A 576,716-nucleotide genomic window follows, 5' to 3' on the forward strand; every position below is an offset into this window, starting at 1 on the left:
CACCGAATCCCCCACCATTAACATCCTGGGAGTCCCCATTGACCAGAAACTTAACTGGACCAGCCACATAAATACTGTGGCTACAAGAGCAGGTCAAAGATTGGGTATTCTGCGGCGAGTGACTCACCTCCTGACTCCCCAAAGCCTTTCCACCATCTCCAAGGCACAAGTCAGGAGTGTGATGGAATACTCTCCATTTGCCTGGACGAGTGCAGCTCCAACAACACTCAAGAAGCTCGACACCATCCAGGACAAAACAGCCCGCTTGATTGGCACCCCATCCACAACCCTAAACATTCACTCCCTTCACCACCGGCGTACCGTGGCTGCAGTGTGTACCATCTACAGGATGCACTGCAGCAACTCGCCAAACCATCTTCGACAGCAGCTCCGAAACCTGCGACCTCTACCACCTAGAAGGACAAGCGCAGCAGGCATATGGGAACAACACCACCAGCACGTTCCCCTCCAAGTCACACACCATCCCGACTTGGAAATACATTGCCGTTCTTTCATCGTCGCTGGGTCAAAATCCTGGAACTCCCTACCTAACAGCGCTGTGGGAGAACCTTCACCACACGGACTGCAGCAGTTCAATGCGGCGGCTCACCACCACCTTCTCGAGGGCAATTAGGGATGGGCAATAAATGCCGGCCTTGCCAGCGACGCCCACATCTCATGAACGAAGTAAAAAAAAACTTCACGATTTTGAATATCTCTATCAAATCTCCTCGCAACCGTCTCTGTTCCAAGGAAAAGAACCCCAGCTTCTCCAGTCTATCCACGTAACTAAAGTCCCTCGTCCCTGAAATCATTCTAGTAAATCTCTTCTGTACCCTTTCTAAGGCCTTCACATCTTTGCTGAAATGCGGTGCCCAGAACTGGACACAATACTCCAGTTGTGGTCGAACTAGTGTTTAATAAAGGTTCATCACGACTTCCATACTTTTGTACTCTATGCCTCTATTTATAAAGCCCAGGATCCCGTATGCATTTTTAACCACTTTCTCAACCTGCCCTGCCATCTTTAATGATTTGTGCACATATACTCCCAGATCTCTCTGTTCCTGTACCCCTTTTAGAGTTGTGCCCTCTAGTTTATATTGCCTCTCCTCATTCTTCCTACCGAAATATATCACTTCACACTTTTCTGCGTTAAATTTTCATCTGCCACGTGTCCGCCCATGCCACCAGCCTGTCTATATTCTCTTGAAGTCTATCACTATCCTCCTCACTGTTTACTACCCTTCCAAGTTTTGTGTCATCTGCAAATTTTGAAATTGTGCCCTGTACACTCAAGTCCAAGTCATTAATATATATCAAGAAAAGCAGTGGTCCCAGCACTGACCCCTGGGGAACACTACTGTACTCCTCCCTTCGGTCTGAAAAACAATCGTTCACCACTATGCTCTGTTTCCTGTCCCTTAGCCAAATCTATATCCACGTTGCTACTACCCCCTTTATTCCATGGGCTGCAATCTTGACCATGCGGCACTTTATCAAATGCCTTTTGAAAGTCCATATAGATCACATCAATTGCATTGCCCTCATCTACCCTCTCTGTTACCTCATCAAAAACTCTATCAGGTTAGTTAAACACGATTTGCCTTTAAGAAATCTGTGCTGGCTTTCCCTAATCAATCCACCCTCGTCCAAGTGACTGTTAATTCTATCCCAGATAATCGTTTCTAAAAGTTTCCCCACCACCGAGGTTAAACTGACTGGCCTATATTTGCTGGCTTCATCCTTACATCCTTTTTTGAACAAGGGTGTAACATTTGCAATTCTCCAGTCCTCTGGCACCACCCCCGTATCCACGGATGTTTGGAAGATTATGGCCAGTACCTCCGCAATTTCCACCCTTACTTCCCTCAGCAACCTAGGATGCATCCCATCCGGACTGGGTGACTTATCTTCTTTAATTACAGCTAGCCTTTCAAGTACTTCTTCTTTATCAATTTTTAGCCCATCCAGTATCTCAACTATATCTTCCTTTACTGAGACCATGGCATCCTCTTCTTCCTTGGTAAAGACAGTTGCAAAGTACTCATTTAGTACCTCAGCCGTCCCCTCTGCCTGTATGAGTGGATCTCCTTTATGGTCCCTAATCTGCCCACCTCTCCTCTTACTACCTGTTTACTGTTTACATGCCTGTAGAAGACTTCTGGATTCCCTTTTATGTTGGCCGCCAGTCTATTCTCATACTCTCTCTTTGCCCCTCTTATTTCTTTTTTCACTTCCACTCTGAACTTTCTATATTCTGCCTGGTTCTCACTTGTGTTATCAACCTGACATCTGTCATACGGCCCTTTTTTCCGTTTCATCTTGCTCACTATCTTTTTTGTTATCCAGGGAGCTGTGGCTTTAGTTGCCCTACCTTTCTGCCTTGTGGGAATGTGCCTAGACTGTACCCGAATCATCTCCTCCTTACATCTCCTCCTGTTCAATTACAGTTTTGCCTGCCAATCTTTGATTCCAATTTACCAGGCCAGATCTGTTCTCATCCCACTGAAATTGGCCCTCCTCCAATTGAGTATTTTTACTTTAGAGTGATCCATAGCTATTCTAAACCTTATGATACTACGACTGCTGCTTCCTAAATGCTCCCTCACTGACACTTGCTCCACTTGGCCCACCTCATTCCCTCGAACCAAGTCCAGCAATGCCTCCTTCCTCATTGGGCCGGAAACGTACTGGTTAAGAAAGTTATCCTGAACACACTTCAAAAATTCCTCCTCCTCTGTGCCCCTTATATTATTATTGTTATCCCAGTCTATCTTAGGGTAGTTGAAGTCCCCAGTTATCACTACTCTATAGCTTTTGCACCTCTCTGTAATTTCCCTTCAAATTTACTTCTCTATATCCTTCCCACTAGTTGGTGGCCTATAGAATACACCCAGTAGTGTAATGGCACATCTTTTATTTCTTAATTCTAACCAAATAGATTCTGTTCTTGACCCCTCCAGGACATCCTCTCTCTCCAGTACTGCAATATTCTCCTTAATCAATACTGCCACCTCCCCTCCTTTCTTTCCTTCCCTATTTTTCCTGAACACCTTGTATCCAGGAATATTTAGTACCCAATCCTACCCTTTTTTGAGTCAGGTCACCATTATCGCCATGACATCGTATTCCCATGTGGCTATTTGTGCCTGCAGCTCACCAACCTTGTTTACCGTGCTTCGTGCATTTACACACATGCACTGCAAACCAGTCTTAGCCTAGAGAGTCTCCAATTGTTTGTATTTAGCATACATTGAACATTTTTACGTGACAATGAGCTGATTCTGTGGTATTTACAGCCTCATTCACATTATATAAAAATGACCAAAATCCTTGAGTAATTTATTTGTTTTACTCTAGGTCATTAATACACCCATTAATTTGTGATCATGTAAATCTTCCCGGGTACTTGGCAATATCTGAGTAAGAATGACCAAAATGACTCATTTTATTTTACCTAGAAGTGCCGAACTGCTGAGTGAATGTTCAAACATTGTACTAAGCCATGATACTGGCAGTCACTCTTTCATTTTGTCTTGAAGTTTCCTCTTGTATGCAACTTTTATTTTTAAAAAGTTTTTGACGGACACTTTAATATGAGGACATATAAGACATATCTTTTGTTTCTCGAAATTCTTTCATTATTGCCTCCCTTTATCTTGCACTATTATCACTTCTGTTATTTAATCATTCCTGTCCTCCACGATTTTAGGGTTCTGACGAAATTTCATCGCCACAGATACTGTGGACCTGCTGACCGTTTCCAGCATGTTCTGTTTTTTATTATATGATGTGGGGGAGTTTAGATGAGATATTACCAATATAGTGTTTGTGGCTTTTTATTGGATAATTTCATGTGTATAAAGTTTAGAACAGGTTTTACAGCACCTGCAGTCAATCTGTAGCCTCCTCACATCTGCTGGTAATATATTTGCAGTTGGAGTTTCACACAGACTTGCATTATTGTCTTCAGGTGCTTGCACGAGTAAGGAATATTAAAGGTCATAAATAGAGGAGCTGAAAAGTCTCTGACAATACATTTCACCAATAAAAGGTTGTCCTGTTTGGCATTGAGCAGGTTAAAGGGAGAGTGCCGCTAGTAAACTGTTGCACAGGACAATTTATGAGATTATTAAACATATCACATATGATTACATTTTTCATGGAAAAAAATAAAGCTTAACATAATAGATGAAAGGGGAACTAACACATTGCAAAAGTTTACTCTGTGCGATAGAGCATCTGTTGTAGTGCAAACTTTCCCCCGGGCTGATATGATGGCGTTCTAGCTGAGCTCTGAGAGCAGGCTGTTCGTGGTTTTACAGCCTGAAATCATCGCACTGAATCGATAACGTTCATTTTATACATTTTCCATGGTTTATGTCAGAAATAAATAGTTATTGATTTCTGACATTGGCTAATGGCCCTGTTTTTTTACTGGACTTTTATCAAGAGATGGTTTGGAATGTAATACGAAATTCACGACGAAATGTGGGTGCAGTGACCAGGTGCTCTTTTCTAGTTGCTGTTAATAATGGCAGTAATAGCAATCGGTCTCACTATTGCTTGGACTTGAATTTAAAGAGAGTTTAACACATATGTAGAATGAAGGGAGAGACGAGTGAACAGAGATCCACGTCAGTTGGCTGGTTGTACTGTGTTAATTGCACACGCTGGTGGTGAGGTGGCGCCACATCGTGTGTTAATACACAGTGATCGATGTCTCATGTGCCCGACTCATTCCCAAACCCATCTGCACCATCACAAAGCAGGCAGTCAAATAGTCAGTCTCTTCTCTCTCAGTCATGCAGAGCTGAGCTATCAACACAGGCAACAAGGTGAGCTGAAATGTTTAAAGATTATTTCCGAATCAATGAAGGGAGAGTTAATTTCACCGAGATTTGTTGTTGCTACTGCCTTTTGAGACTGAATCATATATTTTGCAGATGCTGGCTTCACTGATGGGTGTTTTTATCGCGGTTTGCTTCCAAGTTGAAAGCAGGCGTCCAGAAGCGACCAATGCTGGCAATTTCTTGGATAATGAGAAATGGTTAACCACTGTCTCACAATATGACAAGGAGCTCCGATACTGGAACAAATTCCGAGATGTAGGTACCTTAAAATATGTTCCGATGTGGAGTTCTGTATTTTCTCGGGACACGGCTGCGGTAATGTGGTTAACACACGCTACGTCGCTTTACACAATAGAGATGCTGATACTGCAATTATAGCGAAGAGGAGTGAGAAAGCACACAAAAACAATATGAGATAGTTCACACCACCACTAATGTAAATAATACGCTAACTGATTCTTCCGTGAACCAAAAATGTTGCGGAAATAAATCTATTGCATTTTTGTAATTTTGTTTGGTAGTGCATTAGAATTTACTAGTACTGTATTTTATAGGTTTCTGATAGGATTTAATAGTTCTGGTGGTAAACATGAAACAGTTTTTAGCTTAATTTAAAAAGTATTGCATCCAAATTCAAGTCAGATTTACAAATACTAAATGTGCAATATTATTCAGTATCTATGCTAAAAAATATTGTGGGACATTCGGGGATATTAAATTCTGCACGCAGTCTAATGTGTGTATCTTACACCTTATAGCAAATTTTGATTATTCTTGACACACAGGAAAAAAACTAGAAAACTTTTACTCAAATTACCATGAAAAGATTGTATTTGTGCATATTTATAGAGAATATATGCTGAAGAACTGTGGAACATGATATGTGTCCCATGAGTGGTTTGACGGATTGATTTATGAGTGCCCTGTTATGGTCACTTCCATGGATAGCACACAGGTCAGATCTCATGGCTCCTTGTTGCATATCGTCTTCATAGCATGTTTAGTAAATGATTTGAATATCTAAATGGAAACTAAATTGATATGTTGATTATGAAGTGGTTCTGGTAAGATCATTTCAAACTCTACAACTCCACCCCTCCCCCACCAACACTGTGTAGTTTTAAATTCTGACATTACATAGAGATAACATCATGACATGTTGTATAATATTTGTTATCCGAAAGAGAAAAAGGCAATAATGAGTGAAAGTTTGTACAGATCTGTCTGGCAGTACATTTACACATAAGGCTGGTGTTGAATCAAAGTGGTTTCTGCTTTGCATTAATGCTAAATTTATCTAGTCTAAATCTAGAGTCAAGGCCCAAACCTGACTCCAGAGCAATATTGAGTGAGAATGCCTCCTTCAGGCACTCACGCTCCATTTTGAATTTAATTCAAATTGGGCTCAGTCTGGATTTGGGCTATGTTTGCACTACGACTGTTATGTCAGTGCACACTAGAACATGTCATCTCCAGGTTTCAGATTTTATTTGGTTTTGTTTTCTATGCTGGTTTGGTTCCACTGCTTTATACATTTTTGGGACTGAGTTAAAACAAAATAAACCTCAACAAATGCTTTAAAAATAAATAAACGTATTTGGTAGCTGCATCTGATTACAAGATAGCAATCTAATCAAGGACTTCAGATGATGTCATAAAGCACAATGGCAAAGCTCAAGCAGTTTGTACCTCATCTGAAATACAAGATTACTTTACTGTCTTAATGTCACACCAAATATCTTTTTTTAATAACACCCACATTTTCTAGAATGATTTTATTCCGTCTTGGATTTGGTTTAGTTTTGACAGTGGGTCTTCGTGCGTTCCATGTTATCAGTATGCACTGATGTCCACACAGTTGTATTATTGCTGCAAGTTTATCAGACAAAATCCATGGTTGATTCTGTGGCCTGAAGAAGCCTGAGGCACTGAGTTGAAATGCCTTGGAAGAAATTTCATGTCGTATGGAAGAAAGGATTAGGATGAATACCTGTCACACCATAGACTAGCTCCGTGAATGAAGAGGCTCTCTTTGAAACCTGTACTCTGAAAGAGAAATTTTTGGTGAACTTTTTAAGAATACTATTCAGACTTCCAGTTAGCTTTTTTTTGTTGGACCATTTTTATATAGAAGTAAATTGTGTATCAACTGAGCATCCCCCTTGGCAGAAGGTTGGACAGCATATTCAATATAAACATCCACACAGAAGGATCACTAATCTAGTTTATATTTTTAAAACAAAATAGTTGATTTTACCTAAAGATTGTTTTTAATATAGCCCTAATACATCAAGCATTGAATTGTGCGATTTGATCAGAATAAAAGACAATTGAGATTTTAAAAAAAGTTTCCTTTACCATAGTAACATTGAGATTTAAAATAGGGGGAGAATGCTTTCCTGTTGAGGATAATGCTTCTCCCACTATGAATCCCAGACAACAGGTCCATTAAATGAGATTGATTTACCCACCATTCTGAAGTGTCTTTGTTCTGCCATCTCCAATTCTTGGCTCTGTTTATGGATTTTAGGGCAGGTGAGGAGCCCACATTATGCCAGAAAACTGAGTGCTTCTCAGTCCCATCGAAAAATAGAAATGTTACAAAAGTAACATTGATTGAATTGATAACCAAGGAATTTACCTTTGGAATTACAGAAGTCTAATCACAGCGAAACAAGCTGGTGAACAGTCATTTGTGGTCACTAGATATTCTGATATTTGAACTTTTTACAAGGCAAACATTGAAACCGCTAATGGTGGGTGTTAGTATCAATATTAGGCATTACATGGGTTGTTTTGTGTGTATTGAAAATAGTAATATTATGTAGACTCTGTTGTAGAGTTTATTTGCTTTACTTCACCTTCATAGTTTTCAATTCCTGCTTTTTATTTTTTATGCGTTCACAAAAATCCATCAGTAAAGGGATGCCTTGAGACTTCTGGTTTCTCTAATAAAACATTTCAAAATTCATAATTGTAAGTCATGGTGAGCAATCATAGAGTCTCATTAATATGAATGTGACTAAGTGCCATGTTTCATTAGAAAAGTATAATTTTATTTTTCAAAAGGAAATTAGTTACCCAAGAAAATCATTCATAATGCCTCCTAAAAAAAATAGCTTGAGTGGATAGTTTATTAATCATTACCAGAACAATGTCTGTTCCCAGCTGGGAGGGAAGACCAATGACATGATGGTAGCATAAACAGTGCTCTTTAAGCTGATCTGTTTGTCTGTTTTCCTTCACATTTTTACCCTTTCCTTGTTTGTTTTTACATTTCATTTGAATCATTTATGTGACCTTTTTCTTGGTCAATTTCCCTGTCACTGCACATGATTCTTCTTTGGTAATTAGTCATTTGGTAAGCCCATGCCTTTTCTAAATTGTTTTACCACTCAATTGTCTCTTAAGTTCTTCGTAAATGTTCCTCATAATGTTATTTTACAGTAGCTGCTTTCCTGTAATTGCTTTCTGAAGCTCTCATCTTGGTTTTATTATAATCTTTAAAGCACCTTTCCAAAGCATTCTAATCCAACTTTCATTATCCTAATAAGAGTCCTACAGAGCAGTTTTGATAATATGGTAGTCATCTCATTTCTTTTTAAAATAAATATAGTTGCTGTACAGAAATTGATTTAGCAACTTCTCATCTTTACATCAAATTCTTTGTGCCATTTTACAAGGTTGCTGCTAAATAAGAAATATTATGTATCAAATATTAGGAAACAATTAACCAGAATTTTGCAAAGGGCTTGATGACCGAACAAAAATGAATGGGTACAATAGTGTAGTGGTTATAGTACTGGATTAGCAACCTAGAGGTTGAGAGTTCATAATTTCATCATGGGAAGCAAGTTGTGAAGTTGAATTTAATAAATCTAGTAATTTGTGGCTTAGCAGCATGGAAAAATAACCATGAAAGCTGGCCTTCAGTGAAGGGAACCCCTACACAGCCTACATGTAAATCTAGTCCACGCTATGTGGTTAACTCTTAATGACATCTGAAGTGACCGAGCAAGCTACTCAGATGTACAAACAATCAAAGAAGACCCACCATCACCTCAGGACAACTAAGATTTGGCAATAAACATGATCCAAAACAAATTAAAAGATTGAACATGAAACAAGTAACTAAAACTGCAAGACTACATAATATAAATTGCATCATAACAAGTCCTTCTCATTCTGACATGGCTGCCTCTGAAGATAAGTGGCTATCCAATCTTCCTAAATCGGGGATCCCCTGTAATTATTGACACACTGTTGAGGACCCTTCATTTCCAAAAGACCATGTGGTTCCCTAAAAGAACAGTGCGAGAATTGATCTTTTTTTATTAGTATACATTAAAGAAGTAACATGCCGGTAAGTCAATACATGCAGAAAGAAATATAGATTACAGAATTTCCTAGACATTGCTCATGGTGCGTATTATGCTTAGCTTCAGATAGGTAGAAATCTGATGTCCGTGCAGACCCCTTTGGGTTTGTGGACTTCAATTTGAAAACTTATGCTCTAGATTATAAATGTATACAGTAGAAATTAATTCTTGTTTTCAATAACTTTATTTTGAAACATGACTTGGAAGAGGGTTTGAGGTATCATTGAAAACATCTGCTTCATACCTCTCTGGTGACTACTCAATTCCCAGGAGACGCTAGGTTTAAGCTGCCTTTCGTCAGCTTATTAAGAGTTGTTCACATCCTGCTTAATAAAGTGGGCCGCTAGTGCTAATTAGGCACCTAATGCTAATTGGGCAGGATTGGCCAAGGTACACTCTTATTCATTCCTGCCAAGTATAAAACAAGCACTATGGTTGAGCAATGTTGAAAGAAGCCTTCAGTAAGGACTTGCAGTTTCCTTAGTTGCAGATAACGGGGAAAATAAATCACAATACTGTATACCTGTACGTAGGATGTAATGCCAAACACTGCAAGCTAAAGCTGCCTGTAGTAACAGGGGATTACTACAATGGAAAGTGCAAGCATGCATTGTTAGTTAGTTTTAATCTCTTCGTTCAAAACACATCAGTCTTGTGTTTAATTGTATCTTGATTTACCTATTTGGCTTCATTCACATCTTCTGTTGGTTTTTCTGTTTTTGTATTTTTTGTAGCTAATTTTATTGTGTACACAAAATCGGCTGTATTAAAATATGGTTACAATCTGCGACAATTCTGTTGTTTTTGTTTTGAAAATTATGACATGTTTAAGACCAAGTTGTAGAAATACTGTGAAGCGCCTCAACATCTAGTGTTTTGTAATTATTGTGAGTTATAATTACTCAGTCTAAAGAACAATTTAGAACTATTTTTATAAGCAATGCAATTGCATGATGACAGTTATGTACCTTATCATCAACTCAGATGTGCTGTAATTTGTATTTCAGCTCCCTTTCCATTTATTGTAATGATTTTCACTTCCTTTAGTGTGGCATAATACATGCCAGCATATATATTTTTTATATTTCAGTGATAGTTAAAAATGACTTTATCATTGGAATATTTTTTCTAATGAGGGGAAGGGTTTCGTGATTTATTTTATAAATACCTTGCTAGAAAATGCATTTATAATCCCTTGGTAAATTTTGTTGTTGATAATAGAATTTTAAAAATTCTGTTGCGCATCCCTGATTTTAATCTCTCCACCATTGGCGGCCATGCCTTCAGCTGCCTAGGCCCTAAGCTGTGGAATTCCCTCTCTAAACCTCTCTGCCTCTCCACCTCACTTTTCTCCTTTTAAGACGCTCCTTAAAACCTACCTCTTTGACCTGTCCTGATATCTTCTTATGTGGCTCGGCATCATATTTTGTTTGATAACACTCCTGAGAAGCGCCTTGGGACGTTTTACTACGTTAGAGGTGATCTCATTGAAACATGATTCTGAGAGGGCTTGACAGGGTAAATGCTGAGAGGCTGTTCTCCTGGCTGGAGAATCTAGAACTAGGGGGCATCATCTCAGGATAAGGGGTCAGCCATTTAGGACTGAGATGAGAAGGAATTTCTTCATGCAGAGGGTTATGAATCTTTGGAATTCTCTACCCCAGAGGGCTGTGGATGCAGAGTCATTGAATATATTCAAGACTGAGATAGATAGATAGATGATGGCTGATCTTCGACCTCAACTCCACTTTCCCACCCGATCCCCATGTCCCTTGATTCCCCTAGAGTCCAAAAATCTATAGATAGATAGATTTCTGGACTCTAGGGGAATCAAGGGATATGGGGATCGGGTGGGAAAGTGGAGTTGAGGTCGAAGATCAGCCATGATCTTATTGAATGGCAGAGCAGGCTCGAGAGGTCATATGGCCTACTCCTCCTATTTCTTATGTTCTTATATAAATGCAATTTGTTGTTTCCTGTGAAGCTAGATTTAAAATACTTTAAATATATCAGATGAGAGAAGTTGCAGACCAGATGCACTAAAAGAAATAACGATGAGTCTAATTGAACAGTATTAGATCTATATTTATATGCATCTATCCCGATTGAAAATAAAATGGTTGATTTGAAGGATGTAACTGCAGATCAAGTGTAACTCTCTATTCCAGTCATATTCTCTGCTTAAGAGTACAGCAGTCATGAAGTATACAGTTATCTTATGTTCCATTTCTATGTTTGTTTTGCTTCATTGAAAACTTGTTTGTACACTTTTTCCTTTTTGTTTCTCCCCCCTCCAAAAATAAAGGTCTGGTCTGTGATAGAATCCATTATGACATTGCTAATGCACCATAATATTCCAATCAACATCTCAGCAATTCAGGATATCTTTGAAATTCAGTGTTCCAGTAGCCTCCTTACTATATACAAGGACTCAATTTGTACACTGTCAAACTATCAGAGAAGTGCAACTGAGACAGTATCAAGACTGAAATTCTATGTGAACAAGACATTGTGAAACTTTCCTGCGGATAAATCCAGTTTTGACTGACATGATATTGTAATGGTAAAGTGACTTTAAAGCAAATGCAACTGATTTCCTTTTCTCTGCAAAAGCTTTAGAAATACGCATTAAAATTCTGTTTGGTTCAAAACTACATGGGTGGGTGTACTAGATTTCCTCGGTGTAGTGAAAATCAGGAGGGTCAGACTGCATGTCTGTAAAGAACCCACCCAGTTTTCCTCCATTAATTTAAATGGAGGAAAATCGGACAAGTTCCTTTTACAGGCTTGTGCTTCACCCTGCCCGATTTTTCGATATTCACTGTGTCCAATCAATCTTGGGCACAAATCCAGACAAATCTCCCCCTATAAATACTTTAAGCATTATCGTACTGTTAATCCTAACACACGTCTGCTAATTCTGAAGCTGACCGTAACCTACTTGTGACTTTGTTATTAGTGAGTTATCTGTTTAGCCTCACCTGTGCAGAATGTTTAGGACATATATAGTCACTGTGGCAATGTGGGTAATCCCATTTGATTTTTGTTTGTACGCCATCTTAATGCAACTCAATACTTTATTTGTCTTTTTATTTCAGCCAAACACTGCGGCGGTGCTATTTTTTCCACCTTTGGTCTTGCACGACAAAATATGTGAAATGAGTTTGGCCAGTTTCATATCTATGTAGTCTGCAAAAATCTGAATCTCTTAAATTAATCTTGTCTATAGTTTGGGTGTACTGAGTGATCTTGCACTACATGAGATATAACAATTGCACTACTTCCACATTCAAATGTAAGAATTAATTCCAACAGCACTTTATCTGCAAGTCCACAGCTGAATGTATGCTGCAGAGAGTGTTCATCATTTATCATTTCCTATTGATTCCTATATTAAGAGTACCTACAGTCATTTTTTGAAAAAAAACATGGCCCAGATTTTCCTGCAATGGCAAGATTGACTGCGCACACTGTCTCGCACACTGATCTCACTGTTGCTAAAACTTACTCCATATTTTCCTGCATTTCTAAGTAGAATAGGCCGCAGCGGCAAATTGGAAGCAGCACAGCCAATCACCAATGTTGATCAGCTTTTAGTAACCTGAAACATTCGTTCATTCCCATCTGAGCTCCTTCTCCAATGATGACGATGGCATGGGGCGATTCTGACAGATGCTGCAGGTCTTTTAATTGTAGTTAAAGAATCTCCAGGCTCCTAGAATTAATCCGTGAAGTACGCCATTACTTTTTATTGAGTTTGGAATGTTCGGGATTTTTTTTATTATTTAGAGATTTTTGAAGGAACATTCGGGGATGATAATGGAATTGTAATGCATATGTACCGCTGATTGCTTTGGTTGAAAACGAGATATTTGTGTGAAGCATCAAATGACGTAGTAGTTGCAAAGCACTTCAGTGCTTAATAAACTGACTGGTTATTTAAATTTTTGATTGATCAGGGTTTCATTATAGAACTATAAAATGCTTATGTTGAACGGATGCTTTGAAATTAATCAGACTCTTTGCAAACGAGCTCAGGCCAACTGGAAAACATGTTAAAAGGTCTTAAAAACTCAATCTTGCAATAATAAATCGTGCAACTGCCAGGCCACCAGCGGCATTATTTTTCAGTCCAAGTGAAAACTGCAGTTAGTCAAGGAAAATCGCGATCGCCATTGATTTTAATGGAGGGGCAGAGCTATGATTATCTTAAATACTCTTTCGGCGAGGGTAATGGCGGAGCGGTGCAAAAGTTCCAGGAAATTATGGTGGGTCATAAGTTATGGCAAAAGTCATTTAAGCCATAATTTCCTGGGACTTTTGCACTGTAAAACGGGCTCTGCAATGTAACTGCTCCTTTTAGAATGGCACAACTGTCCAGGAAATTTGGGCCAACATTTCTCCAATACTCTGTTATAAAGTTTTTAATTAAATTTTCTTTAAAAAATTTCTTTTGTTCCAACATCTCTAGTTCTCCGTAATATAATAGGAAAGAAAGGAAAGGATTTGCATTTGTAATGTGTAAAGCCTTGGGCCACTGTCTGTATGCACATTTTATAGTGATGATTGTCATGTGCCAATGATATCATTCTGGTCAGGGATATTTTGTTGCATTTGTTCCACCTGGTCTCAGCAGGAGAAACAATATATCACTCTCTTAGTTTCTTTCCCTCTCTCGAAAATATTGAAACAAAACCACCTCTGCAAATGTTTTAAAATCGGCGATGTGTGCATTGATTGCTTCTTCATTTCTCGTGAACCTACATGCAAAGAATCAAGATCGCTCCATATTGTGCAGGAGTGAATAATTTGGAAATTGGAATTCAGGTCCTTAAGCTGCTCCTACATAAAATGAGTCCCACGAAAAGATTATATACAGCAGTTCTTAAAAGTACACTAACTAATGAGAATTATCATTTAATGCTTAGTTCACCTTTGGAATAATTAATGATTTGGCACAACACACCTTATACTATGTAAACAAATCATGCGCACAGAAGGTTATATCGACAGTTAAGAATGTGATCATCATAAGCATTATAAACCTTACTCCCAGAATTAGTTGCACATCTCCAGTTGTGATCAACACTAACGCTCATTATCGACCCTCCTACCAGTGGCAGCAGTTTTTCCCTATCTACTCTATCAAACCCTTCATAATTTTGAACATCCCCATTAAATCTCCCCTTATGCTTCTCTGCTCTAAAGAGAACAACCCCACCTTCTCCACATAACTGAAGTCGCAAATCCCTGGTACCATTCTAGTAAATTTCCCTCTCTAAGGACTTGACATCCTTCCTATAGTGTGGTCCACAGAATTGGACACAATACTCCAGCTGAGGCCTAACCAGTGATTTATAAAGGTTTAGCATAACTTCTTTGCTTTTGTACTCCTATACCTCTAATTATAAAGCCAAGGATCCCATGAGCTTTTTTAACAGCCGTAGCAACTTGTCCTGCCACGTTCAAAGATTTGTGTATGCACCCCCTTTAAAATTGAACCATTTAGATTAATCAAGCAAAATTACAAACTGACTGGGCCCGATATCAGGAGGGAGGCGGGTTGCCAGCGGGGGGTCGACTGGGCGCGTGGGTAACCCGCCCAGTAAAATAGGTGGGTTCCCTACGCGATTGTAAGTAAATTGAAGCCACTTATCTTGGCTTCTGGGTTTCGCGCTGGAAAGCTGCGCAGCGGGCGGACTGCACACCCACATCATAGGCTGTCAGCTGGAGGAGCCCTATTTAAAGGGGAAGTCCTCCACTGACTGATGCTGCAGAAAGGAGCCAAAATTACAGCATGAAGCAGCCCAGGGGGAAGGCTGCTCCCAGATTTAATAATGCCTCACTCCAGGTCCTACTGGATGGGGTGAGGAGTAGGGGGAGGACAGAGATCTTCTCCCCGGCGGACGGGAGGAAGTGGCCTGCCTCTGCCACCACGAAGGCTTGGCTTGAGGTAGCAGAGGAGGTCACCAGCACCACCAACATATCACACACCTGCATACAGTGCAGGAGGCGCTTCAATGACCTAAGTAGGTCAGCCGAAGTGAGTACACTTACTCATGCCCCTACACTCCGTCTGCCACATCACCGCACCCACCCCACATCTCCTTCTGCGCTGCCAGCACTATATCACATCACTTCTCACACCCACTCAAAGCTCATCTTCATCTTACCTGCACTTACTCACCTCGACAGTACTCATCCCACCACAACCACTCAACCCAATCCTCATACAATCTCATGGCTCTGTCTCGTACCCTCTCGTGCATCTCTTTCACGGTCAGCCTCACCTCACTTGCCACTACCTGTGCTGCAGCCACAGGGCATGCATCACGTATGTGTAGTAGGAAGCATAATGCAAACGTGTCGTGAGCATGAAGGGGATGCACAAGGGTGTTTGAGGGTTTGTCATGGTTTTTACTTCTATTTGACTTCTGATCAACTCACATTACATATTATATTATCACCACTACTGCCACGTCTTGGCCATTCTTGACTGGCTTATGCAATAAAGCCCTTTCATGAAGTTCTCCATGAACACCCTTGATGCCACCCATTGGGTCACCCTACAGTGGGTGTATGTGTGTAGTTGCACAACTACTTTGTGCAGGTGCCTGTTGCGCAGCACTGTGTTGTGGAGCTCCACGTGGCGGAGGTGGACGGCATGCCTGGCGAGGCTGGTGATATTGCTCGTCCTCCAATGGAATGATGAATGCAGCAATGGACCCCGCCCCCCCCCCCCCCCACCATCCTGACAGTGTGAGGGGGTCCACAAAGTAGGTAAATGTGTTTGGACAGCAGAATTTAGGGTATGATTTAATAATTTGGAGTGTGGAGACAACGGTGTGGCAGGCAAAACTTTGTCTGAGGTGACAGAGTGCCCTGCTGCAATGAATGAGGGTTTACCCCACACCTGTTAAATGGACCTTTGCAGCTGCCACTGGCTGCTGGCTGCAACACGTCTGTTTAAACAGGGAGTGTTTCCCCCAGCATGGGAAACACGCTCTGGGTAGTCCAAAATCTGAATCCTCCTAAAATCTCCAACTGATGAGGTCTGTAAACGACCTCAAGTACCCAGATAATGATCTTAAGTGGGATCCCGCCGGCTTTGATTGCTGGTGGGAGTCCCGCATGCGAGGGCTGCGCGCACACCGATTTGCGTCATTGGGGAACCCGGAAGTGGGTGGGTTGGAGCCGGGCTCCAGACCCGCTCTGGGAACCCCCAATTTTAGGAGCCCCCCCGCCACGAACGTACCCGCTCGGCCATCCTAAAATTGACCCCCCTGTCTCAAGTTCCAACTATTCAATGCTGGCTGGTGCCACCCCCAGCAACAACTCGGTCCCAGCAGGACAGGAACCTTCTTGCCCTGTGGAGTATTTGGTTATTTTTGTCTGTGTTGTCACTATAATCTTCAGCCTAGTTCCTAACCAGATACTTCTATCCACTTTTTTTTGTCATTCCCTCTGTGTTCTCAAAGGTAGATTTTTCGGTAGTGGCTTCAAGAAATTATGAAGTGTCCTTAAGATGTAACTTCCAGATTTAACTAGTCTTGTGCTCTTGTGACAATCCTCTCCAAAAGAAAGTCTCTTTATCTACATTTGAGATGCATTGTTCGGTCTATTGTGGGAATGAATCAGTGGACCTGGCAGAGAGTCTGAATTTAAAGTTTCACTCTAATTTTGGTTCTTGGATACTGTCAATCTTGTATCTGAAGTTACAATAACGTAACTTAGATAATAGTCACTGATTATGTATGGTACTTGCATTTTGTTAACTGAACAGTAGTATAACTGATGGCTCCCTGATGGGAGTACAATAAGCACATTGTAGCAATTACACTTCTCTTGTATTATTTTTATTATTCTTTGACAAGAGTCTGGAAATAAAAGAAATTAGTTATTACCACACCAATTAGAGTGTTTCTTTGGACATAACAACCACCTGGTTGTTCTTAATTGGAAACTTGATTGTTAATTAAATAAATCTCCTCCCTTTGACTATCTTGTTACCTCAAGTTAATTTTTGAAAACTGATGGAGAACTTGGCCTTGTGTCAAAGATTTAATTTTAACTCTGATGCTGTTGGTATACTAGGATTTCTAAATGTCAAGTTAATCAATGTAAATAATAAAATAATACTATCATTTGAGCATTTCTCCTACAGTTATAAATCATTAGTTGTGAAATCGAATGATTTACACATTTTCTTCATTTGTATAATTTCAGACGGGTGCACTCAAGTGGGATTAGTATTGGGGGCAGAATATAATGTCATCTATGGAAAGAATGACTTGCATTTATGTACTGCCTTATCACATGGCTCAAACATTTCAAGGCATTTTATATCTAATGAATTACATTGTGCAGTTGCTGTTATGTGGGTAAACACACCAGCTGTTTTGCACATAGTATGGATCCACAAACACCAATTAAACAAATGACCAGTTAATCTGGTGGGGTTTTTGGGTTGTCTTTGGCTCGGTGTCCATTTTTCTTTCTCATGCCTTGGTGATGGCACCTAGAGATTTTTTTTAACGTTAAAGGTGCTATTTAAATGCAAGTTGTTGATGGCACCGCGATAGCTTCCTGCTATCAGGATCTTTAATACACATCTGAACCACTGGAACAGTCAGATGAAGCCTCAGTTTAAAGTCTCATCTGAAAGATGATGCCTCTAACAAATTTCTCTCAGTACTGCACTGAAGTCCCAGCCTAGATTATGTTTTAAGGTTTGATGTATGCTGTTCTTTGTGTTTAGCATTCTGGTAATGTCAGGTGGCTTTTTCCCTTTTGCCTACGCTCTCAGTTAGGAATTGTGAATACTTAAGGCTGACTTAAATGGAAGAGGCAATGGAAAAATAACTAAATATGAGATTGGAAAGAATCTGTGTTATCTTACACAATCTCAAACACCAATCAAAGTTTTAAAACATTGGTGGAGACAGTGAAGACTGTTTGTGTGAGGCTACTCCATTTATCCTGTTGTATTTGTGCACAATAAATTATAAATCGATTGCAAAATTGTTTGGATAAGTTTGAATGGCAAAAGAGAATCTATTTGTCACAAAGCCAGCAAATCCCAAGAAGCCAACATGTCAGAGTTTTAGTTAACTATGCCTTCTTGGAACATAACACAAGAAATAGGAGCAGGAGTAGGCTACTCAGTCCCTCGAGCCTGCTCCACCATTCAGTTAGAACATGGCTGATCTTGTATCTCAACTCCACTTTCCCATGCTATCTCTATATCCCTTGATTTCCTTAGTGTCCAAATATCCATCGATCTTAGTCTTGAATATACTCAACGACTGAGCGTCCACGACTGTCTGAGGTAGGGAATTCCAAAGATTCATAACCCTCTGAGTGAAGAAATTTTCCCTCATCTCGGTGCTAAATAGCCGACTCCTTATCTTGAGACTGTGACCCCTAGTTCTTGACTCTTCAGGTAGGGGAAACAGCTTCTCAGCAACTACCTTGTCAAGCCCTCTAAGAATTTTATACGTTTCAATGAGATCATCTCTCAATCTTCTAAACTCCAGAGAATATAGGCGTATTCTACTCAATCTCTCCTCATAGAACAACCCTCTCATTCCAGAAATCAGTCCAGTGAACCTTCGTTGCACCCTCTCTATGGCAAGTATATCCTTCCTTAGGTAAGGAGACCAAAACTATACACAGTACTCCAGGTGTGGTCTCTTAACCTGTCTATATCCCTTTGCAGCCTCTTTACATCCTCCTCATGGCTTACTTTCCCACCTAGCTTTGTATCGTCAGCAAACTTGGATACATTACATTCGGTCCCTTCATCTAAGTCATTGATATAGATTGTAAACAGCTGACGCCCAAACACTGATCCTTGTGGCACCCCACGCATCACAACCTGCCAACCTGAAAATGACCCGTTCATTCCTACTCTCTGTTTTCTGTCCGTTAACCAATCCTCAATCCATTACCCCAAGTCCCATGAGCCCTAATCTTGTGTAACAACCTCTTGTGTGGCACCTTATCGAATGCCTTTTGAAAATCCAAATAAACTACATCCACTGGTTCCCTCTTATCTACCCTGCAAAGTTACACCCTCAAAAAACTCTAATAGACTTGTCAAACACTATTTCCCTTTCATAAAACCGTGTTGATTCTGCCTAATCATATTTTGATTTTCTAAGTGCCCTGTTACTACGTCCTTAAAAATAGATTCTAGCATTTTCCCGACTACTGATGTCAGGCTAACTGGCCTATAATTCCCTGTTTTCCCTCTCCCTCCTTTCTTGAATAGCGGGGTTACATTTGCTACCTTCCAATCCATGGGGACCGTTCTAGAATCTAGGAACTCTGGAAGATCAAAACCAAAGCATCCACAAAGCAACCTCTTTTAAAACGTTAGGATGTAGGCCATCCAGGGGATTTGTTGGCTTTTAGTCCCATTAATTTCTCCGGTACTTTTTCTTTACTAATCTCAATTACTTTAAGTTCCTCACTCTTATTAGACCCTTGGTTCCCCAATATTTCTGGTATTTTTTTGTGCCTTCTACTGTGAAGACTGATAAAAAATATTTGATTAATGTCTCTGCCATTTCATTATTCCCCATTATAATTTCCTCTAAGGGACCCACGTTTACTTTCGCTAATCTCTTCCTTTTTACATACTTGTGGAAGCTCTTCATAATCTGTTTTTATATTTTTTGCTAGTTTACTCTCATTCCATTTTCTCCCTCTTTATCAATTTCTTGGTCATCCTTTGCTGATTTCGAAAACCCTCCCAAACCTCGGGCTTACTGCTCTTTTTTTTGGCAACATTGTAAGCCTCTTTTAATCTAATTCTATCCTTAACTTCTCTGGTTAGCCACGGTTGGATCATTTTTCCCATGGAATTTATATTCCTCAAGATTCGTTGAGAATTATGAATTATTTATTTTAAATGTTTGCCAATGCTTATCTACCATCATATTTTTTAATCTAATTTCCCAATCTACCTTAGCCAACTTGCCCCTCATACCTATGTGATTGGCTTTGTTTAAATTTAGGACCCTAGTTTCGGACTTACCTAGGGAAGGGAAGGTCGTGTCTGACTAACTTGATTGAATTTTTTGAGGAGGTAACAAGGAGGGTCAATGCATTTGATGTAGTCTGCAAGACTTTTGACAAGGTCCCACATGGCAGACTGATCAAAAAAGTACAGGCCCATGGGATCCAAGGGAGAGTGGCAAGTTGGATCCAAAATTGGCTCAGTGGCAGGAAGCAAGGGGTAATGGTTGATGGGTGTTTTTGTGACTGGAAAGCTGTTTCCAGTGGGGTTCCGCAGGGCTCAGTATTTGGTCCCTTGCTTTTTGTGGTACATATCAATGATTTGGACTTAAATGTAGGGGGCACGATTAAGAAATTTGCAGATAATACAAAAATTGGCTGTGTGATTGATAGTGAGGAGGAAAGCTGTAGACTGCAGGAAGATATCAATGGACAAGTGGGCAAAGAAGTGACAAATGGAATTCAATCCAGAGAGGTGTGTGGTAATGCATTTGGGGAGGGCAAACAAGGCAAGGGAGTACACAATAAATGGGAGGATACTGAAAGGTGTAGAGGAAGTGAGGGACCTTGGAGTGCATGTCCACAGATCCTTGAAGGTAGCAGGACAGGTAGATAAGGTGGTTAAGAAGTCATATGGAATACTTTCCTTTATTAGCTGAGGCATAGAATAAAAGAGCAGGGAGGTTATGCTGGAACTGTATAAAACACTGGTTAGGCCACAGCTTGAGTACTGTGTACAGTTCTGGTCACCACATTACAGGAAGGATGTAATTGCATTGGAGAGGATACAGAGGAGATTTACAAGGATGTTGCCAGGACTGGAGAATTTTAGCTATGAGGAAAGATCGGATAGGTTGGGGTTATTCTCTTTGAAACAGAGGAGGCTGAGGATTGATTTAATTGAGATGTACAAAATTATGAGGAGCCTAGATAGAGTGGATAGGAAGGACCTATTTCCCTTAGCAGAGAGGTCAATAAGCAGGGGGCATAGATTTAAAGTGATTTGTAGAAGGATTAGAGGGGTGCTGAGGAAAAATCTTTTCACCCAGAGGGTAGTAGGGGTCTGGAATTCACTGCCTGAAAGGATGGCAGAGACAGAAACCCTCAACTCATTTAAAAAGTACCTGGATGTGCACCTGAAGTGCCGTGACCTACAAGGCTACGGACCAAGTGCAGGAAAGTGGGATTAGGCTGGGTGGCTCATTTTCAGCCGGCGCGGACATGATGGGCCAAATGGCCTCCTTCTGTGCCATACATTTTCTATGATTCTGTATCTCTCTCAAACTCAATATGAAATTCTATCATATTATGATCACTCTACCCCAGAGGATCCTTAACTATAAGATTACTAGTTAACCCTATCTCATTACACAATACTAGATCTAAAATAGCCTGTTCCCTAGTTGGTTCCTCAACATATTGTTCTAGAAAACTATCTCAAATGCATTCCCTGAACTCTAATTTCCTGATTTATACTCTGAATAACATTATGATTACTGTTAGGGGGGCCTACAAAAAACTCCCACCAGTGTTTTCTGCCCCTGGTTATTTCTTGGCTCCACTCATACTGATTCTACATCCTGATTTTCTGAGCTGTGATCCCTTCTCACTACTGCCTTTATCTCATCCTTTATTATCAGGGCTACCCCCCACCCCCCACCACTAACCTTTTCCAATTTGCCTATCTTTTCTAAAGATCCAGTACCCTGGAATATTAGTTCCTGACCTTGGTCATCCTGCAACCACGTCTCAGAAATGGATACTAGATCAAACCCATTGATCTCTCTTTGTGCCATTTGAATTGACACAACTCCTTTTAAAAATGAATAAGCTAATTATTCACCTGGTATTTATAATGTAAGGAGATAGTTATTGGCAACAATAGAAGTGAGATAACCAATTAAAGACTCCAGACTGTAGTGAGTGATAATCAAAATAATTGAAAGTTTAGGTCTCATTGGGTTTGGGGTGAGGGCAGAAAAGTGGTGAGAGCTTCAGAATGTTATTATACTGCAACTATCTCTTATCATTGTCACCAACTAAAGCAATCATTTAGCACTTTATATTTGCCAAAAGTAATTACAGATCTGACAAAAATGTGTGAGAGGTAATGTCTGCAAAATAAATTAGTTTTTTGCATTGTCCCACAGACCTTATAGTCTGTTGCAAAATTTTGCAGCACCTAACTTTGAAATGTTCTAATTAATAACTGGGGGCAGGGAGAATATTTGTTCTTACTGGGTGGAATCTTAAAGCCCTGATATTAACTCTGCCCACCTGATGTGAACGGGGCGGGCGGGTAGTTAAAATAGCAGGTGAGTACTTACTGCTGCGTTCCCACAGGCCAAAGACTTACCTGATTGCTGATGAACGTTTCTTCAGGTCCCAGGTGGTGGCCTCCTGCCGCCTGAAATCCCATTCCCACCAGCCAGCTAGCGCTTCCCGCCAAGTTCGGGCAGGAGACTGACAGGGCACATGTACATGAGGCCTGGGAGTTAAATTCTTGGTTTCGGCCCCGGCCATATGACTTAGCTGTCTCAGCTGTTTACAATCTATATCAATGACTTAGATGAGGGGACCGAGTGTGATGTATCCAAGTTTGCTGACGGTACAAAGCTAGCTGAGAAAATAAGCTGTGAGGAGGACGCAAAGAGACTGTAAAGGGATATAGACAGGTTAAGTGAGTGGACAAGAAGGTGGCAGACGGAGTATAATGTTGGGAAATGTGAAATTATCCACTTTGGTAGGAAGAATAGAAAAGCAGAATATTTTTTATAATGGACTAAGAAATGTTGGTATTCAAAGGGATTTGGGTGTCCTTGTACACAAATCACAAAAAGTTAATCTGCTGGTACAGACAGCAATTAGAGAGGCAAATAGTATGTTAGCCTTTATTGCAAGGGGGTTGGAGTATAAGATAAGGAGGACTTGCTGCAATTATATAAGACTCTGGTGAGACCACATTTGGAGTACTGTGTACAGTTTTGGTCTCCCTACCTAAGGAAGGATAAACTTGCCTTTAGAGGGGGTGCAACAAAGGGTCACTAGATTGATTCCTGGGATGAGAAGGTTGTCCTATGAGGAGAGATTGAGTAGAATGGGCCTATATTCTCTGGAGTTTAGAAGAATGAGAGGTGATCTCATTGAAATGTATAAAATTCTGAGAGGGCTTGACAGGGTAGATGCTGTGAGAGGCTGTTACGCCTGGCTGGAGAGTCTAGAACTAGAGGTCTAAGTCTCAAGATAAGGGGTCGGGCATTTAGGACCGAGATGAGGAAAAATTTCTTCACTCAGATCATTATGAATCTTTGAAATTCTCTACCCCAGTGGGAAATGGATGCTCAGTCGTTGAGTGTATTCAAGACTGAACTCAATGGATATTTGGACAGTAAGGGAATCAAGGGATATGGGGATAGGGTGGGGGAGTGGAGTTGAGGTAGAAGTTTAGCCATGATCTTATTGAATGGCGGAGCAAGCTCTAGAAGCCGTATGGCCTACTCCTGTTCCTATTTCTTATCTTCTTATACTCTTATGACTGTTGCCGGGAGTTAAAATCCAGGCTTAAATCTCAAATTTGTTTTAAGTCTTTGGTGAGATTATTTTTTAACTTTGTTCATCACAGCAGAAGTTCAGTATGATGTACCTGTGTGCATTCATAACGAGAGCAGAAATCATCTGTCAGTAAATTAATCCCAACTCTTAATTTGCTGCCTCTACACTGGAACTAAAATGTGACATTGTAGGATTATATTTGAACCTATATTATCCATGACCTCTGCAGGCTGATATTAACTACTGGTGGGGAACGGGCAGGCATTGGGTGGAACGAGCCCACTGTCTGCCTGTTCTTGCCAGCGGGAGGCCCGAGCCTCGTTTATGTTCTGCCGGCGAGATGCAGGTACCAAATTGTGCATGGTTTGCCCATTTGTACCTCAAAATTGCAATTGGGATCCTATATGTGTCATCGGCTCTGAGTCACCCTCACAAAGGCCCCAGGCACAATGGCAGTGGGCAGGATTGGAGCGGGAGTGGAGGGTTAGGTATAGCGCTCCAATTTTAGAGCCACAACTGCCCCATTCCCTCCAGGCAGACCAAGTTAAAATTGGCCCTCTTGTGTCTTATGAAGGATGTAACTCATTCACTATGCGCAGCTGTTCTGTATCACTTGCTACAGGCCATGTTTTCTGGATAACTAAAATAAAGATACCATTTGGCACGTTTCCAGTACCAGAGATTGAAGTGGGAACAAAGTAGCTGCAGTAGAGAATGAATTAAACTGTCACAGTCAGATCTCCAGAGGGTGCTGATCCTTTCTCATCCAATGCCGTTTACTTCTTTTAAGAGTACAATTAACTTTCCTTTTCTCCCCTTTTATTGAGTGTATATGTAAAAGCTGAATTCTGTTTTTTTGCCACAGTGCAAGTTTTGGCTCATATTCATCCCCTTTTTATTTGTGCTAAGGAGGAGGAGACGATTTTCCTGAGCAGCACCTGCTACAATCGCTGAACAGCTGAATATGAAATATAAGAAGTACATAAGCACTAAATTTATATATGTTTATATAAAAATACAATACACCTAATTCATATTCGACATTATCTCTGCCTCTTTTTCCTTTAAAATTAAATTAAATTTCTGCTTTTCACTTCATGTTACAAATGGCTTCCATATTGTTTGTTTGGAGGGGGTGTACAGGGTCTCCTGTGGCTAATCCCAACCTGATGTCTAAAAGATATTCTGAAACAGAGTGTGCTAGGAAAGAATTGCAATGAGTTAATTAATGTATGTTCAGCATGAAAGGGTACTGTGGAGAACTGAATAAAATCAGTGATTCAGTGCTTGAAAATGCATAATGTGTTGGCATAAAAACCAGCATATTGAAAATATTTGTATAAAATAAGTGGTGCTTTATTTAAATAGCAAAACAGTGTAGGAAAGCTTAAAGTCATTTACATTGGCTAAACTCTAATAGTGAATAATGAGGCGGTAAACTGAAATGTTTAGCTCACTAATGAATGCATTAGTATTTTAAAAGATGAAACTTGGGGCAGTTAATCCACTCCAGAATTGTGCAGTGCTAATGTACAAATGCAAAACTCTGCATGTAATTGAAAAGTCTTGTATGTTTAATAGAATAAGTCTTCATGTACATAACTTGGGGGCAAATTATACACTTTCTGTGAAATCCAATGTATAAGTCACTCCCTGAACTTTGCACAGGCGAAGATATATGCAACATTGTGACTTGTACACATTACTTTACAGGGCCACTTACATAATACACTGGGGCTCCTGGTTCATTTTCATTAAAGGGCAGTGTCCAGAGCCCCAACACAAGTGACAACTGGGCATTTGTTAGGATGTCTCATTTCGTCATCTAATCTCTTTCTCCCAGATCCTCCTGAAGGTTGTGCCATGGAGTAATGTGACATGAACTCATACTCCCAAAGCATCCAGATTCAAACCCTTGCCCTTTTGAAGTAGCACATTAGCAAGGCTGGCAGAGGGAGGTAGGATCATACTTGGTGCTCTCACATGCACCTCCTTGCAGATAATTCAAATAGATGGAGATTAGGGAGGACACTTACTTGCCTGACCTCTTAGCCAAAGATGATTGATGACCCAAGGATATTGCAATAGTGGAGGAAAATATCAAAAAGTCAGATTTATATGCTTTTAAGAATGCACATTATTGTCTTTCTAATTTATCCTAACGAATTATCTTCCTGCCAATTTAGTTGGCAAGGTAACTACTTGCAGCATTTCAATACTAGGAATGAATTGGGAAATATTACCCCTCTGATCCCTCCTTCATTTTATATCCTAGCACATTTCTATGCCTTTTGATCCTTCTTCCAAACACCTTCCTGACATATCTCTGTAAAGTAACATTTTTACCTCTTCCCTTTATAATGTGTGTGAATGCAAGTGATTGAGGGAAATTTATTAAGAGTTGAGAGTGTTCCAGTCCTTTTAATGGTAATAGATTGGTTTTGAAGCATGGGAGACTGGGATAGCCCTGCCTTATGATAGTATCCTCTAAATGTGTCTTTTTCTACATGAGCAAGAGGAAAAGCCTTGCATTATGAACATGTGGGAGGGGAATCTGACACCCATCAAGTAAACCAGAGGGTGAAAATAAACAGTTTGCTCATTGGGCAAGTGCTTTAAGCACTTCAGATGCCTGCCAACACCATGTGGATCCCCAGAATATGCAACCACCCTGCCTTAAAGGAGCATTGTTGGAACTGCTTTATTTCCACATTAAGGGTAATTGTAGAATGCCAGCTCACCAGTCTTTACCATGATATATTTGAAGTTTGAAAGACAGATCTCCATATTGAATTCAGTGTGAAGATTAAACCTTTTGAAATACACTTTTCCAATCCTCCATCATTTTGTAGAAGCAATGTGGCTTTGTATCATTTAATGACTCTGAATCATTCAAAGCCATTAGTCTAGTCTCACCTCAATACCCTGCCTCACAAGAAGCCTGTTACCCATTAATTAAGCACAATTATTTGTAATTATTACATGAATATATCCGTTTCTACAATAAAAAATAAAAGTTTAAAAATTGTAAATGCTGGAAATCTGACACAAAAACAGAAAATGCTGGAAATACACAGCAGGTCTATCAGTATCTGCAAATAGAAAAGGCAGATTAATGTTCTGTGTTCGGATCCAATCTCCCAGATGTGTGTTTCCAGCATTTTCTGGTTTTATTTTTGTTTTTATGGTATAGCTTATCTTTTCATTCTTGATGAGTTCATTTGTTCTGTTTGCTCTTCAATTATTGCTCACCTATTGGATGTAATTTCAAGTGTTAGGCTGAATCTGATTGCTATTCATCAAAAGCGGTTTTCTACAGTTTGAAAATGTAACAGTTATTGCACATATAGGTGTTTTAGGTTAATAGCTTTATAAGTAATTAAAATCATTTTAAATTACTGCTACATGTGCCATAAAATGCTGTATATATTAATGCTTGGTCATTTATGTGTATTAAGAATAACAAGGAAATTGGACATGGTAATGCTGATATTCTAAAGATGATTTTTTTTACAAAGCATCTTGTCTTTCATCCTGTTATTCCGGGGTCTCGGGTTTTTTGTGCCTGCAAACTTTCTGGAATGTGGATATCAGCTTCTCTCAAACATGTAAAATTAAATAGGCACCGTTAAAAGCCTAGTAAAACCCGAGTAAAATTGAAGTCAATGGGAATCAGGGGGAAAACTCTCCAGTGGCTGGAGTCATACCAAGCACAAAGGAAGATGGTAGTGGTTGTTGGAGGCCAATCATCTCAGCCCCAGAACATTGCTGCAGGAGTTCTTCAGGGCAGTGTCCTAGGCCCAACCATCTTTAGCTGCTTCATCAATGACCTTCCCTCCATCATAAGGTCAGAAATGGGGATGTTCGCTGATGATTGCACAGTGTTCAGTTCCATTCGCAACCCCTCAGATAATGAAGCAGTGCATGCCCGCATGCAGCACGACCTGGACAACATCCAGGCTTGGGCTGATATGTGGCAAGTAACATTCATGCCAGACAAGTCCCAGGCAATGACCATCTCCACCAAGAGGGAGTCTAACCACCTCCCCTTGACATTCAATGGCATTACCATCGCCAAATCCTCCACCATCAACATCCTGGGGGTCACCATTGACCAGAAACTTAACTGGACCAGCCATATAAATACTGTGGCTACAAGAGCAGGTCCGAGGCTGGGTATTCTGTGGCAAGTGACTCACCTCCTGACTCCCCAAAGCCTTTCCACCATCTACAAGGCACAAGTCAGGAGTGTGATGGAATACTCTCCACTTGCCTGGATGAGTGCAGCTCCAACAACACTCAAGAAGCTCGACACCATCCCGGACAAAGCAGCCCACTTGATTGGCACCCCATCCACCACCCTAAACATTCACTCCCTTCACCACCGGCGTACTGTGGCTGCAGTGTGTACCATCCACAGGATGCACTGCAGCAACTCGCCAAGGCTTCTTCAACAGCACCTCCCAAACCCGCGACCTCTACCACCTAGAAGGACAAGGGCAGCAGGCACATGGGAACAACACCACCTGCATGTTCCCCTCCAAGTCACACACCATCCCGACTTGGAAATATATTGCCGTTCCTTCATCGTCGCTGGGTCAAAATCCTGGAACTCCCTTCCTAACAGCACTGTGGGAGAACCTTCACCACACGGACTGCAATAGTTCAAGAGGGCGGTTCACCACCACCTTCTCAAGGGCAATTAGGGATGGGCAATAAATGCTAGCCTCGCCAGCGATGCCCACATCCCATGAACAAATTTTTAAAAATACAGTGGTGTTCCCCAGAGGTCGGTATTAGGACCATTGCTCTTTTTGATATATATTAGTGACCTGTACTTTGGGTCTAGAAGGTATAATTTCAAAGCTTGCAGATGACACAAAATGCAGACACGTGGTAAACAATGTGGAGGATAGTAACAGACTTCAGGAGGACGTAGACAGACTGGTGAAATGGGCAGACACATAGCAGATGAAATTTAATGCAGAGAAGTATGAAGTGGTAGGAAGAATGAGAATCTAACCTAAATGGCACAATGGGGTGCAGGAACAGAGAGACCTGGGGTGCACGTACACAAATCTTTGAAGGTAGCAGGACAAGTTGACAAGTTTTTAAAAAAAGTATATGGGGTCCTGGGCTTTATTAATAAAAGTATAGAGTACAAAAGCAAGGAAGTTATGCTAAACCTTTATAAAACACTGGTTAGGCCTCAGCTGGAGTATTGTTCTCAATTCTGGGCACCACACTTTAGTGAGGATACAGAAGAGATTTACTAGAATGGTACCAGGGATGAGGGACTTCAATTGTGTGGAGAGACTGGAGAAGCTGCTCGGGTTGTTCTTCTTAGAACATAGAAGGTTAAAGGGAGATTTGATAGAGGTGTTCAAAATCATAAACGGTTGTGATAGAGTAAATAAGGAGAAACTGTTTTCAGTGGCAGAAGGGTCTGTAACCAGAGGACACAGATTTACGGTATTCGGCAAAAGAGCCAGAGGCGGCAAGAGGAAACATTATTTTACGCAGCGAGTTGTAATGATCTGGATTGGACTGCCTGAAAGGGGGGTGGAAACAGATTCAATAGTAACTTTCGAAAAGGAATTGGATAAATACTTGAAGGGGGGGAAAAATTTACAGGGCTACAGGGAAAGAGGGGAATGGGACTAATTGGATAGCTGTTTCAAAGAGCTGGCACAAGCACAATGGTTTGAATGGCCTCCTCCTGTACAGTACCTACTATGATACTATGATGCTTAAGCCAGTGTAGAGCTCTGTGAAATGGCCTTATGTAATAAAGATTTTTCTCTGGCTTATAACTGCATCTACAGAACCTCAATTAATACAATCAATGACACTTAATATAGGACCTATTTTTAGAGTTGTTGCAAATCACATGTGGCATTTGGGATTCAGAGGGGGAAGAAGTATGGTGTTGAAGTAAATGATCGGTTATTTTCTAAATGGAATCAATAAATCACTTTAAAATCACATGCTCCTAGAGTAAGTGTATTGGTATTTATTGTATTAAGTATATGTTGGCTAATCATTGATTTTAGACAGAAAATCTTAATAATTCCACTGAAAGTCAGAATCATGGGATTGTATTTACAAGTAGTTATGGAGGTTGCCGGGCTTTCGTTTAATGAGATACTTAACTCCTAACTTAACAGATACAGGTTTAGTACCTGCCATAGACTGATACCCTCGTCTGAAATCCATTAAGCCTGATGAACGTATTGGCTTTTCACTAGACCACGGCAGTGTTACCTAGGAGCTTAATAGTCTCTTGCTGGTGAGAAGTCCTGGGTGAAGCTTATGCAACAAGATTAACAGAAGAGGAAACATTTTGGGGGTTACAATGAGCCGTTTAGTGCCCATTTATTAGGCACTACGTGTCCACCTAAGGTTCCAAAATGGTGTCCAAGATGCACGTGTACACTTCCGAGAGGAAGTGCGCAGGACGCCATCTTGGTAAAGGGGGTTTGCGCGTGCATGTAATGACCGCCGGAAGCATACAGAACAGCGAGATCATGACGCAAATTAGCGTGCAACACTGATTTGAAGTCACCACTGCCATTTTACACTCCTGCCAACACCCTGTCTTATCCTCGCACAGCTGGACATGACGTTAAATGGCATGAAAGAACCCCTCACTCGCACTACTGAAAAGGATCATGAAGTACTTACAGGTTAGTTGCTGGATTATTTCTTCTGGCTGCTGGTGCAATTGTATGCACTTTTGAAGATTTTCTATACTTGGCTAAAGTTTTTAGTATTCTACAGGGAGTGGTTTGGCTGGTCTTGCAGTACTTTGTGCCATTTAAAATATTGTGCTGAAAGAAGTTGCTTCCACACATGGGTGGCCTGGTAAGGCTTCCTCTGGTAATTGTACATGACTGGGAGAAGGAGGAGAGGCCACGCAAAGCAGGACAAGCTGCTAGGAGGAGGAGAAGGAGGAGGAGCAGGGCACTCAACAGGAGGTCATATCTGCAGAGGGTCTTCAGGGAGCAATTCTCTTACCTCAACTTCAGCGACGACCAGTGCATGCGATGTCTTCGGTTCACAAGAGGTTGTGACTGAAATCGGTCAACTGCTGCAGCTACAACTGCAGCCTCAAAGCAGGGCAAGGACAGCATTGCCTGTGGCTGTCAAGGTGACCATGGCTCTTAATTTTATGGCCCTGGCTCCTTTCAGGCTGCTGCTGGAGATATAAGCAACATCTTGCAGTTTGCAGTGCACTGCTGTACGAGGGAGGTCACTGAGGCTCTCTATACAATGAGAAACACATTCACCTCATTCTCTCTTGCCAGAGACAAGCAGAAGGAGCGAGCACGAGATTTTGCATGGATAGCAGGGTGCCATTAACTGCAAACATATGTGCTCCTCGTCTGAACTCGGGCATATTCATCAACAGAAAGGGATTCCACTCGCTCAATGTGCAGCTGGTGTGTGACCACAGGCAGCGCATCATGCAGGTCAATGCCCGCTACCCTGGCAGCAGTCATAATTCATTCATTCTGCGGCAGTCCTCTGTCCCACCTGTATTTGAACCAGCACAGCAAATCAAAGGCTGGCTGCTGGGCGACAAGGGTTATCACTTCATGATATGACTCATGACTCTGGTCAGGAACCCACGCACATGTCCACGGCAGGCTTACAATGAGAGCCATGCTGTCACAAGTAGCATTGTAGAGCACACCATAGGCGTCTTCAATCAACACTTCCTCTGCCTGGACCACTCTGGAGGAGCCCTGCAGTAGTTAACTGAGCGGGTATTGAGATTTGTGGTCGTATGCTGCACAACCTGGCCATTATGAGGATTGGCCCTTGCCCGCCTATCAGGCATGGAGCACGAGGAAGTAGAGGAAGGGAGGCTACAGCATATAGAGCCCTGGCAGCAAGGGACTGTCTTTGATCAGATTATTCATGAGCGATACCAATATCCTCAACGGCACTTCCCCATTCACCAACAGTCCCACACTCCTTACCTTTCCTCTCTCACTGACCATCACATTGTCCACTTTCTGACAACACATATTGATTCCTCCCTCAGTTCACTGCAGAAATAAAAACCACCACCAAATGCAAGTTCAAATCCAAATTTATCAATTCATTCATTAAATAATCCATACAAAATGAAACTATTTACCCTTGTACATTCCCTTAGTGCCTGTCTTCCTTGTGCCTTTACCTTTCCTACTGCTCCTATGAGGTGCTTCCCCAGTGACTGCAGCATGGGAGGTGGAAGGCTGCTGACCTTCAATTGAGCAAACTGCATGTTGATGGATTTTTCCATTACTGTCGCAACAGAAGGGTTGTTAATTCTTCAACAATAACTTCCACTTGATTCAGGCACGAGTGGTTATTAAACAACAAGCTTTAATATATTGACTCACAACAGTAATACAACTGCGTCAGATTACATTAAATGACACGCAAGTAATACAACCTGGTTCCCGCAGACCCAAGGATGATCAGACTTGGCCTCCATAGGCTGCCTGTGGCTATGGACTTCCAACTATCCTCTCGAGCTCTAACCTTTGGGAGGGAGCATGCCCTATCTTTATACTATTCAGCTGTTTTGTTTTGCACGAAAGCATCTCTGGCCTTATCTTCTAGTCATGAGTCGTCCCACCATGCTGATGCCACGTCAGCAACTCGAGATAAGCTGGTTCACATAACGTAACCAATGACCTCAACCTTCATCTCTGTTTACAAGCTGTTTGTTCCACTGAGGAATGGGTAGGTCCTTGGTCACCACAGCCCTTGTTTTGGTGTAAACCACCTTCTGACATCAATGTTATCCATTCAATGGAATGTTGGCCTCATCCTCCCTGGTGTTTAGCTTTGTAAGCTGTCTTTGCTTTCACAGAGATGCTGAACCACACCCCTCCTCAACATTCCCGTCTTGCTAAATGTCTGGGGTGCTATGGGAGATGGGATACTTGACTATTCCGAGTTTTAAACCATATTCTTACACTGCAGACGACCTCGAGCAGCTTTGCGCCTAGAGGGCCTGGTTTCAGACTGCACCATCTCGGCCTGTGCTGCAGCAGTCTGGGCTGACTGGCTGACTGGCAGCAGCAAGGGCACTGGCGGAGTGGCAGGGGCGGAGCATAGTGGTTATATTACTGGACTAGTAATCCAGAGGCCTGGACTAAGGCCTGGACTAATAATCTGGAGTCATGAGTTCAAATCCCACCACGGTAGCTGGGGAATTTAAATTCAATTAATTAAATAAAATCTGGAATTAAAATACTAGTATCAGTAATGATGGCCATGAAACTACCGGATTGTCGTAAAAACCCACCTGGTTCACTAATGCCCTTTAGGGAAGGAAGCCTGCCGCCCTTACCCGGTCTGGCCGATGTGTGACTCCAGACCCACAGCAATGTGGTTGATTCTTAATTGCCTTCTGAAATGGCCTAGCAAGCCACTCGGTTGTAAAATCTCGCTAAAAAAGTCATAATAAGAATATAACCCGACAGACCACCCGGTGTCGTACCACTAGGCACCGGACACGACAAAGGCAAAACACCAAGCCCAGTCGACCCTGCAAACTCGTCCTCACTAACATCTGGGGACTTGTGCCAAAATTGGGAGAGCTGTCCCACAGACTAGTCAAGCAACAGTCTGACATAGCCATACTCACAGAATCATACCTTTCAGCCAACGTCCCAGACTCTTCCATCACCATCCCTGGGTATGTCCTGTCCCACCGGCAGGTCAGACCCACCGGAGGTGGCGGTACAGTGATATACAGTCAGGAGGGAGTGGCCCTGGGAGTCCTCAACATTGACTCCGGACCCCATGAAATCTCATGGCATCAGGTCAAACATGGGCAAGGAAACCTCCTGCTGATTACCACCTACTGCCCTCCCTCAGCTGATGAATCTGTCCTCCTCCATGTTGAGCACCACTTGGAGGAAGCACTGAGGGTAGCAAGGTCACAGAATGTACTCTGGGTGGGGGACTTCAATGTCCATCACCAAGAGTGGCTTGGTAGCACCACTACTGACCGAGCTGGCCGAGTCCTGAAGGACATAGCTGGCAGACTGGGCCTGCTGCAGGTGGTGAGTGAACCAACACGAGGGAAAAACTTACTTGACATTGTCCTCACCAATCTATCTGTTGCCAATGCACCTGTCCATGACAGTATTGGTAGGAGTGACCACCACACAGTCCTTGTGGAGACGAAGTCCCATCTTCGCACTGAGGATACCATCCAACGTGTTGTGTGGCACTACCACCATGCTAAATGGGATAGATTCAGAACAGATCTAGCAGCTCAAAACTGGGCATCCATGAGGTGCTGTGGGCCATCAGCAGCAGCAGAATTGTATTCCAGCACAATCTGTAACCTCATGGCCCAGCATATTCCTCACTCTACCATTACCAACTAGGCAGGGGATCAACCCTGGCTCAATGAGGAGTGTAGAAGAGCATGCCAGGAGCAGCATCAGGCGTACCTAAAAATGAGGTGCCAACCTGGTGAAGCTACAACTCAGGACTACATGCATGCTAAACAGTGGAAGCAACATGCTATAGACAGAGCTAAGCGATTCCACAACCAACGGATCAGATCAAAGCTCTGCAGTCCTGCCTCATCCAGTGGTGAATGGTGGTGGACAATTAAACAACTAACAGGAGGAGGAGGCTCTGCAAACTCCCCATCCTCAATGTCGGTGGAATCCAGCACGTGAGTGCAAAAGACAAGGTTGAAGCGTTTGCAACCATCTTCAGCCAGAAGTGCGGAGTGGATGATCCATCTCGACCTCCTCCTTATATCCCCACCATCACAGAAGCCAGTCTTCAGCCAATTCGATTCAATCCACGTGATATCAAGAAACGGCTGAGTGCACTGGATACAGCAAAGGCTATGGGCCCCGACAACATCCCAGCTGTAGTGCTGAAGACTTGTGCTCCAGAACTAGCTGTGTCTCCAGCCAAGCTGTTCCAGTACAGCTACAACACTGGCATCTACCCAACAATGTGGAAAATTGCCCAGGTATGTCCTGTCCACAAAAAGCAGGACAAATCCAATCCGGCCAATTACCGCCCCATCAGTCTACTCTCAATCATCAGCAAAGTGATGGAAGGTGTTGTCGACAGTGCTATCAAGCGGCACTTACTCACCAATAACCTGCTTACCAATGCTCAGTTTGGGTTCCGCCAGGACCACTCGGCTCCAGACCTCATTACAGCCTTGGTCCAAACATGGACAAAAGAGCTGAATTCCAGAGGTGAGGTGAGAGTGACTGCCCTCGACAGCAAGGCAGCATTTGACCGGGTGTGGCACCAAGGAGCCCCGGTAAACTTGAAGTTAATGGGAATCAGGGGGAAAACTCTCCAGTACCTGGAGTCATACCTGGCGCAAAGGAAGATGGTAATGGTTGTTGGAGGCCAATCATCTCAGCCCCAGGACATTGCTGCAGGAGTTCCTCAAGGGCAGTGTCCTAGGCCCAACCAACTGCCACTGATTCATCAATGACCTTCCCTCCATCATAAGGTCAGAAATGGGGATGTTGGCTGACGATTGCACAGTGTTCAGTTCCGTTCGCAACCCCTCAGATAATGAAGCAGTCCGAGCCCGCATGCAGCAAGACCTGGACAACATCCAGGCTTGGGCTCATAAGTGGCAAGTAACATTTGTGCCAGGCAATGACCATCTCCAACAAGAGAGTGTCTAACCACCTCCCCTTGACATTCAATGGCATTACCATCGCCGAATCCCCCACCATCAATATCCTGGGGATCACCATTGACCAGAAACTTAACTGGACCAGCCATATAAATACTGTGGCTACAAGAGCAGGTCAGAGGCTGGGTATTCTGCGGCGAGTGACTCACCACCTGACTCCCCAAAGCCTTTCCACCATCTACAAGGCACAAGTCAGGAGTGTGATAGAATACTCTCCACTTGCCTGGATGAGTGCAGCTCCAACAACACTCAAGAAGCTCGACACCATCCCTGACAAAGCTGCCCGCTTGATTGGCACCCCATCCACCACCCTAAATATTTACTCCCTTCACCACTGGCGCACAGTGGCTGCAGTGTGTACCATCCACAGGATGCACTGCAGCAACTCGCCAAGGCTTCATCGACAGCACCTCCCAAACCCGTGACCTTTACCACTTAGAAGGACAAGGGCAGCAGGCACATGGGAACAACATCACCTGCACGTTCCCCTCCAAGTCACACACCATCCCGACTTGGAAATATATCGCCGTTCCTTCATCGTCGCTGGGTCAAAATCCTGGAACTCCCTTCCTAAATGCATTGTGGGAGAACCTTCACCACACGGACTGCAGCGGTTCAAGAAGGCAGCTCACCACCACCTTCTCAAGGGGAACTAGTGATGGGCAATAAATGCTGGCCTTGCCAGCAACGGCCACATCCCATGAACGAATAAAAAAAAAGGAATGCTGTCATCCAGAGAGAGGACAGCTGGTTCCTGTTCCATGGAGCTACTGCCGCTCTCCCGGGGCGGCGCCTCAGCAATCCTGGTGATCTGTTGGAGAACAGATTGCTGGACTGCTGTGATGCCCTGAAATCTCCTTTCAATAGTGGTATCCAGAGCCACAATAGCAGCAGTCTGAGCTTCCAATTCAGCAGTCAGAACTTTGATGGAAGCTGTTTGTGCTGCAATGGAAGCTCTGACATCGGTCATCAGACGCTGTATCATGATGAGTTCCACAGGTGTGCTAATGGAATTAACCTCCCGTCTCATGTTGGAAAGGATGGGCTCCAAGCCCTGAGCAAAGCCCTGCGCCAAGTTGGAGCTGGACTCCTCCATATTCTTTGACATTGTGCGCAGGCTTTCTGACACGCTTTCCAGTGCACCAAGCATTTGGTAGTGTACACCCATCAACCTTCTGCTGTGGCCTGGCGCGTTGTCGTCCTCATCTGAATCCTCTGCAGCAGAACTGGTGCGCGACCTCGCCCTCCGGCCAGCTAGCACCTGTGATTCCTTTCCCCCTGCACTGGCTCCTGCACACTTGTGCCCGGTGTCTCACCATGTGCAGATCCCTCCTTTATTCTATCCTCTTTAACTATGCGCAGTGTCGGTCCTTGAGCTGGTGGCTTCATCATCACTGTCTTCTTCCTCTTCTCCTCTAACTGGGAAGGTTACAGTTTTTGGGTATCTGAAATGACAAAGGGACAAGGGTTGGGTTGAGGTGAGCAGAGAGAAGAAAGTAAGAAGTGCGTGCTCACACCATCTGCAGCACGTGAGTCAGAAGATGAGGGAGAAGTGGGAAGAGAGAAGGAGGATTAGGAATGCAGAGACCCTCATCATCAATCCCTCTAGTGCCACCAGTGGCCACAACCTCAATGATTCCCCTTCCCATGATGGCCATGGGGATTAGAACATGCAGGTGTGCTTATCCTCCTTCAGCTCTTTGTTACTGCCACCTGTTATGTGTCACCTTCTCCTGCAAGAAAGAGGGAAGTGTGTCCTGCAATATGTTTGGGTGATGTGTCTGTCATGATTGAATAGCTGCCAGTGTGTGTGAGCTGTGAGTTGTGCATGTGAGGCTTGCAACAGTGCTAAGTGGGTGAGATAAAGCATATGAATTGAAGGGTTGAGTACTGATTGATAGAGGTTGTTGGTGGGTGGGTGATGGGGGTGTAGTGGATTGAGCAGTGGATGAGGCTGATGATGCAGTTGGTAGGATATGCCATCTGAAGATTGAAAACTCACTCACCTTGACAAATGGTGTTCAATCATTGAACTTCTTCCTGCGCGGCATTCATGTTCTTGGAGCTGTACTCCTGGCATCATCCTCCGCCACTACTTCCTCCCACTGCCTCCTGACCATATGTCTCGAGGGCCTCCTGCCCCCCCTGCCAATACAGGATGCCCCTCTTTCTCTCCACATCTTGCCACCAAGGCCTCCAGTGCATTATCAGAAAACTTTGGTGCACGCTCTCTTGCATGTTCGGCTATTTCTCAAGGTATCAAAACGACTCCCACCACTTCTTTCTCCACAGATGCTGCCTGATTTGCTGAGCTTCTCCAGCATTTTCTGTTTTTATCCCACCACTTCTTGCAGCCACAGTGCACCTCCCCTTTAAGAGGTGCAGGTTGCCATTAAGTAGCACTAGCCACTTGTGGTATCAGGTCCTCTGCGTGCAGTGAATGAACAGTGCAGGTAGTGCTAGCTGCGTGCAGCAATCATGCAAAACAGCAGGCAGCACGAATTTAAAGTGCTGCCTACAACACAGTGAATGGGTGCAGGGTAATTGTGTACCGCGATCCCCGTGTCTGTTTTCAGGGGTTATCCAATTTAACCCCCATATTGTCTTCCTTTATGCCTCTAATTTAGTACAGTTAGTCGTGAAGAAAAATGAAATGTCATTTGTTCTAAAAGACTGAGTGGATTTTAGACACAGTTTAAAACAATTGACTATATATTAAATCTTCTCCAAATCCAAACTCTTAACATTCTGAAATGTGGAGACCTCCAAGTTTCCATTTCACCACTTGATCGGAGAGGTCCATAAAATCGCCCAAGTTTACAGAAACTCTGATTTTCGTCTTAGATTTGTGAATATTGGAGGGTAGCTTGTTGGGTCACTCTAGCCCACTCCAAGCAGTTGGGTTAAGACCCGCATCTATTGAAGCCACACAACCAATCTCCAGCCTGCCACAATTGTCATGTGAGACCAGAGCAAGGGGAGGAAGAAACTAGTTTTAATTTATAAAGAGTACTTCATTGCAACACAAAAAAAACATGCTTTTGTTATCGCTCTTGTACTTGTTGAATTTTCTGTAAACAAAAATGATCCGGTTTAGTCTCTGGACTAAAAGTATGAACTTGTAAATTTAGGTAAGTTATGTTAATTTATTGGCATTCAATTTTCCCTTGGTTCGTGGGAAACATGATTGTCAGTATGAATGGCTATCTGTCGAAAGCAAGGGTACATGACTGACACTTTCTATTACAGAATTCCATCTGGTCACTTGAAAGTAAAGATTTCTTGTACTTGAAGACAAATGCAATTCCTGAAACAAGCTGATCAATCATACATGCCAAAACATATACTTTTTTGTCAATTGACATGTATAATTGTTTTTCTCTGTGATGTAAAAAATATTCTAAAATAATCTATACTAGTTAATGAGGGAAATTTTGCAGATGATTTGAGTTTATTTTATTAATTACAGCTGAGCTAGTTCTGTTTTTATTGGTCTGTATACAAGAGAAAGTACAAAATGCAACATGTAATAAAGCGTCTTCATCCTATTTTATTATTTCTTAATATGAACTGCCAATGTAAGAAAACGAATGGATAAAATGAAGAATAGTGAAACAAAAACTCAGTATTCACATGAAGAGCTACAAGGTCATTTTGTGATTCTATTAAACCTATTTCATTAGACTTTAGTGCAGAATCTGAAATGTGAAACCAGTAACTCTGAATGCGCAGCCTGATAGAATTCTAATGTTTAAGACAATTGCCAAATTGCTGTTGCAGAAAATGTAATTAGTTTAATAAAATTGAATTTTTGTTATGGAAATAATTGAAATTGGGACTCCTTCCTGAGTAATGCAACCACCGCATTCCTACGAGTAACCTTATCCATTGTACATAAATTTCTGCAGATTCAAATAACTTATATTCAAGGTTTTCTTATTTTAAAAAAAAATCTTGGCTTAGCTTTTACATGTAATCAAAGAAACATGGCAATATATCCCTACAGATGTTTTGTATGGAAGCAGCAGTATCTTGTATAATGAATATATGTTATCTGTGGTAGGAAACATTTTAAGCACTCTTCACTGGGGATGAGTGGTAATCAGACTCCCAAATTTGGGTATACCCAAAACTGAACACTTATTAAATGGAGTTGAAGCTTTCCTTTCTGCTTGATTCAGCTTCAGTTTTTCCCGAGCAAAATAGAAACTTGAAATTCAGCCAGGTTTTTACATTGTTATGAGCTTAAAGAGGAGCTAACAATTTTACAGCTCTGGACTTGGCCCGAATATGAGGTGAATTTAATGAGAGGCATTTTGCTCATCTCTACCATTTGCAAGAAAATTAAACATTGTGCAGGTTAAAAGATTGCTATGCTACCATTTTACACTCAATTTTGGGGTTCTGCTCCATGTCACAAATACTGGAAATAGGATTGATTGGGAGTAAAATTTGTCTTTCCAACGTGGAGAAGAGAATCGGGTGGAGTGTAAAACTGGCTGCTGATCCATTCTGTCCCGTTTTGTGCCACGGCCCAAGATAGATTTCATCCCCACTGTTTTTGAAATAGGAAATTGGTGTCTTGCCTTCAAGTGGAAGTGTAACCAAAGATAGGAATTGAACTTTTTGTAGAATAAGAAATCTTGTTGCAATACCTCTTTTATTTTAAAGAAATTATATTCACTCTCATTAGATCCCTCCAGTCGCCATAATTACTCCTTCAACAAGAAGGGTGGCCTGAATCCTCGACCTCAATGGTCATCATCAGTGCTGCTACACAATTGACTGACAGGAGTTGTAATTCTACAGACCAGGACTTGAAGCAAAGCAATTTATCTAAACTTACCCACTGAATGCAGTCAACTTTTAATAGTTTCAGTTTGAATTTAAACATAAACTCTCAATGGGATGTTCAAACATTGTATTAAAGCTATGCTTTTTAAAGGAGTATATTTTAATATTAAAGTACAGGATGGATTTCATGGTCCAGATAGTCTTCTTGTCTCTTCCACACTTTCTCAGGGTTAGTGGAAGTAAGAACAGTAAGTGGGGGTGCGACTTATGGTTCCACATTTAAATGGTGACCATGGCATGGTACAATGAGTAAAAATGTGATCTTTTCTTAATTAAAAAAAATACATTATTAATCATACTAGTGGTAGTGTCACATGTTAGCAATTGTATACCAAAACTATACACAGTCTATTTAATTATGTTAGCCTCTGTATTTTTACCCAATATTTCCTTCTATTGGTAAGTAGCCGACATCCTACTCTTGTTGTATAGTTGTGATGGTTTGGATCAAGGACTAGTTTGAGACTGCTGTCCATTACACCCCATGACCAGAAGGGTAGAAAGTACCTTTCCAATGAGGCCAGATAAGCAATGCCAATTTTTCTTCTCCCTTAAGATAGGGACCCTGTCTTCTGGTACTTTGTTTAATGGCCAAAGCTGACAAATCCCATCAAAATGAAGCAGCAAGTGTAGAGTGACATGGTGCCCTGGAATGCAAACTCGTGGTTTTGTGATTGAGATTCAATTTGAAGTGTTGGACTGACTGTAAAGGGAGATTTTCTTCAGTTCTCCCAGCACATGTATTTCCCAAAAATCTCACCTATAATGTCCTGTACTTCCATATTCAAAAAGCACATTTATAAAATGGCATGTACAACAATAAAAATCTCTCTGTAATGCTTAACTCTTTATGATTGCGTCAAAAACCGGAAGCACTTATAACAAATACCTCCTGTCATTTGTTGCTGCCCTTCTGCAGAGTTTAGTTAAAAATAACCTGTCCTGTAATATCCAGTGCCATCAGTGTGACTCAACTGAGAAGAACAAAGCTTGGCCTGGATGGTATGTGACCTTTCAGTTCACCACTATTCTTCATAGAAAACGTAGAAAATTGTTGCAGGAGTAGGCCATTCGGCCCTTCGAGCCTGCTCTGCCATTCAATATGATCATGGGTGATCCTCTATCTCAATACCATATTCCCGCTCCCTCCCCATACCCCTTGATGCCTTTTGTGTCCAGAAATCTATCTAGCTCCTTCTTAAATATATTCAGTGACTTGGCTTCCACAACCTTCTGTGATGGAGAATTCCACAGGTTCACGCCCTCTGAGTGAAGAAATTTCTCCTCATCTCAGTCCTAAATATCCTACCTTGTATCCTGAGACTGTGACCCCTCATTCTAGATCCCCCAGCCAGGGGAAACATCCTCCCTGCATCCAGTCTGTTTAGCCCTGTCACAACTTTATATGTTTCAATGAGATCCCCTCTCATTCTTCTAAACTCTAGTGAATACAGGCCTAGTCAACCCAATCTCTCCTCATATGACAATCCTGCCATCCCAGGAATCAGTCTGGTGAACCTTCGCTGCACTCCCTCTACAGCAAGTATATCCTTTCTTAGGTAAGGAGATCAAAACTGCACACAATACTCCGTTGTGGTCTCACCAAGGCCTTGTATAACTGCAGTAAGACATCCTTGCTCCTGTTTTTATTTATTAGTTCATGGGATGTGGGCGTCGCTGGCGAAGCCAGCATTTATTGCCCATCCCTAATTGCCCTTGAGAAGGTGGTGGTGAGTTGCCGCCTTGAACCACTGCAGTCCGTGTGGTGAAGGTTCTCCCACAGTGCTGTTAGGTGGGGAGTTGCAGGATTTTGACCCAGCGACAATGAAGGAACGGCGATATATTTCCAAGTTGGGTTGGTGTGTGACTTGGAGGGGACCGTGCAGGTGGTGTTGTTTCCATGTGCCTGCTGCCCTTGCCCTGTACTCAAATCCTCTTGCAATGAAGGCCAACATACCATTTGCCTTCCTAACTGCTTGCTGCACCTGCATGTTTGCTTTCATTGACTGGTGTACAAGGACACCCAGGTCCCTTTGTACATCAACGTTTCCCAATCTATCACCATTTAAATAATACTGTCTTTTTGTTTTTCCTTCCGAAGTGGATGACTTCATATTTATCCACGTTATACTGCATCTGCTATGTATTTGCCCACTCACTCAACTTGTATAAATCACCTTGAAGCCTCTTTGCATCCTCCTCACAACTCATGATCCCATCTAGTTTTGTGTCGTCGGCAAAACTGGAAATATGACATTTGGTTCCCTCATCCAAATCATTGATATATATTGTAAATAGCTGGGGCCCAAGCATTGATCCCTGCGGTACCCCACTAGTCACCGCCTGCCATCCCGAAAAAGACCCATTTATTCCTACTCTCTGTTTCCTGTCTGTTAATCAATTTTCAATCCATGCCAGTATATTACCCCCAATCCCATGTGCTTTAATTTTGCACACTAATCACTTATGTGGGACTTTATCAAAGGCCTTCTGAACACCCAAATACACCACATCCACTAGTTCTCCCTTATCTATTCTACCAGTTACATCCTCAAAAAACTCCAGTAGGTTTGTCAAACACTATTTCCTTTTCATAAATCCATGTTGACTTTATCTAATCCCATTGATATTTTCTAAGTGTCCTGTTATCACAGCCTTTATAATAGACTCTAGCATTTTCCCTACTACTGATGTTAGGCTAACTGGTCTGTAGTTCCCTGTTTTCTTTCTCCCTCCTTTTTTAAATAGTGGGGTTATATTTGCCACCTTCCAATCTGCAGGAACTGTTCCATAATCTATAGAATTTTGGAAGATGACAACTAATGTATCCACTATTTCTATGGCTACCTCTTTTAGTACTCTGGGATGCAGATTATCAGGCCCTGGGGATTTATCGGCTTTCAGTCCCATTAATTTCTCCAGCACGTTTTTTTACAAATACTAATTTCCTTCAATTCCTCCTTCTCACTAGACCCTTGGTTCCCCAGCATTTCTGGGAATTTATTTGTGTCCTTTTCCAAGACAGAACCAAAGTATTTGTTTAATTGCTCTGCCATTTCCTTGTTCCTCATTATAAATTCTCCCATTTCTGACCGTAAGGGACTTACATTTGTCTTAAGTAATCTTTTTTCTTTTTACATACTTGTAGAAGCTATTACAGTCTGCTTTTATGTTCCTTTCAAGTTTACTCTCAGACTCTGTTTTTCCCCTCTTAACCAATCTCTTGGTCCTTTTTTGCTGAATTCTAAACTGCTCCCAATCCTTAGGCTTGCTAATTTTTCTGGCAACTTTATATGACTCCTCTTTGGATCTAATACTATCCTTGATTTCTTTTGTTAGCCATGGTTGGGCTGCTTTTCCTTTTGTGTTTTTGCTCCAGAAAGGAGTGTATAACTGTTGCAATTCATGCATTCATTCCTTAAACATTAGCTATTGCCTCTCCACTGTCATGCTTTTTAATGAAGTGACCCAATCTATCAAAGCCAACTCACTCCTCATACCTTCGTATTTTCCTTTGTTTAGATTTAGGACCCCAGTTTTGGATTGGACTACTTCACTATCCATCTTAATGAAGAATTCTATCATGTTATGGTCACTCGTCCCTAAAAGACCCCGCACAACAAGATTATTAATTGACTCCTTCTCATTGTACAATACCCAATCTAGGATAGCCTGTTCCCTAGTTGGCTCCTCAACGTACTGGTCTAAAAAACCATCTCGTACACACTCCAGGAATTTATCTTCCACAGTATTATTGCTAATTTGGTTTGGCCAGTCTATATGTAGATTAAAGTCATCCATGATTACTTTAGTACCCTTGTTACATGCATCTCTAATTTTCTGTTTGATGCCGTCCCCTACATTACCACTACTGTTTGGAGGCCTATATACAATTCCCACCAATGTCTTCTGCCCCTTGGTGCTTCATAACTCCACCCAGACTGATTCTACATCTTGATTTTCTGAGCCAATATCATTTCTCACTATTGTTCTGATTTCATCCTTTACTAACAACACCACCCCTCCTCCTTTTCCTTTTTGCCTATCCTTCCTAAATATCGAGTACCCTTGGATATTCAACTCCCAGCCTTGGTCACCCTGCAGCCATGTCTCTGTAATCGCAATGATATTGCATCCGTTTACATCTATTTGCGCTGTTAATTTGTCTACCTTATTACGAATGCTTTGTGCATTCAGATACAATGGGCCCGATTTTAGCACCCGCTATCGGGTGCGTTCTCGGCGGGGGGGCCTCGAAAATCGTGAAATGCAGGAGCCAGACCGGATCCCGCCTCGATCCCGCCCACTTCCGGGTTCCCCGCTGACGCGCCAGCGTGTGCGTGCAGCCCCCGCTGGTGGGAATCCCGCAGGCAATTAAAGCCAGCGGGATGCCACTTGAGAGTATTTATTTAGCTATTTCAGGTCATTAACTGACCTGATTAAGGGACTGTGTGTGATTTTGGATCAACATGGGACTGTTTCCCACACTGGGGGAAACACTCCCAGATCGAATGGACGTGTTGCAGCTGTCAGCCGGTGGCAGCTGCAAAGGTCCATTTGACAGGTGAGGGGGGGGGGAAGACCCTCACCCATTGCAGGACGCCACTCTGTCACTTGGGACAAAGTTTGGCCTCCACCACCCTCCTCCTGACGGTCAAAGTCACCAACCTGCACACTTACCCCGGGGTCCGGAGACATGTATCTACCTTGCGGACCCCCTCAGATGTACATCTTGCAGATGGGGGCCGCCGTAGCTGCAGTCATGACCTCCTCGGAGGGCGAACAGCCTCACCAGCCTCGCCATCCACGCCATCCACCTCTGACACGTGGAGCTCCACAACAGAGTGCTGTGACACATCCACCTGTACAGCAGGAGGGAGGGCTACCGCAGAGAGAGATGCGTCGCAGAGGGCACTACCCTCGCCACAGGGTCCACAGACCGAGGCTCAGCCTCCTGGACCTCTCTGAGCAGCGGTGCCCACGGAGGCTCAGAGTCACTCGACATGTAGCTGTGGATATCTGCAGCCTCTTTCATGCCGAGCTGCTCCTGGCTGGCCCGTGCACCATCTTCCTACCTGTCGCTGTCAAAGTCACCACTGCCCTCCCAAACTTCTCCTCCACAGCCTTCCAGGGTGCAACCGGGGACATCGCCGATGTCTCTCAGTCATCTGCGCAGAAGAGCCCTGCAAATACACCTACACCCACTCTGCAGTGACATGATGGGTGGCATCAGTGGTGGGTCCTCATAGTGATACCCAGGAGCGGGCATTATTGCACAAACCGGACAGGATTCGCGAAGACAAGGCAGTAGTGGTGCCAATATAATGTGTGATGTGAGTTGTTCTGAAATTCAATATAAGTAACAACCATGACAAACCCTCAAACACCCTTGTGCATCCCCTTCATGCTCACGACACGTTTGCCTTACGCTGCCTACTGCACATATGTGATGCATGCCCTGTGGCTGCAGCACAGATGGTGGCAGGTTGAGTGAGGCTGGCCGTGAGAGAGACGCACGAGAGGGTGAGTATGGGATAGAGCCATGAGATTGTATGAGGATTGGGTTGCGTGGTAGTGGCAGGGTGAGTACTAGCGAGGTGAGTAGGTGCAGGTAAGATGAGGATGGGGTTTGAGTGGTTATGAGGGGTGATGTGACAGAGTAGTGTTGGCAGTGCCGAAGGAGATGTGGGGTGGGGGCAGTGATGTGTCAGACGGAGTGTAGGGGAACGACTACGTGTACTCACTTTGGCTGACCTACTGAGGACATTGGACCGCCTCCTGCACTGTGTGCAGGTGGGCGATATGTTGGTGGCGCAGGTGACCCCCTCTGCCACCTCGAGCCAGGCCTTCCTGGTGGCGGAGGCGGGCCACTTCCTCCCGCCCGCCGGGTGGAAGATCTCTGTCCTCCCCCTCCTCCTCACCCCATGTATTGATACCTGGGGTGAGGCATCATTAAACTGGGAGCAGCCTTCCCCCTGGGCTGCTCCATGCAGTCATCTTTGCTATTGGTTGCAGCATCGGTCAGTGGAGGACTGCCCCTTTAAATAGAGCGCCTCCAGCTGACAGATCTTACTGCGCATGCGCAGCCCGCCCGACGCGCAGATCAGCAGCGGGGAACCCGGAGGAGCAGGTAAGTGAATCCAATTAGTGGGTTGCCTGCTACGATCGCGCGGGAAACCCACTAATTTCACCGTAACGCGCCCGCTTGCCCATCCGCCGAGAACCCGCACCCCTGGTAAAATCGGGCCCAATGCCTTTAGATTTGTCATCTTAACATTTTCAGACATCGTAACATTTTTTTATACTATGGTCCTGTTTGTCGTCTTGCCATTTTTTCTTACCCGGACCCTATTTGTTAGTGCGCTCTTTTGTTTGTACGCTCTGTCCATTCCTGACACAATCTGGTTATCCTTACCCCAATCACTTTCCTGCATTGCTTCCTTGTCTTTTCTCTTTAGCATTCTAGATTTCTTTCCACCGGGACCCTCCCCCCCGCCCCCCCCCCCCCACATTTAGTTTCAATCCCTATCTACCTCCCTAGTTATTCGATTTGCTAGAACTCTGGTCCCAGCATGGTTCATAGTCCGTCCCAACGGAACAGCTCTCTCTCTCCCCAGTACTAGTGCCAGTGCCCCACGAATCGAAACCCACTTCTCCCACACCAGTCTTGGTATTGTGGTGTGTATGAGTGTGTATTTGTTTAAATAGCCAGTCAATCTGCTCTGAACAGTATCTGGTCATCATAGTTCACATATTAATCCAGGTGCTTTAAAGCAGGAAAAGAGCAAATTTTTGTATACCTCTACATTTCTGGGCATCCACATTTGTGTAGTGGATGGAGATTGACAACAATTGTGTCCAGTAGTGATCTTTCCAGCTTGCAGGGCTCCCTTCTTACCCAATGTATAAGCCATATTCATGGGCTACAATGGTAAATGGGTTTATTCAAACAAAGGAACAAAACAAAGTGAAATAATGCTGAAAGTAGCTTAATTTAACAAAAAAGAGTTCAAGTAAAGTGAAAAGGAAAAAGAATTAGGGAATAGAATTCACCTGATGTTTTTGTTGAATTGTTAAAGCTTTACGTGTAATTATATAATTCATAGCTAGCATAGCTCTGAGAACATCCATTATGCTTGCTTATTAAATTCAGGTTAATTGTAAGCAACTAACATACTATAGCCTCAAAAATGTTATGAGATTAATTGGATTTTGTTGTGCTGCAGAATAATGCATGGATTATAGTATAAAATAGCTCCATTGTGTTGCTGAGCCAAAGCTTTATTTCAAATGTGGCTTTTTGTAGATAAAAGCACATGGAATTAAGCTACCATTTGAATTCAAATTGATTATCTGTCAGTTTGATAACTGATTTATACATTCATAGTTATTTCACTTTAATGAGCTTTCTGTTGCATGCCTGGTGTAAATAAAGTTTTTCATGCTTGGTTGACTTCTCTCTGATGAATATCCAGATATTAAAACTACTTGATCAGTTTTCACTAGATTTATTTTTCACTCAAAAATTGACAGATTTGCTGGTTTATGGAAGCTCATGAAATCTTGCTGTATTAGTATGTTGTACTTTACACATCTTTTAGCTGTACATGCAGATGTATCTGGTGTTGTCTGTCACATTTTCTCTCTTCTATTCCAGCAATCAAAAGATAAGGCACACAACTTGTAACTAGTTTTTATCAATTTTTTTTTATTTGTAGCTTCCTGCTAGCCTTACCATGACAAATGGCCAGTCTCCCGTTTGTCCCAGTGGAATTCTTAGTCTGCCCACTTATTTTTTCTTTAGTCTTTTTTAACGCTCTATCTCCCATCTCCTCTGCCTCCTGACCTCTTTGTGTCTCAGCTGCAGCCAGCTCTTGAGCAATCTCCAGCACCAGCTTGTTCTAATTCATAATAATGTGATCCAAAATTCCCTTGGGTTTCAATTTTATGTCTCCATCGTTACATTTTATTTAAAAAAAAATTTGTTCAGCTTAAATAAAAGGAAATGTTTTGATGAGGTTATCGTTATTTTAAACAGGTCAAAATTGTTACAACCTACATAAATAGTAAAAGAAACAAAATGAGTATGTGTGCAAAAGTTTTTGAGCTGAGTTTGTGTAACATTAAATAATTCCACATTCTCCACGCTGCAGGAGCCTGTCCCAATGGTCTTGCAGAAAACATCAGCAACTAAATGTGATGTCATAAAGCTGCCGTTGACCTGTCATTAGCTGTTCATATAAATGGGTCCTTCATTTTCCCCAGTTCCTTTACTGAGACCTTTATATTATCTGATATCATATTACTGGACTGGCTACAAGTTAAGTGCACAATTCTTTCCTTTCCTGGTTTTCTTATTAGGACAGAAAAGACAAGAAGATTATTATTTACTAGGTTTTATCAAGAACAGCAATTAGTAAATTAATTACTATGGCTTCGCCAACCCCTTCCAAAGGCGTAACGGATGCCAGATCCCATTCTCTGTGAAAGGCATGATATATGCATCAAATTGATACCTGCCTCCTGATCACAACATTAACAACTGCCTGAGATTTGCACTATGCGCCCATAAGGATAGGGCAGTCGGGCTTTCTAACTGACAAAGAAATAATGTCAAACAAAAGAAATATCAGAAAAAAGCACACATTCAGATTCCAATGAAGTGTCTAGAATATCTACTTTTACCTCTGCAAATTCAGTGAAAGTTGTGTCCTCATCAAAATTGTCAGGAATGGCAAAAAGGCTGCCCAGGGCAGCAGGGGCCTGAACTTTCCTTGTAGGGCCCAAAGAAGCACTCCTGCTCCTCCCTGGCTGAACAAAGGAATATTTTTTTTAACTTACCTTAATGAGCCTCGCTATATTCAATATATTCAACTGGTGATTGAATAGATTCAACTGGTGGGGCAGCCATGGCAAGCACCCCGCTCAGGAGCGGCTTAAAATTCCATTGTGGTCACATGTATGTCATGGGACCCTGATTTGCATTTATCAATGTGGAAATGGAGACATTCAATTTTAACTGGTCCCCTATTCCTTTCGCGCTGATTGGAGAGAGTTAAAATAACCCTGTTAGATTTTATGAAGTTTTTAATTTAAGGGTTGCCCAAACCCTTGGGGGATAATTTTGTTCCTGTCCACATTGCCTTGTGTCTGCCTGTTTATGGAGCGTTAAGCTGAGGAAAAATGGCTGGACAATCATTGGACTGGATCTCCGCCCCTATAAGTATTTGGCATGCATTTAAAGAAAGAAACAAAGAACTTGTGTTTATATGGCTCTTTTCACAACTTCCAGATGTCCCAAAGTGCTTCACAGCCAATTAAGTACTTTTGAAGTGTAGTCACAGTTGTAATCTAGGAGACATGGCGGCCAATTAGTGCACAGCAAAGTCCCACAAACAGCAATAAGCTAATGACCAGATAATTTGTTTAACTGATGTTGGTTGAGGGATAAATATTACCCAGGACACCAGGCGAATTCTCCTGTTGCTCTTCAAAATAGTGCTATGGAATCTTTTACGTCCACCTGAGAGGACAGATGGGGCCTCAGTTTAATGTCTCATTCGAAGGACAGCACCTCCAACAGTACAACAGTCCCTTAGTACTGCACTGAAGTGTCAACTTAGATTATATTTTCAATTGTCTGGAGTGGACCTTCTGACTCAAGGCAAGAATGCTACCACTGAGCCAAGACTGATGCTGACAATGACTTTATAGGCAGCAATGTGGCGTCCAGGTGTGGGGGTCAAATGCTAATTCCATATGAAGTGACCATTAAAGCAGCTTCTGCATAATTTTCCTCATCGTATACTTGGGTGGGGGTATTTGTGGAACTAAGCTACAAGTCTTGGGTAAAAACAGAAAATGCTGGAAATGCTCAGCAGGCCAGGCAGTATCTGTGGAGAGAGAAATGATTCAAGTCAATGACCTTTCATCAAATCTTGGGAGCAGGCATTTGAGGTTTTTTGGTAGCACCTGACAATCGAAGTTTCAAGGGGCAAATAGTGACTGTGTTTGCTGAACTGAATTAAAATGACTATCAAAGGAGCGAGGAAGTCTTTTAAAGACTCAGTTAGCGGCAGGCATTTGCTGTTGGTATCGGGAGATTCAGAAGAAGAAGAACTTGTATTGCTAAATTTTCACCTATCACCATTGTCCTTACACATTGGGTGTTAATCTTTAGTACTTTTACAACTTGGAGGAAGAAGAGGATGACGAGCACAAATTGTTGGAACGGCAAGGAAGTCAGGCAACATCACAAGATGGGGGTTCCTGCCCGCAAGCACCTTGCCAACTGAATTTATGTGCCCCAGCACAATTATTTGGACCCTACACGGGAGCAATGCCTTCAGAAACTCAGATTCACTAAGGAGACAGTGATTGAGTTGTGTAATATACTCCAGGAGGAACCTGCAGCTGAAGAGCCAGCAAACGCAGTGCTGCCAGCGATGGGGAAGCTAACACCTGCCTTGAACATTTTACCTCTGGCTCTTTCCAGTGGTCATTGGGGACATTAGTAGCATCAATCAGTCGGCATTGCATAAAGCAGGTGGCTGACGCATTGTTTATCAGAACAAACAACTCTAATATTTTCCCCATGGATAATCAAGAGCAACAGGAGAGAGCACTTTTTTTTCAAATGGAAAGTTTCCCCAGAGTCCAGGGTATCATTGAAGGCATGCATAGTTCTATCTGCTCCAATTAATATTTGTACCCCATACATGAGGTACAAGGGATTCCATTCAATCAATTGGATTGTATAATGGACAATCAATCCATTACCACCAGTTTTCCACCTGGCAGTGAAAATTAATATCTACCCTCATGTTTTCAGATCACCTATGTCATTTCCCAGGACCACTGAGTGTAGTAACATCCTCCAACATCCTCCTGCAGTGTGTGGCGAATGCTTCACTCAAATATTGGAGAAGGCGTCACCAAAGTAGGGAATTTAGCTTTCTTTCTTACTCTCTCCAAATTCTCATGTAGAAAATGCAACGTTTCTTTACCCCCTTGTGTAAAATAAAACGGGATGGGAGGCAGCGATCGGGAGGGGTATGAGCAGGGACTGGCTCCGGTCCTCAGGACTGCTACGGAGCTGGGAAGAACACTCCTGCTTCTCCTAGTTTTACATTCAGGTAAGTATTTTTTAAAAAACATACCTTTTTTTGTGACTGCCTCCAGAGGTGCCTTTAAGAACCGTTGGTTAGGCTACATGTAGACATGGTTATCCTGAACATAGCAGGCCCGGTAATGGCTGCATTAAAGGCAGCTCAATTTCGAGAACGGAGCTTCAAACAGGCATTAGGCTCTTTGCATGTGAACACCTTTTTCAAACACGGGCCCTGGACGCCAATACTGGAGCCTTTACCAATATGGTGGGCGGCACACTTCTGTAGCAGAATGCGCAGGCTTGTCGCCCGTCATCCACTAAATTGGATGCTTAGGCACCTGTTCTGCCGCTGGAAAACGGGCACAGCATCGACAAATTTCTAGGCCATTAAGTCTGAAGGCAGCACGGGGCCAAACTTAACAGCCGGACCTGTAGACAGTCAGTAAAGTGGCCAGAAGAGGCTATGGTGAGTATTTTTATTTAACTTTTCTGAGGATTCCTTGTGGCCCAGGAGGAGCAGGAGTGCTCCCTTGGGCCCCGATTAGTCCTTGGGCCTAACCAGCCTCAGCCATGCCTCTCCCTTCCATCTCCTTTCAAACCAGCATTAACTTTGTGCCAAGGACTCTTCCCTTGGGTCTCTGGTGGCATCTGGCTCCTGCCCAAATTATTGTGCCTGCCCGCTTTCCCTGGCATCACACCTGCCATTTTCGGGAGGGGGGAGACAGCTCTGCTAAATGCTAATCAGGACCGGGAGTTAAAATTGTTCAGGCTGGGGCAACCCCGGCCGCCCTGCATCCTCCCCCCACTCTGAACTGAGTTAAAATTAGCCGTCAAAACCATACTGAATGCTCATTTTCAGCGCATCTTAAAATAAGGAATAAAGGTAAAACTGCAAGATACTAGAAACATGAGGATATGTGATGCAGCTGGCTAAGGCTAGAGCCCGGTGAAGAGAAACCACCCCAGCAAAAGAGATAATGCAGATCGTTTGTCACCAATGGCTGTCAAGGGTCACGAGTGAACTACAAGTGAACTGAGTTCTGCCAATCTTAATGCAATGCAGTTCTCTACACTTTTTTTGTGATGAGATTTTGTTAGTTTAAAGGAATTGGGGGAAAAAAACAGGAAAGAAAATTAAAAAAAACAAGTGTAGTGTTCTGCAGTATCTGAGCGTTTGAAGATCATACTGATTGTTCAGCAAGTTCTATTGAGGAAAATGGATACTGACACTGAAGGTGGGATATTCATCTAGTTTCACCAATAAAGTAATTGAATTTTGCCCTTTTCTTCTGCTTTTAGGTTTCTTCTATTATTACCTTTCTTTACTTACAAAAAGGCCTGTCAGACATCTATTGTTGTAATCATAGCCTATGTGTGAGACTACAACTCACATTTGATTAGTTGTAGCATACCAAACAGCCTTTTAAGTCCATTTTCTCGTAAGGAGTTTAAGAGTATGTGTATACCTTCTCCTTTCTAGGTGTTTTCTGTTTTCTTGTGCTTTCTGAGCTGCACATTACTCCCAAAGGCAGAATAGTTTGGTATGGACTTTCCCAAGGCTGCTATTGATGCATGTTTATGATTGTCTGATTGGGACCTATGCTTCCATCTGCTTTCAACCTGTTTCCCTCTCCTGAAGTGTGTGGATCTTGCATGATATAATTATGAATCTGTAATAATTTCATTGCACTTCTGGAGCTCCTAGATCATTTCAATTTAAGGAACTTCTATTTTAATTGTTTAGTTGATTTGCATTGATTCTTTTTTATTTTTTTTAATCAAAGGGTAGCAATGGAACATGTGATTTAAGGTTTAAAGTTTAGATTAAGCTGCCAAGTATGGTGAATCTGTAGGTCAGGTAGTTTAATTGCTGCTCATCAATATTTGGTGTTTAAAGGATCCTCTGCACCCTGTTTGAAACCTTATATATTGTACAATATTGTGAAAAATTCTGCATATAACATTATGCTGTGGTGGCAGTGATGATATTCTAAAGCAATGTTATGATTCTGTATAGTCTGGTGAGTATTCCATAAAATCTATCTAATGAGGAAAATGTGTATTTTTCTTTAAAATAAAGCAAAAATCATAATATAATTCAATCTACACAATAAATTCTGTATGTAGTACATGTCACATTTTAAATATGCCTATAGCACAAAAATGTTTAAGCTTTTCTGCTTGGCTCAAATAACCAATATCTGGTAAGTTAGCAATGCTGAATCACTCAATTAAGGGCTGATTTACAAGGATGATACCAGAACTGAGAGATTATAACTATCAGGAAAGACTGAACAGGCTGTGGCTCTTTTCTTTAGAAAAGAGAAGGCTGAGGGGTGACCAAATAGAGGTTGTTAAAAATTATGAAGGGGTTTGATAGGGTAGACGTAAGGAAGATGTATCTAACTGTGGGGGGAGTCCAAAACTAGAGGACACAAATATGATAGTCACTAAGAAATCCAATAAGGAAACTGGGTAAAGAAATTTGTCCTGAGGGTAGTTGAGGTGAAAAGCAGAGATGCATCTAAGGAGCAGCTAGATAAGTACATGAGGGAGACAGGAATAGAAGGAGATGCAGACAGGGTTAGATGATGTATGGTGGGAGCAGGTTTATATGGAGCATAAACACCCAGCATAGACCAGCCGGGCCATATGGCCTCTTTCTGTGCTGTAAATTCTATATAATTCTATCTATGTAAGAAAAGGTACCTATTACAAGGCAGGATCTAATAATAAAGTCATCCAAAATAAATTCCAAATTCTATCAGCATTGATACTCTTTCCTCAGCCAACCAACTATATATACTTGAAAATAAAATTTATAACATAACTTGAAAAAATACCTACGAAATTGTCCATCTCATGTTGGAAATCTGTCTAAGCTTTTTACTCCAGAGAAATGCCCCCTCTCAGGAGTTTGAGATGCTAGTTTTCTTCCTTCCTTGAGTCAGCCTGACCCAGGGTGCGCTGAGCGTTTTCCAGCCTGACCCAGGGTGCGCTGAGCGTTTTCCAGCCTGACCCAGGGTGCGCTGAGCGTTTTCCAGCCTGAACCAGGGCCCGCTGAGCGTTTCCCAGCCTGACCCAGGGCGCGCTGAGCGTTTTCCAGCCTGACCCAGGGCCTTTGCTGTGCGCACACCGCACTGCAGAACAACATCTTCCAACTCACTCTAAGGGCATGATTTTGACCCCGAGCCGGGAAGGGGGCGAGGGGTCAAATTGCGGATGGGAAACCTGGAAGTACGGGTTGATGGACAGGCTGCTCTCAGTCAGATGGGAGACCAGCCAGGGAGAGGACGTGTTCAGGTAAGTCTTCGGGTAAGTCTTTGTTTGTATGGATGGGGGGGGAGGCATAGTGGGCATGGGGGCATAGGTTGGCACAGGGGTCGTCAGTCATGGGGGGAGGGATCGGGGGTCAGTCATCAGGGGGGAGTGTCGGGATCGGGAGTCATCATGGGGATCTGCGATCATGGGGGGGGGGTCGTGGGGCTCGCGATTGGGGTCTGCAATCGTTGTGTGCGGAGGATCGGGGTTGGGATCCGCGATCGTTGGGGGGGAGGAGGATCTTGGTCGGGGGGGGGTCCGCGATCGGCGATCAGGGTCGGGAGTCTGCGATCGGGGATCGGGAGGGTTTCCATGATCGGGGATCGGTGGGGGGTCTGCAATCGTTGGGGGATCACTGCAGGTAGGCTTGTTGGGCCTGGGGGAAGCACTCCTGCGCCTCCCGGCCCACAAGCTGTGCCAGAAAGGCATCCACCTGTTAGTCTCTGGCCTTTTTGCCTCCTTGCCTCCTTTCACGAGGCGTAAAAGAGAATGCCCAGGAATCCCAGCCCCCCCGGGGTTGAAATCGGAAACTGTGGTGAAAATGGAGGCCCGAAGCCTCCTTGAAAGATTTTATAGCCCGACCCGCCTCCTGGGAGCAGGTTGGTCACCCGTTCCTCATCCCGCCCTGGTGAAAACCTGAAATGGGTGGGTTGGAGGCGGGTCTGAAATGGTTGCACTTTTGAATGCCCCTCTGCCCCCAATCCACCCGTTATTCACTGATAAAATTGTGTGCTAAGTGTTACCATGGGTGATCTACTGTATCATACATTAATACATTGTATAATCGGCCTGCTGTTATTAAACACTGTACTATCTGACTGTGAAAAATGTCACAGAGAACTGCTCGTTTTTATAAAAGTTACATATATAATTAGATGTCAAATTATTGAGAGAAGGAAAAGCAACTAGCTCTCCCACAGTTATTAGCTGGATTACAATGGCTTGGAAAGCTCTCGGAGGATTATGCTTGTGTCTAAACTATCTAAGTATGTTAAGTTAATGGAGGGATCAACCAACTTTTAATTATTAAATTTTAACACTCACATCTGGAATTGAAATGGTCACCATCTAAAGGATCGGGGGAATATTTTGTGATTGGACTGAGGTACATAGTCAGGACATAATAAAAGGAACCTGATTCTTGCTGCTGGTCAATGTTTTATAGCTGATTATTGCTACTAGATGGAAGTTGGAAGCTGGAAGCTATTCCATTCTCCTGCACTGTCATTCTTCATTGTAATGAGTACGAGACAAATACAGGGCAAGAGGGCTTTTTCTCATTTCATCTATATTATTCTCATTCTGGGAGAAGTGATCTTGATCCTTGGTGAGGTTTGAACTCCAGTTCTCAAGGTTAACAGTAGAGACATAAACCACTCTCCTGTTTCGTTGTCTTATTAACATCCAACTAAATGTTTTACCAAGTGATAATTTGAATTAATGATGTCCGTCATGTCCTTCAAGTGCTTGTAGCTTTCACACACAGCAGTGCACATATATTTTCAAAATTTCAAGTAATCAAAAGAGATCATTGAACAGAAATTTAAACTTCATGTCTTACATTTTATTTTCCAACATGACCTTGTATAAATTTGCAGTGGTTTTACATTGGCAATTGGTATTAATCATATTTGTTCAGGCTGAGTGTATTGAAAGTTAATCCACTAAATTAAATCATTTAATAATGTATAATTTTGGCTGATTTTATTGTGTGCACATTTTTTAATCAAAAGAACAGAAACCTAAATCCCTCAGTTCTTAACTTTAAAATAGTTTTGCCTCACACTGTAACAGCACGTCGAAGCCTAACCAAGAGGTGAGGTGAGAGTGACTGCCCTTGACATCAAGGCAGCATTTGACCGAGTGTGGCACCAAGGAGCCCCAGTAAAATTGAAGTCAATGGGAATCAGGGGGAAAACTCTCCAGTGGCTGGAGTCATACCTAGCACAAAGGAAGATGGTAGTGGTTGTTGGAGGCCAATCATCTCAGCCCCAGGACATTGCTGGAGGAGTTCCTCAGGGCAGTGTCCTAGGCCCAACCATCTTCAGCTGCTTCATCAATGACCTTCCCTCCATCATAAGGTCAGAAATGGGGATGTTCGCTGATGACTGCACAGTGTTCAGTTCCATTCGCAACCCCTCAAATAATGAAGCAGTCCGAGCCCGCATGCAGCAAGACCTGGACAACATCCAGGCTTGGGCTCATAAGTGACAAGTAACATTCGCGCCAGATAAGTGCCAGGCAATGACCATCTCCAACAAGAGAGAGTCTAACCACCTCCCCTTGACATTCAACGGCATTACCATCGCCGAATCCCCCACAATCAACATCCTGGGGGACACCATTGACCAGAAACTTAACTGGACCAGCCATATAAATACTGTGGCTACGAGAGCAGGTCAGAGGCTGGGTATTCTGCGGCGAGTGACTCACCTCCTGACTCCCCAAAGCCTTTCCACCATCTACAAGGCACAAGTCAGGAGTGTGATAGAATACTCTCCACTTGCCTGGATGAGTGCAGCTCCAACAACACTCAAGAAGCTCGACACCATCCAAGATAAAGCAGCCCGCTTGATTGGCACCCCATCCACCACCCTGAACATTCAGTCCCTTCACCACCGGCGCACTGTGGCTGCAGTGTGCACCATCCACAGGATGCACTGCAGCAACTCGCCAAGGCTTCTTCGACAGCACCTCCCAAACCCGCGACCTCTACCACCTAGAAGGACAAGAGCAGCAGGTACATGGGAACAACACCACCTGCACGTTCCCCTCCAAGTCACACACCATCCCGACTTGGAAATATATCGCCGTTCCTTCATTGTCGCTGGGTCAAAATCCTGGAACTCCCTTCCTAACAGCACTGTGGGAGAACCGTCACCACACGGACTGCAGCGGTTCAAGAAGGCGGCTCACCACCACCTTCTCGAGGGCAATTAGGGATGGGCAATAAATGCTGGCCTCGCCAGCGACGCCCACATCCCGTGAACGAATTTTAAAAAAAGATGGTCGGCAGGTCAGACTACCTGTTCCTGTGTCTTCTACCTATAATGTCCTTAAAGGAGAATTATATTCCACTGGATTGCTGCACAATACTGAATATAATAAGCGGCCTCTCTGTATTGGAACTTGTATCTCTGAGTTGTCCCTTATTACAGTCTCTTATACTTCAGAACTACTACTTAGAGGTGGTAAGGGACCATTTTTCCCCCTTATATGATGTTATGCTATCCACTCCAGTAATATGATTAGGAATAATGGGCTCAATTTTAGGGGGTAATTGCAGGTGCGTTGGGGACTCCCGAAATCCCGTTCGGGTTCAGAAGCCGGCTCCAACCCGTTGACTTCCGAGTTTCCCAGGGATCCACTTGTGTGCGCGCGAGCGACCCGAAAATGGAAGTCCCGCCGGCAATTAAAGCCGACAGGATGACAGTTAAAGAGTCAAATGTATCTCATTGAGGTACTTAAGGCACTTTACCTGTGACAGAGTAAGTGATTAGGACGATTTTTAACTTGCCTGGGTGGCGTGAAGGGCCGGATCAGGGAAAAAGAAACTAAATAAATTACATAAAACACCATAGAAGGAAGTTAAAACACAAAATGAACCTACCTTTGCACCCTGCTCCGATGTCTGATGTCTCCCTCTCCGATCTCCCCCTCTTCACCCCCACCCCCGATGTCCTCCACTTCACCCCTCCCGATGTCTCCCTGATCTCCCCCTCTTCACTATGTAGGTGACAGGATTCTCTGTTGGAACCTGGGACGTTTCAGTGACTTTAAGGACTTTCCTATCACCTTGTGCATGGTCTGCATTTTATTGTTTGTTTGCGTACAGAACCTGTGTGTTCCTGCATCATACCCAAAGTAATCCATACCCTTTGCATCCATTTTATATTTCAAGTATTTTTAAGTAAGCCAACCAGTTTTTTTTTAAAAGTCCTTTCGTAATAGAAATTCCATGTTTATTGTGGGTGTATTGCTGTGATGGGATAGCATGTTGATTAAAATCTTGAGCGGCTTTTAAATTAATTCTGGAACATGACTCCCAATTTTAAATTACATTTCACAAGTATGTTTTTTCCCACTGATGTGAATTATTACTTCACTGGGCAGTGAAATTGACTTTCACTACCGTACAATAAACTATCATCTGATGCTTGCACATATACAAGGAAGCTTTGGTTTCAGGAGAAGTGACACAGAAATATCAGAGAGAGGTTATAAATCTCAGTCAGTAATTCAGAAAAAGTCTGTTATGTAGTTCTGTGTGTCAAAAATCCTAAGTAATAGCAAACAAATTTTTCGGTTTTGTTTCACAGCTTTCGATTATTTTAAATAATACAGGCTGGCTCAGTGGGTAATGGAACCCCATAGTGTGATACTGAGCTATGCAGATAAGGAAGGTTCCAGCTTTGATCCTCGTATGAGAAGATGCAGCATGTAGGCGTGCACTGGAGGGCTGATACTGCCTGTACAAGTAGATTCTAACATGAGGCACAGGTGCAGATTTTCCTCTTTTGAGCTTAGGCATTACATAATTTCCTGGGCAGAGCACTGGAGGAAAATTAGTTGAGGAGAATCGCAGGCAATTATTTGATGAAGCCCACCTGGTTTTCTATCCATTTAGAGATGATTATGCAACAACAAAGTGAAAATTTTTCCAAATAATTTTAGGAGCAGAAGGGGGAAAATATAAAGATTTTTAAAAAGTGTTGTACTTATCAAAGCGAGGGATGTTAGTGTTGGTGGGGGGACGGGGGTGGGGATTTAACTTTTCCCATTCCTACCTCCCAGTGTAAGAATTGTGCACTCCCACAACCAAATGCAGGATAAAGCTGCTTCTACTTTGCCCAAACAACATGCATCAGACTCAACCTCAGAAGAGCCTACCTTACTAGGCCAGTGTTTTTTTTTCCTTTTCCCACACCAACAGTCATGTTCCTTGATGCCAACTTAGACACAGCCTTGTAAGGTAGGCCCATGCCCAAATTCATTTTTCTTAGAATCCAGCCAGAAGTCAGAGGAGCAGAAAAATTTGTTTTTTGAATGTAAAAAAAACTTAGCCAGATAACAACAGCAGAAATTAGGGCATGTGGAGGAAAATGCTAAAATATAATCCCAAGTAGAATGTTTTTTACAGTTGTAGCTGATGAGATTCTGCTGAGTTGGCCAGTATGCTTTTGTTCTTCCGTGTATTTTTCTTATGATAGAGAATTATTGACATTTGTACCAGTATGACCTTCTGTAGTTTTAGAGTCAGAATATCAAATTGTAAGTTGAGTAATGGCAGTATGTGTATCTTATAAGAACCTAACATCCTGCTCACGTTTGTTACAATTGTATGGAAGAAGGATGTAGCAACAGATGTTCTTTATATGGAAAAGTGGAACAAATATTGGCTATCTCTAAGTCTATTTGTCTGAAGTAGCCTTGGGGCCGTAATCAGAGCAAGGCACAAATATCCTTTGGTTGGTATTAAACAGAGGACAGTCCACCATTATGATAATCATGTATTAAAAAATATAGCCAGAGCTTGTTAGGTTTGACCTAAGAAGCACCTCTGTCCCTGGACTGAGGTAATTATATACCCTTTCTTATTTTGCAGTATTCTTATTTTTAAAAAATCATTAAAGGCAATTTGTTGTTATGAGCTTGATTATCTGATGTGCAAAACCATAAGACTCAATCTTTGAGAGTCAACACAGTGCTCTAGGTAGACATTTTGCTGCCCAAAAGATTTACCTCATCCCCATGATGGATATTCAGTAGACAGCAGCAAGGTGTTATGTTGCTCATGTTTCATGAACACTGCTTCATCCGTTCTGATGAAAGGTCATCGACCTGAAACGTTAACTATGTTTCTCTCTCCGCAGATGCTGCCTGACCTGCTGAGTGTTTTCCAGCATTTTCTGTTTTTATTTCAGATTTCCAGCATCTGCATTATTTTGCTTTTGTTATGTTGCTCATATTATTTAACACTGTGCTGAAAATTCTACCAGGAGCTGCCTCCATAGATTACCTGAAATCAGTGGACTCCACTTATTGCAGGCATTGTTTGTCCAGACAGTAGGGTAGACTTGACATCTACCCAAGCTAAACACATTAACAAGTGTACCAGATTTGTCTGTTGGGCTGGACAGAATTAGCAGTTCATTTGAATGAACCATGTCTGTTCAATTTTTTTGGGTTGCCCATTCTCCAGTGAAATTCCCTGATGTCGATTCAGAACAAGGAGGGTTTCCTCAGAAAAGGAACAGAGAAATTTCCAGACTGAGTTGCATTAGCTTTAAGCAAATAAGCCCAGTGAGGACCAGGTGTGGATTATTTCTTTGTTTTGAATCCCCGGCAAAATATTACTTAATGTGCCAATAAAGTCTATTGGACCCAATGGGCAGCATTTTAGCACCCGATATCGGGTGCGTTCCTGGCGGGGGGGCCCCGAAAATCGGGGAATCCCGGAGCGGGACCGGAGCCCGCCTCGAACCTGCGCACTTCCGGGTTCCCCACTGACGCGCCAGCGTGCGCGCGCAGCCCCCGCATGTGGGAATCCCGCAGGCAATTAAAGCCAGCGGGATGCCACTTGACGCTATTTACTTTGCTTGTTCAGGTCATTAACTGACCTGATTATGGGATTATGTGAGGAGGGGTGGGATTTTAAAGCAAACTGGGACTGTTTCCCACACTGGGGGAAACACTCCCAGTTCAAATGGACCTGTTGCAGGTGGCAGCTGCAAAGGTCCATTTGACAGGTGGGAGGGGGGAGACCCTCACTCACTGTAGGAGGCCACTCTGTCACTTGGGACAAAGTTCGGCCTCCACCACCCTCCTCCTGACAATCAAAGTCACCAACTTGCACACTTACCCCGGGGTCCAGAGACATGTACTTACCTTGCGGACCCCCTCATCTTCCGGATGGGGGCCGTCGTAGCTGCAGTCATGACCTCCTCGGAGGGCGAACAGCATCACCAGCTTCACCAGCCTTGCCATCCACGCCGTCCACCTCTGACACGTGGAGCTCCACAACAGAGTGCTGTGACACATCCACCTGTACAGCGGGAGGGAGGGCTACCGCAGAGAGAGATGCGTCGCAGAGGGCACTATCCTCACCACAGGGTCCACAGACCGAGGCTGAGCTTCCTGGACCTCTCTGAGCAGCAGTGCACATGGAGGCTCAGAGTCACTCGACATGTAGTCGTGGACATCTGCAGCCTCCTTCATGCCGAGCTGCTCCCGGCTGGCCCGAGCACCATCTTCTTACCTGTCGCTGTCAAAGTCACCACTGCCCTGAACAACTTCTCCTCCGCATCCTTCCAGGGTGCCACCGGGGACATCGCTGACATCTCTCAGTCGTCTGCACAAAAGAGCCCTGCAAATACACCTACACCCACTCTGCAGTGACACAATGGGTGGCATCAGTTGTGGGTCTTCATAGTGATCCTCAGGAAAGGGCATTATTGCACAAACCAGACAAGATTCACGATGACATGGCAGTAGTGATGCCAATATAATATGTGATGTGAGTTGGTCAGAAATTAAATATAAGTAACAACCATGACAAGCCCTCAAACACCCTCGTGCATCCCCTTCATGCTCACGACACTTTTGCCTTACGCTTCCTACTGCACATATTTGATGCATGCCTTGTGGCTGCAGCACAGGTAGTGGCAGGTTGAGTGAGGCTGACCGTGAAAGAGATGCATCAGAGGGTGAGTATGAGATAGAGCCATGAGATTGTATGTGGATTGGGTTGAGTGGTAGTGGCGGGATGAGTACTGGCGAGGTGAGTAAGTGCAGGTAAGATGAGGATGAGGTTTGAGTGGATATGAGGGGTGATGTGACAGAGTAGTGTTGGCAGTGCAGAAGGAGATGTGGGGTGGGTGCAGTGATGTGGCAGATGGAGTGTAGGGGAATGAGTAAGTGTACTCACTTTGGCTGACCTACTGAGGTCATTGGAGCGCCTCCTGCATTGTATGCAGGTGGGCGATATGTTGGTGGTGCAGGTGACCTCCTCTGCCACCTCGAGCCAGGCCTTCCTGGTGGCAGAGGCAGGCCGCTTCCTCCCGCCCGCCGGGGGGAAGATCTTTGTCCTCCCCCTCCTCCTCCTCATTTCAACGATTCACAAACCTCAGTGAAGAAATCAGTCAGCTCCCCGTGCAATCGTAGCATAATTGGATCCACTTACCTGGTCTTCCGGGTTCCCCACTGCTGACCTGTGCGTCGGGCGGGCTGCGCATGCGCAGTAAGATCTGTCAGCTGGAGTGAGGCATCATTAAACTGGGAGCAGCCTTCCCCCTGGGCTGCTCCATGCTGTAATTTTTGCTATTTGTTGCAGCATCAGTCAGTGGAGGACTGCCCCTTTAAATAGAGCTCCTCCAGCTGACAGATCTTACTGCGCATGCGCAGCCCGCCCGACGCACAGATCAGCAGTGGGGAACCCGGAAGACCAGGTAAGTGGATCCAATTATGCTACGATCGCGCGGGGAGCTGACTGATTTCGCCGGGCGCGTTACCCATGCACCCGATAGCCCCCCCCGCCAAGAACCCGCAGCCCTGCTAACATCGGGCCCAATATGTCAGGCTACAGTGGACATTGGACTGACTGGACAAATCGTGCCTGCAGAGAAATGCCTGCTGTCCACACCTGGAGTACTGTGTACAGTTTTGGTCGCCTTACCTAAGGAAGGATATAATTGCCTTAGAGGGGGTGCAACAAAGGTTCACTCGATTGATTCCTGGGATAAGAGGGTTGTCCTATGAGGAGAGGTTGAGTAGAATGAGCCTATATTCTCTGGAGTTTAGAAGAATGAGAGGTGATCTCATTGAAACATACAAAATTCTTAGAGGGCTTGACAGGGTAGATTCTGAGAGGCCGTTTCCCCTGGCTGGAGAGTCTAGAACTAGGAGTCATAGTCTCAAGATAAGGGGTCGGCCGTTTAGGACCGAGATGAGGAAAAATTTCTTCACTGAGGTTTGTGAATCTTTGAAATTCTCTACCCCAGAGGGCTGTGGATGCTCGGTTGTTGAGTATATTCAAGACTGAGATCGATAGATTTTTGGACACTAAGGGAATCAAGGGATATGGGGCTAGGGCGAGAAAGTGGAGTTGAGGTCGAAGATCAGCCATGATCTTATTGAATGGCGGAGCAGGCTCGAGGGGCTGTATGGCCTACTCCTGCTCCTATTTCTTATGTTCTTAAATAGCTCACACTATATTGCACTTGTAGGAATGAGTTTCTAAGTATTTGTTTGTTCAGGTGAAAAAACATTTTGACTGGGACCTGCAGTGCATGAGAATTATTGGTCCGTCACATTTAAGGAAGAGCTGTGTAAATCAGTGTCATTGGTCGGAAATTCTCATTTCATCAAAATATCCTCAGTTATTATGACTCTATCAAGAATTATACATTCTTACTGTATTTGCCACAACAGTGTTCAAATGACTGTGGAGTATTGTCACTGAACCATTTAATTTACAATTATCCTATTGAAGTTCAGTCCAGTGACACAAATTTTTATGATTTTCAACAAACCGTGGTCTTGTGCAGTTCATTGGCTGTGTTATAGATTCGGTTCATGTGCTTAATGGAACATCTTACTGTTGTTTCACATTTTGGTTTTATAATGTTTACAAAATCTAGAACTGCTAGGTATAATCATACACTAATGGTAAGATTTTCCTCTATGGCAAGCTCCCAAGCACAGGTGGGAATGCTCCCAAGAGTTGACCTGAAAAATGTAATTAAGGCTGACCCAAGAAAATGGGCTGGGTCAGTGAGGTGGGTTAAGAAACAAGTCCTGAATTCTAATGCCACAGATTATGCCAGGAAAAAAAAATCCCTGGTCGACTCTGCAAATCTTTATATAAAAACTTCAGCTTTACCATGAAAATGTAAAAATTCACTTCGTAAGAAAATATCTCTCTACAACACATAGCTTGACTAACAATTATTTGGAGTAGTCGGACGCCCAGGGACTACTAACAGTTTTCAAATAACTTCATATTTCTTTGCTTTTCTAGTGATAACTGAAGGGGTCGGCAACTGCTATTTTCCCATTGGGCAAAATGCAAAAATCATTATGATTTGTTTTATATGCTGGTTTTTATAAAATACTAATGTGGCCGGTGCTTTTCCGTGTACTGCATCCTCTTTGCCTGTTAGCAATCCCTTGTAGATTTTGGCTGCATCGTTCATCTAAGTTGGTATGTCTGCTGAATAAAATTTCATTTTGATTTCTTCACTGCAGCAGTGTTTTCTGCTGAAGGCTAATGCTATTTTTACTCAGTCACAAAATGAGTATCTTAAATCACTTCTAAAGCTTCAAATATTGACATGGTCACAACATTTAAAGTATTATTTTGTTGATTTTCAGCCTTTTTCCATGACACTGGTTGTATATAATGTTTCCTTTTATGTCAACAGCATAAAAAATTGTGATTCCAAATTCTTAAATATATTTACCAGATGATTTTTACAGTCTGCATTTTAAATGCTGTTGGTAATATTTAATTACTTTTGGCCCAAGAGGGAATGTAATGCAAATATTAACACATCGAGAAAAAGTACTGTCCTCCCTAGTAACCTGATGACAAACAGATTTTTGTTTCAAATACAATAGGAGATAGGACATGTTGTGGTTAGTCAAATTAAGCATTGTCATTTCAAGAGCTCAATTGGATGATCGCAATCTTAGTGATAAAGAAGTCCACGAGCTCGCATATTGTCAGAGGTGAGGGTGCAGGGGAGAGGGGTTTTAGGAGATGGTTGTTAGAGAAAATAATCCATTGCCCTCCAGGATGATCCTGGAATGGTGGGCATTTTTGACAGAGGAGAGTAAGGCCCGACAGTGTTTGAAGTAGTCCAGTCAAAAATGGTGATGGATGGCTAAGCCAGTTGTTCACTGGCCAGATCAACTTCCAGATAGAGTGATGGAGAACAAAAACTCTGGACACATTTTAAGAAACAATTGGATACTACAATGAGGGAAAGGTTTGGATCTCTCTGAATGGATGAATCAAATGGGCTGAATGGCCTTCCTCATGTGTAATTATCTTGTGATTAACAAAATATTGTTCATTTTAGAACAGTGCGATAAAATAGCATGTTAGAGCTCCAATGCACTGCTAGTTGTCACACAGTGAGATGTGATCTGTTTTACCTTTGTGGGGAGGTGCGAGTGGAGGCCAGTTACTTCTTCATATCATGGGAGGGAAGCACAGTGAAGGCAGGCTGCTTTATCCTATTCTGCAGACCAGTGTTAGAAAAATACTGGGAGCAGTTATATTGGCCTGGATTCTTACTCTGAGCCGTGGAGAGAGAGGTGGGGTGGTAGCATTTCCGGACAGGAAACCTGGATGTATGGGTTTCCCGGACATCCTTAAAAAATTTGATGTCAGGACGTCTTTTAAAAATTTTCTGCTGGTGTCCCATGTGACAGACAGCTAGATTGACAGGCTGGTTGCCTGTCGGGCGATAAGCAGCCACGGAACAGATGCTAGCAGGTAAGTCTGCCGTCGGAGGCTTGGCTCCGGTGGTGGTCAGCTGATCGTGTTTGTCGAATCATGGCAGGTAAGCTTGTTGGGCCTGGAGAAAACACTCCTGCTCCTCCTGGCCCAGAAGCAGTGCAATAAAGGCACTTGCATGTTGATCCGGACCTTCTCGCCTCCTCTTACCTGACGTGAATCAGAAGGCCCGGCAATCTCGGTCCCCAGGAGTTAAAAATAAAAAAGCTATTAAAATGGAGGCAGGCAGCTTCCTTAAAAGATTTTACTGACCGACCCGCCTCCTGAGAATGGGTTGGTCGCCTGCTCCCCTGACTCTGTTAAAGATAGAAGTAGGCGAGTTGGGGTCGGGTTTTACATTTTTACAATTTTTACCTTCCCACCCACCCATCCTTGGGGGTTAAAATTCCCCCCATTGTCTCATTGGAGTAGTATGTGGTAACAAGAAGATGTTTTTATTTTCTTCCTTAGAGACGAGGATGCAGCCATTGTAGCAGTAAAGCAGGAGGTAGTAGCAATATTGGATAGGATAAAAATAGATAGAGGTACTTAAAAGATTAGCAGTACTCAAAAGTAGAAAAGTCACCCAGTCCAGAAGGGATGCATCCCAGGTTACTGAGGGAAGTAAGGGTGGAAATTACAGAGGCTCTGGCCACAATTTTCCAATGCTCCTGAGATATGGGGCCGGAGGATTGGAGGATTACAAATGTTACACCCCTGTTTAAAAAAGTGGAGAGAGATAAACCCGGCAACTGTAGGCCAGTCAGCCTAGCGATGGTGGTGGGGAAACTTTGAGAGACAATAATCCAGCACAAAATTAACTGGCACTTGGAAAAGTATAGGCTAATAAATCAGTTAGCATGGATTTGTTAAAGGAAAATCGTGTTTGACTAACTGGATTGAGTTCTTTGAAGTAACGGAGAGGGTCGATGAGGGTGGTGTGGTTGATGTGTATATGAACTTTCAAAAGGCATTTGATAAAGTACCACATATTAGACCTGTTAGCAAAATTAAAGCCCATGGGATTAAAGGGGCAGTGGTAGTGTGGATACAAAATTGGCTAAGGGACAGAAAGCAGAGAGTAGTGGTGAACGGTTGTTTTTCAGACTGGGGGGAAGTATACAGTGGTGTTCCCCGGGGTCGGTAGGAGGAGCACTGCTTTTTTCGATATATGTTAATGACCTGGACCTGAGTATACAGGGTATAATTTCAAAGTTTGCAGATGACACGAAACTTGGAAATGTAATAAACAATGTGGACGATAGTAACAGATTTCAGGAGGACATAGACAGACTGGTGAAATGGGCAGACACATGGCAGATGAAATTTAATGCAGAGAAGTATGAAGTGATACATTTTGGTAGGAAGAATGAGCAGAGGCAATATAAACTAAAAGGGGGTGCAAGAACAGACTGGGTATGCACACACACAAATCTTTGAAGGTGGCAGGACAAGTTGAAAAGGTTGTTTAAAAAAGCATATGGGATCCTGGGCTTTATTAATAGAGGCATAGAGTACAAAAGCAAGGAAGTTATGCTAAACCTTTATAAAACACTGGTTAGGCCTCAGCTGGAGTATTGTGTTCTATTCTGAGCACCACACTTTAGGAAGGATGTCAGGACCTTAGAGAAGGTGCAGAAGAGATTTACTAGAATGGTACCAGGGATGAGGGACTTCAGTTATGTGGAGAGACTGGAGAAGCTGGGGTTGTCCTCCTTAGAACAGAGGAGGTTAAGGGGAGATTTGATAGAGGTGTTCAAAATCATGAACAGTTTTGATAGAGTAAATAAGGAGAAACTGTTTCCAGTGGCAGAAGGGTCGGTAACCAGAGGACACAGATTTAAGGTGAGTGGCAAAAGAGCCAGAGGCGACATGAGGAAACATTTTTTTATACAGCAAGTTGTAATGATCTGGAATGCACTGTCTGAAAGGGTGGTGGAAGCAGATTCAGTAGCAACTTTCAAAAGGGAATTGGATAAATACTTGAAGGGAAAAAATTTACAGGGCTATGGGGAAAGAGCAACATAATGGGACTAATTGAATAGCTCTTTCAAAGAGCCAGCACAGGCACAATGGTCCACATGGCCTCCTCATGTGCTGCTATCATCATCTAACAAGAAAATATTCCAAAGTTCATAAAATAAATCAATTTTGTGTACTTGTGCTGCTAAAAAAAGAACTTCTTTGCTTTGATGTTCTCGAAATGAAGGCACTGATGCTTTAATGGATGATTGTGTCTCTAGCCTCCATTATGTGATATAACATTCCGTTGTAGCCTTCTGTTACTGCACTAGTTTTGCATTAATTATTTTGCTTTGAATGAAATAGCATTTAAGTGAATGCGCAGTACTTTTTGCTCCAACAAAAGCGAAATATTGCAGATGCTGGAAATCTGAAATAAAAACAGAAAATGCTGGAAATACTCAGCATCTGTGGAGAGGGAAACAAAGTTCACATTTCAGGTCGATGACCTTTCGTCAGAACTGGAAGAAGTTTGAGATTTAACAGTTATTAAGCAAGTACAGAGCCAGGGAAAATGGGTGAGGGGAGGACAGGAAAGGACAAATGTGAAGGTCTGTGATGGGGTGGAGGGCAAGAGTGATTAAATGACAAAAGGGATGATGGTGCAAAGCAAGGAGGGTGGTAATGCGATAAGTCAAGAAACAAAAGATGGGACTAAAGGAGCTGTAAATGGCAACAGCAGAACCATTACCAGCACCTGTTGTCCGAAAAAAAGGATCAGCGGTTATGATCTGGAGTTATTGAAATCAATGTTGAGTCCAAAAGGTTGTAAAGTGCCTAATTGAAAGATGAAGTGCTGTTCCTCGAGCTTCCGTTGAGCTTCATTGGAACAGTGTAAGAGGCCGAGTATAGAGAGATCAGAGTGGGAGTGGGACAGGGATTTAAAATGGCAAGTGATCGGCAGGTCAGGGTCACGCTTGCGGACTGAACGGAGGTGTTCAGCAAAGCGATCACCCAATCTACGTTTGGTCTCCCCAGTGTAAAGAGACTGCATCTTGAGCAGCAAATACCCTATGTTAAATTGAAAGAAGTACAACTGAACCGTTGTTTCACCTGGAAGCAGTGTTTGGGGCCCTGGATGGTGGGAAGGGAGGTGGTGAAAAGGCAGGTGTAGCACCTCCTGTGCTTTCACGGGAAAGTACCGTGGAAAGGGAAGTGGGTGATGGAAGAGTCACGGAGGGAACAGTCCCTTTGGAATGCTGAAAGGGAGGGGAAGATGTGTTTGGTGGTGGCATCGCGCTGGAGGTGGCGGAAATAGTGGCGGGTGATCCGTTGAATGTGGAGCGTGGTGGGGTGGAAGGTGAGGACAAGGGGACCCTATCGTTGGGAGGGTGGGAAGGGGTAAGGGCAGAAGTGTGGGAAATGGGGTGGATACAGTCGAGGGACCTGTCAACTACAGTGGAGGGAAATCATTGGTTGAGGATAAAGGAAGCACTGGTGTGGAAGGTGGCATTGTCAGAACAGATGCGACGGAGACTGAAAAACTGGGAGAAGGGAATAGAGTCCTTACAGGAAGCGGGGTGGGAGGAAGTGTAATCAAGGTAGCTGTGGGAGTTGGTGGGCTTATAGTAGATATTGGTTGACTGCCTACCCCTAGAAATGGAGATATAGAAGTTGAGGAAGGGACGAGTCAGAGATGGACCATGTGAAGGCGAGGGAGGAGTGGAAATTGGAAGCAATGTTGATGAAATTTTCCATTTTGGGGCGAGAACAGAAAGCGGCACCAATACAGTCATCTAAGTACTGGAAAAAGAGGTGAGGAGGGTAGAACTGGAACAAAGATTGTTCCATGTATCCCACAAAAAGGCAGGCATAGCTAGGACCCATATAGGTTCCCATAGCGACACCTTTTATTCAGAAAAAGTGAGTGGAATCAAAGGAGAAGTTATTCAGTGTAAGAAGTTGTTCAGCCAGGCAGAGGAGGAGGAGGAGGAGGAGGAGGAGGGTGGTGGTGGTAGGGGGCTGGTTGGGCCTCCGTTCAATGAAGAAGTGTCCTGGTGGGGGATGGAGATGTAGAGGGACTGGACGTCCATGGTGAAAAAGAGACGGTTAGGGCCAGGAAACTGGAAACTTTTAGTGGCGGAGGAAGTCGGAAGAGTCGCGGATGTAGGTTGGAAGAGACAGGATAAGGGGAGAAAATAGAGTGGAGATAGGAAGAAATAGGTTCTGTGGGGCAAGAACAGGGTCTACCAGGACAGTCTTGTTTGTGGTTGGGACGGAGGTAGAATTGGCCATGCGGGGTTGGGGACAATGAGGTTGGAGGCCGTGCGGTGGGTGGAGTGGGGGGGGGGGGGGGGATTCTCCAGAGGAGATGAGGTCAGTGACGGTCTAGGAAATTATGGCTGATGTTCGGTGGTGGAGTCATGGTTCAAGAAAAGTTAGAAGGAGGTATCGGAGAATTGCTGTTTAACCTCCGCAAGGTAGAGGTCTGTTCGCCAAACAACAACAGCGGTGCCCTTGTCCACATGACAATGTCCGGGTTGGACCTGAGGGAATGGAGTGCTGCAAGATAGGTTAGGGTGAATGAGGGGAATAGAGAAATTGTGACGGCCGATGTCACGCTGGCAGTTCCCAATGAAAAGATCAAGAGAGGGTAAGAGACCAGAGGGAGGGGTCCAGGTGGAATGAGAATTCTGAAGATGGGCCAAAGGGTCCACTGTGCGGGAGGAAGACCCCTGGCCAAAGAAGTAGGCACGAAGGCGAAGACGACAGAAGGCGCTTCAACATTGGGCATATATTTACTAGTGATCTCTATACATATGTTTTCCTCTCTGTTTATGTCAGGCTGTTTGGGTGTAATTTAAGCTGTAAAATGTAATTTATTTTGGTGGCCTAGGCAAAGTAGCAGGAGTTTATGCCTGCAGTTTCCCACACGGTAAGTCTTAGCTGCAGTGCCATACAGAAGCCAAGCAATTCTCCACAGGGAAGGAGGGAAATCAGAGGGACAGCCTCTGCATGAAATCAGATTATATTTTTTAATTGGTGGACTATACAGACTAGCTTTAATTGACCGATTATTTTAGCAATATTGCCTCCAATAAAACTATTCCTTAATGGTGAATTGTTCTGCTGAATTGTCATAAAATCCTAAATATTCTGGAGGGATATATCTAGAGCATTATCAGCTCCTCTGTTATCTCACTTGCTATTTGTTGTAGTGTTTAATGTTTTAAAAGTTCTGGTTACATGGCCCAGGATAAGTCAGTTTGTTTGGAATTCTCCCTGATGTGCCGATATGGATAACCTGAAGTCGTGGTATGTGGTTAGCTGGCCTCTGATATCACATTAGGGGAGTTTTACTCAGCACTTTTAAAGCATAAAACATGGCAACAAGCAACTAAAACTTCAGTCATTGTACAGATGTCTGTCTTTAACATGTAGCTGTATGCGATGGTTCAGAAGAATATAGATCTCCTTTAAAATGCTGCTTGTGGTGAGAGCACTGAGTTCTGCTTGCAGTTTTGTTTCTAGAGTTAGACCATAAGTCATATTTTCTACCTTTATCTCATTTGTATGACTGTGTAAACAGACATTTTAACGAGAATGAATGTCATGAACCGTTTTGACTAGACAAGCGTGGTTTAGTTGCTATTTTGCCAAACCCAGGTGCCATTTTGAAAGTTATGGGATTTTACAAATAACAGTTCTTGTAGCTTCCAATTTAAATTTAGCTTTTGTGGAGTTAATGGAAATATATTCACAAATTAGCAAATTCCATGTAATCTGAACAGTCTTCATATGGAACCTGTACAGGGATCCTTTTCATCGATGGAAGGCATCACAGTCAAGCCTAATCCTATCTTCAGCTGACATCGACACATGCAAACTTCCAGCCAGGAGTTCTGGGTGGTGATCAGGACTGGGAACCCTCACCAATTTTCCCCTCTCCAATGCACTTCTATGATACGATTTGCATGGTGTCGGATGGATGGACACTGACCGTAAAATTCTGTGATTCTCCTGGCCTCCCACTATAATTCTGTTAGGAAAATATTCCAAGTTTCATAGACCTTAGCGAGGCAATGTCTATCGCAAGAATGTACTTTACCAAAGAGGCAACAGCACAGCTGTGCCACCTATTGCATGAGGACATGGAGACACAGTCATCCGTCCACATTACTCTGTCTGTGGCTATGAAGGCGATGGATTTACTCCACTTTTATGGCACCAGAACATTTCCGAGAGCCAAGGGGGGACTTCTATAATATCAGCCAGAGTGCAGTGTAAGCATACATTCGTTAGATGACAGACACACTTTACAGAGGAGCTGGGAAATTCATCAACTTTGACATCACAGTAGAGCAGCAGCAAAATATAGCCATCCAATTTTATGGGGTTGCTGGCTTCCCCAAGGTTCAGGGAGGGGTTCTGCGGTATGCTTCAGCTTGTGTCTCACTCATACTAAAAGGGCTGGACTTGGACGTTCCTGGGGTTGTGGCCCTAGTTCCTTTGGAAGCAGAAGTACATGGAGAAGAGCATCAGGAGGACCATCACTCAGAGGACTCCTCAGTTACAGCTGCAACAGGCATCAGAGCACAGCTGATTACTAAAGTCTTCTCTTCTGTTTAACACAGTCTACCTTTGACACCGTGCCTTAACTCATTCTCCCCACCTTCAAATAACAGACTAATCCTTCAATCCAGTACCCATCCTAGAACATTATGTCAGATCTATGTCCCTACATGGTCATGCCAATAATATTGATTAAATAAGTCAGCTCCAAATAAGTGCATTGTTTCTTCTGTGATTCTAATCTCCACCAATAGAGCATGATGTAAGTGCACATTCTCTTTTGATAAAACAAACTCCAAAGTCAACATAAGAGATAACATCTGGTCCTCGGCCATTTGACATGGGGGTCTGCAGCAGATGAGGGCTTTGGAATCGAGAGTCGCACCTGTCAGTTGCCTCACATCATCAGGGACTGACCTCAGAGCCTGCATGTATAATCATAGTATCATAGTAGGTACAGCACAGGAGGAGGCCATTTGGCCCATCGTGCCTGTGCCGGATCTTTGAAAGAGCTATCCAATTAGTCCCATTCCCCGGCTCTTTCCCCATGGCCCTGTAAATTTTTTCCCTTCAGGTTTTTATCTAATTACCTTTTGAAAGTTGCTACTGAATCTGCTTTCACCACCCTTTCAGGCAGTACATTCCAGATCATTACAACTCAGTGTGTTTAAAAAAATGTTTCCTCATGTCGCCTCTGGCTCTTTTGCTGATCACCTTAAATCTGTGTCCTCTGGTTACCGACCCTTCTGCCACTGGAAACAGTTTCTCCTTATTTCTCTCTCAAAACGGTTCATGATTTTGAACACATCTATCAAATCTCCCCTTAACCTTCTCTGTTCTAAGGAGGTCAACCCCAGCTTCTCCAATCTCTCCACATAACTGAAGTCCCTCATCCCTGGTACCATTCTAGTAAATCTCTTCTGCACCTTCTCTAAGGTCCTGACATCCTTCCTAAAGTGTGGTGCTCAGAATAGAACACAATACTCCAGCTGAGGCCTAACCAGTGTTTTATAAAGGTTTAGCATAACTTCCTTGCTTTTGTATTCTATGCCTCTATTAATAAAGCCCAGGATCCCATATGCTTTTTTAACAGCCTTCTCAACTTGTCTTGCCACCTTCAAAGATTTGTGTATGTGCACCTTCAGGTCTCCCTGTTCCTGCACCCCTTTAAAATTGTACCATTTAATTTTTTTGCCTCTCCTCATTCTTCCTACCAACATGCATCACTTCACACTTCTCTGCATTAAATTTCATCTGCCATGTGTCTGCCCATTTCACCAGTCTGTCTATGTCCTCCTGAAGTCTGTTACTATCCTCCACTTGTTTACGACATTTCTGAGTTTTGTGTCATCTGCAACTTTGAAATTATACCCTCTATACCCAAGTCCAGGTCATTAATATATATCAAAAAGAACAGTGGTCCTAATACTGACCCCTGGAGAACACCACTGAATACTTCCCTCCAGTCTGAAAAATAACCGTTCACCACTACTCTCTGCTTTCTGCCCCTAGCCAATTTTGTATCCACACTGCCACTGTCCCTTCAATCCCATGGGCTTTAATTTTGCTAATAAGTCTATTATGTGGTACTTTATCAAATGCCTTTTGAAAGTCCATACACACATCAACTGCATAACCCTCTCCATTACTACATCAAAGAACTCAAGTTAGTCAAACATGATTTTGCTTCAACAAATCAACACTGACTTTCATTTATTAGCCTATACTTTACCAAGTGCCAATTTATTTTGTCCTGTATTATTGTCTTGAAGAAGTTTCCCCACCACCAACGTTGGCTGACTGGTCATTAATTGCCGGGTTTATCCTTTTCCCCTTTTTCAAATAGGCTTGTGATATTTGCAATCCTCCAGTCCTCTGGCACCATCCACATATCTAAGGAGGATTGGAAGGTTGTGGCCAGAACCTCTGCAATTTCCATCCTTACTTCCCTCAGTAACCTTGGATGCATCCCATCTGGGCCAAGTGACTTTTCTATTTTCAGTACTGCCAATCTTTTAAGTACCTCCTCTTTATCTATTTTTATCCTACTAACATCACTACGACTACCTCCTTTACTGCTACAATGGCAGCCTCATCTTCTCAAATGAAGACAGATTCGAAGTATTCATTTGGTGCCTCTGCCTCCACAAGAAGATCTCCGTTTTTGTCCCTAATCAGTTCCATGCTTCCTTTGACTACCCTTTTACTATTTATATGTTTATAAAAGCCTGTTGGGTTCCCTTTTGTTAGCCGCTAATCTATTCTCATACTCTCTCTTTAGCCCTCTTATACCCTTTTTTAAATCTTCTTTGTACTTTTTGTATTCAGCCTGGTTCTCTCCTGTATTATAAACCTTACATTCGTCATAAGCCTTTTTCTGTTTAGTTTTAATCTCTATGGAGGTTAAATTGGTGAGCCACCGAATCCAGGCATGTGCATCGCGATGCACGATTAGCCTACGTCTGGTGGTACATACGCAGCCAGGACGTTAGAATGGTGCTGCAACTTAATTTACCTGATACATGCGCAGCGTGAAGCCCTGGCTGCATAAGTCTCTCCATTTTCTCCGTTCTCTCCACTTCCTCCGTTCTCTTCACTTCTCACCAGCGCGGCGGGGGGGGGGGGGGGGGTGCCCAAATCTCGGATGAGTTGCTCACACCTTTTAAAGGCAGCCTGCACCACTTCTTTGCAAAAAATAAGATACAGGTCCGCATTGAATCGGAATGGAGATCAGACATTGCACACGTAAAACACAGATGCAGGTCCCGTCCCTATGTTTGCGAAGTGCTGAGTTATGTTAAAACATTGAATAAAGGTTGCGCACTACTAAATCCCACATCCTCCAATCTGCACGCCCGACCTCACCAATCTGCCCATCTGAGTTTGTACCAGGCCCTTGAGAGAGCATGCAACAAGGTTCTCTGTTGATGCACGAGTGGCCTTGGTGCAAGAGGTGGACAGCAGGAGGGGCATCCTTTATCCACAGGAGGGCAAGAGGCCCTCCAGATATATGCTCCCGAGGCAGTGGGAGGTAGTAGGGGACAAAGTCAATGCCAGGCGCATAGCACCACAAACATGGATGCAGTGCAGGAAGAAGTTCAATGCTTTGACACAAGTGGTCAAGGTGAGTGAGGTCAACTGTCAAGTGGCGTCTCCTACCAACTGCACCACTAGCCGCATCCACTGCTCCACACACTACACCCCACATACCAACAAACTCTTTCAATCAGTACTCAACTCTTCCAATCAGATGCCTCCTCTCACCCTCACACATTATCACTGTTGCAATCTACACATCCACAAGTCACAGGTCACACACATTGGCAGCTATTCAACCATGGCAGGTACATCACCCAAACATCCTGCAGGACACTCACCGACACACGTCCAGCTTTCTTGCAGGAGAAGGTGGCGCATAACAGGTGGCAGCGACATTTAGCCCCTCGAGCCTGTTCTGCCATTCAGTAAGATCACAGCTGATCTGTGACCTAACTCCATATGCCTGCCTTAACCCCATATCCCTTTAATACCTTTGGTTAACAAACATCTATCAATCTCAGACTTAAAATTAACAATTGAGCTAGTATCACCTACCATTTGCGGAAGAGCGTTCCAAAATTCTCCCACCCTTTGCATGTAGAAGTGTTTCTTAACTTCACTCCTGCAAGTCCTGGCTCTAAATGTTAGGCTATGTCCCCTAGTCCTAGTATTCAAGTATAGGAGACCTCCAAAAACAGGTACAAATGCATCAGCAGCCAAAAGCAATAATCCAGCAACTAACCTGTAAATCCTGCATGGTCCCTTTAAATAGTGCTGGTGGGCGGACCTCCAGGCTGTCTAGGACATGTAAGGTATCATAGAATCATAGAAGTTTACAACATGGAAACAGTCCCTTCGGCCCAACATGTCCATGTCGCCCAGTTTATACCACTAAGCTAGTCCCAATTGCCTGCACTTGGCCCATATCCCTCTATACCCATCTTACCCATGTAACTGTCCAAATGCTTTTTAAAAGACAAAATTGTACCCGCCTCTACTACTGCCTCTGGCAGCTCGTTCCAGACACTCACCACCCTTTGAGTGAAAAAATTGCCCCTCTGGACCCTTTTGTATCTCTCCCCTCTCACCTTAAATCTATGCCCCCTCGTTATAGACTCCCCTACCTTTGGGAAAAGATTTTGACTATCTACCTTAGCTACGCTCCTCATTATTTTATAGACTTCTATAAGATCACCCCTAAACCTCCTACTCTCCAGGGAAAAAAGTCTCAGTCTATCCAACCTCTCCCTATAAGTCAAACCATCAAGTCCCGGTAGCATCCTAGTAAATCTTTTCTGCACTCTTTCTAGTTTAATTATATCCTTTCTATAATAGGGTGACCAGAACTGTATACAGTATTCCAAGTGTGGCCTTACTAATGTCTTGTACAACTTCAACAAGACATCCCAACTCCTGTATTCAGTGTTCTGACCAATGAAACCAAGCATGCTGAATGCCTTCTTCACCACCCTATCCACCTGTGACTCCACTTTCAAGGAGCTATGAACCTGTACTCCTAGATCTCTTTGTTCTATAACTCTCCCCAACGCCCTACCATTAACGGAGTAGGTCCTGGCCCGATTCGATCTACCAAAATGCATCACCTCACATTTATCTAAATTAAACTCCATCTGCCATTCATCGGCCCACTGGCCCAATTTATCAAGACCCCGTTGCAATCCTAGATAACCTTCTTCACTGTCCACAATGCCACCAATCTTGGTGTCATCTGCAAACTTACTAACCATGCCTCCTAAATTCTCATCCAAATCATTAATATAAATAACAAATAACATATAAGGTAGTTGTGGTTAAGACAACGTTGCACTAAGTGCCAAAATGATGTCTATGCCTTTAAATCGGCACTACACACTGATCTAACACATATTCTCCTTACTTTACATGCTGCTGGCGTTCGTTATCTGTGCCTGCGCAAACCCCTTTACCAAGATGACGTTCGGCGCATATCAAGCTAGAATTGTGTGCGCGCGCATCCCAGACACCATTTTGGAACATCAGGAGGCCCTGTAGCGCCAAAACAACGGGCACTACACAGTCAAATTACTAGCCCTACATCTTTGGTCATCCAGGGAGCTCGAGCTTTGGATGCCCTTCCTTTCCCCCTTGTAGGGATGTGTCGACTCTGTACCCGAACCAACTCCTCATTGAAGGCCTCCCATTGTTCAATTACTATTTTGCCCACCAATTTTTGATTCCAATCCACCTGGACAAGATCCCTTTTTAACACACTAAAATTTGCCCTCCTCCAATTGAGCATTTTCACATTTGATTGCTCCTTGTCCTTTTCCATTACTATTCTAAACCTACCTAATGATATTATGATCACTGTTCCCCAAATGCTCCCCCACTGAAACATGCTCCTCCTGCCTCACTTCATTCCCCAGAACTAAATCCAGCACTGTTTCCTTCCTGGTTTGGACTGGAAACATACTGTTCCAGAAAGTTCTCTTGAACACATTTCAGGAATTCCTCCCCCTCTTTGCCCTTTACACTATCACTGTCCCAGTCTATATTGGGGTAATTGAAGTCCCTGATTAAACTACTTTATAGTTCTTGCATCTTTCTGTAATTTGCCTGCAACTGCTCTCCTCCTTCTCCTCACTATTTGGTTCCCTATAGTATACACTCAGTAGCGATATAGCTCTTCCATTGTTCCTTACAACACCACCTGCACGTTCCCCTCCAAGTCACACACCATCCCCACTTGGAAATATATCGCTGTTCCTTCATCGGCGCTGGGTCAAAATCCTGGAACTCCCTTCCTAACAGCACTGTGGGAGAACCTTCACCACACGGACTGCAGCGGTCCAAGAAGGCGGCTCACCACCACCTTCCCAAGAGCAATTAGGGATGGGCAATAAATGCTGGCCTTGCCAGCGGCACCCACGTCCCATGAACGAATAAAAAAAAGTTCTAACCAAATAGATTCTGTCTTTGACCCCTCAACGACATCATCCCTTTCTAGTGCTATAACAGTTTCTTTGATCGATACTGGTACCCCACACCCCTCCCCTTCTTTCCTTCCCTATCTTTCCTGAATACTTTGTAGCCAGGAATATTAAGTACCCAATCTTCCCCTTCTTTGAGCCAGGTCTCTGTTATTGCCACCATATCATAGTCTCACGTGGCAACTTGAGCCTGCAGCTCAGCAACCTTATTTACCACACTACGTGCATTTACGCACATGCACTCCAAACTCATCTTAGACTGCCTCACGTTTGCCCCCGTATCCTACTATTCCTATACTCACCAGCACGTGGCACTGGGAGTAATCCAGAGATTACTACCATTGAGTTTCTGCTTTTTAACTTCCTCCCTAGCTCCTGAAACACTGACTGCAGGACCTCAACCCTTTTCCTTCCTATGTCATTGGTTCCCACGTGGACCACGACTTCTGGCTGTTCCCCTCCCGCCCCCCCTCAAATGTTATGCACCCTCTCAGTGATGTCCTTTACCCTGGCACCAGGGAGGCAACACACCATGCTGGACTCATGTTGGTGGTTGTAGAAACGCCTGTCTATCCCCTTGACTATCGAATACCCTATAACAACTGTATATCTTTTGCCCCGAAGCCGAGTCTCCCAAGGTGCCGCAGATTTGCTCTTGACTGCACTCCCCCGAGGTGTCAGTACACTCACTGGTATTCAACGCTAAAGTGCTACCCTCCCATGGGACTCCTGCACTGCCTGCCTGTTCCTCCTGGTCTGTCTGGTCACCCACTCCCTCTCTGCCCGAACTCTGTAGCTGTGGGGTGACCACCTCTGGAAACGTGCTATCCATGAAACTCTCAGCTTCCCTTATGTACTGTGGTGGCGGCAGCTGCCCCTCAAGCTTAGAAACTGTGAGCTTGAGCTTAAGCTTGAGCAGTTGGTGGCACTTCCAATACATGTGGTTTTCAGGACACACAATGTTCTGGAGTTCCCACATAGCACAGGATGTGCATGCGATGGGCCCCAGCTGTCCTGCCATGTTGGCTACAGTTATTTAAACTTTTTGTTTAGCTTTAAGGGACTTTATTGTTTATCTGACACTATAACACTAACCAACAACAAAAAAACACTAACCAACTAAGTAAATACTTACTGACTGACCCTTGGTGCTCCTCCTTGCCTTGTTTTGATTCCTCTTGTGGCTCCCTTTATGCTCTGCTCAGCCTTCGTCTATGGTGCTTTGGTTTAAATCACTGAGCTCCTCCTACCCCCTCTGCACCTAATTCCCACACTCACCAAATTCCCAGTTGAATATCCTCAATCTGTTAGCACTTCACTGCATTAAAGGTTCACTCTCTCTCCTTCCAAACCCCTGTGCTCATGTAGGTGTGATGTTCCTGGAACATCCTTCTTTTCAGGGAACCACAAATTGAATCCATGGGCAGCCTTCTCCTCGGCCTCCACTGGAAAGGGAGCACATCCTTACCCACTATCCACTCGTGCTGTGAATCACCCGATGTTACATTCTCACTACTTAATCCCCCCCCCCGCCCCCCCCCCCCCCCCCCGAGTGAAGAAACAAGTGATGCAGAGGGTGAGAACAAAGGGGTTGTGGTAGAGGAACATGGGGCAGGATGTTTGTGCAGGAACTCACGAGTGGGCTACCCCTTGACTTCCTTTCCCTTTTCTTCATCATCCTCCTCGCCATCACTCTCATAATGGACAAACAAGTTCTGTCCCTTCTCCTCCTCCTCAATCAATCCATTATCATCAGTCAATCATCATAATCATCAATCTCCCTCATCCTCTGTCCCCTGTTGCGAAAGTGGATCTGCAGCAAAGGAGAGTAGAAGCTAAGAATGGGTTAATTCATTTCCCAGAAAGGGAGATTCAGGAGATAGAGAATGGGAGTGGAAGGTTGTGACTGTGTGCTGCTTCACAGGGATTCCTTGGTGACTGTAGGTGTGCAGCTACTAACCTGGCACTGTGCCCCTGACTTCACCATCACAATGACGGGAACAGATCAGCTCCATGGTCTGCTCCTCATACGGGGTGATCTCCTTCATGTCCAGTGCCCTGCCTGATGCAGACATTGTGCACAAGTTTCCCCTGTAAAAGGTTTGAATAAATTAGATAAAGGCTAGTATTTGAGGGCTGTATGCCAGTTGGCTTCAGACCACAGATGTAAGGGATGTGGTGTCGTTAGCCTATTAATATGGAGGAAGAGGTTTTAAGGTTGTGCATACAAATAAGTACTCTGGGGAAATGGCTACGTAGTCCATAAGATCCCTACTTTATGATCCCTTTAACTAGTGTACAGTAAAAAGGGTAAGTGATAGAGCTGTTAATTTTAGAGGGTGAAGAGAATATTTTTGCCCAAGGAAATAAAGAGAGTGGCCGATGTGTTACCTTACCTACCCTCGTCTGGTCATTGAATTTCTTGCGGCACAGGTCTGCAGTTCTGGGAAGTGAGAGAGATGGCACTCAGTGCCATGTCTCTCCACGTGCGAGGAGAGACATATTTTGGAGCTTTCCTCCCATGCAGACCCAACTACAGTCAGTTTCTCCACTGTTCTTTCTCCTTTAAGAAGGATTTGAAATTGGTCTCTTTTTGAAATTGTGAATTTCCTGTCCCGACTTGTCTTGGCCTTGTCCCTTTTTCAGCTGTCTGTGCCAAGCTGTTCCAGTACAGCTACAACACTGGCATCTACCCGACAATGTGGAAAATTGCCCAGGTATGTCCTGTCCACAAAAAGCAGGACAAATCCAATCCAGCCAATTACCACCCCATCAGTCTACTCTCAATCATCAGCAAAGTGATGGAAGGTGTCATCGACAGTGCTATCAAGCGGCACTTACTCACCAATAATCTGCTCACCGATGCTCAGTTTAGGTTCCGCCAGGACCACTCAGCTCCAGACCTCATTACAGCCTTGGTCCAAACATGGACAAAAGAGCTGAATTCCAGAGGTGAGGTGAGAGTGACTGCCCTTGACATCAAGGCAGCATTTGACTGAGTGTGGCAACAAGAAGCCCTAGTAAAATTGAAGTCAATGGGAATCGGGGAAAACTCTCCAGTGGCTGGAGTCATACCTAGCACAAAGGAAGATGGTAGTGGTTGTTGGAGGCCAATCATCTCAGCCCCAGGACATTGCTGCAGGAGTTCCTTAGGGCAGTGTCCTAGGCCCAACCATCTTGAGCTGCTTCATCAATGACCATCCCTCCATCATAAGGGGGATGTTCGCTGATGATTGCACAGTGTTCAGTTCCATTCGCAACCCCTCAAATAATGAAGCTGTCTGAGCCCACATGCAAGCACGACCTGGACAACATCCAGGCTTGGGCTCATAAGTGGCAAGTAACATTCGCGCCAGGCAACGACAATCTCCAACAAGAGACAGTCTAACCACCTCCCCTTGACATTCAACAGCATTACCATCACTGAATCCCCCACCATCAACATCCTGGGGTTCACCATTGACCAGAAACTTAACTGGACCAGCCATATAAATACTGTGGCTACGAGAGCAGGTCAGAGGCTGGGTATTCTGCGGCGAGTGACTCACCTCCTGACTCCCCAAAGCCTTTCCACCATTTAGAAGGCACAAGTCAGGAGTGTGATGGAATACTCCCCACTTGCCTGGATGAGTGCAGCTCCAACAACACTCAAGAAGCTCGACACCATCCAGGACAAAGCAGCCCGCTTGATTGGCACCCCATCTACCACCCTAAACATTCACTTCCTTCACCACCGGCGAACCGTGGCTGCAATGTGTACCATCCGCAAGATGCACTGCAGCAACTCGCCAAGGCTTCTTCGACAGCACTTCCCAAACCCGCGACCTCTACCACCTAGAAGGACAAGAGCAGCAGGTACATGGGAACAACACCACCTGCACATTCCCCTCCAAGTCACACACCATCCTGACTTGGAAATATATCGCCGTTCCTTCATCATCGCTGGATCAAAATCCTGGAACTCCCTTCCTAACAGCACTGTGGGAGAACCGTCACCACACGGACTGCAGCGGTTCAAGTAGGCGGCTCACCACCACCTTCTCAAGGGCAATTAGGGATGGGCAATAAATGCTGGCCTCGCCAGCGACGCCCACATCCCATGAACGAATAAAAAAAAATCCTGTTCAGCTAGCTAACAGTGAACTCAGTGATCCAAACACTTTGCTAGTTACCTGCTACTCCCCCAGCTTGCTGCTGCAATCGTCAGGGAGAATTGGCTTTTTAAAGGCTGCACTCTAACTTCCAAGTGCTCCCAGCACATTAATCTCATTTTACATGAAATTTGTGCTGAAGATCTTCCAAACTATGTGGAGCATCAGTGGGTGCAACTTCTGATACTGGTGCAATTCACTGTGTGTGATTTTGGGACCATGATTTCCAATCATCCAGTCTACACGTTAGTTTATTAACCCTCTTGTTTCTTAAAAAAAAATATGAAAAACCAATGTAGATTTCCCAGTGGCAGATATGGCATCACCTATATCGTGAACTATCCCCAGCGACCAAATTTGTCATTTTTGATGCTAATTATTTCAGCGACAAGGGCTCCCTGGAACCTGATCAGCACAGTAGTACCACTGCACTAATTTCTATTTATTTGTTGTAAATTTCTGCCATTTTGATGTACAGTATTGTGCTGATGTCGATGACCCAAAGGCTTTTATTAATGGCCAATATTCAAATCATTCGCATGTAAGGAACATTTGAGGGGTAAAGAATTCTAACGAGCAGATGACACTATGAAAGTCCACTCTCTCTGTGGGATGCGATTTGCTGGCCCTCAGTCCTGTAGTTTGTGTGCCACTCACATTCATTTGTAAACTGTGGATGGGGGAGTGGAAGAAGTGCTTCCTGCGCAGGATTCTAAACTTTGACCTGAAGCAGATTTCTGAAAAAGACTGAATGTACATCTGCTAACACTATGCCTTTTATGATTGCATCAAGCCTTTTGTTACTGGTTCCGGAAATGAAGAATGCTTTGCCGAATGTGTATTCATTTATAAGTGTACATGTGTCACAGTCGGGGGGAAATCTATCCAGCTAATTTATTGTCTCTTTTCACAGTTGAGTCCCAAAAGTGCAGCATTACAAGCAGTCAGCAGTCAGCAGCATGTGGGGCCATTTTACATCACTGATTCATGACATCCGGCAGCTACTTTGTGCTGATTCACTCAGCCGAAACCATGAATTTTTGGTGGTGGGGAAATAATGCACCTGTTTTTATTGCTGAAATCTACAGATAATAGATCAATACAGTGTGTATGTGTTGTAAGGCAAAAAGTCATTTAGGACATAGGAACAGGAGTAAGCATTCAGCCTTCGAGCCTGTTCCGCCATTCAATGAGATTATGGCTGATCTGTAACTAACTCCATCCACCCGCCTTCACTCCATATCCCTTAATACCCTTGCCTAGCAAATATCTATTGATCTCAGATTTAAAATGATTAATTGAGCTAGCATCTACTGCTTTTTGTGGGTGAGAGTTCCTCACTCATACCATCCTTTGCATAAAGAAGTGTTTCCTAACTTCTCCTCTGAATGGCCTGCCTCTGATCTTAAAGTTCTGTCCCCTTGTTCTAGATTTCCCCCACTAGTGGAATAAGTTTCTCTCTACCCTATCAATTCCTTTCAAAATCCTAAAAAACACAATCAAATTACCCCTTAACTTTCTATATTCCAGGGAACACAAGGTTAGATCATGTAATCTCTCCTCATAATCTAACCCTTGGAACCCTGGTAACATTCTTATTCAATATAACCTATCCACATTGTTTATTAAATACAATGTTGGAATGTTAGGCACTGAGAGTTACCTGCTGTTCTTCGAATAGTGACATAGGACATGGGATCTTTTATGTACATCTGAACATGCAAATTGGCCTCAGTTAATGACCCTTCTAAAAGACAGCACCTCTAACAATGAAGCACTCCCTCAGCCAACCTCCCATCTTCCACCCTCCATAAACTTGAGCTCATCCAAAACTCTGCTGTCCATATCCTAACTCGCACCAAGTCCTGTTCATCCATCACTCCTGTGTTTGTTAACCTACAATGGCTCCCGGTCCGGGAATGCCTTGAATTTAAAATTCTCATCCTTGTTTTCAAATCCCTCCATAGCCTCGCCTCTCCCTATTTCTATAACCTCCTTCAGATCCTACAACCTTGTGAGATCTCTGCGCTCCACCAATTCTTGCCTCTTGCGCATCCCCGATTTTAATCGCTCCACCATTGGTGGCCATGCCTTCAGCTGCCTAAACCCTAAGCTCTGGAATTCCCTCCCTAAACCTCTCCGCCTCTCTACCTCTCTGTCCTTTAAGACGCTCCTTAAAACCTACCTCTTTGACCAAGCTTTTGGTCACCTGTCCTAATGGGTAGAAATTGCTCGCCGCTGCATAGATTTATTCTAAGCCACTAACTTACCGCAATCTTTTCTTTGGGAACTTCCTCAAATAGGAAGCGGAGAAGAGCTCAGCGTTAGTTCAAGCGAAGCTAGGACCCTGGGAGAAGCGAGAGGATCAATCTCTCCCCTTGACCAATCAGATCGCAACATTTTTACAAGCTGTGTTAACTGTCTCTGCAGGCTGGAATTGTTAAACCAGGAAGTGAAAGGTAAACATTAAAATCAATGTAATAACAGTTATAGACAGCAAAAAAAGAGAGGGTAAGGAATAATTGAATTAAATAGAAGAGAGAGAAGGGAAAAGTTTTTTTAAAGTTTTAATTTTTAAAGATTATTTTTTAATGACCAAAAACTATTAAAATAAGGAGTAATGAGACGCCACATTGTTAAAAGTAAAATTTTAGTTGTTTGACAGTAATTAAGACTTACCGCGCTGTTAAAACTTAGTTTAGATCTGGTATTTTTAAGACTATCTGTTTTGTAATTAGTTACTTTCCAACTGGGCAGATGAGCAAGTTGGCGCTGGTTCAATGATTTCACTGATTGCAACGTGCGATATTCCTTTTAATTCAAAGCTCTCATATTGCCGGCAAACCAGCAGAAGCAAGTTCCAGGTTTCAGCGTTTCACTGCAGATGTGCAAATGCCGGAACTTGCTCCTCCATTTCGCCACTAACAACGGAGAACGCTGTTGTGCTCACTGTTATTTCGCAAGTGATTTCTGCCCCTCATATCTCCTTATGTGGCTCGGTGTCAAATTTTGTTTGAATATCACTCCTGAGAAGTGCCTTGGGACGCTTTACTGCGTTAAAGGCGCTAAATAAATGCAAGTTGTTGTTGTTGTTGTTGTTGTAAATGATGTGCTGCAGTCTAGAACCAAAAACTTTTTGCCTACCTTTTGTGCTATGCTTATAAGTTTGCATAGTACTAGGTAACGAATGGTGGGACATAAAAAGTAGTGTAGTGCCTATGCGGGTGGTGTAGTGCCTGTGCAGAGCGGTGCGGTGCGGTGACCGTGCAGAGTGGAGTGGAACTTTCTCCCTTTATACATGCCACTTTTCCTAGTCATTTTGGATTTCGTGCTCGACCTCAGTGATTAAGTTTATAACACTCATAAAAATTGTCTTCAAAACAAAAAAAAGAGAAAGTTTTTTTTTTAAACAGAACATTCCATCTTTGTGCCTCCTTTCCACATTTTCTGTTATTCATTTGGCCATAATTGGATCTGTTTAAAATTTCTCCTAGTTATCAATCCATTCTCATGAATATAAAACCTGTGTATTGTCAAACGGCATTCTCACCGAGATATTGAATCAATAGGCGACTGCTGCCATTAGACACGGTAATCATCTTGTCTGAGAAAATGTTGGAAATACACTAGAGAGTACATTAGAGGGTCAGCAGACACGACTGATTTATCTTGTTCTTTGTTTTGGCACTGTGTTTTAAAGTTCCGAGATTATACAGAGTGATGTACAAGCTGATGTGGGACCAGACCTGCTGCTGTTTGAGGAGGATAAGGTCACTGTTTGAACAAGATTTGCTTTTTGTGTTTTTCTTTCCTTTTTTCCTGTTTAAACATTAATCAATAGAGATAATTATGCAGTGAAAGTGAACCTGCAACTAGTCTGGCACCACAACGCATCGGTACAATGCGTTGCCGTGGAAAAAGAATCAAAGCAACATTACATAGTGATGATGCATGACAAAATTGTGAAGTACCTCATCATTTCTGTGGAAGTGATATTGAGGATTCAGTTCTAAATAAAATTGAGGAAAGGCCTCAGTTTTTAAGAAAAATGAATATGCTGACTCTCTTTAGCATTTTCATGTTTTCACGATTATATGAATAGCCTACACTTTGGTTATAGGTGTGAGACTGTATTCATACAACAGATGAATAGGCCCTAACCCATGGCTAATTATTGTTACTTTGACTCTTGGTGTAAATATAAGCCTGGAGTTTCCTCTGCATTTACGCCCAGAGAGATGTGTAATCTGGGTGCAAACCAATTACGTGGCTTAAAAGATTGCGGAACTTCGCGTGTAAGTGAGTTATGCCCAGGTTTCCTCGATCTTTTACGTCCGTCCATCCAAACCCTTCATCTGAAAGAATCTCTGCCCAGATTTTCAGGCACAGCAGGAAAGAAAGTCATCTGTTTAATTGCAATTTTTTTCAGCGTTTTTTAAAATTTAAGAACACTGAGTCCTGCTCTATATTTTCTGTTTCTTTCAACAGATTCTTATGACATTAAAAATTGAAAAGCTTCCCCGATTGTAGGTCCTTAAAACATGCTGTGCCTGATGTGAATGAATGATGGTTAAATGCGTTGACACTTAAATTTTCACACTTAAAGATGAAATATGTGGTGTGGGTTTGGCGCTTTCCTTGGACTCCGATTGTTTATGCTGATTTACGTCCGTTTTAAGTTCAGGTTTATTCTAACGAGATTGGGAGGATACGTGTGTGTAACTTGACTTCGGCAAAATGGGCGCATTTTTGAGTCTAACTTCTGGGTTACGCCCACAGAGTAAACTCCAGGATAGTGTTTTATCAGTAGTATAGAGTATTCTTTTTGTCTGGTGTACTTTGGATGTTTCATATGGAACTTTGAATTTTTAATGAATCTCAATTAGTGAAAGATTGTATCTCTAGAGGAAGTAAACCAAACAGAAAACTCAATCTTTTATTAGAAGAAACCCATTACAAATTTATTGCATTTCTTTGGAGGGATAGTCCTGTTGATGTACCATGGCAAACACACGGTGCCTGACCAGGTCACATTAACTAAGATGCTTAAGGCTAATGGAGGATCAGAGAGTAAAACATGGCTGCATTAAAGTCGAGGAGTAGTCTTTATGGAGAGTGCTTTAAGGCTGGAAGCTTCTTGAGGCACTGCAAGGTTTATGGACCACCAAATGTCTGGTTACAAAATCTGCGACTTCAGTCGCAAATATTGACAGTTAACGATCAGCCCCCAATAAACCCCTCTTGAAGTATCAAGGGCCATAACTAGAGGCAATGACTAATGTACCAGCTTCCTCCATTGACTCCCACAGAAGTATTTCCACCTTCCTACAATAAATAAAAGGCTGACATTGTCGTGTTTTGGCAATTCAAGCACACCATCAGCCATGTTACATAACATTTAAGGAACTGACATTGAATAAAACCTTTTGGTACTTTGTTTGCTGTGGCTGTTAGGCAGTCAGTAGGAAACAGATGTAGAGGAAATGCCTGTTCGTTTAATGGAGGCAGCTGTTTATTGTGAAGGCTGCCTCTTTTTGGCAGGGCCACCAATGGGGGTGTGAACTATACCAGTGGTTATGCAAAGAATGGTGCTGTTAACTGCACTGCCACTGGCATGGCTTGGTTTTGTAGACCTTCATGCTCCAGATATTTGAACTGCTGACATAAATCTTTAAATTATGTGCATATCTAAATAATAATTCTGCAAGGTATGGATCTCAGAAAATTTAGTCTGGGCTGAAAATTAAACCAAAGAGCATTTCTTTTCTTTTTCCATGGAAGATGTCTCAAACCAACACATTCTCCATATGTCAGGAAGTGTGCTAACAGTACCCTCAGATTTGCCTGCTTTTATGTTTTAACTTTGTCCAGCCCAAGCAAATGCAGAGTATATTGTAATCAAATGATCCGTTAGTGAATCAAGATGTGTTCTTTATTTTGAGGGATTTTTTGCATATAAAATTACTGAGGGAGATAGTGAATGGGTGACCAACAGACAGAGGAAGAGTAGGAAGGCAGTGCAGGGGTCCCCTGCGGTCATCTCCCTCCAAAACAGGTATACCGTTTTGGATACTGTTGGGGGAGATGGCTCACCAGGGGAAGGTGACAGCGGCCAGGTTCATGGCACCATGGCTGGCTCTGCTGCACAGGAGGGCAGGAAAAAGAGTGGCAGAGCAAAAGTGATAGGGGACTCGATTGTAAGGGGAATAGACAGGCGTTTCTGCGGACGCAACCGAGACTCCAGGATGGCATGTTGCCTCCCTGGTGCAAGGGTCAGGGATGTCTCGGAGCGGCTGCAGGACATTCTGGAGGGGGAGGGTGAACAGCTAGTTGTCGTGGTGCATATAGGTACCAACGATATAGGTAAAAAACGGGATGAGGTCCTACAAGCTGAATTTAGGGAGTTAGGAGTTAAACTAAAAAGTAGGACCTCAAAGGTAGTAATCTCAGGATTGCTACCAGTGCCACGGGCTAGTCAGAGTAGGAATGACAGGATAGCTAGGATGAATACGTGGCTTGAGAGATGGTGCAAGAGGGAGGGATTCAAATTCCTGGGCCATTGGAACCGGTTCTAGGGGAGGTGGGACCAGTACAAATTGGATGGTCTGCATCTGGGCAGGACTGGAACCAATGTCCTAGGGGGAGTGTTTGCTAGTGCTGTTGGGGAGGGTTTAAACTAATGTGGCAGGGGGATGGGAACCGATGCAGGAAGTCAGTGGGAAGTAAAGTGGTGACAGTAACAAAAGGCAGTAAGGGAGAGTGTACAAAACATGACTGGACAGATGGTCTGAGAAAGCAGGGCAAAGACCAAGGGAAGTCTAGATTAAACTGCATTTATTTCAATATAAGAAGTCTGATGGGCAAGGCAGATGAACTCAGGGCATGGATGGATACATGGGACTGGGATGTTATAGCTATTACTGAAACATGGCTAAGGGAGGGGCAGGACTGGCAGCTCAATGTTCCAGGGTACATATGCTATAGGAACGATAGAGCAGGAGGTAAGAGAGGAGGGGGAGTTGCATTCTTGATTAGGGAGAACATCACGGCAGTAGTGAGAGGGGATATATCCGAGGGTTCGCCCACTGAGTCTATATGGGTAGAACTGAAAAATAAGAAGGGAGAGATCACTTTGATAGGATTGTACGACAGACCCCCAAATAGTCAACGGGAAATTGAGGAGTAAATATGTAAGGAGATTACAGACAGCTGCAAGAAAAATAGGGTGGTAATAGTAGGGGACTTTAACTTTCCCAACATTGACTGGGACAGCCATAGCATTAGGGGCTTGGATGGAGAGAAATTTGTTGAGTGTATTCAGGAGGAATTTCTTATTCAGTATATGGATGGCCCAACTAGAGAGGGGGCAAAACTTGACCTCCTCTTGGGAAATAAGGAAGGGCAGGTGACAGAAGTGTTAGTGAGGGATCACTTTGGGACCAGTGATCATAATTCCATTAGTTTAAAGATAGCTATGGAGAATGATAGGTCTGGCCCAAAAGTTACAATTCTAAATTGGGGAAAGGCCAATTTTGATGGGACAGGAACTTTCAGAAGTTGATTGGGAGAGTCTGTTGGCAGGCAAAGGGACGTCTGGTAAGTGGGAGGCTTTCAAAAGTGTGTTAACCAGGGTTCAGGGAAAGCACATTCCTTATAAAGTGAAGGGCAAGGCTGGTAGAAGTAGGGAACCTTGGATGACTCAGGAGATTGAGGCCCTAGTCAAAAAGAAGAAAGAGACATATGACATGCATAGGCAGCTGGGATCAAGTGGATCCCTTGAAGAGTATGAAGAGTATAGAGATTGCCGGAGTAGAGTTAAGAGAGAAATCAGGAGGGCAAAAAGGGGACATGAGATTGCTTTGGCAGATAAGGCAAAGGAGAATCCAAAGAACTTCTACAAATACATAAAGGGCAAAAGAGTAACTGGGGAGAGAGTAGGGCCTCTTAAGGATCAACAAGGTCATCTATGTGCGGAACCACAAGAGATGGGTGAGATCCTGAATGAATATTTCACATCGGTATTTACGGTTGAGAAAGGCATGGATGTTAGGGAACTTGGGGAAATAAATAGTGATGTCTTGAGGAGTGTACATATTACAGAGAGGGAGGTGCTGGAAGTCTTAACGCGCATCAAGGTAGATAAATCTCCGGGACCTGATGAAATGTATCCCAGGACGTTATGGGAGGTTAGGGAGGAAATTGCGGGTCCCCTAGCAGAGATATTTGAATCATCCACCGCTACAGGTGAGGTGCCTTGAAGATTGGAGGGTAGCAAATGTTGTGCCTTTGTTTAAGAAGGGCGGCAGGGAAAAGCCTGGGAACTACAGACCGGTGAGCCTGACATCTGTAGTGGGTAAGTTGTTAGAGGGTATTCTGAGAGACAGGATCTACAGGCATTTGGAGAGGCAAGGACTGATTAGGAACAGTCAGCATGGTTTTGTGAGAGGAAAATCATGTCTCACGAATTTGATTGAGTTTTTTGAAGGGGTAACCAAGAAGATAGATGAGGGCTGTGCAGTAGACGTGGTCTACATGGACTTTAGCAAAGCCTTTGACAAGGTACCGCATGGTAGGTTGTTACATTAGGTTAAATCTCACGGGATCCAAGGTGAGGTAGCCAATTGGATACAAAATTGGATTGACGACAGAAGACAGAGGGTGGTTGTAGAGGGTTGTGTTTCAAACTGGAGGCCTGTGACCAGCGGTGTGCCTCAGGGATCGGTGCTGTGTCCGCTGTTATTTGTTATTTATATTAATGATTTGGATGAGAATTTAGGAGGCATGATTAGTAAGTTTGCAGATGACACCAAGATTGGTGGCATTGTGGACAGTGAAGAAGGTTATCTAGGATTGCAACGGGATCTTGATAAATTGGGCCAGTGGGCCGATGAATGGCAGATGGAGTTTAATTTAGATAAATGTGAGGTGATGCATTTTGGTAGATCGAATCGGGCCAGGACCTACTCCGTTAATGGTAGGGCGTTGGGGAGAGTTATAGAACAAAGAGATCGAGGAGTACAGGTTCATAGCTCCTTGAAAGTGGAGTCACAGGTGGATAGGGTGGTGAAGAAGGCATTCGGCATGCTTGGTTTCATTGGTCAGAACATTGAATACAGGAGTTGGGATGTCTTGTTGAAGTTGTACAAGACATTAGTAAGGCCACACTTGGAATACTGTGTACAGTTCTGGTCACCCTATTATAGAAAGGATATTATTAAACTAGAAAGAGTGCAGAAAAGATTTACTAGGATGCTACCGGGACTTGATGGTTTGACTTATAGGGAGAGGTTGGATAGACTGAGACTTTTTTCCCTGGAGAGTAGGAGGTTTAGGGGTGATCTTATAGAAGTCTATAAAATAATGAGGGGCGTAGATAAGGTAGATAGTCAAAATCTTTTCCTAAAGGTAGGGGAGTCTATAACGAGGGGGTATAGATTTAAGGTGAGAGGGGAGAGATACAAAAGGGCCCAGAGGGGCAATTTTTTCACTCAAAGGGTGGTGAGTGTCTGGAACGAGCTGCCAGAGGCAGTATAGAGGCGGGTACAATTTTGTCTTTTCAAAAGCATTTGGACAGTTACATGGGTAAGATGGGTATAGAGGGATATGGGCCAAGTGCAGGCAATTGGGACTAGCTTAGTGGTATAAACTGGGCGACATGGACATGTTGGGCCGAAGGGCCTGTTTCCATGTTGTAAACTTCTATGATTCTATGATTCTATAAATTATATACCGATCAGGGCGAGGAATGTTAGTGCTTTGGGCACCCAATGTCAACATTAGGCACTCCTAGATCAGGTATCACACACTCAAGTGCATTGATTAATGATCCAGCATGAGTATTCAAACTGAATTGAAGTGGAGAACCATGTGGCAAGTTTATTGCTAATGCTCAAGCACTATGTCAAATATATTTAATGTCTACAAATGAAGGAATATTCAATCTTTTTAAAATTTGTAGTACCACATTTACTAAAACTTAAGAGTTATTATTCCTTGAACAATAGCAATTTGAATTAATATAAAACTCCTCAGATTCAGGAAGATGTCTGAGTGCTTTACAATACAAAGGAAAGGGAAGGGGAATGAAGGAGTGGAGGATCACGGCCATGGCAAAGAGGTTCTGAGGAGGTTTTTGAAAGCAGGAAGCAAAGTGGCCAGTTGGAAGGAACTAACTAGAGAGTCCAAGAGGACAGGAGCATAATAACTGAATATGCAGCTAAAAATGGTAAGGCTGAGGGTGCGAGGGTCCAGTAATAGAGAAGTGGTGGGCCTGTGCAGGGATGTAGCAGGAGGAGATCACTAAGGTGGAGTAGATTGAGGCCATAGTGACTTGAAAACAAGGACAAAAATTTTGAACTTAACACCGGAGCCAGGGGAACTTGAAAAGGATGGAGGTGATGGGGATGCAGGCTCAGTGCAGGTGAAAATGTGAGTTGAGGTATTTTAGATGAGCTGCAGCTTGTGGATGGCTGATGCGGCAAGGCTAGATGGATGAGGCTTTGGAGAAGTTAAGCCTTCATGTGATGAACTGGGATTTCTGCAGCAGAAGGGGAGAAGTGGGCAGAGACTGGCTATTGTAGAGATGAAAGAAAGTGCTTTTGCTAACAATGCATCTGGGGGAACAAACTGAGCTCAGGGTTAAGCAAGATACCAAGGATGCCTACTTCCTGACTTAGCTTGAGATGGCAACTGGGCATTTACGTCATTCCTACATTCCTACTGCCACATATCTTCTTTTGTCCAGGTGATGGTAATTGTGGTCTGTTTTTCAAAGTTGGCCATTTTCTACATATGGGTCGAGGACACCTATTATTTACAATGCTGTGAAGAATATTTGTGAAACGCCCACTGTTTCACTAATACTCTTCATGAAATGCTGAGATCACCAAGATTGTCATTATAGCATTGTAAAATTATTATAAGAATGTTGGTAGTCAGGCCACTGATAAAATAAGCACACAATGGTCCTACACACAAGAAGTGCCACTCTAGATTGTTGTGTTTTTCAATATTGGAGATATTGAACGTGCAGGATGGGCTGATAGTTGAGGGAGATGGAATTGTTCTATTGTTGCATATGAGAGAAGATGCAACAGAATTCAGTCAAACCAAAGTTACCTTCAGAGAACCAGAGAGTGAATATTGGCTTCTGATCAACAAGAACATTGAGACATGCATATATAGGTGCGATACATGCAAAGTGTTTCAAGCCAAACTGCAAAACAAAGTGCTTATTAGCCATCAAATGCCAGAAAATAGGGTGGGATCTGTTTGAAGTGGAGATTATCTCTTTTGTTCTATTACTCGCATGTCTTTAAAATTGACAGACTGACTGAAAAGGAAATAAGTCACAGCCAAGATGAAAGCTCATTTTGCATTGCAGGGTATGTATATCAGATAACAGGCCATCATTTAACTCGAGGGAATTCCAAGAGTTTGTGCAACAATGAGTTTAGTCAAGGTATCCATAGTCAAATGGCAAGGCAGGGATTGTTGTTAAAATTGCAAAAGTATCCCTAGAAACAGCTCATGAGGCCAGCACTGACCCTTTCACCTTCTTGACCAAGTGAGATACTGGAGAAATTATCAGCTCAAAAATATTCGGCAGATGAACCAAGATACTCTTCCCTATAGAAGTCAACTTCTAAAACCAAGAATAGTAAGTGGTGTAACAGAGAAGCTATATCTGAGTAAAGCCAGACAAGCCTGTCTCTACAATAATGACACCTAAGAACTTGGTGAACTTAGAAAAGGAGAAGTTATCAGAATTCGGCCATCAAGAACAGCAAAATGAATGCAAGCAAAAGGGCAACAGAAAGTGGATGTCAAGACTTACCACATAAGAACCAAGGATGGAAAAATCTTTAGAAGGAAGGAAGATACTTATGGAAAACCGAGAGCTTTGATTTGTGGAGAGACCTGGAAGTCAGGTTACAGACCCCATAATAAAAGTGGAGCTACCTGGGCAGTCAACAATCAAGAAGCCACAACAATACAGTACAGCATAAGAAAAGATTGTGGCCAGAAATATATTGGACCAGCATAGCAAAAGAAACCCCAGATGGGAAAGGCTCCCATCAACACCACAAGGAATGGCAGACTAGTGCTAGAGCTTTTTACATAGCAGTGACTTGGTGATTATTTGAACTGTTCATACTGAAATTGTTGAGACTTTACAGCTTGTTGTTGATAGTGTTCTTGTGTAAAGAGTTTTGAAGAGGGAGATGTATTGTTATTAATTTGAAACATTGGAGGTTCCCTGACTGATCCCTCTCAGCTGAAAGTTGGTTGTATGATTGACAGCTACAGTGTATAATTAAGACAGCTGTGCAGTAAAAGCCACATTTGTTTAGCTTTGAAGTCTTTGCCTTTGATTACTGTAGCGTGTATTAGCAAACGCTACATGTTGATTGAACTGAACTTTACAATTTTCATAAGGAGAAAGGATTTTACTAAATCTCCAGGGAAATCAGCACTGAACATGTTGAAGTGAGTTTGATTTTTCTTTAAACTTTGTTATATCCTGCATTAACCAGAAAATCCAGGATTGAGAACAGCATTTGAAAGAGAGTTGGCGTCTTAATAAATGTGGAAGATGTGGGATAATAACCAATGTACTGTAGTTGATTTCACGAAACCCAGTTTGTATCTTTTGTTGCATGTAATAACTAGCCGGCACTGTGTTATTAACACAACATGACTCACAATTTGTATCATCGAAACATTAGCATTTACTAAGAGATGACTTCAGAAATAAATCGCATGACAAATTATGCTGCTTTCAAAGACACAGCTGTGTCTGAAATGTTCTTTTGCATGAAACTTGGTTGCATTTTATAAATGGGTTCGGAAAGAAAAGTATAAGATTGCCAGTTTGGATGAATGTTTGCGTGAATTCACGCTTTTAGGATTTGTTCAGCTTTTTGTTCATCTGAAGCTTGGGTACAAATTTTAGATATGTACACTGTGTAAATATCATTCAAAATGTCAGTGGTTCTTACTCATGTTTGTAAATTTGGGAAACTGTTCTATAATCTTATTCAGCTGTTTTGCCTAAGCCAAGGATTTGATTACCATAAATCAAGTGAATGCATTGTGAAGATATCTACCTATCTCCCACAAGATTACAGAATTGAGTAGATCTGCCAGTGCCAAAAGTTGTCTATCCTTTGCACCAGACTACCAAGGTTTGGATAGCTGCAAGCTCATCACTGGTCACATTTCCCTCATCTCCGTGTTCTCCAATAAAAATTACTGATTAGCAGCAGGCATGGCTACAGTTTTAGCCATAAGCACTAATTTTAGTAGAAAAAGCCTTGCACACAATACAAGTAAATGTACTTCACATTTTTATATTAACAAACATCTACCATCATTTAGCACAAAACTTTGCAGTCTTTCTTTTTCATCAAAATTTGGAATTCACGAATTTATCAGACACAGCACATTTTAGTGCAGCTTCTGGGTTTTTGTCCAATAGTTGCAAGCAGTACATTGACTTCATCAGAGTGAATGCTGAGAATGTTGACTCGCTCAACGAGGTGCACCAGACCCATCCCTGCTCCCCATCCAGATGCTGCTTGCCCTTTTGCCGTGACTTGCCCTCTTGGAGCTGCTCGTTATTGGTTGGGCTTGCTTTCTTCTGCTGGCTGGAGCTGTCATTTTGATTGGTCGAGCTGCCCTCTCCATATAATGTTGGTTGTGTTTCCATGGTGCTGAAGACCAGCGTTTTCACCCTTGTTACACACCATTTTAGCAGATAACTAATAATTAGTAACCAAGGAAGTAAAGCACACGCAATAATCAAAAAACATTTGCACATTCTGATTTTCATCTTACCATTTTACCAATAAATGCACATAGGTTAAAATGCACATGTATATGCCCTGCAAATATGAGTATCGAGATCACATGACCAAAGATGGTGCCTATTACTCATCTTTTAATTTACTAATCAAGAATGCAATTAGCCATATCTGGATTTTCAATTAGCCACATGTGGCTAGTGACTAACATATTGGACAACACTGCACTAGACTAACAAATATAATTCTCTGCAATCCAGTGATCTGATGTCATTATTACTCCTTGCAGAAATAAATGGGGAATATTTGAGTTCGGAAGGAAAATATTTTATTAAATAGCAATTATTGATGTGAGTGTAGTACTTGATAATAAAGCTTCATGTCAACAGTAATATGATTCAGATATCCAGTGATTTCTGCAAAATGTCTCTCTCCATGACTACATTTCAGTCTATTTACTTGTTCAATCCTGCTGTTTCCTGAATTTGTCTCTTTAATTCCATATCAATGTACTTTCTGTATTTTTAAAAAGCTCTGAGAGTGGTTCCTTCTACTCTGCCTTTCATCAACTTTCACAGTTCTGTGATAGAGCTATTTTTAAAAACCCCTTAACCTTTCCCACATGGTTTTTGTTACTGTTCCTTAACTTCCGGTGTGAGATTTTCATACCGTATAGATATTAAAGTTTTTTTTCTTTCACCCCATTGAGGCTTTTCCATCTTTCTATTGTGAGTGGGTCAGCAAATCTAAATTTGTTACTGAAATCTAAATTTGTTTGGTAAGAACAATAAATTGCAGACCACCACTTTAAAGCATTTTTAAGATAACATACCGGTAGAAGAGAGAATGGGTGGTAGCTTCTTTGGGTTTGAGAGTGGGCCTTCTTCATTATGAGACATGGGGCTCAATTTTGAAATAGTGATTGACAGGCTGGCTGCCGTTAGGAGCTGCAACACGGTGGAGGGAGAAAGAGAGAGAGCAAGATATCATCTGGCGCTGGAACGGGAGATCGCGGGGGATGGAGGGGGAGATCGCGGGGGGTGGAGGGGGAGATGGTGGAGGGGGAGTTCGGAGAGGGGGACATCGAAGCAGGGTGGAAAGGTAGGTTGATATTGTGTTTTAACTTCATGCAATGGTTTGTTACTTAATTGGTTTGTTAGTTAGGCGTGAATCAGAAGCCGTGGGAAAGCTGCCCAGGTAAGTTTTAAAAAATCATTCTAACTATGTAATATGTCACAAGTAAAGTGCCTTAAGTACCTCAATGAGGTACATTTGGCTCTTTAAATATCATCCTGCCGGCTTTAATTGCCGGCGGGACTTCCAGATTCGGGACGCCCGCACGCACACAGGTGCGTTCATGGGGAACTCGGATGTTGGCGGGTTGGAGCCGGGCTCCGAACCAGAGTGGGATTTCCCCGATTTTCAGAGCCCCCAACGCACCCGTAATTTCCTGGGAAAATCGACCCCATGATATTTATTATCCTCCCATCCAATAGGCCTCTTCTTCCATTGCAGCCTTATAGTCTATTTAGAATTACACTTTGCCACTAATGATGTATCCAAAATTGGTGGCAAACTGCGTAGATGAAGGGTGGTGCACCTGTTGTTGGAAGCAGTGTACACGACCAAAACAAATCATTTTAATATGCACCTGCGACAGCAGCCGGCAGAGGCGGGCAAGATAACATAGCCGCCAGCAGGCTGAGCAGCTGACGAGTTCCCAGCTACTACTGTTCAGGCAAGCAAAGCAGTTTTACTATTGTTTGACTGTATAAACCCTCCCTGGTCAGTGGGATTGATTATAATCATTGTTTGCAATTTTAAGGAACTGAGTGTGTATAAGCCTCAGTTGTTTTAAAGCCAAAGCTACTCTGAAAATAAATGGAGTAGTTTTTACAGCAATTGGGCTGGGAGCTCGATTGGAAAATGAATTCAGCCTTGTTTCTCTAAAATTGTGCCTGTTTCCTGTATGCTACAAGTCTTTTGTATTTGAAACTCAAATGGCATGTTTGTATCCAATCCCAGTGAATCTGTGGCACAGCAGTGTCAGACTGTTTTAACTAATGCATATCAATTTCAGTTTGGCCATTTCCTTCAAAAGCCTTTCTGACTTTAATCGATGCCATTAGACCATGATCAAGGCATTTTAAATGGTGTTAACAGCACACAGGCACTGGGGTCTTACAAAACCACAAAGGGATGAGCCTGCATGTGTTTTATAATGTATTTGTAGCACAGAACTGGTTGACAGTTAACAGTTTCACCTCCTGCTGGCAAACTCGCCTGTTTACCAGCAGCAGAAGAAAGTAGCTGGAAAGGTGGTCAGCCATTGTATCTGGCCTCTCTAACTTTTAAAAACCCACCAAGAAGAGGGTATTTAGTTTTTGACCTCCAGCATTTACAACTAAATTCATTCCATCATTCTGAAGTATCTGCTGTAAATCATTATAGACACACCAGGCTAGAAATTCGGCCACATAGCACCCGTTGTTTTGACGCTACGCAGCCTCCCGAAGTGCCAAGATGGCGTCTTGGCAGCGCACGTGTGTTTCTGGCATGACGTGTGCCTGAAGCCATCTTGGTGTAGATAGTTGCGCAAATACCGAGCGCCGGAAGCATGACAAGGAAGGAGAAAATGGATAGAATCACTGATTTAAAGTGATAAGTCCCAAAATGGTATCGAACACTCAACTCAATGCGCAGTCTTAACCACGACCATCTGAATGTGTCTTAGTGTGCCTGGAGAACCCCACACCAGTGCTACTTAAAGGGACCATGCAGGATTTACAGGTTAGTTGCTGGATTATTGCTTTTGGCTGCCGAGACATTTGTAACTGCTTTTGGAGGTCTCCTATACTTGAATACTAGGACTAGGTGACATAATCTAACATTTGGAGCCAGGACGTGCAGAAGTGAAGTTAGGAAACGTTGCTATGTGCAAACGGTGGTAGAAGTTTGGAATGCTGTTCTGCAAACAGCAGTTGATGCTAGCTCAGTTGTGAATTCTAAATCTGAGATTAATGATTTCTGTGAACCAAGGGTATTAAGGGATATGGAGCTAAGGCGGGTATATGGAGTTAAGTCACAGATCCACCATGATCTCACTGAAGCTCGAGGGGCTAAATGCCACTGCCGCTTATTGCCTCCTGATATGCACCACCTTCTCCTGCAGGCAAGCGGGACGTGTGTTTGGGTGATGTGCCTGTCATGGTTGAATAGCTGCCAGTATGTGTGTGGCCTGTGAGTTGTGACTGGGTGGCATGCAACAGTGGTAATGTGTAAGGGTGAGAGGAAGCATCTAATTGGAAGAATTGAGTACTGATGGAAATAGTTTGCTGGTATGTGGGTGATGGGGGGTGTAGTGCATGGAGCAGTGGATGCGGCTAGTGGTGCAGTTGGTAGGAGACGTCACAAGACAGTTGTCCTCACTCACCTTGACCACTCGTGTCAAAGCATTGAACTTCTTCCTGCACTGCATCCATGTTCATGGTGCTGTGCGCCTGGCATTGACTTCATCCCCCGCTGCCTCCCACTACCTTTTGGGCATAATGTCTGGAGGGCCTCTTGCCCCCCCGCCCCCTGCGGATATAGGATGTCTCTCCTTCTGACCACCTCTTGCACCAAGGCCTCTAGTGCATCAGCAGAGAACCTTACTGCACGTACTCTCGCAGGCCTGGTACAAACTCAGATCAGCAGATTGGTGAGATCTTCCGTGCAGATTGGAGGATGTGGGATTTAGTTGTGTGCAACCTTGAGTTATGTTAAAACATTGAATAATCAGTTTGTAAACACAGGGACGGGACCTGCATCTGTCTTTTATGTGTGCAGTGTCTGATCTCCGTGAAAATAGTAGACTGTTATTTTCAGCAAATAACAGTTACCGGTTACCTTTTTAAGAGATTTTAAGAGACAGCCTGCCTTTAAGAGATTGGGGCGCCCCCTGCTGGTGAAAAGTGTGAATTGCATTGAATTCCCATGTCAACGCTGATTTCCAATGCTGCTTGAAGGTAAGTCCACAGGCCGGACGAAAGTCTCGTCCTGCCTGCGCAGGAAGCACCAGGCACGGGTTAATAGCGGATCGTGCTACCCCACCTAGTTTTTGGGGTTATCCAATTTAACCCCCACCATGTCAGAAATGGAAATATTGGAAAAAAGAGAACTAAATGTACTGTAATTACTCAGAACTAAGGTTTAGAAAGACAAGTAAAAACTTCTGTTAGAGAAAAATGTAAAAATTGGGTTCTAAAAACTTTTCGTATTGGTTTGTTGATCAATTCGAGGATGCCCTATTGAACTAATGATTTTTTTTTCCCAGTGACTTCCTGGTATTCCAGCCCCTGATAAATTTGCCATTGGCCCAGAAATTGCTTAAAAAAGAACGGTGTGCTTAACAGCTCTCATCATTATTAGTGGCGAAATCGAGGAGCAAGTTCCGATGCTCGCACATTCTCAAACGCCAAAATCCGGAACTTGCTCCTCCTGGTTCACCGGCGATATGACAGCTTCACATTAAGGAGATATCACCGGCTGCAATCAACAGACCAGCGCCAACCTGCTCTTCTGCCCATCTGGAAAGTAACTAATATCGCCACAAAACAGATACGCTTAAAAATACCAGGTCTAAACTAAGTTTTGATAGTGCGGTAAGTCTTAATGACTGCCAAACAGCGAAAACTTTTAGAAATGTGGAGTCTCAGTATCCTTATTTTAACAGCTTTTGGTCATTAAAAATGTTTTTTTAAATTTAAAAAATGTTTTTTTTAAACTTTCCTTCCGTCTTTTATTTAATTTGTTTATTTCTTACCCTCTTTTCGTTGTCTTTAACTGTTTTTACAAATGATTTTAATGTTATACCTTTCAAAGGGGTGATTCAAGGGGTTCGGGGTAAATATGTTCCCACAAAGAAAGAGGGAGGGGCTGCCAAATCTAAAGCCCGCTGGATGTCAAGAAGCATTCAGGGTAAGATAAGGCAGAAAAAGAAAGCCTATGATAGACACCAGGAACTCAATACTACGGAAAGCTTAGAGGAGTACACAAAGTGCAGGGGTGAAGTTAAAAAGGAAATTAGGAAAGCAAAGAGAGGGGATGATAAAATATTAGCAGGTAAAATCAAAGAAAATCCAAAGATGTTTTATAAATACATAAAGAGCAAGAGGATAATGAAGGAAAGAGTAGGGCCTATTAGAGACCAAAAAGGTAAACTATGTGTGGAGGCGGAAGATGTGGGTATGGTTCTTAATGAATACTTTGCATCTGTCTTCACAAAGGAGAGGGATGATGCAGGGATTGAAGTTAAGGAGGAGGAGTGTGAAATGTTGGATGGGATAAGCATAGTGAGAGAGGAAGTATTAAGGGGATTAGCATCTTTGAAAGTGGATAAATCACCAAGGCCGTATGAAATGTATCCCAGGCTGTTAAAAGAAGCCCGGAGGAAATAGCGGAGGCTTTAACAATAATTTTCCAAACTTCACTGGATACAGGCGTAGTGCCGGAGGATTGGAGGACTGCTAAAGTTGTACCGTTGTTTAAAAAGGGAGCGAAGGATAGATCGAATAATTACAGGCCGGTCAGCCTAACCATGGTGGTGGACAAATTATTGGAATCAATTCTGAGGGACAGGATAAACCGTCACTTAGAAAGGCACGGACTAATCAAGGACAGTCAGCATGGATTTGTTATGGGGAGGTAGTGTCTGACTAACTTGATCAAATTTTTCGAGGCGGTGACCAGGAGAATTGATGAGGGTAGCGCAATTAATGTAGTCTACATGGATTTTAGCAAGGCTTTTAACAAGGTCCCACATGGCAGATTGGTCAAAAAAGTAAAGGCCCATGGGATCCAAGGGAATGTGGCAAATTGGATCCAAAATTGGCTCTGGCAGGAAGCATAGGGTAATGGTCGACGAATGTTTTTACGACTGGAAGGCTGTTTCCAGTGAGGTGCCGCAGGGCTCGGTACTAGGTCCTTTGCTTTTTGTGGTATACATTAACGATTTGGACTTAAATGTAGGGGGCATGATTAAGAAATTTATGGGTGACACAAAGATAGGCCGTGTGGTTGATAGTGAGGAGGAAAGCTGTAGACTGCAGGAAGATATCAACGGACTGGTCAGATGGTCAGAAAAGTGGCAAATGGAGTTCCATCCGGAGAAGTGTGAGGTAATACATTTGGGGACAGCAAACAAGGCAAGGGAATACACAATAAATGGGAGGATACTGAAAGGTGTAAAGGAAGTAGGGGAGCTTGGTGTGCATGTCCACAGATCCCTGAAGGTAGCAGGACAGGTAGATAAGGTGGTTAAGAGGCATATGGAATACTTTCCTTTATTAGCCGAGGCATAGAATATAAAAGCAGGGAGGTTATGCTAGAACTGTATAAAACAATCGTTAGGCTACAGCTTGAGAACTGCGCACAGTTCTGATCACCACATTACAGGAAGGATGTAATTGCACTAAAGAAGGTGCAAAGGAGATTTACGAGGATGTTGCCAGGGCTGGAGAATTTTAGCTATGATGACAGATTGGATAGGCTGGGGTTGTTTTCCTTGGAACAGAGGAGGCTGAGGGGTGATTTGATTGAGGTGTACAAAATTATGAGAGGCCTAGATAGAGTGGATAGGAAGGACCTAAGGATACTAAGGAGCTTTTTCCCTTCGTTGAGGGTTCTATAACAAGGGGACATAGATTCAAGGTAAAAGGCGGGAGGTTTAGAGGGGATTTGAGAAAGAACTTTTTCACCCAGAGGGTGGTTGGAGTCTGGAACTCACTGTCTGAAAGGGTTGTGGAGGCAGGAACCCTCACAACATTCAAGAAGCATTTGGATGAGCACTTGAAATGCCATAGCATACAAGGCTACGGACCAAATGCTGGAATATGGGATTAGAGTAGACAGGGCTGATGGCCGTCGCGGACACGATGGGCCGAAGGGCCTCTATCCGTGCTGTATAACTCTATGACTCTATGACTCTACTCTATGACCTATTTCCCTTAGCAGAGGGGTCAATAACCAGGGGGCATAGATTTAAAGTGATTGGTGGAAGGATCAGAGCAGAAATGAGGACAAATTTTTTCACCCAAAGTGTATTGGGGGTTTGGAACTCACTTCCTGAGAGGGTGGTAGAGGCAGAAACCCTCAATTCATTTAAAAAATACCTGGACATGCACCTGAAGAGCCGCAACCTGCAGGGCTATGGACCAAATGCAGGAAAGTGGGATTAGGCTGGGTGGCTCGTTTCTCAGCCGGCACGGACATGATGGACTGAATGGCCTCCTTCTGTGCCGTTAATTTTCTATGATTCTATGATTTTACATTCCAGCTTGCAAAAACTGTTCTCAGCTTGTCAAAAATGCTGCAATCTGATTGGTTGAGGGGAGAGTGTGATCCTCTCATTTCTCCCAGGGTCCTAGCTTCCCTGGAACTAACGCTGGGCTCTTCTCTGCTTCCTGTTAGAGGAATTGCACCCAGTAAGTTAGCGGGTTAGTATAAATCGATGGCGCGGCGAGCACTGTTGGTTCACCGCTCCGAGCAATTTCTGGGTCAATGTTTCTCTTCTCTGTTTTTCTATTCCCCTCAGTTGAAGTGTTTCATCAGACAAAGCCAACGATGATTGACAATCATACTGGAGCAAAATAAAAGGTCTGAAGTGAGAAAGATTAGGCAGCAATCTTCAATAGCTAGAAATGTTTTATTTCTTATCAATCAAAAAGACAATAAACTAACAATTAAGAGTCAGGAAGGAATGTGAAATAACAGTTCCAATACAATACAATGGTATTGTGTCTTCTGGAACTTGATTATGGCCACAAGATAGTTCACTATTAATTTTATTCAATAAAACATATTCAGTTTTTCAACTGCTGGAAGGAAAGCCTATGAAGTGTGTAATAACTGCTGTTACTGTATCACCTCTTGCTTTTGTTCATTGTTTTTAATGATTCTTTTAACAGCATCTGTGTGTCACTGTGATGCTGAAATAATTTTCTTTCAACAACAATAAATTGAATTTATATGGGCCTTTTAACGTAGTAAAATGTCCCAAGGCGCTTTGCAGAGGCATGAGGAAAATGGATGCCGAGCCAAAGAAGGAAAGATTAGGAAAGTGTTCGAAATCTTGGTTAAAGAGGTGGATTTTAAAGAGGATCTTAAAGGAGGAGAGGCAGGTAGAAAGGTTTGAGGAGGGAATTCAAGAGAGTGGGATTTGGGGGAATTAAGGCTATATATTGCGTGTGATGCATCGTAGAACCCTGCCTTGGTTGAGAACCAATTAGGCCATAAAAGATGCTTGACACTGGCACTTGTTTAGTTCAGATTCCAAAGGACTGACCCCCATATGCTGATTGTCTTGGTTTACACTAATAAATACATCGGTTTCCTTTATTGCAGCAAAATCGTAGACCTATGGAATAGTGGGTTTGCTATTCTACAACTGTTATGAGAAGGCTGTATTTAGCATAGGCTTGCCAACCCTCTAGGATTACCCTGGAGTTTCCAGGAATTAAAGACTAATCTCCAGAACACTGCTGCGAACAACCCTGGGGAAAAATCAAAGGGGCATTAAAAAAGTTTTTTTTTAAATTTTCTTTGAACACTTTTGTTTGCTAGTTACAAAAATATTGGCCATGGGAAAAAAGGCTCTGACAGACAGTCCAGAATCATTCAATCGGCTGAAGAAAAGTCTATTTGCATTCCAATTGGCGTTGGAAGGTGGTGCACCATGAGGATGGACATGTCAGGCGACCAATGGCGGGAGTGTGGGGACAGGGTGGCTGGAGGCAGGATGTCATGTGATACCTCCAGGACTATGTCCAACTAAAATTGTCAACCCTAATTTAGCATCGTAAACATGAGGAGTTAAGGTACAAACACCAATTTCCTATGATCCAAGCTAAATAAGTACAAGTGTAAAGCATCTATAATGGTCCAAAAATCAATTGGTTTGGGCTTTATGTTCTGCTGCAGCCACTGTCCAATGCAAAGCAATGTTTCTCCGAGTTCTAATTTTAGTTGAAAGCTTCTGAGTAATGCTAATGTCAAAAAATGCATGGAGCATCATGAGAACTTCTGTAGCAAATGCTGAACTGTAACTTGGAGTTTTGTGTGATTTTATGTTTGATTGTAATATTTGTGTCATTTCTGAATTTTTATTCTGGCATGGTAGAATTATATTGGTATCATCATTTGCACTTCAACATTGACACTAATTGCAATCAATGTATTAGTTTGCTAAAACCATTTTCCACTATTTGTTTGCATTTGTGAATGGCTGTTACTGGCAGGTGGAAGAATCAGATTGCCTGTGTAGCAGGGAGCAATAACAGGAAATAGTAGTCGTAAGTCAAGGACCAACTGTTTTCTGTAGAGTAGAAAATAATATGGTGGGATGGTGCCTTCTGTACACCACCATGAATGTGGTTTTATCATATTCAGAGTCAAGAATTCCCTCCATTACCATATAGATATTACTTTTTTGTGCAGCTACACATGACTAAACTATTTAGCAATAACACAGTGGAATAGAATTCCATGAATGCAGATAGTTCTGCTTTCTATTTAATATTGAGGCAGCAGGAAATGGTTTTAATTGATTTTCTATATAAAAAATGATGTGATCAGTATCAATTAATTGCCTTCCAAAACCACATACTCAAAAATATGGCCAGTGTTTATAAGAGCAGAGGAATGGTGGTTCCATAAAGCTATATATGAAGTGAGTAGCATTCTCTTTTGTTTCAGTGTCAAATTGGCTGAATGGACTAACCTTTTTCAAATGTCTGTCTAATCATGCAGTATGCTCATTGCTTTAAATGGCTTCACAAGTCCAGCAGGGAGAGTAAGGCAGAAAGCTGGCATAATCATTCAATGGATTTATTAAGTGCTTGTTAGATCAACCAGTCACAGCTTAAATAAAGACCAGTCAATCTGAGATAATTGGGAAGAAGTTTAAAGCTGCAATGCCCTGTAACCTGCTGTGAATAATTTTAAAGTTCAGCATTATATGTAGTATAAAAACCACTTATGGAAAATTGTATCTTTAGTACCTTTCAGTCTGGAAGATATTTATCTGTGATTCTCTGATTTGTACCTCGGAAAATGTGCAAGTTTCTCTGTCTCAAGTTCACACCAACCGCAGAGCTAGTGATTAGTGGAGCCAGATTTACATTACACAGGGACTTTTGTATTGAATTAGTGCTGTCAGGTTCCCCAAGAACAAGCCTTGTATAGGTCCCTGTAAGCCAAATATAAAACTCTTCAATTGGTATCTTGGAAGACCCCCTAAAAACTGACTAAGAAAGTCTCGGTGGTTTTTTATTTGTTCTGCAGCCAGCTGCGTGAATCCTGAGCTTGGGAAATCTGGCAGCATGAGTGGTGGTCTTACGCAATATAAGAGTGTCTTGTATATTTTGAAGTCATGTTCCTGAGAGAAATGTTGAAGTATCATCAATACTAAGCAAGTTAAAGGTTCAACATCCAATAAATGACTTTGATTATTGTTGAGGCACATAAAAGTGACTTGCAGCTTAAAGATGGATCTTGGAACAATCATTTAACTTACTTTTTTCCTCTTGTTTTTTTTCCTGTGTTTCTTTTATGTGGACTTTATTGCATCAACGATGTGTGTACCCACACTACAGCTAACTGGGATGTTATTTGCAAATTCTTTGCTGGTTTTCATCTGACTGACTTGCTTCCTAATCTTCCTATCTGTGCCAGTGAACTAACTGATAATTATTCGAGCTGGCTCAGAAGGTTTTTCCAAATCTCCTTTTTCCCTTTCCATCAGATCCAGTAATGCATCTTGGTTGAGATGCTAATAATGCATCATGGTTCTCTCATACCTATTATTCTGCTGTCTCTCATAACAAAATTGTCTACCATACCTGGCATCTTGATCAGTTTGAATCAATTGTAAACAATTTTACAACACCAAGTTATAGTCCAACGATTTTATTTTTAATCCCACAAGCTTTCGGGGGCTTTCCCCTTCCTCAGGTGGTGTGGAAAAGACAATTTTGAATCCTTTGCATTTTAAGATCACAGAACAAAGCCTGGTGATTACTGCCCGTTGCCAAGGCAATCACAGTGAGCAGACAGAAAGGTGTCATCTAAAAGGCCACTGAATATACAACCCCCCCAAAAAAAAAGAGAGAGAGAGATAAGGAAGACAGTCAATGACCCGTTATATTAAAAACAGATAACATTTGTTGGCTGGTGGGGTTACGTGTAGTGTGACATGAACCCAAGATCCCGGTTGAGGCCGTCCTCATGGGTGCGGAACTTGGCTATTAATTTCTGCTCGACGATTTTGCGTTGTCGTGTGTCTCGAAGGCCGCCTTGGAGTACGCTTACCCGAAGGTCGGTGGCTGAATGTCCATGAATGCTGAAGTGTTCCCCAACGGAGAGAACCCTCCTGTTTGGCGATTGTTGCGCGGTGTCCGTTCATCCGTTGTCGCAGCGTCTGCATGGTCTCGCCAATGTACCATGCTCTGGGGCATCCTTTCCTGCAACGTATGAGGTAGACAACGTTGGCCGAGTCACAGGAGTATGAACCGTGCACCTGGTGGGTGGTGTCCTCTCGTGTGATGGTGGTATCTGTGTCGATGATCTGGCATGTCTTGCAGAGGTTACCGTGGCAGGGTTGTGTGGTGTTGTGGACGCTGTTCTCCTGAAGGCTGGGTAATTTGCTGCGAACGATGGTTTGTTTGAGGTTGGGTGGCTGTTTAAAGGCGAGTAGTGGAGGTGTGGGGATGGCCATAGCGAGGTGTTCGTCATCATTGATGACATGTTGAAGGCTGCGGAGAACATGGCGTAGTTTCTCCGTTCCGGGAAAGTACTGGACGACGAAGGGTACTCTGTTGGTTGCCTCCCGTGTTAGTCTTCTGAGGAGGTCTACACGATTTTTCGCTGTGGCCCGTCGGAACTGTCGATCGATGAGTCGAGCATCATATCCCGTTCTTACTAGGGCGTCTTTCAGCGTCTGTAGGTGTCCATCGCGTTCCTCCTCGTCTGAGCAGACCCTGTGTATTCGCAGGGCCTGTCCATAGGGGATGGCCTCTTTGACGTGGTTAGGGTGGAAGCTGGAAAAGTGGAGCATTGTGAGATTGTCCGTGGGCTTGCGGTAGAGTGAGGTGCTGAGGTGCCCGTCTTTGATGGAGATTCGTGTGTCCAAGAAAGAAACTGATTCTGAGGAGTAGTCCATGGTGAGCTTGATGGTGGGATGAAACTTGTTGATGTTATCGTGTAGTCTCTTTAGTGATTCCTCACCGTGGGTCCATAGAAAGAAAATGTCGTCGATGTATCTGGTGTATAGTGTTGGTTGGAGGTCCTGTGCAGTGAAGAAGTCCTGCTCGAACTTGTGCATGAAAATGTTGGCGTATTGGGGTGCGAATTTGGTCCCCATGGCTGTTCCGTGTGTTTGGGTAAAGAACTGGTTATTGAAGGTGAAGACATTGTGATCCAGGATGAAGCGGATGAGTTGTAGGATGGCGTCTGGAGATTGGCTGTTGTTGGTGTTGAGTATTGATGCTGTCGCAGCGATGCCATCATCGTGGAGGATACTGGTGTATAGTGCCGAGACGTCCATCGTGGTGAGAAGTGTTCCTGGTTCAACAGGTCCGTGGGTACTGAGTTTTTGTAGAAAGTCTGTAGTGTCGCGACAGAAGCTGGGGGTTCCCTGCACGATGGGTTTCAGGATGCCCTCGATGTATCCAGAGAGGTTCTCACACAGGGTTCCATTGCCTGATACGATAGGACGTCCGGGTGTGTTGGCTTTGTGTATCTTTGGGAGGCAGTATGTTTGTGTATCTTTGTGTATCTTTGGGAGGCAGTTTGAATCAACTTTATTTCTACTATTACAGTTGTATGTGATGGCTTGTCCTCTGGTTCTTTTTTCTTTAATTTAGTGTCCTTGCTGGACTCCATTTTCTCTCCCACTCTGTTCCTTATATAAGTGATCTACTCCTTTCATCATGCAATCTTGTCCACTCTTTTGCTGATGGTTCTCCTCTACATTCATTATTGCCCATCATTTTGTATGCCATCAGTTTACATAACCATTTGTTCCTTTGCATTGCAACAGCTGAATTACTACAGCTTGATCATCTCCATATCAAAGGGTAATAGAAATCTTATGTCTCACAAGCTCATAGCTGTAGTAAAGATAGTAAGATTAATAGGTGAAAAGAGATTAAGATTGGAGTCATCTATTGACCTCACTATCTTTTCTGGCCTCAGATGGAATTCCGACAACTCCTTTGCTAAAACTGGTACCCTCTTTTTTTTTAAATGCAAAAAGCTTTGTATCCTCAAACATTCTTAACTCCAAAAAGTTAGTAACGTGAACACTACTCTTCTCTCTGGAGAGGCTATTGCAACCTCTCTCGTTTACCTGAAAGGATACTCACTTTCTCCAAAGAAAAGGTGTCGCTAGGGGAGCCCATATGGGTCCTAGCTATGCCTACCTTTTTGTGGGATACGTGAAAAATTTTTTGTTCTGGTCCTACTCAGGTCCCCTCCCTCATCTCTTTTTTTGGTACATTGATGACTATATCAGTGCCATTTCCTGCTCTTACCCCGACCTGGAAAAGTTTATCAACTTTGCTTCCAATTTCCACCCTTCCCTCACCTTCACATGGTCCATCTCCGACTCTTCCCTTCCCTTCCCTTCCTTGACTTCTCTTATCTCCATTTCTGGGGATAGGCTGTCAACCAATATCTATCATAAGCCCACCGACTCCCACGGCTATCTTGATTACACTTCCTCCCACTCCGCTTCCTGTAAGGACTCTATTCCATTCTCCCAGTTTCTCCGTTTCCGTCGCATCCGTTCTGATGATGCTACCTTCCACACCAGTGCATCCGATATGCCTTCCTTTTTCCTCAACCGAGGATTCCCCTCCACTATAGTTGACAGGGCCCTCGGTCATGTCTGTCCCATTTCCTCCCTCCCAGAACCATGTCCTCACCTTCCACCCCACCAGCCTCCACATTCAACAGATCATGTTCCACCACCAAACACATCTTCCCCTCCCCTCCCCTTTCAGCATTCCGAAGGGACCGTTCCCTCCGTGACACCCTGGTCCGCTCTTCCAACACCAGGTCTCCTTCCCACGGCACCTTCTCGTGTGAGCGCAGAAGATGCAACACCTGCCCTTTCACCTCCTCCCTTCCTACCGCCCAGGGCCCCAAACACTCCTTCCAGGTGAAACAGCGATTTACTTGTGCTTCTTTCAATTTAGTATACAGTATTCGCTGCACACGATGCAGTCACCTCTACATTGGGGAGACCAAATGGAGATTGGGTGATCACTTTGCTAAACACCTCTGCTCAGTCCACAAGCGTGACCCTGACCTTCCAGTCGCTTGCCATTTTAATTCTCCGCCCCACTCCCACTCTGACTTCTTTGTCCTCGGCCTCTTACATTGTACCTGTGAAGCTCAATGGAAGCTCGAGAAACAACACCTCATCTTTCAATTAGGCACTTTACAACCTTCTGGACTCGACAATGATTTCAATAACTTCAGATCATAACCACTGCTCCCATTTACAGCCCCTCTAGACCCATCTTATGTTTCTTTACTGGTCCGATTACCACCCTCCTTGCCTTGCACCATCATCCCTATTGTCATTTAATCACTCCTGCCCTCCATCCTATCAGAAACCTTCCCTTTTGTTCTTTCCTTTCCCCCCCCCTCCACTTTCCCTGGCTCTGTACTTGCTTAAAAACTGTTAAATCTTTCACTTCTTCCAGTTCTGATGAAAGGTCATTGACCTGAAATGCGTTAACTCTGATTCTTTCTCCACAGATGCTGCCTGACTTGCTGAGTATTTCCAGCATTTTCTGTTTTTAGTCAAGAAAATGCTGATTGTGTTCTAGAAGATCTTTGTCTTTGTCTCAACCTGTCATTGTTTTTGTGTTTTTACATTAGCTAGTTCCTTTAGTTCAATGTCACTGGTCACTCCTATAGGCAGATCTTGTCATCCCTATGATTTGAGTGCACATTTTTTCTATCCAATATCTCGTTAAATGATAGCATGCTCCAGGGATCATAAGAGGCCCCTTACTCCGTAGACTAGCTACTAAAGTATAACACGTGCCGGCACATAAAATCTCCTCGCTTTATGGAAGGCGGACTGAATAACCACTCTACTGAGATGAGGTAAAGGCTTCAGACTAATAGCTGGATTATTTACATAACATACATGCATGAACAGTGAAAACATCAACTTCCGTACATTCCTCGGTTTAGGATAACAATAAAGATACAACTTACTTTCCCTCTAAATACAGGACTCGAGCTTAACCCATTGCAGCTAAACTGGCACAGGCTTTAAAATACAAACAAATTTTTCCTACTGGCTGCAAAACCACAGAGGACCCCTGATTAGGATCTGCCCGTAAAACTTTGGGTAGACAATATAAACTGAATTTTCCACATCCTGCCACGGGATTGGAGCAGGATTTCTATGTGTTGTCCTTATCAATGGTATTGCTACTCTGATTTTTTTTCTCTCTCCTTCAAAGCTATGAATATGCTTTTCTATATTGTCTTCCTCCTCCTCACATCTTCACTGTCTTGAAATTAAGATTCATTACATCGCCTCCTGCTCCAAGACCTCTCAATTGTGGATATGACTACTTCTTTCAGTCTTTTTTTCCTGCTGCTATAATGGTTGGTCACATCCAATAACTTATTTTCTCATTCACTCATTTCCTTTCTTCAATTTTGATGGTGTTTTACACTGTGGGCCTTTACCTTTCTCTTTGGATTCTCAATTAAAAAAAAAAGAGAAGCTCAACTGCTTTAAGTGCTCTGAGCTTAATGCTATTATTGAAAAGGTAAAGCTGTAACGTAGTGCTGAGTTGGAAAGTATGCGACTCACACTGAGGAGTTAGAGTACTGGTAAATGTGTGTTGACTGTCATTTCTTACCTGTTGCTTCTTTGGAAGATCTGATACGGATTTGTGGGAAATGGGTTTGGAGTCGAGATGTCCCACATTGTTGAGTTGTTGATCTTAGTTGGATTGTTTTGCTGAGTACACCACAGGGTTGAAGTAAAATTACAACAAAAGCCATTCACATTGTTCTGGTGCACATTCTAGGAGCCAGGTCAGAAGAGCATTGCCAGAGGCTGGTTGCCTAGCTATCCTTTTAACTCCCATTGGTACATAACCACCAAGGCAAGGCAAGGACTGGGGGAAATGTGGTTGTATTCTCACAAATAGGTTGCGAGCATGGGCCATATATAGTTTTTATTAATAATTGTTCAACAATTGACATTTGCACCTGGCTTATGGCACTTTACTATTGCCGTTTGATTCAGTGTGCTTGTGAGTGAAATACTCTGTTAATAAAGCTTCATCACTCTGTATATCTTTTCATCATTTTGTAAGTTGTATCCAGGAGAGCATTTGTGGGGAACAGTTGGTAATGGCAAGGCCCAATCTCTTCTTTCTGCATCAGTTTAAACTCCCATTAGGTTGTACTGTTGGAGAGGATTTGAGCATATATCAGTGGCGGGCGGGATGGGGGAAATCGCCAATAACAAACTTCTCAATGCTATTTTTGCTTGGTACCTGAAGCACTGACCCATTGCGAATTTCACATGCACAATTCCCCCTGCCATGCCACATTGCTAACTGCCAACTCCATCTCGATGCATGAACTGTAAATGATTTAATTTGTATTTGGTACTGGCACAAGTTGTAGTAAAATGAGATCAGTGTGTTCTACTGATAGTAAACATGCTGGGCGCTAAATTGGGCTGTGTAGTGCCCGTTGTTTCGGTGCTATACAGCCCCTCCGACATCCAAGATGGCGTCTTAGATGCGCATGCATGTTTCCTGCGTGATGTGCGCCAGATGCCATCTTGGTATAGGAGTTAGCGCATGCGCTAATCCCGAATGCTAGAAGCATGTAAAGTAGGGAGAAAATGGCTGCAATTAGTGTGCAACGCTGATTTAAAGTGATCCACACAATTTTGGACCTTAACGCTCAACTTAACGTACAGTCTTACCCTCGACCCATCTAAACATTTCTTACAGTGCCTGTAGGACCCCCCACCAACGCTATTTAAAAGGCCATGCAGGAGTTGCAGGTTAGTTGCTGGATTATTGCTTCTGGCTGCTGGAGGAGTAGGAAGTGTTTTTAAAAGCTCCCTATTCTTATTGAGAGTTCCTACATTACTTTGGAGAGTGCTTTAGCAGGTATTGCCTTACGGGTCGGAAAGTTACAACCCTGGTGGAACAACGTTCCTGCCAACCATGGGCGGTCTGCTGGGGCTCCCATTGGGCATTGACTCTACATGACTGGGAGCATGCAGAGAGGCCACATCCAGCGGGTCAAACTGCGAGGAAACTGAGGATGAGGAGGCGCAGGGCACTGAACAGGAGGCCCTACCCAATGAGGGCCTTCAGGGATCAATTCTCTTACCTCAACGTGACCGAGGAGGATTGCGTCCGACGCCTGAGATTCACCAAGGAAGCCGTCACTGAGATCTGTCAACTGGTGCGGCCACAACTGCAACCTCACAGCAGGGCGAGGACAGCATTGCCTGTGGCTGTGAAGGTCACCGTGGCGCTGAATTTCTACGGCTCAGGAGCATTTCAGGCCTCTGCTGGCGACATGTGCAACATCTCGCAGTATGCAGTGCACTGCTGCATAAGGAAGGTCACAGATGCACTGGTACCACATGAGGAACAGGTTCATCACCTTCCCTCTTGACAGAGACAATCAGACCGAGCGAGCACGGGGGTTCACTCGCATTGCTGGCTTCCCCGTGGTGCAGGGTGCCATGGACTGCACACATATTGCCCTGCATACCCCGCACATCAACTCGGCCGTCTTTGTCAACCGAAAGGGCTTCCACTCCCTCAACGTGCAGCTGGCGTGCGACCACACGCATTGCATCTTGGAGGTCGATGCCCGCTACCCTGGGAGTAGTCACGACACCTTCATCATGCGGCAGTCCAACATGCCAGCTATCTTTCATCCGACTCGGCAAGTCAAAGGCTGGCTAGTGGGTGACGAGGGCTATCCCCTCAGGACATGGCTCATGACACCGGTCAAGAATCCGCGCACACGTGCACAGCAGGCCTATAATGAGAGCCATGCTGCCACACGCAACATCGTGGAGCACACCATCGGCCTCCTCAAACAACACTTCCGCTGCCTAGACCGGTCTGGAGGAGCCCTGCAGTACTCCCCTGGGTGGGTGGGCAGATTCGTGGTGGTCTGCTGCATGCTGCACAACCTCGCCATCATGAGGGACCAGCCTTTGCCACCAATGATTGCAGAAGATCCTGAGCCAGAGGAGGAGGAAGAAGAGGCGGAGGAGCAGAAGGAGGAAGAGGCTGAGGAGGAGCAGGAGGAGTGGGTGGAGCCAGAAGAGGATGTGCAGGAAGACGCAAGCTTGCAGCAGGAACCATACGCCTTGTCCGCAAGGGCTGTGCGTGCTCGCCTGATCCGTGCCTGGTATCAATAATTGGAACTACATCCCCCAACTCACCAACAGTCCTACATTTCCCACCTTTTCCCCTCCCACAAGACAATCAAATCGCCCTCCATCTGATTACACATTGGTGTCCCTCTCAGCTCATTGCATGAATAAAAACCACCACCAAATGCAAAATCAAACTCTCATTTATGGATTAATAATTGAAAATATGCAAACATAACAGAACCATTCCCTTAGTGCCTGTTGTCCGTGTGCCTTTACCTATCCTAGTGCTCCTAAGAGATGCTTCCCCAGTGGTTGGAGCATGGGTGGTGGAAGGCTGCTGGCTTTCAATGGAGGAATGTCTAAATGGCCTTGGGGGATGACCTCGAGCAGCTCTGGGCCTGGAGGGCCCGGCTTCAGACTGCACCATCTCAGCATGGGCTGCAGCAGTCTGGCCTGGCTGGCTGACAGGCAACAGGGGCACTGGCAGAATGGCAGGGGTGGGAGCAGGAATGCTATCGTCCTGAGAGAGGACAGCAGGTCCGACTGCCATGGTGCCACTACCACTCTCCCAGGGCGGCACCTCAGCACTCCTGGTGATTGGCTGGAGAACGGATTGCTGGAGTGAAGTGAAGCTCTGGAAGCCCCATTCCACAGTGGTCCCCAGAGCCACGATAGCAGCAGTCTGAGCTTGCAGTGCAGCAGTCAGAACTTGGACGGCAGATGTTTGTGCTGCAACATCAGTCTTCAGACGCTGCATCATGGTGGGTTCCACAGGTGCGCTGATGGAGGTGACCACCCGTTCCATGTTGGAAAGGATGGGCTCCAAGCTCTGGGCAAAGCCTTGCGCCAAGTTGCAGCTGGACTCCTCCATGCCCCTTCTCATTATGCGCAGGCTTTCTGGCAGGCTTTCCAGTGCCCCAGGCATTTGTTGGTGTACGCCCATCAGCTGTCTTCTGTAGCCTGGCTCATTGAAGTCCTTATCTGACTCCTCTGCAGCAGAACTAGTGAGCGACCTCGCCCTCCGGTGAGTTGGCTCCTGTGGTATCCGTTCCCTCCACCCTGGCTCCTGCACACTTGTGCTCGGTGTCTCATCACGTGCAGATCCCTCCTCTAACCTAACCTCTAGAGGACGCGCAGTGTCAGTCTCTGAGCTGGTGACCGAGATTGACCGGGACCTCCAGTGTGGCATGTTGTAACGGCTGCAGCGACGGCCTGCCCAATAATCTGCAGCACCGTCTCCTCTAGGGGGGGTGAGGACGTGCAGACGTACCCATCCAGCCTCAGGTCCCTCCTGTTGGCAGGTGTTATACGCCACTTTCTCCTGCAAGACAGAGGACACTGTGTCAGTGAGTGTCCTGCAAGGTGTGTGGGTGATGTGCCTGTCATGGTCGAATAGCTGCCAGTTTGTGTGACTTGAGTGGTTGTGTGGCCTGCAAATGTGGTATTATGTGCGGATGAGATGCAGCATTGTGTATGGATGGCAGTGTTTGTTGGTGGGTGGGTGGGTGACGGGAGGTGTCGTGCAATGAGTATTGGTGCAGTTGGTAGGATGTGCCACTTGACACTTGCATTCACTCATCTTGACCACTTGTGTCAAATCATTAAATTTTTTGCGGCACTGCGCCCACATGCGTGGTGCAATGCTCCTCGCATTCACCTCCTGTGCCACGGCCTGCCAATGCCTACACAGCTGTAGTCTAGATGGTCTCCGGCCACCCTGCGGGTACCCGACTGCCTTCCTTTGTTCCACCAGGGCCTCCAGAGCATAGTCAGAGAATCTTGGTTCCCACTTTCTTGCTGGTGCAGCTACTCGTGATGCCATTCTCCCTTCTCCTCCTTGGCTGTGTATCTGCCATTGGAAATGTGCCTGCACCTTTAAGTAGAGCTGGCAGCTGATGATATGCCCTGGCCACGCCCCACTTCCAACTTCTCTGTTCAGCCTTTTAGCAGCGAGGGCTGCGCTTGCTGCACAGAGATTTCAGGGTAAGTAGCAGGCAGCACGAAGTTCACCTGTTGCCTGCATAGGGTCCGTTGGGCGCTGGGTGGTAGCACATCAAGAACGGACCCTTATCCAATTTTTCCCCCCGCTCTACCTTAACAGTAATGTGTGTCTGCATTGCAGACTTGGTTCTTTACTTGATATATTTCATGCCTCCATTTTCAAGGAAGGAACAGTTGGCTGGACATAGAGTAATAAGAGTACTCCAGAGAAATCTAACATTTTCATGATAGTGACCACACAATGACAAAAATCACTCCAAATATTGGTAAAAATTGAGAAATCTGAAACTTGAGTAGAAAATGCAATATTATTCTTTCAGCATCGCAGGAAAAAGATTAATGACAACAAAGTGATGTTGAGCAGGTTTTTTTTAAAAAGACTTATCATTGAAGTGAACAGATACATTAGATTAATATTGATTGCAATTTCCCTGAGGAGATTGTGTTTAACAGCTGGAGGGTTGTCGTGTATTATAACCAAAATGTTGCTAATTGCCTTGTTGACTCTTTGGCTGATTGTAAAAGCCCTTAACACCTCTGATTTAACTGTGACATACTTTCAAAATAACATTAGAATGTCACCATAGCTGTAAAAATAAACTCCTTGTTCTTTCCTAAAATCGATGGTAGTCATGATGTGGAGATGCCGGTGATGGACTGGGGTTGACAATTGTAAACAATTTTACAACACCAAGTTATAGTCCAGCAATTTTATTTTAAATTCACAAGCTTTCGGAGGCTTCCTCCTTCGTCAGGTGAACGATGTGAAAATGAAATCCTCGAAATGAAATCGCATTTATAATTCACAGAACAATGCTTCGTGAGTACAGACAGTTTTTTCAACTGCCCGTTGCCAAGGCAATCAGTGTGCAGACAGACAGGTGTTACCTGCCAGGTCTCACAGAATATACAAATCACCAAAAAAAAACAACAAACAAAAAAAAAAGAGAGATAGAGAGGTAGAAACATAGAAAAGACAGCAACTGACCCGTTATATTATATTATATGCAAAGAAGCATACCGACAACTGGACAACCAGGAACACTACAGACGGTTACCCGCAGATCCGACCAAAGAACACACCCACCAGCTCAACAAACTGATCAAGACCTTCGATCCAGACCTTCAAAGCATCCTACGCACTCTCATCCCACGTACTCCCCGCGTGGGAGACTTCTACTGCCTCCCAAAGATACACAAAGCCAACACACCCGGACGTCCTATCGTATCAGGCAACGGAACCCTGTGTGAGAACCTCTCTGGATACATCGAGGGCATCCTGAAGCCCATCGTACAGGGAACCCCCAGCTTCTGTCGCGACACTACAGACTTCCTACAAAACTCAGTACCCACGGACCAGTTGAACCAGGAACACTTCTCGGCACTCTACACCAGTATCCCCCACGATGACGGCATCGCTGCGACAGCATCAATACTCAACACCAACAACAGCCAATCTCCGGACGCCATCCTACAACTCATCCGCTTCATCCTGGATCACAATGTCTTCACCTTCGATAACCAGTTCTTTACCCAAACACACGGAACAGCCATGGGGACCAAATTCGCACGCCAATACGCCAACATTTTCATGCACAAGTTCGAGCAGGACTTCTTCACTGCACAAGACCTCCAACCAACACTATACACCAGATACATCGACGACATTTTCTTTCTATGGACCCACGGCAAGGAATCACTAAAGAGACTACACGATAACATCAACAAGTTCCATCCCATCATCAAGCTCACCATGGACTACTCCTCAGAATCAGTTTCTTTCTTGGACACACGAATCTCCATCAAAGACGGGCACCTCAGCACCTCACTCTACTGCAAGCCCACGGACAACCTCACGATGCTCCACTTTTCCAGCTTCCACCCTAACCACGTCAAAGAGGCCATCCCCTATGGACAGGCCCTGCGAATACACAGGGTCTGCTCAGACGAGGAGGAACGCGATGGACACCTACAGACGCTGAAAGACGCCCTAGTAAGAACGGGATATGACGCTCGACTCATCGATCGACAGTTCCGACGGGCCACAGCAAAAAATCGCATAGACCTCCTCAGGAGACTAACACGGGACGCAACCAACAGAGTACCCTTTGTCGTCCAGTACTTCCCCGGAGCGGAGAAACTACGCCATGTTCTCCGCAGCCTTCAACATGTCATCAATGAGGACAAACACCTCGCTATGGCCATCCCCACACCTCCACTACTCGCCTTTAAACAGCCACCCAACCTCAAACAGACCATCGTTCGCAGCAAATTACCTAGCCTTCAAGAGAACAGCGTCAACGACACCACACAACCCTGCCACGGTAACCTCTGCAAGACATGCCAGATCATCGACACAGATACCACCATCACACGAGAGGACACCACCCACCAAGTGCATGGTTCATACTCCTGTGACTCGGCCAACGTTGTCTACCTCATACGTTGCAGGAAAGGATGCCCCAGAGCATGGTACATTGGCGAGACCATGCAGACGCTGCGACAACGGATGAACGGACACCGCGCAACAATCGCCAAACAGGAGGGTTCCCTCCCAGTCGGGGAACACTTCAGCAGTCATGGACATTCATCCACCGACCTTCGGGTAAGCGTACTCCAAGGCGGCCTTCGAGACACACGACAACGCAAAATCGTCGAGCAGAAATTGATAGCCAAGTTCCGCACCCATGAGGACGGCCTCAACTGGGATCTTGGGTTCATGTCACGCTACACGTTACCCCACCAGCGAACAAATGTTATCTGTTTTTAATATAACTGGTCAGTTGCTGTCTTTTCTATGTTTCTACCTCTCTATCTCTCTTTTTTTTGTTTGTTGTTTTTTTTTGGTGATTTGTATATTCTGTGAGACCTGGTAGGTAACACCTGTCTGTCTGCACACTGATTGCCTTGGCAACGGGCAGTTGAAAAAACTGTCTGTACTCACCAAGCATTGTTCTGTGAATTATAAATGCGATTTCATTTCGAGGATTTCATTTTCACATCGTTCACCTGACCAAGGAGGAAGCCTCCGAAAGCTTGTGAATTTAAAATAAAATTGCTGGACTATAACTTGGTGTTGTAAAATTGTTTACAATTTCCTAAAATCAGTTAATGACTGAGCATTTTTGGTTTGAAACAGTAGTTAGTGGAAAGTTCAGGTATTTTGTACTCCAGTTGTCCTTTCATTCCTCAACAATGTCTGCGGTTTCACTTATCTGATATAAGATTAAACAGATATAATTCCTGTAATTATCTTTAAATGTTATTTTCAGAAGAACCTAAAGTGCTCAATTCATCATTAAGTAAATGCTTATGTATGAATTTCTGGAGAAAGTAAATAAAAAAATTTAGGTACAAAGATCCAGGCTTTACATTTTAAATGACTTTATTAATTGACAGTATTGGTACTTGACTCGATGCAACTCTGTCATTGCAACTCTGTGTAATTGCATTTCTACTGGAAATGAATCATTGGAAGCTGCTGCGTGATCCGTTTCAAAGTCATTTCAGATTTAATTTACACCAGGCCCTGGTAAGATTTCATGTGATACAGACCTTGTGCCAACAATCTGCCCAGATGTTATAGGTTGATTTTTGTCATTGATCAAAAAAGTCAGAAGAAATAAAAAGGGTTGAAAAGCCCTTTACTTTAAATGAATAAGTCTTGGTAGTTTGTTTTAGACTAATATAATGATACTACCAAAGATTTGAAGTCCCCATCAATCATCATTACTTGTCTATTGCAAGTTCAGTTTCACTATGTTGTTGCATAGCATTCATTAGCATTCCCCTTCAGATAATGTCTGCTGCTGTGCCTGTTTACCTTACAGTAGGGACTCAGTTTACATGGAGTAGTCACCCACACACTGTACAATTATAGTGAACCAATGATATGAATATCATTATATCCATATTCTTAGATGTTCTGTATGAAGCATACAAGTTGAGGACAGTTTTTAGTTGACCATTGGCCGTGCTTTCATGCCAAGTTTTCAGGTGTAATTATTTTATGCATCTTCCACATCAGTTTTTCTTTTCATATACTATTTTCATGGACAAATTTTACACTGGTGTGGATTCATTACCCTCTTCATATTTACTTTGACAAGGGATTGTGGGGGAACTGGCTGGCATAGTGGGTTGTAATACTTTTCTTTCTGGGACTGAGGTTCATTTTAACCCAGACTGATGGAATGAATGCCTACTCTCTCTGCTAGCTGTAAGGGTCCTACATGAAATGCGTTTGGGCACTCAGTCAAGTTTCCAATCAGTATGAGTTTACACTGCAGATCTACCCACAATTTGGCATTAATTGTCAATCTCACTTAAAGGCCATAGTGAAGTTAGCAGAAAAAAAATTGAAGAATTCATACTGGTGCATTGGGGGTAGGATGCCCTTCTGAGGTTTAGGTGGAACGGTATTGAGTCTTTGCTGATAAGAAGTGTTCTATTTCTCAGTGCTGAATTTTCTTATAGCATAGTGTTACTTTATTTTTCTAAAACAAGACAATTGTTGACAGTATAATACCAATATCTTATGATGTGCTGGAAATTTTTCAGTAACTCTACATAAGATACAGCTTTACCTCATCATTATAAATGCAGGGACCAGAAATTGGTTCCTTTTATCCAGGTTTGAGCTCCTCCACTGATACCAGCACCAAGGGAAAGAAGAGGTTAGTCGTTATAAAGAGATTCTACTCTACAATGATGAACAGTGAGTCATGATATTTTTGCCACAGTGATGTGCATCTACCAAGACTTCTTACCATGTCTGGTGTTCTGAATGGTTTTTCTTCCTCAAAGTAACCATTTAAAAGTGCAATCTTCTAAAATGCATTGGCAGCTGAAATGTCTGACTCACAAACAAATTACATTAAATTTGGGAATATTAAAGATGAAATTAAGACATAGGCAACCCCTGAACTCAATATTTACAGAAGCACTTGACTGGATGTATCTACAGCAGTAACGGGAGTTGTACAGGAAAGGAAATGTAAATTGTAATGCTGCTGCAAATTTCCTGTTCTAAGAATTGCAAAAATCTACAAATCTTTTCCTGGCTATAATAATATCTATCCAGTTTTTAAAATCTCTTCCTCTTGCTAATTCCCCCGCACCCGCCTCCCCACATAGTTTCTGCCTTTTGCCTCTTTAGCGTCAGTGTGATTGACTGATGTTGGCAGGATAGAATTATATTATCCCTCATTAATTTTTTGTGTCCCAATGAAATCAGTGGGAGAGCAAAGACCAAGTAGAAACGGGTCTGATTCCTGCCATTATAGATACTTTTCTCTATTGATATGGCCACAGAATCTTGTGCTTGGTTGCTTCTTGATATTTTTTTACCCCTTGTCATTTTGGCTTTGGAAACAAGAAAAAGTGGCCCATATCCTATTTATTCAAGCTCCCATAAACTATATGGGGTAGAGGCTGGGTAAAGTGACCATATACAATGGCTAAACTCAACTGAGTATTTGCTTGTATAGTATTTCTATAACAGCAGTAAATGGCAGATTTTTATGTGCTTTCACTAAACGCCTCCTCTGGGAAAATGTTGCCTGGAGTTTTTGGCTTTCATAAAGACTGATATAATTTTCAAGTCTATATATTTTTCAAAAAATTGATCACTGATGTGCAATATTCAATTGTGAAAGGTTTCGGACTGTGAAGAAATGTTTCATGTAATCATGGAATGTTTCAGTATCATTTAAATCCTCCATATGGTGTCCACCCCCAAATTGCATTACTAATTCGTGAGGTTTTGTAATAGTGAAACTGCCATTTCCTCAATTTTCTGTTTATATTCGTATTTATGTTGCAGGAGTTAGCCTGTTGTAAGCATCACCAATACATCCATGTAAAGAGTTTCCCCTGTGTGGGCTTTCATCTTAATGTCCATTGTTTCCATTTTATGAGCCTATTGTGTTTCCTTTTTGAACTTGTGCAATGATAATAAATCCTAAAGAACTGATTGTCATCAGTGGGACAAGCCCTTGTAGTAGGGGCATACGGACAGGACTTCTATTGTTTTTTCCCCTTTCCTTTCCTATGATGTAATGGTTGAGTATCGAGCAGTATTTTATCTCTTGTGGCCCGCTATCATTGCCAAATCACGCTCACAGGTGTTGGGGAGTGGCTCTGAGTGATGGGCAGCCTCAGGACTTCAACCCATAACCGTCTGTTTGTCAAGCCAGCACTGCACATGTAACCACTGGGCTGGCAGCCTACTGTTGTCCGTTGGTTTCTGTGATTACATGCTGTAAAAATTCTTAAGAATTGTAACATCTGCAAACACTATAAACAATCTGTTTTTTGCTGTGTTCTGTCGTAGCCCCTGGGTTTCTGTGACAGGAAGACCTAAATTCACTGACAGTTCCAATGTCTTTTCTGAACTATTGTATTTGAATATTTGAAACTATCTCGGGAATTGTACCATGATGATTATTAGTTGGTCTGGTGTTTCTTGAGGGGGAAAAATCATGAGTCCCCTTCCCTCACCTGCCTAAGAAATTGTGCATGAATGGAGAGGGCTTTCTTATTCCATAATGTAAGTTGAATATTCCCCCTCCTCCGCCCCCGAAGTTTATATATAATCCCTCGTGCATATGCAGAAATTACCTTAAGGAGAAATATTCTCACTATACATGTAAGCCAGCTATTAGTTTCTTAAAGTACAAACATTTTTGAATTGGACACTCATTTATGTTTTTCACTGTAAACGTATCTAAATTAGAATTCTATCTCCTATCTATGCAGATTTTCCATCTCAATATTGATAAGAGAAGAGGCACTCTAACCACCAGCTTTTGTTTGTATTTCTGCACTCAGAGTGCTATAGAAATGTAACTTGTATCCTCAATACCTCATGGTAGACCTGGAAGGCAGTAATACATGTTAGCCCTTTTGACTGCTGCTGTGCACCAAGTGGGCATTATTGAAGCTTGAAATTCAACCACACACATGCCCATGCAGCAGTTTTAGAAAATGAGAGAAATTCTTTGATCTGCTGTAGCAGACGCAATTCTGTGCTGTGGAATTCAGTGCCCTGATTATTTCTTCTTATCCACACATCTCTGAATGAAATTGCCGAGAGCAAAAAAAGACAAGAATTTTAAATGATGATTTTAAGTTTAAATAATTTAAAATAATTTTAAATCTACTCCTAATTTAAATTATCTGTTTTTAAAAAAAAATGCCTCATGTGCTGTTATATTAAAATTACTTAATTAAAACTACTGGATAATTCATTTTTTTGAGCAAACAACGACTTGGAATTAACGGACCAAGTGATACTAATTAATTCAAAGCAAGGGAAGAAAGGAGGACAAAACGAAATGAATAAACTTGTAGTTTTGCAATTTTTCTTGTGACTTGATTATTTTGCTATTTTGTTGCCTGTGCTTTTCCCTTCCTCCTTGTCTATTTGAAAATAATTAACTGTGGACAAAATGTTTCGTAACCAATTGCAATAAAAAAGAAATATTTTTAGATTTGTATTTTAAATAATTATATCATTATCTAAATTAAGGTTCAACATGCACCTGTAGAGTTTATCAATTAGTTAATACTGGCAACTACTTTTATCATTTCCATAATTTAAATATTTATGCAAATAGCAATTAGAAGTACTGATTTAACCATGTGGAGCAGGTTTGTATCTGGACATGAGAACTGTGGTAGAATATATAAGCCTTCAATACTGAGCAATTTAACAGGCTTCCAAGTTGTTGCTTCACTTATTGCAGCAATGTAGAGTAACAATCCCTGTGATTTACTCAGTCCCTTGGAGAAAAAGTTAGTTCCATAGCTGATGTTTTGAGGAATTAATACTGAAGTTTTATTCAGTTTGTTTTACAAATTCTAATCCCAAATCAACATTACCAGTGCAGAAAGAACAGATCAACTCCAGGGAAGAGCGCCATTGCGTGAATCTACAATATCTAGGGCTATAAATTGGGCCGCATGGCGCTCCTTTGTTTAGGCGCTACATGGCTTCCTAAGGAACCAAAATGGTGTCCAGAATGCGCGCGCACACTTCTAGCATGACATGCACTGGACACCATCTTGGTTAAAGGCGTTCGCCCACCCGCAGATAACGAACGCTGGCAGCATGTAAAGTAGGGAGAAAATGTGTGGTAGATCAGTGTGGAACACTGATTTAAAGGGACAGGTGCAATTTTGGAACTCAATGCTCCAGCCAACGCATTGTCTTAACCTTGCGCAGCTAAACAGGTCATAAATAGACTGGAGGACCCTCCACCCGCACTATTTAAAGGGATCTTGCCGGAGTTACAGATTAGTTGATGGATTATTGCTTCTGGCTGCTGATGCATTTGTAGCTATTTTTGGAGGTCTCCTATACTTGAATACTAGGACTAGGGGACATGGCCTAAAATTTAGAGCCAGGACTTGCGGGAGTGAAGTTAGGAAACACTTCTACACAGAGTGGTAGAAGTTTGGAACGCTCTTCAGCAAATGGCAGTTGATACTATCTCAGTTGTTAATTTGACTTCTGAGATTGATAGTTTTTTGTTAACCAAAAGGTATTAAGAGACATGGGGCTAAGGCGGGTATGGGGAGTTTGGTCACAGATCAACCATGATCTCATTGAATGGTGGAACAGGCTCGAGGGGCTAAATGGCCTACTCCTGTTCCTATCTTCCTATAATAAAGTTTCAGTACTCTACAGAGTGGGCTGGCTAGCTGACAGGCAACAGCAAGGGCACTGGCGGAATGTCAGGGGTGGGACAGGAACGCTGTTGACCTGAGAGAGGACTGCAGGTTCATATTCCATGGAGCCACTGCCACTTGCTGCCTCCTGTGATGCGCCACCTTCTCCTGCAAGAAAGCGGGACATGTGTCGGTGAGTGTCTTGCAAGATGTTTGGGTGATGTGCCTGTCATGGTTGAATAGCTGCAGTATGTGTGACCTGTGAGTTGTGGTTGTGCGGCTTGCAACAGTGGTAATGTGTGAGGGTGAGAGGGCGCGTTTGATTGGATGAGTGGAGTACTGATTGAAAGTGTTTGTTGGTATGTGGGTGATGGGGGGTGTGTGTAGTGCGTAGAGCAGTGGATGCAGCTAGTGGTGCAGTTGGTAGGAGATGCCACTTGACAGTTGACTTCACTCACCTTGACCACTCGCGTCAAAGCATTGAACTTCTTCCTGCACTACATACATGTTCGTGGTGCTATGCTCCTGCCATTGACTTTGTCCCCTACTGCCTTGGGGACCTCTTGCACCCACTGTGGATATAGGATGCCCCACCTTCTGTCCACCTCTTGCACCAAGGTCTCTAGTGCATTGTCAGAGAACTTTGGTGCACGCTATCTCGCAGGCCTGGTAGAAACTCAGATTGGTGAGGTCTGGCCTGCAGACTGGAGGATGTGGGATTTAGTAGTGTGCAACCTTTATTCCATGTTTTAACATAACTCACCAGTTTGTAAACTTAGGGACCTGCATCTGTGTTTTACGTGTGCGATGTCTGATCTCGGATCAGTCTCTGTGCGGACCAGTATTTTATATTTTGCAAATAAGAGATGCAGGCTTCCTTTAAGTGATGCTAGCCATTCGTGATATTTGGGCCTCCTGCTGGTGAGCAGCCACTCAACAGCGCTGGTAGGGCTGGTTGCTCGCAGCAGTTAGGTAGATCACCAAGCAGCAAGAATGTTACATGCTGCCTGCATCTCAACGCCTGGGCACAGGTTAATCGTGCTCCGTGACCTCCGGCCCGGTTTCAGGGGTTATCCAATATAATCCCCCTAATGTCCTGATACAAGAGCTTTAACAGAACTTAATTCTGTTGTTTATTCATGAGTAAAATATCACATTATATCTGTGATGTTAGGGACATTTACAAGATCAAATCCCCATCAAAGGCACAAATGGAGTAGCAAATCCATTTATCACGAGAGCAAATTAAAATGTACTGATTGTGGCATTATGTGCCATGATATGAATTTTTGACTTCTCATTTGTTTTTATGCCAAATATCACAAAGATATTCTGAAGCACTGTATGCAATTACTAACAGACTAAGAAACCAGTTCCCTCCATTTTCCCCCCAACCTCAAATTGTGAGAAATGAAAATAATGAATATTCATGAACCTCTAATCAAAAAATGGTGTGATTTTATGAAAAAAAGAGCAAGTTGCTTGAATAAAGTGGTTCAGCACCTTCAAAGACGGGAATAAAAAATCCACTGTTTTCAAAGATTAGTGCTTCCAGACCAAGGTCCTCGCAACATTAAAACATTTCATCACCCCAGCTATCATTTAAAAAGGATGCACCTAAGACTGATTCATAACCAGTGAATTTCCACCAATTTGTATGAACCAAGTGGGACATGTTGGAACTGCAAACAGTCCTTGTGAGTACTTGCTACTTTATAGAACTCATATTGATAAGAAATAAGACAAATGAAATTCAATATGGGAAAATGCAAAGTACTGTATATTGGAAGTAAAAATAGGAGGCACAGTTACTCCATTGGTGGGACAGAACTTACTTAGGGGAAGTTGAAGAGACTTTGTTAGTTGACTAATTGCTCACCAAGTTTAAAGTGTGTGAGATGGCAATAAGCAAAGCTGGGTGCTGAGTCATATTACTAAAGCAGTTGAGTTCAAATCCCCAGAAGTCATGCTGAAGCTGTACAATATACTAATCAGGTCTTATCTGGAGGACTGTGTGCAGTTTTGGTCACTGCATCATTAGGGGACCATCCAGGCCCTTGCAGCAATGCAGAGGAGAGGAACAAGGCTGACCATCAGAGGGTAGAGCTATGAAGAAGAACCTAATAAGCTGGGGCTCTTCAACTTTGAGAAGAAATACCTCCGAGCAGACTTTATACAGGTATATAGAATACTTAACGGGGCAAAGAAAGTGAACCTCAAAAATTGTTTCTGATTTGTCAGGAAAGCAGGACAAGGCGGCGCAAGTTCAGGGTCGTGAAGGCAAATTTGTAACCGTTGTTACAAAGTGTTTATATAAAGGATAATCAACAACTGGAATGGATTGCCAGGAAGGGTCTTGAGGCCAGGGCACTGGACTAATTTAAATAGCTAGATGTTGTAATCAGAAGAAAGGATGAGATCAAATGGCCTGTCTTGTAATTATGTATATCTTCTGTATATTGTTCAATTAAACGGTACAATTGAATCCTATCAAGGCACAATATCTTAGATTACCATACATTACAGTCAGATCTCGTCAATGTTTTATAATGCACTTCAGTAGTTTAGCATTTTATCAGGATTTACAGTATCATGACTCATGAGGTACATGCCAAGTCGGTCAATAAAGATACCAAGTTTTGGGAAGGTTATTGACGACACCCGTTATTGAGGACAGTTAGTTTTGTCTTAAAGGAACTGCTGGAGGCTGACCGCCCAAAAGGTACGTTTCAAGTTTTTTTGCTTACCTTTAAAGTGGAGCCAGAAGACGCAGGAGTGTTCCTCCTGCTCCAGATTAAAACCGCGGGCTACTGCTGACCATCGCTCAGCCCCCCTCCTGATTGCCTCCCCCCTTCCCGGACTTACCTGAGGCCCTCCAGCAGCTTCCGAGCCAGCCGAATTTGTTCCCCCTCCGGGACAGCTGAGGTGCCTCTGGGGTGTGAGTGCTACAGTGTTGCATGCAGCATTTTGATCACCTGTCGTTCTATTTATAGCACTTAATCCCATCCTTAATATTCCTGCAGCTCTCTTTCAGATGTGTTGATCAATTTAGTTTTAACTGGTTTTGAGTGCTTATTCTATATACCTTCTGTTCTGTAGGGAAATTATTTCTCTAAGCTTGGGGATTGCTAATATTGTACTTGTGCCTTCTCATTCTGACAACTGTTTAAATTAAATATATGGGGAAAAGAATAGTTTCCGAATTGCACTTTTATAATAGCAAGTGATTTGAATGGCCTAAAGCATTTAAAACCACGTTTGATTTCCAATCTCATATATGTTATTTACTGTATGACGTCTGTGCCTGCAGCCAGTTCTGTGGGTGGTCAGTTTCATCAGGCAACAATATAACCTATTATGAAAGTCATTTAATAAAGTAGATGAGTCAGATTTCTTGAAATGTTAGCGTTTATAAAAAAAAATTGAAGCAAAATGAGTATTGTGTGTGTGTGTGGGGTGGGTGGGGGGAGTTCTCCTTTAAGCTCTTATGGAATTTAAATACATAAAAACTGGTTGTTTAATCTCCTGAGTTAGCACACAGTGTTATAATATCCCCAATAAAATGGTTTCAAGTTATCAATTTTATTCCTAAATTGCATTGCATTTTGATCCACTAAATGAATCAAAACAACTAATGAAGTACACGGAAATGATCATTTATGGTGAAATATCTGTAACAGCAATGTTGTAGGCACCTTGGGATCAATGAGCAACTCTGCAGGAGAGAAATTATTTTCTTTAGCAGCACTTGAAATCCATTTCCTACAAGCCAGCTTTCTCTGCATTTTCCCCAACGTGTTATCAATTTATCTATTTTCTCTCTGTTGAAATGGCATTTCTTTGTAATCGGCATAAGGTAATTGCACAGTTAATTAGATCATTTTGGTGTGTCATCCCTCCTCTTTGCAGCTCCTCATAGGAGCAGATGTGATTTGTTTTAATCCATTGCCCATGGAGCAGTGGTCACATGGGGTTAATTGGCTGCAGACTCCTTGCCAGATTTAGGCACTATTACTTTGTAACCTGCACGGCATGAAGAGGGTACCCCATGGGCAAAGGATTTAGTGAAGGTGAAATTCTTGACTTCGCTAATTTCAGCAAAAGTACATGTGAATGAAAAGTGGTAAAATGCTGCCTTATACTTGTATCCACTATTACTAAATTTAGCAAAGACCGAAATTGCAGCCCCGAGAACCATTTCATAATGTGACTGAAACTACACTTTTTACATACATTTTCAGGATTTTTTTAAACCTCAAGTGTAAAGCTGCAATTGAAAATACATATATTATATCATAGATACATACATACATTCAGAAGATCCTTAACAGAACATGTAGGACTATAGTCACAGCTGCTAAACAAAGAGTTTAATAACCAAGAACCATGGGGGCACAGTACTATGATGAAGAACTCAATTCTGGCTGTGTTGTCATACCTCACTGATTGCGACCTCTATTTTGTAATTTCTTGGCTTTATTTACATGACTGAAATATAACCTCACTTAAATAAGCACTAAATATTAACAATTTTCTAGTTGTATGATATTTGAAGTAAACCTTCAGGCCTGGTCTAAAATCCAGAGTCATGAGTTCAAATCCCGCCACGGCAGCTGGCGAATTTAAATTCAATTAATTAATTAAATTCAATTAATTAAATAAAAATCTGGAATTAAAATACTAGTATCAGTAATGATGGCCTTGAAAGTACCGGATTGTTGTAAAAACCCACCTGGTTCACTAATGTCCTTTAGGGAAGGAAACCTGCCGTCCTTACCCGGTCTGGCCTATATGTGACTCCAGACCCACAGCAATGTGGTTGATTCTTAATTGCCCTCTGAAATGGCCTAGCAAGCCACTCAGTTGTAAAATTTCGCAACAAAAAGTCATAATAAGAATAAAACCAGACGGACCACCCGGCATCAGACCACTAGGCACCGGACACGACAACGGCAAACCAAGCCCAGTCGACCCTGCAAGGTCCTCCTTACTAACATCTGGGGACTTGTGCCAAATTTGGGAGAGCTGTCCCACAGACTAGTCAAGCAACAGCCTGACATAGCCATACTCACAGAATCATACCTTTCAGCCAACGTCCCAGACTCTTCCATCACCATCCCTGGGTATGTCCTGTCCCACCGGCAGGACAGACCCACCAGAGGTGGCGGTACAGTGACATACAGTCAGGAGGGAGTGGCCCTGGGAGTCCTCAACATTGACTCTGGACCCCATGAAATCTCATGGCATCAGGTCAAACATGGGCAAGGAAACCTCCTGCTGATTACCACTTACCGTCCTCCCTCAGCTGATGAATCAGTCCTCCTCCATGTTGAGCACCACTTGGAGGAAGCACTGAGGGTAGCAAGGGCACAAAATGTACTCTGGGTGGGGGACTTCAATGTCCATCACCAAGAGTGGCTCGGTAGCACCACTACTGACCGAGCTGGCCAAGTCCTGAAGGACATAGCTGCCAGACTGGGCCTGCGGCAGGTGGTGAGCGAACCAACACGAGGGAAAAACTTACTTGACCTCGTCCTCACCAATCTACCTGTCGCAAATACATCTGTCCATGACAGTATTGGTAGGAGTGACCACCGCACAGTCCTCGTGGAGATGAAGTCCCATCTTCGCACTGAGGACACCATCCAACGTGTTGTGTGGCACGACCACCGTGCTAAATGGGATAGATTCAGAACAGATCTAGCAGCTCAAAACTGGGCATCCATGAGGCGCTTTGGGGCAGCAGCAGAATTGTATTCCAGCACAATCTGTAACCTCATGGCCCGGCATATTCCTCACTCTACCATTACCAACAAGCCAGGGGATCAACGATGGTTCAATGAGGAGTGTAGAAGAGCATGCTGGGAGCAGCACCAGGCGTACCTAAAAATGAGGTGCCAACCTGGTGAAGCTACAATTCAGGACTACATGCATGCTAAACAGCAGAAGCAACATGCTATAGACAGAGCTAAGCGATTCCACAACCAACGGATCAGATCAAAGCTCTGCAGTCCTGCCACATCCAGTCGTGAATGGTGGTGGACAATTAAACAACTAACGGGAGGAGGAGGCTCTGCAAACATCCCCATCCTCAATGATGGCGGAGTCCAGCACGTGAGTGCAAAAGACAAGGCCGAAGCGTTTGCAACCATCTTCAGCCAGAAGTGCCGAGTGGATGATCCATCTCGGCCTCCTCCCGATATCCCCACCATCACGGAAGCCAGTCTTTGGCCAATTCGATTCACTCCATGTGATATCAAGAAACGGCTGAGTGCACTGGATACAGCAAAGGCTATGGGCCCCGACAACATCCCAACTGTAGTGCTGAAGTCTCATGCTCCAGAACTAGCTGCGCCTCGAGCCAAGCTGTTCCAGTACAGCTGCAACACTGGCATCTACCCGACAATGTGGAAAATTGCCCAGGTATGTCTTGTCCACAAGAAGCAGGACAAATCCAATCCGGCCAATTACCGCCCCATCAGTCTACTCTCAATCATCAGCAAAGTGATGGAAGGTGTCGTCGACAGTGCTATCAAGCGGCACTTACTCACCAATAACCTGCTTACCGATGCTCAGTTTGGGTTCCGCCAGGACCACTCGGCTCCAGACGTCATTACGGCCTTGGTCCAAACATGGACAAAAGAGCTGAATTCCAGAGGTGAGGTGAGAGTGACTGCCCTTGACATTAAGGCAGCATTTGACCGAGTGTGACACCAGGGAGCCCGAGTAAAATTGAAGTCAATGGGAATCAGGGGGAAAACTCTCCAGTGGCTGGAGTCATACCTAGCAAAAAGGAAGATGGTAGTGGTTGTTGGAGGCCAATCATCTCAGCCCCAGGACATTGCTGCAGGAGTTCCTCAGGGCAGTGTCCTAGGCCCAACCATCTTCAGCTGCTTCATCAATGACCTTCCCTCCATCATAAGGACAGAAATGGGGATGTTCGCTGATGACTGCACAGTGTTCAGTTCCATTCGCAACCCCTCAAATAATGAAGCAGTCCGAGCCCGCATGCAGCAAGACCTGGACAACATCCAGGCTTGGGCTCATAAGTGGCAAGTAACATTCGCGCCAGATAAGTGCCAGGCAATGACCATCTCCAACAAGGGATAGTCTAACCACCTCCCCTTGACATTTAGCAGCATTACCATCGCCGAATCCCCCACCATCAACATCCTGGGGTCACCATTGACCAGAAACTTAACTGGACCAGCCATATAAATACTGTGGCTACAAGAGCAGGTCAGAGGCTGGGTATTCTGTGGCGAGTGACTCACCTCCGGACTCCACAAAGCCTTTCCATCATCTACAAGGCACAAGTCAGGAGTGTGATGGAATATTCTCCACTTGCTTGGATGAGTGCAGCTCCAACAACACTCAAGAAGCTCGACACCATCCAAGATAAAGCAGCCCGCTTGATTGGCACCCCATCCACCACCCTAAACATTCACTCCCTTCACCACCGGCGCACTGTGGCTGCAGTGTGTACCATCCACAGGATGCACTGCAGCAACTCGCCAAGGCTTCTTCGACAGCACCTCCCAAACCAGCGACCCCTACCACCTAGAAGGACAAGGGCAGCAGGCACATGGGAACAACACCACCGGCACGTTCCCCTCCAAGTCACACACCATCCCGATTTGGAAATATATCGCCGTTCCTTCATTGTCGCTGGGTCAAAATCCTGGAACTCCCTTCCTAACAGCACTGTGGGAGAACCGTCACCACACGGACTGCAGCGGTTCAAGAAGGCGGCTCACCACCACCTTCTCGAGGGCAATTAGGGATGGGCAATAAATGCTGGCCTTGCCAGCGACACCCACATCCCGTGAACGAATATGAAAAAAAAATTTGAAGTGAACCATAAGTTGTATTCAGGACTTTCCTCTTCCTCTTTTTCTTTCTAATGTACGATATAGGCCTGAGTGAGTGAGTGAATACTTTCCAGACTACTGTAGCCTGCAACTATAGGTATGATCATGAATGGTTCAACTGGTTAATATTACGAACTGTATGTAGTTTATTATTTGAATAAATATTTTGGAAACCATATGGGGAGGGGTGGAATTTGCACCTTTGTAAAAGCAGAGTTTAAATTAAGTTCTGTTCCATCATTTGCTGTTACAAATACTAAGTAGAATGACTCAATCCCATCTCTATTCTATGAATGGTGTCGATTTTGGTCTTCGAGTGGGGCAAACAGTGTGGAGATAGACAATTACCACAATATGGAAGCATCATTGTAGCTGCCAGGAAAGTAGGCATGATGCGCTGCTGGTCACTAAATACCAGTTGCACATTAGTAGAGTGGAATCCTTTGCAATTCATGTTGCCAATTGCATTGTGTAAAGGGGTGCAGGCAATGGCAAGCTGGACTTGGGGAAATCCTGCAATCTGTGTGAACTCCAAAGTCCTGTCCTGCTTTTGATGTCCTTGGGGAAAGTGATGAATGTGTTTGCTCTGTCAAATATAGCAGCCGTCACCTGTTTAATCCAAGCATGGACTGTAGACTGATTGATGTTACTGATATCCCCTGTGCAACTTGAAGGAGCCAGAGGCAAATAAGTTCATAGCTGCAGTGACCTGGACTGCAACAAGCAATGCTGTGCAAACTGTAGCAGTTGGCTGCAGTTCTGGCTGCTGGATATAATACAACTTTGTCACTGCATCCCTGGAGAATTGAAGCCTCCTTAAGCAATTTTCCTCTCAGAACTGCAAGGATGTTGTTCTGGGCCTACAAAGTGTTGAGAGGTTAGGGATTTCTCTGAACACACCTATTTACTCTTTCTTCAGCTGCAGCTCCTATTCTTCTTTCCTTTCCATCAAGAAGCAACTGCAATGCCTGACACCCTTCAACAATCCAGAATCTATAATAATGACTATAAATACTTTCAAGTCCTTTAAGATCAAAAGACCCACAAGTGACTACAAGAAAAATGCTGAGTTCTATGCAGCTTTGCTTGAGAACTGCTGAGGATCCCCTTAAGTAGCATATGAAATGGTTGTCTCAGTACCTTCACTGCCCATGGTTGATGGGAGGGAGGAAGAAGTGGCAGTAAGGTGGGAAAATGGCATCACTTGACCCCGATTTGAAAATATTCAGGAGACTCTCACCTTTTTCAGATGGGGGTTGTGACCATCAAGAATTATGTCCCTCAGAAGATCAAGAGCTGCAAAATCAGCAATAACCGGGTGGGATAAACAGACACTTTATTACTTTATTTTCTATCCGCTACTGCCCTATTTTTGAGTGTGAACGGGGCGGCAAGGAGACCAAAATCACAATCAATCTGTCGCAGCAGAAATCTGTTGGATGGTTGTAGGGGGAGAACCTTTATAGTACTGACGATATTGAGGTTGAAATACTCACATAGAGTAATGCAGGGAATGACGGTTGTAAGACCAAAATCTGTTCATTAGCCATTATCTTATTGGATGGTGGTGCAGGCATGAGGGGCCATATGGCCTACTCCTGATCCTATTTCTTATGTTCTTAACTATTTTAAAATGTCAGACCTGCAACTGAAGTACCTGCAAAAAGCATTTGATTGTATTTCTGAACAGTCGTTACAGAAATCCATCATTTTACTCTGCCCAAACCATCTGGATAGTATCTTATGAGTCCTCATTAACATTCCTCAATTATATGTTAAGGAGTCGTCATTTTTTGTAGTATCTGTTACCGTGCCCGGAAATCCCAAGAAAACTAATATTGAATCGGGGACAGGGACTCAATAAAATTAACATAAGTAAAACAGCAGTAATGAAAAAAATAATAGCACTAAAGAGTGACAAATCCCCAGGACCAGATGGTTTCCATCCCAGGGTTTTAAAGAAAGTAGGTGAGAACATTGCAGATGCCCTAACTATAATCTTTCAAAGTTCTCTAGATTCAGGAACTGTCCCTATAGATTGAAAAATTGCACATGTCACTCCGCTTTTTAAGAAAGGAGAGAGAAGGAAACCGGGGAATTATAGACCAGTTAGCCTAACATCTGTTGTGGGGAAAATTCTGGAGTCTATAATTAAGGATAGGGTGATGGAACACCTCGAGAATTTTCAGTTAATCAGAGAGAGCCAGCATGGATTTGTGAAAGGTAGGTCGTGTCTGACAAACCTGATTGAATTTTTTGAAGAGGTGACTAAAGTAGTGGATAGGGGAATGTCAATGGATGTTATTTATATGGACTTCCAGAAGGCATTTGATAAGGTCCCACATAAGAGACTGTTAGCTAAGATAGAAGTCCATGGAATCGAGGGAAAAGTACGGACTTGGTTAGGAAGTTGGCTGAGCGAAAGGCGACAGAGAGTAGGGATAATGGGTAGGTACTCACATTGGAAGGATGTGACTAGTGGAGTCCCGCAGAGATCTATCTTGGGGCCTCAATTATTCACAATATTTATTAACGACTTAGATGAAGGCATAGAAAGTCTCATATCTAAGTTTGCCGATGACACAAAGATTGGTGGCATTGTAAGCAGTGTAGATGAAAACATAAAATTGTAATTTGTAATTTGACCATTGGGTGAATGAGCAAAACTGTGACAAATGGCATTCAATGTAGGCAAATGTGAGGTCATCCACTTTGGATCAAAAAAGGAAGAACAGGGTACTTTCTAAATGGTAAAAAGTTAAAAACGGTGGATGTCCAAAGGGACTTAGGGGTTCAGGTACATCGATCATTGAAGTGTCATGAACAGGTGCAGAAAATAATCAATAAGGCTAATGGAATGCTGGCCTTTATATCTAGAGGACTGGAGTACAAGGGGGCAGAAGTTATGCTGCAGCTATACAAAACCCTGGTTAGACCGCACCTGGAGTACTGTGAGCAGTTCTGGGCACCACACCTTCGGAAGGACAGATTGACCTTGGAGGGAGTGCAGCGTAGGTTGACTAGAATGATACCCGGACTTCAAGGGTTAAGTTACGAGGAGAGATTACACAAATTGGGGTTGTATTCTCTAGAGTTTAGAAGGTTAAGGGGTGATCTGATCAAAGTTTATAAGATATTAAGGGGAACAGATAGGGTGGTTAGAGAGAAACTATTTCCGCTGGTTGGGGATTCTAGGAGTAGGGGGCACAGTCTAAAAATTAGAGCCAGACCTTTCAGGAGTGAGATTAGAAAACATTTCTACACACAGGGTGGTAGAAGTTTGGAACTCTCTTCCGCAAACGGCAATTGATACTAGCTCAATTGCTAAATTTAAATCTGAGATAGATAGCTTTTTAGCAACCAAAGGTATTAAGGGATATGGGCCAAAGGCAGGTATATGGAGTTAGATCACAGATCAGCCATGATCTTATCAAATGGCGGAGCAGGCTCGAGGGGCTGAATGGCCTACTCATGTTCCTATGCTTGCACCAACAATCTGCCTGCGCGTTTAACCTACAGTATTGGAGAGTACTTCTGAACATGTCGGGAGTATGTAAATGTTTGGACCTATTTATCTTGCATTTGACTTTATTTACATTTGGGTTTAGTCTTAAGTGAATATTCAAATACTGTTCGTGTGTAAATGGGACTTAAGTAGAATTTGGTACAGATCTTGAGATGCTGTCCATGAAGTAAAGCAATGTGATTAAGGAAGTTTTTATGTTATCTAAAATATTCTCAGTCATCCTTTTGTCTTCCCCAATTTTTTTGCCTCTTGGGATCCTAATAGTATTTGAATTGGATGTACGTGAAAAACAAATAAGTTTTTATTTCTAGTTTTAAAAGCAAGCTACTTGTCAAGCATTTATGTGTGTTTACTCTACATGAAGGCTGTGATATAATTGGTTTAAAGCAGGCCAGACTTTCTGACAAAAATGCAAATAGAGTGAGGCAATCCCCCTGTACCGTCCTTCAGGAATGATGTGGAGATGCCGGTGATGGACTGGGGTTGACAATTGTAAACAATTTTACAACACCAAGTTATAGTCCAACAATTTTATTTGAAATTCACAAGCTTTCGGAGGCTTCCTCCTTCCTCAGGTGACACATTCACCTGAGGAAGGAGGAAGCCTCCGAAAGCTTGTGAATTTCAAATAAAATTGTTGGACTATAACTTGATGTTGTAAAATTGTTTACAATAGTCCTTCAGGAAAGCAGAGACACAGCAGGGCGAGTGAATCTGCATCATTGTCACATACCTAATGCTCAGCTACAAATTAGCATTGCCCTGGGAGCAGATTATAACGTGTGATGTGGGGGCTAGATTAAAGAAAGGAAACATAGTTAAAATATTCAAAGCATGATTTTTTTTAAGCTGCTGTTGTTCATGCAGCACCATGTTGATGTTGACAGTGAAAATATTTTACTGATGTTTCATCATAATTTAATTTTTTTATTCCTTGTGTTGGTCCACACCTTAGCAGCAGCATTTTATTCAAATCAAGCCCGTTTAGGTCAAGTTTGAAGGTGTTTATTTGTGCCACAGAGGTGTGTGGAAGGTTTATGAACTAACTCCGATACAGACATAATAAATTACACTCTGCTATACCCTCACAGTGGGACGTAGCCAGAGAAAGATTAATGGGATATAAATTGCTGCAGCTGGCCAGAAGGTACAGCTGAAGTGATGAGCTCCAGCTCACCAGGGCAACCCAAGATTCAATATGTTCATCCACTGTCATTCTGTCTGGAACTCAGCATGAATGCATTGATCTTTTGTATGAGGCTAAAATTGGAATTACAGAGGTAGACTATAAAGTGAAAATGGCAATAGTTCGCTCCTGTCTTCTACAAAACACGGTGAATAAATCTGATATGCAATGAATTTTTTGTATCACTATATTATTGGTTTATGAAAATAGTCTCAAACACTGTCAGTAGTGTCAAGATGGAACATTGTTTGTATCTGTAAAATTGACCTAGACGCTGGTCCTTGTCCTCTGGCAGGGTTTGTTAACCTGAAGAAAATGTACAGCTGAATTAATCAATCAGATAAATTATGCTGTAAAAGTGATATAACTGAGGACTTTATAACTGAAGGAATTGCTTAACCTTAAAATTTTCCATCAAGAGAATCCATTTGTTGTATAGTAACTTAATAAATCACGTGGTGTATGTTTTTAATTAAAAATGCAGATTAATGTGATATACCAATTATATAAAGGCCATAAAAGCAGAAAATGCTGGAAACGCTCAGCAGGTCAGGCAGCATCTGCGGGGAGAGACAGTTAATGTTTCAGGTCGATGAACTTCCATCAGAACTGAAACGTTAACTCTGTCTGTCTCCACAGATGCTGCCTGACCTGCTGAGTGTTTCCAACATTTTCTGTTTTTATTTCGGATTTCCAGCATCTGCAGTGTTTTGCTTTTGATAAAAAGGCTGTAGCTTGGCTGCTAAGAGATAAGATTCTGAATAGCAGAACAGCTTCACCGTCTTGGAGATCCTGCTGCTATTCTCAGCAAGTGTTATTTGCACTCAGGCTGACAGCAATTTTGCTTCAGTCTGGATGTTGGTTGTCCAGCACTGTAGCTGCTTGGGAATAATGAGATACTGTTCCTCATCCTTTGATTCATCCTTTGATTTGTTGTCAAGATTGGTTTGAAAACCTGCATCTGCAGTTTTTCACAAGTGAGAACATTCTGTGCCCCGTCTATATATAGAACCAGCATCACTTATCCAAACAATCCAGGAAGTATTGTTTGGATATGTAAAAAGGAGTCTTGTAGATTAATATCAACGATTTCTCTTCCAGTTTTCTCTCCTCCTTTCCCAAAGGTGATGACTCATGTTACACACTGTAGCATACGTACAATACCTTGCCCATTGTTACTGTGTGAGCTTGGACAGTGAGTGCAGCAGCAGACTACTGAATTGTACAACATATCATAGGGATCCAACCTGGGACCTAGTCCATATGGCTGAATACCATACGAGGCAATGCATTAGTGCAATGAATCATTAGAGAGACCCCCTAATGCCTCAAATTGACTGGAAGAACAATGCCCTGCCCTGTTCTGAGAGCACTGCACTTCTAAGGAAACACCTATTCATGGGCAAAAAAAGTAGCCAAAAATGTACCTCATGAACTATCAGTGTGTATAGAGAATCAAATATGTTGGATAGTGACTGGTCAAAGTTATAGTGGACTGTTTGGTCAAATTCATTTATGTGCCATTCACAAAAAGTGAAAATCCACATGCCTGAACTAGTTAAGACCAAGAGGGTGCTCGGTTTGATCTGTGATCTGTGCTAAGGATAGCTGATCTCACCTGGGGTGGCAGAGGGTTCTACAGTTGGCCTCAATGCCTAAGCCCTGGGTTAGGAAGAGGAAAGTTGCCCAGGGACAGGAGCCGGTCCGATGTCCCCAGCTGGAAGCGTGTATTTGTGACATTGGCTGATTGTGGATTCAGCTCCTTTAAGGTGGAATAGCTTGCTGACATTCACTGTCTAGATTTAGAAATGAAGAACAAATACTGGGGCGAGATACCAGAGGTTTGCTGGTTGGACCAGAACTGCAATCCAGCAAGGAGCCAATGCATTTAATAGAGAAGACAGGAGAGGAGAAAAAGGAAGGGAAAATATTCTCCCTCCATTTAATTTCAATGCAATTCCACCAGGAGAGGGGGCAGGTGTCTTCAACTTCTCCCATACTAATATCAGAAGAGGAGACGGGATGGCATTACCCATCAGAAGTCCCAACAGTTCTACTTCCAGTGCAGACATATAGGGCTCGATATTACCAGAGATGCGGGTTCGCGGCGGGGGGGGGGGGCGACTGGGCAACGCGCCCGGTGAAATCAGTCTGCCCCGCGTGCGATCGCAGCCTAATTGGATCCATTTACCTGGTCTTCCGGGTTCTCCACTGTGCATGCGCAGTAAGGTCTGTCAGCTGGAGGAGCTCTATTTAAAGGGGCAGTCCTCCACTGACTGATGCTGCAACAAATAGGAAAAAATACAGCATGGAGCAGCCCAGGGGGAAGGCTGCTCCCAGGTTAATGATGCCTCACTCCAGGTATCATTAGATGGGGTGAGGAGGAGGAGGGAGAGGACAGAGATCTTCCCCCCGGCGGACGGGAGGAAGCGGCAGCCTCTGCCACCAAGAAGGCCTGGCTTGAGGTGGCAGAGGAGGTCACCTGCACCACCAACATATCACGCACCTGCATACAGTATAGGAGGCGCTGCAATGACCTAAGTAGGTCAGCCGAAGTGAGTACACTTACTCATTCCCCTACACTCCGTCTGCCACATCACCGCCCCACCCCACATCTCCTTCTGCACTGCCAACACTACTCTGTCACATCACCCCTCACACCCACTCAAACCCCATCCTCATCTTACCTGCACTTACTCACCTCGCCAGTAATCATCCCACCACTACCACTCAACCCAATCCTCATACAATCTCATGGCTCTATCTCATACTCACCCTCTCGTGCATCTCTTTCACGGTCAGCCTCACTCAACCTGCTACTACCTGTGCTGCAGCCACAGGGCGTGCATCACATATGTGCAGTAGGCAGCGTAAGGCAAACGTGTCGTGAGCATGAAGGGGATGCACAAGGGTGTTTGAGGGTTTGTCATGGTTTTTACTTATATTTCATTTCTGAGCAACTCGCATCACATATTATATTGTCACCACTACTGCCACGTCTTTGCGAATCTTGTCTGGTTTGTGCAATAGTGCCTTTTCCTGAGGATCACAATGAAGACCCACACCTGATGCCACCCATTGTGTCACTGCGGGGTGGGTGTAGGTGTATTTGCAGGGCTCTTTTGTGCAGACGACTGAGAGACGTCGGCGATGTCCCCGGTGGCACCCTGGAAGGATGCGGAGGAGAAGTTGTTGAGGGCAGTGGTTACTTTTGACAGCGACAGGTAAGAAGATTGTGCTCGGGCCAGCCGGGAGCAGCTCGGCATGAAGGAGGCTGCAGATGTCCACGACTACATGTCGAGTGACTCTGAGCCTCCGTGTGCACTGCTGCTCAGAGAGGTCTAGGAAGCTGAACCTCGGTCTGTGGACCCTGTGGCGAGGGTAGTGCCCTCTGCGACTCATCTCTCTCTGCGGTTGCCCTCCCTCCTGCTGTGCAGGTGGATGTGTCACAGCACTGTGTTGTGGAGCTCCACGTGTCAGAGGTGGACGGCGTGGCCGGCGAGGCTGGTGATGCTGTTCGCTCTCCGAGGAAGTCATGACTGCAGCTACGGAGGCCCCCATCCGGAAGATGTACATCTGAGGGGGTCCGCAAGGTAGGTACATGTGTCTGGACACCGGGGTAAGTGTGCAGGTTTGTGAACTTACTTGTTAGGAGGAGGGTGGTGGAGACCAAACTTTGTCCAAAGTGACAGAGTGGCCTCCTGCAATGAGATGAGGGTCTCCCCCCCCCCCCCCCCCCCGCCACCTGTCAAATGGACCTTTGCAGCTGCCACAGGCTGATAGCTGCAACACGTCCATTTCAACTGGGAGTGTTTCCCCCAGTATGGGAAACAGTCCCAGTTGTTTCTAAAATCCCACCCCTCCAGACATATTCCCTTAATCAGGTCTGTTAATGACCTGAAATAGCAACATAAATACTGTTAAGTGGTACCCCGCCGGCTTTAATTGCCTGCGGGAGTCCCACATGCGGGGGCTGCGCGCGCACGTCGGCGCGTCTGTGGGGAACCCGGAAGTGGGCGGGTTGGAGCCGGGCTCCCGACCCGCTCCGGGATTCCCCGATTTTCGGAGCCCCCCCACCAGGAATGCACCCGATAGCGGGTTCTAAAATAGAGCCCATAGCGTGTCAGGAAGTGGACCCAGAAAAGATTCTACCTTACATTACCAAATTACAACAGTGACTACACTTCAAAATATTTCATTGGCTGTAAAGTGCTTTGGGACGTCCTGAGGTCGTGAAAGGTGCTATATAAATGCAAGTCTTTTTACCAACCTACAGCTGAAATGACTTAGCCACCCCTCCCCCCACCGGCCCGACAGACTGGCAAGTTGTGAGAAAGCCTTGGCCCCTCACGTGATATCAAGGGAACGCCGGATATGTCGTGGGTGCCCATCCCTTTATACAATGGACCTTGAACCTGGGATTTGGGATGGTATCCGGGTTGAGTCAGACTGATGGGCAGGAGTCCTATTCTGCTGCAATTCTAGCAGTAGAGAGGAGCACCAGGAATTTTGGACGTACTTTTTATGCTTTTAGTATGCTACTCATGGATTAACTGTGGATTACCAAATGTTTTGGAGCATAATGGAACCTGCAGGTGTACATTTGCTATGTTCAGTTGGTAGACTAAAACGTTAGCTATATTTCTCACGTGCCAAGCTAGACAATGAAAAGAGAGAAGTATTAATCCCTGAATCAGCTATGAACTCCAATTAGGAGGCAGTTCAGCATCTACAATAGTATTGGGAAGGCAAAGGCAGATGTTCACTCAGAGAGGAAAGCCAGTTTTATGATCAGATATTACAAATCCTACTGGAAGAAGTCAGGGAATACAGGAACAACATCTTTGGGACTGATGGCCCTTACCGCACCCCCCCCCCCCAAACTAAAAAGCACCTGGTGCATGAGGCGCTCTCTTTTTTTTCCCCGTTCCACACTCTCATGCCTAAAACAACAACGAACATTTATATAGCGTCTTTAATGTAGTAAAACGTCCCAAACCTCTTCACAGGAGGGATTATCAAACAAAATTTGACAGCAAGCCACTTAAGGAGATATTAGGACAGGTGACCAAAAACTTGGTCAAAGTGGAAGGTTTTAAGGAACGTCGTAAAGGAAGAGAGAGAGGTAGAGAGGTTTAGGGAGAGAATTCCAGAGCTTAGGGCCTAAAAGGTATGGCTGCCAATGGTGGACCGATTAAAACCTGGAATGCGCAAGAGGTCAGAATTGGAGGAGCGCAGTGATCCCGGAGGGTTGTAGGGCTGGAGGTGGTTACAGAGATGGGGAGAAGCGAGGCCGTGGAGGGATTTGAAAACAAGGGTGAGAATGCAGGCTCACTCAAGAGGATAATTCATTAAGTGATATCAGAAAGCAGTAAACAGACTTTTACTTGCTGAGCACTGATGTTCACTGGACTGCCATTGTTGTATTCGTAAATAATTGTAAGCAAATAAATAATTGAAACATGCCAGCTGATGTTGCAAGTGCTAAAATATTGCCCTCCTGGTTATAAACCTGCTCCTTTGGGTGTACAATTCCATGGCTCTTGGCTATTCTGTTGCCATCTGTTCACTAATAAAAGCAGTGCAAAGCTTTTAAGTATTTGCATAAAATTATCTCTCCTACCCTCTACCCAAATAAAACAAATATAGGAATGTAAAGACCATTTCAATTTGTCGAGCTGAGTCCAGAGTTCCCAAAAACAGAATACACCTTTCACTGCCTACATTGCTCAGTTAATTTTCTCATCAAATGCCTGTCCAGCTCCCTGGGCGGTCCATTCAAAACATTAACCACTCTCTGTGTGAAATAGTTATATCTGGTTTGTCCATTCACCTTCCCTCTTCAGAGCTTCATTCTATATCCCATCAGTGTCATTCTTTGGGCAATAGTAAACAATTTCTTGGGGTTCAAACTGTTTAAAACCTAAAAGATCTTGACCACCTCAATAAGAAACCGACTTCATCTTCTCTTTTAGTATAAATAAACTCTGTTTCTGTAGTCCTTCCTTGTAGCTCAGGTGTCTGATGCCAGGTATCAGACAGATGGCCTTGCTGCATGCATTGGGGCCAGAATTGTACGAAGTACTCCAGGTGGGGATGAACCAATGCCCTTAATAGGCTCAGTAGCACATCCTGTGATTTGTGCCTCCTCTGATTTACACTGCCCCTTGTGGTTTTTACCCAATTGCATTAGGTTTCTGAGTCCATACTAATCCGATTTCTAGAGTACTACACTCATTACTACCTCCCGCCCAATGTAACTCTTTGTCTCCTGTGGTGTTACTCGTGGACAAAATCTTTTTTAAAAAGTTGTGTCTCACTCTTTTTGGATTGTCTGCTTGACTGGCATACTAATTATTTCAGCTTCCTTCTCTGCATGTTTCTATTTGTCTCCTTCTTCCTTTGTTCAACACAAACATTAGGCTAAATGTTTTTCTTTTCTGTTGGAATTTCCCGTATCTCTGAGATCCGACCTCCCTTCTCCTTTTTAATATCATCATGATAAGAAATGAGACTTCAGTTAAAGTATCTTCATTTAATAGATCTCATAAATCTTAGTTAATCACCAAAGAGACCAACTAACCAATGTAATAACAGTGCCATAAACTCTATAACAGATTACAAGACAAACATGTTCTAATTCTCTAATTGCCACATTTCACAATAGAACCTTCTCTAGATATTTAATTTCTTTTTTATTATTCGTTCACGGGATGTGGGCATCACTGGCGAGGCCAGCAATTATTGCCCATCCCTAATTGCCCTCGAGAAGGTGGTTGTGAGCCACCTTCTTGAACCGCTGCAGTCCGTGTGGTGACGGTTCTCCCACAGTGCTGTTAGGAAGGGAGTTCCAGGATTTTGACCCAGCGACAATGAAGGAACGGCGATATATTTCCAAGTCGGGATGGTGTGTGACTTGGAGGGGAACGTGCAGGTGGTGTTGTTCCCATGCGCCTGCTGCTCTTGTCCTTCTAGGTGGTAGAGGTCGCGGGTTTGGGAGGTGCTGTCGAAGAAGCCTTGGCGAGTTGCTGCAGTGCATCCTGTGGATGGTACACACTGCAGCCACAGTGCGCCGGTGGTGAAGGGAGTGAATGTTTAGGGTGGTGGATGGGGTGCCAATCAAGCGGGCTGCTTTATCTTGGATGGTGTCGAGCTTCTTGAGTGTTGTTGGAGCTGCACTCATCCAGGCAAGTGGAGAGTATTCCATCACACTCCTGACTTGTGCCTTGTAGATGGTGGAAAGGCTTTGGGGAGTCAGGAGGTGAGTCACTCACCGCAGAATACCCAGCCTCTGACCTGCTCTCGTAGCCACAGTATTTATATGGCTGGTCCACTTAAGTTTCTGGTCAATGGTGACCCCCAGGATGTTGATGGTGGGGGATTCGGCGATGGTAATACCGTTGAATGTCAAGGGGAGGTGGTTAGACTCTCTCTTGTTGGAGATGGTCATTGCCTGGCACTTATCTGGCACGAATGTTACTTGCCACTTATGAGCCCAAGCCTGGATGTTGTCCAGGTCTTGCTGCATGCGGGCTCGGACTGCTTCATTATTTGAGGGGTTGCGAATGGAACTGAACACTGTGCAGTCATCAGCGAACATCCCCATTTCTGACCTTATGATGGAGGGAAGGTCATTGATGAAGCAGCTGAAGATGGTTGGGCCTAGGACACTGCCCTGAGGAACTCCTGCAGCAATGTCCTGGGGCTGAGATGATTGGCCTCCAACAACCACTACCATCTTCCTTTGTGCTAGGTATGACTCCAGCCACTGGAGAGTTTTCCCCCTGATTCCCATTGACTTCAATTTTACTAGGGCTCCTTGGTGTCACACTCGGTCAAATGCTGCCTTGATGTCAAGGGCAGTCACTCTCACCTCACCTCTGGAATTCAGCTCTTTTGTCCATGTTTGGACCAAGGCTGTAATGAGGTCTGGAGCCGAGTGGTCCTGGCGGAACCCAAACTGAGCATCGGTGAGCAGGTTATTGGTGAGTCAGTGCCGCTTGATAGCACTGTCGACGACACCTTCCATCACTTTGCTGATGATTGAGAGTAGACTGATGGGGCGGTAATTAGCCGGATTGGATTTGTCCTTCTTTTTGTGGACAGGACATACCTGGGCAATTTTCCACATTGTCGGGTAGATGCCAGTGTTGTAGCTGTACTGGAACAGCTTGGCTAGAGGCGCAGCTAGTTCTGGAGCACAAGTCTTCAGCACTACAGCTGGGATGTTGTCGGGGCCCATAGCCTTTGCTGTACCAGTGCACTCAGCCATTTCTTGATATCACGTGGAGTGAATCGAATTGGCCGAAGACTGGCTTCCGTAATAGTGGGGATATCGGGAGGAGGCTGAGATGGATCATTCACTCGGCACTTCTGGCTGAAGATGGTTGCAAACGCTTCAGCCTTGTCTTTTGCACTCACGTGCTGGACTCCGCCATCATTGAGGATGGGGATGTTTGCAGAGCCTCCTCCTCCCGTTAGTTGTTTAATTGTCCACCACCATTCACGACTGGATGTGGCAGGACTGCAGAGCTTTGATCTGATCCGTTGGTTGTGGAATCGTTTAGCTCTGTCTATATCATGTTGCTTCCGCTGTTTAGCATGCATGTAGTCCTGAGTTGTAGCTTCACCAGGTTGTCACCTCATTTTTAGGTACGCCTGGTGCTGCTCCTGGCATGCTCTTCTGCACTCCTCGTTGAACTTCTTCTAATTAACATATTGTACAATAAGGACCCTTCATCAAATCTTAGAATGATTCGAAAGAAAAGAAAGACTTGTATTTATACCGCGCTTTTCATGACCTCTGGACATACCAAAGCGCTTTATAGCCAATTAAGTACTTTTGAAGTGTAGTCACTATCGGATTAATGTCATGTGTAATACTTTAACTGTTTTGCTGGGATATTTTTTTAAAAATCCTTTTGATCTATAGAATTCAGCAGCTATATTATTAACAATAAGCTTTAGAATATTTAGTTAAAAAAACTAATAGATCATATATGGATCGATACAGAGTGACTCGCTACAGGATGTAAACCAAGGATTTTGGACTAGTGTTGGATGAGTTCATCACTACTTACATTGTGAATTTTCTTTTCTCTCCACCAAGAAGTTTTAAAAAAAATTACATTGAATTCTGCAATAATAACATAAGATGTCTGCACAGAACATGCTTTAGCAACGAATCCAACAGAAATAACAGCTCTCTGATCCAGCAGGTGCTTTTTTCTGATTTCACAGATGGAGAGTAGAACATTGGCTAAGTGATATCATACAACCTCCAAAGACAGAAAAACCCTTTAAATGTTCAAACTTTAAGAAGTTCATAAAGATCTGAGCTCTTGAGTCACCATTACATAGGGAAAAAGCACATTCAGTGTCTAGTGTAATCTTTAAGGCAATTGTTTTTGCACTAAACCTCTCAAACAGCCTATCTGTGTAATGCATATAAATACAAGTAGAAAGATATGTTTCTGAGAATGCTTAGAAAGAAAAGATATAAATTTGTCAGTAAGATCCCTTCATAGCCTCACCCCTCCCTATCTCTGTAGCTTTCTCCAGCCTTACATTCCTCCAAGAACCCTGTGTTCCTCTGGACTTGTGCATCCCCCACTCCTTTTGTCCCACCACTGATGGTCATGCCTCTAACTGTCTAGGTCCTAAAATCCGGAATTCCCTGCCTAAACTTCTCTGTTTCTTCCTGCTCCCTTTAAGACCCTTCTTAAAACCCACCTCTTTGGCCAAGCTTTTAGTCACACCAACCTTTGGCTCTGCATCGATTTTTGTCTGATTACACTTCTGTGAAGCGGCAAAGGATGTTTTTCTACTTTTAAGATACTATATAAATTCAAATTGTTCTTGTTTCTGCTTTATGGAAAGTAAATTTATAACTCTGCAATGCTTAGATTTGTACTTCCCCATAATTATTGTTAAATTTTATTTATACTAATATATTTATCGCTTCTCACAGGCAGGGAGACGGTTACAATTTAATTCTTTCTGATTTGGCGTTCTGTGAAACTAATGTTTCAATAATTGAAAACAAAAGCATTCACCATCTGTTTGTCTAAGGTTGATATGAGAAATACAGCTTGGTAATATGTCACTCCATGGTGCACATATATTGAGTGATAATTTGATCACAGAATTATACATAATCAGCACTGCATATCTAACATGGGGAAATATTCATTCATCAACAAAAAATAAAGCCAATTTGAATCACAGTTGTAATAAAACAAACAAAAATATCAGGGAATGTTCATAATATTCTGAGGAAAGTTGCTTTTGCAACAAAACTATCAGGGAAATTGAGCTCTGATGTTACATGAACAGCTGCAAGTTGCACAAATCATCCATACCTAGCTGATATTGCAGTTACTGTTTAGTGTTGCAATCTCTATTGGGTCCATTTCTGGTCAGAAGAAGTTAGCAGAGCAGAAAATGGATTTAAGAGTACACTATTAAAGAGAGGGCACAGCGTTCATGGTGAATTGATTTCATTTGACATTTAAGATGACTTAGAAGTGTTCTGACTTTAGTTGAGCAAGAATTTTTGGCCCAAGTTTACAGGCAGCTCCTGTTTAAAGTGATTAAAAAAGCATATGGGATCTTGGGCTTTATAAATAGAGGCATAGAGTACAAAAGCAAGGAGGTTATGTTGAACGTTTATAAAACACTTCTTTGGCCACAATTGGAGTATTGAGTCCAATTCTGCACTTTAGGAAGGATGTGAAGGCCTTAGAGAGGGTGCAGAAAAGATTTACTAGAATGAAGTACCTCATCTCTGGAACCAGTTACGTGGATAGATTGGAGAAGCTGGGGTAGTTCTCCTTACAGCAGAGGTTGAGAGGAGATTTGATAGAGGTGTTCAAAATCATGAAGGGTTTAGATAAAGTAAACAAAGAGAAACTGTTCCCATTGTCGGAAGGGTCAAGAACCAGAGGACACAGATATAAGGTGATTGGCAAAAGAACCAAAGGCGACCTGAGGAAAAACTTTTTTATGCAGCGAGTAGTTATGGCCTGGAATGCGCTGCCTGGAAAAGTGGTGGAAGCAGATTCAATCATGACTTTCAAAAAGGAATGAGATAAATAATTGAAGGGAAAAAATTTGCAGAGCTACGGGGAAAGAGCGGTGGAATGGAACTAACTGGATTGCTCTTACAAAGAGCTGGCACAGGTGTGATGGTCCGAATGGCCTCCTCCTGTGCTGTAACCGTTCTGTTTCTATGAAAGAGGGCTTGGTGTATAGATTCCTGTAAACAGTGAAACATCTGTTAATAAACCTCCAGTATCTTTATCGGATTTCACTGCAAGTGTAGGAGTATATGGAATCGTAATATATTGAGTGCAACAGTGAAAAATAAAGAAATAACAGACAGGTTTCATGATGAATTATCAACATGATGGGTGGAATTGTCCAGATGTCATTAAATTCTCCGATTAGTTTTGACCCATGTTTTGGGCAGAAATTGGGTTTAGTTACATTTCCAGCGATGTATATTGTCGATCCTGTGTTAAATTGGGCAGAAAACTCCTTTTGCAGAATTGAGAAATTCACCAGTTATTGGGGGATAGATCTTGTTGACTTTGGACTTGACCCAAGAATCCACTGTGACTGCATAATTTCTGCACCAGGTGAAATATGGTTTACAAACTGTAAGGGAGATGAAAAGATCATGGCCCAGATTTTCTTCTGAGCGGCGAACGAACAGCACCCGCTGCTAATTAGAGTGCACTGACCCATAAACTTTTCTTGTTTTTTTTCACAGCAAGTTCCTCTCATGGGGCACTGAATCTAAAACGGCACCCCCTACAGGGCATCTGGGACCTGTGTGAACGGGGCAAGTAACTGTCTATCTCCTCAACCAATCAGATTAAAGCATCTAATGTGCAGCGAGAGTCAGAACCAGGAAGTGAATTCAATGTCAAATCAGGTACAGAAAGTGAAATAAAGAGGGGGTAAGAAATACTGAATTAAGAGTCAGAAAGAAAAAGTAAAGAAAATTAAAATTAACATTTTTAAAAAAATGTTCAACAACAATTAAAATCTGAAGGAATGAGCCTCCACACTTGTAAAAGTAAATTTTCAGTGCCAGGAGGTTGTTTGACTGTCATTAAGGCTTATCGCGCCATTAAAAGTGAGCTTAGACTTTAAAAAAAACTTGATGTACCTTTTTTTGGTGAGATTAGTTTGTTTCCACAGGTCAGTGCAGGAACTTCACACCATTCCATTCATCTGAACGGTGAGCCAGCCAGCAAGATGTCGTTCTCGCGAAGCTTGCGGAGGAGCAGGGCATCTGGTAGAGCAACATCCAGATTTCCACGTTTAACTGCGCATGTGCAGTCGCCAGAAGTTGCTCTACCATTTGCACAGGAATAACGTTGAACGTTGTTAGGCTCGCCGTTATTTTGGCAGCAAAATCCGGCCCATTAGATCTCAGAAATATGTTACATTCATAATATAAACCATTGTACCTTTTTTCCCTAATTAGGAATACATCTTGCTGTATACCAGTGACTGGTATCCACGACTGAGTGTTAACATTTTGGGCCCGATATTAGGAGGGTGGCGGGTTCGCAGCGGGGGGTCGACTGGGCCCGTGGGTAACACGCCCGGTGAAATCGGGGTGCTCCGCACGCAATCGCAGGCTAATTGAAGCCACTTACCTTTGCTTCCAGGTTTCGCGCTGGAAAGCTGCGCAGCGGGCAGACTGCGCATGCGCAGTAAGCTCTGTCAGCTGGAGGAGTCCTATTTACAGGGGCAGTCCTCCACTGACTGACTGCTGCAGAAAATAGGAAAAATTACAGCATGGAGCAGCCCAGGGGGAAGGCTGCTCCCAGGTTTAATGATGCCTCACTCCAGGCCTTATTGGATGGGGTGAGGAGGAGGGGGAGGATAAAGATCTTCCCCCCCCCGGAGGGCGGGACGAAGTGGCCTGCCTCTGCCACCAAGAAGGCCTGGCTCGAGGTGGCAGAGGAGGTCACCTGCACCACCAACATATCGCGCACCTGCATACAGTGCAGGAGGCGCTTCAATGACCTAAATAGGTCAGCCGAAGTGAGTACTCATTCCCCTACACTCCGTCTGCCACATCACCGCCCCCACCCCACATCTCCTTCTGCACTGCCAACACTACTCTGTCACATCACTCCTCATACCCACTCAAAGCTCATCCTCATCTTACCTGCACTTACTCACCTCGCCAGTACTCATCCCACCACTACCACTCAACCCAATCCTCATACAATCTCATGGCTCTCTCTCATACTCACCCTCTCATGCATCTCTTTCAAGGTCAGCCTCACTCAACCTGCCACAGGGCATGCATCACATATGTGCAGTAGGAAGCGTAAGGCAAACGTGTCGTGAGCATGAAGGGAATGCACAAGGGTGTTTGAGGGTTTGTCATGGTTTTTACTTATATATTTAATTTCTGATCAACTCACATAACATATTATATTGTCACCACTACTGCCACGACTTTGCGAATCTTGTCTGGTTTGTACAATAATGCCCTTTCCTGAGGATCACAATGAAGACCCACAAATGATACCACCCATTGTGTCACTGCAGGGTGGGTATAGGTGTATTTGCAGGACTCTTTTGTGCAGATGACTGAGAGACGTCGGCGTTGTCCCCGGTGGCACCCTGGAAGGATGTGGAGGAGAAGTTGTTGAGGGCAGTGGTGACTTTGACAGCGACAGGTAAGAAGATGGTGCTCGGGCCAGCCGGGAGCAGTTCGGCATGAAGGAGGCTGCAGATGTCCATGACTACATGTTGAGTAACTCTGAGCCTCTGTGTGCACTGCTGCTCAGAGAGGTCCAGGAAGCTGAGCCTCTGTCTGTAGACCCTGTGGCGAGGGTAGTGGCCTCCCTCCTGCTGTGCAGGTGGATGTGTCACAGCACTGTGTTGTGGGGCTCCACGTGTCAGAGGTGGACGGCGTGGCCGGCGAGTCAGGGAAACAGTCCCAGTTGATCTGAAAATCCCACCCCTCCTAAAATATCGGGTCAATAAATGACCTGAAGTACCTGGTTAATTACTTCAAGTGGCACCCGCGGCTTTAATTGCCGGCGGGAGTCCCACATGCGGGGGCTGCGCGCGCATGTCAGCGCATCACTGGGGAACCCGGAAGTGCGCAGGTTGGAGCCGGGCTCCGGACCGGCCCCGGGAATCCCCGATTTTCGCAGCCCCTCCTGCTCGGGGGTGCGAAAATCGAGCCCTTTATGTCATACAATCTGCCTCAGTAATATAATGGGCCAGATTTTGTTATGAAAATAACAGCGAGGCTAACAGGGTTCACCCTATATCAGTGCAAATGGTAGGGCAACTTCCGACGACTCCACATGCGCAGTTAAATGTGTAAATCTGGATGTTGCTGTACCAGATGCCCTGCTCCTCCATAAGCTGCGCGAGAACGACATCTTGCCGGCTGACTCACCGTTCAAATGAATGGAACAGCGTGAAATTCCTGCACTGACCTGATCGATACGAACTAATCTCACCCAAAAAAGATATGATGTGGAGATGCCGGTGATGGACTGGGGTGGACAAATGTAAGGAATCTTACAACACCAGGTTATAGTCCAACAGTTTTATTTGAAAATCACAAGCTTTCGGAGGCTTTCTCCTTCGTCAGGTGAGTGTGGGATTCCATTAAAGGTACCGCATATATAGTCAGAGAACAGTGCCTGGTGATTACAGATAATCTTTCCAACTGCCCGTTGTCAAGGCAATCGAAGGAGTCGAATAGTGTTCAGACAGAGAGACATTACATACAGGACTACTGAATATACAAATGGTCAGAACCCAAAGACAGAGAAAGAGAGAGAGAGAAACATCCGTAAGGGAGAAAGAGAGAGACTGACCAGTTGTATTAAAAACAGATAACTCTTTTTTCGCTGGTGGGGTTACGTGTAGCGTGACATGAACCCAAGATCCTGCTTGAGGCCGTCCTCATGGGTGCGGAACTTGGCTATCAATTTCTGCTCAACGATTTTGCGTTGTCGTGTGTCTCGAAGGCCGCCTTGGAGAACGCTTACCCGAAGATCGGTGGCTGAATGTCCTTGACTGCTGAAGTGTTCCCCGACTGGGAGGGAACCCTCTTGTCTGGCGATTGTTGCGCGGTGTCCGTTCATCCGTTGTCGCAGTGTCTGCATGGTCTCGCCGATGTACCATGCTCTGGGGCATCCTTTCCTGCAACGTATGAGGTAGACAACGTTGGCCGAGTCCCAGGAGTATGAACCATGTACCTGGTGGGTGGTGTCCTCTCATGTGATGGTGGTATCTGTGTCGATGATCTGGCATGTCTTGTAGAGGTTGCCGTGGCAGGGTTGTGTGGTGTCGTGGACGCTGTTCTCCTGAAAGCTGGGTAATTTGCTGCGAACGATGGTATGTTTGAGGTTGGGTGGCTGTTTCAAGGCGAGTAGTGGAGGCGTGGGGATGGCCTTAGCGAGGTGTTCGTCGTCATCGATGACATGTTGAAGACTGCGGAGAACATGGCGTAGTTTCTCCGCTCCGGGGAAGTACTGGACAACGAAGGGTACTCTGTTGGTTGCGTCCCGTGTTTGTCTTCTAAGGAGAACAGTGTCCACGACACCACATAACCCTGCCACGGCAACCTCTGCAAGACATGCCAGATCATCGACACAGATAATCGCGCAACAATCGCTAGACAGGTGAGTTCCCTCCCAGTAGGGGAACACTTCAGCAGTCAAGGACATTCAGCCACCGATCTTCGGGTAAGTGTTCTCCAAGGCGGCCTTCGAGACACACGACAACGCAAAATTGTCGAGCAGAAATTGATAGCCAAGTTCCGCACCCATGAGGACGGCCTCAAGCGGGATCTTGGGTTCATGTCACGCTACACGTAACCCCACCAGCGAAAAAAGAGTTATCTGTTTTTAATACAACTGGTCATTCTCTCTCTTTCTCTTCCTTTCGGATGTTTCTCTCTCTCTCTCTCTCTCTCTCTCTTTCTCTGTCTTTGGGTTCTGACCGTTTGTATATTCATTAGTCCTGTATGTAATGTCTCACTGTCTGAACACTATTCGAATTCCTTTGATTGCCTTGACAACGGGCAGTTGGAAAGATTATCTGTAATCACCAGGTATTGTTCTCTGACTATATATGCAGTACCTTCCATGGAATCCCACACTCACCTGATGAAGGAGAAAGCCTCTGAAAGCTTGTGATTTTCAAATAAAACTGTTGGACAAAAACCGCGTGTTGTAAGATTCCAAAAAAGATAGGTCAAGTTATTTAAGTCTAATCTCACTTTTAACAGTGTGGTAAGTCTTAATGACTGCCAAACAACATCCTGGCACTGAAAATTTACTTTTACAAGTGTGGAGTCTCATTCCTTAAGATTTTAATTGATGGATATTAAAAAAATATATATAATTTTATTTTTTACTTTTTCTTTCTGTCCCCTTTGTCTCTTAATTCAATATTTTTACCCTCTCTTTATTTTGCTTTCTGTACCTGATCTGACATTAAATTCACTATTCTAACTTACACTTCCTGGTTCTGACTGCACGGCTTATTAACATGCTTTAATCTGATTTGGTTAAGGGGATAGACAGTTGCTTGCCCTGTTCACACAGGTCCCAGATGCCTTGTAGAGGATGCCATTTTGGATTCAGCGCCACATGAGAGGAACATGCCGCGAAAAAGAACAAGACAAGTTTAAGTGCCAGTCTAACGAGCGGCAGGTGTTGTTTGTTCGCTGCTCAGAGGACAATCTGAGCCAATATTACCTAAAAATCCATTACCTGGAAAGACAACAATGGACTTGTGAAGATATACAGTTATGGAAAATACTTGCATGTGAATTGGAACAACCCAAACCAGGTGCTGCATTTATATTTAAATAAAAGTGGGACCAATAGGATAAAAGAGAGCCGCAGGCACGGATGATTCGAGAAGCTGTTTAGCACCATGCCTCACGCAGCACTGCCAAATTAGGACTTCACTGTGACTTGTAGATAAGTGATTAAAGGACCATCATGTTCAGAAGAGAGGCACAAGACCAGAAGTGGTTGAAGCAGACATTTTATTCTAACCAAGATAAAAAGCTTTTACAGGAAGTAAATAAAACTTATTTTACACTGGATAAAAGTTAAACGAAGCTCCATTCATTACATAATTTATGTAATATATTTGCCTCTTTGCTGATGTTAAGAAAAACTCAGCAGTTGTATCCAAGAAAATATTTTAAAGTACTAAAAACCAGCTGAGATAAGGCAGTACAAATTCAAAATCTGGAAATGTGAACAGTGTAAAGAAACTTACCTTATTTTTTGAGGTGGAGAACTGATAACCTCATTGAATTCTCTCTTTACATTTGATTAGTTTATAGATATTACACATCACTAACAGAGGAGCTCTGAGAAGAATTGTAAATGGAGTTTTGGGATGAATTGTAAATAGAAATACTCTCCACAGTATCCGTCTCCATTTGGCACATCAATCACAGTGCCATCAGACAACATCCCAACAATCTCCTCAAGTAAGCTTTAGGCTGACCTGCATGGCAGTCTAAAGAGTGATATCCCAGTGCTTGTAAGGAGGATGACTGATGGATCTCACTAATATATGTATCCATGAACCAAAAAGGTGAGATTCTGCAACAGCTGGGCAGCTTGATATTGTGGAATGCTTCATAATGTACTTACATCCCTACAAACATGACTAAACCTACCTTGCACTGTGTCCATAAACACTGTGAAATAATTCTCTACCTATGGGGCATAGTTCTCCTTCCAGTCTATTGTAGTGGAGGAAATGAAGACTCAATAGTATTTTATCCTTCTTACCGGAGATGCCTACAACCTGTCAATACTACCACTCAAATATTTGCTCCCTACATGGACTTCATTGCACTTTTTCTGTTTCCACACCTCTAGTAGTTTCACGAGGTTCTTTTTACTAGACAGAGGCCTCCTTCTGAGCCCATAATCATATCCCTTATTCCAAACCCAAGGAGAAAAATGTATGGACAAGTCATCTATGGAAATATGATGCTTCCTTGATTTGCCTTTAAATTGAGTTCAACACCTAAAGGCCTCATTGATGCATCTTGTACGACATTTGATGATGATAACTGAGACACTGATATTCTGAAGCATTAAAAGTAAATTAGTGGAGTCCAGTCCTTGTTTCACAAGATGGAACATTTTGACCTCCTTTTGATTTTGCCCATATTGGGTTTTTCTCCACATCTTGCAAGATAAATTTTTTTATATCTTTGTTGAGCTCAGTTTTGATGTAAATCATTGATGCAGCCTTTGGGTGTAGAAAACTTGTCTTTCCACAATGTGTTTGCATTTAATGCCATTTCTGCTGTTTGCCACCTTGTGGAGTGGAGAACAAGTGATTAACATAGGTCAAGTAGTTCACTTATGGTCGTTAAGGTGGTTATTTCCAATTATTAGAGGTGAATTCTGACTAGAAGCCATGATTTCCTCGGTTTGGAAGAAATCTTTGAGAAATGCTCATTTTTCTTACTGCTAAAGAAATCATGGGAATGTGTGGTTTTTGAAACATTAATGCACTTATAACAATGACCATTTAATCTTCTCAAGCATCTAATGAGGCAATTAACTGATAAATGTCAAAGCTTGTTAATCCAGCTGCAGAATGTACACAATTTGTAGAAAATAATTCAATGAAAGTACAATTTTCAGGCTCTGTATTGGTGGGGGAGAACAGTTAATGAAGGCTAATATTCAAAGAGAAATGGTACTGAAGATGTTGCTCAAACTTAAGGTAGATAAATCATTTGCATATTATGGGTTTACATCAAAGGTTTCTGGGAAAATTGATACAGAGGACTGAAATATGACTCCTTTCTGCAAAAATTGAGACCAGGATAGGCCAGGAAATTATAGACTGGTTAATCTTTCTTCAGTTATTGATAAATTGCGCGAGTCTATATTGCAGGGTGAAATTAATAAGCACTTTGAGAAACATAAGTTAATCAGGGCCAGTCTGCACAGACCTCTAAAAGGCAAGTTGTGCTTGACCAACCTTATAGAAGTCTCTGAAGAAATGCAATGAATTTGGTTTATATGGATTTTCAAAAAGATTCTGCTAAGGTACCACACACAAGATTTATTGCAAAGATAATGGCACATAGAATTAAGTGAAATACAAAAGCAAGAAGGTAATGTTGAATTTATATAAGATCTTAGTGACTCCACAGTTGGATTATTGTGTACAGTTTTGGCACCCCAAATTCTCTTCCACAAACTGTTGTTGAAACAGAGTCCATGAATTATTTTAAAAGGGGATTAGATAGTTGCAGAATATTAGAGGTTTGGGGAGTGAGCAGTAGAGTAGGATTAAACTCGATGCTTCTGAGGAGGAAAGCACCAATGCAAATTTGATTTGTTTTTGTGCTGTAACTTACTACGGTACTATGAAAGAATTTCCATGGCCAGCTGTCCCTTTATCAACCTGCTCTTATCTGTGTTGGTATGTTTTGTTATATACTGATAACACCACCTCCACCAGACATTAGGGGTTACGGGGAGCGGGCAGGAAAGTGGACATGAATTTAGATTTGAGGTTAGGATCAGATCAGCCATGATCTTATTAAATGGCGGAGCAGGCTCGAAGGGCCGATTGGCCTACTCCTGCTCCTATTTCTTTAGACGTGGCAGGTAACCTGACTTTAATGGGACAAAATTCCAGAATTATGCTCCAACAGCATTTTCTGAAGCAAAGTTACAAGATTTAAGGTTTAACTCATACTTACTACTTGGCTAACCCTTCTGCCATCTCCAGAGTGTTACTGCTGGGGAAGAATAATGGCCACGAGAGATAAAATTTTAAATATGTTAATGCGGAGATTACCAGCATAAGGGGAAAATCCTAGAATTATGCAGGAGCAAATTTGTCTCCCAGAACACCATAAAAATTCAATCTGTATTTTCCAATCAGTGAAGATCACGTATAGAAGCTTTGTGTGCTTGTGTTAGATTCTCCTGTGCATTATTTTTGGGCAGGCTTGACCCATTTGACCACGTACCTGAACAAAGAGGAATGTAGTGCAAGCGCAATAAGCATTTGTATGTGAGCATCGCCAATCAGAAAATATCGCACTTTTTTCTTAGTGATTGTAGATGCCTAGATGTTGGGTTGCTGATGTGCTGATTATGCAAAATACTTCAAAGGCCAAGAGCCCCAGCAGGTGCAGAAAGTGTTATCGACCTTTGTTGCATCCTCATTAGTTCTGTTGACTTTTTGTATCCTTGCTCTTAGCATAAGCTCTGAACTGTGCAATTGGAGTCTAATTACACAATTTATGCTCCGGTGCGTATGGAGCTTATCATTTGCAAAATATTAGAACAATGAGTTATTCCCTTGAAAGCTGGGAATGGAGTGCTTCACATATCCTGGAATTTTATAATCTAAATTGCAGTATGCGTGCAATGTGAACTTTTTGCATAAGGTAAATGATATACGTGGTAAAGCTCAAGGAAGTTTAAGCTGCACGATACTGTAACGCAGGACCTTTTCAACAAACGGCTCAATTTTAAACTTAAATTGCGGGTGCGTTAGGGGCAGGGGGGCTGTGAAAAATGCAGAGCGGGTTCAGAAGCCCACTCCAACCCGCCGACTTCCGAGTTCCCCACAGATGCACCTGTGTGCGCGTGGGCGTCCCGAATCCAGAAGTCCCACCGGCAATTAAAGCCAGCGGGATGATAGTTAAAGAACCAAATGTACCTCATTGAGGTACTTAAGGCACTTTACTTGTGACATATTAGGTAGTTAGAAGATTTTTAACTTAACTGAGCAGTTTTCACATGGCTTCTGATTCACGGCTGGTGAAACCAGGGCCGGATCCGGCAAAAATAAACTAAATAAATAAAATTAAAATAAAACAACTTTGCACAAAGTTAAAACACAAAATCAACCTACCTTTCCACCCTGCTCTGATGTCCAATGTCTCCCTTTCCGATCTCTCTCTCTTTCCACCCTCCCCTATGTTTTTTATTCGTTCATGGGATGTGGGCATCGCTGGCAAGGCCAGCATTTATTGCCCATCTCTAATTGCCCTTGAGAAGGTGGTGGTGAGCCGTCTTCTTGAACCGCTGCAGTCCGTGTGGTGAAGGTTCTCCCACAATGCTGTTAGGTAGAGAGTTCCAGGATTTTGACCCAGCGACGATGAAGGAACGGCAATATATTTCCAAGTCGGGATGGTGTGTGACTTGGAGGGGAACGTGCAGGTGGTGGTGTTCCCATGTGCCTGCTGCCCTTGTCCTTCTAGGTGGTAGAGGTCACGGGTTTGGGAGGTGTTGTCGAAAAAGCCTTGGCGATTTGCTGCAGTGCATCCTGTGGATGGTACACACTGCAGCCACGGTGCGCCGGTGGTGAAGGGAGTGAATGTCTAGGGTGGTGGATTGGGTGCCAATCAAGCAGGCTGCTTTGTCCTGGATGGTGTCGAGCTTCTTGAATGTTGTTGGAGCTGCACTCATCCAGGCAAGTGGAGAGTATTCCATCACACACCTGACTTGTGCCTTGCAGATGGTGGAAAGTCTTTGGGGAGTCAGGAGGTGAGTCACTCGCCGCAAAATATCCAGCCTCTGACCTGCTCTTGTAGCCACAGTATTTATGTGGCTGGTCCACTTAAGTTTCTGGTCAATGGTGACCCCCAGAATGTTGATGGTGGGGGATTCGGCGATGGTAATGCCGTTGAATGTCAGGGGGAGGTGGTTAGACTCTCTCTTGTTGGAGATGGTCATTGCCTGGCACTTGTCTGGTGCGAATGCATTTTGCCACTTATGAGCCCAAGCCTGGATGTTGTCCAGGTCTTGCTGCATGCGGGCTCGGACTGCTTCATTATCTGAGGGGTTGCAAATGGAACTGAACACTGTGCAATCATCAGCGAACATCCCCATTTCTGACCTTATGATGGAGGGAAGGTCATTGATGAAGCAGCTGAAGATGGTTGGGCCTAGGACACTGACCTGAGGAACTCCTGCAGCAATGTCCTGGGGCTGAGATGATTGGCCCCCAACAACCACTAGCATCTTGTTTTGTGCTAGGTATGACTCCAGCCACTGGAGAGTTCCCCCCTGATTCCCATTGACTTCAATTTTACTAGGGCTCCTTTGTGCCACACTCGGTCAAATGTTGCCTTGATGTCCGGGGCAGTCGCTCTTACCTCTGGAATTCAACTCTTTTGTCAACGTTTGGACCAAGGCTGTAATGAGGTCTGGAGCCGAGTGGTCCTGGTGATACCGAAATTGAGCATCAGTGAGCCGGTTATTGGTGAGTAAGTGCCTCTTGATAGCACTGTCGACGACACCTTCCATCACTTTGCTGATGATTGAGAGTAGACTGATGGGGCAGTAATTGGCCGGATTGGATTTGTCCTGCTTTTTGTGGACAGATCATACCTGGTCAATTTTCCACATTGTTGGGTAGATGCCAGTGTTGTAGCTGTACTGGAACAGCTTGACTAGAGGCACAGCTAGTTCTGGAGCACAAGTCTTCAGCACTACAGCTGGGATGTTGTCAGGGCCCATAGCCTTTGCTGTATCCAGTGCACTCAGCCGTTTCTTGATATCACGTGGAGTGAATCGAATTGGCTGAAGACTGGCTTCTGTGATGGTGGGGATATCGAGAGGAGGCCGAAATGATTCATCCACTCGGCACTTCTGGCTGAAGGTGGTTGCAAACGCTTCAGCCTTGTCTTTTGCACTCACGTGCTGGACTCTGCGATCATTGAGGATGGGGATGTTTACAGAGCCTCCTCCTCCCGTTAGTTGTTTTATTGTCCACCACCATTCACGACTGGATGTGGCAGGACTGTAGAGCTTTGACCTGATCCGTTGGTTGTGGAATCGCTTAGCTCTGTCTATAGCATGTTGCTTCTGTTGTGTAACATGTATGTAATCCTGAGTTGTAGCTTCACCAGGTTGTCACCTCATTTTTAGGTACGTCTAGTGCTATGCACTTGTACACTCCTCTTTGAACCAGGGTTGATCCCCTGATCTCCCCCGCCCCTGATCTTCCCCTCTCCTCCCCTCCCCCATATCTTCTCCCGTTGTCCCCATATCTTCCCCCGATCTCCCCCTCTCTTTTCCCCCGCCCCCCCGATCTACCGTTCCAGAGTCGGATGACATCTCGCTCTCTTTCTTCACCACCCCCCCCACCCCGACCCCCGGCGTTGCAGCTCCTGTCGGCAGCCAGCCTTTCAATCAGACTTTATTAGTGACTATCTTATATTTATGGCCCCTAGTTTTGGACTCCCCCACAAGTGGAAACATCTTCTATCTATATTAAAATGGTCTCTTTAAGATGGCATTAGTTATCAGAAATTCTGAATTATTTTCTAACAGTTGTACAGTTTTGAGAGCTGGAATGAAATGGTAAACTTGAGATTCTGATGTGATGATCTTTGATACATTTTTTTTTGAGAGTTCAAACATCTAGTGGTCAGTTTATAAATATTGTACATTTTTCAAGTCCCTGTTACACGTGTTGGTAGATCTGGATTTTGACTAATTTTACAGATTAACTACCTCTATTATCTTCATATTTCTTGAACGACTTTCAGTTTTAGCTTTGCAAGATAACACTTTTCTGTGAAGTTTAGACAACAAAATCAACAGTGTGATTTCATTTGAAATTGGAATGTTTTTAATTTGCAGAAAGCTATGGGGGGAGAAAGCTTTTTTTTCCATTTTCTTAGAAGCCAGCGATGTGTGAGAGTTTAATTTTCTGGTCAACGCATAAATATATTTCAACAGTAGTGAGTGCTGATCTGCAGTGATGGGATTCCAAAGCTGGTCGGAAAGCTTCGGACAATTTTTAATAAACTGGCATGATGAAAATGCTCTTTGATCTATAGGAGCTTTATAAGGACAGCTGTAACTAGTTTCAATACTTCAAAAAAAATATAACATTTTTAAAATTGATGTGATAACTTCTTTCAGGCAACATGAAAACAGCATTGAGCAATCATTAAAGCAACTTGGTCTTCAAATTTTCTTTTTAAAAGAAATAAATTACAAGTTGACAAACACTTCCGATAGCCAAGCACTTGATTCTCAGCTAAAGGGTTATTGAGTTCAAATCACAGAATCCCACACTAATCATTTTGGAAAGGTTTTATGCTGCGGGCCAGGGCTGAAAATTACTTCACAAGATGCATTCACCTTCAGTGCTTCTGTAGTTCAGTTGTGGAGAGTGATGTCCATGTGCTAGCTCCCATATTTACATTACAAAAACCGATGATCTTGTACCAGCAGCAGAATTATAGATCAACAAAAATGTAAGTGTATGATTTTACCATCAGAACAAGGGAAAAGAAAGAAAGAACTTGCATTTATGAAGCGCCTTTCATGGCCTCAGGACGTCCCATAAGAACATAAGAAATAGGAGCAGGAGTAGGCCATACGGCTCCGCCATTCAATCAGATCATGGCTGATCTTCAACCTCAACTCCACTTTCCTGCCCGACCCCATATCCCTTGATTCCCTTAGAGTCCAAAAATCTATCGATCTCAGTCTTGAATATACTCAACAACTGAGCATCCACAGCCCTCTGGGGCTGAGAATTCCAAATATTCACGACCCTCTGAGTGAAGAAATTTCTCCTCATCTCAGTCCTGAATGTCCAACTCCTTATCCTGAGACTATGGCCCCGATATTACCAGGGAGGCGGGATGGCAGCAGGGGGCGACTGGGCGCTTGGGTAACCCACCCAGTAAAATCTGTCCGTTCCCCACGTGATCGCGGGTAAATTGAAGCCACTTACCTGGCTTCCGGGTTTCCCGTCGTCAACCTGCGCAGCGGACAGACTGCGCACCGCATCACAGGCTGTCGGCTGGAGGAGCCCTACTTAAAGGGGCAGTCCTCCAATGCTGCTCTTGCAGCAAAGAACCAAAATTATAGAATGGAGCAGCCCAGGGGAAAGGCTGCTCCCAGATTTACTGCTGCCTCACTCCAGGTCCTACTGGATGGGGTGAGGAGGAGGAGGGATATTTTCTAACCGGCGGATGGGAGGATGTGGCCTGCCTCTGCCACCAAGAAGGCCTGGCTGTAGGTGGCAGAGGAGGTCACCAGCATCAGCAACATCTCCTGCACATGGATCCAGTGCAGGAAGCGCTTCAATGTCCTAACTAGGTCAGCCAAAGTGAGTACACTTACTCATTTTCCTACACTCCGTCTTCCACATCACCACCCCCACACCACAACTCCTTCTGCACTGCCAACATTACTCTACCACATCACTCCTCACACCCACTCAAACCTCATCCTCAACTTACCTGCACTTACTCACCTCCCCAGTACTCATCCCACCACGACCACTCGACCCAATCCTCATAATATCATGGCTCTGTCTCATACTCACCATCTGATGCATCTCTTTCACGGTCAGCCTCACCCAAACCAATGCATTCAGCGATTGGCCACGTCACCATCCCTCACTCATGCCTCTCTACTTTCTCCCCTTACAGGAGAAGAGAGCCCAGAATGTACGGGAGAGGGCGAAGACCGGAGGGGGGCTGCAACAGATCATCGTCCTCACAGACACGGTGGCTCTTGAACTAAGCCGCACCCTCGAGTGCCTGTCCATTGGGGACGCGGAGACTGCCACCTGACAAACGGCTGGTGACAGAACTTTAACATTCAGCACTCACAATAGCAAATGATGTGAACATGCCTTGCCATCTTCAGCACCTCAACATCTGTCATCATGTTCAATATTGCCTTCTGTTCTCTTACAGGGCCTTCAGCGACCGCCGTGACGGCGGAGGCCGATTCCTCAGAGGACCTGCTGGCCTCTGAGGGGGCACCGTCACATCTGAGCGAGCCATCCACCAACACAGATACACACACCTCGGTGGGTCCCCATCCTCGGTTAATTGGGGTCACACATATTGAGTCACCACACATGTGAGCACAAGCAAACACTAGTGGCAGGGACAGCTGTGGAGAGTCCGCGTCAGTGGCTCTGCTCAGCTGGACACGGATGCTGAACCCTGGGGGCCATCCATGAAAAGGAGAATGATCGAGGGGCAGCAGCACATTTGCGAGGTGCTGGAACAAATGCCACGCGCACTCTCCACAATCGCGCAGAGGATGGAGGAGTCCTACTCCTGCATAAGTGGGACGGTGGCACAGGTACAGGAGGGAATCTCTGAGATACTGTCACAGGGACGTGAGGGCATCTCTGAGATTGTGTCGCGGGTAAGTGTGGGAATGTCTGGGATGGAGGGAAAAGGCTAGCCTCCATCGAGCTTCAAGCACGACTCACCAATGATTCTATTGAGGCCCTGACAACGACCCTACGGACTCAAGGTGAGCAACTTTCTGCTGCCTTAAACAGGCAGGCAGATACTCTGGCACTGGCCTTACAAAGCTTCACACATATCCTCCAAATTGTCCTCCAGCAGAGTGGTAGGAGTGGTGTGGGCCTGGCCCAGGGGAGGGGAGGGAAGATGGCGAAAGGGGATATGGAAGTGGGGATGCCACTCAAAGCGCCCCCATGTCTCACCCATTACCCCGCTCTCCACCTGTACCCGCAATGCTGCCTCCTCTCCAGGTGGCCGAGTCTGCCCCTGCACAGGTACAGGTGGATCAGTCTTTGGAGGGGCCCTCGCAGGCACCGAAACCCAGAGGGCGTAGGTCCAAAGCATCTAATCGCTGAGGGCATGAACAAGAGCAACCTGCCACTACCTCTGCTGCAGCCACAGGGGAAGCACCATGTAGGAGTACTCGTAAGTGTAAGGCAAAGGTTTTGTGAGCGCAAAGGTTTTGTGAGCACAAAGGCTATGCACAAGGGTGTTTGACAGTTTGTCATGTTTTTTATTTACATTTTATTTTTGTTAATGGCACATTAAATACTATTATTGTCACCACTATTGCCATTTCTTGGCCATTCTTGACTGGCTTCTGTAATAAGGCCCTTTCTTGAGGTTCACCATGAATACCCACACTTGATGCCACCCATTGGGTCACTCTACAGTGGGTGTATGTGCAGTTGCACGACTATTTTGAGCAGGGGGCGGTGGTGGGGGGGGGGGCATTGGCTGGTGTGGTCGCTGCTCTGTCCAGGTGGTGAAGACTGGACTCTTCATAGTGTTTGATGTTGGGATGACCATTCACATATCAGTGACTCCCTGGCCTCACGATCAGCCAGGTGAGCCGCTGTTCTGCCCATGGATTGCTCCTCCTCCTCCTCCTCAATATGGGTGGCAGATGTGGATGGGGCCTCCTCCAGTGGCACCCCTCTCTGTTGTGCTCTGTGCAGGGCACAACAGACGACTATAATGCGTCCCACTCTGTCTGGTGCGTATTGAAGTGCTCCCCCAGAACGATCAAGGCACCTGAAGCGCATCTTGAGCAGCCCTATAGCATGTTCAATTATAGACCTGGTAGCGATGTGGCTGTTGTTATATCAACGCTGTTGCTCGGTGGTGGGGTTCCTCAGAGGTGTCATGAGTCACGTGTGCAGGGGGTATCCCTTGTCCCCGAGGAGCCAGCCCTTGTGGGTGTTCGGTGCATGGAAGAGGGGCAGGATGTTGGACTCCCGGAGGATGAAGGAATCGGTATCTGGCACACACGTGAAGGAATCTCTTGCGGTGGGCACAGATGAGCTGAGTGTTGATGGAGTGATAGCCCTTCCTGTTGATGAAAAGTCCTGGCTCGTGTGGAGGTGCTCGTATTGCTATATGGGTGCCATTGATTATACCCTGTACCCGTGGGAAGCCAGCCACAGCGTAGAATCCCACTGCCCTCTCCGTCTGGCTGAGGTCATCCATGGGGAAGTTGACATAGTGCAAGGCCCTGTGAAACAAGCCTTATGCACTTGTGTGCCAACAACTGAGAGACCCGGGCGATATCCCCAGTGGCACCCTGGAATGATCCGGAGGCGAAGAAGTTGAGGGCAATGGTGACTTTGATAGCGACGGGTAAGAAGATGCTGCTCGGGCCAGCCGGGAGCAGCTCGGCATGAAGGAGGCTGCAGATGTCCACGACTACCTGCCGACTGACTCTGAGCCTTCGTATCCACTGCTCCTTAGAGAGGTCCAGGAAGCTGAGCCTCGGTCTGTAGACCCTGTTGTGAGGGTAGTGCCTCCTGCGACGTCGCTCTCTCTGTTGTTGCCCTCCGTGCTATTGTGCAGGTGCCTGTGGCGCAGCACTGTGTTATGGAGCTCCACGTGGTGGAGGTGGACGGCGAGGCTGGTGATGTTGCTTCTCCTCTGATGAAGTGATGAATGGAGCTATGGTGTCCCCCAAACTGACAGTATTAGTTTGAGGGGTCCACAAAGTAGGTAAATGTGTTTGCACAGCAGAGTTTAGGGTATAAATTAATAATTTTGAGTGAAAACACAAAGGTGTTGCAGCCAAAACTTTGTCTGAAGTGACAGAGTGCCCTGCTGCAATAAATGAGGTTTTCTCCCCACCTGTCAAATAATCCTTTGCATCTCCCACTGCCTGCTGGCTGAAACATGTCTGCTCCAACAGGGTGTGTTTCCCACAGCACGGGAAACACGCTGAGGATCCTTCAAAATTGCACCCCTGCCAAAATCTCCACTCAATGAGGTCTCTCAAGTACCTCAACTATCTACCTAACTATGTAAAGCAGCATCCTGCCAGCTTTAATTGCCGGCGGGAGTCCCGCATTCGGGAGCTGCGCGCGCACCCGAACGCATCACTGGGGAACCCGGAAGTCAGCGAATTGAAGCCAGGCTCCAAACCCGCTCCGGGATTCCGCCATTTTAGGAGCCCCCCGACACACCCGCTCGGTCATCCGAAAATCGTCCCCTATGCCTCCTATTTCTAAACTCTCCAGCCAGGGGAAACATCCTCATCCCATCTACCCTGTCAAGCTCTCTCATAGTCTTATAATCTTATATGTTTCAATGAGATCACCTCTCATTCTTCTAAACTCCAGAGAGTACAGGCTCATTCTTCTCAATCTCTCTTCACAGGACTACCCTCTCGTCCCAGGAATCAATCTAGTCCCAAAGCACTTTACAGCCTTTGAAGTACTTTTGAAGTGCAGTCACTGTTGTAATGTAATGTAGGAAGTGGATTGTGAGGGAGTCTCTACAAGCTGCTGCTTTCGTACATCTGAAACGACATGAGCACTAAATGTGAAATGCCTAATGAGGATCTTTACTGGCAGCTGACAGGAGCCTTCGATCTCGTCAGTCTGGGTTAGATTGAAACCAGCACACTGGTGAAAGGACAGTGTTCTAACCGACAGTGCCTTTCAAACCCCTTTTTTTTTGGTAAAGCAATTCTCAATTTGCATCAAGGCAGGTGAATAACATTCAAATACATACTCAGTTGATCCATTAGTTTGAAGCACGTGTTCGTGATGATATGGACAAGTGCAGGATACATAAAGGACTGAATCTTGTATCTCATGGAAAGGGCATGATGGTACAAACTCCATGCTACATTGCCCAGCAATGAACAGTCTACCCTGACCATTAATTGAATCCTCTTTATATAATGTTGTCTTTCCTGTGTTATATAACTTCTTCTTCTAAATCTATTTTATCCTGTACTATGTCATTTATTTGTCTTATGCTACTTCTTCTTTAATTTTCCGTCTCTGTTTTTACAGTTTCTATTTTTGCTCGTATTGTACTCTTCCCTTCCTTTTCTTAATGTGTTTCTTTTATTTTATTTTGTTTGCCTGAGCTAAGTGGAAAATTGTTTTTCTGATAGTTCGTTTTTTTCTTACTTTTTCCTTTCTTTTTGAAGGCCATTGAACAAAACCAGTGGTCAGGACATGAGAGTGATGACGTGTCTCTGTGTGCTTCTAGCATTTTATTAGGATTGTGGTCAACATTTCCGACTTCCCTGGCTACTGTGACTGGTGCTGCTTTTGTTTGGAGCGATAAACTTGTGTTGCTTGCAGACAATTTTTATAGCCTAGAGCTTTCCACACCCTCCAACATTGATTGAGATGCATCACCTGGGGGTGGGGGTGTTGGGACTTTCATCTGCCACAGTAATGGCTCCCTTGATCCTGGCCCTCTCTCTTGCTTTGCGGTCATTTGCATACTGGGGACAGGCTCCTGGCTTCCTCCAGGGAGTCTCTCAGGAAAGAGGGCAGATTCTTGATGCTGCAAGCCTCAGGGCACCTGCTGTGGCATCCCATGCTGCCTGCAAACTGGAATTTTAAAAAAAATTGTGACTTACCCCTCTTTAGCCGCTGCAAAGTCATACTCTGTGACTGCTTGCACAGGTCCTGGCTCTCATGGAAATTCCCCTGCCCTTTCTGCTGGTAGTTGAATTCTGGATGCCTGGGCTAATCCGGCAAGCCTTCTGTCCAGCGTTCAATCGAACGGAAATGGAGGGAACTACTTTGTGGAGGTCCGATTTCTTTCGCTGAGCATAATGTTTACATACGCCCACCCACATATGTTTCCCTGACATTACTGGTCCCTGATAAATGGAGATTGGGGGGGGGTGCGGGGGAATTAGACAGAGGACGTGAAACAGTGGAACGCATTCTCAAAACTTTTCCATCCCCTACCCATTCCAACCTGTGAAAAATCAGTGGGAGGGTAAGCAGCGCAAAGCTTAGCCCATTGTCTCTCTTTGTTCTTTGTGTTAATAAGTAAAATACTTTCTAAAAAAGCTGTTTATTTTATTAATGGTGAGTAGGTACTGTAATTTTGATGAGTCTAATTCTGTGAGCCTGCTTGAAATTTCACTGTCCAACCATATGCTTTAAACAGTAAGCTGTAGATGTGCCTTCATCTTTCTTGATGTGGAGATGCCGGTGATGGACTGGGGTTAACAAATGTAAACAATTTTACAACACCAAGTTATAGTCCAACGATTTTATTTTTAATCCCACAAGCTTTCGGGGGCTTTCCCCTTCCTCAGGCAGTGTGGACGCTGAGGACTGAGGAAGGGGAAAGCCCCCGAAAGCTTGTGGGATTAAAAATAAAATCGTTGGACTATAACTTGGTGTTGTAAAATTGTTTACAATTCATCTTTCTTGAGGACTGATTTTTAAAAAAATTTTGATTGTAACTTCTATTTAAAAATGGTTGTGCCATCAGTTCAACTGGCATTGCCGCCTTCTGCCTTTGATTCTGGCAAGATAGACTGATGGAATAATGGTGCCAGTCACGTGAAGTGCTGACACAGTTGCTGCCTGGGAAAGGGAGTCAAAGTGCAGAAGGGTGGGAGTGTTCAACCTCTGTTTGTTCAGCCCATCCATTGTTAAATTAGTAACTGACAAAGTGACAGGATTCCTACTTCAAGAATTGCAATCATTAATGTTACTGATCCTAGCACCAACAATACCAAACTAAAGCATACGATTCCTTAAAACGGGATTTTTAAAAAAGTTTCTAAATACTTGTATTTGGTTTTATGATGTAACACTCTCTCTTTCCTTTGTTTTTTGCTTACCTGTACAGGAAGTAGAGGTTTGTATTTTTTTTGAACTTCAAATCGATTTGATTTTTGACATTGTTATAGTGATTTCCTGGTGAACAAGTAGACTTTTTTTTTAAAAAAGGATGACTTTATATTCTCCTGAGGAATTTGTAATCACTGGTAAAAATTAACTTTTTAAGAATTGAATATCACTTGTACATTTTGAAATATATATTTTTGCTCCCCTTTAACAGTTATACTTATATATCCTGCTGTTCATATTGGTGCTGTAATACCACTCAGCTCTTTTATACCTCCATTATGCTGCACCAAGTAGTCTAGTATTGAATGTATTTTTAAGAGTGGTGCATGTATTCAGCTACCATTATACTGCCCTCTCACATTGCTCTTGTGTGGGGGCAAAGGTAAGCAGAAATCAGTGCATATGTACTGAAGAGGTCCCACAAAGTTTTGCTCTCCAGCTGTTGATCTCCTGTGAAATTTTGAAAGATAGAAAAAAGCTTACCAGGCTGTTGGCCTTTTGGATTCTTCAGCTCTTGGTGTAATGCAGATGAAAGTGGCCAATCTTAACAATTAGCAGTACCTTCCTCTTTCCCGGGAACGTGCGCTATAGTGTTAGTGGAGTGTTTTCACTTGTGCTATGAATGCTGGGATTGCCTAACTTCCATAGCAGTTCAGGAAGAGCTTTGGACTGAGTCGAGGAGTTGGTGGCACAGTCCCTGCTGGTGGGCTGAGCAGGATTTTTGCTACTGAAATCAAACATTCCCAGAATATAGAACGGCACATGTCTTGTTGAGGGTTCATTTTTGTGCTGCTCTATACTCTGGGAGAGTGGGCTCTCCATTACCATGAGGTGGAGATGCCGGTGATGGACTGGGGTTGACAAATGTAAACAATCTTACAACACCAAGTTATAGTCCAACAATTTTATTTGAAAATCACAAGCTTTCGGAGGCTTCCTCCTTCGTCAGGTGAATGTCATTCACCTGACGAAGGAGGAAGCCTCCGAAAGCTTGTGATTTTCAAATAAAATTGTTGGACTATAACTTGGTGTTGTAAGATTGTTTACATTACCATGAGATCACACTACTGAGGCGGGAGGACAGGAAATTGTAACCTCACACGTTAAACACTTCACCAAGTTTAAATCACATCTTTTTCCCACCCTCTTTCCTTTCCAAATGTTAAGTTTAAAAAGGGATCATTATTCATCTGCGAGTACATTTTATTATGTGTATCATTTGATGCTGCCTCTTTGGGGTGGCTTTGTGCTCTCCCATTGGGAGTTATGGACAATCCCTTATTTGCAGTTTCTACAGTTCATTTCCTGTTTTAAAAAAATCCCAAATGTTATGTAAAGTGGTAACTTTCAGAATAACAAACAGACACTTTTGCTTGGTCGTGTATTTTTTTTTGCACTGTGCTTTGTGACCTCTGGGACTGTGAACTATTTTTTGAATGGTGGCCAGTGAACTGCAATCCACTCTTCAGTATTTTTAGTAGCTCTCGGTGCAATAGTGAAAACCTTTTTACAAAAGAAGGTAGTTATTCTGTTTTACCATCTGGACGCATCCTACTTGTTTCATGCAAAGTGGTCAGTGGACCTTCGGTTTTAATAAGTTATACTAGTGGAGAGTTGACTTCTTAGCCTTTATACATTAAAGTAATTTTGAAGGAAGTTCATCTCTCATGTTTTCTTAGGTTAATGCTGAAGTGCAAGCCATAGGTGTTTTGAAGTTAACTGTGCCATAACCTAAATGTTTTTCACTCACTTGTACTGTTTGTTTTTTTATCTCTGGAGATCTAAAGATAATGTAGTAATAGGGAAACATTGGGAACTTCTTGATTTTATAATTTCTCTTTATTCTTTTAGGATGATTATTTCAGAAGCTGGAATCCTAACAAGCCATTTGATCAAGGTATGATTTATTTGACTCATAAAACTGTGATAATACGTTTTAGATGTGTACCATTGTTAAGCAATTTTTGAAATAACCAGTCATTTTGGAACTAAAGATGGAGCAGATTCCTTCGTTGCTTTTAAAATGATTATGTATATTAATCTCAGAAACATGAGAGGACTTGTATATGATTTTAAAAAAGAATTCTAAGCTTTCTTTCATATTAAATAAAATCAAAGCTTTTCATTTCATCTGGTTCAAACATAATTCAAACTTTTTAGAACTTCTGCTGAGTTGAAACTTGTACTAAGGAATAAAATTGAAACTTCTTAGTTATATTTTGTGTGCCCTGAATATTCAAATATCCCTTGAACTATGTATGAAGAACTTTCAGTAAAATCGATTTCTGTGAATCATAAATGCTCCACAAACATTTTGTGACTCTGGCAGTGTGTGTAATGTACAGAATCAGTATCATGTACCTCTCTGTAAGCCGCATGTATATTTACAAACATACATAGTTATTGCAAAAACAGGTTTGTTTTATGCGTTTTTCAACTTGAGATTTGTACTGTGGTGTGCCAATGCATACAGACAGATGATATAAGTAAAATTACAGATGTGATGAGTAAAATTACAGCAAATAATAGCAGATTTTTATTAATTTTATTTCAATAACCATGTTTCAGATCACTGTTGCATAACAGTACAAGCAGCTGTAAGAACACAAATTTACTAGTCTTTTTTAAGTGAAGAAAATAAAGAGTGATCCTCCAATTTAGGTCCCTTCACATAGTGAAGGAGTTCTAGTGGACAATTGATTTGATTCTGCTTTAATAATGTGATGTATTTTCTCCAAGGTGACTATCTTTAAAAGATAAGTCTTAACTCATCAATACTTATTTATCTTACCCACAAGTGTAATTGCTTTGGTGTAGATCCAAACCTTTCACTTGTCTTCACATATATTTCATCTGCTGGAAGCAATCTCAGCATCCTTTATAATAGTACTATTTAGGGATGTAAACAAAAGTGACTCCAGTTCATTTGGATATTGGAGATGAGGGGGTACATTTTTGTCTCCATCATGGCAGAGCGGATCACCCGCCCATTATAGAACCAGCCGAGTTTGTCATTCCAATGTCACCCAAGAAATCAACAGAAATTATAAATCAGATTGTTATCACCAAATTAGATGGATTTGTAGCAGTGTGAGATAGTTAGACATAGTCAGAGCAGTCCAGGACAAAAATTAATTGGCACTCGGAAAAGTATGGGCTAATAAATGAAAGTCAGCACAGAAAATTGTGTTTGAGTACTTGATTGAGTTCTTTGATGAAGTAATGGAGAGGGTTGATATTGATGTTGTGTATTTGGACTTTCAAAAGGCATTTTTTTTATTCGTTCATGGGATGTGGACATCGCTGGCAAGGCCAGCATTTATTGCCCATCGCTAATTGCCCTTGAGAAGGTGGTGGTGAGCCGCCATCTTGAACCGCTGCAGTCAGTGTGGTGAAAGTTCGCCCACAGTGCTGTTAGGTAGGGAGTTCCAGGATTTCGACCCAGCGACGATGAAGGAACTGTGATATATTTCGAAGTCAGGATGGTGTGTGACTTGGAGGGGCACGTGCAGGTGGTGTTGTTCCCATGTGCCTGCTGCCCTTGTCCTTCTAGGTGGTAGAGGTCGCGGGTTTGGGAGGTGCTGTCGAAGAAGCCTTGGCGAGTTGCTGCAGTGCATCCTGTGGATGGTACACACTGCCGCCACGGTGCGCTGGTAGTGAAGGGAGAAAATGTTTAGGATGGTGGATGGGGTGCCAATCAAGCGGGCTGCTTTGTCCTGGATGGTGTCGAGCTTCTTGAGTGTTGTTGGAGCTGCACTCATCCAGGCAAGTGGAGAGTATTCCATCACACTCCTGACTTGTGCCTTGTAGATGGTGGGAAGGCTTTTGGGAGTCAGGAGGTGAGTCACTCGTCCCAGAATACCCAGCCTCTGACCTGCTCTTGTAGCCACAGTATTTATGTGGCCGGCCCAGTTAAGATTGGATATAATTTCAAAGTTTGCAGATGACACGAACATGTAAATGTAGTAAACAATGTAGAGGTTAGTAACAGACTTCAGGAGGACAAAGACAGACTGGTGAAATGGGCAGAAACATGGCATGTGAAATTTAACGCAAAGAAGTGTGAAGTGAAGTAGGAAGAATGAGGAAAGGCAATATAAACTAAATAGCACAATATTAAAGGGGGTGCAGGATCAGAGAGACCCGGGGGTGCATATACACAAATTTTTGAAGGTGGCAGGACAAGTTGAGAAGGTTGTCAAAAAAGCATATTGGATCCTGGGCTTTATTAACAGAGGCATAAGAGTACAAAAGCAAGGAAGTTATGCTAAATCTTTATTAAACACTGGTTAGGCCTCAGCTGGAGTAGTGTGTTTAATTCTGGGCACCACACTTGAGGAAGGATGTCAAAGCCTTGGAGAGGGTGCAGAAGAGAATGGTGCCAGGGATGAGGGACTTCAGTTATGTGGAGAGATTAGAGAAACTGGGGTTGTTCTCCTTAGAACAGAGAAGGTTATTTGATATAGGTGTTCAAAATCATAAACTGTTTTGATAGAATAAATAAGGAGAAACTGTTACCAGTAGCAGAAGGGTTGGTAACCAGAGGACACAGATTTAAGATGATTGACATAAGAGCCAGAGGCGACATGAGGAAACATTTTTTATGCAGCAAGTTGTAATGACCTGGAATGCACAACCTGAAAGGATGGTGGAAGCAGATTCAACTGTGGCTTTCAAATGGGAGTTGGTTAAATGAAGGGGAAAAAATTTACAGGGCTATGAGGAACAAGCAGGGGAATGGGACTAATTGGATAGCTCTTTCAAAGAGCCAGCATAGGCACAATGGGCCAAATGGCCTCCTCCTGTGCTGTACCTACTATGATACTATGATATAATACAGAAAATCAACTGTGATTTACAGAGAATGGTGTGGGAAAGAGAAAAATAAATTTTAGATTTGAAAAACCATGACTTGTCCTGGAATATAAACAACTGGAAAAAAAATCTGTCATTATGTTGCTCTCTATATAACATCATGATACTGAGATTTATGCTTAAACTGCCAGAGTGCAATTTATTTTGGAACAAGATCTCCAGAATATTTAGATTGTTTTTCTGTTAAAATCATTACTAAAATGTCAGTGGTAAAGAGCTGTTATTGAATTCAGTCAATCAGCTGATTAGTGCAGCAAATGTGGACTTACAAATCATTTGACTTGAGAATGCAACTGGAATTGAAGCAGTGAGAAACTAATTTGACAGGCTCAATTATACAATGAATTATATATTATATAATACATGTACTACTACAAATATATTATTAAAAAGATGAGACTGTGGGCAATGTTGTGTGCTCTAGAGTGCAGGTATACAGACAATGTAGGTAGTGGAAGGTGTAATTGGACACCAGTCACCCAGCATTCTGCCTGGAATGTGTAATTTGATCCATGATGTGGAGATGCCGGTGATGGACTGGGGTTGACAATTGTAAACAATTTTACAACACCAAGTTATAGTCCAGCAATTTTATTTTAAATTCACAAGCTTTCGGAGGCGACCTCCTTCCTCAGGTGAACGATGTGGAAATGAAGTCCTCGAAATGAAGTCGCATTTATAATTCACAGAACAATGCTGGTGATAACAGACAGTTTTTTCAACTGCCCGTTGCCAAGGCAATCAGTGTGCAGACAGACAGGTGTTACCTGCCAGGTCTCAGAATATACAAATCACCAAAAAAAACAACAAACAAAAAAAAAACAGAGATAGAGAGGTAGAAACATAGAAAAGACAGCAACTGACCCGTTATATTAAAAACAGATAACATTTGTTCGCTGGTGGGGTAACGTGTAGCGTGACATGAACCCAAGATCCCGGTTGAGGCCTCAACCGGGATCTTGGGTTCATGTCACGCTACACGTTACCCCACCAGCGAACAAATGTTATCTGTTTTTAATATAACGGGTCAGTTGCTGTCTTTTCTATGTTTCTACCTCTCTATCTCTGTTTTTTTTTGTTTGTTGTTTTTTTTGGTGATTTGTATATTCTGAGACCTGGCAGGTAACACCTGTCTGTCTGCACACTGATTGCCTTGGCAACGGGCAGTTGAAAAAACTGTCTGTTATCACCAGCATTGTTCTGTGAATTATAAATGCGACTTCATTTCGAGGACTTCATTTCCACATCGTTCACCTGAGGAAGGAGGTCGCCTCCGAAAGCTTGTGAATTTAAAATAAAATTGCTGGACTATAACTTGGTGTTGTAAAATTGTTTACAATTTGATCCAGTCAGTGGCAGTCAGGCTGGAGGCAGGTAGTGCAGAGATAGTTGCCAACGTATGGTGGCACAGCAGCCATAACCCCTTGGAGTTCAGACAACGCACAGCGCTGGCACGCCCCACAGTTCAGACAACGCACAGTGCCAGCACTCCCCACAGGTCAGACAACGCACAGCGCTGGCACTCCCCACAGGTCAGACAACGCACAGCGCTGGCACTCCCCACAGTTCAGACAACGCACAGCGCTGACACTCCCGAGTTCAGACAACGCACAGCGCTGGCACTCCCTACAGTTCAGACAACACACAGCGCTGGCACACCCCACAGGTCAGACAACGCACAGCGCTGGCACTCCCCACAGTTCAGACAACGCACAGTGCCAGCACTCCCCACAGTTCAGACAACGCACAGCGCTGGCACACCCCACAGTTCAGACAACACACAGTGCCAGCACTCCCCACAGTTCAGGCAACGCACAGCGCTGGCACTCCCTACAGTTCAGACAACACACAGCGCTGGCACTCCCCACAGTTCAAACAACGCACAGCACTGGCACACCCCACAGTTCAGACAACGCACAGCGCTGGCACTCCCCACAGTTCAGACAACGCACAGCGCTGGCACTCCCCACAGTTCAAACAACGCACAGCGCTGGCACTCCCCACAGTTCAGACAACGCACAGCGCTGGCACTCCCCACAGTTCAGACAACGCACAGCGCTGACACTCCCGAGTTCAGACAACGCACAGCGCTGGCACTCCCCACAGTTCAGACAACGCACAGCGCTGGCACTCCCCACAGTTCAGACAACGCACAGCGCTGACACTCCTCACAGTTCAGACAACGCACAGCGCTGGCACTCCCCACAGTTCAGACAACGCACAGCGCTGGCACACCCCACAGTTCAGACAACGCACAGCGCTGGCACTCCCCACAGTTCAGACAACGCACAGCGCTGACACTCCCGAGATCAGACAACGCACAGCGCTGGCACACTCCACAGTTCAGACAACGCACAGCGCTGACACTCCCTACAGTTCAGACAACGCACAGCGCTGACACTCCCGAGTTCAGACAACGCACAGTGCCAGCACTCCCCACAGTTCAGACAACGCACAGCGCTGGCACACCCCACAGTTCAGACAACACACAGTGCCAGCACTCCCCACAGTTCAGGCAACGCACAGCGCTGGCACTCCCTACAGTTCAGACAACACACAGCGCTGGCACTCCCCACAGTTCAGACAACGCACAGCGCTGGCACACCCCACAGTTCAGACAACGCACAGCGCTGGCACTCCCCACAGTTCAAACAACGCACAGCGCTGGCACTCCCCACAGGTCAGACAACGCACAGCGCTGGCACTCCCCACAGGTCAGACAACGCACAGTGCTGGCACTCCCCACAGGTCAGACAACGCACAGCGCTGGCACTCCCCACAGTTCAAACAACGCACAGCACTGGCACACCCCACAGTTCAGACAACGCACAGCGCTGGCACTCCCCACAGTTCAGACAACGCACAGCGCTGGCACTCCCCACAGTTCAAACAACGCACAGCGCTGGCACTCCCCACAGTTCAGACAACGCACAGCGCTGGCACTCCCCACAGTTCAGACAACGCACAGCGCTGACACTCCCGAGTTCAGACAACGCACAGCGCTGGCACTCCCCACAGTTCAGACAACGCACAGCGCTGGCACTCCCCACAGTTCAGACAACGCACAGCGCTGACACTCCTCACAGTTCAGACAACGCACAGCGCTGGCACTCCCCACAGTTCAGACAACGCACAGCGCTGGCACACCCCACAGTTCAGACAACGCACAGCGCTGGCACTCCCCACAGTTCAGACAACGCACAGCGCTGACACTCCCGAGTTCAGACAACGCACAGCGCTGGCACACTCCACAGTTCAGACAACGCACAGCGCTGACACTCCCTACAGTTCAGACAACGCACAGCGCTGACACTCCCGAGTTCAGACAACGCACAGTGCCAGCACTCCCCACAGTTCAGACAACGCACAGCGCTGGCACACCCCACAGTTCAGACAACACACAGTGCCAGCACTCCCCACAGTTCAGGCAACGCACAGCGCTGGCACTCCCTACAGTTCAGACAACACACAGCGCTGGCACTCCCCACAGTTCAGACAACGCACAGCGCTGGCACACCCCACAGTTCAGACAACGCACAGCGCTGGCACTCCCCACAGTTCAAACAACGCACAGCGCTGGCACTCCCCACAGTTCAGACAACGCACAGCGCTGGCACTCCCCACAGTTCAGACAACGCACAGCGCTGACACTCCCGAGTTCAGACAACGCACAGCGCTGGCACTCCCCACAGTTCAGACAACGCACAGCGCTGGCACTCCCCACAGTTCAGACAACGCACAGCGCTGACACTCCTCACAGTTCAGACAACGCACAGCGCTGGCACTCCCCACAGTTCAGACAACGCACAGCGCTGGCACACCCCACAGTTCAGACAACGCACAGCGCTGGCACTCCCCACAGTTCAGACAACGCACAGCGCTGACACTCCCGAGTTCAGACAACGCACAGCGCTGGCACACTCCACAGTTCAGACAACGCACAGCGCTGACACTCCCTACAGTTCAGACAACGCACAGCGCTGACACTCCCGAGTTCAGACAACGCACAGCGCTGGCACTCCCCACAGTTCAGACAACGCACAGCGCTGACACTCCCGAGTTCAGACAACGCACAGCGCTGGCACTCCTCACAGTTCAGACAACGCACAGTGCTGGCACTCCCCACAGTTCAGACAACGCACAGCGCTGACACTCCCCACAGTTCAGACAACGCACAGCGCTGGCACTCCCCACAGTTCAGACAACGCACAGCGCTGGCACTCCCCACAGTTCAGACAACGCACAGCGCTGACACTCCCCACAGTTCAGACAACGCACAGCGCTGACACTCCCTACAGTTCAGACAACGCACAGTGCTGACACTCCCGAGTTCAGATTTAAATTGCTTGCCTGCCCGCCTGGTTTCCGCTGGGCAAGCAGGGCTAAAATTGTCCCTTTAAATCTTAGCAGCAACTACTATTTGAATTTGTTTGTACTTATTTGCCAGATTTCAAGGAGCGCCAAACAGCAGTATTCCCTTTTTCTTTTGGGAACGGGGAATGCAGAACTGTGATAACCAATCTCCCTTTACATAAACACACTGCTTATATCAATCATGGGGGCTAATTTTCAACTTCGCTGTCAGGGTGTTAACCTGGTGGATTGGATCACTCCCACCCTTTATGGAACCAGCCATTGATTTCAGTGGAATGAAAATCAGACAGGTTTTACAATGGCCAGGTGATCCACTCCACCAGCTAACTGCCCAGGCAACAAAGTTGAAAATTACCCCCATTGGGAGAAATATGCCGCCCTACTGGAAATTCAAAGAGTGGCAATGGGGCAGCATCAGTTAGGATCTAAAAAGGAAACAAAGCATAAAAACCCTCCAGGTAAAAGTTTACAATTCAGTCGCAGTTACATTTACAACAAATACATGCAGTGTAATATAACAAAATTTACAAATGTATGAAATCCCTTTGCAATATCAATGCTATATTAACAATTATTTCATGACAATTTCCTGCTCTAATTTCATTTAGCTGCCATTTTAATAGCATTGCTGATATTTATCTCATTTGAACTTCAAAACTGGAAATGAAAATGCTGCTATAATCGGCTCAGTGCGAAAAGGATCAATTTCTTCATATTGAAATGTTCTCTGTAGAACCAGAAGATCAGTAGTAGTTTGCCTCAAGATAGAAAAGTTCTTCAATTTCAATAGCTCTTTGGCTGAGATACCAGAGTTATTGGAACAAAAATTAAAGGATTTCAGACATCATAAAGATTGTTATCTTCATAACTCTAAAGTTATGTAACAACACTAGAAAAGGTTTGAATCGACTAGTTTCATGTTTTCCATCTTCTACATTTAAGTAATATGAGCACGCATAAAAAATGTCAGGATTATATGTTAACTTTTGCTTTCCTGCCTAAAATGTAAAATCCAAAGTTATATTTCGAACGATTATCATAGCAAGGTTATAGAGGCATTGGAGAGGGTGCAAAAAAGATCCACAAGGATGATACCAGAACTGAGAGATTATCCTTATCAGGAAAGGCTGAACAGGCTGGGCCTCCTTTCTCTAGAAAAGAGAAGGGGTGACCTGATAGAGGTCTTTAAGATATGATAGGGTAGATGTAGAGAAAATGTTTCCACTTGTGGGGGAGTCCAAAACAAGAGGCCATAAATATAAAATAGTCACTAATAAATCCAATAGGGAATTCAGGAAAAACTTCTTTACCCAAAGAGTGGTAAGAATGTGGAACGTGCTACCACAAGGAGTAGTTGAGGTGACTAGCATAGATGCATTTAAGGGGAAGCTGGATAAGCACATGAGGGAGAAAGGAATAGAAGGGTATCCTGATAGGGTTAGATGAAATAGGAAGTGAGGAGGCTGGCATGGATCAGTTGGGATGAATGGCCTGTTTCTGTGCTGTAGTTTTGATTGCCAATACGGGAGTTAAGTTCTGTTTGTTATTCAAGGATGCATCTTGCCAAAACAATTTTAGTGATTGACCTATTCCACATCTGCTCTTGTGGAAGTCAGTACTGCTTCACCTAACTGGGCATGTCAGCTGTGGCTCAGTTGGTAGCAGTCTCACCTCTATGTCAGAAGTTTGTGGATTCAAGTCCCACTCCAGAAACTTGAGCACAAAATCTAGGCTGACACTCACTGTAATGCGGTTGAAGGTGCCATCTTTCGGATGAGACCCCATCTGTCCCCTCAGGTGGACGTAAAATATTCCATGGCATTATTTTGAAGGAGAGCAGGGTAATTGTTCCCGGTGTCCCAGCAAAAATATATCCAACAACCAACATCACTAAAACAGATTATCTGGTTATTATCACATTGCTGTTTGTGGGACTTTGCTGTGCGCAAATTGGCAGCTTGGTTTCCTACATTACAACAGTGACTACACTTTAAACGTACTTCATTGGTTGTAAAGCGCTTTGGGATGTCCCGAGGTCATGAAAGGCACTGTGTAAATGCAAGTTTTCTTTCTTTCTATATAGTGTCACACAAATACATCGGGTCCTGACTGAGCCTAAGGAGCAAATCCTGCAAACATTTCTAGAGGAATAGAATACGAAAGCAGAGAGTGAAATATTAGATTTATATAGAACCTTGGTTAGACCACTCTTGTAGTACTGTGTGCAATTCTGGTCTCCATAATACAAAAAAGATATTGAAGCCCCAGAGAAAGTGCAGAAAAACCTTACAAGAATGTTACCAGAATTGAGAATGAAACTATCAGGAAAGGTTGAGTAGGCTGGGGCTCTTTTCTCTGGAAAACAGAAGATTAAGCAAAGACCTGATAGAGGTCTTTAAAATTCTGAAGGGGTTCAATAGGGTGGATGTGGAGAATTTGTTTCTACTTATCGGTGAGTCCAGAACAAGGAGGCATAAATATAAGATAACCACTACCAGATCAAATAAAGATTTTAAGAGTAATTTCTTTACACAGAGAGGTGAAAATGTGGAACCTGCTGCTACATGGAGTTGTTGAAGCAGATAGCATTGATGCATTTAAGGGGAGGCTTGATGCCTACATGAGGGAGAAGGGAATAGAAGGTTATGGGGACAGGTAATTAGAGTGGATGGAAGCTCATGTGGAGTATGAACTCCAGCATTGACCAGTTAGGCTGAATGGCATGTTTCTGTACTGTAGATTCTATGTAACTCCCGGCATAGGGAGCCGCTGCCCCTGGATCTGTCCCCTTGTTATAATTTTTCGAGTAAGGGATAGAGCAGAGATTCTGCCCTTTACAAAGCAAAGAGGAAACTGCCAGAAACAGGCTGGGTGTCTGTTGTTTTCTGGGAGGTTCTGTCGGTCCCCATTCAGTTACGTCAGGAGACCAGTGGAATCCTTGAAGAATTTTGGGACCCGAGAGTCCAGCATTATCTAAGTGCCTCTGTGCTCAGCAAAAATGCCAACATTAGCTAAATAACTGCATAATGAACCCATTTTTCCAGGGCACTTGGAAATGCTGTGGGGAACAATAGAGATACAATTAATGCACTTCAAGTTCACAGGTTCAAATAAATGATGGGTATTGAGTGGTGCTGTACTTAAGATTATGTATTCTCATTTACATTGCTCTTTTCCATCTTGTATTATTGTCAGCCAGTGGCAGAGGGGCTTGTATTCAGATTTGACAGGATAGCTATTTTGAATGGTAAAGTAGATTTTTAAGAATGGAGTTACATAAATAAATGATAATTATAATTTAAATTCTGGCAATATATAGTGGAACATCGCTATTACAAACACTGTTAGTAAACCTTTCATTAAAACAAACTTGTTTCTTTCCTCAGATGCAAAGCAAAGATCCATATCAGTCTTTGGAGAAACTTAAATGTTAATGAGATTAATCCCTAAACTGCACTCTTTTACTAATTAACTTTAGTTCAACAATTAAGATTAACACAGTTTTGAAACAGAATATAAATTTTTAATAGTATAATCAAATTATTAAGCAACAGTAACATAAACCTTTCCGATCTCATTCATTAATGTAATTGCAAACCATGTGAGATCCTGACTCGTCTATAATCAACCAAAATGTTTTTAACTGATAACAAATTTCCCCTAAGAAAGTTCTCGAAATCGCACTAAAATATTATATTTATCAGAGAAATGCTAGCAGTATTTGATCACAGACTAAACTAACCATAGTGCAATAATTTTGCTTTTTTTCTAATGTGCATGAATTACATTTTATCATTTTTGATATTTATTAGCTTTTATTTGGGAAATTCAATTTTCTCTGTCTTGCCTCTGTGACAACATTTTACGCAGTTCGAAGATATGAAAAACATCTATTAAATCACTTTCCACAGTGCTACATGTGCTGTCAATAAATACATTAGTCAGAGTGTCGTGTGACTTCTGTTCAATATACTTTTTGCCAGTGGCTGCGAACTGATGTTTTTGATGTTTGAAATAATAAGTTACCATCATTGCTTCCATCCTCTCAAATAATCCTTTCTAATCCCAAATCACTTCAGTACCAACTTGTCTTCATTTTACAGTCTATTACATTTTTAAGTTTTTAGGACACCATTTTCTACCTCAACAGTTTCTCATGAACACTGTAAATGGTTCCCTTTGTTTAGGCACTGTCCCTCCTGTTTTCGAAACCATTCTTAGAAACCCTCCTCCAAAAATCATTCCCTTAGCCCAGTCATCCTTTCCAGAATCTTAAATCCCCTTTTTGTCTAAGGTCCTTAAACATGTTGTCACTTCCCAGCACGCTGTTCACCTGTCCCACATCATCCTGTTTGAATTAATTCAGCCCAATTCCCACGCTGGTCAATATCACCACAGAATTTTATTCCAGTTGTCCTCAAAGATCTATCCATGGTGTTCAACACTGTTGATCATGTTATCCTCCCCCACTGCATCTGTACCATGGTCCACCCTCATGTGACTGTCCCAATGTAGCCAGCACATTTCCAATAATGGCTTCTGCTCTAGCTCCTGCATGGTAACCTCAGGAGTTCCCCAAGGATTCTTCTTTAGTCTCCTCCTTTTCGTCATCAACATGCTACCCTCAGTGACATAATTCTCAGCTTCAATATGTATGCATATTCCAACATTTCCCTCGGTCCATGACTACCTCTATGTGTTAGGTTACATGTCTGATTATTAAGTCATGGTTGAGCTAAAATTTCCTCCAACTGAACATAGTTTTCAGGCCCCCTTAAAAATTCCAAAGTGAGCTTGGATTACATCTTTATTACGGAGTACATCCCTCTCCCTGGATACTCACTCAAGCTGAGCTAGGCTATATGCAACATCACCACTCTGTTCGACCCACACCTGAGCTTTAATGTGCAATCGTTATAAGTGATGTATAAATGAATATTTTGCCTGAATTTCAGAACACAAGAGACACAGAAGAAGTTAATTTTATAGCAGAGATTTGTAGTACTTCAATCAATTTTATCATCTTGCAGTAGAGATTATTTCCCTTAATGGACATCCCCAGTTAAAGCTGGTGTGTTACAAACCATATCAGTGCCAATACTTTGAAATGAACAGGCATGAAAGTAAAATTAAGTTTTAAAAAAAAACTGGCTCATTTTGAAGCTTTGAGAGTGAGTTGTCTTGGAGATTATTTACTTGTTTTGGGAGTGACTGAGGGATTGTTCTGACTTTCTGGGTTGCTGCTGTTGCATTTAGTGAGTTGCATCATTTTCATTTTAAATTTTTTTTTTGGTTTTAAGTCTTTCTATTTAAGCACCTAAACTGGTTGGGTGGGCATTCTCCTGGGGATTCTTCTTGCCGTCAAGGAGTTCGAGCTTGAGAACAGAGATGCACAGAGGCGGGTCTGCCTGCACCTGTGCAGTCTGCCCCAATCCACCATTACCCAAAGAGGTAACAGAAACACAGAAACATAGAAAATAGGAGCAAGAGTAGGCCATTCGGCCCTTCGGGCCTGCTCCGCCATACAAAATGATCATGGCTGATCATCTAACTCAGTAGCCTGTTCCTGCTTTTTCCCCATATCCCTTGATCCCTTTAGTATCAAGAAATATCTTTATCTCCTTCTTGAATACATCTAATGACTTGGCCTCCACTGCCTTCTGTGGTAGAGAATTCCACAGGTTCACCACCCTCTGAGTGAAGAAATTTCTCCTCATCTCGGTTCTAAATGGCATACCCCGTATCCTGAGACTGTGGCCCCTGGTTCTGGACTCCCCAGCCATCGGGAACGTCCTCCCTGCATCTAGTCTGTCTAGTCCTGTTAGAATTTTATATGTTTTGATGAGATCACCTCTCATTCTTCTAAACTCTAGTGAATATAGACCTAGTCGACCCAATCTCTCCTCATAAGTCAGTCCTGCCATCCCAGGAATCAGTCTGGTAAACCTTCGTTGCACTCTCTCCATGCAAGGGCATCCTTCCTCAGATAAGGAGACCAAAACTGCACACAATACTCCAGATGTGGTCTCACCAAGGCCCTGTTTAACTGCAGTAAAACATCCCTGCTCCTGTACGCGAATCCTTTTGCAATGAAGGCCAACATACCATTCACCTTCCTAACTGCTTGCTGCACCTGAATGCTCGCTTTCAGCGACTGGTATACAAGTACACCCTGGTCACGTTGCACCTCCCCTTTTCCGGAATCTATCATCATTCAGATAATAATCTGCCTTTCTGTTTTTACAACCAAAGTGGATAACCTCACATTTATCCACGTTATACTGCATCTGCCATGTTCTTGCCCACTCACCCAACTTGTCTAAATCACATTGGAGCCTCTTTGCATCCTCCTCACAGCTCACATTCCACCCCAGCTTTGTGTCGTTTGCAAACTTGGAAATGTTACATTTAGTTCCCTCATCCAAATCATTGATATATATTGTGAATAGCTGGGGCCTAAGCACTGATCCCTGCGGTACCCCACTGCTCACAGCCTGTCACCCGGAAAAAGACCCGTTTATTCCTACTCTCTGTTTCCTGTCTGTCAACCAATTCTCAATCTATACCAGTATATTCCCCCCCAATCCCACGTGCTTCTAACTAACCTCTTGTGTGGGACCTCATCAAAAGCCTTCTGAAAATCCAAGTACACCACATCCACTGGTTCTCCCCTATCTATTCTACTAGTTACATCCTCAAAAAACTCCAGTAGATTTGTTAAGCATGATTTCCCTGTCATAAACCCATGCTGACTTTGTCCAATCTCGTTAATGCCTTCCAAGCGTGCTGTTAGCACATCTTTTATAATAGACTCTAGCATTTTCCCCACTACTGATGTCAGGCTAACTGGTCTGTAATCCTGGAACTCCCTTCCTAACAGCACTGTGGGACAACCGTCACCACACGGACTGCAGCGGTTCAAGAAGGCGGCTCACCACCACCTTCTCAAGGGCAATTAGGGATGGGCAATAAATGCCAGCCTCACCAGCGACGCCCACATCCCATGAACGAATAATAAAAAAAAAATCCCTGTTTTTTCTCTTCCCTCCTTTTCTAAATAGTGGGGTTACATTTGCCACCCTCCAATCTGTAGGAACTGTTCCAGAGTTTATAGAATTTTGGATGATCACCAATGCATCCATTATTTCCAGGGCCACTTCCTTTAGTTCTCTGGGATGTAGATTATCAGGCCCTGGGGATTTGTCAGACTTTAGCCCCATTAATTTCCAAAGCACTTTTTTTTTTACTAATACTGGTTTCCTTCAGTTCCTCCCTCTCACTAGACCCTTGGTTCCCTAACATTTCTGGCAGGTTATTTGTCTCCTCCTTTGTGAAAACAGAAGCAAAGTATGTGTTTAATTGTTCTGCCATTTCTTTGTTCCCCATTATAATTTCCCCCATTTCTGACTGTAAGGGACCTATATTTGTCTTCACTAATCTTTTTCTCTTGACATATTTATAGAAGCTTTTACAGTCAGTTTTTATGTTCCCTGCTAGTTTACTCTTATACTCTATTTTTCCCCTCTTAATCAATCTCTTTGTTCTCCTTTGCTGAATTCTGAACTGCTCCCAATCCTCAGGCTTGCCGCTTTTTCTGGCAATTTTATTTGTCTCCTCTTTGGATCTAATGCTATCCCTAATTTCTTTTGTAAGCCACGGTTGAGTCACCTTTCCTGTTTTATTTTTGCACCAGACAGGAATGAATAATTGTTGTAATTCCTGCACACGTTCTTTAAATATTAGCCACTGCCTATCCACAGTCATCCCTTTTAGTAAAGTTCCCCAATCTATCATAGCCAATTCGCACCTCATACTTTCGTAATTTCCTTTGTTTGGATTCAGGACCCTAGTTTCGGATTCAACTATTTCACTCTCCATCTTAATGAGGAATTCTATCATGTTATGGTCGCTCTTCCCTAAGGGACCCTGCACAACAAGATTGTTAATTAATCCTTTCTCATTGCACAATACCCAGTCTAGGATCGCCTGTTCTCTAGTTGGTTCCTCAACGTATTGGTCTAGAAAACCATCACGTACGCACTCCAGGAATTCCTCCCCCACAGTATTATTGCTAATTTGGTTTGACCAATCTATGTGTAGATTAAAGTCACCCATGATTATAGTTGTACCCTTCTTGCATGCATCACTAATTTCCTGTTTAAAGCCCTCCCTTACATCTCCACTACTGTTTGGGGGCCTATAGACAACACACATCAACGTTTTCTGCCCCTTGGTGTTTCTTAGCTCCACCCATACAGATTCCACATTGTGATTTTCCGAGCCAATATCCTTCCTCATTATTGCATTGATTTCCTCCTTTACTAACAATGCTACCCCACCTCCATTCCCTTTTTGCCTGTCCTTCCTAAATATTGAATATCCCTAGATGTTCAGTTCCCATCCTTGGTCACCCTGCAGCCATGTCCCCGTAATCGCAACTATATCACAACCATTAATATCTATCTGCGCTGTTAATTCATCTAGCTTATTGCAAATGCTCCGCACATTAAGACACAATGCCTTCAGACTTGTCTTTTTAAGATTGCTAGTCATCTTAGTTTTATTTTGCACTATGGCCCTATTTGTTTCTCACCCTTGTTTTCTCTGTCTTCCAGTATTGCTTTCTTCCCTTTCTGTCTTTTGTTTCTATCCTTGTTTCCCCCTCCTCTATCTCCCTGTTCAGGTTCCCATCCCCCTGCCATTCTCGTTTAAACCTTCCCCAACAGCACTAGCAAACACCCCTGCGAGGACATCAGTCCCGGTCCTGCTCGGGTGTAACCCGTCCCGCTTGTACAGGTCCCACCTTCCCCAGAACCGGTCCCAATGTCCCAGGAATTTAATCCCTCCCTCCTACACCATCCCTGCAGCCATGCATTCATCTGGTCTATTCTCCTGTTCCTATACTCACTAGCACATGGCACTGGTAGTAATCCTGAGATCACTACCTTTGAGGTCTTGCTTTTTAATTTATCTCCTAACTCCTTAAATTCACCTTGCAGGACCTCATCCCTTTTTTTTACCTATATCGTTGGTACCGATATGGACCATGACCACTGGCTGTTCACCCTCTTCCTCCAGAATGCCCTGCAGCCACTCCGTGACATCCTTGACCCTAGCACCAGGGGGACAACATACCATCCTGGAGTGACGTTTGCGGCCGCAGAAACGCCTATCTGTTCCCCTTACAATTGAATCCCCTATCACTATAGCCCTGCCACTCTTATTCCTCCCCTCCTGTGGAGCAGAGTCACCTGTGTTGCCCGAACTTGGCTCTTGCTGCTTTCCCCTGATAAGCCATCTCCCCCAACAGTATCGAAAGCGGTATATCTGTTTGAGAGGACGATGGCCCCAGGGGACTTCTGTACCTGCCTAGTCCTTTTACTCTGCCTGGCGGTCACCCATTTCCTTTCTTCCTGTGTAATCTTTACCTGCAGTGTGACCACCACACTGAACGTGCTATCCTCGATAATCTCAGCATTGGAGATGCTCCACAGTGAATCCACCCACAGCTCCAGCTCCAAAATGCGGTTAGCCAGTAGCTGCAGCTGGACACACTTCCTGCACACATGGTTGCCAGGGACACCGGAAGTGTCCATGACTTCCCACATAGTGCAGGAGGAGCATATCACGGGTGCGAGCTCTGCTGCCATGACTTGCCTTAGATTTACACTGCGTTCACCTCTTGGACTCTCTTCCCGCTCTCGGGATTCTCCTTTTACACTGCGCTCACCTCTCGGACTCTCCTCCCGCTCTCGGACTCTGGTATGACTATAGACCCCGCCACAGGCAAGAGATCTACCTCCAATGCCTGTGCTTCACCAGGGAGGCCTTTCTCCCTTGAATTATGTAATGTCTTGCTGTGCTGGCCGGAAAAATAATCTGGAGATGCTATAAATTGAAAGAACGCATGTACTGTGACAGACATGTGCTGAACCTGGCACCAAGTTGCGTCACAATGCGATGGAAGATGTGAATGTGACAACGCTTTCAATTGTACTGTACGTTGCATCTTGAACGTGTGCCTTGCTGATGTATGGTTATGCGTGAGATGCCATAAAAGACCTGTATGTTTAAATGAGGGCTTGGCATCGGCATGTGGTAAATGTAGTACAGGTCGACAGGCTGCACCTTTCGGCACTTATCTTGGAATGTCTACCTAGTACATGATATTATTGAGTAATTTTACTGTGCTAGATTTCTTAAAGTTTGTTCCCAAATCCTGCAGCTAGTGAACTCAGCATTGACCCTGACCATTACCACCTGCCAGGCAAGGTGTACTGCAGTCCTCTGGAACGAGTGCCCTGGAATGCCAAACCGGAAAACGCTCCTTGCACCCATTTCGTGCGGCAGCATCTCCATTTCACCAGCCATGGCACAGGAGTTCAAGTGCATCGCTGGTATGTCACTTGCCCATACACTCCATTTCCTGCCTCCACTTTGGATTTTCTTTCCATGCCTTTTTTCCTGGCACTTTTTCATCTCTTTCCCCTATTAGCCATGGCAGAGCCTGCCAAAAGATCAAAATACATTTTGAGCTTCTCAATTATTGCCCCCCCTCTGTAGCTACTTATCTTTAAGTAGCTGCTTCCCTTTAATTTCAACTGAAGTGTTATTTTGTAGTCCCCCAATTATGCTAACTCTCTGCATGCGGTCAAAGCTGTGCAGGCAGTTATGTATAATTATATAAATGAGTTGACCCATCAAAATTACAGGCAGTTAGCTCACTCTGTAGTTGGCCAGTTTTGTGCTAAGATCTAGATATTCAAGCCCACACTTAGCTTGGACTGCAAACTTGACCTTAAAACTTTTGACATAACAAGATTAAGGTGCACCTGACTTCATGCCAAATGCCAACTCTGTATTAGAGTCAGCTCACAATAATTGATGTATAAGGTACATAGGGGGAAAATTGGATAGGGCCTATTATTGGGCAGGTGCAGCATGATCCATTATTACCCCACGCCCAATGGCCCCTGCGCAGATAGGATGAGATTTTCGTGAGGCCTGAGGACTTACCGACAAGCAGCGTTCTGATTCAGCGTTGACACGAGGATTGAATGCAATTTGCACTTTCCACCAGCAGGGGGAGTCCCAATCTCTTAAAGGCAGGCTGTCTCTTTAAAAAAAAAATCTCATAAAGGTAACCAGTAATTGTTGTTTGCTGAAAATAACAGTCTGCTGTCAGCACGGAGTCTGAACGGAGATCAGACATCGCACATGCAAAACACAGATGCAGCTCCCATCCCTATGTTTACACACTGATGAGTTATTTTAAAACATTGAATAAAGGTTGCGCACTACGAAATCCCACATCTTCCAATCTGCACGCCAGACCTCACCATTCTGCCGATCTGAGTTGGTACCAGGCCTGCGAGAGTGCGCGCACCAAGGTTCTCTGCTGATGCACTAGAGGCCTTGGTGCAAGAGGTGGACAGAACGAGGGGTAACCTATATCCGCAGAGGGGCAAGAGGCCCTCCTGACATATGCTCAAGAGACAGTAGGGGACACAGTCAATGCCAGGCGCACAGCACCACGAACATGGATGTAGTGCAGGAAGAAGTTCAATGCTTTGACACGAGTGGTCAAGGTGAGTGAGGTCAACTGTCAAGTGGCATCTCCTACCAACTGCACCACTAGCCGCATCCACTGCTCCACGCACTACACCCACCACCCCATCACCCACATCCCAACAAACTCTTTCTATCAGTACTCAACTCTTCCAATCAGATGCTCCCACTCCCCCTTACACATTACCACTGTTGCAAGCCGCCCACCCCTAACTCACAGACAACACACAGGCAGCTATTCAACCATGACAGGCACATCACCCAGGCACACGTCCCGCTTTCTTGCAGGTGAAGGTGACGCACAGCAGGAGGCCGCATGGGGCAGTGGCATTTGGCCCCTCGAGCCTGTTCCGCCATTCAATGAGATCATGGTGGACCTGTGACTTAACTCCATATACTCGCCTTAGCCCCATATCCCTTAATACCCTTGGTTCACAGAAATCTATCAATCTCAGATTTAGAATTCACAATTGAGCTAGCATCAACTGCCATTTACAAAATAATGTTCCAAACTTCTCCCACCCTTTGCATGTAGAAGCATTTCCTAACTTCACTCCTGCAAGTCCTGGTTCTAATTTTTAGGCTGTGTCCCCTAGTCCTAGTATTCAAATATAGGATGTGGAGATGCCGGTGATGGACTGGGGTGGACAAATGTAAGGAGTCGCACAACACCAGGTTATAGTCCAACAGCTTCATTTGAAATCACAAGCTTTCGGAGCTTTGCTCCTTCGTCAGGTGAAGTGAAGAGTTGCATAAAGGCACAGCATATATAGTCAGAGAACAATGCCTGGTGATTACAGATAATCTTTCTAACAGCCCTTTATCACACCTCGGCAGAGAGATAATCACAACAATCAAAGGAGTGTTCAAACAGGTTAGTCAGGGAAACATTACATCCAAGAATACTGAGGTGGGGATCACCAGGGGTCAAATGTAGCAAATGCTGGGTTTGTTTTAAAAACAGATAACTTTTTTTTTGCTGGAAATCGCAGCAGGTCCGGCCGCATCTGTGTATGGAGAACAAGCCAACTACGACTTGAGTCTGGATGACTCTACGTCAGGTGGGGTTATATGTAGCGTGACATGAACCCAAGATCCCGGTTGAGGCCGTCCTCATGGGTGCGGAACTTGGCCATCAATTTCTGCTCGACGATTTTGCGTTGTCGTGTGTCTCGAAGGCCGCCTTGGAGAACGCTTACCCGAAGATCGGAGGCTGAATGTCCTTGACTGCTGAAGTGTTCCCCGACTGGGAGGGAACCCTCCTGTCTGGCGATTGTTGTGCGGTGTCTGTTCATCCATTGTCGCAGTGTCTGCATGGTCTCGCCGATGTACCATGCTCCGGGGCATCCTTTCCTGCAACGTATGAGGTAGACAACGTTGGCCGAGTCACAGGAGTATGAACCATGTACCTGGTGGGTGGTGTCCTCTCGTGTGATGGTGGTATCTGTGTCGATGATCTGGCATGTCTTGCAGAGGTTGCCGTGGCAGGGTTGTTTGGTGTTGTGGACGCTGTTCTCCTGAAAGCTGGGTAATTTGCTGCGAACGATGGTCTGTTTGAGGTTAGGTGGCTGTTTGAAGGAGAGTAGTGGAGGCGTGGGGATGGCCTTAGCGAGGTGTTCGTCGTCATCGATGACATGTTGAAGGCTGCGAAGAACATGGCGTAGTTTCTCCGCTCCGGGGAAGTACTGGACGACGAAGGGTACTCTGTTGGTTGCGTCCCGTGTTTGTCTATGCGATTTTTCGCTGTGGCCCGTCGGAACTGTCGATCGACGAGTCGAGCGTCATATCCCGTTCTTACGAGGGCGTCTTTCAGCGTCTGTAGGTGTCCATCGCGTTCCTCCTCGTCTGAGCAGATCCTGTGTATTCGCAGGGCCTGTCCATAGGGGATGGCCTCTTTGACGTGGTTAGGGTGGAAGCTGGAAAAGTGGAGCATCGTGAGGTTGTCCGTGGGCTTGCGGTAGAGTGAGGTGCTGAGGTGCCCGTCTTTGATGGAGATTCGTGTGTCCAAGAAAGAAACCGATTCTGAGGAGTAGTCCATGGTGAGTTTGATGGTGGGATGGAACTTGTTGATGTTGTCGTGTAGTCTCTTCAGTGATTCTTCGCCATGGGTCCATAGGAAGAAAATGTCGTCGATGTATCTGGTGTATAGCGTTGGTTGGAAGTCCTGTGCAGTGAAGAAGTCCTGCTCGAACTTGTGCATGAAAATGTTGGCGTATTGGGGTGCGAATTTGGTCCCCATGGCTGTTCCGTGTGTTTGGGTGAAGAGCTGGTTGTCGAAGGTGAAGACATTATGATCCAGGATGAAGCGGATGAGTTGTAGGATGGCGTCTGGAGATTGGCTGTTGTTGGTGTTGAGTATTGATGCTGTCGCAGCGATGCCGTCATCGTGGAGGATACTGGTGTAGAGTGCCGAGACGTCCATCGTGGTGAGGAGTGTTCCTGGTTCAACTGGTCCGTGGGTGCTGAGTTTTTGTAGGAAGTCTGTAGTGTCGGGACAGAAGCTGGGGGTTCCCTGTATGATGGGTTTCAGGATGCCCTCGACGTATCCAGAGAGGTTCTCACACAGGGTTCCGTTGCCTGATACGATAGGACGTTCGGGTGTGTTGGCTTTGTGTATCTTTGGGAGGCAGTAGAAGTCTCCCACGCGGGGAGTACGTGGGATGAGAGCGCGTAGGATGCTTTGAAGGTCTGGATCGAAGGTCTTGATCAGTTTGTTGAGCTGGTGGGTGTGTTCTTTGGTCGGATCTGCAGTCTGTAGTGTTCCTGGTTGTCCAGTTGTCGGTATGCTTCTTTGCAATAGTCCGTTCTGTTCTGTATGACGATGGCTCCTCCTTCGTCCGCTGGTTTGATGACAACGTTGCAGTTGGTCTTGAGAGCGTCGATGGCGTTGCGTTGTGCTCGGGTGACATTCTGGACTGTCTTGTGAGTGCGGCTGATGAATCTGGCATTGACGCATTTCCTGACAGCTTGAGCATACATGTCAAGCTTAGGGCAGCGACCCTCCGGAGGGGTCCAATTTGATTCTTTCTTCTTCGATTGCTGTTCCGCGGATCCCTCTGTCTGCTGTTCCGGATCGTTGATTGTCTCATTGGGTTCGCTGCTGACATCTTGGGATTTGTGGAAGAATTCCCGGAGCCTCATTCTCCTGATGAATTCCTCTGTGTCCGCCGCGAGACCGATGGGGTCCATTTTGGTGGTGGGGCAGAAATTGAGCCCTCGGCTGAGAACTTCGATTTCGTCTGGTTGAAGGGTGTGGTCGGACAAGTTGACGATGGACTTCCCTGTGGTTGCAACCGTGGTACCGGGGGAGGCTTGGTTGCTGCTGGTGGTGATGACGAGTTTCTCAAGCTTCCTGCTCTTGGTTTTCATGTAGGCAGCGTAGTTCCGTTGCCTCGTCTGTTTGGCGGTGTCTCGTAGCTGGTCTGCTGTGTCCTGAGCACAGGTTGAGAGTATGGACTCTATCTTGGTTTCGAGGTTGCGGCGTCTGCTGTCGAGCTGGTGTACGAGATGGTTGCGGAGTGTGCGAGAGGTACGAAGGCAGAGTCTCTCAGCATAGTCTGTGTTGTATGTCGACTTGAGTGGGTTCGTGATCTGTAGTCCTTTAGGGATCTTGTCTGCTTTCTTGCAGCTCTGTAGAAACTTGATGTCTGTGTCTATATGCGCGATCTTCTTCTTGGAGATCCTCTCCACTTGGAGCCGGCAGTTTGTAGTGTCGATAGTCGCCATGATGTGGAGATGCCGGTGATGGACTGGGGTGGACAAATGTAAGGAGTCGCACAACACCCGGTTATAGTCCAACAGCTTTATTTGAAATCACAAGCTTTCGGAGCTTTGCTCCTTCGTCAGGTGAAGTGAAGAGTTGCATAAAGGCACAGCAGATATAGTCAGAGAACAATGCCTGGTGATTACAGATAATCTTTCTAACAGCCCTTTATCACACCTCGGCAGAGAGATAATCACAGCAAACCCCAGCATCTGCTACATTTGACCCCTGGTGACCCCACCTCAGTATTCTTGGATGTAATGTTTCCCTGACAAACTTGTTTGAACACTCCTTTGATTGCTGTGATTATCTCTCTGCCGAGGTGTGATAAAGGGCAGTTAGAAAGATTATCTGTAATCACCAGGCATTGTTCTCTGACTATATCTGCTGTGCCTTTATGCAACTCTTCTCTTCACCTGACGAAGGAGCAAAGCTCCGAAAGCTTGTGATTTCAAATAAAGCTGTTGGACTATAACCTTGTATTGTGCGACTCCTTACATTCAAATATAGGAGACCTCCAACGACAGTTAGAAATGTATCGGCAGCCAGAAGCAATAATCCAGCCACTAACCTGTAAATCCTGCATGGTCCCTTTAAATAGCACTGGAGGGGGCCCTCCAGGCGCTCTAAACTACGTTCAGATATTCGGGTTTAAGATTGTGCGTTGAGTTGAGCATTAAGTTCCAAAATGGTGTCTATCACTTTAAATCAGTGTTGCACACTGGTTGTATCCATTTTCTTCCGACGTTCGGTATTTGCGCATGCGCTAGCTCCTATACCAAGATGTTGTCCACCGCACGTCACACTGGAAATGTGCGTGCGCAGCCAGAACGCCGTCTTAGATGTTGAATTTAGCTCCCATAGTGTGTATGAATAATTAATGTATGAGCTACATTGTGCAATGAGAGTGCTGGGAAACTATCCAGGCAGCGATTAGCTGCTTAGATTCAGAAATATGGGATGATTAGATGATAAATGAGATATTGATTTTTAATTTAAATGTGAGTTATAGTCTTAGGTCTCACAACCTATTCAGTTTATTATGTCTATGAGCTCTGAGAAACAATAAATTATTTATTTCTTAGCAACGTTTCACTGAAATGAAAGACCAAAAACCCTTGTCTGTTGGGCTGTGATATGAAATTAATGTCATATTTTACAACTGTCTACACATGGTCAAAGAAAGAACACACATTTTCACTCAACTACTAATATATTCTAGTTGTGAATGGCACTGATAGTTCACATTCATTTAATATTGTCCTAGAGATCAGTGTTGTAAAGTATAAGAACATAAGAAATAGGAGCAGGAATAGGCCATACGGCCCCTCAAGCCTGCTGGGCCATTCAATAAGATCTTGGCTGATCTTCTACCTCAACTCCACTTTCCCGCCCTATCCCCATATCCCTTAATTCCCTTAGTGTCCAAATATCCATCGATCTCAGTCTTGAATATACTCAACGACTGAACATCCATAGCCCTTTGGGGTAGAGAATTCCAAAGATTCACAACCCTCCGAGTGAAGAAATTTTTCCTTATTTCAGTCCTAAATGGTCAACCCCTTATCTTGTGACTATGACCCCTAGTTCTGGACTTTCCAGCCAGAGGAAACAGCCTCTCAGCATCTACCCTTGCAAGCCCTCTCAGAATTTTATACGTTTCAATGAGATCACCTCTCATTCTTCTAAACTCCAAAGAATATAGGCCTATTCTACTCAATCTCTCCTCATAGGACAACCCTCTCATCCCGGAAATCAATCCAGTGAACCTTCGTTGCACCCCGTCTAAAGCAAGTAAATCCTTCTTTAGGTAAAGGAGACAAAAACTGTCTCCTTACTCCAGGTGTGGTCTCATCAGAGCCCTATATAATTGCAGCAAGACCTCTTTACTCTTATACTCCAGCCCCTTTCCATAAAGGCTAACGTACCATTTGCCTTTCTAATTGTTTGCTGTACCTGCATGCTAGCTTTCTGTGATTCGTGTACAAGGACAGCCAAATCCCTCTGACTACCAACATTTCTTAGTCTCTCACCTTTTAAAAAAAAATTCTGCTTTTCTATTCTTCCTACCAAAGTGGATAATTTCATATTTCCCCACATTATACTCCATATGCCATCTTCTTGCCCACTCACTTAATCTGTCTGTACCCATTTGCAGCCTCTTTGTGTCCTCCTCAATGATTACTTCCCCACCTAGCTTTGTATCGTCAGCAAACTTGGATACATTACACTCGGTCCCTTTATCTACGTCATTGATATAGATTGTAAACAGGTGACGCCCAAGCACTGATCCTTGCGGTACCCCCCTAGTTACAACCTGCCAACTTAAAAATGACCTGTTTATTCCTTCTCTCTATTTTCTGTCCATTAGCCAATCCTCAATCCACGCTAATGTATTACCCCCAATCCTATGAGCCCTAATCTTGTGTAACAACCTCTTGTGTGGCACCTTTTCGAATGCCTTTTGAAAATCTAAATATACCACACTCGTTGGTTCCCCCTTATCTACCCTGCAAATTTACACTCTCAAAAAGCTCTAATAGATTTGTCAAACATTATTTCCCTTTCATATTTTGATTTTCTAAGTGCCCTGTTACTATGTCCTTAATAATAGATTCTAACATTTTCCTCACTACTGATGTCAGGCTAACTGGCCTATAGTTCCATGTTTTCTCTCTCCCTCCTTTCTTGAATAAATTCTTACATTTGCTACCTCCCAATCCACGGAGACCATTCTAGAATCTAGGAATTCTGGAAGATCAAAACCAATGTAACCACTATCTCTGCAGCCATCTCTTTTAAAACGATTTGTCGGCTTTTAGTCCCATTAATTTCTCCAATACTTTTTCTTTACTAATATTAATTACTTTAAGTTCCTCACTCTCATTAAACACTTGGTTCCCCACTATTTCCGGTATGTTTTTTGTGTCTTCTATTGTGAAGACAGATACAAAATATTTGTTTAATGTCTTCGCCATTTCCTTATTCTCCATTATAATTTCTCCTGTCTCAGCCTCTAAGGGACCCACATTTACTTTTGCTAATCCCTTCCTTTTTACATACTTGTAGAAGCTCTTACAATCTGTTCTTATATTTCTTGCTAGTTTACTCTCATATTCAATTTTAACTCTTTTTATCAATTTCTTGGTCATCTTTTGCTGATTTTTAAAACCGTCCCAATCTTCAGGCTTACTCCTCTTTTTGGCAACATTGTAAGCCTCTTCTTTTAATCTAACACTATCTTTAACTTCTCTAGTTAGCCGCGGTTGGATCATTTTTCCCATGGAGATTTTATTTCTCAATGGAATGTATATTGGTTGAGAATTATGAATTATTTCTTTGAATGTTTGCCAATGCTTATCTACCGTCATATCTTTTTAATCTAATTTCCCAATCTACCTCAACTTAACTCAATATCAACTTAATATGGTTACCTTACTGGGTATTGTCACAGGAAATGAAAAATGGCATTAATGTTTAAGATGGTTTGGGGTATTTTCAGAGGTTAGATGCTGAACTGTAATTATTAAAATAACTGAGTAGATCATTCAGTCCTGCTGATCACTTTGGCTGAGAGATCGAGTTTTAATGTCTGGTAAAATCCCATATTTAGAGAATGGTGTCAACTGGAACAGCAAGCTGTCATGCCACCGTCAATGGTCATTTCAGCATGTTTTATTCTGAAATAAGACACCTCAATCTGCTTAAAGAAATCTGCTCTACTTTAAATTTTAATCCTTCTCCTTTATTCCCGCATTAATCATCCTGCTTTTTAATCATAACAATAGTAATTGTTTTGCAAAATAAAAGAGAAATCATAGAAAAAAATGACTAACCACAGTGGTAGATTATTGGTTGCCTTCAACTTTTTGGGACATTCATTTAATAGTTTAGACTGGGTGGTGCACTCGACAGCCCACTGTCCTTTCACCACTAGTGAACACAGCTTTCTCTGCCAACATTCTGTGTGAAATGAGGCTTGGGTTAAGACAGGTTGGATAGGGTAGAGGAAGTTTTACTCTGTACCTGGTTTTGTTGTAACTGACCTGATGTTATATCTGCCCTGGAAATGCTGACCGCTGACATTGGGATACAGAACTGTCAATGGGAGGGAGGTCTGTTCCCCAGCACCGATATCCCTCATCTATTAAGCGCACAAAGACAGCAATAAAAGATATTCACTGAGATAAATAGCATCAGCACTATGATGTGGCCTTTTGCTTTTAGTAGTTTAATTAGATCCATAGTCACAGCAGAAGATGTGCCTCTGAGACAGGTAAAGTTTCATGTCCAATGGCTACATTTTTTTCCTCCTCACCATCATCTATGGGAAATCTTTGTCCCCCGATCTCAGGACATTAATAAATGTTTTGTTTTATCCAAGGCTGATTTATTGTTATATTATCTTATTGTACAAGTTGATCTAATTATTCATGGCCAGTGACATGTCATTTTATTTATTCTGTTTTTACTTTTCAGTATTATTGTGCTATCAATTATTGAAAACTTCATTTGTTTTCTTTCTCACCTAGTAAGTGATTCCAGTTCCTTTTCACCTAATTGTTTTGCAACTTACTTTGCTTACTCTATTTTTGATTATTCTTTACTTATGAAGAATTAGGAAGAGTATACTGTTTAATAAAAGTCAACACTGCTGTTCTGCTGATGTGCAGCAGCTAAATATGAAGCAATATGGGGTTGTATTCTCTAGAGTTTCGAAGGTTAAGCAGTGATCTGATCGAAGTTTATAAGATATTCAGGGGAACAGATAGGGTGGATAGAGAGAAACTATTTCCGCTGGTTGGGGATTTTAGGAGTAGGGGGCACAGTCTAAAAATTAGAGCCAGACCTTTCAGGAGCGAGATTAGAAAACATTTCTACACACAAAGGGTGGCAGAAGTTTGGAACTCTCTTCTGCAAACGGCAATTGATACTAGCTCAATTGCTAAGTTTAAATCTGAGATAGATATCTTTTTCGCAAACAAAGGTATTAAGGGATATGGGCCAAAGGCAGGTATATGGAGTTAGATCACAGATCAGCCATGATCTTATCAAATGGCGGAGCAGGCACGAGGGGCTGAATGGCCTACTCCTGTTCCTATGTTCCTATCTCTATGACTAGAGCCTAAACTGAAGAAATAGGGCTCATTCAGCAGTTTCAGAGAAATTGGCCTCTTCTTCTACAGCCTCCAACGGTCCCTTTATGGACCACTGATTACCTACTGTTGAGCTGGAAAAACTGAGCAGAGCATATGCTCCGCCCAGATTTTAGCACATTTGGCATTGGGGGTCCTGAAACAGGTGTTGCGCCCCTGATTAGCATATTCAAGGGACCTAACGCCTGTTTTAGACTGATGCCCTGAGCATTCAGAATGCACACCACCGGGAGGATCGGGTGTGGAAGATCCTGCCCAGAATTTGGTCCCTCTGACGTGCATTTCGTGCCCAAAAAAACAGGCCAAAGGGGATCACTTTCTCCCCCGTTATTAACTAAAATTCTCTATCTCCTTCTGTGCTGTGTGTTAGTATATTTAGATTGCACATATTCTGCAAAATGGACATTTTTCTTTTTGCTTGAGTGGTGATGTGAAAGACAGAAATTGGTTTAAAGCTGTCCTGCTTCATTTCTGTGATAATTGTGATTGCATGTTTGATTTGAACTGTAATGTGTATAAGTATAATTACCTCTTCTATCTGATTAATGAGAGAGAGCCAACTTGTAAAAGAGTGTCAAACAAAATTAACTCTGGTATAGAAAGAATTTTTAACATAAAGGGCAGTGGCTGTTCTTTACAACAGTTCTGTTTCTCAATAGAAAAATACTGGGGTTTTTTTTACAAGGAGGGTATGGGAGTGGATTGCAACATTTTTTGCAGGTATCAGGAATTTTTATGTGAAAATGGTACAATGTAAATTTGAATAAGGAATAATATTTCACTATTAAAGAGCCTCAAATGTCAGGAGTAACTTTATTATTGTAATATATTTTACCGATGTGATAAATAAAGTTTAAAACATACATTAAATGCTTCTGACCACCTTTGGGCAAAACTTCTACTAAGTGTTAGTAACATGGTAAACAGAGCGGGATGGTCTCCTCTAATCACTGTAGTGAAATCATGAACATTTTTTTTATTGTGGCTTTAGATTTTGCAAAAAAAAATGTTCCTACTATGTTTACGATAGTGCTATTCCATAACAATCAGAGGTAATCTTCCTCTCCCTAGTTTCTTTTTCTTTCCTTTTATATTCTTCTTCCCTATACCATCTTATCTATTCTTATTTAACTTTTTAAAAAATTTATTTTAATTGTGTTAGCCCTTTATTTTAAAAAAATGATGAAAACACCTCATTTACTTTATTCCCCATGCCGCTGTTCATTTTGGATGTGCGAGCAACATCAAAAAATTGGCCTTGGATTAAGTGGAAAGAGAATTAAGAGGCATAAGACTTTGTAGGCAGTTTCTGATTCAGACCCACCATATCAATCTCCTGAGAACTTTACAATCTACGTAAGTGATGTGTAACCAAGTCTGATTAGTTTAGAGGATTCCTTCTCCATTTCCTGTGAAGAATTTGAGGGTCTTCTAGTACTTCAGCTTCTGTAAAAGATTTGAAAGGTGTGGCTGACCCACAACACAACTTTTCGGCTTGTAATGCTAACTAATGCTAAAGGGATCAAGTGATTTGGGGAAAAAGCAGGAACAGGGTACTGAGTTAGATGATAAGCCATGATCATTTTGAATGGCGGAGCAGGCCCGAAGGGCCAAATGGCCTACTCTTGCTCCTATTTTCTATGTTTCTATGACTATTACTGGGCATTTTTAGTACTTGGAACATTCGAGGGGCAGACCTTTTTTGCCCTCACGATTCCTTTTTTACTTTTATTCGCTTATTTCCGATTCACTCTATGCCTGTGTACTAATCTGGCTTACTATACCAGTGTCACTAGGCCCTTTTTATGAGCTGTGCTTTTCTCTGTCAAACCATTATCCTAGAAAAATTGGGTGCTCCATAGCTGGTCGCTTACACCAGTTTGGAGGCTTTTTTGGAAAACATTAAACATCATTATTGCACATGTGTTGTAATTGGCTTTTATTTTTTGTTACCACTGATTGAAATCACATTCTCAATGTTTTAAAACCTTACAACCCTGTGATTAGTGAATAGCAAACAAATGAACAAACATTTCTCCAGTTTTTTTGGGGGAGGAGAGGAAAATCCAGCCATTTGTTACAGGATTACCTGTGCACAATAACTTGGTCTAAACTAGCAGTAGCAATGATGCACAACTCTGCATAAAATGCTATGCCATCTGCATACCTCCAGTCATGGTACAGCTAATTTACATATGATTACTGTGCATATGTGTTACATTCTGTGTTTCCCAGTAATGCCCTGCAGCTTATCTTTATCCATTCTCAGCATGGTACTGAATTGAATGCTAAAAAGAAATGAGAGTAACAGCTGGGAACTTTAAACTGATTACTTAGACTGACAACACAAACAGACACAGAATTGTAGCGTACTGCCATTCATTTCAGTATTTCATACTTGAAAAATCACTTGTTACAGAGTAGGAGACTATGCTTAGAGTATTTTCTGTGGCTCTGCATACTTAAAGAATTGAAATGAAACCATACGTTTTTCTGAATGTTCATTCGTATTTTCCGCTGCTCTTTTGCCACTTAATGAAAAACCACGTTAGTGACAATAGTCACAAACTCTCACTCTGTTTCTCTGCCTTTGGCGTCTCAACATAAATTAATTAGATTTCATAATGTTGCTTTTTTTTTGTAAAGCAAAAGTATTGCAACCAAAAGATATTTTATCCTGTTGGTCATTTCCCACCAACCCCCCCCCACCCCGTCCAATCTTTCATCACATCCCTGAACAATTTTTAAAGTTATTTTGCCCATTTTTCAGCCTTAAGATGAAGGAGTTGTTCTCATGTGTATTTTTCTTTTGTCAGAGCTGAGATGAGCAATTTTTAGTAACTGGCAAAATAAAATAGTTAACTGTAGAATCATCTCCGGACAAAATGAAGATGATTAGGGTTTATAGATGACCATTCGATTGATGAAAGTAACCTGATGTTATGTTGATAAGTGCAACAATAAGAAAGGTTTCCATTTTGAATACATGTGGTTTTTAAGGTGTAAAGTAGCTGTCTTTTTATTTTTACTTTGTGGTTTCAAAGTTCAAGTCTTCAACTTTTTTCACAAAGCTTTTTTTGTTTGTATTCCATTGAATTGTTTAGCCATCAGCCGTGGCTCAATGATAGCATTTCACCTCTGTCAAAAGATCATGGGTATAAGCCCTACTTGAGCACATAATTTAGGCTGACACTTCAGTGCAGTACTGAGGGAATGCTGCATTGTCATGGGTGTTATCATTTGGATGAAACGTTAATCTGAAGTTCCATCTGCCCACGCAGCTGAATTATTTGGTCATTATCTAATTGCTGTTTCCTATGCGCAAATTGACTGCCGTGTTGCCCTACATTACACAGTGACTGTACTTCAACAAAACGTATTTGCATATAAATGCAAGTTCGTTCTTTCTTTCTTTTCAATTCCCCTTATTTTTTTGTTACAGTCTATGTTGAAGAACTTTCCGATGGCTCAGTGAGTCCAGATACTGTTCTTAGCTGATATGGCAGTAACTGTGTTACATTTAGCCTCAGTAACCCTTATTTAGGGGGGGGGGGGAAATTGACCAAGGTTCATGTTTCTGATTATCCCCTGACCCTAGCTGGAAGCATGTGTGCAGATTTTAGGTGAGGAGAGGACTGGGTTTAAGCTGTGATTCGCCCACATTATTATCATTCGAAAAGAAAAGGCCCAATGAAGCTCATCCAGTATTGCAATCCTCCCATTCTAGCAACCAATTATGTTTAGAACACCACTAAAGAGACTGCCTGACACCTTGTTCCAGACATTTATCGCCTTTTCCGAGAAGAATTTCCCTCTGGTACCTGACCCAAATTTATTTTCATAAGTTTACTCATGACTTGTGTTCCTGTTCTTCTACCTAATTTTAAACGAGTCGTAGCCAGAGAATCACCGGCAATGGCTCCTCTTCCTGCTCCCGCACCATTACCTCTCGAGTCCCCCAAGGATCTATCCTTGGCCCCCATCTATTTCTCATCTACATGCTGCCCCTCAACGACATCATTTGAAAACATGACGTCAGGTTCCACGTGTATGCTGATGACACCCAGCTCTACCTCACAACCCCCTCCCTCGACCCCGCCACTGTCTTTCATTTGTCACATTGCTTGTCCGACACGAGCAGAAATTTCCTCCAACTAAATATTGGGAAGACCGAAGTCATTGTCTTTGGTCCCCGCTGCAAACTACGTTCTCTAGCCACCGACTCCTTCCCTCTCCCTGGCCACCGTCTAAAGCTCAACCGGACCGTTCTCAACCTTGGCATCCTATTTGACCCTGAGATAAGCTTCCGACCACATATCCGCTCGATCATCAAGACCGTCTACTTCCACCTTCGTAACATTGCCCATCTCCGCCCCTGCCTTAGCTCATCTGCTGCTAAAACCCTCATCCATACCTTTGTTACCTCCAGACTGGGCTATTCCAATGGTCTGGCCGGCTTCCCATCTTCCACCTTCCATAAACTTGAGCTCATCCAAAACTCTGCTGCCTCTTGCACCAAGTCCCATTCTCCCATCACCCCTATGCTCGCTGAGCTACATTGGCTCCTAGTCTGGGAATGCCTTGATTTTAAAATTCTCATCCTTGTTTTCAAATCCCTCCATGGCCTCGCACCCCCCCCCCCCCAAATCTCTGTAACCTCCTCCAGCCCTACAACCCTCCGAGATCTCTGCGCTCCTCCAATTCTTGCCTCTTGCACATCCCCGATTTTAATCGCTCCATCACTGGTGGCCGTACCTTCAGCTGCCTAGGCCCTAAGCTCTGGAATTCCCTCCCTAAACCTTTCCGCCTCTCTACCTCTCTCTCCTCCTTTTAAGACATTCCTTAAAACCCACCTCTTTGACCAAGCTTTTGGTCATCTGTCCTAATACCTCCGTGTGTGGCTCGGTGTGAAATTTTGTTTGATAATGCGCCTGTGAAGTGCCTTGGGACATTTCATTATGTTAACAGTGCTATATAAATGCAAGTTGTTTTTTACAAAGTTTATTCGCGCTGCTTTGGAGATTCCAGTTCTTTTTTCGAAACCTAACCAGTTTCTCAATAACAATTTGTGCTTGAGTTCTAGCAGTTTTTAAGGATTCACTTTCTGGACAGCAGCAGGCCTGCCAATACAATTTAAATTTTACACAGAGAAGTGTAATGACTGCAGAATTGGATTGGAACTTGAGTCCTGTACAGCAATCACTTCATGCATATGTACACTTTTGATATTGGTAAAGTTATTACTAAACCATTTGGGAAAAGCACCGGTATAATTATCAGGCAGATCTAAGCAATGAGCAGGGACTCCTAAGATGGCAGCAATAACATTGAGCTGAGGATGTCTTGGGACTGCTGCCAGGTGGAACATGCCAGAAAGTTGACACCTTCATGAACCTGCTCCTTTTATTGACATTAAAGGGGTGGAGCATCAGCAGAAACCCTTCAGAAATTGGTAGAAAGGTCAGAGAGATGGACTTCGATAAAAACCTCTGATTCTCCATATAAAATACTACAAGTTAGCATCTGTGGTATGCTGTTACATAAAATAAGCTATTTGATTATGTATAGTATCATAAGTACTATTTGGTTGTAAAACTTCTTGTATAAATGTACAGGGCCGATTGTCCTGGGGGAGGGGAGGGGTGTGGGCAGAGTAAAGGAGACTCAACAGACACAGAGTCCTGTCCTAGGCCGTTTGTATAGCCCAGGTGCACACCCTGCACAGGTCCGTTCCTTGACTGGGTGTTGAGCTGGGATCTGGGGATGGTGAGAGAGGTCTACAGCTATGCTGCTGGCCATTGCTGTTCAGCTCCATTCAGGCCCCAAGACCTGAAGATTATCCTGGGGAGGGAGTGAAGAAATATTACTTAATATGTTGTATTTCCCCTCTGGGCTGCTCACTGGAGACCCTGGACCTTCCAGTCCATGAATGGTCCCAGCAGAGGTCCTGGTGCAAATCCCACTGCCAGGTTTCTTCAAATGGTTATTTTCTGGGATGTGCCATGGGGAAATGAAGAGGAAAGTGAAGTGGGAGTTCTGAAAAGACCCATCTTCTGTCTTGTTTACACCTACAAAACATAGAATAGGTGACAAAGTGTCAAAGAAGCTGACAACTTAAAAAAACAACGTATGTAAAAAAGAAAACCCTGGGAAAGGCCTATGACCAAGTCTACTGCTTCAAGATGACTATATGTTAAATTCCTTTTTATTACATTTAATTTCAGGATTCCTATTAGCCTAAGTGGGGGTACGTGAATTAGCATGAATAAGCTGCAGTTGTATTGTGGGGAAAAAACACGTCAGTGGGATTTTTAAAGTAGGGAATTCAGATACTTTTGAAGTAAGTGTGAACTCCGATTGTGTAAACTTTATTTCACAGTTGGTTCTGGGAGCATGTTCCCTCAGGAAATTTTGATTTTTGCACTTTTTTTATGCGTTTCTAGCATTTTGGAATTCAGCATTCGAAACCAAAAAATAATGCTGCAGTGGTTCTGTATGCTGATGTATTTTTTACACATTAAAATAAAAGTTGTTGTTACAAGTTACAACTGACTCTTGATTTTTGCACCATCAAATGGTAATACTCAAAGGAGTATTGACTTGAAACCTGGCCTTTAAACATCTTCAAACACATGAAAACTTTTGAAATATTTACAAGGCACACGTGCCAGTGTAATGAATTGCAGACCTGTGTGTGACTTTACCATTATAATTCTGTTTGTGCCTCAAACTTGTGTTGTTGAAATATGTGGCCTGTGACCATGTTGCTGGAGCGGACTGGTCGAAGTTATCTTTAATCTCAGACGTTGAGTTGTCTTAATTGTGTATACTGTAAAGAGTTGATCAGTTTCTTTGTGTAGTTGTTGAATCATGTTATATACCTTATCATGTAGGGCTTTGAATTTCAACATTTAAGTCTCCTAAATCTGTCTTTGTAACGCAGGCTAAACTGACACCTATAACTGTCTCTAGCTCCTTAGCTCAAAGTCCTGTATCTATCCTGTTTGGCCTTTCAGTTTAGGGATTTGGCCAGGCTCCCTACTGCAAAGAAAGCATTATTTCTAACGCTGACCGGATAGCTAGTTGACTGCATTTAGTGAGGGATACACTGGCTGGCTGCATCTATTTGCTAGACACTGAGACGATGATCAAGTGGAATTGAAAGCAGCCTCACTTGGATGGTTTGGCTCTGAAACTCACGTACTTCAGCCTTATAAATAAAAAGGTCTCTGAAATGAACAAAAGATTTGCTGACTTTAGTGTGGCAACACTCCACTGCACTGTTTATTTTATAGATAGACTGTTACAAATTGGGTCTGCCGTAAGTACCTTCTCAGGTTTAATGATCGCTCCAGAAAGCGGTCTTAGCATCTTAGTTTTACGGGAATCAACTCACACTGCCCAATAACTACTCACGCGATACTATAACTCATAGCAGTAGTATTCCCTTGTGATCTGGACAAGTCATTCATGTCTTTCGCACAAATACTACTTCAGCCTCTCTGAAGATGGAGCAAACAAACACTTGGTGAGGTGAGACCTGATTCAAATAGCAAAGTTGCTTTATTTTACAGGAAGGTGACTACTGGGTTTTCAGCAGTCTTAGAGGCACCCACTGCAGGCAGGCAGGGCCTTCGTTAATTTTTAAATGTCGGGGTCCTATGACACAATTAAGACCCCGGTACGATTTGAACCCCGGATCATGGAAGTTGCGCTCAGTCCTGGACCTGCTAATGAAACCTGGAGGCAAACAGAAGCTGGGCCTGAAGAGGCGCAGAGAGGTTTCCTTGTGGGCCCGGAGGAGCAGGAGTGCTTCCTTCCCCCTCCCCCGACCAGGATCGATTGCAGGCCCCCCTTCCCCCCGCCCCGCTTCAGTACTTACTGTACGCCATGTTTCCCGCGGCGGCTTCCTACCTCCCGAAATTCCATTCCCGCCTACCGGGTTTGGGCGGGAGTCCGACTTCAAATATAGAAATGAGACCCGGGAGTTAAAATCCAGAGTTCTAGTCACAAGTTTGTAAAGTTGCCCCAGAAAACGTTGCAATTTATCGCTTCTGTGCATGTGCAGAAAAGACAATATCACGGTTTTCTGGGGTGAATTTTCAGGTCCAAGCAAGTGATTTGAGCAGAGATCAAAAGTGCTGACTACTTGCTCCAAACATGAGTGGCAACTCTGGCTGGAAGTTGGCCAGCGGGATTTCAGTGAGGCCTGGGAGTTAAAATAGCCCGGTCTTTACTTTTGGACAGCAACTTTCCAACTCACCTTGCTTACCCACCTGCCTGGAGTTAAAATCGGGAGCACTGACTGAGACAGTTCAGGATTTCACCCATTGGAGGATCCTGGTAAATTGGGAAAATTTTAATTACAAACCCTTAGCCATTTTCCTCTTCCCCCTCTCGTCTGATCCCTGCCCTGACCTCTTATTACTAGGGGACAGATTCCATATGACTGAAAAAATTGAGCTTGTTGAATTTTGGATCCTTCAAGACCACCTTGTGATCTATCCACTGGGCTGCACAATCTGACCAAAGCCCGACATCAAACCCCTCAGACTGATTGTGCGATGACCCATGTAAACACTCAATAATAGGGTGTTCAATTTCTTCCAGCCAAAGCTCCAGACATGGTTATGTAGGGAGAACAGAGTGCATATAATAATTGTTAACAATGATACAAGTCTGTAACTGCAATAGCACTGTGTGTGTGTGTGTGTTTTTTTTTATTCGTTCACGGGATGTGGGCGTCGCTGGCAAGGCCGGCATTTATTGCCCATCCCTAATTGCCCTTGAGAAGGTGGTGGTGAGCCGCCTTCTTGAACCGCTGCAGTCCATGTGGTGACGGTTCTCCCACAGTGCTGTTAGGAAGGGAGTTCCAGGATTTTGACCCAGCGACAATGAAGGAACGGCGATATATTTCCAAGTCGGGGTGGTGTGTGACTTGGAGGGGAACGTGCAGGTGGTGTTGTTCCCATGCGCCTGCTGCCCTTGTCCTTCTAGGTGGTAGAGGTCGCGGGTTTGGGAGGTGCTGTTGAAGAAGCCTTGGCGAGTTGCTGCAGTGCATCCTGTGGATGGTGCACACTGCAGCCACAGTGCGCCGGTGGTGAAGGGAGTGAATGTTTAGGGTGGTGGATGGGGTGCCAATCAAGCGGGCTGCTTTATCTTGGATAGTGTCGAGCTTCTTGAGTGTTGTTGGAGCTGCACTCATCCAGGCAAGTGGAGAGTATTCCATCACACTCCTGACTTGTGCCTTGTAGATGGTGGAAAGGCTTTGGGGAGTCAGGAGGTGAGTCACTCGCCGCAGAATACCCAGCCTCTGACCTGCTCTCGTAGCCACAGTATTTATATGGCTGGTCCAGTTAAGTTTCTGGTCAATGGTGACCCCCAGGATGTTGATGGTGGGGGATTCGGCGATGGTAATGCCGTTGAATGTCAAGGGGAGGTGGTTAGACTCTTGTTGGAGATGGTCATTGCCTGGCACTTATCTGGCGCGAATGTTACTTGCTTTGACTTTGTAGGCTCTCTCCCTCCCCTCACAAAAGAAACTCTGGGATTTGTCTTGCATATCCAACCCTCCCTCCCCCTTCTCAAGCTCACTTACTTCACTAGTATGAGGAGAAGAACATATCGCCAGACATCAGTGTTAAGGGGAGTTCTCCTATGATGCCCCTATGAAAACTATCTTGGGTTTCTAAATGGTAGTTGGTGTACTGTTGAATTCCGTATCCTTTCCTACTATCTTAGCAGGTTCAAGATGCACCCACACCGGTGAGGGTGCCTTCTGCTGCTATGTAAATTGTGTTACCTCGCCCTGACTCTGGATACTTTGGTGGATCAGAAGCAGAATTCACCGGTGCCTGCCTCTGCCACGTTTCTCACTGGCAGAGTGGGACCAAAGATTTTACACCCCACATTGTACCATGTTGGCCACTAAGATCAACAGCCATACAGGACATACTTTCTGAAAGCTTTGTTTTTTGGGATATCTTGTTTGAGTGCACACTAAAAAAAATTCTGAGATTGATTTGTAATGTTAATCCATGTGAATGAAAAGTGACAGATGCAGGTGGATTGTCCCTTACTGCTTTATAGATGCATGTCACCGAGAAGGTCTTAGGTTCAATCCCCAGGCTCTGCTGTGTTAAATCATCTCAGCTGGGTTGGTGGTTAAGGTGCGACATTTGTCCTCAGCACCCCAGGTTAAAGTAAGGAAAATTGGGCAGGGTTCCTGCTCCTGTTTGTTATCCAACAACCCCTGCTATATATGTGTGTAGACACTTAGCGAGGACATGATTGGGCTCAGCTGTGATGTTCTCCACAGTCAAACAGCTTGCTAACATTCATTGTCAAAGCTTGCACATGAATAATGGCCACTTGGATGAGGTACAGGAGAGTAACTACCATCTGTAAAACTGTAAGGTGCCTACAGGTGGAGAGAAAATTGGAAAGAAAATGTAAGAAATGTGCAGCATTCTAAAAATAGCAAAGTCCGCACTGCTGCGGAATAAATAGAATCTCTTACCGATGACTGAGTTACTAGTGTTATTTCCAAAATGTTAGCTGCATAATTCATGAGCACTGATGGCACAAATTAATTATAATGGTACTTCACGAGTAGTATATTTAATACATAAACATTTACATTTTTATTTGTTTTAACACTTACTTAAATTGAATGATTTATTTGAAAATAATGTTTGACTATTTTTATGTAGTACATTTATTTGTAAAATATAAAACCTTGATTTTACTGCTTCACACTGTAATTTTTTAGCTAATAATCTGTCAGTCCTTCTAAAGGTGCATTTCTTCATAAATAGACATCTGAGAGTAAATTCTCTATTATGATAGTTTAGACTCAAATCTGAAGAATAATTCAGCAGCATCTTAACCTTCGTGCTGCAGTAGTATCATTCTGGACGTTTTTGCCTTCTGTGACCAGGTTAACTGGGTATATTATTTTAGGGACAGTATCTTGTCTAGTCCTACCTTATGCATTGCTTATGTATTAGTATCAGAGAATTCAGTCAGTCTTTTTTTTTAGGTGAGAAGGGGAGCAGAAGATCGTAAAAATGTGAAAATAATTACTTACCGAATTAGGAACATGCTATACTAAAATTGTTTTTAATGAAGTGAATGCCAATCTCAATTCCAGAGTCTGATTGAAGCAGTATTTTCAAAAAAATAGTTCAATTTAATTAAGTGTCAAAACAAATAAAAATGTTACTGTTTATATATTAAATATAGTACTCGTGAAATACCATTATAATTCACTTGTGCCGACATTACTCAATAATTATACAAATAACATTTTGAAAATAACACCAGTAACACTCTGTCATCGGTAAGAGTCTGTTTAAAAATGGCATGTCTTTAAGAGCATGTTAAAACACAGAAGACATGTACATCCCTAAAGTCAAAAGAAGGTTGTAATACTGTGCCTTTAATGAAGAAAATACAATAAATTACAATTCAGTTTTTAAAGAAATACACAGATTAAACTATATAAATTGAAGTGAAACACATTCCTAAAGATAAAAGATGAAAGGAGCCACAGGCTCTAAAATCTTTGAGAGTGAGAGTTTGAAAATATTCATAGACTGGGCTGAATACTAACAAGTGACCGATATTTGTAATCACAGCATGACCAGTTTACTTGGCAAAATGCATTTTAACTGGGGATAGCAACCGTGTGAAATACACAGTAACCTTAAATACAGTTAGAAGAGTTTTGTGTTTAATCTCTGTGTTCATTACATTTACCTAGATATTAATTGAATTGACAGCACAAATAGAAACAAATGGGTATTTTTTTTTATTCGTTCATGGGATGTGGGCGTCGCTGGCAAGGCCAGCATTTATTGCCCATCGCTAATTGCCCTTGAGAAGGTGGTGGTGAGCTGCCTTCTCGAACCGTTGCAGCCTGTGTGGTGAAGGTTCTCCCACAGTGCTGTTAGATAGGGAGTTCCAGGATTTTGACCCAGCGACGATGAAGGAATGACGATATATTTCCAAGCCGGGATGGTATGTGACTTGGAGGGGAATGTTCAGGTGGTGGTGTTCCCATGTGCCTGCTGCCCTTGTCCTTCTAGATGGTAGAGGTTGTGGGTTTGGGACGTGCTGTCGAAGAAGCCTTGGTGAGTTGCTGCAGTGCATCCTGTAGATGGTACACACTGCAGCCACAGTGCACTGGTGGTGAAGAGAGTGAATGTTTAGGGTGGTGGATGGGGTACCAAGCAAGCGTGGCCATTACAGAGACGTGGTTGCAAGGTGACCAAGGTCGGGAACTAAATATTCAGGGTTATTTAACATTTCAGAAGGATAGGAAAAAAGGTAAAGGTAATGGGGTAGCTCTGTTAATAAAGGATGAAATTGGTATAATAGTGAGAAATGATCTTGGCTCTGAAGATCAAGATGTCGAATCAATTTGGGTGGAAGTAAGAAATAGCAAGGGAAAGAAATCACTGGTGGGAGTAGTATATAGGCTCCCTAGAAGTAGCTACACTGTAGGGCAAAATATAAATCAGGAAATAAGGCTTGTAAAAAAGGTAATGCAATAATCATGGGTGATTTTAACTTTCACGTAGATTGGACAAATCAAATTGGCAAAAGTAGCGCTGAGGAGGAGTTCATAGAGTGTACTCAGGATTGTTTCTTAGACCAATACGTCGGAGAACCAATGAGGGAACAGGCCGTTTTAGATCTGGTAATGGGTAACGAAACAGGATTAATTAGTGATCTCAAAGTAAAGGATCCCTTGGGAAGCAGAGATCATAACATGATAGAATGTCACATCCAGTTTGAGAGCGAGGATCTTGGGTCTGAAACTACTATATTAAACTTAAATAAGGGCAATAACAAAGGAATGAGGGCAGAATTGGCTAAAGTGGACTGGGTAAACAGATTAGATTGTATGCCGGTGGATAAGCAGTGGCAAACATTTAAAAAGACATTTTATAACTTACAACAAAAATATATCCCTGTGAGGAGAAAAGACTCCACAAAAAGGGTGAACCAACCTTGGCTAACTAAGGAAGACAAGGATGGTGTCAGGTTAAAAGAAAAAGCATACAACATGGCAAAGATTACTGGTAAGCCCGAAGATTGGGAAAACTTTAAAAACCAGCAAAGGATGACTAAAAGAATAATAAAGAGGGAGAAAATAAATTATGAGAGTAAACTAGCAAGAAATATAAAAGCTGATAGTAAAAACATCTACAAGTATATAAAAAGGAAGAGGGTAGCTAAAGTAAACATTGGTCCCTTAGAGGATGAGACTGAGGAAATAATAATGGAAAATAAGGAAATGGCAGAGGAATTGAACAGATATTTTGTATCTGTCTTCACAGTAGAAGACACTAATAACATACCAATAATAGCAGATAATCAAGGGGCAAAGGGGAGGGAGGAACTAAAAACAATCACTATCACTAGAGAAAAAGTACTAGGTAAACTAATGGGTCGAAAGGCTGACAAGTCCCCTGGATCTGATGGCTTGCATCCAAGGGTCTTAAAGGAAGTGGCTACAGAGATAGTGATAGTGGCATTGGTTGTAATCTTCCAGAATTCACTAGATTCTGGAGAGGTCTCAGCGGATTGGAAAACCTCAAACATAACATCCCTATTCAAGAAGAGAGTGAGACAGAAAGCAGGTAACTATAGACCAGTTAGCCTAACATCTGTCATTGGGAAAATGCTAGAATGCATTATTAAGGAAGTAGTAGCAGGACATTTGGAGACTCATAATACAATCAAGGAGAGTCAACATGGATTTTGAAGGGGAAATCGTGTCTGACAAATTTATTAGAGTTCTTTGAGGAAGTTACGAGCAGGGTGGATAAAGGGGAACCAATGGATGCAGTATATTTGGATTTCCAAAAGGCATTCGATAAGGTGCCACATAAAAGATTACTGCACAAGATAAGAGCTCATGGTGTTAGGGGTAATATACTGGCATGGATAGAGGATTGGCTAATTAACAGAAAACAAAGAGTCGGGATAAAAGGATCATTTTCAAAATGGCAATCTGTAACTAGTGGGGTGCCACAGGAATCAGTGCTGGGGCCTCAACTATTTACAATATATATCAATAACTTGGATGAAAGAATAAATTTGCTGATGATACAAAGATAGGTGGAAAAGCAAGTTGCGATGAGGACACAAAGTGTCTGCAAAGGGATATTGACAGGTTAAGCGGATGGGCAAAAATTTGGCAGATGGAATATAATGTGGGAAAATGTGAAGTCATCCACTTTGGGAGGAAAAATATAAAAGCAAAATATTATTTGAATGGAGAAATACTACAAACTGCTGCGGTACAGAGGGATCTGGGTATCCTCGTACATGAAACACAAAAAGCCAACAAGTGCAGCAGGTAATCTGGAAGGCAAACGGAATATTGGCCTTTATTTCTTGGGGGATGGAACATAAAAGCAGGGAAGTCATGCTACTGCTGTACAGGGTGCTGTTGAGACCACACCTGGAGTACTGTGTACAGTTCTGGTGCCCTTATTTAAGGAAGGACATACTTGCATTGGAGGCAGTTCGGAGAAGGTTCACTAGGTTGATTCCAGGTGTGGAAGGGTTGTCTTATAAGGAAAGATTGAACAGGTTGGGTCTATACTCATTGGAGTTTAGAAGAACGAGAGGAGATCTTATTGAAACATACAAGATTCTGAGGGGACTCGATAGGGTAGATGCTGAGAGGATGTTACCCCTCATGGGGGAATCTAAAACTACTGGGCATAGTCTCAGAATAAGGGGTCACCCTTTTAAGATGGAAATGAGGAGGAATTTCTTCTCCCAGAGGATCGTGAATCTTTGGAATTCTTCACCTCATAATGCTGTGGAAGCTGAGTCATTGAATACATTCAAGGCTGAGTTAGACAAATTTTTGATCAGCAAGGGAGTCAAAGGATATGGGGAAAAGGCAGGAGAATGGAGTTGAGGTAACAATCAGATCAGCTATGATCTCATTAAATGGCGGACCAGGCGCGAAGGGCCCAATGGCCTACTCCTGCTCCTATCTCTTAATGTCTTATGGTCTTAGTAGGCAAATAATGGCATACTCCAGTTTGTAGGGAATGAAAGCTTGTGATGGAAGTGTTCTGTGACACTGAATCCAGGGGAGTAATTTTTGTGCTCCCAGCAGGAAGCCTAATCTGTTAGGTGTGAATGTCGGGAATGTGAGCACATTCTGCGCATGATTTTCTAACTATTTTGATTATGGTCATAAAATTGTGTGCAGTGCACAACCAAATTTTTAATATGCATTACTGGCAGGTGAAACTACCTCTCTGGAGCAAAATCCCCAAAACATAACAACTGGAACTGTCAATGGGACTGTACCCCCAGCACAGAGTGAACTACTTCTGGAAGGGAAAACTTTGCTGAAGAAAAAAATTGTCTCGATGGTTTCACTTTTTTGAAAAAAGTTTTTAAATTGTAGCACACAGTAGTCTCAATAACTTTATTAGACAAAAGAAGAACTGAACCATTATCTTTTTTTCCTCCATCTATGACTCAGCCAGCAATAGTGTTCATTACATAGTGTTACTGTGAATTATGAGAATTTCATGTCAGTATTTCATTAATTAATGTATGTATTTAAACAATAAGTTAATCTTTTCATGGAGGATGTCACATCCTTGTGGAAATCAACTGAAACCAATTAGGCTTTGTAAAGCAACCAAAGATAACTAACTGCAAGAAAATAATTAGATGACAGCAGCATCAATGTGTGCCAAGAGAAGGTTCTGATTTATTTTTTATTACTGTAAGTGAAAATGTTTTTATTAGATTTGCATGTGTTGCCATATTACGTTCCTGGCACTATATAGTTATATACATTGAAACCTGTATAAACGGACACAGCCAAAAAACAGACACCTGCAAAATATGGACACTTATTGAGAGACCCAAATAACTTGCATGGTAATATACACAAGAGGCACTCTGAAACTACAGACACTCGCAAATTATGAACTACGGACTTCCTTCAATGCACCAGGCCCTCTTACAACTTAAAATATGGGATGTGCAGGTCAGCGCAAGGCAGCAGTGGGTTTTGTTAAAGAACTGGCTTTTGTGGAATGGGGAGCTCTTTATTCAGCTTTCATCGCAACATGGAAACTTCTCTATCTCTGGGATTGAATGCTTGCATGGTTCTATCCCAGGGATAGAGCGGTTTCTCTGCCACTATGGATGCTGGATAAAGAACTCCACATTCTACTGAAAATGTTTACAGTACACACAATGACCATTTTGAAAATAAGGACACCTGCAAAAAAGGACAGCTGAAGCCAATCCCTTAGGTGTCCGTAATTTACAGGTTTCACTGTAGTAGTATTTGTGCCTCCTACCAGATTTCCTGTTCCATGTATCTGTGCACCTTCGTTCACAGCCTGACCTACTGTGGGATGTTGACAGAGTTGGGAATTGGAATTGTTCCTTCTCCTTTTCTTCTTCTCCAGTGAGATAAATCAAAGGGATGCTATCAGGATGCTGGGTTATCCATAGGAAGTGGAAAGGCTCCAAATAACATGAGACCAATAGAACTATTAGTTTTGTGTTTTCATGTTGTCTTCTTCTTCTTTGGGAATGCCTGGACTCTATGCAGCAACTACCGACAGGAGTTCACCCTGCGAGAGTTATAGGTGTACTGCAGCAGATTGGAGCATTCAGAACTGTGGCCCTTGAATCAGAAGTCTCTTGACAAAAGCTTACTAATTAACATAGCCATGAACCACACAGTGGAGATTACACAAAATTCCACTCAAAAACAGATAAAATTAGCAAATAAAAGTTAAATATAAGTGCTAAAGAAACATCACTATCTTTCAGAACTCCCCCTTAAACATAGTAAAAAGAATATTTAGAATATAATCATGTATTCACTATAAATATAATGCATTATAAAATCCTCAGGAAACAAAGCTATAATAAAATTATTGATGCATAGAACCTAGTACACAGCACATATACAAAAAGTTTACACTTTCTGCGATATTCTTCAATTGTATTCAGTAGCACTGAGTTTTGGCATCTGTTCGTAGCATAGGCTCAAAGACTTTTTTGCCTTCTGTTCTGTTTCTTCTGCTAGCTTTTTAATCTACTAAATGACATCAAATAAGGCACTATGACTATTAATTCTTTTAAATTAATACAATACCAACTGTAGCTAGGAAAAACACCAAAAGAAATGATTTGTAAAGGATCAAATTGCTCATGAGCAATGAGGTTAAAATTGACTTGGTGCATACATGTGGCTGATGTTCAGTTTTAATGGTGTGCTTCCAAATTAAATGGAGATCAAACTATTCTGAAGATCTTAATTTGCATACACCTAGTAGTGACAAGCAGTAAATGAATTGTAATATGAAATTATTTAAATTAGGCTTTTCAAATTTATTTTTACAAAGTCTAAATTTGTTCCATTCAAACCACTGAGTTTGTTTGGTACGTTCCTTTAAAAATGTAACGGATTAATATGCTGCTTTTTCATCTCTGGGGTTTCGTTTTAAATCCAGCCTAAACTGATGGACTGTCAACTACAGGGGGTACTAAGTTTATTGAGTTTCAGCATAATTTTTAATTGGGTATATCCATGCACTGAAATGTGTCAGCTTGGCTCAGTAGTAGCACTCTTGTCTCTGAGTCAGAAGTTCATAGGTTCAAGACCCAGTCCTGAGACTTGAGCACACAACCTAGAGTGACACTTCAGTGCAGTACTGATGGAGTGCTGCATTGTCAAAGATACCACCTTTTGGATGAGGCCCCATCTGCCTGTGTGCATAGATGTAAACGATCTCATGGTACTATTTGAGGAAGAACAGAAGAATTCTCCCAGTGCCAATATTTGTTCCTTAACCAGCACCACGAAAACAGATTATGAAACGCAAAATACTGCGGATGCTGGAAATCTGAAATAAAAACAGAAAATGCTGGAAATGCTCAGCAAGTCAGGCAGCATCTGTGGAGAAAGAAACAGAGTTAACGTTTCAGGCCTTTCATCAGAACAGATTATCTCACTGCTTTGTGGGATCTTGCTGTATGCAAATCGACTTCAATGAAAAAGAAAATCTGCTAGGGTGTAAAACGGATGACCAATTTGCAATCGGCCACTTTTCGCCTGGCGATTCAAGTTAAAATTACGCTCCATTGACATTTTAAATCCAAAATTATTTAAGGTTATTCGCAAAGCAATCTGAACTGACACATTTTGGATTCTGAATACAATTCAACTTGACCCCTTTCATTGATTCTTATTTTATATTATTTTCCTTAAAATGCCTTGATCTACCAGGAACAAAATATATTATCCTTATCTAATGATACTGGGACAAAAATTAATCTTATGGCTTCGATTCCACCAAATTCATTATTGTAATAACATTTCCAGAGTGCTGATTTACTGCAAAAAGTCAGTAAAGTCATTGTCAAGTTGTACAAAATACAAATTCTTAAACAGTAATATGCATGACCAAATGTACCAGGTGGGCTGATGCTTTGATGCACTGGACTAATCTCAGTTACTTACTGCAGTACATGTGTGTTACAAGTTTCAAGTCTGCCTTAGATATTCTCTCAGGTGCTGGTCACTACTAAGTGGCCCAAGTGTCTTACATTCAGGAATGTTCCATTCGCAACCCCTCAAATAATGAAGCAGTCCGAGCCCGCATGCAGCAAGACCTGGACAACATCCAGGCTTGGGCTCATAAGTGGCAAGTAACATTCGTGCCAGATAAGTGCCAGGCAATGACCATCTCCAACAAGAGAGTCTAACCACCTCCCCTTGACATTCAACGGCATTACCATCGCCGAATCCCACACCATCAACATCCTGGGGGTCATCATTGACCAGAAACTTAACTGGACCAGCCATATAAATACTGTGGCTACAAGAGCAGGTCAGAGGCTGGGTATTCTGCGGCAAGTGATTCACCTCCTGACTCCCCAAAGCCTTTCCACCATCTACAAGGCACAAGTCAGGAGTGTGATGGAATACTCTCCACTTGCTTGGATGAGTGCAGCTCCAACAACACTCAAAAAGCTGGACACCATCCAAGATAAAGCAGCCCGCTTGATTGGCACCCCATCCACCACCCTAAACATTCACTCCCTTCACCACCGGCGCACTGTGGCTGCAGTGTGTACCATCCACAGGATGCACTGCAGCAACTCGCCAAGGCTTCTTCGACAGCACCTCCCAAACCCGCGACCTCTACCACCTAGAAGGACAAGAGCAGCAGGCGCATGGGAACAACACCACCTGCACGTTCCCCTCCAAGTCACACACCATTCCGACTTGGAAATATATCGCCGTTCCTTCATCGTCGCTGGGTCAAAATCCTGGAACTCCCTTCCTAACAGCACTGTGGGAGAACCGTCACCACACGGACTGCAGCGGTTCAAGAAGGCGGCTCACCACCACCTTCTCAAGGGCAATTAGGGATGGGCAATAAATGCTGGCCTTGCCAGCGACGCCCACATCCCATGAACGAATTTAAAAAAAGTGTCAATACTGTCAAATATCTAACTAAATGATAGCGTACTCAGAGGTGTAACAATAATACCCTTTTGTGATCTGAATGGATGCTGTGTCTATCACACTTGCCTTTACATGCACTCCTCCAATCTTTCTGAAGATGGACTGAAACTTCTCGTGAGACAAGGCTAGATACAAATCGTTAAGCTGCTTTATTTTAAAGTCAACAAATGAACGTATGGAGTAAACTTCTCGTGAGACAAGGCTAGATACAAATCGTTAAGCTGCTTTATTTTAAAGTCAACAAATGAACGTATGGAGTAACAGCTGTAATCAAATCTCACCTTGAATCACTTAACTACAGAATCCTCCTTGATTGGGGTACAAATGTATTTGTAGGCTAGCTCCAATTTTCAGATGGATGACTGTGATTTATTATCCTTAACTGGTTAGTTTGTTCCAACAAGAAAAATAATACCCACATTATAAACATCACATTATGCCGACTGGCGGGCTCACTTAAATTTTTCCCAGTCATCCTTCTGATCCTGACCAGCTTTGGGCTTCAAGATGAGTGAGTTTCTCTTTGCTGGGCAAAGCTCTCTCCCCAGACCTAGCTGTCTGACTGACTGCTCATGTGCTTCTTTGTCCTTTTTTCTCTGGCTTCCTGGCCAGAGTGAAGGCTGTTCCCCCTAATTTCTTTTCTAGGAGTAGTGATTTGCTTTCATTAAAACCAGTTAGCTGTTCTCCCACCTTGGGGTACAGGTTTAAATAAAACATCCCCTGTTATTCTCGTAATGAATTAGGGCTATTCTTGCTTAATCAGCCTGGGATGAGACCTCAGCATATCAGTTTGAAATAAACTGTAAACTGTGACATTCCACAAGCTGGCTTGTCTGGCTTTAATGTGCATCTTCAATGCCTGCAGCCTCTGCCTTTTTTTTTTAACCCTGTGTGAAATTACTTTATTTTAAAACATCACAATTAAACTTTTCTCATTCCTAAATCCTTTCCATGCAGAAAAAAATGATCAAAAATCCAAAAATGTGATCATATGCAAGTATGTTACTGCTATTTAATTGTATCTTCAGAATGTTAAGGAAAATGATACCTTTCGGAAAGGAATTAGCCATCTTTTTTAACTTTTAAATGCAGCACCAGCCTCGCTTCAGTTACTTATGTTTTAGAGCTGAGTTTTGTATCATATGACCCACTGCACACATCTGAATACTGCACAGTACAACGCATAGTGATAGCATGTCTCCTGTGTGTATCCTCCATGTTATGAAAGGCAAGTCAGGAGTGAATCAGAGGACAGGATTGCCCATGGACGTCATAGAATGGGAAATCCATACCTAGATCTAAAACATACAAAGTGAGTATCAGATAAACACTAGACTAGGGGACTACCAGTATATGTAGCATTTTGCACTGTATAAATATTACCTTTTGTGTAAACACTGTAAACTTAGCAACCTGTGCTTTACAATGTATATTATGATAGGAATGTATTGCATATAACCTTTATTTTATAATGTTCTCATTTCTATGCGGCAGTAAATCTTTTGTTAGGGTAATATATATATATATTTTACATTCTTAAGACCTGCATATGGAGAAATAACTAGTATTTCTTAGGAAGGATTTAATAATTTCAGCACTATAAATTATTTTAATACAGCATAGCCACGAAAGGACACACTGACATTTAAATCGGAAATTAAACTCATGGTATCAAGGAAATAATCCTCAGGTTGTGGATCCAGTTGATATTTATGCAGCATGAACTCACATGATGACTTTTAAATATAGTTATTTATTCATGAACGCATAGTGCATTTTATTTTTAATTGTAATAAGTGCAAACGTATTTTCGGGCTATTTCCAATCTGCAGATGGATGACTGTGATTTATTATCCTTAACTGGAGAGTTTGTTTCAACCTTTAACATAATAATTATTGTTATTTGCTTTTTTCTGAAAGTCATGAGATGCTCACTTTAATTATTTAACCAGACTTGTTGCATCAAGACATCGTTCAAGACTATCTTTATTATGTATTGTTTACAATGAGGTAACAAGGAGGGTCATGAGGATAGTATATTTGATGTAGTCTATACGGATTTTAGCAAGGCTTTTGACAAGGTCCCACGTGGCAGACTGGTCAAAAAAGTACAAGCCCATGGGATCCAAGGGAAAGTGGCAAGTTGGATCCAAAATTGGCTCAGTGGCAGGAAGCAAAGATTAATGGTCGACGGGTGTTTTTGTGACTGGAAAGCTGTTTCCAGTGGGGTTCCGCAGGGCTCAGTACTAGGTTCCTTGCTTTTTGTGGTATACATCAATGATTTAGACTTAAATGTAGGGGGCATGATTAAGAAGTTTGCAAGTGAGGAAGAAAACTGTAGACTGCAGGAAGATATCAATGGACTGGTCAGGTGGGCAGAAAAGTGGCAAATAGAATTCAATCCAGAGAAGTATGAGGTAATGCATTTGGGAAGGGCAAACAAGGCAAGGGAATACACAATAAATGGTAGGATACTGAGAGGTGTAGAGGAAGTGAGAGACCTTGGAGTGCATATCCACAGATCCCTGAAGGTAGCAGGACAGGTAGATAAGGAGGTTAAGAAGGCATATGGGATACTTTCCTTTAATTAGCCGAGGCATAGAATATAAAAGCAGGGAGATTATGCTAAAACTATATAAATCACAAGTTAGGCCACAGCTAGAGTACTGGGTACAGTTCTGGTCACCACATTACAAGAAAGATGTGATTGCACTAGGGAGGGTACAGAGGAGATCTATGAGGATGTTGTCAGGACTGGAGAATTTTAGCTATGAAGAAAGATTGGATAGGCTGGGGTTGTTTTCTTTGGAACAGAGGAGGCTGAGGGGAAATTTAATTAAGGTGTATAAAATTATGAGGGGCCTAGATAGAGTGGATAGGAAGGACCTGTTTCCCTTAGCAGAGAGGTCAGTAACCAGGGGGCATAGATTTAAAGTGATTGGTAGAAGGATTAGAGGGGAGTTGAGAAATGTTTTCACCCTGAGGGTTGTGGGGGTCTGGAACTGACTGCCTGAAAGGGTGGTAGAGGCAGAAACCCTCATCACATTTAAAAAGTACTTGGATATGCACTTGAAGGCTACGGATCAAGAGCTGGGAAGTGGGATTAGGCTGGATAGCTCTTTTTCGGCTGGCACAAACAAGATGGGCCGAATAGCCTCCTTCTGTGCTGTAAATTTCTATGATTCTATGAATGAAGTCTACTGTGCAAATTCCTTGAGAATCTTTGTTTTAATATTACCATAATCTTGATTCAGTGCTTTATCAGTCTTCACTGCTTTATGCCTAAGTGCAGGTTCTTTAATGGGTGAAGCACGGTGTAGAATCAATACAGCTCTGTGCTTCTAAATTTTGGTATGTAATCTCATTCAGTAGATTTATCAGGAAACTGATGTTTAGGAAACAATACCAAACCCATTTTTATCTGCATTGATTCCTAAGTAAATGATTTACTGGTAGGTTTGATTCTGTCAGTTTAAGCAATAATTTAAAACATTTAAAGTATTCTGCGACATTTCCATAAAGGGTGCTTCGTGGTGTTTTCTGATACTGGGACTAAAGGCTGATTTTCTTCAAGTAAGAATAATTATTGTGAACCAGGAGCATCAATCTCCATGAAGAAATGTAACCAGAGTTGAATTATATTAGCCATTCCCGGCTGCATAATTAAAGACTAACAGGTGCAGCTAGCTGATAGGGCTACCTTGAAAAGATCCTTGAAAGCTTCATTGTCCCAGTTCCTTATGAGAATTTTACATTATCATTTGCACTTGGGTTAACTTAAAATCCTTGTACTTCTCATTTTTCAAAATACTGTGATTAGTTAGCACACCCATTTAATATATTAAATTTTTGTTTGTCTCCTGGAATTGTATCTCTATGATATGACATCTTTGTATATATCTCATAGATGTGCAATAAACAAAAGCCAAACAAGAAACAACAATAATGACAATTAGACAAATAAACTGCATTGGTTTGCATGAGTGATCATTTCTCGAATACAGCATTGCACAAGTGAAAGTAGAAAACAATAATCAATTTGTGAAATAACATTGTTTGTTCTGACTGTACTTCATACCAGCACAACTAGAACCCTGTGCACCTATTCAAAAAATCCAATGAATAACCTGAATAACTCACCCCAGGTAATTGAACAATTTGTCCTTTCACTACTGCAAAAAGCATCTGGAACCGCAATGCAGCTCCAGGGCTAGCCGAGGAACCTCGAATATGATCTTCGTTGCTTGCCAAATTCAGGAGAAGTGCAGGGAGTGGGACTAATTGGATAGCTCGTTCAAAGAGTTGGCACAGACACAAGAGGCCAAATGGCCTCCTTCTGTGCTGTATGATTCTAAAATTCAATCATTTGTTGACTTGACCAAAGCTTTCGACGCTGTCAGTCAGCTGGACTTTGGAGACTTGCGAGGAAATTAGGTTGTTCAGACATGTTCTTGTTGGTTCGGAAACGTCTCCATGGTGCAATACATGGTTGATTGTTTATTCACGGTACTCTGTCCAAAGCCATTCTTTGTTTCAAATGGCATGAAGCAAGGATGCATATTGGGTGCTATTCTATTCGCACTGATTGATGCAACTCTGAATTGGGCTACGAATCGGCGCATCTAGGAAATTGTTCGCCCTATCAAGACTGAAGCAGCAACTCAGGTTTCCAAAGAAATTATACAAGCACTTTTGTATGCTGATGACCGGAATGTGCCAAAAGCGCACTAAGAGGAGCTTCAGCTGATGATGGATAGTTTCTGCTACAAGTTACAGGCTTACATTATTTCAGTCTTCTTCAGACTAATAGTATCAACCAGTTCCTGGGAAGCCGTACGTAAGACCACTATTGGCGAAACTGAATTGAAAGCGGTCAAGGAGTTCACCTATCTTGGAAGTGTACTATCTAATGATGCAAGGATCGAAAAGGAAGTGATGGCTTGCCTACAGAGAGAAAGTGTGGCCTTTGATAGACTGTCCAAGCATGTTCGGAATCAGCGAGGTATCAAGGTTGCCACTAAACTGAAGGTTTATAAGACGGTTGTCCATACTGTATCTTCCGTAATAGAATCATAGAAAATTTACGATACAGAAGGAGGCCATTCGGCCCATCATGTCTGCGCCTGCCGAAAATGAGCCACCCTTCCTAATCCCACTTTCCTGCACTTGGTCCGTAGCCTTGAAGGTCATGGCACTTCAGGTGCACATCCAGGTACTTTTTAAATGAGTTGAGGGTTTCTGCCTCTACCGCCCTTTCAGGCAGTGAGTTCCAGACCCCTACCACCCTCTGGATGAAAATTTTTTTCCTCAGCTCCCTTCTAATCCTTCTCCCAATCACTTTAAATCTATGCCCCCTTTCTGTCTTTTGTTTCTATCCTTGTTTCCCCCTCCTGTTAAGGGAAATAGGTCCTTCCTATCCACTCCACCTAGACCCCTCATAATTTTGTACACCTCAATTAAATCATCCTTCAGCTTCCTCTGTTCCAAAGAGAATAACCCCATCTTATCCAATCTTTCCTCATAGCTAAAATTCTCCAGTCCTGGCAACATCCTCATAAATCTCCTCTATACAATTACAGTGCAATTATATCCTTCCGGTAATATGGTGACCAGAACTGTACACAGTACTGAAGCTGCGGCCTAACCAGTGTTTTATACAGTTCCAGCATAACCTCCCTGCTCTTATATTCTATGCCTCGGCTAATAAAGGGAAGTATTCCATATGCCTTTTTAATCAGCTTATCTACCTGTCCTGCTACCTTCAGGGATCTGTGGACATGCACACCAAGGTCCCTCACTTCCTCTACACCTTTCAGTATCCTCTCATTTACTGTGTACTCCCTTGCCTTGTTTGCCCTCCCCAAATGCATCACCTCGCACTGAACCCAACGGAACCCCACTGGAAACAGCGTTCCAGTCACAAAAACACCCGTCAATCATTTCTCCTGTCTCAACCTCTATGGAACCAACGTTTACTTTTGCTACTATCTTCATATGCCTTCCTGCAAGGTGAATTTAAGGAGTTAGGAGATAAATTAAAAAGCAGGACCTCAAAGGTAGTGATCTCAGGATTACTACCAGTGCCACGTGCTAGTGAGTATAGGAACAGGACAATAGACCAGATGAATGTGTGACTGCAGGGATGGTGTAGGAGGGAGGGATTTAGATTCCTGGGACATTGGAACCGGTTCTGGGGAAGATGGGACCTGTACAAGCGGGACGGGTTACACCCGAGCAGGACCGGAACCGATGTCCTCGCGGGGGTGTTTGCTAGTGCTGTTGGGGAAGGTTCAAACTAGAATGGCAGGGGGATGGGAACCTGAGCAGGGAGACAGGAGGGGGAAACAAGGATAGAAACAAAAGACAGAAAGGGAAGACAGAGAAAACAAGGGCGAAAAACAAATAGGGCCATAGTGCAAAATAAAACTAAGATGACTAGAATCTAAAAAAAAAGTCTAAAGGCAGTGTGTCTTAATGCGCGGAGCATTCGCAATAAGCTAGATGAATTAACAGCGCAGAAAGATATTAACAGTTGTGATATAGTTGCGATTACGGAGACATGGCTGCAGGGTGACCAAGGATGGGAACTGAACATCCAGGGGTATTCAATATTTAGGAAGGACAGGCAAAAAGGGAAAGGAGGTGGGGTAGCATTGTTGGTAAAGGAGGAAATCAATGCAATAGTGAGGAAGGATATTGGCTCAGAAAATCACGATGTGGAATCTGTATGGGTGGAGCTAAGAAACACCAAGGGGCAGAAAACATTGGTGTGGGTTGTCTATAGGCCCCCAAACAGTAGTGGAGATGTAGGGGAGTAGGGGAGGGCATTAAACAGGAAATTAGAGACGCATGCAAGAAGGGTACAACTATAATCATGGGTGACTTTAATCTACATATAGGTTGGTCAAACCAAATTAGCAATAATACTGCGGGGGAGGAATTCCTGGAGTGTGCACTTGATGGTTTTCTAGACCAATACGTTGAGGAACCAACTAGAGAACAGGCGATCCTAGACTGGGTATTGTGCAATGAGAAAGGATTAATTAACAATTTTGTTGTGTGAGGTACCTTAGGGAAGAGCGACCATAACATGATAGAATTCCTCATTAAGATGGAGAGTGAAGTAGTTGAATCCAAAACTAGGGTCCTGAATCTAAATAAAGGAAATTATGAAAGTATGAGTTGCGAGTTGGCTATGATAGATTGGGGAACTTTACTAAAAGGGATGACTGTGGATAGGCAATGGCTAATATTTAAAGAACGTGTGCAGGAATTACAACAATTATTCATTCCTGTCTGGTGCAAAAATAAAACAGGAAAGGTGGCTCAACCATGGCTTACAAAAGAAATCAGGGATAGTATTAGATCCAAAGAGGAGACATGTAAAATTGCTAGAAAAAGCGGCAAGCCTGAGGATTGGGAGCAGTTCAGAATTCAGCAAAGGAGGACGAAGAGATTGATTAAGAGGGGAAAAATAGAGTATGAGAGTAAACTGGCAGGGAACATAAAAACTGACTGTGAAAGCTTTTATAAATATGTCAAGAGAAAAAGGTTAGTGAAGACAAATGTAGGTCCCTTACAGTCAGAAATGGGGGAAATTATAATAGGGAACAAAGAAATGGCAGAACAATTAAACACATACTTTGCTTCTGTCTTCACAAAGGAGGACACAAATAACCTGCCAGAAATGTTAGGGAACCAAGGGTCTAGTGAGAGGGAGGAACTGAAGGAAACCGGTATTAGTAAAAAAATAGTGCTCAGGAAATTAATGGGGCTAAAGGCTGACAAATCTACAGGGCCTGATAATCTACATCCCAGAGTACGAAAGGAAGTGGCCCTGGATGCATTGGTGATCATCTTCCAAAATTCTATAAACTCTGGAACAATTCCTACAGATTGGAGGGTGGCAAATGTAACCCCACTATTTAAAAAAGGAGGGAAAGAAAAAACAGGGAATTACAGACCAGTTAGCCTGACATCAGTAGTGGGGAAAATGCTAGAGTCTATTACAAAAGATGTGATAACAGCACACTTGGAAGGCATTAACGGGATTGAACAAAGTCAGCATGGGTTTATGACAGGGAAATCATGCTTAACAAATCTACTGGAGTTTTTTGAGGATGTAACTAGTAGAATAGATAGGGGAGAACCAGTGGATGTGGTGTATTTGGATTTTCAGAGGGCTTTTGATAAGGTCCCACACAAGGTTAGTGTGCAAAATTAAAGCACATGGGATGGGGGGGAATATACTGGCATGGATTGAGAATTGGTTGACAGACAGGAAACAGAGAGTAAGAATAAATGAGTCTTTTTCCGAGTGGCAGGCTGTGACCAGTGGGGTACCGCAGGGATCAGTGCTTGGGCCCCAGCTATTCACAATATATATCAATGATTTGGTTGCAGACAACACAAAGCTGGGGTGGAGTGTGATCTGTGAGGAGGATGCGAAGAAGCTCCAGTGTGATTTAGACAAGTTGGATGAGTGGGCAAGAACATGGCAGATGCAGTATAATGTGGATAAATGTGAGGTTATCCACTTTGGTTGTAAAAACAGAAAGGCAGATTATTATCTGAATGATGATAGATTGGGAAAAGGGGAGGTGCAAGGAGACCTGGGTGTCCTTGTCACTGAAAGCAAGCAGTCAGGTGCAGCAAGCAGTTAGGAAGGCGAATGGTATGTTGTCCTTCATTGTAAGAGGATTTGAGTACAGGAGCAGGGATGTCTTACTGCAGTCATACCGGGCCTTGGTGAGACCACATCTGGAGTATTGTGTGCAGTTTTGGTCTCCTTATCTGAGGAAGGATGTCCTTGCCATGGAGGGAGTGCAACAAAGGTTTACCAGACTGATTCCTGGGTTGGCAGGACTGACGTATGAGGAGAGATTGGGTCGACTAGACCTATAATCAATAGAGTTTAGAAGAATGAGAGGTGATCTCATCGAAACATATAAAATTCTAACAGGACCAGACAGACTCGATGTAGGGAGGATGTTCCCGGTGGCTGAGGAGTCCAGAACCAGGGGTCACAGTCTCAGGATATGGGGTATGCCATTTAGAACTGAGATGAGGAGAAATTTCTTCACTATGAGGATGGTGAACCTGTGGAATTCTCTACCACAGAAGGCAGTGGAGGCCAAGTCATTAGATGTATTCAAGAAGGAGATAGATATATTTCTTAATGCTAAAGGAACAAGGGATATGGGGAAAAAGTGGGAACAGGGTACTGAGTTAGACTATCAGCCATGATCATTTTGAATGGCGGAGCAGGCCCAAATGGCCGAAGGCTGAATGGCCTACTCTAGCTCCTATTTTCTAGCTTTCCATGTTTCTATGTTTCCTTTTTATATACTTGTAGAAACTCTTACAATCGTTTTGATATTACTTGCTAGTTTACTTTCATATTCTATTTTCTCCCTTTTTATCAATTTGTTTTGATTGAAATGAGGTCAAATTAAGTGAAATAGGCTCAAATTAATTTAAAAGAAGTGAAATGGGGTCAAAAGAAGTGAAATGGGGTCAAATGAATTTAAATGAAGGGAATTGGGCTGAAGTGAAGGGAATTGGGCTGAAGTGAAGGGAAATGGGGTCAAATGAAGTAAAATGGGGCCAAATCTTATGAATGGATGAGCAACATGGACAATCTATAGAAGGCAGCTGGCAAGGTTTCACCAAGGACACCTTAGCTGCTTCATTCATATTAGGTGGCAGGACAAGATCACTAACAACAAAATAGTTAAACGTGCTGACAGCATCAGGATTGAAGCTATGCTAATCAATACTCAGCTCTGTTGGGCTGGACATGTTGTTAAGATGGACGACGTACGGTTGCCGAAGCAGGCACTTTATGGAGAACTGGTGGATGGCAGAAGAAAACAGGAGGACAACAAAGGTGCTACAAGGACAGATTGAGGATACACTTGAAGCAGTGAGACATAGTCATTGACTTTTGGGAAACTCTGGCCATCGATAGATGATAACGACTTGCTGAAGTGAGAGAAGGAGTGAAGGGCTATGAGGTTCTTGTGGAGGCAAGACGCATGAGTGGAAGGATCAGCAACATCAGAGGGATCAACAGGAGAGCACCTCCCACCCACCCCCCAGGAACATGGTTAAGTGAGGCTTGTGGTAAACAATGGCTGTCACGTGGCAGCCTGAATCGTCATCATTGTACCCATCTACCATGAACTTATGCTCCCTTCATTGTTGGCACTGTCATCCTCAAGTATGAGGGACACAATGCTACTGCAAAACATGTATTTAATTGACTTCTACTTGAAGTTGCTTTGCTACAATTCTTTCTCACATAAAGAACAACATTTAATAAACAATATTTAAGAATCTCAGGTGAATTATTATCCATTTTGTTTGATTCTAGTTCAGAAATCATCTCTTTTTTGCTGCTTTATTTGATGTATTTGGTCCAAATTGAGAGTTCTTGTGTTTTTTTAAATAACAATTTGTCGATAGACATCTGTTTAGCATAATAAGGAACGGCAAAAGTCCTTCAGGCCCAATGAGCCTGCTCCTTCCAATGGCATATGTACTCATGAACTCTCTCCAACTGATTTAATCACCCGAGGCAGATGACTAACCATGGGTAAAGGTTCCAAGAAAAGAAAACATCTCCCAATCTTCTACTATAAACAAATAAAATTCCATCATATCAATTTAATATTATAGTTTATATCATTCAATCCTGATTGATTGCATTCCACAGATGACATTCCCACAGCGCTCCAGAGAGTATTTAAAAGGAAGAAAGAACTTGCATTTATACAGCATTTTAAATGTCCTCAGGACATCCCAAAGCACTTCACAGCTGCTAAATTTGTTTTGAAGCATAGTCACTTGTTATGTAGGCAAAGCTGCAACCAATTTTGGCACAGCAAGGTCCGAACAAACGACGGTGAGATCAGTTAATTGGTTTTGTTGGTATTGGTTAAGGGCTAACTGTTTGCAAAAACACTGGGAGAAATCCCCTGCTTTTCTTCAAAGAGTGCCATTGGATCTTTTACATGATGGGAGTCTATTCCATATAGCTACAGCTCAGTAGGGTGTGAACATTTCTCATTTCATAGTCTTGCTTGGGTTTTAGCAATTTTATACTTGTTTCCTTAAGTTATCTTTGTTAGGCAAGGGTATTAAGGGTTATGGAGCCAAGGCGGGTAGATACAGTTAAGATACAGATCAGCAATGATCTAATTCAATGGTGGAACAGGCTCGAGGGGCTGAATGGCCTACTCCTGTTCCTATGTTCCAACGTCCACCTAAATAGGTAGATGGGACCTCCAACAATGCAATGCTCCTGCAGTACTACACTGTGGCAGCCTATATAAAGTACTGGAGTGGTGTTTGAACCTGTAACCTTTAGACTTGAGAGGTGAAGGTGCTACCACTGAGCCAATCTGGCACTTAATCATCATTTGATAGCTATATTAGTACTAATCCTCCATAACCTTCAAACCTAGTCCAGCGAAGTAATCAACTTAGCAGGTGCTGCTTTTGATTGGAGTCTATTACACGTAACTACAGTTCAGACGGATGTAAACATCATCGTCCTGCTTGGGATATGGCAATTTTATACTTGTTTCCTTGAGTTGCTTTATGAAACCTGTTCAATGTTTGGAGAAAAGCATGTTCTCTAGTTAATTCTAATCACCGTGCTGTGGTGCAGCTACCAGTAGGATGTGTAATTTTGTGATGTTGAAGATCAAAAGTTAGGCAGAACTGGCAGGAACCATACATAATACAAAACAACTTCGTGGAGTGAAGTGTTCCATAAATGTCATACTTTCTTCCCCATCTAGTAGGTATTCTTTTAAAGAAATGTCCTTTTTTTAAACAAAACAGACTTTATTTTTGCTTCCCCTTCTCTTCCCCTCCCCCAACCAGCTATTTCTGTCACTGCTTTGATGTGCAGTAGTTCCTTGCCCAGCAGAAATTATGTTGCGCTTAGTTCTTGGCGGTGGAAGAAAGGTTTTTATTTGTCAGTGTTTGAGCAGGTATTTAGGTTTCAGAAAAATAGTGCTGCTTTTCAATGTTCTCATCTGATATTTTATGTTTTTTTTAAAAGAAACAGCAGTGTCTCTTCCTTTTACAACTCAATGAATGTGCTAAGAACTTGGTAATAGGACCTGGTAACAGTATTCACACTGCAAATCAATTATGTATCTATATTTGTATAATTAGCAGACAGCCAGGGGATCGTTGTGTACTCCAGTATTCAGACGGAGATTTAATAAGTGTGATTTTAAAAATAGTTTTGCTGCCAAATGTAAAACAAGGAGACAGGAAGTTCTTATTCTCACATAGTGATCAATGCCTGGAATTGACTCCTGGACACAATAGTGGAGGCAAAAACCTTTGAATCATTTAAGAACTATTTGTATGTTGCATTTGAAACCTTGAGGGTCATTTTAGGTGGATGAACTAACATGGCCCAACTGGCCTTCTTCATCCGTAATCAGCTTGCAATCTTGTGACTAGGCAAAAACAATGTATTTGTGCGAACATCAAGAAGCAGTGTGTTTCTGATCTTAATCCCAGTAAAATACAAGCAGTTGCCCTTCATTTAGTAGAGTTCAGTTTACATTTGCCTATTGGATCTATCACATCTGTTATTCAGTTTTATCTTAGCTAAAAATTTTCGACCTAAGCCCCGATTTTAACACTCGGTGGGATTCACGTGGGCGGGGTGAAGGTGGACGGAAACCCATCCAGCACTCCACAGCATGAGGCCCAGTAGATTTTAACACCCAGGCCTCATCTGCACGGCCCGCGTCAGTCTCCCACCCGAGCCCGGTGGGAGGTGCTAGTTGGCCGGGGGTGAGGGCGGGATTTTGGGCAGCAGCAGGAGGCCACCTTTGAGAACCCAGCAGGACGGCCGTGCAGCGTGGTAAGTGTTGAGGGGGGGGGGGGGGGGAGAGGGGGCGGGGGGGGAGGAGTGCATCGTAGTCAAGGAAGGAGAGGGGAGGGAGGTCCCGGACATGGGAGGCTCAAGGTTTTTCTGGCGGGGCCCAGACGAGCACTCCTGCTCTTCCTGGCCCACAAGAAATCTTAAAAAATGTAGATTTATTCCCCTTTCTGGGTATCTTCTGGCCCCACTTCCGTTTACTGATAGGTTGGTATCACGGTAAAGACACGACGGCTTCTCCTCAGGTTAAAATTGAAGTGAGGCCCCGTGCTTTCTTGAGAAGGCAAATACTTCAGTACACCCAGTTTTTATGGATGACATTAGCATTTGCTGAATACTGCTCTGTCTTTGCCATTGGGACTGAAATCTTTTTTCTCCAAAATAATTTTTTTTTTTTGACAAAAGCAAATAGGGGATTTGAACCAAGTCTTATTGACCATTCCAGTCAAACTGTTGAAAGGAAGGGCTGGGGCAGGGAAGGCCTAAACATCCCTTGTGGGACTTGGAGGAGAATTCCTACCCCTCCTGGAAAGTTTAAAAAAAAAATAAAATGACATCTGTTTGGCCCTCTCTGGCCCGACTCTTCTTCCTGCTAAATGGACCTGGTGGGAAAGCCACAACCACTTCCCTGTTCAGGCCCAGAGTTAAAATAGCAGTTGAACTGGTCCATCAAGTGTTCTGAAAAGCATCAGGGTCCTCTCCTCAACAGAGATCAACGTTAATAAGTTTGCAATTAAAAAGTATTAACATATTAAGGTCAACTAATGTCTTGGCAGCCATAATCGCAGGATAAGGGGTCGGCCTTTAGGGCCGAGATGAGGAAAAATTTCTTCACTCAGACGGTTGTGAATCTTTGGAATTCTCTACCTCAGAGGGCTGTGGATGCTTAGTCATTGAGCACATTCAAGGCTGAGATCGATCGGTTTTTGGACACAAAGGGAATCAAGAGATATGGGAATCGAGCGGGAAAATAGAGTTGAGGTCGAAGATCTTACTGAATGGCGGAACAGGCTCGAGGGGCCGTACGGCCTACTCCTATTTCTTATGTTCCATGAGCCTGATTTTCCTCACGATACAATTTTTAGTCTTACCTACAGAAAGTGATTTTTATCTCACCCAGAGACGACAGCAATGCAAATATAAAGTAATCAGTCACGTCTAATAGATATATGCACGTTTAATGATTTGAATTGTGACAGAACTCCTATTTATCACTTTTTTTCCTGGCAAGTTTAAGTTGGATAAAGATTCCAGTCTATTGATGACCTTTAATACTCCAGTTGGAAGATATAGGTGACCATGCATGGTACCTGGCACAACATTGGCACCAGAGGATCACCAAAGGTGAATATGTGGCACTCCTGAGGATATTTTAGGAGTGGAACTTGTTACAGGTGGTATTTTAGTTTACGGTGAAGGAGATCTGTTCCGGGGGGATGGTGGGGGGGGTCGGCTGATCACGGGGGGTAAATAGGAAAGATTGGTGGGCCAGGGGAAGCACTCCTGCTCTTCCTGGCCCAAAAGCAGTGCTGTAAAGGCACTTACCTGATGGATCCAGACCATCTCGCTTCCTTTTATCTGCCGGGATTCCTGTGGCCCAGTAAACCGGCCTGCAGGTGTTAAAAATAAAACTTTACTTAAAATGGAGGCACGCGGCCTCCTTAAAATATTTTAGTGACCGACCCACCACCTGAGAGCGGGTTGGTCGCCCACCTCCTGACCCACCTCTGTTAAAACCAGAAATGGGCGGGTTGCCCGTTTTAAAATTTTTAATCCCTTACTGGTTGTGCTAGAAGTAAGAGATGTTACAAATTGCAGAGATGCAACACTGCTGTAGCTTTTAAATGGGTCTGAACCTTGGCATTTTTTTAACTGAATTATTACTGGTTGATTTTGTGCTCACATTAAAAATATGTTTTACTAATATCCTACAATAAAAGTACAACATGGTTCCAGAATATTGGTGTTTTGACTGCTTCAATAATGTAGAAACTTGTACCAATGGTGGGTATTAAAACTTATGAATATGTATGAACCATACATTTTAAAACTAGCAGTGGTGGCTGATTTCCTGAGGGTGCACACTACATCCTCTGTTATACAACAACTGCATTTTTAGTACAACTTCTCAGATCTTCAGAATTAATCAGCTATCTAATGACCAAACACAACAGGGCCAAAATTCCTCAGGATGCGATTCTGGCATTTCTGCCTAGGTCATTCCTGCTGGTACCCTCCAGTGTTGGCCCTGCTGGAGTAATTGGGATCAGTAGGATGGGGCAGGATGGTGCAAGCACCACCACAGGCAGATCCCCGGCACCTACAAGCCCCAAGCGCCTGGAACACTGGCACCTACACGTTTTTGGGGAGAGAGTCATCCAGGTGCACGCCATTCCCCCCCCCCCCACCAGGTCCTGGCCATGTTCCCCTCAACCCCTTAACTAAGGGAACTGATCACTATATAGCTTTTTTAAAAAAAACATGCTTTTCTTCAGAAGTCCAGGCGACTGCTTCCCTGCTGGGGCCCACATCCACCCATGTGGTGACCAGTATGTCTCACTGGGTGTACTGGCCTCCACAGATGCATCGGGTCCTGACTGAGTCACTGAAGTGGGAAGTCCTCATCCCTGGATCCTCCCTAAATGACATTTGCCTTGTAAGGAACAGGCAGAGATTCCGCCCCTTACAAGGTGTGTGAGAAACTCGCAGATTCCCAGTTTTCGAGGGCTCCTCCAGTCTCCTACCAGTGTTACGTTGGGAGAATAGCAAAACCCCCTAGAACATTTAGCTCCATTGGGTCCATAACTACAGTCGGCACCTAACCTGAAATGCTGAACAAATTGCTTTGCCTAAAATTGGCTTTCAGAATTTTCATTAAAATGTCAGTAAGTTTGCCAGTTTGAACATAGCTGATGTTGCACGGTATTTTATTGGCTCTAAAACGTCCTAAATCTTTTACAGTATAAAACTGTAAGACACAAACTCAATATTGTACTATGAAATCTTGCCATGTAATGGAGTATATTAAATATTAAATACCCCATTCTGCTCTTAATGGTTATCATTTTTAAATGATTTGAGAGATGACTGAGGGCAACATAAATCATAAAGGAAGTACAATGGAACCTTTATTAGTATAGACTTCCGGGGACCAGTGAAGTAGGTCTTTTTTTTAAAACAAAGGCTGATGTTGCCATGGTTTGAGCTGCTCCACTGTGTGGGGGGGGGGATAGTTATAATTAGAGAAGTACAGCCACAGAATTTATTAAAATAAGAATAAGCATTTTAAGCAATTTTGGGACCCAGGTGGTCAGATTGTGCAGATTGGTAAGTTTACAGTGGCAAAACCTATTATAAATGTGGACATAGGAATTTATAAATGGGAAAAAGTTGACACAAAAAATGTGATAAATGTAACAACAGGAAGCACATGCAGATGTAAGATATTTAATTCATTATAGACTAGTTGAGCTCCCATATAATTGAACAGAGATTCATGGCCAGGTGTTGTGTTTAGGTGAAACAGTGTTAGATACCAGGAGATAATTGGACCAGGGTGTGCAGATGTAATTCGCCATTCTAAGATCATAGATCCTGACCTTATTTTTATATTTATATTATAATTTCCTGTGACCACATTTATAATGGAAAGTGCCTACGTAAACCTCTCATGCTATAATTACACCTTCTGGCCCCCAAGTTTACATAGGCAGTTTCTATGTAAATGTAGACATAGGCATCGGTATTGGAAAAAGTTGACAGGAGGTACATGAAGATGTAAAAATTTTAATATTATATACAGATATTGTAGCTCAGAGTTCATTATTTCACATTCAGATCATATTCCCAGATTCTACTCTTTTGCTTATCAGTCTACTGAATATTAGAAGACTGGTGTTTAGATTGCCACTACAAGCAAGTAATCATTTCACTGGAATGTTTTTCACTATAGGCAGAGGTTATCTGTACCTGAACTCATGATAAACAGTTTTCACTCTATACTGTATATATTTTAAGTATGCTATACTTACATTTAATTGTACAGCACAGAATGATAGACTATCTCTCCCTGAATTGTGTCAGTTTCTTCCTCTGAATTTGGCTGTCTGCTGTGGGGAAATCCTTCACACATTTCCCCACAGCTTTCTTCTAGTTACTATTAATTTGCCAGCTTTCCTTCAATTCTATGCATTGGCAAGTTGCTTCCGATTGCTTGCTTAGGGGATTCTGAAATTCATGACTATTTTACAAATCCTTTTCAAAATAAGGGGCTTGAAAAAAATTATACTGTGAAACAGTAATAGAAATTTGTGAACATTAGTATATCACATCTGTTTCTGTAACTGATTATTGATTAATGACAACATTTAGTTAACCTTTACTGCACCACTGATGAGTTAAGATATCTGGGCACAGTTGCACTGTTAGTGCTGTGGATGAAGAAACGCTTCCTGCAGTAGTACTTCCCAGTTTGATGTATGAGAACGCATCAGATATTGATCTGTTTGCACTGTGACAGGACCACGTTAATTAATGGAGAACCAGTACTCAATTAGCTGAGAAGCTGATGGTTTGAAACAGTCAGAAGCTAAATTTCCATTGTGCTTTGCGCTTCAAAAATAGACAGTGGCCCCAGATACTGAAGTATTTTTAACCTTATAAAAAAAAAGTGTGCAAATAATTAGAACAGCATATGTTAGCTAGAAATGTCATGGCAATAATATCGGAAATGGGGCAAAAAAGTATGTTTTAAAAATTTTGTTTTCATTTCAAATTGTTTCCAAGTGTTCATTTTGTAGAATAGAATAAATATTACAGGAATAAGCCCAGTCCTAACCTTTAACCAGCTTTATTGCTGTAACATTTATATTTCACCATCATAACATGCAAATTGAAAACTGAACAAACAATAGCTGCCCACGGAAAATGGTTTTAATAAAGACTAGTGCACGAGAAGTGAGTACCACTGGTAGGCAGCTAGGGGTAGATTTTCAACTTGCCCCCCAAGCGTTAAACTGGCATTACAGAATGGCCACCCATTTTCACTTCCATTGATTTCAGGCACACTCTGACATAGACCCACAGCCAAGCACTGGATGCAAAATAACTCTTGTGTTCCCTATTGCCAACAGTCGAACACTGTCTGCTGTTCTTTGGGGCTCTCTCCCTAAACCACTTAAGCTTCAACACCAACACCACAAATACTGATATACTGCCTCTAACATCATGAAACAATCCAAGGCACTTTACAAGAAGGGGAAAATTTGGATACTGAGTAGGAATTGAGAGAAGAGTTAAGGGGAGCAAATGAGAGGAGGTAAATGAGATAGGTTTTCATAGTATTACAGCAGGTACAGCACAGGAGGAGGCCATTCGGCCCATCGTGCCATGCCAACTCTTTGAAATAGCTATCCAATTAGTCCCATTCCCCTGTTCTTTGCCCATAGCCCTGTAATTTTTTTCTCTTCAAGTATTTATCCAAATCCCTTTTGAAAGTTACTCTTGAATCTGCTTCCACCACCCTTTCAGGCAGTGCATTCCAGATCATTACAACTCGCTGCGTAAAAATTGTTACCTCGTGTCGCCTCTGGTTCTTCTGCCGATTATCTTAATTTTGTGTCCTTTGGTTACCAACCCTTCTCTCACTGGAAGCAGTTTCTCCTTATTTACTCTGTCAACACTGTTCATGATTTTGAACACCTCTATCAAATCTCCCCTTAACCTTCTCTGTTCTAAGGAGAACAACCCCAGCTTCTCCAGTAACTCCACATAACTGAAGTCCCTCATCCCTGGTACCATTCTAGTAAATCTCTTCTGCACCGTCTCTAAGGCCTGGACATCCTTCCTAAAGTGTGGTGCCCAGAATTGGACACAATGCTCCAGCTGAGGCCTAACCTGTGTTTTATAAAAGTTTAGCATAAATTCCTTGCTTTTGTACTATATGCTTCTATTAATAAAGCCCAGAATCCCATATGCTTTTTAACAGCCTTCTCACTTGTCCTGCCACCTTCAAAGATTTGTGTATGTGCACCCACAAGTCTCTCTGTTCCTGCATCCCCTTTAAAATTGTACCATTTAGTTTATATTGCCTCTCCTCATTCTTCCTACCAAAAGGCATCACTTCACACTTCTCTGCGTTAAATTTCATCTGCCATGTGTCTGCCCATTTCACCGGTCTGTCTATGTCCTCCTGAAGTCTGTTACTATCCTCCACATTGTTTACTACATTTCCGAGTTTCATGTCATCTGCAAACTTTGAAATTATACACTGTATACCCAAGTCCAGGTCATTAATATATATCAAGTGACTTTGAAGTTTTGAAGTGACTTTTGAATGTGGGTAAAGATGAAGTAAGGTAGAGAGAAATTGGAAGAGATTTCCAGGGAGCAGGATCATGATGGCTGAAGCCTTTGCCACCAATTTTGTAGTGGAGGGAGGTGGGGTTGCACAGCGGTTCAGACTTCAAAGACCCCAGCTTGTAGTTGACAGAGGTATTACGGGTTTCAGTGGTGATTGGGTGAGGTAGGGAAGGAGTCAAGAATACTTTGGAGGTGGAAGTAGGTGGTCTTGGTAATTTACTGAATGTGGGGTTTGATGCTCAGCTCAGTGTTGAACAGGGCACTGAGGTTTTGCACTGAATCAGAGGCTAGGCTTGTGGGGTTTCTGGCAAGATCTGAACTCAACAACTCTTTAAAGCCTCTTAAAAATCTATTTTATTGGCCATGCCTTTAGTTTGCCCTTCCTTCCACCCAGTCTCCACCATTGTCCCAAGTGAATTGTTTTGAGAAAATCCTTTAAGTGAAGGAAGCTAAAAAAAAATGTAAGTTGTATTTAATTACTTACCTGAGACTGCCAGGAGTTAGATATAGAACTACCAGTAGGCATTGGATGCATGCTGTAAAAATGATCAATGTCTTTTAAAGCTGATAAAATTGTATTTTTGGCCCAAAAATATACGTCTGTCAAGGTTCCTGGTTTACTAATGGCACTGATTTTATACTAGATAAGCTAATTCAGTGTTACAACACAATATTTTATAGAAATAAATGGCATGGAATTCACAGTATCTACGCAACATCAAAAAGCAAGTGAACAATACGACCCAATCTTCATCAAAAAAGACATAGATAAATATTTTCCTATAATTGTTTTTCCTTTCCTATCACAAACACTGGATTTGAAATGCGTCAGGGTTGGTTGGAGGTTTTGTGAGCTTCACTGGAGTGAAAACAAAACACATCTTCATGCTGAATGATGAAGTGCATTTCATTATTCAATCAGTTCTGGGACTGGCTTGAAGTAATGCTGTTATCACCTCTCAGCCTGAGGTCAGGCCTATGGAGGATGAAGCAGAGTGATTGTTAATTGGTTCCACAGAATGTTGAATCAGGTTTCATAATGCGTGCAAACAGCTATTCAAGAACTTGAGATTTTCCTTAGTCACAGATACCTTCAAGGAGATTGCTTCTCACACTATGGCCCTCATTTTAAAGTGGTAGGGGGAGAGGGGCGGTAGGTACGGTGCGAAGCGGGCGGTGTACTCGGGGAGTCCGAGGACATGGAGGCCTGGACGATCTTAACAGCTGGGCCTCATTACTATAACTTTCATTGGAGTCCCACCCGAACCCGGCCAGATGCACTGCCTGGGCGGCAGGCTGGAGCGGAAGATCTCAGGCAGGAGGCCATAGCCGGGGAACAATGGGATTGGTATCTGGCAGTCAGTTAAGTGGTGAGGGAGGAGGGCAGCGGCAAAGGCGATCGGAGGAGGGTGGAAGCCCAGGGTGAGGGAGGCCTAAGGCTTCCTTGCGAGGCCCGGAGGAACGCCCCTGCTCCTCCTGGCCCACAAGGATACCTGAAAAAAAATTCAAAACTTACCTGCCTGGGCTTCTTCTGGGCCATGAGCCCTCCTCACAACGGGTTTGGCCTGACGGGGAAGCCAACACTGCTCCCCCGCTCAGGCCTTGTACTAAAATAGCAGATAGGGTACGGATGATGTCAGTGGGCACCGGACTGCATATTTAAACAGGACCCTTCCAGCCTGGGACAGTTGTTCAGCTCAACTGCTCAAAAGAACAGGTTAATATTCGGACCCGTCAGGAGGGCAGCAGGATCGGAAGGGGTAAATCATTTCCTTCATTTTAACTGCCTGCCCGGCTCCGCCAGGTGAGAGGAGTTAAAATCGGGGTGTATTATTCACATTATTAGTCTTCCAACCAAGTACTTTACTAAGTGGGACGTACCATAGTAAGCATCAGGTCCAAACACTGTTTCAGCCATCCATATATATAACATTACCAAAACTGCTGAAAAAGCATCTTGATGTAATAATTTTGGCCTCTAATTAGTTCATATGTTCATTGTAATACATCAATGTAATAAACGTCGAGGTCGTTTTTTTTTGGAAGTACAACAGAGCCCTTTTAAAGAGTGTTGTCCCAATATATAGGAGTTTTTTTTTTACATAATTTCCTGGAAAAACCAAGAATAGTCTCCTCTGAAACCAGTCCACAATGTTGGGCTCAGGGATACGGTCAGCATCAACACTACCTTATACAAAATATTTTCTTTTTGTAAAATATTAATTGAAGGGAAAAGTCATGATGTATTGATATCAATATTGACCACACTTATATTAAAAGTGTTTAGCAAGACACTATCAGAGAGCATTGCTGATTAAGATCGCTTCTTATCTTATTTTAATGTGGTTTACTTCCTGATAACATCACTCACCTCTTTATGTGAACAGTGACAAAATACAGTGCACTTTATCATGGTTTGACTATATTATCACTCCGTTGAAGCAATAAACCAGTATAAACTGAGGCGAGTATCACATTTCTTGTTTACGTTCTATTCTAAACACAATAGTTTTATCAAAGTTTTTCCATGTATTCAGTTTCTCCTCATTCCCCTTTTCAATTTGTTTGTCACTGCTTTTGTTTCATGGCACTGTGCTTACTATATTGGAAGAAAACAAACCCACTTAATGTAATGGACAGTAATGATCTGTGGTTTTTGTACATAAGCTTTGTGCATACCCTAATGGCTATTGATTTTGCTTTCTATTTCCTCTTTTAAGAGGAAAGAGAGCCAGATGAAACTCTAATCTTTATCAAAAAATGCTCAACTAGAATCTATCATTCTGGCGAGTTAATAGGAATTGAAAACCAGGGACTAAAAACGTTCCTGCCCCTATTTTTCCCCAAAACATTGCAACTCAAGTTACAATAACAATTGGAACATAGGAACAGGCGTAGGCCATTCAGCCCCTCAAGCCTGTTCTGCCATTCGATTAACATAAGAACATAAGAAATAGGAGCAGGAGTAGGCCAATCGGCCCCTCGAGCCTGCTCCGCCATTCAATAAGATCATGGCTGATCTGATCCTAACCTCAAATCTAAATTCATGTCCAATTTCCTGCCCGCTCCCCGTAACCCCTAATTCCCTTTACTTCTAGGAAACTGTCTATTTCTGTTTTAAATTTATTTAATGATGCAGCTTCCACAGCTTCCTGGGGCAGCAAATTCCACAGACCTACTACCCTCTGAGTGAAGAAGTTTCTCCTCATCTCAGTTTTGAAAGAGCAGCCCCTTATTCTAAGATTATGCCCCCTAGTTCTAGTTTCACCCATCCTTGGGAACATCCTTACCGCATCCACCCGATCAAGCCCCTTCACAATCTTATATGTTTCAATAAGATCGCCTCTCATTCTTCTGAACTCCAATGAGTAGAGTCCCAATCTACTCAACCTCTCCTCATATGTCCACCCCCTCATCCCCGGGATTAACCGAGTGAACCTTCTTTGTACTGCCTCGAAAGCAAGTATGTCTTTTCTTAAGTATGGACACCAAAACTGTATGCAGTATTCCAGGTGCGGTCTCACCAATACCTTATATAACTGCAGCAATACCTCCCTGTTTTTATATTCTATCCCCCTAGCAATAAAAGCCAACATTCCGTTGGCCTTCTTGATCACCTGCTGCACCTGCAAACTAACTTTTTGATTTTCTTGCACTGGGACCCCCAGATCCCTTTGTACTGCAGTACTTTCCAGTTTCTCGCCATTAAGATAATAACTTGCTCTCCGATTTTTCCTGCCAAAGTGCATAACCTCACATTTCAATATTGTATTGCATCTGCCAAATCTCCGCCCACTCACCCAGCCTGTCTATATCCCCTTGTAGGTTTTTTATGTCCTCCTCACTCTCTACTTTCCCTCCCATCTTTGTATCATCTGCAAACTTTGATATGTTACACTCGGTCCCCTCCTCCAAATCGTTAATATAGATTGTAAAGAGTTGGGGATCCAGCACCTTCTCCCATAACTTTACTCATATGCAGTGTAAATCTGTTATAGGAACATAAATATTTTCTGGTGTCTTGAAAACACTATTTCTTATCTGCATGATATTGTAAAATTCCAGTGTCGATGGACTTCCAAGCAAAGATCATTGTGCTGTCTCAGCTATTGGTCTTTGCTATTTTATTTATGTCCCAACCTACCTGGTGTACTATCAGGTGCATCCAAAAGCATATTTCTGCAATTTTAAGCTAGTCTGGAAAAAAGCCTATGGTTATAATTGCCCCAGTGTTCAGTGGTCATAATTTGAACTTTGTTTAAAAAAAGTCATTCCCCGATTTAACATGTTGCCACATGGAGACCAGAAACAATCTTTTAAAGCTCGGTTGGTAATGAAAAGATGTGCAGTGATGTCGTTGATGCCTGCATAACGGCACCATTTTCATAATCAGCGCAAGGCCACTAAAACTGAAGAAAGGGGACTGTTTGTTACATCATTTTCGAAGTTTAATTACCAAGCAAGCTGGACTTGGTTTAGTTATCCTCGGCTAGTCTATATCACGATTGATCAAGATCACAACTTGAAAACATATATTTTTGTGTGTTGGACCCACAAGCACTTGTAATATGAACAACGTGGTTTATTGAATTCATAGCAGAATGTTACCCCCGCTACACAGTTTATATCCTGTAAGAACATTTGAGCCAGAAATTACTGCTCCTGCTGCACTGCTGTAACTTATCCGAAAATGCAGTGGAAATTCCATTTTGTGTATGTAAGGGATTTCCGTTGAAGTTAAGTTAACAGAGCAGCTCCGAGGAAATTCCTGGCCATGGTTTTTTTAGGAATCGGAAAAGGCTGTTAGGCCTAACAGCATATTCTTTTTTGATGCATCTCAGTTCCATCCACCTGCCTTTTCATCAGAACTCTTACATCGAGTTACTTCGAGTCTACAACACAGAAACAGACCATTCGGCCCAACTGCCCTCTGCCGGTATTTATGCTCCACCCGAGCCTCCCCTCTCCCTACTTCATCTACCCCTATCAGCATACCCTTCTGTTCCTTTCTCCCTTGTGTGCTTACCTTAAATGCATCTATGCTAATTGCCTTGGCTACTCCTTAAAATAGCGCGTTCCACATTCTTACCATTCTTTGTGTGAAGAAGTTTCTCCTAAATTCCCTATTGGATTTATTAGTGACTATCTGATATTTATGACCTCTACTAGTGGAAACATTTTTTCTACGTCTACCCTATCAAACCCTTTCATTATCTTAAAGACCTCTATCAGGTCGCCCCTCAGCCTTCTCTTTTCTAGTTCTACTGTTCTCACGTGGAGTCTGCAGTTATACTGTTTTCTCACAGGAAGAGTGCAATAACACTGTCTTCTCACACACTATAGAGAAAGTGACAGAGCTCATTGCATTGAAACATATGCAAGGAGCAGGATTTGCCAGCCTCCTGTACTGCCAGTATGTTCTCTGCTGATTGAAATTAGTGGAAAATAAAAAGACCAGTACCACTTAATATTTTTATTGTAAGTAAAAGGCTGTCTTGGTAGATCTGCAGCCAGTTGTCAGACAAACTTGTGAGATGATCTCATGGAAGTATTGTAATTTACATTGAGATTAGGCCAGCATCAGCAACATTATGCTACATTTTTAATGCCAGTACAACAAAAAAAATTAGCACAGCACTAACAGCAAAAATAAGGTCAAACCCAGCACTCAATACCAATTATAGTTTTGTGTTTTAGCCCATATTATGTTATAACGTAGAAACTAGGCTGAATATAAAAAACCTCAAAGACTTTTGCCATGAGTTTTAAGCAGCAAAATAATTAATCACTATAATGATTACCAGGTTTCTTTCTTGATTGTCATTTCACAAACATATGTCCTTCTTGGGATTTTTTGTTTTTAGCATTATAAGCATATTTCACATTGGTTAACAAGGCTGCATTTTTCTGACATTGTAATTTATGCATTCTGAAGTCTTGCATGGTTTGATCATCCCATTAGATATGTGGGCCAATTTGTAGCTAATGTTTTCAGTATAGGATTTAAAATAACTTGGTCATACATTTATACAAGTACTTGGCATGTGATTAAGCTGAATGCAACTAATTAGAAATCAGCTACCACATATTAATGATAGGGGGTCACTTTTACTATAAACACCAGGTCTCATTTCTGGTGACCTTATCTACATAATAAGGACAGTCAGATTGTTAGAGATTAATGTTGCATTAATTCATTTATTCAGCACATCACCACCTATGCAGCAGATTTGTCAAAGGTAGAATTGATGGGTCAAACAAATATTTAACTTGATGAAAGTTTTGTGTCCTTGTTAATTCAGGTATTATTGATGACCGAGGAGTAATGAGATTGGTCAGAACATTGAATGCAGGAGTTGGGATGTCTTGTTGAAGTTGTACAGGGCATTGGTGAGGCCACACTTGGAGTACTGTGTACAGTTCTGGTCACCCTATTATAGAAAGGATATTATTAAACTAGAAAGAGTGCAGAAAAGATTTACTAGGATGCTACCGGGACTTGATGGTTTGACTTACAGGGAGAGGTTAGACAGACTGGGACTTTTTTCCCTGGAGAGTAGGAGGTTAAGGGGTGATCTTATAGAAGTCTATAAGATAATGAGGGGCATAGATAAGGTCGATAGTCAAAATCTTTTCCCAAAGGTAGGGGAGTCTATAACGAGGGGGCATAGATTTAAGGTGAGAGGGGAGAGATACAAAAGGGTCCAGAGGGGCAATTTTTTCACTCAAAGGGTGGTGAGTGTCTGGAACGAGCTGCCAGAGGCAGTAGTAGAGGCGGGTACAATTTTGTCTTTTAAAAAGCATTTGGACAGTTACATGGGTAAGATGGGTTTGGAGGGATATGGGCCAAGTGCAGGCAATTGGGACTAGCTTAGTGGTATAAACTGGGCGACATGGACATGTTGGGCCGAAGGGCCTGTTTCCATGTTGTAACTTCTATGATTCTATGATTCTATGAATGTATATTAACAGTAGTTTGTTTGTTTTTCTTCTGATTTAAGTACTTTTTTCTCTTCAGTTATGCTTTACATTGAAACAATTGCATTCAAGATACTATCAAATACTACAGTGAGCTGAATAGTTGGGTCATTAATTTCTGTGACACTCTAGTAAATTGTGTGTTTCAGACATGGCCTCTGTTACCTCCAAATGACTCCTCTTGCTGAAGTAGCATACATTTAATATTTATTTGCAGAAGCCAGTGATTCAATTTCTACTATTACTTACTGTTATATACACAATTATTTTTCACTGTCAGAATTTTGGTTTATCAGCGTTTGCACTTGGGATGGAGTTGAAGTGGGTTGCACCTCTTTACTGATAAGAACAGACATTTTTGATATGAGCATTTTATGGGCCTTAAATTCAACTGGTAATTCAAAAGCAGCATTCTGCATTGCATACCACTGATTAAACTCATTGGCCCCAAAATTTTAATCGTGGATGAGGCAGAATCCCAGAAGACCTCTGGATTGAGTGCTGGAAAATGGGGCAGAACTCCATTCTGCGGGGATTCTTCCCCATGTTTTCATCCTGCCAATTTCCAAGGTTGGAGGTGTTGGGCCGTGGCCAGATCTTTCACCCACGCTCCCCCTCGCCATGTCAAGGAAACATGTCTGGGGGAAGTCCCAGGCTATCCTGGGAATCCTGACCTTTATGCCCTCTGTAGGGCTCAGCGGAACTCAACCTTCTTGATGAGGCCTGTTTGCTCCATTAGGAACAGAAGAACAGAAGAGAAGACATTTCTTCAGGACTCTTTTTAATCAGAATGGCATAGTTTCATTCCAATGTTCTGGCGGTTTGGGGCGGGCACCACTGGCAATGCATCCCTGTCCCTGAAATTTGGGAATAGAGCGGGCAGGGGCTCCACTCCATTGCACTTGTGCTGGCGCAATTGACCCCCTGAAATTTTGGACCCCTAATGCTTAATTCCAGTGACTAGTAGGTATTCTCAACAGAGCTCTATATTTCGATTAAAAATTTATTGATTATGTGCTGGTATTTTAAAAACTGTTTAAGCTGTTTTTTCTGGTAAGCAGGAGATAATTTCCATATATTTATATGACTACATAATCTCTTGTGCCATTTCAATCAAAACGTCCAAAGAACAAGCTAGGTACAACTGCCAAGAAAGCTGCATAACATTTAGGAAGAAAAAAAATTGGACAAGGGCCATTTTTGGGCACGGGTAACGTGATGCGCTATTACCCAGCGCCCAATGACCCCTGTGCAGGCAGGACGCGAGTTTCGGCGGGCCTGAGTAGTAACCTGCAATCAGCGTTCCATTCTGGGCCTTGCACGTGGAATCAATGCAATTTGCACTTCCACCAGCAGGGGGAGACCAATCTCTTAAAGGGAGATTGGGCACTAGATTGGGCCATGTAGCGTCCATTGTTTCGGCGCCACACAGCCTCTCTGACATCCAAGATGGCGTCTTGGATGCGCATGCACGTTTCCAGCATGACGTCACCAGACGCCATTTTGATATAGGAGTTAGCGCAGGCGCAGATAACGAACGCTGGAATTGTGTAAAGTAGGGAGAAAATGGCTTCAATCATTGTGCAATGCTGATTGAAAGTGATAAGTCCCAAAATGGTATCTAACGCTCAACTCAACGCACAGTCTTAACCCCGACCATCTGAACATGTCTTAGAGTGCCTGGAGGATCCCCCATCAGTGCTATTTAAAGGGACCATGCAGGATTTACAGGTTACATAGAAACATAGAAAATAGAAGCAGGAGTAGGCCTTTCGACCCTTCGAGCCTGCTCCGCCATTCAATATGATCATGGCTGATCCTCTATCTCAATACTATATTCCCGCTCTCTCCCCATACCCCTTGATGTCTTTTGTGTCTAGAAATCTATCTAGCTCCTTCTTAAATATATTCAGTGACTTGACCTCCACAGCCTTCTGTGGTAGAGAATTCTACAGGTTCACCACCCTCTGAGTGAAGAAATTTCTCCTCATTCTCAGTCCTGAATGTCCTACCCCATATCCTGAGACTGTGACTCCTCATTCTGGACCCCCCCAGCCAGGGGAAACATCCTCCCTGCATCCAGTCTGTCTAGCCCTGTCGGAATTTTATATGTTTCAATGAGATCCCTTCTCATTCTTCTAAACTCGAGTGAATACAGGCCGAGTCGACCCAATCTCTCCTCATACGACAGTCCTGCCATCCCAGGAATCAGTCTGGTGAACCTGCACTGCACACCCTCTATGGCAAGTATATCCTTTATAGGTTAGTGGCTGGAATATTGCTTCTGGCTGCTGAGACATTTTTAACTGTTTTTGGAGGTCTCCTAGACTTTAATACTAGGACGCGGGGACATAGCCTAACATTTAAGCCAGGACGTGCAGGTGTGAAGTTAGGAAATGCCTCCACACGCAAAGGGTGGGAGACGTTTGGAACACTCTTCCGCAGACGGCAGTTGATACTAGCTCACTTGTGAAAGTTAAATCTGAGATTGATAGATTTCTGTGAACCAAGGGTATTAAGGGGTATGGGGCTAAGGCGGGTATATGGAGTTAGGTCACAGATCCACCATGATCTCATTGAATGTCGGAACAGGCTCGATGGGCTAAATGCCACTGCCTCTTGCTGCCTCTTGATATGCACCACCTTCTCCTGCAAGAAAGCGGGACGTGTGTCTGGGTGATGTGCCTGTCATGGTTGAATAGCTGCCAGTGTGTGTGTGGCTTGCAACAGTGGTAATGTGTAAGGGTGAGAGGAAGCATCTGAATGGAAGAATTGAGTACTGATGGAAAGAGTTTATCGGTATGTGGGGGATTGGGGGGTGTAGCCCCTCGAGCCTGTTCCACCATTCAATGAGATGATTCTGGACCTGTGACCTAACTCCGTATACCCGCCTTAGCCCCATATCCCTTAATACCCTTGGTTCACAGAAATCTATCAATCTCAGATGTAGAATTCACAAGTGAGCTAGCATCAACTGCCGTTTGCAGAAGAGCGTTCCAAACTTGTCCCACCCTTTGTGTGTAGATGCATTTCCAACCTTATTCCTGCCCCTCCTGGCTCTAGATGTTAGACTATGTCCCCTAGTCCTAGTATTCAAAAAAGGAGACCTCCAAAAAGAGTTACAAATGCCTCAGCAGCCAGAAGCATTAATCCAGCCACTAACCTGTAAATCCTGCATGGTCCCTTTAAATAGCACTGGTGGGGGTCCTCCAGGCACTCTAAGACACATTCACATGTTCGGCTTTAAGATTGCACGTTGAGTTGAGCGTTAAATCCCAAAATGGTGTCTATCACTTTAAATCAGCGTTGCATACTGATTGAAGCCATTTTCACCCTACCGAAACAACGGGCGCTACACGGCCCAATTTAGCACCCTTAGTTTATCTATGGTTATTGCCAGCACCGTTTTTAACTCTATTTTTCTCCATGTTGTTCTCCTTCGTCAGCCTTGGCTCAGTGGTAGCACCCTCGCCGAGTCAGAGATCATGGGTACTAGCCTCACTCCAGACACTTGAGCACATTATCTAGGCTGACTCTTCATTGCTCTTGTACTCTGTACGTACTACCCTTTGTGTGAGAATTTTTTTCTGGATTTGCTTTAACCACTTTAGTTTGAAATTTAAGATTATATCCCATTGTTCTGAATTTTTCTACTAGAGGAAGGAGTCTAGCCTGTCAATTCTCTTCAAATTACCCTTAGCTGCTTCATCTCTAGGAATATAACCCAAATATAACCCATGTCTGAAAGTGTGAGCACTGACTTTCTGAGACTATTAGTAAATAATGGATCCATGCTCACTTTGAATGACATCCTGAGCTAGCCGTAGAAAATGGCTCACGTTTGACTGTTGTGGGTGGATAGAAAGAGATGGAATCTAACTGGTTTCTCGTGTGAAATGTACAAAGATGAACTTGGATGTAGGTTTGGAGATGATTTGGTGACAAAATGCTATCCTCACCCTCCATAATAGTGCTTTGTTCTGTGATGCAGTCTTGATGTCGCTGTACTATTTATACGGTTCTGGATTTTCTTTATGAGCCAACCAAGTAGCACTCGAGTTTCAAACACCAATGTCTTCTTCATTGGTCATTTAGCCCCTCTCCTCAACTCCCAACTGATTTTAAATAAATGTGAAGTCAGTAGTTAAAATCTGCTACCTCTAGCTCTTCAAAATTTGTGAAGGAGCTGTAGCATGCATCGTTGGAAGAGATAATCTAACTGACTAGAAGGCACAGTGAATGCAAATAACTTTAAATATTCAAATTGAAATGTTGACATTGATGAGGGGTCACATTTCACAGTCCCTTTCAAATTCCTCCCAGCAACACTCTCAATACTGTATTTCTTGTACAGTTCATGAGTTTTTAGAGCTTGATTGTTAACTTTTCTTGTTGAAGAAGTTTTCATCTTATACTGGAGCCTGAATTGGTAAGGATGTGCGGTCCGTGTATTTCCTAAGAGTGCAGTTCATGATTTTTGGAGCTTAAAGCAGTGATTTAAGATCAAGACGCCAACTGTACTACATTAATTTAGTGTTGCTTTGGAGTTGATCAAGGCTGGTGTTAGATAATATGAGAGGTAAGCGGGAATAGAGTGCTTTTGTTTACTCAAACCATTTGGTTATTACCGCTCACCTTGTGTTATTATAATGCTCTTTACATGACTTCACAGTGGCACTAACAGGAACATCAATTTTTTCAGATAGCATTGGTGTACATAAGGCTATTCACTAAATTGAGTCAAGATTATAGTTATTCAGTAAAACCTCCATGATGTATTAACACTTTTCACCTTTTGATGCTTGTCATCAGTTCAGTACAAAAGTTAAATGCACTCTTAAGAAATATAGATTCTTAAAGCACTGAGGGTCTGTGAGAGATGTAAGGAATCTTACAAGGGTAGCTGTCAGTCAGACAAGAGAGCAGCCAGGGAGCAGATGCCAGCAGGTAAGTCTTAGATGGGGGTGGAGGTGGGGGGGTAGTGGTCATGGGGTTAGTCATCAGGCTCGGTCATCAGAGTGTCGGACATCGCGGGGGGGGGTGGTGTCGGACATCGCGTGGGGGGGTGTCGGACATCACGGGGGGGGGTGTCGGACATCGCGGGGGGGCGGTCGGACATCGAGGGGGCGGTCGGACATCGGGGGGGGGTCGGACATCGAGGGGGGGGGGTCGGACATCGACGGGGGGGGTCGGAAATCAGTGGGGGGGGTCGGACATCGCGGGGAGAGGTCAAACATCATGTATGGTGGGGAGGTAGCCTATCGCATTTGTGGGATCGCAGCAGGTAAGCTTGTTGGACCTGGAGGAAACACTCCTGCTCTCCTGGCCCACAAGCTGTGCAAAAAAGGCACTTACCTATTGATCCGGGCCTTCTCGCCTCCTCTTATGTGGTGTGAATCAGAAGGCCCGGGAATCCCGGCCCCCAGCAGTTAAAAATAAAAAACCTATTAAAATGAAGGCCCGCAGCCTCCTTAAAAGATTTCACTGACCGACCCGCCTCCTAAGGGCGCGCATTGGTCGCTGGCCTCCTGACTTGCCTCCGTTAAAACTGGAAATGGGCGGGTTGGAGCTGGGTTTTACTTTTTTTACAATTTTTACCTTCCCACCCACCCATACGTTGGGTTAAAATTTACCTTCTGGAATCAATCCACGGGATGTAATTCTACCCTTTTCTAAATGCTACATTCAGCTTTTCTTACACTTTCTCGGAGTGGAACAATTTTTTTAGATGAATCGAATGAACTGTTCCTGGTTCCTTGGTAAATAGTATTCAGTTTCAAGATGTACCTTTCTAGATCAGATTTGGAGGTGGAATATGAGTGTCCTCAAATAAACATTGAGTTTGTGAATCTATTTCAGGACTTAAAGTTAGCAACTATTCAGCCTTGATCCTCTTTGGTGCATTTGATTAAAAGAAGAGGCCTATAATGTTGCCAAGAAGAGTAATAAGCCTGAGGATTGGGAGAGTTTTAGAAACCAGCAGAGGATGACCAAAAAATTGATCAAAGGGGAGAAAACAGAATATGAGAGTAAACTAGCAAGAAATATAAAAACAGATTGTAAAAGCTTCTACAAGTATGTAAAAAGGAAGAGAGTAGCAAAAGTAAATGTTGGTCCCATACTGGCTGAGACAGGAGAAATTATAATGGGGAATCAGAAAATGGCAGAGATATTAAACAAATATCTTGTATCTGTCTTCACAATAGAAGACAGAAAAAGCATACCGGAAATAGTGGGGAACCAAGGAGCTAATGAGAGTGACGAACTTAAAGTAATTATTATCAGTAGAGAAAAAGTACTTGAGAAACTAATGGGACTAAAAGCCGATAAATCCCCTGGACCTGATGGCCTACATCCTAGGGTTTTAAAAGAGGTGGCTGCAGAGATAGTGGATGCATTGGTTGTGAGCTTCTAAACTTCCCTAGATTCTAGGACGGTCCCAGTGGATTGGAAGGTAGCAAATGTAACCCTGCTGTTCAAGAAAGGAGGGAGAGAGAAAACAGGGAACTACAGGCCAGTTAGCCTGACATCAGTCATTGGGAAAATGCTGGAATCCATTATTAAGGAAGTGGTAACAGGGCACTTAGAAAATCATAATATGATTGGGCAGAGTCAACATGGTTTTATGAAAGGGAAATCATGTTTGACAAATTTAATACAGTTTTTTGAGGATGTAACTAGCAGGGTAGATAAAGGGGAACCAGTGGATGTTTTATATTTGGATTTTCAAAAGGCATTCGATATGATGCCACAAAGGTTGTTACTCAAGATAAGGGCTCATGGGGTTGGGGGGTAACACATTAGCATAGATAGAGGATTGGTTAACGGACAGAAAACAGAGAGTAGGGATAAACGGGCCATTTTCAGGCTGGCAGGCTGTAACTAGTGGGGTGCCGCAAGGATCGGTGCTTCGGCCTCGGCTATTTACAATCCACATTAATGACTTAGATGAAGGGACCGAGTGTAATGTATCCGAGTTTGCTGACGATACAAAGCTAGGTGGGAAAGTAAGCTGTGAGGAGGACACAATGAGTCTTCAAAGGGATATGGACAGGTTAACTGAGAGGGCAAGAAGGTGGCAGATGGAGTATGATGTGGGGAAATGTGAGGTAATTCACTTTGGTAGGAAGAATAGAAAAACAGAATACTTTTTAAATGGTGAGAAACTATTAAATGTTGGTGTCCAGAGAGGCTTGGGTGTCCTCGTACAAGAAACACAAAATTAGCCTGCAGGTAGAGCAAGCAATTAGGAAGGCAAATGGCATGTTGGCCTTTATTCAAGGGGGTTGGAGTACAAGAGTAAGAATGTCTTACTACAATTGTACAGGGCTTTGGTGAGACCTCACCTGGAGTACTGCGTGCAGTTTTGGTCTCCTTATCTAAGGAAGGATATACGTGCCTTAGAGGCGGTGCAACAAAGGTTCACTAGATTAATTCCTGGAATGAGAGGATTGTCCTATGAGGAGAGGTTGAGTAGAATGGGCCTGTACTCTCTGGAATTTAGAAGAATGAGAGGTGATCTCATTGAAACATATAAGATTCTGAGGGGGCTTGACAGTGTAGAGGCTGAGAGGTTGTTTCCCCTGGCTGGAGAGTCTGGAAATAGAGGGCATAGTCTCAGGATAAGGGGTCGGCCATTTAAGACTGAGATGAGGAGGAATTTCTACACTGAGGATTGTGAATCTTTGGAATACTTTACCCCAGAGGACTGTGGATGCTGAGTTGTTGAGTATATTCAAACTGAGATAAAGATTTTTTGGACTCGGGGGGGTGCGGGGGGGAGAATCAAGGGATATGGGGATTGGGCAGGAAAGTGGAGTTGAGGTTGAAGATCAGTCATGATCTGATTGAATGGCGGAGCAGGCTCGAGGGGCCGTACAGCCTACTCCTGCTCCTATTTCTTATGTTTTTAATTTATTTGAAGAAATCAACCAAACTAAACAAAGAAATGATGTCCTGTAATTGTTGCCATCTGTCCTTTCCTGCATTTTAACCAGATTATATTAGTATATGACAACAATCAGAAATTACATATCAGTCTTTCTCATCACAACAGGATGAATTTGCATAAAGTATTCCTGCAGAACATCCTATTGGATGTTAATGAGAGGCAAACACATAGGGGTCGATTTTCGCACCCGCGATCGGGTGCGTTCCTGTTGGGGGGGCCACAAAAATCGGGGATTCCCGGGGCGGGTCGGGAGCCCGGCTCCAACCCGCCCACTTCCGGGTTTCCCACAGACGCGCTGACATGCGCGCACAGCCCCCGCATATGGGACTCCCGCCGGCAATTAAAGCCAGCGGGGTGCCACTTAAGCTATTTATTTTGGTATTTCAGGTCGTTTACAGACCTGACTAACGAGATATTTCAGGAGGGTTGGGATTTTACAAACAATTGGGACTGTTTACCGTACTGGGGGAAACACTCCCAGTTCAAATGGACGTGTTGCAGCCATCAGCCTGTGGCAGCTGCAAAGGTCCATTTGACAAGTGGTCGGGGGGTGGGGGGAGACCCTCACTCATTGCAGGAGGCCATTCTGTCACTTTGGACAAAGTTTGGCCTCCACCACCCTCCTCCTAACAACAAAATTCACCAACTTGCACACTTACCCCGGTGTCCAGAGACATGTACCTACCTTGCGGACCCCCTCAGATGTACATCTTCTGGATGGGGGCCACCGTAGCTGCAGTCATGACCTCCTTGGAGGGTGAACAGCATCACCAGCCTCGCCGTCCACCTCTGACACGTGGAGCTCCACAACACAATGCTGTAACACATCCACCTGCACAGCAGGAGGGAGGGCAACCGCAGAGAGAGATGCATCGCAGAGGGCACTACCCACGCCACAGGGTCCACAGACCGTGGCTCAGCTTCCTGGACCTCTCTGTGCGGCAGTGCACATGGAGGCTCAGAGTCACTCGACATGATGTCGTGTACATCTGCAGCCTCCTTCATGCCGAGCTGCTCCCAGCTGGCCCGAGCATCATCTTCTTACCTGTCGCTGTCAAAGTCACCACTGCCCTCAACTTCTCCTCCACGTCCCTCCAGGGTGCCACCGGGGACATCGCCGACATCTCTGTCGTCTGCACAAAAGAGCCCTGCAAATACACCTACACCCACTCTGCAGTGACACAATGGGTGGCATCAGTTGTGGGTCTTCATTGTGATTCTCAGGAAAGGGCATTATTGCACAAACCAGACAAGATTCACAAAGACGTGACAGTAGTGGTGCCAATATAATATGTAATGTGAGTTGCTCAGAAATTAAATATAAGTAAAAACCATGACAAACTCTCAAACACCCTTGTGCATCCCCTTCATGCTCACGACACGTTTGCCTTACGCTGCCTACTGCACATATGTGCTGCATGCCCTGTGGCTGCAGCACAGGTAGTGGCAGGTTGAGTGAGGCTGACTGTGAAAGAGATGCATGAGAGGGTGAGTATGAGATAGAGCCATGAGATTGTATGAGGATTGGGTTGAGTGGTAGTGGCGGGATGAGTACTGGCGAGGTGAGTAAGTGCAGGTAAGATGAGGATGAGGTTTGAGTGGGTGTGAGGGGTGATGTGACAGAGTAGTGTTGTCAGTGCAGAAGGAGATGTGGGGTGGGGGCGGTGATGTGGCAGACGGAGTGTAGGGGAATGAGTAAGTGTACTCACTTTGGCTGACCTACTTAGGTCATTGCAGCGCCTCCTGCACTGTATGCAGGTGGGCGATATGTTGGTGGTGCAGGTGACCTCCTCTGCCACCTCGAGCCAGGCCTTCTTGGTGGCAGAGGCAGGCCACTTCCTCCCGCCCGCCAGGGGGAAGATCTCTGTCCTCCCCCTCCTCCTCACCCCATCCAATGATACCTGGAGTGAGGCATCATTAAACCTGGGAGCAGCCTTCCCCCATGCTGCTCCATGCTGTATTTTTTCCTATTTGTTGCAGCATCAGTCAGTGGAGGACTGCCCCTTTAAATAGAGCTCCTCCAGCTGACAGACCTTACTGCGCATGTGCAGTCCGCCCGCCGCGCAGCTTAGCAGCGGGGAACCCGGAACAAGAGGTAAGTGGATCCAATTAGCCTGCGATTGCGTTCAGGGCAAACTGATTTCACCAGGCGCGTTATCCACGCGCCCAATCGCCCCCCCGCCGCGAACCCACCCCCCTGGTAATATCGGGCCCATATAGTCTGGATTCCAAACACTATGGGCTCAATTTTGAAATGGTGGTGGGTTGGCAGCGGGGGGTGAAGGTGCGCATAGCAAACCTGAATTTAAAGAAACCTAGCTTTTCCGACACAATCGCGATGTAATTGATGGTAATTAAAGTTGTTTCCGGGTTTTGCGCCTGGCAGCCAGCCTGATTGACAGAGAGTGGAGGGGGCTGAAGATCTGTGGGGGAGAGAGGGGGACATCGGAGAGGGATACATCGGACATCGGAGCAGGGTGGAAAGGTAGGTTTAATTTGTTTTTTTAACCTTGTGCAATGGTTTTTTATTTAATTTATTTAGTTTATTTTTGCCTGATCCGGCCCTTCACGCCTGGATTCACCAGGCATGAATCGGAAGCCGTGGGAAAGCCGCCCAGGTCAGTTTAAAATCGTTTTAACTCTCTACTACGTCAGAAATAAAGTACCTTAAGTACCTCAATGAAGTACATTTGGTTCTTTAACGATCATTCCGTCAGCTTTAATTGCAGCCCCCCTGCCCCAAACGCACCCGCAATTTGATTTTAAAATTGAGCCCTATAGCACTGATGGACATTCTGGTTCAACATATTTCGAAGTACACAATCTAATTCACATATAGAACAGAGGAGTCTTCATAATGACATCTCCGAGCTACAGTTGGCTGACTCCATTACTAATACTGAGTTAAGCTATATAAAACCCAAGTCAAAAAAAATCCTATTGTCGCAATTTTTCTTATTCATCCTTCCAAATAATCAAATGCACAACTGTGATGAATGTTAATATACATTGATAAACTGTTCATTTCACAGTGTACAGATTTGGTCGGCCATCTTACCTGTTGTCTGACATAGCAAAATTCTAAAAGGATTGCACAACCCAACAAGGCCTTTCAAACGTATAATAATTAAGCTTGGAATGAAAATCTGTTTTCATTTTACTCCCCTCCCTCTCTTTGCCGTAAGGTATTGACTCCTGCTGGGGTATAGTACCAAGGGTGTCTTTCACCTTACTCATGATCATCATTCCCATGGGAACCGTGCTAGTGAATGTCAGCAAATATGGGAAGGAGAATATCTCAGCTGACCCCAATTCTGCCCATCTGTGAGGGGGCTGCTGGATTGTGACATGGGGCATGGGAACCACGGCCATTTTATTTTCCCCTCTCTAAAGCAGGAGTATTGAAACCAATTGTAATGTTGCAATTGCTGTTACCCAGCTGAGATTAGCTAACTTAGCACAGACTGGATATTGAGATCTTCCTCTTCTGAACAGCTTAGCTACTCACAGAATAAATGTTGCTGAGCCATCAGGGAGTCCAGCTCGGAAAATCTTTTATTGTTTGAATTTTCTTTATGAACTTATACATTAAGTAAGGGAAACCTTAGCTCCCCGATGGCTCAGTTCAGAGGAGCAATCACAAAGTATTTTCTAATTTTGTCGAGTGTAGGAATAGGATTATTGAATGAATTAGTAATATAAAATATATCAATTGTTAAATTGATTTTCTGCCAAAATGTAAAACCTCAAGTTTATATTTGACTTATTTATGATAAGAAATGTTGCCAACAAACTGAAACAATTGGAACACAGGAAAGCAATAGCTATTATAACATTTTAAATCTGTGCCTTCAATCAGCTGTGCCTCCATCAGCGAACTCAATGGAACAGTATTTCTAACTCTATTTTGACAGCTCCACTGATACGAATCACATACCTCGGGATATAAGTTCTGAATCTAGGTGGAATGTCATAATTGCTGCGTTCAAGTCATCCGATAAATTGACATCTTTGTAATGTTGACATAGTTTTTAAAACTCCAATAATTTTTTAACTGACGTAAACATTTAAAATTGTACCTTTCCTGCGCGACATTACGGTAGAACAAAGAAGTGCCGTATCTTGCTTGTAGCCAGGTTGTTAGGCTATGTAAATATTTTGCTGTACATCAATGTTGCGGTTAAATTGCTATACACATGCATACAGAGATTGCTCAGCATGCTGAAGTTGGTTGCTGCAGGAGACCATTCATCAGTGTGGTCCTTTATCATTACAGCTGAAATAAGGATTAAATGCTACATATTTCTATGGTATCTTACCCTGAAGTTAAGAACTTGTATGAAAGTGAAATGATTGATGCATCCATTGATTTATCCATCAGTGGTTCTTTTAATACAATGTCTGCTATGCAATTGTGCTCTGAAAATTAATGGCCATCATACAATTAGAACATTTGTTTCCTCCCAGTGTTCTTAAGTTGCTGATCTGAATATCTTCCACATCTATGTAATGCAGCCTTCAAGGTACAGTAACAATTGAAATGTGGCAGAGTAAATGCAGACATAAGTGTACCACTTTTGAATTGTCTGGGATTGTTTTCAACAAAATTATTTTTTAATGTAACTAAACATACCTTTAAAAGGTCTCTGCACAGTGCATTGTCTGGTAGGGAGTTAGAATCAGTGGCAAATAAAGCAGTTATTTTAAATTGGAAAAGCAAGATCAATGGCCAAAGTCAATAGTCGAGGTACCACCAAGATTCAAGAGTAAATTATCAGACAAAGTAAAACAAGAAGTAATGGTTAGGTAACACAATGCTTGGTTGTCAAAAGCCTGAAGCTTGCAAAGACTGAAGGAGACACAGAGTTTCACAGTTTTGAGGTCCTGAGAAAGAGTACGTTATGACTATGAGCAGCCTTGATTTCAACACAGTGGAATATTTATATAAAAGTCTGGTGAGATTGGTCTATCTGTCACCCACAGTTTATTGCCATTCAGTATCTACTGGTTAGAAGGAAGTGGATAGAATCATCGAAAGGTTACATCACGGAAGGAGGCCATTCAGCCCATCGAGTCTGCGCCAGCTCTACGCAAGAGCAATCCAGCTAGTCCCACTCCCCCGCCCTTTCCCCGTAGCCCTGCAAATTTTTTCCGTTCAAGTACTTATCCAGTTCCCTTTTGAAGGCCATGAATGAATTTGCCTCCACCACCCCCTCAGGCACTGCATTCCAGATCCTAACGACTCGCTGTATAAAAAAGTTTTTCCTCATGTCACCTTTGGTTCTTTTGCCAGTCACCTTAAATCTATGTCCTCTGGTTCTTAACCCTTCCGCCAATGGGAGCTGTTTCTCTCTATTTACTCTGTCTAGACCCTTCATGATTTTAAATACCTGTACCCCTTTTAGAGTTGTGCCCTCCAGTTTATATTGCCTCTCCTCATTCTTCCTACCGAAATGTGTCACTTCGCATTTTTCTGCGTTAAATTTCATCTGCCACGTGCCCACCCATGCCAGTCTATATCCTCTGGATAATTGGACCAGGCCTTCTTGATGCCGAGCTGCTCCAAGCTGGCCCGAGCACCATCTTCTTACCTGTCATTGTCAAAATCATCACTGCCCTCAACAACTTCTCCTCCACATCCTTTCAGTGTGCCACCGGGGACATGGCCGGCGTCTCTCAGTCGTCTGCACAAAAGAGCCCTGCAAATACATCTACACCCACTCTGCAGTGACACAATGGGTGGCATCAGGTGTGGGTCTTCATGGTGATCCTCAGGAAAGGGCATTATTGCGCAAACCAGACAAGATTTTCAAAGACGTGGCAGTAGTGGTGATAACAATTTTTATGATTTTTGTAAAACAAAGGAAAATAAATGAAAAACATGACAGTTTGTCTTTTACCCTTGTGCATTCCCTTTGTGCTCATAAATCCTTTGCCTTACGTTTACGAGAACCCCTCCATGGTGCAACCCCTATGGCTTCAGCAGAGGTAGTGGCAGGTTGCTCTTATCCATGCCCTGACCGATGAGATGCTTTGCGCGGACGCCGTCTGGGTTTCGGTGCCCGTGAAGGTCGCTCCAAAGACTGCTCCACCTGCACCTGTGCAGGGGCAGACTCGGCCACCTGGAGAGGGGAAAGCATTGCGGGTACTGGTTGAGAGGGGGGCAACAGGTGAGACGTGGGAGCGCTTTGAGTGGCATCCCCACTTCCATGTCCCCTTTCACCATCATCCCTCTCCTGGCCCAGGCCCACCATCACTCCTTCCACCCTGCTGGACAACAGTTTGGAGGACTTGTGTGAAGCCTTGGAAGGCCAGTTGTGAGGGATCTGTCAGCTGGTTTAAGGCGGTAGAATGTTGCTCACCCTGAATCCGAACGGCCGTTGTCAGGACCTGAATGGACTCATTGTTGAGCCGTGCTTGACGCTCGATGGAGGCTAGCCTTTCCTCCATCGCAGACATTCCCACACCTACCCGCGACACTATCTCAGAGATGCCTTCATGTCCCTGTGATAGTATTCCACGCATGCAGGAGTTGGACTCCTCCATCCTCTGCACGTTTGTGGAGAGTGCATGTGGCAACTGTTCCAGTACCTCGGCAATGTGCTGCTGCCCCTCGATGACTCTCCTTTTCACGGCTGGCCCCCATGGTTCAGCATCTGGGTCCAGCTGAGCAGAACCTGGAGAAGAGTGCTCCCACCGATGCGGACTCTCCACAGCTGCCCCTGCCACCAGGGTCTGCTCATGCTCACAAGTGCGTGGTGACTCACCATGTGCAAGCCCAACTAAGTGAGGACGGGGACCCACCGAGGTGTGTGTATCTGCGCTGGTGGATAGCTGGCTCAGATGTGACGATGGACCCTCAGAGGCCGCAGGCCCTCTGAGGAATCGCCCTCCACAGTCACGGCGGTCGCAGATGGGCCTGCAAGAGAACAGAAAGCAATATTAAGCATGTGGACAGATGTTGAGGTGCTGTAGATGCCAAGTGATGCTAAGATCATTCGCTATCATGAGTGCTGAGTGTTAGATTTCTGTCACCAGCCACTTGTACAATCCCAGTCTCAGCGTCCGGCACGGACAAGCACTCCAGCGTCCGGCTTATCTCGAGTGCCTGCTGCTCCGCATCTGTGAATGCCACCTGGTGTGGCGGGCCCCCTCCGGTCCTTGCCCTCTCCCGGGCATTCTGGCATCTCTTCTTCTATCAAGTCAAAACACAGAGGCGTGATTGAGTGATGGTTGCATAGTGACCCGCTGCATGCATTGGTGTGGGTGGGGTTGAGCATGAGGGAGATGCCTGGGAGGATGCATGTGATTCATAGCCATGAGATTGTATGAGGATTGGGTTGCGTGGTAGTGTTCGAATGGGAACTGGGGCAGTGAGTAAGTGCAGGCAAGGTGAGGATAATAGTTGAGGATGAGAGGAGTGATGCGAGAGCATTGTGGTGGCAGTGCAGAAGGAGTTGTGTGGTGGTGGAGGTGATGTGGAAGACGGAGTGTGCGAGAATGCGTAAGTATACTCACTTTGGCTGGCCTGGTTAGGTCATTAAATCTCTTCCTGCACTGCACCCAGGTTCTGGACACATTGCCACTGCTGGTGACCTCCTCGGCCACCTCCAGCCAGGCCTTCTTGGTGGTGAAGGGAGGGCACTTCCTCCCATGCGATGGGAAAAAAATTTCCCTCCTACTCCTCATCCCATCGAGCAGCACCTGGATTGAGGAGTCAGAAAATCTTGGAGCAGCCTTGCCTCTGGCCTGCTCCATGCTTCTAAATTGGTTGTTTGCTGCAGGAGGAGCATTGGAGGACTGCCCCTTTAAATAGGGCTCCTCCTGCTTGACAGCCTGTGATGCGGCTGTGCAGTGCGCCCGCTGCGCAGGTCTAGGACTGGAAACCCGGAAGCCAAGGTAAGTGCCTTCAATTAGGCTGCGATCGCGTGCGGAGCACCCTGAATTCACACGCCCAGTCGACCCCCCACTGCCAACCCGCCTCCCTCCTAAAATCGAGGCCTATATCAAGGTTGAACTGTTCCAGATTACTGCCATTTTTAAGATGATCTTATCAGTGGATCACACTCATACACTCAAACAAGTGTCAGCTTGGCTCAGTGGTAGTACTGTTGCCCCAGAAGGTTGTGGGTTCAAGCCCCTCTATGGACTTGAGCACATAATCTCGGCTGACACTTCAGTGCAGTACTTTGGGTGTGCTGCATTGCTGGAGATTTTGTCTCTCGGATAGGATTCTCAGCTCATATAAAAGGTTCCACAGCACTATTCGAAGAAGACTGGGAGTTCTTCTGGTGTGCTGGCCAACATGTATTCCTCAACCAAAAGCAGATTAATTGGCCATCTATCTCATTTGCTATTTGTGGAACCTTGTAAGCTGCATTTGGCTAAATAACCACTACTGAGTACACTTCAAAAGTACTTCATTGGCCGTAAAGTGCGTTGGGATGATTTGAAGACATAAAGGCATGTTCTTTCTTTATCATACCTACATTATATGGAAATATTTTGTTATCCTTAACATCTCAACAGACTTCTCTTATTTCATCTGAACTATTGAGATTCTTCATTCCGTCACTATTTGAAAGGCTCTTTTGGCTAAGAAGATTTTTTTTTTGTCATTATTTTCATGGCTCATTATAGAGGCTTCTTCTTCCAGCACAGCACCTGCTCCCAGTCTACTGGGCACCTGCCAGAATTCAGCAGTTATGCAATTTTACAAAATGGGAATCGTGTGTGCATGTATTAGTGTTATTTGGTACAGATATTTAAAATGTCTGACAAATCTGTCTAGGAATTACTTTTGTCAGTGTTAATGGGCAATGCTTAATGCAGTTGTATGGCATTCCTCTGTCCACTATTTTGACAGAGGCGCAAACCTGCTTATTATAAACTTTTGTGTATATGTTTCTTGCTGTATAAATTATATACACAGTCTGCCCATGATGACTATAGATGTACATATAGATGATAGACTATATATTAATGGTATTGAGAAGGGATGCTGGCTGGCCCAGCTATAAAGCAACGAGTTGGCTGTACTATTAAATTTCCAAGAAATATTTTTTAAAGCATTTAAATACCAAGGCTAAACAATGGAAGCTGAATTATAATGGTATGACGGACAATATTATTTGAATTTCCAAGATTGCAACTGAGACAAGCTGATGGAGGTTTGCATTAAGCATAGCTACCATATACAAGTTCAGAGTAATCTTGCTAGCAGCTAACAGAATGATTTGAAAAATTAGACGAGGTTGCAAGGTCAGCTCAGTAAATTTCCGCTGGTTTTTCAATAGACGATATATGATTCCTTTTGGTAAGCTACGATATTTATTGATATCAGAATTAATAAGTGGCAAAGTTGCAAACTGATTATGGCAATTGGGTTCATAATTGCTAAGAACATCAGACCACTAGTGGGAATCAAATTTACTGTTCTGTCTTGTGTGAATTTTAAATATTTAATAACCATGCAATTATACCTGTTTAAGTAAATTATTTCATGAACATATTTTAATAAAAAGAAAGACTTGCATTTATGTAGCACATTTCATGACCTCAGGACATTTCAAAGTGCCTTACAGCCAATGAAATACTTTTGAAACATAGTCACTGTTGTGATGAAGGAAACATGGCTGCCAATTTGTGCACAGCTAGCTCCCACAAACAGCAATGAAATAAATGACCAGATAATCTGTTTTAGGTGTTGGTTGAGGGATAATTGTTGGCCAGGACACCCCTGTTCTTCTTCAAATAGTGCCAAGGGATCTTTTACGTCCACCTGACGGGGCAGACGGGGCCTCAGCTTAATGTCTCATCTGGAAGACAGCACCTCCGACAGTGCAGCACTCCCTCAGTACTGCACTGAAGTGTCAGCCTGGATTATGTGTCCAAGAAATAGTTTCCACATTAGTGTTACAGTTTGCAGCCCAGATCTGCTGCCATAATGGGCCTCACATGTAGTCCATTGCCGGTGACTGGAGACCAGAGAACATTATGTTTTGAAAAGTTAATTTCCAACAGATTTGTTTTCATAGGTAATTTGTGTCCTGTGGTTTTTGAAGGAGGTTGTAGGTGTCTGGTGTGGCACTAAATGTGGGGAAAGTTAGGGTTAGGGTCTTTATTCCTTCTCATCAATTTTCTTTCATCAATTTTTTTCTTCTCTTGAAGATCTTTCCGTAGGTAGCCAAATGCCTATTATTTGAGTGAATTGTAACAATGACCCTGTGAGCCTCATAATGGAACCTGATCTCATCCTTCCACAATGTCCACACATGTGCATTTCCATAGGGGACATTGGATGGTAATCAAAAGTCGGAACCTAACCCAGGAGCCTTCAATGTCCTCATCCTCGTATGATGAATTAACTCGGCATTGATTGGGCTTGATAAGCAATTAGGAAAGAAGAGGGACATATTGCAGAATGCAGATTGTGAGGAAGGCAGGGAAGTGTTGGGAGTGGGGAAAGGAGGGATGGAGGAGGTAGAGGTAGCCATGTGAATGGCCTTAATTTTGAACACACAAGTCCATGAGCTCTTCACATTCAGCATCAGGATGCAGGTGAAGGAGTGGTTGGTCAGGGGGGACATTTGTAGTGGATGAGAGGAGTTCAGGGTTCTTGTTCACCAGGGTTAACCTAGGAAGATTGGATTTGGCTGTAGAGAGCAAACTGTGGTACTACAAAGGCCAAACCAGATCAGGTTGTGGACTGCCAAGCTGGTCATATGGCACAAGGGGTAAAATTCAACTTTGTTGAGGGTGCAAAACGAGTGGTAGCGAGTCAGCCGCCCGTTATATACTTCGTCTGACTTTATTTTCCATTGAAGTCAATGAAAATCTGCTACCGCCCGTTTTGTGCCTCCTGTCAAAGTGAAATGTTACCCCCATGCACTCTAGTCTGTGACCCATAACCTTAAGTCTACAGAGGTGGGCTGTTGTATCCTGAAAATTGTGGAGGTGGGATGTCATCCAGGATTGGGTGACAATGAGTGCATTGAAGGTGTAGACAAAGCAGTTGTGCTATAGATCGACAGGAGCAGATATTGACATGGGTGGGAGACCAGAGGATACATGGGGAATGGGGACAGCTTTTTTCATGGATGGAAGGAGAGAGTTAAGGAATTGAGTGGCCATGAGTGTGTGTAGGAGGAAGGAGAATTTGAAATGATCTGAAATGTCCCTTTGAGATTTCACAGTCTCGTGTGATGAGGTTGAATGAAGACAAGAGAAAGGAAATCCAGTAAGGAAGGGCTTGGTGGAAGGAGAGGGCGGTAACCAATGAAGGTCTTGAATGAGAAGGGGTAAGGCTGGCACAGAGTCAGGTGTTCGAGCACAGAGAAGGTGTGGCACAGATCACGGGAATGGATAAAGGTGAGATCTAGGGTTGAGTGCCACATCACCAGGGTTTGGTCAGGCATGTCCAGATTGAAGTGGTGCATGAAGAGGGCCTTTCTCATAAAAGAGCAGACATTGTTGAGGGCGATTCAGAGCTTTGGTGTGAGAGGTTTAGAGGAAAAGTGAGAATAATCAGTGGAAGGATTTCAGGCAGGTGGGGAGATAAGAGAGGGGAATGGACAGGAGGTTGGAGAAGCTGACCACTGGGGAGCTTAGTGGAGAGGGTAACTTCTGGGAATGAGGAAGTATGACTGGCTGCTTAGAGAAACCCAGGAGCACATGGTGGGGGTGTAATGGGGGTTGTCCAGATTAGAGCAGAAAGAAGCTGTGGACTCATTCAGGAGAGACAAAGATCTGGGACAGTGGTGGCACAAAAGCTCAACAGAGAACATAAGAAATAGGAGCAAGAGTCGGCCATCTGGCCCCTCGAGCCTGCTCCACCATTCAGTAAGATCATGGCTGATCTTCTACCTCAACTCCATTTTCCTGCACCATCCCCATATCCCTTGATGCCTTTAATATCTAGAAATCTATTGATCTCTGTTTTGAATGTACTCAATGACTGACCCTCCACAGCCCTCTGGGGTAGAGAATTCCAAAGATTCACCACCCTCTGAGTGAAGAAATTTCTCCTCATCTCAGTCCTAAATGGCTTATCCCTTATTCTGAGACTGTGACCCCTAGTTCCAGACTCCCCAGCCAGGGGAAATATCCTCCCTGCATCTACCCTGACGAGCCCTCTAAGAATTTTGTATGTTTCAATGAGATCACCTACCATTCCTCTAAACTGTAGAGAATACAGGCCTAGATTACTCAATCTCTCCTCATACGATAATCCCGCCATCCCAGGAGACAGTCTGGTGAACCTTCCTTGCACTCCCTCTACGGCAAGTATATCCTTTCTTAGGTAAGGAGACCAAAATTGTACTCCAGGTGCGGTCTCACCAAAGCCCTATATAATTGCAGTAAGACATCTTTACTCCTGTACTCAAATCCTCTTGAAATAAAGGCCAACATACCATTTGCCTTCCTAATTGCTTGCTGCACCTATATGTTAGCTTTCAGTGACTCATGTAAAAGGATACCCAGGTTCCTTTCAACATCAACATTTCCCAATCTTTCACCATTTAAAAAATACTCAGCATTTCTGTTTTTCCAACCAAAGTTCACATTTTCCCACATCATATTCCATCTGCCATGTTCCTGCCCAATCACTTAGCCTGTTTTTATCCCCGTGAAGTCTCTTTGCATCCTCCTCACAACTCACATTCTCACCTAGTTTTGTGTCATCTGCAAACTTGGAAATATTCCACTTGGTCCCCTCATCCAAATCATTGATATAGATTGTGAATAGCTTGGGCCCAAGCACCAATCCCTGCGGTACCCCGCTAGTCACAGTCTGCCACCCTGAAAAAGACACGTTTATTCCTACTCTCTGTTTTCTGTCTGTTAACCAATTCTCAATCCATGCCATTATATTACCCCCAATTCCATGTGCTCTAACTTTGTTCACCAACCTTCTGCGTGGGACCTTATCGAAAGCCTTCTGAAAATCCAAATAGACCACATCCACTGGCTCCCCCTTATCTATTCTACTAGTTACATCCTCAAAGAACTCCAATAGGTTTGTCAAACATGATTTCCCTTTCATAAATCCATGTTGACACTGCCAAATCCTATTATTATTTTCTCAGTGTCTTGTTATCGCATCCTTTTGTAATAGATTCTAGTATTTTCCCTACTACTGATGTCAGGCTAACAGGTCTGTCGTTCCCTGTTTTCTCTCTCCCTCCTTTCTTAAATAATGGAGTTACATTTGCTACCCTCCAATCTGCAGGAACCAGTCCAGAATCTATAGAATATTAGAAGATGACAACCAATGCATCCACAATCTCTATAGTCACCTCTTTCAAAACCCTGGGATGTCAATCATGAGGTGCTTGGAATTTATCGACTTTCAGTCCCATTAATTTCTCTAGTACTATTTTTTTTTACTTATACTAATTCCTTTCAGTTCCTCATTCTCACCAGACCCTTGGTTCTCTAGTATTTCTGGGAGGTTTAATTTCTCTGCCATTTCCTTATTCCCCATTATAAATTCTCCCATCTCTGTCTGTATGGGACCCACATTTCCTTTGCCAGTCTTTTCCTTTTTCCATACCTATAGAAGATTTTACAGTCCGTTTTTATGTTTCTCGCTAGTTTGCTGTGATATTCTATTTTCTATAGAGACGAATGGAGTAGGAGTAAGCCGTAGCTTTAGAAAATGTGGAGAGTATATAATTCTGCTGTTACAAATATAAATTTTAGTAATCAAACAATTAATTTGTGGAACTTAATTGAATTGAAATATAGAATTCCCACTAAAGCTCTTCTGTAAGAGGCCTGTAATTAAAAATGTCTTTATAATGATTGCGTTATTATGGATGCCATTCAAAGACTTGTGGTAATTGGAACCATTTGCACACTACTGGACAATAAATAATTTACATAAGAATAGTTTCAGTCCTGCATGTACTTTAGCTAATTAAATGCAATACATAATTTGCACATCAGTCCTAAAACAGGAAAAACCCATCTGAAACTTCTGTTATGGCTGAATTTTGAAATGTAGTTGTCAGGTTTTTAAAAATGTATGATTAAACAAAAGGTTATTTCAAAGGGGACATCAATCTTGTCTGTTAGTCTGTCGATAATAGCTCTGGTTTTCTGGAAGTCCCTTGGTCTTCATGTCAACACAAGAATTTGTTCTTTTTCTTATGATTGTGTTGTCTAACACCTGTCAGGTTTGACAAAATTACGAAAGTGCTTCTGGACAGTTCTACCCATGAGCATGTGCAATGCAGTCAAGCAGCTGTTATTTGGGTTTTCGGAAAAAATTGTGATCTGTCCTGCATTTAAATTGAGATCTAATTTGATTTTTTATGTCTACTAATTCTACCAGCTCTTCATACCAAACATTTTTTTTTACAGTTGTCATATTAACCAGAGTGCTTTTAATAGAAACCAAAAAAAAGCAACAAGGGGGGAGGGCAGAATTCCGTGTGTCGATAGTAATACAGCATTTACCAAACATTGTTACAGTTGCAGACTATGCTTAGGAAAGGCCAAGTGCTACCTGGAGATGTGCACTAAGATGCTCAGTATCTGCAGGAAACCAACTGACTACAAAAGGACCCTGACAAGGTAACCCAAGGATACAGATAGGTCCTCTCATGCTGTTAATTAAATTTGTAGATTCTCTGGCAAAAGATTGTGCTGATGGCACTGCTCGTTTTGAATCACAAAACGTTGAAGATGTTGACATTTGCTTATTGTTGTAATCGTGATTAGAATCGTGCATCATAAAGAAGTTATCGTAATCCTATATTATTTTAAACATCCAGATTTGCTTTAATTGAGTAATCTGGCTGACAATACCGTGCAATGCTGCACGTTGTGTACCACATTGACTATATAAACTTGCCATATTCTTAACGGTTTATTCCCATTGACCCTCAGATGTTTGTTACCTAATTGCTGGGCTTCTGTGGTTACTGCATGGTTTCACATTCTTATCTGCTGTTACAGTCATTCCCCACAGAGGTTTCATTTTTACACCCACAGATCAAATTATGATGAGCTCTAGGGATTCTCGGTTGTTCTTTCTGTTCTATATAGAAGAGCTTTATACTGTAAAGCCGTTAAGTAAACTTTTTATTTCAAATAATTTATTGAATCTGCTTTGCTTATTGAATAAAATTGATATTCAGTACCTCGGCATGCAGCATCCTCTCAATGGGTAATCCAGTGAAAAACTTGGTACCACACTACTAATTAAATAACTGGTAATAGCCAACACCCATCATGTGATGCTACCTCATAATTCTTTGCTTTTGTTCAAATATGTGTCTCACCTATAAATTTGAAATTATCATTACTAGGTGCTTTTAGATTTTTTTTTAAAAATACCCATTTGATTCCTTTACACTCTTACTGGTGCACACAACAAGACCCATCTCAGGGAAACTGAGAAATAAATTGCAGAATAACCTCTGAACTTGACAAGATTCCTTTTAATGACTGTTAAATTTTTTTTCCCTAATCTCTTACATTAGATTACTTCAGCTCTTTTATTTTTAGAATACTCTCATTGGTGAGTCCCAACTCCCCATACTTTTGAGAGTGTCCATTCATGCCTTAATATCAAGGTAAGCTTTCAGTAACATTCCTGGGAAATGAATAGCAAACCCTGTCTGCTAACTGATATTAGCTACTGAACTATACATTATAAGAGGTCACTCAATTGAACGCTATAGAGCACTACCATAGACTTTGTTTTTAGTTTAAAATATCAAGCACATTTATTTTAACTAGATTAACAAGAACATTAGAAATAGTCATAAAATATAGTTAGATATTTATAATAGGCAACCTTCCACCTAACTTCTTGAGTGAATAAAACAAGACGACTGCAACTAAGATCTAAGATAAGTTTTTGTAAATAACTTTTAAATTGAGTGTTTCTCCTTCTTTAAAAATACTGAACCATTCAGTACTGATATCTTTCTCCTGAGATTTCAAGCTGTCTCCTTTCATGGGATCTTCCAATCGTTTTAAACAGAATTTTTTTTTATATCCTGGATTTTTAATACCTGTCCTTTGACAATCACTTTTTGAATTTGAATCAAATACAAATGGAACCAATCACACAACATTGTTTCAATTTCAATTATCTCTCTTTCATAGAATCATAGAAAGGTCACAGCACTGAAGGAGCTCATTCGGCCCATCACGTCCGTGCCAGCTCTCTGCAAGAGCAATCCAGCTAGTCCCACTTCTCTGCCTTATCCCCGTAGCCCTGCATTTTTTTTCCCTACAAGTATTTATCCAATTCCCTTTTGAAAGCCACGATTGAATCTGCCTCCACCACCCCTTCAGGCAGTGCATTCCAGATTATAACCACTCGCTGTGTAAAAATGTTTTTTCTCATGTCACCTTTGGTTCTTTTGCCAATCACCTTAAATCTATGTCCTCTGGTTCTTGACCCTTCCGCCAATGGGAACAGTTTCTCTTTATTTACCTTATCTAAACCCTTCATGATTTTGAACACTACTATCAAATCTCCTCTCAACCTCCTCTGCTGTCAGGAGGACAACCCCAGCTTCTCCAGTCTATCCACGTAACTAAAGTCCCTCATCTCTGGAAATCTACCATTCTAGTAAATCTTTTCTGCACCCTCTCGAAGGCCTTCACATTCTCCCTGAAGTGCGGTGCCCAGAACTGGACACTATACTCCAGTTGTGGCCGAACCAGTGTTTCATAAAGTTCATCATGACCTCCCTACTTTTGTACTCTATGCCTCTATTTATAAAACCCAGGATCCCGTATGCTTTTTTAACCACTTTCTCAACCTGCCCTGCCACCTTCAACGATTTGTGCAGATATACTCCCAGATCTCTCTGTTCCTGTACCTCTTTTAGAATTGTACCCTTTAGTTTATATTGCCTCTCCTCATTCTTCCTACCAAAATGTATCACTTCACTCTTTTCTGCGTTGAATTTCATCTGCCACATGTCTGCCCATTCCACCAGCCTGTCTGTCCTCTTGAAGTCTATCACTATCCTCCTCATTATTCACTAAACTTCCAAGTTTTGTGTCATCTGCAAATTTTGAAATTGTGTCCTGTGCACCCAAGTCTAAATCATTAATATATATCAAAAAAAGCGGTGGTCCTAGTACTGACCCCTGGGCAGCACTACTGTAGACCTCCCTCCAGTCTGAAAAACAACCGTTCACCACTACTCTCTGTTTCCTGTTACTTAGCCAATTTTGTATCCATGCTGCAATTGCCCCCTTTATTTCACGAGCTTCAACTTTGATGACAAGCCTATTATGTGGCACTTTATCAAACGCCATTTGGAAGTCCATATGCACTGTATCAACCGCATTGCCCTCATCAAACCTCTCTGTTACCTCATCAAAAAACTCAATCAAGTTGGTTAAACACAAGCCTTTAACAAATCCGTGCTGGCCTTCTTTTATTAATCCACACTCGTCCAAGTGATTGTTAATTTTGTCTCGGATGATCACTTCTAAAATTTTCCCCACTAGCGAGGTTAAACTGACTGGCCTGTAGTTGCTGTGTTTATCCTTACACCCTATTTTGAACAAGGGTCTAACATTTGTAATTCTCCAGTCCTCTGGCACCACCCCCCGTATCTAAGGATGATTACAAGATTATGGCCAGTACCTCCTTCAGTAATCTAGGATGCATCCCATCCGGACCGGGTGACTTATCTACTTTAAGTACTGCTAGCCTTTCTCGTACCTCGTTTATCAATTTTTAGCCCATCCAGTATCTCAACTCCCTCTTCACTTACTGTGACTTTGGCAGCATCTTCTTCCTTGGTAAAGACAAATGCAAAGTACTTATTTAGTATCTCAGCCATGCCCTCTGCCTCCATGCATAGATCTCCTTTTTAGTCCCTAATCGGCCCCACCCCTCCTCTTACTACCCATTTACTGTTTACATGCCTATAGAAGACTTTTAGATTCCCTTTTACGTTAGCCGCCAGTCTATTCTCATACTCTCTCTCTTTGCTCCTCTTATTTCCTTTTTCGCCTCCCCTCTGAACTTTCTATATTCTGCCTGGTTCTCACTTGTATTATCAACCTGACATCTGTCAAACACCCCTTTTTTCTGCTTCAACTTACTCTCTGCCTCTTTTGTCATCCAGGGAGCTCTGGTTTTAGTTGCCCTACCTTTCTCCCTCTTGGGAATGTATCTAGACTGTACCCGAACCATCTCCTCTTTTAAGGTCGCCCATTGTTCAATTACAGTTTTACCTGCCAATCTTTGATTCCAATTTACCCAAGCCAGATCCATTCTCATCCCATTGAAATTGGCCCTTCTCCAATTGAGTATTTTTACTCTAGAGTGGTCCTTGTTCTTTTCCACAGCTAATCTAAACTTTATGATACTATGATCACTGTTCCCTAAATGTTCCCTCACTAACACTTGCTCCACTTGGCCCACCTCATTTCCCAGAACTAGATCCAGCAATGCCTCCTTTCTCGTCGGGCCGGAAATGTACTGGTCAAGAAAGTTCTCCTGAACACACTTCAAAAATTCCTCCCCCTCTTTGCCTCCCAGTCTATATTTGGATAGTTGAAGTCCCCCAGTATCACCACGCTATGATTCTTGCACATCTCTGTAATTTCCCTGCAAATTTACTCCTCTATATCCTTCCCACTAGTTGGTGGCCTATAGAATACCCCCAGCAGTATAATGGCACCTCTATTGTTTCTTAGCTCTAACCTAATAGATTCTGTCCTTGACCCCTCCAGGACATCCTCTCGCTTCCAGCACTGCAATATTCTCCTTAATCAATATTGCCACCAGCGCCCGCCCCCCCCCCCCACCTTTCTTTCCTTCCCTATCTTTCCTGAACACCTAGTATCCAGGAATATTTAGTACCCAATCCTGCCCTTTTTTGAACCAGGTCTCTGTTATCGCTGCAATGTCATATTCCAATGTGACTAATTGCACCTGCAGCTCACCAACCTTGTTTACTATGCTTCGTGCATTTACATACGTGCACTGTAAACCTATCTTAGACCCTCTTGTACTCTCTCTTAGCCTGGTCCCATCTAATACCATACTATTTCTTACTCCAGTGCTATCTGTCTCTCCCAATCCTTTGTGCACCTTGTTTCTCCTTTCCAATGCTACATCCTGGTGCCCAACCCCCTGCCAAATTAGTTTAAACCCTCCCCACAGAACCAGTGAACCTCCCCGCAAGGACGTTGGTCCCAGTTCTGTTGAGTGCAACCCGCCGGCCTGCACAGTTTCCACTTTCCCCAGAACTGGTCCCAATGCCCCAGAAATCTAAAGCCCTCCATCCTGCACCATCTCTCCAGCCACGCATTTATCTGCCCTATCCTCCTATTTCTATACTCACTAGCACGTGGCACTGGGAGTAATCTGGAGATTACTACCTTTGAGGTCCTGCTTAGTAATCTCTTTCCTAACTCCCTAAACTCTTCCTGCAGGAGCTCATCCCTCTTTCTATCTATGTCGTTGGTACCGATATGGATCACGACCTCTGGCTACTTACCCTCCCTCTCCAGAATGTTCTGCAGCCTTGGCCCTGGCACCAGGGAGGCAACATACCATCCTGGAATCACGTCTGTGGCCACAGGAATGCCTGTCTGTTCCCCTAACTATAGAATCTCCTATCATTATTGCTCTCCTGACCTTTCTCCTCCCCCCCCCCACTGTACAGCTGAGCCCTCCATGGTGCTGTGGACTTGGCTCTGGCTGTACTCCTCAGAGGAGCCCTCTCCCTCACCAGTATTCAGAACAGAATACTGGTTAGAGAGCGAGATGCTCTCGGGATTCCTGCACTACCTGCCTGGTCCTCCTTGTCTGTCTGGCGGCCACCCAGTCCCACTCTGCCTGCACTCTCTTAAGCTGCGGGGTGACCACCTCCAGAAATGGGCTATCCACGGGCTCTCAGCCTCGCGGATGTGCTGTAGTGACGCCAGCTGCTGCTCAAGCTGACGACACCTCCTGTACCTGTGGTTGTCCAGGACACGAGAAACGTCCTGGAATTCCCACATGGCACAGGACATGCATTTGACAGGACTGAGGTGCCCTGCCATGCTTCTATTTATTTTATTATTAACTAAACCTAACAAAAATAAACTTATAGACTTAAAAAAAAAACACTCATCAGAAAAGAAAACACTCACCAGCTACTCACCAATCAGCCCCTTCCCTTGTGCTGATGTCAGTTTAGTTGTTTTTCTCACCTCTCCCCAATCGCACTCCGCTCTCGGTCTCCTCTCCCGTTCCTCCTTTTATCACTGATTCCCCCTCCGCTCTCGGTCTCCTCTCCCGTTCCTCCTTTTATCACTGATTCCCCCTCCGCTCTCGGTCTCCTCTCCCGTTCCTCCTTTTATCACTGATTCCCCCTCCGCTCTCGGTCTCCTCTCCCGTTCCTCCTTTTATCACTGATTCTCCCTCCGCTCTCGGTCTCCTCTCCCGTTCCTCCTTTTATCACTGATCCCTGCGCTCCGCTCTCGGTCTCCTCTCCCGATCCTCCTTTTATCACTGATTCCCCCTCCGCTCTCGGTCTCCTCTCCCGTTCCTCCTTTTATCACTGATTCCCCCTCCGCTCTCGGTCTCCTCTCCCGATCCTCCTTTTATCACTGATTCCCCCTCTGCTCTCGGTCTCCTCTCTCGTTCCTCCTTTTATCACTGATTCCCCCTCCGCTCTCGGTCTCCTCTCCCGTTCCTCCTTTTATCGCTGATTCCCCCTCCGCTCTCGGTCTCCTCTCCCGTTCCTCCTTTTATCACTGATTCCCCCTCCGCTCTCGGTCTCCTCTCCCGTTCCTCCTTTTATCACTGATTCCCCCTCCGCTCTCGGTCTCCTCTCCCGATCCTCCTTTTATCACTGATTCCCCTTCCGCTCTCGGTCTTCTCTCTTGTTCCTCCTTTTATCACTGATTCCCCCTCCGCTCTCGGTCTTCTCTCTTGTTCCTCCTTTTATCACTGATTCCCCCTCCGCTCTCGGTCTCCTCTCCCGTTCCTCCTTTTATCACTGATTCTCCCTCCGCTCTCGGTCTCCTCTCCCGTTCCTCCTTTTATCACTGATTCCCCCTCCGCTCTCGGTCTTCTCTCTTGTTCCTCCTTTTATCGCTGATCCCGCGCTCCGCTCTCGGTCTCCTCTCTTGTTCCTCCTTTTATCGCTGATCCCACGCTCTGCTCTCGGTCTCCTCTCTCGTTCCTCCTTTTATCGCTGATCCCCGCGCTCCGCTCTCGGTCTCCTCTCCCGTTCCTCCTTTTATCGCTGATTCCCCCTCCGCTCTCGGTCTCCTCTCTTGTTCCTCCTTTTATCACTGATCCTGCGCTCTCCTCTCGGTCTCCTCTCTCGTTCCTCCTTTTATCGCCGATCACGCACTCTGCTCTCGGTCTCCTCTCTCAGTCTCCTCTCTTGTTCTTCCTTTTATCGCCGATCCTGTGCTCCGCTCTCAGTCTCCTCTCTCGTTCCTCCTTTTATCGCTGATCCCTGCGCTCTGCTCTCGGTCTCCTCTCTCGTTCCTCCTTTTATCACTGATCCCGTGCTCTGCTCTCGGTCTCCTCTCTTGTTCCTCCTTTTATCGCTGATCCCGCGCTCCGCTCTCGGTCTCCTCTCTCGTTCCTCCTTTTATCGCCGATCCCGCACTCTGCTCTCGGTCTCCTCTCTCAGTCTCCTCTCTCGTTCTTCCTTTTATCGCTGATCCCGTGCTCTGCTCTCGGTCTCTTCTCCCGATCCTCCTTTTATTGCCGTTCCTGTGCTCTGCTCTCGGTCTCCTCTCTCGTTCCTCCTTTTATCGCTGATCCCGCGCTCTGCTCTCGGTCTCCTCTCTCGCTCCTCCTTTTATCGCTGATTCCCCCTCCGCTCTCGGTCTTCTCTCTTGTTCCTCCTTTTATCGCTGATCCCGCGCTCTGCTCTCGGTCTCCTCTCTCGTTCCTCCTTTTATCGCTGATCCCGCGCTCTGCTCTCGGTCTCCTCTCTCACTCCTCCTTTTATCGCTGATCCCGCGCTCCGCTCTCGGTCTCCTCTCCCGTTCCTCCTTTTATCACTGATTCCCCCTCCGCTCTCGGTCTCCTCTCTTGTTCCTCCTTTTATCGCTGATCCCGCGCTCTGCTCTCGGTCTCCTCTCTCGTTCCTCCTTTTATCGCTGATCCCCGCGCTCCGCTCTCGGTCTCCTCTCTTGTTCCTCCTTTTATCACTGATCCCGCGCTCTCCTCTCGGTCTCCTCTCTTGTTCCTCCTTTTATCACTGATCCCGCGCTCTCCTCTCGGTCTCCTCTCTCGTTCCTCCTTTTATCGCTGATCCCGTGCTCTGCACTCGGTCTCTTCTCCCGATCCTCCTTTTATTGCCGTTCCTGTGCTCTGCTCTCGGTCTCCTCTCTCGTTCCTCTTATTGCTGATCCCGCACTCTGCTCTCGGTCTCCTCTCTCGTTCCTCCTTTTATCGCCGATCCCGCACTCTGCTCTCGGTCTCCTCTCTCAGTCTCCTCTCTTGTTCTTCCTTTTATCGCTGATCCCTGCGCTCTGCTCTCGGTCTCCTCTCTCGTTCCTCCTTTTATCGCTGATCCCGCGCTCTGCTCTCGGTCTCCTCTCCCGTTCCTCCTTTTATCACTGATTCCCCCTCCGCTCTCGGTCTCCTCTCCCGTTCCTCCTTTTATCGCTGATTCCCCCTCCGCTCTCGGTCTTCTCTCTTGTTCCTCCTTTTATCGCTGATCCCGCGCTCTGCTCTCGGTCTCCTCTCTCGTTCCTCCTTTTATCGCTGATCCCGCGCTCTGCTCTCGGTCTCCTCTCTCGTTCCTCCTTTTATCGCTGATTCCCCCTCTGCTCTCGGTCTCCTCTCTCGTTCCTCCTTTTATCGCTGATCCCCGCGCTCCGCTCTCGGTCTCCTCTCTCGTTCCTCCTTTTATCACTGATTCCCCCTCCGCTCTCGGTCTCCTCTCTCGTTCCTCCTTTTATCACTGATTCCCCCTCCGCTCTCGGTCTTATCTCTTGTTCCTCCTTTTATCACTGATTCCCCCTCCGCTCTCGGTCTCCTCTCTCGTTCCTCCTTTTATCACTGATTCCCCCTCCGCTCTCGGTCTCCTCTCTCGTTCCTCCTTTTATCACTGATTCCCCCTCCGCTCTCGGTCTTATCTCTTGTTCCTCCTTTTATCACTGATTCTCCCTCCACTCTCGGTCTCCTCTCTCGTTCCTCCTTTTATCGCTGATCCCCGCGCTCCGCTCTCGGTCTCCTCTCTCGTTCCTCCTTTTATCACTGATTCCCCCTCCGCTCTCGGTCTCCTCTCTCGTTCCTCCTTTTATCACTGATTCCCCCTCCGCTCTCGGTCTTATCTCTTGTTCCTCCTTTTATCACTGATTCCCCCTCCGCTCTCAGTCTCCTCTCCCGTTCCTCCTTTTATCGCTGATCCCCGCGCTCCGCTCTCGGTCTCCTCTCCCGTTCCTCCTTTTATCACTGATTCTCCCTCCGCTCTCGGTCTCCTCTCCCGTTCCTCCTTTTATCACTGATTCCCCCTCCGCTCTCGGTCTTCTCTCTTGTTCCTCCTTTTATCGCTGATCCCGCGCTCCGCTCTCGGTCTCCTCTCTCGTTCCTCCTTTTATCGCTGATCCCGTGCTCTGCACTCGGTCTCTTCTCCCGATCCTCCTTTTATTGCCGTTCCTGTGCTCTGCTCTCGGTCTCCTCTCTCGTTCCTCTTATTGCTGATCCCGCACTCTGCTCTCGGTCTCCTCTCTCGTTCCTCCTTTTATCGCCGATCCCGCACTCTGCTCTCGGTCTCCTCTCTCAGTCTCCTCTCTTGTTCTTCCTTTTATCGCTGATCCCGTGCTCTGCTCTCGGTCTCCTCTCCCTTTCCTCCTTTTATTGCCGTTCCTGTGCTCTGCTCTCGGTCTCCTCTTTCGTTCCTCCTTTTATCGCTGATCCCTGCGGTCTGCTCTCGGTCTCCTCTCTCGTTCTTCCTTTTATCGCTGATCCCGCGCTCTGCTCTCGGTCTCCTCTCTTGTTCCTCCTTTTATCGCTGATCCCTGCGCTCTGCTCTCAGTCTCCTCTCTCACTCCTCCTTTTATCACTGATCCCGTGCTCTGCTCTCAGTCTCCTCTCTCGCTCCTCCTTTTATCGCCGATCCCGCGCTCTGCTCTCAGTCTCCTCTCTCGCTCCTCCTTTTATCGCCGATCCCGCGCTCTGCTCTCAGTCTCCTCTCTCACTCCTCCTTTTATCACTGATCCTGTGCTCTGCTCTCGGTCTCCTCTCTCGCTCCTCCTTTTATCGCCGTTCCTGCGCTCCGCTCTCGGTCTCCTCTCTCACTCCTTCTTTTATCGCCGATCCTGTGCTCTGCTCTCGGTCTCCTCTCTCACTCCTTCTTTTATCGCTGATCCCGTGCTCCGCTGTCGGTCTCCTCTTTTGTTCCTCCTTTTATCGCCGTTCCTGCGCTCCGCTCTCGGTCTCCTCTCTCACTCCTCCTTTTATCGCTGATCCCGTGCTCCGCTGTCGGTCTCCTCTTTTGTTCCTCCTTTTATCGCCGTTCCTGCGCTCTGCTCTCAGTCTCCTCTCTCACTCCTTTTATCGCTGATCCCGCGCTCTGCTCTCGGTCTCCTCTTTTGTTCCTCCTTTTATCGTTGATCCTGGACTCCGTTCTCGGTCTCCTCTCTCACTCCTCCTTTTATCACTGATCCCGCGCTCTGCTCTCGGTCTCCTCTCTCACTCCTCCTTTTATCACTGATCCTGTGCTCTGCTCTCAGTCTCCTCTCTCACTCCTCCTTTTATCACTGATCCTGTGCTCTGCTCTCAGTCTCCTCTCTCACTCCTCCTTTTATCGCCGTTCCTGCGCTCTGCTCTCAGTCTCCTCTCTCACTCCTCCTTTTATCGCCGTTCCTGCGCTCTGCTCTCAGTCTCCTCTCTCACTCCTCCTTTTATCACTGATCCCCGCGCTCTGCTCTCAGTCTCCTCTTTTGTTCCTCCTTTTATCGCCGATCCTGTGCTCTGCTCTCAGTCTCCTCTCTCACTCCTCCTTTTATCGCTGATCCTGGACTCCGTTCTCGGTCTCCTCTCTCACACTTCCTTTTATTGCCGAACCTGTGCTCTGCTCTCGGTCTCCTCTCTCGCTCCTCCCTCGCTCCTCCTTTTATCGCTGATCCCATGCCCCTCTGTAACCAATGGAAACTTCAAATATTGTAGTAGGTAATTACATTTTTCTGCTCCCACCATCCAGTTTAACACAGTAGCTTCAGAATTTGGAATCCCACTGTAATTTGGTTACTTAGAGGAGGAGGATGAGAAAAGAAACTTTTGGATGCTAGTGAAAAGTGGCATCACCTGCCAACTGAATGTATCAGCCATAAAAGAATTATCTGAACCTGACACAGGCCATCAGAGGCTCCAGTTCACCAGGAAGACAGTGACAGAATTGTGCAACATGCTGCATGAAGACCTGCTATGAACTGTTTTTGCCTCAGACTCTTTGCAAGGGGCCAATAGGGAGATCAGCAACATCAATCAGCCTGCAGTGTATTGCTGTATAAAACAGGTGACTGATGCATTGTTTACCAAAGCAAGCAGGTACATCAATTTCCCCATGGACAACAGGGAGCAACAGGGCAGAATCCCAGTTTTTTTTTGAATGTCAGGATTCCTAAACATCCAGAGTGTCTGCTATCCATATAACCCTAAAGGCTCCCGCACACAGAAGTGCCCCATACGTGAAACACATTGGATTTATTATAGTGGTGCATTTCCAGTTTAGGATTATTATAAAATGATTGAACATACCCCAGCTAGTTCTTATTAATAACATTTGCCATTCATCTAAACACATTTTCCTACTAACTGAAATGAGAGAAAAAAACAAATTCTTGTTACAGGAACCAACTAAAGACGAGTAACTTCACTATCCCTGAGCCAAGCTCTTGCAAACTTCTTTCTAAATCCTCTGTGAATAAGTGTACCACTCCAATACCTCGACCCACCCTTCCATCAACATAACCCACTGCGCTTTGTGAGCAACAGCAAAGGAAACCTGCCAATATTATAAATATAATGTGAGAGTGGCACTGTGGGCATTTTTAGTGAGTCATCTTAAACAGAGTTAAGTATTAAGTCATCGGTATTTATTTGATATAAAGCTCTGTGATTACTGACACTCTAAATCCATAATGCAGCTATGGATTTTGTACAGAGGCTAATGTGTCTCACTCTACACCTTTAACTCTAAATTTGTTGGCAGCTCTTAAGTGCCACATTATAACCAGCAATGACTTGCATTAATATAGTACCTTTAACAAAGAAAATAGCCCAAAATGCTTCACAGAGATGTGAAGAGAAATGGATGCTGAGTCATAGGAGAGATTAGAAAGGATCAAAATCTTTAGAATATAAGAACATAAGAAATAGGAGAGGAGTAGGCCATACGGCCCGAGCCTGCTCCGCCATTCAATCAGATCATGACTGATCTTCAATCTCAACTCCACTTTCCTGCCCAATCCCCATATCCCTTGATTTCCCCCCTAGAGTCCAAAAATCTTTATCTCAGCCTTGAATATATTCAACGACTCAACATCCAGAGCCCTCTGGCGTAGAGAATTCTAAAGATTCACAACCCTCTGAGTGAAGAAATTCCTCCTCATCTCAGTCTTAAATGCCCAACCCCTTATCCTGTGACTACGCCCTCTGGTTCTAGACTCTCTAGCCAGGGGAAACAACCTCTCAGCATCTATCCTGTCAAGCCCCCTCATAATCTTATATGTTTCAATGAGATCACCATTCATTCTTCTAAACTCCAGAGAGTATAAGCCCATTGTACTCAATCCCTCCGCATAGGACAACCCTCTCATCCCAAGAATTAATCTAGTGAACCTTCGTTGCACCACCTCTAAGGCAAGACCAAGACTGTACACACTACTCCAGATGAGGTCTCACCAAAGCCTTGTACAATTATAGTAAGACTTCCTTACTCTTGTATTCCAACCCCCTTGCAATAAAGGCCAACATGCCATTTGCCTTCCTAATTGCTTGCTGTACCTGCATGCTAACTTTTTGTGTTTCTTGTACCAGGACACCCAAGTCTCTCTGGATGCCAACATTTAATAGTTTCTCACCATTTAAAACATATTCTGTATTTTATTCTTCCTACCAAAGTGAATAACCTCACATTTCCCCACATTATACTCCATCTGCCACCTTCTTGCCCACTCACTTAACCTGTCTATATCCCTATGCAGACTTTGTGTCCTTCTCACAGCTTACATTCCCACCTAGCTTTGAATCATCAGCCAAGTTGGATACATTACACTGGTCCCTTCATCTAAGTTATCAATATAGATTGTAAATAGCTGAGGCCCCAGCACCGATCCTTGTGCACCCCACTAGTTACAGCCTGCCAACCTGCAAATGACCTGTTTGTCCCTTCTCTCTGTTTTCTGTCCATTAATCAATCCTCCATCCGTGCCAATATGTTACCCCAACCCCATGAGCCCTTATCTTGCGTAACAACCTTTTAAGTGGCACCTTATTGAATGCCTTTTGAAAATCCAAATATACTACATCCACTGGTTGCCCTTTATCTACCCTGCTAGTTACATCCTCAAAAAATTAATAAATTTGTCAAACATGATTTCTCTTTCATAAAACCATGTTGACTCTGTCTAATCATATTATGATGCTCCAAGTGCCCTCTTACCACTTCCTTAATAATGGATTGCCAAGGAGGTAGATTTTAACAAGGGCCGTAACGGAGGAGAGGGAGGAAGAGAGGCAGAAGGGTTCAGGCAGGTAATTTTAGAGAGTGGGAACTAAGCAGTAGCTGCCAAGAGTGAGGCAACGAGAGGGAGGAGTGCACAAGAGGCCAGATTCAGAGGAATGGAGAGTTTGTGGGAAGTTGTAAAGCTGGAGGAGGTTGTAGAGATAGGGACAGATGAGGCCCTCGAAGGATTAGGACACAAATATGAAAATATTAAATTTGAGGCACGGAAGAGGACAAGTAGGTCAAAGAGGGCAAGTGTGGTGGACAAGTTGAGTTGATATGGTATATTTTTTTTATTCGTTCATGGGATGTGGGCGTCGCTGGCGAGGCCAGCATTTATTGCCCATCCCTAATTGCCCTTGAGAAGGTGGTGATGAGCTGCCTTCTTGAATCGCTGCAGTCCGTATGTTGAAGGTTCTCCCACAGTGCTGTTAGGTAGGGAGTTCCAGGATTTTGACCCAGCGACGATGAAGGAACGGCAATATACTTCCAAGTCGGGATGGTGTGTGACTTGGAGGGGAATGTGAAGGTGGTATTGTTGTCATGTGCCTGCTGCCCTTGTCCTTCTAGGTGGTAGAGGTTGCTGATTTGGGAGGTGCTGTCGAAGAAGCCTTGGCGAGTTGCTGGGATGCACTGCAGCCACTGTGCGCCGGTGGTGAAGGGAGTGAATGTTTAGGGTGGTGGATGGTGTGCCAATCAAGCAGGCTGCTTTGTCCTGGATGGTGTCGAGCTTCTTGAGTGTTGTTGGAGCTGTACTCATCCAGGCAAGTGGAGAGTATTCCATCACACTCCTGACTTGTGCCTTGTAGATGGTGGAAAGGCTTTGGGGAGTCAGGAGGTGAGTCACTCGCCGCAGAATACCCAGCCTCTGACCTGCTCTCGTAGCCACAGTATTTATATGGCTGGTCCAGTTAAGTTTCTGGTCAATGGTGACCCCCAGGATATTGATGGTGAGGGATTCGGCGATGGTAATGCCATTGAATGTCAAGGGAGGTGGTTAGACTCTCTCTGGTCATTGCCTGGCACTTGTCTGGCGCAAATGTTACTTGCCACCTATGAGCCCAAGCCTGGATGTTGTCCAGGTTTTGCTGCATGCGGGCACGGACTGCTTCATTATCTGAGGGGTTTTGAATGGAACTGAACACTGCAATCATCAGTGAACATCCCCATTTCTGACCTTATGATGGAGGGAAGGTCATTGATGAAGCAGCTGAAGATGGTTGGGCCTAGGACACTGCCCTGAGGAACTCCTGCAGCAATGTCCTGGTGCTGAGATGATTGGCCTCCAACAACCATTACCATCTTCCTTTGTGCTAGGTATGACTCCAGCCACTGGAGAGTTATGAGCAGCAGAATTTTGGAAGAGTTGAAGCCCAGGGTTAAAGTGGCCAAAGTGGGGAGATAAGGAGAATTTTTTTTACGCAGCGAGTTGGTATGATCTTGAATGCACTGCCTGAAAGGGTGGTGGAAGCAGATTCAATAGTAACTTTCAAAAGGTAATTGGATATATACTTGAAAAGGAAAAAAATTGCAGGGCTATGGGGAAAGAGCAGGGGGAGTGGGACTAATTGAAAAGCTCTTTCAAAGAGCCGGCGCAGGTACAATGGGCCGAATAACCACATTCTGTACTGTATGATTCTATAAGTTTATGGAGGGTGCAGGATGAAAGGTTGACCAGGAGACCATTAAAAAATGGGAAGTAAGGTTATACTGGCTGAAGGATTTTATGTTGTTCATAAAATGTCCTCAATCATTTCCTGGAATATTAGAAAATGGTGGCTATGGGAGTGAAGGATACGGCACATTCGGGTTGCGTATAAGTGAAATCAACCATTCTTCACCCATAGGCAAGCCAAGCATATTTATAATCTAAGAAGAAACTGCCAATATCCTTGTCCTCACATTTTCATCATTGTACATACAATAGGATTTGTGGGTTTTTCTTCCTCTAGCAACATTCTCATCTTCATTATTCAAACTGTGAAATTTCAAATGTTTGCTGTCTTCAAAAATTGCTGGCAATACAATTGAGAAGTTAAATAATCCGGGTGAGAACTTTTCAAACAGAATTTGGTTCTTTGGCTAAATTTTGCAGCAAAATAAGTAGAGCCTACCTCGTATGATGTGTCAGAGGTTACAGCCCAGAATTGTAAACTTTGTCTAATGTGCAGTATTTGTTCTGTGTGACTGTGAGCTTTTACCTTTGCAGCCCCGAGGTAGTGCTATTTGCAGAACAGCAAATCTCCAAATGTAGTATTACAGCTGTAAAGATTGGAACTGTAATCGCACTGCAGAATAGCAGAAATTGTTTTTTTGAAAGCATTTTTAGGAAGACTAAATGGTACAGTAGCCTTTCACTGCTCGAACTTGGGTTCAAATGCAGCCCCGAGTGATGGGATGGACGTCTCCTTTTCTTGCTGGCTGGAAGGGTAAGTTTAGGCCGTCTCAACCAAGTTCCTAACAGGCTGGGTCCACAACACAAAATTACCCCTAATGTGCCACTAAATTGGCATTCTCACTCAGAAGTTATAAGATGGCAGATGTAGGAAATAGGAAAATGTCACACTGGTGTAATAAGAGCACTTTTCTGAGTCGAGTGAGCTTTAATTCGCATATAACCTTGCCATATTTGACCTGGGAGTACATGATACTGACAGAGAGCCTGAAATGGCTAAGTATTCCCTTTCCTGATACTAACATCCTTCCTCTTGATGGGTTATTAATGGGCTAAAATTGTTCAGCAAACATTCTGTTTTCCACTGTTCTGAGCGATAGCAATCAGCCTGTTTTATTTATTGCAACTTTATATTTGATTAAATGGAACTTTTTGGAATCCTATCTTTTACATATGCAGATATGTATACAGCTAGCAGAAATAATAAACAAAAAGTTGAAGTACAGGTAAAAAAAAGGGTATATGAAATTGCCATTATTTTGTCTCTGTGGAGATATGAAGATGAAATTGATTTTTTTTTTAAGAAGGATGAAGGGGGTGGGATAGTCTGGCTATGTGGCACTGACCAGGGCAGTGACGGAGTGGATGGTTGGGATGCAGGCATACTGTCATCCTGAGAGTGGACAGAAGGTGCTTCTCCTATAGAGCCAATGTCACTCTCCTCAGCACTCCTCTGCCTCTGCGCCAGAACAGAGTGCAGGAGTGATGTGATGCTCTGAAAGGCTCTGTCAACGCTGGCCCCCTGAGCCAAGGTGGCAGCAGTCTGAGCTGTCATGGAAGCTGCCAGCAGAAGCTTCATCATTGGTGGGCCCCACTGCCATGTTCATGGAGATGACCACTCGCTTGACAGAATGGTCTCCATGCTGTACGCGAAGCCCTGACACAAGTTGGAGCTGGACGCCTTTATGCTCTCAGCCATTGTGTGCAAGCTCGCTCGCAGCCTGCCCACTGCCCTTACCATTTCCTGATGCATGCTCATCAGCTTTCTTCGGTAGCCTGGGCCCTCGCAGTCAGCATCTGAGTCCTCTGAAGCAGAGCTAGTATCTGTTGAGCACCCTCCAGCGAGCTGATCCCTGTGGTGTCCTGTCCCCCTATCCTAGCTCCTGCACATTTGTCCCCAGTGATTCACCACATGAAGGCCCCTCCTCTAGCCTAGCCTTTAAAGTATGCGTGGTGCCAGTCTCTGAGCTGGTGCTTGCTGCGGCCTGATTGAGTGACACTCCACCTTCTGAATGGCTGCCTGAAGTGGCACAGGGGCCTCGATATTTTCAGCACCTGAAATTACAGAGAGGGACAAGGTTTATCTTGTCGTGTGAAGGGAGAGAGATGAGTGGCTGCTGAAAGCTACAGTTTGTCATAGAGTGTGTAGGATGAGATGGAAGTGAGAAGAGAAAAAGGGGGTATGGTGAGAAGAAACCTTGCACAACGTCTCCTCCAGCGTTGCCACTCACTGCGGCCATGAGTCTCCACATGCCCGTGAAGGCCAGTACGTCCTCTTGGAGTGGGGAGAGGTAGTGCAGGCGGCCCTTGGCTTCTCCAGTTGCCGTCTGCTGCCTCGTGTTGTGTACGACCTCCTGCAAGAATGAGTGTGTGTTTGGGACAATCTGCCATGGTCAAATAGTGCAGATGTGTGGTGTGCGGCAGTGAGGTTGCAGTAGAGCTGTGAGTAGGAGGCGCAGAGTGTGTGACTAGGCAGAGAAGGAGATACAGTGAAGTGTGGTGCAGTGATTGTAGGAGAGTGAAGGGAAATGTTGGGGTGGGGGGGCTTTCTTGTGGGTAGTGGGACCGCAGATGGTGCAGGTATGAGCAGAGAGTAATTGAGGTAAGAGATAAGATTCTTACCTTGACAATTCTGCTGAGATCATTCAGTTGTGTTAGCGTTGCAGCCATGTCCTGGGAGCTAAGATCCTGACATTAATCTCCTCAGCCACCTCTTCCCACTGGCAGTAGAGGTGTTGTCTGCAGGGCTTTCTGCCTCCCTGGGGGGAACAGGATCTCCCGCCGCCAGGACTAGGGCCTCCAAAGTGGCATCAGAGAACCTAGGGATTCCATCTACAGCTTTTGCAGCCATTTTCCCCTCCTGTCTGCAGCCAGAGTGCGCCTCCTCTTCAAGAAGTGCAGACTGCTTTTAAGTGACGTCACAGTTGTCCAATTTCCTGCTCACCAAACAGGCGCGCAGCCAATAAACAACTTGGTAGCACCCATTATAATGAGGTCCCAGCACCAATTTCACATAAGGGTGACAACCCTCCAGGATCGCCCTGGAGTCTCCAGGAATTAAAGATTAATCTCCCAGACACTGCTGCAAGCAACGTGGGAGAAAAATCATAGGGTCATTTTTAAAAAAAAGTTTTTTTTTCATTTTCTTTGAACACTTGTTTATTAGTTATAAAAAATATTGAAGATTCGAAAAAAAGTCTGTTTGACTTGGTGGGGTGGTTGGCGGTGGGAGGCCATTTGATGAAACGTCCAGGTATAGAGTTGGCAACCCTAATTTCACCTGGTCCCTGTGACCATGTGAACAGGCAAATGCATTGCCCCACCTCCTGCATGCCTGTTTTCAGGTGCAATCAAATTTCTAGACTATTGAATTTATAAGCTGAAGGTACATAAAATCATTGGAGTCTGGAAAAACAGAAATTATTAAATGATACACTTCTGAGCTAGAATTTCCAATGATCAGCTGCAAATTTGTTTCTGATAAACGTGCTGTAGTGATGTTGTAGTTAATCTTGTATGAATATTATCACAAATCTGAGACAAAAGGCACTGAGAGCAACTGGCAGCACAAAAACAGGCTTAACACCAAATAAGAGCCCCACATCAAACGGAAATAGTACACGTTAAAAAATGTGCCAGAGAATGTTTTTCAAGACTATAATTTAACCGTAGGGCTCAGATGACAGTTAAAAACTGCTCCAGCTTTGCTTTTGTCGTTTGATGTCTGAGCCTATCTATTAGTTGTTGTCTTGTACCTATTTGCAGGCATTAATTTACATGTAGTACATGTCAAATTAATATGTCGTGGGACTTTCCTGGTCATCTACACTTATAAATCTGAGCTACCACTCTCTAATCAATCACTTAATAGTCATTACCAGGCTACCTATAGATGCCGTGGGAGCTCATCATCTTACCCGCTCCTGCCAGCCTCCAAACTGTCTGTCCATTCACTCTCTTCCATTCAGATCTTCATGTACACAGTTCCACCATCTAAGCTTTGCCTTTCCCTGCATTTTTACTTTCCATGCATTTTTATTCACTCCTTCTTCCTTCTCCCTTTTCCCCTACTGCCTCCCTCCTCATTTGCCCTACCTTTGCCCCTTCCTCCCTCCTCTATCTCCATCCTGTTAGCTCACAGATGCTCCTCTGTTCCTATTGCTGGAGTTCTAGCCTTGCAGCCTAACCCAGCTGAGAGATTTGTTGCTGAGCTCCCTCCTCTGGCGGACTCAGTCGCCCCGTAGGTAAGCCGGCATCAAGAAGGTGATGGAGCACACCGACTGACCCACGATCTTTCCACTCTCCTCTCTTAGGAACTCGCCTGCTGTTTTTGAAACTCGCTCCATAAGCACCCCTGTAGTGACTTTCACACCTCCTTTTAGTGTAGAGTCCCACTGGGCAGCAGTGCAACAAGATTCACTTGTGTTCATTGCCATTGAGTTTAAACTACTCTGGCTCCACAAGCAATGTTTCAGCAGACTCGCACCAGCTGTGATGATCCTGCTGCAGCCTCTCCCCCGGATGATTTTTCTGATCCTTGCTTGACCCCATTCTCCTCCCCCTCTTCCTCACCGTCCCCCATCTCGGTCTCCCTCCCTTCGTCTCATCCTCCTCCCTCTATCCCCTAACTACTCCCCCCTCTTGCTCTCTCCATCTCTGTTCCCCTCCCCCCTCCCTTCCTTTCCTTCCTCCCAATCCATTTTCCGCCTCCACACTTACCTCCCTGCCTCCCCTTTCTCTCCTGTCTGCTACTGCCCTTCCCTGCCTCACCTTGTCCCCCTCCTATTTGCCTTGTCTGATCTTCACCACCCGTTCCCCCCCACTTCCTCTTCCCCCTCACCTACATTGATTCCTTTCTAACCATGCTTGACCTGAAAACCACTCATTGGTCTCGACTATCCAAGTGCAATGCCATGGTAGATTGATTATTATTTATTAAAAAAGCAATAGACCACATAGCATGCTACCTCCTAGAAGGCCCATATTAACCTTTCCACTGCCAGTACTGAGTTATCTCCTCATGTGTGTAACAGTACCCAATAGGGAATGATGGTATAAGTGGACCAATAATGAGATGGCAGGCTCCTGAAGCACTGACCCGTATTGTGTAACATAATATTGGGCACACTGAAGCCTACTACCAATGTGATAAGCATGGTAAATGTGGGCAGGAAGCCTCTAGTGTGCTAACAGCTTGAACACATTCGATGCACAAGGCTCAATAAGGCCTCAAATTTCATTTAAATTAGGAGCCTTCCCAGAATGTGACTAGAGAGCCTCAGCAGCACACCAGATGATCAACACCTATTCATTAGTGACATAGGCAGGATTTTGTTTCAGGGGGGTGTTTGGAGATGAGCTTACCAGATCAAACAAAACTAATTCAAAAGGTCTATTTTTCAAATAGGAGTGTCACAATAAGATTCAAATAAAAACATTATTACTTCCATTAATCTAACAATTCAAATAAAGCAAATGAAAAGAAAAACAGCCCTGTCGGACAAAAGCTCTAAAGCACAGAGTCCAAGTGCCGATTATGTGTCACTGGTCTATTAATAACTTCACTATTATTCTCTGCAATATCCCAGAGAACATTTAGAAGTGCAAGCCCAACAAATCCGCTTTCACTGGTCAAATTGCAGAACTGACCAGCTCTGGAAGAACATTTATTGTTTCTTTCAAAAGAAGGAGTGATCCATTTTTTTTTAAATCAGTTATTTCGGGGTGTGTTTAAACACTGTGAACACCCCCCACCCCGGACTATGCGCCTGCTATTGACAACAGTGCTTCACAGGAGGCCAGAGGTTTTTTTTAAAAAGTTACATTTGTCTCCTGATGGCCCTCTCCTTGTTATAGAACCTCGGCCTTCCTTTCAAGCCTGGCTTTTGTGTGGCCTCTGATGGTCCTTTCTTGAAAGGAGTCCTGGTGCTCAAGGTGGTTTTACATTAAAAAAAAATGTCAGTTGGCAGCCCTTCAATTGCTACTGGCACTCCACATTTTTGGCCCCTGCTCCAACGCCACCCTAACACATCCTGTGCTCACCATTAGGTGAGGTCAGCTCAGTGGGTGCAGACATGACCAGCACGAGTTGCTGCGGTCCCATAGTGCTGCGTAATTAACTTCATTTACTTAAAGGATTCTTGTGGGGATGGCAATGATATGGTTAAAGTTTTAATTGATAGGATATTGTGCTTATTTTTTTTAAACCCTTTTCTGGCACACTTGAAAAGCTCTTATTACACTGCACTAGACTGTGTCTTCTATGTGAAGTTTATGTTTAAAGTTAATGCTTGACTGATTCTTTTTTTTAAGTAGTTTTTCTTTTAGTCTCTGAAAGTGCATAGCAGCCATAGAGTTGCACAGGTGTGAAATTGGATTGCACTGGAAGAAAACCGATAGTACAGACATGTCACAATGAAGGAGGGGTGATTTGGGTTTATTTTGTTATCTGAAGTAGAAATGAAAGAAATAATGAGGTAATGAAAAAATAGAATTATCATTTATTTTTAAATATACTGATTTGTAAATTAACTGAATTCTCTCTTCAGTCATGTCTGACTGATTCATTTTATCTCTGGCCAACTCAAAATATTAAAATGACAGGATCTCTGCTGGTCTAAATAAGCTTCATAAGTATTTAAAACTCAACTTACACAACATGTTCTTCAATATGTCATTTATATAAATGTACTCAAATGCATTAATAATAACAACAAACTGGGCTGCCACCTTTCTGGTTATTGAGTCAACCATCTAAAAATCAGAATTCTCACTTTAAATAAGTCTGTTTTTTACATTTCTGTCTTAACGTGTGGAAGCAATAATTACTAACATTTCCACAGAGCTCTCATTATTAACAACGCAAACATCAAAACTCGAGCTATGTTCAGACAACTTGAACCCAACATGAAATGAAATTTTGTTTATACAAATTCCTTGATACAAATCAGTCTTCCTACCATTCACACTATAGCACAGAAAGGGAAGCCCCCATATTTGACTTTTGGAACACAAAATCGAAGCTTACATTGAATTACATAGAATCTACAGCACAGGAACAGGCTATTCGGCCTAACAGGTATGTGCCAGTGTTTATACACCACAAGAGCCTCCTCCTACTCTAATTGCCTCTTCCCACCCTATTCCCATATCCTTCTATTCCATTCTCCTTCATGTATGCATCAAGCCTCAAGCCAGTCCTCTCACACTATTCCTTTTCCTATTGATTTTTTATATATGTTGATACTAGTGTCTCTATTATCTCCTCCCTAGTTTTATTGCATATCCATCTGTAAACGGGGGTCTCATCATGCTTAAGTTTGGCGAGTTTGTCTAGTATCCCTTTCTTCTTAACTGTTGTAATATCCCTCTTAACTCCTTCTACTGTTGTGATTTCCTCTTAATTATCCTCGATGTGGAGATGCCGGTGATGGACTGGGGTTGACAATTGTAAACAATTTTACAACACCAAGTTATAGTCCAGCAATTTTATTTTAAATTCACAAGCTTTCGGAGGCTACCTCCTTCCTCAGAATATATTTCTCCTGAACTCTATCGATCACCCCTTTAAATATTGCCCACTGTTGCTCTACTTCTTTGTCTGCCAATATTTTTCTCCACTTTCCCTCCCTTAGCTCCATCCTCATTCCCTCAGTTGTTTCTTTTTCCGATCTATATCTCGCTCATTCATTATCTTAAACCTTATTGTATTGCGATCACTACTCTCTGGATGTTCTCCAACACTTAGCTCTCTTCTCTGCTCTGGTTCATTTTCCATTATCAGGTCCAGTAGTGCTTCCTGCCTTGTTGGACTTCTTACATGTTGGATCAGAAAGGAGTCTTGTACGCTCTTCAAAAACTCCATCCCCTTGTCTCATTTCACTCCCTTCCCCTGCCAGTTTATTTGGGGGTGGTTGACATCTATCATGATTATGATGCTGTGTTTTATTCCTCATACATTTACCTACTCATTTCTCTCTCCACTTCCTTCCCAAGATCAAGTGGTCTGAAGTATACCCTTAATTGTGTTACCGATTCCTCCCCCCCACCCCGCCCATCCTTTATCTCAATCCATATGGATTCTGTTTCTACCTCTCTTAATTATGTGCTTTCCTGCTACTGTTATTTCTGATTAACACAGCTAACCCACCATCCCTCCTCCCTATCATTTCTAAATACACTGTAGCCTGTAATATTTAACTGCCAATCCTGTCTTGTCTACAACCATGTTTCTGTTATCCTTATATTCATTTCTTCACTTATTATTCATTGCCTCCAATTACTTATTTAGTTGCTAAGGCTCTGTACATTGCTGTACAAGCAATTTAATATGCTCTTATTTTTCATTACTGCTGCTTTATTTTTGTCAGGTATTTTATTGTTACTTTCCTTTATCTTTTCTACCTTACTATATGTTTTCTGTCCCCTGAGTATGTATGTTATCTTAATATCTTTTTGTACTCTGACCTTTGCTCTTATCCCTTTTGTTATCTTCAGGTAACTATTATGTCCACTTGAACACTGCCCCTCTCCCCTTACTAGTTTAAAGTCCTTTCTACAGTTTCATTTATCCTCACTACTGGGACCTTGGTCCCAGCCCAGTTCAGGCGCAGCCTGTCCTGTCCCAGTACTGGGGCCAGTGTTCCAGAAACTGGAACCCCTCCTTCCCACACCAGACTTTCAGCCACGCATTCTCTTACCTAATCTGTTTCTCCCTATGCCAATCAGCACGTGGCTCAGATAGGAATTCGGAAATTACCACCCACGAGGTTCTGCTTTTTAAAATTAGCTCCTATCATTAATAATCCCCAAGCAGGACCTCCTCCCTGTTCTTTCCTATGTCATTGGTTCCAGTATAGACCACGAGAACTGGTTCTTCCCCCTCCCAATCCAAGTTCCTTTCCAATTGATTTGTTTGAACACAAAGATTTTGGTTATCACAATGCTGTCCCTGTGAATCAGAAGATTGATAGCACCCTTACTTAAGTATATGTCAGAGTGCCTATGTCTTTCATATTTATAAATAAGGGAAAGAATTGCAACAGAAAAAAGTAATCTTTTCTTCCTTCTTCTCCCGCTCCCCCCCGCCCCCCCCCCCCACTTTTCCTCTTCAGAAAAGAACTGACTTACGTTAGGGTACCAAAATGATGTGCTTATTGCACAAACGCTGGCTAGCAATCACATGTAGCTGAAACCTAGATCCTAGATAGTAATTGGGAGCAAGAATCCTAGTCGATTTTCCTTGGGCTTCTGAGGTCATTTGTAATACTGCTGTTGCTGCTCTGGCTGAGATCAACTAAATCAACACAGACCAAGGGTTGAACCTGGAATCTTCCTCTTATATATGGTTTATTACATAGCTGACCATATATTTACCCCCTGAGTCACTGAAGTACCTTCAAAAACAAAGGCTGAGTCTTATTTTTTGATTAACCTTATAAAACAATGGCAACAAAGGTGGTTTGATTTTTGGATGATTTATTTGCCACTTGGAGATGATACCTCCTTGCACAAGCTATTGTTAGATATATAGATCTGAACTTTTTGAACTGATGCTTCTGTGACACAACATAAATGAACACTATGCAGGCAATTAAGCAAGAACCTGGAAGTGAGTGAGTTTTTACAATGGTAATATAAAAGCAATGGAATTGCTGATAAACTTATTAGAGGATATCACCATTTATCTTTGTAGTTGGTTTAATTTTTACTCAACGCTGCACATTTTAGTGAGAGAAAGGATTTCAGTAATGATTGTGCCAATAATATGCTCCAAGTACAATAAACAATGCTATTTGGATAATCACAGGCTACAGTATCTTTCCAATAAAACAACTTGTTTACATCGAGTCTACAGTACAGAAACAGGGCATTTGGCCCAACTGGTCTTTGCCACACAAGCCTCCTTCCTCCCTACTTCATCTATCCCTATCAGCATACCCTTCTATTCCTTTCTCCTTCGTGTGCTTCTCTAGTTTCCCCTTCAAAAACAAGGGGGAACATTTACATCTATGCTACTTGCCTCAACTACTCCTTGTGGTAACGAGTTCCACATTCTAACCACTCTTTGGGTAAAGAAGTTTTTCCTCAATTCCCTATTGGATTTATTAGTGGCTATCTTATATTGGTGACCTCTAGTTTTGGACTCCCCACAAGTGCAAACATTTTCTCTATGTCTACCCTATCAAACCCTTTCATAATCTTAAGACCCCTATCATGTCACCCCTCAGCCTTTTCTCTCTAGAGAAAAGAGCCCCAGCCTGTTTAATCTTCCCTGATAAGTATATCCTATCAGTTCTGGTATCATCCTAGTGAATCTTTTTTGCACCTTCTCCAGTGCCTCTATATCCTTTTTATAATATGGAGACCAGAACTGTCCACAGTACTCCAAGGTTCTATACAAGTTTAACATAACTTCTCTGCTTTTCAATTCTATCCCTCTGGAAATGAACCCCGGTGCTTGGTTTGCCTTGTTAATGGCCTGATTAACCTGTGTCACTACTTTTAGTGATTTGTTTATCTGAACCTTGAGATCCCTTTGTTCCTCTACCCCATTTGGACTCTTACTTTCCAAGCAGTATGCGGCCTCCTTATTCTTCCTCCCAAAATGCACCACCTCATGTTTATCTATATTGAAATTCATTTGCCATTCTACAAGTTTATTATTGGCCTGTAAATTGCTCTGAGCGGTGACCCTGCATTTGATTTAAATTTACCCACTAAGTCACCGCGTTCTTTTTGAAGGCAACTTCCTTGAACTGCGAGTTGAGAAACATCAGCGTTCTTTCCCAAACTGTGTGAGTGGTGAAAGGATCTCTAAGGCCCCTCAACCAATCAACTTGAAGCAAACCACGCTGTGAGAACCAGGAAGTGTACTTCATAGACAAACAGCGCAGGCTAAAAACCCGGATGTGCCTGATAAAGTATTATGAAATGACAAAGAACATGAAATAAAGAGAGGAAAAGATTAAAAGACTGAGATGAAAGAAACAGAAGGAAAAATTTTAATTTTTTTTAAATTTCCAAAACCTATTAAAATCAGGAGTAATGAGACTCCACATTTTTAAAAGTTCATTTTTAGTGCCAGAGAGGTTGTTTGGCAGTCATTAAGACTTACCACATTGTTAAAACTTAGTTTAGACTTAAAAAAAACTGAGCGTACCTGTTTTGTGGTGATATTAGTTAGTTTCCAGCTGGGCAGGGGAGCAAGTTGGCACTGATCCATTCATTCTATTGATTGCAGCCGGCGAGATCCCTTTAAGGCAAAACTGCCAGATTGCCGGAGAACCAGGAAGAGCAAGTTCCAGATTTCCGCGTTTGACTGCGCATGTGCAGTCACCAGAATTTGCTCTTCAATTTCGCCACTATTCATGCCCAATGTCTTCTTGCAGTTTGACGCGGTCTTCCTTTGTATTGACTACTAAATGGTGTCATCCACAAATTTTGAAATTGTACTTCCGATTCCCGAGTCCAAATAGTTAATTATGAAGTACAGTGGTCCCAGCACTGATCCACTTCCCGCCTTTTACCAGTTTGAGTAGCTACCCTTAACACCTACCCTCTGTTTTCTGTTTTGTAGCCAGCTTGCTCTCCATTCTACCTGTCCCCTGACTCTACATGTTCTGACCTTAGTCATGAGCCTATTATGTGATGTCTTATTGAAGGTTATTTGAAAATCCAAATATATTAAATTTACTACATTACCCTTGTCTACTTTTTCTGTTACTTCTTCAAAGAATTCAATAAGTTTGGTCAAGCATGACTTTCCCTTCTGAAATCCGTGCTGACTATTCTTTATTGTATTTTTGTTTTCTAGACATTTTTCTATTACATCTTTGAGTAAAGATTCCATTATCTTTCTTACAACTGATGTTAAGCTAACTGGTCTATAGTTCTCTGGACTTGTTCTATCTCCCTTTTTAAATATAGGAATCACATTAGCTGTCCACCAGTCCTCTGGCACTATTCCTTTTTCTAATGATTTTTATATATTTCCTCTGCTATCTCTTCCCTAAATTCTTTTAATATGCACGGACGCAATCCATCCAGACCAGGGGTTTAAATTATTTATTAAAGAAGGCAAAACAGTTTATTATTATTCCATTGCTTTTATATTACCATAATAAAAACTCACATTTCCACCATGGTATGAAATGAGTAATATTTACAGAACTTATATTCATGTAACGGCTTTCACTAAAACAAAATGTTCCAAATTACTTGCAGAGAGAGTGGTGGATACTGAGTGGAAGTAGGTAAAATTAGGGGAAGTGGGCAAAAACATACTTAAAGAAGCAAGTTTTGAGCAGGCTTTTGAACATGGGAAAAAGGTAGAAAGGCAACGGGATTTTGGAAGACAATTTAAGAATGCAAAAGTGTGTGGGCTAAAGGGTGGTGGAACAGAGGGAGGGAGTGGCAGCGTGCCAGTGGTACAGAGGGAAGGGCAGCGTGCAGGTGGTACAGAGGGAGGGGGGGGTTGAGGAACAGAGGACCCTTTGCCAAAGGAACAGAGGACCCTTTGCCAAAGGAACTGTACAATGAGAAAGGGGAGGGAAAAAACACACACACACTAAGAAATATAATGACCTGTAACGTACTTAAGTGGAAACAGGAGATGGTTAAATGGAAGAACTGATATTAACATGAGACATAATGAGTGAAATAAGTGTCATACACAAGACACAGAGAACGTGTGAGTAGCTGAATGGGAGAGGGGGAATTAGGCAGTTAGAAGTGGAAACGTAAAGAATTGGCAAAGCAAAGCAGGTTCCAGTGGTTCAAGAGCAAACCACTTTCCTTCCATGGTGTTCTGAATGAGGATCCCGATCTCAAGCACTAACCCACCCCCTCCCAACTTCCACAAATGACAGTACACTCTTTTCACATTGCCAGGACTTCCTATCAGAGAAAGTGGGAGCAGTAGTTAAGGTCTGAACTTATTAAAGTCAGTGTTAAGGCCAGAGTGCAAGCAAGTACCGAGTAGAGAGACAAAGGTGGTTAAATTGGTTGACCCCCGAAAACAAACACGGGAATTGCGGTGCATGATTAACCCATGCACGGCCATTGAGATGCAGGCAGCACGTAACATTCGTGCTGCCTGCTATTTTACCTGATTGCTGCACGCAGCCTGTGCTGTTAAGTGGCTGCTCACCAGCAGGGGGCCCCAGGTATTGCGAGTGGCTAGCACCACTTAAAAACGAAGGTGCACTGTGACTGCAGGAAGTGGTGATGTCACTAGTGAAGTGAATCTGTGCTACAATATAGTGAAGCATGGTGATGATGGGAACTCTGGAATTTTTAATGAGCAACAACTTGGCTGCTCAAAGTTTGCGGGACACTTACATTTTCAAAATACAAGATAAGGGTCTGAACAGAGATCAGAAATCGCACATGTAAAACACAGATGCGGATCCCGTCCTTATGTTTATAAACTGTTGAGTTCTTTCAAAACGTTGAATAAAGGTTTCTCAGCACTACATCCTCCATCACCTACCTACCAAGAAACCCTCTCAATCAGTACTCAACTCTTCCAATCAGATGCTTCCTCTCACCCTCACACGTTACCACTGTTGCAAGCCGCATACCCACAACTCACAGGTCGCACACACTGGCAGACATTCAACCAAAACAGACACATCACCCAAACATCTTGCAGGACTCTCACCGACACACGTCCTGCTTTCTTGCGGGAGAAGGTGGCGCATAACAGGAGGCAGCAAGTGGCAGTGGCTCCATGGAACATGAGCCATAGGAAGATAGGAACAGGAATAGGGCATTTAGCCCCTTGAGCCTGTTCCGCTATTCGGTGAGATCATGGTTGATCTGTGAACTAACTTCATATACCCGCCTTAGCCCCATTTCCCTTAATATCTTTGGTTAACAAAAATCTATCAATCTCAGATTTAAAATTAACAATTGAGCTAGCATCAACTACCGTTTTCAGAAGAGAGTTCCAAACTTCTACCACCCTTTGCGTGTAGAAGTGTTTCCTAACTTCACTCCTGAAAGTCCTGGCTCTAATTTTTAGGCTTTGTCTCCTAGTCCTAGACTCCCCAACCATGGAAATAGTTTCCCTTTATATCTTGAAAGTTTCGATTAAATCATCCCTTAACCTTCTAAATTTCAGGGAATACAACCAAAGTTTGTGTAATCTTTCTTCGTAATTTAACCCTCAGAGTCCAGGTATCATTCTGGTAAATATACGCTGCACTCCCTCCAAGGCCAATATATCCTTCCTAAGGTGCGGTGCCCAGAACTGAACACAGTACTTGAGGTGTGGTCTAACCAGGGTTTTGTATAGATGTAGCATAACTTCTATCCCCTTGTATTCTAGTCCTCTAGATATAAAGGCCAGCACTCCATTAGGATGTGAAGGCCTTAGAGAGGGTGCAGAAAAGATTTACTAGAATGGTACCAGGGATGAGGGACTTCAGTTACGTGGATAGACTGAAGAAGTTGGGGTTTTTCTCAGAGCAGAGAAGGTTGAGAGGAAATTTGATAGAAGTGTTCAAAATCATGAGGGGTCTAAACAGAGTAGATAGAGAGAAGCTGTTCCCATTGGCAGAAGGGTCGAGAACCGAAGGACACAGATTTAAGGTAATCGGCAAAAGATCCAAAGGTGACACGAGGGAAGACTTTTTTTACACAGCGAATGGTCATGATCTGGAAAGCACTGCCTGAAGGGGTGGTGGAGGCAGATCCAATTGTGGCTTTCAAAAGGGAATTGGATCAGTGTGATTTATATCAATTAGTGTTAATTGTATTCAGGTAATGGGTATCAATTAGGGACTCTCGTATCCATTTATATGAGAGCATTTCTAGGGTGTGGAGTGGGTAATGTGGATCTCTGTGAATAAAGGCTTCGAGGCAACTGAAGATCAGGCTCTAGTATTCTATCCTTCATCACCTATCCAATTTATTACACTCTATCCCGTCATCTAAGTCGTTAATAAATACAGTGAATAGTTGAGGCCCTAACACAGATCCTTGTGGAACACCACCTGTCACGTCCTGCCATTATCCCTATTCTCTGTCTCCTGCCACTCAGCCAATTTCCTAACTAGGTCAATAATTCGCCCTCAATTCCATGAGCTTCAACTTTAGTGACCTTATGAGGGACTATATTGAATGCCTTCTGGAAGTCCGTATAAACAACATCCATAGACATTCCCCTGTCCATTGCTTTAGTCACCTCTTCAAAAAATTCGAACAGGTTCGTCAGGCACGACCTACCCTTCACAAATCCATGCTGGCCCTCTCTGATCAGCTGAAAATTTTCAAGGTGTTCAGTCACTCTGTCCTTAATTATAGACTCTAGTAATTTCCTGACAACAGATGTTAGGCTAACTGGTCTATAATTCCCTGGTTTCCCTCTCTCACCTTTCTTAATTAGCAGAGTGACATGTGCAATTTTCCAATCTAAAGGAATGGTTCCTGAATAGAGAGAACATTGGAAGATTATAGTTAGGGCTTCTGCAATGTTCTCACCTACTTCCTTTAAAACCCTGGGATGGAAACTATCTGGTCCTGGGGATTGGTCACTCTTTAGTTCCATTATTTTCTTCATTACATGAATTATGGTGAATCCCTGTCCCTGATTCAAAATTAGTTTTCTTGTGGCGTCCGACATGCTATCCTCTTCCTCTACTGTAAATACTGAAGCAAAATAATTATTTAACATATCTGCCATTTCCTTATTTTCATTTACAATATCACCATTATCAGTTTTTAAAGAGCCCACATTGCTCTTGACCATCCTCTTTTTCCTAATATAATTTTAAAAATTGTGTTCATTTTGATATCCCATGCAAGTTTCTTTTCATACTCTCTTTTTGTAGCTCTTACTTTTGTCACCCTTTGCTGTTCTTTGTATCTCTCCCAGTCACCAGGATCTGTGCTATTTTTTGGCAAGTAGGGCTTTTGCCCCTTAGGGGTATAAACTGATTCTGTATCACGTTAAATTCTTTTTTGAACACCTCCCACTGATCATCTGAGATTTTACCCATTAACAGATTGGCCCAGTTTACTGTGGACAGTCTCTGTCTCATCCAGTTGAAGTTGGCCTTACCTAAATTTAGAATCTTAGTCGCTGATACGGGTTTCTCCCTTTCAAACACAACGTTAAACTCGATCATAATATGATTGCTATTAGATAAATCTTCATGCACCGTTAGGCTGTTAACTAAATCTGGCTCATTACTCATTATTAAATCTAAGATGGCCTGTCCCCTTGTTGGTTCTAGGACATATTGTTACAGAAAGCTGTCCTGAACACACTCAAGAAATTTGCTACCTTTCTGATATGAGCTCGTCTGCTTATCCCAATCAATATGAAAGTTAAAATCACCCATTAAAACCACTCTGCCTTTGCTACATACTTGTCCACTCTGCATTTATACATTCTGCCACTACACAGCTGCTACCAGGGGGCCTATTCATAACTCCCACTACAGTCCTAAATCCTTTTCTATTTCTTAATTCTACCCATAAAGTCTCCATTGCCTGCTTACCTCTCGTTATATCCTCTCTTATCACTGACGGAATTTCATCCTTAATCATTAAGGCTACTCCTCCCCCTCTACCACTTTCCCTATCCTTCCTGTAGATCTTATAACCTGGTATATTCAGTTCCCAGTCCTGACCGTCTTGCAGCCATGTCTCAGTAATGGCTACCATGTTGTACCCTCCAAGTTGAATTTGCACCTGCAATTCAATCAATTTGTTCCTTATACTCCGTGTGTTTGTACAAATGCTTATTTGGGCCACACACCCTAACCTGTCCTTCTGCTCTAATATTGTTTTTCTCACACATTTCTTATTTCTCTCTCCTGATTTAATTACTTTACATCTTTAGTTTTCCCTTTACCTGTAGTGCTTAAAGCATAATTTCTGACTATTACTCTCCCTTCTTTTCATTTGTTTTGGAATTATTATTTATACTATCTTTTCCATCTGAGCCCTCTCCCCCCACCCCCGCCATTTACTAGTTTAAAGTCCTTGTGATCGCCCCATTTATCCTCTCCGCTAGGACCCTGGTCCCAGCCCAGTTCAGGCAGGGCCTGTCCCAATACTGGTGCCAGTGTCCCATGAAATGGAACCTCTCTTTCCCACACCACTCCTTCAGCCACGTGTTCACCTCCCTAATCTGCTTATCCCTACACCAATATGCACGTGGCTCGGGTAATAATCCAGAGATTCTAGCTCCTGGTACTCTCTGAACAGGACCTCTTGCCTACTCTTTCCTATGTTGTTGGTCCCAACATGGACCACAACCACTGGATCCTCCCCCTCCCCCTCCAATATCCTTTCAAGCCGGTTCGAGATGTCCCTCTCCCTGGCACCAGGTAGGCAACATACCATGTGGGACTCTTGATCTTGGTTACAAAGGATGCTATTGAATCCCCTACAACTACCACATCACGTTTCGCCTCCTCCTCCCATCCCTTTGGACAGCCTCCTGCTCCAGGGTGCCATGGTCAGCTTTCTGGCTGACCTTCCAACAGTCTTTATCCTTAACCTCAAAGGTAGCAAGTACATTGTACCTGTTGGATAGGATCAGTTTCTGTGGATCCTCGTTCCCTATCTCACCTGGGTTCCCCTTACTCTGTACACTATCGGTCACACCAACCCCGTTCTGATCCTGTGCCTCTCTACGAGGTCCGGAGCAAACTGTCCAGATACTCCTCCCCCTCCCTTACGTGTCAGAGTGTCTCCAACTCGCACTCCGGCTCAATGACTCTGAGCTGGCGAGATTCGAGGCGGAGATATCTACTGCAGATGTGTTTGCTTGGGACATTTTTTTTTATTTGTTCGTGGGATGTGGGCATCACAGGCGAGGCCGACATTTATTGCCCATCCCTAGTTGCCCTTGAGAAGGTGGTGGTGAGCTGCCTTCTTGAACCGCTGCAGTCTGTGTGGTGAAGATTCTCCCACAGAGCTGCTAGGTAGGGAGTTCCAGGATTTTGATCCAGCGATGATGAAGGAACGGTGATATATTTCCAAGTCGGGATGGTGTGTGACTTGGAGGGGAACGTGCAGGTGATGTTGTTCCCATGTGCCTGATGCCCTTGTCCTTCTAGGTGGTAGAGGTCGCGGGTTTGGAAGGTGTTGTCGAAGAAGCCTTGGCGAGTTGCTGCAGTGCATCCTGTAGATGGTACACACTGCAGCCACGGTGCGCTGGTGGTAAAGGGAGTGAATGTTTAGGGTGGTGGATGGGGTGCCAATCAAGCGGGCTGCTTTGTCCTGGATGGTGTCGAGCTTCTTGAGTGTTGTTGGAGCTGCACTCATCCAGGCAAGTGGAGAGTATTCCATCACACACCTGACTTGTGCCTTGTAGATGGTGGAAAGGCTTTGGGGAGTCAGGAGGTGAGTCACTCGCTGCAAAATACCCAGCCTCTGACCTGCTCTTGTAGCCACAGTATTTATGTGGCTGGTCCAGTTAAGTTTCTGGTCAATGGTGACCCCCAGGATGTTGATGGTGGGGGATTCGGCGATAGTAATGCTGTTGAATGTCAAGGGGAGGTGGTCAGACTCTCTCTTGTTGGAGATGGTCATTGCCTGGCGCTTGTCTGGCACGAATGTTACTTGCCACTTATCAGCCCAAACCTGGATGTTGTCCAGGTCTTGCTGCATGCGGGCTTGGACTGCTTCATTATCTGAAGGGTTGCGAATGAAACTGAACACTGTGCAAACTTCAGCGAACATTCTCGATATCTTCAAACTCCCACATACTGCAGTCCAGACACACAACCTGCTCTGTCATATCTTAGTCTACATTTATTTATACGTGGATAATTATTTTTTAGTCTGTTTTAGTTTTTTTTCGCTTTTTTAATTGAAAAAAAATTGGAACCTCCTTCCCACTCTCACCAAATTCTCAAGTTCCCACTCGGTTCACAATCCTTTGCGATGCACCCTATGCTTCAGTAGATAACCTTCTACTTTATACACCTTTTGAGAACAGCAGTTGCACCTGCTCAATCAGCTTCCAGCTCACGGTAATTACTCTCTGTGCAGGCAATCACTCACAGCTGATTGACTGTTCACTGTTAACAGCCACTGACTTGCAGTTTCTGGTAAATATTAACTAACTTGCATGTTATTTTAAAATTTTAAGTTATATTTTAAACTAAATTTTAATTTCAATTCACCTACGGTGACGGTAGATAAGCATTGGTGAACATTTAATGAAATAATTCATAATTCCCATTGAATATACATACCCTTGAGGAATAAAAACTCCATGGGAAAAGTGATCCCATCGTGGCTAACTAGAGAAGTTAAGGATAGTATTAGATTAAAAGAAGAGGCTTACAATGTTGCCAAAAAGAGTTGTAAGCCTGAGGATTGAGAGGGGTTTAGAAATCAGCAAAGTATAAACAAGAAATTGATAAAGTGGCAGAAAATTGAATATGAGAGTAAACTAGCAAGAAATATAAAAACAGATTGTAAGAGCTTCTACAAGTATATGAAAAGGAAGAGATTAGCAGAAGTCAACTTGGGTCTCTTAGAGGCAGAGACAGGAGAAATTATAATGTGGAATAAAGAAATGGCAGAGACATTAAACAAATATTTTATATCTATCTTCACAATAGAAGGTACAAAAAACATACCGGGAATAGTGGGGAACCAAGGGTCTAATGAGAGGGAGGAACATAAAGTAATTAAGATTAGTAAAGAAAAAGTTTTAGAAAAATTAATGGGACTAAAAGCCAACAAATCCCCTGGACCTGATGGCCTACATCCTAGGGTTTTAAAATAGGTGGCTGCAGAGAAAGTGGATGTATTGGTTTTGATCTTCCAGAATTCCCTAGATTCTAGAACGGTCCCCATGGATTGGAAGGTAGCAAATGTAACCCTGCTATTCAAGAAAGGAGGGAAAGAGAAAACAGGGAACTATAGGCCAGTTAGCCTGACATCAGTGGTAAGGAAAATGCTGGAGTCTATTGTTAGGGACGTGGTAATGGGACACTTAGAAAATCATAAAATGATTATGCAGAGTCAATACGGTTTTATGAAAGGGAAAACGTGTTTAACAAGTCTGTTAGAGTTTTTTGAGGGTGTAACTAGTGGGGTGGATAAGGGAGAACCAATGGACGTAGTATATTTGGATTTTCATAAGTCATTCGATAAGGTGCCACAAGTTGTTACACAAGATTAGGGCTCGTGGGATCAGCGATAATATATTTGCATGGATTGAGGATTGATTAACGGCCAGAAAACAGAGAGTAGGAATAAACGGATCATTTTCGGGTTGGCAGGTTGTATCAAGTGGGTTGCCGCAGAGATTGATGCTTGGGCCTCAGCTATTTACAATCTATGTTAAGGACTTAGATGAAGGGACCGAGTATAATGTATCCAAGTCTGCTGACGATACAAAGCTAAGTGGGAAAGTAAGCTGTGAGGAAGACGCAAAGGGTCTGCAAAGGGATATAAACAGGTTAAATGAATGGGCAAGAAGGTGGCAGATGGAGTATAATGTGGGGAAATGTGAGGTTATTCACTTTGGTAGAAAGAATAGAAAAACAGAATATTTTTTAAATGATGAGGAACTATTAAATGTTGGTGTTCAGAGGTATTGGGGTGTCCTTGTACACGAAACACAGAAAGTTAACATGCAGGTACAACAAGCAATTAGGAAGGCAAACGGTATGTTGGCCTTTATTGCACGGTGGTTGGAGTATAAGAGTAAGGAAGTCTTGCTGCAATTGTACATGGCTTTGGTGAGTCCACATCTGGAGTACTGTGTGCAGTTTTGGTCTCCTTACCTAAGGAAGGATATACTTGCCTTAGAGATGGTGAAATGAAGGTTCACTAGATTGATTCCTGGGATGAGATGGTTGTCCTACAGGGAGAGTTTGAGTAGAATGGGCCTATGTTCTCTGAGTTTAGAAAAATGAGGTGATCAGATTGAAACATATAAGACCCTAAGAGAGCTTGACAGGGTAGATGCTGAGAGGATGTTTCCCCTGGCTGGAGATTCTAGAACCTGGGGACATTCTCTCAGGATAAGGGATCGGTCATTTAGGACTGAGATGAGAAATTTCTTCACCCAGAGGGTCGTGAATATTTGGAATTCTTCACCCCAGAGGGCTGTGGATGCTCAGTCATTGAGTATATTCAAGATAGATAGATTTTTGGATCCTAAGGAAATCAAGGGATATGGGAATCTGGTGGGAAAGTGGAGTTGAGGTTGAAGATCAGCCATGATCTTATTGAATGGCGGAGCAGGCTCGAGGGGCCGTATGGCCGATTCCTGCTTCTATATCTTATGTTCACTACTTTACCAGAGTCCCACTCTCACCATGTTCTCAAGTTCCCACTCGGTTCACAATCCACTCTCTTTGCAATGCCCACTCTGTACTTCAGCAGATAGCCTTTTACTTTATACACCTTTTGAGAATAGTAGTTTCAACTGCTCAATCAGCTTCCAACTCATAGTAATTACTCTCTATGCATTCAATCACTTACAGCTGATTGACTCTTGACTGTTAATTGCCTCTGACTTGCAGTATCTGTAAACTGACTTGCAGTTTATTTTAAAGTTTTAAAGTTCTAAATTAAATTTTAAACTAAATTTTAATTTCAATTCACCCACTACTTTACTAGGGTCCCACTCTCACAATTCTCAAATTCCCACTCAGTTCACAATCCACTCTCTTTGAAGTTCTGATGTGGCTCGCAGTGACCATATTTTACGTGGGATGGTGAAGCCGGGTATTTGATCTGCAGGGTCCAAGATCAGGTCCTGATTTTTGATCCTGCGAGTTTCCCACATTCTCCGCCAATTAACTTTAGGTGAGAGTTCCAAGGTTTTTGAGAGTTTCGGTCGCTAACCAGAAGGTGTTCTTGGAGTTTCTGGAGATCTTCATTAATAAACAGATGTGAGTTTGCTAGGACCCGGTTGCGTTCTCTGATTATTGTTGCTTCTCTTCTGAGAGGTAATGGCAGGATATGGGCGAGGACAGGGAGCCGGACTGTCGGTGTTGGTTTCAGCACTTCTGTGAAGAATCTTATAGTTGCATGTCCACAAGATTTGCATGTGCACTTCCTGCCCATGTTGATACACAACAATTCAGCTACTGAGAAAACAAGGTGGCTATTCGCAGAGTGTGAGCATCTGCTCTCCAGCTGGTCCCAGCTAATTTGTGGATTAAGTTAATCCTACTCTTTATCTTGGCATCAGTTTTTGTCAGATGTGATGGTATATGATCCAGAACCACTTCAAGGTAATTTGGGAAGTCCTCATGCCTGAGTTCAGTACCACAGAAGGCACTTCTTTGCATGTTGGTTGCCCAAATAAAAGGCAGAGACAAACGTTTTCCGAGGATTCGGATGAAGCAGCTAGAATTTATAATAGTCCTCAAGTATTTTAGGCTTGGATGGCTATCACAGGATCATCTGCATATCCATATTTCCTTGACTGGATTGACGGGATATCACTGATGTAAATGTTAAAAAAACAATGCTACCGAGGCTGAGTCCTGTGGGAGGCCGTTATTCAGTAGTCAAGGTCTGCTTATCTGCTCCATGAGATGTACATGGAACTTGCGGTTGATAAGGATGACTGTTAGTAGGCACTATGTTGGTTTGCCGCATACTATTCTAGACATTATCAGCAATAGACTGTCCCTCCACACTGTATCATATGCTGCAGACAAGTCCACAGAAACCACTGCTGTTTTGAGTCCACCTTCACGTGATCCTCTCTGTTAATTGCTCCAGCGTGACCATGATAACTGAATGCCGATCAACGGCCTCCTGGTCTAAAAAGCAGCAAACACGATGTGTTTGGTGGTCGGATCATGTAGGTGATGGCAGAAATGGTAGAAAATGATTTGTGAAACGCAGAGGCCAATGGGTGGAAGGTGACGACAAAAGGGACCCAAACACGACTCTGGGGGTGAAGGGGTGATGGCAAATGCATGGAAAATGGGATGGATTCGGTTGAGGGTCTTGTTTACCATGGTGGAGAGGAATCCTCAGCTAAGGAAAAAGGAGGACATTTTTGATGTGAAAGGTGGCATCATCAGAACAGATGCAATGGAGAAACTGGGAAAAGGGTCTTTACAGGAGATGGAATGGGAAGATGTATAATCCAGGTAGTTGTGGGAGTTGGTGGGCTTGTAATAGATGTCAATTGAAAACCCATCCCCTGAGACAGACAAAGAAGTCCAAGAAGAAAAGGAAGAGTCAGAGATGGACTATGTAAAAGTAAAGAAGGGGTGGAAATTGGAAGTAAAATCATTGAACTTCTCTAGATCAGGATGGGAACAGGATGCAGCATTGACACAGTACTGGATGTAATGAAAAAGAAGTCAGGGAGGGATCCTGAGTGGGACTGGAACAAAGAGTCTTCACCATATCCTATAAAAAGACAGGCATAGCTAGACCCATGCAAATTCCCATAGCAACACCTTTACATTGGAGGAATTGAGTTGAATTTTTAAAAAATTGAGAGGTGGAGGAAGGTAGTAGTCATGGACTGGTTGAGCCACTGTTTGAGGAAGAAGTTCAGGGTCCGCAGGCCATTCTGGTGAGGGATGGAGGTGCAAAGAAAGAACCTGCATTTATATAACATTTTTCACAACCTCAGGACATCCCAAAGCACTTCACAGCCAATGAAGTACTTTTGAAGTGTAGTCATTGTTGTAATGTAGGGAAACACACCAGCCAATTTGCTCACTGCAAGGTCCCACAAATAGAAATGAGATAAATGACCAGATAATCTGTTTTTTGGTGGTGTTGGTTGAGGGATAAATGTTGGCCAGGACACCGCAAGAACTCCCCTGCTCTTCTTTGAAAAGTGTCATGAGATCTTTACGTCCCCCTGAGAAGGGCAGATGAGGCCTCAGTCTCATCCAAAAGGCAGGACCTCCGACAGTGCAGCACTTCCTCAGTACTGCACTGAAGTGTCTTCTTAGACTATGTGCTCAAATCCTGGAGTCGGGCATGAACCCACAACCTTCTGACTCAAGCGTGAGTGCTACCAAGGCTGACCCCTAGAGGAACTAAACGTCCATAGTGTAAAGGAGATGGTTTGAGCCGGAAAACTGCCGTTCGTTCAAGTGCCATAGGGCGTCAGACGAATCGTGGATGCAGGTGGGTAGGGACAGGACAAGGGGGGAAAAATAGAATCAAGATAAGAGGAAATAAGTTCAATGGGACAGGAGCAGGCTGAAATGATTGGTTTACTGGAACAGTCCTGTTCATGTATCCTGAGGGGGAGGTAGAATCAGGCTGCGTGGGGGTTGGGGAAATAAGTAATTGGAGATCATGGGGGGAAGATTTCCAGAAGAGATGAGGTCAGTAACAGTCTGGGAAATAATGCCTTGAGATTCAGTAATGGGGTTGTGTTCTTAGGGGAGATGGGAGAAGATGTTAGGGAGTTGCCGTTCAGCCTCAGCCGGGACAGTTTCTCTACCCCCTCACTTGATCTAATCTATCTCTCTCTGAACTTGCAGTATCATGTTCCCATAGGTCCAATCCCAATATCATTATCAAACCTGCTGGCAAAGATGACGCTGTTATTGTTTGGTGAATGGACCATGGCAACTACTCCTGCTGAGCTCAAGTGAATCAAATCATCTCAACCAGAATAGGTGTGGATGTTGTGAAATGTCCAAACAGGCTTTCGTGGTTCAGACATCCCAGTTGATGCCTCATCTGTATCTCACAGCCCTGTTGTCCTGTGAATTTAACCCAGGAGAGCTAAGTTTAACTCAATGTAGCATTTTTAACATATTACATGAAAATCCCTCTGTGGTGGCGTGATCAGAAATCCAGATTTCTGATAATGCCATTTAATACGTTCATATACCTCAATGAGGTCCCGCTCTAACATTCTTTTCTCCAGACTACAAAGCTTAAGCTTCTCTTATCTCTTCTCGTAGCCTGGGCCATTAGATTATGGTAACTAAATAAGTCAAGTCCATTCTGATTAAATGAAAAACATCCTAAGGTACTTCATAAAAGCACAAAGGAAAAATATGGACACTGAGTCAAAGAAGCAAATAATAGTACAGGTAAGAGATAGGTTTTAAGCAGGGTCTTAAAGGAGGAGAGGAAGATGGAGTGGCAGGGAGATTTAGGGAGGGAATTCCAGAACATGGGACCTAGGTGATTGAAAGCACAGTCGTCAATGGTGGAGCGAAGATGGTGGGGGGGTGGAAGGATGGTGGTGCACAAGAGACAGTAGTTATGGGAATAGAGTGTTTTGGGGGACGTTGTGTTGTAGCGCTGGAAGAAGTTAGAGATAGCGAGAGGAGAGGCCATGGAGGGAATTAAACATTAGGATAAGCCAGTGAGAACATGGGTAATGGATGAGCAGAATTTAGTGTGTGATAGAATATAGGCAGTGGAGTTTTGGATAAGCTAAAATTTATGGAGGATGGGAGGCCAGCCAGGAGAGCATTGGAATAGTCGAGTTATGAAGGCCTGGATGAGGGTTTCAGCCATAAATGGGCTGACATAGAGATGGAGGAGGGTAATTTTATGGAGGTGGATGTACATCTAAGTGACACACTTATATCTGTTTATTACAGCCATAGAATTTGTTATAGAAACCGCCTGAATTTAATTTCTGTTTAAATCATTGAAGTGAATGGAAATGAAAATCGAGCGGTTTCCATGTCAGGCGGCCGATCCGCAGTACTAGTTTTAGGCCTGGGTAACAAATTGAAAATCGACCCCATTATCTGTGTGGACTTCTTATAACAGAAAATATTAAACAGATCAGTCAGCATCTGTGGAAACAACAGATAAGCTAACGTTTCAGGGGTAGATCCTGATTGACCTGTTTTTGTTTGTTTTCCAGCATTGTCAGTTTTTCGCTTTTTGTTTGGATTTCTCACAAGCCTGGTTTCGAGATTCTTCAGCACAGTGATGAGTTTCCGTATATGATAGGCACCTGGGTAACTAAAAAAATGTTCCAGTGCCATCCAGTAGATCACCACAGATGAGAGTTTATCTTTTATTAACTAGATTGATTTTATGCATTATATTCCATGTCTTTCTGTTTTGTGTTCCACTTGATTGGTTTTGTGATGCCTTCCTAAACTTAATATGGTCTACTCCTGATCCTATTTCTTATGTTCTTAATCCATAAACCAATGAGAGAATTTATTTAATTATAAATTTTGTCCTGTTCCAGTAATAATTTTGATCTGAAAATTTTGACACATATTCTGGCAACCTATTTATCTTTATACTGTAAAGTTTAGGCTTAAGTACCTTTAAATCTAACTCAATGTTACTTTAGATGTGGTATCCATTTTCTCCTACTGACAGTCTGCTGATTTAGGAAAAATGCGCAACTGAGTAAACAATGGACTTGGTTTAAAAAAAACACAAGCTGTGAAATGTGTGGATGAGAAGAATATTGTAGGTTTTGTTTGCTGTCATGGCAACAAACTGCTACTTATGACAAATGAATGTGGGTCAGAGCTCCAAAATGCTTAACATTAACAAAAGATTTTGACTAATTCTTTTACGGATCATTTATCATCATCACAATTAATCCCCTGCGGGATTGGTTCCTCTCGTGTTCTTTCTTATAGCATGTCACTATGTGGGATAGAATTTGTTGACACCATACACTGCAGAGGTGAATGTGTCAGATTGAAAAACTGGGCCTTTTGTTTGTTGTTTCACAATGAATGGTATCAACCAAAATGTGTGCAGGAGTTTTCCTGGATGGCACATTGGAATTTTTGCCCTTGGGAGGGATTTAATGCACCCCTCTTGAGAACTTCTTTGCTCGGCATCTTCATCTGTCTGTGTGACCGATTTCAGTTTTGAGCAACGTGAATCAAATTTAGACTTCAACTCACAAAATTTAGAAGTATCTAAATTGCGTAACAAAACATGGGGCATGATTTTAACCCAGAAAAACGGGTGGGTTGGGGGCAGGGGGACATTCAAAATTGCAACAATTTCAAACCCGCCTCCAACCTGCCCATTTCCGGTTTTCACAGGGGCGGGATGAGGGGCAGGCAACCAACCTGCTCTCAGGAGGCGGGTTGGTCACTAAAACCTTTCAAGGAGGCTTCGGGCCTCCATTTTTTCAGGTTTTGTGATTTTAGCCTCTGGGAGCCAGGATTCACGGGTCTCCTTCTTCATGTCGTGTGAGAGGAGGCGACAAGGCCTGAAACTGCAGGTAAGTGCCTTTTTAGCACAGCTGGTGGGCCTGGATGAGCAGGAGTGCTTCCCCCAGGCCCAACAAGCCCACTTGCTGCGACCCCCCCACCAACAATGATTGCCGACGGCGCCCCCCACAACGATCGCAAACTCCCCCCGCAACGATCGCAACCCCCCACAATGACCCCCGATCCTGACTCCCCCCACTTGGTGACCGACCCCTGATCCCAAAACTCCCCTCGGTGACTGACCCCTGTTTTCCCCCCCCATGACCCCCCCGCCCCGATCCTCCTCCTGATGACTGACCCTCCCCTCCCCGATGACTTACACCCATGCTTGTTGATGCCTCATGCCCCCCGATACCACACCAATCCCCCCCAAACACCCCCACCCATCCAATCTAAGACTTACCTGAACACTTACCTCTTCCTTGCTCTTCTCCCGTCTGTCTGAGACCATCCTGTCAATCAGGCCGGCCTGTTGGGCGGGAAACCGTCAATAAAAAAATAAAAGATGTCCTCACGCCAAAATTGTAAGGATGTCCGGGAAAGTCCCAGATTCAATCCCCCCCGCCCCGCCCCCTTCCAGGCTCTGAGCTAAAATTATGCTCATGATCTTCCCAGGCATTCAGGGTTTTATACATCACAGGTAACAAACACCATGGGCTCGATTATCGCACCCCCAAGTGGGTGCGTTTGCAGCGGGGGGGCTGCGAAAATCAGGGATTCCCGGGGCTGGGCTGGAGCCCAGCTCCAACCCTCCCACTTCCGGGTTCCCCAGTGGCAATTAAAGCCGGCGGGGTGCCACTTAAAGTACTCATTAAGGTATTTCAGACCTGATTAACATAACATTTTAGGAGGGGTGGGATTTTGCAATGAACTGAGACTGTTTCCCGTGCAGGAGGCCACTCTGTTACTTTGGACAAAGTTTGGCCTCCACCACCCTCCTCCTAACAATAAAATTCACAAACTTGCACACTTACCCCGTTGTCCAGACACATTTACCTACCTTGCGGACCCCCTCAGATGTACATCTTCTGGATGGGGGCCGCCGTAGCTGAGTCATGACCTCCTCGGAGGACGAACAGCATCACCAGCCTCGCCGGCCACGCCATCCACCTCTGACACGTGGAGCCCCACAACACAATGCTGTGACACATCCACCTGCACAGCAGGAGGGAGGGCAACCGCAGAGAGAGATGCGTCGCAGAAGGCACTACCCTCGCCACAGGGTCTACAGACCGAGGCTCAGCTTCCTGGACCTCTCTTAGCAGCAGTGCACACAGAGGCTCAGAATCACTCGATATGTAGTCGTGGACATCTGCAGCCTCCTTCGTGCTGAGCTGCTCCCAGCTGGCCCGAGCACCATCTTCTTACCTGTTCCTGTCAAAGTCACCACTGCCCTCAACAACTTCTCCTCCGCATCCTTCCAGGGAGCCACCGGGGACATCGCCGACGTCTCTCAGTCCTCTGCACAAAAGAGCCCTGCAAATATACCTACACCCACTCTGCAGTGACACAATGGGTGGCATCAGTTGTGGGTCTTTATAGTGATCCTCAGGAAAGGGCATTATTGCACAAACCAGACAAGATTCGCAAAGATGTGGCAGTAGTGGTGACAATATAATATGTTATGTGAGTTGATCAGAAATTAAATATTGGTAAACACCATGACAAACCCTCAAACACCCTTGTGCATCCCCTTCATGCTCACGACACGTTTGCCTTACGCTTCCTACTGCACATATGTGATGCATGCCCTGTGGCTGCAGCACAGGTAGTGGCAGGTTGAATGAGGCTGACTGTGAAAGAGATGCATGAGAGGGTGAGTATGAGATAGAGCCATGAAATCGTATGAGGATTGGGTTGAGTGGTAGTGGCGGGATGAGTACTGGCGAGGTGAGTAAGTGCAGGTAAGATGAGGATGAGCTTTGAGTGGGTGTGAGGAGTGATGTGACAGAGTAGTGTTGGCAGTGCAGAAGGAGATGTGGGGTGGGGGCGATGATGTGTCAGTGTAGGGGAATGAGTAAGTGTACTCACTTCGGCTGACCTACTTAAGTCATTGAAGCGCCTCCTGCACTGTATGCAGCTGCGCGATATGTTGGTGATGCAGGTGACCTCCTCTGCCACCTCGAGCCAGGCCCTCTTGGTGGCAGAGGCAGGCCGCTTTCTCCCACCCGCCGGGGGGAAGATCTCTGTCCTCCTGCTCCTCCTCACCCCATCCAATAATACCTGGAATGAGGCATCATTAAACCTGGGAGCAGCCTTCCCCCTGGGCTGCTCCATGCTGTAATATTTCCTATTTCCTGCAGCATCAGTCAATGGAGGACTGCCCCTTTAAATAGGGCACCTCCAGCTGACATTCCATGCTGCGCATGCACAGTCCGCCCGCTGCGCAGCTTTCCAGCGCGAAAACCCAGAAGCAAAGGTAAGTGGATCCAATTAGCCTGCGATTCCGTGCGGAGCACCCCGATATCACTGGGTGCGTTACCCACGCGCCCAGTCGACCCCCCGCTGCGAACCCGCCGCCCTCCTTATGTCGGGCCCCATGTGACTAAGGTACAGGCCTAACTCCTGTATGGTAAATTACATTTGATTAAAAGCAACAGTTTAAGCTCACAATTTTGAAAATTCGTATTAATGTAAAGTGGATTTAAATCCACTTTGAGGAAACATGATCTGAAAGCCTGAAATTTTTGGAATAGTGAATGTTTTGGGTTTATTTAACTTTTTGGTACTCAACCCTGAATGATGGGATTTTTTTTTTGGCAATTGGAGCTTGAATTGGGTGACAATCTGCCAGAATCAAGCCTCTGATTACCTATATAAACCCTGAGTCCTTCACTCAGATTTAGTCTTATTTTTATGTCTCCCCCGCCCCCCCCAACATGGTTTCATGGTGGGGCCAATTTGGGGGCAGCATAAATGGCAATATGAATGGGCAACAGATTTGTGACATCTGCTCCATTCCATACACAACCGTTTCACTCTATTATTCTAATTCTTTCCTGCTATCCATCTAATCATCATAGGCAGCAACTTTTGAAATGCATGCAGAACTTGATGTTAACACTGGCATAAACAGCATGAAAGAGTCAGCTGCCTAAACAAGGGGAAATCAACATAATCTGTACACGTGGATTTTCTACTGTGAACACCATATAGATAGCTATGTATAATATAAACAACAGCAATAATAATGTTAGTAATGTTTTGACATTCTAGTTACTAAAGCACAAAGAAACCATGTATGTTCCTAACATCAAAAGCAGGGCACATGGCACGACTAAGCAAAGGTGTCTGATCAGTCATGTTCAAAGACAAATTAGACTTAAACAAAACTGTTTTCATAGATTAATAGAATGTAATTCACAGGAAAACAATATCATGCACAATTAAAAGAAACAAAAGCTGCTGTCAGAGCATTTGAAAGGTCACTGGAGAAGAAGATAGTAGACAATTGTGATAGAAATGGTGAAAGCTTTTTTAGCTATGTTCGGAGTCAGAGGACCTTTAAAGACCGTATCGGGCCATTGAAAGATTCTCAGGGACAGATATGAATCAACTCCCAAGGCAAGGCAGAGCGATTAAATGATTACTTTGCATCAGGCTTTTATCCTGAAGATGATTCTCACCTACCAGCTGGAAGCTAAACTGTTAACTGAAAAATTGTAAATGAGGATATCATCTTAGATAGAACTAGAAACCTTAAAATAGATCAGGTTGCCAACCCAGATGACATCCACCCAAGGGTTCTTAAAGAGATGGAGCATGTGTTTTGCAAGCCCCTTGCCCGCATCATTAACAGCTTGCTAGAGTCAGGAACTGTTTCCTTGGACTGCAAGGATGCCCAAGCGCCAGAGCTAGGGAACTATAGGCCTATTAGTTTGACTTCAGTTATAGATAAGAGATGCTCTATATGGACACCTAGACAGAAAGGGACTCATCAGGGACACCCAACGTGGCTTCTGGAAAAGAAGGTCATGTTTTATTAATTTGATTGAAGTTAGTTTATTAGGTTAGTGGATGACTGTACCCTGGTAGACATTGTCTACCTGGATTTTCAGAAAGCATTTGATAAGGTACCTCACAAGAGGTTACTCTACAAGTTAGAATCTTGCGGAAGTAGTGGGAAGCTGCTGCAGTGGATTAAGAATTGGCTGCATGTCCATAGGCATAGTTGTTATCAATGGCTGTGCATCTGCTTGGAGACCAGTTATCAGTGGTGTCCCGTAGGGATTGGCGTTTGGACCTTTGCTCTTTTCTATTAATGACCTAGATGAAGGTGTTGGGGGAAATGATGTTTTAGGAACTGTATGCTGCGAATGGGTAATGCAGCTGCATTAGAAAAGCCCCCTCTAACTATGATATTAATAGTTCAATGGCACTGTAATAGAATGCAAAAATTAACAATATTCATGTACTCATGAATCGGAAGAAAACTAGTCAGTAATAAAACCGTACATCATTCCATTCAATAATGTTTAATACAGTCAGGCAATGTTTCTGAATCAATAATTGTTTTTATTTTGGTGTTCGCGGTCTTTTTTAGTTCTTTAAGAATGAATTTTCTCGTATATTCTCCTATTTGTTATTAACAACTGCTACTCTGCTGCATAGTAAATAGGTTTATACTGGTGATATATTAGTGCTTATGTTACGGTACTTCCAAGTTCTGATCGTCTCACGACTGTAAGCAGTTGCTTCTGACTGTCCCTTTGGCATAGGAAACAGCATCCCTTGTGGAAATTTTGAGGCAGCTGCAAGGGTGGGATTACCAAACTTCTGAGATAGACCATTGGAAGTTTGAAAACCTTGCAGGAACGCCCAAAATAGACGAAATTCAAGTTAATAATGGGTTGAATAAGATCTTGTGAGCTGCAAAAGAAAAAGAGAAACTTCTTAATAATGTCCCAACAAGCTATAGGTCCTGACTGGTTTTGTTTCCAGCATCAAATCCTGTTGTGACTTTCACCTGGAATCACAACCTGGTCCAATTATGATTACCTGGCTAAGGACCTCCAGGTAAGTGAAGTAACAGCATGTTGATTAGAATTAGATAATGATTCTTAGCAGGAGTGCTCCTCGGGGCCCCAGAAGGAAACCTTCAGCCTGCCCTGCCCCAGGCTTCCCTCCCCACCTACCACGATTGCCTATGGGCTCCCTCTCACTACTTACCTTAGTGCCATGAACCATTCCCTCGGGTCCCTGGAGGTGGCCTCCTGCGGCGTGGAATCCTGCTCCTGCCCACCAGCCTCCTCGTCATTTCTGCCGGTTTTGGGCGAGAGTTCATGCTGCAACATGGTAATGAGGGTCAGGAATTAAAATGGCCCAGACCTCACACCAGTGCCATCATGGACACTTCCTGCCCACTCCAGTCCCTCGAGCTAAAATCAGGCCTATAGTTTCTGCCTCAACTGCTAACGTTGGAAGTGAATTCCACAGCCTCACAACTCTCTGTATGAAGAAATTTCACCTGTCTTCTTTCTAAATCACTTACATTTAATCTTGTATCCATGGCCCCTTGTTCTTGACCCTTCAACTACTGGAAACAGTCTGCTTCTATCAACCCTGTCCCATCCTTTCATAATTTTATATCGCCTTGTAATCTAACGAAAAAAAGAAACAATTTTTCAAGTCTTTCTTCAGATTCTTTGTCCTCTTTCTAAAGCTCCAATATCCTTCCTATAGTGTGAATCCCAATACTGCACACAATACTCTAACTGAGGTCTTAGGGTTTATATAAACTCATGATTACCTCTTGGTTTTTATATTCAATACCTCTTGAGATAAAACCTAGAATTCTATTAGCTTTTTTTACGGCCTTATCAACCTGCGGTGCTGTCTTTAACGTGCTGTGAACCTATACCCCAAATCCCTCTGCTCTTCCACAGTACTGAGCCTACTCCGTTCAGAGTGTAATATATTGCTGCTTTTTTTAAAACCAAAATGAATCACCTCACATTTACTGACATTGAATTTCATCTGCCACTTTTTAGCTAATTTCCCTATCTTATCAATATCCCATTGCAGTTTCCTTTGGTCTTCCTAAGAATTAACTATACTTCCTATTTTAGTATCATCTGCAAATCAAATGCACACAAATAGATCAGCATTTAAAGCTGACAGTCAGCATTTCAACACAAGTAAAAAAAAAATTACCTTTTTTAATTGAAATTGGGGTTGTCAGTATCAGCTGATTAGATCATTTAGGAGGCAGGATTGGTGGCTGTCAGAACCAATCGGGTTGCTTGGAAGGCAGGGCTGGAGGCTATTAAAACCAGTCAGTCATTACTTTCTCCCACGGTTGGCTGCTGATAAGCTTGAGCGAGAAAGTTAACGTTTTTTAAAAAAATATTTGTTCCCAAAGAAGTAATATAAATGCAGCTTTTAAAGACTTTAATTTTCCTCAGAGTAACTTTCCGGGCCTTGTCGGATTGTTGTTTTATGTGAAGGTTTATTTTCTTCAAGACTAGCTGCAGTCATTTTGTTGAGATCAGCAGGGTGTTCCGTGTTGTGACTGTATTAATTAGATTTACTCGAGCATTCCTGTCATGACATTTGTGGAAATATAATAGTTGAGTGGGATTGGAGTAATGATGAGTTTTACTTAATTTTTAAAAATTAGAGATTTACAACCAGAAAATGTACCAGATCAAGTTTCAACTCAATTTTTTTTTTGGTGGGGGTGGGGTGGTGGGGGGGGGCGGCAAGGAGAATTCCTTCAAACCCTCTTTTCCACCCCCGACCACTTTTCCAAAAATAAATGTCATGCCTTCAACGCTCAGATCCCCCTTCAGTAATTTCTAAATTCAATACTGCTTCATGATCAAAGATATGAGAGCCTGTGTGCCACTACACTTTCAGTCTAAACTTCTTGAGGCAGATTTTCCTCCTTTACACTTGAGTGTAAATAATTGCCTCAGCAAAACTCATAGAGGAAAATTGGTTGCGGATGGTGACGTGCCAGTAACCAAGCCTGCTCGATTTTTCTGTCCAGTAATTTAACTGGACGTGGGATCCATTATGGACTAGTGAGTCTCCCCGTCCAATTTTCCTCTATGTGCTCTGTCCAGGTGATTATTTGCATCCAAATGCGAAAGAGGAAAATCTGCCTATTGCCTTCACCTGAGATACGACCCACACTCAGGCTCGTGTTCTGAGCTGTTCGCTTTTTGCGGGACTTGTCGGTTTTCTGAAGCTGGCTGTCAGCTTTTACCAGTTTCCCAGGTTGGCAAGTATGGAAATTTAGCAGTGTGCAATCTGAAAGAACCACACACAACTCCCTGAACATGCGGTTCTGCTGGAAATGTCCATACAACACCTAACAGGATAAATATTTTGGAAATAATTGTTGCTAATTTGTTAATGTTGGAATATCTAAAAAAGCTACTGACATTGGTAAGAGCTACTAATTTGTTTTAGGAATGTACTCTCCTGTACAATCGAGCTTAGCAAATGCTTTACAGTTGAAGTGGACAGAAAAGAACCTCAAGTCATTATCAAAGTGGAAATGAGTAACCCCTACTAACAATGGAAATTTCTGACATGTATTTGTAATAGTTGAAGACATCACAGAAGGATTACATTCTCTGCCGTGGCACCTTCTGTGCAGGTTTAGCCAGACAATTTCATAAGGGTTAGAAAGTATTCAGACTTGTCAATGCAGTTAGTTCATATTAACGTGAATCCTTTTTACCTATATTTTTATAATAATTACAGCACACAATGAAAGCTTACAAGCCATGAAGTAGCCACCAATCTTTTACTGCATATAGTCCAAGATTAGGGCCTACATTAAATGAATCTGTGGCATAAAAATATGATTTTCTATTGATTCATCCTCATAAGTAAGACTTGGAATTGTGGCTAAATAAGAATTTAAAAGCTCTAAAAGAAATCAAAGGAAGAGGCATATAAAGTTGCCAGAAAAGCAGGAGCATTTTTACATTTCAGCAAAGGAGGACCCAGAAATTGATAAAGAAAGGGAAAATAGAATATGAGAGTAAACTAGCGAGAAACATAAAAATGGACTGTAAAAGCTTCTATCGGTATGTAAAAAGGAAAAGACTGGTAAGGCAAATGTGGGTCCCTTGCAGACAGAAACGGGAGAATTTATAATGAGGAATAAGGAAATGACAGAGAAATTAAATAAATACTTTGGGCTCGATTTTCCCAGGAAAATGTGGAGGTGGATTCCCAGAAAAATCACGGAAATCCCGTTCGGGTTCGGAGCCCAGCTCCAACCCGCCGACGTCCGAGTTCCCCATGAACGCACCTGTGTGCACGCGGCTGTCCCGAATCCGAAAGTCCCACTGGCAATTAACGTCGGCAGGATGATAGTTAAAGAGCCAAATATACCTCATTGAGGTACTTAAGGCACTTTACTTGTGACAGATTATGTACTTAGAACGATTTTTAACTTACCTGGGCAGCTTTCCCACCGCTTCTGATTCACGCCTGGAGAAACAGAAGCGGTGGAAATAAATTACATAAAAAAACCATTGCATGAAGTTAAAACACAAAATCAACCTACCTTTCCACCCTGCTTCGATGTCCGTGTCTCCCTCTCCGATCTTCCCCTCTTCACCCCTCGATGTCCCCTTCTTCACCCCCCTCTCCCTCCGATCTCTCCTTCTCCCCCCCGATCTCTCCTTCTTCTCCCCCCCCCCCGATCGCCCCCCGATATCTCCTTCTTCTCCCCCCCGATATCTCCTTCTTCTCCCCCCCCGATATCTCCTTCTTCTCCCCCCCGATATCTCCATCTTCTCCCCCCCGATCTCCCCTTCTTCTCTCCCCCCGATCTCCCTTTTTTCTCCCCTTCTTCTCCCCCCCGATCTCCCCTTCTCCCCCCCCCCCCCGATTTCCCCCCCCGATCTCCACCCCCGATCTCTCCCCGATCTCCACCCCTGATCTCCCCTATCTCCCCCTCAATCTCCCCTTCTTCTCCCCCCCGATCTCCCCTTCTCCCCCCCCGATCTCCCCTTCTCCCCCCCCGATCTCCCCTTCTTCTCCCCCCCCGATCTCCCCTTCTTCTCCCCCCCCGATCTCCCCTTCTTCTCCCCCCGATATCTCCTTCTTCTCCCCCCCGATATCTCCATCTTCTCCCCCCCGATCTCCCCTTCTTCCTTTTTTCTCCCCTTCTTCTCCCCCCCCGATCTCCCCTTCTCCCCCCCCCCCGATTTCCCCCCCCCCGATCTCCACCCCCGATCTCTCCCCGATCTCCACCCCTGATCTCTCCCCTATCTCCCCCCCAATCTCCCCTTCTTCTCCCCCCCGATCTCCCCTTCTTCCCCCCCGATCTCCCCTTCTTCTCCCCCCCCAATCTCCCCTTCTTCTCCCCCCCGATCTCCCCTTCTTCTCCCCCCCCCGATCTCCCCTTCTTCCCCCCCGATCTCCCCTTCTTCTCCTGCCCCGATCTCCCCTTCTTCTCCCCCCCCGATCTCCCCTTCTTCTCCCCCCCCCCGATCTCCCCTTCTTCTCCCCCCTGCGATCTCCCCTTCTCCCCCCCCCGATCTCCCCTTCTTCTCCTCCCCCCCCCCCCCCCCGATCTCCCCTTCTCCCTCCCCCCCCGCCCCCCCAAACTTCTATTCCAGCACCGGATGACGTCTCGCTCTCTCTCCTTCTCACCCCCCCACCCCACCCACTCGCGTTGCAGCTCCTGATGGCAGCCAGCCTGGCTGCCGGGCACGAATTCCAGACAGCATGTTAATCACCATCAATTACGATGCGATTACATCGGAAACGGTAAGGTTTGTTTATTCGGTTTGCCATGCGAACCTTCAGCCCCCTGCTCCCAACCCATCACCATTTCAGAATTGAAACCTTTGTGTCTGTCTTCACGGAAGAAGACACAAAAAACTTCCCAGAAATACTAAATGGCGAGAATGAGGAACTGAAAGAAATTAGTATAAGTAAAAAAAAATAGTACTAGAGAAATTAATGGGACTGAAAGTCGATAAACCCCAAGGACCTGATGATCTACATCCCAGGGTTTTGAAAGAGGTGACTATAGAGATAGTGGCTGCATTGGTTGTCATCTTCTAATATTCTATAGATTCTGGACTGGTTCCTGCAGATTGGAGGGTAGCAAATGTAACTCCACTATTTAAGAAAGGAGGGAGAGAGAAAACAGGGAACGACAGACCTGTTAGCCTGACATCAGTAGTAGGGAAAATGCTAGAATCTATTATAAAGGATGTGATAACAGGACACTGAGAAAATAATAATAGGATTTGGCAGAGTCAACATGGATTTATGAAAGGGAAATCAAGTTTGACAAACCTATTGGAGTTCTTTGAGGATGTAACTAGTAGAATCGATAAGGGGGAACCAGTGGATGTGGTCTATTTGGATTTTCAGGAGGCTTTCGTTAAGGTTGGTGAACAAAGTTAGAGCACATGGAATTGGAGGTAATATACTGGCATGGATTGAGAATTGGTTAACAGACAGAAAACAGAGAGTAGGAAGAAACGGGTCTTTTTCAGGTTGGCAGACTGTGACTAGTGGGGTACCTCAGGGATTGGTGATTGGGCCCCAGGTATTCACAATCTATATCAATGATTTGGATGAGGGGACCAAATGTAATATTTCCAAGTTTGCAGATGACACAAAACTAGGTGGGAATGTGAGCTGTAAAGAGACTTCAAGGGGATAAAGACAGGCTAAGTGAGTGGGCAAGAACATGGCAGATGGAATATAATGTGGAAAAATGTGAAGTTATTATCCACTTTTATCCACCAGAGTATTTTTTAAATGATGTGAGATTGGGAAATGTTGATGTTCAAAGGGACCTGGGTGTCCTTGTACATGAGTCACTGAAAGCTAAAATGCAGGTGCAGTAAACAGTTAGGAAGGCAAATGGTATGTTTGGCCTTTATTACAAGAGGATTTGAGTACAGGAGTAAAGATGTCTTACTGCAATTATATAGGGCCTTGGTGAAACCGCACCTGGAGTATTGTGTACAATTTTCGTCTCCTTACCTAAGAAAGGGTATACTTGCCATAGAGGGAGTGCAAGGAAGGTTCACCAGACTGATTCCTGGGATGGCGGGATTGTCGTATGAGGAGAGATTGAGTAGACTAGGCCTGTATTCTCTAGAGTTTAGAAGAATGAGAGGCGGTCTCATTGAAAAATTCTTACAGGGTTCGACAGGATAGATGCAGGGAGGATGTTTCCCCTGGCTGGGGAGTCTAGAACTAGGGGTTATCGTCTCAGAATAAGGGGTAAGCCATTTAGGACTGAGATGAGGAGAAATTTCTTCACTCAGAGGGTGGTAAATCTTTGGAATTCTCTACCCCAGAGGGCTGTGGAGGCTCAGTCATTGAGTACATTCAAAACAGAGATCGATAGATTTCTAGATATTAAAGCATTGAGGGATATGGGGATGGTGCAGGAAAATGGCGTTGAGGTGGAAGATCAGCCATGATCTTGTTGAATGGCGGAGCTGGCTCGAGGGGCCAGATGGCCGACTCCTACTCCTATTTCTTATGTTCTTAAATTGACTTCTAATCAATTTTTTTGAGCTTTGAATTTCTCATTTTCTCCCAAGTATGGAAATGCAAACACAAATTAACTCAGTGTATCACTTCAAATTTCCAAAGCAATTTCCTTTTAAAATTCTAAATAAGATTTTCAGACCCTCTTGTCCACTTCAATTATTTCGACTGAATTCAGTTCCCACTGCAATTTGTATGTTTTTGTCCTGTAGCATTTCAAAGGTAGAAATTGAGAATTTAAAGTATGGCAACTCGTTCAAAATTATTTTCCCTAAACATAATCAACTATATGAAACATGTAGGAAATGACGAAACTTGGAGACCTGTCCCAGTGTTCTGTTGGTTTTATAGCTTTATTGTCTTAGAACTGATTTCACTGTGTTGTAGAAAAATTACAGATGCCAAAAGCATACTCTAAGTGGCCATTCTCCACAATTCTGGAATGCTATGTGGCAGTGAACTTCACAATACTTCAAAGTAGACTTGAATGGAAATAAAAATCGGGAGAGATGTAAAACCGGCTGCCGACTCGTGATCGCCATTTAACATTATCACACAAAGTCAAGATGTACCACATAGGGTTTAAACATTTTTTACTTTACTGTTCTTTTTGATTTTAAATAATGTATTATAAGCACTGCTGCCATGTCATTGTTCTCTCTATCCAATCCAACATAACTTACCTGACAAAAAATATCAAACTTGTAACTCCACGTAACATCAAGAAACGCCTGAGTGCACTGGATACAACAAAGGCTATGGGCCCTGACAACATCCCGGCTGTAGTGCTGAAGACTTGTGCTCCAGAACTAGCCGCGCCTCGAGCCAAACTATTCCAGTACAGCTACAACACTGGCATCTACCCGACAATGTGGAAAATTGCCCAGGTATGTCCTGGCCACAAAAAGCAGGACAAATCCAATCCAGCCAATTACCGTCCCATCAGTCTACTCTCAATCATCAGCAAAGTGATGGAAGGTGTCGTCGAAAGTGCTATCAAGCGGCACTTACTCACCAATAACCTGCTCACCGATGCTCAGTTTTGAGTTCCGCTAGGACCACTCAGCTCCTGATCTCATTACAGCCTTGGTCCAAACATGAACAAAAGAGCTAAATTCCAGAGGTGAAGTGAAAGTGACTGCCCTTGACATCAAGGCAGCATTTGACCGAGTGTGGCACCAAAGAACCCCAGTAAAATTGAAGTCAATGGGAATCAGGGGGAAAACTCTCCAATGGCTGGAGTCATACCTAGCACAAAGGAAGATGGTAGTGATTATTGGAGGCCAATCATCTCAGCCCCAGGACATTGCTGCAGGAGTTACTCAGGGCAGTGTCCTAGGCCCAACCATCTTCAGCCGCTTCATCAATGGCCTTCCCTCCATCATAAGGTCAGAAATGGGGATGTTTGCTGAGATTGCAGTGTTCAGTTCCATTCGCAACCCTTCAGATAATGAAGCAGTCCGTGCCCACATGCAGCAAAACCTGGACAACATCCAGGCTTGGGTTGATAAGTGGCAAGTAACATTCGCCCCAGACAAGTGCCAGGCAATGACCATCTCCAACAAGAGAGAGTCTAACCACCTCCCCTTGACATTCAATGGCATTACCATCGCCGAATCCCCCACCATCAACATCCTGGGGGTCACCGTTGACTAGAAACTTAACTGGACCAGCCACATAAATACTGTGGCTACAAGAGCAGATCAGAGGCTGGATATTTTGCAGCGAGTGACTCACCTCCTGACTCCCCAAAGCCTTTCCACCATCTACAAGGCACAAGTCAGGTGTGTGATGGAATACTCTCCTCTTGCCTGGATGAGTGCAGCTCCAACAACATTCAAGAAGCTCGACACCATCCAGGACAAAGCAGCCCGCTTGATTGGCACACCATCCATCACCCTAAACATTCACTCCCTTCACCACCGGTGCACCATGGCTGCAGTGTGTACCAAACATGGGATGCACTGCAGCAACCCGCCAAGGCTTCTTCGACAGCACCTCCCAAACCCACAATCTCTACCACCTAGAAGGACAAGGGCATCAGGCACATGGGAACAATACCACTTGCATGTTCCCCTCCAAATCACACACCATCCCAACTTGGAAATATATCGCCGTTCCTTCATCGTCGCTGGGTCAAAATCCTGGAACTCCCTTCCTAACAGCACTGTGGGAGAACCTGCACCACACGGACTGCAGCGGTTCAAGAAGGCGGCTCTCCACCACCTTCTCAAGGACAACTAGGGATGGGCAATAAATGTTGGCCTTGCCAACAACGCCCACATCCCATGAACGAATAAAAGAAAACTCCACTAGAAAATCACACCATTCAAAAGCCATTGTGTTCAGTGTTCCTTTCATGTTCAGTTTTTCCATGTCATCAGCCAGTCTCAGTAAATTTGTACCATCATGAAACAACACAATTTGCTGCATCTTTTGTTAGAATTGAGAGGTAAGTGAGCTTGTTGATAGACAAATGAATACTAACCTGGAAGTGCTGTAATAACCATACCGCTGGTGATATTGCTGCCTACGTTATTCATCTCTGGAACTCTGTTCTTGAATACTTTTAGTGAATCATTCTCCTTTACTTTACTCATTTTTAAAGCCTTTGACAGAGTTTGGTGATGCGTACATGATGTGTTCTAAGCAAGTTATCATCATATGCTCTACGACCAAATCCATGTTAATGTCTATTAAGCTATCAAATTTCCTCTCAAATCACTCTATTTTTGCTATAGTTGCTGGCTTACCCGTTGACTCATTTTATATTAGCTCAGTAATTCCTGGATCTGTACTAAACTCCACATTGTTCTTCCTACCACCGTTTCCTTCGCATCTTTCAACCTTATCCATTCTTCTGCTGACCTTCTCCTTAGATCACATACCCTCAGTGCTCACAACCTCCAGTCCTCTAAGGCCAATAGCTTAACAACTGTGCCCTGATGCCCTCCATGCCCTTTGAAAGGGAGTAAGTTTCTTTCTCTTCTTTAAAGTTTCTTCCCTGGAAAGTCCATGGTGTTCTGCCCATTTTTCAGGTGCAAACCAGGCACCTAAGCATTCAATATGACGGGTGGGGTATGCGCGTTCATTACCTGCCGGAAGTGCGTCGTCCACCAAGTTGGTAAAGGCAGTAAAAGGTTCATCCATCCTGAAACAAGCAATAGGCCCTTTGCATATGCAAATAGGGTGCCTAACGCCAGTTTTAGGCCGCCTTTCCATTGGGCTGCCGGGCCGGCAGCATTCAGGAAATGTGGTCTACGTGCGGCCTAGCCAGTGGTTCTTAGAGGGACCATTGGAGGCCACCACCAAAAAGGTAAACTTAAAAAAAATACTTACCTGAATGTGGAGCCGGAGGAGCAGGAATGCCAAAGACCATTGCTGGCTCCCACTCCGCCTCCTCCCAATCATTCCCTCCCTCCACCATCTCGATATTCACCGGTGAACAGCATGCGGACACCCAGCGGGCACCTACAGCTTGTCGGCCTCAGACCCAATATCTCCAGCACAGGCCATCCAAAAAAATTTTTCAGCCTCAGTTTCTTCAGATCTCTCAAGTCTAACCAGCTGTTGTGCCATTTTACCTCTTCGTATTCCTTCAGGTATCAATATTTTTGGTCTCACTATATCTTCTGACATCAAATGGAGCTCCCACACTTCCTCTATTGTTAAACCTGCATCCAAAAGGCTTGGATTCCTCTTTCGTGCCAAACATCCTCCTCTCCTCAACAACTCTTGCCTCTCGATAAAGTCCAGACTCATCCAAGATTTGAATATTACTCCAATATTTTGGAAAGCTCTTCTGATTTTTCTCCTGCACTCCTGGATAGGATAACAGGGAACGCTTGTCACTTGATGGGTGATATTTTCTCTCTCACTCTTCCTCCCTCTCACCTTTTTGTCCCTCTTACTGTTTTATTGATGCTGCTATGGTTAGTACTTCTCTGAATTTTATTCTCATGTTTCGCCTAAACTGAAACTACCCTGTCTTTATACATTCTTCCTCCATTCTATTTCCTTAATGTGTTGATATGAGGACTCCACCCTCCTGACTGAAGAATTAAGCTGTTCCACAGTTTTGAGATCTTTTTCTCCCCTCAGTCTTTCTGTTCTCCTACAATCTTTTAAAACTGAAACTTAGCATAACCGAGTAATTACTTCCTAATTTACCTAATTTCTTTTTACTGTTTTCAACTTTGGCGGAGTCCTGCACTACAGGCCTTTCACCATAGTTTCAGAATTAAAGTAAGATTGGTAGTTAACTACACGGGACAAACTCAAACTTGCAGGCCGCGCTAGTTGATGGGTCGAGTACACTATAACTTGCATTCCTGCTCACCTGCTGTACAAACCCATTCCCCAGAGAGTGTGTGAGATAGACAGACACTATAGACTCCCTCTCACATCTGTCATTCTAGCTAAATTCAAAGAGGGACAAGTTTGATTTTAGCTATACACTTCACATTTAAAAAAAATGTATTCTCTCTTTAATGTTATTTTGTCTTGGATGCCAATTGAACAAGGAAAAGTCAGTACCACTTGGATACTGTTGTGCATTTGTTAGGCAAGGTAAAGGGAGCTTTAATTTTGTAGATGGCATTGTGATACCTGAATTGGAAGTCAGACCTGATGTTGACACTGAAAGCTCAATATGGATTCCTCATCATGAATCTCCCTCATGTGAATGAGCACAAAAATGCATTAAAATGTATTAAGAGAAAAATGTTACTCTTAACACCTGCAGTTGGTCACTTGGTCACCTGCAGTTTGTACACTGGGCAGAACCAGGCTAACCATGCAATCAATTTTTTTTTTCCTTCTAAAGCAATGGATGATAGGTAGAACAAGCTAATTGCAGTAAATACTATGAGGAGAGGCCGATACATTTGCAAGTTGGCAATAGTGTAAAATGCCCTGAGGCGTTTGCTCTGCCATTGATTCAGAATACATAAATTGTAATGGTTGTGCTATGTTTTAGAAGTAATATTTTAATGGAATATGGATCCAATTCTATCTCCAAAATGGTAATGGAGTATGGGAAAGTGACCAACTGCAGGTGTTAAGAGTAACATTTTTCTCTTAATACATTTTAATGCATTTTTGTGCTCATTCACACGAGGGAGATTCATGATGAGGAATCCATATTGAGCTTTCAGTGTCAACATCAGGTCTGACTCCCAATTCAGGTATCACAATGCCATCTACAAAATTAAAGCTCCCTTTACCTTGCCTAACAAATGCACAACAGTATCCAAGTGGTACTGACTTTTCCTTGTTCAATTGGCATCCAAGACAAAATAACATTAAAGAGAGAATACATTTTTTTTAAATGTGAAATGTATAGCTAAAATCAAACTTGTCCCTCTTTGAATTTAGCTAGAATGACAGATGTGAGAGGGAGTCTATAGTGTCTGTCTATCCTACACACTCTCTGGGGAATGGGTTTGTACAGCAGGTGAGCAGGAATGCAAGTTATAGTGTACTCGACCCATCAACATTCATGTCTAGGTAGCTGCTTGAAATTTAATTGCAGATTGAATTTGCATATTATTATGGACAATCACTTTTAACAACTATACCACTAACATTCATGAAGGAGTAGTACTGCTTTAAATGAATATAAGCAGTACTGCGACAACATTGATGGTCTCTGAAAGAGTATTATAAAGTTAAATAGGTTGAATGATTTTATATAATTTAGATTGTAATTCCTTTTTCTTTTCTTAGCCCTGGATCCAACAAAGGACCCATGTCTGAAGGTGAAGTGCAGTCAACATAAAGTCTGTGTAACCCATGACTACCAAACAGCTCTTTGCGTTAGTCACAAGCAGTTAATGCACAGGTAAGAAAGAACTTACAACAGCTTCCATTTATATAAAGCACCTTTAACATTGGAAATATATCTTCAAGATTGTTTTATAGATGAGATAAATGAAACTGAGTCCTCAGTGGGAAGGAGAATAGATGGATTGAATTTGAGGGATGGTACCAAAAAATCATATGAAAAGAAAGGTTTTAAGTGGAATCAAAAGTGGTGGCAGAAAGATAAAGCAGACAGTCATTAGTGTAAATATGGAACCAGGGGATAAAGATTTTGCTGTACCACTCCTTGGCATATGCCAGGAGCACATATCACAAAATTGTGCATTCCATCCCACCATTTTCCACCTTTTAACTTTATTGGGCCGAAAATCATGGGCTGGGGTGCACAATTTTGGAATATGTGCTTCGAACATGTCAGAAAAACAGCGCAGCGGACTTTTATCCCCCTGATGTCATGCTTCTGATTGATTTTCACCAAGAGAAGGCATATAGACAAGGAAAACATAGTTCATAAAATGTATTTCCTTAATCACAAGTGTTATTTGTGACCTTTTATATTTAGACAAGAACAAAATGCTAATTTGTCTTGTAAAATTCCTAACTGGTGGTACTTATAAGGAGAAGGATCTCCCCGCAGTGAAATCAGAAAGGGAAAGTCTCAGTAGCACTGTCAGAGCTTGAGAACAGTTACCTTCCTGCCTGTGTGGCTTCTATCTGAGGAATATTGTGCAGTGCCAGGAAGAACATAAAGATGAAAAAATATTTAAAATTATGGATGAAAATTATAACAAAGTTTTTTTAAAAAAAGGAACTCTGCCCTAGATAAAAATGATAAATTTTAACAATTTATCTTGCTTTGAACTTGTTTTATGTTTTATTATAATCCAAAAATGAACCATAATTATTAAGGTTTAGAACTTCATGTACAGCAACATTCAGCAGCTTCTGCTACTTTATAAAATACTTCTTGTATGCTGCCTGACATGTCCATTCTGAATCAAACCAGTTGCCTATTTGCAACCTTTATACAGTAAATACTAGTATTAAGGGAATGTGTCTAAATTCTCTTTTTTTTAATTCATTTTTGCAATGTGGGTGTCATTGGCATTTATTGCCCATCCCCAGTTGCCCTGATACAACTGAGTGGCCTACTCGCCCCCTTCAGAGAGCAGTTAAGAGTCAACCACATTGGTGTGGGAATGGAGTCACATATAGGCCAGACCTAGAAAGGACAGTAGATTTCCTTCCCTAAAGGACATTAGTGAACCAGTTGGGTTTTTGCAACAATCCAACAGCTTTTTCGTCACATTTACTGAAACCAGCTTATTACTTTCCGATTTTTTTTTAAAACTGAATTCAAATTCTCAAGCTGCTATGGTGGGATTTGCGCTCACGCTCTCTGGATTATTAGCTCAAGACTCTGGATTATTAGTCCAGTAACATAACTACAATACTACCATACCCGGTTTTCATAGCCAAAATATACATGAGTACAAAATTGGACATTCTCAGATCTGCCCATCCACATCAGAGTAAAGTTTTTTCTTCTGTTCCCATTGCACCAACCTGTATTTTGTTTTTTAAATTATCTCGTAAACCATCCTTTTGCCTTCCCGCGACAAAACTTATACACCTTTCTGAAGTGAGTGGAAGATGATACTTGCAAACCGTATAGTTATGGATAAAAATGCCAGGTGGTGTTTACTCAGAGACATAAATAACACAGAAGCAAAATGAATCAATCTGGAGAATGAATGTAGCAAAAGGATACTTGATCTCTGAACAATACTTTGAAACAGTTGCAAAACAGTAAAAGTTCCATACCTAAGTTTTTTCTTTATTCGTTCATGGGATGTATGCGTCGCTGGCAAGGTCAGCATTTATTGCCCATCCCTAATTGCCCTTGAGAAGGTGGTGGTGAGTTGCCTTCTTGAACCGCTGCAGTCCGTGTGTTGAAGGTTCTCCCGCAGTGCTGTCAGGTAGGGAGTTCCAGGATTTTGACCCAGCAACGATGAAGGAACAGCGATATATTTCCAAGTTGGGATGGTGTGTGACTTGGAGGGGAACGTGCAGGTGGTGTTGTTCCCAAGTGCCTGATGCCCTCGTCCTTCTAGGTGGTAGAGGTCGAGGGGTTGGAGGGTGCTGTCGAAGAAGCCTGGGAGAATTGCTGCAGTGCATCCTGTGGATGGAACACACATCAACCATGGTGTGCCGGTGGTGAAGGGAGTGAATGTTTAGGGTGGTGGATGGGGTGCCAATCAAGCGGGCTGCTTTGTCCTGGATGGTGTCGAGCTTCTTGTGTTGTTGGAGCTGCACTCACCCAAGTGGAGAGTATTCCATCACACTCCTGACTTGTGCCTTGAAGATGGTGGAAAAGCTTTGGGGAGTCAGGAGAAGAGTTATTAACCACAGAATACCCAGCCTCTGACCTGCTGTTGTAGCCACAGTATTTATGTGGCCGGCCCAGTTAAATTTCTGGTCAATGGTGACCCCCAGGATGTTGATGATGGGGGATTCGGTGATGGTAATGCTGTTGAATGTCATGGAGAAATGGTTAAACTCTCTCTTGTTGGAGATGGTCATTGCCTGGCACTTGTCTGGTGCGAATGTTACTTGCCACTTATCAACCCAAGCCTGGATGTTGTCCAGGTCTTGCTGCATGTGGGCACGGACTGCTTCATTATCTGAGGGATTGCGAAAGGAACTGAACACTCTGCAATCATCAGCGAACATCGCCAATTTTGACCTTATGATGGAGGGAATGTCATTGTTGAAGCAGCTGAAGATGGTTGGGCCTAAAACACTGCCCTGAGGAACTCCTGCAGCAATGTCCTGGGGCTGAGATGATTGGCCTCCAACAATCACTACCATCTTCCTTTGTGCTAGGTATGACTCCAGCCACTGGAGAGTTTTCCCCCTGATTCCCGTTGACTTCAATTTTACTAGGGCTCCTTGGTGCCACACTTGGTCAAATGCTGCCTTGATGTCAAGGGCAGTCACTCTCACCTCACCTCTGGAATTCAGCTCTTTTGTTCATGTTTGGACCAGGGCTATAATGAGGTCTGGAGCCGAGTGGTCCTGGTGGAACCCAAACTGAGCATCGGTGAGCAGGTTATTGGTGAGTAAGTGCTGCTTGATAGCACTGTCAACGATACCGTCTATCACTTTGCTGATGATTGAGAGTAGACTGATGGGACGGTAATTGGCCAGATTGGATTTGTCCTGCTTTTTGTGGACAGGACATACCTGGGTAATGTTCCACGTTGTAGGGTAGATGCCAGTGTTGTCGCTGTACTGGAATAGTTTGGCTAGAGGCACGGCTAGTACTGGAGCACAAGGCTTCAGCACTGCAGCCGGGATGTTGTCAGGGTCCATAGCCTTGGTTGTATCCATTGCACTCAGCCGTTTCTTGATATCACGTGGAGTGAGACGAATTGGCTGAAGACTGGCTTCTGTGATGGTGGGGATATCGGGCGGAGGCCAAGATGGATCATCCACTTGGCACTTCTGGCTGAAGGTGGTTGCAAACGCTTCAGCCTTGTCTTTTTCACTCATGTGCTGGACTCCGCCATCATTGAGGATGGGAATGTTTACAGAGCCTCCTCCTCCTGTTAGTTGTTTAATTGTCCACCACCATTCACGACTGGATGGGGCAGGACTGCAGAGCTTTGATCTGATCCGTTGGTTGTGAAATCGCTTAGCTCTGTCTATAGCATGTTGCTTCCGCTGTTTAGCATGCATGTAGTCCTGTGTTGTAGCTTCACCAGGTTGGCACCTCATTTTTAGGTACGCCTGGTGCTGCTCCTGGCACGCTCTTCTACACTCCTCATTGAACCAGGGTTGATCCCCTGGCATGTTGGTAATGGTAGAGTGAGGAATATGCCGGGCCATGAGATTACAGATTGTGCTGGAATATAATTCTGCTGCTGCTGATTGCCCACAGTGCCTCATGGATGCCCAGTTTTGAGCTGCTAGATCTGTTCTGAATCTGTCCCATTTAGCACGACGGTAGTGCCACATAACATGTTGGATGGTGTCCTTAGTGTGAAGACGGGACTTCGTCTCCACAAGGACTTTGCGGTGATCACTCCTACCAATACTGTTATGGACAGATGCATCTGCGACAGGTAGATTGGTGAGGACGAGGTCAAGTAGGTTTTTCCCTCGTGTTTTTGTTTTTCTGTAGTAACTTTGTAACTTCGACCACGTATCCACAATGAAAGGCTTTTATGTGAGAAAGATACTTCACGGCATCCCTTGTTAGCCTGTAGCCCGAACAATTGTACAACAAATGAAGAACTGGCAAACAGGGAGTCTCATCTCAGTTACCACTCTCTTTCTCCTCCCTTTGATCCAGAAAGGGAAAAAAGGCAGATTAAAAGGTACTTTCACTTTGGACAAAACAGAGTTCAGCAACACAAAGATTGCCTGTCAGGTTTCCTGATTCAATTTTCACATCTCTAAAGTAAGGCAGCGCTACCAAAATGGGTAAGATTCCTCTTCTTGGTAGAATAGCTATTACACATAATGGCTTGTTGTTTACAACCAGACAGCAGGTGAATGAGCCTAGTAATTAATCTTATTTCAGTCTGTCTTCGCACGCACTACTATTTGTTAGGCAATGTGACTAATAGTGTCCTAAACAACATAAGCACCTGCTTTAATAATCAGACTATTTGGAGGACTACTTGCAAACAAACAGGGATGAATCATCTTTTGAAGGCTCCATCTGCATACTAGATACTTTTGTGTTTTCCTATCTTCCCCACACAGAGAAACACAGCCCTCCCACAAAGCGGACACAGAAGATAATTTAAAATTACTTTAATGCTGGCAAACTACAAATTATCTTTATCACCTGGTGTAAAGCCTAGGTGAAGCATAATTACCTGAAAATTGTGTGGACATCTAAATTATGTAATTGGTGACTAATTATAATATATTTAACTGAACACTGTTGGAGACTTCTGGAGTCAGTACAAAACCCGATTGTAAAATTGAATAGGATGTTAATTGGGTGAAATCTAGTATAATGGTCCTTCCCCTTTTTTCCATTCAGGTGCTCTTATTTTAGGCACTTCAATTGGGCATGACGATTTGGAAAATTTGCGCAGATGTGACTGATATGGTAATATTTTTCTGGCAGGAAATGATCCTATTCATACTGTACTATAATACATATGAGTGTTGAATTTCCTGTGGGCCCATTACACTGGTAAAAGTGTAATTGGTCGGGACTTCCAATCTCCTGTTGCTTGTGCCTCAGCTCACTTCCTGGAGCCAGGAGTATGAAAGTGACAGAAATTCCAATAGCTTATGGCTTACCATGTCCTGAAAACATGAAATAAGTGTTCTCAGAAAAAAGAGATGAGTAATTGAAAGTGCATTCTACCTTTGATAAAGTAGGACTTTCTAATAAGTGGTCCTTGTGCAGTACATTTTCTATAAATTGCTTTATCTATTAGAGATTTGAAACTATTGTGTGTTACACAATGTTTTTATTTATTATTTAGTATTTGTGTGATTGCTCTTCTGCAAAGCTCTTCTGTTTCTTCAAGCTAAATATTGATAGCTAAAGTGCTGAATAAATGTAAATATCACAATTGATTCCATGTAACTGTGATCCATAAAGAGACTTTTACTGTGATTAATTAAAGGTTATGGTGGCATTTTAAAATTACTTTATGTAATCTATCAGTGTCTTTTACATAAAAAAAAGAAAATTAGCCATGAAATACATGCACTAAAACTAGGACATAAGAAATTTCCAATTGAGTGTAACAAATGTGTTGATCAAGCCTTGAAATTATAGGTCTAACCTGTAATTTCTAACATCATATTTAAACTGACACTCAAAAGCACAATGGGCGAAGGTTTCCTTTGTGCTGTAAGTGTAGCAAAATCATACATCTGTTTATAAAGAATAGGTTTATGGTTTTGTTACGTCTAATGCACAGAGAAACCTTCACCCATGTTGTGCTGAGTATTTCAAATTCACATATTTATAGGACTCCCAATGGGCATTTCGAACTTCTCTCTGTTGTTATGGATCTTTCTCTGCAAGCAGAGTAGAAGAGAGAAATTCCAATTGTTAAGAAGGCATGTAGTAATGCACATGTGTCAGCATGTGCCCACAATACATGCAACACTAGTGGGGATTCTTTTGGACTGAATGCATGTAAAGAGTGCACCTGCTCTCCTGGAGAACTATTGAGTCTGACCTATGATGTTGCCTTTTTTTTTCACTGCTAAGCTTGAATACTGTGTTGCCTTCAGGTCCTTTTGGTGTAAATGCCCTGAGATCATGAAAGGTGCTACATAAATGCAAGTCCTTTCCTTTCCTTTAAAGTTCTTGGGAGCAACCTGCATCTGACCTTCCATCTTTCAACTTCCTGTCAGTGAAACAAAACTCCTTGATAGTTCAGTACTGTGGCAGTATGACTGAAAAACCTCTACTGGGTCCTTATGTAGATAATATTTGCTCGGAGCCTGGAAGAGAGCAGTGGTGGGAGGAGTTTTTGGATGGGAACTCGGATGTAAGGGTTTCCTGTACCTGTAGGTCCTGCGAACTTAACGGCAGGACGTCTTTTTACTTTCTTTCATCAGGTTTCCCGCACGACAGCCAGACAGATTGATAAGGCTGGCTGGCTGTTGGGCTGGAAAGCAGCTGGGGAGCAGATTCAGCTAAGTCTGATATCGCGGGAGGTGGGGGAGGGGGACTGTTGGGGCGAATCAGACATCGTGGGGGGGTTGCAAATCGGGCATCGTGGCGGGGGGGGGGGGGTAGGGGTTGGCCGATCAATAGGAAGTAAACTTGGTGGGCCAGTGGAGAAGCATTCCTGCCCCTCCTGGCCCACAAGCAGTGCAATAAAGACACATGCCTCATGGATTCAGCCATTCTCGCCTCCTTTTGCCTACCGGGATTCCCGCGGCCTAAGAATCCAGGCCTCCATGCATTAAAAATAAAAATTGTATTAAAATGGAGGCACGGAGCCTCCTTAAAAGATTTTAGTGACTGACCCACCTCCTGAGAACAGGTTGGTTGCCTGCCCCCTGACCTGCTCCGTTAAAACTGGATGTGGGCGGGTTGGGGTCGAGTTTGAGGATTTAAAAAAAATTATTTTCCCACCCACCCCCAACCCACCTGTCCTTGGAGGTTAATATTCCCCCCAATATGTAGAGAGAGAGAAGTGAATAAAGCAGTGAATTATTTTCATGTTCCATATATAGGTGTGTGTATATGTGTATGTACGTGTATCTGGATGAAAGAAATATAACTGACCAGATAATGCATTCCTTTTGCATTTCAACAGAAGCATATGGAATAAACAAACAACATGAAATAACTGCAATTCCTTCTTTTAGGCTGCATGGCCCGTGTGAGCTTAACAGACTCTGAGGGATTGCTGGTTGACATGGTACCACTGACTAGGTACTGGCAGCTCTTATACTAATTAAGCTATTGCTTCCAACAGACAGCAGTAATTTTGTATGGTCCAATTAGTCCTGAAAGTGATGGAAAGAAAAGCTAAAAGCTACTGCTCAGCACAATCAATAGCATACAACTGAAGAGTACTTGAATGGTTCAAATAGATTCTGGATTCATCTGGATAACGTGGCAACATGAATGCTGCTGCCAAGTGGTAATCATCTGGGAATTATTTCAAATTAGACATGAACTGTACCAACAACTTTAGCATAATTTAGTAGCATGAAATTTGAATCGGGGGATTAATCTTAAAGACCTGCTTCCAAATGAAGACTATCAAGAACCACATCCTTTAACACAGTTTGGGGCCAATTATTCCCATTGTTATCAATGAGTGCTGAACTTTGAAATCTTGACAAATAATGATAATATTTATTTAAATGTTTTCAAAAATAAAGTCATCATAAATTGCAAAATGTCAATAGTTCTGTGTGTGTGTGTGTGTGTGTGTGTGTATGGTGGTTAGGGTTGGAGTCAAGATTAAGTGTAGGTTTCAAGTGAAATAGGGTTAGAGAGCAGGAAATAACCAGACCAATGCATGCAGACATAATTCAATTGCTATTTTAAATTCATATATTCTGCCCTTATTATACAAAGCCCATCTAACTACTTATTTTCACATTTCAGGGTTGTCAGCTTTTTTGAAGCAGTTGGTCAGCTTTTGTTAGTTTTCTATGTTGGCCTGTATGCATTTTGTACATCAAAGTTGATTCATTAACAGCACAGGTAGAATTACTGTGATCCTTTGAACATGTAAACACTTCCTCAGCTTAATTAGCAAGTGGTCAATGATTCCCAGTGTTGAGTTAAATAAGCATGATTACTTTATTTCACATAACATGTAACCTTATTTTAATGTCTTCTGAAACTAAATCAAAATATGCTTACAATTATTTTGAACCATTTTTATGTTAATAATTACTCCTGAGACTAATTAAAATTGTATGTATATATGGGGGAGAGAGGTCATGCAGCTTTGAGTAAACATTGCAACTGTAAAACTTATAAAACTGCAACTTGTAAAACAGAGAAGAGAAAAAAGTAGATTCTCAGAATGCGAAAAGAGGAAGGGATTGGAAGTGTGAAGAAGACATAGAGCAAGTAGAAGGAATTTCAGATGTCTTAAAATAAATTTTTCAATTTAATTAAATTAATTCAATTTCTGTTCTAATTTTTAAAAAATGTAGTTTAGGAAGATCCTAATTAGTCTATTTTTAAGTTACGTGCAGTCTTAGAGATTGAGGTTTGGGGTTCCTTTAGTTCAGATTTTGTAGCCACTATTGTTTTAAAATGGTAAATAAAAGTATATTGTCAAGATATTTAGTTAAGGAATTTCCACTTGTACATGCTTAGCAAATATATAGAGATATATAGAAATTACTATATGGAAACAAGCCATTTAGCCCAATGAGTCCATGTCGGCAATTACCCCTCCACACAAGCAAATAGTCCTGAATGCATTTACCTGTCCTCTTCCCAAAGCCCTTTTTCCCTATTTCCTTCATCCACCTATCCAACCTAATCTTGAATGTTGACAGTTTCTGTCTCAACCACTAATCCTGGAAATGAATTCCACAGTCTAAACACCTCTGTGTGTAGTTTCCCTTGCCGTCTGCTCTAAATCGCTTGTGTTTTACCTTTTATCTATGGCGCCTTGTTCTAGACTCTCAACTGCTGGAAACAATCTGTTTCTTTCTATCCAATTCCAACCTTTCATAATTTGAAAACTTCTATCGTATCACCCCATAATTTGCATAGTTCCAATGAAACAAGTCCCACTTTGTATTTGGATTTCCTTGTGCCAGGCAGTATCCTGGTGAATATGCATCGTGCCCTCTCGAAATTCTCAATATCTGTTCTATAGCGTGGAGCTCGATACTGCACACAATACTCTAACTGAGGCCTTATTGAGGTTATAATATAAGTTCATAATTACCTCTGGGCTGTTATATTCTATGCCTCATGTGATACCTAGAATTCCATTTGCTTTTTTTTACATCCTCATCAACCTGTAATGCTGCCTTTAATGTGCTGTGAACCTATAACCCCAAACTTCTGCTCTTCCACAGCACTGAGCCTGCTTCAATTCAGAGTATTATTACAAAAATGGATCATCTCACAAATTATTAGATTTGAATTTCTGCCACTTTTTAGTCCATTCCCCCCATCTTATCGATATTCCATTCCAGTTTTCTTCTAAAGAATTAACTGTATGCCCTATTATGGTATAATCTACAAGTTTAACACCAATCTCTCTAGGCCTATGTCCAAATCATGTCCTCTCTGTATAAGGATCAGCCCCTTCCTTGTGCTGGGCAGGAGATTGGGATACATTGCATCCCCTATTGTTGGTCACAGTTTTGCCGTTCACTTGCGATGCACTGTCACTCATTGGCTATATCTTTTGCTACAGTCTCCATGTGCATACAAAAAGATCAAGCACAAATGCCCCTCAGGCACTAAATTCAAAACATTTGTCTACTCTACAAATGTGTGGCAGCATCTGCATACATGTCAATCTTGAAAATTAACAATAGCTGGAGAACAGCTTCAAAAAAAGAAGGCAACTCAAAAAAAATGTACAACTCAAAAACAGCCCTGAATATAGGGGCCCGATTTTACCAGGGGTGCAGGTTCTCGGTGGGTGGGCCAGCGGGCGTGTTTTCAACGCGCCCGGTGAAATTAGTGGGTTGCCCGCGCGATCGTAGTAGGCAACCCACTAATTGGATCCACTTACCTGCTCCTCCGGGTTCCCCACTGCTGATCTGCGCGTCGGGCGGGCTGCGCATGCGCAGTAAGATCTGTCAGCTGGTGGCGCTCTATTTAAAGGGGCAGTCCTCCACTGATAGAAGCTGCCACAAACAGCAAAAATTACAGCATGGAGCAGCCCAGGGGGAAGGCTGCTCCCAGTTTAATGATGCCTCACCCCAGGTATCATTAGATGGGGTGAGGAGGAGGGGGAGGACAGAGATCTTCCACCCGGCGGGCGGGAGGAAGCGGCTTGCCTCTGCCACCAAGAAGGCCTGGCTCGAGATGGCAGAGGAAGTCACCAGCGCCACCAACATATCGCCCACCTGCATACAGTGCAGGAGGCGCTCCAATGACCTCAGTAGGTCAGCCACAGTGAGAACACGTAGTCTTTCCCCTACACTCTGTCTGCCACAACACTGCCCCCACCCCACATCTCCTTCGGCACTGCCAACACTACTCTGTCACATCACCCCTCATACCCACTCAAACCTCATCCTCATCTTACCTGCACCTACTCACCTCGCGAGTACTCACCCTGCCACTACCACGCAACCCAATCCTTATACAATCTCATGGCTCTATCCCATACTCACCCTCTCGTGCATCTCTCTCACGGCCAGCCTCACTCAACCTGCCACCACCTGTGCTGCAGCCACAGGGCATGCATCACATATGTGCAGTAGGCAGCGTAAGGCAAACGTGTCGTGAGCATGAAGGGGATGCACAAGGGTGTTTGAGGGTTTGTCATGGTTCTTACTTCTATTGAATTAAAGAACAACTCACATCACACATTATAATGGCACCACTACTGCCATGTCTTCGCGAATCCTGTCCGGTTTGTGCAATAATTCCCGCTCCTGGGTATCCCTATGAGGACCCACCACTGATGCCACCCAGTGTGTCACTGCAGAGTGGGTGTAGGTGTATTTGCAGGGCTCTTCTGCACAGACGACTGAGAGACATCGGGGATGTCCCCGGTTGCAGCCTGGAAGGCTGTGGAGCAGAAGTCCGGGAGGGCAGTGGTGACTTTGACAGCGACAGGTAGGAAGATGGTGCACGGGCCAGCCAGGAGCAGCTCGGCATGAAAGAGGCTGCAGATGTCCACGGCTACATGTCGACTGACTCTGAGCCTCCGTGTGCACTGCTGCTCAGAGAGGTCCAGGAGGCTGAGCCTCGGTCTGTGGAACGTGTGGCGAGGGTAGTGCCCTCTGCGACGCATCTCTCTCTGCGGTAGCCCTCCCTCCTGCTGTACAGGTGGATGTGTCACAGCACTCTGTTGTGGAGCTCCACGTGTCAGAGGTGGACGGCGTGGATGGTGAGGCTGGTGATGCTGTTCGCCCTCCGAGGAGGTCATGACTGCAGCTACGGCGGCCCCCATCCGGAAGATGTACATCTGAGGGGGTCCGCAAGGTAGGTACATGTCTCCGGACCCCGGGGTAAGTGTGCAGGTTGGTGACTTCGACCATCAGGAGGAGGGTGGTGGAGGCCAAACTTTGTCCCAAGTGACAGAGCGGCCTCCTGCAATGGCTGAGGGTCTCCCCGCCCCCCCACCTGTCAAATGGACTTTTGCAGCTGCCACAGGCTGACAGCTGCAACACGTCCATTTCAACTGGGAGTGTTTCCCCCAGTGTGTGAAATAGTCCCATGTTTATCCAAAATCAATTGTAAACAATTTTACAACACCAAGTTATAGTCCAACGATTTTATTTTTAATCCCACAAGCTTTCGGGGGCTTTCCCCTTCCTCAGGCAGTGTGGAAGGGGAAAGCCCCCACACTGCCTGAGGAAGGGGAAAGCCCCTGAAAGCTTGTGGGATTAAAAATAAAATCGTTGGACTATAACTTGGTGTTGTAAAATTGTTTACAATTGTTAACCCCAGTCCATCACCGGCATCTCCACATCATATCCAAAATCACACACAGTCCCTTAATCAGGTCAGTTAATGACCTGAACAAGCAAAGTAAATACTGTCAAGTGGCATCCCGCTGGCTTTAATTGCCTGCGGGATTCCCACCAGCGGGGGCTGCGCGCGCACGCCGGCGCGTCATCGGGGAACCCGGAAGTGGGCGGGATCGAGGCGCGATCCGGTCCCGCACCTGGATTTCGGGATTTTCGGGGCCCCCCCGCCGAGAACGCACCCGGTAGCCCTAGGCCTCTGACCAATGCTTTGAGGTTGCAGAATAAGTTAAATCCTGTTTTCCTAAATGGGTTTCCAAGGATTTTCACCAATGTTTTGAGATCACATGACACAAACTGACCACAAGCATCTCAAGGGCTCTTATCTGAATGTCACCAGCCTTTCACCACCCACGCTGAAGGCACTGAGGGAGCACCTCATTGGAGAACAAGAATGGCCAGAAAACATGAAGAAAAACACAATGGGCTAACACATAGGAGAAAATATGTTTTGATGGCAAATGTGTTCAGTCATTAAAATGCCAATCCGTTATACATTGCCACTTTGTTTGCAGTGTGGTTCTGTAGTGGCTACTCTGTTCTGCACTGTTAGGTGTAATGTATAGCAATGTTGGCCAGAGATTGGAAGTACTTTATTGCAGGCTTTCTATGGTAGTAGCCTGTCTGAATTACATCTAGTGGTATTCCTTCAGCTTTCTATGCTGGTAGCCTTTCTAATCACATCAGTTGCAGACTGGTATCTTTTTTGGATTATCTCCATGTGCATCATTGTCAACATAACGTTTTTGACTCTGCAGTTGCTCACATTTTGTAAATTTCCAGGGGTTTCAACATTTAATCCTTCAACTCACCTGATTTGAAGCTGAATATTTGTCTTTTCTTCAGTGCAGCCCAGTAATTATTTGTATGTCTTAAGCACTTAACACCCACCCTGCAATTGTTCACATCCTCTTCAAAAAAAAAGTAATAAAAATCTACCTCGTCTGTTTCAGTACTCAGCTTTAAATAGTTAACCTCATCATGTGCATTTTTCATTCCACAAATTAGAACCAGCCCAGTGTACTCTCAACAGCAGTTAGAAACCAAGGACGAGAGTTTAGATGTGTTTGTCCCCTGTACATTTTGTACCTGCTCGTTATGATTATTCAAAAGATGTAGCTGTAACTCCTGAAGATAGTGAAGCTATTTTGATTTTTGCTTTGCTTTGCTTTCCTTGGGCTTCCCATTCTGTTCTGGTTGCTTTTCCTCTTTCTCACCATGTATATCACAGACTCCAATCCATTCTAACTAAAGTTCATGAGTTGTTCTTTTACCTGTCGTCCATTCTGCTGACCACTGCAAGTTTCATTCAAGGCAGATGCTTATACTGCAGCTCTCCATCATATTCTTTGCTTTCATGCTTGCCAAAAAGTTAGTTCCCCTAGGAGGAGCAGATGGAATGCAGGACACATTTGTAGCAGTAACAAAGTTCACTACTATGGTTACCATTGTAATGGGAAGAATGTATGGCAGTGGCCAAGGCAGCCCTGCGCTGACAACAATTTAAACCCGCTGAACCCTTCCTTGCCATTGTTGGTTGAGAAGCTTTTCTTTATCTTCAAATTACTGGACACAAGCATACTGAGCACAACCAAAATCTCTCAAAACATTGGGAAAAAAGATCGTTGTGTATAGTATTTAGCACATCTTTCTGTGCAACTTCACTTGAGTCAAGTTACAAATACTCACATTTCTAATTTCTCCAATGTGTTACAATCAAACATCACAGTGAGTTACAAACTCCAATACGTTATCAACACCCTCATCAACCCTCTCTGTTACTTCATCAAAGAACTCAATCTAGTTAGTCAAACAAGACTTGGCTTTCACAAATCCGTCCTGGCTTTCATTTATTAGCCCATACTTATTCAAGTGCCAATTAATTTTGTCCTGGATTGTCGTCTCTAAAAGTTTCCCCACCACCGATGTTAGGCTGACTGGCCTGTAGTTACTAGGTTTATCCCTCTCCCCTTATTTGGACAGGGGTGTAACATTTGCAATCCTCCAGTCATCTGGCACCACCCCCATATCTAAGGAGGATTGGAAGATTATGGCCAGAGCCTCCGCAATTTCCACCCTTACTTCCCTCAGCAACCTTGGATCCATCCCATCTGGACCGAGTGATTTTTTTTACTTTGAGTGCTGCCAATCTTTTAAGTACCTCCCTTTTATCTATTTTTAAACCTATCCAATTTCTCTACTACCTCCTTCTTTACTGTGACGTTGGCAGCATCCTCTTCTCTAGAGAAGACCGATGGAAAGTATTCATTTAGTACCTCATCCATGCCCTCTGCCTCCATAAGAAGATCTAATTTTTGATTCCTAATCGGCCCCACCCCTCCTTTGACTATCCTATTACTATTTATATGTTTATAAAAGACTTTTGGGTTCCCTTTTATGTTACCCGCCAATCGATTCTCATACACTCTCCTTGCCCCTCTTATTTCTTTTTACAGTTGTCCCCTGTACTTTTTGTATTCAGCTTGGTTCTCTACTGAATTATGAACCTGACATTTATCATAAGCCTCCTTTTCCTATTTCATTATAATCTCTATATCTTTAGTCATCCAGGGAGCTCTAGCTTTGGGTGTCTTTCATTTCCCCCTCGTGGTTTTCTTCAACCATGCTTTTGGTTCCTCATTCTAGGCTCTATAATTCCCTCCTCTTGTTGTCCATGTCCTTCATATCTCTTTCCTCCATATTGCAAAGCACCCTGAGATGTCTTCCTGCACATGAGCAGCACTGTGTAAATCCAAGTTGTTGTTATAACAGTAGTTTATAGGATGTACCTTGTGTGCTGATTTATTTTCAGTTTTTAAAATTCAATAAGTAAAGAATTCATAATTTAACATGTACATCGGAAGAAAATGTCTGAAAAATTGAAGAAATGTGCAAAAAATGCCTTGAGTACTGGATATATATACGGTAAATGGATTACAAATGCCCCTATCTACACCTCATTCGCTTTGCTCAGATATCTCTTGATATTCTCTATCTCTCTCTGTTTCTGTGTTTGTTCTTGTTTTCATGCTGTGCCATATTAAAAAGCAATGTGATAAGTATTTTAAATTAGCCAACAAAATTGTTTAGGAAACACAGCAGTGTAAAATCCCATCAATTAGTGAGATTTCACATTTTCTGCCCATATCTAGCTTTGCTCTCATTAAGAGAATCCTTGTAGATCTGGGAATGCTGTTTTCTCTACTAAATGCCTTACAGTGAGAATTAATATTTTATGTTAATATATGGTAATGCTAGAAGCCAAGATAAATTCTATTTGTTTGTGCATTTGAGCAGTAACTATGGCTGCCAACTCTGGTTGGAGGTATTCCTGGAGGTTTGATCATGCAACATCCGGTCACGTATCGTTTGACCACGTGACGTCTGCGAATGTTATTGCATTTATCTTATGAAGGTTGGGCCCCCTGGAGTTGAGTATCTTTTCTTGTGGTTTTGGGTCAGTAGCCGTTGTGCGCGAAGTTTTGAGAACCAGGAAACAACGTGCAAGCAGGCGAAGAAGGGAAACCAAAGGTGAGGGGAGGGATTTGCAGGGCGGAAACCGGAAGTGGGAGGAACTTCAATTTCACTAGTAAGTAATAGTAACTCAATGATATTGTACCGATAACTAATAGTAATACTGCTAACAGTCAGATGCCCCTGATAATCAACAGTAATACAATATACTGATAGTGTATATGTAATAGATGTGTAACACCCCGATATCCCACCTGTAACTAATAATCCTATAACCTGTTGATATTTACCTTGTAACTAGAACCAGAATCCCCCTGCACCACATGGGCTCCTCAGTCAATGGCCCCATCTCTCTCCCTATCTCCTTGGACTCTGATTTGGACTCAGACTCAGTGTGATGGTGACGACTGTGAACTGGGAGCCTCAGTCAGAACTGATCTACACTTAAACTTCACATGTCAAAACCGGCCGGTGCAGACGAACCTGAACTAAACCAATAGATTACACCAAATGCAGTGAGCTTGGAGGTTGGAGGACTTCTCACAGGGCACATCGTCCTAAACTCAGCTGAGCAACATTTCTAAACCAGTCCCTGGGCTCAGGCTCAATAAAGGGAGAGTATTCATAGAATGATAGAAATTACAGCATAGGAGGGGACCATTCCGGCCCCCTGTGCCTGTTCTGACGGTCTCTCCTGTAACCCCATTTCCCCCCATCTCTTTTTATATCCCTCCTTTTCAAATATTAATCCCGTTCCCTTTTAAATGTTGCTCTAGTCTCTGCCTCAATAGCCACTAGTGGTGAAATATCCCATAGTCTAATAGCCCTTCCTTCTCCCTTTCGCCTTTGTTCTAATAATGAGAATCCTCATTCTCTGTCCTGTTGTTCCCCATTCACAAACTGTGGAAACAAACACTATTTACCCACAGAAAAGTCCCCAGGTTTCACTCACCTTTTTAATGGCTGCTCCTCGCTCTGTGCTGCTCTCACTCACCAAGTTGCTGCTGCCCCTGGCTTTGCAGGAAATGCTGGGCCTCACCCCCACCCAATCCCCAATGCCCATTCCCCTGGAGTCCCAGCCTTCCTTTCTCCCCATGCCTGAGCCCCAATCCCCCTGGCCCCCATTCCCCAGTCTCCCTCTCTCCCATTCCCCAAACCCTCATCCCAAATGCCCATTCTCCTCCTAGAGCCCCAATCTCCTGCTCTCTAGTCCCTATTCACCCTAACCCACACCTCCCCGTTCCATCTCTCTTTATCTCTCTCTCTCTCTCTTTTCTCCACCCCCCACCCCCCACCCCACCCCCCACCCCCCCCCCCCCCAATCCCGGCTTCCTCCAGACTCCTGGCACCTAGCTGGTTCAGTTTTCAGTCATTCCTAAGCAGATGCCGACCCTCTACTGTAGCCGGGGCGGGAAGGTGATGTCACCGAGCCAGAGGCTTCTTTGTGGCAGCAGCCAGTGATGTCATGGAGCAGGGGAGGGGGGTAATTTAAAGCGCAAAGTTTTCCCGGGACATTCATGCCCCATTCTCAGAAACTCCCAGGCAATCCGGGAGAGCTGGCAACCCTAAAAAATAAGAGGAATGCATCCAAATTACTTAATATAACACTGGCCAGTTGAGTTTAATTGAATATAGATTCATAATTCTATTTCACCCTCTTCTTTGTAATTCCAAGTTCATTCAATTAGCCAAAATTGCATTTCAAATACACAGTAAAACCATTTTATCAGATTCGATTTCTTTCAACCTTCATAAAGTCTATATTCATAATATTCATAACAGACTGAAATTAGATTTATATTAACTTTTAAATTGAAAATTTGCAGGGCTATGGGGAAAGAGCAGGGGAGTGGGACAAATTGGATAGCTCGATCAAAAAGCCAGTACAGGCACGATGTGCCGAAAGGCCTCCTTCTGTACTATATGATTCTATAATAATCAAGTTTCAAATTGAAAGGATTATTCCATTGAAGATATTTTCCGAGAACTGTCTTCCTTATTCAAGAAGATGTTTACAGTGATACATGTCTATTACAACTACATGACCACCTTTATGGCTAACTCAATTAAGCTGCAGTGGGTTAGCAGCATGGATATGAGTTTCAATCCAGCCCAAACTGATGGGACAAAAGTCTCCTCTGTTGCTTGGCTACATGAATCCTATATGTAATAAGTTTGAGCAGCGTCAACTTGCTTCCAAGCTGCATGAGCCCTTGGGACAAAAGTGCCCGTGGTTCGGCATTAAATTGGCGATCTCACTTTGAGGAGTTGGTGGAGGAAATGAAAAATGCTGTGCTTGTACAGTACAGGGTTTTTTTTTAGTGTTGAGATAAGGTGTGCTGTTGTGTAGAGTAGAGGAGCTTCACTCTGCGCCTAACCTGTGCTACACCCGACCTGCAATACTTGATCCGGAAACTAGGGGCATGATTTTAACTTGGAAAAATGGGTGGGGTGGGGGGGTCAGTAAATTTTTAAAAATCTAAAACCCGCCTCCAACCCGCCAATTTCCGGTTTTAACGGAGGTGGGAGGAGGGGCGGGCGAACAATCCGCTCTTAGGAGGTGGGTTGGTTACTAAAAGCTTCTGAGGAGGCTGTGGGCAACCATTTTAACAAATTTTTTGTTTTTAACTCCTGGGGGCCGGGATTCCCGGGCTTTCTACTTCACAACTTGTGGGCCCGGCAGAGCAGGAGTGCTTCCCCCAGGCCCGACAAGCCTACCTGCAGCGAATCCCACCCCCCATGATCTCCGACCTCCCCCACGATTTCCGAGCCCCCTTCACGATCTCCAACCCTCCGAGAGCCCCCTGATGACCCCTGATGACTGAGCTCCCCGATGACTATGCCCCCCCCGATGACTATGCCCCCCCAATGACTATGCCCCCCCCCCCGACGAGTATGGCCCCCCCGACGACTATGCCCCCCCCGACGACTATGCCCCCCCAATGACTATGCCCCCCCGAAGACTGAGCACCCCGATGTCTATGTCCTCCGATGACTATGCCCCCACCCCCGATGACTATGCCCCACCCCCGATGACTATGCCTCCCCCCCCCCCCCCCCCGATGACTATGCACCCCGGATGACTATGCACCCTCGATGACTGGCTGAACCCACCCCTGATGACTGACTGGGCCCCCCACAATGACTGAGCCCACCCCAATGACTGAGCCCCCCCCCCAACTCAGACTTATCTGCTCGCATCCTCTTCCTTCCTCTTCTCCTGTCTGACTGAGAGCCAGCCTGTCAGTCAGGCTGGCCTGTCGGGGGGGAAACCGTCCAAAAAAATAAAAGACATCCTTACGTCAAAATCATAAGGTTTCCTGTCAGGTATTCCACCACCCCAACCCCCCCTCCCGGATCCCCGATAAAATCATGCCCTAGCCACATAAAAGGTTGTTACACATGGGATTGGGGGTAATATATTAGAGGATTGGTCAAAGGACAGAAAACAGAGAGTAGGAATAAATGGGTCATTCTCAGGCTGTAACTAGTGGGGTGCCACGAGGATCAGTGCTTGGGCCTCAGCTATTTACAATCTATATTAATGACTTAGATGAAAGGACTGAGTGTAATGTATCCATGTTTGCTGACGATACAAAGCTAGGTGGGAAAATAAGCTGTGAGAAGGACACAAAGAGCCTGCAAAGCGATATGAACAGATTAATTGAGTGGGCAAGAAGGTGGCAGATGGAGTATAATGTGGGGAAATGTGAGGTTATTCATTTTGGTAGGAAGAATAGAAAAACAGAATATTTTTTAAATGGTGAGAAACTATTAAATGTTGATGTTCAGAGACACTTGGGTGTCCTCATGCAAGAAACACAAAAAGTTAGTATGCAAGTACAGCAGGCAATTAGGAAAGCAAATGGCATGTTGGCAAGGGGGTTGGAGTACAAGAGTAAGGAAGTCTTACTACAGTTGTACAGAGCTTTAGTGAGACCTCACCTGGAATACTTTATATAGTTTTGGTCTCCTTATCTAAGGAAGGATATACTTGCTTTGGAAGTGGTACAAAGAAGGTTCACTAGATTAATTCCTGGGATGAGAGGGTTGTCCTATGAGAAGAGGTTGAGCAGAATGGGCCTATTCTCTATGGAGTTTAGAAGAATGAGAGGTGATCTCATTGAAACATATAAGATTATGAGGGGGCTTGACAGGCTAGATGCTGAGAGATTGTTTCCCCTGGCTAGAGAGTCTAGAACTAGGGGGCATAGTCCCAGGATAAAGGGTCGGCCATTCAAGATTGAGATGAGGAGGAATTTTTTCATGCAGAGGTGTTGTGAATCTTTGGCATTCTCTACCCTAGAGGGCTGTGGATGCTGAGTCATTGAATATGTTCAAGGCTGAGATCGATAGATTTTTGGACTCTCGGGAATCAAAGGATATGGGGATCGGGCGGAAAAGTGGAGCTGAGGTCAAAGATCAGCCATTATCTGATTGAATGGTGGAGCAGGCTCGAGGGGCCGTATGGCTTATTCCTGCTCCTATTCCTTATGTTCTTAGGTGCCTGAAATGGGAAAGTGTATAGCTTCCTAAAATAGGACTATAAAAGGGATCGAAACAAGAAACAAGCGGTATTTCTTCTTTGGCTTTACTCCATATGCTAAAAGTAAGTTGTGCAATATTTTTTAAAAATACTATCTGTGTATCCCTTTAAGAAGTTTTCATCCTTGAGTATGTAATTTTTTCAGTGCCACTATAAGACAGAAACCAATTTCATCAAGTAAGAACAATGAGTTCAGAAGACAGTCTTCTGTTTCAAAAGGTGACCTACAGAGTCCTGTCCCCAATTTAGGCAATGTGTACTTTATCGAGTCTTCACCCAATTCTTGAAAGGAATTGACTAATGGCTGAAGGTATCTTACTGTTGACGACTGAGACCATTATAGATTGAAAAGCTTATCATATAAACATAAAAAGCACAGGCCAATCCAAACCTGAACTGTCCAAATATATCCAATTCAGATTTCTTCAGGTTTGGAATTTGGTTCACTGCTCATTTGTACAACATTGGAGCATCTGCAAATCTTCCACATAGAGTAACCTTTACACCTTAATCAGGCATTGTTTGCATTTGATTGTGAAGAAGAACACATAGAAGCTGATCTGCAGTAACTTCCAGCTCCATAACATTGCTTGCCTCCGCACTCACCTCAGCCTTACTGCTGCTGAAACCCTTATGTATGCCTTCATCATTTTGCTGTCACATCCTGTCCCGCACCAAGTTGTGTTCACCTATGTCCTTGCTGATTCCCCAGCCCTCTGTGGACTCGCCCACTCTATCTCTCCAAACTCCTCTCCATATCCCCCTGAACACAGTTCTTTACATTCTGGCTTTTCTTTTTACTGTTTCAATTTGCTTTTACTGTACGTGTTTCATGTGCTCTTCATAGATTCATAGAAAGTTACAGCACAGAGGAGGCCATTCGGCCCATTGTGTCTGTGCAGGCTGAAAAAGAGCTATCCAGTCGAGTCCCACTTTCCAGCTCTTGCTCTGTAGCCTTATAGATTACGGCACTTCAGGTGCACATCTAAGTACTTTTTAAATGCATTGAGGGTTTCTGCCTCTGCCACCCTTTCAGGCAGTGAGTTCCAGACCCCCACCACCCTCTGGGTGAAAAAAATTTTCCTCATCTCCCCTCTAATCCTTCTACCAATCACTTTAAATCTATGCCCCCTAGTTATTGAACCCTCTGCTAAGGGAAATAGGTCCTTCCTATCCACTCTATCTCGGCCCCTCATAATTTCATATGCCTCAATTAAATCGCCCCTCAGCCTCCTCTGTTCAAATGAAAGCAACCCCAGTCTATCCAATCTTTCCTTATAGCTAAAATTCTCCAGTCTTAGCAACATCCTCGTAAATCTCCTCTGTACCCTCCCTAGTGCAATTACATCCTTCCTGCAATGTGGTGACCAGAACCGTACGCAGTACTCAAGCTGTGGCCTAACTAGTGTTTTATACAGTTCTAGGATAACCTCCCTGCTCTTATATTCTATGCCTCGGCTAATAAAGGAAGGTATCCCGTATGCCTTCTTAACCACCGTATCTACCTGTCCTGCTACCTTCAGGGATCCGTGGACATACACTCCAAGGTCCCCATGTTCCTCTATACCACTCAGTATCCTCCCATTTATTGTGTACTCCCTTGCCTTGTTTGTCCTCCCCAAATGCATTACCTCACACTTCTCCGGATTGAATTCCATTTGCCACTTTTCTGCCCATCTGACCAGTCCATTGATATCTTCCTGCAGTCTACAGCTTTCCTCTTCACCATCAACCACACGGCCAATTTTTGTATCATCTGCAAACATCTTAACCATGCCCCCTACATTTACATCTAAATCATTAATATACACCACAAAGAGCAAGGGTCCGAGTGCTGAGGCCTGTGGAACTCCACTGGAAACAGTCTTCCAGTCATAGAAACACGAGTTGACCATTACCCTTTGCTTCTTGCCACTGAACCAATTTTGGATCCAACTAGCCACTTTCCCTTGGATCCCATGGGATTTTACTTTTCTGACCAGTCAAAAGCCTTGCTAAAATCCATGTACACTACATCAAACTTGCTACCCTCATCGACCCTCCTTGTTAGCTCCTCAAAAAATTCAATCAAGTTAGTCAGACACAACTTGCCCTTAACAAATCCATGCTGATTGACCTTCATTAATCCGTGCCTTTCTAAATGACAATTAATATTGTCCCTCAGAATTGTTTCCAATAATTTGCCCACCACCGAGGTTAGATTGACTGGCCTGTAATTACTAGGTCTATTCTTTTTTCCCTTTTTTAAACAACGGTACAACATTAGTAGTCCTCCAATCCTCCGGCACCACGCCTGTAGCCAGAGAAGGTTGGAAAATAATGATCAGAGCCTCCACTATTTCCTCCCTTGCTTCTCTTAACAGCCTGGGATACATTTCATCTGGGTCTGATGATTTATCTACTTTCAAAGATGCTAATCCCTTAATATTTCCTCCCTCACTATGTTTATCCCATCCAATATTTCACATTCCTCCTTCTCAACTACAATGTCCCCCTCTTTTGTGAAGACCGAAGCAAAGTATTCATTAAGAATCATACCCCCGTCTTCCGCCTCCACACATAGGTTACCTTTTTGCTCTCTAATAGAGAGCAAAAAGGTAACCTATTCTTTCCTTACTTCAAATTACTTTCCAGGCAGGAGGATACCATCATATTTCAGAAAAACCACCTCATCGATTCCTCCTTAGAAATTTTGTGTTGTGAACCAAAGCGTCCCCTTTTCATCTTTTTATCTGTAAAATACTGAAACCAAGCCATCCCATGACCATGTAGAAATCCAGACCATAAATTCCAATACTAGGATCATACTTAATGACCAGTTCAATGTGTTCCTGGATCCCAAACCCAAGTTCCCAGTGTTACAGAAGTTGGCTTTCCTTAGTTCATATTCCCAAACCTTTAGATTCATTCTGGCTTTTTGTTCATCTCCATTCCCACTACCACTATTGGCAATAGAGCTTACAGTCACCTGGGATCTACTCTCTGGAATTACCTCCTTAAACCTCTCTCCTTCTCCTCCTCTAACCCTGATTCTTCCTTCAGCCCTTATTTGGAATGAGAGCAAGGAAAGCACCATACGCTGTGAAGCTTTTAAGGAGCAATAGGCTTTTTGCCTTTTTTTTACAATGTTTATGATATCTTTTTAATTTTTTTTATTTGTTCATGGGATGTGGGCATCACTGGCAAGGCCAGCATTTATTGCACATCCCTAATTGCCCTTGAGAAGGTGGGGTGAGCCGCCTTCTTGAACCGCTGCAGTCTGTTAGGTAGGGAGTTCCAGGATTTTGACCCAGCGATGATGAAGGAACGACGATATATTTCCAAGTCGGGATGGTGTGTGACTTGGCGGGGAATGTGTAGGTGGTGGTGTTCCCATGTATCTGCTGCCGTTGTTCTTCTAGGTGATAGAGGTCGCGGGTTTGGGAGGCGGTGACGAAGAAGCCTTGGCAAGTTGCTGCAGTGCATCCTGTAGATGGTACACACTACAACCACAATACACCAGTAGTGAAGGGAGTGAATGTTTAGCGTGGTGGATGGGGTGCCAATCAAGCGGGCTGCTTTGTCCTGGATGGTATCGAGCTTCTTGAGTGTTGTTGGAGCTGCACTTATCCAGGCAAGTGGAGAGTATTCCATCACACTCCTCACTTGTGCCTTGTAGATGGTGGAAAGGCTTTCGGGAGTCAGGAGGTGAGTCACTCACCGCAGAATACCCAGCCTCTGACCTGCTTTTGTAGCCACAGTATTTATGTGGCTGGTCCAGTTAAGTTTCTGGTCAATGGTGACCCCCAGGATGTTGATGGTGAGGGATTCAGCGATGGTAATGCCGTTGAATGTCAAGGGGAGGTGGCTCGACTGTCTCTCGTTGGAGATGGTCATTGCCTGGCACTTGTCTGGCACGAAAGTTACTTGCCGCTTATCAGCCCAAGCCTGGACGTTGTCCAGGTCTTGCTGCATGCGGGCACGGACTGCTTCATTATCTGAGGGATTACGAATGGTGCTGAACACTGCAATCATCATGACCTTATGATGGATGGAAGGTCATTGATGAAGCAGCTGAAGATGGTTGGGCCTAGGACACTGCCCTGAGGGACTCCTGCAGAAATGTCCTGGGGCTGAGATGATTGGCCTCCAACAACCACTACCATCTTCCTTTGTGCTAGGTATGACTTTAGCCACTGGAGAGTTTTCCCCTTGATTCCCATTGACTTCAATTTTACCAGGGCGCTTTGGTGCCACATTCAGTCAAATGCTGCCTTGGTGTCAAGGGCAGTCATTCTCACCTCACCTCTGGAATTCAGCTCTTTTGTCTATGTTTGGACCAAGGCTGTAATGAGGTGTGGAGCCGAGTGGTCCTGGCGGAACCCAAACTGATCATCGTTGAGCAGGTTATTGGTGAGTAAGTGCTGCTTGAAAGCACTGTCGACGACACGTTCCATCACTTTGCTGATGATTGAGAGTGGACTGATGGGGCGGTAATTGGCCGGATTGGATTTGTCCTGCTTTTTGTGGACAGGACATACCTGGGCAATTTTCCACATTGTCGGGTAGACGCTAGTCTTGTAACTGTACTGGAACAGTTTGGCTAGAGGTGCGGCTGATTCTGGAGTACAAGGCTTCAGCACTACAGCCGGGATTTTGTCGGGGCCCATAGCCTTTGTTGTATCCAGTGCACTCAACCGTTTCTTGATATCACGTGGATTGAATTGAATTGGCTGAAGACTGGCTACTGTGATGGTGGGGATATCGGGAGGAGGCCAAGATGGATCATCCACTCGGCACTTCTGCTGAAGATAGTTGCAAACGCTTCAGCCTTGTCTTTTGCACTCATGTGCTGGACTCTGCCATCATTGAGGATGGGGATGTTCACAGAGCCTCCTCCTCCTGTTAGTTGTTTAATTGTGCACTACTATTCACGACTGGATTTGGCAGGACTGCAGAGCTTTGGTTGTGGAATCGCTTAGCTCTGTCTATAGCATGTTGGTTCCACTGTTTGCCATGCATGTAGTCCTGTGTTGTAGCTTCACCAGGTTGGCTCCTCATTGTATCAGGATTGATCCCCTGGCTTGTTGGTGATGGTAGAGTGAGGAATATGCCGGGCCATGAGGTTACAGATTGTGCTGGAATACAATTCTGCTGATGGCCCACAGCGCCTCATTGATGCCCAGTTTTGAGCTGCTAGATCTCTTCTGAATCGATCCCATTTAGCACGTTGGTAGTGCCACATATGTTGGATGGTATCCTCATTGTGAAGACGAGACTTCGTCTCCACAAGGACTGTGCGGTGGTCACTCCTACCAATACTGTCTTGGACAGATGCATCTATGACAGGTGGATTGGTGAGGACAAGATCAAGCAGGTTCTTCCCTTGTGTTGGTTCGCTCACCACCTGCCGCTGGCCCAGTCTGGCAGCTGTGTCCTTCAAGACTCGGCCAGCTTGGTCAGGAGTGGTGCTACCGAGCCACTCTTGGTGATGGACATTGAAGTCCCCCACCCAGAGTACATTCTGTGCCCTTGCTACCCTCAGTGCTTCCTCCAAGTGGTGCTCAACATGGAGGAGGACTGATTCATCAGCTGAGGGAGGGCGGTAGGTGGTAATCAGCAGGAGGTTTCCTTGCCCATGTTTGGCCTGATGCCATGAGGTTTCATGGATTCCGAAGTCAATGTTGAGGACTCCCGTTCCATTCCCTCCTGACTGTACATCACCGTACGGCCATCTCTAGTGGGTCTGACCTGCTGGTAGGACAGGACGTACCCAGGGATGGTAATGGAAGAGTCTGGGATGTTGGCTGAAAGGTATGATTCTGTGAGTATGGCTATGTCAGGCTGTTTCTTGACTAGTCTGTGGGACAGCTCTCCCAATTTTGGCACAAATCCCCAGATGTTAGTGAGGAGGACTTTGTAGGGTCAACTGGGTTTGGTTTGCCTTTGTTGTGTCTGGTGCCTAGTGGTCTGACACCGGGTGGTCAGTCTGGTTTTATTGTTTTTAATATTGTGCTGTTTATATAGGGCACTTTTCCATTTTTCTGAATTTTTAAAATTAATTTTTTGAGGAATTGTTGAGGGACTTTTTTTTTGCTCGTTTTGTTTGTTACATCAAACGCAGTATTTCATGTTTGAGGTGGCACCAGATGAAAGCATGACAGGGAGCATGCCAAGAAGATGAGTAAGCACTTACCCGTATCTGCAGACTTGGCACACCACCTACCAATGACAGCAGTCCACTGCCTCAGCTTGCTACAGGTCAGCAGAGAGCCAACTGAAGAACTTTACCACTGCAACGACTTGTAACATAGGGACAATGCTGCCAGTGGTTGTCACGGTCACTGCCCTGTGGCACATTCTCAGCTTGCACTGCTAATGTGATGCATTAAGTAGGTCAGCATGACGAGCACTTCCATCTCCTGTCCCAGTGAACAGCATGAAACAGTGACTGCACTGCTGCATTTCCCAGAGTACAAGGTGATTGCCAAATGCCAACTTAAAGGGCATTCTGTATGCTAATAAATGAGCATGAGTGTGGCAAGGCTTTCAATTGTAAATTCCAGCTTGAATGAGTGCCGTGCTGCAGTGTGGGCATGCATGAGATTAATGAAAGAGTGGTAACGTATGAGCGCTGAGCACGGACAAGCAGTAAATGTGGAACAGGTGACATTTTGTGACAGACAATGAGTTGAGGAAAGCGGACCTGAGCGGGGAATAAAAGAGACACGGAGAGTGGACCTGAGCGGGGAATAAAAGAGACACGGAGAGTGGACCTGAGCGGGGAATAAAAGAGACACGGAGAGTGGACCTGAGCGGGGAATAAAAGAGACGCTGAGAGTGGACCTGAGCGGGGAATAAAAGAGACGCTGAGAGTGGACCTGAGCGGGGAATAAAAGAGACGCTGAGAGCGGACCTGAGCGGGGAATAAAAGAGACACGGAGAGTGGACCTGAGCGGGGAATAAAAGAGACGCTGAGAGTGGACCTGAGCGGGGAATAAAAGAGACGCTGAGAGTGGACCTGAGCGGGGAATAAAAGAGGCACGGAGAGCGGACCTGAGCGGGGAATAAAAGGGACACGGAGAGCGGACCTGAGCGGGGAATAAAAGGGACACGGAGAGCGGACCTGAGCGGGGAATAAAAGAGACACGGAGAGTGGACCTGAGCGGGGAGTAAAAGAATCGCTGAGAATGGACCTGAGCGGGGAATAAAAGAGACACGGAGAGTGGACCTGAGCGGGGAATAAAAGAGACACGGAGAGTGGACCTGAGCGGGGAATAAAAGAGACACGGAGAGTGGACCTGAGCAGGGAATAAAAGAGACACGGAGAGTGGACCTGAGCGGGGAATAAAAGAGACGCTGAGAGTGGACCTGAGCGCGGAATAAAAGAGACACGGAGAGTGGACCTGAGCGGGGAATAAAAGGGACACGGAGAGCGGACCTGAGCGGGGAATAAAAGGGACACGGAGAGTGGACCTGAGCGGGGAGTAAAAGAGACGCTGAGAGTGGACCTGAGCGGGGAATAAAAGGGACACGGAGAGTGGACTTGAGCGGGGAGTAAAAGAGACACGGAGAGCGGACCTGAGCGGGGAGTAAAAGAGACGCTGAGAGTGGACTTGAGCGGGGAGTAAAAGAGACACGGAGAGTGGACCTGAGCAGGGAATAAAACAAACGCTGAGAGTGGACCTGAGCGGGGAATAAAAGAGACGCTGAGAGTAAACCTGAGCGGGGAGTAAAAGAGACACGGAGAGTGGACCTCAGCGGGGAATAAAAGAGACACGGAGAGTGGACCTGAGCGGGGAATAAAAGAGACACGGAGAGTGGACCTGAGCGGGGAATAAAAGGGACACGGAGAGCGGACCTGAGCGGGGAATAAAAGGGACACGGAGAGTGGACTTGAGCGGGGAGTAAAAGAGACACGGAGAGCGGACCTGAGCGGGGAGTAAAAGAGACGCTGAGAGTGGACCTGAGCGGGGAGTAAAAGAGACGCTGAGAGTGGACCTGAGCGGGGCATAAAAGAGACGCTGAGAGCGGACCTGAGCGGGGAGTAAAAGAGACGCTGAGAGTGGACCTGAGCGGGGAGTAAAAGAGACGCTGAGAGTGGACCTCAGCGGGGAGTAAAAGAGACGCTGAGAGTGGACCTGAGCGGGGAATAAAAGGGACACGGAGAGTAGACTTGAGCGGGGAGTAAAAGAGACACGGAGAGCGGACCTGAGCGGGGAATAAAAGAGACACGGAGAGTGGACCTGAGCGGGGAGTAAAAGAGACGCTGAGAGTGGACCTGAGCGGGGAATAAAAGAGACGCTGAGAGTGGACCTGAGCGGGGAATAAAAAAGACGCTGAGAGTGGACCTGAGCGGGGAATAAAAGAGACACGGAGAGTGGGCCTGAGCGGGGAATAAAAGAGACACGGAGAGTGGACCTGAGCGGGGAATAAAAGAGACACGGAGAGTGGGCCTGAGCGGGGAATAAAAGAGACACGGAGAGTGGGCCTGAGCGGGGAATAAAAGAGACACGGAGAGTGGACCTGAGCGCGGAATAAAAGAGACGCTGAGAGTGGACCTGAGCGGGGAATAAAAGAGACACGGAGAGTGGGCCTGAGCGGGGAATAAAAGAGACACGGAGAGTGGACCTGAGCGGGGAGTAAAAGAGACACGGAGAGTGGACCTGAGCGGGGAATAAAAGAGACACGGAGAGTGGGCCTGAGCGGGGAATAAAAGAGACACGGAGAGTGGACCTGAGCGGGGAATAAGAGAGACACGGAAAGTGGACCTGAGCGGGGAATAAAAGAGACGCTGAGAGTGGACCTGAGCGGGGAATAAAAGAGACGCTGAGAGTGGACCTGAGCGGGGAATAAAAGAGACACGGAGAGTGGGCCTGAGCGGGGAATAAAAGAGACACGGAGAGTGGGCCTGAGCGGGGAATAAAGGAGACACGGAGAGTGAACCTGAGCGGGGAATAAAAGAGACACGGAGAGTGGGCCTGAGCGGGGAATAAAGGAGACACGGAGAGTGAACCTGAGCGGGGAATAAAAGAGACGCTGAGAGTGGACCTGAGCGGGGAATAAAAGAGACGCGGAGAGTGGACCTGAGCGGGGAATAAAAGAGACACGGAGAGTGGACCTGAGTGGGGAATAAAAGAGACACGGAGAGTGGACCTGAGCGGGGAATAAAAGAGACACGGAGAGTGGACCTGAGTGGGGAATAAAAGAGACACGGAGAGTGGACCTGAGCGGGGAGTAAAAAAGACGCTGAGTGGTGAAAAAAAAATGAAGATAAAGACAAAAAGTGATGCCATGGAGGAGCGCCGAAGGTAAGTCAGTGGGAGTATTTAGTTTATTGGTAAGTGTTTTTAGTGGTTATTGTGTTTAGCCGTTAGAGTCTTTAGTAGTGGTTAGTATTTTTAATGGTTAGTCTGTTCGTGTTAGTTAAAAAAGCCTTGAAGCTAAACAAACACTTAAAAAGAGTGGGAAACCAGAGCCATTGAACAAACCCAGGGAAAATCTCAAAAGGTGATGTGATAGTCAGCACAGAGCGGGGAGCGGCGGAACCTGAGGAAATTAATTTACTATAGACACTCAATGTTATATTGGATAACCCCTGAAACCAGGCCGGAGGTTGCGGTGCGCGATTAACCTGCGCCCAGGCGTTGAGATGCAAGCAGCATGTAACATTCGTGCTGCCTGGTAATTTCCCTGATTGCTGCGAACAGCCAGACCTACCTGCGCTGTTGAGTGGCTGCTCACCAGCAGGGGGTCCCGATATTACGAGTGGCTCGCACCATTTCGGAGCAGCCTGCACCTCTGATTTGCAAAATATAAAATACAGGTCCGCACAGAGTCTGAATGGAGAGCAGACATCGCACATGTGAAGCACAGATGCAGGTTCCGTCCCTTCTCAACAAACTGTTGAGTTATTTAAAACATGGAATAAAGATTGCGCACTACTAAATCCCACATCCTCCAATCTGCACGCCAGACATCACCAATCTGTCGATCTGAGATTGTACCAGGCCTGCAAGGGAACGTGCAGCAAGGTTCTCTGCTGATGCACTAGAGGCCTTGGTGCAAGAGGTGGACAGAAGGAAGGACATCCTATATCCACAGCGGGGCAAGATGCCCTCCAGACACACATTCCCGAGGCAGTAGGAGCTGAAGTCAATGCCAGGCGTATACCGCCACGTACATGGATGCCGTGCAGGAAGAAGTTCAATGCTTTGACACAAGTGGTCAAGGTGAGTGAGGTCAACTATCAAGTGGCATCTCCTAGCCTGCACCACTGCACCACCAGCCGCATCCACTGCTCCACGCACTACACCCTCATCACCCACATACCAGCAAACTCTTTCAAACAGTACTCAACTCTTCCAATCAGATGCTTCCTCTCACCCTCACACATTACCACTGTTGCAAGCTGCATACCCACAACTCACAGGTCACACACACTGGCAGCTATTCAACCATGACAGCCACATCACCCAAACATCCTACAGGACACTCACCGACACACGTCCCGCTTTCTTGCGGGAGAAAGTGGCTTTGTGGAACATGAACCTGCTGTCCTCTCTCAGGATGACAGCATTACCGTCCCACCCCTACCACTCTGCCAGTGCCCTCGCTGTTGCCTGTCAGCTAGCCAACCAACTCCCTGTAGAGTGTTGAAACTTTATTGTAGATACATAGGAAGATAGGAATGGGAATAGGCCATTTAGCCCCTCGAGCCTGTTCCGCCATTCAGTGAGATCATGGCTGATCTGTGACCTAGCTCCTTATACCTGCCTTAGCCCCATATCACTTAATACCTTTGGTCAACAAAAATCTATCATCTTAGATTTAAAATAAACAGTTGAGCTAGCATCAACTGCCATCTGCGGAAGAGCGTTCCGAACCTCTACAACTCTTTGCGTGTAGAAGCGTTTCCTAACTTCACTCCTGAAAGTCCTGGCTCTAATTTTTAGGCTATGTGCCATAGTCCTAGTATTCAAGTATAGGAGACCTCCAAAAACAGGTACAAGTGCATCAGCAGCCAAAAACAATAATCCAGCAACTAACCTGAAAATTCTGCATGATCCCTTTAAACAGTGGGGGACCTTCCATGTTTAAGACCTTTTCAGCTATGCATCTGTCCCTTTAAATCTGTATTGCACACTGATCTGACGCATATTCTCCCTACTGTACATGGCGCTGGCGTTTGTTATCTGCATGTGGGCGAACGCATTTACCAAGATGGCGTCCAGTGCATACCACGCTGGAAGTGTGTGCATGCATTCCAGACACCATTTTGTAGCACCTACAAAACGGACGCGATGCTGCCGAACTTGAAGCCCTCTATCTTTGACTATAAACTATGAAAAAAATAGTTAAATAAATCAATATTCAGAATAACTAATTACTAATTAATTCAAAATCAAGCTAAAATCTGTCTACCAAATATAATCTAGACCCTAAGCGTTTCTATTAGTTTTAGATTTAAATTAATACTAAGAAATAAAAAATTAATAAAAACTAGAAACGGCTATGTGGGTTGTGTGTCGAGACTGTGGTATGTGGGAGTTTGTGGACACCAAGGCTGTCCTGGATTGCCACAACTGCAAGAAATGCCTCTGCCTTGAGTCACTGCAGCTCAGAGTCATTGAGCTGGAGTGCGATTTAGAGACACTCTGACACATAGCTCAGCAGGGAAAGGGGAACCAAGGGGAGGTAGAGAAGGAGGTCCTGCAGACACTGGTCCTATCCAACAGATACAATGTACTTTCTACCTGTGAGGATAAGGATGCGGGGTGGACAGCCAGAATGCTAACCATGGCACCGTGGAATAGGAAGCAGTCCAAGGAGGGAGGAAAGAGCAGAATAAAAGGGTTGTAGTCAAAGGGGATTCTGTCATTAGGAGGATAGATAGCGTCCTCCGCAGTCGCGACCAAGAGTCCAGAAGGGTGTGTTGCCTATCTGGTGCAAGGGTAAAGGATATCTTGGAGCAACTGGAGAGGAACTTGGAAAGGGAGGGGGAAGATCCAGTTGTCGTGGTCCATGTTGGGACCAACGACATAGGGAAGAAAAGGGAGGAGGTCCTGCTAAGAGAATATTAAAAGTTAGGAACAAAATTAAAAAGTAGGACCTCACGGGTGGTAATCTTGGGATTACTGCCCGAGCCACATGCTAATTGGCACAGGGATAGACAGATCAGGAAGGTGAACATGTGGCTGAAAGACTGGTGTGGGAAGGAGGGGTTCCATTTCATGGGACACCAGCACCAGTACTGGGACAGGAAGGAGCTCCACCGTTGGGACAGGCTCCACCTGAACTGGAATGGGACCAGTGTCCTAGTAGAAAGGATAAATAGGGCTGTCAATAGGACTTTAAACTAGTAAGACTGGGGGAGGGATCTGAGGAAGAGAACATGGGGTAAATTTTAACCCCTAAGAATGGGTGGATTGGGGGCAGGTGGGTGGTTAAAATAACAGCTTTTTGGAGCGGGACAGCATCCTGGCTCCAACTCGTCCACTTCTGGGTTTAACACAGGCAGATTTGTCTGCGTGTGGACAGCTCGCAGACAGGAAGTCTCGCCCCCACTTAAAGCCGGCAGGCTAATACTTAAAAAAGGCAATGTACCTCAGTACTTGAGGTACTTAATATTTTGTGTATTGGAAAATTAAAATGAATTTAACCTTATCTGTTCAGGTTTCTCATTGCTTCCAATTCACGTCAGGTGAAAGCAGGTGGGAAGGGCTGGATCCATGAGGTGAGTGCTTTTATTGCACTGTTTGTGGGTGCAGAGGAGCAGGAGTGCTTCATCCAGGCCCAACAAGCTCACGTGGCCGACAGGAACACCGCGATCGGCTGCCCCACCCCCGAAGCTGGGACACACCTCCCCCCGATGCTGGACGACCACCCTCCCCCCCCCAGATCTTCATTGTTGGCTGTACGCCACTGATGTCACCACTGGCTGACCCCCCCCCCCAGATCTATGTTGCAAGCTGAACCCTCCCGTCCGCCCAATGTCGTCCACATCTGTCCCTCCCTCCCTCCAATTTTTTCCAAGCCTGATGATCTCTCTCTCCCTCCCGTCCCCTCTCTGATTTGCAGCTCCTTTCACTGTCGACAGGCAGACAGCCTATCAATCTGGCTGCCTGGTGCACGGGAAACCCGGAAACTCAAATTCTTACCTTCAATTGAGTTGCAATCGCAGATTGCGATGCACTCAATTTGCTTCCGGGGTTCCCCACGCGAATATCTGCAGATGTGTGGGGTACTCGGCTCGGAGTAAAAATCATCCCCCATAAGTCTGAAGAAAAAAGAAATAGGAAATGAGAGTAAAGGTCAGACCAAGTTAAAGAATAAGGGGAACATAAACGGTCAGGGAACAAATACAGTTACAGAACATAAGTGCAAAGTGTTGAACGTAAGTGTTTAAAAACAAAGGGAGGGGAACAATTACTAAAAACAAATTAAATTGCCTGTACAGCAATGTGCACAGCACCCAAAACAAAACTGGGGAACTGGAGGCAATAATTCATAGCGAGGAGCTAGATGTAGTAAGGATAACTGAAACATGGTCACAAAAGGAACAGGACTGGCAATTAAATATTGCAGGATATAATGTATTAGAAAGGATAGGGAAGGAAGAAGGGGGGTGGGGTAGCTGTACTAATTAGAGATAACATAATGGCAGTAGAAAAAGGAACATAAGTAGCATTAAGATAGAAACAGAATCCATATGGATTGAGACAAAGGATAACAAGGGATCAATTAATAGATATATTCTACAGACCACCTAATAGTGGAAGGGAAGTGGAGGAAGAAATATGTAGACAAATATATGAAATGAGTAAAAAACATTGAATAATAATCATAGGAGATTTCAACTATCCCCAAATAAACTGGCAAGAAGAGGTAGGGAAAGGGGAAAAGAGGAAGGAGTTTTTACAGTGTGTACATGACTCCTTCCTTACCCAGTATGTGAGAAGCCCAACAAGAGAGGAATCACTGTTCACCGGGGAAATGAATCAGAACAGATAAAAGAAGTAAGCGCAGGGGAACATCTAGGCAATAGCGATTGTAACATCATAAGGTTTAAAATAATGATTGAGAAGGACATAAGTAAGACAAAGACCAAAGTAATGGATTGGAAAAAGCTAATTTTGAGGGGTTGAGAATGGAAATAGGGAAGGTAAACTGGAAAAAAAATGTTAACAGACAAAGAAATAGAACAGCAGTGGGAAATATTTAAAACGGTGATGAATAGAGTTCAGGAGAAATATATTCCTCTAAAAAGCAAGAACAAACTAGCCAATAATGAAACACCACGGATGAATAAAGAGTTAAGGGTAAAATTGAAACTAAAGAAAAAGGCATACTCTAAGTATATAGACAATAAAGGAGAGGATGATAAACGGTTAGGAAAGGAGTCAAAAAAAACAATTCGGAAGGCAAAGAGGAACTATGAGATTAAATTGTCAAGGAATATAAAAAGAAATAGTAAAGTATTCTACAGACACATAAATAACAAAAGAAAAATCAAAATAGGGATAGGGCCACTAAGGGATGCACAAGATAAACTCACAGGTATCAACAGCGAAATGGCAGAAATACTGAATAGTTATTCTGCCTCCGTATTTACCAGAGAGCCTAACAAGGTGGGCAGGACATTAGAAGAAGAGGTTGAAAAAAATATGAAAACGTTTAAGATAGAAAGAGGGAGATAATTGATAAACTAATCAAACTGAGGGAGGATAAGACCCCTGGTCCGGATGGATTGCGTCCGCTCATATTAAAAGAAGCTAGGGAAGAGGTAGCAGAGGCACTATTACATAGATATATGTAATAATTCACTCGAAAAGGGAATAGTGCCATTGAGTCATAGAGTCATAGAAGTTTACAACATGGAAACAGGCCCTTCGGCCCAACATGTCCATGTCGCCCAGTTTATACCACTAAGCTAGTCCCAATTGCCCGCACTTGGCTCATATCCCTCTATACCCATCTTACCCATGTAACTGTCCAAATGCTTTTTAAAAGACAAAATTGTACCCGCCTCTACTACTGCCTCTGGCAGCTCGTTCCAGATACTCACCACTCTTTGAGTGAAAAAATTGCCCCTCTGGACCCTTTTGTATCTCTCCCCTCTCACTTTAAATCTATGTCCCCTTGTTATAGACTCCCCTACCTTTGGGAAAAGATTTTGACTATCTACCTTATCCATGCCCCTCATTATTTTATAGACTTCTATAAGATCACCCCTTAACCTCCTACTCTCCAAGGAAAAAAGTCCCAGTCTATCTAACCTCTCCCTATAAGTCAAACCATCAAGTCCCAGTAGCATCCTAGTAAATCTTTTCTGCACTCTTTCTAGTTTAATAATATCCTTTCTATAATAGGGTGACCAGAACTGTATACAGTATTCCAAGTGTGGCCTTACTAATGTCTTGTACAACTTCAACAAAACATCCCAACTCCTGTATTCAATGTTCTGACCAATGAAACCAAGCATGCCGAATGCCTTCTTCACCACCCTATCCACCTGTGACTCCACTTTCAAGGAGCTATGAACCTGTACTCCTAGATCTCTTTGTTCTATAACTCTCCCCAACGCCCTACCATTAACGGAGTAGGTCCTGGCCCGATTTGATCTACCAAAATGCATCACCTCACATTTATCTAAATTAAACTCCATCTGCCATTCATCGGCCCACTGGCCCAATTTATCAAGATCCCGTTGCAATCCTAGAGGACTGGTGGACAGCTAATGTGACTCATATATTTAAAAAGGGAGATAGAACAAGTCCAGGGAACTATGGAACTGTTAGTTTAACGTTGGTGGTAGGTAAGATAATGGAATCTTTACTCAAAGATGTAATAGAAAGACAACTATAGAACGAAAATATAAGAAAGAATAGTCAGCACAGATTTCAGAAGGGAAAGTCATACTTGACCAACCTTATTGAATTCTTTGAAGAAGTCATAAAGAGAAGACAAAAGTAATGCAGTTGATGTAATATATTTGGATGTTCAAAAGGCCTACAATAAGGTACTGCATGGTAAACTCATGGCTAAGGTCAGAGCATGTGGAATCAGGGGACAGGTAGCAGAATGGATAGCAAACTGGCTACAAAACAGGAAACAGATGGTAGAGGTTAAGGGTAGCTACTCAGACTGGCAAAAGGTGGGAAGTGGTGTTCCACAGGGATCGGTGTTTTTCACAATTTACATTATCAATTTGGATTCGGGAATCGGAAATACAATTTCAAAATTTGGACATAACCAAATTGGGGGGTGTAGTTAATACAAGGGAAGAATGTGTCAAAATGCAAGAGGACATTACTAAACTTGCAGAATAGGCATGTAATTGGCAAATGAATTTCAATATAGATAAGTGTGAGGTGGTGCATTTTGGTAGGAAGAATAAGGAGGCCACATACTGCTTGAAAAATAATAGTCTAAACAGAATAGAGGAGCAAAGGGATCTAGGGGTACAGGTACACAAATCACTAAAAGTAGTGAAAGCAAAATACTGCGGATGCTAGAAATCTGAAATAAAAGCAGAAAATGCTGGAAAAGCTCATCAAGTTGGTTCGTTCTTACAAAAGTTTTTCGACCTGAAACGTTAACTCTGTTTCTTTCTCCACAGATGCTGCCTCACTTGCTGAGCTTTTCCAGCATTTTCTGTTTTTATTACTAAAAGTAGCGATGCAGGTTAATAAGGTGATCAGAAAGGCAAATCAAGCACTAAGGTTCATTTCTAGAGGGATAGAATTGAAAAGCAAAGAAGCTATGTTAAACTTGTAGAGAACCTTGGTTAGACCACACTTGGAAAATACCAACGTTATAGACAAAGTCAACATGGATTTATGAGAAAGGGAAATCATGTTTGACAAACCTGTTGGAGTTTTTTGAGGATGTAACTGGTAGAATAGATAAGGGAGAACCAGTGGATGTGCTTTATTTGGATTTTCAGAAGGACTTTGATAAAGTCCCACATAAGAGGTTAGTGTGCAAAATTAAAGCACGTGGGATTGATGGTAATATACTGGCATGGATTGAAAATTGGTTAACAGACAGGAAACAGAGAGTAGGAATAAATGGATCTTTTTCGGGGTGGTAGGCAGTGACTAGTGGGGTACCGCAGGGATCAGTGCTTGGGCCCCAGCTTTTCACAATATATATCAATGATTTGGATCAGGGAACCAAATGTAATATTTCCAAGTTTGCTGACGACACAAAACTAGGTGGGATCGTGAGTTGTGAAGAGGATGCAAAGAGGCTTCAAGGCGATTTAGACAAGTTGAGTGAGTGGGCAAATACATGGCAGATGCAGTATAATGTGGATAAATGTGAAGTTATCCACTTTGGAAGGAAAAACAGAAAGGCAGAGTATTATTTAAATGGTGACAGATTGGGGAATGTTGATGTACAAAGGGACCTGGGTGTCCTTGTACACCAGTCACTGAAAGCAAACATGCAGGTGCAGCAAGCAGTTAGGAAGGCAAATGATATTTTGGCCTTCATTGCAAGAGGATTTGAGTACAGGAGCAAGGATGTCTTACTGCCGTTATACAGGGCCTTGATGAGACCACACCAGAAGTATTGTGTGCAGTTTTGTTCTCCTTACCTAAGAAAGGATACACTTGCCATAGAGGGAGTGCAGCGAAGGTTCACCCGACTGATTCCTGGGATGGCAGGTCAGTCGTATGAGGAGAGATTGGATCGACTTGGCCTGTATTCACTCGAGTTTAGAAGAATGAGAGGGGATCGCATTGAAACATATAAAATTCTGATAGGGCTAGACAGACTGGATGCAGGGAGGATGGGGGGTCCAGAACGAGGGGACACATTCTCAGGATACAGGGTAGGACATTTAGGACTGAGATGAGGAGAAATTTCTTCACTCAGAGGGTGGTAATCCTGTGGAATTCTCTATCACAGGAGGCTGTGGAGGCCAACTTACTGAATATATTTAAGAAGGAGCTAGATAGATTTCTAGACACAAAAGGCATCAAGGGGTATGGGGAGAGAGCAGGAATACAGCATTGAGATAAAGGATCAGCCATGATCATATTGAATGGCGAAGCCGGCTCGAGGGGTCGAATGGTCTACTCCTGCTCCTATTTTCTACGTTTCTATGGAGTATTGTGCACAATTCTGGTTTCCATATTATAGAAAGGATGTAGAGGCATTGGAGAACGTGCAAAAAAGATTCACAAGGATGATTCCAGAACTGAAAGGATATCCTTATCAGGAAAGGCTGGGGCTCTTTTCTCTAGAAAAGAGAAGGCTAAGGGGTGACCTGATAGGGTTTGATAGGATAGAGACGATGTTTCCACTTGTGGGGGAGTTCAAAACTAGAGATCATGAATATAAAATAGTCACTAATAAATCCAATAGGGAATTCAGGACAAACTTCTTTACCCAAAGAGTGGTAAGAATGTGGAACACGCTACCACGAGCAGTAGTCGAGACAAATAGCATAGATGCATTTAAGAGGAAACTAGAAAAGCACATGAGGGAGAAAGGATCAGAAGGGTATCCGGATAAGGTTAAATGAAGTAGGGAGGGAGGAGGCTTGTGTAGCATAGACCACTTGGGCCGAATGGCCTGTTTCTGTGCTGTAGTTTCAATGTAACTCGATGTAACAATCTAACTAGTACATGGTACTGTTGGGTAGTCTTGTCAGGTTTCTTAAAATATGCCGTCCTCACCCACATCTATTCCTGGGTTATGCAGATATGTGCCTGGCCATCATCTCTTGCCAGGCATGATGCACTGCTGTGTTGTGGTGATTGTGCCTGGAGTACTAGTCACGCATATCCTTCTCACACCAACCTCAAGCAGCATCAAACAGGGGCTGGGGCCTATGCCATTCTACCACTAGCCCACAGACTACATTTTGAGTCATGACACAAGGTCCACTTACCCTTGCTTTTTGCTTGCCGCTTCTCCATCCCCCCCTCGCCCCTTCCCAGCCCTGACAGCCTCTGGAAAGGTTAACATTTAAAAACTATTTTTAGTCTTTTTGAAGACTGAAAAAAATTCTGACAGCCCCCGCCCTCCAGCTATTTAATTTTAAATACTTATACGCCTTTATATTTTCCCAGTAGCCCTTAAGGAATTCCTGTCCTCTCCATCAGTACCGAATCCGTACCTGGGCAAATGTGTACAGCAGTGGTGTTCCATAAACTTAAATAACCTAATTTTTAGATCTTGGAGAAGGTCACTGCACTAATGGTGTGCACTGGTTGCGAGGAGCAGCAGGACCACAGAATCAGCTCCGTAGTTTAATGGGATTATATAGCCTCTGCCTGGAATAGATAAATTTCCCTTTATCTTCCCAAGAGGAATTTCTGCAAGAAGAAAACCATTATATGTGAAGAATACAAAGTATATGAAAAAAGTACTGTTAAAGGTGAATAATCTCCCCTTCAAAACCAAACCAGGTTTTTTTTAATTGAAGCTAATTTAATGTGCCAATAAGCCACACAAGCACTAAAATGGATAAAAATAATTGTTATGTGTACATTATTAATTGATCTTTATATCATAAATGGTGCCTAAATATCTTCATTTTAATTGGAGAACATTCTAGAATTTTCTTTTCAGCAGCAGAAGCTATTTTAAAATTAATTTTAATGAAAAAAATGTAGCATGCTGTCATAGCCTAGATACTTATTATGCAGGTTCCAAAATTGCAGCCTTGATAATGTGGACAAGTGCGTGCAGGGTCTAGACATCAAATTGCTAAAGTTTTAGTAATTTTAATCATTGTATACAGCTTCTCAACAGTCAATGTCAACTGCCAATATAGTTCAATGTATTGGTATTTACATGGAAAATTTCATGTCTGTCATGGAATTAAATTGACTCAAAGATAGTTGTCATTGTAGTTTAAATATGGAAGCCATCAACCACTCCCATCACTAGATGGTACTGTATTCTATTATTATAGTACAGTAGTTCACATATAACTTCAAAATGGAGAATAACTGATGACTGGGAGTGTATTAAAAGAATCATAGAAAATTTACAGCACAGAAAGAGTCTATTCGGCCCATCGTGCCCGCGCGGCTGAGAAACGAGCCACCCAGCCTAATCCCACGTTCCCGCATTTGGTCCGTAGCCCTGCAGGTCACGGCTCTTCAGGTGCACATCCAGGTATTTTTTAAATGAGTTGAGGGTTTCTGCCTCTACCACCCTCTCAGACAGTGAGTTCCAGACCCCCACCACCCTCTGGGTGAATTTTTTTTTCCTCATTTCCACTCTAATCCTTCTACCAATCACTTTAAATCTATGCCCCCTGGTTATTGACCCCTCCGCTAAGGGAAATAGATCCTTCCTATCCACTCTATCTAGGCCCCTCATAATTTTGTACACCTCAATCAAATCACCTCTCAGCCTCCTCTGTTCCAAGGAAAACAACCCCAGCCTATCCAATCTGTCATCATAGCTTAAATTCTCCAGTCCTGGCAACATCCTCGTAAATCTCCTTTGCACCCTCTCTAGTGCAATTACATCCTTCCTGTAATGTGGTGACCAGAACTGTGCGCAGTACTGAAGCTGTGGCCTAACTAGTGTTTTATAGAGTTCCAGCATAACATCCCTGCTTTTATATTCTATGCCTCGGCTAATAAAGGAAAGCATTCCATATGCTTTCTCAACCACCTTACCTACCTGTCCTGCTACCTTCAGGGATCTGTGGACATGCACTCCAAGATCCCTCACTTCCTCTACACCTCTCAGTATCCTCCCATTTATTGTGTATTCCCTTGCCTTGTTTGCTCTCCCCAAATGCATTACCTCACACTTCTCCGGATGGAACTCCATTTGCCACTTTTCTGCCCATCTGACCAGTCCATTGATATCTTCCTACGGTCTAGAGCTTTCCTCCTCACTATCAACCACACGGCCTATCTTTGTGTCATCCGCAAACTTCTTAATCATGCCCCCTACGTTTAAATCCAAATTGTTAATGTATACCACAAAAAGCAAAGGACCTAGTACTGAGCCCTGCAGCACCTCACTGAAATCAGCCTTCCAGTCACAAAAACACCCGTTGACCATTACTCTTTGCTTCCTGCCACTGAGCCAATTTTGGATCCAATTTGCCACATTCCCTTGGATCCCATGGGCCTTTACTTTTTTGACCAATCTGCCATGTGGGACCTTGTCAAAAGCCTTGCTAAAATCCATGTAGACTACATCAACATGCTATAACATAGTTCAGGGCTTGTATAATTCCATAAGCAAAGAGCAAAGCTCAACTGTATCTGAATCCTGAGAGTACATTACAATATTGAACATATTCCCAGAAATCTTTTGTTTTTACAACTGGACAGCTCTTCCACTTAATTGTTTTGAGTTTTTCTGTTTGAGTTTTATCATCGATTCAATACCTTGCATTACTGCTTATCAATTTGTTCTGTGATTTATATGACACGAGGAAGTCTTAGAAGCATGTAACATTCTATCAGGGCTGTCATAGCATCAGCTGACAGGAAAGAGTTTTATTCTAAGAAATACTTTGTGGGGGGGGGGGGGGTTGGAATTTTAACTCCCTCTGCTGGTGGAAGGGGTAATTAAAATAGAGTAGTTGAGTTACCCGGTCTGTCCCCGATCCGTTGCGATTTTAAAATGGCTGATTATTCAGGCATATGAGACACCTGACCGAGTCAGGCAGGAGCCTCATACATTTATGCAAATCGGGGTCCTAGTATGCCATCTTAACCAGGAAGTCAGCGGGGCGCCCAGAGTGGCTGCCCCAACAGCAAGAACCAGGTCAGACCACCGAAGTTGCCTTTGCGCGGCCAGGATAAACAGGAGTTAAAATTCCCACCATTATGTTTTTTAGAGCTGCAATACTCTACTGCATATGTGTGTGTTTAGGTTGAATTAACCAGAACCTTTTCAGCTTTGTAAAGTTGCTTAATTCATTTAGCAATGAAAAATGACACCCATTACATGTAGTATCTCCACTATTTCTACTCAAGGTATCTACTAAGTCTTCATATTCTTTTCTCTTATCCAAAATAAAAATATATACTTTCTTATTTATGTTTAATTTAGGATATGAAGTATTGCTTAAATATCAATGATAGTTAATAAAGATTTTACATGTCATTTTTGTTTTGCTAAAATGCGTTCTCATTCAGGTTAGGTGGAGGTACTTAAACAATACCTAATGGATTACTTATTTGAATTTGCCACTATTTATTTGCTGCTATGCTCTAAACATTCTTGCAAATCTTTCATTTTTTTAAATTAACATTTGCAACAACTTCCAGGGTTTTTTATAGTTTTGCTACCTGTTGCTGTGCGCCCTCAGCAACAGGAAAAAGGTGGTTACCCTTCCACTGTCTCACTAGTGCCTTTCTAACCTAGCAGAACGAGGGACTAATTCTTTAGCATGAGTATAAGACTTCACTTTTACAGATTGGTAGAATGGGTTTCATAGATTTGAAAATGGATACTATATCAAGGAAGAAGAGGCAGGAAATGTTGCTAGGAGCAATGTGGATCCATGTTATTTAGATATGATTGATAGTAGTAGTTAAATGTAACAGTTGTAGTCTGATAAAAAATATTTTTCATTATCACTAATATGCTGACAACATGCATGAAGGTAAAATAACATTGTCATTTTTTTAATGTACAAGTTGGTCTCCTGTGGTGTTGCACAGGGAGAGTCAAGGCCAAGTGCAGTCTTAAAGTGAAATGAAATTAGAGAGTAAGGAATAATTAGACCGGGTGGGCAACAACAACTTGCATTTATGTAGCGCCTTTAACATCGCAAAACATCCCACGGTGCAGACCTAATTCAGTCCCCATTTTAAAGTTGTACATTCTGTTAATTTTGTAAAGCATTTGATACTATTTATAGTTAAATAGCAAAATATACAGTAATTTGAGAAGCAGAGAACAACAGTTAATAGGTGCATCTCGACAGCACAGACTGAGGAGCTGGGAGATGCAACACTGAGGTGCTACAGCATCACCACTGGTGGGATGGTATAATTCCAACAGGACAAATTCACATCGGCAGTTTCTGTTATAAATGTGGAGGGAATACATTGACCGGAAGTGAGCACAGATATAAGATTTTTTGTAAATTATATATATAAACTTTATTTCAAAAAATAAATCATTATAAATAAGTAAATTGCAGAAAAACAAACATTTAACAATTAACACTCAAGTATAAATATTTGAAAGAAATTAGAGAAAAATTTCAAACTGGTTTCCACATCAGTGTAATTATTCATTTCCTCAGCATAGCTTTTACAGGAAGGTTCATTGACAGTATATTTGTGCATATCGATACAATAATTTAATGTGCTTCAGATCAGTGTGGTCACAAAGGAGAAACAGTCAGATACACAGGGGCAAGGGCCTATGCTATGTTTTATGGAAATGGTGTTCAGTTGTGACACTTTTTTGTTGTGGAACTGGAAGCAGATGATAACGTGCTGCCTTTAGCATCTGCCATCAACCTGCCCCTCCATCTGCAGGGACGTGTTGTAGGATTGGTGAGGAGGGACTTGTGTGAAGGCGAGGAAGGGAACCTAAACTGATTGGTATTCTCCTGGTTATAGGCAGACCATTCCTGGGATAAGCAAGCACAATAGAGATGAATGTGCTGATCTGACTTCTTTTTCTATTGTCTATCGGAGTCCTAGCCTAATAGTTCCATTATCTTGACAGGTGCATATCTAAGTTCTTGTGAGTAGGCAAACAGCCACAGATACACCTCAGATGTTTACAAGTTCCCAAATGTAAAGGAGAACTTGGATTCCCAAGACATACAAATTACGATTGGGTCACCCAGCTTAGGTGAATTGTGGCCTTGAACGCAGCCTTGCCACAGAACCTATGACTGGGTACGGAGACTGAAGTCTCCCAACCTACACCCCTATCCAGCCCACCTTTATACATCCTTGTATGAGATTAGAGGAAGTGCAGAAGAACACCATAGTTGCATTTACACTACTAATATGGAAGGGGACTTGCATTGTCTGAAACTTCCACTAGTTCTGTTGGCCCTCTTCACAATATGGTGCAACAAAGAATTCCCAGCTTGTTTTCCATGAATGGGTTCAGAGTCTAACATAAGAAGGGTGTCACCATGCTGGGTACATCTTCTCCCTTTCAAATGAATATTGGAGATATTTGGTCAGACTGATGCACTTCTCTACACCTTTTGAGCCTGCCCCTAAATCAAACAATTCTGGGCAGCAATCCAGGATATCACAAAAGCCATGACCATTACTGAAATTCTTTCATTCGCTATCCTGTCTGCTGGGAGTTTGTCTCCAGGGGTTCAGGAGCCATCTTAGATGCTCAGACTAGCCCAATTCTCACTATTGGCAGAAAGAATGTGCCTTTCCCCATCTTCTACAAATGACTCTGTGGGACATATGCCTCTCTGAACACCTCCACTTAGAACAGATATATTTCAAGGGGAACCGGGAATTCTGTTGGAAATAATGGGCAATGGCAATGTGTTTTTTTCCTAATGGGCTGTAAAATTGAAATAGTCCTAAAATCTATACTTAAATAAAAAACATAGGGAGCCTGCTCCGCCATTTAATGAGATCATGGCTGATCTGATTTTTACCTTAACTCCACTTTCCCGCCCTTTCGCCATATCCTCTGACTCCCTTGCTGATCAAAAATTTGTCTAACTCAGCCTTGAATGTATTCAATGACTCAGCCTCCACAGCTTTTTGGGGTAAAGAATTCCAAAGATTCACGACCCTCTGGGAGAAGAAATGCCTCCACATTTCCGTCTTAAACGGGCGACCCCTTATTCTGAGTCTATGCTCCCTGGTTTTAGATTCCCCCTTGAGGAGTAACATACTCTCAGCATCTACCCTATCGTGTCCCCTCAGAATCTTGCATGTTTCAAAAAAAAATCCTCTCATTCTTCTAAACTCAAATGAGTATAGACCCAACCTGTTCAATCTTTCCTCATAAGACAACCCTTCCATACCCGGATTCAACCTAGTGAACCTTCTCTGAACTGCCTCCAATGCAAGTATGACCTTCCTTAAATAAGGGCACCAGAACTGTACGCAGTGCTCCAGGTGTGGTCTCACCAGCACCCTGTACAGTTGTAGCATGACTTCCCTGCTTTTATACTCCATCCCCCTAGAAATAAAGGCCAATATTCCGTTTGCCTTCCGGATTACCTGCTGCACCTGTATGTTGACTTTTTGTGTTTCATGTACAAGGACACCCGGATCCCTCTGTACTGCAGAATTTTGTAGTATTTCTCCATTCAGATAACAGTTTGCTTTTTTATTTTTCCTCTCAAAGTGGATGACTTCACATTTTCCCACATTATATTCCATCTGCCAAATTTTTACCCATTCACTTAAGACCCTCGGATGCAAGCCATCAGGTCCAGGGAACTTGTCAGCCTTTAGACCTGTTATTTTACCTAATACTTTTTCTCTAGTGATAGTGATTGTTTTTAGTTCCTCCCTCCCCTTTGCCCCTTGATTTTCTACTATTATTGGTATGTTATTCGTGTCTTCTACTGTGAAGACAGCTACAAAATATCTGTTCAGTTCCTCTGCCATTTCCTTGTTTTCCATTATTATTTTCCCAGTCTCATCCTCTAAGGGACCAATGTTTACTTTAGCTACCCTCTTCCTTTTTATACACTTGTAAAAGCTTTTACTGTCAGTTTTTATATTTCTTGCCAGTTTACTCTCATAATTTATTTTCTCCCTCTTCATTATTCTTTTAGTCATCCTTTGCTGGTTTTTAAAGTTTTCCCAATCTTCGGGCTTACCAGTAATCTTTGCCATGTTGTATGCTTTTTCTTTTAACCTGATAACATCCTTGACTTCCTTAGTTAGCCATGGTTGGTTCACCCTTTTTGTGGAGTCTTTCCTCCTCACAGGGATATATTTTTGTTGCGAGTCATAAAATATCTTTTTAAATGTTTGCCACTGCTTATTCACCGTCATACCATCTAATCGGTTTACCCCAGTCCACTTGAGCCAATTCCGCCCTCATTCCTTTATAATTGCCCTTTTTTAAGTTTAACACAGTAGTTTCAGACCCAAGATCCTCGCTGTCAAACTGGATGTTATGATCGCTGCTTCCCAAGGGATCCTTTACTTTGAGATCATTAATTAATCCTGTTTCGTTACTCATTACCAGATCCAAAATGGCCTATTCCCTGGTTGGTTCCCCGATGTATTGGTTTATGAAACAATCCCTAATACACTCCATGAACTCCTCCTCAGGGCTATTTTTGCCAATTTGATTTGTCCAATCTATGTGAAAGTTAAAATCGCCCATGATTATTGCATTACCTTTTTTACAAGCCCCCCTTATTTCCTGATTAATATTTTGCCCTACAGTGTAGCTACTGTTAGGGGGCCTATATACTACTCCCACCAGTGATTTCTTTCCCTTGCTATTTCTTACCTCCACCCAAATTGATTCGACATCTTGATCCCCTGAGCCAAGATCATTTCTCACTATTATACCAATTTCATCCTTTATTAACAGAGCTACCTCACCACCTTTACCTTTTTTCCTATCCTTCCGAAATATTAAATAACCCTGAATATTTAGCTCCCAACCTTGGTCACCTTGCAACCACGTCTCTGTAATGGCCACGAGATCATACCCATTTGTTTCTATTTGTGCCGTCAATTCATCTATCTTATTACGAATGCTGCGTGCATTCAGATAAAGAACCTTTAATTTTGTCTTTTTACCATTCTTTCCTACCCCGGCCCCATTTGCTAGTGCACTCTTATATGTATGCTCTATTCCTTCCTGACACACACTGTTTATCATTCCCCCCATCACTTTCCTGTACTACTTTCTTGTCTTTTCTCTTTATCAATCTAAACTTCGCCCCACCTGAGCCCTCCCCACCTCTATTTAGTTTAAAGCCTTCTCTACCGCCCTAGTTATTTGGTTTGCCAGAATACTGGTCCCAGCATGGTTCAGGTGAAGCCTGTCCCAGCAGATTCGATCTACCAAAATGCATCACCTCACATTTATCTAAATTAAACTCCATCTGCCCTCTTTCCCCAGTACTGGTGCCAGTGCCCCATGAATCGAAACCCACTTCTCCCACACCAATCTTTGAGCCACGCATTCATCTCTCTGATCTGATTTACCCTGTGCCAATTTGCTCGTGGCTCAGGTAATAATCCGGAGATTATCACCTTTGTGGTTCTGCTTTTTAATTTAGCCCCTAGCTGCTCAAATTCCCTCAGCAGAACCTCTTTCTTCATCCTACCTATGTCGTTGGTACCTACGTGGACCACGACAACTGGATCCTCCCCATCCCACTCCAAGTTTCTCTCCAGCCCTGAGAAGATGTCCTTAACCCTGGCACTGGGTAGGCAACACAGCCTTCGGGACTCTCGCTCTTGGCTGCAGAGAACAGTGTCTATCCCTCTAACTATACTGTCGCCTACTACTGTTCCACCAATCAATTAAATCATGGCTGATCTGTACCTCAACTCCATTTACCCATCTTTGCTCCATATCCTTTGGTACCCTTACCTAATAAAAATTTATTGATTGCAGTCTCGAAAATTTCATCTGTCCCAGTATCCATAGCCTTTTTGGGGGGAAAGAGTTCCAGATTTCCACTACCCATTGTGTGAAAATATGCTTCCTGATTTCATTCCTAAATGGCCCAGCTCTAATTTTAAGATTATGCCCTCTTGTTCTGGATTCCCTTACCAGAGGAAATAGCTTCACTGCATCTACCCTATGAAATAACTTTTCAACTTAAGTCCTCGATTAAATCGCTCACAGGTGAAACTGCGCTGTACCGCTTCCAAGGCCAATATATCTTTCTTGGGATTCGGTGCCCAAAACTGAATGCAGTACTCCAGATGGGGTCTGATTAAGATTCTATACAACTGACGCATCACTTCCTTACTTTTATATTCTAACCCCCTTGAGATAAAGGCAAACTTTTCATTAGCTTTTCTGATTAATTTTTGTACCTGTGCACTAGCTTCTTGTGATTTGCATAAATGGACACCTAAATCCACAGCTCCTCATCTCTCCCTATTAAGAAAATATTCCAATTTGTCTTTCTTGGATCCAAAATGGATGACCTCACATTTCCCCACATTGAAATCCATCTGCCATACTTTTTACCACTCAATATTCACACACAATGGAATGAAGTTCATTAATTCATGTGTAACTAATATTTCAGATCAGTAAAATAAATGATGATTCTAAGTTTCAATTGTGTCTTAATTGGCTTTTTAATATAGTGTAATTTAGCAATAAATTTGTGAATCATATGGCTATTATGGGCAATGATAACTAATTCATAATTACCACTAGTTTGAAGACTGCTAAATAATTGACTCAAATTGTTTTTTTTGCCTAATTTAGTGGGAATTGTTTCAGATTATGTGAATGAATGAAAAAAAACTGCTTAAAGTTTTTCCTTTTGACTGGGAGTATTGTTAGGTAGTTTTAGCTGTGCACTAATGGTAAATTTGTGCCATGTAGATCAGGTGTTAAGGCCTCAAGTGAAGAGATTCTGGGGTAGAAATTGGTATGGATTGCAGCCGTATTTAGTGATTTCAGGTGTTAAAAAGGTGTAAAGCATACCAATTTAGCAGTGGGATGGCCCGCACCCAGTTTGCGCAGGTGTTGGTCCCACTGCTAAATTTGTGGGGCCCAGTTTTTAGGTTTCCTGGGCAGAAGCCCTGTCACAGGCATTAGAAGATTAAATTAGGGGCCTGACCCCTGTTGAGGACCCCATTTCAAAATCTGTTGACGATGAGCAGGGGAGGCATCGAACCTGCCCTGCTCAGGATTCTTCAGCAGCCGTCAACATCAGGTAGCTGGAATTTTTTTTAACAAAATGTTCCTGTGGAGCCAGAGGAGCAGGAGTTCTTTCCTGACTCCACAGGAGTCGCAATCACTCCCATTCCCCGTAGCTCGCTCCAACGCCCCCCTCCCAGGACTAAACTGAGGGCTGCTGTCGGCGAGGGCCCAGATTCATTACTAGGCCTCTGATTCCAGCTTCAGGCTTAATTTCCACTGTAACTGCAGCCTCAGGCCAAAGCAAAACCACTTCACACCAACACTGCAGTTATTATGTGAATGCACACTTAAAGTCAGATTTTTCATTAAAAATACAATTTTAGTGATTAAAACAATTTGAAAACAACCATGATTTTGTGTATAAATCTTACAACATTCCAAATGTTGGTTCTTAAAATGTAACTTGAATATGATGAATGTGATAAAATAGTAAGCTAATTAAGTACAATAGTTTGTGTGTTGCTACAACAGTGTGAAACAAAGTAATTGATGTAAATTGTTGATAATGATGGTACAGCAGTTATAAAAGGAATGAAAAAGATTATGGAAATTAAATCTGGTCAAAGATAACATCTAATGCAGACATGTTTGTTCTTTTGGATCTGTTATTACCAGTTAAATGTTACAAATTTGTAAAATGAACATTTGTATATAATAAAATAAAGTTGCACTAATAGTTTAGTTAAATAGAAAGAATTATTTCTCATTTGTTTAAGCTTTGTGTACAGTATGATATAATGTACTGTCATCTAATTGGTACAAGGAGCTTTGGATATTGCCCCCTTCACAAATTTAAGCCATAGTAGCCATTTTGGTCAGTGGTCTTCTACACTCTTATGTTTAAGACCTCTTTCTGAACCATGCCATTACTTTTCTTTTCCTGAAAACAGCTTTGACCGTTAACCATTCAAAGAGGAAAAAAGTAGTTTTTGACCATTTGTTCTGTGTTTCCTGGAATTCATAAGACAACCCTTGTAGATCAGTTCTCTACCATATGTTCCATAAAAGTTTTGATTTATTAGGTTTTGCTTCAAGTTTGACTAAGTATCAATTTATTTCAAAAGTCATTAATGCCGTAAGTACTTAGGAAGAAGATTACACTCTTTGTCCCATTGAGCCTACTTTTCCATTTTGTTAGCCATGGCAGTGCTATCTTTTAAAATTAATTTTCCTGCATTTTTGTCCCTACCCTTTAACCTCCTTACTTCCAAAGTAGGTATCTATGTCCCTTTTAAACAATTCAATTGATTCTCCGTCTCTGGCCTTCTAAAACACTGCATTCCTCATTCCCACAACCCTTTGTATGAAAAAAGAATACACCCTTTGATGTAGAATTATCTGTTAAACAAAGTTACCAGGCTTTCCTCTTCCCATTGCTATGTGGACCACCAACAGGGCAACACTGGATAACCTGAACCAATGTGCATCACTCCCATGCATGCCTGATTGGCTATATAGAGATCCTGTGACCGTTCAGGGGCCATTGCTATGCAGTGTGTAGCAGATTCTCATATGATTTTCATGTGTAGTCTCAGTGTGGGAAATCCCCAGAAAGTTAGAAAACGATCCCTCCAGAGAGGAACATAAAAGGCCAGATAACTGGGCAACTGTCAGTGTTTCATGCAAAAAGTCTGCAGCATCCTATTGAGCACGCTAGATTAGTTTCATCCATAAATAGTTCGATAAGTACAGGTAAGACCCCAATGTCTTCACAAATTAGAATAAGAACTCAGACCAATGCAGACAATATTATTCCCAAACGCAAGCTATTGCACCATGGATGCCCTTCACATAAAGTGACACACTAGTTTGCAGCCTGAGATATTCCTTGTTGACCTTCAAAACAAAATTTTTGATCCTCCCTTCTTCCAGAAATTTGTAATTGATGTCTGTTTGATCACCAAGTAGAAACCGTTTTGGAAGGCTTCAAAAAGCAACAACAAAGCCTGAAAGCTATCCTAGGTATGCATCCAAACATTGTATCCTGCCAAAATTGGTGCATGATCCACATTTCTGCATTGCAAGACTAGCAAACTCCTGTTCCTATTAGAGGAAGCTTTTTGCTAAAATTCAAAAGATTCAGACGGGAGAACAACAAAAGGGCAAGGGGGAGAAAGCCAATGCTTCCTCCTGCAGTGACGTGTGGTCACTGTAATTTCCAATGCTGACAGAACCTCTAGTTTGCCTTGTATGATGGATATATCAAGTGTCAATTTTATAAGCAAAAGATAATTTAAAAGAATATTAGTTTTGTACTAAACAGATTCTACTTCACCAGGCATATAGTGCGAGGAAGAAGAGAGCATAAAATGGAGCAATTTGCAAATAACCACAGGCTACAATCCTTTTTATGGGTCAGATACAGTATGTGCACAAACATTTACTGATCTGATGTCTACTTTGAATCTGTTCTTCCACACTGTAATCTCACCTTTGTAAAATCTCCAGAAATTGTGACGTGGAGGTTGTTAATGTAATACACTGTGCTTCATCACTTAGTATGATCAACTGTATTTTGCTTTGCAGTTTCAGACAGAAAAAGGACAGTCTTCTTCGTAAACAATGGGTCGGAGGAGCCAATTTGGTCAAGTGCAAACCTTGTGCAGTGTTGCATCCCAGTTCTGTCTGCGGTTCTGATGGCCACACTTACTCCTCTAAGGTAAAGCACTTTTGAATTCTACAGCGGTTAGGACACTGTTAATTAAATGATTTACTTCTTCATACTTCCATTTTGGATGCAATAAGTTAAAAATATAAACTACAGAAGATTCCCATAATGATATATTAATTGTTTGCCTACCAAAGAGAAGGAAAAATCACTTCTGTTAAAAATAAAAACCATAAACCTCCAGAAAAAAATTCTGATGGACAGTTCAGGAGGAAAACCAAAGATACACAAAAGTATGGATGTACAGATGGATAGAATGAAAGAAATCTCAAATTCTACATCACAGATGGGAATTTATTAATCTTTCCTCCGTCAGCAGCCTGTGCGAAAGTAGAACGGTACATTTGTGTTTTTAAGAGAACATCAAAATGCATTAAACAAGCCAATTTAGAATTATTTAATTCATCTGGTGGGAATTTGTGATGAACATTCTTTATGTATTGCCAAGGAATTCCATTGGAACAGTAATCTGCATCTTTAATTTGACGCATCCAGCTTTGCAGATAGTAAGGATTGTTATTATAGAATATTGGCCTCAAAGAAGGTTATGCAAATAGATTATTAGTTTTACATTTGCACAGAGAAAAATATTTTATTATGATGTTTTAATGACCTCCCTCAACACCAAGCATCCATTTGCAACTTCAGTTTAGAAAATATATTCGATCTTAAGATATATTAATATTTTATATGGTTTAACGTCTGTTGCATTATATTGCGTCAGATTTATTTCTGACAAATAAATATATCCTACAGCAATCTACAGAATCTTTGAATAGAAAGTAGAATATTTTGTAAGTGAAGATCTTCACTTTTGAATGCTTTCAGTTAGCCAGGCCTGCACTGTACAATGCATGAACACTTAGTTTCTGCAGCTTAACACACAACATCATTTTCTGGGATGATTAGTTTGATTTTATTGCTGTGACATTTTGGCAAGCTATCAGTGTTCTGCATGTTATTTGATTATACAGCATAGTTGTTTTCAGTATCTAATGAGAGTGTAAATGTTTATAGGTCTTGCATTATTGACAGCTTTGATTGCAAAATACATAATTTGTTTTCTGCCTGACTTTGCCCAAAGGATTTTACTTAAATTCAATAGTTTTATTGATAAGTCTTACAAGCTGCATGGTATATATACTTTATTTTCTGCATAATATTTTACATATTTTAGCATAACAAGGGTATGAATTATTCCCTCTGGATTTCCATGTTGCTTAAACATTTCCAAATTTTTAGCCATTTGTCCACCAGATGTTGTTGTCAAGACTCTTTGGCCACTTGGTATTTTTTTTGAACATGAGGCACCTATATTGTTTGCTTGTGGGAATTTTTAGGCACAGGAAACCATGCAAAATCAAGTCATTTTATCTTTTACTGAACATGTAGCCAGTTTGAGTGTGTAATGAACCTACATCTACTTGCTGACTCAAAAGCAAAATACTGCGAATGCTGGAAATCTGAAATAAAAACAAAAAGTGCTGGAAATACTCAGCAACTGAGGCAGCATCTGTGGAGAGAGAAACAAAGTTAATGGGCCCGATATTACCATGGCAGTGGGTTGGCGCCGGGCGGGCAATTGAGCGCGTGGGTAACGCGCCCGGTGAAATCAGTCTGCCCCGCGCGCAATCGCAGGCTAATTGGAGCCACTTACCTGGTCTTCCGGGTTCCTCGCTGCTGAGCTGCGCGGCGGGCGGACTGCGCATGCACAGTAAGGTCTGTCAGCTGGAGGAGCTCTATTTAAAGGGACAGTCCTCCATTGACTGACGCTGCAAGAAATAGGTATCATTGGATGGGGTGAGGAGGAAGGGGAGGACAGAGATCTTCCCCCCAGCGGGCGGGAGGAAGCGGCCACCAAGAAGGCCTGGCTTGAGGTGGCAGAGGAGGTCACCTGCACCACCAACATATCGCCCACCTGCATACAGTGCAGGAGGCACTGCAATGACCTAAGTAGGTCAGCCAAAGTGAGTACACTTACTCATTCCCCTATACTCCGTCTGCCACATCACCGCCCCCACCCCACATCTCCTTCTGCACTGCCAACGCTACTCTGTCACATCACCCCTCACACCCACTCAAACCTCATCCTCATCTTACCTGCACTTACTCACCTCGCCAGTACTCATCCCGCCACTACCACTCAACCCAATCCTCATACAATCTCATGGCTCTATCTCATACTCACCCTCTGATGCATCTCTTTCACGGTCAGCCTCACTCAACCTGCCACTACCTGTGCTGCAGCCACAGGGCATGCATCACATATGTGCAGTAGGCAGCGTAAGGCAAACGTGTCGTGAGCATGAAGGGGATGCACAAGGGTGTTTGAGGGTTTGTCATGGTTTTTACTGCTATTTAATTTCTGAGCAATTCACATTACATATTATATTGTCACCACTACTGTCACGTCTTTGCGAATCTTGTCTGGTTTGTGCAATAATGCCCTTTCCTGAGGATCACAATGAAGACCCACACCTGATGCCACCCATTGTGTCAGTGCGGGGTGGGTGTAGGTGTATTTGCAGGGCTCTTTTGTGCAGACGACTGAGAGACGTCGGCGATGTTCCCGGTGGCACCCTGGAAGGATGCGGAGGAGAAGTTGTTGAGGGCAGTAGTGACTTTGACAGCGACAGGTAAGAAGATGGTGCTCGGGCCAGCCGGGAGCAGCTCGGCATGAAGGAGGCTGCAGATGTCCACGACTACATGTCGAGTGACTCTGAGCCTCCGTGTGCACTGCTGCTCAGAGAGGTCCAGGAAGCTGAGCCTCGGTCTGTGGACCCTGTGGCGAGGGTAGTGCCCTCTGTGACGCATCTCTTTCTGCGGTTGCCCTCCCTCCTGCTGTGCAGGTGGATGTGTCACAGCACTGTGTTGTGGAGCTCCATGTGTCAGAGGTGGACGGCATGGCCGGCGAGGCTGGTGATGCTGTTCGCCCTCCGATGAGGTCATGACTGCAGCTACGGCGGCCCCCATCCGGAAGATGTACATCTGAGGGGGTCCACAAGGTAGGTACATGTGTCTGGACACCGGGGTAAGTGTGCAGGTTGGTGAATTTGATTGTTAGGAGGAGGGTGGTGGAGGCCAAACTTTGTCCCAAGTGACAGAGTGGCCTCCTGCAATGAGTGAGGGTCTCTCCCCCCCCACCTGTCAAATGGACCTTTGCAGCTGCCACAGGCTGATGGCTGCAACACGTCCATTTGAACTGGGAGTGTTTCCCCCAGTACAGGAAACAGTCCCAGTTGTTTGTAAAATCCCACCCATCCTAAAATATCATGTTAATCAGGTCTCTAAACGACCTGAAATACCTAAATAAATACTTTAAGTGGCACCCCGCCGGCTTTAATTGCCTGCGGGAGTCCCACATGCGGGGGCTGCGCGCGCATGTCAGCGCGTCTGTGGGAAACTCGGAGGTGGGCGAGTTGGAGCCGGGATCCCGCCCCGCCCTGGGAATCCCTGATTTTCGGAGCCCCCCCCTGCCAGGAACGCACCCAATCGCGGGTGCTAAAATCAACCCCAATGTTTCAGGTCGATGACCTTTTGTCAGAACTGGAAGAAGTAGGGGATTTAACAGTTTTTAAATCTCTAACTTCTTCCAGTTCTGATGAAAGGTCATCAACCTGAAACATTAACTCTGTTTCTTTCTCCTCAGATGCTGCCTGACCTGCTGAGTATTTCCAGCATTTTCTGTTTTTATTCCACTTGCTGACTGCTCATTTTGGAAAAGATCCATAGTTTTACAGTCTGGTATTTAGATCAAGAATGAGGTGAAGCGAAGAAATTCCGAATCCTGCCAAAGTGTTTCTATCTGATATCATTTGTATTTCTACTTCTCAAGTAGTATACTGTAGTTGCCCTAAAAGTCTCGCACCATTTAGTTTGAGCATGCTCTGGTCAGGTCAGGACCTCGTTCGGGAGTTATACTGTCACCTTTGTGTTGCTACAGAAACCACTTCACAGATGCGGCAGTACAACCGTACCCTGAATCATCAAGGCCCAGATATTTACGGGGAGATGAGGAAGGAACATGGTGGGGGGGAGGTGGGGGTCATAGCCGCTAGGAAACCTGGTAATGCGGAGGTCCTGCTGAATTTAATGGGTAGGACCTCATTTGAATTTTTTTCTCCGTTTCCTGGCTGGTAGCCAGCCAGATTAAGAGGCTGACTGGCTGTCAGACGGGAAGGCCTGCACTGGTAGGCCACAGCTGAGGAGAGGAGAGGTGGGAGGGAGAGATCCCGGGATGTGGAGGGGAGGGGGTTGGGCTGATTAAAGAGATCGCAGGTCAGAGGGGAGATTGTGGGAGATTTGAAGAGTTCATGGGTTGGGGGGGGTGATCGTGGGTCCAGGGGAAGATCGGAGGGGGTATCTTATCGCGGGGCGGGAGGCCAATCATGGCAAGTAAGCTTGAAGGGCCGGTGTGGGGGAGCACTCCTGCTCCTCCTGGCCCACAAGTAGTGCTGGAAAGGCACTTATCTGCTGGACCAGGCTATTCTCACCTCCCTTCAGCTGTCGGGTTTCTCGAGCCCTGGGAAACCTGGCCCGCAGCTGTTAAATGTAAAAGTCAGTTAAAATTGGCGGCACGCAGCCTCATTAAAATATTTAAATAACTGACCCGCCTCTCAAGCAGGTTAGTCGCCCGCTCCCCAACCCGCCTCCATGGGCGCATTGGAGGTTAGTTGGGGTCGGGTTTCAGATTTTTTGAAATTTTAACTTGCTCATGCTGGGGTGTTAAAATTCTCCCCCAATTCTTCTCTGTAAGGACAGGCGTGTAAAAGGTAGTGTAGTGCCATCATGTGTAGGGATTTCCATATTTTGTACTGTTTCGGCTCACACACGGAAATGGGAAAAAATCCTCATTTTTCCTCAAACCTATGGGATAATCAGAGGGCAGCACAAAACAACAAAAGTGCCAAACGTGGTGGTTCGGCAAACTGGGTGATGCAATGCATTTGACACTAGCCTTTCGTCTCTTGCCCAATCTACATTGATGAAAGACTCTTTGTTGGCTGCAAGGATCCCAAATGAAATGAGCTTGGGCTGCCTCGATGCAATTTCTATTAATAATTGGCCCTCAGCACAAAATTCCCCCTAATTCAGGATTAATTTGACATTAAGTTTGTAATCTCACTCGGAGAGGCCATAAAGGGCGTAGGAAATTGAAAAATGTGTTCTTTGTTTGGAGCTGAGGCACATTGTTGCAGCAAAGTTACGAGAGCTTTACTCTTCGTCTAACTATCCTGTGCTTGACCTGGGAGTACTTGATGATGGCATTAGAAACTCAAAATAGAAACTGTTCCATTTTTCAGCACTAAGATCCTTCACTTTGCACTCAAAAATTCAGACCAAGAAGAAAGAGTCAGTTTTTAAAAAACTAGCTATTGTGAACCAGAAAATTAAAAACTGTCACCATTTTTTTTCCAGTTTCTGTTGTCCAAGATATACTGGTTTGTGCTTTGGAAATCAAGGAACATGGTGAAACAGACTGACCTATTGGATAGATCTATATGTCGCGTATCTGGGTTTTCAGAAAGTGTTTAATACGATGTCTCACAAAAGGCTTGATAGAAAAATTCAGGCACAAGAACATCAATGCTGGCCTGCCTTGTGTGAGGGCCTTGCTCGCTGTCCAAACCATGCCTGTTAAAGTGAAGATGACATGAATCAGATGAGTAGCTTGTTGCTAGGATTTTAACCCCACGCACATCCCGTTCTCATCTAGCACGGATGGGGTGGGAGTTAAAATCGGGGCTATAGAATCTATAGGAATAATATTGGGTCGTTTCCTGCCGGTGACTTAACACTTATTTTAAAAGACAGGAGAGTGGCTCATTTGTCAATTTAGAGAAAAAGCAAAAGGCATTCAAAAGATATTAACGATCAGACTGGAAAGAAGTTACAAAAGGGTGCTTCAGGGTTAAGTCAAGCAGCTGTTGCTATTTTAATATATATCTTAATCAAATGGGCAAAGGAACACTAAGCAAAATTTCCACATTTGAAGATGATACCAAAATAGAAGGTATGATCTGAAATGCATCTGACCCTTTTGCATAATATGGAGTAATACAACAAGATTCAGAAGAATTTAGATTATTCAGGTTGCAGGTGCAATTAAAGGTGGATAAGTGAAAAAAATAATTAAATTGGGAGTAAAGAACCAACCAAAGAAGTATTTGTTAAATGGAATAGTGTGCATTCCTCTTGGCCTCAGAAAAATCTCAAAGAAAAAAACAAAAATTCACCTTCTCAGGACCAAGCTGCACAGACCCTTTAAGGACCACTGGTAAGGCCACCCAACACCTGAGACCAATGAATGGAACATGCGTGGTACATGCTGTGTTCATTGGTACCTCAAAATTGCGTTGGGATCCTATGTACGTCATTGGGCACCAATTAGCATATTACAAATAGGCTCTCACCAGAAACAGGTGGGCACCAGAGTCCCCAACCAACATGGAATGGGACAGGAATGGGGTGGTATGTGGATTGCCATGATTTTCAGGGTGATACTGCCCGTTCCCTCTGGGCATTAAAATGGGGCCGCCTTAAATTACCAGGGAAAGCCGGTGAAGCAGACAGTATAGAGGCATTCAAGATAAAATTAGGTTTGTTTCTGGAGAAAGAAGAAATTGAGGGTTATGATGAGATGGTAAGTATGGCAAGGGTTGATTTTTGAAAATGGGACAAGATTGTTGGGCCTAATGGACTTTCCCTGATCCTAAAAATTCATATGTTCTTATGACACTGCTGCAACCTACATACAGTAAATAGCTTCAGTAAGATATGTATCTAGCACATTGTAGTGCCAGGTGACCTTTACATAAAACTCCATTAAAAACATTCTGCAACATGACACTTTTTCAATTGAGTATTTTTTCTTTCTGTACACAAATGCTGTAGCCCTGATTTTAAACCAGGGTGGGAATCAGGCGGACGGGGGCGGGAATCGGGCAAACTGCCCATTTTCACTGCATATTTTCCAACGGGATGCCCAAAACCTATTTAAAGTGGGAATGCACCTCTTAAAGTGAGGTTGCCTTCCCTTTTGTCTGATTTTCTTGGAACTGTGTGGATGGAATTCTCGTGGCAGCTTTGAGTCGCAGGGCTGCCACCAGGTTTTTGGATGCCTCCCTTGAACGTGCTGGTGGAGGAAGATAGGGCAAGGAGGCAGGTACTGTTTCCCAGCACCCACAGGAGCATCCCAAGGGTGGCTAACCAGCAGGCCTGGACAGAGGTGGCTGACAGGATCAGTGCTACCAGCCTCACCCCCAGGACCCGGCTTCCATATAGGAGCTTTAATAGCTTTACAAGAGCTGCAAAGGTGAGTACAGCTCTTCATCTCTGCATCTCTTTCAATAACACCTGACAACATTCCTTTTACCCTCCCACACCAGTCTCAACAATTCCCGCCCCTCCATCACATCCTTCAGCATACAATTACAGGGACACAATGCAACACCTCTTTCTCATTCCAAACACACACACCTCTTCCTTCGCTCTCTTCACAGCACACACTAACAGCATTCTCTTCTCATTCTACCATTTGCACAACCATTAACTCCTGTCAGATCTCCTTCCTCACTTCTTCACACTTGGTTTTCCATTCATCACATCCCTATCTTTATTCTATCTTGCTTCTTTTCCATCTCTCAGAACATGCACTATATGGAGAAGCCCTACACGTCTCCACTTTCCTTTTAGACAGACACTCACTAACTCTCACCCTCTCTTTCTGCAGAAAAAGGCAGCACATAATGCGAGAGAGAGGAGTAAGACCAGGGGAAGAGTACCTGACATCATAGCTCTCACCCACACAAAGCAGGAAGCCTGGACATTAGTGGCCCATGGGTCTGCCCATGGTGAAATCTGAGATTGATAGGTCACTGGGGAAGGCGAGGCTGGTGGTTGCATATTACTTGTAACTCTTCATTCACCTCAACAAATATGCAGCAAGCTTCACAACTTCAAGCTGCATTCTAAAAACTGTCAGCTGCTAATGTCCAGCGCCTCGGTGCCATCCTAATTCTTGTCCTTTTTCTCATTCACCTTGATCCTTCTCAGCACCTGGGCCCTGCAGAACTAGACACCTCGGAGGAGGACAATCCTCCTGAGGATGCACCAAGACGCGTTTCATCTCTCCCGAGCACCGGCACAGGTATTGGCACTCCGCATGGGTTAGGCAGCGAGCTAGGTGGGTCTGCCCATTGTGAAATCTGAGATTGATAGATTTTTGTTAACCAAAGGCATTAAGGGATATGGGGCTAAGGCAGGTATATGGAGTTAGGTCACAGATCTGCCATGATTTCACTGCATGGCAGAACAGGCTCGAGGGGCTAAATGGCCTACTCCTGCTCCTGTGTTCCGATGAAACACCCAGCACGAGTGAGTAGCAGCAGGTACTGGCGGCAGGGACAACCCAGGGCACAGTTCAATGGAGGTCGAGGTCCTCTCCCAGCTCTGCTGAGCAGGACCGAGGTGAGGACTTCAGGGACCCAACTATGAAAAGAAAACTGCTTGCCTCTCGCAAGTAGTTATTGCAGCTATTGGAAGGCCTACCAAGGAGTTTCAGTGCGATTGCTAAAAGTATGGAGGAGTCCAGCCTGTGCTGTGTCATCTCGGTCGACATAAAAAGAAACTCCACTGGTAAAATGGCAGCCAGCGGAAACAGAGTGGTAAGTACTCGACAGCGATTTTAACCACCTGCCCCATTCCTACTGGATGGGGCAGGGTTAAAATTGCCCTTATATAATGAAGTAAAATATAAATTGGATCAATTGAAGCTGACTTGACCTTTGCAAAGTGGATAGAATTTCACAGTTAATGAAAATTTTCTGCTGCTCTGTGAACATGGATTTCCTTCAAAGCTCAGCTGATTGACAGCTAATTAAGTAAGAAAAATTATCTTTAACACTGTTCATTTGTCGTACTGTAAATAGTTTTATCCACAATCTTAAACCATTGCATTTAAAAATGAATTCAAACTTCATCTGCTCTCAGGTCAATTTGTCAAACTGTAGGCTGTGCAACCTTTTAATGGTACATGCAACCGCACTAAAGTTCTCAGAGAGCAATTTGCAGCTGTTACAAATCAAATTGGCTTTCAGCCACTTTTATCCTCCTAAATATCTTGTGTACATGTACGATTCAAATGGCTCTGAGCTTCCTCTGGTACATTCTTATTCAAGGATTAAATATACAGTGGAATTTTGTAATTACACACTCTTATCACAAATTACTTCTGATAATGATTTTTTTCTTTGATCCTGTTGGAAGCTTCATTCGAGTCCACCTGACAAGAACTACTTTGGTTCCCTCCATGAATTTGTAGTAATGGGGTTTAACTGTGTATATAGTGGTTAGTCGTGTATATTGTGATTATAAGAGTGATTAGTGTAAATCAATTCTAAAGTAACATTTTATCACAGTGAAAAATAACCAATGAGAGCTTTATAGTTTATTAAAAATGAAGAAAAAAACATTAGCAAAACGAGAATCATTGCTCTGTGTGGGGAAAAATGTCACCAAGACCATCCAGGTGCATCATTGTGTGCTGGCAATACCTGCCATGTTCCTGGATCCTTTTGCAAACATTAGTAATTGCTCACGGAGTGGTATGATGTTGAAATCTCATCAAATTCCTCCAGGATCCGCATTATTGATATTTCACTGCAGTGACTTTACAGTAAGCCATAGTCACAGCTGCCTGAGTTTCTCCAAGAATACTACTCCCATATCTTGAGAGGTTTTTCTAGCACCTCTTCCACACTGCTGGACAGAACACAGAAGAAGCTGATTACTTCAAATAATTTGTCTCTCACCCCTAACCTCCATTCTCCCCTTTTTTCTCTCTCTGTCTCCCTCTGTCTCTGTCTCTGTCTCTCTCTCGCTCTCTGCATTGCATCTTTTCTTGTCTTTCAGTTTTATTGACACTACTGTAACAATCGCTCCTCCGACCTTACCACTCTTGTTCCTTCTAAGCTTCAAATACACATTTCGACATGCTCTTCCTAACAGATCATTCACAGCAGTTATATTACTGTCCTGCATGCCATATCTAAATCACAGCTACCCAAGTCTATCCAAGACTTAAATACTACTCTTATGTCTTCGGAAGTTTTTCTAACACCTTACTGTGTTTAAATCAAAACTCACTACGCCATCTTCTACTGTAACTCATTTTTTCCCAGGACTTCAAAACTGTGAAACTCTGTACCCACTTAATCTTTCATTCTTTCTACAATTTTCAGGCTTTTAAGACCCATGTTTAGTGTCTCTTAATTACTTCTTATTGATTTATCTCATCCTCACTGGTTCATTGAGTTACGTCAAGTCTACAGCACAGAAACAGGCATTCGGTCTATGCCGGTGTTTATGCTCCACACGAGCCTCCTCCCTCCCTACTTCATCTAACCCTATCAGCATATCCTTCTATTTCATTCTCCCTCGTGTGCTTATCCAGCTTCCCCTTAAATGCATCAATGCTATCCGCCTCAACTACTCCTTGCGGTAGTGCGTTCCACATTCTTACCACCCTTTGGGGAAAGAGGTTTCTCCTGAATACCCTATTGGATTTATTGATGACTGTCTTATATTTATGACCTCTAGTTTTGTACTTCCTCACAAGTGGAAACATTTTCTCTATGTCTACCCTATCAATCCCTTTCATTATCTTAAAGACCTCTATCAGGTCACCCCTCAGCCTTCTGTTTTCTAGAGAAAAGAGCCCTAGCCTGTTCAGCCTTTCCTGGTATGTATAACCTCTCAGTTCTGGTTCTTTTAACTTTATAATATTGTACACAATTAGTCTTGACCCTTCACCTTGATTTTTCAGTTTAAAAATGTTGACCGTATTGTGGACATTATCAAGTCCAAACATCTCAGTATTTCACACAATTAATTTTTTGAAGTGCAGTAACTGTTGTTATGCATTTGGATTGGAATTTGGATGAATTGCACTTATGGAGTTGGCTTCTTACTTACAGTAATGTATTGTTTTTGAAGACACCCATCTTCCCAATTTTGGTCTCTTGTTGAAATGTCCTGGGTGCAAAGTTGAATTTCGAAGACATTGTGGGGGTTATATTGGATAACCCCTGAAACTGGGCACGGAGGTGCTATATCCAAAGTGGGGGGGAGATGCCAAGAGCCCTCCAGGCATATGCTCCCAAGGCAGTGGGAGGCAGTCGGGGACGAAGTCAATGCAAGGAGCATGTCCACGAACATGGATGCAGTGCAGGAAGAAGTTCAATACTTTGACATGGGCAGTCAAGGTGAGTGAGGTCAACTCTCAAGTGGCATATCCTACCAACTGCACCAATAGCTGCATCCACTGCTCCACACACTACATTCCCCCATCACCCACATTCATGCTGTCTGGTGATTTCGATGATTGCTGTGAGCAACCAGCACTGTTGAATGGCCGCTCACCAGCAGGGGGCACAGATATTGCAAGTGGCGAGCACTACTTAAAGGCAGCCTGCTCCTCTTAAAGGGAAAGTGCATTGTGGCTGCAGGAAGTGGTGGAAGTCAATTGGGAAGTGAATCTGTGCTGAAATATAGTGCAGCATGGTGATGATGGGAACTCTGGAATTTTTAATGAGCAACAACTGGGCTGTTCAATGTTTGCAGGACTCTTATAATTGCAAAACAGCCTAAATGGCCTACTCCGCCATTCAATGAGATGATGGCTGATCTGTGACCTAACTCCATATACCCGCCTTAGCCCCATATCACTTAATACCTTTGGTTAACAAAAATCTTATCAATCTCTGATTTTAATTAACAATTGAGCTAGAATCAACTGCCGTTTGCAGAAGAACGTTCCAAACTTCTACCACTCTTCACTCCTGAAAGTCCTAGCTCTAATATTTAGACTATGTCCTCTAGTCCTAGTATTCAAGTATAGCAGACCTCCAAAAACAGGTACAAATGCATCAGCAGCCAGAAGCAATAATCCAGCAACTAACTGTAAATCCTGCATGATCCTTTTAAACAGAGCTGGTGGGGCGGTCCTCCCTGCTGTTTAAGACCTGGTCAGCTGTGCGAGGTTAAGACTGGCGGGAGCAAGAAGTTCCAAAATCGCATCTATCCCTTTAAATCAGTGTCGCACACTGATCTACTGCATATTCTCCCTAATTTACACACTGCCGCCGTTCATTAGGTGTGTGTGCGCAGCCACCTTTATCAAGATGGCGTCCTGCGCATGTCATGCCGGAAGTGTGCGTGCGTGTTCTGGACGCCATTTTCGAAATTTAGGAGTCCGCGTAGTGCCTACCCAACGGGCATTATGTAGCCCAATTTAGCCCCCTACAAGTTAAGCTATAATTGTACTGCAGCTATCCATTTATCTGGTATCTGCTGGCTGATGTGCAATCAGCAGACCCTAATTATATCACAGTCTGACCAACAGTGAGGTACTATGATAACAGAGCTCTATACAAGTGTTCTCCGATGTAGATACAAAGCTCCACTCTTTCTGTCGGTGATTTTTCATGTTGGGAGAATGTGGCAGGAGTTGTATTACGTCCTAGTATTAAAAACATTAATAAAATGTTTCAAACCGCTTACAGGAGGTCCAACAGGCATCATATTGGAATCTGTTGCCCACTTTATGCATTGATGTGCACCTGAAACTGCTTTGCATCAATGTGAAATGTAACTGTCCCTTAAGCAATCTAGGTCTGCCAGCCATATCTGACTTCCTATTTTCACAAGGCTGCTAAAGTCTTGCGAACTGTTCATACCACGTTGTTAAGTCCAGTGAATGAAAGGATGGGAGCCTCGTGAAACTAAGAAAGCAGAGCAAAACACTAGGTCTGCATTAAAATTATGTGTAATACATGGCAGCCACAAATTTAATAAGTTCAAAATAGTGTAATAGTAAACACAACATATATGTGTTTATTTACATGCTATTAAATAACCATTTTCTCATATATACAGAGACGTTCTAGTTTATCTTTTGTCAACTTCATTTTTACAGCCTTCTCATTCTATCCAAAATTAATACTATGGTGAGCTGAGTCTGACAGGCATTTTGAGTACAATTTAAATGAGTTTTTATCATCAACAAAATCAAATGTACATGACATTTCAAGATAAAAGTAAGCATTTGATGTAAATGAAAACAAATCACTGATATTTTATAGGCAAACATCACTCGCTGAAGCTTCCACTTTGAATGAAAATGTTGCAACTTTTCCAATAAACAGCAAATGAATGGAATAAATCCTATCCTGGTTTTAATATCAGCCTGTACTATATGTTAGTGCACTCAAGTGTTTTAATGCATTTATTTCTTATAACATTGTGAGATGCAAGTTTAATTAGCAGATAGAAAGGCACTCAAGGATCATTATGTACTGTTAATTTGCTGGATTGTAGAAAGGTTAGACACATGCTTTGTTAATTATATAACTAGTTAGAAACAGTTCTGAGAGACAGGATATTGCAGTGTTTTGAGCCTGTATGTACTTAGAATGGGCCTATACTCTCTGGAGTTTAGAAGAATGAGAGGTGATCTCATTGAAACATATAAATTTCTGAGAGGGCTTGACAGGGTAGATTCTGAGAGGCTGTTACCCTTGGCTGGAGAGTCTAGAACTAGGAGGCATAGTCTCAGGATAAGCAGTCGACATTTAGGACTGAGATGAGGAGAAATTTCTTCAATCAGATGGTTGTGAATCTTTGGAATTCTCTACCCAAGAGGGCTGTAATTGCTCAGTCATTGAGTATATTCAAGGCTGAGATCAATAGATTTTTGGACTGTAAGGGAATCAAGGGATATGGGGATTGGGCGGGAAAATGGAGTTGAGATAGAAGATCAGCCATGATCTTGTTGAATGGCGGAGCATGCTCAAGGGGCTGTATGGCCTACTCCTGCTCCTATTTCTTATGTTCTTACGTAATGAGCAGTCAGAAATAAACAGACACTGAGCAGCAACACATTTATTATTGTGATGCAAAAAATACATCATTTTATGATATGAAAATCACTAAAAACAAGAAAGTGCAGAACATTTCTGACTGGAATGGCTTTGCAAAGATGAGCATAATTGTAACTCCTAACTGGAACCCAAAGACAGAACTGGAGGATGTTTCTGCAAAAAAAGGGTGAATTTCAAGGTATTGGATAGAAAGGTGAATACTTAAGGGAAGCATCACTGTACCTTGACTACTGAAAAGTTTTTTGTGTAGGTGGATACTGTGGTTTAAATGTAGACGGTTGTAGATAAATTGAAGTGTTTTTTGCTGGCCAAGGAAGAGTACTGTACATGAGAGATATGGGGGGGTAATTTTCACCTTGAGTGCAAGCAGAAAATTGCTGGTTGTGGATCGGCCACCCGTTATACACCCTGCCTGATTCTCCTTTCCATTAAAGTCAACAGAAAGGAAAATTGTAGACGGCGTGTAACGGGTGGGGCGGCTAATCCACAACCACCAGTGCCCAAAGTGAAAATTACCCCCGATCTCAACTTAAGTAATCAAAAGAGCAGGGAGCAATTCGATCGCTATCGAAAAAAGGTAGGATTACATAGAATTACATAGAAATTAAAACATGGAAACAAGCCATTCAGCTCAATCAGTCCATTTTGGTTTTAAACTTCCACATGAGCAGTAGTCCTGATCCGATGCCCCTGGTCTATTCTCATATCCTTCTATTTCCCTTTCCTTCAACCAGCTATCTAATCTATTTTTACAGGTTGACCTGGTCTCTGCCTCAATATAAGTTTCCCCTATCTGTTTTCATTCTCTTGCATTTAATGTGTCCTCCTGTTCTAGACCCATCAATCTGTTTCTATCGAATAACCCCTTAATTTCTGTTATAATTTACTCTGTAAATGTAAAATATTGCACATAGGAAGAACAAATGTGTGCCATACATACTCCATGAATGGTGTTGAAAGAATGAAGTTGAAAAAAACCTTGGAGTCTTAGTTGACTCAATGTGCAGCACATCTAACCAATGCAGAGCAGCAGTCAATAAAGCCAGTGGGATGTTAAACTACACAGCCAAAACAGTAGGACACAAGTCAGAGGAAATAGTGATCAAATTGTACAGTCTGCTCATCAAACCACACCTTGAGTACTGTGTAGATAATTTAGATGTGGAGATGCCGGTGATGGACTGGGGTTGACAATTGTAAACAATTTTACAACACCAAGTTATAGTCCAGCAATTTTATTTTAAATTCACAAGCTTTCGGAGGCTTCCCCCTTCGTCAGGTGAACGATCGTTCACCTGACGAAGGGGGAAGCCTCCGAAAGCTTGTGAATTTAAAATAAAATTGCTGGACTATAACTTGGTGTTGTAAAATTGTTTACAATAGATAATTTAGAGAAGTGCCTCGAGGCTGATCTCTAGTCTCAGATGAGTGAGTTACGACAAAAGACTGGAGAGACTTGAACTTTTCAGCCTGGAGAGGTGATTTTATTGAGGTCAATAGATAGTAAATGGTATGGAAAAGATTATCCAGAATACTACTATAAAATGTGGAAGTAGGACAAGGAGACACCACTTTAACCAAGTAAAAGGTAATTTTTAGGACTAATGTCAGGAAGTTCCTTTTCATGCAGAGAGTGATAACACTTTGAATGGACTTCTGAGCAGAGCGGTGGAGCAGAAAACCCTAGAATTATTTAAGAAACAAGTAGATGCAACAATGGGAGAGTTTACGGTCGCTCTGGATGGATGACTTAAGATGGGCAGAATGGCCTTCCCTTTCCACAAGTATCGTGGCAGGCAGCCAAGCACTGGGGATCATTGTGTACTATTAAGTAGCTTCTGGGGTTACATAGATTGTCCCACCAAAGTTATGGCGTACGAGCAGCAGAACCCTGCCGAAATTCCAAATGAAATGTTTAGGAGAGGGCAGATAGGAGTGTCTGCATTCTCTAAATATTTCAATCAATTCTCGGGAAAATCCCTGCGTTGTGTCAAACCCAAGTTGTGCGAGACTGCCTCCTCCAGCTTGCTGTGGTGTCAGGTTGACCTTAGCACTGATGAGAAGTGGAAACCACTTTGCAGCAATACTAGAGTTACAGTTTAAATACATTTCTTAAGAGAGACAAAGTTGAACTGTTCAGCTTGTGTGTATTTGTAAGAGATATCGAGCAGTAAAAAATCTTCTGCCTATGCTATAAATAAGTCATTGGCCCAGAACTTGCGTGGCGCCATGCCTATTTTTCAGGCAGTAAACCGGCACCAAAACCTCCAAGGAAGCGCACACTCATTACAAACCAGAAGTACGCCAACCGCCATATTGGTATAGGCATCCAGGGTCCACACCTGAAACATGTATTAGGCCCTTTGCATATTCAAATAAGAGACCTAACATCTGTTCGAGGACCCTCTGCAATATTGGGTTGGCCTGAACACAGCCAGCATCGGGCCGACTGCGTTCAGGTAAACCATGTTTACATGCTGCCTAACAGGCCGTCCTTAAAAGGATAGCTGCAGGCCGCAACCAACAAGGTAAATGTTTAAAATATACTTACCTGAACGTGGAGCTGGGAGAAGCAGGAGTGCTCCTTCTGTCTCCACATTCAAACCACACGGGCCGCTGCTGGCTACCTCTCTCCCCCCACCCCAGATCACGACCTCGACCTTCCCAATCACCGCTGCCACCTGCCTTGATCGCCACCACTGTCCTCCCCAATCACTGTCGCTACCTTCTTGATCCTAGCTGCTACCCTCCCCGATTGTCACCGACTGCTTCCCAATCACCACTACTCTCTTCCCGATCATCACTACCCTCCCTCCCGGCCACAGCTGCCCTCCCTCCCGATTGCCCCCCTTACTCGTTGTCCCCTCTAAGGGCTTAACTGAGGGCCACTGCTAACATCACAATGGCCCGATCTTCAAGGCCTTTTTTCCAGTGAGCTGCCTGGGGGTGCCTATTAGGTGTCCACAGCACGTTGGCTCAATGATGATGAGGCCCGTGGCCCAATATTACGTGTGGCACGGGCCTATCCATTCAGGCGCAGGGATTGATCCCTGCGTCTCCTGCGCACTTGTTAATGGGCATGCTCAAATTTCTAGACCACCATTACATGTGGTGTTGGTTCAGAGGAAGCGAGAAGTGGTCATGTGGTATAACATTCCCTTTGCTTTTTTTGATTACAGTGTAAACTGGATTACCAAGCTTGTTCTTCACGTAAGACGATCACCATGAGATGCAAAGGACCTTGTCCTTGCCTTCCAGGACAAGAAAGTGTGAAACTGAAAAATGAAAAGACAGGTAAGTCACAAAGGAGACTGAGGTAATCCAATATATTTAACTGTTCAAACTGCAATTGACTTTTCTATTCAATAACACCTTTGTGTGTCAATTATGTGACTCAAATTGATTTCTAAAGTATCTAAGGGATTATTTAAGATTGGATGCTTGAAGGTGAATTTAAAATAGAAAGATTGCTTTTAAAGTTATGAAATTAAAGTAGGTTGAGGTTAACTCTAGGGATATGAAGCAAATTTCGATTAGAACTGTGTAGGTCCAGTGCGACCTCATAAAGCATAGTAAACAGAAAACAAGGTGAACAAAGGAGAATGAACTTATCTTTGAGTACCCATATGCAACTTTCATAGAAACATAGAAATGTTAGGAGGCTATTTGGCCCTTCTTGTCTGTGCTGAACAGTCCCATTTTCCTGCTTTTTCTTCATACTTTTTTCTATTCTTTAAGTAGTTATCCTGTATACTTTTGAATACTGTAGTTGACACATCAATGACCACTTGTGGTGAAGCATTCCACATTCCAGTAACTCTTTGCCTGAAAAGGTTTCTTCTGATTATCTATGTGAAAAAGTTGCAAATTTCTAACATTAATTCTGCAACTAGCTAAAAATACACAGGGGCCTTCTTACTAACTACCTAATATAAAAGTCATGTGATATTAAAAAGGCTATGACATTAATCCTTTGAGAACTTCACTAAACCAAAGTCAAAGCAATAGCAATATTGCAAGTTTTGAGTTGATTTGTAGTTTTGTAAATTTCTAATTTTATATTGGAAAAAAAACCTTTCCAGATGTTGTAAGCAAGGAAAGACGAGCATGCTGTAAAAACTGTGAATTGTCTTTTAATACACTGGGTTATGTGGGTTTACCAAAAAAAAATGAAGGTTAGGAATAGAAATGCATCATGTGATCTACTGAAAAACCCTACTCTTAACCAGGTAGGCACACCATGCCTTTTGAAAAGTAATGGCCCATTCACATTTGGCTGTATCCAAGATGAATTGCTTCCACTTCTGTGCACCAATATCTGAGTATAGTCCTTCTGGCAAAAGTCAGCAGGTTAAAAAGCAAGTTTTGTTACTCCCTGAACAAGAGGATGACAGGCTGAAAGGCACAATACTGGGATTCAAACTGACAATGTTAAAAAAAAATCTCTAAGCAAGATCTTCATTCAGTTCCCAACATTTTATAACCTAGAGTAATCCCAAAGAGTATATTCTAAAGAGACCTGAATTTCCAATAAGCTGTGTAAACAACCAGATTAATATAGTTGATTTGGATGGAGTTCAGTATGTACAAGACTACATTTTATTACTAGTGCACGGATGCTGAATAGCATTAGTGCTGTTTATCAATGTGCTAACCTCGTATTGATTTTTCAGCTCCATTCAGTGCAGGATATTTTACATCTCATTACTTTGGAGAGGGCTAAAACACAATTAAGGAAGAAGTGTATGCCTTTAGGTCAGTGCCTATGTCAGTGTCACAGTCACTGATAGTTTGAACTTTAAAAGACCTTGTTGTCTGCTGTGCTCTTCCTACACTCTGAAATGGATACATTCGTTACAGTGAGAATGGACCAGTTTTGCATCACAAGACAGGCTGAGATAGAGTTCTTGATTGTCTTGCTATAAGAACAGAAAAAGCAGAACTATTACTATGGGAATGCATCACGATGCTCTATATTGGGTTGGAAGGCTGACTAATAGACCTATCAGTCTGCCAGGATGGGGCTTGAAATCAAATTAAAACAAAAACTGGCTCTAAAGAAGATGAATGACTTATATTAAAGAGACACTATCAGCAATCTGGGAAGTTTGCAAGTGAAAGAGGGACTTAGAAATTCGTCACAGGAGAGAAACTACAGGTGAAAGGGGCATGGGGGGAGAAGCCAGCTCACAAGTTGAGAACAGTCCATATAATGAGCACTTGTGATTTAAAGGGGCATTGTTGTCTGTTAAAATGTTTTTGAAAAACACTCAGGTTTAGAGCCAATGAAGTGCTTTACAGCCAATGAAGTACTTTTGAAGTGTGATCACTGTTGTAATGTAGGAAATGCGGCAGCACAAACACCAATGTGATAATGACCAAATAATCTATTTTACTGATGTTGGTTGAGGAATCAATGTTGGCCAGGACACCAAGGAGAAATCCCCTGTTCTTCTTCAAAATAGTGCCCTGGGATCTTTTACATCTACCTGAGAGAGCAGACAGTGCTTTAGTTTAATGTCTCATCCAATAGATGGCACCTCAGACAGTGCAGCACTCCCTCAGTACTGCACTGGAGTGTCAGCTTAGATTTTGTGCTCAAGTCTCTGGAGTGGGACTTGAACCCACAATCTTCTGACTCAGACGGAAGATTGAGCCACAGCTAACACTACCTTTATAATTATAAGTGATTGCTAATACGATGATAGAGCTTGTACCAATTGAATTGTCCTGACAAAAGTTGCATTTTAATTAAACAAAGCACACCTTTGGTGTAATTTTCTTTGGAGAAATTTAGCCAACTTGGAAACTTCCCCTGCTGTTCTTCGAATTGTCCCATAGGATCAATTACGTCCACCTGAACAGGTGGATGGGGCCTCATCCAAAAGACGGCATCTCTGACAATGCAGCAATCCATCTCCATCAGTACTGCACCAAGGTGTCAGTCTAGATTTTATGTTCAAGTCCTGGTGTGGGGCTTGAACCCACAGCCATCTTATTCAGAGGCAAGAGTGCTACCATTGAGTCAACCTGACACTAAAGTTTAAAACAGTAACTATATAAATGGAGGAAACTGATTTCATAATTGATCTTTGAAGCCATGACTTCGACACTATCCATTCTATCTTACCAACAACAACTTGCATTTATACAGCGCCTTTAATGTAATTAAAGGTCCCAAGGTGCTTCACAGGAGTATTATCAAACAAAATTTGACACTGAACCACGTAAAGAGGTAGAAAGGCGGAGAGGTTTAGGGAGGGAATTCCAGAGCTTAGGGCCTAGGCAGCTGAAGACACGGCCATCAATGGTGGAATGATTAAAATCGGGGATGCGCAACAGGCCAGAATTGGAGGAATGCAGGAATCTCGGAGGGTTGTAGGACTGGAGGGGGTTACAGAGATAGGGAGGGGTGAGGCCAAGAAGGGATTTGAAAACAAGGATGAGAATTTAGAAATTTAGACATTGCTGGACTGGGAGCCAATGTAGGTCAGTCAGTATAGGGTTGATTGGTGTATGGGACTTGGTGCGAGTTAGGATACAGGCAGCAGAGTTTTGGATGAGCTCAAGCTTGTGGAGGGTGGAAGATGGGAGGCCGGACAGGAGAGCATTGGAATAGTCAAGTCTAGAGGTAACAAAGGCATGGATGAGGGTTTCAGCAGCAGATTAGCTGAGGCAGGGGCAGAGACAGGCAATGCTATGGAGGTGGAAGTAGGCGGTCTTGGTGATGGAGCAGATATGTGATCAGAAGCTCATCTCAGAGTCAAATAAGACCGATCTCTGAATATTTCTAAGAAAGAACTAATGCCAAGGTGTAACATATGTTTGCCTAAAGCGCATACAAAAAAATGTTTTTGAACTTCATAGCATGTGGCTTCATTTGAACATAAGGGCGTATGTTGAAATTAATAGGGCAGAACGTTGTTGCAGATGAAAACCTGAATTCAGATCAGAGGGATGAGTTAACTCTTTGAGCACTGCGGTGACATTATGAAACAAAAGTGGACTAAAATTGCAATATATTTTCTTTACTACTGAAAATGAAGAAATATTTCATAGTTTCGGTGAAAGTGAGGTAGGGATAGTAATAAGTATTTCTATTTTGACAAATTGATAACAATGGGGCCACCTAAAATTACATGACAGCCCTATCTGAACACAAAGGAATCCCAAGCAGCCTTTTCAGATAAAAATTATGCCAACTGTTCATTAACTGCCCCCCTAACTTTGAAGAAGTATATGCCCCCACCACTGGGCAAGATTTAAACTCCCCATTTCTCCCCCCGCCCCCACCAAGCAAGATTTCAATTCCCTTCATACAGTAACCCCCCAAACTGTATTTCCCACCCACAGCACCCCTCCATGGCTGTGTTTCTGCACCGTGATGCCTGACTGTTTCATGCCTCAACCCCCCTACTCCTGCTGGTCTGAGTTCTCTTTATTTAGCTCTTTCTTCCTCTCCCCCTCTCCTCCCCACTCCTTCACCTTCCCTCCTCTCCAGCTTCTGTTTTTATCAAGCCAAATTTTAATACTATTGACAACTTAATTTTGGATTTCACTTTACCTATAAGCATCCTGTGAGGATATTGAATACTTTCTGAAAGGTAAGGTATCCACACTACTCAACCAACTCTATCACATCCTCAAAGAATTCCAATAACTTGTTACAAATGATCGGCCTTTCATAAACCCATGTTACCTCAGATTCATTGCCTGTACATGAACTAGGCATGCTTTTGTAGCTTTTTTTGTAATATATTCCACTATTTTCCCCCATTGCAGATGTCAAGCTAAGATACTGACAATTTCCAGGATTCTGCTTCTGACCTTTTTTTTAAGGATCGGAGTCACGTTGGTTATCTTCAGGTCCTCTGCGACCTTCCCATGGCCAATCAACTTCAAAATATATTAAAATGAAAAGTCCCAACGAAAGCTTCAAAAATAGCAAATATACGTTGTAGGGAATTAGCTGCTTTCCCAGTGGTTCTTGGAGGTGGACAGTAGCAATCAAAGAAAGTCACCCTTCCGCAGTAGTTTCGTTAATGATTTAAAAGTTCATACAAGCATGAAGCAAAACGAGCAATTCATACAACTGTAAGGATTTCAGCATCAAGGCAGTTCAGAAGTGATCAGCTTGTTGTATCTTGAGGTTCTTTGTCTTCTTGTTGTTGGCCGTCCTTCCTCTAGGTGAGCTTCCTTTAGCTCCCCGTGACTGCAGCTCCTCCGACTGTTGTTCCTCCCGATTGCAGTAAAGAAGTGGCTAAAATGTCCAATCTTTATATGATTTTTAGCAGTTAGGGTGTGAAGAAAGTTAAGAGAGGTCCCATTTTGGACCACTCACCCACCGTTACATAATGATGGACGGTTGGCTGGACCACTCAAAACCGTATAAACCCAACTATAGCCTCTTCACCAGCTGTATCTTCTTATCCGTGTGAATCCAGGTGGAATGATCTGTCCCAGGATTTCTTGTTATCTCAGCACTGTGTTTCCAAATGAATTGATTTGAGAAACAAATTTGTTATGAGAATCTATATTTGTTGTGAGAACTGAATTTGTTTTGAGAACCAGAGACCTGTTTGAACCTTCTCGAAGCTGCTCGAAGGTTCTTAAGGCTTCTGTCTTTCGTTCTAACAGTTGTTATTAAAAACCGAAGCTTGTTGAATCTTTCTGCACAGTTGCAGTTTAAACTGATGTCCAAATGAGCAAGTTAAATTCACATGCTCAAAAATGTAATGTCCAGATACTTTGGGCTCGATTTTCCCGGGAAATTGCAGGTACATTGGGGGCAGGAGGGCTCCGAAAATCGGGGAAATCCTGTTCAGTTTCGAAGCCTGGCTCCAACCCGCCAATTTCCGAGTTCCCCACGGGCATCCTGAATCCAGAAGTCTCGCTGGTGGGATGATAGTTAAAGAGCCAAATGTACCTCATTGAGGTACTTAAGGCACTTTACTTGTGACATATTAGGTAGTTGGAACGATTTTTAACTTACCTGGGCAGCTTTCCCATGGCTTCAGATTCACGCCTGGTGAAACCAGGGCCGGATCAGGGAAAAAGAAATGAAATAAATTACATTAAAAAATCATTGCACGAAGTTAAAACACAAAATCAACTTACCTTTCCACCCTGCTCCGATGTCCGATGTCTCCCTCTCCGATCTCCCCCTCTTCACCCACCCCCAATGTTCCCCCGATCTTCCACTCTCGCCCCCACCCGATCTTCCACTCTCGCCCCCACCCGATCTTCCACTCTCGGCCACCCCCCCCCTCCGATCTTCCACTCTCTCCCCCCCACCCCCGGATCTTCCACTCTCGCCCCCCCCCCTCCTGGATCTTCCACTCTCGGCCACCCCCCTCCCCGATCTTCCACTCTCGGCCCCCGCCCCCTGATCTTCCACTCTCGGCCGCCCCACCCGATCTTCCACTCTCGGCCCCCGCACCCCTGATCTTCCACTCTCACCCCCCCCCCCGATCTTCCACTCTCGGCCACCCCCCCCCCGATCTTCCACTCTCGCCCCCCCCCCCGATCTTCCACTCTCGCCCCCACCCGATATTCCACCCTCAGGCCCCCCCCCCCCTCGATCTTCCACTCTCGGCCCCCCCCCCCCCGATCTTCCACTCTCTGGGCCCCCCCCCCCGCCTGATCATCCACTCTCGCACCCCCCCCACCCCGATCATCCACTCTCGCCCCCCCCCCACCCCGATCTTCCACTCTCGCCCCCCCCCCCGATCTTCCACTCTCGGCCACTCCCCCCCCCTCCCGGATCTTCGACTCTCGCCCCCCCCACCCCGATCATCCACTCTCGCCCCCCCCCCACCCCGATCTTCCACTCTCGCCCCCCCCCCCCCGATCTTCCACTCTCGGCCACTCCCCCCCCCTCCCGGATCTTCGACTCTCGCCCCCCCCCCCCGATCTTCCACTCTCGGCCACTCCCCCCCCCTCCCGGATCTTCGACTCTCGCCCCCCCCTCCCGGATCCTCCACTCTCGGCCAACCCCCTCCCCGATCTTCCACTCTCGGCCCCCGCCCCCTGATCTTCCACTCTCGGCCCCCCCCCGATCATCCACTCTCGCCCCCCCCCCCCGATCTTCCACTCTCGCCTCCCCCCCCCACCGATCTTCCACTCTCGGGGCCCCCCCCCGATCATCCACTCTCCCCCCCCCCCCCCCGATCATCCACTCTCGCCCCCCAACCCCCCCCCGATCTTCCACTCTCGGCCCCCCCCCCCGATCATCCACCCTCGCCCGCCCCCCCCCCCCCGATCATACACTCTCGGGCCCCCCCCCCCGATCTTCCACTCTCGCCTCCCCCCCCCACCGATCTTTCACTCTCGCCTCCCCCTACCGATCTTCCACTCTCGGGGACCCCCCCTCCCCGATCTGCCACTCTCGGCCCCCCCCCTCGGTCTTCCACTCTCGGGTCTCCCCCCCCCGATCTTCCACTCTCGGCCCCTCGGCCCCCCACCCGATCTTCCACTCTCGGCCCCCCGGCCCCCCACCCGATCTTCCACTCTCGGCCCCTTGGCCCCCCACCCGATCTTCCACTCTCGGCCCCCCCCCCCCCCGCGATCATCCACTCTCGGCACACCCCCCCCACGATCTTCCACTCTCGGCCCCCCCCCGATCATCCACTCTCGCCCCCCCCCCCCCCCGATCTTCCACTCTCGCCTCCCCCTCCCACCGATCTTCCACTCTCGGGGCCCCCCCCCGATCTTCCACTCTCGCCACCCCCCCCGGATCTTCCACTCTCGGCCTCCCCCCTCCCCGATCTTCCACTCTCGGCCCCCGACCCCCGAACTTCCACTCTCGGCCCCCCCCCCCGATCTTCCACTCTCTGGGCCCCCCCCCCGCCCGATCATCCACTCTCGCCCCCCCCCCCCCCCGATCATCCACTCTCGGCTCCCCCCCCCCCCCCCGATCTTCCACTCTCGGCTCCCCCCCCCCCGATCATCCACTCTCGGCTCCCCCCCCCCCCCCCGATCTTCCACTCTCGGCTCCCCCCCCCGATCATCCACTCTCGGCTCCCTCCCCCCCCGATCTTCCACTCTCGCCCCCCCCCCCCCCCGATCTTCCACTCTCGGCTCCCCCCCCCCGATCATCCACTCTCGGCCCCCCTCCCCCCCCCGATCATCCACTCTCGCCCCCCCCCCCGATCATCCACTCTCGCCCCCCCCCCCCCGATCATCCACTCTCGGGCCCCCCCCCCCCGATCTTCCACTCTCGCCTCCCCCTACCGATCTTCCACTCTCGGGGACCCCCCCTCCCCGATCTTCCACTCTCGGCCCCCCCCCTCGATCTTCCACTCTCGGGTCCCCCCCCCCGATCTTCCACTCTCGCCTCCCCCTACCGATCTTCCACTCTCGGGGACCCCCCCTCCCCGATCTTCCACTCTCGCCCCCCCCCCCTCGATCTTCCACTCTCGGGTCCCCCCCCCCCCCGATCTTCCACTCTCGGCCCCCCGGCCCCCCACCCGATCTTCCACTCTCGGCCCCTTGGCCCCCCACCCGATCTTCCACTCTCGGCCCCCCCCCCCCCCGCGATCATCCACTCTCAGCACCCCCCCCCCACGATCTTCCACTCTCGGCCCCCCCCCCCCCCCCGATCATCCACTCTCGCCCCCCCACCCCCCCCGATCATCCACTCTCGCCCCCCCACCCCCGATCTTCCACTCTCGCCTCCCCCCCCCACCAATCTTCCACTCTCGGGGCCCCCCCCCGATCTTCCACTCTCGACCCCCCCCCCCCCACCGATCTTCCACTCTCGGGGCCCCCCCCCGATCTTCCACTCTCGACCCCCCCCCGATCTTCCACTCTCGGCCCCTCCCCCCCCGATCTTCCACTCTCGCCCCCCACCCCGATCTTCCACTCTCACCTGCCCCCGATCTTCCGTTCCAGCTCCAGACGATGTCTCGCTTTCTCCATTTTCTCACCCCCCACCCTCGCGATGCAACTCCTGAAGGCAGCCAGCCTGAGAATCAGGCTGGTGGCCGTGCACGAAACCCAGAGAGCACGTTAATCACCATCAATTACAATGCGATCACATCGGAATCGTCAGTTTTGTTTGTTCGGGTTTGCTACGCGCACCTTCACCACCCCCCCCCGACCCCGCTGCCAACCCACCACCGTTTCAAAATTGAGCCCTTTGAATTCACAATATTCAAAGGGATTTTAATCACAATGTTCAAGGGGTTTTAACCCCTGCCCTACAACTTTTTGGTGCAGAATAGAACCAGGCAAATTACATCAATTGTTGCGGCTTTTGAAGTCTGAATTGAGTCTGTAGAGTCACCCAAAGCTGAAAGAGTATAGAAGACATTTTCTCTCCATAGCATTGTAAACTGTTTCATAAGATGTTCTCTGTTATTTCTGATGTAGTTTCCCCAGTACTGCTGAGAAAGCACTATGTTGTTTTCAGATTAGAGGTCTGCATATTTATTTGAACAGATACAATAGTTCATACTAAACTCATCTTGACACACTGTTAGGGGATGCAGCCTCGCTGACCTTGCAAAATGCTATAGGCTATGGATGTAAAAAAAACTTTTTTTAATAAAAGATTGTAAGATCACTACATAGTGGAAATGTAGAGATAAATGTAATGTCATTAACAGTACCTTAGGCGCTTGCACAATACATATTGTCTTGAAAAGCTCTTTTAAAAACCAGATGTAGGAAGCATATTTAACTAAAAGTGTTGCTCATTGTTATGTCTGAATAAACGCACAGGTTGGTGTGCCAATATAATGGCTGCTTTCATTTCACACTCTAAACCTTCTCCCCAAAGATATAAAAGTCAATAACATGAAGAGACCCTAGAATGTAATTGCTACAGGATGCTTACTCCCATCGGGGCTCTCTGGTGTTCCATTTACAATATGCAAGTACCATAGATATCACTTTCCCCCCTCAGAATTTCCAGGTGATGACAACCATCTCCAAGAATGAGCCGTGTTAACAGCAACGATGTCATATAATAGTGATAAAACACTAAACCATAGCATTCTCCCAGCGAGTCGCAGGAAAGATGGCATAATAAAAACCACTTCGTTCATAACTATCTACAAGTCCAAACAATTTGGAGTTTTCTCTGACCTTTGAGGATATCTCCGAGTAGGTTTGACAATAATGACAGGAGCAGTAGATGGTAACTTCTTTTGGTTCGGTTTCAACACTCAGGTTTCGCAGCTTCCTTCGGAGACCATCCTGGAGAGTTCACTTCAGAATCAGGAGCACAAACAATGTCCTGGGAGGTGATTTGTTTGTCACCTCTGGGAATAGATGAATCATCTCAAGTTTTCTGAGAAGTGGGAACAGCTACATCCTTAGGTGGAATAGTTGGTCACTCTCATGAGAAAGTTATTCATAGCTTTCTGTTGGGTGAGTGATAGCTTAAATGTAAATTATTACTTGAAACTGGTAAATTTGTTTTCAACTAAACGCTTATATTTTTGTAACAGACAATCCAGTTCAAACATTCTAGAAGTTACCTGAATTCATAAATATTAAAATTATTCCCGTAATTGCTCAGTGTTGAACCATTCTATGATTCTATGGACTAACTGGATTGCTCTTAGAAAGAGCCGGCACCGGCTTGATAGGCCGAATGGCCACTTCCTGTGCTGTAACCATGCTATGACTATGATTCTATTCTGTAATTTGCTTTGTCTCCCAGCCACTACTGTCCTTACTCAATGGGTGAGGGAATAATTAGTATTTATCTTTGACCTTGAGCTCTGTTTTTGTAATGGGTTCAAATGCTAAAAGATGACTCGTGCTGCACAGCAGGACTTTAATCATATGTATCATAGTGTATCCCACAGCTATCAGATACACTAAATTGCCTGGGCCACTGCTACTTCAAACAAGACTCTATAGGGTTTGTGTTTCACCAGTAACAGATCATTTAATATTGAGCATTTCTGGAGAATACACAATGAAGATGTGGTAGAAAGCCATGTAGTGATGAACTTGGACCAAAGCGCTATTTTATTTTGCATTTTATGCTTTATTTACATTCATAAGTTATTGTTCTTTTCCTTAATGTGCTTTACTTAACAAGACATATTTTATATGTATTTTTATCCATCTCAGTTGAATCTGGAGCAGTATTTACAGTAGTAGCCTTTTAAGATCATAAGAACATAAGAAATAGGAGCAGGAGAAGGCCATACAGCCCCTCAAGCCCGTTCTGCCATTCAATAAGATCATGGCTGATCTTCGACCTAATCTCCACTTTCCTGCCTGATCCCCATATCCCTTGATTCCCCTAGAGTCCAAAAATCTATGGATCTCAGCCTTGAAAATACTCAACGACTGACTATCCCTCTGGGATAGAGAATTCCAAAGATTCACAGCCCTCTGAGTGAGGAAATTTTCCTTCATCTTAGTCCCAAATGGCTGTCCCTTTATCCTGAGACTATGCCCCCTAGCTTTAGACTCTCCAGCCAGGGGAACCAGCCTCTCAGCATCTACCCTGTCAGACCCTCTCATAATCTTATATATTTCAATGAGATCACCTCTCATTCTTCTAAACTCCAGAGGGTATAGGCCCATTCTACTCAATCTTTCCTCGTAGGGCAACCCTCTCATCTGAGGAATCAGTCTAGTGAACCTGTGTTGCCTCTAAGGCAAGTATATCCTTCCTTACGTAAGGAGACCAAAACTGTACACAGTACTCCAGGTGTGATCTCACCAAATTCCTGTACAATTGCAGCAAGACTTCCTTACTCTTGTACTCCAACCACCTCGCAATAAAGGCCAACATACCATTTGTCTTTCTTATTGCTTGCTATACCTGTACATTAACTTTCTGTGATTCATGTACAAGGACACCCAAATCCCTCTAGGAACATAGGAACATAGGAACAGGCGGAGATCATTCAACCCCTCGTGCCTGCTCCGCCATTTGATAAGATCATGGCTGATCTGTGATCTAACTCCATATACCTGCCTTTGGCCCATATCCCTTAATACCTTTGGTTGCCAAAAAGCTATCTATCTCAGATTTAAATTTAGCAATTGAGCTAGTATCAATTGCCGTTTGCGGAAGAGAGATCCAAACTTCTACCACCCTTTGTGTGTAGAAATGTTTTCTAATCTCACTCCTGAAAGGTCTGGCTCTAATTTTTCGACTGTGCCCCCTACTCCTAGAATCCCCAACCAGCGGAAATAGTTTCTCTCAATCCACCCTATCCGTTCCCCTTAATATCTTACAAACTTCGATCAGATCACCCCTTAACCTTCGAAACTCCAGAGAATACAACCCCAATTTGTGTAATCTCTCCTCGTAACTTAACCCTTGAAGTCCGGGTATCATTCTATTACTCTGAACACCAACATTTAATAGTTTCTCACCATTTAAAAAATATTCCATTTTTCTATTCTTCCTACCAAAGTGAATAACCTCACATTTCCCCACATTATACTCCATCTGTCACCTTCTTGCCTACTCACTTAACCTGTCGATATCCCTTTGCAGACTTTTGGCTAACGTACCATTTGCCTTCCTAATTGCTGCTGTATTTGCATGTTAACTTTCTGTGATTCATGTACAAAGACACCAAGATCTCTCTGAACATTTCTTAGACACTCACCTTTTTAAAAAAAAATTCTGCTTTTCTATTCTTCCTACTAAAATTAGTAATTTCACATTTCCCCACATTATACTCCATGTGCCATCTTCTCGCCCACTCACTTAACCTGTCTATATCCCTTTGCAGACTCTTTGCATCTTCCTCAATGCTTACTTTCCCACCTAGCTTTGTATTGTCTGCAAACTTGGATACATTACACTCGGTCCCTTCATCTAAGTCATTAATATAGATTGTAAATAGCTGAGGCCCAAGCACTGATTCCTGCGGCACCCCACAAGTTACAGCCTGCCAATCTGAAAATGACCTGTTTATTCCTACTCTCTGTTTTCTGTCCATTAACCAATCCTCACTCCATGATAATATATTACCCCCAACCCCACGAGCCCTTGTCTTATGTAACAACCTTTCATGTGGCACCTTATCGAATTTTTTTTTTATATTCGTTCATGGGATGTGGGCGTCGCTGGCGAGGCCGGCATTTATTGCCCATCCCTAATTGCCCGTGAGAAGGTGGTGGTGAGCCGCCTTCTTGAACCGCTGCAGTCCGTGTGGTGACGGTTCTCCCACAGTGCTGTTAGGTAGGGAGTTCCAGGATTTTGACCCAGCAATGATGAAGGAACGGCGATATATTTCCAAATCGGAATGGTGTGTGACTTGGAGGGGAACGTGCAGGTGGTGGTGTTCCCATGTGCCTGCTGCCCTTGTCCTTCTAGGTGGTAGAGGTCGCGGGATTGGGAGGTGCTGTCGAAGAAGCCTTGGCAAGTTGCTGCATTGCATCCTGTGGATGGCACACACTGCAGCCACGGTGCACCGGTGGTGAAGGGAGTGAATGTTTAGGGTGGTGGAAGGAGTGCCAATCAAGCAGGCTGCTTTGTCCTGGATGGTGTCGAGCTTCTTGAATGTTGTTGGAGCTGCACTCATCCAAGCAAGTGGAGAGTATTCCATCACACTCCTCACTTGTGCCTTGTAAATGGTGGAAAGGCTTTGGGGAGTCAAGAGGTGAGTCACTCGCCGTAGAATACCCAGCCTCGGACCTGCTGTTGTAGCCACAGTATTTATGTGGCTGGTCCAGTTAAGTTTCTGGTCAATGGTGACCCCCGGGATGTTGATGGTGGGCGATTCAGTGATGGTAATGCCATTGAATGTCAAGGGGAGGTGGTTAGACTCTCTCTTGTTGGAGATGGTCATTGCCTGGCACTTGTCTGGCGCAAATGTTACTTGCCATTTATGAGCCCAAGCCTGAATGTTGTCCAGGTCTTGCTGCATGCGGGCTCGGACTGCTTCATTATTTGAGGGGTTGCGAATGAAACTGAACACTGTGCAATCATCAGCGAACATCCCCATTTCTGACCTTATGATGGAGGGAAGGTCATTGATGAAGCAGCTGAAGATGGTTGGGCCTAGGACACTGCCCTGAGGAACTCCTGCAGCAATGCCCTGGGGCTGAGATGATTGGCCTCCAACAACCACTACCATCTTCCTTTGTGCTAGGTATGACTCCAGCCACTGGAGAGTTTTCCCCGATTCCCATTGACTTCAATTTTACTAGGGCTCCTTGATGCCACACTTGGTCAAATGCTGCCTTGATGTCAAGGGCAGTCACTCTCACCTCACCTCTGGAATTCAGCTCTTTTGTCCATGTTTGGACCAAGGCTGTAATGAGGTGTGGAGCCGAGTGGTCCTGGCGGAACCCAAACTGAGCATCGGTGAGCAGGTTATTGGTGAGTAAGTGCCGCTTGATAGCACTGTCGATGACACGTTCCATCACTTTGCTGATGATTGAGAGTAGACTGATGGGGCGGTAATTGGCCGGATTGGATTTGTCCTGCTTTTTGTGGACAAGAGAGTTCAAGAGGGCGTGAAACCGTTAAGAGGTAAACGGGTGGAGTCCAGCAGTCTGCCCGGAGGATTCAACTCAGCGATAAGGTCAGTCGCGTGGGGCTCGGCGGATCTCCTGTGCAGGGACCGTCTCCTGCGCGGGCTCGGCCGTCGCCGGGCGCATTTCCTCCGTCGGCAGTGCGCCGTGACCGTCTCTGGGTCGGCTGGGAAGGCCGGAGGGAAGGTGGGTCATCGCTCCGGCGGCGAGTTTTATAGCCCCCCGGCAGCAGCCTCGTCGTTTCCTCGGGTCGAGGGAAGTGACCGCTGCCGCGTCTTCCCACTCACGAGTGGGGGGGGGACGGGCTCCCCGTGCTCCCGGTGTGACTGTCTACCGGGGTGGACTGTCCTTAGTGCCCCCTGACCGCGTCTTACCGCCGAGTCGGAAGAGGCACGAGCGGGCGCCAGGGGTCCGCGGCGATGTCGGTGACCCACCCGACCTGTCCTGAAACACGGACCAAGGAGTCTAACACGTGCGCGAGTCAAAGGGTGTCCCGAAACTCCAGGGCGCAATGAAAGTGAAGGTCAGCGCGTGTCGACCGAGGTGGGATCCCGCCGCCCCTCGCGCCGGCGCACCACCGGCCCGTCTCACCCGCTCCGTCGGGGAGGTGGAGCACGAGTGTGAGTGAAAGGACCCGAAAGATGGTGAACTATGCCTGGGTAGGGCGAAGCCAGAGGAAACTCTGGTCGAGATCCGTAGCGGTCCTGATGTGCAAATTGGTCGTCCGACCTGAGTATAGGGGCGAAAGACCTTATCGAATGCCTTTGAAAATCCAAATATACGACATCCACCGGTTCCCCTTTATCTACCCTGCTAGTTACATTCTCAAAAAACTCTAATAGGTTTGTCAAACACAATTTCCCTTTCATAAAACCATGTTGACTCTGCCTAGTCATAATATGATTTTCTCAGTGCCCTGTTACCACTTCTTTAATAATGGATTCCAGCATTTACCTGCGACTGATGTCAGGCTTAACTGGTCTGCAGTTCCCTGTTTTCTCTCTCCCTCCTTTCTTGAAAGTGGGGTTACATTTGCTACCTTCGAATCTGCTGGGAAAGTTCTAGAATCTAGGGAATTTTGGAAGATCAAAACCAATGCACCCACTATCTCTGCAGCCACCTCGTTTTGAACCCTCGGATGTAAGGCCATCAGGTCCAGGGGATTTATCAGCTTTTAGTTCCATTAGTTTCCCCAAGTACTTTTTCTCTACTGATATTAATTACTTTAAGTTACTCATTCTCATTAGACCCTTGGTTCCCCACTATATCTGGTATGTTTTTTGTTTCCACTGTGAAGACAGGTACAAAATATTTGTTTAACGTCTCTGCCATTTCTTGATTCCCCATTATAATTTCTCCTGTCTCAGCCTCTAAGGAAACAATGATTACTTTTGCTACTCGCTTCCTTTTTACATACTTGTAGAAGCTCTTACAATCCATTTTTATATTTCTTGCTAGTTTACGTTCATATTCTATTTTCTCTTTTTTATCAATGTTTTGGCTATCCTTTGCTGGTTTCTAAAACTCTCCCAATCTTCAGGCTTACTATTCTTCTTGGCAACATTATAGGCCTCTTCTTTTAATCTAATACTCTCCTTAACTTCTTTAGTTAGCCACAGGTGGATCACTTTTCCCATGGAGATTTTATTGCTCAATGGAATGTATATTTGTTGAGAATATTGAAATATTTCTTTCAATGTTTGCCATTGCTTTTCAACTGTTATACCCTTTAATTTGGTTTCCCAATCTATATTAGCCAATTCGCCCTTCATACCTATGTAATTGGCCTTATTTAAGTTTAAGACATTAGTTTCGGTCTTAAGTATGTCACTTTCAAACTCAATGTGAAATTCTATCATATTATGATCACTCTTCCCCAGAGGATCCTTCACTGTGAGATTACTAATTAACCCTGTCTCATAAATTAATTGCTCTAAGAAACTGTCTCGAATGCATTCCATGAACTCATCCTCCAAACTACCTTTGGCAATTTGATTTGCCCAGTCTATATGAAGATTAAAATCCCCCACGATTACTGCATTACCTTTGTTACAAGCTCCTATTATTTCATGATTAATACTATGTCCAATGGTATTGCTACTACTAGGGGGTCTATAAACTGCTCCCACCAGGGTCTAGACAGAGTAGATAGGCAGAAACTGTTCCCATTGACAGAAGGGTCGAGAACCAGAGGACACAGATTTAAGGTAATTGGCAAAAGAACCAAAGATGACATGAGGAAAAACTTTCTTACGCAGTGAGTAGCTATGATCTGATATGCACTGCCTGAAAGGTTGATGGAGGTGGACTCAATTGTGGCTTTCAAAATGGAATTGGATATGGACTTGAAGGAAAAAATATTTGCAGAGCTACAGGGAAAGGGCGGGGTAGTAAGATTAGCTGAATTGCTCTTGCAGAGAGCTGGCACTGGCTCGATGGGCCGAATGGCCTCCTTCTGTGCTTTAACCATTCTATGATTCTATGTACATTACATTACCTTGAAATGGATTCCAGATGATCAAGAAAGCCCACAATGCCACCCCATGGCCTCTGAGTAAAATCAGCGCATTTAGATTTGGCACCTAGTTGGGACAAACAATTAGGGCCTTTAAATTTAATATAAGGGGAGTAAAAACAAGTTAGATAGGTTTAAGATCTTCTGTTGTACTGATACAGATATGGAACAGTAGCAACAAGCTGTTTAATGCAAAAGGTAGCATAGGGAAGTACAATAACATCTTGAGATTTATAGTTACAAATATATGAAAAACAAATTCTCACAGAAAGGCAAGCATTAAAGGGAATGAGAATTTAGACAACCCATTAAAAATAAAAGAAAGCTGGGAGACTAATTTCTGAGGTTTACATTTTCACCTTCACAGAGGAAATTGCATTCGAAACATTCTTTGATGCAGCTTTTCAGCTTCAACATTTGGATTGACATTTTCCTTAAAGCAGCATTTGTTCAACAGTGAACTCATCCAAACTTCGACTTTCAATTCCAGACTCTAAAATAACAACATTTCAGTATAACAATCACTTTTGTCTTTATTACCTCCTTCCCCTTTCTCTGGTCATGGGTTCTGTTTAGTGCCTGCATAATGATAATTTACATTTCAAATATGCTCTTCAATTCTCCTGTGTAGAGCGTGTAATAATTTTGTGATTCTTAATACTATTTATGATCCTTTAACTAGGAGCATCTTTCTTTCTGTAGCAGACTGAAGACCATGGGGGCTAAGTTTCATCCGCCTCTTCCTCCACCGGGCAGGAATAGTACAGTAGTGCAATGAAAATAGTACTAGAGTGCTTACCGTCCCATCCCACTAACATTCGGATCACCGCCATTTTCATGGGGCTTTGAAATGGGTCGCCCAGGCACCTGATAGAAACGGCCTCATTAGCTCATTCGAATCAGGGTTATATGACATTAAAAGGACCCCACGCAATTTTGAGCTACCAATGGGTGGAGCATGTGCTGTTTCCGCTCTGCCCATTGGTACTTGTTGTTGAGCGGCTTTTTCCTTGTTCTGGCCCCATAAAAATCGACCCCCTCTGATGCTGACCCTTCATGGCCCGCCCCCAGGATCACTTCCACTCCTTTCTAAGTTACCTATACTGGCTGGGTTCCATTGTGGAGCTACCGGATTTCCTACCTCCTCTGATCGGCGAGCTGCTCCAAAAGCACAAGCATCTTATTTACGGAATGTGAATGAGGCCTGGCTATGAAAGTGGTTCGGGCCTCCGACCGCTTCCACCAGGCGGCCAGCGGGCTCGTTCCATCCGCCTGCTGCCCAATGGAAGTGGTCACGTGAAAATCACCCCACCCGTCCCTCCCATACCTGTGCATCAGCTATTCTTTCTCCCTCTAATACAGCTGTTACTTGCTCCTTCTGTTTAGTTCTTCTGACCTTGATTGTATTTCCACATGCAGTTGAATCTCATCTATAGCCTACCTTGATTACAGCACTTTAGCCAATGTTTGCAGAAAGTACAAAACTTTGCCATTCAGTAGTGGGAAGTATATTAATGAGTAACAACAGTGATTGGCCACTATTTAGTTCAAGAATCATTTATATTAAACCTATACATTAGAAATTTAGATGTGTCCTCCCTTTTAAAATTCTAATGGATTGATACATTACTCCAAACTGTAAAAAAAAATGTTTATTATTACAACTTCAAGGGGGCAGTCAGAGAAGAGGTGAAAACCATGAAAGATGCAAACAGGCTTGAAATTGAGGATGAGCACAAAACAGTAAATATTCTGAATGATTGCTTCCTACAAGTATTCATAAGGGAAGACATAACCAACATGCTCTCTCCAAACAAAGATATTCCATTTAAATCATTGACTTTGCTATAAATGAGATGAAAGTCCTAGGCAGGCTAGTCGGACTCAAAACAAATAAATCCCCAGGGATAGATGATATTTACTTCAGTGTTGAAAGACTAGGGAAGAGATTTGTGAAGCAATGGCAATCATTATGTGGGAGTTCTTAATAATTAATTTGTGTAACCAAAGATTGCAAACAATTCATCAGAAATCTACTGTGCTATATGACGTAACTGGGAGCCATCTCGGCACTCATTTTAAAGCATCAGCGTGTGAACCAGCCCATTGTATTTCCAACTTCCGCTTTTATTTTATCGGAGATTCTTTTCCTCCTTTTATCTTTCACCTGGTAAACTTCCATTAACAATCGCTGCTGTCTTTCCACTTTTAAGTGGATTAAAGCTTGTTCTTTGACCCTCATCGAACTCAGAATGCGCTGTTTGAAGGGTAGACGTTGTTTTTTCTTGCTCAGTTACAATTAACAGGTCAATTGTATCCATGCGAGGATCTTGGCACCTCGCCTCCAGTTTTATTATTCAGGTATTGAACCAGGAATGCATTCTCTGCAAGTTTTTAAAAAATCATTCTCTGTGGGGGTGCAAGTGCCATTTCTAACCTTCTGTCTTCCTTTATGGTAATATGAAAGCCCGCTCCACTCAGCAGTACTGACACTTTCATAAGTCAATTTCAATTAAAATGCTTAAAGCAGATGGATTTCTGAAGGTGGCAGGAAATTCCTAGCATTTATCCCAAGACTGTCTTCCTGAGGAAGGACTCTTTTGTAGTCATTTGCTTGAATATTGTTTAATACTTTTCTGACGAACGAGAGATTAAGGAATTGGTTATATTAGCGTTAGTCCTTTATTCTATAAGCCATAAACCAGTTGTCTTTGCAAAAAATAGTATTGAGATTAATCTATACTGTAAGCATGGGGGTGGGGTGGAGGGTGGGGGGAAGCAGAGAAACACTTCAAAACCATTCATTGAATTTGCTGTCTGTCCATTTAAATGTCTAATGATTCAGTGAATCTAACAATTCTGGGTACCCAATTACTGCCGGTGAAATATTTTAAAAATGCTCCTCCAGTGTAACAAATGGAAAATAGCATCAACATCCAAATGGCATCATACTCAAGACGTTAACATATTAAAACAAAAGCTCCCATGTATTTACAGTGGGAACTTTCTGTACCCTTAGCTGAAGGAGCCAAGTGTAATGTATCCAAGTTTGCCAACGATACAAAGCTCGGTGGGAAAGAGGAGGACACAAAGAATCTGCAAAGGGATACAGATAGGTTAGGTGAGAGGGCAAGAAGGTGGCAGATGGAGTATAATGTGGGGAAATGTGAGGTTATTCACTTTGGTAGGAGGACTAGAAAAACACAATGGGCCCGATATTGCCAGGGCGGCGGGTTTGTGGCGGGGGGCCGATTGGGGCCCGGTGAAATCAGTCTGCCCCGCGTGCAATCGCAGGCTAATTGGATCCACTTACCTCTTGTTCCGGGTGGACTGCGCATGCGCAGTAAGGTCTGTCAGCTGGAGGAGCTCTATTTAAAGGGGCAGTCCTCCACTGACTGATGCTGCAAGAAATAGGAAAAATTGCAGCATGGAGCAGCCCAGGGGGAAGGCTGCTCCCAGGTTAATGATGCCTCACTCCAGCTCTTATTGGATGGGGTGAGGGGGAGGGGGAGGACAGAGATCTTCCCCCCCAGCGGGCGGGAGGAAGCGGCCTGCCTCTGCCACCAAGAAGGCCTGGCTCGAGGTGGCAGAGGAGGTCACCCACATATCGCCCACCTGCACACAGTGCAGGAGGCGCTGCAGTGACCTAAGTAGGTCAGCCAAAGTGAGTACACTTACTCATTCCCCTGCACTCCATCTGCCACATCACCGCCCCCACCCCACACCTCTTTCTGCACTGCCAACACTACTCTGTCACATCACCCCTCACACCCACTCAAACCTCATCCTCATCTTACCTGCATTTACTCACCTCGCCAGTACTCATCCCGCCACTACCACTCAACCCAATCCTCATACAATCTCATGGCTCTATCTCATACTCACCCTCTCGTGCATCTCTTTCACAGTCAGCCTCACTCAACCTGCCACTACCTGTGCTGCAGCCACAGGGCATGCATCACATATGTGCAGTAGGCAGCGTAAGGCAAATGTGTTGTGAGCATGAAGGGGATGCACAAGGGTGTTTGAGGGTTTGTCATGGTTTATACTTATATTTAATTTCTGAGCAACTCACATTACATATTATATTGGCACCACTACTGCCACGTCTTTGCGAATCTTGTCTGGTTTGTGCAATAATGCCCTTTCCTGAGGATCACAATGAAGACCCACACCTGATGCCACCCATTGTGTCACTGCAGAGTGGGTGTAGGTGTATTTGCAGGGCTCTTTTATGCAGACGACTGAGAGACGCCGGCGATGTCCCTGGTGGCACCCTGGAAGGATGTGGAGGAGAAGTTGTTGAGGGCAGTGGTGACTTTGAGAGCGACAGGTAAGAAGATGGTGCTCGGGCCAGCCGGGAGCAGCTCGGCATGAAGGAGGCTGCAGATGTCCACGACTACATGTCGAGTGACTCTGAGCCTCCGTGTGCACTGCTGCTCAGAGAGGTCCAGGAAGCTGAGCCTCGGTCTGTGGACCCTGTGGCGAGGGTAGTGCCGTCTGCGACGCATCTCTCTCTGCCGTTGTCCTCCCTCCTGCTGTGCAGGTGGATGTGTCACAGCACTGTGTTGTGGAGCTCCATGTGTCAGAGGTGGACAGCGTGGCCGGCGAGGCTGGTGATGCTGTTCACCCTCCGAGGGGGTCATGACTGCAGCTACGGCGGCCCCCATCCGGAAGATGTACATCTGAGGGGGTCTGCAAGGTAGGTACATGTGTCTGGACACTGGGGTAAGTGTGCAAGTTGGTGAATTTTATTGTTAGGAGAATGGTGGTGGAGGCCAAACTTTGTCCAAAGTGACAGAGTGGCCTCCTGCAATGAGTGAGGGTCTCTCCCCACCCCACCTGTCAAATGGACCTTTGCAGCTGCCACAGGCTGATAGCTGCAACACGTCCATTTCAACTTGGAGTGTTTCCCCCAGTATGGGAAACAGTCCCAGTTGTTTGTAAAATCCCAACCCTGCTAAAATATCCCATTAATCAGGTCTTTAAACGACCTGAAATACCAAGATAAATAGCTTAAGTGGCACCCCGCTGGCTTTAATTGCCAGCTGGAGTCCCACATGCGGGGGCTGCGCGCGCATGTCAGCACGTCTGTGGGAAACCCGGAAGTGGGCGGGTTGGAGCCAGGCTCCAGACCCGCCCTGGGAATCCCCGATTTTTGGAGCCCCCCCGCCAGGAACGCACCCGATCGCAGGTGCTAAAATAGAGCCCAATATTTTTTAAATGGTGAGAAACTATTAAATGTTGGTGTTCAGAGAGTTTTGGGTGTCCTCGTACAAGAAACAAAAAAAGTTAGCATGCAGTTACAGCAAGCAATTAGGAAGGCAAATGGCATGTTGGCCTTTATTGTAAGGAGGTTGGAGTACAAGAGTAAGGAAATCTTACTACAACTGTACAGGACTTTGGTGAGACCTCACCTGGAGTACTGCATACAGTTTTGGTCTCCTTATCTAAGGAAGGATATACTTGCCTTAGAGGCGGAGCAACGAAGGTTCACTAGATTAATTCCTGGGATGAGAGGGTTGTCCTATGAGGAGAGGTTGAGTAGAATGGGCCTATACTCTCTGGAGTTTAGAAGAATGAGAGGTGATCTCATTAAAACATACAAGATTCTGAGGGGGCTTGACAGGGTAGATGCAGAGAGGTTGTTTCCCCTGGCTGGAGAGTCTAGAACTAGGGGCATAGTTTCAGAATAGGGGGTTGGCCGTTTAGGACTGAGATGAGGAGGAATTTCTTCAAGCAGAGGGTTATGAATGTTTGGAATTCTCTACCCCGGAGGGCTGTGGATGCTGAGTCATTGAATATGTTCAAGGCTGAGATCGATAGATTTTTGGACTCTAGGGGAATCTAGGGATATGGGGATTGGACGCAAAAGTGGAATTGAGGTCAAAGATCATATGGCCTACTCCTGCTCCTATTTCTTATGTTCTTTACCAGCCCCACCACCTGTAATACCACTGTGCATCACAGCAATTTACATCACTTGACAAGCAGGTAGAAAAGGACCTGGGAGTTCTAGCTCCCGTTGACTGTGTGTGTGTGTGTGTGTGTGTGTGTGTGCGCGTGTGTGTGTGTGTGTGTGTGTGCACGCGCACGGATATGTACACTGATTGCTGTGATGGATCAGAAATCTGTCTTGTTTCAAATCATAAAACACTCAATATTTTAATATTTCTTTATAGGAATTCATAGATTGGCAATAACATAGCATCATAGTACGGACAGCACAGGAGGAGACCATTCAGCCCATCTTGCCTGTACCAGCTTTTGGAAAAAGCTATCCAATTAGTCCCATTCCCCTTTTTCCCCATAGCCCTGTACTTTTTTTCCCTTCAAGTATTTATCCAATTCCATTTTGAAAGTTATTCTTGAATCTGCTTCCACCACCCTTCCAGACAGTACATTCCAGATCATGACAACGCGCTGCGTAAAAAAATGTTTCCTCATTTGTGTTGTGACAAGGTTTAAAAGTTCGAATGTCTCCATTGCTTTCTAAATGGACTGTCCTTTTCTCTGTTTTGGAGGAAATACATAGCCTAACTATCTCTTGATGTCAATTAAGACGGGGGCGTCTGACCCTGATGAGATGAATTGCTTAATTAGTATCAAACGGCCTCCATTATCGAGGCTGGCCAGTCCACCAGGCAGAAAGGCTATCATTCTCTGTATCAGAGTTGCTTTGTTTCACAGATGTGAACACTACAACAGGAAAACATGTCAGGTTTCTGTGCCTTTGAACCCCGCTTTAATTGGTAGTGTTTACTTGGAAAGGATTTTTTTTACATCTCCCGGTTAGGACTTCAAAGCAAGCTGAGTTATAATTGGAGCCTTGCAACAGCGTTTCTTCAGTAAGTCTATACTTTAACAAGCAGCTAATGAGCTAGAGCTAGTGGAATATTCCAGGAATATCCCAATTTTGCACATAAACTTCGCATCATAGACATTGGTCCAAACTAAGAGCGTTATTCCAAGATCTGAGACAGCTTTGACACCATTTATTGTTTCACAACAGATTTTATTAAGTTGAATGAGAAGCATTGCCTTGTCCATCTACTGTTGTTTTTACTTTTGCTTCTGCTAATTTTATTTTCTGATGAACGTGATTCATAGTTGTAAACTGAGACGTGCAGTCTGCTCTAGTGATAGTTGTCCATTGGTTGAAGAAGGTCAGGAATGACTGTTACCAGTGTACGTTTTGATGGTAAACACGCTACCTCCCAGGTAACAACAGGTCACGATTCACTTCACAGAAAGCTTGGCTTGTTTTTCTGGAGGGAGGGGTTAGAAAAGAAAAAATATCTAGCGATCAGCAGACATCAGTCCCCTCAGTGTATAGTATTCCTCTTTTGGTCAAATAGAGCGTCTTTACTCACCCCTTTGCATATCATAATAATTCACAGATGTACAGATATACCTTGTCTTTGGGTTGTGTGAATCAGTGATCATGTGCTATCTGGATTGTTAATCCCCCAAATCAGCAAAATCTGCCATGTTATAAAAAATGATACATTTGCCAATCAGTGCACATGTTGGCTATTTATTGGGACTGTAAACATATAAATGTGCAGATAAGCAGAAAAATGTTCAGTTGGTGAGATGGTTAGGACAACTTGTAGATCTGAATAATGGGGTGATAACCTTTAAAAATGTACGATACTGACTGGCAATGTGAAGAATCTGTTGCAGTGTGCAATTTAATTTTAGCAATTTTATGATGAAGTGTTATTTTAATAACACAGATTCCAATATGTAGTACTCCACAATACATATATTTCTGCAAAGTAAGAATTGTTGTAACCCTTATAGGACTGTGGTAGCATATTTGCAGCATTTACAAAAGTTGAAATATAAATTGAACATAGAATGTTTTTTACATAGTCAGCATTGGGGTGTTTTAGAAAAAAAAAAGAAAAATAATGATGAGCTACATGCTTCTAAATGTGGAAGATCTTCAGTTTTGAAAGACTGCATTTGGATTTTATCTCAATAACCTTTTAAACATTTCAGTTATTAATTGTATGCTATGTTCATTCCATTACTACACTTGACACCAACAACATCAGCACCTTTAGAGAAATAAGACAATTTGGGAAGTATTATCTCATTTCAGAAAGTCTTCAGTCTTACCAATGAGAATAAAGGTCAAACTAATTTGATTCTATTCTTTCGTAAATGACATTTCATAAAGTTCTTTCCTGTCACTTCACTTATCTTAAGATGAACGGGAAGCTTGGCAGTTGGTGCCATTTTAAATAAAATTGAAATGGCACATGCATTTGTCACAAATAGTAAGGACTGTTTAATAGCATTTACAATTTCACATTTTGTCACTGTGAAACTTTTTATATTTAGCTTTTACTTTTGCCAACTTTTGCTCCTCCTGAAAGTGCTGACTTTAGCTGGAGCACAATCCCATTTCATCCTTTAGTACTTTGCCCAAGTGGTCATTCTTCAGTGTTGGCAAGCTATTGAACTACGGAGGGCTTCGCAATTGAGCCTAATTCTGTTCTCACCCAACATCCATCCACACACTTTCTGGCAGGAGTTGCTGGGTAGCGATCAGATTGGCTACCCTGGCTGATGATTTTCCACCTCAATTCAGGGTTACTCAAAGCACTCCAATTATCCCGACTGGGATAGGCCAGCTCCGCACAGGCCAGAAATCAAACCTGACTACTTTGTCTTTTCAACACTTTATTTTCAAAAATGTATTGAGCAACAGATTAACTTATTTGTTTCCAAGTGTACATTAATATCTCTTTCCACTGAAGTTTAAGGAATTTAAATTTCAAGAGGAATTTTCAGTTGTTTTACATTTGCATGCCAAGTTGAAAGAACACTTTTTTGGATAAAGCAAAATACTGCAAATTCTGGAAATCTGAAATAAAAACACTGAGCAGGTCAGGCAAAATCTGTGGAGAGAGCAACAGAGGGGTTAACGTTTCAGGTCGATGACCTTTCTGTACACTTCGGTTTATTTATCTCAAGGGAAAATGCTCAGTTGTTTTTTGCTCTTGGATTTGAGTCTGAAACCCCAACATTTCTGTTCAATTTTTCTTGAAAGATTTTTGGATTAAGTAAAGCCATTTAGCCTTGTTTGCTGTATTATTCTTTGTTCATAACTTCATCTATGTGTTTGCTTTCTGCACATGTTTTCTTCGGCCTCTCTGTTGAGATCAAAGGCTGATGTTTGACAATCTAAATCTTGGTATTCCACTGCTGCAATCATTTTGAATGATTTCTTTCGCACAAATACTAAAATAAGCATGCTATGCATGTGTAAGAAACCAAATTACAACTTGCCCTTATTTAAAAGATGATTTATCATTGCATTTATAAGAAAGCCATTTACTTATTCCTAAGCTTGTGGTAGATTCATTGTGGCTACTTTGAGTGGAAAAAGGCTAATTGCAGTATTGTACCAGTAAAACTGATGAAAACCTTTAAGAAATGTAGCAAACATGATTCATTCAAATAATTGAGGCAATATAGTATTAGAGTTGCAGGAGTTTCAGGGTCACTTTAAACTCCAACCATTCTCATTTTCAAGGCAGTTTCCCCTTGTTCATCTTTACAGACAAAGGTCAGCACCACTCTGGCTATCCTCCCACCCCTCCAACGCCACTCCCTGAACCCACCTTCTGTTGCTGTTCCAGGGATTGAACACCTCTGCATGCGGATGCAGGAATTCTCATCAGGTCAGGAATTCCCATGCACAATATGCAACATCATTCAATCCCTTGAAACAGCAGAAGTTGGGCGTGGTACGGAGGGAGGCAAGCAGGAGAGTGCCAGTGTAAAGTGAGGGAGGAAGGAAAATGTAAGCAGAAATGGAGTTGCCAATATGAAATTGGGCGAGGGAAGAACAGTGCCAGTTAAACGGAGCGAAGAGAACAATGAGGTTTGCTGTAATGAAGGAGGGTGTTCAGCTGATTGTGGCTTTCCCACCAGGCCAACCTAGTAGGAAGAGGAGTCAGGGCCAGAAAAGCCTCTGGGCCCCACAAGAAAAGTTTCGGCCTCCTCACAACTTACCTGAGTGGCAGGGCTCGTTCCTCTGGTCCGTGGTGACAGCCTCTTTTTCCTTTTATTCATTCTCGGGATGTGGGGGTTATTGCCCATCCCTAGATGCCCTTGAGAAAGTGGTGGTGAGCCGCCTTCTTGAAACGCTGCAGTCCTTGTCGTGAAGGTGCTCCCACAATGCTGCTCGATAGGGAGGTCCTGGATTTTGACCCAGTGACCATGAAGGAACGGCGATATATGTCCATTTCGGATGGTGTGTGACTTGGAGGGGAACTTGGTGGTGATGGTGTTCCCATGTACCTGCTGCTCTTGACCACCTAGGTGGTGGAGGTCGTGGGTTTGGGAAGTGGTGTTGAAGAAGCCTTGGCGAGTTGCTGTAGTGCATCCTGTAGATAGTACACACTGAAACCACTGTACACCAGTGGAGGGAGTGGGTTTTTAAGGTGGTGGGTGGGCTGCCAATCAAGGGGACTGCTTTGTGGTGGAGAAGCTTTGAGGAGTCAGGCAGTAAGCCACTCGTCACAGAATATCCAGCCTCTGACCCGCTCTAGTATCCATGGCATTTATGTGGCTGGTCCATTTGAGTTTCTGGTCTATGGCCAAGGGTGTTGACGGTGGGGAATTTGGCGATGGTAGTGCCATTGAATGTCAAGGGGAGGTGGTTACATTCTCTCTTGTTGGAAATGGTCATTGCCTGGTACTTGCGTGGCACGAATGTTATTTGTCACTTATCAGCCCAAGCCTGGATGTTATGCGGGTCTTGCTGCACAGGGGCATAGACTGCTTCATTATCTGAGGAACTACGAATGGAGCTGAAAAAGCAATTATCAGCAAACAGCCCCAATTCTGACCTTATGATGGAGGAAAGGTAATTGATGAAGCAGCTTAAGATTGTTGGGTCCAGGACACTGCCCTGAGGAACTCCTGCAGCAACGTCCTGGGGCTATGATGATTAGCCTCAAACAACCACCACTATCTTCCTTTGTGCTAGGTATGACTCCAGCCAGTGGAGAGTTTTCTCCCGATCCCCACTGACTTCAATTTTACTAGGGCTCCTTGTTGCCACACTCGGTTAAATGATGCCTTGTTGTCGAGAGCAGTTACTCTCACCTCACCTCTGGAATTCATCTCTTTTATCCATGTTTGGACCAAAGCTATAATGAGGTCTGGAGCTGAGTGATCCTGGTGGAACCCAAACTGAGCATCGGCGAGCAGGTTATTGGTGAGTAAATGCCGCTTGATAACCCTGTCGACGACACCTTCCATCACTTTGCTGATGATTGAGTAGACTGATGGGGCAGTAATTGGCCGGATTGGATTTGTCCTACTTTTTGTGAACAGGACATACCTGGGCAATTTTCCACATTGGGTCGATGCCAGTATTGTAGCTATACTGGAACAGCTTGGATAGAGTCATGACTATTTCTAGGCTCAGGTCTTCAGCACTACAGCTGGGATGTTGTCAGGACCTGTAGCTTTTGCTGTATCCAGTGCACTCAGCCGTATCTTAATATCACGTGGAGTGAATCAAATTGGCTGAAGACTGACTTCAGTGATAGTGGGGACCTCAGGAGGATGCCAAAAAGGATCATCCACTCGCACTTCTGGCTGAAGACGGTTTGCAAACGCTTCAGCCTTGTCTTTTGCACGTACTGGGTTCTCCCATTTTTGAAGATGAGGATGTTCATGGAACCTCCTCCTATTAGTTGCTTAATTGTCTACCACCATTCACAACCAGATGTGGCAGGACTGCAGAGCTTTGACCTGACCCATTGGTTGTGGGGTCACTTAGCTCTGTCTATAGAATGCTGCTTCCGCTGTTTAGCATGCATGTAGTCCTGAGGTGTAGCTTCACCACGTTGGCACCTCGTTTTCAGGTACACCTGGTGCTAATGTTGGCGTATTCTTCTACACTCCTCATTGAACCAGGGTTGATCCTCTGGCTTGATGATGATGGAGGAGTGAAGGATATGCCGAGCCATGAGGTTACAGATTGTGGTGGAATACAATTCTGCTGCTGCTGGTGACCCTCAGCGTCTCATGAAGGCCCAGTTTTGAGCTTCTAGATCTGTTCTTAATCTATCCCACTTGGCACAGTGATAGTGTCACACAACACGATGGAGGATGTCCTCAGTGTAAAGACGGGATTTGGGGATAATTTTAACCCCCCAGAATGGGTGGGTTGGGGGCGGGTGGGCAGTAAAACTAGTTTATATTTGGAGCGGTACCGCATCCCGGCTCCTATGCGCCCACTTCCAGGTTTAACTCAGGCGCATTAGGATGTGCACACGCAATAGAAACCCGGAAGTCCCGTCCCCACTTAAAGCCGGTGGGCCGATGTTTAAAGGGCCAGTTCAGGTAGTTGAAACACTTTGGGTAATTTACTTTTTGTGGATTCTGCAACAGAAACCGATTTAACTTCTCCTCAACATGTCTCCCGTGGCTTCTGAAACATGCCATCGAAACGAAGGTTAGTGGCAGCTGAAGCTCATTTGGCCCTGCAAACCAGTGATTGACACATCTCAATAAAAATTGAGGTATTGCAGCTGGTCACTCACATCTCTCAGATAATCGTGTGGTTCGGAGTTCTGTGTGTTTAAACTGAGATTTCTTTGTTGAGACTGAGAATCCTTGTGTTCAGTCATATTTACCTACATTTTGGAGCCCCTCAAACTGACAAGATCAGGATGGGGGGGCACAATGGATATATTCCACAGTACAGCTGAGGAGGAGGAACATCTCCATCCAGGTGCGGCATGGGATCTGCAGGTGCACAAAGCAGAGGTGTGCAACAAGGACCTAGAGAAGAGCAGAGAGGAGACCAACGAAGAGGTCAAGGTCGCAGGAGGCACTACCCATGTGAGAGGATGTACAGGCAGAGGCTGAGCTTCCTGGACCTCTCCGAGGAGCAGTACCTACGCAGGCTCAGATTGAGTCACCAGGTGGTTGCGCACGTCTGTGCACTCCTTCATGCAGAGCTGCTACCAGCTGGGCCTGGTGGCCACACATTGCTCATCGCAGTTAAAGTCACCATTGCCCCTCAATTTCTTTGCCTCTGGATCCTTCCAGGGCGCCACCGATGACATCGCCAGGGTGCCTCAGTCATTTGCACATAAGTGTATACAACAGGTGATGGATGGCTTGTTTGCCAGGACATCCGACTACGTCAATTTCCCCTGTGAGGACATCAGCCAGATTGAGAGGACAGTGGGTTTCAACTCTGTGGCTGGCTTCCCACGGGTGCAGGGCGCAATTGATTGTGCACACGTTGCAAACCGAGGACCTCCACATGAGCCAGGACTGTTCATCAACCAAAAGGGATATCACTCCATCAATGCTCAGCTGGTTTGTGACCACCGGAGGAGGTTTCTGCAGGTGTTTGCCAAATTCCCTGGCAGCTGCCATGAATCATTCATTTTGCACGAGTCCAACATCCTGGACCTCTTCTGCACAGAATCTAGACTTAAGGGCTGGCTCCCTGGCTCGTGACACCTGTGAGAAACCCCACCAACGAGGCACAGCAACGGTACAACCAGAGCCACATGACCACCAGGTCTGTCATTGAGCAAACCAGAGAAATGTTGAAGATACGCTTCAGGTGCCTGGATAGATCTGGGGGAGCCCTTCAGTACTTGCCAGCGAGGGTGTGCACAATATAGTGCAGCAGAGAGAGTTACGGGTGGAGGAATGCACTCATGAAGCATCCTCATCTGGCGGCAACATTGAAAAAGAGGAGGAGGAGGAGGAAAACGAAGATGGGGAACCCACCACTGGAGCAGCGACACACATCGCTGCCCATGATGCCAGGGATTCCCTCATCTCTAGCAGCTTCTCATAATGAGATGTGCAAATTGAAGACTTTGAAATATTCAGGCCGCCTGGCACAACCACCACCACCAAATCTTACCTCCTCCCTTTGCACAAAACAGTCCTTCAACCATGCACACACCTATTGCACACCTGCCCGATGGGTGGCATAATGTCTTGGCATTCGTGATGAAGTACATGAAAGGGTGAATTCATAAAAGGGACTCAATAATGGCCAAGACATGGCAATAGTGGTGATAATTATTAAATTTAATGCGCCATAAAAAAAAAATTAACATGACAGCTCATCAAACACCCTTGTGCATTCCCTTGGTGAATTACAATTGCTTAGCCTTTCTCTTTCTACCACTTCTATGTGGTGCATCCCCTGTGGCTTCAGCAGAGGTATTAGCAGGTTACTCAGATCCCTGCCCTGACTGCTGAGATACTCTCGACCTATGACCCCTGGGTTTTGGAGCCTGTGAGGGCCCCGTCAAAGATTGCTCCACCTGCACCTGTTCAGGGGCAGACTAGGTCATCAGGAGAGGAGGCACCATTGCAGATACTGGTTCAGGGGGGCCCAACGGGTGAGACATGGGAGCGCGTTGATTGTAGTCCCCACTTCCATGTCCCCTTTCATCACCTCTCCTTGGCCAGCGCAACATCACTCCCACCACTCTGCTGGCCAGCAGGCTGGTGAGCAAATGTGCCGCCTTCTAAGGCCACGACTAAAGTCTGCCTGTTTAAGGCGACAGACATGTTGCCATCCAGATATCGCACAGCCGTTGTCATGGACTCATTTGAGAGCCGTGCTTGAAGCTCAATAGAGGCTACCAGTCTCTCCATCGCAGACATTCCCACATTTACCTGTACCACCAATCCACTAGCGGTGAAGTTGGACTCCTCCATCTTCTCCACTATTGTGGAGGGTGTGCGCGACACATTTTCCAGTACCTCGCAAAGGTGCAGCTGTACCTCTATCATTCTCATTCTCAATGATGGCCCCCCCGGGTTCAGCATCTGCGTCCAGTTGAGCAGAGCTTGGAGAGGAGTGCATTCTCCAACGCAGACACTCCATAGCTGCCCCTGCCGCCAGTATCTGCTCGTGCTCACTTGTGAGTGGTGAATCACCAGGTGACAACCTAACTAACTGTCTAACAGGACCCACTGAAGTGCCAGTATCTGCGCTGGTGCATGGCTGTATGTCATGTGATGGTGCACCCTCAGAAGAAATGAAATCCTCTGAGGAATCACGTTCTTCCATCTTGGCTCCTTCCTCTTGAAGGCGTGAAGGCTCTGGGAGACAACAGAAGTCAATATTAATTATTCATCGGAAAATTGACAATCTTTCCACTGACCATACTGAGGTCTGGAACATTTCAATCATTGATAACATCAATTCATCACGTGTGTGAAAGATGTTAACGTTCTGTCACCAGCTATCTGCGGGTTGCCAGTCTCTCCATCTCCGAAGGATAGGCATGCGCTTTATCTCCATGGCCTCCTCCTCTGGACTATTTGTGGTCGTCCATCTCTAGTCCTCGTCCTCCCCTTTACATTTTGCGCCCTCTTCTCCTACAAGGGGAGAAAGAACAGACCTGTGAGTGACTGAAGATGATGTATTCACCTGATGGATGATGTTTCCTACATTATAACAGTGACTCCAATTCAAAAGTACTTCATTGGCTGTAAAGTGTTTTGGGACTTGCTGAGGTTGTGAAAGGCACTGTATCAATGCAAGTTCTTTCTTTCTTGTTGCTTTGGGTGAGGCTGACAATGAAACAGATGTATCAGAGGCTGACTATCAGACTGATACATCACATTTCATCAGGATTGGGGTGAGTGGCAGTGGTGGGTGCATAAATGGGGAGGTGAGGAAGTGCATAGAAAGTGAAGATTAGATGCTGAAACTTAAGTGGGTGTGAGGAGTGATGTGATGGAGTAGGCATGCCAACACTGAGTGAGAGATGGGGTGGGGGGAGGGGGGGTCTTGCACAACACAGGGTGTAGGTGAATCAGCAATTGTACTCACTTTTCCTGACCTGGTTGGATCATCAAACCGCTTTCTGCACTGCAGCCAAGACCTGGGTACCGTGCTCCTGCTGCTCATCTCTCCTGTCACCTCCAACCACGGCATCTTGGTGACAGAACCAGGTTCCTTCCTCCCTCCTGCTTCTCACTGCACCCAGCAGGACGGTAGCATAGTGGTTATGTTACTGGACTAATAATCCAGAGGCCTGGACTAATAATCCGGAGTCATGAGTTCAAATCCCGCAGCTGGGGAATTTAAATTCAATTAATTAAATAAAATCTGGAATTAAAAAACTAGTGTCGGTAATGATAGCCATGAAATTACCAGATTGTCATAAAAACCCATCTGGTTCACTAATGTGCTTCAGGGAAGGAAACCTGCCGTCCTTACCCGGTCTTGCCTATATGTGACTCCAGACCCACAGCAGTGTGGTTGATTCTTAATTGCCCTCTGAAATGGCCTAGCAAGCCACTCAGTTGTACAATCTCGCTAAAAAAAGTCACAATAAGAATAAAACCGGAAGGACCACTAGGCACCAGACATGACAAAGGCAAACCAAGCCCAGTCGACCCTGCAAAGTCCTCCTCACTAACGTCTGGGGACTTGTGCCAAATTGGGAGAGCTGTCCCACAGACTAGTCAAGCAACAGCCTGACATAGCCATACTCACAGAATCATACCTTTCAGCCACATCTCAGACTCTTCCATCATCATCCCTGGGTATGTCATGTCCCACCGGCAGGACAGACCCACCAGAGGTGGCGGTACAGTAATATACAGTCAGAAGGGAGTGGCCCTGGGAGTCCTCAACATTGACTCTGGACCCCATGAAATCTCATGGTATCAGGTCAAACATGGGCAAGGAAACCTCCTGCTGATTACCACCTACTGCCCTCCTTCAACTGATGAATCAGTCCTCCTCCATGTTGAGCACCACTTGGAGGAAGCACTGAGGGTAGCAAGGGCACAGAATGTACTCTGGGTGGGGGAACTTCAATGTCCATCACCAAGAGTGGCTCGGTAACACCACTACTAGCCGAGTCCTGAAGGACATAGCTGCCAGACTGGGCCTGCGGCAGGTGGTGAGCGAACCAACACGAGGGAAAAACCTTCTTGACCTCGTCCTCACCAATCTACCTGTCGCAGACGCATCTGTCCATGACAGCGTTGGTAGGAGCGACCACCGCACAGTCCTCGTGGAGATGAAGTCCCGTCTTCGCACTGAGGACACCATCCAACGTGTTGTGTGGCACTACCACCGTGCTAAATGGGATAGATTCAGAACAGATCTAGCAGCACAAAACTGGGCATCCATGAGGCACTGTGGGCCATCAGCAGCAGCAGAATTGTATTCCAGCACAATCTGTAACCTCATGGCCCAGCATATTCCTCACTCTATCATTACCAACAAGCCAGGGGATCAACTCTGGCTCAATGAGGAGTGTAGAAGAGCATGCCAGGAGCAGCACCAGGCGTACCTAAAAATGAGGTGCCAATCCGGTGAAGCTACAACTCAGGACTGCATGCATGCTAAACAGCGGAAGCAACATGCTATAGACAGAGCTAAGCGATTCCACAATCAACGGATCAGATCAAAGCGCTGCAGTCCTACCACATCCAGTCATGAATGGTGGTGGACAATTAAACAACTAACGGAAGGAGGAGGCTCTGTAAATATCCCCATCCTCAATGATGGCAGAGTCCAGCACGTGAGTGCAAATGACAAGGCTAAAGTGTTTGCAACCATCTTCAGCCAGAAGTGCCGAGTGGATGATCCATCTCGACATCTTCCCGATATCCCCACCATCACGGAAGCCAGTCTTCAGCCAATTTGATTCACTCCACGTGATATCAAGAAACGGCTGAATGCACTGGTACAGCGAAGGCTTTGGGTCCCGGTAGCATCCCAGCTGTAGTGCTGAAGTCTTGTGCTCCAGAACTAGCTGCGCCTCTAGCCAAACTGTTCCAGTACAGCTACAACACTGGCATCTACCCGACAATGTGGAAAATTGCCCAGGTATGTCCTGTCCACAAAAAGCAGGACAAATCCAATCCGGCCAATTACCGCCCCATCAGTCTACTCTCAATCATCAGCAAAGTGATGGAAGGTGTCGTCGACAGTGCTATCAAGCGGCACTTACTCACCAATAACCTGCTCACCGATGCTCAGTTTGGGTTCTGCCAGGACCACTCGGCTCCACACCTCATTACAGCCTTGGTCCAAACATGGACAAAAGAGCTGAGTTCCAGAGGTGAGGTGAGAGTGACTGCCCTTGACATCAAGGCAGCATTTGACCGAGTGTGGCACCAAGGAGCCCGAGTAAAATTGAAGTCAATGGGAATTGGGGAAAATTCTCCAGTGGCTGGAGTCATACCTAGCACAAAGGAAGATGGTAGTGGTTGTTGGAGGCCAATCATCTCAGCCCCTGGGCATTGCTGCAGGAGCTCCTCAGGGCAGTGTCCTAGGCCCAACCATCTTCAGCTGCTTCATCAATGACCTTCCCTCCATCATAAGGTCAGAAATGGGGATGTGCGCTGATGATTGCACAGTGTTCAGTTCCATTCGCAACCCCTCAGATAATGAAGCAGTCCGTGCCCGCATGCAGCAAGACCTGGACAACATCCAGGCTTGGGCTGATAAGTGGCAATTAACATTCGCGCCAGACAAGTGCCAGGCAATGACCATCTCCAACAAGAGAGAGTCTAACCACCTCCCCTTGACATTCAACGGCATTACCATCATCGAATCCCCCACCACCAACATCCTGGGGTCACCATTGACCAGAAACTTAACTGGACCAGCCACATAAATACTGTGGCTACAAGAGCAGGTCAGAGGCTCGGTATTCTGCGGCGAGTGACTCACCTCCTGACTCCCCAAAGCCTTTCCACCATCTACAAGGCACAAGTCAGGAGTGTGATGGAATACTCTCCACTTGCCTGGATGAGTGCAGCTCCAACAACACTCAAGAAGCTCGACACCATCCAGGACAAAGCAGCCCGCTTATTGGCACCCCATCCACCACCCTAAACATTCACTCCCTTCACCACCGGCGCACTGTGGCTGCAGTGTGTACCATCCACAGGAAGAAGCCAAGGCTTCTTCGACAGCACCTCCCAAACCCGTGAACTCTACCACCTAGAAGGACAAGGGCAGCAGGCACAAGTAAACAACACCATCTGCACATTCCCCTCCAAGTCACACACCATCCCGACTTGGAAATATATCGCCATTCCTTCATCGGCGCTGAGTCAAAATCCTGGAACTCCCTACCTAACAGCACTGTGGGAGAAATTTCACCACACGGACTGCAGCGGTTCAAGAAGTCAGCTCACCACCACCTTCTCAAGGGCAATTAGGGATGGGCAATAAATGAAGGCCTTGCCAGCGACGCCCACATCCCATGAACGAATAAAAAAAAACCAGCAGTACTTCCAGTAAAGCATCAATAAACCTAAGTGCTGCCTTTGCTCTCCTGGACTCCATTTCTCCTTCGAAATATATTTTTGGACTGGCCTTCTAAGTAGTGGGCTTTAAATTGCGTCATTCTGCTGCGCAGTAGGCACGCTGCCCAGCTTGGAGACACGAAACCCAGAAGCAAAGATAATTGCCTGCAATTGAGATACGATCGCAGATTTGAACGCACTCACTTTGCTTTCGGGTTCCCCAAGCGCAAATCTACCCACTGACTTCCTCCCGCCACGCTAAATTCATGGCCCTGGTCTCCACAAGGACTGCGCGGTGGTCACTCCTACTAATACTGTCATGGACAGATGCATCTGCGACGGGTAGATTGGTGTGGATGAGATCAAGTAGCTTATTCCTTTGTGTTGGACCATCTCTCCCCCTGCCGCAAGTCCAGTCTAGCAGCTATGTCCTTCAGAACTAGGCTAGCTCGGCCACTAGTGGTACTACTGATCCACTCTTGGTGATGGACATTGAAGTCCCCCACCCAGAATAAGTTTGTGCCCTTGCTACCTTCAGTGCTTCCTCCAAGTGGTGTTCAACATGGAGGAGTACTGATTCATCAGCTGCGGGTGGGCAGTAGGTGGTATCCTTGCCCATGTTTGACTTGAAGCCCTGAGACTTCATAGGGTCCGGAATCAATGTTGAGGATACCCAGGGCCACTCCCACCTGACTATCTACTACTGTGTCCCCACCCCTGGCGGGTCTGTCCTGCTGGTGGGACAGGAAATACCCAGGAATGGTGGTGAAGGAGTCGGGGACGTTGAGTGATAGGTATGATTCCGTGTGTCAGGCTGTTGCTTGACTAGTCTGTGGAACAACTCTCCCAATTTTGGCACAAGTCCCCAGATGTTAGTGAGGAGGACTTTGTAGGGTCGACTGGGATGGGCGTGCCTTCGTCATTGCCGATGCCTAGGTCACAGCCGAGTGGTCTGTCCATTTTATTCTTCTTGTTCCTTTTTGTAGCAGTTTGATACAACTGAGTGACTTGCTAGGCCATTTCAGAGGGCAGTTAAGAGTCAACCATGTTGGTGTGGAACTAGAATCACATATAGGCCTGACCGGGTAAGGATGGCAGGTTTCCTTCCCTAAAGGACATTAGTGAACCAGTTAGGTTTTTACAACGATCCAACAGCTTCATGGTCACGTTTACTGATACCAGCTTATCACTTCCAGATTTATTTAGTTTTTTTAAACTGAATTCAAATTCACAAACTGCCGTGGTGGGATTTGAAATTACATTCTCTAGATTATTCGTGCAGGCTTCCGGATTACTAGTCCAGTAACATAACCACTATGCTACCATTTCCGTTACAGTTCCTGCCACCCGACATTGCACTTCTGCTCGCTGGCAAGCAGCCACTTCCCGCCAGTTTTGGGCAGGAGACTGACTGAAACTACACAGAGGAGGCTCGGGAGTTCAAATCTCCCAGGGCTCACTACCAATGCCCAGATGGTTTGCCGCCCACCTTGGTCCCCACCCACCTGACTCCCATTCCGAGTTGAAATCGAGATTTAAGCATATTGCCAACATAAGGTGCATCTGGCATTGTGGGATGTTGGGTATACCTGCAACTTAAGTTATGAAAGCTCCATTATCCCACTGCATATTTAATGTAACAACATATCATCGGCCAATATTCAGGGTTGCTTTTGAGTGGTCTGTGTTTTTTGAAACTGTTGGTCAGCTTTTGCTAGTTTTTCAGGTTGGTGTACACACATTTATTTAATGGATGGGTAAACAACTATATCTGCTCATGAAGTATACTTACACGATGTGCGTATTGGAGTGAAATTGAAGAAAACTTTTATCACAAGATATTACTTCAGAAAAGTTTATTCTCTGAATTATATTTATATCAAACAATTTAGCTGTAGTTAATCTCTACTGACTGTAGAATACCTCAGTCCATAAATAATTTAAATTTCTTGATACTTGCCGAGAGGAGCATCTCAGGTAATTTTAACACGATTCTCAAAGTGCCATTCAACTGACTTACAGGAACAAAGAGTTTCCACATTAGCTATTAGTTTTGCACTTATTTATTCTATCTGATAAATGCTATTTTACCTTGATAAATTAATGCAAAATGTATGTTTCTCAACTATAAATTAAAATGATTCTACATTTTATTTTTTTATAAAAAAGCTACGTAATGCAAAAACAAAAAATGGTACGATATCTGACTGTTTGAAATCCATTTCATGCTTTTAGCCCCTATTCATTTTTTGGTATTTCCTTTAGATGGGATCAAAACCCGAATTGACGGCAGAGATACAAATCATTCTACTTTAAGAGGTAACCAGATGAAATTGTCAATTCTCTCTGTCTGTTAATATATCAACTAAGTACTAATTAACTTACAACAATATTGATTAATTCATAGCAGGATTGGATTTGACATGAGACAGTCAAATGTGCAGATTAATCATGAAGTACATTGGTCCCCAAATCATCAAATTCATTGTTCTGAAATCCATCCAATGAATAAACATAGTGGTCTGGATTGTTGCCCGCCCTAACCCTACTTATTTTCCTCGGTCGGGGGGAGACTAGTTCTGCAGGCTGGGCTCCTAGCAAGATCACCGTCATCAAGGGGAAACCTGCCACGGCCCAGGGGGTGGGGGGAAGATACGGCAGTGATTCATCAATACACCCGCTGCAGCACCAGAAGTGGAGAAGCCTGAATTTAAGGGGCAGAAGAGCCACAAAACTCCACTGGAAAAATGTATTTTAGGCGTTGGACTGAGCCAAGGTCTTAGGACAAAAAGGTATGGTTATGGAGCCTGAGGAGAGGGGGTCCCCACTAATAGACTTTCCCCCTCAAAAAGTATCATCCTCAAGCATTCTGCCACTGCCATAAGGTCGACTGCCATAAGGTTGACTGCCATTGCTTTCCTGGCGGTCACTGGGGCCAGTGACAGTAATGATGGATGGCAGGGAAAATTGGGCGAGTTTCTGCCACCACCTCACCACTGCAACTTAATGTGCCAGGGTGGTCAAGGGGTGACCAACCACCTTCCCTGTTGGAACAGAGGGAGGAAAATCCACAATGGTGCTGGTAGGGGCAGGGATGCGGTGCTAACAAAGAAAGAAAGAACTTCAATTTGTAGCCTCTTTCAAGCCCTCAGGACATCCCAAAGTGCTTTACAACCAGTTTACACACAGCAAGGTCTCGCAGACAACAATAAGATAAATGACCAGTTAATCCGTTAAACTACTGGATGTGTTGATTGAGGGATAAATGTTGACCAGGACACCGAGAGAACTCCCTTCAAACACTGCTATGGGATCTTTTATGTTCACCTGAACAAGCAGCTTGGTGTAACATCTCATCTAAAAGATAGCACCTTTGACAATGCAGCATTCCCTCAATATTGTACTAGTGTCAGCCTAGATTATGTGCTCAAGTCCTTGGAGTCAAGTTTGAACCCACAACCTTCTGACTCAGAGATGAGAGTGTTACCACTGGGCCAATCTCCCCATTCTCCATTTTTACTGCTATACCTCCAATTTTGGATGGGATCGTGGAGAAAAATGTATTAAATAGAATAAAAGCAGAAAATGCTGGAAAAGCTCAGCAAGTGAGGCAGCATCTGTGGAGAAAGAAACAGAGTTAACGTTTCAGGTCGCAGACCTTTTGTCAGAACTGAAAGATGGTAAAGAGTTAGAGACCTTTAACTATTTAACATCTTCCAGTTCTGATGAAAGGTCTTCGACCTGAAACGTTAACTCTGTTTCTTTCTTCACAGATGCTGCCTGACTTGCTGAGCATTTTCTGTATTTATTTCACATTTCCAGCATCTGCAGTATTTTGCTTTTGTATTAAATGGAACATTGACATATCTGACTAGATTTGGTATTAAGATTTGTAATCACACACTCCTTGATCAATTTACATCCATAGATGTTGTAAAATGTAAATGGCATCTCAGTTTAAAAGCAAATGTTGTACTTTGGAAGTGCTTGGTTACACAAACAAATGTGAAAGGGAAAATGAGAAAATGGAATGTAATATTGTAATCAATCCCTCAGGGTAATACATTGAATTAATCTACCAAATACTCACAAAACCATAATAAGAACCCAAAACCAGTGTGAGCATGACAAATATCTCAGAAGGATTTTCTTGAGACAAGAAATAATCAAACAATTGTTGCATGATAACATGAATTATTTTTCAATTTTTCTCTTTTCTGAAGGAGGGAGAAGGACACAACTGAGCTGTACATTAGTTGTAATCTTTTATTCTGTTCTTGTCATCCTGTTCTGTAGTCTTGGGCCCTATTTATTAATATTTCCTTTCACTGTTGTCACTGTATTGACTGGAGATCTAAGTAACATGGAAAACCCTAAACTTGTTCCAACACCATATACAAGGTTCAGTTTAATATTTTTTCAAGGTCTTCACTCTAGTTTTTTTGTTCATAAATTTTTACTTTGGCTTCCCATTGAAATATTTTGAGGTAATTGAAATATTCCAATGTAAGTGCAATGCTGGCAATTCTTAGACCCTGAAATTAGCAGCACACAATCCCAGCAGTTGTTCTCCCTCTCTGCCCTCCACCACTGATACTGCGGAGTTTGCAGTTTCATCGGGATGGCACTTGATTTGCATGGGGTCAGCAAACACCCACGCCACTATAGGCATAGCTTGGACACCCACTTGCCCCACACTGCCAGAAACTCCAGCAGCCGCCTTCTATCAGGGATTGGGGGTACCCGAGCCTATCCAGACTAATTCATTGACCTCTTTGGCCCCCTTGTAAAGAGGTCCAATACTGGAACTTTTTGTGGCATGGGTTGGTAATTGATTAGGAAGTAGGAGACACAGAGTAAGGATAAAGGGAATGTACTCTGATTGACGAGATGTGACAAGTGGTGTTCCCGAGGGATCTGTACTGGACCCTAAGTTTGCAGATGATACCAAGCTAGGAGGCACAGTAAGTTGTGTAGATGGGAGCAGAAAGTTGCAAAGGGACATAAACAGATTAAGTGAGTGCACAAAACAGTAGCAGATGGAGTTCAATGTGGGGAAGTGTGAGGTCATCCACTTTGGATCCAAGAAAGATAGATCAGAATATTTCCTAAATGGTGAGAGACTAGGAACTGTGCAAAAGGATTTGGGTATTCATGTACACAAATCACTAAAAGCTGGTGCACAGATACAAAAGTAATCAAAAAGGCTAATGGGATGTTGACCTTTATCTCAAGGGGGCTGAAATACAAAGGGGAGGAAGTGATGCTTCGGTTGTACAGTACTTTGGTCAGACCTCATATGGTGTACTGTGTTCAGTTTTAGGCACTGCACCTCAGGAAGGCTGTATTGGCCTTGGAGGGGGTGCAGCACAGATGCACCAGAATGATACCAGGTCTTAAAGGGTTGAATTATGAGAACAGGTTGCATAAACTTGGCTTGTATTCCTTTGAGTTTAAAAGGTTGAGGGATAATCTAATCGAGGTGTTTAAAATGATAAAGGGATTCGATAGGGTAGATACGGAGAAACTATTTCCTCTGATGAGAGAATCTAGAACAAGAGGTGCACACCAATGTCCAGGCCACAATCTTTAACATCAGAGGCAAGAATGCTTCCACTGAGCCAAGCTGGCGTATAAAAATAACGGATTATTTTTCATTATTAAAGCAATTGCAACACATTTTCACTTTCGGCAATTTTTATTGATTATTGCAGATAACTTTTAAACTTTAAAAATAAAAGACTTTTGTATTCAGCTGTTTTGAAGTTTGGCAATTGATTGATACATTAAATGAAATTGTTTAGCTATTGCTTATCTCCCTCAGACCAGCTTGTTTCCGTTGTTATGTAATTTTTACTTTACAGTGGCCTACTTGCTTGTTTTAATGACCTATACGGTCATGTGATAATGTTCAAAATGTCATCTTAACATCTGTAAGCCTTTCCTGTTATTTATAGACCTAGGTGAAGCCAGTGACAAGATGATTAGAGATAGCTGTCGTGAGTACTTGGCTCAGTAAGACGTAGGTCATCAGAACAACAGTACAAGATATGAATGACACAGCTGTCAGATCCCATTAGAAGCAGATGAACAAGAAAATGAAAAGGACAGAAGTGAATAGACAACCAAGAACTTCAATATTTGCTACCCAGTACAGTAATGAAAAATCAACTGATGCATCGGACGGGGCCCTCTAACCATCAGTGTGTATGTCAGCCAGTGTGTGTGTCCAATGTGTTTTTCTCCCTCTGTTGGTAAATCACTTTCTAACTTTCTGAGAGTTAACTGGCACATTGAAGGATTCCAGAGGTCCTTGCATGCACTGTGCAGCCATGATTTAACTAGATAAACCGTGCACGATTGTCAGATTTATTTCACTGAAGTTGAAGGTTGCATTACATATTGTGGCATAATTGAATGTTTGACATAATACAGGGTATACCGTGTCACAAAATGTCATGTTTTTGAATAGGTGTTAGTATGAGAACTCTAATCTTGAATTGAAATATGTCATTTAATACAGCTGAATATATATTGCGATCATTCACAAGCAAGTTTCTTCTAAATGGGTTAAATTTTCCAATCGTTCATAGTCAATCGCCAGAAAATCTAGCCTATAATTTAACAACTGATTTGCTCGCTCTATCACTGTTTTGTTCACACAGAAGCTGGTTGTGAGAGGGCTAAGGTGACAGTCCCTAGAGCCTGTTCTGCCATTCAATTAGATCATGGCTGATCTGTAGGTTTACTCATTAACAGCTCAGCCCAATTTACTATGGTCAATTTATTTATCATTCTGTCACAGTTTGTCTTTCTTAAATTTAAAACCTTGGTTTGTGACTCTTGCTTCTCCCTCTCAAACCTAATAACAAATTCAATCATGTTATAGTCACTATTTGCAAGATGTTCCCTTACAGTCAGATTGTTAACTAATTCTGGTTTGTTACTCATCACTAAATCTGGTGTGGCTTTATCCCTTGTTGGTTCTAGTGACATATTGGCTCTGATTTTATCTCCTCCTGCCTGGCGGAGAGAGGGCAGTTAAAATAAGGGGAATGATTTAACTCCTGACATCTCGCTGCCTTCCCACTGGGTCCAGATATTAACTTGCTCTTTTGAGCAGAGGAGCAGGACACCCGAAGAAAGACACCGTCATCGGGACCTAATCCGCAATTTTAGACCGAGGCTTGTGCGGGGGAGTAGTGACAGCTTCCCCGTCAGGTCAAATGTCAGGAGAGGGATCGTGCGCTAGAAGAGGCCCAGGCAGGTAACTTTTAAATGTTATTTTAGGTTTCCTTGTGGGCCAGGAGGAGCAGCAGTGCTCTGCCTTGGGTCTCCCTTACCCTTGGCTTCTCGCCCTTCCCTTGACCCCCCCTCCTCTTACCGCTTACCTGATAGCCAGGGACTGATCCCATGTGGCCTCCTACCTGCGATCTTCCCCTCCCCCTTCTCCTTGTTCTGTTCAAATGCTGTTCAACTGTAATATCTTCCGATTTTGATGAAGGGTCCATACCTTTAATATTAACTTGTCTGTTCTCTCCACAGATACTGACTGACCTGCTGAGTGTTTTTTGTTTCAGATTTCCAGCATTTGTATTATTTTACTTTTTGTTCATTGGGTATGAGCCTATTATGTATTAATATCCATGATGATGAATGGTGAGGTTCCAATGTGTGCAGTGCACGACAAATAATTAATAAAACAGCACATTCCTTTGGTAGCATTTTCCCAAAATGTACCTTTGGACTTAAGACCTAACTTTATTTCAAGATTTTATTATAACACAGGTTAATCGCCACAGCTGTGGTAAGGTTTAGGACCATTGGGTTATAAAAATAACAGCCAAGATAGAATTAAAATTGAGTGTGTTTACAGACTACACAAAACGTACAACATTTTGAGATTTTGTTACTTCATTGTTAAACGATTAGTTGTCAAAGTTGGCTGATTTGAAGTTTCTATTCATTCTTTTAGCGCTCTTAGGGGGAATAATTGGATAAGGGTCCATTCTGGACGATGTTAGCACGATGCGCTAACACCCCGCGCCCGACGGACCCTGCAAGTTTGGTCCCAAAGGAGCACTTACCTGCAATCGGCATTCCTTTCCAGGCCTTGCACATGGAATGAATGCAATTTGCACTTTCCACCACAAGAGGGAGCTCCATCTCTTAAAGGGAAGATGTTTCTTAGAAATCTCTTAAAGGTAGCTTGTACCTGTTATTTGCTGAAAATAACAGTCTACTGTCTGCATGGAGTCTGAACAGAGATCAGACATCGGACACGTAAAACACAGATGCTATGTTTACACACTGATGAGTTATGTTAAAACATTGAATAAAGGTTGCGCATTACTAAATCCCACATCCTCCAATCTGCACACCAGACCTCACCAATCTGCCGATCTGAGTTGATATCAAGCGTGTGAGAGCACATGCACAAGGTTCTCTGCTGACGCACTAGAGACCTTGGGTGCAAGAGGTGGACAGAAGGAGGGTCATCCTATATCCGGGGGGGGGGGTGTGGGGGGGAGGCAAGAGGCCCTCCAGATATATATCAAAACGCAGTGGGAGGCAGCGGGGGACGAAGTCAATGCCAGGTGCACAGCATCATGAACATGGATGCAATGCAAGAAGAAGTTCAATGCTTTGACATGAGTGGGCAAGGTGAGTGAGGTCAACAGTCAAGTGGCGTCTCCTACCAACTGCACCACACACTACACCTCCCATCCCCCACATACCAATAAACTCTTTCCATCAGTACTCAACTCTTCCCATCAGATGCTTCCTCCCACCCTTACACATTACCAGTGTTTCAAGCCATCCACCCACAACTCACAGGCCACACACACTGGCAGCTATTCAACCATGACCGGCACATCACCCAGGCACATGTCCCGCTTTCTTGCAGGAGAAGGTGGCGCATATCGAGAGGCAGCAAGTGGCAGTGGCATTTAGCCCCTCAAGCCTGTTCCGCCATTCAATGAGATCATGGTGGACCTATGATCTAACTCCATATACCTGCCTTAGCCCCATATCCCTTAATACCCTTGGTTCACAGAAATCAATCAATCTCAGATTTAACATTCACAAGTGAGCTAGCATCAACTCCCACCCTTTGCATGTAGAAGCATTTCCTAACTTCACTCCTGCACGTCCTGGCTCTAAATGTTAGGCTATGTCCTCGCGTCCTAGTATTGAAGTCTAGGAGACCTCCAAGAACGGTTACAAATGTCTCAGCAGCCAGAGGCAATAATCCAGCCACTAACCTGTAAATCCTGCATGGTCCCTTTAAATAGCACTGGTGGGTGGTCCTCCAGGCACTCTAAGACACGTTCAGATGGTCGGGGTTAAGATGTGCGTTGAGTTGAGCGTTAAGTCCCAAAATGGTGTCTATCACTTTAAATCAGCATTGCACACTGATTGAAGCCATTTTCTCCCTACTTTACATGATTCCAGCGTTTCTTATCTGCGCCTTTGCAAATTCCTATACCAAGATGGCGTCTGGCGCACGTCACACAGGAAACGTGCGTGCGCATCCAAGACGCCATCTTGGATGTCGGAGAGGCCTTGTAGCACCGAAACAACGGCCGCTACACGGCCCAATTTAGCGCCCTCAGTCTGAAGTGACAGCTTGGATTTGTTTTATTAATCTTAATATAATTAGATGAAACTATACTCCCGTTTTTTGATAATTGAAGTGAGCCATAACCTGTTTTACTGAGGTGTCAACAACTAACTAGATTATTTACTCCATTATGTCCCTGAATGAAGATTGCAGTTTGCTGATGCATTTAGTAACTACTTGTGAAAACTGTTCCCTGTCAGCTGACTCCTCTTCCACCAATTATACATTAGGTTTCAGGTGAAGGGTATAATGGATTTAATCATTTAAAGATGTCCTTTTTATTGCAATCTTGAGATTAAATATCTGATTGCTGGTGCATCATCAAGGTCTGTAATTATCTTCATACAATAAAAGTTTCTTATTTGCAAAAAATTGCTATGTTAAAACGATAAATTGATTGGCACTTCATAGAAAAGATTTTATGGTCAGCGTAATCTATGCATCATTGATTTTTGTCATTGCACATAGAACTGGTTAGTCTCATTATATTACTTGTAATCATTTAGATTTCAAAAATAATTTCCCAGGAAGGCACCGAGGCAGAAAATCCATTAGATTTGGCTGACGTCTGATTGATGAATTGCTTTTTATTTCTTTTCAGATTGGAATGGTAAAAGTCTTCTTCACAGTGACGTTTAAGTCTAATATCTAAGTATTCTTTTGAAAGGATTTATCTAACATGCTATTTAGAAGACATGATTTAATATTGATGGAAGTGCTCATGTAATCATTTGATATTTCAAAATGTTTTGCACTTTTCTCTTTACATGTTATTGATGTGGATTGACTTGTTTTTCTGCCATGAGATTGACTACATGAGGGATGGTAGATATCTCGATTTTAAAAATCTAACTGGTTCCTCCAAGTCTCTTGAATTATGTAGAGGATGTCTTCACTGACATCAACAAAATTGAAGAATATCTCTTCAGCAAATGTCAACAGACATTATATTTAACTCTAATAATTCTTCCATTGAAGTACTAGTAAATGACCTAACTCTACTTCCGAATGAATTGGTATTGATTCTTTTTATGTCCTTTTCTCCTATTTGTAGTGGCACCTGTCGAAGTACAGTTGTTTGTGTGGCAGAAATCCTCCTCTAGCTCCCCCACATGGTCATTCTTAATATGTCAATTTGAGGTGTCAGCCTTGGCTCAGTGGTAACACTTCAACCAGAAGGTTGAGGGTTCGAGCCCCTGACAAAAACTTGGGTACATAATCTAGGTTGACACTTCGGTGCAGTACTGAGGGAGTAGTGTTGCACTCTGGGTGTTGTTTTTTGGATGAGATGTTAAAGTGAGACCCCATCTGCCCTCACATGAATGTAAATGATCCCATGGCACTATTCAAAGAAGAGCAGGGGAGTTCTCCCGGTGTTCTGGCCAATATTTATCCTTCAACCAACATCACTAAAACAGATTATCTGGTCATTTATCTCATTGCTGTTTGTGGGTCCTTGCTGTGTGCAGATTGGCTGCCACATTTCCCTATGTTATAATAGTAACTGCACTTCATTCATTGGTGATGAAGCACTTTGGGACATCCTGAGGTTGTGAAAGGCACCACAAAGATGCATGTTCTTTCTTTCTATGTGAACCAAGAAAGTGATTGTCACAGTATGGGCCATCACATCCAACTCAATCTTACCCAACGTCAAAACATGGGTGCTTTGCAGTAGAAGTTACATTCTGTGATTCTATAGTTTGCTGAAGCAGGTAGCGGTGACTGACTGTAACCCAGCCAGTGCTGGGCGTCAATGAGAAAGAATCAATAAATATTAATCTAACTTTAACAAAAATGCTTAATCTTTGTCACATTCAAATGTTATACACAATGTTATCTACCACTAAAAACCAGTGACTAAGATTACCATTTTCAGCACTCCTGTGAAAGTCATGTTCAACATTGGGGCCAGTGTGACCTTCCTCGATGAAAGGACCTGCAATACATTAAACCTTGTTACTGGAATATCTGTAGTACTGTCCCTGGCAGGACCAGACCACAGCATTACAAACATTAAAATAAAAGTGTCTAATTAAGTGGAGTCTGTACTGCACCAATAAAATTACCATATGCTGTTCCTCGGTCATATAAGAAAGGTAAACTTACAGAAATTACTCCAAATTCCACTCGGTAAGGAAGTGAGGATTAGTCAAAAGCAGCAGTAAATCCACAAACACATGTCAGGGTTAAATCCTACACAGGAACATACTTCAACACTTTTAAATTCTCATAAGGGGACCCTAACAACGATTTTCCAACAAATTCTGTGCTCCCAGACTAAGATCAGGGTTTTTCTATCTTTTGTTTTCCTATTTATTATTCCTCTAATTCATTGGAAATTTTCCTGTAAACACAAGTGCAAAAATGTATCTAGTACAGGAACAGTGAAATCATCAGAAATACAAGATTGCACTGTTGTATGCAAAATTACAAGTATAATTCATGTTTACATTTATGGTCTTTTGCTGAAAATATAGGATATTCATAATTCCGGCTGCTAAATTCTGAGAATGAATGCACTATCTAATGGTTGCTCATGCTTGATTTGAATATGCATTATCAAAAATCTTCAATTTAGACGTGTATGCAGATCTGATCTATTTACAGACAACTGACACATATATCTTTCTTACTGAACACTAACATGAAAATTAAATCACAAAATGCTGTGCTGGGGCATTTTTTTGACAAACACTGTTTACAAACAACAGTTAAATTCTTTATTAATATATTCACTAGAATGTGGTATTGCTTGCAGGTAGCTGGGTTTAGTGAATATATTTTAAGATGCCATTATTGCACTTCTGAGATCTCACAGTGATGCAGAATCACATTTGTGCAGTTAGTGTCACATTATGTATTCCCCTGTCCAAATGGGGCTGAAAAATGTCTGGGTCTATGTTCCAGGATATACTGGGGGAGGGGGGGTTTAAACTGAGGAGGGAGTGAATGTCTGAGAACCATTATAATCTGTTTGAATTGTACTGTAAAAAGTCCTCCCACCATGCAGTCACAATACACAAATGTATTTTTCTTAACCCTTTGTGCAAGGTTATTTGCACTGTAATGTGGAGTGAGTATAATAATTGTATGTGGACTCCGTGGCAAAACAGGTAAGACGCAAAACTCAATAAAAGTTACAGGAAGTGAAAAATAATTTCTTTTAAAAATATAATAAAAGGAAATTGAGGAAAACAAAACAAAAGTTAACTTGGGATGACATTAAATGGAAAATAGAGACAATATGCAGAACTTTCAACTTTGGCAGGGCATAAAACTGGTGATATTGGATCGGCCGCCCGTTTTATACACCCCATTGGAAAGGAAAGTCCGGTAGGATGTATAATGGGAGGCCGATCTGATACCACGAGCTTGACGCCCCATCTAAACTGAAAGTTCTACCCAATAGGACCTGAAGAAAGTCAGAGAATAAGAAGCCTTGAGAGGAATGTGATTGTGGGAAATACAATCTGTTTACTATCACTAAAACCGAGGGGGGGGGAAATAGGACCCATTGAGCATGAATAAGAGAAGAGGCAGAGTGCGGGGCACCAAGGGAGGGGCCACAGGCATTTAAAGTAGAGCGCGGAAAACAAACTCTGAGAAAATTTACAAAAGTGACGTCACGATTGACGTAGCGGAGGAGCCCGTGAAAGCGAAGCTCAGGAGAGGCGGCCGAGCGGGGCGTGAAGCTCGGGGGAGGCGGCCGAGCGGAGCGCGAAGCTCAGGAGAGGCGGCCGAGCGGGGCGTGAAGCTCGGGGGAGGCGGCCGAGCGGAGCGCGAAGCTCGGGGGAGGCGGCCGAGCGGAGCGCGAAGCTCGGGGGAGGCGGCCGAGCGGAGCGCGAAGCTCGGGGGAGGCGGCCGAGCGGAGCGCGAAGCTCGGGGGAGGCGGCCGAGCGGAGCGCGAAGCTCGGGGGAGGCGGCCGAGCGGAGCGCGAAGCTCGGGGGAGGCGGCCGAGCGGGGCGCGAAGCTCGGGGGAGGCGGCCGAGCGGAGCGCGAAGCTCGGGGGAGGCGGCCGAGCGGAGCGCGAAGCTCGGGGGAGGCGGCCGAGCGGGGCGCGAAGCTCGGGGGAGGCGGCCGAGCGGGGCGCGAAGCTCGGGGGAGGCGGCCGAGCGGGGCGCGAAGCTCGGGGGAGGCGGCCGAGCGGAGCGCGAAGCTCGGGGGAGGCGGCCGAGCGGGGCGCGAAGCTCGGGGGAGGCGGCCGAGCGGAGCGCGAAGCTCGGGGGAGGCGGCCGAGCGGGGCGCGAAGCTCGGGGGAGGCGGCCGAGCGGAGCGCGAAGGGAGTCGTGCGAGGAATCAAAATATCAAGAAAAAGTCAAAAGATGTCGACACAAGACAGGGAGGAGCGCCGAGGGTAAGTCAGTCAGTATTTAGTTCTTGGTTAGGATTTTAGTGGTTATTGTTCTTAGTGGTTAGTGTCTTTAGTGGTTGGCTAGAGTTTTTTGTGGTTAGTGTTTTAGTGTTAGATAAACAGTAAATTGCTTAAAGCTAAACAAACAGTTTAAATAACGGTTAGCTGAAGTGGCAGGACAGCTGGGGATCGTTGCATGCACATCCTGTGCCATGTGGGAACTCCAGAACACTTTGTGTGTTCTGGAAAACAACAATTGCAGGGAGTGCCGCCAACTGCTCGAGCTCGAGCTCAGAGTTTCTGAGCGTGAGGGGCGGCTGCCGACACTACAGTGCATACAAGAAGCTGAGAGTTTCATGGATAGCACGTTTCGGGAGGTGGTCACCCCACAGTTACAGAGAGTTCAGGCAGAGAGGGAATGGGTGACCACCAGACAGACTAGGAGGAACAGGCAGGCAGTGCAGGAGTCCCCTGGGAGTGTGGCATTCACAAACTGGTATTCAGTGTTGAATACTAGTGAGGGAGTTGACACCTCGGGGGAGTGCAGTCAGGAGCAAATCCACGGCACCGTGGGAGACTCGGCTGCACAGGGGGCCAGAAGGAATGCAATTGTTATCGGGGATTCGATAGTCAGGGGGATAGACAGGCTTTTCTGCAACAGCCAACGTGAGTCCAACATGGTGGGTTGCCTCCCTGGTACCAGGGTAAAGGACATCACTGAGAGGGTGAAGAATATTTTGAGGAGGGAAGGAGAACAGCCAGAAGTCGTGGTCCACATGGGAGCCAATGACCTAGGAAGGAAAAGGGTTGAGGTCCTGCAGTCAGAGTTTCAGGAGCTAGGGAGAAAGTTGAAAAGCAGGACCTCAATGGTCGTAATCTCTGGATTACTCCCAATGCCGTGCACTAGTGAATATAGGAATAGTAGGATAAGACAGGTTAATGCGTGGCTGGAGCAATGGTGCAAGAGGGACGGCTTCAGATTTCTGGGGCATTGGGGCCCCAGAAGCTGGGACCAATGTCCTCGTAGGGAGGTTAACTAGTGCTGTGGAGAAGGGTTTAAACTAATTTGGTTGGGGGATGGGCACCAGAATGAAACATTAGAGAGGAGAAACAAGGTGCACAGAGGACTGGGAGGGACACATAGCATTAGAGTAAAGAAGAGTTCAGAAATAGGAGGGATCAGACAGGGGGCAAATGCAAGGCAGTCTAAGATGAGATTGGAGTACATGCACGTAGTGTGGTAAATAAGGTTGGTGAGCTGCAGGCTGAAGTCGCCAAATGGAACTATAATATAATGGCGATAACAGAGAACTTGCTCAAAGAAGGGGAAGATTGGGTACTTAATATTCCTGGCTACAAGGTATCAGGAAAGATAGGGCAGAAAAGAACAGAGCAGGGGGTTGCAGTATTAATCAAATAAACTATTATAGCACTGGAAAGGGATGATGTAGATGAGGGGTCAAAGACAGAATCTATTTGTTTAGAATTAAGGAACAAAGGAGGAGGTATTACACTACTGGATGTATACTATGGGGCACCAAATAGTGGGAAGGAGATAGAAGAGAACATTTGCAGATAAATTACAGAAAGATACAAGAACTATTGAGTAGTGATAATGGGGTCTAAACTTATCGCAATATAGACTGGGACAGTAACAGTGTAAAGGGCAAAAGGTGGGGGGGGTTTCCTGAAATGTGTTCAAGAGAACTTTCTGGAACAGTGTGTTTCCAGCCCAACCAGAAAGGAAACAGTGCTGGATCTAGTTCTGGGGAATGAAGTGGGGCAGGTGGAGCATGTTTCATTGGGGGAGCATTTGGGGAACAGTGATCATAATATCATTAGGTTTAGCATAATTATGGAAAAGACAAAAAGCAATCAAACGGGAAAATATTTAACTGGAGGAGGGGTAATTTCTGTGAGTTGAAAAGGGATCTTGCCCGGGTGGCTTGGAATCAAAAATTGGTAGGCAAAACAGTAATTGAACAATGGGATGCCTTCAAGAAGGAGGTGGTTCAGGAACAGAGTAGATATATTCCTACGAGGGGAAAAGGAGGGCATTCAAAGCTAGCGTTCACTGGATGACTAAAGATATAGAGATGAAAATGAAACAGGAAAAGGAGGTTTATGAGGAATGTGGGGTTCATAATGCAGTAGAGAACCAGGCTGAATACAGAAAGCACAGAGGAGATCTAAAAAAGGAAATAAGAGGTGTAAAGAGAGTGAATGTGAATAGATTAGCCGCTAACATAAAAGGAAACCCCAAAGTCTTTTATAAACATATAAACAGTAAAAGGGTAGTCAAAGGAAGGGTGCGGACAAAAAAGATCATCTTGTGGAGGCAGAGGACATGGCTGAGGCACTAAATGAATACTTCACATCCGTTTTCACTAGAGAAGAGGATGCTGTCATTGTAGCAGTAAAGGAGGAGATAGTGGCGATATTGGATAGGATAAAAATAGATAAAGAGGACGTATTAAAAGATTGGCAGTACTCAAAGCAGAAAAGTCACCTGGTCCAGATGGGATGCATCCTAGGTTACTGAAGGAAGTAAGGGTGGAAATTGCGGAGGCTCTGGCCACAATCTTCCAATCTTCCTTAGATATGAGGATGGTGCCGGAGGACTGGAGGATTGGAAATGTCACACCCCTGTTCAAAAAAGGGGAAAGGGATAAATCCGGAAAATACAGGCCAGTCAACCTAATGGTGGTGGGGAAACAATAACCCAGGACAAAATTAATTGGCACTTGGAAAAGTATGGGCTAATAAATGAAAGTCAATGTGGATTTGTTAAAGGAATATTATGATTGACTAACTTGATTGAATTCTTTGATGAATTAACAGAGAGAGTTGATGTTGGTAGTGCGGTTGACGTGTATATGAACTTTCAAGAGGCATTTGATAAAGTACCACATAATAGACTTGTTAGCAAACTTAAAGCCCATGGGATTAAATGGACAGTGGCAACGTGGATACAAAATTGGCTAAGGGACAGAAAGCAGAGAGTAGTGGTGAACGGTTGTTTTTCAGACTGGAGGGAAGTATACAGTGGTGTTCCCCAGGGATCGGTAGTAGGAGCACTGCTCTTTTTGATATATATTAATGACCTGGACTTGAGTATAGAGGGTATAATTTTAAAGTTTGCAGATGAAAAGAAACTCAGAAATGTACTAAACAATGTGGAGGAAAATAACAGACTTCAGGGAGACATAGACAGACTGGTGAAATGGGCAGACACATGGCAGATGAAATTTAACACAGAGAAGTGTAAAGTTATACATTTTGGTAGGAAAAATGAGCAGAGGCAATATAAACTAAATGGTACAATTTTAAAGGGGGTGCAGGACCAGAGAGACCTGGGGGTGCACATACACAAATCTTCGAAGGTGACAGGGCAAGTTGAGAAGGCTGTTAAAGCATATGGGATCCTGGGTTTTATTAATAGAGGCAAAGAGTATAAAAGCAAGGAAGTTACGCTAAACATTTATAAAACACTGGTACGCCTCAGCTGGAGTATTGTGTTCAATTCTGGGCACCACACTTTAGGAAGGATAACAAGACCTTAGAGAGGGTGCAGAAGAGATTTACTAGAATGGTACCAGGGATGAGGGACTTCAGTTATGTGGAAAGATTGGAGAAGCTGGGGTTGTTCTCCTTAGAACAGAGGAGGTTAAGGGGAGATTTGAACAGTTTTGATAGGGTAAATAAGGAGAAACTGTTTCCAGTGGCAGAAGGGTTGATAACCAGAGGACACAGATTTAAGGCGATCGGCAAAAGAGCCAGAGACGACACGGGGAAACATTTTTTTAACGCAACGAGTTGTAACGATCTTGAATGCACTGCCTGAAAGGGTGAGGGAAGCAGATTCTATAGCAACTTTCAAAACAAAATTGGATAAATGCTTGAAGGGAAAAAAATTATAGGGCTATGGGGAAAGAGCAGGGGAATGGGACTAATTGAATAGCTCTTTCAAAGGGCCAGCAGAGGTTTGATGGGCCAAATGGCCTCCTCCTGCGCTGTATCTACCATGATACTATATAATGGACCAGGAGAAAAAGTATTAAATAACTGTTGAATGTTTTATTTTCTCAGAAATCTATTTTCACATTCCTTGGTACTCCATTTTATGAGTTCCAGACCTGCTTATGTTTATGATAACCATTTTGAAATTGGGAAGGAAAGTTAGAAACACAACAGCTTGTAGAATAGAGAGCGTTGTCAGTTATTATCCTGTGTCAATGTGCACAAACTGATTTTTCTAATTAAACACAGGAATTCCTGTGGATGTGAATTGCATAAGTTTGCAGATGAATGGGCTTTAAAAATATTTTTAGCACTAGAACACTCTTCTAGAAATAGAATGGTAAATGGTGCACTCAATAAAATAACTATTTTAAACCATCCAGCTTCACATACCATTGATGCAGTGTTCATAATCATTTTCTCCATCTCTGCTCTAAGCCATCAATAAAATATATGTATAGAGAATTTGTAAGTTAATAGAGTTGCACACAAAAAATGTAAAATAAATTTATGCCAACAAAATAAATTGGATATGAAAATAGAATGAGTTGTCATTGCACCTCTTAATTTATTAATATTATTCGAATACACACACATTACGTGGTGGGAGAAAAACCTTCAAGCATTTTAATCATGATTTCTTAGCAACTATTAGTACCTGAGGAAAGAAGATGTCAATTTTGATGCTTTGCTTCCACTGTCCTGCTAATGGCCTCCTGCAAAATACACACCACAAACTTCATCCCTTGACAGTGATTATGGGCTCAATTTTAAAACCGAGCCGGGAAGTGGGTGGGGGGATCAAATTGAGGACGGGAACCCCTTTAGTACAGGTTTCCTGGACGTACTTAAAATTTTCACGTAAGGGCCTCTTATTTTTTTTGTCGGTTTGCCATCCGACTGACCGGCCTGATTGACAGGCTGGTCTCAGTCGGACAGAAGACCAGCCAGGGAGAGGACATGTTCAGGTAAGTCTACAGGTAAGTCTTTGTTCGTATGGATTGGGCAGGGAGGCGGGGGGGGGGGGGGGGCCTTGGGAGTATGGGTGGGCATAGGTTGGCACGGGGGTCGTGACTCATTGTGGGGAGGGATCGGGGGTCAGTCATGGGGGGGGCATCGGAATCAGGGATCATCGTGGGGGTCCGCTATCGTTGAGGGGGAGAATTGGGGGGTCGGGGGTCGGAAGATCGGAGTGGGGGAGGAGGATCGGGGTCGGGGGTCGGGTGTCCGCAATCATTGGGGGGTCGGTACAGGTAGGCTTGTTGGGTCTGGGGGAGGCACTCCTGCTCCTCCGAGCCCACAAGCTGTTCCTTTTTAAACACCTACCTGTTAGTCTCGGGCCTTCTTGACCCCTTCCACAAGGCATAAAACAGAAGCCTGGGAATCCCGGCGCCCCGGGGTTGAAATCGGGAAGTCCAGAAAAATGGGGGCCCGAAGCCTCCTTGAAGGGTTTTAAGGCCCGACCCGCCTCCTGGGAGCAGGTTGGTCGCCCGCCCCTCTTCCTGCTCCGGTGAAAACCAGAAATGGGTGGGTTGGGGGTGGGTCTGAAATGGTGGCAATTTTCAATGCCTCCCCACCCCCAACCCACCTGTTTTTCACTTTTAAAATTGAGCCCTACAACTCAAAGCTGCACCCAGTAATTTAAAGGGTGAAAATAATCAGCCAGGGTGAATAGTTCAGAAACTTGGGCCATGATTTTTACTTGGAGCCAGGAAGAGAACAGGTGGATAGATTTTCGCGTGAGAAACCCCGTAAGTGAAGTATGTCGGAATTTGCGATCGCAACTCAGTTGAAGTCAGCCAGATTGACTGGCTGGCTGGCTGGCTGTTGTGGTGGGAGGCTGGGAATCAGGTAGGAGGGAGAGAGGAAGAGAGTTGATCATAGGCCGTGGAGGACATCGAGTTGGGGGGTGGGGGTGGTGCGTGGAGGACATCAAGTTAACAATTGAGATGTGGCTGCATCCCAGCATCGTCCATCGGTCTGCCACGGTGTTCTATTTGTTCAAGCTTTGACATCTCGTTGCCCTCAGCATTACATACAGGTCTGCTGTGAGTGAATAGTTAAACTTCCTTTAATACGCAATCCAAGGAACTTTCTTTGTTTCTACGCAGATCAGTCCCAAACAAGGCATGGTTTTCTTTGCTTCACTTCCTTTAATACCTAAACATGGGATAAAAAATGTAAGCATTGGTTAATAATGGAGGAATGATTCATTTCTAACTCTGAGCTATCCACGTCCATTCACTCATGTCCACATCTCTGTTAAAGTTAGTGCAGAGAAGCAAATATGCACCATTATTGTAGCCTGTGGGAAAATGGCCACATGTGAACATAGACCACAAAGCTTTTTGGGCAAAATTGCATTATCATTTCATGTGTAAGTACAAATTACAAATGCCCATGTTCTTATAGCATGCCTCAATTTCTACTCCTTGTTTTACCTTTGTGCATTAATGGTATATAAATAGTGTGTGCTGGGCTCCTTGTTTTTTTGTCTTATGCAGTGGGCAGACTCTGTAGGGCTGATAATGCGACAGCAGACACCCCTTACTATTGGGCACAGAGGCTCGAGGCTCTTGATCTGCCTGATGCAGCACACCCGATGCAGCCAGTTGGCGCATAGTGCATTCAGAGTCTGCGTACCAACTGCGCGCAAGGGTCAATAAGGCCCCATGTTATCTGCATTTCAGATTCACAGGACCTGTGTGGCTGTGGAGGACATTGGCGGGGGGTGGGGGGGGTTTGCGAGGAGAAGATTGGAGGCCAGGAGGTGATCGGATTAGCAGCGATGTCGGAGATGAGCAGAGGAGTCAGAGGTCGGGAGGTGTCAGAGATTAGAGGTCAGCAGAAGAGTCGAAGGTCAGGAGGAGTCAGAGATCGGAGGTCAGCAGAGGAGTCGGAGGTCGGAGGGGGTCGGCCGATCGCGGGGGTCTTATCGTGGCAGGTAAGCTTGTTAGGCCTGGAGGAAATACTCCTGCTCCTCCTAACCCACAAGCAGTGCAACAAAGGCACTCACCTGAAGATCTGAGCTTTCTCACCTCCGTTTCACTGGCGAGATTCACGAGCCCCAGCAAATCCAGGTTGGAGACATTAAATTTAAAGTTAAGTAAAATTCAATTTAAAAAGACCTACTTAATGTCTCACAAGGACATTAATTGCTGCAATAACTGCCCGCTCGCCTGAACTAATTAAGATCCCAACTGCAGCGAGTAGATTATCCGCACATATCCATTTCGGGTTAAACCCGAAAGTGGGCACGTTGGAGCCAGGTTGCGGTCGCACTAAAAAAATCAATTATTTTAACTACCCACCTGCCCCCAACCCACCCGTTCTTGGAGGTTAAAATTACCCCCTTGATGTGATCTTTTGAGGCATTTTTTTCACTTTTTTTTGTTTTTATCAGCACTTCCAAGTAATGTTGTTACGTCTGACATGCAATTTATCATCATGCTGGAGATTGACTTGGCTGAGTAACTTGCCAGTTTCAGAAGCTGGATAGCTAACCTGTCTGCATCCAAGCTCAGGAATTCATAGTTGAGACTACAGATTGACACAGATACATTGGATCAGTGCTGTCACTGAACTCGTGGCTAATTTACAGGGACGTTTGTTTATTGCAGGCTTTTCAAAATACCAGCTGAAATTGTTCACTGTAAAATTGTGCATTTCCAATGAATTGTACAGAATGATACATCTGCAGCTAATCATGAGGACATTAAACATTGCTATTTGAGGAAATTAACCTAATAAACATGCATGCTTTACAAATGCAACCTAGAGCCTCACGGTTGTATTTTATGATGGTCATGCTTCAACTTGCAATACCACTTATCAAGGCTGATTTTGACTCTGCCCAGCCAGCAGAAACCAGGCAGATGGGCAGTTAAAATGGCCTCTGGGACTTACCCATATCGATCCCACTGTCTTCGTGTGGGTTCTGATCTTAACCTACTCTTCTGAGCAGGCAAGAGGAACACCCACTGGAAGGCAGTGAGGTCCTTCTTTAAATATGCTGATCAGGCTCCAATGATGTCATTGGGCCCTGACTGCAATTTTAACCAGTAGACTGCAAGAGGAACCCATTGTGGCTTCCCCGCCAGACCAACCTAATGGGAACAGGAGTCAGGCCAGAAGAAGCCTAAAAGCGTAAGTAGATTTTCTTTTTTTTTTACTTTCTTTGTGGGGCCAGGAGTTAAATCCAATGCTGCCGAGGTTGGATGGTTTGCCGTCTGCCTTAAACCCCACCCACACGATCCCCCCCCCCCCCCCCCTCACCCTCACCACCCCAGTTAAAATCAAGGCTGCTGTGTTTCAAGCCCCAAAAGGAGTTTTTCTGGTATGTGCTCTATAACAAAAAAAAGATATTAGATAAAATTAAAATACAGAGAGAAGCAAGCATCATAGAAAAAATTCAATTTAGGACTTGGATATTGATCCAAAAATCACTAGCCACATTTCCCCAGTCATGGAGGTGTGCTCCAGGCTTGTCAATGTTGCTTTATAACTGGGTGTGAGGATTGGCTACAACAGTGACGCCAGTTGACCCATCCTCCAGTTTCCTCTTTCGGATTTCTCTTCTTACCTCTGCAGAAGCACTTGACCTCAGATGCACATGCCCTCCACTTAGCATGGCTGAAATCATAGAATCATTCACCTGGCTGAAATGTAGATTTACATGGGGAGGGAATTGCATGTATGTACTCAAATACTGTCATTCCAGGGCATGCTGCATGATATATCAAATCATTCCCACATCCAAACCATCAAAGATGAAATATTATAATAAGAAACAGTACTTGTGTGCTGACCATGGCTGGGTACAAATTGAATGAATAATTAATGTAATTCAGGGTTAGGCAGCATAACACTGATTTTGCTTCATCTCTTGTGTGAATCTGCTATCTTCAGCTTGATGATTCTGTTTGCTTTAAAGTTCTTTCCCAGTTACTATTCTATGTGCGCATTCCCTCCTTGATTACCTATGTTGGCCTAGGATTGGGTCCTGCCAGTTATCAATGAATTATCTCCAACATTGATTGTTCTTTTAGTCGGGTGGGCATCTGATACACAAACAAGCCTATCACCATGTCACCATGCTTATGAGTCTCCAGAGTAAAACTACTGAGAAATCCAGATAAATAAAGCTTCTATTTACCTGATATGGAGTGCACACCTCACTCCCCATTCACCTAAACCCAGGCAACCTTGGTGCAGGTTGGTGAGAGTCAAAGCTTGAGGACCACCAAGTATGCTTAGGGGTATTGCTAGAGTGCAACCAACTAAAACTTCACAGCTTATTAGAACACAGCACTGGAAATCTTCCCACTGATCGACGGCCAGCCTATTTGTTAGGGCATTTGTCATGATAACATGGGAAGAATCCTAGCCCCGGTGACAGGTCTGCCCATCAATGAGCTAAGCTGACTGGACAATTATCCAGAGCAGCCTTGGAGTATTGCAGACCTGCTTGGTTCAGGTATTGATTACCAAGTCTGCCACAAAGATCCAATTTCCCATCACCCAGGCATGTTATCTTGGATCCAACCTGCACCCCACCTCCCCAAAAATAAACCCTGATTACTGTTTGATTCCTTTGCTTCACTTTGCAAGTGGCATCACCTCCAGCTTACTGCTGTCTGCAGTAAGTGCAGATGTTCAAAATATGGCAGCTTCTACCCACTATGAACAATATGAAACGTTGGGTGAGGATCAGGCTCAATTGTGATGTCCCCAAAGGTTGAATGGCCTTCTGCTACCGTCTGGTCTCCCACTTGAAGAACGGCTGTTTGTGTGAGGACTGCCAGCATCCAGGATCTGTACCGCGGCATAAGTCATCGCTTTCATTGGATGAGCAGAATTAAAGTGGAAGAGGGGGAGAAAACTCAAACTCTCAAGATTTTATTTTCACAAAACAATTGAGAGCTTGACTTATAAAACCAGGGGGAAAATCACATGATATTTGTAATTCTCATGGTTGATGCACCACGTACTTTGGAAAGTTACTGAACAGCAGTGTTTGGGGAAATGGCTGTAATAGGCCATGCATTATTTGAGATTCCTTTATTTATTTATAGAACTGAGAAACTTATGAATTGAGGTGTACAAAGGGCTGTTTAACCAGTCATATTTAAAATATAGTGGCATTTTCAAACCTATTTGCTGATGTCCGTGTTGTTTTTCCAGTTCTAGGAATAATCCCATTTTATGTATTATGTTTTCCGTTCAGTGCAGCTTCAACTTAAAGTTATAGTGCAGCCAATTTAACATTTTTGTGTGTGGAAGAATAACCTTGATCTAAACTAGTAACCTAATAACCTTGATCTAAACTAGTGTTCTGATACCTGGAGATAACACTTAGACTGCTGGCAGGCCCAGGAAAATTTCAGTCTTCCTGGATTGCCTGCTATTTTTGAAGTGACGCTGAAACAAATCCTAATATTATAATAATCGAGGTAGCGTTATTACTGTAATTTTAACCCAACAAAACTAAAATATTTAGGGGATGAATTTCTCACTTCTTATCCATAACTTTGACAGAAGAGGCATGGGAAACCCCCAGAAAACAGCATAAACAGTGGCTGTTCCATTGAAGTTGCCACAGATGAGTGGGAGAACCCCATGGAAATTTACCCCCTTACATTTTAGATTACAAAGCTAAATACTCTACTCCTGACTTTCCCCTTCCCTGTTTTCTCTCTCTCTCCTATTTCACTGAATTTTATTTTTACTTCTCTATAATATAACCTAATCTAGGTACTTTGCTGAAATAATTTGTAAACACCTTGCTTATCTTTAAAAGAATGCCTTCTGGGATAAAGCGTCTGTTTTGCAGGTGGGAGCTATATCAAAAGCTATAGGGGTTCCTGAAAGGCAGAAGCAAGGCTCAGACATGCCTCACACATTAACATTTTTGTAGTATGTTATTTTGAATATGATTTCAGATAGAATAATGCAGATTTAAAATTGCCCTCGGTCAGTTGGCTGAAACAGAGTTCTTTTGCCTTGGTGCTGAGAGAAAAACAATATGCAAAGCTGTCGGAAGAAATTTGCACTCCCACAGAGACAATGTGAACTTATTTCTCTGAGTATATGGGTCCTGAAAATCTGCTAGTTTATTGGCAGATTTGGGGTGGGTGGAAATTAGCAAGCCATAAATTGGGGTGGTACCTGGTCATGTCGAATCTCCACCCTGTTCAATGATGCGCTAGGGTTTCCTATGAAGATCGCTGTGGGCAGCTCTTTTATATGTTCCCTTGCAGCTTGATGTCAGCAATGTAGTTGGGACTGGCGGGATGATAGTCTTGTGAATCCCTTCACCAGTGCCCCCAATTTCAAAGCAGTGGAAGTGGAGTCCCTCCCATGACTATTTCAGGCCAGTTTGAAGGCATGCGACAGTCATTCAAAGCGGTTTCTTGCAATGGGTAAGGGGCCTTCCTACAAGCACCTGATTTTTATTATTTAGTGGCATCATCAGTTGATCCTGCCAGCTCTGCCCTCAAGCCGCTGCCCAGCACTTCACTTTCCAACCCTTCGTTTCCCCCCCACCCCCAACCAAGCAGGTGAGCCAGCTGTGCTGAGATTGGTGCAGGCACCTGCCAACAGTATGGTATTTACCTTACCCAACAGATCCAGGCACAAAGATCACCAGAGCATTGGAAGTCCCACTCTGCCAGTATTATGACAGTGGCACAGGTTTTCATCCATGGGGTTTATATGCCTATCACAAGTGTGATGACTAGATTGCTTTATACAACTTTTCATTATTACAGCCATCTAGTGCCCAAAGTGACGATGTTGCCTATAATCTTGTTACATCATGCCTTTGAAATGTTAATATATATGAGTTTACACTGAATACTGTTGTTGTCTCATGTTTATCACCGGTAACCATCTTAACTGCATGACTGTCATACAGAATGAAGTTGGTCTTTACTATAAACATACCTTAGAAATCCCTGAAAGTTATATAAAAGCTGGAGGTTATCCCTGAGGACTTTAGTTCCCTGTTTTGCGCTGTCCATTCTATGTAAGCTAACAAAGAAGGGCTGAGTGGGGGTTATCACTCACATAATGTTTCATTGAGTAATCAGTTAAAAGAGTTTGGAAAGAGCTACTAGATTTTCAATTTAAGCACCTAGGGGCACCCTGTTCCTTTAACGGTGCTATTTGTTGTTATTTGGAACAGTTTATGTAACATGCTGTATATCTTCTGCAATGCAATTGTCTTACATAGGTTCCCATGTGGGTATTTAGAAATCCTATAAGATATTCAGAGTCGGGACCACTGTTTTGAGGGTTCAGATCACCGGGTCCTGCAGCAGATTAGAGAAGATTATGGTCATCGTTAGTTTTTTTGGGTGTTCATAGGAATCATGCATCACCTTAAATTTCGTTTGGTCATTGCAGGACATGGAGGTAACAGAATCATGGGGCCAACTGATGATGTGCAAGGTGGTGTAATCTCTATACGATCCCATGCAGAGCTTCTTCATGACAATATACCAAAGTGCACTAGAGGGATTTGTTTTAATCTAGTCTCTATAATGCACATTTACTGTTCCATAACATGTGTTTGTTTCCATCTGTTGTTTGACAGTGTGCAGTGAAAAGGAGCTGAGGAACCTGGCTTCCAGACTGAAAGACTGGTTTGGGGCTTTACATGCTGATGCCAACCATGATGTAAGAGTTAAACCGATCAAGCAATCAGAACAGACCAGTAAGTGAACCTCTTTACAGGAGTTACCATCAGGTGCCCTTACTGTCACTTTCTCCAGTGACCCCTCATTTCTTTAACTCGTGTGATTATAATTCCTGTCTAGTATCATAAGTTGTTTTTAATTAATTTTGTCAGAAGAAGCGACGTTAAGAACAGGGGCAGGAATAGAGGTAGGCAAACTATAGTAATAAAACTCATACAGGAAAAATTGATATTAAAGTTAAAACACAGAGGTGGTGCAGAACACTTATCTTCTCACTTCTGAGACGAGATTGACTCCAACCCAGACTGTTTGAATGAAAGTCTTCAGCCTCTGCTGGCTGCATGGTTCTATATGAAATAAGTTTGGGTAGTGAGAACTCAGTTTATAGTGGACATGAACCCATGGCACAATTGGTATTAAACTGGCAGTCTCACTTAGAAAGGATCTTTAGTTAGGGAATGGAAAGTTTCTTCTGAGTAGTAGGGGTACTTTTCTAAGGCCCAGGCTAAGGCACATTGTTAATAGATTATTACTTTGTATCTGCCAGTGCTATACCTGACCTGTGAGTGTTCATTGCTGATAAAATATAAAAGTGCTCGATTCCCCATTGTTGACATCCATCACACTTCTGAACACAAAACATTCACCAAAAATAAATGTTAACTTTGACTTCACACCGGTAAAACGTTACATTAGATTATAAAGGGGTGGATTTAGCCCAGAGTGAAAATTGAGGTGGCTGGTTGGTGGATCCTGATGACCAACTGTCCTGTAGTCCCGCCAGGACATTTTGAGGACCGGGCTTCATTTGCATTGAGCCGGCAGGCTACGGCCGGAAATCGAGCGCTCTGGGGCAGCCCGCCAGCTCCGGGCCAGAGAAAAGTAGGTTCCTGGGGAGGGCCCCGATCTGCAGAGGGAGTGGGGAGGGAGCTGGAGTGGCAGCGGCCCATGCTGGGTTCGAGGAGCCTGAGGGAACACTTCTGCTTCTCCCGGCCTTGCAAAAATGAAGAGGAACTCACCTTCGAGATCCTCTTCAGCCATCTGATGATGGTCAGAGTGTTGACAACTTACAGCCGCCCAGAAATGGCAGTTGGAGTCCTATATATGTCATAGGACTCCGATCAGCATTTTAAGTGGGCCTATCGCCTGACTCGGGGCTGCTTCCACCATCCAATGGTAGGCCCAGAGAAGCATTGTCGTGGCCACATGGGCGTCAACGGGTCATTTGCCCCCCATTTTCAAGGTGCTACCATCCCTTTTTCAGCAGGAGGAAGACCTGCAAATTGACCCCAAATGCGTGAGGAATTTCCATGTAATTCCCTGAAAATATTTGCCTTGCATTAATATCACAAAAGGAAATAACGTCTTTTGAATATTATTCAGTAATGTGCTGGAATTCTGGAACACTGCTGCAAGCCACGATTTTGCAGAGCCTCACTGGACATACAAACATACGAATTAAGAGCAGGAGTAGGCCATTCGGCCCCTCGAGCCTGCTCTGCCATTTGATAAGATCATGGCTGATCTGATTGTGACCTCAACCCTACTTTCCCGTCTACTTACTATAACCTTTGACTCCCTTGTTAATCAAGAATCTATCTAACTCAGCCTTAAAAATATTCAATGACCCTGCCTCCACCTCACTCCGGGGAAGGGAGTTCCACAGACTCACGACCCTCTGAGAGAAAAAAATTCTCCTTATCTCCGCCTTAAATGGGAGACTCCTTATTTTTAAACTGTGTACCTTAGTTCTAGTCTCTCCCACAAGGGGAAACATCCCCTCAGCATCTACCCCTTCTAGTCTCCTCAGGATCTTATATGTTTCAATAAGATCACCTCTCATTCCTCTAAACTCCAGTGTATACAAGCCCTACTTATCCAACCTTTCCTTATAAGATAACCCTCTCATCCCAGGAATCAGTCGAGTGAACCTTCTCTGAACTGCCTCCAAAGCAATTATGTCCTTTCTTAAATAAAGGAGACCAAAACTGCACACAGTATTCTAGATATGGTCTCACCAAAGCCCTATTTAACTGTAGCAAAACATCTCTACTTTTATATTCCATTCCCCTTGCAATAAATGACAACATTCCATTTGCCTTCCTAATCACTTGCTGTAGCCGCATACTAACTTTTGGTGATTCATGTACTAGGACACCCAGATCCTCCTGTACCTCAGAGTTCTGCAATCTCTCTCCATTTAAATAATATTCTGCTTTTCTATTCCTCCTGCCAAAGTGGACAAGTTCATATTTGCCCACATTATCCTCCATCTGCCAAATTTTTGCCCACTCACTTAACCTAACTATATCCCTTTGTAGACTCCTTATGTCCTGTTCACAACTTATTTTCCTACCTACCTTTGTGTCATCACCAAATTTAGCAACCATACATTCGGTCCCTTCACCCAAGTCACTGATATAGATTGTAAATAGTTGAGGCCCAAGCACTGATCCCTGTGGCACTCCACTCGTTACATCTTGCCAACCTGAAAATGATCCATTTATGCCTATTCTCTGTTTCCTGTTAGCTAACCAATCCTTTATCCATGCTAATATGTTACCCCCTACACCATGAGCTCTTATTTTGTGATTTTGTTTAGTAGCCTTTGATGTGGCACCTTGTCAAAAGCCTTCTGGAAATCCACATCCACAGGATCCCCTTTATCCACGTTGCTTGTTACTTCCTCAAAGAACTCTAATAAATTAGTCAAACGAGAGAAATGAATTGCTGAATCAGGCATGATACTCCACGTGACCGATTAACAATGCTTCCTATTTTCAAGGGAAAAAATATATCCGCTGAGCCATACAGCTCAGGCCTCATTATATTTCCAAAACCATAGCAATAGGATCCATGCTGAAACTCTTGATTTTACATAGAATTATGTAGAACAGAAATAGGCCATTCAGCCCAACAGGTCCATGCCGGTGTTTATGCTCCACGCGAACCTCCTCCCTCCCAATTTCATCCAACCCCACCAGCATATCCTTCTATTCCTTTCTCCCTCATGTGTTTATCTAGCTTCCCCTTAAATGCATCTATGCTATGCCTCAACTACTCCTTGTGGTAGCGAGATCCACATTCTAACTACTCTCTGGGTAAAGAAATTTCTCCTAAATTGCCTTTTAGATTTGTTAGTGACTATCTTATATTTATCTCCCCTGCAAGTGGAAACATCTTCTCTATGTCTACCCTATCAAACCCTTTCATAATCTTAAAGATCTCTATCAGGTCACTCCCCAGCCTTCTCCTTTCTGGAGAAAAGTGCCCCAGCCTGCTCAATCTTTCCTGATAGGTATAACCTCTCGGTTCTAGTATCATTCTAGTAAATCTTTTTGGTACCTTCTCCAGTGCCTCTATATCCTTTTTCTAATATGGAGGCCAGAACTGTTCACAGTGCTCCAAGTGTGGTCTAACCAAGGATCTATACAAGTTTAACATAACTTCCCTGCTTTTCAATTCTGTCCCTCTAGAAATGAACCCCAGTGCTTGGTTTGCTTTTTTTATGGCCTTATTAACCTCCGTCGCTACTTTTAGTGATTTGTGTATCTGTACCCCCAGATCCCTCTGCTTCTCTATCCCATTTAGACTCTTATTATCCAAGCAATATGCGGCCCCTTTATTCTTCCTTCTGGATTTGGAAGAGGTGTCCTCAGATTGTCCATATTAAATAGATGCTTGACTGTTTCAATGACTTGACCTTTAAGAGTTGGCTTCTTTCCAGAGTTGGTTGGAAGTTTGTTTATTTTTTGACTTATCATTTAGCTTTATCTGCATTTTCTTTGGTGCATTCCTTTTTGTAGCTGTTAAGCATTATTTACATACATTACAATACTTTTATGTACAATTTGCTTTTCCACAATATTCTTGCTTCCAGTTGCTATTGTAGTTGCAACAAATGAAGTGGGCAAGATGGAAATTTCTTAATTTCAGTAATACTCTTGGATTTGGAAGAGGAAGAGGAGTTTCTGAAAGGTTAGGAAAGATAGGTGTGACTAAGCTTCAAGCATTATGTAGTCACCCATTATTACCCTGGAACTGGCATTTGCACATGTACACAGCCTTTCCTGGGCTTGTCAGAGGAAATCCATCTACAGCAGCTCCACTTTTCAAGGCAGGTTGTCACATAGCTATACCAGTGCCAGGAGGCCAATCTGCAGAAAGAATGGCTCTTCTCATTGGTATGCAGGTCATTAGAAAGAAAGAAAGAATTTCCATTTATATAGCAGCTTTCACATTCTCAAGATGTCCTAAAGTGCTTTACAACCAATGAAGTGTTGTCACTGTTGTAATGTAGAAAAATGTAGCAGCCAATTTACGCACAGAAAGGAACCACAAACAGCAATGAGATAAATGACTAGATAATCTGTTTTGGTAGTGTTGCTTGAGGGATAAATGTTGGCCAGGACACCAGGAGAACTGCCTGCTCTTTCTCCAATAGTGTCATGGAAACTTTTATGCCCACCTGAGAGTGCAGGCAAGGTCTCGGTTTAACATCTGATTCAAAGAAGTGACAGCCATGGGGCCCATGCCCAGGGGCAAAAGCCAAGTATGGGGCTCCCATGCAAATATGTTTTATTTAGACACTGTATATTGAGAAATAGCCCCGAAGAGCAGAGATGAGAGTTCCGGTCTCTGAATACTGGGTTGACATCCAGCAGGGTACTTGCATCTGATAAGTATGGAGTGGTGACCTCCCATTGCATCTCTTGGTAAGCAGTTGTGAGTCAGGCTGACGAGCTGTTCACATGAAAAGGGTCTTAGTTACGGAAACAGCCCAAATGGTGGGGCCGATTAGGGACAAAAAAGGAAATCTTTTGTGGAAGCAGAGGGCATGACTGAGGTACTTTGTACCTGTCTTCACAAAAAAAATGATGAAGTTAATGTCGCATTAGAGGAGGAGGGAGTAGAAATATTGGATAGGATAAAAATAGATAGAAAGGAGGTGCTAAATAAGTTGGCATCACTCAAAGTTAACAAGTTACTCGGTCCAGATGGGATGCATCCTAGGTTGCTGAGAGAAGCAAGGGTGAAGATAACAGAAGCTCTGCTCACAACCTTTCAATCATCTTTGGATATGGGATTAGTGCCAGAGGACTGGAGGATTTTAAATGTTACACCCCTGTTCAAAAAAGGGGAGCGGGATAAACCTGGTAAATATAGGCCAATCAGTCTAACGCCAGTGGTGGGAAAACTACTAGAGACCATTGTCAAGGTCAAAATTTATTCTCACTTGGAGAAGCATGGGTTAATAATGGACAGCCAGCACGAGTTTGTTAAAGGCAAATTGTGTCTGACTAATCTGATTGAGTTCTTTGATGGAGTAACAGAACGGATTGATGAAGGTTGTGCAGTGGATGATGTATATATAGACTTTCAAAAGACGTTTGATAAAGTGCCACATAACGGACTTATTCGGAAAATAGAAACACATAGTATTAAAAGAACTGGGGTAGCTTGGATACGTAATTGGCTAAGGGATAAGAGGCAGAGAGTAGTGGTGAACGGAGGTTTTTCTGACTGGAGAGAAGTATGCAGTCCCTCCGCACCCCAATACTTGCCCCCCTTCCCCACCCCGAGCAATTAAAGCACAAACATATAGCAAAACGCATGAAGAAATAGGCCCTCAGAATGTTTACACACTGCTTTTATAATAAAGCAAATCATAACATAATATCTTCCCGGGCTCGGTATTAGGACCATTGCTCTTCTTGTTGTATATAAGTGACTTGGACTTGGGTATAGAGAGTACAATTTTGAAGTTTGTGAATGATACGAAACTTGGCAACATAGTAAATAGTGAGGAGGATTGTAGGAGACTTCAGGAGGACATAGACAGACTGGTGAAATGGGCAACACATGGCAGATGCAATTTAATGTGGATAAGTGCAAAGTGATGCACTTGGGGAGGAACAACATGGAGAGGCAGTATAATCTAAATGGTACTATTTTGAGGGGGGTGCAAGTGCAAAGGGTCCTGGGGGTCAAGGCAGGTTGATAAGATGGTTAAGAAAGCATCGTAAACAGGGGCATTGAATACAAAAACAAGGAAGTCATGCTAAACCTTTACAAATCACTGGTTAGGCCTCAGGTGGAGTATTGTGTACAATTCTGGGCACCACACTTTAGGAAGGATGTCGAGGCCTTGGAGAGGATGCAGAGGAGGTTTACCAGGATGATACCAGGGATGAGGGACTTCAGTTATGTGAAGAGATTGGAAAAACTGGAATTGTTCTCCTTAGAGCAGAGGAGGCTAAGGGAGACCTAATAGAGGTATTCAAAATAATGAGGGGTTTTGATAGAGCAAGTAGGGAGAAACTGTTGCCTCTGCAAATGGGTTGGTAACCTAAGGTCATAGATTTAAAATAATTGGCAAAAGAACTAGAGAGTAAATGAGGAGAATTTTTTTCCACACAGAGGGTTGTTAAGACCTGGAACGTACTACCTGAAAGGGTGGTGGAATAAGACACTTGAAGAGGACTAATTTGCAGGGTAATGGGAAAAAATTGGACAGCTCTTTCAAAGAGCCGGCACAGGCTCGATGGGCTGAATATTCTCCTTTTGTGCTGTAAGATTTTATGATTCTATGATCTACTGGATGTAAAAGTATTGGAGGAAATAAGTTGCCTCATGTGCCATTAGAAGAAGATATTATGTTATGATTTGCTTTGTTATAAAAGCAGTGTGTAAACATTCTGAGGGCCTATTTCTTCATGCGTTTTGCTATATGTTTGTGCTTTAATTGCTCAGGGTGGGGAAGGGGGGCAAGTATTGGGGTGCGGAGGGACTGCAAATGTTCTTGGTGCCTAGGGCCCCAACAATTCTTAATCCAACTCTCGTTCTAGGCACCTCATCTTGGGAAGAGCCTATAGAAAATGAACAGGGATATGTGTAATTATGGTGTCAGTAAAAATTGACTTCTATTGTGTGCAATGCTGCTGTTGTGCAAAGTTTGTCTGAATGAGTGAATAAGATGAACAATAAGAGTAATTAAAGGAGGATACTTGCTGTGTGCTGGTGCCAAGCTCACACTCCCTGGTTCCCTCTACGTCCTCTGGGCCAAAGATTTAGGGGGTACTCTTTCCAAATCAAGTAAAGGTGTCTAAAGTTTGATGGTCCAACACCAGTGCATGTTCTTTCACAAAGGTTACAGGCAGTTTTCTCCAAGAGCACAGACACAACGGGCTATAAATTAGGTCATGTAGTGCTCATTTTGTAGGCTCTACGCAGCCTCCTAAGGATCCAAATGGGCATCCGAATGTGCGCGCGCACTTCTAGCATGATGCGGGCCGTACGCCATCTTGGTAAAGGTGTTTACGCGTGCACAGATACCGAATGCTGGCAGCGTGTAAAGTAAGGAGAATATGCGTTAGATCAGTATGCAACGCTGATTTAAAGGGACAGAAACGATTTTTGAACTCAACGCTCCAACCAACGCACTGTCTTAACCTCACACTGCTGAACAGTTCGTATACAGTATGGAGGACCACCACCAGTGCTATTTAAAGGGATCATGCAGGATTTACAGATTAGTTGCTAGATTATTGCTTCTGGCTGCTGTTGTATGTGTACCTGTTTTTGGAGGTCTCCTATACTTGAAAACTGGATCTAGGGGACATAGCCTAAAAATGAGCCAGGACTTGCAGGAGTGAAGTTAACAAAATGCTTATACACACAAAGGGTGGTAGAAGTTTGGAACGTTCTTCTGCAAACGGCAGTTGATTCTAGCTCAATTGTTAATTTTAAATCTGAGATTGATAGATTTTTGTTAACCAAAGATATTAAGGAAGTGGGGCTAAGGCGGGTATATGGAGTTAGGTCACAGATCAACTATGATCTCACTGAATGGCGGAACAGGCTCGAGGGGCTAAATGGCCTACTCCTGTTCCTGCTTCCTATATTCCTATAATAAAGTTTCAGTACTCTACAGGGAGTGGGCTGGCTAGCTGATAGGCAACAGCTAGGGCACAGGTGGAGTGTCAGGGGTGGGACAGGAATGCTGTCGTCCTGATAGAGGACAGCAGGTTCATGTTCCATGGCGCCACTGCCACTTGCTGCCTCCTGTTATGCACCACCTTCTCCTGTAAGAAAGCGAGACGTGTGTCAGTGAGTGTGCTGCAGGATGTTTGGGTGATGTGCCTGTCATAGTTGAATATCTGTCAGTGTGTGTGACCTGTGAGTTGTGGTTGTGCGGCTTGCAACAGTGGTAATGTGTGAGGGTGAGAGGAAGCATTTGATTGGAAGAGTTGAGTACTGATTGAAAGAGTTTGTTGGTATGTGGGTGATGGGGGGTGTAGTGTATGGAGCAGTGGATGCGGCTGGTGGTGCAGTTGGTCGGAGATGCCACTTAACAGTTGACCTCACTCACCTTGACCACTTGTGTCAAAGCATTGAACTTCTTCCTGCACTGCATCTATGTTCGTGGTTCATGGCACTGACTTCGTCCCGTACTGCTTCCCACTGCCTCTTGAGCATATGTCTGGAGGGCCTTTTGCCCCCCCCCCCACCCCCACTCCCCGCGGATATAGGATGTCCCTCCTTCTGTCCACCTCTTGCACCAAGGCCTCTAGTGCATCAGCAGAGAACCTGGGTGCACGGTCTCTCGCAGGCCTGGTACAAACTCAGATTGGCAGATTGGTGAGGTCTGGCGTGCAGATTGGAGGATGTGGGATTTAGTAGTGCGCAACCTTTATTCAGTGTTTTAACATAACTCACCAGTTTGTAAACATAGGGACGGGATCTGCATCTGTGTTTTACGTGTGCGATCTCTGATCTCTATGCAGATCCGTATCTTTTATTTTGCAAATAAGAGGTGCAGGCTGCCTTTACGCGGTGCCAGCCACTCACGCGATACCGGGGCCCCCTGCTGGTGAGCAGCCACTCAACAGCACAGCTAGGCCTGGCTGCTCACAGATATCAGGTAAATGACAGCACGAATCTCACGTGCTGCCTGCATCTCAACCGTCGGAAGCGGGTTAATTGCGCACCGCGACCCCCATGCCCGGATTCAGGGGTTATTGAATTTAACCCCCATTGTATAGATGTTGGACTTTGAAAGAGCAGAGATGCAGCCAACATCCGTCCTTATATGAACCAATGAGAATGCAGAATATATGTAGATTCTGGTGGCCTTGCTGGTCCAGGATACAATGTATAAAATTATCCATCACAAACTGTTTCACAAAGTGTGCCCTCCACCAATATGGACATGTGTGAAAGAGATGAAAGGTTGCCTCCATGCTTTGCATGCTGCCTTGATGAAAATGTACCAAGTTAAGAGTCAAGTTGGTGAAAAAGCAGGGGAATGGGACTAAATGGATAGCTCTTTCAAAGAACCGGCACAGGCATGGTGGGCCGAATGGCCTTCTTCTGTGCTGTACCTACTATGATACTAAACGTTTGTGGCATGCATGGTATGATAGAAGACTAATATTTTACAAAATCTAGGTTTTCTTACATTGGCACAGTTCCTAATATCAGAAAATTTATTTTATATTGTTCTGTGTCCTACAGATGTGGACAACTGAGTTCATTCTTTTAGCCACTTCCATCCTAGTAGATTGTACAGCCATTTGATAGGACGATGTCCTTCTGCTCCAAATAACTCCACTCTCTTTACTACATCTTCTGCAGGAGGATCTCCCAAGAGATTGTCATCAAATTTACATTCAATCCTAAAATGTTGATCCTGTTTAATTGTGAGCAGCGGCCCTTTAAGAACCGCTGGCTCACTGAATTTCTTACTCCACACATTCTAGGAAACGGCACAGGGATCATATTAAAATGAGTATAATGAGTTAGCCTTGTAATATCCAGAGTAGCCAACTGTTCTACCCCTACTACCATGCACTTTGGGCTGTCCACACCTAGCCCAGAAGCACTTTCACAACAATCATTAAATCAGTCCAGATAAACCCAGGTAATTTCAAGAAAATTCTTTTTGGAAAGTACTTACTGCATTTCTTTACAACTTCATTTTAATTTATCATAATCAACTGTGTGATGTCCTAATGTGGGTTTTTAAACACTGTAATTATTAAAAATTCTTGAAAGCTCTATTAATTATTTATTTTAGTTACAGAATACCTTGAATGTCTTACAATTCCTTAAAATATTCTGGGAAGATTTTCAGAATTATATTGATAATTTGGGGAGAAAAATCAGGAAAATTCTAAATAATGATGGCCTTGAGTTTTATTATTCCAGGTCAATGTCATGGAAATGACAGTGACATTCCTTGTTATGAGCTGCTAAAAGGCAGTTAATTATAGATTAAATAATAGAAAATTCCTGTTGTAGACTGTGTACAGCCTATTGTGATCAGCCTTACAAAGTAATAGAGAGAGTTACTGGAATTCTTAAGGCTGTAGCCAAATTACATCACCAATCATATTTCACAAACCTGTGCTTAAAACCCTGTTAAAACATTTGATGCAAATTTTGTTTGGTGTCAGTGCCTCTGTGACATGTTGTAATGATCCGCAAACTCAAAGAAGCATATTAATAATGTCAACTTTCCAAAGTTATTCCATTTTAGATAGTTTTAATAAACCCTAATCAACTGGGAAATGTTTAATTAATTTAGGAGTGGAAGTATCAGCAGCTAAAAACTTGATGACATTTTATAGTCATCTAGGAAAGAATTAAATTATGGAATTTATTATCATTACGGAATTACTGTTTGCTTAAATGACAGCTGTTGTATAGTATGGTTTATTAGTTAATATCTTATCTGACTATGTAATGAAGATATGCAAATATTTGATTACATTATGATTGAAAACTGCTGTGAGCATATGCACTGGCTGAGATCCTAATTTATTTTGTACATCAGTGCTTTTATATTCAGTTGTGGCAAGGTGAAGTGTTTCAGAAAAATGTTTGTGTTGGTCCTGAATTCAAAGTTTCATCTAAATTTTGAACACTTACCATTTCTCTCACACAAAAACTGATTTAATCATCTTTTGTAGGGTTTGACACCAGCATTCTACCGATCTGCAAGGATTCTTTGGGCTGGATATTTAACAAGCTGGACATGAACTATGATCTTTTGCTGGACCAATCAGAGTTAGGCACCATTTATCTTGATAAGTATGAACAGTGTATTAAGCCACTTTTCAACTCCTGTGACACATTTAAAGATGGAAAGCTTTCAAACAATGAATGGTGCTACTGTTTCCAGAGGCAAGGAGGTGAGTTTTTAATGAGAACGCAAAAAAATACGCATTGCATTTCTAGTTGGACAGCTTTATTCCTGGCAGTGTATTTTCCCTTTGAATTAGAGTTGAAGGGATAGTAGGCTTAAAAGAAAATCTGTCTTGTTTTGGAACAGGCATAGTAGCAGCCGGTGTTTGTTCTATTTAATTAGAAGCAAACAATGATGGATGCCTGCATGGCCAACCCAACTATTTTTAAACATTTGGAAGACTTGAGAATACTTGCTGGATGAGATAGGTAGCATTGTACATAAAAATATGGCTTGCTGCATTTGTAACTTTAGGCAATTGGTAACCCTACCTAGCTTTCCAATCTGCATTCATATGTGCTGCTTCATCTGTAGATAGCCTTGTCTCCAAATAGCATAACCTGTCTAATGGTACAGGATAAAGAGAAAGCAGTACTCTGAAAGTCTAGAGGAGGGCTTGGCAATTATACTTGGTGGAGAGGAAGCGATTAAAGATACATGAGGAGGCCAACGAGAGAGGATTCAGAGATACAACCATGGGGTGTATGTAAAGACATCAAAGGGCACCAAAAAGGAAGCAGGAGATGAAATGAGGAGAAAGCGATCTAAGACAGAAAGGGGATCAGAGACACATGCTTGGGTAGAGAGAGGTTCAGAAGCATTGATTCAATGAGACTGGAAAAACATTGAGATGTCACTCTTTGTTAATTGTCTTATGCCTGGTGTCATCTGTGATGCAAATGATCCATTCACCAGAATCTGTTGTTGAATTATTGTTGCATCTGTAAAACCATTTTCATAATTCTGCCAACCAGGTTTGGTAATCTTCTTTACATTTGCAACTGTTAGTCTCAAAACTCCTGGCACGATCACTCATTCTGCTGTTTATTGATTTTCATTGTGATTATTGCAATATTTATTTTTTAAAATACATTTCAGTAACCACAACACTAAAGTGTCAGACCATTGACCAAGAGAACTGAGTTTCAGTGGTACTCTGAATGAACATCTAAACTTGGACTTGACACTATGGCCCAAGCTTGCTGGCCTGTCCCACCAGTTTTCCCACACATCTAGGGTGGGTGTGGTTTGAAATATGCATATATCTGCACCCCCCCCTCCATTTTCTGGGGGCAATCTCATTGATGTCAAAGGCACCAATCTATATGTTGCTGGGCACATGCAAATCACAAGCTAATGATGCAAACATGACGACCGTGTTTACTGTCATTTATACTGCTCCAATGCTGCGGTCACCTGTTAGGACCAGCATTGTGATGTCATTGGAGGGGCCTTCAGACCATATACGGAAGAGCTTTTCCAGAGCCATGTTCTGGCAAAGGGTCTGCACCCAAGGCATCAACCTACCTCTATTTCCCTGGATGCTGACAGACTCCCTCCCCATCTCCAGCACCCCTTGATGAAAACAAAATCAAGGATATGGCTAATGTCTGAAGTCACTAAAATCAGGTGCCCAGGAGAAAGATGAGATAATGTTCCTGCAGCTTGCACTGAGTTTAACTGTAATGGCGTAGGAGAAGTCAGAGTGAGGATGGGAGGGCAAGACTGTGGCATGGGGAAGTCAGGGTGATGCTTGCGGACAGAATGGAAGTTATTAGAAAAGCAGTTTACCTGATCTGCATTTGATCTCCCCTGTGTAGAGGAGATCACACTGTGAGAAATGAATTCAATAAACTAGATTGGAAGAACCCCATGTAAATTGTTGTCTCACACCATATTTGAGGCCCTAGACAATGGTGTGGAATGAGGTGAGTGGACAGGTACTGCAACTGCTAAAGTTGCATGGGAAAGTGCCACGGTTAAATTGCAGGTGATGAACATGGCTCAAGATAATCTGGCAAATGGTGAGGATAATGGGATGAAGGTGAGGTCAAGAGAACCCATCATTGTGAGAGGAGGGGTGACATTGGAGGCCCAGGAAATGCACCAAATACAGTCAGGGGCCCTTTCAGCCACTGTGGAGAGAAAACATTGGCTGGGAAAAAAGGACATTTCAGAAGCACAGAAAGTAGAGTACTCAGAAAAGGTGCAATGAAAGCAGATAAACTGGGAGGAAAGGATAGATGCCTGGAATTTCCACAGGGGTTCTCTGGTGAGGGATTGGCAGAACCCTAGAGAAATGGTGTAAATGGCTATAAATGTCCATATTTACTGTTTCTCTGGGGTTCCACTGATCTTTCACTGAACTTATGGCAGGGGATTGGGAGTACACTGCAGAGATTCCAGGCCAGAGTCTTTACAGGAAATGAATGAGAAAAAACATAATCCAGATATCTGTGGGAGTCTGTGGGTTTATAATAGAGTTAAAAGTGGTAGCTATTACTAGAAACAGTTAAGCAGTACAGTGATGCCAAGACAAAGCACAGTAAAGTGATTTTAAAATGCACATTTTTTTCTAAAACAAAACAAAACTATATTTGTACCATATTTAAAAAATATTACATCAACGTTGAGGTGCCCCCAACTTATGGCCAGAATCTACATTCTCATGTTACAAACTTTGTTCTAATTGATGCAGAAATTGGTTGCACAATTTTAGAGCCTGTTTATAGTCAAAACTGTTTAAGAATACATCCACACTGAACTGCAGCCAAAATGGACATTCTCTTAGCTATAGCTAGTCAAGGTCTAATATATTGGCCTTGATGGTTTCCATTTTTGTTCGATGAATTTATTTTTGATTGATGAGTTACTAAGCACCATCTAATTGTACTTCCAACTATCATAACAATAACAAATCAATTAGCCATCATTAGAGAGCAGTTTGTGCAATCACAACTTCATAATGGACACTGACAGTTATTTTAAAATGTTCAGATTCGAACTGTACAAGAAGATAACTTTTCTCCCAGTGATTTATGGCTTTATGCAAATTTTCAGGAAAGGTAACATCTGCCACCATAACGCATCCATTGACCTTTCTTAAAGTATTCAAATTTGTCAGAAATTTTAATTTGTTTTTTAAGCATTATAATTGAATGCTGTTCGCGCTTTGTATGAAGATGTGTAGCTTTCTGAATCTCAAGTATAAAATGAAATGCAGTACTGCATATACATAGGTCAGTCGTTGAAGATATCATCCCTGGCCCTTTGGGACCTACTGCCTATTAAATTCTATTTCAGGTCTTCCATGCCAAGCTGAAATTAATAAGATTCAACGGCAGAGCAGAGGGAAGAATCTTTTAGGTAAGCATTGTAATGTGATGAAGACTACATACTATGAATGATTAGAGTTCAATGATGTGTGTTTTGATAATCTGTGTAAAATAAAATAAATCTGGCTTATAAGAGTCTTTAGGATGAGATATGCTGAAAGTGTTTTTTAAAGTGAAGCACATACACCATTGATTTCAAACTTTATTATTATTCTGCCTTGTGTGGAATGAAATGAACAAAAAGATTCAATCCTAGAACAGCCCAGTCATTAAAAATGAATTTCTCATGATTATCCTGTTCACAATGATAAACTTTTTTTGACTTCACAATACTGTAGTGCAACACTTTTCTACCTTTTCTGAGTGTGGGCATGTGAACACGTGTACACATTAAAAAAAAAATCCGCAGTTGCATTAAAGCTCTGCATTAATTAAAAAGAAGAGCTAACCCCAACTAATGGTTCAGAGCACAATATCTTCCTCTGTATTTCTTGCCCTTCCCCCTCCCTTTTCCCTTTGTGTGTTCTCATTCAAACACGTATAGGCAGGTGTGTTCACCCTTCAAGCTAACAAAGAGGTATTGTCGGATGGACAGACAGAATGATCAACTGTAAGATGAGCAAAAACATGAGATACAAAGATGGAAAGAGCCATGGACAAGAGGATGATGACTTAACATTCAATAAACACCAAATCAAAGGGACTTAATTAGCACTATTCATAATATACTGATAATATGTAATTACAAATGTACAATAGATCTATTGTATATCTACATATAATTTAAGTGTGTGCCTGCACCCATTCATATAAATGAATTCCAAATATATCCCTGCGATGCATCAAATATAAATCTTAACATATCACTAAACTTCCCTGACAAATATAATCAGTGAACAGATCAACATTTTATGTCTAAATTATTTACCTAAAATGATAATTGAATCTACTTAATTAAATCAAATTGCATTGAGGAGAAAAAATATTATAAAAATCAGATACCCAATTTCATTAGCCATAAATTTAATTTAGACAATATGAAGACAAAACTAATGCAAAATAATGCAAATCAAGATTGTGGGTGACTCCTCCAAACACATTCCACCTACAGCAAATTTTGAAGAAAAATATCAGGAACTCCTGGATACAAAAATGGGATTTTTGACTGCTATACATACCAAAGCATTGTTCACCATACTGACGGTGTGTTACTATCTAAAAAACTATACTGTATTGGGATTCAGAAGGTGAAAAATTCAGTTTCTCCTTAATCTGAAGTCTGAATTTAAAGCAGGCCAATAAACTAGTGAGAAAGTCCTCACTGGACCACCAGAGATCTGCATATGTGCAATATGTGGATTGGATGTGTCTCCATCACATGACTAAGTAAAAATGAATCCTTTTTGAAAAAAAGCATCTATCATTGTGGCTTCAACCACAGATGGTGGCTACGAAGATATTTATACAGGGATATTAACTACACATGTGCAATGGAGGTTCTCACTGCACACACAAAATTAAATTTTCCATGAGATGCAGAAAATCACTTCACACATGCAAAGTGATACTTGTATATTGCACATGTGTAGCAGCATTTTATTTTGTGTCCAAATCTGAGTTTGTCTGAATTTGACCAAATTTATGTCACAATTTTCTGATCAAAGAAGCTGAGTTTTGCCCTATTGATGTTTAGGCTCTTGGCCTTATGGCTCAGTGAGTTATCCAACAAGCACTTGAGCCATCCAGACCAGGATCTCTGTCAGTGTTCAGTTAGCTGATCACAATTTGGTGGAAGTAGGGGTGATACAACTTTCTTTAGCACCCCAGGGTTAGGGAGAGTACAATTGATTAGGTTTCTCACTTCTGATCACTATGCACTGACCCCTGGAAGTGCACATACATGGATGTAAACTGAGGATAGGATTGTAATTGACTGTGATGTCCAACACAGTCAAAAAGCCTGCTGGCATTCGCTGTGAAGGCTCACATTTGCACGATGGCAGCTTAGCATCATGGAACCATACGCCGTAACAAGTCAACATCTTCAGGAAAAAAAAGGAGGGGAGAAAACTGTGAAAAAAGGCACTCATTTTTAATAAATAAATCATGTCTCAATCAAAGCAGCACAAAACTGGTCTAACAATGTGTAAGGCACCAACTGCTCCTTCACCCTTCTCCTGACCAAGCTCCTCTAGTCAACCACAATACTCGCCAACATCTATTTCCTCAGATATTGTTTTTTACCCTGTTCAAAACTGCTGCCATGAAAACTCTGTCCTCTCAAATCCCACCCACTCAAGCCTCCCCTTCTTCTCCCAGATCTACTCCAATTACTCCCCTATCAACTCTCTCCAGTCTTATTGTCATTCAACTTGTGGTGCCGAGAACAACCTTGTCAAAGTCACCATCGACTGTAGCGTTCTATTGGTCCTCATCTTCCTCGGCTTCTCTGTGGCTTTCCGTACAGTTGACCATCCTATCTCCCTCCATTGCTCTCTTTCACTGTCCTCTTCTACTGCCTCACCTCCACTGTCCATCTCTATGGCACCACCGTCCCGTGGTTCCATTTCGACCTGTCCCAATGCAGTCAATCCATTTCCTCCAACTTTTCATCCTTTGCCCATACCTCATGTGTGTCCCAAGGTTTTATCCTCTTCCACTCCTATTCCTTAGGTTTCATCATCTACCTCTCCTGTTCTTTATCTAAATGCGACCCTTCCATAATATCATCTGCAAACATGGTGGAAGCTTCCATGTGTATGCTGATGACACCCATCTCCACCTCTCTGCCTTCACCCATGATTGCAAGACTGTCGCCATGCTTCTGACTGAGTGACTGATGTCTGGAAGAGCCAGATCTTTCTTCAATTCAATATTTGCAAGACTGAAGGCATCCTGCACCTCAGGAACTGATTACATCTCCTTCTCTGGCTGCTTGTTCAGACTGAACCAACAGGTGCGCAACCTCAGTGTCCCGTTCAACCTTAAAGTAAGCTTAAATTTGGCATCCAGTCCTTAACCTAGAAAGCTTACTTCCATGCCTGAACTATCGCTTGCCTGTGCCTGCATCTCACCCTCACCACTACTCAAATGCCAATCTACACATTCTTCAATATTCTTTTCACCAGCCTCCTCCATTCAACCTACACAAACCCCCAACTCGTCTAGACCTCTGCAGCCTGTACCTTATTGCACACAAAATTCTGCACACCCATCACACCTGTCCCTACCATCCTCCACTGCCCACGATACATCAACTTCAAAATCCTAGTCCTGATTTTCAAATCCCTGTATGACCACACTCGGCACTATCCTTATGATCTTCTCTAGCTCTATGTCCCAACACACACCCTCCGCTCTCCAGACTCTCTTCTACTTATGTATGTTCCCCCCAGCTTCCCCATGCCACCAATGGTGGCAGAGCCTTCAGTCACTATGCTCCTACTCTGTGGAATTCTTTTCCATACCTCTTTGCCTTGCCACCTTCAAAAGACTCCTTAAACCTTACCTCTGATCGTGCCTTTGGTTACTTCCCCCAACTTCTCCCCTGCTTCCTGCTCAGTATCTTGCCTTCCCCCTGCAGAGCAGCATGGGATGTTTTGTTATGTGAAAGGTGCTAAATGCAAATTGTTATGTAATAAGGCAAAAAATAAACCTTTACACAATTTTTGGAAATTTTAAGCTAAACATTTTATCACTACTTTTCTTTTTGTTTTTGGCTTGATTTAGGTATTTTTATACCAAGGTGCAATGAGGATGGATATTACAAACCATCCCAGTGCCACAGCAGTGCTGGGCAGTGCTGGTGTGTTGACAAATATGGAAACGAAATAGCAGGCTCACGGATACAAGGGACTCCAAACTGCGGTAAGACCAACCAAAGTAAGACATTGTTCTCTATCAGACTGTTTTTCTGGGAAAGCAAATAATAATGTATGCTTAAAATCCTTCACTGGATACAATCTGTAGCATGAATCTTTTGATGACTACAGTACGATTTATCACCCCTCCTTGAAAGTCAAGATTCTCATTTATCATGGATGGCACTACTCACTGAGCTCAATGATCCAGTTTGGTCACACCCAACTTTGAAGAGTTGCATATTACCGAAGGGACAGAATAATTATGATATGATTAATAACAAAGAGAAACATGGCAAGTCTCATGCTGTGAACGTGAATGGACCTCTTCCTTTGTAAGATCCAAAGAAACACATCAAATCCTAGCTCCAAAAGCACAAGGTGGTAAATAACATAGTTTGCGGAGATGCAGGCAGCAGCCATCGTCTGATAAAGTTCATAAGGCTGTGTGGCGGTTACTTAATGATTCATTTTCAAAGCAAGTCTGAGAAATTGCTGTTGCTGATATTAAAGGATAAAAACCTAATATGCCCATGTGATATTTCTCTACTATTTTAACAAAGGTGTTAACACATTTAAAGTAAATAGATTAATGCCTTTATTAAAATAATTGACAAAAGAATATCATACAAACATATTAAGCATTTGTCCACTAATAACACCAATTTCAAGACTGAAAAAATCGTAGGATAGCAAAAAAACCAAATTGAAACAAGAGTCATGGAAGCAGGTAAATTATTTTGCAAATAATAAATTACCACAATGTATAGGCTAATGGAATTCTGGCCTTTATATCTAGAGAACTGGAGTACAAGGGGGCAGAAGTTATGCTGCAGCTATACAAAACCCTGGTTAGACCGCACCTGGAGTACTGTGTGCAGTTCTGGGCACCGCACCTTCGGAAGGACATATTGGCCTTGGACGGAGTGCAGCGTAGGTTCACTAGAATGATACCCAGACTTCAAGGGTTAAGTTACGAGGAGAGATTACACAAATTGGGGTTGTATTCTCTAGAGTTTAGAAGGTTAAGGGGTGATCTGATCAAAGTTTATAAGATATTAAGGGGAACAGATAGGGTGGATAGAGAGAAACTATTTCCGCTGGTTGGGAATTCTAGGAGTAGGGGGCACAGTCTAAAAATTAGAGCCAGACCTTTCAGGAGTGAGATTAGAAAACATTTCTACACACAAAGGGTGGTAGAAGTTTGGAACTCTCTTCCGCAAATGGCAATTGATGCTAGCTCAATTGCTAAATTTAAATCTGAGATAGATAGCTTTTTGGCAACCAAAGGTATTAAGGGATATGGGCCAAAGGCAGGTATATGGAGTTAGATCACAGATCAGCCATGATCTTATCAAATGGTGGAGCAGGCACGAGGGGCTGAATGGCCTACTCCTGTTCCTATGTTCCTATATGATTCAAAATTATAGTTGTTTACTGTTAAGCATAGCATTCTTTCATATGAAGTATTTTACACATCAGAATCGATATATAAATCTGCTCCAAAATGCTAGAAAATGCAAATTTGTTTTTTTTTAAATGTTTCCATGTGAGAATGACTGCAGCTGCCCTAGAAAATAAATCCTGTACGTTATGAGCAGTATACTCACTTCTGAAATTACCATTGCGTTTAAGATGAGGGAAACTATAAGACTACAAATGAACAGCCAAATGTTAAGCTAAAAAAATGGAATTGTATGCAAAACTCTTTTCATTTAGGCTTTATCAAAAGAAGAAAATACAATAATGTCAGCAAATATCTGATCACTGAAAAATTCTCATACTTTAGTATGGAACACTGCTGGACCTGGTTGTAGTGGGTGAAACACCATCCTTGGTTTTATTAAATCTTTGTAAACAATTTTACAACACCAAGTTATAGTCCAGCAATTTTATTTTAAATTCACAAGCTTTCGGAGATTTTCTCCTTCCTCAGGCAAATGTTTCAAGAGCTCCTTGAAGCCTACGCATTTATACATATAGAACAATACATGGTGTTTACAGACTGCCCCTGCAACTGCCCGTTGCCAAACAGGAGGGTTCCCTCCCAGTCGGGGAACACTTCAGCAGTCATGGACATTCATCCACCGACCTTCGGGTAAGCGTACTCCAAGGCGGCCTTCGAGACACACGACAACGCAAAATCGTCGAGCAGAAATTGATAGCCAAGTTCCGCACCCATGAGGACGGCCTCAACCGGGATCTTGGGTTCATGTCACGCTACACGTTACCCCACCAGCGAACAAATGTTATCTGTTTTTAATATAATGGGTCATTTGCTGGCTCTCTCTGCCTTCCGGATGTTTCTGCCTCTCTCTGTGTTTTTTTTCTCTGTTTTTTTTCCCTGTTTGTTTTTTTGTTGAATGTGTATTCGGGGGTTCTGCAGGTGACACCTCTCTGTCTGAACACGGTGATTGCCTTGGCAACGGGCAGTTGCAGGGGCAGTCTGTAAACACCATGTATTGTTCTATATGTATAAATGCGTAGGCTTCAAGGAGCTCTTGAAACATTTGCCTGAGGAAGGAGAAAATCTCCGAAAGCTTGTGAATTTAAAATAAAATTGCTGGACTATAACTTGGTGTTGTAAAATTGTTTACAATTGTCAACCCCAGTCCATCACCGGCATCTCCACATCATTATTAAATCTTGTTTAGTTTGCCAAATACTCAACAAAATGCATCATTGCAAAATGTCATGACTATGAAAGTTACATTAGATTGTTTCAGCTCCTCTCTCTCCCTGATGAAGACAATGCCCTTTAACCTTTAAAATCTGAGTTTCAATGTTTTTAATACAGATGGGAGTCTACTGACATTTAGTTTTAACTGCCGTATGTTAAATAAGCTTGTTCAATTTCAGTCCAGTTCTTTGTAAGTATAAGTCCCCAGTACTGATATCTCTCACCTTTAGCAGTACAAAACAATCCCCACATCTCCTCAAAAAATAATTTCAACTGAATACCATTTAACTGTTAAACATTGTGGGTTAATATATATAACTCATTATGATGTCTGTACTATGTGAACAGCACTATATTTGTTTTTTTTTGAAAGGTAATGTCTTGAGGATCTAATCTTTTACTTTCAGAAGAAGATCAGGAGATTTCTGGTGATTTTGGCAGTGGTGGGTTCCATGTTTTGTCTGATGACCAGGATGATGAGAGAGAAATACAAAATGAAGAGGAAGAGAAAGTACCTGAGGGCGGAGGCAATGAAGATGATGAAGATAGCGAAGATGACAAAGAAGATGATATTGGCTATATTTGGTAGTTGTATTTACTGTATCACTACCCAAGACTGTCATATTTTGCACACTGCTCAAGTTCATTCTTATCTCAGTTTGTCCATAGTGCTGAAGAAATGTTGCATCTGAGATAAAACAAACAAAAATAACTTGTAGATAATAAAATGTTGATCTCACTGGGACCATTTAATTCATCTGTTGAGCATGCTCAGTAGCAAAATACATTTTGGAATGTGTTTCTCCACAGTAAGAAAGATAGTGTTCAGGAAATTTGTTGTTCAGATTTATAACAAGATTCTTAGATATGAGCGGTACAAATTAAATAGTCTCATTCTGAATCCACACAGCTTAACTAACCCTTAACATTCAGTGCTTTTCCCAAAAGAATTGAAACATAAACTATGGAGCCTTCTTAACATCAATTCTTAGGCAGAGAAAGAAATGATCTCAACAGAATTTTACTTACCTTAACAGATCTCCTTGCATCACTGAACTAAAATGTTTTATTTGTGTTTGATGACAAAGATTCTTTATATACATTTGTGTTGCAATTTATGCAGGGCATCATTTTAATATTAAGGCTCACTGCAGCAGTTGGCACACTGTAGCACCAACGCACCACTGGTAATTCAAGGAATCGTTACTTTGTATCAAGCTGCAAGACAGTAAGACCTGAATATTAATAAGATGTCACAGTATGCAGCAGCCAATCTGCTTCTATGCTATTCCACTCAGTGGCTGAGGTGGCATTCATAAATCACTCCGCATATTTATGACTGTAGCAGAACTCCTTTGATACACAGCAGCTTCTTAAGACACTTCCAAGCAAGATATCCAATATATAGGTATGAATTGTCTTTGCACTTGAACAAAAGTGTATTTTGGCAGTATTACATGATGCCAGTGGAGTTTGGAACCAATGCTAAAGCTGTAAAAGTTATCAATGCTCTTTGAGCATAAGCAAGGTAATAGCCAAAAGATATTTCCCTGAAATTCCTGGATTGTGGGAGGGTGTAAGTCAAAAATGGTGCCTTTGTGGAGCCAGGAATTTCTGATGGAGTCCAGTTACACTAGGGATCTGCTGAACAAGCATTCGACAGAAATTCCATTCAGTTTCGGGGCGGGCTGAAGAAGGGACCACCCTCACAGTGGCAGCAACCTGCAAATCACGCAGTTAGGACAAGATAACATTGCCTGTGCTAAATTCTGGGACTTCTGCCTTCCCATCTGCCCTTGACAATGTGCGCCACTATTTAAAAGGGACAGTTTGCTAGGACCCACTCATTAAGGTGGAAGTACTTTGGAAAGTGGAGATTACTCACTGAGATTGTTTGTGGATACTTTTGGTCATATTTTGGGACTCACTGCAGGTATTGCAATTTTTTTTCACTTTTATATTCAGGAAGCCATCACCTACATTCTGCATTACCCTTGGAAAGCATTCTATTTCAAGGCAATTACTGAGCTATGTGCATTTGTGTACAGAACTCTTATTTGGGTAACTACCCCCATCGTGCCTATATGTTCTGCTGGTCTTTTTCTCACACTTTTTAACGTAGTGTTATTTTCTCTTCCCACCCTTCTAACTAGTTTAAATATTTCCCCATGCCCTATTTACCCTTTCTGCGAGGACACGGGTGCTTCTCTGATTTAGGTGAAGGCCATCCCGTCTGTACAGCCTTGCCTGGCCCCAAAAGTGTCCCAGGAATCTGAAACCCTCTCCTCTACACCATTCTTCCAGCCATGAGGGAAGCTGATGGAGCACGCCTCTATGCTGCTGTCATAAAGGGACACAACCTCTGAGGCACACACACCAGCTTTTGCACCGGCACTGGGAGCAAGGTTCTCATTAACAGTAATCATTGGGAGAATGGATCTCATTAAATCAGAAAGATCCTCACGTCCCTGGGAGAGAGTCTACCGAATATAGTTTAGTCCATTCGAGATGCTTCCCTCTATGTATTGGAATCTGATTGATAATGACGTTTCCCCCAAGACCTGCAGTCCTTCATTCAATACCTCTACATTGAATTGAATGACTTGCCTGGATCTCTTATGGAGTGGGCTATGGTTTACAGATACTCTTGTAGCTGCTACTTTCTCCAGGCTGCCCTGCAATGAGTTGAACCCCTGCTGGATATTGGTGCACTGCTAGGCAGTGGACAACCACCACTATCCCAGCCATTTGCCACACATCTTGGAAGAGGCCATAGAGAACCTTCGTATATTTCTGATGCTTTGCTAGAATCCTTCTCTTCGTGGCAGATCCCCTGAGATCATCATTTGTTTGCTCTGCAGCCTGGGTCTGACACTCAGCTACATTAAGCTCCACTTCTACACCTATATCCTTTGGCTTCCTTGTCCTCTGTGTCTAACCAAGTTTCAATTCCTCATCTACACCATCTATACCCCCTCGAGTGGATGTCTCTGGGCTGCTGTGTGCAAGAGACACAGTGAATGACGGAGCGGGTGAGTGGTTGCTACTGTCACCAGAAGTAGAGGAGACTGCAATGTCTCACTTTTCAGTGATGTTCTTTGCTGTCTCCTGGCTGGTAGCCTCTGGAGGAAAAAAAAACGATATTGTTAACTTTGGTCTGCTTGAGCAGCTTTTTATCTTAATCAACTACTTTGTGAATCTCTTATGAGGAAAGTGATAACTGGTGAAGAGATTGATGAATGCATAGAAATATTAAATTAAAAAAGGCTCTCAAGATCCCACTGGAGACATAGAGATTCCCATATCTCCATCTCCCATCTGCCAGGCCAGAGTGGAAGCCAATTATGGCCATTGCTTCCTCTTCATATGGTGTCAAATGCCAAATGATGGAACATCCTCCTGTAGCCTGGTGTTCCCTGGCATTGTGTGCTGTCTTTTCCTGCAGGACAAATGCAGTGTTAATTGGTTCCTGCTGTCTCCAGATCCTGCAGCCACAAGTAGTCAGGATTCATTAAGTGGATGGCGACAATGATATGTGTCAGGGAGTAAGGACCTAGGTTGTGAGACACATAATATGCATGCTGCCAAGTGACTTTGCTTCTGGGACAAGGGCCATAGTATCATGTGATACCCTGAAGGGCAATGCTTGATTATTGCCCGAGAGAATACCATGTGCTTCTCTGTGATTCAGTTATCGGCCCTGTTATTCATCTGAAAACACTTATCGTCGCTGGCTTAGTTGGTAAACTTCTTCTGACATGGCGAGGGGTTCTTGAGGTTATGGAGGTCTCACTCACAGACACCTCTTTCCATGTGGCCTGTGTTGCTGCTTTTGATGGTCTCTTCCCTGGTTTTCCAACAATGGCACCCCTCCACTCTCAAATTTGTGCCAGCAGCATTTTTACATCAGCCACTGAAAAATGAGAAGCTCGTCTTTTTCCTTCTTTTGCTCCATTCCAAACCTTCTGAGAGCCTGCTCATCGCTTTAACTGCATGGAAAGTTTTAAATAGGGAAGTTGCATCCTTGCCATGCCCTCCTCCCAAATTATCTTGGCTTCCCTGGCGTATCTCGCCTACTGCTGGCAGGATTCTACCCTTCTCCCGCCAACAGTATTTAAATTAGCTGACCCCAGAATTTCTGATAAGATCAGTCTCCTCAGATTTCTGTGGGAAAAACATTCCGCAGTGCTGTACTCACACCAGTGAAGGAGGCCCCCAGGAATTAGCAGGCCATTGGGTTTTTCTAATTTTATCTGATCAGAAGTTAGATTTGACTTGCAGCTATACTGACTCTTCTCAAACGGTGTTTTGATTAACAAACTATTGTAGAACAGGATGTAATGTAACCAATTTGATAAGAAATAAGAGTGGCCTTTAATAGGCTAATGCTGGTAATGTTAAGTAAGATTTGCTCTTGTAGAATTGACTTTTAACCAGTACTGTCTTCATGAAAGGTGTTTGAGAAATTATATTCATTGGGAGAAGAGGAGAAATCATAAGAATCACATGTTGGGTTTGTTAGGATGAATTATATAAGCGATATAAAAATGATGCATTTTGGCATGATTTATATGATCACTTCATGTATTTAGGAACAAACATTTTTTCATGAAGATGGTGCTCCTTTAGCCATGATATTTTACATAGCTGTGCATGGAAATATTTTATACATTAAACATTTTTAATGTTATGTAGGATTGACCTTAGATGTGATCTTAAGCAAGCTCCACTGTAGTACTTTTCAAATACTTATTGTGTATATGTAACCACTGAACCAAGAGGGTAGGGGGTTGGAAATTGAAACAGGAATTGCATATTGCCTTCCCTTTCTGTAACTTGTTAAGAATGTGTCTCAGTTACTTTGTATGTTGTTTTACAGATTGTTGTACTGATTGTGGTAAGGAAAGGCAATAAAAATGCTCATTGAACAATAAATCCAAAGGCATGTTATGTGATGTTTCCTAATTTGTGGTTAAAAATTGTCCTGCAAATTTGTGTGAAACATTTGTTCCTTATAGAATTGTTACTCTGAGTCTAACTTAGTGTGGAAAAAAAACTCTTGAGCAAATTGTGCAGTTTCCTATAGTTTGAAAAAGTAAAATGCAGAGCTTTGAATTTTTAAATATGTACGTAATTATTTAATATAATATTACTTCAGTCTAAAAGTAAATTATATGTTGAAATCGAACTTGTGTTGATTTTTTTTAATCGGGCTGATTATAAGAGAACTAAAGAATTCTTTACCGAGCATTAGTGCACCAGTTTGAGAAGCACCGAATGATGAAGTTTAACACATACAATGTGTCAGCAGAGTATTTAACTTCTCACATCTTTAAACAGAGGAAGTTGCTATAAGTTAACTAAATATTTTCTTGCAGTTTTCTTTTTATTCTGATATTACTTTTCTGATAATTGATATTTTGGATGCTAACTATAATCTCCACTTTGGATATTTCTCTGTAATGTTGTCAAGTATTTATTCTGGTTATAAAGCTGAAATTGTCTCTGGAGACCAATTGGTTGTTAGTTGTATAGTGTAGGTTGTATCTTGTACGTATATCAATTTACTAGAGGGAATCTCCACAGTGTTTTTAATTCAGTCTGTCTAAGCTATGTTAGACAAGAAAAATCACAACATCATAGCTAAGTTATTCTCTCCCATTTCATGTCACTAACTTTGGTGTATTGTAGCCATTTCTGATGAATTTCTTTGCTTTTATGTTGCAATCGCATTATCGTGAGGTTCTATACAAACCAGTTTTCTCAGATCTGTGTGCAGAGAAACAAACTTGGGACTACTGAACCTCTTATTTATCATCTAGGTAATAATATTAATCTAAATCCAGTGACTCACTCTGGCACTGGGCTAGCAAATTGACATGCTCAGTGCAGTGCCTTGCAAAAGATGTGCATCCCATCTTGAAAGAGAAGGAAAAGCCTAATGACTGCCTCTGCATGCTATAAGCATACCTTATGTTCGGCCATCATGTAGCACCACTGATGACTGCTGTGACAATGACCGTGACCTAGCCCATGCCACCAAGCTTGCTGAAGAACATGGCTTGTAGTCAGGCTATCGTCAAAGGAGAAATATAGAGTCAATAGTCTTGCTGACAATCTAATTAGATCTGCAGCAGCAACATGACTAGCCATAGTTACTTTATTCAGTATTTTTTATTTGTAAAGACGACCATATTGTATGACTGTAAACTGCATATTCCTTATTCTCATTCCTAAGCTTTGTAGTTCTACTTAGAATTCTCTTTCAGCACCAGTACCAAAAATCTGTTTTTATCACGTTATTTGCCTTACATGTCCTAGAAGTTAGACTGACTATCATGATGAATATTTCTCATTATTCTGTATTCTACACAAAAGGAAAGTGTGTGCCTTGACTGGCCCTCTGTGTAACTGGTCAATTAACAGGTATTTTATTGTTGTTTGTCTCAATAAATCAGTCTGTCCGTTATCTCTTTCTGACTATGATTCCTGACAGTGGAAGGTACTTTTGTTTTTCTTATTCAAAATGAATGGAGTAAGCCTTTGGCATAGTGGTAGCATTCCCGCCTTGGAGTCAGAAGGTGCAGGATTTGAACCCCGTTCCAGACAGTCCCAGCGAGTGGGGACTGGAGCTCCAGCTTTAAATTCTGGGTTGACGTGCAGCAGGATACTCCTGTCCATTGGTTTTGGGTACCTGCACCCCACCCCCTGCACCCCATTGTATTGATTGTGGAAGCCCACAAACCCACCAAAAAGAACTTAAAGATGGTTATGGCTATGGAAGGTGCGTCCACGTCACAGCCTGTCAGACTGTTAACCAGCCTTCGAATCCTTCCACTACTTCACACCAAGATACGAACACAACAACCATCAAAATTAATGGTTTCAAGGAGGAATAATTGATTGCAGCAGTATTATAGGAAAGTAATGATATAATGAAGGGGTTATACAAACGTAAAATAACTACAAAAATGTGTTGCTGTAGATCTTATAACACTAGGATGTCAGGTGAAGGAGTGTTAAAAATGTCGAAGAACACCCTCAGTTTGCCTTCTTTGCAACAGTAAACCATTAAAACTGAAGAATATTGCTGCATAGATATTGCCACTTTACAGTTAAAAATTAATCAGTTTCTAAAAATCATTTTTACTGCAGGATTAACCTCAGTTTAAACTGCCATTTCTAAATGATAATTAGGGGGTGAAATTCTGCTTTATGAAAAATGGAGAATGTCGCCTTTTTCCTCTATATTTAATAGCCCACTAACACAAAATCACATTCCAAAGCCACACTTTCCCAACGATTTCACCAGTGGGCCATCAGTGACAAAGAACAGGCATCTGCGTTTTCCATTAAAACAGAAATTCCATCTCTAAGAACTTCATGTTTTCTTTTAAAACACCGATTTCGCTGAGGAAAACATTTTGGGGTAGAAACTGGTTTGCATTGCTCCTGTTTTCCGGGTGTAAAACGGACGGACGCTGACAGACTAAGCAGTAGGACAGCCTGCGCCCAATCTGCATCCCGGACAGCTGCCTAAAACAGGTGTTAGGTCCGTTGCATAAGTAAACTAGGGGCTTAACAGCTGTTGAAGGACCCTTCTGGAAAATTAGTTTACGATGAGTTGAGCCAGAATTCCTAGGTGACCCTTGCAGCCAGTTTTTCAAAAATTTAAATTAAAAAAAAACTTCCAATGGATCCAGGTGGAGAAGTGCTCCACCGAATCAACAGTCATTATAATTACACCACCCCCAACACCCCCATGCTTTCCATTCCAACCCTCCTCCCTGGACTTCGAGCCTCTGTCGGCGAGGCAAGTGGCCCATCGTTCGACATTTGCAATGCACGCGCAGTCTGTGAAAGCGCGACAGGCGCCAGCAGCTCACACATAAGATGGTAATGTGACCCAGGGCTGAATTTTGGGCCCACATCAGGTCTTTCGCTAACCCTAAGTTGCCACCTACCTGTTGTGGTAGATCTTAAAATTCTCATTGCACTATTCAATAAAAAGCAGAGTTCTCTCAACCAACACCACAAAATTAGACTAGTTGGTCATTCATCTCATTGCCATTTTTGCCTCCATAATGGTTACTGTGTAAAGTACTTTGAGATGTTCCAGGTGTTATACAATTGCAAATTATTTTAATTCACATATTCCCAAATGTATATGCTCACAAATTTTGCTTCGTAATCATCTTCACAATCCTTCATTAGACTTTAACAAGCACATCATTTTTAAAAAGACAAGTCCGCACGGAATGGCAGTGGAGAAGCTCCACATGCTGTTTTCCTGGGTTTGGATCTGCTGACGTGCTGTTTTTCCCACATGCGGAACTTTGACCGACAGTATTGTCAGCTGGGACTCTATGCTTTGTATGAAGAAGAATTGCTTGCTGATGACCTGGGGCTACTGATGCATGCTTTAGGCTGTAGGAAATCCATTATTTACTGGCAAGAGCAATTTCGCCAAGTCCTTCTGTACTGTAATTTGCTGCTCTGGTCAATTTTTCAAGATACCTGATCTTGCTATCATTGGGTCTGGCTGCAGCATACATTTACACCCCTAGCATATTAAAAAAAATCTTTATTGATGGCTTCCTGTGAGACTATGTTGAAAAATGTCCATACACCTGTTTCTAGACATTAGGACAGGACTTCTGTAAAAACACTCGAGTCTGATTTTCAAAATGTAAGCAAGTCACTTGTCTCGAACAATAATTTGCCCAAAAATGCTGTATATACAAATTAAGTTGTATATTTTTGAAGAATCATAGGCAAGCTAACATTTTTAGGAATTCAGCAGCTGATGGCCAACAGGAGAGATGGAGATGCTGGAAATGATCTTGGAGAGAGATAGTGATCAGAAAGACACTGGGTATGACTGCAGCTTTAAAAAAATACCTGTTATAAGATTGGCCATATTTTAAGTCAGATCCTGAGAAGCCAGTGCCCATGAGCCCACTGCCTAGGTTTATACTGCTGATACCGCCTCCTAAGAGCAGACTCGTAAACACCGTTTTTTATGTTTGCAGTGTAAATGCTGAAAGCTGGCCACTGGACGCTCATCTCCTGAAGTCCTAATTAAAACAAGGCCAATATAAAAGCAACTAAAAAAAGATGTAAAATAAAAACAGCAAAGGCTGGAAATACTCAGCAAGTCAGGCAGCATCTGTGGAGAAAGAAGCAGAGTTAACGTTTCAGGTTGAAGACCTTTCGTCAGTTCTGAGCTTCTCCAGCATTTTCTGTTTTTATTTCAGATTTCCAGCATCTGCAGTATTTTGCTTTTTTTAAAAAAAGATGTATTTGATTTGACTTGAAAATAGACAGATAAGTACTGACCTGATTGATATGAATTAATGTCGCCATCTAGATACTTAAACTGGCAATTAAAATAATATTGTTACTAAATAATTAAAAACAAGTGCTCAGATGGCTTGAGAGCTAATTGCAATCATTAACTAGTTAAACCTACAACAATAGATAACTGAATAAATTCTAATTTACAGGTGCAGATATCAATACAGTTAGAGCGCAGACTGTTTCAATTGTGTTTGCTAATTCAGCTGAGGTTCCTCCACATTATTTCCCTGGTAATAGCGACAGCTTTCTCTATTAAAAAATGCAAAATGTTAAAGTTTGTCACGATATTTGTAACTAGTGTGTAAAGAGGATATTGATGGTGCATCTCCTTGTTTCAATAAAATAGAATGAGCAGTTACTGTGCGCAGTATGATAACCCTTCTAAAAATCTGTCAGGCAGGAATGGATCTGCTTTTAGGATCTTGACAACAACATATCTGTGGATTTTTCCATCTTCAGTCTCATAATATCAGTATCTTGTTATCAAGCAATCCAAAGGATGGGTTTGGACTTTGTCTTGTTCCGTAAGAACAGGGTTAAACTTCAATGCTTCAGTAATTTGTATTCAATGCTTTTTCTCATGCAGACTTTGCAGAAGTGCACCATGCATAAATAAGAACCCAAATATTAATTTAGTAATTCACCATTGCATTGTAAGATAAAGCTCCAATTTCCCACAATGTTATCCCTTACACTGAGAGGAACTGATGTTATAAACATGGTTGCTTTTAATTTAATTTAATTTCTTTATCAAATAATGTACTAGAATATATTCAATTTTAGAAATTTTTCATCTAAAGCCAATTTTTCAACATTTTAGATTTTATTATGCATTGTGCATATTTAATACATTTTAAACCAACCTACTGAAACCTATTGTAAAATGGACTGTTCAGAAAACCTACACAATATCATAGGGGTTAAATTGGTTAACCCCCGAAACCGGGTGCAGGTATCGCGATCCGCGATTAACCCATGCCCGGTGCTTCCGCGCAGGCAGCACGTGAGCTTCGTGACAATGATCATTAACATGATTCCTCTGTGGCTGCACAGAGAAGCAGGAAGCCCAAAATGGGGCGTGGCCAGCACTTGTCACAGGCAGCCTGCACCTCTTAAAGGGGTGGTGCACAGAGGTGCAGGATGACTGGAAGCATTGCTGGACCGGCAAGACAGCGTACCCCATGGTTCTCTGACGACGCATTGGAGGCCCTGGTGGAGGGAGTGGAGGAAAGGAGGGCCATCCTGTACCCCCAGGGTGGCACGAGACCCTCCAGACACCAGCTTCGCAGGCAGTGGGAGGCCCTGGCCCAGGAAGTGAACGTTAGGAGCACTGCACCGCACACGTGGGTGCAGGTGAGTAAATGCAAGTGTGAAGTGGCACATCCTACCAACTGCACCACTGCTCCACGCACGACACCCCTCGTCACCCACCCAGCAACAAACACTGCCCATCTGTACGCAACGCTGCCCTTCGCGTGCTGTATCTCACCTTGCAGGATACTCACTGAGACGTTTCCCTCTGTCTTGCAGGAGAAGGTGGAGCATAACAGCCAGGAGCAGGAGAGACCTGAGGGAGGATGGACACGCCTACATGTCCTCACCCCCCTGGAGGAGATGGTGCTTCAGATCATTGGATGGGCCATCGCTGCGACCGTGACCACTGGCAGCACTGGTGGTGCCGGCAAATGGGTCTCTGCATACCTAATCCTTCTTCTCATTTCCCACATCTCCCTCATCCCAGAATCTTTTATGACTCATGTGCTGCAGATGGTATCAGCACACAGGTCTTACTTGCTCCTCTCCACGCTGCACATCTCAACCTGTCTCCCTTTATCATTGCAGATACCCAAGAACTGGAGGCGGCACCATCTGAGGACGAGGAGGAGAGGGAGGACACTGACACTGTAGCCATATCATCACTCGATTTGACACTCGCATCCACCAGCTCAGATACTGATGCTGCGTGTCCTTTAGAGGGTAGGTTAGAGGATGAGTCTGCACGTGGTGAAACACCGGGCACAAGTGCGCAGGAGCTGGGGCGGGGAGAATGGATACCACAGGTGCCACCTCGCCAGAGAGGGAGGTCGCACAATGGTTCTATTGCATAGGAGTCAGATGATGACTTCAATGGGCCAGTCTACAGAAGGCGGCTGATGGCCGTACACCACCAAATGCTTGGGGCACTGGAAAGCCTGCCAGATAGCCTGGGCACAATGTCAAGGGGCATGGAGGAGTCCAGCTTCAAATTGGCGCAGAGCTTGAAGCCCATCCTTTCTCACATGGAACGGGTGGTCACCTCCATCAGCACACCTGTGGAACCCACCATGATACAATGCCTGATGGCCAATGTCGCAGCTTCCATTGCAGCACAAACCAATGTAATCAAAGGATCGTAAGCTTCAGATGAAGTTCAGACTGCAGCAATGGAAGCACAGATTGCTGCTATAGTGGTTCTGGGTATCACTGAGGAACAGTGCTCCCAGGGCATCACAGCACTCCAGCAATCCGTTCTCCAGCTAATCGCCAGGATTGCTGAGGCACCACCTGTGTGAGTGGCAGTGGCACCATGGCAGTGGAACCTGTTGTCCTCCCTCCGGACGACAGCATTCCTGCTCCCACCCTGCCACTCCGCCAGTGCCCTTGTTGACTATCAGCCAGCCAGGCCAGACTGCTGCAGCCCATGCCGAAATGGTGGAGTCTGAAGCCGGGCCCTCCTGACCCAGAGCTGCTCGAGGTCGTCCTCCAAGGCCATCTGCACGCTCCTCCATTGAAGGTCAGCACCCTTCCACCACCCGTGCTCCAGCCACTGGGGATGCACCTCGTAGGAGCACTAGGAAAGGAAAAGGCACACGGACAACAGGCACTGAGGGAATGCACAAGGGTGAATAGTTTCAGTTTGTTTGCATAATTTCATTTGTTAATTTATAAATGTGACATTGAATTTGCATTTGGTGGTCGTTTTTATTTCTGTGATGAGCTGAGGGACAAAGCAATATGTAATCAGATGGAGGGTGATTTGATGGTCATGTGGGAGCGGACAGGTGGGGAGTGTAGGACTGTTGGTGACTTGGGAGATGTCATTCACATCATTGATATCGGGCACGGATCAGGTGAGCACGCAGAGCCCTGGCAGACAAGGTCTGTGTTCCTTGTTGCCCCCTTGCGTCTTCCTCCTCCTCCTCCTCCTCCTCCTCAGCCTCTTCCTCCTCTTCCCCTGCCTCTGGCTCAGGGTCTTGCTGGATAGGTGGCGACAAGGGCTGTACCCTCATCAGGGCAAGGTTGTGCAGCATGCAGCATACAACAAATCTTGACATCCGCTCAGCGGAGTACTGCAGGGCTCCATCAGAACGGTCCAGGCAGCGGAAGCATTGCTTTAGGAGGCCTACGGTGTGCTTGACGATGTTGCGTGTGGCAGCATGACTGTCATTGTAGGCCTGCTCTGCATGTGAGCGTGCATGTCGCATCAGAGTCATGAGCCACCGCATGAGGGGATAGCCCTTGTCACCCAGTAGCCAGCCTTTCACTTGCCGAGCTGGTTCAAAGATAGCTGGCACATTGGACTGCCGCATAATAAAGGCGTTGTGACTGCTCCCAGGGTAGCAAGCATTGACCTGCATGATACGATGTGTGTGGTCGCACACCAGCTGCGCATTCAGGGAGTGGAACCCCTTTCGGTTCATGAAGATGGCCAAGTTGAGATGTGAAGCACGCATGGCTATATGCGTGCAGTCAATTGCAGCCTGCACCATGGAGAAGCCTGCAAAGCGAGCAAACCCTTGTGCTGACTCGTTCTGCTTCTCTCTATCAAAGGGAAACGTGATGAACCTGTTGTGCATTTTGTACTGTGCCTCCGTGACCTCCCTTATGCAGCAGTGCACTGCAAACTGCGAGATGTTGCACAGATCGCCAACGGAGGCCCGAAAGGATCCAGAGCCGTAGAAGTTCAGCACCACGTTTACCTTGACAGCCACAGGCAATGCTGTCCTTGCCCTGCTCTGAGGCTGTAATTGTGGCTGCAGCAGGTGACAGATCTCCGTCACGACCTCTTTGGCGAACCTCAGCCATCGGATCCTCGCTCATGTTGAGATAAGGGTATTGTTCCCGGAAGGTCTTAATGGGATGTGACCTCCTGCTCAGTGCGCTGCACCTCCTCCTCCTCTTCCCTCTCCTCGCAGCTTGACCTGCTCTGCGTGGCCTCTCTGCATGCTCCTAGTCGTGTTCTATGCCCAGCGGGAGCCCTAACAGACCACCCATGGTTGCCAGAAATCTTCTTTGAACACTGTTGTAAATTTCCCAACCATAACGCAGTACCTGCCAAACCACTCTCAAGTATACAATAGCAACTCTCTGTAAATAAAGGAAGCTTCAACAAATACTTTCTATTCTACCAGCAGCCAGAAGCAATAATCCGGCAACTAACCTCCAACACCAGCATAATCCTTTTAAATAGCAGTGGTGGGGGGTCCTCTAGGCACTCTAAAACATGTTCAGGTGTTTGTGGTTAAGACTGTGCATTGAGTGGAGCGTTAAGTCCCAAAATGGTGTCCATCACTTTAAATCAGCGTTGCACACAGATTGTATATTCTCCCTACTTTACATGATGCCGGCGTTCGTTCTCCGTACATGCGCTAAACCCTTTACCAAGATGGCGTCTGGCACATTGTCATGCTAGAAGCGTGCATGTGCATCCAAGACTCCATCTTGGAACTCCATGAGGCCGCGTAGCGCCGAAACAAAGTGCCCAATTTAGCGCCCATAGTCGTAGAGTCATAGAGTCATAGAGTCATACGGCACGGATAGAGGCCCTTCGGCCCATCGTGTCCGCGCCGGCCATCAAGCCCTGTCTACTCTAATCCCATATTCCAGCATTTGGTCCGTAGCCTTGTATGCTATGGCATTTCAAGTGCTCATCCAAATGCTTCTTGAATGTTGTGAGAGTTCCTGCCTCCACAACCCTTTCAGGCAGCGAGTTCCAGACTCCAACCACCCTCTGGGTGAAAAAGTTCTCTCAAATCCCCTCTAAACCTCCCGCCTTTTACCTTGAATCTATGTCCCCTTGTTATAGAACCCTCAACGAAGGGAAAAAGCTCCTTAGTATCCATCCTATCTGTGCCCCTCATAATTTTGTACACCTCAATCATGTCCCCCCTCAGCCTCCTCTGCTCCAAGGAAAACAAACCCAATCTTCCCAGTCTCTCTTCATAGCTGAAGTGCTCCAGCCCTGGTAACATCCTGGTGAATCTCCTCTGCACCCTCTCCAAAGCGATCACATCCTTCCTGTAGTGTGGCGACCAAAAGTGCACACAGTACTCCAGCTGTGGCCTAACCAGTGTTTTATACAGCTCCATCATAACCTCCTTGCTCTTCTATTCTATGCCTCGGCTAATAAAGGCAAGTAGCCCATATGCCTTCTTTACCACTTTATCTACCTGTTCCGCCGCCTTCAGGGATCTGTGAACTTGCACACCAAGATCCCTCTGACCCTCTGTCTTGCCTAGGGTCCTCCCATTCATTGTGTATTCCCTTGCCTTGTTAGTCCCTCCAAAGTGCATCACCTCGCACTTTTCCGGGTTAAATTCCATTTGCCACTGTTCCGCCCATCTGACCAACCCATCTATATCGTCCTGCAGACTGAGGCTATCCTCCTCACTATTTACCACCCTACCAATTTTTGTATCATCAGCGAACTTACTGATCATACCTTTTACATTCATATCCAAGTCATTAATGTAGTCTTTCGCTTACATAAGAATAATGTTCATGAAATTCATTTTGCAGAAAAGACTATGTGGGCTAGACTGTTCAGGCTGTGTGAAATATGACTATCATCCCTTTACCTCACCTATTGGGCTGGACTTTCCTGTGAGCGGCGAATGAACAGCGCCCGCCATTCATTAGACTTTCACTTGCCCATAGATTTTTCATGGGCTTTTACACAGCAAGATCCTCTCGTGGGGAGTTCAATCCAACTCGGTGTCCTCGACAAGCAACTGTGTATCTCCTTAACCAATCAGATTGAAGCATTGTTAATAAGTCACGCAGAGACTGAACTGGGAAATGTAAGTTAGAATAATGAATTCAATGTCTGATCAGTAGAGAAAGCAAAATAAAGAAAGGGTAAGAAATATTGAATTAAGAGACAGAGATAAAAGAGACAGAAAGAAAAAGTTTTTAAAAATTTTAAAATTACATTTAAAAAAAAATGTCCAGCAACAATTAAAATCTGAAGGAATGAGACTCCACACTTGTAAAGGTTAATTTTTAGTGCCAGAGAGATTGCTTGACAGTCATTAAGACTTACCAGGGTGTTTAGACTTAAAATGACCCGACGTACCTTTTTTTGATAACATTAGTTCATAACCATCAGGGCAGTGCAGGAACTTCATGCTGTTTCATTCACTTGAATGGAGAGTCAGCTGGCGAGATGCCATTCTCGCGCAGCTTACGGAGAAGTAGGGCATCTGGTAGAGCAATGTCGGGGTTTCCGCGTTTAACTACGCATGTGCGGTCGCCAAAAGTTGTCCTACAATTTGCACAGAAATAATGGTAACTTAACTGGTAAGTTATTATCTGCAGCAGGAGAGCTCATTGTTTCAGTTTCACAGTTTTCGTGAAGCTGTGGATGAATTTTAAAACAGGAGAAATTTTTGACAAGATGGTGGTTATATTGGATAACCCCCCAAAATGGGCACTGGGATCGCGGTGCGCGATTAACCTGTGCCCATTGGTTGCGATGCAGGCAGCGCGTAACAGGGTTCATGGTCAATATTGTGATCAAGTTATTTTTCATTGGAAGTGTTTGTTTTTAATCTTTTGGACAAATAGCCTATTTCACAGATTACAAAAATCCTATTTCATATGTTCATAATTTTTATGAGTGGTATTTTATTAAGGTAGGTATTTCAGTTGTTTTTTCAAGAATCTTGGCTTTATCTGAATGAACCAAATCAGTGAATAGTCTAGATTTATACAATTAACCTGTAGCATTCTCATTTATCCTAGCCGCAGAGAGATACTGCCCTGCAACGTCCCTGCACATTTTGGATATAACAGCCCATCAGCTTTTGATTAGGCCCTCTGGGATATCAAGCTTACATTAATATTCCACCCAGACACTTCATTCAGCTGTCAAATTTTCATTACTCTTGAAATTTACTTCTAATTGTAAAAAAAATCATCAAATTCCTTTGACATTTATTCCATGTGAGCTGTTATCCTCCTAAAAAACATTGCTATCACAGCAAGTCATTGCATATATTATATCACAGAATAATTTAAACTTATTAGTGTGTTAACTGAGATTTTTGAAAAATAAAATATCTACATGGTAAATGCAAGCAGACTATATCCAAAGGTAAATTAATTTAAAATGCAAGCTGCTGAGTTCATTTTGTACCGATCTTCATCAGCACAGAACTGGTATTTCTTATCAAATATGTGACAATGGCTTCTGTCAGGATGACAGAAAACAGAACTGGTAATTAGGTAACATACTTGCCCGGATTCTCATTCGAATTATCACCCATCTTGAGGCAGTAAACAAAGTAATATGTGTTTTTTTTAATTCGTTCATGGGATGTGGGCATCGCTGGCAAGGTCAGCATTTAATGTCCATCTCTAGTTGCCCTTGAGAAGGTGGTGATGAGCCGCCTTCTTGAACCGCTGCAGTCCATGTGGTGAAGGTTCTCCCACAGTGCCGTTAGGTAGGGAGTTCCAGGATTTTGACCCAGCGACGATGAAGGAACGGCGATATATTTCCAAGTCGGGATGGTGTGTGACTTGGAGGGGAACGTGCAGGTGGTGTTGTTCCAATGTGCCTGCTGCCCTTGTCCTTCTAGGTGGTTGAGATTGTGGGTTTGGGAGGTACTGTTGAAGAAACCTTGGCGAGTTGCTGCAGTGCATCCTGTGGATGGTACACCACTGCAGCCACAGTGTGCCGGTGGTGAAGGGAGTGAATGTCTAGGGTGGTGGATGGGGTGCCAATCAAGCGGGCTGCTTTATCCTGGATGGTGTCGAGCTACTTGAGTGTTTTTGGAGCTGCACCCATCCAGGCAAGTGGAGAGTATTCCAGCACAATCCTGACTTGTGCCTTGTAGATGGTGGAACGGCTTTGGGGAGTCAGGAGGTGAGTCACTCGCCGCAAAATCACCAGCCTCTAACCTGCTCTTGTGGCCACAGTATTTATGTGGCTGGTCCAGTTAAGTTTCTGGTCAATGGTGACCCCCAGGATGTTGATGGTGGGGGATTCAGCGATGGTAATGCCGTTGAATGTCAAGGGGAGGTGGTTAGACTCTCTCTTGTTGGAGATGGTCTTTGCCTGGCACTTGTCTGGCGCAAATGTTACTTGCTACTTATCAGCCCAAGCCTGGATGTTATCCAGGTCTTGCTGCATGCGAGCATGGACTGCTTCATTATCTGAGGGGTTGCGAATGGAACTGAACATTGATGAAGCAGCTGAAAATGGTTCGGCCTAGGACACTGCCCTGAGGAACTCCTGCAGCAATGTCCTGGGGCTGAGATGATTGGCCTCCAACAATCATTACCATCTTCTTTTGTGCTAGGTATGACTCCAGCCACTGGAGAGTTTTCCCCCTTATTCCCATTGACTTCAATTGTACAAGGGCTCCTTGGTGCCACACTTGGTCACATGCTGCCTTGATATCAAGGGCAGTCACTCTCACCTCAGCTCTGGAAATGAGCTCTTTTGTCCATGTTTGGACCAAGGCCGAAATGAGGTCTGGAGCCGAGTGGTCCTGGCAGAACCCAAACTGAGCATCGGTGAGCAGGTTATTGGTGAGTAAGTGCCGCTTGATAGCACTGTTGATGACACCTTCCATCACTTTGCTGATGATTGAGAGTAGACTGATGGGACGGTAATTGGCCGGATTGGATTTGTCCTGCTTTTTGTGGACAGGACATACCTGGGCAATTTTCCACATTGTCGGGTAGATGGCAATGTTGCAGCTGTACTGGAACAGCTTGGCTAGAGGCGCAGCTAGTTCTAGAGCACAAGTCTTCAGCACTACAGCCGGTATGCTGTCGGGGCCCATAGCTTTTGCTGTATCCGGTGCACTCAGCCGTTTCTCGATATCACGTGGAGTGAATCGAATTGGCTGAAGACTGGTTTCTGTGATGGGGGGATCTCGGGAGGCGGCCGAGATGGATCATCCACTCGGCACTTTTGGCTGAAGATGGTTCTTGTGGCTACCTCCACAAAATAAGCACACCTGCATTCCCTCCCAATAAAAACACCAGTTCCTTTTAAGGCCCAATCAGCCACATTTAAATGGGCTCAAGGGGGCGCAGCTACCCCCTCCACCCCAGCCCCCTCCTTTTCCGCACCAAATCTGCCCCAAATAATTACCACCACTATCTCAATGATGTTGCCCTTTGTTTGGCTGCAGCCTTTTAAATGCTGCAACAGAACTGTATTTCCCTCCTTTCCAGCAGCAATAAGCTAATGATGAGCGGTTGTTTGCCCTCTAAACTGCTCTGCATAGTTAATGAGGATTCTGAGAGGAAATTACGTCTGGTTTCACACTAGCAGGCGTGAGATCACCCTGCCACAAATCCACCACTGGGAGGAAAATCCAAGCCACTAATGTTTAAGTTAGTTTTATGAGCAATCTGTATGGATATTCACATGTACATTAATTAAGCATCGAATCATAGAATCCTACCACACAGAAGGAGGCCATTTGGCCTGCCGTGTCTGTGGCAGCTCTTTGAAAGAGCTGCCTAACTTAGTCCCACGCCCCAGCTTTTTCCCCATAACCCTGCAAATTAGTCCTCTTCAAATACATGTCCAATTACCTTTTGAAAGTTCCTATTGAATCTGATTCCACCACCCTTTCAGGCAGTGCTTTCCAGATCTTAACAACCCTCTTTGTGAAAGCATTTCTCCTCATTTACTCTCTAGTTTTTTTGGCAATTATTTTAAATCTATGACCTTTGGTTAACGACCCACTTGCCAGAGGGAAGTTTCTCCCTACTTGCTCTATCAAAACCCCGCATTATTTTGAATACCTGTGTCAGGTCTCCCATTAACCTTCTCTGCGCTAAGGAGAACAATCCCAGCTTCTCCAATCTCTCCACATAACTGAAGTCCCCCATCCTTGATATCATCCGGCTAAACCTCCTCTGCACCCTCTCCAAGGCCTTGACATCCTTCCTAAAGTGTGTGGCCCAGAATTGTACACAATACTCCAGCTGAGGCCTAACCAGTAATTTGTAAAGGTTTAGCATGACTTCCTTGTTTTTGTATTCAATGCCCCTATTTACAAAGCCAAGTATCCCATACTCTTTTTTAACCGCCTTATCAACTTGCTCTGCCACCTTCAAAGATTTGTGAATGTGCACCCCAGGTCCCTCTGCTCTTACAACCCCCTCAAAATAGTACCATTTAGATTATACTGCCTCTCCAATGTTGTTCCTCCCAAAGTGCATCACCTCGCACTTACCCACATTAAATTGCATCTGCCATGTGTTGCCCATTTCACCAGTCTGTCTATGTCCTCCTGAAGTCTCCTACAATCCTCCTCACTATTTACTACGTTGCCAAGTTTTATATCATCCGCAAGCTTCGAAATTGCATTCTCTATTCCCAAGTCCAGGTCATTTATATACAACAAGAAAAGCAATGGTCCTAATACCGATCCCTGGGGGACACCAATGCATATTTCCCTCCAGTCAGAAAAACAACCATGCACCTCTTTCTGCCTCCTATCCCTTAGCCACTAATGTAGATTGTTTCTTGAGATAAATGTTTGTTACCAGTTTGTCATGCAGATTTGTTAAGCAAAAATAAGGTTGTCCAATCCTACAGGTCTGGTTGAAATTGTCATAGCCATTTATAAAGACTCTTGATTTTTGAAAGTGGGAACTTAGCCACTAATGATCCTGCAATAACCCAGAGGGTGGTTTGACTGTCCACTGACACTTGCTAAGTCACTTTCAATAAGGACTTGATTGTTACTGTCAATTGATCTTGCACGTAGGAAGAAAAGAATAAGTGACAGTACTCCAAGTACTCCATGAAAGGTGTTTAAATAGCTATGGTGCAGCCTAGAGAACTGGGAGTCTCAGTAGACTTGACGTTCAACATGTGCAACCAATGCAGTGCCACAATCAGTTATGCCGATCGAATATTGACTACAGAGCCAAAACAGTAGAATACAAGTCAGAGGAATTCATAACCAAACTGCACAGTGCTGTGGTGAGAACATACCTCGAATACTGTGTCCATTTCTGGTTACCAAGGCACAAAGCAGACATTCAAGTGCTGGTTTCAGTGCAGAGAAGAGTAACAAGACTGATTCCCAGTGTTAGGTGTTTAGTTATGAGGAAAGATTGAAGAAACTTAAGCTTTTCAGCCTGTAAAGGAGGTATCTGAGCGGTGAATTTATAAAGATTTATAAGATAGTTAAAGGAATGGAAATGATAACCCCAGAATATTACTTCAAATCTGATTGATTCCTGTCCCTCTCTCCACCGTTTTGGTTCTGGTAGGCTGCAGTTCTTCCTTCCAAATTATCTGATTGGTTAATACTGACAACTTTCAATCCCAGTGAAAGAATCTGATTTTTCTTGTGAAACACAGACAAGTTGACACAGGGGTTAAAACACTACCAGATGATTGGCATCAATACAAGTGCAATCTATGCACAAGCAAGATGGCATTGTCGCATTCAAGCGTTTGATGAACAAAAGAGGTTTGTTTAAGCCATGGCAGAGGCTGCAAACCTGACAGAGGAGAGGAGCTTTGATATAACTTCTAAAGACTGGCTTAGTGGTGCTGGCAGAGTTCCTAACTTAATCAACACTATTATTATCCTGGTTTTATCTTCAAGATTGGCTCAAAGCTCCTGTTTTGTTCATCCTGATCGAATGAATATATGAGTTTCGCTGTACTTGATACCATTTATCTACAATAAACATGTATATTGATTTTAAACACAAAAAGAAATGAAAACATTGGATTCAATCCAGCCAATAGAGCCAAACAGCCCGAATGCCCAATTTGATCTGAGCAAACACATGCACACAGCCATTATACTTGGCAGCTGCTTTTCAGTGCTTTGTGCACATTATAGGAAGAGCAGATTTAGAACACAGCAATCTGATTGCATCCACTGCACTGAATCATATAAAAGATTGTCAGTAAGTGTCCTGAGGAGGTGAAAGGTACTATATAAAGACTAACATCACTCATTTAGGATCATCCCTTTAGCTCCTCACGGCAGAATCCACATACACTGTTACTTTGTTGACTAGTAGTGGCAGCTTGAAACTCATGTCATAGTGCACTACTCCTGTGAGATTCCTGAAGCATTTCTCACTTTTACACCTTTCCCCCATGCACCCACCTAATGATTCTAATTATAAGTAACTTCCATTCATGAATCCTACCAGAATTGTTAATTATACCCAGGTCATTCATGAAAACCTGCACTGTAGAGCAATACTTCATTCAAAACTCCGGTTGAGCATGGGAGTCATATGACACAGCACCATATGCAAATTACAACAAACGTACGGTAGCTCATGGGATGACCGCCATGGAGTCCGCGATTTGAACCTGCGCTGAGTTCCATTTGCAAATCCAGACATGTGGGCACTTGGGTCTGAAACACCTATTTATTTAGTACCATAGTATTTAGTACCATTGTCTAGTAAAATGTAGGGGCCCCAAACCGAACCGTTGCAAGACAAAAACTGCCCCTGATTGCGAGGATCTCGTGTCGGAGGAGCAGGAGGAGCCCGGGGCATCAGAGGCCCAGACTTTACTTGTGGAGCCAAAAGGAGCACTCCTGTCCTCCTTGCCTCAGTAAGGAATTTTTTTTTAAACTCACCTTCGGAGGCCTCACTGGGTTCTCGACAGCTTTACCTGATGCAGTGGGTTCATCGTTCAGGAGCAGCTTAAAGTATCATTGGGGTCACATGCACATCATTGAAACCCCGATTTGCATTTATTAATGAGGGTCTCACCTCATTCGCTGTCAAAATGAGTGGCGACAAAATCGGGAATTGGTGGGAACGGAGTGGGAAATGGAGCTGCTCCATGTTAACTGCTCCCCTGCTCCTTTCCCGCCGGTCAGAGAGAGTTAAAATCCCCCTTACTGTGATGCTTCAATTTGTCTAATAGTTCTCATATACTTACCGGACAAGCAAGAAGCAGAAGAGGCAACATGAGCCTAGAGGGGTGATTTTAACCATTTCTGCCTGCCGAAAACCAAGTTGGTAAACAGTTAAAATCGGCCGAGTGACTTACCAGCCAATGCCCCGCCTGGATCCCAACACCTTCAATTTTAACCTGCTCTTCTGAGCAGGTGAGTAAAGTACCCACCTGAAGCCAGCGGGGTCCTTCTTTAAATATGCAGATTGGGGTCCGATTCCATCATCGGACCCTGACTGTAAATTTAACTGTGACCTGAGTGCGGAAGCCGTTATGGCTTTCCTGCCACATGAAGACAGCGTGAAGAGGATCTGAGACTGGAAGAGACCATTTAAGACAAGTTTTATTAGCTGGATGGTCCTCTCAACCTCACAAGAAAAGTTTAGGCCTCCCATGCCCTGGGGTACCCCCTCTTCTCCCCGCCCCCCACTCTCGCTAGACCCTTTCGACACACCTTACCCGCAGCAGTCCTTCTTGCTGTTGAGCTTCCCTTTAGTGCCGGCTGGCGGCCCTCTGCCACCAGAATTTCTACTCCCACTCGCCAACTGCCACTTCCCACTTGTATCGGGTGGGCAGCTGACTGGCATACAGAAATGAAGGCTGGGAGTTAAAATTGCCCGTGTGTCATGCTGCCGAGGCCAGGGCGGTTTGGCGTGCAATTCGCCACCCCTGCCCGCACCCTCCCCCCACCCCGAATGCCGTTCTAAGTTAAAATTGGGGCTTAGGTTTCTGTACAAATGTGTCAACCTTAGACAGATTTGGGTCTGCCTCAAAGCTCCTGTGAAGGTAAGATTGTACAACAATGAAAGTCTTATTCCTGAATCATGGGTAAGAGATGTGCCCCTGGAATTACATGGTTACCATGGTGCTTCTGTTGCAGAAAGTAATCTCTTTTGCTGAAGGTGTGATGGGGTTCTGGAGCAGCGACTTGATTGATTGACTAATACAGCTCTGACCTGGATGATGCCTACAAATTACCAACAAGCACTTAAAACAAGTAATGACATAAATGTTAAACACAATTGTCACCTTCACTAAGAAAGCAATACTAATACTAGACTTGCCCTTCAGATCTACCTGCAATTCTGCAAGTTGTTTGAGAAAAGTCTGTTTCAAAACTACCTAAGGCAAAAAAAAAACACTTAACAAGACAAGGAGCTTCTTCTGGGACAGTTTACTCTTGTGTGTATTTCCTCTGTTCACTTACCTGCTTTCTCCACTGCATCCAAAACAGTAATATACAGCCTAAGGATTTTCTGCTCTGTTTGTTGTATATTGAAATGAGTCATCCCTATCCATGTGATCTGATCTGTGTTAAACCCAATCTTCAGCTGCTGTAATTTGCATCAGTTATTTGTTCTACACAGAAAGAAAAGCGAAATCAACTGATGGAGCAAATGTTGCTCTGATGAACACTTTTTATTTTAAGAGGTAAAAATTAATGCAGTGTAAAATTAGGGTAGAAAATACATCATGGCCAAACAATGGAACAAAAAAGGGCTTGTGTCAATAAATATATATAAAATAGATTTGTACCTTTCAAAGTTTGTTTGCCTTGTGTATTACAATAAAGGTGGAGAACAAACACACCTCTTCAATTAGTTCTCTTATTCATGTAACAGGTGTAAAGTTAATCTTTGTTGCATGTGATTTCATTTCGAGGACTTCATTTCACATCGTTCACCTGAGGAAGGGGGAAGCCTCCGAAAGCTTGTGAATTTAAAATAAAATTGCTGGACTATAACTTGGTGTTGTAAAATTGTTTACAATTTGTTGCATGTGTTCAGGACAGAACCCCTCAAGAAAATATGACGATATGTTATCATTTTATGTTTGTAAATCTCCTATATATGCTTCTACAGCTGTTTGAGGAACATTTTGACAGAATAATGCTTTAATCAGCAAGTCAATCCCTTCTTTAAAAAATAGAGCATGCACAAAACCTTCCGAAGTGATTTAGTTACCGAGCACGTTTGTATTTTTTTAGCCCCTATCTGTAGCAAACATAAAGATGATTCTGGTTAGATTGTTGACATTCCTGATAGTGTTCAAACAGCCCTGAAATGCAGTGCTAATGTTGTGGGAGAATCTAAGGAAACACTGCACAAGGTATTCAGTCATTCCATGAAGTTCAGACAATTGAGTCAAAAAGTAAGAAGCTTGACATTGAGAAGTGATAAGAGACAATAATGGAACTGGCTATGTACAGACTATTTCTAACCATGCATGAAAAATAATCAAGGCATCGCAATGGGTTTCTATTCCGAGATAAGATGGTCACTTCTCCATCAAGTTCAAGCTTCAGTAGATATCTGTTAACTTCTTTGGAAAGGTATATGTCTTCATAATAGCTATGAGCTTTGGTACTTTATATATAGTTTCCCAGAGAGATAAGTCTTCAAGGATGAGAGCAATAAAAAAAAATGCAATCAAAAGCAATAATAACCTGCAAGTTCATGGATAGTATTTAGTCTCTGAGAAACGTCGAGATTGAATTTCCGTGGAAGTTCTCCTGATTGTCCAACGTAACTTTGGTGGAAGATCTACAGAAACTTCGGGAAACAGCCTAAATGCTGTTATTTCTCTGGGCTTTCCACGGATTTTCTGCCAAAGTTATGGCGGACGATTAGGAGAAACCCCCCTGCAGAAAGTCAACCCCTTGTAGGTTACAAACTAAGTCCTCAGCCAGAAACAGTATCAAAATATTAAATGGCAAAATATTTAACTCCATGATTAATACATATCTATTATAGATTAAAAATGATGAGTGGGTTGCAACATTCCATTTTACAATGCATTGGATGTAGCCTCTATCTATGGGAAAACCTATTATAAATGTCAATTTGAATGGAGTAGCAGTTACGCCTATAGGTGGCACGGTGATATGGGGTTTTCAATGTCAAATGCCACCTAACGGTCTAACGTCCTCACACCCCCTCGACCACAACTCCCCTCCCCGACCACTGTGGTTTACTCTCCCACCCAGTTCCGTGATTGACCGTTCCAGCGGACCCCTCCAGCGGAAGTACCACTGCCAGTGACCTTCAAAATGCAGAGATCTTCCTTCTAATTAGTACCCCCTCCCTCACTAATTATACCACCCCCTCCACCTCCTCCCATAAAGCAACCTTTTGCCTACCTCAGCGTTAGCTCCAGGGAAGCTAGGACTCATGGGAGAAGCGAGAGGATCACTCTCTCCCGTCGACCGATCAGATTGCAGTATTTTTGACGAGCTGCAAACAGTTTCTGCAGGCTTGGAATGTAAAATCCAGGAAGTGAGAGGTACAACATTAAAATCATTATAAAAACAGTTATAGACAGCAAAAAAAGAGAGGGTAAGAAATAATTGAATTAAATAAAAGAGACAGAAGGGAAAAGTAAAAAAAAATAAATTTTCAATTTTTGAAAAAAAAATTTTAATGACCAGAAATTATTAAAATATGGAGTAATGAGACTCCACATTTTTAAAAGTTAATTTTTAGTTGTTTGCAGTCATTAAGACTTATCGAGCTATTAAAACTTAGTTTAGACCTGGTATTTTTAAGCATACCTGTTTTGTGGCGATATTAGTTACTTTCCAGCCAGGCAGATGAGCAAGTTGGCGCTGGTTCAATGATTTCACTGATTGCAGCCTGCAATACACTTTAATTCGAAGCTGTCATATCGCTGGCGAACCAGTAGGAGCAAGTTCTGGATTTCCACGTCTTACTACGCATGTGTGAACTTGCTCCTCCATTTCGCCACTAGCAACAGTGAGCGTTGTTGAGCTCAACGTTCTTTTCTAAGCAATTTCTGGGCCAATATCACTCTTGTTAGATCAAGAGTTTGTCTGTCTCTCAAATATCGTAATATAACGGTGGCTGACGGTACTTCAAACAGTTTCTGAGCAGGAAATATAGGATGGTCACCAGGGACCTGAGCACCTGCTAGGCCTGAGGGCAAATTGAGATTACCTCTATTTTCATTGAGCCATTTAGCAAAAATATTCACAATCTGCAGCTGAATTAACAAACCTTTTGAAATTTATACTTGTTAAATGGCTTGATAGCTGTTTGAGGTGAATTAAAAATACCTTTGTGTTTGGCCATCACTTTTTCATTACTGCTGATGAAGTTACATTCTCAAGAGATGCACGCTTCAAAATTCTGCAATTCTTAGAAAAAAAGGTTCAAAAGTTTTCAAAGTTAATTGGATCCAATTTTTTGATTTTATATTTTCTCAGGAAATGATGGATTAGTAAAATTTTTAGTTGCCTGCAAATTAATTACTGTTTTAGTTTAACATTCAGGTACATAGTGTATGAATGCTATCTCCTAAGATACTGTACTTATGGCACATGTAAGTGTTACAAAACTCTTAAAACAAACGCCATGTTTAAAAATAATAGATTTTGGAGGGAAGATCCTCAAAATTCTCAAAATGAAAAATCATATTAGACATTTGTTACTTAATACAGTCACATCCTGTAGAGCAGTCCTGTCAAACTGGCAATTTGCCAGGAGCCTGTTACTGTCCAACTTTAGAAAAACAGAAATAACACTCGCTTGCAGTTAATGTCCCTCCATTAGCACTTTTTTTGTTTTTTTGCCTTTTGTGGCCTTTTGTTAAGTCTTCCCTGCTCCACTGTGTAGATCATCTGGCTACACCAACATATGTACACTTTTTAGGACTGATTTTGAGTAAGCAATAAGTAAATTTGATGAACAAATGCAAAAGTGAAGGAGGTGTGGGCTGGTACCTGGGGTGGTGATCCCCTGGGATCTTGCTGGGTGGTCTGCACCCCTGGGGCTAACTGCCTTTCTTCCACCGCACTCCCAGGCCAGGGGAGCCTTCTCCTCATCACCAGATTTTTCATGCTTCCCTCCCCCTCTGCTATGCTGCTGTAACCATTTACACCTCCTCTGGCCCCATCTTTTATTTCTATACTTGTCTCATTATCACCTCCTTTTGCCTTGCACCATCATCACTTCCGTCATTTAGGCACTCCTGCCCTCCACCCTATCATAGACCTTTCCCTATTGCTACTTTTCTGCCCCCCTTTTCCCTGGATTAAGTATTTGCTTAAAAGCAGTTCTTCTTCCAGTGCTGATGAAAGGTCATCGACCTGAAACGTTAACTCTGTTTCTCTCTCCACAGATGTTGCCTGACATGCTGAGTGTTTCCAGCATTTTCTGTTTTTATTTTAGTTATTTTCAAGAGTTTGGAGAGAAAAATCTGACTTGTCTGTAAATTAGTATTTTTTAAAACATTTTCTCCAGCAGTAATGTAATGTGAAGGTGCATTTTAACAATGCACACCATGCATTGTTCACCATTTACATCAATGATTTGGACTTGGGAATCAGAAGTACAATTTCAAAATTTGCGGACAACACCAAATTAGGGTCTAGTTAATACTGAGGAGGACTGCGACAAAATGCAGGAATACATTAATAAACTTGCAGAATGGGCATGTAATTGGCAAATTAATTTCAATATAGATAAGTATGAGGTGTTACATTTTGGTAGGAAGAATAAGGAGGCCACATACTGCTTGGAAAATAAGAGCCTAAATGGGGTACAAATACACATAGGACTCGATTTTCGCAACCCGAGCGGGTGCTTTCGTGGCGGGGGGGGCTCCGAAAATCGGGGATTCCCGGGGCGGTTCCGGAGCCCGGCTCCAACCCGCACACTTCCGGGTTCCCCACAGACGCGCTGACATGCGCGCACAGCCCCCGCACGTGGGACTCTCGCCGGCAATTAAAGCCGGCGGGGTGCCACTTAAAGTATTTATTTAGGTATTTCAGGTCATTTACAGACCTGATTGACCTGATATTTTAGGAGGGGTGGGATTTTCCAAACAACTGGGACTGTTTCCCGTACTGGGAGAAACACTCCCAGTTGAAATGGACGTGTTGCAGCCACCAGCCTGTGGCAGCTGCAAAGGTCCATTTGACAGGTGGGGGGAGAGACCCTCACTCATTGCAGGAGGCCACTCTGTCACTTTGGACAAAGTTTGGCCTCCACCACCCTTCTCCTAACAATAAAATTCACCAACTTGCTCACTTACCCCGGTGTCCAGACACCATTTACCTACCTTGTGGACCCCCTCAAATGTACATCTTCCGGATGGGGGCCGCCGTAGCTGCAGTCATGACCTCCTCGGAGGGCGAACAGCATCACCAGCCTCGCCGGCCACGCCGCCCACCTCTGATACGTGGAGCCCCACAACACAGTGCTGTGACACATCCACCTGCACAGCAGGAGGGAGGGCAACCGCAGAGAGAGATGCGTCGTAGGAGGCACTACCCTCGCCACAGGGTCCACAGACCAAAGCTCAGCTTCCTGGACCTCTCTGAGCAGCAGTGCACACAGAGGCTCAGAGTCACTCGACATGTAGTCGTGGACATCTGCAGCCTCCTTCATGCCGAGCTGCTCCCGGCTGGCCCGAGCACCATCTTCTTACCTGTCGCTCTCAAAGTCACCACTGCCCTCAACAACTTCTCCTCCGCATCCTTCCAGGGTGCCACCGGGGACATCGCCGACGTCTCTCAGTCATCTGCACAAAAGAGCCCTGCAAATACACCTACACCCACTCTGCAGTGACACAATGGGTGGCATCAGTTGTGGGTCTTCATTGTGATCCTCAGGAAAGGGCATTATTGCACAAACCAGACAAGATTCGCAAAGACGTGGCAGTTGTGGTGCCAATATAGTATGTGATGTGAGTTGGTCAGAAATTAAATAGCAGCAAAAACCATGACAAACCCTCAAACACCCTTGTGCATCCCCTTCATGCTCACGACACGTTTGCCTTATGCTTCCTATTCCACATATGTGATGCATGCCCTGTGGCTGCAGCACAGGTAGTGGCAGGTTGAGTGAGGCTGACAATGAAAGAGATGCATGAGAGGGTGAGTATGAGATAGAGCCATGAGATTGTATGAGGATTGGGTTGAGTGGTAGTGGTGGGATGAGTACTGGCGAGGTGAGTAAGTGCAGGTAAGATGTGGATGAGGTTTGAGTGGGTGTGAGGAGTGATGTGATAGAGTAGTGTTGGCAGTGCAGAAGGAGATGTGGGGTAGGGGCGGTGATGTGGCAGATGGAGTGTAGGGGAATGAGTAAGTGTACTCACTTCGGCTGACCTACTTAGGTCATTGAAGCGCCTCCTGCACTGTATGCAGGTGCGCGATGTGTTGGTGGTGCAGGTGACCTCCTCTACCACCTCGAGCTAGGCCTTCTTGGTGGCAGAGGCAGGTCGCTTCCTCCCGCCCGCCAGGGGCAAGATCTCTGTCCTCCCCCTCCTCCTCACCCCATCCAATAAGACCTGGAGTGAGGCATCATTAAACCTGGGAGCAGCCTTCCCCCCGGGCTGCTCCATGCTGTAATTTTGCCCACTTTCTGCAGCATCAGTCAGCGGAGGACTGCCCCTTTAAATAGGGCTCCTCCAGCTGACAGCCTATGCTGCGCATTCGCAGTCCGCCCGCTGCGCAGCTTTCCAGCGCGAAACCCGGAAGCAAAGGTAAGTGGCTGCAATTAGCCTGCGATTCCATGCGGAGCACCCCGATTTCATTGGACGTGTTACCCACGTGCCCAGTCGACCCCCTGCTGCGAACCCACCGCCCTCCTAATGTCGGGCCCAAAATCACTAAAAGTCACAATGCAGATTAATAAGGCCAGAAAAAAGCAAATAAAGCACTGAGGTTCATTTCTAGAGGGATAGAATTAAAAAACACAGAAGTTATGTTAAACTTGTATAGAACCTTGGTTAGACCACACTTGGAGTACTGTGTACAGTTCTGGTCTCCATATTATAAAAAGGATATAGAGGCACTGGAGAAGATGCAAAAAAGATTTACTAGGATGATACCAGGACTGAGAGGTTATACCTATCAGGAAAGATTGAACAGGCTTGGGCTTTTTTACCTCGAAAAGAGAAGACAGAATGGTAACCTGATAGAGGTCTTTACGATTATGAAAGGGTTTGACAGGGTAGACGCAGAGAAAATGTTTCCACTTGGGGGGGAGACCAGAACTAGGGGCCATAAATATAAGATAGTCACTAATAAATCCAATCGGGAATTCGGGAGAAACTTCTTTACCCAGCGAGTGGTTAGAATGTGGCACTTGCTACCACAAGGAGTAGTTGAAGTGACTAGTATAGATGCATACAAGGGGAAGGTAGATAAACACATGAGGGAGAAAGGAATACAGGATATGTTGATGGGATTAGATAAAGAAGAGTGGATGGAGGCTCTTGTGGAGCACAAACACCAGCATGGACCTGTTGGGCCGAATGGCCTGTTTCTGTGCTGCACATTCTATGTAATTCTATGTAACCATGGACTACAAATGTATCAATCCATGAAATTATCCTGTTTTACACAACAGAGTATTGCATGGATAAGCTGCAAAATGTCACAAATCAAATCTTACTTAAATCTGTTCATTATCCAATAAATATATGTTAATGCCAAGGATTTTCCTGGTTAATGTCGCAATATTTTAGTTATAATCTTCTAATGTCAACCCTAGTGTCCTAGCTGATAGCAATTTCTTTAGCAATCAATTATAATGAAATCTGAATCCAGAATGCTCTTAATTTGCATAAACATAGTACAATCTTGTAATTTGTTTAGGAACGGAGAACTAAGTCACACAGTAAGTAAACTGCTAATGTTGGAATCTGTCTTTAACTTCAAATAAAATCCAGAAATAGGTAATTAAAATCTTACAAAATCAAAACTGAAATGAAATCTGATGACATCATGTTAAGATTCAGTGGGGAAGAAATTGTACTTTGTACCGCCTGATTTGTGGGTGAAAAATGACTGTTTGGGGGACATATTTCTGGTCACAATTTCTCGTGCTTGATCTCTCTGGGAGTGTGCCAGCTACCAAAATGGAAGCCAGGGGCTTCCGAGTGTTCAGAGCACCCACCTGAAACAGGCGTTAGGCACCTTGAATATGTAAATCATGGCCCTGACGGGGGTTATAGGACTCCAATCGAAATCCGTCATCAACAGTTGACTTGGGTCTTCAGCAGCCTAATCAGCAAACCTTAACGGGGCCGCTGACAAAAAAGGTAAGTGAACTTTTTTTATAGTTTCATTTCTGTGGAGCAAGTAGGAGCAGGAGTGCTCCTCCTAGCTTCACAATAGTATCATGTGCAGCTGTCGGTCTGGGCCCACCCCCTCCAGTTAGCTTCCCCGCTCCCCCCCCTACACCCCTTCCCCGGAACTACCTGAGGGCCGGCTTGGAGCTTGATGAATTTCCTAAAGCTGCAATGGGTTGCCCGATTGGCGTCTGCAGCTTGCCAGTTTTATGGGGATAAGGCCTGAGGCCCAATTACAAGCAAGCCATGGGCCAATATTTCCAGACATACGGCGCAATTGCTCCGCCTATTTCACTACTCGAATTTCTCAGTCAGTGTTTTTCAGCCACTGGCACAAAAGTGCAGCTATTCTGGAATTCTGTAAGGCCTGGTGTTAAAGTGTGAAAAATAGAATGAAATAGGGAAGGCTTCCAGTCAGACATCATGGGTTGCATTACTTGTTTAGAGCCTGCCACAAAATGAGTCATTGAATTGTTTGGGCCTTTGCCTTACCAAATGGCCTTTTTATTTGGTCACCTGGACAAACTTGGTATAAGGCTGATGATGGTTGTTTCTCTCAAATAAGCTATGCAACAGATTCAGACCAGATGGCTATAAGGTTTGTTTTGGGATGCACTCCTAGCTCAGTCTAGTATCTTAATCGTAGAAATGGTTCAAATGGAACAGCACATTAGTGAATGTTCAATGAAACCAAAAGCCATAAAAGGAAATAAATTAATGGCATACCTTTAAGGCAGTGGCCGGTGCAGTCAAGTGATTATTGATGGCTTGACACAATTATATGGTTTGCGTCTTGTCATCAATTGGGTATTTGCTTGAGTATTTGTTGGATGATGAACTGATTTACGTCAGATTTCCATCCTGACATTTTGCTGCTAATCCATTCTATTGTGTAAATAGGGTAATTTCTTGTAATAATGCATTCTCTGAATTCTATGTAGTTGAGTTTACTTCAGTTGTTAATATTAGCAAAATGTAAATTTCACAAAGAAGAGGCTAAATTCAACGCTTCTAAATTCCCTCCTTTCCCCCTATATTTTCTGCAGGCCATGCACTACATTTGATGAAGATGGTGGACACGTGTACTGCTTCAATGTCTCTGCCAAAACTACTTAGGGAAAGAGATATAAGAATGAGCCAAGGATGGAGCTTCCAACTTATGGAGAAAGATGTCTGGCTCCAACTTGGATCCTCCCCACAGTTGAACTGAAGATATGTAGGAATATCGAATCTATAGCCTCCTCACTATGCAGCACTATGCCATCTGAAGTACATTTTTTCTAAAGCAAAAGTACTGTTCTTTTGCTGTGTAAGCCTATGTAATTAAAGGGTAAATTTTCCACTTGGGTGCTCCCAGCATGGCACCTCGACTGCTGGTAGAGCTCATTGAAAAACTGCGTACACACAGACCACAATTTGCTGTCCATTAATTTTAATGGACAGAAAATCATTGGCTGCCTGTGTGCTGGGAGCATGCAAGTGGAAAATTTGCTGTTAAAAGTCTTGAGCCTAGTGCGTGTCTATAGATCGTCACACTTCAAAGACATCACACCTCAAAAATGATTGTAGGGCAAAAAATCATGACCAGGAAATTCCTGGAAACTTGGAATGGCATATCAGCATTGTAGGGCCATTTTCCAGTGCAAGAGTCCGAGGAAATTATGGCATAAGTGAGTTACGCCAGTTTTCACGCTTATGCCATAATTTCCTGGGAATTTTTCACCGCTCTGCCAAAAACCTTGATGAAAAGGCTGTTATCATTGCTCGGCCCCCATCCAAGACAATGGTGATCGTGAATTTCCTGGATTAACGCTGGCTTTCTCGCCGCAACTAATCACCCTAAGAAATCATAGCGCAGGTGGGCCCTTGGTCACCTAGCAGTAACAGATGTATGGCTCTCACGTGATTTACATCCTGAGAGGACAATCATGTGAGAGCCATAAATCATGTCACTACCAGGTGACCAAGGGCCCACTTGCGCCATGATATCTCAGCATAACTGGAATTGATTTCTCTGATTTTTTTTCTGCTTCTCTATTACTGAGATCTTTAGTTTTGCCAGTTCTGCCATCCAGAGTCCTGTGAGTGTCTGAAGGCAATATTTTTGGGACCTCCCCACCCCTCTTAATGCATTCAGGTTAAAGGATTGCAATGGCCTTTACATAGAATTTACAGCACAGTAACAGGCCATTCGGCCCAACTGGTCTGTGCCAGTGTTTATGCTCCACATGAACCTCCTCCCACCCTACTTCATCCAACCCTATCTGCTTATCCTTCTATTCCTTTCTCCCTCATGTACATATTTAGCTTCACCTTAACTGCATCTACGTTATTTGCCTTAACTTCTCCATGTGGTAGTAAGTTCCACATTGTAACCATTCTCTGAGTAAAGAAGTTTCTCCTGAATTTCTTATTGGATTTATTAGTGACTGTCTTATATTTATAATTATTATCTTATATGACTATCTTTCCACTTGGCATTCCCCTATTCTGCATTATTGTGGACAAGGAGGAGCAGAGGCAGGAGGAAGGAGGCACGGTGCATAAGGCACTATGGCTGGAGGCTGCACCGAGTTTGCTACTACCCACACCCCCCCGCCAACAGAAAGTGTACAGGGAACAAATGTCATACCAACAATTGTTGGAGGAGCTGTGCGTGCACAGACCGTACTTCCAAAGAGAAGTAATTGGGTAGCTCTATAAAATGCTGCAGGACGACCTAAAGCCACGGTTTACTTCTCACAGGGCTCTTATCAGTGAAGATTCGGCATGGTGATTGCTGTGGCGTATCCAAATTATTTTTCCAGGAAATTTTGACGTATGTTCTCAGCAGGAAGATCGGCGCATGAATTGGCGTAAATTATGGCGTAAGTCGCCAATCACTCCCATTCCTGGAAATGGACAAGCTACTGCATGAGATGGGTGTCAGGAAGATTGACCTGTTTGGCACTCCACAGCATCCTTCCAGAGGAAGGCAGTGGCCCATTCCTGGAAAAGCAATGAGAAATACTTGTAGGATCTTAAACAAATATGGGATAGAACATCATATTTTAATGAATCTAGATAGAAAGTGACCACAGGCACACCATGTGCAAATCCCCAGACAAAGGGGGGAAAGCGCGTCCCCAATGCCACGCTGATCCTGATGGCCATCTTCATGTGTGGCTGCCTCAGGATGTGTGTAGAGCCCGAGTACGAAAACACTAAGTGTCACTACATGCTGAGTTTCTACCTGTCCATCACACTGAGAAGACTGGGTCTGGCCATGCTGGCCGAGCAGACGCAGGATGTTCCATCCAGCTGGACCGTACCCCACCACCTGTCGCAGGTGGAGAAGTTCCTGAGGAGGAACAACAAGGCCGTCAGACAGTGGTCGGCACAAAATGTTCTGAGAGTCCTGCAGGGAAAGGAGAGGATGGATCTGATCGGGCTCTTCCCCAACCAGACGGCCGACGCCGTTTGGCAGAACGTCTCATCACCAGAACTGACCAACAGTCACCAGGGTGGAGCCTGGATGGTGGTGAGAAGGGCCCTCCCAGTGTGGTCCTTCCAACACGCACAGAATCTCAGCGCCACTGTGACCTGCCCTCGAGGCTGCGGCAGGGACGAGACCATCATCCACCTCCTGATGGAAACCACTTCACGCACAAGGTGTGGAGAGAGATGTGTTGGTATCTGTCCCAGTTCATCCCCAACTGTTTGGTAACACAGGATGCTGTGCTCTACGGGCTGTTCCGTGGGACACACACTGAGACAGATATCAACTGCAGCTGGAAGACCATCAACTCGGTGAAGGAGGCCCTTTGGTCTGCTCGAAACTTGTTGGTCTTCCAGCTGAAGGAGCTGTCTATGACCAAGTGTTGCCAACAAGGCACACTTCAAGGTCCAGGAATATGTGCTGCAGGATGCACTGAAGCAAGGTCCGACCTATGCAAAGGCTCTATGAGGAAATGCCACCATGCATAGCCACCCCACCTTGTATTGTACAGCATGCATTATAAGATATGTACTGCAATATTGTAAAATTGTAATATTGGAATCGTATTGTGTATGATCCGCATTGTTTTGTTTTGAATTGTATCGCCATGGAATTGTGGTATCTTTAAATTTTATGAAATGAAGTATATCTTGAAATATAAACAACATTTTTTATTGAATCTGGCACGGTAAGACTACCAACAGTACCACGTACCAGTTAAATGGCCCAAGCTACCATGCCATAAAGTGTAGCCTATCAACCTGTTGTACAATTACTGCTTGCTCATACCAAGCCCCCATGCAATCTTACATTTCTCTCATAGCATCTCATTCTTTCCCATGCTTCAGCAGGACAAACATTCAAGAAGCAATGTACAATTAAAAGCCTTACTGCAGTCACATCTTTCAAGGGCTTCACACATCAAACCAGTGGAACACAAACATACTGACGCCCGAGATGGACATCTAGTTGATGCATGGCAACCATCAGTGATCCTTTGTCCTTTAGAAATGCATGAGTGCAGTTACATTAGGCAATTGTGTCATGTTATTCAATGAAAAAGAAGATGAACAATGATTCATTTTAGTGGGAGTCTATCCTATGTATCTACTACTTGTGGGAAGCAATTTTTTCTAATCTCTAATCTTGCTTGAGGGCTTCTTACTTTTGTACTGATGATAGCTAGTTCAGCAATCACAGACCAAATTAAGTACACTGCTCACACTGCATCAGCCATAGCTTTTATCCTTTGAAAGTCATAGATCACGTCCCTTTTCGATCTGTTTTTCCAACCAAGGAAAACAATTACAATTCTTCGAGCTTCTCTTCAGAATTTAAGCCATAAGTCCCAAAATCATCCTGTGCCCTTTCCCTGAAACTCCAGTAATATTCATGTGGGCTGCCAAGCAATTTATTTTAATAAGGTTGTACAAATGACCAAATAATGCTTTACTTTTATATGCCTATACCTAAACCATGGTGAAACACTAAATTGTTAAATAACTCAAAACATCCAGATTCACTGGGAGCATTCTGCCAATTTTGATAGCTTGGCTGTTCTCCAAGAAATGTAACTTCAGTCAGTCTATCAAGAAAAGCTTTACGATATCCATAAGCTTTGGGCACAGTTCTAAAAACAGAGACTGCTGATACAACATTTTATAAGATTATAAGACTAGAATATAAAGGGGAGGAAATTTTGCTACAACTATACAAAGCCCTGGTTAGACCACATCTGGAGTACTGTGTACAGTTCTGGGCAACGCACCTCAGAAAGGATATATTGGCCTTGGAAGGAGTGCAGTGCAGATTCACCAGAATGTTACCAGGTCTTCAAGGGTTAGATTATGGGGAGAGATTACATAAAGTAGTCTTATATTCCCTGGAACATAGAAGGCTAAGGGGTGATTTGATTGAAATTTTTAGGATTTTGAAAGGAATTGGTAAGGTAGATAGAGAGAAACTTTTTCCACTGGTGCGGTAGTCTCGGACAAGGGGACATAATCTTAAAATCAGAGCCAGGCCATTCAGGAGAGAAGTTAGGAAACGCTTCTTCACGGTAGAAGTATGGAACTCTCTCCCACAAGAAGCAGTAAATGCTAGTTCAATTAATCATTTCAAATCTGGGATTGATAGATTTTTGCTAGCAAGGGTATTAAGGGATATTGAGCCAAGGTAGGTGGATGGAGTTAGGATACAGATCAACCACGATCTTATTGAATGGGGCTCGAGGGGATCAATGGCCTCCTCCTATTCCTATGATATGCTGATAGAGTTAGATGAAGTAGGGTGGGAGGAGGCTTGTGTGGAGCATAAACACCGGCACGGACCAGTTGGGCCGAATGGCCTGTTTCTGTGCTGTAGACTTGATGTAATTCAATATAATTGCCTTATGCCTCGGTCTGTAATTCCATTGTTATGCTGCCTATGTGGCCTGCAGCATGTTCATTAACTGTATCATCATTGACTAAACTTTATCTGTTTGTGTAATTGTACGTTGCATTCAATCTTTTTGACATCCTTGTTCCTTTCAAGCATATGTTGTGAAAAACAGAATATAATAATCTGTGTAATAATTAAAACTTGATATCTCTGTTGCTGAGCAAAATACAAGAGACATATATATATTAAACTACAAAATAGCCTTTTTCATGGTGGTAAATTCAAACAACTAAAATTGTCCACAATGAAACACTTGCATGTCTATTGCTCATACAGGATGCCTTCCTATAATTTCTGGAATTATCACAATAATCCACCCATCCTCAGATGACTCTGGCTTTTGACAATATTGCATTCTTTTTCACTTCTCTCACATATCATGGACAATATTCCTCTGCATAATGCCCTGCGGTGCCTATTTCTGGGGCATTATAAAGGAAAAAGGTGCTCAGTCTTCACCCAGTTGTGCTGGACCCCTTTTTACAATGGCGAACCAGGCATCCTGCCTCAAGCAAATGCTGAAGTGTAATTTACGTCTGATAGAGCTAGAGTAATGTCCTTCTGACCTCTGCACCAGTTTCCTCCCCTTACACTGGTCGCAGCTCAGATCCTATTAATGCCCATCTAAATTGGCCTGTCAGCTGCTATGCCTTGTCTGAAATCTACGGATGCTTAAAGAGACAGGCATGAACTTGGATTGTGCATAAAAAATAGACTTTTCAGCAGCTAGGAGACCATAATTTAAAAGTTTGTTGGTGCGCTAGGGCTTCACCTGGTCCAGAAGCTTTTAAGAAGACCTTGGTTATTACATAGAGGTTCCAGGTCTTACCATCTCCCTTAGAACAATGTGTGTTCCATTCTGAATCTTATTGTACATGTACTACTTGGAGGAAGAAGAGGAGGAGGACGAGGAAGAACCTTAGGATACCAGGGAAGTGTATCATCTTTTCAGGAGGAGGGCTCCTACTTGCCATTATCCTGCTAACTGAATACATCGACCACAAAAGAATAATCTGAACCTGACAGAAATGCAATGCTTTCAGAGACTCATATTCACCAAGGAGCCAGTGACAGAGGTGTGCAACATGCTGCAGAAAGGCCTGCAGCTCAACTCCAGGGCAGACACAGCACTGCCATTAAAACAGTAAACTTTACTGTACTTCATTGGCTGTGAAATGCTTTGGGACTTTCTGATGATATCAAAGATGCTATATAAATGCAAGCTCTTTCTTAATATCTTTATTTCTATTTACACTAAGGTGACCAAGGTTAGTTTGGCACTGAGATGCTGTTGTGTTATGTTAGTTGACATGAGCTTAACACACGAGAGATTAGCTGTGCAGTGGCCTCCAACTTTGGTATGATTTCCCTTCCAATGCTAAGCAGGGTGGCCTCCTCAAATGTTCAGAGGGCTGTATTTCCCTGGTCCCCACCTAGTGCACGTTTGTTCCTTTCTATTGAATTCCACTTTGTAATCCGAGTAGAAGAGTCATGAGAGAAGGAAAAGAGGAGGAACATAAGAAAATAAGAACATAAGAAATAGGAGCAGGAGTAGGCCAATCGGCCGAACCCTAACCCTAGGCTCGAGCTCCGCCATTCAATAAGATCATGGCTGATCTGATCCTAACCTCAAATCTAAATTCATGTCCAATTTCCTGCCCGCTCCCCGTAACCCCTAATTCCTTTTACTTCAGTAACAATTTCCAGGAGCTGCAGAGTTTGTATGGCATTCAAATGTTATATATGCATGGTTAGGATTGTGATGAATAAAGTGATAAGTTTGGGAGGTGTTTTGCTGTGCACCTAGTATAACAAAAGTAGTTGAGAGTGGGTTCTTTTAACAACTTTACCCTTGCTGTTCAAGGACTTCCTTCAGTAGCCCACTGAGCTTCTGTGCAATGGTAAATGTCACGATATGGCAGTGTTAGCAAGATCAAAGGATCATTGTTGGCTCACTTGAAGTCACATTACTTTGTGATGGTTGGAGGGCATAGCTAATAATCCTTCGCACTAACCTTGCTTAATTTCATTAAGCCTGTCATCTTCTTCCTTACATCGATATTTGTGAGTACCATAGTGCACAGACAAATGTGCATGAGAAATCAGCAGGTTTGTACCATCAGCCATGTGCCTTACAGTGATCATAAACCAACATTTTGCCACAGTTAATTTCTATTTAAGGTACAAACTGGTAACTTGGCATATGGCAATTAATTTGTTCCTCTGTGAAAGTAGAACATTTTTTGAAAACTTAATTTTCGTCTCCATCACTGCTTTCCAGTACAATTCTTTCTTTGGTGCAGTTTTGCAAGTCAGTAAACAACATCTGTATCTCTTTCCAGCACCTCACTGTAATAGTTTCCAAGTTCACATTCTCTGTGACATATTTTTAAAATCATTCTCGGGATATGGGCGTCACTGGCAAGACCAGCATTTATTGCCCATCCCTAGTTGCCCTTGAGAAGGTGATCATGGGCCTTCTTCTTGAACCACTGCAGTCCATGTGGTGATTGTACTCTCATATTGCTGTTAGGTAGGGAGTTCCAGGATTTTGACCCAGCGACAATGAAGGAATGGCACTATATGTCCAAGTCAGGATGGTATGTGACTTGGAGAGGAACCTGGAGGCGATGGTGTTCCTACGCACCTGCTGCCACTTCTCGGTGGTGGAGATTGCGGGTTTAGGAGGTATTGCCAAAGAAGCCTTGGTGATTTTCTGCAGTGCATCTTGTATATAGTACACACAGCAGCCACTGTGGTGGAGGGAGTGGATGTTTCAGCTGGTGGATGGGGTGCCGATCAAGTGGGCTGCTCATGGTCCTGGATGGTGTCCTAACTTATGCCTTGTAGGTGATGGAGAGGCTTTGGGGAGTCAGGAAGTGAACCACTCATTGCAAAATACGCAGCCTCTGGCCTGCTGTAGTAGCCGCGGTATTTATGTGGCTGGTCCAGTTGAGTTGCTGGTCAATGATAACCCCCCATGATGTTGATGGGGGGGGATTTGGTAATGGTAATGCCATTGAATGTTAAGGGAAGGTGGTTAGGCTCTCTCTTGTTGGAGATGGTCATTGCCTGGCATTTCTGTGGAATGAATGTTACTTGCAACTTATCAGCTCAAGCCTGGATGTTGTCCAGGTCTTGCTGCATGCGGGCACGGAATGCTTTATTATCTGAGGAATTGCAAATGGAGCTAAACACCGTGCAATCATCAGCGAACAGCTCCACCTTATGATGGAGGGAAGGTCATTGATGAAGATAGTTGGGTCTAGGAAGCTGCCCTGAGAAACTCCTGCAGTGATGTCCTGGGACTGAGATGATTGGCCAAGCTGTTTATCTCCAGATTATGCTGTGGGCTGTCTTTTCCAATGAAAGTCCTCCTGTTTCTCTACGATGTAATTCACAAGTACTTCTATGGTACAATCACTGAAGTACACTTTTCAGATTTGATACCATGTCCTAACTCTAAAGTTGTTGCAGTCCATGGGTGGATTAATAAAATGTTCATCAATTACACTGGTTAAGTGACTTGTTAGCGGTTTGACAAGTGTAAAAGGAGCATCATTACAGGTGCTTCATAATGTTGTTTTGGTACTTTATAACGCTGTGCTCAGGGGAAACGAATTTCCAGAATGGGTCCTAAAACAGGCATTAGGCTCCTTAAAGGCATACTCAAAGGGGACCAACACCTGTTTTAGGCTGGCACCAGGTACACCATTACAGTACCTGAACCAATATGTCACTGGACATGTTTCTGACATTGGGGGATGGGAGATTGGCCCCCTAAATATACCACTGTGTCCCCATTTTCTGCCTGGAAAACGGGCGCAACTAGGACCAATTTCACGCTCATTTAATCCAAGTGAAATCAATCTATTGTTCATGACAGAAGGCGTTAAAACTATATGACTGAAAACTAAATACTGTCAAATGATTACAGTTTGATTTAAGGCTTTCATTTCATACTTAAATCATACATTGAATTGTTATCTGGAACTTTTTATATGTAAAACCTGTCAAGAATATATTATCATTGTTAAATGCTGATGGAGGCTGCCAGTAGTGTTCTAAATTCATGTGGGATTAGACAGTTCTTGAATGCTAATTGTGCCATAAAATTGTAACTTTATAATGTAAGCATCTCATGTTCCCTCATGTATCACAGGAGACATAATTTACTGGTGAAATATGTATTTAAGATCAAGGCTACTTTGAGGCAAAATGATCAATACTTGCTTTCTGGGAATAAAATTCAGTTTCGTCCAGCAATTAAAAAAAATCAAAACCTTAAGTTAAAATACAATCATTCAACACTATTTTGTTTTCAGTCATATTGTTTTAACACCTACTGTCATGAGCTGTGGATTAAACTCATTTGGATTCAATGTTCCATGCTGCAGATTCAAACATTCATTAAAAGAGAACATAAAAAACTGCAATCACCATTCCCCCGCTCTTTCCCCATCACCCTGAATTTCTTTTCCCTTTAAGTATTTATCTAATTCCCTTTTGGAAGTCACAATTGAATCTGCTTCCACCATTCTTTCAGGCAGTGTATTCCAGATCATAACTACTCGTTGCATTAAAAAAGTTTTTCCTCATGTCACCTTTGATTCCTTTGCCAATCACCTTAAATGTGTGTCCTCTGATTCTTGACCCTTCCGCCAATGGGAACAGTTTCTCTTTATTTACTTTATCTAAACCAGTCATGATTTTGAACACTTCTATCAAATCTCCTCTTAACCTTCACTGCTCAAAGGAGAACAACCCCAGCTTCTCCAGTCTATCCACGTAACTAAAGTCCCTCATCCCTGGAATCATTCTAGTAAATCTTTTCTGCACGCTCTCTAAAGCCTTCACATCCTTCCTATAATGCGGTGCCCAGAATTGGACACAAGGGGCTCGATATTGCCAGGGCTGCGGGTTCGCGGCGGGGGGGCTATTGGGCGTGTGGGTAACGCGCCCGGCGAAATCAGTCTGCCCTCCACGCGCAATCGCAGCCTAATTGGATCCACTTACCTGGTCTTCCGGGTTCCCCACTGCTGAGCTGCGGTCGGGCGGACTGCGCATGCGCAGTAAGGCCTGTCATCTGGAGGAGTTCTATTTAAAGGGGCAGTCCTCCACCGACTGATGCTGCAACAAATAGGAAAAAATACAGCATGGAGCAGCCCAGGGGAAGGCTGCTCCCAGTTTAATGATGCCTCATTCCAGGTATCATTCGATGGGGTGAGGAGGAGGGGGAAGACAGAGATCGTCCACCCGGCGGGCAGGAGGAAGCGGCCTGCCTCTGCCACCAGGAAGGCCTGGCTCGAGGTGGCAGAGGAGGTCACCTGCACCACCAACATATCGCCCACCTGCATACAGTGCAGGAGGCGCTGCAATGACCTAAATAGGTCAGCCAAAGTGAGTACACTTACTCATTCCCCTACACTCCGCCTGCCACATCACCGCCCCCACCCCACATCTCCTTCTGCACTGCCAACACTACTCTGTCACATCACCCCTCACCCCACTCAAACCTCATCCTCATCTTACCTGCACTTACTCACCTCGCCAGTACTCATCCCACCACTACCACTCAACCCAATCCTCATACAATCTCATGGCTCTATCTCATACTCACCCTCTCATGCATCTCTTTCACGGTCAGCCTCACTCAACCTGCCACTACCTGTGCTGCAGCCACAGGGCATGCATCACATATGTGCAGTAGGAAGCGTAAGGCAAACGTGTCGTGAGCATGAAGGGGATGCACAAGGGTGTTTGAGGGTTTGTCATGGTTTTTTCTGCTATTTAATTTCTGACCAACTCACATCACATATTATATTGGCACCACTACTGCCACGTCTTTGCGAATCTTGTCTGGTTTGTGCAATAATGCCCTTTCCTGAGGATCACAATGAAGACCCACAACTGATGCCACCCATTGTGTCACTGCAGAGTGGGTGTAGGTGTATTTGCAGGGCTCTTTTGTGCAGACGACTGAGAGACGTCGGCGATGTCCCCGGTGGCACCCTGGAAGGATGCGGAGGAGAAATTGTTGAGGGCAGTGGTGACTTTGACAGCGACAGGTAAGAAGATGGTGCTCGGGCCAACCGGGAGCAGCTCGGCATGAAGGAGGCTGCAGATGTCCACGACTACATGTCGAGTGACTCTGAGCCTCCGTGTGCACTGCTGCTCAGAGAGGTCCAGGAAGCTGAGCCTTGGTCTGTGGACCCTGTGGCGAGGGTAGTGCCTCCTATGACGCATCTCTCTCTGCAGTTGCCCTCCCTCCTGCTGTGCAGGTGGATGTGTCACAGCACTGTGTTGTGGAGCTCCACGTGTCAGATGAGGATGGTGATGCTGTTCGCCCTCCGAGGAGGTCATGACTGCAGCTACGGCGGCCCCCATCTGGAAGATGTACATCTGAGGGGGTCCGCAAGGTAGGTACATGTCTCTGGACCCCGGGGTAAGTGTGCAAGTTGGTGAATTTGATTGTCAGGAGGAGGGTTGTGGAGGCCAAACTTTGTCCCAAGTGACAGAGTGGCCTCCTGCAATGAGTGAGGGTCTCCCCCCTCACCTGTCAAATGGACCTTTGCAGCTGCCACAGGCTGACAGCTGCAACACGTCCATTTCAACTGGGAGTGTTTCCCCCAGTATGGGAAACAGTCCCAGTTGTTTCTAAAATCCCACCCCTCCAGACATATTCCCTTAATCAGGTCTGTTAATGACCTGAAATAGCAACATAAATACCGTTAAGTGGCACCCCGCCGGCTTTAATTGCCTGCGGGATTCCCACATGCGGGGGCTGCGCATGCACGTCGGCGCGTCTGTGGGGAACCCGGAAGTGGGTGGGTTGGAGCCGGGCTCCAGACCCGCTCCGGGATTCCCCGATTTTCGCCCCCCCCCCCCCAGGAACGCACCCGATAGCGGGTGCTAAAATGGAGCCCAATATTCCAGTTTTGGCCGAACCAGTGTTTTATAAAGGTTCAACATAACTTCCTTGCTTTTGTACTCGATGCCACTATTTATAAAGCCAGGATACCATATGCTTTTTTAACGAATTTCTCAACCTGTCCTTCTACCTTTTAAGATTTGTGTACATAAACCCCCAGGTCTCTCTGTTCCTACTCCCTGTTTAGAATTGTACCATTTAGTTTATATTGCCTCTCCTCATTCTTCCTGTCAAAATGTAACACTTCGCACTTCTCTGCATTAAATTTCATCTGCCATGTGTCCGCCCATTCCGCCAGCCTATCTATGTCCTCTTGAAGTTTATTATTATCGTCCTCTCTCTTTACTACACTTCCAAGTTTTGTGTCATCTGCAAATTTTGAAATTGTGCCCTCCACACCTAAATCCAAGTCATTAATATATATCAAAAAAAGTAGTGGTCCTAGTACCGACCCCTGGGGAACACGACTGCATACCTTCCTCCAGTCTGAAAAACAACCGTTCACCACTACTCTCTGTTTCCTGTCACTTAGCCACTTTCATATCCATGCTGCCACTGCCCCTTTTATTCCACGGGCTTCAATTTTGCTGACAAGCCCATTATGTGCCATTTTATCAAATGCTTTTTGAAAGTCCATATACACCACATCAACCGGATTGACTTCATCAACCCTTTCTGTTACCTCATCAAAAAACTTAATCAAGTTAGTTAAATACAATTTGCCTTTAACAAATCCATACTGTCTTTACTTTATTAATCCACACTTGTCCAAGTGACTATTAATTTTGTCCCGGATTATCGTTTCTAAAAGCTTCCCCACCACTGTCGTTAAACTGACTGGCCTGTAGTTGCCGGGTTTATCCTTACACCCTGTTTTGAATAAGGGTGTAACATTTGCAATTCTCCAGTCCCCTGGCCCCATCCCCATATCTAAGAAGGATTGGAAGATTATGGCCAGTACCTCCACAATTTCCACTCTTACTTCCCTCAGCAACCTAGGATGCATCCCATCCGGACCGGGTGATTTATCTATTTTAAGTACAGCCAACCTTTCTAGTAGACCCTCTTTATCAATTTTTAGCCCATCCAGTATCTCGACTACCTCCTCTTTTACTGTGACGTTAGCATCTTCTTCCTTGATAAAGACAGATGCAAAGGATACTTCACGAGGATCTGCAGCCATCGTCACTTGCCCACGCTGTGAAGGTGATGACTGCATTCAACTTTTTTGGGACATAGTCATTCCATGCAGCCATGGAGAATCTCTATAACATCAGCCAAGGTGCAGTACGGGCATGTATTCATCAGGTGACTGACCCATTTTACACAAGAGCTGGGGAATTTATCCAGTTTTACATTACTGCATGGGAGCACCCAAGATAGGATTTCCCAAGGTCCTGGCTGCAATATATGCCACCCATATTGCTTTGCGAACTCCTACAGAAAACCCCCTGACCGTCCTCAACAGGAAGGGGTTCCACTCACTAAATCCACCACAGATTGTGTGCGATAACATTTAAAGGATACTCCACATCATTGCGAGCTATGCTGAAAGATGCCATGATGAATTCATCCTTCGAAATTCATTTCAATGGATGGCTTGTGGATGACAAGGTCTACCCCCCGCTCCCAAGGATAATAACCCTCACTAACAGTTACCCGAACAGCAGCCGAGGAGCGCCACGACACAGCACATGCCTCTACCAGAGTGGCCATCAATAGACACTTTCACTGCCTGGACAGGTTGGGAAGGGCTCTAAGGTAAGCTGCAGCTCACGTGTCACATAGTTGTAGCCTGCTCTACCCTGCAAAACTTCACCATACAAAAAGTCCTGAACTTAGATATTCCTGGGAAGGTGGCTCTGCATCCTCCTCATCTTCATTAACACTAGTATCTGAGCTGGTGTGTGGGAGTGAGATTGAGGGGGTTGTGGCAGAGTAATACGGGGCAGGATGTTGATTCACAAACTCATGTGTGGGCTTCACGTTCATTTCACCTCTCTCTTCATCATGATCCTCCTCAGCATTGACATTCTCATAATCAACAAGGAAGAGGTTCCGCCTCTCCTCTTTCTCCTCCTCCTCACCATCTTCCACTTCTATCTCATCCTTTGCCACCCCATCCCTCCATCACCACGTTGCTGTGTTGGGTTTACAGAAAAGGAAGGGAGAACCTAAGAGTGAGTAGGCTGTGCGAATGGTGCGGCAAATGTAAAGATAAACAATCACTAACCTGGTGCCAGCACTATGGCCCTGATATTTACGGGGAGGCAGGGAGGGAGCCTGTGGGGGTGGGGGGTAGCGGCCAGGAGACCCAGAAATGCAGGTAACGCGGAGGTCCTACCAATTTAACAGCAGGACCTCCTTTTTAAAAAATGTCTCTGTTTACCAGCCGGCAACCAGCCAGATTGAGAGGCTGGCTGTCTGCCGTGTGGGAAGGCCTGCGCTGGTAGGCCACAGCCAGGGATCAGAGAGGAGGGAGGGAGAAATCATGGGTCGGGGGAGAGATGGTGGGTCGGGGGGAGAAGGTGGAGGCTGGTGGGGAGATGGTGGGTCGAGGGGGAGATGGTGGAGGTCGGGGGGGGGGGAGATCGTGGGTCAGGGAGAGATCGTGAGTCCGGGGAGAGATAGTGAGTCAGGGGGGAGATTGTGGAGGTCAGGGGGAAAGATGGGGGGGTCGGGGGGGTGATGGTGGGTCGGGAGGGGGGAGAGATGGTGGATCGAGGAGGAGATGATGGGTTGAGAGAGAGAGATGGTGAGATGAGGGAGAGATGGTGGAGGTCGGGGGAGAGATGGTGAGTTGGGGGGGAGATGGTGGGTCGAGGGAGAGATAGTGGAGGTCGGGGGAGAGATGGTGGGTCAGCTTCCATGGCAAGATCAGTGTGCCTGGCTATCAGGTCCATGGCCTGCTCCTTAATGTCAGGATGCCTCCTATGATGCAGTACCTCTCGCAAGTATTGTGTCCCAGGTTGCATTGGACAACTGGGGCATAATTTTAGCCCGGAGCCGGGAAGGGGGCGCAGGGGGGGGAATGAATTGCGCACAGGAAACCCAGAAGGTTTACAATTTTGACATAAGGACATCCATTTTCTTCGACAGCTTCCCCTGATTGATAGGCTGGTCTCAGTCAGACGGGAGAAGAGCAAGGAAGAGGTAAGTGTTCATAAGTCTTAGATTGAATGGATTGGGGGAGGGAGGGGAAGTGGGGGGGCATGGGGGCATGGGAGCATTGGCAGACATGGGGGTCAATGGGGGGGAGTTAGTCATCGGGGGTTCAGTCAAACAGGGTCAATCATGGGGGGGGTCAGTTATCTGGGGGGTGGTCAGTCATCAGGAGGGTCATCAGGGGGATCGGAGGGTCAGTCACCAAAGGGGGGGTCAGGATCATGGGCCATCTTGGGGGTCGAAATCATTGGGGGGTCTCGTGATCATTGGGGGGGTCGCGATCATTGGGCGGGCATCAGCGATCATTGGGGGGAGGACGCTGCAGATAGGCTTGTTGGGCCTGGGGGAACCACTCCTGCTCCTCCGGGCCCACAAGCTGTGCTATAAAGGCACTCATCTGCCCCCAGAAACTAAAATCACAAAACCTGAAAAAATGGAGGCCTGCAGCCTTCTTGAAAGGTTTTAGTGACCAACCCGCATCCTGAGAGCAGGTTGGTTGCCTGCCCCTCGACCCACCCTGGTGAAACCCAGAAATGGGCGGGTTGGGGGCAGGTTTGAAATTGTTGCAATTTTTAATGCTGCCCCACCCCCAACCCACCCATTTTTCCAGGCTAAAATCACACTCCTTATGTGGGAGATGTGTGGTGGTATCATCCTGTCAAAGTAGAGGAAGGGGTTCTAAAGATGTTAATGCCAGTAATTGATGTTAGGAGAGATGGCGACACATAGTGTAAGATCCCAAATTCATGCCCCCCTTAACCAGAGTGCAGTATAAAGGGTTCGTTGTGCAGTTGTTAATTTACAAGGGCGATGAGTGTGCTGGTGCCCAAGGAAGAAAACAGAGAGTTGCTGGTGTGTCACCTTGTCTGCACTGGTCAGGTCATTGAACTTCTTGTAGCACTGGTCTTCAATTCTGGGGGTGAAAAGGTTGGCACTCAATACCAGTACCACCTACTTCCACATAGCATGAGAAACATTTTTCGGAGGTTTCCTCCCATGGAGAGCCAGCAGTCTGTCCGTCCTTTGCTCTATCTCCTTGAAGATTATCTCAATGAAATTTTGTCCCTTCTTGAACTGCCCTTGTCCCTTTTTAGGCTGTCAGTGCCAGACAAGCACTGGTAGACATTCTTGAAAAGTAGGGCAAAATACAGATAAGCCATTCAATGCAGCTAGCTAATGGTGAACTGAGTGATCAAAGAATTTTGCTTCTTATCTGCTGTTTTCCCAGCCTGCTGATGCAATCTTCTATCAGAATTGGCTTTTTAAGTGCGTCACTTTCATTCCCAGCAACCCCAGCAAAGCATTCCTGTTTTGCATGCAATTTGTGCCAAAGGATCCTCCAATAGATATGTAAATTCTGAAGATCCATCTTTGCCAAGTAATGGCAGGTACATCTCATCACTCGTCAGCACAAATCCAGCACAAAGTCCACATGGAATTTCAAGGCCAAGAAGAATTGAAATTTTAGTAGATGTGAATGACCTCCACTCAACAGGGAGAACTGCTCAGCTCATAAATGCCAAATGACAGAAGCGTGGTAAGAATGGGTATTTCAAAATATATATTTTTCAAACAAAGCATACATTGAAAAAAATGATGTCTGATCTAGATAATGGTTATTGCCAAGAGCAAGTATCCTTAAGTAAACAGAAAGCTGAACTACAACTATGTTGTAAATAGGAGCGGAATAATAATAAAGAATCTAAACACAGAAGTACCATCAGTCGTCCTTTCACCTAGGAGAGTAGCTCTAGTGTTACTTGGAAAAGAAAGAACTGCAGTGTATGCAGAAAATGGGTGTAATAAAGAAGGTAGTAATCCAGACCCATGGGTTAGCTGTAAGAAAAACTCCAGCCAGATTTCCATATGCCTTGATCGCAAGGATTTAAACAAAGCAATTATGAAGGAGCTGTGCCCAATGCCAAGAACTGAAGACATTATAAATAAACTTGCTGACACGTGAGTCTTCTCCATCCTCGATGCAATGTTAAGATACTAGCAATTAGCTTTTCAGGAGGAAAGCAGTGAGCTAACTACATACTATTTGGAATCTTATCAACGTAGGAAGTATTACAGTGAAAAGTCCATGAAATCCTAGACACACTCAAGGGAGCTGAGGTGTTACCTAATGATATTCTGGTGTTCAGAGCTACACAAGATACACCCAACAAAAACTCAGATCACGTCTACAGATATGCTGGGAGAAAAACCTAAGGTTCAATATGGACAAAACACAAGTCACAGAAACATATTTACTACTGATCGTCTCGAACCACATCCTAAAATGGCTGAAGATGTTCAATATATGAAGTCCCAAAGGCAAAAGCACAGCTTGAGACAATTGTGGGTATGATGCATGGGTATGAGATTTGTTTCAAGCCAAACATGAGTGACGAGAAAGGATGGACGTTTCAAATTGGACATCATCTTTGATAAAGACTTTGAAGAAATAAAGCAACTATTCACAAAATCTCCAGGACCAATGTTACATTATTATAGTGTTATAGTATTTTAATACCAAGAACAAAGTCCTTTCATAACTTGACACACCACACACTGAGTTAGGTACTATACTCCTCCAAGAAGGCAAATCTGTGGCTTATAACTCTCACACTAACTGAAGCACAAAAGAATTACATACATAGAGAAATAAAGATGTTGGAGATTGTGAATGGGCACAGAAATTCCACAAGCACATACATGGATATAGGGTCAAAGTGAAACAGACCACAAACCAAATAAGAACATCATGAAAACAACATTATCTGCAGTAGAACCAAGGCTGCAGAGCACAAACTTAAAACTCCAAAAGCTTGATTTGATTATCCAGCACAGACCAGGGAAAGAAATTCCAGTTGCAGACTCACTCTCAAGCACTTATCAACCAAACCATAAAACAAAGGAGGAAGAAATAGATAACAAACATGCATACTGTGTAATGGCAAACTTAACCATTTCAGACAATAAAATTCTAGAAATACAAGATACTGCAGAAGATACTATGCTAGTAGATCTGATTGTCAAGACAAAGTCAGGATGGTTGAAAGCCAAATCGGATATGTCCATTGGTATCAAGGACCATTGGCATTTCCACAATGAATTGGCTGTAGAAAATGATATTGTGTTCAAAGGCAAAATAAAATCATTATCTGAAATCCATGAAACCAGAGATCCTACAGAAAATACATAAAGGCAAACAAGTCATCAGTGTGATGAAATCAATCTTAGCAAGGCGTGTTGTGTGATTTGGTCACCATAGACGGCAGACCACAATTCATGTCTGCTGAGTTCAGAGACTTTGCAAAACAGTAGCAATTCAAAAACATCTTCACCAATCCATAACATACACAAGCCAGCAATCTTGCAGATTGGAAAGCACCTTCTTAAGAAAAACACAACAGGATTCCCAGTATTTCTACCTAGGTCTATTAAATCACAGATCAACAACATTACTATGGTCAAGCAGCAGACCCTCTGAAACCTTTGAAAAAAGGTAACACAGTAAGAGTGCAGAGAATAAATTGTAGAAACTTGCAAATATTATTGGAAAAACGGACAACACTGAGATCCTACTACATTAAACCTATTGATGGAGCATCATATAATGTAATGAGCGGGAGGATTCAGTTGTCGTGGTCCATGTAGGAACCAACAGCATAGGTAGAACTAGGAACGAGGTTCTACTGAGGGATTTGAGGAGCTAGGGTCCAAATTAATAAGCAGAACCTCAAAGGTAATAATTATTACCTGAGCCACCCGCAAATTGGCATCGGGTCAAATGAATCAGAGAATTAAATGCGTGGCTCAAAGAGTGGTGTGGGAGAAAGGGGTGTCAATTCATGGGCACTGACACCAGAACTGGGAAAAGAGGGAGCTCTTCCATTGAGATGGGCTCCACATAAACCAGGCTGGGACTAGTGTCCTGGCAAATTGAATAACTAGGGCTGTAGATAGGGCTTTAAATTAAAAAGATGGAGTGGGGGTTCAGGTAAGGGTAAATTTACAAATCTAAAGAGAAAAGTCAAGACCGTAGAGCAGTGTAATGATTTGGGTAAAGATAAGCAGAGTGTGTCAGGAAGGGACAGAGAGTTTAATGGTAATAGTGCATCAGTGAATACGGTCAAATCAGGGAAAAATAGTAAAAAGTTAAAATTAAAGGAGCTTTATCTGAATACACAAAGCATTCATATCAAGATAGATGAATTAATGGCACAAATAGAGATAAATGGGTTTGATCTAGTAGCCATTACTGAGACATGGTTGCAAGGTGACCAAGGTTGGGAACCAAATACTCCAGGGTACTTGACTTTTCGAAAAGGCGGACAAAATGGAAAAGAAAAGAGCGTAGCCCTGATAATAAAGGATGACATAAAGACAGTAGTGAGAAAGGATCTTGACTCGGAAGATCAGGAAGTATGAGTGGAGATAAGAAATAACAAAGCGCAGAAAATACTGGCGGGTGTAGTTTATAGGCCCCCGAACAGTAGTTAGACTGTTGGACAGAGCATTAATCAAGAAATAAGAAGAGCTTGTAACAAAGGTAATGCAATAATCCTAGGGGACTTTAATCTTCATATGGACTGGGAAAATCAAATTGGCAAAAGTAGTTTGGAGGACGAGATCATGGAATGCATTTGAGACAGTTTCCTAGAACAATTTGTCATGGAACCAACCAGGGAACAGGCCATTTTAGATCTTGTCTTGTGCATTGAGACAGGATTAATTAGTAATCTCGTAGTAATGGATCCTCTGGGGAAGAGTGATCATAATATGATATAATTTCACATTGAGTTCAAGAGTGACATAATTAAGTCCGAAACTAGAGTCTTAAACTTAAACAAAACCAATTACATAGGTATGAGGGGTGAGTTAGCTAAGGTTAATTGGGAAATTAGATTAAAGGATATGACGGTAGATGAGCAGTGGCAAACATTTAAAGAAATATTTCATAATTCTCATTGAATATACATTCCATTGAGGAATAAAAGCACCACGGGAAAAGTGATCCAGCAGTGGCTAACTAAAGAACTTAAGGATAGTATTAGATTAAAAGAAGAGGCTCATAATGTTGCTAAGAAGAGTAGGATTGGGAGAGTTTTAGAAAGCAGCAAAGGGTGACCAAAAAATTGATAAAGAGGGAGAAAATAGAACGAGAGTAAACTAGCAAGAAATATAAAAACAGATTGTAAGAGCTTCAACAAGTATGTAAAAAGGAAGAAAGTAGTGAAAGTAAATGTGGGTCCCTTAGAAGCAGAGACAGGAGAAATTATAATGGGGAAAAAGAAAATGGCAGAGATATTAAATAAATATTTTGTATCTGACTTCACAGTAGAAGACACAAAAAACATACCAGAAATAATGGGGAACCAAGGGTCTAATGAGAGTGAGGAACTTAAAGTAGTTAATATTAGTAAAGAAAAAGTACATGAGAAATTAATGGGACTAAAAGCCAACAAATCCCCTGGACCTGAAGGCCTTACATTCTAGATTCTACAATGGTCCCAGTGGATTGGAAGGTAGCAAATATAACACTGCTATTCAAGAAAGGAGGAAGAGAGAAAACAGGGAATTACAGGCCAGTTAGCCTGACATCAGTAGTCAGGAAAATGCTGGAATATATCATTAAGGACATGCTTTCCTCCTCACTATCAACCACACAGCCAATTTTGTATCATCTGCAAACTTCTTAATCATGCCCCCTACATTTAAGTCCAAATCATTAATATATATCACAAAAAGCAAGGGACCTAGTACTGAGCCCTACAAAACCCCACTCGAAACAGCTTTCCAGTCACAAAAACACCCATCAACCATTACCCTTTGCTTCCTGCCACTGAGCCAATTTTGGATCCAACTTGCCACTCTCCCTTGGATCCCATGGGTTTGTACTTTTTTGATCAGTCTGCCACGTGGGACCTTGTCAAAATATGGGGATCAGGCAGGAAGGTGGAGTTGAGGTCAAAGATCAGCCATAATCTTATTGAACGGCGGAGCAGGCTCGAGGGGCCGTATGGCCTACTCCTGCTCCTATTTCTTATGTTCTTACGTAATAGATAGTGTCTCCACAAACCTAATTTAAGCATCTAATTTTGAAGGTTTGAATTACACCTGTTGAGAACTTACATAAATGCTACCAACAGGTAAAACTTAAACCCTTGGAAGGAATCAGGAAAGCAGAACTTTCACAAATAACAGTTGCCACAGTGCAACACCAGACCATGGAAATAAGACTCCAGCAGCAGTAGTGCAGACACAAAAAAGAACCCATGTGTCAAGCCTGGGTCTAGAAAGATTAGATAGTGCACAATATTCTAACCATGGGCATATGGTTGGATGAATTTGTTACAAAGTGATTGTGTATGATTACAACTAAAGATAAGAATGGCAAACTAGAGAATGTTCAGTATACTTACATCAGTATGTTTTGGTGCATCTGTAGTCATTTATACTTAAAGTGTTTCAACAAGTTACATATTCAAAGATAGAGTATCAAATCAGAATACATGAAAGAAACAGTTGAGCAGTCAAGTCTATATGATATCTATCCAAACTCAAATAAAGAACAGAGGTGCAATGGATTTATTTATATGGTTCTGTATTTTATGTGACCCATTTGCTTTATCTGTCTCTGTGAGTCACTAGTTTACCTTCTAATAAGGCCAGGGGTCTTTTCCCTGATACCAGCCTGTCTGTGAATCCCTAACTTTACAGGTATGTATCTCTTTAAGGTTAAAAGGTGTAATTGCACTGCATTCTGAAATAAATAGTGGGTCCACTTGCAGGTCACCTTGCAGATAAAATCCCTGGGTTTGTTTGACAGGTCAATTGCAGGTCAGAGTGTGGAACGAATAGGTTCTTGAAGAGCAGGAGCTAAAAGAGACAATATTTTAAGATTGCTTTGCATCTGGAAGAGAGATGAGTGCAAGAGGTAGTAAGTGTAAATTATCCTAATTATAAGAATTATTGTATAAACAGTTTAAACTTTCTTACATTTAAAATTAATTTGGAGTCATTCATTTGTATTTACTTTATTTTAACTTAATTGTCTGTAGCCTGCTGCAGCTCTTAAGAAAGTGAAAGTCAGGGCTGGCAATCACATACTTGGGAAGAATAACTCAATCAAGTGTAGTAGAAGAAATTTACCTAGATTGGAAAAAATATGATGAATGAGTGATAGAGAAGCATTACAGGAAGTATTACACCAAAGAATTAAAGGGACTGTGTAATGGTGATCTCAATACAGAAAACGTTTAGGATAGATCATAACTCCCAGGCGGTCGGTAGGCAGAACACGTGGGTGGTCCAAACATGAGGTGCAGCGAGAAGCCCGGTCCTTAACGACTGGGCCTCATTTAAATGGAGCTGGTGAGCTGCCCACGCCAAATGGGTGACTAAAGGCAGCTCATCGGGTTTGGGCCACACGATATCGGGTGGGCTGGAGACCTCAGTCGCCCAGCTTTCAGATAGCCGTGGGGTAGAAAGAGTGGTAAGTGGACCGCTTAGATTTTAACTCCCATAGTGCCCCGTTTCTACTGGGCGGAGGCCATTAAAATTTCCCCTTATAACTTTTTTTGAATATCAAGGCTATAAGATTACATTGCTCAGTTAATAGGCACAAAAGTCTAATACGTTTCGCTAATTCCCTAGCTACAATTTTAAACAAAGGCATTTCATGGGAATCCATTAAGTTTTCATATGACACTATCACTCAGTGTCATTTGAAATCCCAGTATTTTATCACCGTATAAAATTCAGATGCTTTTCAACATTTTAGGTATAATACAGGAAATGTTATACAAATGTGGAAAGCTTAATGCATTCACATGAATTTCCTTTTTTACTATTGTGGCTAAGGAATCAACCTGTTCAAAATAAATAGGTTAATACCTGCACTGAAATAACAGCCAAAGGAAGTTCAATGGAATGTGTTAAGTTTTTGTGTGCTATTTCATGACGGTGTAATTTTAAGGCCTTGATATTGAAAGCAAGTTGTAATATTTTTAAAGTTTTAAGTATAGAGCACATTATCACACACTCCCTAAAGCACTTCCTGTATTATACCTAATTCTGTCCTTTAAAGTTATACAGGAATAAGTACAGTATAATAATAAAGGATATACATGAAGGATATGGAAATTTCTTCACATCTACAGGAAAATCCTAACAGTTACATGGTTTTCAGGAATGAGAAGGAGGCAAAACTACACATTTGAAAATTAAAAAAATTAAAAATGTGGAAAAATCCACATGCAGTCCAGTTGCCTCCACTTTGCAATGTGAGGCTAACCTGCTCTGTTTTTATCCAATTAGTAACGCATGGTACAATTATGTAAATAATTCCAAAAACACATAATTACATCACTTGCTCATAATGTCAGCTTCTAGTAAAGTTTGCAAACACTTTTCATGCTTTGGAAAGGATAGTCTACAGATTTTATCTTTTCTAAGAAAAAAATGATTTCAAAATGAATTGTTTGATGACATGTTGCTTTTGTGTTATTATGCATGTGGAATATTATTCTAATTTCATTGCTCATTGTCAATCAAACATGATTAAATAAATATAGCATTTCAGAGCCAAGTGTACTTTGACAACAGCTCTCCTACCAGAGTATACAGGACTAAAGAGGAAACTTTTGTTTTCTACTTCAGTCAAGCATACCTTTTCCACCCAAATCTTCTTGCTTGACTGATTCTTGTTGGAGAGCTGGCTTGACTCCAGAGTGATTTTTGTAGTGTGGACAAAATGTTAAGATGCTGCTGTGCTAAAGCCTGCTCAAGTAAAACTGCACAGAAAACCCAGGTGTGAAGAATTTAACATGAGAGAGATATCTGTCCTCTGCAGTTGTGGCAGGAAGACTGATATGTTATGGTAAATTGCAATGGCTGCATACTCTGTGTGCATTTGTTTTAACTTCATGGTAGGCTGAACTGTTGGTTAAGTTTTGATTAAGTTGAATTAAAGCAGCATTTCTAAAACTAATTGTACTCACATGTGGTTTTTGTAAACTGTAAGATGCCAGGTTATATTATTGGGTTATGGCTGTACAGATTTTATGTCACTGTTAAACTTTATGTTAATACATTTTCCCTATAAAATCATTACATTTATTTAACTATTAAGAGCCATTATTGTGTGTGCAAAGGATCCAGATGGCAGAATTTTGAGTGCAAAATGATTTAGGCACCCTGGGATAATGCAGCAAAATCTGTACAAATATTGTTTCAAAAATGCACATCATTGAATAATTACATACAGTGTAATGATATTTTTAAAATAATTATTTCTATCCTGATATTTTGCCCTCTTTTTCCACTCTCATTTTCCCAATAAATATTTAAATCTTCAGTCTGCCGATGTGAAATTTTGTATTGCTTGTTTATTTTTTTTAGTATGTCTGAGTGGGTTGTCTCTGTTTTTGTGACTCTATGTATCTGAGGGAGAATGCAGGAACAAGAACATTAGAGAAAAGGCTAATGTAGGAGAGGAAAATGCTGGAAAGACTGCACTATCATTTGTGTAAGGGGGGGATGTCTGCATTAAAAAGTTCTACATTTAGACATGATGTATAAGCAGGAGCACTTTAGTAACACTAAGTCCTGTTATAGAGATGTTTGATAACTATTATTAAGCACCTTCTAGGAGATGGTTACTGAATTGCATTGGCATCCAACTGCTCTTCCAAACCATGCTGAAGGGATCGTTTATTATCCTTTGCATAAGAAGTTCCTTCTTGTATAAGGACATACAAAAAGACTTATCCCTCTATTCTAGATGGGTGAGCTTCAATTGGGAAAAAAATGAGAAAGACAAGGGGAGAAAATACAACAACCAAAAGATTGGAATCAAATTATTTATTTCCCACTTTTTCCTTACAGCAAAGGGAGCGCTCAGCTGGACACTTACACTTCTAAGGCAGTGATATACGATAGTTCCATTTGGGTGACCTACAATAGGCAGTTGGATGATTCAGCATTTAAACATATTCTTAAGGCTTCCCACCTGATTCTATGCATAGTACAGGTAATAACTGCTCTTTATAACATCTGTAAATAGTCATTTAGGTTTTTGATAATCCATAGTTAGACTGCTAAATGCATGTTCCTCAGTTGTAATCAGTGATGGTGAGATGAACTGCCTGCAACAGTGACTAACCAATCAATCAATAGATATGAGTTTGGTCTCTCCTGCTGATTGCTGGCTGCTGTTTGGTGAGCTGAATGTAGCTGAGTTCGATTATGGAAGTTGGTTACAATGGATTTATACCCAGCAGTTTGTTTTAAGAAACATGAGTATTCAAAGGACGTCATCCAGCAAATATACAAGCACTCGTGCAATATAAATCTGTTCAAAAACTCTTGAGACTTTATGCACAACTCATTACTGCTTTTTTAAGAAGTAGAGGCAGTGTATGAGAGCAGCTACTAATCTCACAACAAAAAGCCTGTCCATGTAGAATCAGAGATCAGAGGCGCCAGGCTCTCTAGTTTGATACTTATTTTTCATTTTCTATCAGCACTTGGCTGTGTAAAATCACACACTCGTGCTACCAGTTGCTTTTGTATAATTATTTATCGTGTGGTGCATAAACACCGGCAAATGGGCTGTTTCTGTGCCATACGTTCTATGTAATTTCAGAATCTCTCTGAGAATTTATCTTATCTATATTTTTCACCATTTACAATAGATAATGTGTAAACTGCAACACCACAACTGACCAATTCCAAGATTCACTCAGAATTTCAGTGCATAAGGATACCTGCACATTGCATAACCTTTGCTGTTTTCGATATATTAAGTGACAAACATGGATAGCAAATATATAAAGGCTTTACCAGTTCAGAAACTGGTTGTTCTTTTGTTTTGGTCATCTACTCCTCCCAACAAACACAATTTTTAATATTTTTCTCTTTCTTTACCTTCTGTCTATTGCATATACCATTCACTGATTAAGAACACACTTAGATAACCTGCTTCTTGGCCTTGGAAAATGTTCTCTAATTGGCTATTCGAAAGTGCACAAAAACAGCCCTGGATAACTCCTTGATTTTTTTTTTGTTATTATTGCTTCCACCCTTCTGTGGCCCAACTGAGATTGGTACTCACTGTGTGAGGAACCCATTTCCTATCACTCTATGGTGCAATAGTACCACACTGTACCACTGCAATAATTTTCCTGAGCAATCCTTGCAATAGTTCGATTACTGTACACTGTATTTAATTAATACCAAAGTGCTTTGCATAAAGAATCTTTTTAGATATCTTTTTCATTTGTAGAAATAATCGTAATCATTAGTGTTTGAATTTTGTAATAGTTGTTATTTTACTAATTGTTCAATGTTTGGTTCAACTTAAAATTCATTAAAATATTTCAGACAAACTAGAATTTAACTTACATTGGTTATAAATTTTGTTTTAGATAATAAATGAACTGTTTATAGAAAGGTTAGAATGGATATTGTCGCTCCGGGCTTTTAGTTTTGTTCATTTCCATTGGAGGATTCAGTATGAATTTTGCTACTGGGTTATGAGTCTGTTATGATGAAATGTTTGTGATGGAGTTGATTATTTCATATGCATGAAAATGGAACATTATATACAAGTGGTGTAATAGATCTTCCATGTGTTGTAATATCCATTAAAGTAGAAATAAACAACTGCAGCCCAAACTCCAATGGTTAGTTCCTAATGAATGCTGAATCTAATGAATCTTGAGAGTCCTGACTTTCCTAAAGGAATATGTTTTCTATCATTAACATTTGTAGAAATGAGCTTCAGCATATTATTACTGAAATATATTGACCTCTAGAACATTTCTTCACATACCATAGCTTCTTAAACTAAATGAAACCGTGCTTATAATACAAAAGGCACAAACACATAAATGTATCACATTAATATATATACAATAACTCTTTGCTCTTTCTTCTTTGCAAATGTAGGTAAACTGGCATTGGAATACAGCAGTTATCAAATATTCTTCTCACTTTATCACTATGTGGAAATGATAAGCCTGTTTATTTGAATTTTCATGTATGATATTAGGCAAAAAAAAGTTTACTAGTGTTAATTTTGAAACTATATGGAGTGACTTAAACAACAGCTTGTCTTGTCTGACCACATCGCCATCCTTCCAAATTTTAAGCAGTATATCTATTCTGCAGATATTCAGGGATTGATTTATTGGAACAATGAAAGCACCCCTATTAATTCCCCTAATGGTCCGTTTGATGACCACCCGTGTGGAGGTATGTGCCTTGTCATAGTGCTCCTCTGCTGTTGTTCGTTGCACTCTAAGTGCAGTCATTATTCATGGGAGAAGGGGGTAGGCCTTGTCACCCACAAGTCATCCATTGGCATAATTTTGTCCCTTGAAGAGATCAGGGAGGGCTGAATTTCAAAGGATGAATGTGTCATGACAACTTCCAACATAGCTTATGTTGATGTGCAGGATCTATGTTGTCACACAAAATCTATACACTCAGGGAGTGGAAGGTCTTTCTGTTGAGGAAGGTGAGGGCTTTCCTGTAGGAACTCGGAAAGCAAAGCAGGTGCCATCTATTGCAGGACCTTGAGAAATCGAGCAGCCCAATGAAACTGGATGGCTCTATCTCACTGCTGCCATGCTGTGATGTCAAACTGGATAAATTCCCCTGCTCTTATGTAAATGTGTCAGTCGTTTGATGAATGCATGCCCGTACTGCAGCCTGGCCGATGTTATGGAGATCCATCTTAGCTGCCTGAAATGGTTCTGTGCCAAAAAAAAGTTGAGTGCAGTCGTCACTTTCAGAGATACAGACAGAGCATTGTCGAAAGATCATCATGGCTGTAGGTCCTCATTCAATAGGTGGTGGGGCACCCCAATTGCCTTTTTGGTGAAGTGAACCTTTCTAATACACATCTCTACACGATGGTCCTCACAGGACCTGTGTTGCCTGTACATTTGGAGGGGAGTAGTATCCGGTGGGGTGTATCCTTCTTAAATGCTGCTTCGCTCTATTTTCTTCCATCGTCTGTTGCTCCTCCATCCTTCTCCTCCATTATAATGGCATACAAACATATGTCAATGGGGAATGACATACCTGCTCCTGAGAAGCCTTGTGAGTCAGTGGGGGAGCGTCAGAATTTTCTCATGGTCTTAGACACCGAGAATCACTCCACAAAGTCGTTTCCAGCTGCAGTAATCATTCTTCAAACGTTCAGCATTCATCAGGCTCAAAAATGTCTAATTTCTGCCTGTCTTAGCTGATCCTAGTAACAGCTGTGCCTTCTATTTCTCATTCCAACTTATCCCTAGCGCATTATGAGTGTAAAACCAGAAGATTCGAGGCTGTAGCGCCACTGGACCTTATTAGCATATATTGTAATGAGCTCACGAGGGACTCAGTACATGATGGGCAGATCCCAGGAAGAGCCAAAAACCTCTGGGAGAGCGCAAGAGGATCAATTTTGAGGCAGGAAACCTGTGTCAACAGCTTCTGCCCCATTTTGATATCAAAAGAAAAAGGTAATAACCTATTTCTACATCTGAGAGTCCACTGAAAATGGTGTGGAAATTCAGGGCTATTGAGATGATTTTCTGTTTTACTTTTAATTTAATTGCATTCAATGGTGGGAGCGCAGCAGAAAATTAAGAGACAGACAGAGGCTGAACAGATGCAGAGAGACAGGAGCTGAACGCACTGAATAACTGACATGAGGGAATAGCAGAGAAACCAGATTGAAAGAGAGAGAACATTTTACAGCAACTGCAGACAGGGAGGGAAGGAGGAAGGGGAAAGCACAAATAGCACAGAAAGTGCAGAGAAATAGAAACAGGTACTCAGGGAAAGAATTGATAGAAACAGAGAAAGGAGGCGAGGGGAATATGGAAACCACAGATAGAATATGGAAATCAGGTAAAATACTCCAAGCAGTAGAGAGAATACAATAGCTTGAGGGAGAAAAAGCAGAAACCATTTACTGTTATTTGATCAGAACATAATCTTGTGTTACATAGAATGGAATACATGAAATACATATATATTGTATATTCCACATTAGTTAGTAAAGTGTATATTTTTGGGCCATTTTTGGGCTGATTTAAGTGAAAATGACTGTGCTACTTTGGGGCTGGTTTTTAATGACCATTAAGAAACAGACATCCTGAAAATCTGGCAACATTGATTTCAGCATTGCCACAGCCTGTGGAACAGGGAGAGCAGAGACAGATTCAGACATTGTTGGGGTGGGAGAATGAAGGAGAGGAATCCTCTTGGGGACCCAGTTGAAGGCGGGGTAGAGAGAGCAGCAGCAAGCAACCATTATGGGAGGGAGAGGGGAGAAGAATAGAAACCATGTTGAGGCTGAAGGGGAGAGACAGACAACCTGTTAAGCTGGAGGGGAAGAGTGAGGCTGAACAATCTTATTGCAGGAGAGAAACATCTCTGACTCTGCTGGGAGCAGGAGGGGTAGTTGCAGTCAGTGCTTAGTGGACCCATGCGTAGCGCTCAACTCACCATGAGCAACGCTACAGGAAATCCACTAAAATAGTCTAGAAATGGACTAAAGGTTTACATCCAGATATACTGATTTAAAGAAGAGCGTGATTCCAAATGAAAAGTGTTAACTTTCCAATGTTTTCTTGAAAATATAACTAAATCAGTAAGTTCATTGCATTTGAATGCAAACATCTGAAGGAAGGTCATATATAAGTTAGAGGTTTACAATAAATTATCATTTCACGTGAATTATATTTCAATAAAATCCTGAATTATCAGTAAAAATGTGACTTTAAAAGAGTCTATTCTGCAGCCTCTATACAACTTTCTTAAGATATATGTGGTTTGATTGGGAATTATAAAATGGGATGCAACTAGAAACAGGGCAGACAGAAGAGTGTATGATTTGGAGAAGACTTGAAACTGTAAATGAAAGTTCACTAATCGAGGTGCAGAAACAACTAAGGCAAGGCCTTTCTCCAGGGCTGATGGTTTTAAGTGATGCTGTTGCTGAGCTGTCTTTCTCAAACATAAATAATGGTTTTATACAAGCTTTTAGTGATTGAAGTACCCTCTGAAATTGCTGTCTACCATCTGTAAGTCAGTGTTTTATCATTGATATCTGCTGCTCTTCTACTGTTTAAACTCAATTTATGTTGATGTATTATATTCAGTTTAACATATTTATATTGTATACAATCTACAACTTGCAAATAAATTATGTAAAATGAGTAATTTGTAAATTATATCAGAAAATGAGATGGAATGGAGCCCTGATATAATCAAGCTCCTTATAGCTGATTGAAAAACATTGATCTAAACAAGGATCTTTATGATTTTGAATTGTGTAACAATAGTAAACAGAAATATGGATAAAAGGCTAAACCCTAAAAGGATTTGAATTGAGCTCCATTTAGTCTTATACCTGTGGCACCTGATATCTCTGTATCTGGATAAATAGACCGTATTCACTACATTTAACATATAGGTAGAGACAGAATACAGACAGTGGGGGTAATTTTGACTTTGAGTGATAGTGTAAAACAGGCGATGTCAGGTCAGCAGTCCATTATACATTTTTCTCAATTTTCATTTTCCTCACTGGAGGAATCCAATATCGCCCAATGTTAAAATTAACCCTCTATCCCTAATTGGAATTATGGAGTTCTGATATGAAGCTCCACTTAGAACGAAAACATTCTAAAGCCACCAGTTCACTTACCATGCAACGGAACAAAATATCGCTTTTTTGAGACAATGAAATTGTCCCCTGTATTTATTTAAAATCTGAGCACTAACCTTCTACAGTTTGGATCGTAAGGAGCAACAGAATGTTCCTCACCAATTAAGGGTAAAAAAATGGCATTTGAATTCTGGTGCACATATACAGTCTCAAGTGGTTGCATAGATATACGCAAGTTGGTGGTTTTCCTTCTATGTGCAGTATAATGAATTTTGTAGTGTTGAATAAGTACATTGCATAAAGATGCAGTTTAGCATCCATTTTGTTATTTGCAGATACAAAAAAATGGTCACAAAGAATGGAATGCACATTAAGGTAACTGGCACTTTCTCTTAAATGTATAGAATGATTTTTTAAAAAACCTGCATAGTAATGACTTAACTGCTAGCTTTATAGGAATTATGGTTTGTTTCAGCATCATTGTGCATAATCTGAAAATTTATAAAAACACAAGGCCAGCACAGGGAAAGTAGAATTCCATCTACCTGTTGGCACTCTGAGGGTTAAAAATGAAAGTCTGTGATTTCTTTCATTCATTCATATGAATTTCAAGTCAATTTAAACAAATCAAGATTGACCAAACTGTGATCATGGACTCTTTGATTTACAAATGGGGACATAGAAATCAATTATTGCAGTAAATTTGATTAAATTTGAGATGAAATTAGTATAGAAATTTCAAACAATAGAGTAATTTTGAATAGATTTTAATCTACAGCTTTAAAAACCTAGAAAAGGAATAGTCTAACTTTGACAGTCTGTTCTCTATGCTGCCTTTGGCTAGCTATCATCTCTATTAAATTTAATTATTAACTTGAATCCATCATTTTTCATGTCTTCTACAAAGTCCAAAGGCAATTCTCTACACCTCTCTTGGTGCCATTACAATTCTTCATCTCCCTGTAGTCTTTTTGATATTTTCAGGCTGACAAATGCTCAATAAAATTGCTGAGGGTTGTCATATAATAAAACGAATGTGACATTTGATACTTCTAAATATATAAGCAATGTCCAAATATAATTCTGAGGTGAACTTTATGGTGTAACAAAACACTCCACTAATAAACTAATAAACTTCAATATATTTTAAATATCTGTCATCTTCATTTGAGGAGTGGCTATAGTGATATTTGGTCAGTGAATATGGAAATAATCAAATGTTTAATTACTGGAATTAAATGCCTGGTAATCAGTAAATACCATAATAAATTACAGTTCTCTCCTGCTAAGCATCTAATTAACTTTCCACGTCCCATACATTTATCATTAAATGCACTTAGGGACTGCATTCAAAGCATGTTGTAGTCAAAAAATAAATTTATTTAGAAAATTGTTGTTTACAATTGCCATCATAGAGCAATTGAGAACAGATAAAAGTGCTTGTGTATGTGTACACTATCTAGATTCTATTAGTTAAATGAAGGATTAATAGGCCAGCAGTAGTAATATTGAGAATGACGTATGATGTAAACTATTGCAGCACTCCTGACTAATCATGAGTATCTAATTTAGTTTTTAACCGGCAGAGTGGTGAGTGGAACGCGTAGACTCAGAGCACGTTCGATTCCCCTAGCCCCTCCTTAATCTTCTCGGGTGTCATTTATAAAAATCTTATATTAGTTCCCAGGTAATTGCTGAGGTTGTTTTCACCTAGATTTCTCCAGTATGTCTGAACTGTTTAGCTAACGTCTTGCAATTCTTGATTCTCCCGCAGGAATTCTCAAGGAAAGTACCTCCGAGAGGCATGATAACATTGTGCAAGAGAATCATCCTTTCCAATGCATTTATTGAAGCACTTTCTTACAGAAATGAATTGCACATACTTTTGCTATAAAAATCTAAATAAAAAAATGTATACATGTACGTGGGGCAGACTACTTTAAATCATTCAAGCTTTGCTGCTCTCTGCTGGCTCTGTAGTAGCACGACATGAAAACCAACTGCTTAAAAAGCAAGGGTAATGATTTGATACAAAAACTCATTAACTGAAAGCCTGTATATAAGACAAGGAGCTAGGTCATGCAATAAGCTTCATTTTAGTAGTCTCGGGGGTTCTCAGTGGCCTTCATCGACTGCCTGAAGACGCATTCTTAATACTTGTCAGCAAATGATAAATTTAAAGAGTCACAAATGTAATGTATTCTGCAAATCAGTTTACATGAGGCACAAACATGACCTTATTTTTTTTTATCTGTCTGCTATTAGAATACAAGGAAACAATTCTTCCCACAGGTATTAGTTGTTACAAGCTTATAAAAAACCTGTGATTTAGAACCCCATCTGTAAAACACAGACAAACTTTTTTTTCAATGAATAAGGCTCTGTACATTTCTGATAGCAGCAGGAAGTAATTGGTCAGACCTTTATCTCTTTATTTCCTTTTTATGCACGCCGAGAGTTGTAGTGAGACCATTAAAATGAATTGTTAATCTTTTAAGAGTTTATTTTTGACTTCTGCAAGATAAATGTCATTGTCTACATCCAATCCTGGTAGTTGATGATTGCGATAGTAGTATAAACTTGAAAGGCATGAGGTCAGCAGGTCCACAGGGAATATAATAAATTACAGTTCTCTCCTGCTACATAATTTTATTTGTCCCATGTCTTACTATTATTTTTGTGCCACAAAAAATAAAGGCACAAATCTGTAAAGAGTACAAATCTGGAAGATACTGGGTTCAAATTATGGTCTACGCTGAGCCAGTTGATCTCAATCAAAGCAGCAATGGAGATGCTACAAGTGAAGATACTACAGTCATATTACCTAATTTTATTTTATAGGGGTCTGCTCCCTCAGCTTATTTATTTTTCTTATTATCATTATGCTATGTGATCCTTACCACTGAGGCAAATCAAGCATATCAACAGGCAAGAAAACTAAGTGTCAACAATCAATTAAAATAATAGTAAGACCTGGGACAAATAAAATGATGTACCAGAAGAATAATGGGCTGATTCTACGGTCCCACCAAGTTTGCAAGATCAGGTCCTGTCTGCCCTCAGCAGCACTTTACAGCAGCCTGTGTTCAGAGGTTCAGCTTGACTGCTCCGTCAGATTCAGAGCACAGAGATTTGGACTTCACTGGCTGCATACAAATGGAGTTTTAAATTTGAGCATCAATGTTTCATGGAAACATTTGGGAGTGTAGCAAGCAGCCTGTATAGTTTGGAGTTGAGTATGGAGGAATCCACTTTCTGCATCTATGCAGTGCTGCATAACTGCCTGAGGTGTAGACATACCTTCCTCTCATTCTTCCTCAGATGCTCCTCTTCCTCCTCCAGAACCAGCAAGAATAATGGTATGCCCAAAGGAATGTCCATGGCACTGCCACGTTAAATTGCATTTGGCAAACACGCACAGATAAGATATAAGATCCTAATAGAAAATGGCAAAAATCAATGCAAAAGGATGAAAAAATGAATGAAAAAAAGACAAAAAGTAACAAAAGGACCTAGTACAGGCTGCAAAAAAAAAGTTTCAGAACCTAAGTGCCAAACTCTTTACCAAAGCAAGACTGTAAAGGATTGAAGGGGCTTTTATGGATACTGGGTATATGGATAGCAGTGCTTCCTGACATTGACTGCTTTTTCAATCCCTAATAGGGGGAGCAGACGCTATGTGTGCTGTCTTCTCTTGTTGCTGTCTCAACAGATTATACCACAGTTAGCACTTCAGGCATACTATATACAGTCAGCAGAGACCTCACTCACACAATCAGTGCTACACATCATTAAATTGGCTCCAATAATCATAGCAAAACTTGCATTTATATAATGCTTTATCACATTAAAGTGTTTCACACAATGAATTATTTTTGAAGTGCCGTGATTGTGCTGTAGAGGTTGGCTGAGTAGGCTACATGTTGTTGTGGGCCCAAAAACAGGAAAATATATTGGATGCCTGAAATGGAAAATGCTTTTCATTCATGATTTCACGTTTGCATTAATTAATATTGTTTTCTTAAACATATACACGAGGGGATTTCCTGGGGGCTTCTCCTGCTCCGATGCTGTGACTTTAGTGGAGACTCACCTAGAATCTATTATTAAGGAGGTTATAACAGGGCACTTAGAAAATCTCAGTGCAATCAGGCAGAGTCAACACAGCTTTGTGAAAGGGAAATCGCATTGACTAATTTATTAGTTATTTGAAGAAGTAACAAGCAACGTGGATAAAAGGGATCCTGTGGATGTGATGTACTTGGATTTCCAGAAGGCGTTTGACAAGGTGCCACATCAAAGGCTACTACACAAAATTAAAGCTCATGGTGTAGGGGGTAACATATTAGCATGGATAAAGGATTGGTCAGCTAACAGGAAACAGAGAGTAGGCATAAATGGGTCATTTTCAGGTTGGCAAGATGTAACGAGTGGAGTGCCACAGGGATCAGTGCTGGGGCCTCAACTATTTACAATCTATATCAATGACTTGAATGAAGGGACCGAATATTTGGTTGCTAAATTTGCTGATGACACAAAGGTAGGTAGGAAAGTAAGTTGTGAAGAGGACATAAGGAGTCTGCAAATGGATATAGATAGGTTAAATAAATGGGCAAAAATTTGGCAGATGGAGGATAATGTGGGAAAATACGAACTTGTCCACTTTGGCAGGAGGAATAGAAAAGCAGTATATTATTTAAATGGAGAGAGATTGTAGAACTCTGAGTACAGAGGGATCTGGGTGTCCTAGTACATGAATCACCAAAAGTTAGTATGCAGGTACAGCAAGTGATTAGGAAGGCAAATGGAATGTTGTCATTTATTGCAAGGGGAATGGAATATAAAAGTAGAGATGTTTTGCTACTGTTGTACAGGGTATTGGTGAGACCACATCTAGAATACTGTGTGCAGTTTTGGTCTCCTTATTTAAAAAGGACATAATTGCTTTGGAGGCAGTTCAGAGAAGGTTCACTCGGCTGATTCCTGGGATGAGGGGGTTATCTTATGAGGAAAGGTTGGATAAGTAGGGCTTGTATACATGGGAGTTTAGAGGAATGAGAGGTGATCTTATTGAAACATATAAGATCCTGAGTGGACTAGCGGGGTAGATGCTGAGGGGATGTTTCCCCTTGTGGGAGAGACTAGAACTAGGAGCCACAGTTTAAAAATAAGGGGCCTCCCATTTAAGACGGAGATGAGGAGAAATTTTTTCTCTCAGAGGGTTGTGAGTCTGTGGAACTCCCTTCCCTGGAGAGCGGTGGAGGCAGGGTCATTGAATATTTTTAAGGCTGAGTTAGATAGATTCCTGATTAACAAGGGAGTCAAAGGTTATAGTAGGTAGATGGGAAAGTAGAGTTGAGGTCACAATCAGATCAGCCATGATCTTATCAAATGGCAGAGCAGGCTCGAGGGGCCGAATGGCCGACTCCTACTCTTAATTCATATGTTCGTATTTAATAACCTTGTTTTATGTGCCAAAGTTACAACAATGGAGCGGGAGAAGCCCCAAACAAATTCCTAACAATGCTGATTGCATTTCATCAGTTAAATCTGAGTATAATAAGCGAACAGCAGACAAAATGATTTGTTGGAATTTGTTCAGCAAGCAGATGAGTCTGTGTTCGTGTTTGAGATTGACAATATCCAAGGTGACCGGGTGGACAAATAGAAAGGAGCAGCCTTGTTAAATCATTTATGCTGCTGGGAAACAAGTTAAAATTCTGTTGCTCCAGTGGAACTAATTTCAGATTCTCAAATAAAAGAATAATGTATGAAGGGCGAAGAAAGTACCTCCATCCAAGCCTAGCAGGTTTGTCAGTTATTATCCTGACCAAACGGTAATAGTAAAAGCTGTCACAGTGTTTACTTGCAGTGTTAAAAGTTTCAGTGCATCTAGGGATGTGCACCTATACCAGAATGGCAGTACTTGTCAATATGGGGACTTCTGACTTTTTGTAATCAGCCAGTTTTAACAAATTAATCAGAATTATATATGTAGAAACATAGAAAATAGGAGCAAGAGTAGGCCATTCGGCCCTTCGGGCCTGCTCCACCATTCAAAATGATCATGGCTGATTGTCTAACTCAGTATCCTGTTCCTGCTTTTTCCCATATCCCTTGATCCCTTTAGCATTAAGAAATATATCTATCTCCTTCTTGAATATATTTAATGACTTGGCCTCCACTGCCTTCTGTGGTAGAGAATCCCACAGGTTCACCACCCTCTGAGTGAAGAAATTTCTCCTCAGCTCAGCTCTAAATGGCATACCCCGTATCCTGAGACTGTGACCCCTGGTTCTGGACTTCCCAGCCATCGGGAACATCCTCCCTGCATCTAGTCTGTCTAGTCCTGTTAGAATTTTATATGTTTCGATGAGATCACCTCTCATTCTTCTAAACTCCAGTGAATATAGGTCTAGTCGACATATGTCTGTCCTGCCATCCCAGGAATCAGTCTGGTAAACCTTTGTTGCACTCCCTCCATGGTAAGGATATCCTTCCTCAGATAAGGAGACCAAAACTGCACACAATACTCCAGATGTGGTCTCACCAAGTACAACTGCAGTAAGACATCCCTGCTCCTGTACTCAAATCCTCTTGCACTGAAGGCCAACATACCATTCGCCTTCCGAACTGCTTGCTGCACCTGAATGCTCGCTTTCAGCGACTGGTGTACAAGGACACCCAGGTCTCATTGCACCTCCCCTTTTCCCAATCTATCACCATTCAGATAATAATCTGCCTTTCTGTTTTTACAACCAAAGTGGATAACCTCACATTTATCCACGTTATACTGCATCTGCCATGTTCTTGCCCACTCACCCAACTTGTCTAAATCACTCTGGAGCCTCTTTGCATCCTCCACACAGCTCACATTCCACCCCAGCTTTGTATCGTCTGCAAACTTGGAAATGTTACATTTAGTTCCCTCATCCAAATCATTGATATATATTGTGAATAGCTGGGGCCCAAGCACTGATCCCTGCGCAACCCCAACAGTCACTGCCTGCAACCCGGAAAAAGACCCATTTATTCTACTCTTTGTTTCCTGTCTGTCAACCAATTCTCAATCCATACCAGTATATTCCCCCCAATCCCATGTGCTTTAATTTTGCACACTAACCTCTTGTGTGGGACCTTATCAAAAGCCTTCTGAAAATCCAAATATACCACATCCACTGGTTCTCCCCTATCTATTCTACTAGTTACATCCACAAAAAACTCCAGTAGATTTGTTAAGCATGATTTCCCTTTCATAAGCCCATGCTGACTTTGTCCAATCCCATTAATGCTTCCAAGTGTCCTGTTATCACATCTTTTATAATAGACTCTAGCATTTTCCCCACTACTGATGTTAGGCTAACTGGTCTGTAATTCCCTGTTTTTCCTCTCCCTCCTTTTTTAAATAGTGGGGTTACATTTGCCACCCTCCAATCTGTAAGAACTATTCCAGAGTCTATAGAATTTTAGAAGATGACCACCAATGCATCCATTATTTCCAGGGCTACCTCCTTTAGTACTCTGGGATGTAGATTATCAGGCCATGGGGATTTGTAAGCCTTTAGCTCCATTAATTTCCCTAGCACTATTTTTTTTACTAATACCGGTTTCCTTCAGTTCCTCCCTCTCACTAGACCCTTGGTTCCCTAACATTTCTGGGAGGTTATATGTGTCCTCCTTTGTGAAGACAGAACCAAAGTATGTGTTTAATTGTTCTGCCATTTCTTTGTTCCCCATTATAATTTCCCCCATTTCTGACTGTAAAGGACCTACATTTGTCTTCACTAATCTTTATAGAAGCTTTTACAGTCAGTTTTTATGTTCCCTGCTAGTTTACTCTCATACTCTATTTTTTCCCTCTTTGTGCCATGAGAAAGGATTAATTAACAATCTTGTTGTGCGGGGTCCCTTAGGGAAGAGCAACCATAACATGATAGAATTCCTCATTAAGATGGAGAATGAAGTAGTTGAATCCAAAACTAGGGTCCTGAATCTAAATAAAGGAAATTACAAAAGTATGAGTTGCGAGTTGGCTATGATAGATTGGGGAACTTTACTAAAAGGGATGAATCAATCTCTTTGTCCTCCTTTGCTGAATTCTAAACTGTTCCCAATCCTCAGGCTTGCTGCTTTTTCTGGCAATTTTATATGTCTTCTCTTTGGATCTAATACTATCCCTAATTTCTTTGTAAGCCACGGTTGAGCCACCTTTCCTGTTTTATTTTTGCGCCAGACAAGAATGAATAATTGTTGTAATTCCTGCACACATTCTTTAAATATTAGCCATTGCCTATCCACCGTCATCACATTATAATAGACCTTGGGTTGGCAAGGTAAGACATAAGAGATGGTAAACAAAATGTATGTGGGGTGGGAGGATAGGGAACTGTCGGACAATATCAATTAAAGTAGATTTTACCATTGCTCCACTGATAAACAAGTTATATTTCTATTCAATAAATGATTACAGTTTGACAGGACCCTGTTACTTTCTATGCAGGAAAAATGTCCTATCATCATAGTATCATAGTAGGTACAGCACAGGAGGAGGTCAGTCAGACCATCATGTCCTTGAAAAAGCTATCCAATTAGTGTCATTCCCCTGCTTTTCCCCCATAATCCGGTAAATTTTTTCCCTTCAAGTATTCACTTTTCGAAAGTTACTATTGAATCTGCTTCCACCACCTTTTCAGGCAATGCATTCGAGATCATTACAGCTCACTGTGTAAAAAAATGTTTCCTCATGTTGCCTCTGGCTCGTTTGCCGATCACCTTAAATCTGTGTCCTCTGGTTACGGACCCTTCTGCCACTGGAAACAGTTTCTCCTGATCAAAACTGTTCATGTTCTTGAACACCTCTTTCAAATCTCCCCTTAACCTTCTCTGTTCTAAGGAGAACAACCCCAGCTTCTCTAGACTCTTTGCATAACTGAAGTCCCTCATCCCTGGCACCATTCTAGTAAATCGCTTCTGCACCCTCTCTAAGGCCTTGACATCCTTCCTAAAGTGTGGTGCCTAGAATTGTCCTGTTTCGGGTTCCAACCCATCATCATTACTGTTGATGGCAGTACAATGTAAAAAAAAATGTGCGACTCTTTGGGTTATTTTCCTTCAGAGTCCTATATTAATCAGAGCTGTGAATAGGAAAGGATTCAAAAAAGTTTATGTGGAGAATGGTGCACTCTGCCACCATGTGGAGAAGCACTGATACTGCAATCTTGTCAACAAGGGCTGGTTCATTTGGGTATTTCTTTGTGTTTCCGCATTAATCAACAGCAACTTGCATTTATATAGTGCCTTTAACGTAGAAAAATGTCCTAAGATGTTTCCTAGAGGCATAATCAGACAAGAAATGTATGCCAAGCCAAAGAAGGAGACATTAGGAGGGATGACCAAAACCATTGTCAAAGAGGTGTTTTAAGGAAGGTCTTAAAGTAGGAGAGGAGGTGTAGAAGAAGAGGGGGCTGGCAGGGGAGCTCCAAACATAAGGCCTAGACAGCTGAAGGCATGGCTGCCAATAGTGGGGAAAAAAGGGAGAGGGCCATGCACGAGTTAAGAGAGAGTTCTGGGAGGGTTATAGGGCTGGAGGAGATATAGAGGGGTGAGGCCATGAAGGTATTTAAATATGAGGATGAGAATTTTAACTTGGAGGCATTGGGGCATTGGGGGACTGGACAGCGATGTTGGGTCAGTGGGACGTAGTGCGGGATAGGATACGGGCAGCAAAGTTTGGGATGAGCTAAAGTTCATATAAATTTACGGAGGGTGAAGGATGGGAGACTGGTCAGGAGAGCATTAGAATAGTCAATTCTGGAGGTGACAAAGGCGCAGATGAGGGTTTCAGCTGCAGATGATCTGAGCCAGGGACGGAGGCAGGTGATGTTATGGAGGTGGAAATAGGTGATCTTTGTGATGGAGAGGATATAGCGTTGGAAGCTCAGTTCGGGGTCAAATAAGATACTGAGGTTGCAAACAGCCTGGTTCAACCTGAGACAGTGGCTGGGGACTGGGATGGAATCAGTGACGAAGGAACGGAGTATTTGTTGGGTGCCAAGATGAAGGCTTCACTCTTACCAATTGTTAAATTGCAGTTCATCCAAGACTGAATGTCAGACAAGCAGGCTGACAAACAAGCGGCAGTAGAGGGGTTGACAGGGGTGTTGGAGAGGTAGAGCTTGGGCACGTGTGGAAGCTGACCCCATAGATCCGATTTTAACTACCAGCGGACAACAGGCAGGCAGTGGGTGGAATGCGCCCACCGCTCGCCTGTTTTTTTGCCAGGGGGAGGATTGTGCCATTTTGAGACCTGGTCCTGATTAACATCCTGACAGTGAACTGGGGGCGTCAAATGGGTGGCTTGTTGCTGCTCGCCGGTTCTGGAAGGGCAGGAAATCAGCTAGCACCCTTCCTGAGCTGGCCGCTAGTCAGAGCATGGAGGAGGAGGGGATCCCAGGAGGACCTAGGATGGATGGGCAGTGGCCTAGGGGTTTTTTGTGGGTCCAGGAGGAGCCCCCACCAAAAGTAAAATTTAATACATCCTGCGCTGTTCTGTGGGTGCCCTCCAGCTCTCCCTATTTGTACCTCTACGTATGTCATAGGACCCCGATTTGCATATTACAAGTGGCCCCCTGCCTGAAACAGGCAGTCTCCCCAACCGCCCATCTCAGGATTCTACCCAAGAAGGCAGTGGCCAGCAGCATAATTGGAGCAGTAAAGTAACCCAACACCATTTTTGGGCTGCCACTGCCCCGTTTATGCCAGATGGAGGGAATTAAAATCAGCCCTCATTTTCAGATGATGTTGCCAAGGTTTAGGTAATGAAGACGAGCGATCCAATGATAGATTTTTCAGGACTCCACAGGTAACTGTGCTGGGGAGCAAAAATAAGCCATTGCTGGAGACTTTTATGCCTGTGATTGGATAGCTAAGAATGGAATCAAGTGAGGACAAGCAGTGCCACTGAGCTGGACAATGGAGAAGTTGTAAGAGAGTGGTATGGTCGACCATGTCAAAGGCTGTAGAGGTCAAGAAATAGGTTTTTATAATTTTCACTCTATAACATGAATGTACAGAATGCTGCCTATGCAAACATCACCTGGTTTGGAAAGGGTTATTCATCGTTAAATTTGACTAAGGTTGCCAAACGTTTTAGTCAAAGAAAGCATTTTATGTAACCCAAACTAGCACTGTAATTTTGTTTTTCAACTGATATGTAACAAAATGACCCCTTGTGGTCATCGCACATTTGAAAGGATGGAGTTTGCCTTTATTAATACGGCCTTAATTTTTGTGCACAAGTTATTCTGTGCATAGCTGCAGATTGGATCATCCAATTATGGTCAATTACCTCAAGAACATTATCTGAAGAAAATGCAGCCATTAACTATTATATGGAAAGAATGGTAATTGTAATCCTTGCATCTAAAATAATTTTATTCATGCCACATAAGGTGGAGCTTTTTAAACAGCACTATATAATTTGTAGATATAAATTAAAATATAATCACCAGCTTAGGTTCTAAACCAATTATAAATCCATGCAGCTATTCACTGTGATTATTACAGTGTATTTATGTTTTATCTTGCCATAATGTAAGGTGTAAAGAAACAATCAATAGACTTGTTGAAAGAAGTGAGGATGGAGCACATGTAGTCAGTAATAGGCTGCTCTCACAGCTGACAATTGATGTTCGAACATGCTTAGTTCAGATCCTTCTAACACCTTCCTTAAGAAAATGACCCTTTGCATCCACTGTAGAAAAATTAATTATCTTATTTACTTGTCAGAGGCTGAGGTGGTAAGTGCACGGGATCGGCTGCTGGGTCGTCCTGCGTCAATCCCAGTGATCATTAGTGGGAGGGGGCAAGATCACAGTACAGAAGGTCTAAGATTTCCTTGTGGAGGAGCACTCCTGCTTTTCCTGGTCCCACAAGGAAATTTTTTTTTACAATGTCAACTTACCTTTTCGGGTTTCTTCTGGCCCCGATTAACATCCACGCTGCGTAAGCCTAGCGAGAAACTCACTACCGTTTCCTGCTCAGGCCTCCTAGTAAAAATTGTTATCAGGTCCCAATGATGTCATGGGGATCCAACATGCATATGTTAAGAAGGACCCCGCTGGCTTTGGGTGGATGTCCATGCCACCTGCTCAGAAGAGCAGGTTATAATACAAACTTGTCAGTTCCCCGTGGCTCCAAGGCAGATAAGTAACTGATAAGTAACTTGGACGATTTTAACTGCCCGCCCGTCCGGTTTCCACCAGGCGGGTAGAGTTAAAATTGCCCCCTGTAGCTTTACCAGTAGAATAACAGATTCCTAATCTAAAGGGTCTTAGTTTTGAATCTCAGCTTCAGCTTTCAATTCACAAGTTTTCATAGAAAAGCAGAGTCAGACCAAAACATTTCCTCCCATGGCAGGTCTTGTCCTGAAGAAGCAACTCCCTTTGCCAATTGAAATGCATTGCAAATTGTCCATGAAGTTCCCAGCTGAAAGTTCACCAGTGACAAGAAAGGCACAACATTTTCTCTTCTAATAAATTCATTCCTTTGTTATTCATGAAGTGAAAATATTTGTAAGATATGGAAATAACTAATTCACAAAATAATCAAAGTCCTGGAACAGTTTTTAATTTATTTAATAAATAGATTAAGAAATCTGACAGAATCATGAAATTATTACAAAACTTGGAGTCCACCATTGACAGTGCTATTTTGGCAGTAGTAACTTTATTCAAAAATGCTACGTGTGCATTGTTCGTGGTAAGCAAGACTTCATATCTGGGAAACATAAAATGACAGAATTTGCTAAGTTAGTTTGGGGTTATTTCACTGAACACACATTTATTAATAAATGGGAACTCCTGTAATTGATTTGACTGCTAATAATTAGCTCATTATGTGAATCACTAGGATTGATGTCATGATTTGAAAATACCAATTTATGAAGAGTAAATGGGCCCATATCTGCACTAGCACCATTTCTACTAACCGACTTTGCACTCGAGTTCAAAATGTATGGTTCCAAATTTCCATGGGCTGCAATCCCAGCACTTACACTGGGATCACACCCACCTGTGTTTTCCAGCATTGATCCCACCAGAGAATGCAAGATCGTGGAGGGCACCTAATTTGCATTGGGCCAGCAGGCACCTGCACCACTAAGGCCATATCTCCTACCTGCCCCAAGCGGATGGGAAATCTGGCCTGGCTGCCAGGTCTAGGGTAGGGGGTAATACAAATTAAAATATTACCTGTTCAATCTTTACATAGACCCAGGCTATGATGCCAGCCTGGACACCCCAGTGGGCCCACTTTTGCCCTTCAAAAAGCTTGTATCCCTTTTCTCGTTCAAAGTACCAGCTTCCAACTTTATGCTGGATCTCAGTAAGATGAAGGATGCGGGAGGTCCCGGCGGAGGGAGTCCCCGTCCTTAGTTCCAACCCCACAGATGCAGATGCTCTTGTGAGAGACAGATGCAGGTACTGCCTTTAACTAGATTCTATGAAAACCCCAACATAATGCACCTACATGTCTTTGAATACAAAGATGTAAATATATGTCAAAGTTCACTGTATCCTGTAGTGTACTGAAACCATTATTTTTATTTTATGATTGGAGCAATGGCAAAAATTTGCATTCATCAGTCACCTTTAGTGTACAACATGCCCCAAGGCACTTCAGAGAAAAAAAAGAACAGTAGAAGAGTTAGGAGAGATGACTGACAGCATAGTTGAATAGGTAGATTTAGATGAATTTTTTAAAGGCAAGGTGAAGATGTAGGAAGAGAATTCTAAAAAGTCCAAGACAACAGAAGGCTTTGCCACCAATGGAGTGGGTGCGCAGGAGGCCACAAGGGAGTTGAGAGCATGATGTGTGAATGTAGGGCTGAAGGAAATTGCACAAGTAGAGTAGGTGAGGCCAGATAGGGTTTAGTAACTGAGGGCGAGGATTCTGAATTTGATGCATTGTGGGACAGGAGATCTATGGACATTGGGGATGATGGTGATTAGGAGTGGAGTTTTGAACAGATTGGTGTTAGTACAGCACAGTAGGCTATTGAGGAAGGCATTGCAGAAATTGAATCTGGGGGACAACATTTTCAGCAGTGGCGGTGAGGTTAGAGTGACAGAAGACAATATTACAAAGTTTAGCGGTTTTGATGATGGACAAGGTATAGAGTTTGAAACTTAGCTCAGAATAAATCAGGACACTGAAATTCCACATTATCTACTTCATTCTCAGCAAGCGGCTGGGATGTGCTAGCTACACTGAGACAAGTAGCAGTGGGACATGTGAGGGTGGACCATAGAGGAGATGCAGTGGAAAAGGACGGACTAGTTGACTATATTAAAGATCGCAGCGAGGTCAAGCAGGAATGGTGCACCACAGTTGCAATCACAATGGTGACTTTGACCAGGTCAGTCACAATGCTGTGGCGGGTGTAAGTTAGACTGAAGGGATTCAAACAGAGAAGTTTGGGAGAGGTGAGCATAAAACTGGATGGCAACAATATGTCCAAGGACCTAAGAGAAGAAAGGGAGATTAGAGATGGAGCACCAGCTGGAAAGGATAGTGGGGCGTGATTCTAAGAGAAAGTGGGGTAATGGCAGCAGTGCTGAAGGGAAGGGGACGGGAATGATGCCTAATAAGTAGGTATGTATTCTTTCCAAATAAAGGCCTCTGCAGTATCATGAAATATTTTCTCATCTGAAACAAGATTCTATTCGTAGATCTTTTTCTTTTTAAAAAGAAAATCTAAATCCATATGCCTCACCACCACAAAAAAACACAAACATTTCAAACCATGGGCACTGTTGGGAAATTTCAGTGACAGTCACAGAAGAACAAAATACAACTAACATCCCATTTATTTCAGCCCTTCCCAAACTGATTGCAAGTTCCTAGCACTGCCATGCAAACACAGTATAAAGATTTCCGCAGGTGACACTAAGAAATATTTACACCACGTTATGTGGCATACATGCAGTTAACTGCCATGAACACAATTTAAAATCAGGTCCAATATTGCATTTATGGTACAACATGAATGTGGGTGCTTGTGGGGAGGTAAATGTGAAAGAATAAAATATCAATAGCAGAATTTGTATTCTTTGCCTATTATCCGAGTTAATTTTCCTGTCACTACGGACAAAATAAAACATATTCAATTGGTTTCAACAGTTATTTGATTCTGACACTCTGCTCTTTCACTGAACGAGCAGTCTGATTATTTTAACACTGGTCCCTAAAACAGTTTCCAATCTTAGAACCGCTCATTAAGTGCCTCCCATTTCTCCCAGTCACTAACTACCTGGATCTGTAAGAAATTAAAGCACATGGGATTGAGGGTAATATACTGGCATGGATTGAAAATTGGTTAACAGACAGGAAACAGAGAGTAGGAATAAATGGGTCTTTTTCCGGGTGGCAGGCAGTGACTAGTGGGGTACCGCAGGGATCAGTGCTTGGGCCCCAGCTATTCACAATATATATCAATGATTTAGATGAGGCAAACAAATGTAATATTTCCAAGTTTGCTGATGACACAAAACTAGATGGGATCGTGAGTTGTGAGGAGGATGCAAAGAGGCTTCAAGGCGATTTAGACAAGTTGAGTGAGTGGGCAAATACATGGAAGATGCAGTATAATGTGGATAAATGTGAAGTTATCCACTTCAGAAGGAAAAACAGAAAGGCAGAGTATTATTTAAATGGTGATAGATTGGGAAATGTTGATGTACAAAGGGACCTGGGTGTCCTTGTACGTCAGTCACTGAAAGCAAACATGCAGGTGCAGCAAGCAGTTAGGAAGGCAAATGGTATGTTGGCCTTCATTGCAAGTGGATTTGAGTACAGGAGCAAGGATGTCTTACTGCAGTTATACAGGGCCTTGGTGAGACCACACCTGGAGTACTGTGTGCAGTTTTCATCTCCTTACCTAAGAAAGGATATTCTTGCCATAGAGGGAGTGCAGCGAAGGTTCACCAGACTGATTCCTGGGATTGCAGGACTGTCGTATGAGGAGAAATTGGGTCGACTAGGCCTGTATTCACTCGAGTTTAGAAGAATGAGAGGGGATCTCATTGAAACATATAAAATTCTGACAGGGCTAGACAGACTGGATGCAGAGAGGATGTTTCCCCGGCTGGGGGGGTCCAGAACGAGGGGTCACAGTCTCAGGATACGGGGTAGGACATTTAGGACTGAGGTGAGGAGGAATTTCTTCACTCAGAGGGTGGTGAACCTGTGGAATTCTCTACCACAGAAGGCTGTGGAGGCCAAGTCACTGAATATATTTACGAAGGAGCTAGATAGATTTCTAGACACAAAAGGCATCAAGGGGTATGGGGAGAGCGCGGGAATATTGAGATAGAGGATCAGCCATGATCATAATGAATGGTGGAGCAGGCTCGAAGGGCCGAATGGCCTACTCCTGCTCCTATTTTCTATGTTTCTATGAAATGTCCTTCAAATGATCTGCTGAAACCTTTATTATGTTATAGTGTTCCACTGAACATTTTCAGCCTTTATGTTAACACTATTAAATATAATCTCCATATTGACATTCTAAAACAACAAGCTCCCAGTTAGATTTACATACAACCTCCAATCTTTCATTTAGGATCTTCAGCCTTTTTCTAATAAAGGATAAGTCGTAAATATATTTCATTTCCTAATCTTTCATTTCTAATTTCAGATTTAATTATCTACTGCGGTGGGCCGATTTCTCCTCTGATCCTTTCCATAACTGCTTTCATTTAACATTAATATGCCACAACAATCACAACACTAGATAATACAAAAGGAAGTGGATATTACTTGTTAAGAAGTCGTATCCTTCATCATCTCACAGCAGTTCAGAAATTATCAGCTGAAAGTGAACTGCAAACAAATGAGGTCATCTGAACTAAGTTTGATTCATTTTGCAAAACTATAGTATTTTAATACTGAGTAAATCATAGCAGATTTATATTCACTACAAAACATTATGATTAGTATACCAGAGATGTTGTTTAATAATAAAATAGAGCTCCAAGAACAGAATTATATAGTATGTCAGCCACAATTCTTGACAATGGTGCAGCCTAAATCTGGAACAGTGAATCTCTTTAATCAAATGGCACATCTGATGTCCAAATAGAACAAGTACCCTGCAAGGTATTAATAAAATCCATAGTGTTATGTGACTGTAACCAAAGGTATAGTTAAATTAACATTGACTGGAAATGTCTGGTTATATATTATCCTACATTTCAAAGAGACACGGTGAAAAACCATGAACAGTATGGGTGCTTGGAATAAGACATTACTTCGGGCCATTATTCCAGGACTGCAACCCTCAAAGGCAATTAATATTTTTACACTATAGGGCATAACAACATGTGAGCAAAAACATGCTGTTACAATTATTGATTCTACAATATAAAACAAATATTGTAGAGGAAAATACATCACAAAAATAACGGCCAATTCAAATGAAAGTTTCAATACCACAAATAATCACACACACAAATGTTTCCCCTAAAACCCTTTAACAATGAGAAAGAACTTCAAGATTATTAATTTAAAATTTAAGTAATTTGAAATGAATTAAAAAATCAATATGTGTGCATGTGGTACAGGAAATATAATATATAGGTTATGAGAAACATTGGCATCCTGTTTGTATGAGTGTACAGTTAACACTGCCACTTTCTCAGTTGAACTCCAGGAGAAAAGTTTAGAATATTTTCTCTGTTAAAAGATTGTAGCTAAACAAACTTCAAAATCAGGAGTCATTAACAGTGTCAATTTATGAAACAACTCTGTTGTTGATTTAGATTTCTGGATTTCCTTGTTATAATAATAATTTGGTATAAAATTGTTACGTTTTATATTGTCAGTTTTGTGTATCTCCTATTTGTCCTTTTCCACCTCCTTCTCCTTCTTCACTTTCTCACTGTACACTTGGAATTGTGAGTCAGTTGCAAAAAGCTTGTCCCACCAGGTGAAGGTCGAAGAATAGTTTCCAATAAAATTCATGTGATGAAAGTCGTGGAAACGGGAACCACCATAAAATGGAATCAAATGCAGAGGATTCAGGGGAACATCATAACCACTGAGAATATATAACACAAAAGGATTAGCAAGCAAGTGATGAGCTTCTCTCGTACATGTATGCATTTCACTTATATTATGGAATAATCTTTATCATAATATTGATACTTTGTTTGCAACATTTTATTTTTCTGTATTGCATGGTGTAATTTATAGAATCATAGAATTTTGAGTGCTAGCCCCCCTACTACAGTTAATGGTGGTGACCTGGCGGAGTTGATCGCACGCCCAATTTTTGATCCACTGAAATCAATGGAATGAAACTCAGGCGCCAGCTTACGGTCCAGGCAATGAAGTGGAAAATTACCCCCAACAACTATATCCCCATTTCCCTGCTCTTTCCCCATAGCCTTTAATATCTTTCTTCTTCAAGTGTTAATTTCCCCTTAAATACTGTTATTGACTCAGCTCCAATAACCACTTGTTGCTGATTTTAACACGATGCAGGAAAGGGGGCCCTAAAATCAGAGCGCTGCGCTTACCGGCCCGTTCCCACTCTGATCCCACCTGCCATCGTTTTACCTGGGACCTTAACAAGGACGGCATTTCACAAAGGCTTCACAGCCAGCAGCCATCATGAACAGGAAAGGCTACCATTCCATCAATATTCAGTTAGTGAGTGATTATTGCCACCAAATCGTGCTGGTCCGTGCCGAGTTCCCTGGTAGCTGTCATGACGTATTCATATTGCACCAATTTACCACCGCCCCCCCCCACTATTTGACCCAATGAGGGCGACAGTGCCAGCCTGCAGTCAGAGCTATTATGAGCAGTTGATTGCCCAATGCTTCAGCTGATCTACAACTTCCCCTCACCCTACACCCAACCGCTGCATTAATACTCCTTAATACCACATCCACCAGTCCTTACACTCTGCAATATCTGGCACAACAATATGTATTTAGTTAGTTAGAACTTTCAAAATGCAGTTCAAAAGCATCTCTTACCAAAAATCTACTTCCCAACAGAACTGAGGTTTTACTCATAGATTTAAAAACCTTATAGTTCTGGACTACTCATTTTCTGCCATATTTTTACTCTTTACACTATTTACAGAGTTCTTCAATGACATCCAGTGGATATTAAAGACATTTTTCACATTTACATTGTATAAATAGTGATTTTGAGAAGCCACAAATGAATTAATTATCTGTTAGGATGTCTACGGTTTCACTATTGTTTAGTTGTGTGGCTGCATTGGTGATGTAATGTGGAGCCAAAATCAATTAGGAAAAATATCATAGAAATCAAAAATGTACTATGTAAATAATAATCAATTATCTTTTCCCTCCAGTTGCTGACTTTGAGATTCCATAATTCCCTGCATTTCTTCTCCCCAAACTCCAAAAGTGAAATGATAAAATTTGCTTTTATAAAGTGTGCAGTTTTAATTTGGATTCCATAAGACCGGCATCTGTGATCTGGTTCCTTGTGTTTACACTAGGTCTCTTAGCCCGGTCATAGAATCATAGACCCAACTATTCCTCAGGCCTGTGTGTCTGTCGCCAGGATAAGGGAATTGGATTTAACTGTGTAAACTCTGGGCTCCCAGAATGCAAATTAAACAGCGTCAATATAAAAGCAACTAAAGTCCTACATCTCAATCCCAATCCTATCTCAGGGAAACTTGATAATATTCTCTGTGATTGTTTAATACAGGATGATCCATCTAAAATCCATCCATAAAGAACTAAGCAGATGAACCAAGTGGGTATGTCTCAAAATGCTTCATTCAAATCTGTTGGATTAGGCAGTATTCAACAGCCTGATTTTGGGATGGTGATCAAATACAGAGGACCAGTGGTAGTCTCATTTACACAGGACTTACTTTCAGCAGTGAAGAAGTAATGCCCAAGGGATTGTTTTTTTCCTGTAATTTCTGTCTGGTTCATTCTCAAAAGCTAAACAAACAGGTTTTCTGGTGCTGCTTGAACGGCATCTTTACCTGTGTACGTCTATTGTTTCTAGGAGACGAAAGGTCACCCAAGCCCACAGGAGGATTACGTGATTGCAGAAGATCATGATGCCAATGAAAAAACCCATTCCGAGGATGAGTGTCTCTGCTGGGTGGGCATATTCAGCTTGCATGCCAAATGGAGCCTAGATAATACATAAATTTAAAGAAAGATAAAACTAAGTGACATATGCACAAGGAAACATTCATTGAAAGTAAACACTGATAGAATAAGAACTTAAGAAACAGGAGTAGGCCATACGCCCCTTCGAGCCTGCTCCGCCATTCAATAAGATCATGGCTGATCTTCTACCTCAACTCCACTTTCTGCCCTATCCCCATATCCCTTGATTCCCTTAGTGTCCAAAAATCTATCGATCTTAGTCTTGAATATACTCAACGACCGAGCATCCGTAGCCTTCTGGGGTAGAGAATTCCAAAGATAAAGGACCCTCTGAGTGAAGAAATATTTCCTCATCTCGGTCCTAAATGGCTGACCCCTTATCTTGAGACCATGACCCCTAGTTCTAGACTCTCCAGCCAGGGGAAACAGCATCTCAGCATCTACCCTGTCAAGCCCTCTCAGAATTTTATACATTTCAATGAGATCACCTCATATTCTTCTAAATGCCAGAGAATATAGGCCCATTCTACTCAATCTCTCCTCATAGGACAACCCTCTCATCCCAGGAATCAATCAATCCCAGGAATGAGGTGAAATTAGAACAATCAGGGGCAGTGATGGTGCAATGGGAAACCTATACTGTACTGTTGATAACAAGAATTACTCTGAAGCCTTTGAAAGCAGAATTCAGATGCTAATTACAAAATAGTTGCCGGAGATAGCAAATATTCAATAAATAATTAATGATTTTGTTGGTCAGGTCACAAATTAAATATTTGTATTCACTAGTTCTCAGACTCAAGCAGCAAGAAGAGTACAAGCAAATATACATCAATCCAAGAACAACTCTAATTTACATAGTGGCCTAGAAAAACTGTTCAGCAATTTCCATCGTGCGCTTTTTAAAAAAAAATATAAAGTGTCTATGAAAGATTGCTACTACCCACAGTTCTATTTTGTTTTGAGTTCACAAGTTTTCATGTTGCCAAACTGAAAATAAAAAATAATTTGAATCAGGGCACGATCTGGGTGCAGCACATACCTCACATGCCTAAAGAGGCAGGACCACAGACAATTGGTCCACTGGCCTCATTAGTATAGTACTGGAGAGCGGCGGGCCCAGAGGCAGCTCACTGGTCGTGCGGGGTGGGGGTTGGAGTTAGATCAGCTAGCAGGGCCACCGGCTGAAGGCAGCAGGTACGTCTTGGGGAGGGAGGCAATCGGGAGGGGGGGTGGTGGCGAACGGTAGTCGGCAGTGGCCCTGCTATTCCTGGCTCCCCATCAAGATAATTAGCTTTTTGGTGACATCTTCCAGAGGTCCCTTTAAAGACCACGAGTTTGGTTGCTGCGAAGCCTGAGAAAACTGACTACAGCAAGCATGGCTGTGAAATGGGTGGCTCACCGTAAATTCATGATGAACCTTGTGAATATATTTGTAGATTCTCTTATGATGCAACAGCCTGTGTAGAAAGTAGTGCCACGTGTCCTCAACAACAGCACAACCCAAACATTGCACTGCAATAATCTGCCTGTATGAGAAAGAATCCAAATTAATAATACAGCAATATTTAGGATCACTACATCAGTGAGGGTTACTTTTTGAACTTGAACTTAAGGAGTTCCATGTTTAAACCACAGGGATAATTTTCTGATTTTGAACTGTCGGGAGCCTTGCTCACCAACATCGCACATCAGAAATTCAGATGCATACTGCACATGATTTTCCCACCGTTTTAAATGGTCAGGAAATAGGTGCCTGAATTTCCAATATTCAGTGCCAGGAGGCGAGGCTCCCCAACGGCAGCTCAAAGTCAGAAAATTACCACTCATTACTTTTCCTGTTAGTTCAGTGCAAAAGTTCAATTTAATTTTTTGAAAGTTAGGATTATTTTCAATTAACAAACAACAGTAAAAACAACCTGTACTTATATACCGACATCAATGTAGCAAGATGTCTCAAGGCACTTCATGAGCAGCTGATCAGAAAGCAAGCTGGAATTGGGAAGTTAGGGGAGGTGACCAAAGGCATGGTTAAAGAGATAGACTTGCGAAAGTGAGGAGAGATGTTGCAACATGGGGTGGTTTCAGAAGAGCATTCAAGTATATAAAGCTGTGATGGTTGAAGACTCAGAAGAGGGGAAAGTGCAAGCTAAACATAGGGCTGAAGGAGGTCCCAGCGTGGGGGAATCTGTAAAGGAGAACGAGAATTTTGAAATCAATATTCTGGGAGCCAGTGAAGGTTAGCAAGGACTAGGGTGATAGTTACCACATCTCCTTAGCAACAGCAATACCCAGATACTGCACTATAATGACCTGCCTATATCAGAAAGAGATTCAAATTAATAATGCAGCAATACCCAGTATTTAGTGCAAGATATTTTGCAGGTTAGAAGAGCTTTGTATGAGTTGGAGGAGTTTGTATGGGGTGCAGTTTGAGAGGCTGGCTGAGGTTGGAAAATTTAAGCCTTGAAATGACAAAACAGGAATGAAGTCTATATTGGTGATGGGGTGAGATAAGGACATCCTTACCATCGTGGCATATTCTCCCAGTCATAAGGAATGTTGAAGAATTCAGTGAAGTAGTAAGTACCACAGATCAGGGGCAGCTGGATGCAGAAGTGGTTGAACAGCAGCATTTTGAAGCACTTCCATTGTTTCTCAATACTCTCTGGCTTGTCCTACATTCAAAAGGATGACAATAAAAGAACTGTATCATTGTATGAACAATGTACGCTACAAAAGAAAATGCATGAGAAGAATTAAGTACTGATTTAAACATCCTTTTTCTCTACTGATTTTTTTTAAACACACAGCCCCTGAAATCAGATGGCCACAATCGCAGCAGTTATGATGAGATTCCACCCACTTGTGTCCTGAACTCTGAACCTGCTGCAATTTGCACTATCAGTGGGAGGGTTCCCCATTTGCATGTTGCCGTTGTTGCCTGCACCACTACAGGTACATCTCTGGTGGTCCCCTGCCATTTGGGGAGTGGGGCTCCAGGCCCTTCTCTCCCTAGACCCCATGCAGCACCCGCTCAGCCCCCTGTGTAAGGGAGCTGACAATTAAAAAGATATACGTACTTCCTTGGCCTGGATCTACTCTCTCTTGCCCCCTCTCTTCCCACCAACCCCCCCCCCCCCCCCATGCCTCTCCTCTCCACAGGGGCCCACTTGTGCCCTTGTCTCTCCAGTGTTACATCGAGTCCCTTCTGGTTCGGGGCAGTGGGAACTCCCCACATAAGGAGTCCCCACCCATCTATCTACCCTCTTTGGCGTCATTTGTGGGCAGAGGTTCTGCCCCTTACAAGGCCAATCAGGCACTCCCAGAATCAATGGGGATCTCGCATATCCTGGTCCGTGTCTTTTCCTGGTGCCGTCTGCTGGATTCCCAAGGAAATTTGGGACCAAATTTTATTCAAATAGTGACTGACGGTAACATCATTAAGGGAGCTGACTTGGACAAGTTACATTAGTCAAACAGCTGCAATAACATACACAGTTTCAATGACATGACCACTGAAACAACCTGGGCTAATTCAGATCTTTCATTCTCCAAATTACTGATATTATCAGAAGTTTCTATTAAATCAAAAATAAAAGAATGTTAAACAGCCACTATGAAAAATAGTTACATTAAAAACATATATTTCAGAATATTTCTTGCAAATAATTACCCATTCAGCCAATATTTTAAGTTGCAATGAAATGTTATGGTCCTGTCACACCTGTACATTTATTGTGACCAAATTTGCCAAATATTTCCAGTGATAATCAGCATTTCCTGCAGCATAGCTGACAAGGGTGGATGACAGGATTATAGGAAATACATCGCAATATAACCCGGACCCCTCCCTGACGGTGGTTCTTGAGGTATTTAATAAATACATGCATTTTACATTAACGGTAACAACATTATAGTCAACCAAACCCGGGTCCACAGCTTTTTAAAAGCTGGGACCATAGATACAATTGCCACAGGTTACATCCCTTGCCCCTCCTAATCCTTCCTCCACAACTCCAAACATGGTAGCCCGTCTAGCTTGGACAGAGATAAGAAATATTTATTAAAAGATTCCGAACAGGAAACTGAAGTACTAGAAAAAGTTATTTCTGCCCCAAAGTTTTGGACCACTAATAGACGAGTCCGCGTTACCTGTCGTGTTTGTGATAACATTTTACAATGTTTAAAATCTATTCAGTAATTTACCTAAATGAAGTTTTTTAAAGAGATTCCATATGCCTGTTACAATTTTTCTACTAACTTATTCTATATTTACACATTCAATGATCGCTGATAATTTGTTACAATTTACTTTGTAATATAAAAGTACCAACTTGCTAAATGTAACATTTCAAATATACACTCGAAATTCTTGAAGTATTTTACATAGTTTGTTCACTTTTATGGTATTCTACAAACATATTAAACTCAACCGAGCGGAAAGCATAAATGTTTTGCATTTGAACCACTGTGAATATTGGATGGAGTACCCATTTCAGATAAATGCTTTGCAGAATTCAAGAAATGCCCCAAGTTCCACTGTAAATAATACACATCCCTCGCCCCCAAGGAATAACTGTTCACTTCAAACAATCCTTACCTTTTGTATTTTATACTTCTGCATGGCTGGAATAAATTGAAAAATGAAACCCGGCAAACAGAACAAGAAATAAACGCCTTCATGAACAAGGAGAGAACCCCAAGTAGCAATTTGAAATTTAGTGAAATTGTCCAGCATGTAGTTCCATGCATTTTTAAAAGGCTCTTGTAAGGGATTTTGCGGGAGTAAAGAATCCATGTAATCAATGGCTAGAATTGCAGAAGTGATAATGCTGCTGTTTCCATCCATTTTCCACGCTCAGTCATTTGATGCTCACCAACTCCGGCCGGTGCAACCTGACCGCACTTTGGAAGAAGGATCGCTCCTTCCCACTTCTGCGATAGTGTCACTTTCTGATTGACAATCAAATAAACCAATCGAGCAACGGCACTGCCCCGAAGCGCCGCCCCGATCATGTTGTCACAACCAATCATCGCGCGGAGGAGGCGGGTCCTGTATGGCCAAGGTAAAGAATTAAAAAAAAACTCGACTCATGAGGATCGGCGAGTCCTGATTGGGCGAGCGGGTGGACTGATGTTGCGCTTTGCGGGCAATCCAATATGGGGAGAATACGTCACAGCAGCCACACTGGTAACACTGAGAGCGGGAAGGGGCAAAGAAAGGCTGGTTCAGTAACATTCACTTACCCGTGTATAGCAATACTCTAAGGCGTGCTGAATCTAAGCTTCAGGACCAGTGAAGTCACTTTTACTGGTTTGAGACCTTGTTTTGAGCTGCAATTGGTGGCAAAACCTCTCTTCAAGCCAACATTTCTTATCATAGGTTCCGTTCTTCCAAGCAATTTCTTGTGTTCCGGGCAGGCTAGTGTTATTTGAAGACGTAGAGAAGATGTTTCCACTTTCAGGGGAGACCAGAATTAGGGGCCATAAATATAAGATAGTCACCAATAAATCAAATAGGGAATTCAGGAGAAACTTCTTTACCCAGAGAGTGGTTAGAATGTGGAACTCGCTACCCCAAGGAGTAACTGAGGCAAATGGCATAGATGCATTTAAAGGGAAGCTATCTTAGATAAACACATAGGGAGAAAGGAATAGAAGGATATGCTGATAGTGTTAGATGAAGTAGGGAGGGAGGTGGCTTGTGTGGAGCATAAACACCAGCTTGGGCCGAATGGCCTGTTTCTGTGCTGTAATTCTATGAATCCCAAATGATGTGTTGCCTCCCTGGTGCCAGGTGAAGGACAGAACAGAGCAGGTGGAAAAACTTTTGGAAAGGGAGGGCGTGCAGTCAGAAGCCATGGTCCATGTAGCAGCCAATGTCGTAGGAAAGAGTACAATGGAGGTCTTATGGAGACAGTATGAGGAGTTAGGATCAAGGCTGAAGAGCAAGATCTCAAGGATGATAATCTCAGGATTACTTCCTGTACCACATACTGGGCAGGCTAGGCAAGGACAGAATAGATCCATTAATGCATGGCCTGAGAGATAGTGCAGGAGGGAGCTTTTCAGATTCCTAGGACATTGCGACCAGTTTTGGGACAGAGGGCAGCTCTGGAGGGATGGACTTCACTTGAACTAGAGAGGTAGCAGTGTGCTTGCAGAAAGGGTAAATAAGGCAGTGGGGAAGGATTTATATAGCACCACTTGCTATATAAATCCTCCCTGGATGAGTGCAGCTCCAACAACTCTCAAGAAGCTCGACACCATCCAGGACAAAGCAGCCTGCTTGATTGCTACCCCATCCACCACACTAAACATTCACTCCCTCCACCACCAGCGCACAGTGGCTGCAGTGTGTACCATCCACAGAATACACTGCATCAACTCGCCAAGGCTTCTTCGACAGCACCTCCCAAACCCGCGACCTCTACCACCGAGAAGGACAAGGGCAGCAAGCACATGGGAACAACACCACCTGCACGTTCCCCTCCAAGTCACACACCATCCCGCCTTGGAAACGTATCGCCGTTCCTTCATTGTCGGTGAGTCGCTGGATCAAAATCCTGGAACTCCCTACCTAACAGCACTGTGGGAGAATCTTCACCACACGGACTGCAGCAGTTCAAGGAGGCGGCTCACCACCACCTTCTCAAGGGCAATGATGGATGGGCAATAAATGCCGGCCTCGCCAGCAATGCCCACATCACATGAACGAATAAAAAAAACCATTCAGGACATCCCAAAGTGCTTTAATGTAAGGGAGCATCTTGAGGGGCATGAGGAAAATCATGTTTGACAAATTTATTCGAGTTTTTTGAGGGTGTAACTAGCAGGGTAGATAAAGGGGAACCCGTGGATGTAGTATATTTGGATTTTCAAAAGGCATTCGACAAGGTGCCACACAAAAGGTTGTTACACAAGATAAGGGCTCATGGGGTTGGGGTAACATATTAGCATGGATGGAGGATTGGTTAACGGACAGAAAACAGATTCGGGATAAATGGGTCATTTTCAGGTTGGCAGGCTGTAACTAGTAGGGTACCGCAAGGATCGGTGCTTGGGCCTCAGCTGTTAACAATCTATATTAATGACTTGGATGAAGGGACCGAGTGTAATGTATCCAAGTTTGCTGACGATACAAAGCTAAGTGGGAAAGTAAGTAAGAGGAGGACACAAAGAGTCTGCAAAGGGATACAGACAGGTTAAGTGAGTGGGCAAGAAGGTGGCAGATGGAGTATAATGTGGGGAAATGTGAGGTTTATCACTTTGATAGGAATAATAGAAAAACAGAATATTTTTTATATAGTGAAAAGCTATTAAATGTTGGATGTCCTCATAAAAGAAAATCAAAAAGTTAGTGTGCAGGTACAGCAGGCAATTAGGAAAGCAAATGGCATGTTGGTTTTTATTGCAAGGGGGTTGGAGTACAAGAGTAAGGAAGTCTTACTACAATTGTACAGGGCTTTGGTGAGTCCTCACCTGGAATGCTGCATACAGTTTTGGTCTCCTTATCTAAGGAAGGATATACTTGCCTTAGAGGCGGTGCAACGGAGGTTCACTAGAGTAATTCCTGGGATGAGAGGGTTATCCTATGACCATAAGACCATAAGAGATAGGAGCAGGAGTAGGCCATTCGGCCCCTGCTCCGCCATTTAATGAGATCATGGTTGATCTGACTTTAATCTCAACTCCACTTTCCCGCTCTTTCCCCATATCCTTTGACTCCCTTGCTGATCAAAAATTTGTCTAACTCAGCCTTGAATGTATTCAATGACTCAGCCTCCACAGCTTTTTGGGGTAAAGAATTCCAAAGATTCACAACCCTCTGGGAGAAGAAATTCCTCCTCATTTCCATCTTAAACGCGCGACCCTTATTGTGAGACTATGCCCCCTAGTTTAGAATCCCCCATGAGGGGTAACATCCTCTCAGCATCTACCCTATTGAGTCCCCTCAGAATCTTGTTTGTTTCAATAAGATCTCCTCTCATTCTTCTAAACTCCAATGAGTATAGACCCAATCGGTTCAATCTTTCCTCGTAAGACAACCCTTCCATACCCGGAATCAACCTAGTGAACCTTCTCTGAACTGCCTCCAATGCAAGTATGTCCTTCCTTAAATAAGGGCACCAGAACTGTAAGCAGTACTCCAGGTGTGGTCTCACCAGCACCCTGTAAGAGTTGTAGCATGACTTCCCTGCTTTTATACTCCATCCCCCTAGAAATAAAGGCCAATATTCCGTTTGCCTTCTGGATTACTTGCTGCACCTGTATGTTGACTTTTTGTGTTTCATGTACGAGGACACCCAGATCCCTTTGTACTGCAGCATTTTGTAGTATTTCTCCATTCAAATAATATTTTGTTTTTTTATTTATCCTCCCAAAGTGGATGACTTCACAGTTTCCCACATTATATTCCATCTGCCAAATTTTTGTCCATTCACTTAACCTGTCAAAATCCCTTTGCAGATACTTTGGGCCCGATATTAGGAGGGCAGTGGGTTGGCAGCGGGAGGTCGACTGGGCATGTGGGTAACGCGTCCAGTGAAATCGGGGTGCAGCTTGATTGAAGGTACTTACCTGTGCTTCTGGGTTTTGCGCTGGAAAGCTGCGCAGCGGGCGGACTGCGCATGCACAGCATAGGCTGTCAGCTGGATGAGCCCTATTTAAATGGGCAGTCCTCCACTGACTGATGCTGCAGGAAATAGGCAAAATTACAGCATGGAGCAGGCCAGGGGGAAGGCTGCTCCCAGGTTTAATGATGCCTCACTCCAGGTATTATTGGATGGGGTGAGGAGGAGGGGGAGGACAGAGATCTTCCCCCCAGCGGGCGGGAGGAAGTGGCCTGCCTCTGCCACCTGGCTCGAGGTGGCAGAGGAGGTCACCAGCACCACCAACATATCGCGCACCTTCATACAGTGCAGGAGGCGCTTCAATGACCTAAGTAGGTCAGCCGAAGTGAGTACACTTACTCATTCCTCTACTCTCTATCTGCCACATCACCACCCCCACCCCACACCTCCTTCTGCACTGCCAACACTACTCTATCACATCACTCCTCACACTCACTCAAAGCTCATCCTCATCTTATCTGCATTTGCTCACCTCGCCAGTACTCATCCCGCCACTACCACTCAACCCAATCCTCATACAATCTCATGGCTCTATCTCATACTCACCCTCTCATGTATCACTTTCATGGTCAGCCTCACTCAACCTGTGCTGCAGCCACAGGGCATGCATCACATATGTGCAGTAGGAAGCGTAAGGCAAACGTGTCGTGAGCATGAAGGGGATGCACAAGGGTGCTTGAGGGTTTGTCATGGTTTTTACTTATATTTAACTTCTGATCAACTCACATCACATATTATATTGTCACCACTACTGCCACGTCTTTGCGAATCTTGTCTGGTTGGTGCAATAGTGCCCTTTCCTGAGGATCACAATGAAGACCCACAACTGATGCCACCCATTGTGTCACTGCAGAGTGGGTGGAGGTGTATTTGCAGGGCTCTTTTGTGCAGACAACTGAGAGACATCGGCGATGTCCCTGGTGGCACCCTGGAAGGATGCGGAGGAGAAGTTGTTGAGGGCAGTGGTGACTTTGAGAGCGACAGGTAAGAAGATGGTGCTCGGGCCAGCCGGGAGCAGCTCGGCATGAAGGAGGCTGCAGATGTCCATGACTACATGTCGAGTGACTCTGAGCCTCCTTGTGCACTGCTGCTAAGAGAGGTCCAGGAAGCTGAGCCTCGGTCTGTAGACCCTGTGGCGAGGGTAGTGCCTTCTGCGACGCATCTCTCTCTGCAATTGCCCTCCTTCCTGCTGTGCAGGTGGATGTGTCACAGCACTGTGTTGTGGAGCTCCACGTGTCAGAGGTGGACGGCGTGGCCGGCGAGGCTGGTGATGCTGTTCGCCCTCCGAGGAGGTCATGACTGCAGCTACGGCGGCCCCCATCCGGAAGATGTACATCTGAGGGGGTCCGCAAGGTAGGTACATGTCTCTGGACACCGGGGTAAGTGTGCAAGTTGGTGTATTTTATTGTTAGGTGGAGGGTGGTGGTGGCCAAACTTTGTCCAAAGTGACAGAGTGGCCTTCTACAATGAGTGAGGGTCTCCCCCCCCGCCACCTGTCAAATGGACCCTTGCAGCTGCCACAGGCTGATGGCTGCAACACGTCCATTTCAACTGGGAGTGTTTCCCCGAGTACGGGAAACAGTCCCATTTGACTTGAAAATCCCACCCCTCCTAAAATATCAGGTCAATCAGGTCTGTAAACGACCTGAAGTACCTAGTTAATTACTTCAAGTGGCATCCCGCCGGCTTTAATTGCCGGCAGGTGTTCCACATGCAGGGGCTGCCCACTGGGGAACTCGGAAGTGGGCGGGTTGGAGCCGGGCTCCGGACCCGCCCCGGGGATCCCCGATTTTCGGAGCACCCCCGCCACGAACGCACCCGCTCCGGTTGCGAAAATCGAGCCCTTTGTGTCCTCATCGCAACTTGCTTTTCCACCTATCTTTGTATCATCAGCAAATTTGGCCACAAGACACTCTGTTCCTTAATCCAAGTCATGGATAAATATTGTAATAGTTGAGGCCCCAGCACTGATACTCCAAATGTCCTGCCACTACTTCCTTAATAATGGATTCTAGCATTTTCCCAATGATAGATGTTAGGCTAACTGGTCTATATTTACCTGCTTTCTGTCTCACTCCCTCCTTGAATAGGGGTGTTACGTTTGCGGTTTTCCAATCCGTTGGGACCTTTCCAGAATCTAGTGAATTCTGGAAGATTACAACCAATGCATCCACTATCTCTGTAGCCACTTCCTTTAAGACCCTCGGATGCAAGCCATCAGGTCCAGGGGACTTATCAGCCTTTAGACCCATTAGTTTACCGAATACTTTTTCTCTAGTGATAGTGATTGTTTATAGTTCCTCCCTCCCCTTTGCCCCTTGATTTTCTACTATTATTGGTATGTTATTAGTGTCTTCCACTGTGAAGACAGATACAAAGGGCTTCATTTTAGCACCCGCTATCGGGTGCATTCCTGGTGGGGGGGGCTCCGAAAATCGGGGAATCCCGGAGCGGGTCCGGAGCCCGGCTCCAACCCACCCACTTCCGGGTTCCCCACAGACGCGCCAGCGTGTGCGCGCAGCCCCCGCAGGTGGGAATCCCGCAGGCAATTAAAGCCAGCGGGATGCCAATTAAAAGTATTTACTGAGGTATTTCAAATCACTAACAGACCTGATTAAGTGAATATGTCAGGAGGGGTGGGATTTTATAGACAACTGGGACTGTTTCCCATACTGGGGGAAACACTCCCAGTTCAAATGGACGTGTTGCAGCTATCAGCCTGTGGCAGCTGCAAAGGTCCATTTGACAGGTAGTGGGGGGGGTAGGGGGAGACCCTCACTCATTGCAGGAGGCCACTTTGGGACAAAGTTTGGCCTCCACCACCCTCCTCCTGACAAGAAAATTCACCAACTTGCACACTTACCCCAGGGTCCAGAGACATGTACCTACCTTGCGGACCCCCTCAGATGTACATCTTCTGGATGGGGGCTGCCGTAGCTGCAGTCATGACCTCCTCGGAGGGCGAACAGCATCACCAGCCTCGCCGTCCACCTCTGACACGTGGAGCTCCACAACACAGTGCTGTGACACATCCACCTGCACAGCAGGAGGGAGGGCAACGGCAGAGAGAGATGCGTCGCAGAGGGCACTACCCTCGCCACAGGGTCGACAGACCAAGGCTCAGCTTCCTGGACCTCTCTGAGCAGCAGTGCACACGGACGCTCAGAGTCACTCGACATGTAGTCGTGGACATCTGCAGCCTCCTTCATGCCGAGCTGCTCCCGGCTGGCCCGAGCACCATCTTCTTACCTGTCGCTCTCAAAGTCACCACTGCCCTCAACAACTTCTCCTCCGCATCCTTCCAGGGTGCCACCGGGGACATCGCCGACGTCTCCACAAAAGAACCCTGCAAATACACCTACACCCACTCTGCAGTGACACAATGGGTGGCATCAGTTGTGGGTCTTCATTGTGATCCTCAGGAAAGGGCATTATTGCACAAACCAGACAAGATTCGCAAAGACGAGGCAGTAGTGGTGACAATGTAATATGTGATATGAATTGGTCAGAAATTCAATATAAGTAAAAATCATGGCAAACCCTCAAGCACCCTTGTGCATCCCCTTCATGCTCACGACACGTTTACCTTACGCTTCCTACTGCACATATGTGATGCATGCCCTGTGGTTGCAGCACAGGTAGTGGCAGGTTGAGTGAGGCTGACTGTGAAAGAGATGCACGAGAGGGTGAGTATGAGATAGATCCATGAGATTGTATGAGGATTGGGTTGAGTGGTAGTGGCGGGATGAGTACTGGCGAGGTGAGTAAATGCAGGTAAGATGAGGATGAGCTTTGAGTGGGTATGTGGGGTGATGTGACAGAGTAGTGTTGGCAGTGCAGAAGGAGATGTGGGGTGGGGGCGGTGATGTGGCAGATGGAGTGTAGAGGAATGAGTAAGTGTACTCACTTTGGCTGACCTACTTAAGTCATTGGAGCGCCTCCTGCACTGTATGCAGGTGGGCGATATGTTGGTGGTGCTGGTGACCTCCTCTGCCACTTCGAGCCAGGCCTTCCTGGTGGCAGAGGCAGGCCACTTCCTCCCACCCGCCAGGGGGAAAATCTCTGTCCTCCCTCTCCCCATCACCCCATCTAATAAACTGGGAGCAGCCTTCCCCTGGGCTGCTCCATGCTGTAATTTTTCCTATTTGTTGCAGCATCAGTCAGTGGAGGACTGCCCCTTTAAATAGAGCTCCTCCAGCTGAAGAGCTTGCTGCGCATGCGCAGTCCGCCCGACACGCAGATCAGCAGTGGGAAACCCGGAAGACCAGGTAAGTGGATCCAATTAGGCTGTGATCGCGCGGGGGGCAGACTAATTTCACCAGGCGCGTTACCCACGCGCCCAATAGCCCCCCCCGTGCGAACCCGCAGCCCTGGTAACATCGAGCCCAAAATATCTGTTCAATTCCTCTGCCATATCCTTGTTTTCCATTATTATTTCCCCAGTCTCATCCTCTAAAGGACCAATGTTTACTTTAGCTACCCTCTTCCTTTTCATACACTTGTAGAAGATTTTACTGTCAGTTTTTATATTTCTTGCCAGTTTACTCTTATAATTTATTTTCTCCCTCTTTATTATTCTTTTAGTCATCCTTTGCTGATTTTTAAAGTTTTCTCAATCTTCGGGCTTACCAGTAATCTTTGCCACGTTGTATGCTTTTTCTTTTAACCTGACACCATCCTTTACTTCCTTAGTTAGCCAAGGTTGGTTCACCCTTTTTGTGGAGTCTTTCCTCCTCACAGGGATATATTTTTGTTGTGAGTCATAAAATATCTTTTTAAATGTTTGCCACTGATTGTCCACCATCATACCATCTAATCAGTTAACCCAGTCCACTTTAGCCAATTCCGCCCTCATTCCTTTATAATTGCCCTTATTTAAGTTTAATA

The 576,716-nt window shown here is 43.6% G+C and overlaps 3 protein-coding genes and 1 long non-coding RNA gene across 4 annotated transcripts; 1 reads left to right on the forward strand and 3 right to left on the reverse strand.

Annotated features, from left to right (window-relative positions):
- Positions 1 to 4,760: 4,760 nt before the first annotated feature.
- Positions 4,761 to 484,831, forward strand: spock1 (SPARC (osteonectin), cwcv and kazal like domains proteoglycan 1). Its single transcript, XM_067996251.1, has 12 exons — positions 4,761 to 4,841; positions 4,950 to 5,111; positions 171,757 to 171,802; positions 327,108 to 327,222; positions 378,739 to 378,871; positions 396,000 to 396,114; positions 434,372 to 434,425; positions 458,703 to 458,822; positions 469,779 to 470,000; positions 473,138 to 473,200; positions 476,899 to 477,036; positions 480,117 to 484,831. Exons 2-12 carry the CDS (start codon positions 4,950 to 4,952, stop codon positions 480,296 to 480,298), a joined length of 1,350 nt encoding a protein of 449 aa, XP_067852352.1. The 5' UTR covers positions 4,761 to 4,841; the 3' UTR covers positions 480,299 to 484,831.
- LOC137332427 (uncharacterized) lies at positions 314,379 to 340,702 on the reverse strand. The gene is made up of 4 exons (XR_010965662.1): positions 340,673 to 340,702; positions 316,044 to 316,203; positions 315,060 to 315,175; positions 314,379 to 314,759 (listed from the first exon to the last, which is right to left on the reverse strand). It is a non-coding gene; the product is annotated as an uncharacterized lncRNA (long non-coding RNA).
- Positions 484,832 to 492,155: 7,324 nt separating the features above from the next.
- On the reverse strand, positions 492,156 to 493,826 carry LOC137332203 (putative nuclease HARBI1). Its single transcript, XM_067995899.1, has 3 exons — positions 493,711 to 493,826; positions 492,692 to 493,140; positions 492,156 to 492,601 (listed from the first exon to the last, which is right to left on the reverse strand). The coding sequence occupies exons 1-3, from the start codon at positions 493,824 to 493,826 to the stop codon at positions 492,156 to 492,158; spliced, it is 1,011 nt and encodes a 336-aa protein (XP_067852000.1).
- A 66,184-nt stretch (positions 493,827 to 560,010) lies between these two features.
- On the reverse strand, positions 560,011 to 568,079 carry LOC137332109 (methylsterol monooxygenase 1-like). The gene is made up of 5 exons (XM_067995820.1): positions 567,797 to 568,079; positions 565,723 to 565,871; positions 564,596 to 564,722; positions 563,061 to 563,215; positions 560,011 to 561,116 (listed from the first exon to the last, which is right to left on the reverse strand). The coding sequence occupies exons 1-5, from the start codon at positions 568,043 to 568,045 to the stop codon at positions 560,915 to 560,917; spliced, it is 882 nt and encodes a 293-aa protein (XP_067851921.1). The 5' UTR covers positions 568,046 to 568,079; the 3' UTR covers positions 560,011 to 560,914.
- Positions 568,080 to 576,716: the final 8,637 nt, after the last annotated feature.

This window comes from Heptranchias perlo, chromosome 14 (genome assembly GCF_035084215.1).
Source record: "Heptranchias perlo isolate sHepPer1 chromosome 14, sHepPer1.hap1, whole genome shotgun sequence".
Lineage (NCBI taxonomy): Eukaryota > Metazoa > Chordata > Chondrichthyes > Hexanchiformes > Hexanchidae > Heptranchias > Heptranchias perlo.

What these genes read in the sequence shown, in the direction of transcription:
- spock1 (XM_067996251.1), top strand. Translation starts at nt 4,950, where the DNA reads ATGCTGGCTTCACTGATGGGTGTTTTTATCGCGGTTTGCTTCCAAGTT. An exon ending in AAATCATTCTACTTTAAGAG is followed by an intron (nt 434,426 to 458,702) that starts GTAACCAGATGA and finishes GTTGTTTGACAG; the next exon opens with TGTGCAGTGAAAAGGAGCTG. An exon ending in CAGAGGGAAGAATCTTTTAG is followed by an intron (nt 473,201 to 476,898) that starts GTAAGCATTGTA and finishes GGCTTGATTTAG; the next exon opens with GTATTTTTATACCAAGGTGC.
- LOC137332203 (XM_067995899.1), bottom strand. Translation starts at nt 493,826, where the DNA reads ATGGGCGCTAAATTGGGCACTTTGTTTCGGCGCTACGCGGCCTCATGG. An exon ending in ATGTGCCAGACGCCATCTTG is followed by an intron (nt 493,141 to 493,710) that starts GTAAAGGGTTTA and finishes AACATGAGCGAG; the next exon opens with GATCCGATGGCTGAGGTTCG. An exon ending in GGTGTGCGACCACACACATC is followed by an intron (nt 492,602 to 492,691) that starts GTATCATGCAGG and finishes TCTTTGAACCAG; the next exon opens with CTCGGCAAGTGAAAGGCTGG.
- LOC137332109 (XM_067995820.1), bottom strand. Translation starts at nt 568,045, where the DNA reads ATGGATGGAAACAGCAGCATTATCACTTCTGCAATTCTAGCCATTGAT. An exon ending in TGGGAGAATATGCCACGATG is followed by an intron (nt 564,723 to 565,722) that starts GTAAGGATGTCC and finishes TTTCTCATACAG; the next exon opens with GCAGATTATTGCAGTGCAAT. An exon ending in AGGTTCATCATGAATTTACG is followed by an intron (nt 563,216 to 564,595) that starts GTGAGCCACCCA and finishes TGTATTATCTAG; the next exon opens with GCTCCATTTGGCATGCAAGC.